At 46.8% G+C, this 576,716-nt stretch overlaps 1 protein-coding gene across 6 annotated transcripts; it reads right to left on the bottom strand.

Annotated features, from left to right (window-relative positions):
• Nucleotides 1-162,060: 162,060 nt before the first annotated feature.
• On the bottom strand, nucleotides 162,061-561,824 carry RNF111 (ring finger protein 111). Of its 6 annotated transcripts, none has more exons than XM_078685178.1 (14): nucleotides 561,615-561,824; nucleotides 519,568-520,465; nucleotides 406,356-406,482; nucleotides 323,471-323,634; nucleotides 290,164-290,352; nucleotides 281,223-281,539; nucleotides 270,945-271,200; nucleotides 245,451-245,808; nucleotides 238,859-238,984; nucleotides 211,867-211,993; nucleotides 196,209-196,301; nucleotides 184,864-184,959; nucleotides 176,477-176,607; nucleotides 162,061-163,175 (listed from the first exon to the last, which is right to left on the bottom strand). In XM_078685178.1, the coding sequence occupies exons 2-14, from the start codon at nucleotides 520,394-520,396 to the stop codon at nucleotides 163,058-163,060; spliced, it is 2,931 nt and encodes a 976-aa protein (XP_078541304.1). In that variant the 5' UTR covers nucleotides 520,397-520,465; nucleotides 561,615-561,824; the 3' UTR covers nucleotides 162,061-163,057. The 6 variants fall into 6 exon arrangements, with proteins under 6 accessions (XP_078541304.1, XP_078541306.1, XP_078541305.1 ...); XM_078685180.1 differs by having other exon boundaries at nucleotides 176,477-176,583; nucleotides 561,615-561,823; XM_078685179.1 differs by having other exon boundaries at nucleotides 270,945-271,197; nucleotides 561,615-561,823.
• Between the last annotated feature and the right edge of the window lie 14,892 nt (nucleotides 561,825-576,716).

Genomic DNA, 576,716 nt, shown 5'->3' with positions numbered 1-576,716 from the left:
TCTAACCAAGACACAGCCTTTACATTGGCTGATGTTAACATTGCCCTCGGAGCTGTAATAGGGAGTAAAGCTCCGGGTATAGATGGAATCCCGGCTGACATTTCTTGCATGATAAACCGAAATGGTGCCGGTACATAATATTACATGCAAATGCCATTGCCAAAGGAGGCCCAGTGTCTGATTCCTGGAAAGGGGCTGAGATTATCCCGGTATATAAACAAGGGGATCCACCCCACCCAGGTAATTGTAGGCACATAAGCCTCATAGATTCACTGCAAAAGGTTATGGGCCAGTTAGTGCTGAACAAGGTCCAGGACTGGATAGATGAGTATGACATTCATTCACCACTACAGGCAGGCTTTCGGACCCATATCAGTTCTATTGATCAGGTTTATCGGTTTATTTTTATATATTGGCGGACAGGGGTTTTAGGTAAGGGCTCCTTGTGTGCTGCATTTGTTGACCTTAAGTCAGCATTCAATTACTTTCCTGTAGTAAGTTATGGACAGTGCTACAGGAACTAGGGATGGCACCTGAGATGTTATCACTTATTATTCGCTTACATGAGGACAATTTTGCTCAAATACGGTGGGGGTCACAAGGTAGTGTTACTAAACCATATCCCATTGATAGAGGTTTGCGGCAAGGTTGTGTAATGGCTTCCACATTATTCCCACTCTTTATCAATGGGATCGCTAAGTTCTTGGTTAACCCCCACCGATGCTCCCGCATTAGCGGGAATTCATATCCCCATTTTAATGTTTGAGGATGATACGCTGATTATCTCAAAAACTCCCAGCAGCCTTCAGCGTGCCTTGCTGCTATTCGAGGAGTTTTGTCATCTTAGGGGCATGGAAATTAGCATAGCCAAAACAAAGTTCATGTCTTTTAATCAACACAAAACTTTTAAAGGTATTGTTTGTATGAATAACCGCCCCTTAAACAAGTAAGGGCTTTCACTTACCTGGGGGTAATCCTCCAAAAAGGCATTAAGTGGAACTGCCAACTTGACATGGCTACTTTAAAATACCTTATTTACAACAAGGGGTGGTGATGGACAGAGTCTCTGAATTAAGCAGAGTACTCTCACCCAGTCAAGAGATCAGGGCTAGATCCAACACCGTTTTTTAGCTCATTGCACCATCCCAGTTTCAGAACCTGGCTGTATGCAAATTAGTCTGTCCCTGGCCCAGTGCATCATGGGAACAGGGCAGACCAGACTACAAAAGCCAATTCTTACACTGGGAAGAAAACAAGCTTCCGGGGACCGGTTTCTGCCATTTCAGGCGTCTTCGGCCCGGCTTGCTTGAATCCTGATGGTGCAATGAGCAAGGGACTCACATCTGAGTATACCCTTCCACGCTTAGGGTGGACAAAATTATTTACAACAAGGGGTGGTGATGGACAGAGTCTCTGAATTAAGCAGAGTACTCTCACCCAGTCAAGAGATCAGGGCTAGATCCAACACCGTTTTTTAGCTCATTGCACCATCCCAGTTTCAGAACCTGGCTGTATGCAAATTAGTCTGTCCCTGGCCCAGTGCATCATGGGAACAGGGCAGACCAGACTACAAAAGCCAATTCTTACACTGGGAAGAAAACAAGCTTCCGGGGACCGGTTTCTGCCATTTCAGGCGTCTTCGGCCCGGCTTGCTTGAATCCTGATGGTGCAATGAGCAAGGGACTCACATCTGAGTATACCCTTCCACGCTTAGGGTGGACAAAATTATTTACAACAAGGGGTGGTGATGGACAGAGTCTCTGAATTAAGCAGAGTACTCTCACCCAGTCAAGAGATCAGGGCTAGATCCAACACCGTTTTTTTTTATAGCTCATTGCACCATCCCAGTTTCAGAACCTGGCTGTATGCAAATTAGTCTGTCCCTGGCCCAGTGCATCATGGGAACAGGGCAGACCAGACTACAAAAGCCAATTCTTACACTGGGAAGAAAACAAGCTTCCGGGGACCGGTTTCTGCCATTTCAGGCGTCTTCGGCCCGGCTTGCTTGAATCCTGATGGTGCAATGAGCAAGGGACTCACATCTGAGTATACCCTTCCACGCTTAGGGTGGACAAAATTATTTACAACAAGGGGTGGTGATGGACAGAGTCTCTGAATTAAGCAGAGTACTCTCACCCAGTCAAGAGATCAGGGCTAGATCCAACACCGTTTTTTAGCTCATTGCACCATCCCAGTTTCAGAACCTGGCTGTATGCAAATTAGTCTGTCCCTGGCCCAGTGCATCATGGGAACAGGGCAGACCAGACTACAAAAGCCAATTCTTACACTGGGAAGAAAACAAGCTTCCGGGGACCGGTTTCTGCCATTTCAGGCGTCTTCGGCCCGGCTTGCTTGAATCCTGATGGTGCAATGAGCAAGGGACTCACATCTGAGTATACCCTTCCACGCTTAGGGTGGACAAAATTATTTACAACAAGGGGTGGTGATGGACAGAGTCTCTGAATTAAGCAGAGTACTCTCACCCAGTCAAGAGATCAGGGCTAGATCCAACACCGTTTTTTAGCTCATTGCACCATCCCAGTTTCAGAACCTGGCTGTATGCAAATTAGTCTGTCCCTGGCCCAGTGCATCATGGGAACAGGGCAGACCAGACTACAAAAGCCAATTCTTACACTGGGAAGAAAACAAGCTTCCGGGGACCGGTTTCTGCCATTTCAGGCGTCTTCGGCCCGGCTTGCTTGAATCCTGATGGTGCAATGAGCAAGGGACTCACATCTGAGTATACCCTTCCACGCTTAGGGTGGACAAAATTATTTACAACAAGGGGTGGTGATGGACAGAGTCTCTGAATTAAGCAGAGTACTCTCACCCAGTCAAGAGATCAGGGCTAGATCCAACACCGTTTTTTAGCTCATTGCACCATCCCAGTTTCAGAACCTGGCTGTATGCAAATTAGTCTGTCCCTGGCCCAGTGCATCATGGGAACAGGGCAGACCAGACTACAAAAGCCAATTCTTACACTGGGAAGAAAACAAGCTTCCGGGGACCGGTTTCTGCCATTTCAGGCGTCTTCGGCCCGGCTTGCTTGAATCCTGATGGTGCAATGAGCAAGGGACTCACATCTGAGTATACCCTTCCACGCTTAGGGTGGACAAAATTATTTACAACAAGGGGTGGTGATGGACAGAGTCTCTGAATTAAGCAGAGTACTCTCACCCAGTCAAGAGATCAGGGCTAGATCCAACACCGTTTTTTAGCTCATTGCACCATCCCAGTTTCAGAACCTGGCTGTATGCAAATTAGTCTGTCCCTGGCCCAGTGCATCATGGGAACAGGGAAGACCAGACTACAAAAGCCAATTCTTACACTGGGAAGAAAACAAGCTTCCGGGGACCGGTTTCTGCCATTTCAGGCGTCTTCGGCCCGGCTTGCTTGAATCCTGATGGTGCAATGAGCAAGGGACTCACATCTGAGTATACCCTTCCACGCTTAGGGTGGACAAAATTATTTACAACAAGGGGTGGTGATGGACAGAGTCTCTGAATTAAGCAGAGTACTCTCACCCAGTCAAGAGATCAGGGCTAGATCCAACACCGTTTTTTAGCTCATTGCACCATCCCAGTTTCAGAACCTGGCTGTATGCAAATTAGTCTGTCCCTGGCCCAGTGCATCATGGGAACAGGGCAGACCAGACTACAAAAGCCAATTCTTACACTGGGAAGAAAACAAGCTTCCGGGGACCGGTTTCTGCCATTTCAGGCGTCTTCGGCCCGGCTTGCTTGAATCCTGATGGTGCAATGAGCAAGGGACTCACATCTGAGTATACCCTTCCACGCTTAGGGTGGACAAAATTATTTACAACAAGGGGTGGTGATGGACAGAGTCTCTGAATTAAGCAGAGTACTCTCACCCAGTCAAGAGATCAGGGCTAGATCCAACACCGTTTTTTAGCTCATTGCACCATCCCAGTTTCAGAACCTGGCTGTATGCAAATTAGTCTGTCCCTGGCCCAGTGCATCATGGGAACAGGGCAGACCAGACTACAAAAGCCAATTCTTACACTGGGAAGAAAACAAGCTTCCGGGGACCGGTTTCTGCCATTTCAGGCGTCTTCGGCCCGGCTTGCTTGAATCCTGATGGTGCAATGAGCAAGGGACTCACATCTGAGTATACCCTTCCACGCTTAGGGTGGACAAAATTATTTACAACAAGGGGTGGTGATGGACAGAGTCTCTGAATTAAGCAGAGTACTCTCACCCAGTCAAGAGATCAGGGCTAGATCCAACACCGTTTTTTAGCTCATTGCACCATCCCAGTTTCAGAACCTGGCTGTATGCAAATTAGTCTGTCCCTGGCCCAGTGCATCATGGGAACAGGGCAGACCAGACTACAAAAGCCAATTCTTACACTGGGAAGAAAACAAGCTTCCGGGGACCGGTTTCTGCCATTTCAGGCGTCTTCGGCCCGGCTTGCTTGAATCCTGATGGTGCAATGAGCAAGGGACTCACATCTGAGTATACCCTTCCACGCTTAGGGTGGACAAAATTATTTACAACAAGGGGTGGTGATGGACAGAGTCTCTGAATTAAGCAGAGTACTCTCACCCAGTCAAGAGATCAGGGCTAGATCCAACACCGTTTTTTAGCTCATTGCACCATCCCAGTTTCAGAACCTGGCTGTATGCAAATTAGTCTGTCCCTGGCCCAGTGCATCATGGGAACAGGGCAGACCAGACTACAAAAGCCAATTCTTACACTGGGAAGAAAACAAGCTTCCGGGGACCGGTTTCTGCCATTTCAGGCGTCTTCGGCCCGGCTTGCTTGAATCCTGATGGTGCAATGAGCAAGGGACTCACATCTGAGTATACCCTTCCACGCTTAGGGTGGACAAAATTATTTACAACAAGGGGTGGTGATGGACAGAGTCTCTGAATTAAGCAGAGTACTCTCACCCAGTCAAGAGATCAGGGCTAGATCCAACACCGTTTTTTAGCTCATTGCACCATCCCAGTTTCAGAACCTGGCTGTATGCAAATTAGTCTGTCCCTGGCCCAGTGCATCATGGGAACAGGGCAGACCAGACTACAAAAGCCAATTCTTACACTGGGAAGAAAACAAGCTTCCGGGGACCGGTTTCTGCCATTTCAGGCGTCTTCGGCCCGGCTTGCTTGAATCCTGATGGTGCAATGAGCAAGGGACTCACATCTGAGTATACCCTTCCACGCTTAGGGTGGACAAAATTATTTACAACAAGGGGTGGTGATGGACAGAGTCTCTGAATTAAGCAGAGTACTCTCACCCAGTCAAGAGATCAGGGCTAGATCCAACACCGTTTTTTAGCTCATTGCACCATCCCAGTTTCAGAACCTGGCTGTATGCAAATTAGTCTGTCCCTGGCCCAGTGCATCATGGGAACAGGGAAGACCAGACTACAAAAGCCAATTCTTACACTGGGAAGAAAACAAGCTTCCGGGGACCGGTTTCTGCCATTTCAGGCGTCTTCGGCCCGGCTTGCTTGAATCCTGATGGTGCAATGAGCAAGGGACTCACATCTGAGTATACCCTTCCACGCTTAGGGTGGACAAAATTATTTACAACAAGGGGTGGTGATGGACAGAGTCTCTGAATTAAGCAGAGTACTCTCACCCAGTCAAGAGATCAGGGCTAGATCCAACACCGTTTTTTAGCTCATTGCACCATCCCAGTTTCAGAACCTGGCTGTATGCAAATTAGTCTGTCCCTGGCCCAGTGCATCATGGGAACAGGGCAGACCAGACTACAAAAGCCAATTCTTACACTGGGAAGAAAACAAGCTTCCGGGGACCGGTTTCTGCCATTTCAGGCGTCTTCGGCCCGGCTTGCTTGAATCCTGATGGTGCAATGAGCAAGGGACTCACATCTGAGTATACCCTTCCACGCTTAGGGTGGACAAAATTATTTACAACAAGGGGTGGTGATGGACAGAGTCTCTGAATTAAGCAGAGTACTCTCACCCAGTCAAGAGATCAGGGCTAGATCCAACACCGTTTTTTAGCTCATTGCACCATCCCAGTTTCAGAACCTGGCTGTATGCAAATTAGTCTGTCCCTGGCCCAGTGCATCATGGGAACAGGGCAGACCAGACTACAAAAGCCAATTCTTACACTGGGAAGAAAACAAGCTTCCGGGGACCGGTTTCTGCCATTTCAGGCGTCTTCGGCCCGGCTTGCTTGAATCCTGATGGTGCAATGAGCAAGGGACTCACATCTGAGTATACCCTTCCACGCTTAGGGTGGACAAAATTATTTACAACAAGGGGTGGTGATGGACAGAGTCTCTGAATTAAGCAGAGTACTCTCACCCAGTCAAGAGATCAGGGCTAGATCCAACACCGTTTTTTAGCTCATTGCACCATCCCAGTTTCAGAACCTGGCTGTATGCAAATTAGTCTGTCCCTGGCCCAGTGCATCATGGGAACAGGGCAGACCAGACTACAAAAGCCAATTCTTACACTGGGAAGAAAACAAGCTTCCGGGGACCGGTTTCTGCCATTTCAGGCGTCTTCGGCCCGGCTTGCTTGAATCCTGATGTTGCAATGAGCAAGGGACTCACATCTGAGTATACCCTTCCACGCTTAGGGTGGACAAAATTATTTACAACAAGGGGTGGTGATGGACAGAGTCTCTGAATTAAGCAGAGTACTCTCACCCAGTCAAGAGATCAGGGCTAGATCCAACACCGTTTTTTAGCTCATTGCACCATCCCAGTTTCAGAACCTGGCTGTATGCAAATTAGTCTGTCCCTGGCCCAGTGCATCATGGGAACAGGGCAGACCAGACTACAAAAGCCAATTCTTACACTGGGAAGAAAACAAGCTTCCGGGGACCGGTTTCTGCCATTTCAGGCGTCTTCGGCCCGGCTTGCTTGAATCCTGATGGTGCAATGAGCAAGGGACTCACATCTGAGTATACCCTTCCACGCTTAGGGTGGACAAAATTATTTACAACAAGGGGTGGTGATGGACAGAGTCTCTGAATTAAGCAGAGTACTCTCACCCAGTCAAGAGATCAGGGCTAGATCCAACACCGTTTTTTAGCTCATTGCACCATCCCAGTTTCAGAACCTGGCTGTATGCAAATTAGTCTGTCCCTGGCCCAGTGCATCATGGGAACAGGGCAGACCAGACTACAAAAGCCAATTCTTACACTGGGAAGAAAACAAGCTTCCGGGGACCGGTTTCTGCCATTTCAGGCGTCTTCGGCCCGGCTTGCTTGAATCCTGATGGTGCAATGAGCAAGGGACTCACATCTGAGTATACCCTTCCACGCTTAGGGTGGACAAAATTATTTACAACAAGGGGTGGTGATGGACAGAGTCTCTGAATTAAGCAGAGTACTCTCACCCAGTCAAGAGATCAGGGCTAGATCCAACACCGTTTTTTAGCTCATTGCACCATCCCAGTTTCAGAACCTGGCTGTATGCAAATTAGTCTGTCCCTGGCCCAGTGCATCATGGGAACAGGGCAGACCAGACTACAAAAGCCAATTCTTACACTGGGAAGAAAACAAGCTTCCGGGGACCGGTTTCTGCCATTTCAGGCGTCTTCGGCCCGGCTTGCTTGAATCCTGATGGTGCAATGAGCAAGGGACTCACATCTGAGTATACCCTTCCACGCTTAGGGTGGACAAAATTATTTACAACAAGGGGTGGTGATGGACAGAGTCTCTGAATTAAGCAGAGTACTCTCACCCAGTCAAGAGATCAGGGCTAGATCCAACACCGTTTTTTAGCTCATTGCACCATCCCAGTTTCAGAACCTGGCTGTATGCAAATTAGTCTGTCCCTGGCCCAGTGCATCATGGGAACAGGGCAGACCAGACTACAAAAGCCAATTCTTACACTGGGAAGAAAACAAGCTTCACTGCACCATCAGGATTCAAGCAAGCCGGGCCGAAGAGGCTGAAATGCCAGAAACCGGTCCCCGGTAGCTTGTTTCCTTTCCAGTGTAAGAATTGGCTTTGTAGTTTGGTTTGCCCTGTTCCCATCATGCACTGGGACAGGAACAGACTAATTTGCATACAGCCAGGTTCTGAAACTGGGATGATGCAGTGAGCTAAAAAACGGTGTTGGATCTAGCCCTGATCTCTTGACTGGGTGAGAGTTTTCTGCTTAATTCAGAGACTCTGTCCATCACCACCCCTTGTTGTTAATTACTTTAAAATACCGGCAACTATCTGGGGCTCTACTTACTAAGTTCAAAACCTCACTCACAAAGCCAATTAGCTCTGTACTTCAGATTTATGGCATGAAAGTTGTGAGCTTCGATCGCAACTGAGCTCTGGGGTTCGAGAACCTATCGCAGTTAGCCATTGCAGAAAACAGGTTTTTACGTAGCATCATTGGCCTTCCGCAAAGTACCCCAGTGTGTCCTATGTTATTTGAATTACGTAGAAAATCCTTGGGTGATATTGCAAGAATACGCCCTCTACTCTATTGACAAAGGTTTTGGTGTACGCCAAAACTAGCACCGTATGCTTCTGGCCTTAATGATTTAATCCAGGCAAATTGTTATCAAAAAATCAAATGGTTATGGGAGATAAGAACCGTATTAGTTAAGCTAGGTTTGCCCATGTTGTGGGAAGACCCTGTTAATGCGTCTTTCCCTCCAAAAGAGTACCTGAAAGAAAAGTACTGGGAATTGGTTTTTACTGATACCCATCAAATAGTGCCACTTCAACGCTTACTGAAAGTTTTTGGGAAGTCAAGTTTTGGCCAAATCTAGAGCAATATTGGGATTCAATAACCAAACCATTTGACTGAAAGCTGTACTTTCAATTCAGGGTGGGCACACAGCCAATAAGATCGCTTACTGCAAAATGGGTTCCATCTGGAAATAGTAAGTGCCCCTTGTGTCTGGACCAATAGGAGACCCTGGCACACTTATTGTTTGTTTGTCCAGCGTATGTAGCCCCCGTTATGTGTGGCTTAAGCCAATTTGTAAGTCTTTGGACTTCAGAAGGTGCACTGATGCATTAAGAATTTTACATACTGAAACTTCTCTATGTATTACCATCGCAATGGCTACGTTTTTGAGTTGGTCTTGGACCATTAGATCTCGGCGAACCCTTGCAACTGAAAGTATTCACTGAAAAGAGCTATCATGGCGATTGCAGATATGTTGCTGGTTATCACTCATTCTGTATTGCATTCATGTTTGGTTGTATGGTAAAATGCAAGGTCTCAAAAAAAACTATACGTATTAGTGCCATATTTCCTCTTAGGCCCAGTATTAATATTATCAATTTTATTCTCTGATTTTTAACTCCTGAAAAGTTTAATACTTGCTATGACATTTAATGTGAATATTTAATAATGTTTTAAAAATTGTGCTTGCTTATCTATTTATTGCTTTGTGTGCCATGTAATATTTTATGTATGTGCTTTTATGACTTAACTGTCGAATAAAGCTTTTTGGAATTGGAATCGGAGAAAAAAAAGTAATTTACAAGGACATTCATAGGCATGTTTCTCAAGAAAAGTTTGCAGAAGCACGTTTCATCATTTCAGGATGTTAGCTGTTTACCACTCAAAAATACAAACTTTGGTTAGACTATGTAAAAACTCCTGCTTTATGTTTAGGAGAGATGAATAGAGTTTTTCTGAATGGTACACTGGCAGAGGTAGAAAAAGTTTGTGAAGATATTCAGTTTCGGTTGTTTAGTCCAAAAGAGGAGTCTAGGGAAAATGTAGAGTTGGTTACTGGAGGTGTATGAGAAGATAGAAATTACAACTGAAAACTTTGCTCAAGGCATTGCAAAGTGTAATACAGTTTCCTCTGAAAAATAAAACTGTGTTTGTATTTGTGATTGTGAAAAAGGCTTTATTTCGATACGTAAATATCTTAAAAGCAATACATTACAAAATGCAATTTCAAGAATTAAAAAAATGACATACAGTTATAATTTCATAAAACAGTCAGATAAAAATACAATAAATAATTAAAATAAGATTAAATTGAGATGGAAAGCCTTTTTGCTCGAATCATCCAAGCCCATTTTAGGAATTTGGAGACAGCGCAGACAATAAAAGGGGAAGTATCAGTTAATAAAATGCGGAGAGCCACCAAATGTTGTCTAGTGCCAAGGAGCCTGCATAGAGGTACCAGCCAGCGCTTCCTTGGGGCACGGTAGTCGGGACATTCAAAAAGGAAGTGTGCCACTGTCTCAACCCTTGTAAGACACACCGCACAGAAAGCTGAGGGCTGAGCCGTTGGGGATCTCCACCTAGACACCAAGTCAGCCAGAGGTAAGGTGCCCACTCTGAGTTTAAAATAGAGGGCCCTATCCAGGGGAATGGAGATTAAGTCCAGGTAGGGCTCAAGTGCTACAACGTCTTTAATTCGTAGAAATGCAGCGGTTGAATTGCAATGGCGGGGATAGCAAATGAGTTTGTTGGTTACCCAGTCCCAATATATCTTTTTCAGGGTGGCTTTTGGAGGGGCAGAGCGGGTAACCCAGCAGTCTTCCAAGCCCAACTCCACCAGGAGGCTCTTGATGTCTCTTAACCATTTTATGCGATGCCATCCTTCCATTGAAATTACTTCAGACAGGCCAGCTGCGTAGGAGGCTAGCTCCGGTACCCTCCATAAACGGGCCCACAAGAGCAGAGGCCGCAATCGCGCCTGGTCCGTGATCGATTTGCAGCCCGTGTCGAGAAGCACTGGGACAGTAGGTGTGCTTGTTGGAAGTAGCAAAAGATCTTTCAAAAATTTGTTTTCTGCTTTACCCAGTGCCTCTAAGTTTGTGGAGCCCCACAACTCCGCCCCATACAAAGCCGCTGGAACCCCTCTGGCTTTGTAAATGTCTATTGCTGGGGAGATACAATGTTTAGAGGAAGAACGATGTTCCCTGAGTATGGCACCCGCCACCCTTTTGTGGTTAAGTAACATCTTATTAATGTGTGGGGTCCAACTCATAGAGTTACTAAGGCGAATCCCCAAGTAATCAAACTCGAGGACCCTTTCCAGTGCGACAGAATTTAGAAACGGGGGTGGCCCAGGGTTTTTTGGAGGGTTCATGGATAGAAATTTAGTCTTGTCCACATTAATTATGAGGCCCCTGAGGGAGCAAAACTCCTGGAAACGAGTGAGGAGCTTTTGGAGACCCTGCGGTGTTTTGGCGATGAGCAAGGTGTCGTCGGCAAAGAGCAAGGTTGGTATCCGGGTGCCCGCCAGGGACGGGGCGTCTGCGGGTTCCTTGAGCAGATATTCAACCACACCATTCACATATAATGAGAATAGTGTGGGGGCCAGCACACAGCCCTGGCGGACACCCCTTTGCACTGGGATTCTGTTGGTTTTCTCCCCGTCCTTGCCCCACCGCACCTGTGCATAGTTATCTGAATGGAGTTTGACAAGAAGCGACAGGATATAGGCGGGTAGTCCCAGCCCCTGCAGGACCCTCCAAAGCTCCTCCCTTGGTACCAGGTCAAAGGCAGTCTTCAGGTCAATAAAGGCCAAATAAAGACTGCCCTTGCCCAGCACCACCACCTTCCAGTACAGGAGGTTCAACCTAAAAGCTTGTTCTATCGTCCCCGTACCTGTACGAAAGCCCGCCTGGAAGTCTGACAATATCTTGTGTTCCTCAGCCCATTGGAGGATCCTCCCCAGAATTGCCTTCCCTGCCACCTTTTGAGAAGAGTCGATCAGACTGATTGGCCTGTAGTTGGCGGGGCTGTCCCGACATACCTTTTTGTAAATCGGGACAACCTCCGCCCCCTTCCAGGAATCAGGTACTGATGCACCCCTCATAATTGCGTTTAGTAAAGTGGCAACCAGTTTGCCCCATACCTTGGGATTGGCACGGAGCAAATCACCGGGCATCCCATCAGGCCCCGCAGCTTTTAGTGGGACCACCGGACTTGATTACTGCTTCTACCTCCCTCTCGGTGAAGTCATCCGTATCACTGACCATTAGATCGTTCACCTGGGAAAAGGAATCGCTAAGAGCCCCTACAGGGTGGGAGTAAAGAGCCTCAAAATGAGTATACCAGAGGTGGGCGGGGATGTTGCAAGTAACAAGCGACCCATCTGGCCTATTCTTGTTCTTAATCAGACTCCAAAAGCTCCTTGCGTCCTTTCCCTTACTTGCGGTCAAAAGATCTTCCCAAAACTTTACCTCCCATTCGTTTTTAGCCGCCTTTATGGTCAGGGAATATTCTTTCCTGGCTGATCTAACAGCAATTGGGGACTTAGATTTAACTGCCTCTATCAGGGCCGTTTTCTTGTGCCTGCATTTAGTTGTATACCAGCCCTGTTTTGTCCAGGGGTCTTTCCTGTTGGACGTACTCCGGGCACCACTGGGTAAAACAAAGAGTTTGCCCAGTGCACCAATTAGGGCACAAAAGACCTGTGTGGCCTCCTTTGGTGCACTAGGCAATAGGCTCAGTTTGCTCTGAGCCTCGACCAGCAGGACCCCTATAGTAGAAAGTTTCTCATTGGACAGGGCGATCTTGGGCCATTTTAGCCGTCTCTCACAGTTAGATACCGTAAATCTCGGGGTATTAGGTGCCAGCAATGATCGTTTGGACCTATCCATATCCCTAAGCCACCCTGGGGTCAGATCGAGAGACCGAAGATTATGGTCGCTATCAATACTCTCAATAATCCTCATGTCGCGCAGGGTACTCCATAGACGTACATCGAGAAGAATATAATCTATTCTCGATGTATGATTGGGCCTATTGTATGTATGTGCGCCCTGCACATCCGATTTGGACCTCCCATTTACCGCCCTTAGGTCAAATTCCAAATTTAGGGGCCGATTAGGATGGCGGACGGACTTGCGTCCGTCCGCCATCCCAGAGGTGGAGGGACCGTCCGCATGGGCTGCGGCGGTCCCTCCGTGCAAATTAGGATGTGACCGCCACCCTGGCGGTCACATCCTGGATATTTAACATTGCGGCGGGTGCTGCTTCAAGCAGCACCCGCCGCAATGTTAAAAGTGCATGTTTTACATTTACATGCACAAAGCGGCAGGCACCGCGCGGTGCCTGCCGCTTTGTGCATGTAAATACTGGGGGGTACCATAGATACCCCCCATGTGCACCCCCCACCCGCCTACACCCTGGGGGCCCGCAACGGGCCCCCAAATTCAAAAGTACACATGCTTTTCCACGGCGGAAAAACCGCCGCGGAAAAGCATGTTTACTAAAGCATCCTAATTTGGCTGGCGGTGTCTGATAGACACTGCCAGCCAAATGAGAGCTTTTCCGCCGCGGTTGTAATCCGACCGCGGCGGAAATGCAGCGGACAGAAACCAAGACCCACCAGCCATCGTAATGCGGCGGTGGGTCTTTGGTGAGTCCGCAGAGGATTTTCCGCCTCCTCCGGGCCGGAGGTGGCTTCCGCCGGCCCGGAGGAGGCGGAAAATCCTCCATCCTAATCGGCCCCTTAGTGCGTTGATCTGTAAAGCCACTTGCGTCCATTTCTTAATGGGGGGCAGGGCCAAGGCCGGGATCCCCCTTTTCGCATCCTCCTCCTCCAAGCCCAACACATCGTCAAGACCAAGGGGCTCGAACGTACAATTAAAGTCACCCGTCACCATAGTGCTCGAGTTCCTTGGCCGTTTTCTTAACAGGTCTTCCAGGAGTGCTATGGTGGCCGATTGTACTCCCCCCCCTTCTGCCTCTGGCGTAGACGTTGTAAATGTCTAGCTGGATGCGACCCCGGGAATCCTTCAGCATGATGTTGAGTATGTCAGGGGAGTTTGTAAAATGCTCCTCCACCCTGCAGTCCAAAGAGACTGCAACCCAGATGAGGAGACCCCCTGAAGGGCGCCCCCTCCCTGCCAGGGGCTTGACCGCGGGGATAAAGTGTGATGAATAGCCTACCTTGTGACGGGGCTCCAAGGCCCATGTCTCTTGGAATATGCAGATGGAGTAACCCTCCACGAGGGCACTCCATTCTGGCAACTCCAACTTCCTATCAATACCCGCGATGTTCCAGCTGAAAATCCTAAGAACTGGATCCGTCACAGCTGGAGCAGCGCCGGGAATTGGTTCGTTCTCACCCGCCACAGGTTCCTGTATCACTAGTGGTCAAAGCACTCACTACAAAATGCAAACTCGAAATGCAGTTGTGTACTCTAAAATATAAAAAGAGAACAATGGTACATGGCAAGAATTTGGTGCATATTTTTTTGTTGAGCAAAGATTTGATTTATCCAATGAACAGATTATCTGTAGGTACTGCTATAACAATTTAGATAATAATAAAATGCCAGCTAGAGGTATACATACAAATTAGAACTGGTATCCATTCCACAAGAGCTTAAAGCATTGAATGTTTATGAATCAATTCTTGTGCAACATAGTCATCCTGTTCAAGCAATAGTTTGTATGGAGCCAAAGATAGGGACGATACCTCCAACTGAGCTTTAAAGGACTAAAAGGAAGAGTTGTGTATTTACCTTTTGATTTTAAAAAGAATATTGAAAATGTAGGAGTAGATAGAGAGAAGAACCACTTATCATTTATACTCGAAGGATTCAAGATTTTGTCAGTGCATTCCATATATATTTCATCTTCTGTTTAAGAGTGATCTGTCTGGACTTTCTTATTCTGTGAATAATATATCGAAGACAGGAGCAACTCTTTAAAATTTCGCAGCAAGGGAATTTGTTGATAAAGTTCAAGAAACAGATGAGAACCTGGAATATACCATAATGAATTTGATGGTATGCCAAAGGAGAACAAATTAGTATTAGTATCATCGTCATAGAGACCTCAAATGCGGGGCGTGGCTTACGAGCCGATGGCAACAGACACGTGAGCTTGGAGCTCCGCGCCGGCCTGCACATTTATCCGGTCCAACTGCTGTTGGCCCGATTTCAGGAGCATGCCTCTGACCCCACCATGCTTGGCCAGCGCCTGGGCCTGCTTTTGGGGAGTTCCGAGTGCCTGTGACGCTGCGGCGACCGAGAAGAGTGAGAGGTGAAGCTCCGTCACTGGATCGCCAAGATGGCGGCGCTCGCTGCCTAAGAGCTCTTGGACCAGCCGGAGGCGAAGATGGCCCACCTGCCCTGTGTGAATGGCTGTCTTGCTTTAGAGATCACATGGGGGCTCTGCTGACCTGAATTCACCTTCCGGGGGCCGCTGAGGTGAGCGCTGCCCTGCTCTCCTGACCTGGACTCGAGAGCTGCGACGGAGCCCCTGCACGCCTGATTGCGATCGCGGCGGCTGGTTTGAACCCGGATTGGGCTCTGCTGTTGCTGCAGCGCTTAGATCATGCAGTCTGACGGAGGGGGGCCCACCATTGGACACCCCGACAGTGGCTTGCTGCTGAGTGGGACAGTACTCTTGAGGTCTGTACCATTTTCTTGCTGGTGAGGCGGGTGGAGATCCCCAGTTGTGGGCCTACTGCAGGGCGGGGTGCTCTGTGTCATTGACTTCAGCACTGCTCATGGTGTTTGGGAACCGGTGCCTGGAACTTGAGTTCTCCATAGCCAATCAACGGGGGCAATATCTGGTCACCACTGCCACTTGCACCTATCTTGGCGGATAAGCTGGTGCGCACCAGTGTACATCTATACTTGGTGAGTATAGTCAATCCTGTGGGGGTATGGGAAACCCTGGGGCAAGGAACAGGGTGCTCTCCCGGGCCAGGATGAGTCGGCCTCGGAGCACAGACGACCAGATTCCCCAGAACCGCCGGCTGACAACTTAGTCCAGCAGTATCTGGCCCAGATATTGCAGTAGCGGCCACTAAAGATACTCTGCATCATGATATTGTGGCTGTGGGGCTGGGGCTCCTACAGGCAGAACATGCTAAGCTGGCTGACCGGGTGAAGCAAACAGAGGCCTCCCTGGCAGATATGACAATGGTGCAGCAGTCCCTCTCAACCCAGATGGGGGACATCTCTCACAGAGTTCAGTTGCTGGAGAAGAGGGCTGAGGATGTTGAAGGGCGTAATCGTAGAAACAACATACGAGTGCTGGGTCTACCGGAGGGAGTAGAAGGTCCTAATATGATCACTAGGGGTGGGCGGAAGTTGCGGAAGGGACTATCGCGGAGAGGAACAGAGATTGCACTAATCTCCATGCCTCTCCGCGATATTTCCGTTTCGCCCGCCCGCCGCCCGCCTCCCGCCCGCCTTGTAAATTAAATTTAAAGGCTAAATATAAGTTTAAATGAAACTTACCTTATTGCGCCCGCAATCTTCTCCTTCCCGGCTTCATCTTTGAAAACTGTGCATGTGCGGGAGCCTGCGCATGCGCAGTTTCCAAAGATGAAGCCGGGAAAATTAATTTACAAGGCGGGAGGGAGGCGGGCGGGAAGTGGGAGGCGGGCAGGCGGCCAACTTCCGTTCCGCCCGCGAATGGGCGGAAATTTGCCCCAAAAATGTCCACCCATTCCGTGGGCGGAACAGAAATGTCTGCCCTCCCCTAATGATCACCTACCTAGAGGGCTGGCTTCATGATGTCGTGGCACCTGCTGGGCTGACCCAGTTTTATACCTTAGAGAGAGCCCATCGGGTTCCTGCCCTACCTCCGGCACCGGGGAGGCCTCCCAGACCGGTGGTCGCCCGACTCCTTGACTACAAAGACAGGGATTTCCTACTGCAGAAAGCGCACTCATCAGGGCCCTATACAGTAGATATTAGCAAAGTTCCGATCTTCCGTGACTATACGTTGGAGGACCAGCCTCGCCGCACGTCCTTTTTAGCGGTCAAGAGGGCCTTGCGTGATGAAGGGCTCCAGTACTCCTTGATGTTCCGGGCTCGACTGCGGATTATCCTAGATGGCAAGACACACTTTTGCGATGATCCCATGGAGGCTTGGGACTGGATTGAATCTTACAAAACTGACCGTGGACCGACAGAGCGAAGACGCACACTTATTTATTTATTTATTTATTAATACAACTTGTAGAGCGCGTACGTTTGCCCGTAGGCGTCTTGGCGCTAAGATTACTTAGACGGGTCTCTGGGTGATAAAGCGATGAGGCAAGGGATTTCTTACTGGTTAAACAACCATGTCTTCACCAGTTTCCTAAACTGAAGCAGGGAGTGTGCCATTTGTATGGTTAACGGGAGCGAATTCCAAAGTCTAGCAGCAGATACTGTGAAACGCCTGTCTCCCCAGGTAACCGTTTTAGTGCGGGGTACTGCCAACTGTTGTAGTTGCATCGATCTCAGCTGTCTGGTCGGGCAGTAAATAGAAAGCTGCTCTTGCAGGAATCTTGGGCCAGAGTTATGAATAGCTTTAAATGTTAGACAGAGAGTTTTAAATTTAATGCGATTTTTTATTGTCAGCCAGTGGTAGCTCCTAATGATGTGGCTGACGGATTTAAATTTTGGAGTCCTAGAAAGTAATCTGGCAGCCGCATTTTGGATCATTTGAAGTTTGGAAATCACACTGGACTGTGCACTGGCAAATAAACCATTACAGTAGTCCAAGGAGGAGAGCACTAGTGTGCTAACCACTGTTTTTCCCGCACTATCAGATAAAAATGGGATTATTTTCCTGATGAGTTTTAGTTTGTGATAGGCATTGGCAGCCGTTTGGTTTGCATGTGCTGCAATGTTACGTTTCTCATCAAAAACTATGCCTAAGTTTCTGACCTTAACTGACGGTGTAGGTGGAGTTCCCAGCGAGGTAGGCCACCATTCAGGGGACCATTGTGGAGCGATCTTACCGAAGATGACCACCTCCATTTTTTAGAGTTTAGCCTCAAGCAGTTGGCCTGCATCCAGTTCTTAATGGCCAACATACCCTCTTGAAACCGAGCCGCTACCTGATCCCCATCGTTGTTGATAGCGAGCACCAGCTGGGTGTCGTCAGCATAGGAAGTAAGGCTCATGTGATAGGATTTAATCACTCTCGCCAAGTCCAACACATAGATATTAAACAGTGTTGGACTTAGCGATGAGCCCTGGGGAACACCGCATGGTAGTGCAAGCTCTGGTGACTTAAAAGGTCCCAGGGTGACTGCTTGGGTTCTGCTCGATAGGAACGATGTAATAAGTTCCTTCGCACTGGATCGGATGCCTAAATTTCTGACACGGTCGATCAATATAGAATGATCGACCGTGTCGAAAGCGGCCGATAAGTCCAGCATTATAAGGACGGCTGTCCCTCCCTGATCTCTAATTGTTCGGATATCGTCCGCAGCTTTAATGAGGGCCGTCTCGGTGCCGTGGAGTTTCCGAAACCCGAACTGCGTGTTATCTAGCAGTTTATTTTGCTCCAGATAATCAGCACTTCCCCCTGGAGGACAGCTCCTACGAAGAGCTCGCAGGACAAGACTTTGTCATGGACCTCTGCGGACACCTAGTGCCTCCCAGATGGAGAGGGAGAGGACTGCTGCGCTTCGGGCTGTATCAGAACTGTTTCAGGATCATAAGATGCCACCCGAAGCAGACACTGGATCGGACAAGGCATCTGATGGCTCGGCCTCGGAGGTGTCCCAAGATGACAGTGTTAAGTTACTGCATGTTACTCCAGGCTGCTGATAATATTATTTAACTGCTCTGCTGGCTTTACTAGATCTCCCTGGCTCTTTCTCTTACCTCTTGGCTGCTCCTTCCTCTTTTCCCGGGCTTCCCGGCGCTGACCTATCTTTTTTTGGCACTGTGGTGATGATGGGAAGGTGGGGAGGGTCACTAAGTACTCTGGTGTGTGCCCCCAGATATGGAGCAATGTGTGTTTCTAAAGGCATAAGCACTGCTTTGATTATTGCTTGCATTGCTAACCAACGTCGGCTCATAGACGCTTTTCCCTTTGCTCCTCTGTAGTTACTAGAGGATACCGAGTGTATAGTTAGTTTGGATGGGGACTAGTGTTTTTGTACCCATTCTGGGTAGGGGGAGTTGGGGGTTTCTTTTGTTTTGTAATGGGATGTTTCTAGGAACCCGGCGTGCCATTTTCAGTGGGTTTCTAGGATACTGTGTACCGCTCTCTCGTGTGTTGGTTACTTGACTTAAAATGTATATCATGGAATGTCAGGGGCATGCATACAATAGTGCGCTGTCACAAAATACATGCCTGCCTAGTACGTAGAGGGTTCAAATAGCTTTCCTTCAGGAGACGCATATTATACGCCAAGAGGGTCTCGTTCTGCAGCGTAGATGGCGGGGACAGGTTTTCTATACAACTTATTCTGCCTTTGCGCTGGAAGTTTTAATATGGGTCAGGGCAGGAGTTCCTTTCTAGTCCACACACCAACTAGCAGACCCCGAAGAGAGGTATGTAATGGTTATGGGATGACTAAATGGCAGGGATGTAGTGCTGAACAACATCGATGCCCCCAACACAGAGCAGCCGGCTTTCTTTACCCATCTGTCAGCGAAACTGGCGCAATATCTAACAGGGTCAGTGATTATGGGCGGGGACTTTAACTCAATTTCTGATGTCTCCCTGCATAAGTCTCATCCCCGCCTTCCTGATGCACCTATTCATAAGGTTTCTAAGGCTCGACGGGATTGGCAGCAGAGATGGGGGTTAGTTGATACTTAAAGGGCACACCACCCGGTAGTTCGTGATTACTCTACACAAGCTCCATATTCGTTAAGATGCGATTCTCTGTTCCCCAGATATTCACACAACAGTCAAGCATTGTGAATACCTTACCAGAACAATCTCAGATCATAAACCACTACTCCTGCTGATACATTGGGCCCGCACGCGTCCAACACTATTGGCATGGCGCTTAAATCCAGAACTATTAGAAGATCAGGCCTTTCGAGCGGTGGTGTGTACTGGCATAACTCAATATTCCCTAGAGAATAGTGGTACAGCCTCTTCATCTGCTGTAGAGTGGGATGCTTTTAAAGCTGTATTACAAGGTCACTGCATTACCAACATGATGGGGTGCGTAGGACCCTCTTACAAGAGATAGAGACAGCGAACAAGCGTCTGCGTGTAGCGGAACAGGAGAAGCCTGGGCATCCTGATAGACAACAGGATTCACTGGAGGCGAGGGAGGCGGTTGTCACACGGGTCGAGAGATTGCGCTGTTTTGATAATAAAAAATATTTAGCGCACACTCATACAGAGCGCGATAAATCGGGAGCGCTGGTGGTTTGGTTGGCCAACCCCGCTAGTCAAGGGATGGTCATATTAGAATTGCATAGCCTAACTGGGGAAATTTGCTGTACCAAGCAAGGGATTAACAATCAGTTGCTTGCTTATTAAAAGGACCTTTATCAGAGCAAGGTGCTGTTGAACGATAGGTCCTTGGATAGTTTGTATCTGCAGCTGCCCTTCCGAAGTTCGACAGGACGCAGACGGAGCTGCTGGGTCAAGATGTAACCATTGGGGAAGTTCGGGGCGCGATGAAACACATTGTGTGGAAAAAAACTCTCGGGGCAGATGGTCTGCCGATTGAATTTTATTTGACCTACATTGACCTGCTGGCTCCTAAAGTGGGGCTCCTTTTTAATGAGGTGAAGCGGGTAGGACAACTTCCTGCGAAGCAATTATTATTCCACTGCTGAAACCGGGGAAGCCGCCCTCTGATCGGACCACTTATCGTCCGCTGTCCATGTTCACCACGGACTATAAGATTTTAAGTTGAATCTTGGCAACCCGACTGCTCCCGCATATGGTCCATTTAATACATAGGGACTAAGCGGGATTTATCCCGACCAAGAACACAGCCATAAATGTGAGACGCCTGCTTCGTATATTAGAAGCTGACACTTATCCAAAGGAATCCGCCGTTGTTTTAGCGGTAGATATTGAGAAAGCTTTCGACAGTCTCGAATTACCCTATTTATTTCAAGTCATGCGCAATTTTGGCTTCGGAGATACTTTTGTAGATTGGATGGCTTTATTACACACGTACTCCACTGCTAGGGTTAAGACGGGTGGACTGATCTCGGACGCTTACGCTGTGAGCCGTGGGATGCAGCAGGGCTGCCCGCTCTCCCCTATGTTATTTGCCCAGGCCATGGAGCCACTAGCAGCCCAGGACAGGAATGAGATACACAGGGCTTTGCCTGCATGGTCAGTTCCATTACATTGCGCTTTACGCCGACGACCTACTCATGTTTTTAGCAAATACCGCTCGCGCTTTAGTTGGAGCAAAGTGTCTACTTTATGACCTTGTTGCTGTTGCTGGACTCAAAGTCAACTGGGCAAAGTCTTGCCTGCTCCCCGCTGCCCCATGGCTGCTGGCCCTTTGCATACAGAAGGAGTCCAATGGGAATACCACTGCCTGACATATCTGGGGACCCGAATCTATCATACACAGGCTGACTTGCTAGAGGGTAATGTGGGTAGGGCCATACGGGGTCTTAAAAGTAACCTTGAATTTTGGGAAACTCTGCCTCTCTCAGTGGCTGGCTGAGTGTCCCTCCTTAAGATGGTGACCCTCCCCAGGCTGCTGTACTATTTTCAAAACCTCCTAGTTTGGATACCTGCATCGATTTTTAAGCAACTTCAGTCAATGATTACAGGGTTTCTCTGGGCTGCTGGTAGACGGAGGGTGCCAATACTTTTTCATGCCCACTACTGTGAAGCGCTCTGATACCTTCGGGTCTTGTTAGCGCTATAGAAAACTTTTAAATAAAAATAATAATAAATACTGATCACCTCTTTACAACAATATTACATCACAGGGCCAACGAAATATATCAAATGTGCCTGACAAGCATATTTAAATTCTCAATTTTATTTTTGGAATTCTTTTCATTATTTTGAAAGAATGCAAAAACTTGATCTATTTCACTCAAAATTGATCATACAATACAACAATCTGTACAAATACAAATAATCATCAAAGATACACCACAGCACACTCACTTTACCACTTCATACATTCCATACACACTCATTTATAACCCATACAATACTTCAGACATACAACACATTACAACAAATTCCCCTCCCGGTTAGGCCACACTGATTTGTTTTTGAAAGGCAAAACCAGAGAAGGGGAAAGACACAAGAAGCCAAACAACAGTAGAATGGTTTGCTAGTCTTTCAAATGTACACAAAGCAATGTCAATCCTGAATTATGTTGGTTTTGGTGCACTGTAAACAGCTCTTTTTTACGTTGTTTGGCTCCTTGTGTCTTTCCCCTTCTCTGGTTTTGCCTTTCAAAAACAAATCAGTAAGCAGGAGGGAACCGAGACTTCAAGGCTGTCACACTGACCGAAGATTGTGGGCTTTTATTTAAGTATTCATGTTAATCACAGATCGTGAAGGAGCTGTGAATAACATGAATACTTAAACAAAAGCCCACAATCTGCCCCACACAGCAAAATACAACAAGTGCCTCAAGCCCCAAGCCAGCTTTACCTAAACTCCTGACTCATGCTGTCAAAACCGCAAGAAGTGCCTGTTTTTCGCGCCACTCGCTTTTTAAAGTGGCGGCGCAAACTCTCTCGCTGGATGTCCTGGTGTGTACGTGCTCCACACACGGGAATGTGCGCTCACGGGAAGAGAGGCGCACCTTATTGGCAACGGTGGTAGTAACGTGTGCAAAGGAGCCAGTAATTTGCTACCTGCTCATGCTTAGTTAGTGAAAAATGACCATTTCCCTATGGGCCACGCAACACACTCCCCTTAGTCAGATTAGTTAGCCTTATGCAAGAAACAAAAATCAGAGGTAAGCAGAGGCAAAGCGTCTTTGTCGAAGGCAAATTCTGTAATTTTGAAGCAAAAAAAAATTGTACTGCCAGGGTATAATGTTCCCAAATTTTGCCAATTGACGCTCAAAAATTGCAAATATTCAAAGTTAGTCTTCAACTTAAAAAATACTGCTGGTAAAGCGGAATGCCCTGAACTCCAGGACATTGTCCATTCCTTCCATCAAAAAAATGTATGCCATCCAGTTCAGTAGGTCGATCGAGCACACATGCTCCTCATATCGGGAAGCCGTTAGGAGCATCTCAGGGCAACCTACATTAACCTCATTGAAACTGCAGTCTATGAGGCACTGCGCAAGAGCACAGGTACTCAAGTCTGCCGTTGGTCCGAGTAGAGGATCGTACACCAAACGCATACTCCTGGTACACACCCGGTCATGGGTCCTTAATGGACCCATTAGCAGATCGTAATCCAGGGCAGCATGTGCGGTATTGGGACAAGCAGACATCCAGGGCTCATTGAAAAGGGTACCAGAGGCAGTAAAGCAGAGGTTGTACGCAGGTGAAGTAGGCATAGCAGAAGGTCAACCAGTAATCAATGCCAAAATATTCCACTGGCATAGAACCAAAGAGCTGCCACATACGATCACGGTACAGTTGCAACTGGACTGGGTTTGGCAGCTACACAGATCGAGCATGCATTGCGAAGCAATAATAGGAGAACCAGCACGCCGCAACCCAACAGGCACTAGAGGAAACCCTCCAAAGGCCCTGGAGAAAATAGAATGCGTAAAGGCCGGAATTACTCCAGAAATAGTCTGAAAGGAAGAAACAAGGCCGGATCCCACAAGTTTAAAAAAGTGAGCACGACTCTCCGTATTAGATGCATTAAATATTTGGTGTATTAATCCCCCAAAATGAAGTGGGAGATTTGTGTTTAACAGCAAGTTTATCTCACTTGCGGTTCTTGCCACCAGCAATTAGAAGGTCTCTCGAGCTGATGTGAGAGTGATTCCTTGTTGAAACAATACCCCCACTTTTATTTTTTTTGAAAATGTTTTTATTGCAGGATTCAATCATGCATATATTCAAATACAGACATTATACAAATCTTATACCAGGAGCATGCTGCCTGCATGAACACAGAATATTGCACATATAAACCATTTTTCATTTTGTATCAGTTCCCATTTAACTGTAACCCCCCTCCCACCAACGTTCTCGGCACTTTAATCTTTCAGTTAAGCACTGCACATGCCACGCGTGTTTCCGTTTACATACAGCAACTAGGTCCTAAAATACTCAATCTTGGCATTACATTCCCATTCATTGAATTACAGTATTGTATATCAGCAATACTTGGCAGTTCGTCTGCACTTTTCTGTGTGAACATCTCCGTACAGCTACCGGGGCTAGTACCGTGGGATAGGCAGGGAGGGCGGGGGGGAGAGACAGAAAAGGGGGGGGTGGGGAGCAAGAGTGGGGAAGGCAGGGCAAGTAGGCAAGGAAGGCGGTGGGGGGGTGGAGGAAGGGGAGGGAAAAGAAGTGGGGGGGAGGAAGGGGAGGAGAGAGGGGGGAAGCAGATTGGGGGAGGAACACAGCTATGTACAACAATAATCACATATATTGTTAGATCCCCAGCACATGCATACACAACTCGCAGTAACCTGGAATGTCATTCACATTATCCAACTTTCCCCCGATCACTATGTCTCCCCATCACTCCCCGCATCAGACGGAGTCATTCCGACATCATTGCCTGCTTCAAAATCCAACAACATTGCATGCCATTCCATAGAAATGGGTTTTTTTTGCAGTCCCCTACGCTCCTCACGTTGCAATTCCATGCCCTCAGCTCGTCCCCACCTTAGTACCTCGCCCCGCCAAAGGTCGGGGTCCGGTGGTCTGGCTGATTTCCATCGCATTGTTATTGTTCTCTTAGCTAGCAGTAAGGCTAGGTCAGCAAATCGGGACTCTACGCTCCTCCCCCTCTCACGTGACCAGAATCCCAATAGGCAGTACTCCATATTGGTGTAAGGCTTCGCCGGCGCAACCCTGGCTAGGTCATCATGAATTATGGTCCAGTAGTACCCCAGCTTTGGGCAGTTCCATAACATGTGTATTAGCCCTGCATCATCAGCCCCACATCTAGGGCATGTGTCCATCACTTCAGGGAACATGGCGTGAAGCCGGTGCGGTGTGAGGTATGCCCTATGAATGGTCATGAGTTGAATACATTTAAATTTGGGGTTCCTCAAAACTTTATTAGGAAATTCCAATATCTTGTCCCATTCCTTATCTCTAAACTCTCTACCCACATCCCCCTCCCATTTGGTCCTGAGGGGTAAAAGCGTGATGGCCATGCCCATTCTAATACCATGTGTTATCCATTTTGTTAAATGGCCGCCATCTCCCATCAAATACTGCATAGGTATGATTGAGTTCGCAGAAGGTTCTACTCCCAGTGGCGCCCACGTTGAGGTGACATAATGTTTGACCTTAGCATACAGGAGAAACAACTTCTCAGGGGTTCCATGCACTCTATGAAAGTCAGTGTGTGACATCATAGCGCCGTCGTGAAATAGATCACCCACCTGCCTGACGCCTGCTTCAAGCCAGCCGTTTAGTGCATGCTCTCGTCAGCGTACCCTTCGTAAGAGGAAGCCCTAATAATGGTATCGTAGGGGCATAGGAAGTCATCGCACTCGTGTATCGCACCGCCTTCTTCCAGCAGCCTATGGCTAGTCTAAGCAGGAGCAGTGCTGCACTCGGTATTTTAGTTCGCGGTAGAAATAACTTATGGATGGCACCATTTGTCCTGTCCTCATTGGTCATATTGATCTCATGGAGATTGCGACCTGCCAGCCAGTAGGCCAGCCATTGCAGCTGACAGGCGTATCCATACGCCCTCAGGTCCGGAACGTCCATTTCCCCTCTGTTGGTCGGCAGTTTCATCTTAGCTAGGCTTATACGTCTCCTGTCCGGGCCCCATACCAGTTCAGTCAGTATCGTATTTAGCGCCGCGAACATAGATGCGGGGATCATGAGCGGCAAGTTCGTAAAGGCAGGGCAAGACCACCATTTTAGAAATGGCTACTCTTCCGGCCACCGATAACAGAGTATTCCAGAACTGCACTTGTTTCTTTAGGCCGGCTATCGTTTTCCCCAAATTCCCACCCAGCAGGTCCCCTGTCTCCCTCTATACCTGTATTCCAAGGTATTTAAAGGTCGTATCTGCGATCTGTAGAGCGTACGGTGGGAACCGCAGCATTGCATCCTCACTGGCGTTACTGAAACAGAACCCATATGACTTAGCGTCATTAATCGTAAGGCCCGATAAGGCCCGGAAGTCCTCGAAGATCTCCGGTATCGGATCCAGGCTGTCTTGCATATTTCCTACATATAATATTATGTCATCGGCGTACGCCGAGACAACATGTGTCGCAGTATCCCTCCGCACTCCCCTGTGATGGGCAACCGTCCGCAGCTTATGCAACAGCGGCTCCAATGCCAATATGAACAGCAGCGGAGACAGCGGGCAACCTTGTCTAGTGCCTTTCTCTATATTTAAGGGGTCAGATACACATTTATTAGTGCGTACTCGGGCGGTCGGCCGAGTATAAAGTAGGTTTACCCATGCTAGAAACTCGGGCGGGATGCCGAATCTACTAAGTGCAGAAAACATGTAGTCCCATCTGAGGGAATCAAACGCCTGTTTCAGGTCCAAAGAGATGCAGCCCTCTACGCCAGTATTTGCTGTCTCGTGGAGCATGACCTGGCTGAGCCTCCTCAGGTTCATGGCCGTGCTACGTCCTGGCACGAAACCACATTGATCCGAGTGGATCAATCGTGGAATAAAAGAGGCCAACCTTGCCGCCAAGATCTTACTGAGGATCTTATAGTCTGTGTTTAACAGTGATAGAGGTCTGTAATTAGCTATGTGCAGCCCGTCCCTGCCCGGTTTCAAAAGAGAAACTATCAGTGCCTGCAACGACGTAGTCGGAAGCCAATGTGCGGCCAGCGATTCTACATAGAGTGTGTGCAAGTGAGGTGCTAGGATATCCACGAACGTCCCATAGAACTCTGCTGGTAGGCCGTCAGACCCAGGTGTTTTCCCCTCAGGTAGTGTCCATATTGCCTGTCTGACTTCCACCACCGTAATGGGGTGAGCTAACTCCAAGCTCTGTTCCTCTGTGAGTCTCAGCATAGTAAGGCCTGACATGAATGTCTCATAACTCTCTGCTGACATTGGCGGGTGCCGTCCGTACAGCGTCTCATAATAACACTGGAATGCAGTATTTATTTCCAGTTGTGACTGGACCGGTGTACCCTGTTGGTTATGCACCTCCAAAATGGGGGTATGTATAGGTGCGTCACGTACCAGTTTCGCTAGCAAGGGGCCTGACCTATCTGCATGTGCATGTTGTCCGCATGTATATTCCCTAAAGTCCAGTACTCTCAACTTTTCCAGTAGTTCAGCATGTCGTATGTGTGCCTCCTGTAGTTGCGTGGATTTAACATTCACACCCGCCTCTTCACACTCAAGCATCACCAGCCTCCCCTCTACTTCTCTCAGTCGCTCCATAACCATGTGTCTCATGCCTACCTTCGTACTCATTGCAACTCCCCGTATGGACACCTTAAATGCATCCCATTCAATCTGCCGAGAGCTAGCCGTGCCTGTATTAAAGGTGAAGTATTGGATAATAGCCTCAGAAAGTGCAGACCTAATATCTGGGTCCTCCAACAATTCCGGTGACAGGCGCCATGTAGGTATGGGAGTCGGGACCCTGCCCCACTGCATAGTAATTTCTACTGGGTTGTGATCTGAGAGCGTTTTACCCATATGTTCCGCAGTCACCATATCCCCCAGTAAGCGCCTGGAGCAGAATATCCTATCTATTCTGGTGTGCAGTTTATGAGGCGGGGAATAGTACGTGTACTCTCTGTGCAGTAAGTGTTTGTACCTCCATACATCAGTCAGGTCCCAACCAGTGGCCCACTGATCCAGTGCCTCCGCCTGCTTCCTACTGTCCACCACATGCAGGGGGGGTGCGACCGGTCAAGGGAGATGTCCAGTACTGCATTACAATCACCTCCTATCACCTAAGCATATTCCGACCAGTCAGACAGCACTCTACCAATCAATGCCAGGAAAGCCGCTTGATTTGTGTTAGGGGCATATATATAGCCAAAAACGACGGGTAGTCCGTCTAACGCCCCCTTCACAAACACGTACCTACCCTCCACATCTATTCGCTGTTCTACAACTTTAAATGGAACAGTGTTCCTGAGCCACACCGCAGCCCCCCTCGAGAACGCGGAATAGGTATTGGCAAACAGTTGTCCCTTCCATTTCCTATGCAGTTTCACACTTTCGGCACTAGGTGCGTCTCCTTTAGGTATGCTATGTGTACCTCCTGTGTAACTACGCCAGTATTCTATGTCTTTTATGCACGGAGCCCATACCTCGCACATTCCAGGTGCAGACTTTATACATGTTAGGAATCGCCATAAGAGTGTTCGTCTAAGTGCCCTTGAACGATTAATCCCCTTAACTTCAAGGTCCTCATTGAATCGGAACTGGGGACCAAACAACAAATAAGGTCTTGCGTGCGCATTACGGGGTGCGAACGAGTACTCGCACACACTAACAGCTGTGTACAGTTACATTAGGGTGCCCTGTGCCCATGAAGCACCCTGCCTCGACAAATCCACCCCCGCCATTACACATTATATGCATACATTGCCATCAGTTGCCTTCACCAAATACAGTCAAAGATCGTTCACCTCCTGCGCAGTAATTTTAGGAAACAACTGCGCGCTGGAGATTGAACCTGACAGTTATCTGCGGGAGTCCGACCCGCCACCCCTGTCCATTTCGCCACTCGCGTCGTGTTCCGTCAGAGCGTCCATTGTAAGTAGGGACACCATCTTACTGGAGCGTAGGCGGCCCGGTGTTCTCTGTCCTTTCGCAGCTGTCGTCTCCAGAGCGTCGTCTCGTGTGGGGGGCGGTCTTCGTCTATTGTAGGTGTCCCCTCTTTCGGATCCTCCGCCAGCGGGTCCTGCGTGTTCAGCGGCGAGAGCGTCACCTCCATCCATTCCAGCGCCTCTTCAGGAGAGTCGAAAAAATAAGGCTAGGGTCCGTGCATGATTTTTAGGCGGGCTGGGAAGAGCAGTGCATATAAAGTCCACATTTGTAAAGCGCACAATCACCCGTAAGGGTCTCTAGGCGCTGGGGGCCGTCGGGAAGATTAAGCGAGCTATTGCCCAGAGTCGCATGGTGCTGGGCTAACCTGCCGCCGGAGCCGGGGATCGAACCGTGGTCCCCAGATTCCAGCGTCAGTCGCCCTGGCCGCGGCGACTGACGCTGGAATCTGGGGACCACATTGCTCACATTGTGTTCTCTAAGCTTACGTTTCACTCCCAGGAACGATGCCCTGCTCTTCTGCCTGGGTAAAGTCCGGGTAAACAGATATCTGTGTATTTTCGAATTTCAGGGGAGCTTTCTCCCTGGCTGCCCGTAGTACCGAATCCCTGTCCTTATAATGTAGCAATCTCGCAATCAGAGGTCGTGGAGGGGCTCCCGACCGCGGTGGTCTCGCTGGGATTCTGTGCGCACGTTCCACACTGTACAAAGGAGTGAGGTCCGTGGCGCCCACCATCTTTCTTATCCAATCCTCCACAAATTGCATGGGATTTCTCCCCTCGCTGCGCTCCGGCATACCCAAAATGCGGACGTTGTTTCTTCGGGAGCATCCTTCTGCCTCATCCACTTTATCTTGTAGTGACTTTAGCTGGTGTTCCAAAGTCTCCAGTTTCGAAGAGTGCTCAGAGGATTGCGGGATTAAGTAATTTAACGCCAGTTTGTGCTCCTTCACCTTTTCCGCCAGGTTGTTGTGGTCCGCCCTCAGGAGTGACATGCCCGTCGCCATGGCGTCCATTCTGGATTCCAATGCTTCTCTTGAAGCTCGTATTTCTATCAAAATCAAGTCCAATTTGGCTTCCTGCGTGTCTTTGCTCGTTGGCGGGACAAGTTCCACATTGGACGAGGCCAGCGGGTCTTCTGAGCCAGCGGAGCGGTGGTCTGCATCCGTCGCAGGATCCTGGGATTTGGGCCTGTTCCTACCCATGTCTGCGTGTGTGGGGTGCCCCTAACTCCTCCAACCAGACTGGTGTCACAATCCCAACAGGACAGCGTCAGTGCCTCACCACATCAACCAAAGCCTGCACAGGAGGGTCAATATCTCAGGTACCGGCACCACACAGCCCAAGTGTATGTAGCCCACAGCAATATAGACCGCAGGTGGTCCCAAGGTTGGTCCCGGCACCACAGCAGCGCGTACTCTCCCACACAGGCGTCCCTCAATGTGGCCCGATTATAGTGCGTAGCAGTTCAGCATTGCGTGCTCCTTATGTGGGTATAAGAAGCAGGTCCCGATTTCTTACGGATGTACCGTGTCTCCTTCCAGCCCCTGCCAGACTGCCCCCGCAGGGCTTACTCTGCCATATATTCAGCTAGGTAGGCGGCTACGGGCGATCAATGATTCCCATTTAGGCCATCATCCAGGCCCTGGCAACACAAAATGGCGCTCACACTTGGTAACGTCGATCCCCGGAGCCGGACCCCACGGCTTCGTCCACTCTGGCCCTCTCAGGGTAGCAGGGACCCACAGCTCCTCTCCGCACCCCCTTCACAGACTCACGTCTCCGCCCCCGTTCTTCTCCTCGATCCGTGTAGTCCTCCGCCCACCGGCAGCGATCATCTCTTCCAGTGTCGTGCCCTCTAGGCCACACAGGCTCCGTCGTTCTTCATCCCGTCTCCGGGCACAGAGTGTCACCACAGGCACAGTCGCCGACACCCGGGGAGGACCGGAGGCAATCAGGCGAGAGTTGGCGCCAGCTCGAGTCAGGGCTCCCAGGATAATCAGCTCGTTTTCAAGGCATGGGACGGAGCGAGCTCAAATCGCGTCCGCCATGCTCGGCTCGTAGCCACGCCCCAAACAATACCCCCACTTAAACTCTCACTTTGACCAGCCTACTGGTGTACCTGGTTTCTCACTGTGGAGGTGCGACCAATGGCTCTGAACCAAAATGACACGACCAATCCACGCTGTTCAATTCCCCTTCCTTTCTGTGTGTTCTCACACAACTACTGGTACCTGACTTTATTCTCACTGTTCTCTTTCACTATGACTTTCTTCCCTTGTTGATCCAATTCCGGCCTTAACTCCTCCATTCCTTTTTGCTCTACCTGCACGGGTATTTGAGACCAATTCTCACTTATATATGCATACTACAAATTTTTCACTGGTTGAAATGCCAAACATGTACATGTTGTATGATATTACAGCCCAGAAGAAGCACATGTTTGGGCGAAACGCGTTGGCTGTGCTTCTATGAAAAATCCAGCATTTCTAGAAAAAAGACACACTAAGGCTGGAAACAACAAAGTGGTGTCGTTTTTTCACTAACTCACACCTGTTCATTTACTGTTTATACATGTTGCCTCTCATACCCCTTCTTTGATTGAAACAATAAGGCTTTGAGTCTGCTTTGTTTATTAAAATCTGTTTTCAAAGGCAAAATCTAAGGCCAAAGCGAACTATCTACAATCCCATGCGGGGATGGAAATAGGACATTGCTGCAACATGTAACTCTTTGAGAAACTGTTACTATATATGTGATGCCAGCTCTCATAACCACAGCAATCGTGGTTATTCAAAATAAGATAACTACTGTTAGAAAGCAAAGTTAATGCGGGAATAATGGCCGGGACAGGGGTACCTTTAAAAAAACAAGCCAGATTAGGGGCCAAAACGTTAGAGGCACCGTGACGCTTAACTTGTTTACAGACTAGGGAATGTTCTACTGTGGAAGCACAGTCATCCCCTGTAAGGAAAACTTCTTTTTACGAGCGTTGACATCTGTAAGCGAAAGGTAAAGACCACAATTTGTGAATAAAATTATTGCAGAGGGGCTCATATCTACCAATCGGGTAATGTTTCAGGCACGCTAGGAACTGAAAAAGTGAGATAGGCAGTGAAATAACTCCATGTATTAACCACACAGCTAAATCAGTCTCAGCCACCGAAAACGGTAACTGTTCTAATTGTTAAATATGTAATAATGTTATGTGACATCCTTCATGGACATTCATTTCTGTTTATCAGTCAAATTAAATGGTAAAAACAGTTCAGTAGCATTCAAATAATCCCATGGCACTTTTCCATTTTTGAGTGTTTGCAATGTCCAAGAAAACTGCATTACAGAATGTAACTGATTTTGACCATGACACAAAACAGACACTTAACGTTGTACAATATCAATGACAGATGACACAATATTATCTAAAGTATATATACGGGAAGACAGTGTATTAATGCGGTTATCTACAACTGCAAGAACTTTTTCCAAATTTGCCTGATCAATTTGACGGACGCGCACTGCAGCTTCCATCTGAGACAGTTTCCAAATTTCATAATATGCGGAATAAATAAAACGTTTAGTTCGAGGGGCATTCAGACCTAAAAGAAAATCATTTAAATCAATGTCACCTGATAAATGAGAATGGTGTTGTTTCACAGATGACAGTGTGGAATGTTCAAACCATTGCTGACATAATTTACCCCTGGAATATGAGGTCACTGTATGAAAATGTGGGAAACGTGGATCGGGTCTACTTTGTGTAAAACCCTTTGTTGAATTCAGAAAAAGTAATTGACATGCATTTAAAGTCATCTGCCACACTAACCATCCCAAGGGATCAATATTGTAAGACTTAAGTGTGCCATTTTAAAATAAGACCTCTAAGTCTTCAATTGTATTGTTGGTACGTTTTTGCTATGTATCGTATGCAGCTAACGATGGAATTTAGGGCATATTTTGATTTTTGGTCGTTGCTAAATCCAAATAAGTAGTCTGTTGTACGGTGTCATTTAAAAATAACATTTGAGACGGTATCAAACATGCATGATGCAAAGCTTCTGTGCCCTGCACTTGCCAATCTTTAGTACCTCAAATGGATTTTAAATCAATTGTGTCCTTCTAATGCTAGTAACCCTTCACAAACAACTCATTCCTGAAGGACATGGAGTAAACCAGTTTAGTTTGTGTTAACATAAATTTTGTTTGGGGCGGCATCTTCAATTTGTAAAAATAGGACTGTGGGCCAGGTAGATTGTAACTATAAAATATACTAATTTACTTTGTTGGGTCTTCAAACTTCCCTGTAATGGTGTTGGGCAATGCTCCCATTGGGTATAATTAAAAAAGGGTGTTTGTGTTTTTGTCTTGTGTAAGAAATGATGGCCATAATGTTGATAACAAAATAAATCTATGTAATTAGCCGAATTTGAATACAAATCTTCAATGTTAAATACAGTATAATATTTTAAATCAGAGAATAATGAATGAACGGCATGAACCTCCCAGTCATCAGAATGGATGTCAGGCAAAACCACATCTCCCAAGGAAACGCAGACGACGTATGGAATGTTCAAAATTTCCGTTGAGCCATGGATATCGAATGCAACTTTATCCCAGATGATGCAATCAACAGCAGGGAATGATGATATAGTAACAAAGGCTTGGTCTCTTTTCATTATGTGGGACAATGTATGAGGGGCTAGAACTCCATCAACAAAGTTCACAGCAGAGCGTTCAGGTAAATAATGGCCTTTAATGAGTAGGTAAAACACAGCCACAAATCCGATCCATATGAACAGGAATATCATCGTAAACACCATCCAAATATATGTCCAGGGTGCAACCAAGTAAGTCTTTTTGAACCTGGAGAAGAAGACACTGGTACAGGTAGGGGTCTCCTGCACAGAAGATGATGTGGAAGATGTGCCAGAGGAAAAGCTATTACGATCCATATAATAACCACTGGACCCAAGTTGAAACAACAATGGATGTGCTGCATCAGATGTTTCAGGTACGGTACTCTCAGGAATGTCAGTTATGACTTCAACTGGAGGAGAATCATACTCAATATCCGCTGCTGTAGATGTAGAAGGAAATACTTGTAATAAATCAATTGAAGTCTCCATCTCCCCTTGTAATTGTTGGGGAGTATTCGAAGAACCAGAGACCATTGGGTTCAGCGGAAGATCTCGACGTGGAATGCTTTGAGGCATACTATTCAGTATCCACCATATGGTGTAACTTGACATGTTTGATTGAAATGTAACGATTCTCCTTACGACTGTGTTAAGGATGCAGGATCACAGTGCGGTTGCTGTTCAAACCAAGGACTCTGACTGGTGCACGGTAGGATGGACCAAATTCTTTTTCGTTCTCCATCTTTTCACAGACCAGATTTCCAACTTTAGGAAGCGAGCCAGAAACAGGAATCCGCATAAATGGATCTGTTGAAGAGGGCAACTGGGCTTTTGCTTGTGTATCACAAGCTTTTTGTAGATCCTGTAACATAGCACAATGATTATCTATGTCAAATGTTGCGGCTGCAGCCACAACGTCTAGACTATCAAGGTCTGGCACAAACATTTTAATGCCAAAGAGCATTTCCTATGGGTCAGCCCACCCATAGATCTTCTAGGGAGATTATTTAGTGCACGTTGGACTCCGTACAAATGAGTTAGCCAACCCCTGCCAGTACCTAAGACTCTAGCTATCAAATATTGCCTTAAGCCACGGTTCATCTACTCCACAACTGAATTGCCCTTGGGTTAGTATGGAGAGGAATATTGCACCTGCACCCCCAGAAACTTCATCGCCTCCCGGTAAGCCTTGGAGGCAAACGCAGGACCTTGGTCGGAATGGACGGTGCCACAAGCAAATGTCCCGACAAAGACCTGCAAATCTTTAATGACAGTTCGAGCGACAGCACTACGTTGAGGCCAAAGGAATCTAGTGCATGATTCCACTGCAACTAAGATGTGTTTAAAAATAGTATCAGAAGTCAACGGACCACAGTGATCAAGATAAATATAGCCAAACGGCTGATTAGAGATGTAAAGCCGAGTATGTGGTGGGCACGCAACAGTAGAAGTCTTAATTTGTTGAAAAATATCACAAGAAAGAAGATATTTACATGCCTGTTGACATAAACCACGCCACCAAAAATGCTGCTGTAAAAGGGAAACAGTCGCATTCACACCAGCATGTGCAGAAGTCACGCCTTCATGTGCGGCAATGATCAAAGAAAGTAAGCGGTCCTCGTTGGGAATCAGCTAATTCCCAACAGACGGAATAGTTACAAATGGAAGTGGTAAGTATACATTGAAGGAAAACCTTGGGGAAACTCTGTTGCCTACTTCGTAGCAGCAATAGCTGCTAAAATATTATCATCAATTTTAGCAATGGACCTAGTGACCACTGCTACAGAACAAGTTGCAACTTCAGATTTGGCTGCCTCATCAGCCAGCGAATTACCAACAGAATGTTCTCCCACACATTGATGGCCCAAAGTATGGATATGTGTAAGTGGTAAACATTCCTTAAAAGTGGCCACACGAACCCAAATCGTTTTATGCTTAATTGCGCTACCTTTAGAATCACAGAAATAATTTTGTTTCCAAAAGAATAAGTTGTCATTGAAGGACTGTACACAGTAAAACTAATTGCACACTATAAGTGTAGGAACCGGTGGATCAGCAAATTCAAGAGCCAAAACCAAAGCACGTAGCTCCGCCAATTGAGCCATGCAGTCACCAAGGGACTATGTGTGCACCGAAGAGGATTTTAAATCCCCATCTACTATTTTTCATGCAACTATTGCGCATGCCGCCGAATAAGCGTGTTTAGAACCAACGGCTGGCTGCGCAGATCCATCAGTGTAAACAATGCATTGGTAGTGATTAAGAGGAAGTAAAGAAAGAGAAGGTGGGTGAACATGTTAATAGCGTAAAAACTCCTGTGTCTGCAAAGACGGGTCAAAGATGAAGTTGACATCAGCCGATGTCAAAGAGCTAGCCCATTGAATCCAACGTGGATGCAAGGCTTTAGAGTTCGGTACACGAGCCTTCGTAACCGCTTCTAAAGCAGGTATGAATGAGTTTACCCTGAGCCAGAGCGCATTCTTTCAGAATCGTCATCTGGACAGCTGTGAAATTTTTTTCAGTGAGAGAGAAACACATCTCGCCTCAGTGTACAAATGAGATTTATATGCAATGGAGACCGTGTCCCCCTCATTAATGTCGAGTAAGTGACACATAATGCGCCTGGTTCAATCCTTATGACCAAATTTGCAGAATTGTCACGTGTTATGAAGAAGTTATTTGCGAGCAGATCAGACTGCAGGGACCGAAGAATCGCGCTATGTTCCGGAAGCCAACAGGAAGCAGAGAAAAAGGTTGTATCATAGAGTAAAGTGGTTTGATACTCTGGGCATAATCAGGAATGAGTGTCCTCCTGAAATTCACGAAACCCAGCAAAGATTGTAACTTTTTAGTGGAAGGAGGTTGCAATTGAGCACATTTCTCCAGAAAGTGGGGGGCCAACCCCTACCTACATTGGTGAGTTTGTAACCCAGAAAAAGAACTGCTAAACATGCTATATGCGACTTGGCAAAGTTGAATATGTATCCCAAGTCAGCAAAAGACATTCTGATGTGATCCACATGTACAAGATGTGGTATCAATTCATCATCCGACAAATAGATGTGATCAACGTAAGAAAAAGCCTCAGGGTCAATGTCATGCAAAAGAGACACTATACGTGCAGCAAAAGCACCAAGACTATTCTTATACTCCAAAGCAAACGAGAATACCTTTTGTGATTGCCAAGGGCGCCGAATCTGGTCTAGTCACGGCTATCAGAAGCTACATTGTGACTGTAATATCCATTTGAGCTATCAAGAGTTGTTTAACATTTTTTACGAACAATGGTATCGACTAACACAGAGCTATGGGTGTTCTCTACCGCAAAGGTACGGACACGACTGTCCAAATGACGGTAATCCAAAGCTATACTATACGAATCATCCAGTTTCGATATCAGAAAAAGAGGATTATTCATGGATGAAAAACAGGGTTCAATTACACCCTGATATTCCAATTAGGTCAAGATTTCAGTGATGGAAGGTTTTGCTTCACGTTTAATTGGATGTTGTGGCTGGGGTTGTGGCATTGATCGCAAAGGAATCTCATGTGCTGTGGACTCCATATCCCAACCCACCTGATTACGATACACAGCTGGTACAAGTGCTAGCGCCCACTCCTCTGCATATGCTTGTTTTGCCTCCCCGAGACATAACTCGAGAAACTAGGGAGAGTAACATCTGTCCTTCTAGAAGAAGCCAGAACAAATGGGGGATGCCAATCAAACTCCGCCAACAAAATATCATAGGAAGAAGTAAGGTTGTCCCAAAACGCCTGCCTTAATTGTGCATTTTAATATCACCTTCACCTTGGAGGCCTATTTCATAAAGCTGAACAGGGGGTGCAACTTGTATGTCGGCTGTTTTTACTGTAATGAACGTATCAGTTGCTTTCACCTCCAGACACTGGCAGAGTGCCTCCCGCACTATGGTTACTTCCGCCGCGATGTCGAGGAATGTTACTGCCCATCTCCAATCAAGGAGCAGGGTTCTCATTTTTTCTTCTGAAATGAGACACCGTATTGAGGTGGTCCCTCCGGTTTGGCTTTTATGTAAATCTGGCGCTGTGGGTCACGTCTTGGTTGCGTGGACTCACCTTCTCTGTGATCCGGACATCCGCCCCTCCCAACTGTTGATCTAACAAGGATCAGGAACCTGGAACCTCTCTGTGTTTGAATTTATTTTGGGGGGAAATCTTTTTATTATGAAAACAGCTCCAAAACTGTACATATCAGTTAGCATCGGTGGTCCACTGACAAATGTAAACCAAGATTGACCATAACAACCCCTCCAATACCCAGATTGGCCTTCATACATGATCAAACCCCTGACGACACCCTCATGCAACAACTGAGGCAATGCCAATACCTCTGACTAAGAACTCCACTAGACAATCAGCCATCCCCTCCCACCCTATCCGTCCCCACCCCTTCCAAAACACACTCGTCTGCTGCAACAAAACATAAAGCTCAGCGGGGCTGTTGGACACAACCCAACCCCACCACAGCGAGCCATATAGGATGTACAGTGTCAATTAGCATATACCCCTTCAGTGCAGTGCAGACCCAGCTTGGGCATCCATCCAGTCCCCCCTATACCTCCTCCATGCCGCCCATATTTTCTCCCATTTCTTGGGGCATGCCCGACTTTGATAAATAACCTTCTCCGCCCTCTGACACCAATCTAAATCCCTCTCCCACTCTTCCACCGTTGGTAACAAATCCCTCCCCCATAACCTCGCTATATTTCTCTTTGCCACCATACTTGCCAGGGCCAGCCATGTCTTGTCCCATTTTGGCCATGTGACGTCACCCGTCACCCCAGGACGTGCCAGCGGGCCTCCAGCGGTACCTCTGCCCCCACCACCTCCTCCATTACGCCCGTCAGTCTGACCCAGTATGCCCGAATTTTGGTGCACTCCCATAAAATATGGAAGAAAGTGCCTTCCTTTCCACATCCCCATAGACAAAATCTTGAAGAGACGCATCCCATCCTATACTGCACCGTACGTGGAGTATATGACCTGTGCAGAATACGCAACTGAACCAGTCTGAATCTGGCGCGAATCGCCTCCTCTCGGGGACACTGCAGGGCTTCACCCCAATCGTCCTCTTCCAATAGCCCAATATCCGATTCCCACTTTTCCCGCAGGGGCCTCAGTGGGTCCGGGAGGTTGTTTATAAGCTTTTTATAAGTGAGTGAAATAGTTTTATCAATCATGGGGTCCAGCAGCAGCCTATCTTCAAGTGGGGCGTATTCAGGTAGTTGGTCACCCTGGCTCATGTGTGTGTATATGGCGTGCCTCAGTTATTGATAGTGTAAAAATTCCCCGTTTCCCATTTCAAAGTTCGCCTGCAGGGTCCCAAAGTCCACCATGTCTCCCCCTTCCACACATCCCCCAGCACCTCAATACCGATCAAACTCCACCGGCGCGGACCCCTCAGTTTCGCCACCCCTGGGAGGAAATTGCCAGCCCATAATGGCGTGTGCTCTGAGAGTTTTGCCTCCCAGCCCAGTAGCTTCGTCGCTCGCTTCCACACCCCCACCACCACTGCCGTTTGAGGCGGCAAGGCCCGAGTGCTCCTACCCTTAGAATAAAGAGCCGCCAAATAGTTACCATCACCGAGGACCATGCGGTCTACCCTGTATGCCGGCTCCTCCTGGGGGGCAAATACCCATCCATTGATATTGACCAGTTGCGCCGCCCAGTAGTATAGGCGGATGTCTGGGACCGCTAATCCTCCCTCATGTGGCCCCCGTTGCAGTTTCCGAAGCGCAATCCTTGGACTGCCACCACTCCACAATAAGGAGCGCTGTTCCGAATCTATCGTTCTGAAGATCTGATCTATGACGGGAAAGGGCGAGCTCTGCAAGATGTACAACAGCCGAGGGAGGGACATCATCTTAAAAAAAACAGCGCGCCCCATCAGTGAGAGTGGAAGAGTCCTCCAGTGTTCCACATCTCCGTGAAGCCGTTCCAGTTGCGCCGACACATTCAATCGAAGAAACTCCGTGGCCGATGTCGTGACCCAGATACCGGAAGACCTCTCGCCAAACTAGACCCCTGCAATCCTCAGTTAGCTGCCGCTGTGGCCCCACTATGGTATGCCCCAGAGACTTGTCCCAATTGACGCGGTATCCAGAGTACTCCCTGAACGTCCATCAGCCTCTGAATAGAGATAGCCGGCCGCTGCACATACAATAAGATATCATCGGCATAGAGTGATATCCGTTCCTCCCAACCTCCACCTAAATCAATGCCCCAGACCCCTGGGTCCGTCCGAATCCAGTGAGCCAATGTTTCCAGCGCCAAGGCGAAGAGGGTTGGAGAAAGGGGACATCCCTGCCTCATGCCCCGCCCCAGCCGGAACTCTCTTGAAAGAGCACCATTGACTCGAACCCTCGCAAGCGGGTCCGTATACAGCAACTTTACCCAGTACTGGAAACTGTCCCGAAAGCCAAGTCTTTCCAGGACCACATAGATATACTGCATTCCACACTGTCAAAAGCCATATGGGCATCAAGGGATAACAGGGCCGCCGGCACCCCAGGACGCCCGACCACCGTCTGAATAACTCCAAACAGTCGCCGTAGATTAAGCCGCGTATTTCTATGCGGCATACAGCCCGACTGATCGGGGTGAACCAGAGACTGGATAACCGCACCTAGTCTTGTGGCTAGAATCTTCCCTAGAATTTTGGTTTCGTAGTTAAGGAGGGAGATGGGCCTGTAGGAACTGCACAATTCCCGTGGTTTGCCCGCCTTATGTATGACCACAATCGTTGCCGACCGCAGATCCCTTGCCAACCGCCCCACTTGCTTTACCTCGTTAAACATGAGAAGTAGGTGAGGTGCAGTTCTACTCGAGACACATCCGAACGCCTACGCCTGGAACCCATTGGGTCCCGGTGCCTTTCCCTTCTGCAAGTCCCCCATGGCCTCCTCCACTTCCCTGATCGTAATAGCGGAGTCCAGAATGTCCCTGTCTGCTTGATCCAGCGTGGGCAATTGCAACGAGTCCAGAAAGCTACGACACTCCTGCTCACCCCCGGCCACCGGCGACCGATACACCCCCTCATAGTATAGCGCAAATTCTTCCGCTATTTCGGAGCTGGTACCGCGCACTGTCCCATCTGGTAACTCTATTCTTGGCACCCAGCTGCGATCCCTATCTCGCTTCTCCAGCCAGGCGATCATCTTGTTAGCCTTATACCCCAGATCGTACACTCGTCGCTGGGTGGCAATTGCCCGTGATCTCGCCTGTTCAGAAAGGATATTCCTCAGTTCTTTCCCCAGGAGCTGTGCCCTGTGGAGCCTATTCTGCTCCTGTTCCTGTGTCTGCCCCCTTTCCTCCTCTATGACCTGGAGTTCCAGTTCTATCTTGTCAATCTGGGCATGCTTTTCCTTGCGCCTCCGACCCACCTCCGCCTGCACAAACTCTCTGGCCACTGTCTTGTACGCCTCCCAAACTATGCCAGGGGAGCTAACCGAGCCCACATTCTCTGCAAAATACTGATCTACCCTCTCCCGGAACTTCTCCTGACACTCCTGATCTTTAAACAGGAAAGTATCCAGCCTGGGGGGCATATTCCAATCTCTCCTTGGACCCAACAACTGTACCCCCACCGGGGAGTGGTCAGAAATCACCCTGGCTTTATGATGCCCCCCCGAAAGAGGCCCATGCAGCCCGTCTGTGTAAATAAATAGTCGATCCGGGACCCCGAGCCATGGGCCGCCGAAATATGCGTGTATTGCCGAACTTGCGGGTAAGGGCCCTCCATAGATCCACCAGGCCCAGAGCTTGCACAAAATCCTGAAGGTGGCTCAGTCCCCCCCTGGCCGGTAGAGTGTGCGACCTATCCAGGTCCCTTGCCATGACATCGTTCATATAACCCCCCAAGATCAGTGTCCCCACGGGCATGTCCAAGAGTAGCTTCCCAATGTCTGGCAGAGTAGTGCTGTGTAATTTCGGGGGGATGTAAAGGGAACACAAGTTTAACCTCCTACCCTCCCACTGTACCGTCAGCGCTGCAAAGTACCCCAGGAGGTCTAACCAACATCGCCCTAGAGTTAGCGGGAAGGAGTTCCTAATGAGGATCCCCACTCCCCTGGAACCCGTGGTAAAACCAGCATGTGCGCGTAGGGTGTATCCAACCCTGTCAAGGGCCTTACAGTGGTTCCCCAACAGGTGCGTCTCCTGGAGGAGAACAATGTCTGGGGCATTCCTACGAAGGTATTGTAGCTCTGTGGTGCGCTTGATCTTGTTCTGTAGGCCATTTACATTCCAGGACACTATATTAATCTGCTTTATCCCTGGTGTCTGCTTCACGGTCATTCAACATACCAATTGCGATGGATGGCCATTGAACCCCCCGCCGCCCACCACCCGCCTACCCACCGATAGCACTAATGGAGCCAAAACTTGCCTACAGCATAGGAACAAACATGCAAAACATAAACAAGGACCCTTCCCCCCATGCCCCCATACCTTCCCCCCTCCCTGCTACCCTGCTACGCCGGCCAACATGGCCTGACATCCCTCAACAAGTAGAGCGCCTGTAGCCTTACCAACGAAAAACTAAGGGGATGAGCTCTACAACCAAATCCTCCACCCGAGGTCTCGTCCGGTCCCCCGCCAGAGTACATTAGCCACCTCCCCATAAGTTGTGACGGGGGAAACGTCCCATGTGCAGCATCTAAACTTCATGAAAGAGACCCCGGGCTCCCTCCCTCCGAAGCATTCAGACAGCAAAAGACTATATGCCTAACTTTTTGTCCTCTCACACCCTTCCCCCAGGGGCCAACCCCTAGTACCACAATTCTCCAACCCATCAATGTCTCAGTGTGTCCATACATAAAAACGCCAATGTACATTACGTGTTCCCAGCCGACGTACACTCCATCACTACAGTCTCAGTCCAGTCACCCCAGTTCTGGCGACGCCGACAGGCTCCGAGCTCTGGCACCACCCGGTGGTCGCTGATCACCCTGCCGTCGCCTATCTCGTCCAATACATCCCACCGATGAAGTCGGAGACCGGGGTGCCGTGTTCCTCCAGCTACCCTCACGCCTGGGACCTCCCGCTGCTCGCCCACGCTCTTCCAGCCATCCATGGACCTCCTCTGGCGATGTGAAGAAGAAAGATTTCCCGTTCTCCATGATCTTGAGGTGTGCTGGGAAGAACATCATGTAATTGATTCCGTGATCGCGAAGTTCCTTTTTAACTCCATCGAACGACCGACGCTCCTGTTGGACCTAGAGCGTGAAGTCAGGTAAAAGTCTAATGGTGGCGTTGTCAATACGGAGGTTGCCATGTTGACGGGCCGCCTGCAGGATGGCGTCCCTGTCTCTATAATGGAGGATCCGCGCGATGATTGTCCGTGGTGGGGCTCCGGGGCGCGGCGGCGGGACCAGCGCCCTGTGTGCCCGCTCAATAACGAAGAATTTGGACAATCGTTTTGGCTTAAGGTGGTTCAGAATGAGATCCTCCAGAAATAAGTCCACGCTCGGCCCTTCCATTTTCTCCGGCACCCCCACCACCCTTATGTTATTTCTTCGGGCCCTTCCTTCCTGATCCTCCAGCCAGGCCGCCACCAGCTTCTGTTGATGTGTGAGTCGCTGGACCTGCTGCAGTAACTGTTTAGTGGTGTTCTGGAGTTCCGTAATATCGGAGGCGTTCTGAGTGGCCATTTCCGAAGTCTTGTTTAAGTCTGCTCTCTGCAGTGTCAGTTCAATGGACATTTTATCTATCTTCGACTCCAGCGTGGTACCCAGAGTCTGGATGGCCTGCATTAAGGAGGACAATAAAGGCTCTTGAGGAACCGCTGTGTTCCTTGGATGGGCCCCCAGCCCCTCACTCGGCGTGACTGTATAGTTGTCCATAGTATTAGTCTGCGTCGTCATGGACTTCTTGGGCTTCATCGCTGGCTCAACACTGCCCACTGGATCCCAGGAAACGCCGCCCGCCGCCTGCTCCCACACCGGGGTACTCCTCCGCCACGCGGTGACCAACCGTCAGTCACTGCGATGCTCTCTCAAGAGGGTGGCCCGGCGGATCAAAGCGGGACCCCTAAATTAGCTTCCCAGTCGAACTCTGGCCTCCTCACAAGTGGAACCGCATGTACCTCACTCCCCACCGCACCATACCTTCTTGGTGCGGACTCCACAAGGGCCAGTCAGTCCTGCATGGGGATCTGACACCCTCCTACAGTTCCGGCGTATCGACGCTCTCCGACCGCCTCCTCACCATGCCTCGCCGATAGAGCCTCACACCTCCACTGTCGCTCATGTATCCATCAGCGTACTCCTCCAAGGCTCCTCAATTACAGCGGTGTCCTCAGTGACCGTATGTGTTCCTGCTTGCCCGGCGTTGTCACCCGCCTCCACTCGCTGCCCAACGTGGTCCCCCACTGGGTCCCCAACATACGGCGCTTGTCCAGCCTGCCGGGACGCAGATGGCAACCGTGCTCCGACCCGTCCACACGCCTCTTCACACCGGGTGATCTCGCCCCTGCTCCACCAGCCCAGAGCGGGCAGTCGACCTCAATGTTCTCCTTCAGAGGGGGGGAGAGAGGTATCCCACTGTACAGCCTCCAGGCACAGCCTCCTCAGTCCAATCGGGCCTCGCCGCCACTCAATTTCAGCCGTTCCCGCCCTTGGAGTTCCTCCACTGGTCCGCCGATCACGCGAGGCCGGGGCCTCAGCAGGCCCTCACGCGCAGGCCGCTGCAGCACCACTCCCGGACGTCAGAGAGGGAAGAGGGACCCACCCCTCGACTCCGGAGCTTAGCGACTGTCCGATGCTGTCACTGGGGATGGCTAATTGACCGATGATGATGATGGACGGATTTACGGGGCCTACCGAGAAACCTCACGGGAGCCGCGGCACTATGCGGCCATCTTGGTTGCTTTCCAAGCCACGCCCCTCTGTGTTTTAATTTTAGAGCTGTCACGCAAATCATAGCTACGTTCAGAAGCATCCGGTACTGGTGAACCCAAACTAGGCTTCTGCTTTTGCTGAGCTGATTTTTATTCCATGCTTTCTTAGGAAAGACTGGACAACCCTCCTTGTCCTGTGGGGGTTTCTTTTGTACCCGAGTATAAAGTCTTACTCCCAAACTACTGCGACCAAATGATGTTTATACATCCACAATAATGATCAGTAACTGCCGCTGCCCATCAATTTCCGCCACCGCCGAAAGGCATTGACGTTCTTGCAAGCTAACTGCTTCACCTTTGAGATTGGCCTAAATCATATCGGAGACAATAGGGAACATGCCCACTAATCTCATCCCCAATTCCAGGGCTGGACCAGCCCCGTGTTCATCTTGAACCTTCTTTAAAACGCTCAACACAACGCTCATGGAGGGAGTGCCAAAGCACAGCCTATACACTGCAGTAAACACACTCCCCCAGGTGGACAATCAGCTAAAGTGGGAACAGTACCACTCGGTAAACTCATTGTAAGGATTCTCAACAGGTGTAGTATAGGGAAAAACTGCTTTGAGTTGCCCAAATTTTTCTGCAAGCTAGTAAGGAAAATCCTCCCTATTCTGAGGCCATTTGCCCATCACTGAATTAATCATGATGGGACTTATAACAAGACCACCACCATGTCCCGGTGGTTGAGCAGCGGCTCCAGCCGGAGCCACTTGAATGTTACGAGACATGAACTGAATGACAGCTCTATGTATATGAATCAACGAAGTGTGTAAATGACGTAGCTCTGGAACAGGAGCATTAAGATAATTTGGATGTGGTGTAAAACCATCCATGTGGCCCCATCAACTGATAAGGGGCCTAAACAGACCACAGATACAGAGTGATGAAGGGCGCCATTAAACCATATGGTATGCTCCCAGGCTGTCAACAGACTTTCAATTAAACTGTAAGGCCGATAATTCTGTGTGACTGCGGCTGCAGTATATTCATTAAACAAATTATCATTCCGATCCACAGCTGGAAATGTAATCCAAGTATAGAAAACCTCGAAGCAATGATCTACATCCGCCTCGAAAACAAAAATAATATCAGCCTCCGCATAAGGGACTCCATGTTGAGTCAAATGGGCTGTAACTGCGGCTGCCATAATAAAAGCAGAATAACAAATTAATAGGACGGCAGCGCGAAAGCGGGTCAGTAGAGAAAGAAAAACCTTTTTAATTTCAAGCTTGAAAAACATATAAAAAAAATACAGGAGGTTAAGCCCTCACACCACGGATGTCTCTGGAAACTAGTGTGAGGGGATTGTGGACAAGCACAAGCACTACTCAGGGGTCTTGTGAATAAATACCAGACCAATCGTTGGTGGCGTCGTGTTGTAGGGATTCTGCACAAATACAGAACTATGCACAGGAAATGAGTCCTTGGTGTATAGGGACTGATACTTCCCAACACCTTAGTACCCACAAACCCAGGACTAACTAGCTATAGTGTCTCACTTGCTCTCCTACTCACTCACAGAGAAGCAAATGATTAGACACCCCAGAACACAACACTCCTAGATCTCTCAGGAATCGAGGTAACAAGACACACCCTTTAGCTCACTCTTTTGTACTCGTCCACAATAAGATCTGACAGAGACACGAAATAGTTTAAAATATGCAGTATACGTGCCACAAGAAGGGGGATAATGCATATTACAAATATTGTCAGCAAAGCAGTCAGTCAGTCCATAAATCACCGTATCTTGGAAAACAGCGACCGGGAACCTACAGGAGGAGGGATGCCACGATTTTTTTTTCAGAATAAGATTTTATTACATTTTATAAGCTGACAGAATACAGGAAATAGATCACCGCTCCCTAAGAATCAGAGAGGCAGTGTGCTCATAAAAGGATCTTGTTCAAATACATTCAGTCAACATTCGCCCCGTGTCCCACCCTCCGCTAACCCACCCGGTGCCCTCCCACTTCCCCGCACGGTGTCTACAGTGTCCATCAAGAGGAGCTTAGCAATTAGAAGAGCTGCATGTGTACCACTTCACCCAGAGTCAGGTAGGGCGTGATCTATGTCGGTGGCCCGAGGCGCCGGGGGGTCCAGCAGTAGGCCCCGGTAGTCCGCCCACTTCTTCCAGACCTTAAAATGTTTTGTAGGGCACCCCCTAGCCTCAAATATTGGGCGTTCCAATCCCATATTATAGTCCAAGCCCCATTTCCATACTTCCAGCAACGGGGCTCTAGGTGCCTTCCAGGCCCCGGCGATATCTCTTTTGGCCACGACGAGGCCCAATAGGAGCAGATGACGTTTATATACATTCCCCCCCACTTGTTCCATAACATGCAGGAGGCCCAACTTCGGTGAACGGGGAAGCTCCCAGCCCAGCACCTCCTCCAGGCAATCCCACACTCCGGTCCAGAATCTCTGCAGTCTCACACACTCCCACACTGTATGAATAAAGGAACCCGTCTCACTTCCACATCGCAGGCACTCCGGGAAGGCTATCAGCCCCGCCTTCCACAGTCGTTCCCTCGTGTAATATGCCCTATGGAGGTACTTAAATTGAATAAAGCGCAAGCGCATCGCAATCGCAGCCCCCCTGGGGGCCTCCAGGGCTTCTCTCCAGTCCTCCTCCTCCAACCTCCCTAGTTCTCCCTGTAGGAAGGTAGATCCCTGACTATGGTTACCCCCAACTTTTTGCCTGGTGTTTTGCTGGTTTTCTGACTTAGTTGACCTGGGGCCCTGCTATTCAGGCCCCCAGGCCCCCTGCTCTCTCTGTTAAAATGGATTCCATGTACCCTAGGTACATATCTGATTGGATACTGAGTCCCCTTATCAGTCCCTGTACAGTATACCTTAGGTATCCAGGGCATAAGTGTACCCAGGGCCTACCAGGGGTTGAAGCATGTATTATGCCACCCCTGGCTGGCCATCCAAAACTGACACAACTGGCTGCTTGACAGCTGGGAGCAAGGTGGTGTAATCACCCTTTGCTTTAGATATAGTATACCTATATCTAAACCTAAATGGACACACAGATCTCCTATCAGTCACTCCTATGGCAGGCCTTAACAATCCTGAAGGCAGAGTGCTTGGAATCATGTGAGATGGTGCTCTGGCATGAGCTGAGCCTGTCTGCGGCTTTCGGGATCTATCCCGTAGCCGTTTCTATGATAGCGTCAGACCATATACTCTTAAGTGCCTTATAATCCTCGCGGTTATGGTAACTTTGGTCTGACATTATCTAAACATGTTGTGTAAGGTGTCATATGCTTTGGAATACTACCCCCTCGCCAGTTCTGGCGACGGGGGTAGCATTCCACCCCTCTAGAGGGAGAAGACATGTTGGTAACCTGTAACCCCGGTTAAAGTCGAACATAGCCTCAGCTCCACAAAATGGATGCTGCCACCGAGACACAAGTCTGCCCTCCTGCTGCTGGGAGTCCTCCCAGCGCGGGAGGCAAGGACAAAGGGTTTCCTGCCAGGGGCGGTGCCAGCACCATCCCAGACAGGATTTTGTGTATCCCAGGTAGGCAGGGCTATAGAGGAAGGTGACTGCAAGTGGCACCCCGGTGCTCACTATGCATAGGCCGGTCTGAACCAGTTCCAGGGGCACACCAGCCCCTGAGCTGGGGAAAGTCCGGCAGGGGAGAGGGGTGTAACCACCCCCCTCCTAGTCCCACCCATAGGGAGGACTTAGACGCGTGCCAGCCCCCTTTTGCAGGATAAAGGTAGGAGCAGGCCCCCTTCCAAATTAGATCATCTTTGAATCCTGAAACTACTTTCCCCGAAAGGAACTCAAGACTTCTCCCTTGTGACTAAGGAGTAGTCACCCTGCAGCAGCACGCACCATCCAAGCATCGCGGTCTGCTGTAAATCTCTCCTCCAGATCAAGACTGCCCAGCTCGACGAGAACCGGCTTCCCTGGCACCTCTGACCTCTACCTACATCATCAGCCCAGCTGAGATCCGTGGGTGTGACGAGACCTCGAGGGACCGGCCATCTTCAAGACTGCACGACGCTTGCCCAGCACGACTACTGAGGGATCCTCACGTGAGTGCTTTGGGGTCCGAGAAGCCCCAACCCTGAGCAGCTCCAGCACCGAAGTCCAGCCCCCTTGCATCCACGAGATCTGCGTGGGGCCCTTCTGCTCTTTGCTGCTCACCGCGTTGTCCAGGTCACTTGCCCGTTGGCTAGCGGCCCTTCTGACGACGAACTACGACGACAACACCGCTGGTCTGGTTGCTGCAGACTGGCCCTTGCTCCCCTCCAACAGAGGAGCACCCCGGACCCTCCTGGTCCACTCCAGACGCCATTTTGAGTCCACCGCGTGGGCTTGCATTTGCCAAGAGTTGTTGCCCCAATCCTGGGCCCAGCGACGTTAACAGCAGATATCACCGTGGGACAGCTCGCACCTCCATCCTGGTCGCCGACAACGCCTCCTGGTCCGAGAGACTGCAGAGTCCAGCGTCGCCCACTCACCTGGTCGAGGTGACTTCGTCCGGTGCCATCCTGGTGCCCACCTAATCACTGGCTAGTGATTCAGAACTTGGTCCCCTCTGCTTACAGGTCTTCATCTTCATTGATCCAGGCTTGGATCACCACGAACTTCTTCACTGGTCGCCTGCCAGCAACTTCTTTCTTCAGGCTCCATAGACTGCAACGAGGATCTCCGACGTCTTTTCAGCCCTATGCAGCCGCAGCCCCTGGGCTAGGTAACCTGAGCATTTCGGTGCTCCAGCATAGTCTAACTATCTAAGTGTCAGGATCCTTTGTCGTTTCAGCTCTACTTAGTCGGGTTCGCCCGAGAACACTAACTTTGCTTTTACTAGCCTCCATAGACTTTTTCCCGCCTTACGCGTGAGAGTTCCCACTCTGCACACGACGTCCCTAGGCCTCCTGCTTCTAATCTAAGGGTTCAGCATTTTAGGCCTAGCGTTTCTAAAGTCTATGAGAGTAGTACTTACCTGCTAGTAATTTCGCATTCCACTTCTTGTGTATATGGTTTTTCGTGCCCCTCGGGCATTTGTGTAAATTGTGCGACTTTAAGTATTTTCATAAGAGTTTTGTTATGTGCTTAGCTCCCTGACTCATAAAGAGATCAGGGTAGACTTGTTATAAATAAATATCCTTTTATTTTCATAACAACTTGTGTGGTGTCCTTTCACTTGGTGTTCAAGGGGTAAATGTGATGGTAAAACAGCTGGCTTAACACGCCCTCTAGAGTTTAGCCTAAAGACTGCACGTGTCCATGCTACTAGGATAGCTGGTCTATCAGGTTGACTTACAACCAAACATCAATAAGGGTTGTTTGGACTGATACATAGTGATCACTAGAATAGTGAGCACTGCATATCAGGCCAACTTCTCACATTGGTGAGCAGCGGTTGGGATTTGAGCTACCTGTTGTTTTACCACACGTATCCTAAGAATATCATTTGAAAGATCACATAAGTACCAAGGTACATATAACTTAGCTTAGAATACTCTGAGTTCTACTGAACCAACTGTTGTAGTTCAACAGGGCTTAGCACACCCGGACTACAACTCTTAGCAAGGGATCAGTAGGCAAACAAATAGTGTAGGTAAGTGCACCACTTACACCTCACTAGAAAAGCATGTCTACCCATGGAGAGTCTTCAGAGACTCCCCTAGTGGCTAGTGACCCTCCACAGGTCATCTCAAGATATGCAGCTCTCAGTTTCCAGGAGATGAGACAAGTGTGTACCTCCAGGAAACTGAAACAGGGGTCTAACCCCACAATTCCCTTTCTGATAGGTCTTTTAGAGACATATGATGCTAGGAAAGCTTATCATACAGATAGGAATATGCCAGCCTTAGAGGGCACCCTTGGTGATCCAGACCTCCTTGACACTGACAAAGCAGTTGAGGAGGAGGAATAAGAGGAACCCTCTGGGGATGAGGCAGACAACAGGCCTGAACTAGTCAGCAGACTTACTAGGGCCAACTTAGACCTACTTAGGGAAGGATCTGGGGGACCCCCAGTACTGACCCTAATGAGGCCTAACCTTGGAGTTAGGAGAGATAGATCTCCTTCTAGGGACTCCAATAGATCTCTGCACTCTAATGCCTCCTCTCAGAGGAGAAGGATTTCTCCCCAGTGGAGATTGACTTCCCCTCAGAGAAGAGAACATGAAGCAAGGATGAAACAGGCCAATCTAAGGATTGAAAGGGAAGAACTTGCCCTGGCCAAAGAAAAGCTTGCCTTTGCTAGAGAGCAGCAGATGTGTGGGACAGTTCCCACTGGTGGCAGCAATCTCCCTAGAGATAAAGAAAGGAGTTTAGATACTAAACACCTGAGTAAGATAGTGCCCCCCTTTAAACAAGGGGATGACATCCACAAATGGATGGCTGCTTTGGAGAGGGCCTGCACTGTCCAGTGCATCCCCCAAAGTCAGTGGGCAGCTATACTGTGGCTCTCCTTTGAAGGCAAAGGTAGAGATAAGCTCCTCACTACTAGAGTTGAGGATGCTAACAATTACCAAGTCCTGAAGAATACACTGGTTGATGGGTTTGGCCTAACCACTGAACAGTACAGGTTGATGTTCAGAGACACCCAGAAAACTCAGTCTCAGGATTGGGCTGACTTCGTTGATTGTGCCACTAAGGCTTTTGAAGGCTGGCTACTGGGTAGTAAGGTTACTGATTTCAAAGGATTGTATAATCTAATTATGAGAGAGCAAGTCTTAAATAATTGTCAGAACCAGTTATTACACCAGCACCTGGTAGACTCTGATCTGACCTCTCCATAGGAATTGGGTAAGAGGGCAGACAAATGGGTCAGAACCAGGGTTAGGCCTAAGAACCAAGGTGGTGACCAAAAGAAGGAATCAACCAAGCCTCAAGAGAAGGGTGGGAATAAATCTTCAGATCAAACCACAACAGGGCCCCAAAAATCCTCTGAAGGGGGTGGGTCCCAGAATCCTTCCAATACCCAAAAGAAACCTTATTGCCAAACCTGCAAGCAGGTGGGTCATTGGAAAACTGACATCAGTTGCCCAAAGAGAACCCCAATAAGGAAAACATACCCCCAAGTAACACTTCCAAGCCACCTGTTACTACTAGTAGTAATCCCCCAAGTGGTGGGAGTGCCCCCCAGAATTTGGGTGCATTTACTTTGGGAGTTCATGGGGACTCTGGCCTAACCAGGTCCCCTGACTTATATACTCTTGTCTGCGAAAATGGCATGGGGTTTGCCAATTTCACTGCTTGTCCCAACACTTTGAGCAAGTACAGACAGGAGCCCCTCATCAATGGTATAAAAGTTGAGGCCTATAGAGATACAGGGGCTAGCATCACCATGGTGACTGAGAGCCTAGTCCCCTCAAGGCAACTTTTTCCTGGAGCCACATACCAGGTAACCAACATTGATGGAGTGCAGAGAGATCATCCCATAGCAGTGGTAAATCTCAGCTGGGGAGGTGTCACTGGCCCCAAGAGAGTGGCAGTGTCATCAAACTTGCCTGTAGATTGCCTACTGGGGAATGATTTAGAGATCTCAGCCTGGGCTGAGGTAGAGCAAGAAACCCATTTGAAAATGGTGAACCTCCATGGTAAGGTTAGTGGGGCAGTGATAGCCACAGCCCCAGTCCAAGATGTCCTCCCTGAACAGGTCAGGAGGGCTGTGCCAGTCACAGCCCAATCTCAGACAGCTTCCTTCCCAGAAAAGGTTAGCAGGGCTGTGATGGTCACAGCCCATACCCAAACTGAGTCCCCTCCTGAAAAGACTGGTGGAGTTGTGATGGCCACAGCTCAAACTCAGACAGATAATAGTGTTGTGAAGACTGAAACCATGGATCACTCCACTCAGACAGAGAGCATTGAGGAGGAAGAGAAATCTCCCTCCCACCAGACTTTAGGAAAGGGTCAGCCTCCTCAGGGAACTGATCTGACCCCTTGTGAAGAAACTGCCCCAGAGGTAGTCAGGCCCAGCCTGGCAGAGCCTCTGGTGTCAGTGGACCCTTCCAAGGTGGGACCCAGTCCGGAGCAGGTAACCTGCCCCTCTCTACCCTGCCTCAGTCAGCCCAGGGCTGTAGAGGTCAGGGAGGCCAGTGTTGGACCCCATGGGGCCCCCTGTCCAAAAGAATCTCCCAATCAGCAGATTAAGGGCACTGAAGCTAGCAGACCTAGCCAAGTGAAAATAAAACACACTCCTGAGGGATCCCCCTTAAAATTAGTTAGGGACCTCCCACAGATGGACACTGTTGGGCACAGCCAAACTTGGGACCTGAGGGCCCCAGACCTGACCTGACCCTCCAGTAAGCCAAACAGAGGGACCCAGCCTCCAGCTTTAGGTAGCCAGAGGTTGACCCTGAGAGCTCACAGCAACTCAGTCCTGGAAAGAAAGGCACACATGGTAGATGGTGATTGGAGGAAGTTGAGCCCAACATTAGTGGAGTCTCACTTCAGTACTCCATCCCAGTACCAGCCTTTTACTTTGCCAAAACACACCACAGGTAGAGATTCCCTATGGTGGAGACCCTCAGATACCCTTGGGGTGAGGGATTGCTTAGTGGACCATGAGATAAGGGGTAACCATGCCAGTGCTGGTACTTCCTTATTTGGCCACTTAGGCAATATAGGCTTACCTGTCAAGGATAGCCTTATCTCCTTTCGTTTGGGGGGGGGGGGTTATGTAGGACGGTAGATCCCTGACTATGGTTACCCCCAACTTTTTGCCTGGTGTTTTGCTGGTTTTCTGACTTAGTTGACCTGGGGCCCTGCTATTCAGGCCCCCAGGCCCCCTGCTCTCTCTGTTAAAATGGATTCCATGTACCCTAGGTACATATCTGATTGGATACCGAGTCCCCTTATCAGTCCCTGTACAGTATACCTTAGGTATCCAGGGCATAGGTGTACCCAGGGCCTACCAGGGGTTGAAGCATGTATTATGCCACCCCTGGCTGGCCATCCAAAACTGACACAACTGGCTGCTTGACAGCTGGGAGCAAGGTGGTGTAATCACCCTTTGCTTTAGATATAGTATACCTATATCTAAACCTAAATGGACACACAGATCTCCTATCAGTCACTCCTATGGCAGGCCTTAACAATCCTGAAGGCAGAGTGCTTGGAATCATGTGAGATGGTGCTCTGGCATGAGCTGAGCCTGTCTGCGGTTTTCGGGATCTATCCCTTAGCCGTTTCCATGATAGCGTCAGACCATATACTCTTAAGTGCCTTATAATCCTCGCGGTTATGGTAACTTTGGTCTGACATTATCTAAACATGTTGTGTAAGGTGTCATACGCTTTGGAATACTACCCCCTCGCCAGTTCTGGCGACGGGGGTAGCATTCCACCCCTCTAGAGGGAGAAGACATGTTGGTAACCTGTAACCCCGGTTAAAGTCGAACATAGCCTCAGCTCCACAAAATGGATGCTGCCACCGAGACACAAGTCTGCCCTCCTGCTGCTGGGAGTCCTCCCAGCACGGGAGGCAAGGACAAAGGGTTTCCTGCCAGGGGCGGTGCCAGCACCGTCCCAGACAGGATTTTGTGTATCCCAGGTAGGCAGGGCTATAGAGGAAGGGGACTGCAAGTGGCACCCCGGTGCTCACTATGCATAGGCCGGTCTGAACCAGTTCCAGGGGCACACCAGCCCCTGAGCTGGGGAAAGTCCGGCAGGGGAGAGGGGTGTAACCACCCCCCTCCTAGTCCCACCCATAGGGCAGGACTTAGACGCGTGCCAGCCCCCTTTTGCAGGATAAAGGTAGGAGCAGGCCCCCTTCCAAATTAGATCATCTTTGAATCCTGAAACTACTTTCCCCGAAAGGAACTCAAGACTCTTCTCAAGATTTCTCCCTTGTGACTAAGGAGTAGTCACCCTGCAGCAGCAGGCACCATCCAAGCATCGCGGTCTGCTGTAAGTCTCTCCTCCGGATCAAGACTGCCCAGCTCGACGAGAACTGGCTTCCCTGGCACCTCTGACCTCTACCTACATCATCAGCCCAGCTGAGATCCGTGGGTGTGATGAGACCTCGAGGGACCGGCCATCTTCAAGACTGCACGACGCTTGCCCAGCACGACTACTGAGGGATCCTCACGTGAGTGCTTTGGGGTCCGAGAAGCCCCAACCTTGAGCAGCTCCAGCACCGAAGTCCAGCCCCCTTGCATCCACGAGATCTGCGTGGGGCCCTTCTGCTCTTTGCTGCTCACCGCGTTGTCCAGGTCACTTGCCCGTTGGCTAGTGGCCCTTCTGACGACGAACTACGACGACAACACCGCTGGTCTGGTTGCTCCAGACTGGCCCTTGCTCCCCTCCAACAGAGGAGCACCCCGGACCCTCCTGGTCCACTCCAGACGCCATTTTGAGTCCACCGCGTGGGCTTGCATTTGCCAAGAGTTGTTGCCCCAATCCTGGGCCCAGTGACGTCAACAGCAGATATCACCGTGGGACAGCTCGCACCTCCATCCTGGTCGCCGACAACGCCTCCTGGTCCAAGAGACTGCAGAGTCCAGCGTCGCCCACTCACCTGGTCGAGGTGACTTCGTCCGGTGCCATCCTGGTGCCCACCTAATCACTGGCTAGTGATTCAGAACTTGGTCCCCTCTGCTTATGTAGTGTAGCTCCTATTTTCCCAATAGGCTCTGCGCATTGGAATAGTACCTACAGCAGTAAAGGCCTAGGCCAGACGTTAACTAGGTCTACTACTGTCGATACTAGACTTAATTTTTGGGTTTGCCAGCTAAGCTCAGAGTTTGCTAGAAACTTTCTCGAATGTTCAAGGAAGGATTAACTTCCCTGATTAGACAAGAAGGGATTTAGTTTCTGACAACCATAGAACATGACAACTTTGCTCTCCCCTAATCAAGAGTCAATCTCAAGAGTCGTGTGAGCACAAGGCAATTATTTTACTCAGTCAGTACGTGCATTCTTAGTCTCATCAGAATGTAGAGAAAAGGAAGAGACGGGCGTGTTCAATAAAAGATGTTATTTATTGATCAGTCTCTTTTCTCGTACAAGAGAAATGGATCGATATTATTGCGATACTTATAGTTAAGTAAAGTGCATACATTAGAAGCAATAGTATAAAATAATACTGTAAAAACATTGATATGGTTTCTGAGCCATATGATGTTTAAAATGATTAAAATATATTTACATACACATATACATTTGACTAAACGTACTCAACTGGTGTTTCTAAATACGCCTACCCCGTGTACCTGACCTAAGTCTAATACGTGGGCGGGAATAGAAAGTTACAGTTTAAGTTAAGTTTGTTTTTGCCAAGTGAATAACTAAAGAATTCTCTAGGAGGGGTTATTCAGTTCTGTACCTGGAATTTAGGATGAATGAGGAATGGTATCTCTTTCTCTGCTCTCGATATTCCAGGCTGCCTGCGAGGGCTGCCCAGAAGCGCCGGTGCTGGGTCTCTCGGCTTGAGATAGCAGCGCGTCTCTCAGCGCGTCAGGAAGGCGGGGCTGCTGCCTGCGGGGTCTGCTTCGGCTCTCTGCTTCGGCAAGTATGGCTGCTCCGTCTTGTCACCACGCGTGTGTTTTGCATAGGGCAAGGTCGGCAATATTTATACCTTAAAGGTGCCGGGATTGACGTAAGGATGGACATAGGTACGTCAATAAAGATGTCATACGACTTGCTCGTTAGCACATTCTTTACTAAAGTTCTCTGTGAAATCAAAACAATGGCCGCACGGATTATCCAGGTTGTCATAGGTTTGATTTGTTATGAGAACGTCGTATGCCTTATCAGGGGCTGGAGGAATATCGCTTGTCTAATTAGATCTCAAGCGTTATGACCTAATCAGATAACACGTTCCTGTGCCGTAGTGTGACTGCGTCAGATAACGGTATCTGCATCATGGGGGATTTCTTGCCTCATGGGCTGACTGTTAGTTAACTAGCTAGTAAGTTTAACCAGAATAGGGTCAGGAATAGGGGGATCGATTCAGAACCTATAGAAATACACGACACCCACTCCACGCTAACTATGGTCATATCTACTAATCTATGCATAGTATAACATAGTACAACATACTATAGAGTATAGTGTATACCTTACCACCCCAAAATACATAAATGCATTTTGAAATTTTCAAATATACTGAAAAATTGCAGTCATATATATTGTATGCACTTAAGCTATGAATTAAATGCAAAAGTAAACACGCATTGTTATGCATTATTGCTTGTTGGTATATGAGAAATACACATGAAATGGCTCTTAATATGGCTATACAGAAAAAAAAGTCGAAACCATTTCATCACATAAAATCTATTGTGAACATACCAGTGGGCAGCTAAAGTCTATATAAAGTCTATAAAGTATCTAAAAAAATAGAAATCTTAGTTCTCTAGGAATAGTTTCTTACTTTAAGCAGAAGATCAGTGTCCCGGGAAAAAATATATAGAAAAATATTTTAGGGGCTTGCTGAAAAAAGTTGCTGTCCGTGAACTGGATTGTAATTGTTCATGTGACTTTATTTTTAAAGTTGAAGGCCGAATTCAGGGAACGCCGTGTGCGAGTTTACTCAAAAGTCTCTATTTCTGTTCCGGAGAGAACATCATATCATTCAGGCTTTCGAAAAAACTGTCAACAGCTTCATGGGAAAGTTCCTCTAAGTCGGAAATAGGGGTAACCATGCATTCGTGCGCATGATTGTCTCCATTGACATTCTGATTTGCATTGCTGACAGAAGGTCGTACCTGTTCGATGCTGCTTTCATCTTGAACTTCACTACTCTTCAATCGCAGTGGTGAAGATTCCAGGAATGCCGTCATCAGAATTGGCAGCCTTTGAGGGCAGCACAGTGCGTGAACCTTGGTAGGAACCAACAGTGTATCTGCATCCACCGGCGCATCCGATTGTAGCGTCAGACAGGTGTCTAACACGCATTCTTCTCCGCATAGCAGACACCTTAGTACAGGTAAAACACACCTTTGCCACATTGGTCGAAATGATAGAAACCAAGTCATGTTTAGGTCTCTAAGCCGGGAGAGTCCCAGGATTTTTGATATCCGGTCCCGGTATCCAATGGCTAGGATCGTATCTTCCATTGTCGTGAGATTTTGTTCTGTGACATGGGTTGCCATAACGAAAAATAAGGACCAGGAATAGGATTCCTGCAATTAGTCCTAGGATCAGGGGAAGTCCGCCAAAAATCGAATGGACGAAATCTGGAAAAATACCCAGTATGGCTTTGAATGGTGTTAATGCCATCGAAAATACTGTCTTAAATACCTTTGAGACCCCAGTGGTATCAGAAATATTTAAGATTTCGCTCAGGATTTCCGCGAAATGTACGGGGGAATTGGTTGATAATAATGTATGTATCTCTGCAGTCGTCCTTGCGACTTGTAGATCATACGTTTCTTTAGATGACGTGAGCCTTGTAGGCGTCTGAAGAAGCACTGTTTTCATTCTGCTTAAAGTGTCTATTCGAATAGAAGTAATTTTCAGACCGGGCCATGCCCTTGCCTCCCTGTCTGGAAAGGAGCTGGGGAACAAAGAACGTCCACAGCACTTGACCTTCGCCGTCGTAGTGACGAGATAAGGAGTCCCGGGCATAAGACTACAGCATCTGCGGTCTACAATAAGAATGTAACTCCCATTATAGAGTCTTTGAAAGAATGGTTCTATTTCAGTTGCAGGTGCGCCTTGCTGGTGACATGAAAGGTTGTATGAATTCCCTTCACAGGCTCCGTGCAAACTAATACCGTTACACAGAAGCGTGCCGCTTAGTGACATAGCACAATTGTTGCCACTAAGAAACACTTTCTGTCCTTTGTTACTGACACATGCATGTGAATAGGGCAGGTTCCAAGTTGTTTTAAGGTACCCCTTTCCCAATTTCTCGTACATGCCAGCCTGTATATATTTTTGGCAGTATTGAAACCTGAAGGTTGAGATTGGAATATTTATGATTCCGTGGATTATCCATTCACTGACAGGTCGTTCTGACATTGTCATTGGTAATCTTTCTAGTTTTTCAATGCTCAAGATTGTATAATCAGCACCCTTCTGCGCCATACCGATTTGTCTATCAGTAAGGTTAAAGATTTGGAATAGTGACGTTGTGTTGATTAAACGCCAAGGCACGTAGCCTGAACGCAGATTTTGTAACGTCCAGCCAAGCTGTACAATAGAACGCAATTGTGACTGACCATGTTGTAATAACAGTAAGTCTTGCGATAATATATCGATTGCTGAAGACACAATGCTGTCCAATGAAAAAATTCTGGAGGACAGAGTCATTAACCCATTGTCCACTACAGAAAGTGATTTTTCCAAATTAATACGGTCAATTTCCCGTATTCTTTCTGCTGTCTCAATTTGAGTAACCTTCCAGGCCTCATTGTATGCTGCATATACAGAGGCTGCTATGAAACGCTTATGACGCTGTTTGCGTGGTCCCAGTATGAAATCACGCAAGTCAGCACCATCAGTAAGTAAAGTTAGGTGTTGCTTAATTTCAGGCAGTGTGGAAGTTTGTAGCCATTGAAGGCATAATTTGCCCACACTGTAGGCTGTTATTATCCCTGGGTGATGTCTTTGGGGATATCTAGAGTCTGGCCTGTTCATTTTGAAACCCTGTGTTTTATTCAGGAATCTATCTTGACAGTTATTTGTATCTGTGGGCCAGATCAACCATTGTTTCCAATCAGGATGTGTTCTGTTTTGGTTAAGTATATGGTTTATGTCTATATCAGAGTTATTGCTAAACATTGTTGGCTTTGGAATAGACAGGTTATTTAAATCTTTGATTTTTGCTAGGCCAAGACAGGTGGTTTGTTGAACGGTGTCATTTAAAAATATCATTTGTTCTGGGATCATGCAGGCTCTAAACAAAGCTTCTAAACCCTGTACTTGCCATTCTTTTGTACCCCAAACACTTTTCAAATCAACATTTTTGTCCCAATAATCAAATCCAAAAGTATTCATTTTTTCAAAGAAAGAATCTGAATATATCAATTTTGTGTTGGTTATCATGGTTTTCATCCCTGTCTTGTTTGACAATTTGTAATAAAATGTTTCAGCATTAGTTATGTTAAAACCTGAAAAATATGAATATTTGTCATAAACGGTTCTAGAGCTCCCTTTTGGAGGTGTAGCACAATGTTCCCATTGATTATAACTTAAAACATTTCTAGGTTGTGCAGATTTATGCACGAAATGGTTAACATAATGGTTATAGCAGTACATGCTGTCATAATTTGTAGAACCCTGCAAATAATCATGTTTTGTAAATTTAGCAGACATTACTAAGTCAGACATCATATTGTTAATACTTTCAAAGTCCCAATCATCAGCAAATGAGTTTGGTTTTGCAAAGTCACTCAAAGAGATCTTAATTTGGTGTGGATATTTCAGGATCTCGACCGGACCATAAATTTCATAGTCAGTGTTGTCCCAGGCTACCCCACCAGGTATTGGAATTGCTGTGAAGTTGGCTGAAGAAAGTTCTGAAGAAAGTTCTCGTTTCTCGACGTGTGAAGATGTGTGGTTTGAGGATCAAGTTGATGTTCTGACTTGCTGTGTCCATTTTAGCATATTTTCCCTCAATGAAGCGTCCCAAGGTAAATACCATGATGAGCCAAAGTATGAGGATAAATGCACCAAAACCCACCCAAAATTCAATCCATGGAGAAATCAGATATGATTCTTTTAGTTGTTTCAAAAGTTCCTTCGCTTTGTCTTTAAAGGATTTTGATGATGGCTGTGTCTTTTGTTCGCTGAAACCGTCGGAGGAATCATCGAAGTTGATGAAGTAACCGGATGCAGTTCTGTCAATTGTTCCAATTGGTTCAGGATTTTTGTTTCTTGCATTTTCACTTGGTACTTCTGTATAGATTGGTGTGTCTCTGCTAAATGTCTTTATTTGGGTTTTCAGAGGTCTTAGTTCTATTGCATTGTTGCATAGTCCTTGTTGTTCTTCTGTAGGCGTTTCGAATGTGATGAGCCTCTTTGATAGGACCTCTGTACTGGTAGCAAACCTTGGTGTTCTGCTACTTATTGGGAGTCCACTTGGCCTACCGTTGGTTATCGGCCACATGTTGTGGTTTTACCAGGTCGATGGATACAACTCGGTTCTCCTTTTTTCCAACAAGTGGCGGTAGTACAACTGATCTTGTCCCGTTGACAGACAAGACAGGAACTGCTTTTCTGTAAGAAGGCCCAAATTCCTTCTTTACCGCGATCTTCTCCCTGACTAGATCCCCGACTTTTGGAATCCAGACAGGTCTTGCTGGGACAGGTGGTGATTCTTCAGTGGTTGTTGGCTGTTCTTTCAACTGTATGTTGCTCAGGTCTTTTCTTGTTTTGTTTAAGTCCTGCAAAATAGCCAAACGGTCTTTGACATCAAAGCTTTTTTCTGTTACCACTGAAGTCTGACTATCAAGGTCAGAGATCAACATCCTAGTTCCGAATAATAATTCGTACGGACTGAATCCCTTCAGAGAATTTCTTGGCAAGTTATTTAGACTACGTTGGACACTTATTAGATGTTTGACCCACCCAGCTCCCGAACCTAATACCTTTGCCGTTATAGATTGCTTTATGTCACGGTTTTTTCTTTCAACAATTCCGTTCCCCTCAGGGTGAAATGGACAAGAGTACCGCAATTGCACGCCCATGCTGACCATGGCCTCCTTATAAGCCCTAGAGCTAAAAGCAGGACCATTGTCCGAATGCAGAATGCCAATTGCGTATGTGCCGATAAAGACCCGCAAATCTTTTATAACAGTTCTGGCGTCAGCCGTTCGCTGGGGCCACATCCATATGAATCTCGTGCATGAGTCCACTGCGACCAAGATATATTTATAGTTACCGTCCCTTTGTAAGGGACCACAGTGGTCTAGATAAACACAGGCTAATGGTTTATCCGAGATTAGAAGGGGCGTCTGTGCTGGACGTCTCACCGTTGATACTTTCATTTTTTGACATATTTCACATGCTAGAACATAGTTCCTTGTTTGTCTTCTCATTTGCGGCCACCAGTATCTCTGTTTTAATAATGATACTGTGGCTGAGACGCCAGCATGGGTAGAAGCAAGCCCTTCGTGTGCCGCTATTATTAGTCCTAATCTGTGTTCCATGTTTGGAATTGCCCTATCCCCCACTCCAGGGATTTGAGCAAAAGGAACATTGTTTTCATCTGTTATGTATGAGTACTTTAATGGAAAGCCTTTAGGGAGTGGTTCTATCGAATCCTTTTCAGAAGCGCTGACAGCTTGTAATATTTCGCTGTCTATTTTTGTTTTTGACCGGGTGATGGCAGCTACGGAAGCCGTTTGCACAGCTGCCTTCGCGGCCTCATCAGCCAATGAATTCCCTGCAACGTGAACGCCATCACGTTGATGACTCAGTGTATGTATCACGTGAGTCTTTGGTAGTTCTTTTTGTAAAAGAGCTACTTGTTCCCATAGCATTTTATGCTTGATTGTGCCTCCTTTCGCATCCTTGAAACCATTTTGAAGCCAGATCTGCAAGTATTCATTGTAAGATTGAACGCAATAATACGAATCGCACACTATGAGTGTGGGGAATTCTCGATCGGTATTTTCAAGCGCCATCTTGAATGCTAGTAATTCAGCTCGCTGAGCTGTACAATCTCCTAGAGATTGTGTTTTAGTGAGGGTTGGTTTAAATTTCCCTTCGTGCCAACGACCTTTAACAATCGCGCACGCAGCACTGTAAGCTTGTTTACCCCCTACTGCGGGTTGTGCTGATCCGTCTGTATATATTATACAGCCGTATTGGTCTAGAGGCAGAATTTCGGTTGGCAGAGGACATTCGAATTCATATTGTAGAAATTCTTGTGTTTTTAAGTAAGGATCAAATTCGTACACCACGTCTGTTGCAGCAAGAGAGTTCGCCCATTGTATCCATCTCGGATGGAGTGCTTTCGCATTTGGAATGCTTGCCTTTGTTACCGCCTCTAAGGCTGGTATTGGTGTCACGATTATTATTCGTTTACCTTGTGCCAGGGCTCGTTCTTTTGCTATAGCTGTCTGTGTTGCTGTAAGAATTTTTTCCGTTGGGCTAAATTTCATTTCAGCCTTAGTGTACAAGTGCGATTTAAATGCAATTGGTACCTTATCTCCCTCATTAGAGGTTAGGTATGTGAATCCGCATCTTCCTGGGATGACTCGGATCACAAGGTTGCGTGTATTATCACGGGTTTCTAATTTTGTTTTAATTAGCATGTCTGTTTGTAAGGATCTCAAAATTTCTGTGTGTGCTTGAGTCCAACTGGATCTTTTAAAGTCTGGTTTAATTAGATCATAAAGGGGTTTGACCCTTTCTGCGTAATTTGCAATATATGTTCTTCCGAAATTTAGGAAGCCTAGAATTGACTGTAGGTTTTTTAGTGTTTTAGGAGCTTGGATTACGGCACATTTCTCTAGGAAATTGTCTGCCAGGCTTTTGCCTTCACTTGATAACTCATATCCTAAGAATAGGACCGTCAGATGGGCAATTCTGGACTTTTTGAAGTTGAATTTGTAACCCTCTGCAGCGAAACCAAGTATTATGGTGTTCACTCTTTTCAAGTGAGTCTCCAAGTCATCATCTGTTAAGTAAATGTCATCGACATAAGATAATGCTTCATCATCATATAGTTGTAGTAATTCTGTTACTCTCGCTGAGAATACCCCCGGGCTGTTCTTGTACCCCTGGGCTAACCGACAGAATTGTTTTTGAGTGCCATTTACTGAGAATGCAGTTAAATATCTGCTCTCTGGTGCTATGTTTTGACAAAAGAATCCGTTGGAGATGTCCAAGGTTGTTTTGTATTTTTTGCGCACTATGTTATTCATTAGTGCAGCACTGTGTGAGTTTTGCACTGCAAAAGTTTTGCAACATGTGTTAAGGTGTCGGTAATCCAAAACTAGACGGTACGAATTGTCTGGTTTGGAGACCGGAAACAAAGGATTGTTCATTTGTGAGGTGCAAGTTTCAATCACCCCCTGGTATTCTAGCTGATCTAGTATTTCATTTACTTGTTTTTTAGCTTCTTGCTTAATTGGGTACTGCCTTTGTGCAGTTGGTTGTGATTTTAACTGGATTTTGTGAGGAGGAGAATCCTCATCCCATCCTACATGATTTTTATATAAAGCAGGTGCTAAGGCCACTGCCCACTTTCTAGCAAGTGTATATTTTTTATGAATCGGTATTTGATTCGAGAAGGCAGGCATAATTACTTCTTCGCCATGAGGGCACTCCCTGACAAACTCTGGTGGCCAGTCTTTTTCAGCTAGAAGGATGTCATAGCCTTTGGATAGGTTATCCCAAAATAGTCCCCTTATTTTCCTAGTCTTATCTCCCTCTATACGTAATGTTATCTCGTATATTTTGTGGGGCTTGCTAACTCTGGTATCTGCAGTTTCCACTTGAAGGTATTCATTCGTGTCCACTGTCTCCAGATGATCCATAAGGACTTTGCGAGCTATGCTCACCTCTGCTGCGCTGTCTAGCATTGTCTGAGCCCATTCTCCGTTTTTCAGTTGTGTCCTCAGTATTCTCGGCATTGTTAACTACCTTGATACTGGCTACCTTCTTTTTTGGAAATTGTGATTTCTTTTTCAGTTGAGCAGGTTCCTTGTCTTTGGACTTGGCGTGCTCTTCTGATCGTCCTCTTCTTTCCGATTTCTGCGAGGAATTCTGAAAAGATTGAGAGGGACGTGTATCAATGTCTTGATATCTATCAGGTTTTTTAATATTATCCCTATTTCTAAGGTTATATCTATTCCCAGAGGGTTCACTCTGAGGTGACCTTTGTCTCGGGTTTGGAGATTTCTCTCTTCGCCTAGGAGACCTTCCTCTGGACTGGAATTTCTTTTCTTTTGGATTAGATTGTTTGTTTCCATCCCAGTTCTTTTTTGGTGAATTATTATTATTATTAAAAAACATTTTTTCTGGACTTGTAGTCAGTTGCGGTTTTACTGGTATTCCACCTAGACTATCTCTGCCTAGTTCTTCATAGGATTTTTCTATGATTCTGGCAATTTCAGCTGGTTGGTCTGCTATATCTGTCTCTTTTAACCTCTGGCGGATCGCCACGTTTGCTGCTTCACCCTTTATGTTGGCTAGTAATATAGCCAAGACCTGCTTGAAGTCTTTTAGTAATTTCATACCAAGAGTTAAAGCAGGTTCTGGACCATATTCATCTTGAATTTGTTTTAGCACATCTGGTATTACCGAAATGGATGGAACACCGTGCGTTTTTGTGTAGATGGAAGCAAAGACTGTACCCCAAGTGTCACAGTCCTCAATGTGTGGTGCGATTCCCATTGGGAGACATATAGTCAGAATCCTGTGTTTTTCCAGCGGGGTGGTGTCAGGAAACACCGCCTCTATTTGGGTAATTTTCTGTGCCAACCAGAATGGTATCTGTTCCCGTTTAGCTGGAACTTTACCTAGGCAGGATTGGATGTTCTGTGGTGTAATTTTATTTGTGTTCCCCTGGTGAGGGGTCAGCTGTGGAAGTTTAATCGCTGGCTGAATTGTTGAAGTCCGCATTACATACTGAACTAATTGTCTGTGAATTTTTAGTAGTTGTTTTAGCTGTATTAACAGCTCTGCTGCAGGCATTCTTTCGATGTCTGGATATGGTGTGTATCCGGCTAAGACCGGCCACGTTGCTCCTGGTCTTCCTAAAGGACCGAGCCTTGTAATGTGATTATTATGTTTTAGGGCGCCATCAAATAAGAGCAAATGCTCTTGGAATTTGAGTGGTACTTCCACCTCCTCGAAAGGAGTGTACTCATTAGGAGGTTCCTCTACTTTGTAATAGTGGAAGTACTTTGTTATAGTATTAGCTGCTGGAAAATGTATCCATGTATAGTATACCTCTGTCTGCCGATATTCGTGTGCCTCGATTACGAATATGACTGTGCCACCTCTAGGTGTCAGTCCATTTTCTATAAGTTTTAAGGTTATAGATCTCCTTTTAATGACCGGAATGAGTATTATATCTGCGTCTGCTGCTTGCATGGTAGCATCAGCATCTGCTATTTCAGTAGCTAATCTAATTGCCTCTCTTTCTCCATCACTGTCTCCCATTTTACTGACAGGATGGTATTATTTTTATTTGCAGATCAGGTTTCTTTATGGAAACAGAGATTAGGTGCACAATATTTTGGAACTGTTTTATCCTTCAACGTTGACTAGACCAAGAACCATACATAGGAGTTCCCTCCTGCGAGGTTTTGGAGGATATTATAACCTTTCACCCACTCCAGACGTCTTTGGAGTATTTGGGAAAAGGGGTCTGAGTGAGAAAGCACGACTGAGTTACTCTAAATGTCTTACGTTAGTTTTATCGCCCTTTCCAAACGCGTTGGGCGCCATGTAGTGTAGCTCCTATTTTCCCAATAGGCTCTGCGCATTGGAATAGTACCTACAGCAGTAAAGGCCTAGGCCAGACGTTAACTAGGTCTACTACTGTCGATACTAGACTTAATTTTTGGGTTTGCCAGCTAAGCTCAGAGTTCGCTAGAAACTTTCTCGAATGTTCAAGGAAGGATTAACTTCCCTGATTAGACAAGAAGGGATTTAGTTTCTGACAACCATAGAACATGACAACTTTGCTCTCCCCTAATCAAGAGTCAATCTCAAGAGTCGTGTGAGCACAAGGCAATTATTTTACTCAGTCAGTACGTGCATTCTTAGTCTCATCAGAATGTAGAGAAAAGGAAGAGACGGGCGTGTTCAATAAAAGATGTTATTTATTGATCAGTCTCTTTTCTCGTACAAGAGAAATGGATCGATATTATTGCGATACTTATAGTTAAGTAAAGTGCATACATTAGAAGCAATAGTATAAAATAATACTGTAAAAACATTGATATGGTTTCTGAGCCATATGATGTTTAAAATGATTAAAATATATTTACATACACATATACATTTGACTAAACGTACTCAACTGGTGTTTCTAAATACGCCTACCCCGTGTACCTGACCTAAGTCTAATACGTGGGCGGGAATAGAAAGTTACAGTTTAAGTTAAGTTTGTTTTTGCCAAGTGAATAACTAAAGAATTCTCTAGGAGGGGTTATTCAGTTCTGTACCTGGAATTTAGGATGAATGAGGAATGGTATCTCTTTCTCTGCTCTCGATATTCCAGGCTGCCTGCGAGGGCTGCCCAGAAGCGCCGGTGCTGGGTCTCTCGGCTTGAGATAGCAGCGCGTCTCTCAGCGCGTCAGGAAGGCGGGGCTGCTGCCTGCGGGGTCTGCTTCGGCTCTCTGCTTCGGCAAGTATGGCTGCTCCGTCTTGTCACCACGCGTGTGTTTTGCATAGGGCAAGGTCGGCAATATTTATACCTTAAAGGTGCCGGGATTGACGTAAGGATGGACATAGGTACGTCAATAAAGATGTCATACGACTTGCTCGTTAGCACATTCTTTACTAAAGTTCTCTGTGAAATCAAAACAATGGCCGCACGGATTATCCAGGTTGTCATAGGTTTGATTTGTTATGAGAACGTCGTATGCCTTATCAGGGGCTGGAGGAATATCGCTTGTCTAATTAGATCTCAAGCGTTATGACCTAATCAGATAACACGTTCCTGTGCCGTAGTGTGACTGCGTCAGATAACGGTATCTGCATCATGGGGGATTTCTTGCCTCATGGGCTGACTGTTAGTTAACTAGCTAGTAAGTTTAACCAGAATAGGGTCAGGAATAGGGGGATCGATTCAGAACCTATAGAAATACACAACACTTACAGGTCTTCATCTTCATCGATCCAGGCTTGGATCACCACAAACTTCTTCACTGGTCACCTGCCAGCAACTTCTTTCTTCAGGCTCCATAGACTGCAACGAGGATCTCCGACGTCTTTTCAGCCCTATGCAGCCGCAGCCCCTGGGCTAGGTAACCTGAGCATTTCGGTGCTCCAGCATAGTCTAACTATCTAAGTGTCAGGATCCTTTGTCGTTTCAGCTCTACTTAGTCGGGTTCGCCCGAGAACACTAACTTTGCTTTTACTAGCCTCATAGACTTTTTCCCGCCTTACGCGTGAGAGTTCCCACTCTGCACACGACGTCCCTAGGCCTCCTGCTTCTAATCTAAGGGTTCAGCATTTTAGGCCTAGCGTTTCTAAAGTCTATGAGAGTAGTACTTACCTGCTAGTAATTTCGCATTCCACTTCTTGTGTATATGGTTTTTGTGCCCCTCGGGCATTTGTGTAAATTGTGCGACTTTAAGTATTTTCATAAGAGTTTTGTTATTTGCTTAGCTCCCTGACTCATAAAGAGATCAGGGTAGACTTGTTATAAATAAATATCCTTTTATTTTCATAACAACTTGTGTGGTGTCCTTTCACTTGGTGTTCAAGGGGTAAATGTGATGGTAAAACAGCTGGCTTAACACGCCCTCTAGAGTTTAGCCTAAAGACTGCACGTGTCCATGCTACTAGGATAGCTGGTCTATCAGGTTGACTTACAACCAAACATCAATAAGGGTTGTTTGGACTGATACATAGTGATCACTAGAATAGTGAGCACTGCATATCAGGCCAACTTCTCCCACTCCCTCCCACACCAGTCGCAGTTTATCAAGGGACGGGGAACAGTGGGTAACCAACGTCTGATATATGCTAGAGATTTTTTTGGTTTCCAATTACCCCATGAATGGTTTAGCTTCCAGGGGGCTGAACTCCGGTAGAGAGGTCAAGTCCGCTATAGCGGGGGTCAGGGCGTGTCGGAGCTGTAGGTATCGAAAAAATTGAGACTGAGGCATATCATATTCGTCTCGCAGAGCCTGAAAGGATTTGAGGACCGAACCCTTCATGACGTGGCCCAGCGCCGAGACGCCGATAGCGTCCCAGCCCTCAAAGCCACGCAGGGAAGCTAGAGCCGGCAATCTCCCATTGTGCCACAGCGGGGTATCCCCCGTCAGCCTGTTCCACCATCCCATGCATCTGAGCGCCTCGCGCCACACCCGAAATACCGTCTGGGTGACCGCCGGGAGTCTTCTCCGGAGGGCCGCCGAGTATAAGGCTGTATGGAGCGTGTGCGGGTCCATCAGGTATCTCTCCAGGGCATAGGTCGGGTCGCCATGATCCCCATACCACCAGTCATTGAGGACCAGCAGGTGTGACGCTTGGTAATAAGACTGGACGTCTGATGTAGCCAGCCCCCCACAATATGTCGAGAGGAAGCAGTTGCGGAGTGCCACCCTCACTGCCCCCCCTGTCCACAAGAACCGACCCAAAGCCGAGTTCACTTGTCGAAACCACTGCGGCAAAATAGGATACGGGTGGTTCTGTAGTTGGTACAGGATACGGGGCAGAGCTACTATCTTAAAGATGGCCGAGCGTCCATAGAGATTAAGGGGCATCCTGGACCATATTTGCATATCCGACCGTATTTTATCCCACACGGGGAGCACATTGCGGGTCCACGAGACTCCCGGCACATCAGTCAGAAAGACTCCGAGATATTTCAGGCCTCCCGCCGCCACCTGGAGGGCCGAAGCCCAAGGACCCAGGGCGTCTCCACCTCCCAGGACCCACAATTTCGATTTCTGCACATTGAACGTGAGACCGGACACCTCGCCGAAGATGCGCATGATCTCCAGGACTCTAGGACCAGATCTGTTCAGGTCCGTAAGAAAGAAAAGGACATCGTCCGCATAAAGCGCAATTCTGTCGGACGGGCCCCCCACCCAATCCACCACACGCAGCTGTGCATCCACTCTCACCCAAGCCGCCAGCGGCTCCATCGCTAGAGCAAACAGGTACGGTGAGAGGGGGCATCCCTGCCGGGTACCCCTGCCTATTAGAAATGAGCCGGACACCGCTCCCGCTACCCTCACCGCCGCTGTCAAATCAGTATATAGTAAATGAATGTAGGACAGGAAACGCGGGCCCAAATTGAGGCGGAGAAGGAGTGCCCGGAGATACTGCCAGCTCAGGGAGTCAAACTCCCTATCTATGTCTGCTAGTAAAAGGGCCGCTGGGATACCCGCCGCCCGCGCCGCCTCCACCACTAACTGCGCACGTCGGATGTTATGTCGTGTTGCTCTATGGGGCATAAAACCGGCCTGGTCGGGGTGGACCAAGTCCGTAATGTAGGGGAGAAGGCGTTTTGCCAAGGCCTTAGCTAAAACCTTCGCCTCAAAGTTAAGTAAGGAGATCGGACGATACGACTCAGGGCGATCCGGCGGCCTCCCCGGTTTGCAAAAGACCACCACCTCCGCGTGTCGCCAGTCTACCGGCAGACACCCACAGTCCCTGGCCGCCTCCAGAGCCTTCCTGTAGCGCATCCCCAGTTGGAGATTAAACGTTTTCATGAATTCACATGGGAAGCCGTTAGGCCCAGGGGCTTTGCCAGAGTTCAGCTCACCCAGAGCCTCCCCCAGCTCCTCAGCCGACAACGGGAGATCTAGACGGGCACGATCTTCGTCCGAGAGCACCCGGGGCAGGAGGCCCGCCAGGAATTTGTCAATCTCTTCCGCCGGGAGGGACTCCCGGGGGGCATATTGTGTCACGTAGTATTGCGCAAAGGTCTCGGCCAGGACCTCCGGGGCCATTATAGGACCACCCATTTCGTTCCGGAGCCCCGGCAGGGGTTGGGCCTGAAAGGTACCCTGGCACAGCCTGTAGAGCATCGTGCTGGATTTGTCCCCCCATTGATAAATTCTACTCTGTGTAGCTAGCCAAACTTGGCGGGCCTCATCCAATAATAATGAGGAGTATACCTGCTGATGATAGAGCAACTGCCCCACTGCATCGCCACTCCCATCCGACGTGCTTTCCGCTTCTCGGCTACGGACCTGACTTGCCGCCTCCGCGATGGCCAACCTGCGGGCCCTACGGTTCGCTGCGCACCACGCAATGTCTATGCCGCGAAGCACCGGCTTCAGGGCCTCCCACTGGGTCATGGCGTCTGTTTCCGGACCATCATTCTCAGTCCAATAATGCGCTATCGCCTCCCTCATGTGTGACTGGTAGTCATCGCGCTGCAGGTGCCACGTGGAGAGGCGCCAACGAAACGGCTGTCGCTTCGCATCCAAAAGCAGCGTCAATGAAATCGGGGAATGGTCCGACAGGCCCCTCGGAAGTATTGAGGTAGAGCCCACCCTCCCTATCCAGGGCTGGGGGACAAAGAGGTAGTCGAGGCGAGAGAAAGATTTATGGACTGCAGAGACAAACGTGTACTCACGACTACATGCATGCTGGTATCGCCAAGCATCTATCCAACCCATCCCCTGCACCATTCTGCCCAGTTTCGTGGTAGCCTCAGGCAGCAGACCCACCCCGGGCCTATAACGGTCCAACCTTCCATTCATCACATCATTCCAGTCCCCGCCCATGATCGTCAACACATGCGGGATTTCAGCCCAAACATCAAACAGTCGTTCTATCAGGGTCTCTTGCAGCGGGGGTGGAGCATAAACACTGCCGAACACCATGAGCTCATCACCCACCATTCCCTTGACCAAAGCAACCCTACCATGCGCATCCAGCCACTGTATCTCGTGTGTATATCGTACTCTACGGTGAATCAAAATCGCAACCCCTCTGAACCCCCTCGCAAACCCAGCGTGGAACACCTGGTCGAATCCATATCTACGCAGGCTAAGGGTTTTGGTGCCCATAAGGTGTGTTTCCTGAAGGAGCAAGACATCCGCCTTTTCTTTCTTCCCCATTCGTAGCACCGCACCCCTCTTAATTTTATCGAGCACCCCTCTCACATTCCAGCTCAAAATGCGTAATGAAGCTCGAGGGGGTTCCACCTCCTGACCATCAACAACCGTCAATAGGCCAGATCTTCAAACTGTCGGGCATCAGAGGCCACACACTTACACACACCATCCTCCCGACTCCCGTATACACCGTGCATAAACGAAATCTACCCACCCCCCCAACACCTCCCCCACCCCTCCACCCCAACCTTCCACCCCAACCTACCCCCCCACCAACCCCCCCCTCCACAAACTGTGCCAACAACCCCCCCTTCAGCCCCCCACCCCATACAGCGGCATTAGGCTGGGTTATACATCTCCCCCTCCCTCTTACCGCACATAAAGGAAGTCACATCGCCGTTTTGGCGAGTCCGGGTCCCGGGGGTTGCCCTGCATAGGAGCCATTTTGGTTTGGGCTCCTCACCACTTCGACGGGCGCCATCTTGGAACGCCCTCGTGATCGCGCTGGGCCTGGAGTGCCTATTTAATGTTTGCCTCTACCGCGCAGCGGGACGCGCAGGTGGGTCGCCCTCGCTTAGCCGGAGTCGTGCCAGAGTCCTGCCCGTCTGCGCCCGTCAGCGACGAGGAAGCGCGAGGCGGGGCAGGTCCTAGCCTCTGTTCAGCTGTGGACATCTCCAGTTGATGTCTGGTATGTTGTCATACTCACGGTCAGAGCTGTTGGCTATAGGACATAGAAACAGGGTTTGCCTATGCAAGCCTGTCGACCCATTAGCAGGCCCATATAGTTGTGCCTGTAAGGGTTGGTCACTCGTGAGCCCTACTAAGATCCGCTCCCTGGAAGACGCTACCCCTATTACACGCACGGTTGGCGCGTCTCGGGATCTCCGGCTCTGGTGTTTAAACGTGAGATCTCTGGTCAAACATTACCAACTCATACATGATCTGCTTGAAAAAGAAGATCCTGATCTTTTTTTATTGACTGAAACCTGGCTTCAGGACTCAGATTCGGCTATTTTAAACCTTGCCTTTCCTCAGAACTACACGGTCTTTACGTCCAACAGGACCACAAGAGGAGGCGGTATTGCCATGGCAGTTAAATCCTGCTTTCCTGCTGAATGGAAACCCGCGGGGTTGCCTGTCTGTGAAAGTGCCATCTTCAAAGTTGCTTTTAGCCATCAGTTTACGCTCAGCGGTATGCTCATCTACCGCCCACCTGGCAATGACTCTGTCTTCAAGTCCGCACTGGCCGATATGGTTAGCCCTATAGCGATGGGTTGTGCTAACTTTAACATCATAGGGGACCTAAACATCCATTTTGATAATAGGTCGTCCACAACCGTGAACACTCTGCTGGCGGATCTTGAAGCTCTTCAACTCATCCAGCTTGTCACTCTTCCTACCCACTCAGGGGGCCATATTCTGGACCCCTTCTTCTCCACGCTTGAGGGGGTGAAGATGTCAGACCCGATGCAGATGGGATGGACGGATCATTTGCTAGTGGAAGCCTTTTGTCCCATCCACGATAAGTCTTTTAAATCAGTGGACAGGCCGATCTTAAAAAGGCTTTGGCATAAGCTCAAACTTGAAGATTTTTACAGTTTACTGGAACAGAAACCTTTGAGCGCCTTTGTCAACGTGGACCAAGGTTACCAACAGTTCTGCACTTGGATCTCTGAGGCTCTTGACTCCCTTATACCTTTGAAGTGGTCGAAATGTAGGGCAAAAACAGCTAGCCCTTGGTATAATGAGTCTTTTGCCGAGCTGAAAAAATCCTGCCGGAAAACAGAGAGGGAATGGAGAAGATCTTATGATCCTACTCTGAAAATCCGGTACTTTGCGGCTCTAAAGCTCTATCACAGGGCCATCTGCAGAACACGGGCCGCATTTTACGCTCAGGAATTTGCAGCCAGCACTAATCCATCTAAACTGATCTTTAAGGTCCTGAAGGACCTTATGAAAAAAAGAGCCACCTCAGAGGTGATTTGCACAGACTCCCATTGTGAGAATCTTGCCACCTTTTTCCTGGAGAAAGTGCAAAAAATCTACCGAGGATTTGATCTATGTCAGCCGACTCTTGAGGTAATTGACCCCGATCTTTTGGGGTATGAGACCCTGGCTATAATACCAGATTTGTCTATTGAGATCTTTGACAAACTTAGCCTTAGGGTTAAATCAGGCTCTCCTCTGGACCCGCTGAAGCCGGCTCTTATTAACACGCTTTCCCCGCTGTGCCGAGCTCCCATATTGAATCTCATCAATATGTCGCTGTCTAATGGAGTGGTTCCCACCGCTTGGAAACAGGCGGTGGTTACTCCTATACTAAAAAAGGCCAACTCTGACCCGCGGCTGCCAGAAAACTACCGACCTATCTCCCTATTGCCTTGGATCTCTAAAGTAACGGAAGCCCACGTCAACTCAGTTCTGTCTGAGTATCTGGCTCGCAATCAGATACTGGATCCCAGTCAGAATGGCTTCCGGCCAGGACACAGTACCGAGACGGCGTTACTTGACATCATTGAACATCTTCGCCAGGTACTTGACTCAGGACGTACAGCAGCGCTTTTATTATTAGATCTTAGCGCTGCTTTCGATACTGTGTCCCACCATATACTGATCCAACGCCTAGAGGAAGCTGGAGTCACTGATATCGCTCTCAAGTGGTTTCGATCATTTTTGTCTGATCGAACCTTTAAAGTGGCGATACCACCAGGCCAATCTACCATTCATCCCTTGGAGCTGGGAGTCCCACAGGGCTCCTCGTTGAGCCCCACAATGTTCAACCTCTATGTGAAACCATTAGCTGCGGTCGTCAAACAGTGGGGTTTGGTGATGACCTCATATGCAGACGACACGCAGCTGGCGGTGACACTTAGTGGAGACCCTGAGGTGGAGGCCCCCAGATTCCGTGCGGGACTTGTGGCAGTAGCAAGCTGGCTTCGCACCAATTGCCTACAGTTGAATGCCACCAAAACTGAGGTGTTGGTGTTGGGGAAGCACGCTGAGCTATGGGGAAACCAGTGGTGGCCACCAGAGCTGGGCGTTACTCCGATTCCAGCGTCTGGAGTGAAAAATCTAGGCATCTGGCTGGACCCCGCGCTTACTTTTATGGACCACACCAAAAAGACGGCCGCCATGTGCTATGGTATCCTGCGGGGTATAAGGCCGGTCCTGAAGTACTTTGATCCCCCCACTAGACAGCTTGTGGTCCAGGCGTCGATTTTATCCCGACTGGACTACGGCAGTTCGCTGATGTTGGGGATGAATCAGGCGGAGGCCTCTAGGCTCCAAAGGGTACAAAATGCCGCGGCGCGAGCCATTGTGGGCCTCCCCAGACACTGCTCTGTGTCAGGTACCATCTTGGCCCTTCACTGGCTTCCGGTCAGACAGCGGATCAAGTTTAAGGCGCTGTGTCTGGCCTTTAAAATCCTGACATTTTCTTCGCCGCTGGCACTTGCCAATTTACTTACTCCCTACATCCCTCTGAGATCACTAAGATCAGAGGCTCTCCATCTGGCAGTCTGCCCCCGCTTTAAATTGAGTAGAATGGGCGGCCGCTCATTCCGGGTGCTCGCAGCAGGGCTATGGAACTCGCTCCCGGTATCCATCCGAGCCCTCAATGACCTGTTCGCCTTTAGGCAGGCGATCAAAACCTTCCTGTTTCCCGCTTCTTAATAATCTCCCCTTCTTTTAATGTGTGTTATGTTACAGTGCCTGTCAAAAGCGCCAGGACGCCCCTTTGCTGGGGCAGCTGTGCGCGATAGAAATATAAATAACATAACATAACATAACATACCTCAGCAACATTGAAGTACCTGTCGCGGCGCAGGCAATCCCGAGCCTCCAACGGGAGGCCGGAGACTCACTGCACCAATGGATCCCTCCCAACTACCCACCAAGCGTCGATCAACCCCCACCCAACGCGTGGGAACGAATTCCGGGAGAAGGCCCGCTCTCTCTCGAGCGTCTCCCAACCCACATTCCACCAACCAACAGACTATCATGTAGTAACAGTTCAAGTGGCATGTCCGTAATCAGCATCCGCCCCCCTCTCACCACCATGGAGCCTCCTCGGCCCCTCGGGCCCGTAACAGTAGCCAAGTACAATGCGGCACAGGGTCTCAAGATTTCAGGGGGGAGGAGGCTGTCGCATCTGCTTCCTCGACCGGCTCCTCCTGGGGAGGCGGGCGCTTCTGGGAACGCGACCTCCAGTTGCTCCTGCTGCGTGATCTGCGGGGCGTCTTCTTAGGTTCCGTCGTGGATGACGAGTCCGAGCCCCGTCTCGGCGGGGTATGCACCTTAACACGCACTGTTTCGTCTGTCCACTCAAATACTTCCTCCGGAGAGTAAAAAAATTGAGTGCGAGATTGAAATACCACTCTCAGCCGGGCCGGATAGAGCAGGGCATAGGGGATTTTCAATTCCCGTAGGCGTGCTTTCACTGCAGTGAAAGATTGCCGTTGCTGTTGGACCAGTCTAGTGTAGTCGGGGAAAATGAGGATTTTGTGGTTATCAAACATGAGAGGGTCCTTGGCGCGGGCCTGTCGCAATATAGTGTCCCTGTCCTGATAGTTGAGCAGTTTGGCTATCACAGCGCAGGGACGAGCCCCAGCAGGCGGCTTCGGGATTAGAGCACGATGCGCCCGCTCTATGATGATGCAGCGCGAAAGGGAGTCCGGCGGAAGCCAACCCTCCAGCCACTGAGTCAAAAACACCTCCATGTTCCCCTTCTCACAGTCCTCCGGAAAGCCTACAAAGCGCAAGTTATTTCTCCTGGCCCGTCCTTCCGCGTCCTCCACTCGCAGCGCCAGTCCCTTTTGAATCCCCTCCATGGCGGCTACCTTCTTCTTGAGGATCACCACGTCGTCTTCCACCTCTGTAATCCTGGTCTCAGTTCCTGTGATACGGGCCACCGCGTTGCGTAGATCCTGGCGAAGCAGGGTAACATCTGCTCCAACCGCCCCTATCTTAGCATCTAACATGTCCCTTGATTGCGTAATTGCCGCCATCAATGCCGCATTATCGGGTCCTGAGCCCTGGTGTCCCCCAGTGGCCCCGGCACCTCCACTCGGCCTAGCGAATTTATCCATCGGGCCCTGCTTCGAAGAGCCCCCGCTGTTGCCTCCTCTAGTCATGGCGCTCACGGGGCCCTCGACAGTCCGCCAGGGAAACCGGGGCCCAAAGGCAGCCCCAACTGTCCACGTGGAGGCCAAGGATAGGCACCCCCCAGCCAGGCCGGCGCGGTCTAAGGCACTTCAAAAATCTCACCAATGTCACTGTACTCAAAGTCCCAAGAATCAAGCCAGCGTAGCAGGGCCTCGCGTTAGAGCCAGCGTACAGAATGTGGCAATGTCCTCAGCCTCATGGACCACCAGCCGCAGCTCAGTTCGCACACCGCACCACCCCGGAGGAGAGGCCAAGGCGTTCGCTAATTATCTGTCAGACGCTCCTAAGGGCTGTCCCTCCATGCCAGTGTCTTCCACCGCGGCCCGGCACAACCGCCGAATGATGGGTCTCGCCCCTCCAGTACCGTTGCCCCAGAGAACCGGCACAGGACCACCAAGCGATGCAGAGAGGGGGGGCACGGGGGGGGGGCGGGGGAAAGCGAGGGACGGAAGGGCAGCTGCCCCCTGGTGCTCCAAGGCCCCCAAGCCCCGCGGTCCGAGTCAGCCACCGAACGGTGCCGGGATCGGCCTCCGGAGCGTCCCCTTCCCCACTAGGCCTCACACCACGCCGTCACCCCTTACTAGTTCGAGCGCCGTCCGGGCTCCGGGCGCGCCGCCTGCAGTCCGCCGGTCCCGCTGCCTCATCGGCCTCCACACTCCTCGCGAATCCAGCTGCACTCCGGTCACGGCCCTGCCGGTCTCACGATAGGGGCGGCACTCCTTGCCCCGGCCTCCCCGGCGTCGCCTCACTTCCGGGCGGGCCGCCCTCAAATCTAGGCCCTGGCTCCGGTTCTCCGCGTAGGCCTCACCGCTGCTACAGCTCCACACCGCCGAAGTAGGCAGAAGGCAGTAAGCTAGGGCGCTCTAACCGCCGTCGAGTCGTCACCTTCTGCTCCTGTGGACAGCCACACACTTTAGGGCAGAATCGGGTCGGGGGAACGCAGGATAGCTTCAAGGATGTTCAGCGGCGGGACGGAGCTCGTTCAAGCCACGTCCGCCATGCTTGCCATCTTGGCCACGCCCCCGGGATGCCACGATTTTGATACTTTACAGACTCGAGGTGCATCCACGCGAGTCTGAATCTGTTCTTGGATCCCCTCACGGTTTGGGCTTAATCCGCACACGTAATAAGCACGGCTGATACAGTACCCTGACTCCCTGTGCTGAGGATCGCTTAGGACACGTAAATAACCACTATGTGAAGATTGTAATTTTCCTTCTTCTAGTACTACTTTCATTAACGGAAGTTGCCACCACACCTGGAACCTCCTTAGAATTTCGCAGGATTACTTTGCTTTTCGCCTGTCATCAACATACATGTTCAACAGAGACAGACAGGAGTTTTAATCTCTCATGTGATCAGTTCTCAGCACTATTAGCACTCCAGACCTACACGACTGTAGGTGTTGTTGAAAGCCCTGATGAGTCGTAGTGAGTTGTTCTCACACGACGAAACACGTGTCGGCTGGTTGTGGAACTAATAAACCTATATCCATCTTCAAAGATGAAACTGCAACTGTCTTAAAAATTATCTTGATACATTGAATTTTGTTTATGTTTTAACTACCATTGATATACCTTGTTTGTTGTGTGCGAGGGCATTGCTGTATTAACATATTACAAATATTGTCAGCAAAGCAGTCAGTCAGTCCATAAATCATGAAGGGAGATGTCATCATAAAAGGACAATGGAGAAAGCGCTATAGTGACTAACCTCCCTCACCTTGCTAAGAAGAAGTATTATTATATAATAGAAGATATCTTAGCTTTGTCAGCAGACCCCATACCTTAGCCTATAGATGGTAGATTTACATCATGGGTGCTCTTCTCCCTGGAAAGGTCCCTCTCCAAGTGTGTGCTACCTATTCATGCACCCCACTTAAAACCCAAGTACGCTGTCCAAACAGCTGCATCAGTATGTTTTGTCAAGGAGATAAGGAATGGCCAGAACATAATAACAAGGGGCATTGTTTTCGAACTTGCACATAATGATCAGTCAAAATCCAAGGAACATGCAGCGTGCGAACACATCGATAAGTTCTCATGTGAAAGCAGTCTTTGAAAATACTGCAAAAAATAAAGTCATGTAGTAACGTGTGCAAAGCAGCACGCAAGCTTCAACGTGCTCATGCTAAATTAGTGAACATGACAATGTCCCTATGAGCCACGTGACAGCCTAGTACATAATCCACAATGTCTTCTTTGGGTACTTGGAGAGGCTTCTCCCAACCACCTTTTACAAGACATACAGCCTGATTCATCAACGGGCCGTTTTGCGAGCCCCTAATAGCGAATCATAGCGAATCGCTATTAAGGACTCGCAAAACGGTATTCATGTAGGAATTGCTAAATAAATAGCGATTCCTACACATTCCTTATTTGCGAGTAGCAAATTGCTAATCGCAAATAAGGAATAACTCCCCATTCATTCCTATGGGCCAAAAGGCCCATAGGAATGAATGGGGAGTATTCCTTATTTGCGATTAGCAATTTGCTACTCGCAAATAAGATAGCGATTTCAAGGGTGCCAGGGGTGTCCAAAGGACACCCTGTGGCACCCCTGCAATGCACATTTGAACAGGTGTTGCGCACACACATGTCCAAAGGACATGTGTGTGTGTAACATGCAAAAGAAAAAAATGCACTAAAGTGCTTTTTACACTATTTTCGCAATTTACCACCAAGTCAGACTTGGTGGTAAATTGCGACCAAATATTGCGATTTCGCAATTTCTAATTGGTTGATGAATTGCATTTAAGGAATCTCTATTAGAGATTCCTTAAATCCAATTCCTCGCAAATATGCGATTTCGGTAATAGAGATTTTTGCATTTGGGATGATGAATCCCAAATGCAAAAATCGCACTCGCAAAGGGCCAGATTCTCAGAATCTGGCCCTTTGCGACCGCAAATCAGCTTGATGAATCAGGCTGATAGTCTTCTAACAGGATGGCCAAACAGAAGTTCAAAGGGGGAAAACCTTACTCCCTTCTGAGATACCTCTCTGTAGGCGAAAAGGAAGCATGGGAAGACGACATCCCATCTCCTTTTGGCTTTTTCAGGGAGCCCCATAATCATGCTTTTCAATGTCTTGTTAAACCTCTCAACATGACCATTGGTTTGTGGGTGATAGGTTATAGTAAACTTCAACTGCATTCCACACTCATTCCACATGCGTTTTAGGTAAGCAGACATGAAATTTGACCTCAGTCTGAAACCACCTCCTTAGGAAACCTTACCCTGGTGAAGAAACCAATGAGGACCTTGGCTCCTGCAGGAGCTGTAGTAGTCCGAAGGGGAATTGCCTCAGCATACCTAGTGGCATGATCCACTACCACTATGACAAATTTGTTTCCTGATGCTGTGGTAGGTTCAAGTGGACCCAATATGTCCACATCTTCCCTTTCAAAGGTAACCACAACCATTGGTAGTGGGATCAAGGGGGCCTTTGGGTGTCCACCTGTTTTGCCACTGGCTTGACAGGTGACATGGGAGCTGACAAACTCCTTTATTTTCGGTGACACCTGGGACCAGTAAAAGTGGCTAACTAGCCTTTCCCAGGTTTTGGCTTGGCCCAGTTGTCCAGCTAGAGGGATATTCTGAGCTAAAGTTAGTAGGAACTCCCTGTACTTCTGAGGCACTACCACTCTCCTAGTGGCTCCATGGTTGGGGTCTCTGGCCTCAGTGTACAGTAGCCCCTCCTCACAATAGACCCTGTGGGTACCCTATTCCTGGGTAGCAGCTAGCTGCCTCAGGCTTTCAAGAGTTGGACAGTCTTGCTGTCCAAGACACACCTCTTCCCTAGAGGGTCCCCCTGGGCCTAAGAGTTCAACCTGGTAAGGGTCAAGCTCCATGGGCTCAGTTCCCTCGGGGGTGTCCAAGTCCTCTGCCTGAGGAGAGGGGTGCTGGTCCTTTTGCTGAACAGAAGCTGGTTTCACAGTCTTCTTACCTTTCCTCTTGGAAGGTTGGGCTATACTTTCAGGCTCTAACACTTCTTTTTCACCCTGCTTTCGGGTATGTGCTCTAGTCTTGACACACACAATCTTAGGGATGTCCAGCATTGCTGCATTGGTTTTTAGTTCTACTTCAGCCCATGCTGAGGTTTCCAGGTCATTACCGAGTACACATGCAGCTGGAAGCTTTGGAGAGACCACTACCTGTTTCAGGCCAGTAAGCCCTCCCCGCCCCAGTCTAATGTCACCATAGCCATTGCAGTAACACTATTAGGCATTTATCTGGGGAAACCAGTGTATGTTTCACCATAGTGACACTGGCACATGTATCCCTCAGGGCTTCTATTCTAGTCCAATTGATGTAGGGGTATTGCAAATGCTTCTTTAAGTTGGGTGGCCACACAGCTAAAGTGGCAAACTCAACTTCCCCCTCTGTGACTAGAACCGCTTCAGTGTGAACCCTGAGTTGCTTTGGGCACACTGTTGATCCCATCTGGAGACTGACTACACCATGAGTAGCAGTAGGAAGACTAGGGGGATTCTTGTTAGGACAAGTAGCATCTCCAGTTAAGTGTCCCAACTTCTTACAGTTGTTACACCAGGCCTTTAAAGGATCATAGTTCTCTCCTCTGTACCTATTATTGGACTGGGAAGAGTTTTGGGAACCCTGTGCAGGTTTATGGGGCACTTCTGAAGACTCAGGCTTTATATCTTGGGGATTCTCACCACCTTTACCCTGGGGAGGCTTTGTAACCACTTTTTTTTGGTCACCCCCAGGGGCTGTTTTTGTCATCCTTGTCTTGACCCAATGGTCTGCCTTCTTTTCAAATTCTTGGGGAGAAATTAGACCTAGGTCTTCCAAATGATGAAGTAACTTTTCATTAGTGCAATTACTTAAAATATGTTCTTTCATAAACATATTGGAAAGTCCATTGAAATCAGGCACATTATTTCCAGTTAACTAAGCATCTACTGTCTTAACTGATTAGTCAACAAAGTCGATCCAGGATTGGTTTTGGGAGTGCCCCTGAATCAAATTCTATATTCCTCGGTTGTGTGTCCAAAGCCCTCAATCATAGCGCTCTTAATGAGGTCATAAGACCCAGCATCTGCCCCTGTAAGGGTCAGGAGTCTGTCCCTGCTGTTACCAGTGAACAGTGTGACGTCTTCACTTTTCTCATTTCACAAGCCCTCTCAAAGGCTGTGAACCATTTTGTGATGATATCACCCTCTTCATATTTAGGGACAATCCCTTTAGGGATTTTAGGATCATAAGATTGTTCTTTATCCTTATTTAGTAAATTGCTGCCACCATTGATGGGCGCTAAGCCCATCTCTGCTCTCTCTTTCTCCAGAGCCAGGAGTCTGGTCTCTAGATCCACTCTTTTGGTCAACCTTGCTAAAAGGTTGTCCTCCTCATTGAGGCGGTTCTCAATGTCCTCAGTAGCACCGGACCCGCCTGTGTGGGCTCTAGGTACTGAGAGGTTTACTTTCGGAGTTAAGGGCACTTGGGCCCTTCTCTTCCTATGATGTGGGGCAGGAGGGGGGTGGTTGGTAGTAATGCTCATCCCCTCTCTCTACTTGTTCATCTGAGAGGTCTTCACCATTCTTAAAGGAATATGCTACTTACCAGTATGCATCTGTTCTTGGCATGTAGGGCTGCTGACATTCATATCTGTGCCTAGTGTTGGGTCCAGATGATTGCACATTGTTGTCCTGGAAGAGTCTTCGAAGTATCACGAGATAGGTGGCTCCTCCCCTGGACTACAGTGCGCATGGGCATCCTCTCCATCCTTAGATTGTTTTTCGCCATTGTGGCAGAGGTGGAGTGTTTACAGTAATAGATGTCCATGCAAGAAAATGAGAGTTAGAATGAATGCTACAGCTGCGACAGGCACCGGGGAGGAGGGTGGGCGATATGAATTTCAGCAGCCCTACATGCCAAGAACAGATGCATACTGGTAAGTAGCATATTCCGTTCGAGGCATGTGGGCTGCTGAATTCATATCTGTGCATAGAATGTATAGCAGTCTCTCCCCTAGCGGTGGCTACCTGTGCCAGCTGCAGCAGTCTGAAACAGAGTTTTTAGAACAGCCTGTCCTACAGCAGCTTGCTGTTTGGAATGTACATCTACACAATAGTGTTTTGTGAATGTATGTAAGGTAGACCATGTGGCTGCTTTACATATTTCCTCTAGAGGAATGTTCCCTAGGAAAGCCATGGATGCCCCCATTTTGCGTGTGGAATGCCCTCTTGGGGGAACTGTCAAAGTGCGTTTTGCCTTAAGATAACATATTTGAATGCACTTAACAATCCATCTGGCTAACCCTGATTTAGAAATGCGGTTGCCTTTGTGCTGTGGTGAGAAGGCAACAAATAACTGTTTTGTCTTCCTGAAATCTTTTGTCCTGTCTATGTAATATAGGAGAGCCCTTTTAACATCTAGTGTGTGCAGGGCCCTTTCAGGTACTGACTGTGGATTTGGGAAGAACACTGGCAGTTCTATTGTTTGATTGATATGGAAGTGAGACACCACTTTGGGCATGAATTTAGGGTTTGTCTGAAGCACGACCCTGTTTGCGTGATTTTGGAAGAATGGCTCCTGAATAGTTAGGGCTTGAAGCTCGCTAACTCTTCTAAGTGAAGTAATCGCCACGAGACATGCCACTTTCCATGTTAGAAATTGTATTTCACACGAGTGTAGAGGTTCAAAAGGTGGTCCCATTAGTCTGGTTAAAACGATGTTTAGGTTCCAGACAGCTGAAGGTGGGTGCCGTGGGGGGGTCACTCGTTTGAGTCCCTCCATGAATGCTTTAATTGCAGGCACTCTGAATAGGGAAAGGTGTTGCCTGTCTTGAAGGTAAGCTGCTATGGCAGCTAAATGTATCCTTATAGATGTATAGGCTAGATTGCAGCGGTGTAGGTGCAAAAGATAGCATATGATATTTTGAGTTGATGCGTCAAGTGGGTTTATGTCATTGTTGTTACAGTAAATGACAAAACGTTTCCACATTGCCGCATAGCATGCTCTTGTGGTAGGTCTTCTTGCCTCCTTGATAATGTTCATGCAGTCAGGAGGCAAGTTTAGGAAGCCAAACTCTATGACTTCAGGAGCCAGATTGCAAGGTCCAGTTGCTGTGGATCTGGGTGCTGAATTTCTCCATGGCTCTGCGTTAAGAGACTGGGTGTTAGCTGTAGTCTTTGATGAGGCACCACGGAAAGCTCTAGGAACGTGGTGTACCATGGTTGCCTCGCCCTTGTTCGAGCAACTAGAATTAGCATCATGGAGTGCTGGCGCAGTTTGCGTGCCACTAGCGGTATCAACGGTGCTGGTGGAAAAGCGTAGGCAAATTTGTTTGACCAGTTCATCCATATCGCATTGCCCTGAGACTGCGGGTGTGGGAACCTTGCGGCGTAGTACCGGCATTTTGCGTTTTCTTTTGTGGCGAACAGGTCTATTTCTGGTTGGCCCCACTGTTGGAAGTATGGTTGTAGCACTGAGGGATGAATCTCCCACTCGTGCATCTGTTGGCTGTTTCTGCTGAACAGATCCGCTATCTGGTTGTCCTTGCCTTGGAGGTGTTCGGCCATGAGAAAGATGTTCCTTTGAATGGCCCACTTTCACATGCTTTGAGCCAGATGTGATAGCTGTGGAGAGTGTGTTCCTCCCTGTTTCTGTATGTAGTACATCGCAGTCATGTTGTCCATCCGGATCAACACAGTCTTGTTGCCCAGATGTACTTTGAAGGCTTTCATTGCCATAAAAATTGCCATCAGCTCCAGCAGGTTGATGTGCATCTTTTTCTGCTGTGTGGTCCATAAGCCCTGTACTGTGTGGTGGAGGACATGGGCTCCCCAACCTATCAGGGACGCGTCAGTTGTCAGGACTATTTGTGGTACAGGCTCTTGGAACAGTCTTCCTTTGCAAAGGTTTTGTGGATTCCACCAATGCAGAGAGTTGTATGCACGACTGATCACCAACACTAGGTCGTTTATTTGTCCTTGAGCCTGGTTCCACTGACATGCTAGGCACTCTTGCAGCGGACGCATGTGTAGTCTTGCGTGTGGAACTATGAAAATGCATGAGGCCATCATGCCTATTAGTGGCATAAACACTCGTGCTGGGAGCGAGTGTTGGGGCGTGAATTGTTGGATTAGCGTCTGAATGCTGTTTATTCTGACAGAATTTGGCTGTGCTTTCCCTGCCAGAGTGTCTATTGTCGCACCCAGGTATTGTTGTACGTGGGCAGGCTGAAGATGGGACTTTGGGTAGTTCAGCGAGAAACCTAAACTGTGCAGGAGGTGAATGGTGTGGGACATGTGGCTGGCACATTGTTGGGCTGACTGTGCTTGTATTAGCCAGTCGTCCAAATAAGGAAAGGCACAAATATGGTGACAATCACATTGAGATGCTGCAACATGCACCTCCAGACAACAAATGGCATCAGATTTCACGCGAAACATACAGACCAGGTCAGTCTTGGAGTGGAACAGCCACAACCATATGCTGTCTTCTGAGATGTGCCGCTACTGTCGCTAGGCACTTGGTAAATACTCTCGGGGTTGTGGTCACCCCGAAAGGAAGTACTTTGAATTGATAGTGCTGATTTTGTATTGTAAACCTGAGATATTTCCTGTGTGCTGGGTGTACTGGTATATGGAAATATGCGTCCTTCAGGTCTAGTGTTGCGAGGAAGTCTCCTTGACGCAACAGTGGTAACACCTGCTGTAGAGTGAGCATATGGAAATGCTCTGATAAAATGTATTGATTTAATGGCCTGAGGTCCAAGATTGGCCTGAGAGAACCGTCCTTTTTGGGGATTAGGAAGTATAGTGAGTATACTCCTGTGCCCTGGTGTTCTAAGGGTACTGGTTCTATGACCCCCTTTTGTAGCATGCTGATGACCTCCTGCTGCAATAAGTGTAGGTGTTCTGCAGACATAGGACGGTGTTTTGGGGGTATGTTAGGAGGTGTGGAGATTAATTCTAGGCAATAGCCATGCTGGATAATTTGCCTCACCCACCTGTCTGTAGTGATGTTTTCCCAGACTTGTAGGAACTGCTGTAATCTTCCCCCGACTGGTGTTACATGGTCTGGGGTAGTGACAAGAAGTCACTGTTTGGTATTGGTAGAGGATCTGGTGGTCTTATTCCCTCGTCCTCTACCTTTGCTGTTATTGCCACAGTATCCACCTCTATTGTTTTTGTTGTAGGTGTTCTGTGTGTTCCCTTTGTTGTATGAGGTTTGCTGCGCTGAGCCTCCTCTTGCAGCTCCTCTGTTGCCGGAGCGACGAAAGGAGCCGCCTCTGTATTGTTGTGACTGCAAGGCTCCCATAAACTTGGCTGTCTCGGTATCCTTCTTCATTTTGTCTAATATTGTGTCCACATTAGGCCCAAACAAATAATCGGGGTTCACTGGCTGATTAAGTAGAGTGCTCTGAACTTCCTTTTTTAAGCCAGAGATGCGGAGCCACGTATGGCGTCTGAGCATGACACTGGTATTGATAGCCCTGGCTGCTGTGTCTGCAGCGTCTAGCGCGCATTTGATGAAGGCGTTAGATATCAGCTTTCCCTCCTGTATTAGGAATTCTGCCTGTTCTTTATAAAGGTCAGGTAGATGTTGGAGAAGGTGCTCAAGTGTGTCGTAGTGTGCCCTGTCATACCTAGCTAACAAGGCTTGAGTGTTTGAAATTCTCCATATGTTAGCTGCTTGAGCAGCTACTCTTTTGCCAGAAGCTTCCAAAATTTTAGACTCTTTGTCTGGAGGTGGTGCTTCGCCAGTGGTTTGAGAATTAGCACGTTTGCGTGCATTGGATACTACCAAGGAGTCCAAGGGCAGCTGCCCCTTAATATATGTAGGGTCCCCTGGTGCTGGCCTGTATTTCTTGTCTATCCTGGGGTTAATGACTCTAGCCCTAGTAGTTTCTTTAAATATGTCCCCAGCGTGTTTAAGCACTCCTTTCAACATTGGCAAGGTTTTGACAGATCTTTCAGAAGTGTTGAAAGTGTCAAAAAGGAAGTCTTCTTCAATGGGGTCCGCATCCATTTCCACGTGGTGGTTGTATGCCGCTCTTTCAATTAATGCATTGAAGGCTGCTGTGTCCTCTGTAGGTGAAGTTTTTACAGGGTACGCATTATTGTCAGCCGTGGGCTGAGAGTCTGCAGGATCTACAGCATCATTCCATGGTTGATTTTGGATATTTTAATTGTCCACTGGATAGTTATACAGTTCACTATCATCATATTCCACATCCTCATCTGTGTGTGAGGGTGAATATGTATAGGTTTCTTGCACCTGTGGTCTGATAAGCTCAAAGAGAGTTGGAGATGTAGAGGAGTCTCTTTTCTTTTTTAGTGGTATTTTGTAGTGTTCAAGAGAAGTGTCTGGTCTGATTTTCCTTTTTAATAGGGTAATTGTGCCAGTATCTGGGTCCACATACAGTTTGGACTGTTCTTCTGTTGAGGGCTCTTGCTCTTCATGTGCTTGAGCTCTTTTCCTTTGTATAGGCTTTTTTGTGTGTGTCGTTTCGATCTCCGTTGTTGGTTCGACCGTTCTTTTTCGCACGTGCACCGGAAGTCCGAACTTTATCGGTCCGAGGTCTTCTGTGCTTCGACAGTCGTTTTCGGCTGCATGACTTTTTTCGATGCCGTGATTGGTATCCACCCAACTGTTTTTGTTTGGTCGAGAACCCGTTTTGTGCATGGCGTGGTCCTAGGAGCTTGTTGCTTCGGAGCGATATGTTGCCTCGGCTCGATCGATCCTTTGGTCTCGACCCTTTTCTTCCGCTCAAATGTTCTTGTTTGCAACGTCTTCGGCTTGTCGACTTTTTGTTTCGGTTCGACAACCATCTTCTGCTGGAGTCCCTTGTTTGTGTTGCTTGGCGTCGGCATCGATCTTGTCGGCTCGACGGCCTTTAGTTTAGGCATGTCCCTGGGCGTACTGGCTCTCGGCTCGACAGCCCGGATATGCGACGCTTCTCTCTCTGCGGCCATTTTGTTTTTGGTCGGCGCCGATGGACTTGCGTCCTTTGGTCCGAAGAGTGGGAACCCTATTAGTTTCGGTTTCTGTTTTGCTTCAGGAGCTTTTGGTTTCGATATTACCAGGGAATGGTAATGTTGCACCGATGGCTCTTTCCTTACATTCTTAGCCGGGCAGACTTGCGGGGCTATAGAATCGATGTTTTGATCTTGGCTAAGGCCTTCCGGCGATGCCTCGACCTGAGCCGTTCGAAGCGTTTCATTATATGTACTGGGCGCCGTACTCACTGTTGGTCCCACGTCCTCACCGGAGTCGTCCTCGACGGCTCCGATACCTTGATCGTCGTCCCCTACCTCGACGATGTCGTCTTCTTCATCGATGTATTAGTTGGCGTCATGTTCCGACCCCTGCTCCGACTGCTGGTCTGAGTCCTCAGCTTCGACGACCTCTTCGTCGTCTTCAAAGATGTTCTCCGGGTCAGGCGCTGGCTTCTGCATTGTCTGCCTCGCTGCTCTTCGAATCCGAAGTGTTTTCTTTGAACGAAACTGCGCACAAGCTAAGCAGTCGGCTTCATTGTGCTCAGGTGATAAACACCTGTTACACACAGGGTGTTTATCGATGTGTGGGAATTTAGAGTTACAATTGGGGCATCTTTTGAACGGACTTCGTTCCATCAACGAAAGGCCCCTGGTGTCGAAGGAAGGCCGCGTGGCCCGATTCGACGTTGGGAGTAGAAAAGAACAGAAAGAAAGTTGTCGGCACCGATCGAATAACTATACCGACAAGCCCGAAGTCCTTTTGAACTTTTAGAAAAGTTTTTTATCGATTCCGAACTCCGAGTTGGAAATCACATCCGAACCCAATGGCGGAAAAAAACAATGTAAGGATGGAGAGGATGCCCATGCGCACTGTAGTCCAGGGGAGGAGCCACCTATCTCGTGATACTTCGAAGACTCTTCCAGGACAACCATGTGCAATCATCCGGACCCAACACTAGGCGGTGATCTATGCACAGATATGAATTCAGCAGCCCACATGCCTCGAACAGGATGGTCCTTAGCATACCCTTCCAACAGCTCCTGGAGGGATGGGACCCCACGATTATATTTTTAAGTTTGCATACAGACCTTACCCCTTATCTGCACGTAGAATTTAGGGAGTTGAGGTCGAGCGCCTCAACCTGGTTCTCTATGTCATTGTGGTTATCTTCACTAACAGCTGGGTTCTTGTTAAGAGACATTGTTAAAAAAAATCTAAACCCTCTTATCCCTAACTAAAGTGAAAATTATTTTTCTAAAATTCGAAAGGGACTTAACCATAACTTTAACAAGACTTTTAGTAATTTGGACAAATTGACAATTAAAACAAAATCTGACTTCTAAAGACAAGTTAAAAATTCAGTAATGTGATCAAGTGGAAATCAAGTTAGTCCAACAAATGTAAAGTTGTATATCCCACCACTGATCCACCAATTTAGGAAGCTGGCACTGTATATACTATACCAAATTGAGGTATAGTGTGCACAGAGTCCAGTGGAACCCCAAAGTAGATAGCACCTTACTCTCTATTTGTGGTAGTGTGGGCGAGCAGTAAGACTTTATCAGAGGGTAGTGTTAAGCATGTGTTGAACACAATCAATCAGCAAATGATGTCACCCACTCAAAGACTGAACTCAGACCAATTTGTTTGTATAAAAATATTATTATTTTATTTCGAGAACCAAGCCAAGCCTGGCACAGGTAAGTGAAATAAATGATTTGCAAAATATTATGCAGTGTTTACAAGTGATTGCAAGTTCAAATGCAGTTATTTGAAACACAGGTAAGTCAAGGTATTGAAATTACTGTACAGATTACTTTTTAAGTTACTTTTAAGATTACTTTTTAAGTTACTTTTTCTACTCAATGTGATATGCCTAAATATCAAACTGGGACATTTCCTATAGAAAGGTTAAGTAAAATCAGTTTTGCACAATTGTTATTTTTCAGGTTTCCATACAAATCAACTCCTCACATTTTTTTCATAGAAAAATAGTCAATGGATTTCTATGGAGAGAAAGGAAGTTATCACTTACCAGGTAAGTACTTATTCTTTGGGGTTGAGTGTCTGGGTTTAGAACAAGGGTTCCCCTAGGGTCAGGGATGCACTCTTGTTGCACTCTCAGCAGCACTATGGCGGCCGGGTGTAGAGTGATGAGGCCCAATGTTATCGAATGGGGATAGAGGGCCTCCGGTTGGTGCCTGCTTAGGAACAGTCCACTGGGTTGTGGAGCAAATCTCCTGGTGTTAGACTCAGGGCAAAGGGGGATCCTGTTTAGCACAAAAAGTGCACCCGCCGTGACGCAGGGACGGCTGGGTGCAGGGTGCTGGTTTGGCATCGGGTGCCCTGTTGATTTCATTGGGGATTCTCCTGTTTAACCCCTTCAGTGCTAATGACAAGGGTAACTCGTCATGGAGTTTCCATTGATTTCAATGGAAATTACATTGAGGGGCCAGAGGGGCCTTAGCAGCCAAGTGGTTAAACAAAGACTGCAGGCTCGGGGACAGAGATCTTCTGGAGCTGACCACCGGTTGGAGAGGTAAGTTGGGATGCCTGGGGATGCTGGGATGTTGGTTGGGCCACCCAAGGTGGTGGGGCTTCTGGTGCGGGGTGTCTTGAGGCATCGGGTTTCTCTTGCCAGCTCCGGTCTGGGGGAATTCTCCAGAAAGAAGCTGCAGGTTTCGCTGAGAGATCACCAGATTTTGGGTCAGAATCGCCATGAAGACCTCATTGTGGAGTTGGGCCACTCGAACTCGGGCCGTGAGCGATGTCGGCAGACTCGCGATTTGGCTGGAGCCAGAGTCTGTGGGTGAACAAATCCGGTGTTCACGGAAGACAAAGTCTTTTCTTTGGAAGGCAGGGCAGGTCCTCGGGGTTCTTGAGGTTTCTGGCTGCAGGACACACCAGAGTTTTGCTTCTGCAGGTTTGAGGTGGGGACAGGTCGGTAAGGCTGGGGCCAAGTCAGTGGGCTACCTCCTCTTCTTAGCTTCAGCACGGCTGTTCAGTTCTTCTCTTTTTCTTCTTGGTTGTTTCTTGTCTGAAGAGACAAGGTATGGGGGTGCCTCTAAATACTAGAATTAGGGGCGTTACAGGTAAGTAAAGGTTGGGACCAATGGGTCCCTTCCTTGGGGAAGGTACACCCCCTATTATGCCACCCTCCAGTGGGAGGGGGACATATGCCTCACTCTGGTTGGCTGGGTCCTCCTATCTGCAAGATGGCATGGACTGAGTTGTGCTTCACCTCGCCTCCCCCACCTGAGGGGTGGGGTTGGCTAATGTGGGCACACTTCCCTTCCTTACTTGGTTTTCCCACTGGTTTCTCCTGCCCAAAGTGGGGGGTCAAAAACGGTGGAGACCATTTCTGGAAGCAGGAAAAGGCCTGTGGAAGCTTACATAGGCAGCAAGCCTTTGAAGCTTCCCCTTCGTGGAACCTGCCCATCCTGGGGGAGGAGGCATGGCATTTTGTCCCAGCATGTGCATTGTTTCAGATCCCCGAGAGCAGCAGGCTCTCGACCCAGGAGTCCAGAAACATGTCTGGTGGTGGTAGCAGGTGGGCAGCCGCTCAGCCTGGACACTAGTGTTAGGTCATTTCTCAGGGGGCAGCTCTAGATGCCCTCTGTGTGCATTTTTTATTAAATTCCACAATGGCATCAGTGTGAGTTTAATGTGCTGAGAAGTTTGATATCAAACTTCCCAGTTTTCATTAAAGCCATTATGGTATTGTGGAGTTTGTAATGACAAACTCTAGCACCATATACTCTTAATGGCATTAATGCACTTACAATGTCTAAGAATTGGCTAAGACACCGTAGGGGTACAGGGCTCATGCACCTGTATCCTCACCACTGGTATAGTGCACCCAGCTACAGGGGGTGCTGATCTATGCCTGGGCAGTGGGTTGTAGGCATGGTGCACAGAGATATGTGCCATGTCGACTCTTCACTTTGATCTGCACCAAAACACCCAGCCTGCAAAGCCAGTGTGTGTGTAAAAATACAGGGCCTCTAAGGGTGGCACAATGAGTGCTGCAGCCCTTAGAGGCCTTCACTGGTCACAGTGCCCTGGGTACCTGTGGTACCATTTATCAGGGGCTGACCTGTGGCCAGAGAGTCCCAATTGGGTTTTGTTTTTAATGCAGTTTTAGGGAAAGAACCTAGGCCCTGGGTGCCTGTTTTGCAAGAGCCCAGGGCACACTCATTCAAAGTACATCAGCAGTTCAGCAAAAAGTTGGGGCAACCATGCAAAAAGATGGCACTTTCTTACACATGGGCATCGACTCCATTGATAGATTGTTTTCCCGCAGGCAGGTGAGAATGTAGTGTGCCAGTAAAGTGATGTCCATGCTTATGCAAAGGTAAAGGAACTGCAACGGCCACAGGTTTTCTGGGAGGAGGGTGGGAGCAGGTGAATCAAGTAAGTAAAAGAACTTGGAGAGTGTAGCAAGGAAGCAAGCAAAAATAGGGAGATACAGCATCATAACTGTGATGGGAAAAGCCAGGTCTTAAGCATCTTCCTAAACAGGGGTCTGGTAGGTTGAAACCTGATGATGCTCGACAGCAGATTCTAGAGCTTCGACGCTCGATAGGAAAGGCTTCTACCTCCCCATCTAGCTTTATATATTTTGGGGACCTGGACTAGACCTTTATTGGCAGATTTATGATTCCGCTGAGGGGCATAAGACTGAAAAAGTTTCTATAAATCAAATGACCATCCACCATACAGAGATTTATGCACCAGGCAAAGAGCCTTGAACTCAACGCGCTGCTAAACCGGTAGCCATTGAAGCTCCCTAATGCTGCTCGAGATATGGTGATATTTTGGAATATTGAGCAGCGCTCTCTCTGCTGCATTTTGCAGTGATTGAAGCTTTAGCAGTTGGCGTTTGTCTACGCCCAAGAAGAGGGCGTTACAGTAATCAATTTGAGAGAGAATTAAAGCGACTACAACCGATATTCTGAGGTCTAGTGGAAGAAAAGGCAAAATTCTAGAAGAGTTTTTAGCAGCCTCAGTTTTGCTTGTTATGTAATTCATTTTAGAGTTTATAATGGCTTCCTTTTATTTGGCTAGTGCTAGTTTGTAGGTTAGTCTACCTTGCTCGCTATAGTCTGCCGTCCATAAACGCTCTGAGTGTCTATACTTAGATTTTAGAAGTTTAAGATCTGGGTTGTACCAGGTGGCTGAGGCTTTATTTCTCTGCTGATTATTCTTTCTTTATGCCAGGGTATGAATTTGTCAGTTGGGAGGTTCTTCGACTGATACATGCTATTCTTCAAAAAGGATTGTTTGAAGAAGATGGCCATGTGGTCTGTCCAAGTTAAGGGTAGTACTTTGTCCACTATAATATTAGGATGAACGACGTGCCGCTTCGCTGATTCAAGCGTTTAAAAAACTGTCACCTGCACTTTATATTTTAAAATTGTATCGCTTAGCCAGAACGCGCGCAGCCTGATGAACGAGGTGCCGCCTTTATTGAAATAACTTTTTTTAAAACTGTCACTTGCACTTTACATTAAAAATGTTATCGTGGTGTTCAAATTGCTCACACTTCAACCCACGTACTCCTCTCTGCCCCGAGGCCCCGTTCCAGCCCGGCTTGTGCCGTTTGACTGGAGGGCTACATCGGGAGCAGACACCCCACCACTTCCGGCGGATGCCGCAAGCAGCGCTCCAGTCTCTCGACGGCCCCAGTCTACTTAGGGCGGAGTGACCGGACCAGCCCAGTGGACGCGTGCAGCCTGATGAACGAGGTGCCGCTTCGCTGATTCAAGCGTTTTAAAAACTGTGACTTGCACTTTATATTTTAAAATTGTATCGCTTAGCCAGAACGCGCGCAGCCTGATGAACGAGGTGCCGCCTTTATTGAAATAACTTTTAAAAAACTGTCACTTGCACTTTACATTAAAAATGTTATCGTGGTGTTCAAATTGCTCACACTTCAACCCACGTACTCCTCTGTGCCCCGAGGCCCCGTTCCAGCCCGGCTTGTGCCGTTTGACTGGAGGGCTACACCGGGAGCAGACACCCCCCCACTTCCGGCGGATGCCGCAAGCAGCGCTCCAGTCTCTCGACGGCCCCAGTCTACTTAGGGCAGAGAGACCGGACCAGCCCAGTGGATGCGTGCAGCCTGATGAACAAGGTGCCGCTTCGCTGATTCAAGCGTTTTAAAAACTGTCACTTGCACTTTATATTTTAAAATTGTATCGCTTAGCCAGAACGCGCGCAGACTACTTAGGGCGGAGAGCAAGCACAGCGGACGCGCGCAGCGGGCGTGCTGGCGGCGCGCCAAAGGCAAGCCCGTCTGCGCCCGTCCGCGCCTGGACTGGGCCCAGGGCCATAACTCTTAGCCCTTCAACATCAGTCTCCACCCTAGGCTACAATCGCCAAACCCTCCTCAACTTACGTCCACCGACCAATTGCCCCGACTTTGGTTTCAACCTTAAAAAACTCTCTATTACCACAACATCTGCCCAAGCTGTCATTACAAACTAAGGGCCCCACAACGAACACATGCATGCACTCCACCCTCTCCTTTAACGAACATGAAACAAATCCATGCCGCATTCATTAACGCCCGAACCTTAAGTAAACACAAAGATGAAATCGCTGAGTTCATTAGTGCTCACAAACTTGACTTACTTTTCATAACTGAAACGTGGACTAACCCCTCGTCAAAACCTGACCTCCTGATAGCCCCCCCAGAAGGCTATAACATACTCAGACAGGAGAGAAAGCTAAAAACGGATGGAGGAATTGCCATAATCAACCGAAATCTACTAAAAACTACCATTAGCCCAGTCCCACTTCCCACATGTGAAGCACTGCAATTCTCTGTCACCCTAGGTCCCTCCCAACCTTTCAAAGGTATCCTTTTATACCGACCACCAGGCAGCAAAACACAATTTCTGACCACCTTTTCGGAAATGATGGAGTCCCTTGCCACAGACAACTCCACCACCATTTTAGGTGACTTCAACTTTCCCCTAGAAAATTTTGCAAATAACGATACCAAAAACCTCATAACTGACTTAGCAATCCTAGGTCTCACGCAACTGATTACGGGTAGCACTCATGATGCAGGTCACACCCTAGATGGCCTATTAACGAATGACAAAAATATAAACATCACTAAGATCTTTCCTTTAGCGTGGACAGACCACCATGCGGTTATGTTCACGATTTTATCCGACTCTTCTCCACACTCTGGTCATAATACTCGTTCCTCACACACTTTTAGGTCATGAAAAACCTGGACTACCAGCAACTCAGAGACCTATTGCCCTCTTCAATAACTGAGCTTTCCCACAATCCTAACATAGCAGCCGGAGAGTACTCAGAATGGCTCACCACAGCCTTGAACAAATTAGTTCCCACCAAATCTACATCTAAAAATCGTAGTACACCCTCGGCACCCTGGTTTAATGAGGCCCTCAGTCAGCAGAAACAAATATGCAGGAACAAAGAAAGACACTGGAGAAAGACCTACTCCAGAGAAGAGAAGGAAATCTATAAAAAAGAGCTTACCCAATATAAATTCCTAATCCTGCAAGCAAAAAGCAACTATTACTCATCCCAAATTGAGCAAGCCAAAAACTCTAATAAACAACTTTACCAGGTTGTAACCAAACTATCCCACCTACCCCCACAATCCATTCCTAACCCATCTCAATCATTCTGCAATAACCTAGCCACATTTTTCTTCGATAAAGTAAACAACATCTACACCCAATTTTCTGACAAAACCAACAGACTCCCCTCCCACTGCAACCACCAAAAAACACCCTACTTTTTTGCAATTTGATAATGCCAATCCCACTCAGGTTGCCAAAACAATGAACGCCATCAAATCAGGGTCATCCAAGGACCCCTGACCCTCAGCTATACTCCTCCCGATTTCAGACATCAGAGCACCTCAACTCACTAACATCTTTAATGCTAAGTTTAATTCCGATATATACCCAGCAATCTGGAAAGACACCCTCCTCAAACCTCTTTTAAAAAAACCTCATCTTGATGCAGACGACTCCAACTACCGACCCATAGCCAGTCTGCCATTCCCTGCTAAAATCGTCGAAAAATTGATGAATCACCAAATCTCCCAATTTATTGAAGAGCACTCCCTCCTCGATGACACCCAGTTTGGTTTCCGGAAACACCACAGCACCGAAACCGCCCTCATCAAAGCCACAGATGAGATAAGAGCGGCCCTTGATCAAGGAGGAGCGGCGGTGCTCATCCTTCTGGACCTTACTGCGGCCTTTGACACGGTCGATCACAAAATCTTGATCGACCGTGTCAACGCCATAGGCATCCAAGCCAAAGCAAAAGATCTCCTGTCATCCTTCCTAGCTCACCGCACTCAGACGGTTCAGCTAGGAACCTTCCAATCCAAGCAAATGACGTTACCTTGTGGTGTCCCTCAAGGCTCATCCCTCAGTCCAACCCTTTTTAATATCTACGTAACAGACTTGGCTAAGGTCATTAAGGACTGTGGGATGAGCCTAACATCCTACGCAGACGACACCCAATTGGTTCTCACCATCAAAGACAATGGAGACAAAATTGCCGCCAACTTCCAACAGGGCATGCTGGCCATCAGCAACTGGATGACAATAAACTGTCTCAAACTTAACTCCAACAAAACGGAGGTCATCACATTTGGCAAGCTCGTCCCCCACCTGGCTGGATGCATGGTGGCCCACCGGCCTAGGCCCTCCTCCCCTCCCAGTCACTAAGGTGAAAAATCTGGATGTTCTCATCGACGACAAACTCACTTTCTCCTCCTCTTTCTTCAAGTTAAAAACCATAAAAAAGATTCTCCCTTTTCTTCCCCCCAACTCTGGCAAGACCCTGGTCACCGTTTTTGTAATGTCCTCCGTGGACTATTGTAATGGACTTTTGCTTAATGCCCAACTTAAAGTCATCAAAAGGCTACTGTCCATACAAAACGCTGCGGCCAGGATGCTCTCTGGCACTCCCAAGTTTCAACCCATTGCCCATATCATCAAAGACTTTCACTGGCTAGCAGTAAAGAACAGAATAAAGTTCAAAGCCCTCTGCATCGCCTTTAAAGCCGCGCAAAAACAGGGTCCGCATTTTCTTCTAAAGCCCCTTGCATTTCACGTCCCTAAACGATCACTTCGATCAATGAATGCACTCATCATGACGGTCCCTCGAACCAGAACTGTCACTTGGGGCGATCGTAGTTTCACAGTATCCACAGCTAAACTCTGGAACTCCCTTGACCCCGACATCAGATCAGCCCCCACCCTGACTATCTTTAGAAAAAAAGTGAAAACCTGGCTTTTCAACCAATAAATCTCCCCCTCTCAACTCACACCCTGCTCTGTCCACAGCGCCGAGACGCCCTCGGGCATTTGTTCGTGCTATACAAATCGCATAAATAAATACATAAATAAATAAATAGGATTGTTAGTGAAAATGCCGTCAAGAATATGGCGAGCGCATGCGTGGGCTCTGAGATTAACTGTGTCAGTTCGAAACCCTCCAGATTATCTTGTAAAGTGGAGGTGTCTGCATTCTTATCACTTTTTAGGTGAAAATTAAAATCCCCTTGTATTGTGTAGGTAGGAGAGTCCAGACTAGATTCCATGAAGGGCTGAAGACCTTGAATAAACAAGGGTTTCGGCCGTGGTGACCTATAGATAAGTAGACCGGGGAGGGACAAAATATTAGCAACTTTAATATTTAAGGTCATAACATCCGCCCCGGGCAGCTGAATGGTCTCAAAGGTTGCTCTAAACCAAGACCGGTAAATGATTGCTCTGCCGGCCCCTTTTGCCCTTTCCTATCTACCGTGGCTAATGCATAGCCTGCCGGTAGTCCGATAATCCAGTCAGGCTCAGATGTCCATTAGGAAGACCAGATCCGGGTTTGACATCTGCAGTCGGCATTTAAATTCGTACTTATGCAGTATTAGTATTAGCAGAATAGCATTTAACGAACTGCCAACAGGTTCATGCTGATTTGCTTCCCTTTGGAGGAGTAATGTGGGGGAGCCGATGAGGAGGTAACTATACTGGTGTCTGGTGAATTGTTATCCTTTTTCATCTAACTGTGGGGGAAAGTAATAGAGGGAAGGTGTGTGATCGTAAATGAGGTAGCAGGAAGCGCATTGAAATGGGTGATCATCTTTTTCCCCAGCCCACGTGGCTAAGTTACAACACTTCCCCTACTGTATGCCAGTAGGTGACCCCTAGAGTATGTATGGTGAAAAAAGGGGCAGGGTTTCTGGCTCATACCGGGCACTGACAGGCTTGCCTTTGGCATGCCTGCTCTGCACGTCTGCTCCGCGGTTGCATCAGCATGCCAGTTTTATACCCTCATGCTTAGAACAACTAGCATGCTGACCTTGCCATGGGTGGGCCCACTCTTACTTATGGGCACTGCAGGTCATGAGAGAGAAAACGCTAAGGCAGTCTGTGGGACAATGGCCCCTACGGTAATGTGCAGTGTGCAATAGGCAATTTTAAAACATTAATAATGTGTAATACATAACTTTCTACAGCACTACATGACAAGAACAGAGGCCTACAAGGTAGACAACATCTGTTGGAGGAGTGTGAGACTGTAGATACACATGCTTTGCATAGACTGTAAAGTAGCGCTGTTGGACTTGGCCCTTCTTGGCTAAAGTTCCCTAAACTTTTTGCCTTTCCCCTAGACCTTTTTTAGGTTTTGTAGACCTGCGTTGCAGTGCGAAAGCACTGCTCGCTCTGCGAGGCTTCTTGTAATCGAGACGATTTCAGAAGGGCAATTGAAGCCCCGCCCATCATTGCTATTGGCTGGTGTCATCGTTTATGCTAAACGCTGGATTCCGATTCAAAATGAGCTTCTTTGTTACCGCCCTGTCTCCTTCTCGGACGGCCCATCCGGACTGGATCTTTCACTTACGGCGTGACACTGTCTCCTTTATTAGTGGGTAAGCACTCTTTTGTGCTCATTCTGCTGTAGCAAGGCTGCTCCCGCTTCACAGGCCGCCATGTACCGTGCTATAGCACAGCACTTGTGTTTTTTTATTGTATAATGCTTCTTTTATTTAATTATTTACGGGTGCTGCGATTGTTGAAAAGTAAAGAAATAGATGTTTTTTCTATTTCTTTACTTTTGCAGCAATCGTGGCACCCGCTGTAGTGTAGTTCCGATAGTACCCTTTCATGCAGGACCTACGCTGTTTACGGATAACATATATTGTGGGCTTGGTGGCAAACTGACTCTGTACACCCCCACCAAATATGTCAGCCTATGTTTTCGCATTAGCTAGCTCAGAGTGCCACTACAATCTCCTATTATCAGAGAGATGAGTTTTTGCAACTTCAGAACATAATAACCTCAGACTCGTGGAAACAATATACTACTTTTCACCCAGTTACTCGTGCTTGCTTGTTTTGCTCTCAGAGAGATACACAGAAGAAACAGTTGCACGTGTTTACAATAAGAATTTATTGTACCGTAAGTGCGCTGCTACAACTGTAATACAGTGGCAGAGATATAGAACCAGCAGTACAGTGAATAGAAAGAAAAGGTATTGTTATACCATTTTGCAATAGTCATGAACACATACATGAATATGAAATGAATTTATAAAACAAAGTGTGTACTCCTAAGATGCCTGTCTAGATGTACCTAAGTGTACCTAGCATGTGCGTAGGTGCGAAAGAGCCTAAGTCTAAGAGCCTAAGTCTAAGAGCCTAAGTCTAAGTGGCAAGAATCCCACTAGGATTTAGTCAAACCCCCATACCTGAATAGTGAGAGTGTGGGACCTCGTCCTGTACTTGAGTTGGACAACCCGCAAGGATCATCAGCTCACTGTCAGCTGGAGCGATGAAATGTCGGAGCTGTAGCGTCTCTGGTCAGTGTGTCGGCTTTGAAGTGTCGTTTCCGTCCTGCTTACTGATAGCAAGAGGTGCTGTATTTATTCAGTCTATGTGTGTATGATCCCCCATTGTTCAGTATGAGGATGACGTTGGGGATTAAACCTTGTGTGTCGATGGGAGAGGTGAAGTGGACCTCCTGTGGAGTGTACTCAAAAATTATTCATATTTGCTAAGGATGACGTCTTAGCAATGTCGATTGGGAAAAACCCACCCTCTGCATGGAACTAGGTGAAAGGTTTAGGCCATAAAAGGCTACAGTCCTTATAAGGCGTTATGTCCGAATATATGACGTTATCCTGCAGTCATTAGGTCCGAATACCATCACTCCGCATTTTTTACAACAAGGGTGCAATTACTCCACGATACAATCTCCCCGCACAGGCCATTACAACGCAAAGGCATGCGTGGTGAAGGCATAACATTTCTAAAAGTACTTAACCTAAATATATATGTGTGTGTATATATATATATATATATATATATATATATATATATATATATATATATAAACAATGTTGCTCTCGCAGTGAAGACACCCACGTGCCGTTTCAAACTCAGCCTTTTAATGGTAAAGCAGGCAGCAGCATCAACGCTCAAGTCCTCCTCAGCATAGTCTCTGCCATAAACACCATACGCGTTTCGAGCGTGTGTGCCGCCCTTGTTCACTGGCTATGGCTTCTTGGTGGACAGACAGCTTTGCAGTCTTTTATCGCACTCGCGATGTTTCTCCTGGTAGTCCCGCCCATATTGGCGCTATGCATCATTGTTCATGTAGTCATTTATATCCATAGTGGTGCTTGCTGTCACACTCCCTCCATTATTGTAAATCCCATCGGGTTGCTGATTAGCGGCATGACCGACGTGCTGCTTCACTTGTGCCTCGCTTCACCGGCAACCGCGCTCCTTCAATGTGCTCCATTTTCGATGAGCGCAAGGACCCGCTCTGGAGCAGGGGGGTTGTCTTCGTGGCCTCGTGCCAGCCACTTAATATCTAAACAATGTTGCTCTCGCAGTGAAGACACCCACGCGCCGTTTCAAACTCAGCCTTTTAATGGTAAAGCATGCAGCAGCATCAACGCTCAAGTCCTCCTCAGCATAGTCTCTGCCATAAACACCATACGCGTTTCGAGCGTGTGTGCCGCCCTTGTTCACTGGCTATGGCTTCTTGGTGGACAGACAGCTTTGCAGTCTTTTATCGCACTTGCGATGTTTCTCCTGGTAGTCCCGCCCATATTGGCGCTATGCATCATTGTTCATGTAGTCATTTATATCCATAGTGGTGCTTGCTGTCACACTCCCTCCATTATTGTAAATCCCATTGGGTTGCTGATTAGCGGCATGACCGACGTGCTGCTTCTCTTGTGCCTCGCTTCACCGGCAACCACGCTCCTTCAATGTGCTCCATGTTCGATGAGCGCAAGGACCCGCTCTGGAGCAGGGGGGTTTTCTTCGTGGCCTCGAGCCAGCCACTTAATATCTAGACAATGTTGCTCTCGCAGTGAAGGCACCCACGCGCGTTTCAAACTCAGCCTTTTAATGGTAAAGCAGGCAGAATCTTCACGTTTTCAGGTTTCACGACGGAAGTCACGGCACCACAACAGTAAGATAATTTAATTTAGTTTATTTTAAGTACACCATGTGTAAAAAAGTGCAAAAAAGTACATATATATATATCCATGTATATTATATATGCATATTTATACATATCTTTTTTAAAATATATCAATTTATTATTTATTTTTAGAAATATACACATAGATATATATATATTTTTTAAAACCCTTTACACCCAAAAAAACTAAACCCACCCTGATCCCTTAAAATACCCCTGCACCCCAAAATCCTATCCCACCCTTACAAAAAAACTCCTCTACCCTAAAACCCCTTAAAATCCACCTGTACCCCAAAACCCAAACAAACCCTTAACCCTAAAAATACCCCTGCACCCCAAAGCTTAAACCCACCCTGACCCCTAAAAATACCTCTGCCCCCAAACCTAAACCCACCCTGACCCCTAAAAATACCCCAGCATCACAAAACCCAAACCCACCCTAAACCCTAAAAGTGCCCCTGTTCCCCAATACCTCTTTTACCCCAAAACCTTAATATCCCTAAACCCTAAAAATGCCCCTGTACCGCAAAACCGTAATACCCCTAAACCCTAAAAAATCACTCAGCACTCCAAAACCCCAAACCATCCTGAACCCTACAATTACCCCCCTGCACCCCAAAACCCAAACCCACCCTAAAAATGCCCCTGTACCCAAAAAATAAATACCCCCTAAACCCTAAAAATACTCCATTGCCCAAACCCAGCCTGAACCCTATTAAATCCCACTGTACCCCAAAATCTAAACTCACCCTGAACCCTAAAAATATATCCTGCACCCCAAAACCCAAACCCACCCTAAACCCTAAAAATGCACCTGTACCCCAAAACCTAAATACCCCCTAAACCCTAAAAACACACAGTGCACCCCAAAACCCAAACCCTCTATGGACCCTAATAAAACTCCCTGTACCTCAAAATCTATACTCACCCTGAACCCAAAAAATATCTCCTGCACCCCAAACCCACCCTAAAAATGCCCCTGTACCCCAATAACTAAATACCCCCTAAACCCTAAAAAATACCATCACCCCAAAACACAAACCCACCCTGAACCCTAATTCCCCCAGCACCCCAAAACCTCAACTCTCCCTGAACCCTAAAAATATCTCCTGCACCCCAAAACCTTAATACCCCCTTAACCCTGAAAATACCCAAGCACTCAAAAACCAACCCTATATTCTAAAAATACCCTGTGCACCCCATAACCCAAACCCATCCTTAACCCTTAAAATACCCCTGAACCCCAAAACATATACCCCTACACCCCCAAACTAAAACCATATACTTACCCTAAACTTAAATATAAAAACAATATGATTTTACCATACATGCTTTTACAACGAAATGTGTGGTAAAAGCATATAAAAGGTAATGCCATGCGTTATTAAGGTATTGCGGAGTAATGGTACTTTAGTTATGAAGGAATGCGGAGTGATGGTATGCGGGATGTCCATACAAGGCAGTCTGTCCTTATTTGGAGTTATGTCCTTAGAGGGCTCGTTAATATGAAATGACGGCGAGACGATGTAGGGAAAGTGTACGATGTTCCCTAGAACTATATCAGGGTACCGATATGAAATATAACACCCACTCCACTTTATACTTAACAATGATAATACACATTTGAGATACACATTTATAACAGTGTTATCAAGCAGTCATTTAAAATGTTTCTAAAAACATTAAAATACATTTAAAAACAGTTTAAAACGAGGAAATAAATGTTTTTTGTGAAAGTATGACATTTGTAGTAAAGTTCCACAAATCACAGATCTAAATGAGTTTGATCACACAAGTTGAACTACTGTAAGCGTACTTAGATGGCCATGCTTTGGTATATAAAGTGTCAATTTTGAAAAATGTTCTTTTGAGTAAAAGGAAGGGGAGAAAAACGTAACTCGTTCCCAGCACATGGTGAGCCAGAATTAGATTATATGTCCTGGCTGGGCGACATAACATTGTCGTTGCCTGCTGTCGTAGGGGACAAACATTGTAGAACTTCCCATAGCACCCATAGCACATCAAGTGTGCATAGATGAAACTCCTCAGTGCTGCCAACAGTTGTTGGTGAGGCAGACGGTGCTGTATTCGATACCTCGGTGCCAAGGGTGGAGCTGAAATCCAACTCGGTCAGGGGCACCTGCGGATCCTTCGAGGAATGCATGCGTTCAGATGTGAATACGCTGGGGACAGATTTGAGCATGTGACCGCAGTGGTTCCAGCCTGGAGTCTAAGTCCGCTGGCGTCTCTGTAATAGGTGTCAGACAGATGTCTAACTCGCATTCCCCTCCGTAAAACAGGCATCGGAAAACAGGTATGACGCAGTCTTCGAAGACTGGTCTGAATGACAGGAACCAAGAAGCACTTAGTTCTCGAAGGCGAGGCACACCTAGATGTTGTACCATGCGCTCACGGTAATATCTTTCCAAGAGAGCTTTTGCAATCTCACTGGCGGATGGTTCGTCCATTGCGAAGCAGGTAGACGACAATCAGGATTCCAGCAAAAGCAAGCAGGATCAGAGGTAGACCCCCGAAAATGCTTCAGATTACGGAGTGTATAAAGTTAGGAACAACTCCAAAGATGGTCTGGAAGGTGTTAAGGAATCCCAACCCTATGATTTTAAATAGGTGTACAATATCGCTTGTATCTGACATATTTACGATACGACCCACAATTTCTGCGAAATGTCAGGGGCAGTTTGTACGGATTAGCGCCTGTATCTCTGTCGAGGTCCTCGCAACTTGAAGTTCAAAGGTTTCTCATGCAGAGGTCAATGGCACAGTTTGCTGTAAAAGCATGGCTTTCATTCTGCTCAAAGCATCAAACTGTATAAAAGAAATATTCAGTGAAGGCCATACTGGCGCCTCCCTGACTGTATTTGTCGGAGGAAACAATATTTGCATACAACAAGTAACCCTGATGTTCATGGTGACCAGATAGGCAATGCCCGGGAGCATCCCAAAACAACCTTGATCGTTCAGCATCAAGTAACTCCCATTCGAAAGTAACTCGAACACTGGCTTGATCACGGCAGCTGGAGTTTCTTTCAAGTGGCAAGACAGATTCAAAACTGAACCATGCAAAACGATATCTTGGCACATGAGAGAACCGTTTAAAGCGCTCTTGCAGTTAGTCCCACTATGAAACACTTCTTGATCCCCACTCCTGAATCGAATTCTATATGGTAAATCCCAGGATTTCTTAATGTATTCTTTACTCAATTTTTCATATTTGCCTGCCTGTCTTTGTTCTAGGCAATATAGTGAAACTGAAAGGTCGTGACCAGGAGAGTGATTTGGCCGTGGATTAGCCATTCCGTGGTTGGTAACTCAGCCACTGTGAATTGAAGCCTGTCCAATTTTTCAATTTGCAGCATTGTATACTTAGCACCCCTTTGTGCCATTTCTATTGGTGCATCAGTTAGATTGTATTCTGAAAACAGAGACATACTGTTTATAAAACGCCAAGGCGCAAAGCCTGCACGCAAAGATGGTAGCATCCAGCTCAATAACATAATAGAACATAACTGTGAATGGCCGTGTTGTAATATGGCTAAATCCTCTTCCAGTATGTCTATAGCAGCAGATACAATGTTACCCAATGAATATACTCTGGAGATCAAAGTTGTTAACCCATTATCCACCCCAGCTAAAGCTTTTTCTACGTTTATACGGTCCATTTCCCGTATTCTCTCTGCAGCGTCTTGTTGGGAAATCTTCCAGATTTCATTATAGGCAGCATAAATGCCTGCATATATGAAACATTTTTGACGTTGTTTCATAGGTCCTAGTAAAAAGTCCCTACGATCCATGGCCTATGCATACTGAGTCCCTTGGTGATGTGTAGAGACCGTTAATAACATGTGTTTATGTTTAAGGGCCAAACCACCAACTCCTTCCAATTAGGGTCTGATCTATTGTACTTCAGAACGTTATCAATGGTTGCCCCTTCCTTTGAAGGCAGCTAATATTAAACCTTGCCTACGATTCATATTTGGTATTACTCCACTCCAGGAATCTGAGCATTTGGAATGTTTTGTGCATCTAACTTGTAAGTGTATTTGAGCGGAAATTGTTTTGGTACTGCTGTGCTGCCTTTGCGTGATGTGATGACAGCTACCATAAATTCTCTGTGTATTCTCATTTTTGAACGAGTCAACGCAGCTACGGAAGCCGTGTGAACAGCCCCCTTTGCGGCTTCATCAGTCAAAGAATTCCTTCAACGTGATTGCCAATCTTGATGACTCAGTGTATGGATCACGTGAGTCCTCGGTAGCTCGGATTTCAATTCCGCTACCTGTTCCCATAACATTTTGTGTTTAATTGTGCCACCTTTTGCATCTTTAAACCTGTTTTGTTCCCAACGCTGTAAGTATTCATTGTATGACTGAACACAGTAAAAAGAATCACACACGATTAGTGCGGGGAATTCTCGATCCGGATTTACAAGTGCCAGTATGTGTTTTTAACTGGGCCGTGCAGTCTCCTAGAGATTGTGTTTTTGTGCAGCTAGGATGGAACTTGCCATCACGCATGTGACCTTTAACGATAGCACACGCCGAAAAATATTGCTGCTTACTTCCTATAGCCATTTGCGCAGATCCGTCAGTATAAATAATATATTCATACTGATCTAGAGGCAAGATTTAATTTGGTAGAGGATATGCTTGTTCATATTGAACAGAATCCTTGTGTTTTTAAACTTGGATCACATCTTTATTCAACATCTGTTGCAGTAAGAGAATTAGCCCATTGTACCCATCTTGGATGTAACGCTTTAGCATTTGGGATGCTGGCCTTTGTAACAGCTTCTAAAGCTGGTACTGGAGTTACAACAATAATTCGTTTCCCCTGAGCCAGTGCTCTTTCTCTTGCTACAGGATTTTTTTTGTTGAAATGAAAAGCATTTCTGCATTTATGTACAGGTGTGATTTTTAAGCGAGTGGTACAGCTTCTCCTTCATTAAAGGGTAAATAAGTGTACCCGCATTGACCTGCAATTATTCGGATCACTATGTGGCGTACGTTTACACGTATTTGTAAGTGTTTGGAAGCGATCATGTCTTCCTGGAGTAAACGAAGAATATTAGTATGTTCTTGTGTCCAATCTCTGGCTGAAAGTCAGATTTTATTAAGTCATGGAAAGGTTTTACACTTTATGCATAATCTAAAATGTATGTCCTACCGAAATTTAGGAATCCTAGTATTGATTGTAAATTTTTTAATGATTTTGGAGGCTGGAGCAGAGGACATTTTTCTAAAAAGTTAGCTGCCAGTCTTTTGCCTCCAATTGACAGCTCATATCCCAAAAATAGGACATTGAGGCGGGCTATTTTTGATTTTTTAAAGTTGAATTTGTAGCCTTCTGCGGCAAATCCCATAATAATGGTGCTTACCCTGGTCAAGTGCCTCTCTAAGTCGTTGTCTCATCATATAAATATCATCCACATAGGACAACGCTTCTTCATCAAATTTTTTGAAGTAATTCTGTTATTCTTGCTGAAAATACACCCGGGCTGTTTTTATACCCTTGTGCTAGACGACAGAATTGTCGTTGTTACCCCAACGCACTGAACGCGGTTAGATACCTGCTTTCAGAAGCTATATTTTGGGAGAAAAATCCATTTGAGATATCAAGTGTGGTATTGTATTTTTTGTGCACAATTTTATTCATTAATGCAGCCCTATTTGCTTTCTGGACAGCAGATATCTTTGTGTATGAGTTTCAATGTCTGTAATCTAGAACTAGACAATATGTATTGTCGGGTTTATCAACAGGAAACAAAGGATTGTTCATTGGAGAGGTAAATGTTTCAATGACTCCGTGGTTCTCAAGTTGATCTAAGATCTCCATGACTTGTTTTTTACCTTTTTGCTTTATTGGATATTGCCTCTGAGCATTAGGTGAAACTTTTAACGGGATCACATGGTACGTTGAGTTCTCATCCCACCCTGGGTGATTTTTGTACAATGCCGGAGCTTGGGCTACTGCCCACTCCTGGGCATATGTATGTTTAAGGTGAACTGGAACATTGTTGGAAAATGCAGGAAAAATTCTACTTTCTTCCCTGGGGCATTCCATGACGAATGCAGGCAGCCAATCTTGTTTTGCTAACAAGATGTAATAACCAGATGATAACTTTTTACCAAAAATACCTTTTACTTTCCTGGGCTTGTTCCCCTGCAACCGGAGTGTTATTTCTCATAACTTATGTGGGACGCTCACCCAGTTGTCTGGTGTTTCCACCGTGATGTAATCATTCAACTCCGCTATCACCGGAAATTCCTTCAGGGTCAGGCGACCTATTGTTACTTCTGACGCACTGTCTAGCATCGTCAGAGCACATTCTCGGTTCAGAAGTTGTGACCTCAGAATTCTGGGCATGTCTTATTTTCAGACCAGCAACTTTCTTTTTCTTAAATTGAGGTTTTGGATTTTGCTGATCTTTTTTAGTAGTAAAGTCTGCTTTTCTCTGGACTGTGTGCGCTCCTCTCTTTTTTCTGACCGTCCTTCTCTTTCTGAGCTTTTCTTTGAACCCTGAAAGGAACAAGAGGAACGTGCATCAATATCCTTATACCTGTCAGGTTTCCTAATGTTATCCCTATTCCTAAGGTTATACATCTATTCAGAGAGTTCCTGTGGAGGGTACCTACTGTCACAACTTTCTCCCTGCATTCTCATACACACCCCCAGGGGGCTGAACTGTGGGACTCTCCAGTGTTCTAATAAGCTTCCAGACCTCTCCCTTCATGTATATACTGACTTCCAGCCAATTGGACACTATTTGGGGATTGACATCCATTCCCATCCATGCTGGTTTTGTGGAAGCCAGTCTGCTCATACTGGAAACTCCATTATCTATAATCCCCTGCTTACTGATTTGTCTCCACCCCTGCAGGCCAAGGATGGGTGGAGGAATTCAGCTCACCTGTGGCTGGCTGCTGCTAGCCTGCTCACACCTGAGGCATGTAATTACTGTGAGCTCTTTTAAGCCCCAGCTCCCTTCAGCCCATGGTTGGTCATTGTATATGTATACCGGTGAGACCGATGCTTGTTCCAGTGTTTCCTGAGCCTTTGCTATTCTTGTTTCCAGAGCTTCCTGAGATTTAGTCATTCCTTGTTCCTGCGCTCCTGCTGTTTTCCTTATTCCTGAATAAGCACTGCCTGCAGTGTTACCTTGACTTCTGAGCCTTAGCATTCCTTGTTCCTGAACTGCAGCAGTTTCCCTCCTCCTGAACTAGCACTGCCTGCAGTGCTACCTTGACTCCTGAGTAAGCATGGGCGGATTTTGCGGATCCACGATTCACGAATTTGCGGATTCACGGATCGTGGATCCGCAAAATCCACGGATTTAGCGGATCTGCGGATTTGGGGGCGGGGCTTCCTCGAGTGTGTGGGCGGGGCCAAACGGACGGGGCTTCCATGCGAGCGCACATGCCTCTTGTGTGTATAAAAGGTCAGAGATCGATCAGAGCAGCAGATTAAGAGACAGAAGCCCCCTGGTCACAGGAACAGCACGGGGGTTGCGCTCGTGAAAGTCAAAGATGCAAATGCCTCTGGCCAGCATCACAGCGGATTTTCGATGGTATATTTGTGAAGAAGGCACATCTGCCCAGCCTCCCAACGCTCACAATTTTTTTGGGGCTGATGAATGAGTCACTGCATTTGCGCTTCAACTAGTTCCAGCGACCAAGTGTGTGTTACTATGCAATCGCGCCGAAGTGCGCAGGGGTCCCTGGAGTGAAATGGCCATCATAGTGGGTAAATGGCGGGAAGACGGTGCACACCTCGAGTGTGTGGGCGGGGCCAAACGGACGGGGGCTTCCATGCGAGCGCACATGCCTCTTGTGTGTATAAAAGGTCAGAGACCAGCATCACAGCGGCTTTTCGATGGTATATTTGGGAACAAGGCACACCTGCCCAGCCTCCACAACGCTCACGATTATTTTTGGGCTGATGAATGAGTCACTGAATTTAAGCTTCAACTAGGGCACATGCGTTATTGATATCTGCAAGTGTTTCCTGTTGAGGTTTTTTTTTTGTGCCAGGACCGTCGTGCCAGAATGAACCCTGCCCTTCATATTTATTCAAGAAGAAGACACCATGTAAATAATTTACGATGGCGCCGGCAAGCTGCCAGCGCCATCCTGCAAAAGTTACTTAATTAGCTTCAACAGGAAGCTCCAACTGATAAAATAAAGCAGGCGCTCGAGCCCCTGCTTTATCTTATCTGTTAGAGCTTCCTGTCGAAGCTAATTAAGTAACCATTTGAGGATGGCGCTGGCAGCTTGCCGGCGCCATCGTAAATTATGCATTAGGCTTGAACTTTTGACCGCAAAATCCGCTCCGATCGCGGATTGCGGATTCTCGGTAAATTCGCGAGAGTTCGCGGATCGCGGATTTACCGAAAATCCGCAAAATCCGCGATCGGAGCGGATTTTGCGCTCATGCTTACTCCTGAGCCTTAGCATTCCTTTTTCCTGAAATTCAGAAGTTTCCCTTCTACTGATCTAGCACTGCCTGCAGTGCTACCTTGACACCTGAGTTTTAGTAACTTCCCTGTTCCTGAACTAGCAGTGCCTACAGTGCTACCTTTACTCCTGTAGGTTTGGTCATTCTCTGTTCCTGAACCAGCACTGCCTGCAGTGCTACCTTGACTCATGGGCTTTAGTAATTCCCTGTTCCTGAACTAGCAGTGCCTACAGTGCTACCTTTACTCCTGTAGGTTTGGTCATTCTCTGTTCCTGAACCAGCACTGCCTGCAGTGCTACCTTGACTCATGGGCTTTAGTAATTCCCTGTTCCTGAATAGCACTGCCTGCAGTGCTACTGTGACTCCTGAGCCTTAGCTCAATTCTTATTCCTTCCCCAGCACTGCCTTCTACGCTACTTTGTTTTCTTGATTCCTTAACCTGCACTATTCTAGTATACCCTTGTAGCCTCCCCTTCTGTATATCCTTTTCCAGTCCCTGCCTTTCTTCCCATTTCCTTGGTTCCAGTTCCTAGTTGGCTGTCTTTCTATTCTGCTGTCTTGCTTCTGTTGCCTTGCATGTTTGTTACCTGCTTTCTTCCAAATGTGCCCTATGATTTACTTCCTTTCCTGTTAAGCACTCCTCCTTGCTGGCTCCTTGTCTATTGTGCTTGTGTTTAGTTATCCCCCCTTGCTGTTAGTGCCTTGCGTGTGCCTGTTTGATCTCCATGATCCGTGGGCACAGCTACCTAGGTGGTGTTTCTTGTTCACTACGAGGGTATACAACCTTTACCACGCAACTTTTACCACGACCTACCTTTACCACGCAACTTTTACAACGCAGGACCCTTTACCACGCATACCATTACAACGCTGGTATTTACAACGCAGGTACTATTACAATGCATACCATTACAACGTAAGTATAGGTAAGTATATAATTTTATTTAAAATATTTTAGGTTTGGGTTTTGGGTAAATGGGTATTTTTAGGGTTCAGGGTCAGTTTTCAGTTTTTGGGTAAATGGGTATTTTTAGGGTTCAGGGTTAGTTTTCAGTTTTTGGGTAAATGGGTATTTTTAGGGTTCAGGGTCAGTTTTCAGTTTTTGGGTAAATGGGTATTTTTAGGGTTCAGGGTCAGTTTTCAGGTAAAGGGGTATTTTTAGGGTTCAGGGTCAGTTTTCAGTTTTTGGGTAAATGGGTATTTTTAGGGTTCAGGGTCAGTTTTCAGGTAAAGGGGTATTTTTAGGGTTCAGGGTCAGTTTTCAGTTTTTGGGTAAAGGGGTATTTTTAGGGTTCAGGGTCAGTTTTCAGTTTTGGGTAAAGGGGTATTTTTAGGGTTCAGGGTCAGTTTTCAGTTTTTGGGTACAGGGGTATTTTTAGGGTTCAAGGTCAGTTTTCAGTTTTTGGGGTACAGGGGTATTTTTAGGGTTCAGGGTCAGTTTTTGGGTACAGGGGTATTTTTAGGGTTCAGGGTCAGTTTTCAGTTTTTGGGGTACAGGGGTATTTTTAGGGTTCAGGGCTGGGTTTGGGTTTTGGGGTACAGGGGTATTTTTAGGTTTCAGGGTTGGGTTTGGGTTTTGGGGTACAGGGGTATTTTTAGGGTTCAGGGCTGGGTTTGGGTTTTGGGGTTCAGGGGTATTTTTAGGTTTTAGGGCTGGGTTTGGGTTTTGGGGTACAGGGGTATTTTTAACATATATATTTAAAAATTAATAAATAAATATTAATATAAATAATTAAAATATTAAATATTAAAATAATAATTTATTAATTAAAAAAATATTATTAATAATTACATTATTTTACCATATTATTTACTTACCTATACTTACGTTGTAATGGTATGCGTTGTAATAGTACCTGCGTTGTAAATACCAGCGTTGTAATGGTATGCGTGGAAAAAGGGTAATGCGTTGTAAAAAATGCGTGGTAATGGTCTGCGTGGTAAAAGAACGCGTGGTAACGTCATATATCCCACTACGAGTATTGTCTTTGAGTTACATTTATAACATCACCATAGGTATAAGCTCCACAGACCCTGCCCTTGCATGCATATACTATATGTGGGTATTTGCAGTCAGTATCTGTTGCAGCAATTGTGGGTGAGAAACTTACTGACCTTCTGTCTTACTGTTTGGAGATCATGAGTGCTTTACCCCGCACTCCCCTGTATTGTTAATGTTGTTTCACATATATGTCTTGCACATTCATCCTGGGTGTAGTTATTCTGAATGCTGAATTGCCTTGTGAGTGCCCTTCCTTTCTGAGTCTTACCCATCTTGTTCACTTGTACAGGTTTGCCTTTGGATCCCTTTTCTCCTCTGACTCCCTGTGTGATTCTGGGCAGCGCTGTACTACTCTTTCTGTGCACTGTACGTGTTCTACCCAGTTCCCAGTCCTTGCCCTGACTGTGTTCCTGACATAGTCCCGGACACTCCCTGACAGTCCCCGACACCTACCTCGGGAATGAGATCTCTTGTCTTTAGAGTTTTCTTTTTTATAATCTCCCTTCATTTTAGAAGAAGTAGGTGTCTGCTTAGAAGTGTCCTTTTCGGGACTGCCCTGTGGTTGAGGTTTTAAAGCTCTTCCCCCCAAACTATCTCTACCTAATTCTGCATACGCAGTTTCATTTATTTTGGGTAGTTCAGCCTCCTGAGTTAACAGGCCGACCTCCATTAGGCGTTGGTGGATTGCCACTGATGCTGCTTCCCCTTTAATATTAGCTAGTATTATGGCTGATACCTGGTCGTAGTTATTTAATAACTTCATCTCTAAGTTTAGGGCATGTTCTGCTCCAGTCATTTTGTTTTTTGTCTTAATACATCTGGTATTACTGCTAACAAAGGAATACCATGAGTTCTGGTATATATAGCAGCAAAGACTATATCCCAAGAATTGCAGTCCTCTAACTGTGGTGTAATCCCCATGGGCAAACAGATTGTTAACATTCTGTGTTTTTCAAATGGTGTTGTATTTGGGAATACTGCTTCTTACTGGGTAATTTTCTGAGCTAACCAGAAAGGAATTTGTTTACGTTTTTGTGAGCACTTTGGTAATGTTTGTGGAGTAATGTTAGTACTAGTGCTCTGTGTAAGAGCTGCAGTAGGTTTAATTACTGTAGGTTGGACCGATGGTGTCCTTAAGACGAAGTGTGTCATCACCTGGCATTGTGTCAATGTCTGGATGTGGTGCATAGGTCGCTAATATTGGCCATGTTGCTCCTGCTTTTCCTTAAGGACCAAGACTTGCTCTTGTTCTCATGTGGGGTAGGGTGTCATTAACCCCTTCGCTGTGGGGCTAATTCCACCGCGGTGCGGGGGTAGGAGGGCCGCACGTGGCACCGCGGTGCTTGTGACGAGCTCGGCTCGTCACGCTGCACGGTGGCGCTGTGCTCATGACGAGCTGAGCTCGTCATGACCACGCCCGTTTCCATGGAACGCTCAGCACTGCAGGGGAATTATCCCCATGTTGGCGTTACGCGGCAGTCATGACGAGCTCAGCTCGTCATGAGCACTGCGCCACTGTGCCTCATGATGAGCTGAGCTCGTCATGAGCACCCAAGGTGTTAAACCAGAAATTATGTTCCTGGAAAGTAAGCGGAATCTCAGTCTCCTCAAACGGAGTGTAAGCCGCTGGTCCTTCTTCAGGTTTGTAATAATGAAAAATATTTGTTACAGCATCTGCTTCTGGGAATATAACCCATGAGTAAAATACCTCTGTTTTGAAATATTCATGTGCCTCTATCACGAATATTACTAAACCTCCTCTGGGTGCTAACCCATGTTTGAGTAGTTTGACTGTAAGAGTTGGTCTTACTTTGGGTGCAATATGTATTGCATCTGCATCTTCCTCTTCCTCGGGAAGTGTTTGCTCTAGTGGGTTTAGTTCTCTGTTCTCGACAGACATCGTGTTTAAGACATGGAATACGGTCAAGGAAATTAAGAAAAGGTTTTATGAAAAGGTTTTATGCACAGTTTTGGGAATATTCCTTCAAGCTTGATTAACCAACAGCTAATACATAGGATATCTCGCCTACTCAGCTGTGGCGGATTTTTTTCCCACATACTCCAGACGTCTCTAGGTTTTGTGAGTAGGGTCTCTGAGAATAAACATGACTGAGCTACTCAGATTCTACTGTTGAGTAAGTGCGCCATGTTTATACCACGTTGGTTAAACCATGTATGACACGTTGGGTGCCATTAGACCACATTGGGCATCATGTAGTGTAGTTCCGATAGTACCCTTTCATGCAGGACCTATGCTGTTTGCGGATAACATATACTATGGGCTTAGGGGCAAACTGACTCTGTACACCCCCACCGAATGTCAGCCTATGTTTTCGCATTAGCTAGCTCGCAGTGCTACTAGAATCTCCTGTTATCAGAGAGATTAGTTTTTGCAACTTCAGAAGATAATAACCTCAGACTCGTGGAAACACCATACTACTTTTCACCCAGTCACTCGTGCTAGCTTGTTTTGCTCTCAGAGAGATACAAAGAAGAAACAATCAAGCGTGTTTACAATAAGAATTTATCGTACCGTAGTTCTTCTCATGTAAAATAAGTGCGCTGCTACAACTGTAATACAGTACCAGAGATATAGAACCAGCAGAAGAGTGAATAGAAGTTCTACCATTTTGCAAGTCATGAACACATACATGAATATGAAATGTATTTATAAAACAAAGTGTGTACTCCTCAGATGCCTGTCTAGATGTACCTAAGTGTACCTAGCATGTGCGTAGATGCGAAAGAGTCTAATTCCCAAGAATCCCACTAGGATCTAGTCGAACCCCCATACCTGAATATTGAGTATGTGGGACCTCGTCCTGGACTTGAGTTGGACACCCCGCAAGGGATCGTCAGACCACTGTCAGCTGGAGCGATGACATGTCAGAGCTGCTGAGTCTCTGGTCAGTGTGTCGGCATTGAAGTCTCGGTTCCCTCCTGCTTACTGATAGCAAGAGGTGCTGTATTTATACAGTCTATGTGCGTATGTTCCCCATTGTTCAGTATGAGGATGATGTTGGGGATTAAACCTTGTGCGTCGATTGGAGAGGTGAAGTGGACCTCCTGTAGAGTGTACTTTGATTGATTGATTGGGAAAACCCCACCCTCTGCATGGAAGTAGGTGAAAGGTTTAGTCCATAAAAAGGCTACAGTCCTTATAAGGCGTTACGTCCATACAAGGCAGTCTGTCCTTATTTGGAGTTATGTCCTTATAGGGCTCGTTCATATGAAATGACCGGGAGATGATGTAGGGAAAGTGTACGATGTTTCCTAGACCTATATCAGGGTACCGATATGAAATATAACATAGCGCTTTACCTTCAGCCATGTTGAGGTAAAGCGCGGGTGCTGCGATTGTTGAAAAGGGAGTCACCCTTCCTGAGCTGCCCAGTAATAAATAGCTAAGCTTTGAACTAATCATGTGTTTTTCTTATTTGTTTACTTTTGCTACAATCGCGGCACCCGTGCTTTACTTTAACATGGTTAACATGGTTAACCCCTTGAACGCGGTTGGAACTCCCCCGCGGTGTGGGCAAATTCCACGTATGCGTGGTTCAGACGGCCGGGCGCACATGCCCACCGTGATGTCGGATGGCCGGGAGCCGTCTGACGCATGGAAAGGGTTAAAGGTAAAGCGCGGGTGCCGCAATTGCTGCAAAAGTATAGAAATACAAATCTATTTCTTTTCAACAATCGCAGCACCCGCCAGTTACAGTACGAGCACGTAGCTACCTTTTAGTCCCGATAAGTGCAACTTATCGGGTGATTGACTTATGTAGGTTATCACCTTGGTTTGATGACCAGGTTAAAGTTGATGTAAAGTTTGTCATTCTCGAACTCTTTGCGTGATACACGATGCCGGACAAACCATTTACTCTGGACCAGCCCATATACCCTGCCCACTCCTCTCGGGAGCACGCAGATGCCTCGCGAGGCAGTGCACTGTTGTTGTGGGGGTGGGGAGGGGGCTCTGGCTGCACAGTGCGCCGAGGCTGGTTGTGGGATGGACTGTAGCAGGGAGCTCAGATTCAGGGCTCCAGTCCCAGGAATTTAAGCATAGCGAACCGGTAAGTTTCTTAGAAGTGGCTAAAAAACATACCGGAAACATTGTATTCCAGAGAGGCAGCATGCAGTGTTTGTCTTGTTGATGCACTGTGAAGTGTCTGCCGGTAAAAGCGCTACAAGACCAAGTTATTGGCAGGTGTGCATTATTACAAGTATAACAACAGTGTTTGCAGCATTAACCGACCTATCACAGGCTGAGCCTTCGTCGCCTCTCACGTGTTTGAGAATAAAAGTGCGATTCTCTATCTCTCCTATTCTGTTTATTTCCGGACTTTCAGCTCCCCAACTCCCGGAAAACAACAGTAGAACGGTCTACCCCGCCATAGGGCAATGCTTCTGATTATGTTATGTTTGGTTATCTCATACATTGGGTGGTATTTATGTCCCACACACGAGTAAAGCCAACTCAGAAGTAAGGAGCATACGGGCCGCTGCAGGCGCTCTGCTCGGGTGGGACCAGATTCTCGATGCCTTCGTTAGTGACAGATTAACCCTCTTCATGCAGTAGATAATTGGTCACCTTGGGTGTGATCGGCACATGAATCCTGCGCATGCCATTTGAACTTTCCTGTGGACCTCATTCGTGTCACTCACTCACTGTAACCAATTGAGTCTCATTCATACTCCTCCAATGTATATCTCACATGCAGACCGCATCCTAGTTCATCTAGCCCCAGCACGCGTGTGAACGTTATGAACAACATGGGTTCTGGGCACAGGGAAAAGGCAACAAACTGCCACATCACTCTTCTTAAACTGGGAGAGGTAGGACTAGGCATTTTGTGAGTGATATTTGATTTTGTATTGGTAAGACAGAAAAGCACACCGGCTGAGCGGAGCATGTTCTTATCTAGCACATAGACAACATTCTTGGAAAGCGGCCATTGCAGCTTGTCAGGTGTCGAGTGTGATGCCTTATCTCTGGTTTCTAGTGCAGTTAGTCCTTACTGGACAGCATCTTCGGGCAGTATTGTCCTCACCACTTGTGGCCTGAGGCTTGGGAACTATTTCAATCCAGGTTATGTTCTGTGTGCTGTAGTCAGGACTTGTACTCCAGGGATGTATAGTGTTTGGACCTCTGATATGCTGTGACAAAAAAAATTACACTTAATAGTCTCTATGTACAGCCAGGACTGTACCTTTAAACAAGCATTTGCAATGCAATAGGTCTCGCATTCAGGCGAGTTTAAGCTATTGGCATTGTAAATGACACTGCCTTTTATTTATGTTTAAAAAACCGAAACATAAATAAAATGCATTGTCGTTTACAATGCCAATAGCTCAAACTCGTGTAAATGCAAGACCTATTGCATTGCAAATGCGTGTTCTGACATGGTATTGCCAACTTAAATGCTTTGGGCATTTTGCCACTGCTGATCAGTGTCAAAGTGCTAGTGCTCCATGTGTAAAGTGTAATGGTAATTGGTTGTCCATGATTTTTGCCTTACTAGTAAAGCCACTAGTAAAGTGCATTATGTATGCCAGGGCTGGTAATGCAAATGCTATTAGTGGGCCTGCAGCACTAAAAATAAAATAAATGTAAATCCAGTACTTGTATAGCGCACAAATCACCCCAAAGGGGTCTCAAGGCGCTGGGGGCCGTTGGGAAGATTAAGCGAGCTATTGAGTTGCATCGTGCTGGGCAGACCCCTTCAGCCGGAGCAGGGGGTCGAATCGTGATCCCCAGCGTCCAGCATTAGTTGCCCTGGTGCCACCCACACCAGTGGCCTTAACCCCTCCCCTGCTGATGACGGAACCGCTCCGTCATCAGCCGCGGTGGCGCTGTGCTGATGACGGAGCGGTTCTGTCATGGCCCGCCCGACGCTCATGCGCGGCGCGAATTCCGCACCTGCGCTGAGAGTTCTATTGAGCAGGCGGGGCCATGACGGAACCGCTCCGTCATAAGCACAGCGCATCCAATGCTGGTGATGGAGCGGTTCCGTCACCAGCATGCGCCCGCCGCATTTCCGCCCCCTTAGCACTGCGGCAGAATAGCTGCCGCAGTGAAGGGGTTAAAGAGAGAACTCAGGCCTGCCACTGCAGTGCTTGTGCGTAGTTTGTTAAACTGCCATGTTGTCCTGACGAGTTCAGCCACTTGCCAGGCCTTACCCTGCCCTTTTTATGCACATCAAACACCCCTATGGTAGGTCTAAGGTACCCCCCCTGGGCAGGGTACAGTGTATGTGAAAGGCAGGACATGTACTTAGGTGTGTACCATGTCCTGACAATGAAATACTCTCCATTTCGTTTTTCACTGTTGAAAGGCCATCTTGGCCATACGACAGAATGGGGAGGCTGTGTAATATGTTTCCAGCCTATCTTCCCATAGGCTTAAGATGGAACGGTGAAGTTTAGTGTGCCTGAAACTCACAATTTAATAACACATCTTTTTGTGAAGGTGGTTTTTGCATTATGTGTTTAGGACCCACTCTTTTAGAAGTGGCTGGGTTTTAGTGTTTTAACATTTCTGTGCGTCTCTGCCTGGTTGTGGATTGACTGTCTGGATTTGAATGCGATAGGCTCTGGGGAATGTCTTGACCCAGTGGGGGAGGTGAGATAGCAACAGCCTGACCTGCATCTGGAGTGTAGGGGGAAGGAGTAGCCCCTAGAGGTGAAGAGGCCGGGGCTGCCTCCATAAAACAATGGCTCCATCTCCTGCTGAGTAAGGATCCAAATCCCCACTATTAAAGGAAGAAGGTGTCACTGGCAGGGAGACAACCAGAACTGGTTTGGACAAGGGTCAGTGCCCTCCTGAACACAACGACTTCAAAGACATTTAGGGGTATAACTATGAGAGCTGAAACCCCTAGACTTTGGAATGGAAAAACGGAGTGATCAAGTCTGTAAAGGATTGAACCTACTCCGTGGTCAAGAGGAACCTCTGCCTAGGAAGAAACAGCTGAAGAGACTGAAGGAAAGGACTGACTCTTGTTGTGTGTTCTGGGGCTGGCCTGCAGTTTGCTGCTTTAACCAAGGAGAGGCTAAAGGGACTTTGCTGTTTCTCCTTGCTTGAAAAGGCGGTGGCGGTGGCGGTGGCGGTGGTGGTGGTGGGTGTCGGAGTACATTATTCCTACATAACGAATTACCCGATTGTTGCATTACATCATTTTTGTATTACAAACTGCCTGATTGTTGCATTACGCATTGTATTATTTCTGCATAACATACTATCGGATTGTTGCATTACATACTGCCTGATTGTTGCATAACGAACTGCATTATTGATACATTACGAAGTGCCTGATTCTTGCAATACAAACTGCATAGCATTGCATTAGGACTGAATTGGATAATCTAGAATTGCTCATTAATACTTCAAGAACCAACAAGGGCTTGCTGGCCTAATAACCGGCAAGGGGAAATATTACAAATACGCATATGTTGGATTTTTTTATTGTTTGGGCTCATTGCATATCTTTTCTTTTATAAACATATAATTGTTTTTTATGAAACTCGTGTAGAGTCCATTTGTGGTGTCATCATTGCTGAGAGCGTGGTTGCAAATACTTTAAACAGTTGCCTTGGAGATTAGCCTGGTTGCTCGTGCCAAGCTACCGAGGGGGTGAGCAGGGGCTATCTGAGAAGGTGTCCTTCCTTTCCCTGACTTAGACGCCAGGGTCCCTATTTGGCCTAATGTACCTACCTCAGCCAACTAGAGACCCCTGGTTCTAACAAGAGCCCTACAAAAGTGGTGGCTAACCTGTCGGTGTTGCAGTTGTTTGAAAAACTGTACGTAGCACTGCCTGACCTACATTAGCTTGTTGGCGAGTATGAACATCCACCCAATAATGTTTAATGAAAGTGTGTAGCTGCTTTACATATATCAGCTAGTGGGATATTACCCAGGAAAGCCATGGAAGCGCCTATTGTGTGAGAAGTATGTGCTGTAGGAGATATAGGTAAAGTTGTTTTGGCTTCCACATAGCATGTCTGAATGCACTTAACTATCCACCTGAAAATGCTCGATTTGGATAGGGGCTTTCCTTTATGAAGGGGTGCAAAAAGCAAAAGAGAGCTGTTTGGTTTTGCGAAAGTCTTTAGTTCTGTCACTGTAGTACATAGGGGCTCTTTTAACATCTAAGGTATGGAGAGCCCTTTCCACAACTGAGATTGGTTGAGGAAAGAACAAAGGTAACTCAACGGATTAAGGTGGACATGAGAGATTACCTTTGGAAGGAATTTTGGATTGGTGCGAAGGACCACCCCATCTCTGTGGAGCTGGAAGAAAGTATCTTCTAAGGTTAGTGCCTGTAGCTCACCAACACGTCTGAGTGAATGGATGACAATTAAACAAGCAACCTAAGATAGAAATTGAAGGGAGCAGTTATATAGTGGTTCAAATGGTGGACTCATTTGTCTTAGCGAGAACAATGTTAAGATTCCAGGTAGATGCAGGTGAATCCTGGGTTGAATCACTCTTTTAAGAACTTCCATGAGGCTTTGCTGACTGTACCTTGAACAAAGACAGGTGTTGTTTATTTTGCAGATATGCAGCCACCGCAGCCAGATGTAACCTTATGGATGTGAATGCAAGACCAGAGAGTTGTAAATATAGACGATTACAATGTTTTGTATTGTAGCATTAAATGGATTGATACTCTTATTATGACAATAACAGGCAATTTTTTTCCATTGAGCTGCATAGTAGTACGCCTACAAGCTTCTTTGAGAATGGTAATACATTCAGGTAGGAGATTAAGATAACCAAATTCTGTGAGTCAAATTTCTAAGTTAAGTTGCTTGGATTTGAGTGCCAAATTTCTCCATGGATTTGAGTGAGAAGGTCTGGGTTTAAGGGAAGCCTCTCGTGGGGAACTACTGACTGGTTGAGCAGTGTTATGAACCTGGAATGTGGGAGCCACTAGCGTGAGGGATGTTTGCCGGAGCTTCTGAACCAGAAGGAGGATAGGAGGAAAAGTGTAGGCAGACATCTCGTACCAATTTATACATAGAGCAAGGCCCTTGGTGGGTGAGGAAACCTGATGACGAAGTCTGGGCATTTTGTGTTGTCTGAGATTGCAAACAGATCTAATTGTGGAACCCCCCCCTTGTGAAGTAAGAGAGGAGAACTTTGGGTGGAGTTCCCACTCGTGGACTTGTGGCCACATCCTGCTAAGGTCGGCAACATTGTTGTCTGTTCCTGGGGGGTGTTCCGCTAATAGATGAATGTTGTGACGAAGGGCCCAACGTTAAATGGTCTGAGATAGGCGTGATAACTGTAGAGAAAATACTGTTTATAAAACATCGTTTTTTTGCTAGCTTAATATTGTCTAGGTAACCTCGATGGGTACGTTTATACCTTTGTCCATCTTCAGTGCTTTTGGTTTTTATCCATTTGCATTCGGTTTCCAACTGGAATGTTTTTTCGTTTTTAGTAATTCGGTAAACCAGGGCGATAGCTTTGGCTTAAACTTGACCCTAGACAAAGGTGCAATGGTATTCAAGGTCAATGCGATCGCTGCCTCAAAGGTCGTAAAATGAGCCAAAAAAGAGGCAAGGGTGACTTTTGCCACGGCCTGCTTCCTCTGTGCTCACTGTTAAAATTATTTTTGATGGTTGCTATTTGTAGAGAAAATTTCAGTAAGCTGTGATCAGAGCGTAGGGATGGGGGACTCCACTTTGAAACTGGCCGTATTGGTGAAAAAATGGTCAAGGGTGTGACCTGCCAGGTCGGTAGGTCCCGTCACCATTTGAACTAGTCCCAGAGTATTCAAATTGGAGATAAATTGACTAGTATTAGTGGCTGAAGGGAGTTCTGTGCGGTAGTTAAAGTCCCCAAGGAAAAGAAAGTTATTTGCTGCTAGTACATGTGGGACAATTGTCTCGGTTAGAAGGTTTGTAAAGTTGTTTTTTGGGCCAGGAGGTCTGTACACTAATGCCCCTCTCCAAGTTCCCTTGGATTGTTTTTCAATTAAAAAATGCACAATGTACTAGTTACTTACCTTCGGTACCTATGTATCCGGTAGAGACGATTCTAGCCGCAGATTCCTTAATGTAGAATTACCCCCAGGGGGGCATGGCTTGGCTGCTGTGCGGAATGGCTGCTTAAATTCGCAGCTCCGCCGACCGAGCACAAAATCCGGCAATAATCCGTCTTTCTGACCCTGCATCTTGGCCCCGCCAAGGACTGGAGCTAAGTGTGACCCCCCCCGCTCAGGACTCCTGCTGACTTGGGGCCGCGGTGACCGTTAATGTGCAGTTGGCGCGGAGGGACAATCGGAGCCGAGATGAGGCCTGACTCCACTGGAGAGACCGGGGACTGAATTGGCGGACACCCTGAGGGCGGTGTACGAGGACGATAAGAGGTGTAACGGCGCTGGACTTAGCCGTCCTGGAACATCAGAGCGGGAACTGGAAACCGCAATACGGTCTAATTGGAGAGGTCTGTCGGGGTGGATGCGGCAGTAGCTGTTCCTCTGGTGCTGGGACCTGGAGCGCTGGGGGTCTCCTGCGGCGAGGCTGCGGGCTCAGGGAGACGCTGCGGACTTCTGACGCACGCTGCGGTCGGGCAGCGACAGGTACCCAAGGGAACTTTAATAAACAACGTAAGCCTGCAAATATATCGTATTGGTAAATGTGACACCAGCGGCGCAGGCAATTCCACTGTGCTTGATCACCGTAGCACCTAGAACGAACTGAACGCAAAAATACGGGTCGCCATTTTGAGAAGGATTGCGAGGCCAGGCGAAGCAGCGCTTTTCTATCTTGTTGCACCCTGATGTTCGGAGGACATGGAGTGACCCATACAGCCACCAGTTACTAATATATGTGAGCGCTTATGGGGCATGCTGGAGCTGATAATACGTATTGCAACCGCGGGCTATTTACAAGGACACTAGTGGAAGGGGAAATACTGCACTTAAAGTGATTGGACTATGTACATTAGACCAGAACTCCTTTTGGAAGGTAACAGATAAAGTACACATATGCAGGGTGCCGACAATACCCCCAGTGCAGACATCTATAGCTGAAGAAGAGAGTGTGTTGTACACCGCGCAACATACTGCACGTGATTGACGCCATCAAGCTTCTTGAGGGATTGTGCTGTGGCTCCTTGGACTTTGGTGGCCCCTGTGGATCTAGACCACTTATGTGTGCCTGACGACGAGATCCCTCAACGCTGTGCCCTGATACCTGCGGACGCAGTGGGGGTCTGATGTGTGACAGACTAGGTAAAAAGGCTCCTGCGAATTTTTATAGAATTCAGGGGATAGAGACAATGGAGCGCTGGCGTCACATGAATAGTGCATGGTAGTAATGTTGGGCTATACCACTACAAGATGACATTGGCAAGTTCAAAAGGAAGTGAATTGGATCGGCACTGGACTCCTTGCTATCGCATGCTGGTCTAAAATAGCTGGCTCTAGGCCGACCAATCCTGCGGAACTACTATCTCAGTTGCCAGACAGAGCGAGATATATCGCAAATTAGGCCCCGAGTAAAGCAGTTGTGAAGGTCCTGACATCGGAAAGCCAGACACACGCCAGCCCAAAATAACTTTTTATAAGACCAAACATAAGACGCCTGGCCAGGAACAAAATGATCAAGAAATGGTGGGGGAAGGCGCAGCGCAAGTACCGGCTGAAGACATTAGATCCATGTTCTAAGACTTGAAAACGAGCATGCAGGGCTTGGACAACAAAATGGACACCCTGGCCGCTCGAATGGACAGTATCACGAGACGCATGGATAAACAAGAAGGCAGGGTGAGCGTGTTGGAAACGCGAGTAACCGAAACGGAAGAGGGTCAAACGGAGCTCGACAAGAAAGTGAGAGGGATGGATAAAGTACTGGCCCTTATCCAACAAAAAAATGAGGATTTGGAAGCGAGATCGCGATGGAACAATGTACGTGTCACAGGAGTGGCAGAATCGACGGACATATCAAACATGGAGCGCTATATTGAAACGATGATGAAGGACCTGTTTGGAGATGGTTTGTCCCCGATGTTCTTGAGTGAGAGGGCGCACAGGAACACTAGGGCCCAGACCCAAACCAGGGGCACCGCCCAGGCCGATACTGGCCAGGATCCTAAATTATAGGGATCGAGACACGATACTACGCATGGCAAGGGACAAGGGCAAGATTCAATATCATGGAAATGACATTGCTATATATCCGGACTTTACTCTGCAAGTACAGGCAGCTCGCAGGGAATTTATGCCAGCGAAAAAGATTTTTCAACAAACAGGCACTAAATATGCCTTGATATACCCAGAAAATTAAGAGTGCAAGGTCCTGGCAGGCCGACCTTCTTTGTAGATGCGACGGCAGCGCTCAAATACGCCAAGCAACTGGCCAAAGATCAGAAAAAACAGGCGAATCCGGAGGAGCAGGAGACAAATGACAGGCTAAGTGCCATTGAATAATATGCATATCTTGGTAAATATTGTATCTGAAATGTTGGATTGGAGCAGGGTTGCTGTGGTGATCCCATGTACCTCAGGGTAGGATGCTTTCCTGTAAACTGGGAGGGGACTCCATTATGTAACGGGATTTGCATGCCCGGTCGGGTGGGTCCTCGGGATGCAGAGGTTGTATCAGAGCTCGGTCACCCTGTACACAGAGCAGGGAAGGATGGTGGCCAACCTGCGTACCCCCCGGGATGATTCCCATTGTTTGCAGTTTTGTTTCTTCGCTATTGGTTTTGGTTGGGGCAAGGGGATGTGAGGGGGGGGGTGGGGGGGGGGAGAGTGATTACACAACCTGATTGGGGGGTTGGTGTGGGAGGGATGGGAGGGAGTGTGAGACTGGAGTTTTGTATGAAAGAGTTGGGCTGGAGGGAAATTCGAATGCAGAAGTTAAAGCTATACGTGCATGCATTTTTTGAGTTGGAAGTACCTAACTGTGCCACTATGGAAAGAAGCTGAATCACTAAAATTTGTGATAAATGATTCGTACCCATTATGTGCTAGTTCACAATTACCACTGATCATGATGGTATGGTTGTGCGGACCATCTGGAATGAGGACCGAGATGTGCGCATGTATATGGAGCTTGTTGGACAGACTGAATGTAAAAACGATATGTTCTTTACCTAAAAAATTAAAACTAAGCATTAAGGATGATAAACAAGACACTGGGCTGCTGTGAAGACAATTACGTGTGTTTCTTGGAACATACGTGGAATGAATGACCATAGAAAGGCTAGACTGGTACATTCCTATCTGTCACGAAAGGGAGTAGATATTTGTCTGTTACAAGAAACCCATCTGGCCACAGATAAATCTCCTGTGTTCAAACATAGTAGATGGGGGGGGGGGAATAGCAGAGGCCCATACTCAAACTATGCCAGGGGGGTAGCGATATTAATCCACAAAGGTCTACAATGGCAAACTCACAAGACAATAGTTGACCCGGAAGGCAGGTTTCTGCTGCTATACGGCACGTTGTGTGGAATGCAAATTCTGCTAGTAAATGTTTATGGCCCCAATGCGGACTGTCCTAGTTTTTTCCTAAATCTATGGCATCAGATACAAAAATGTGGCTCAGTAGCTGTACTCTGGGGAGGTGACTTAAATGTTGTACTATCCACTACACTTGACAGACAGGGGGTTCCACGGGAGCATCACCCCAGAACGGCGGAGATGTTGGGGGAAATCATATCGGAAGCCAAATTGATAGACTCATGGAGGGCCTTAAATCCAAATGTTCGGGCAGGCAGTGTATAACAGCTCACAGAAATGCTTGGTCGCGACTAGACTATTGGCTACTGTCCAGGGACATTCACGCTAGGGTGATGGAGGCACAGCATTTCCCCGAGGTCGCTCTCTGATCACGCGCCTGTAAGTGTGACGATTGATACACCACAGCAGTATGTGCAACCGTTCAGCTGGCGATTCCCCTCGAGGGCATTGCTCGACCAGGTATTTCGCGAGGAGCTTCGTGGTAAGCTATCAGAATACTTTGAGCTCAACGAAGGCTCAGTAGAATCGCCGGGCACATTATGGGAGGCCTGCAAGGTGGTGACGAGAGGAAACTGTTTAGCTCTCAAGACAGGGGTGTTGAGATCTATCAGGGACACACTAGACCGCTTAGAGAGGGAGCTAGCGAGCTTAGAAACTGCACTCGCAACAATGCCATCTACTTCCACACGAGCGGAATTTAGGTCGAAACTTACTCAGTTCCAGGAGGAGACAGAGAGAGAAACAGCCTTTCTTAACAAATATACACAGGCTAGGAGGTATGGAGAAGGGGATCGTTCAGGGAAAACTCTGGCTGCCCTGCTGCGTGCCCCCAGGGGAGCAGAATACATTATGGAACTACGGGATGAGGCAGACGGTATGGCTAGAACGCCGCCAGACATTCTACATACGATGACTGAATACTACAAATCATTATACACATCTCGGGTAGTGCCGGAAGAGAGGGAGCTAATGAACAAGTTACTTACCTTCGGTAACGATATATCTGTAAGAAACAGTAGTTAGTATTAGATTCCTTACCTTAGAATATCCCCAGGCGTCAGTCTGGATCCGGAAACTTTTGCGTAGCAGTACCCCTGCGCGTCGGTAGGCGTCGTCTGCAGGCGTCCCCTGCAGCTCCGCGTCGTCGGCGTCGTGCGCCGTGATGACGTCGCTGGAGTATATAGACGCCGCCTCCGCGCACTGACGTCAGTTCTTTGCACACAGCTTTTCCGCGCCAGAACACGCAGAGCCATGTGAGAACCAACACTGGTGCCATGTGAAACTAGGGCCCTGAAAGGGATGTCCTTAACCCTAGGTATCAGTTCGCAGAACGGGGAGGATGGGTGGGGCGGTAAGGAATCTAATACTAACTACTGTTTCTTACAGATATATCGTTACCGAAGGTAAGTAACTTGTTCATCTGAAAGAAACAGGTTAGTATTAGATTCCTTACCTTAGAATAGATACCCCAGCAATACCAACCCCGGTGGTGGGTCTGCGAACCAATACAATCCTACACCAGAAAATCCTGGAGGACCGAACGGCCAAAGAAGCCGTCCCTCCGGACTTGACTGTCCAGGCAGTAATGCCTCGCAAAGGTGTGCAGCGAGGCCCACGTAGCCGCCTGGCAAATGTCCTGCAACGGGACTCCCCGGCCCAGGGCAGTAGTAGCCGCCGTGGCCCGAGTGGAATGGGCCCTCAGCCCAACAGGAGGCTCCTTCCGAGCCAAAGAGTAGCATGCTTTGATGCACAGGACGACCCACCGAGAGATGGTTCGTTTCTGTACCGCCCTTCCCTTCTTCTCACCCACGTAGCCAACAAACAGTTGGTCATCCACCCGGAACTGGCGTGTGCGATCCATATAGAATGAAAGCGCACGTTTTGGGTCCAGACGATGGAGCCGCTCCTCATCTTTTGAAGGATGCGGAGGCGGGAAGAAGGAGGGTAAGGTGATGGACTGCCCGATGTGAAAAGCAGAAACTACTTTGGGCAGGAAAGAAGGTCTAGTCCTAAGAACCACCTTGTCAGGATGAACGGACAAGAAAGGAGGTTTAACAGAAAGAGCCTGGAGCTCACTCACTCTCCTGGCAGAGGTGATGGCAACCAGGAAGGCCGTCTTTAAAGTGAGAAGACGGAGAGGACAGGAATGAAGCGGCTCAAAGGGAGCGCACATCAAGAATGTCAGAACCAGGTTCAAGTCCCACTGAGGCATCACGAACGGAACAGGTGGATACATGTGCGTGATGCCTTTCAAGAATCTCAGTACAATAGGGGACTTGAATAAAGATGGCTGATCAGGTAGCCTTAAGAAGGCGGAAAGGGCAGAAAGGTAGCCCTTGATAGTGCCCAGAGCAGAGCCCTGCTGGGCAAGAGAAAGAAGGAAGAGAAGAACCTCGGAAAGAGGGGCAGAAAGGGGATCCACAGCCTTTGCTGTGCACCATGCCACAAATCTGTTCCACCGGCAGGCGTATACCGACTTTGTGGAGGGACGCCTGGCTGCCAGAATCACATCACAGACTTCAGGAGGCAAGTCGAATGGCCTCAACTGTCGCCGCTCAATCTCCACGCATGGAGGTGGAGGCTGGACAGGTTCGGGTGGAGGACCGTCCCCTGCTGCTGCGACAGAAGGTCCTCCTGAAGGGGCAGGCGGATCGAGGGACCGACTGACATGCTGAGTAGCTCGGGATACCAGTATCTTCGAGCCCAGTCCGGAGCCACAAGGATAACTTGGGCCCGGTCGCGCCTGATCTTCTTCAGCACTCTGGGCAGAAGTGGTATAGGCGGAAAGGCGTACAACAGACCGCAACTCCACTCGCGCCGAAAGGCGTCGCCGAGCGAGTGCCGTCTTGGAAACTCCAACGCGCAGAACTGATGACATTGCGCGTTCTCTTCTGTGGCGAATAGATCGAACCAAGGCTCTCCCCATTGCAGAAAGAGGTCTCTCGCCACGTCCGAGTTCAGACGCCATTCGTGATCCACCGAGCACCGACGGCTGAGTTCGTCCGCCCTGGCGTTCAGAGAACCTGCCAGGTGTTGAACCGTCAGAGTCACGCCCTGACGTTCCAGCCATTGCCAGAGGCGCAGAGCCTCCTGGCAAAGGGTCCACGACCCCACACCGCCCTGTTTGTTGCAGTACCACATGGCGGTGGTGTTGTCCGTGAACACCTGCACTACACTCCCGTTGACAAAGGGGAGGAATGCCTTCAGTGCTAGGCGAATCGCCCGCAGCTCCAACATGTTGATATGGAGCCGGGACTCCGCCGGAGACCAGATGCCTCTGATCTCCGCCTCTCCCAAGTGGCCTCCCCAGCCCCGGAGGGACGCGTCCGTCACAACTACGTGCTCCGGTTGGGGAAGGGAGAGGGATCTGCCTCTGACCCAATCGAGGTCCGTAAGCCACCACTGCAACTGTCTCGCAGTGCCCTCCGAGATCAGGACATGGTCGGACAGGTTGCCCTGATGCTGGGCCCACTGAAACTTCAGGTCCCACTGCAGAGCCCGCATCCGCCACCTGGCGTGATGCACCAGAAGGATGCAGGAGGCCATCAGCCCCAGAAGCCGCAGCGTCAACCTGACCGAAACCCGGGACAACGGCTGAAAGATGGGAATCAGAGCCTGAATATCCCGGACCCGCCGTTCCGGAGGATAAACCCGAAACTGCGCCGAGTCGAGAACCGCTCCGATGAAAAGGAGCTTTTGAGAGGGACACAGGTGTGATTTCGGCACATTGATGGAAAACCCCAGCTCGTGCAGGAGGTCTGCCGTCATCTGAAGGTGGTGGACGACTGTTTGGGGCGAGCCCGCCTTCAACAACCAGTCGTCGAGGTAGGGGAAGACTGAAACCCCTAACCGGCGCAGATGAGCTGCGACCACCGCCATCACTTTCGTGAACACCCGTGGGGCGCTGGTAAGGCCGAATGGGAGCACGATAAACTGAAAGTGCTCGTGGCCTACCGTGAACCGCAGGTAACGCCGGTGGGCCGGCAGGACGGGGATGTGAAAATACGCATCCTGCAAGTCCAACGCTACCATCCAGTCTTGCGGGTCTAGAGCAGCCAAGACCTGAGCCAAAGTCAACATCTTGAACTTCTCCTTCCGGAGGAAGCCGTTGACGTTCCGTAGGTCCAAGATAGGACGTAGGCCCCCTTTGTCTTTCTTGGGTACCAGAAAGTAGTGGGAGTAGCAACCACACCCTACTTCTGGCCCAGGAACGCGCTCGATGGCCCCCTTGGCCAAGAGGGCCGTAACTTCCTCCTGCAGAAGTGTCAAGTGGTCCCCCGACACACGGTGGTTCTGCGGTGGCATGGCTGGAGGAGTGGTCTCGAAGGGGAGGGAGTAGCCCCTTCGGACGAGCTGCAGCACCCACCTGTCCGACGTGATCGTGCGCCAGCGGGAGTGGTGATGGCGAACCCTGCCACCCACTGGCGTCACATGGGCCCGAAAGCTCGGACTAGGAAGATTTGGAGGCTGCTGCGGGGGGAGGTGTGGACTGACCTCGCCGCTGTCCCCTACCGCCACCCCGGCGGAATCCACGGCCGCCACCACGCTGAGGAGCGTTCTGCTGTGCGTGGCTGGCAGCACGTGTGGGACCGCCCCTTCCGTGGCCACGAAAGGAGCGAAACGAACCCGTTTGCTGGCGCTGGGTCGAGAGACCCAAGGACTTGGCCGTGACCCTGGAGTCCTTGAAGCGCTCAAGTGCGTTGTCCGCTTTGTCGCCGAACAGGCGACTGCCATCGAATGGCATGTCCATGAGGGCATTCTGGACATCCGGCGAGAAGTTGGCGGATCTCGGCCAAGCATGGCGACGAATCGCCACCGTCGTGGACATTGCCCTGCCCAGCGAGTCGGTCGTGTCAAGACCACACCGTATGGAATACCTCGCCGCGTCCCGGCCTTCAACCAAGGCCTGGCTGAGCTTGTCCCGCACCTCCTGCGGGCATTGCGGCAGACACTCCGCGACCGTATCCCACAGAGAGTGGGTGTAGCGGCCTAAGAGGCATGCGGTATTGCAAGACCGCAGTCCTGCACTCAGAGACGAGAAGACCTTCTTGCCAAACTGGTCATACCGCTTAGATTCCCGATCGGGCGGGGCCGTCGGGAAAGCGGACTGGGAAGTGGAGGCCTGGATCACCAGACTCTCAGGGGAGGGATGGGTGGAGAGGAAGGCAGGGTCGTCCGAACACGGACGGTGACGCCTGGCAACATTTCGATCAACAGGTGAACCGGAAGCGGGCCTGGACCATGTGCCCAAAAGGACATCCGTCAAGGCGTCATTAAACGGCAGCAGAGGCTCCTGTGGGCATGACTGCGGTTTGAATACCTCGGTGAGGACGTTAAGCTTCACCTTAGCGACGGGGAGCTCAAGGCTCAAGGCCTTGGCAGCCCTCATCAGTACCACCGAATAGGCAGCCCCAGCCTCCGACGCCACAGTGGGAGGCGAGACAAACCCAGGGTTAGGCGATTCGTCCAGACCACTGGCATCACCTAAGTCACCTGCCCAGTCCACGTCGTACTGGCATTCTCGTGACAAAGGGTCCTCAGACCCCTCCCAACCCTCTCCATAATCGTCCTCATCGCCATAGTTCGAGTCAACGATATAGACCGGCTCCTCGGAGCCAAGGGGCCCCAACGGCGCCGGACTCGGCGTCGGACGATGCCGGTCCGACTCCGCGTCAGGAGTCAGAGAGGGAATGGGGGTGGCGCCGCGCGGTGCCGGAGCCGGAGCCCCGACGCCGGCCGGAACCGACGGCGGAGTCACGGCGCCGCGCGGAGGCGGTACCACGGGTTGCCCCGATGGAATCGGCGCCGGAGAGGCCGGTTGACCAGCCGGCGACGACCCTGAAGGGCCCAGCGGCGCCGGGGCCGGAGCCGCCGGCGGCGTCGGGGCCGGAGCACCCGGCGGCGTCGGGGCAGGTGCACCCGAACCGCTCGGGCCCCCAGACGGGACCGACGGGCCCACAGGCGCCGTAGGCCCCGCCGGAGGAGACAGCGCCCTCATGGCCATGAGGACCTCCTCAATCTCCTCGCGCGACGCGCCTTCCCCAGGGACCGACTGGTATGGGGCAGACGGCGTCGGCGACCCACGCGGGGCCGCCCGAACCCCCGGCCGCATCACGCGGGCGTCGGGGGGAGTCGGGGGTACGATGACGACGCCCCGACTTCTTGTGTCGCTTACCTGAGGAACCGGAGGAATGGTGACTACTTCCGGAGCGCTCATGGCGGCTCCGCGATCGCTCTCTCGACCGCTCCCTTGACCTCCGGCCGGACCGGGACCGCTCTCGACGCGGGGCCGACACCCGGAGCTCGAGCAGCTTGCGGGACCGCTCCCGCCTAGCCTTACTCGTCAAGGCCCGGCAGTCGACGCAGGACTCCACGTCGTGGTCCGCGCCCAGACACCGGAGGCAGAGTCGATGGTGGTCGGTGACCGACATCAGGCGGTCGCACCCGTCGCAACTTTTAAAACCGGGCATCCTACCGGCACCTGAAAGAGTTAGATGTAACAAAAACTTGGTCAAAAGACCGGAGTACTGCTCTTCGGATCTGCACTAACTGGCGCGGAAAAAAGAAGAACTGACGTCAGCGCGCGGAGGTGGCGTCTATATACTCCAGCGACGTCATCACGGCGCACGACGCCGACGACGCGGAGCCGCAGGGGACGCCTGCAGACGACGCCTACCGACGCGCAGGGGTACTGCTACGCAAAAGTTTCCGGATCCAGACTGACGCCTGGGGATATTCTAAGGTAAGGAATCTAATACTAACCTGTTTCTTTCAGATGGACAAGTTACTTACCTTCGGTAACGATATATCTGTAAGAAACAGTAGTTAGTATTAGATTCCTTACCTTAGAATATCCCCAGGCGTCAGACTGGATCCGGAAATTTTTGCGTAGCAGTACCCTTGCGAGTCGGTAGGCGTCGTCTGCGGCTCCGAGTCAGTCGTCGGCATCGTGATGACGTCGTCAGAGTACTTACTTAGACGCTGCCTCCGCGTGCTGACGTCAGTTCTTAGACACAGCTTTTCCGCGCCAGAAACTCAGAGCCATGTTAAAAACCAACACTGGTGCCATTGAAACTAGGGCCCTGAAAAAGGATGACCTTAACCCTAGATATCAGTTCGCAGAACGGGGAGGATGGGTGGGGAGGTAAGGAATCTAATACTAACTACTGTTTCTTACAGATATATCGTTACCGAAGGTAAGTAACTTGTTCATCTGAAAGAAACAGGTTAGTATTAGATTCCTTACCTTAGAATGGATACCCCAGCAATACCAACCCCGGTAGTGGGTCTGCGAACCAATAATCACACCAGAAAGTCCTGGAGGACGGAACGGCCAAAGAAGCCATCCCTCCGGACTTGGTTGTCCAGGCAGTAGTGTCTTGCAAACGTGTGCAGCGATGCCCACGTAGCTGCCTGACAGATGTCCTGTAAGGGGACTCCCCGGCCCAGGGCAGTGCTAGCCGCCGTGGCCCGAGTGGAATGGGCCCTCAGCCCAACAGGAGGTTCCTTCCTCGCCAAGGAGTAACATGCCTTGATACACAAGACGACCCACCGAGAGATGGTCCTCTTGTGCACGCCAGTCCCTTCTTAGCGCCCACGTAACCAACAAAGAGTTGGTCATCCACCCGGAACTGGCGTGTGCGATCTAATTAGAATGAAATCGCACGTTTTGGGTCCAGACGGTGGAGCAGCTCTTCCTCTTTAGAGGGATGCAGTGGCGGAAAGAAGGTGGGCAAGGTGATAGACTGCCCGATATGGAAGGCCGTGACAACCTTGGGCAGGAAAGATGGCTTAGTCAGCAACACAACCTTGTCCGGATGCACAGAAAGGAAAGGGGGTGTACATGAAAGAGCCTAGAGCTCACTCACTCTCCTGGCAGAGGTGATGGCAACCAGGAAAGCAGTCTTCAGGGTAAGAAGGCGAAGAGGACAGTTGTGAAGTGGCTCTAAGGGAGCGCACATCAGAAACGTAAGAACAAGGTTCAAGTCCCACTGAGGCATCACAAACGGAACAGGAGGGAACGTGTGTGATGCCCTTCAGAAAGCGAGTTACAATAGGGGACTTGAACAAAGAAGGTTGATCAGGCAGCCTTAGAAAGGCTGAAAGGGCAGAAAGGTAGCCCTTGATAGTGCCCAGAGCAGAGCCCTGCTGGGCAAGAGAAAGAAGGAAGAGAAGAACCTCAGAAAGAGGGGCAGAAAGAGGATCCACAGCCTTTGCTGTGCACCATGCCACACATTTGTTCCACCTGCAGGCGTTTACCAACTTTGTGGAGGGACGCCTGGCTGCCAGAATGATTTCACAGACTTCAGGAGGCAAGTCAAATGGCCTCAACTGCCGCCGCTCAATCTCCAAGCATGGAGGTGGAGACTGGACAGGTTCGGGTGGAGGACCGTCCCCTGCTGCTGCGACAGAAGGTCCTCCTGAAGAGGCAGACGAACCAGGGGATCGACTTACATACTGAGTAGCTCGGGATACCAGTACCTTCGTGCCCAGTCCGGAGCCACAAGGATGACTTGGGCCCGGTCGCGTCTGATCTTCTTCAGCACTCTGGGCAGAAGTGGTATAGGCGGAAAGGCGTACAACAGACCGCAACTCCACTCTCGACGAAAAGCGTCTAAGAGCGAGTGCCGCCTTGGAAATTCCAACGCGCTGGACTGATGACATTGCGCGTGCTCTTCGGTGGCGAGTAGATCTAACCAAGGCTCTCCCCACTGCTGAAAGAGGCCTTGCGCCACGTCCAAGTTCAAGTTCAGACGCCATTCGTGATCCATCATGCACCGACGGCTGAGTTCGTCCACCCTGGCGTTCAGAGAACCTGCCAGGTGTTGAACCACCAGGGTCACGCCCTGATGTTCCAGACACTGCCAGAGGCGCAGAGCCTCCTGGCAAAGGGTCCACGACCCCACCCCGCCCTGTTTGTTGCAGTACCAGATGGCGGTGGTGTTGTCTGTGAACACCTGCACTACACTCCCCCGGACAGAGGGGAGGAATGCCTTCAGTGCTAGACGAATCGCCCACAGCTCCAAAAGGTTGATATGGAGCCGGGACTCCGCCGGAGACCAGAGGCCTCTGATCTCCGCCTTTCCTATGTGGCCTCCCCAGCCCTGGAGGAACGCGCCCGTCACAACTACGTGCTTCGGTTGGGGAAGGGAGAGGGATCTGCCGCTGACCCAATCGCGGTCCGTGAGCCACCACTGCAGCTGTCTCGCAGTGCCCTCCGAGATCAGGACATGGTCGGAGAGGTTGCCCTGATGCTGGGCGCACTGAAACTTCAGGTCCCACTGCAGAGCCCGCATCCGCCACCGGGCGTGATGCACCAGAAGGATGCAGGAGGCCATCAGCCCCAGAAGCCGCAGCGTCAACATGACCAAGACCCGGGACAAAGGCTGAAAGAGTGGAATCAGAGCTTGAATGTCCCGAACCCGCTGTTCGGGAGGATAAACCCGAAACTGCACCAAGTCGAGAACCGCTCCGATGAAGAGGAGCTTCTGAGAGGGACACAGGTGTGACTTCGGCACATTGATAGAAAACCCCAGCTGATGCTGGAGGTCCGCCGTCGTCTGGAGGTGGCTGATGACTGTTTGGGGTGAGCCCGCCTTCAACAACCAGTCGTCGAGGTAGGGGAAGACCGAAACCCCTAACCTGCGCAGATGAGCTGCGACCACCGCCATCACCTTCGTGAACACCCGTGGGGCGCTGGTAAGGCCGAAGGGGAGCACGGTAAACTGAAAATGCTCGTGACCTACCGTGAACCGCAGGTAACGCCGGTGGGCCGGCAGGACGGGCATGTGGAAATAAGCGTCCTGCAAGTCAAACGCTATCAACCAGTCTTCTGTGCCCAGGGCAGCTAAGACCTGAGCCAGTGTCAGCATTTTGAACTTCTCCTTCCGGAGGAAGCCATTGACGTTCCGTAGGTCCAAGATAGGGCGTAGGCCCCCTTTGCCCTTCTTGGGTACCAGAAAGTAGTGGGAGTAGCAACGACACCCTACTTCTGGCCCAGGAACGAGCTCGATGGCCCCCTTGGCCAAGAGGGCCGTAACTTCCTCCTGCAGAAGTCGCAAATGATCCCCCGATACGCGGTGGTATTGCGGTGGCATGGCTGGAGGGGTCGCCTCGAAGGGGAGGGAGTAGCCCCTTCGGACGATTTGCAGCACCAACCTCTCCGATGTGACAGTGCGCCAGTGGAAGAGGTGATGGCGAACCCTGCCCTCCACTGGCGTCACATGGGCCTGAAAGCACGGACTAGGAGGGTTTTGAGGCGGATGCTGCGGGGGAAGGTGTGGACTGACCTCGCCGTAGTCCCCGACCACCTCCACGGCGGTTTCCACGGCCGCCACCGCGTTGGATGTTAGTCTGCGGTGCGTGGCTGGCGGCACGTGTGGGGGTGCCCCTTCCTTGGCTACGAAAGGAGCGAAAGGCACCCGATTGCTAGCGCGGGGCCGAGAGGCCCAAGGACCTGGCCGTAGCCCTGGAGTTCTTAAAGCGCTCAAGCGCATGGTCTGCCTTGTCGCCAAAAAGGCGACGGCCCATGAGAGTATTCTGGACATCAGCCGAGAAGTTGGCGGACCTCAACCAGGCGTGGCGACGAATCTCCACCGTCGTTGCCATCGCTCTGCCCAGTGAGTCGGTGGTATCCAGTCCACACCGGATAGAATATCGTGCTACATCCCAGCCCTCCACAAGGGCCTGGCCAAGTTTTGCCCGTACCTCCAACGGGCATTCTGGCAGCACTTCCGCGACCGTGTCCCACAGAGAGTGGGTGAAGCGGCCCAAGAGGCATGCGGTGTTGGAAGACCGCAGTCCCAGACTCAGGGAGGAGAATATCTTTTTACCATACTGCTCATACCTCTTGGATTCCCTGTCAGGTGGAGCCGACGGGAATGCGGTCTGGGAATTCGAAGCTTGTATTACCAGGCTCTCGGGTGGGGTGGGTGGACAGGAAACATGGGTCGCCCGGGGCCGGGCGGTGGCGTCTGGCCACGTTCCTATCTACAGGCGAACCTGTAGCGGGCCTGGACCAGGTGCCCAAAAGAACGTCGGTCAAGGCCTCATTAAATGGCAGCAGAGGCTCAGCTGAGCATGACTGCGGTTTAAGGACCTCCGTGAGGAGGTTAGTCCTCACAGCCGCGACGGGGAGCTCAAGGCCCAATGCCTTGGGCGCCCGCGTCAACACCACACTGTAGGTTGCCCCCTCCTCCGTAGCCACGGTAGGAGGTGAGACAAAACCAGTGTCTGGCGAGGTGTCCAGACCACTGGCATCCCCAAGTCCACCTGTCCAGTCCTCCTGGGACTGACACTCCCATGTCAGAGGGTCCTCAGACCCCTCCCAATACTCCTCATCACCCATCTCCTGATACTCAGGGTTGGTAACGGATGGGGCCGGTTCGTTGAAGTAGAACTCTCCGAACGGCGCCGAGAGCGGCGCCGGATCGAGGGAGGCATCGGGGACGGCGCCGCCCGAAGACGGCGCCGGAGGAGACACCTGTGGGACCAGCGCCGGTGAGGTTGTCAGGTGGACCAGCGCCGGTGAGGTTGTCAGGTCAACCGGCGACGACCCGGATCCAAAAGCGGATCCAGTGGGGCCCTGCGGCGCCGAGCCCAAAGGCGCAGGCAGCGGCGGGGCCGAAGCACCCGCCGGCGTCGGGGCCGAAGCCGCCGACCCGCTAGGGCCCCCAGATGGGTCCGCTTGGCCCGAAGGCGCCGCGGAGCCCGCAGGAGGAGTGAGGGACCTTATGGCCATGAGGAAGCGCTCGATCTCCCCCGGCGTCGCGTGCTGGCCAGGGACGGGAGGGTATGGGGCAGGCCGCGACTCCGACGGAGCCGCGTGGGCGGTATCACCCGAACCCCCGGCCGCGTCGTGCGAGCGCCGGGGGGAGTTGGAAGAGCGATGACGTCTCTTCGACTTCTTGTGCTTACCTGACTACTTCGAACCTGAGGAGTGATGTCGACTCCCGGAGCTGTGATGGCTCCGACCCCACGACCGGTCCCTCGACCTCCGTCCGGACCGGGACCTCTCACGGCACGGGGCCTCCTGCCGGAGTTCGAGCCGCTTGCGGGACCGGTCCTGCCTAGCTTTCGAAGTCAGGGCCCGGCAGTCGGAGCAGGTCTTATCGTCGTGATCGACGCCGAGACAGTGGAGACATCGACGGTGAGGGTCGGTGACCGACATCAGTCGGTCGCAATCCTCACAAGGCTTAAAACCTGGCATCCCTTGTCAGGTTTTAGACCGCACGCCTGCCTAAGACTACGTTTCCCAGCATCCTCTAGCACATAACTACTTTTCCCAGACTCCCCGGCGGAGTCACAGGATATCACCAGGCGGAGCCCGATGATCGGCGCTAGTGATTCCTGGTATTTCGGAGGAGTCGGCTGCTCCTCTGCGCCCTTTTGGTACCAAGCGATTTTAAGGAAATCAAGTCGGGAAGTCTAGAGCCTGTATTCGGGTAACTTAGGAACGCGCTGGCTAGCGCGTCCATTCCGCTGTTCTGTGCTGACTTGCTTTTTGCATATCAAAAACACAACGCTGTGTGCTCACCTTTTGCCTCGCGGCTGCGAGGGAGCTTCTACTTAAAAGATTGTCTGTATTCCCTGCTCACGCGCTAAGGAGACTTTCCTTGGGGTTTTTTCACCGTAGCTGGCAATTCAAGTGGCGGAGTGCAGGGGGGGATTGAGGACCTCCGCACTACCGTCACGAAAGCTTGGTCTGGGATTATCTCCATCTGGTTTTGTGGAGACTTAAACACCAAAGCGGAGTGCAGTAGTGATTGGAACTACGCTCTGCCGTGTTTGGTAATTTGTTTGTTTACTTTGGAAATAAGGAAAACATTTTGTACATTTCATTTACTTAAGGAGTGGATTCTCATTGCATTAGTTTAGCACTGGAGTGCTCATTTAAGTACCATTGCGTTTTCACAAGTTATTGGACAATACCTACAAGCTCCTTTTTTGTACTATGGGGTATGTTGATATCAACAAGGCAGGCTTTTAGCTTTTAGAGACAGAGTGCTTTGCTTTTTGGTTAATCCCTTCTTTTGTATTGTGCAGGATTGAAGGAAGACGGGAGACACAGCATTAGGGTGTTTAGTGCACAATTACTACAGGTGAATTCAGGGGTTCTTGATCTAGTGAGAATTTATGAGAGTAGGTTTAAATGTTGTATTAACCTATGTACTTTTGTTTTTCAGTTTCTTTTTCCCTGCTGCCCCTTCCTTTCTTCCCTTTGTTCTTTCTGGGTTTTTCCCCTTTTGGGGTTTTTCCCTCGCCGTATTGTCTGAACACCCTGTGTTACAATTCAGGGTGTTCGGAGGGTCCGGAGGTGGAGCATTGTTGCTGCATGCGGATCCTGCGGAGTGCCAACCTGACATCCCTACCGGCACCGTTCGGAGTCGAAGACTCGAAAAATGATCAAAAAGATCTCAAAAAGTAAAGTAAAAAAATGACTAAGGTACCACTTTTTCCGGATCTGCGCTTGCTGGCGCAGAAAAAAGAACTGACGTCAGCACGCGGAGGCGGCCTCTAAGTACTCCGACGACTTCATCACGGCGCCCACGACGCCGACGACGGACACGAAGCCGCAGACGACGCCTACCGACGCGCAAGGGTACTGCTACGCAAAAATTTCCGTATCCAGTCTGACGCCTGGGGATATTCTAAGGTAAGGAATCTAATACTAACCTGTTTCTTTTAGATGGAATATTTAGATTTGATAGCTCTGGCGTGGTTTAATGATGGGGCTTGACAGTACATGAATCTCCCGATCTCAGCTGATGATATACGGGATGTTATTGCAGGCATGCCAGCAGATAAGGCCCCAGGTCCGGATGGACTAACTGCAGCCTTTTATAAGGAGTACGTAGACATTATTGCCCCTAGATTATATAGGGTATATATGGAATCCATTGAGACAGGAATTCTGCCACCAACACTAAGGGAGGCCATGATAATAACGCTACTGAAGCCAAACAAGGACCCGACTTGCCCCGACTCATACTGCCTTTATCGTTAATTAACCTAGACGCAAAAATGTATGCTAAATTGCTAGCGGATAGATTAAAGCCTATGTTACCCCAAATTGCATTGTCTGATCAATCTGGTTTTGTACCGGGTAGGTCAACCTCTCATAATCTAAGAGTTCTGTTTGGGTTACTGCACTATTTAGATCCTAAGGTGCAGGCAGCAGCCGCCTTATTAGATGCAACTAAGGCTTTTGACTCCCTTGAGTGGAGATTCTTGTTCACCTTGTTCAAACGCATGGGGTTCAGCTCTCTATTGATCCAACAAATAGGGGTATTGTACAACGCCCCCACGGCGCGGGTGAGGGTCAATGGGCAAATCTCAGAGCCCATAAACATCACAAGGGGGACTCGGCAGGGATGCCCCTTATTGCCATTGCTGTTTGCAATTGCAACGGAGCCCCTAGCGGCACGGCTAAGACAACACCACACACACCTTAGCATTGGATTCACCTCGAGGGGCTTGCTTATATCTCTATACGCGGATGACATGACCATTTATATGATGAATCCCATCGAAAACTTTGATCCACTGATGAGAGAATTTGTGAGATATGGTGGACTCACGGGCGTTCACATCAACTGGACGAAGTCGGTGATGCTACCGCTAACTGACGAAACCAAAAAGTGCCAAACTGAGTTTCCAATAGAATGGGCGTCGGACGAGGTCAAATACCTGGGCATCAGATTCAGCCGTTCAGTACAGGAGATATGGCTGTCCAATTACGGTACGTCGATGGACTGGCTGGAAGTCAAAGTGCAACAGTGGAAAACCTTGCCGCTGTCCATAACGGGGCCTATTGTAATAACCAAAATGGTAGTGCTGCCGAAATTCCTGTATTTATTTGTTAATATTCCCCTGCCACTCACTAGTCATTTCTTTAAACGTTTGAGGCCTGCCATTTTAGAACGGATTTGGGCGGGAAGACAACCCAGGGTGTCATGGAAACTGCTCACAATTCCCTTTCATCATGGGGGACTTGCAGCCCCAGATTTTGAATTATATGCTTACAGCGCACAGGCCCAATACCTACATTACTGGCAGAACCCTATTCCGTATCAACCGCATGTGGCGATTGAGAGGGATGTTGCAGCGCCTACCCCGATTCAAGTAACTGTATATCATCCATACAGGAGATCCCCGTCAGACATCAACACGGTCGAAACAGCGAGATGGGCCTGGTTAAATATAATTAAACGTGCAGGCCTTGCGGTGCTATATCCACCGTCAATGCCACTGGGAGGGAACCCGCTACTCGGTCCATTGACGGATAGGGCAGTGACGGAAAGAGCACGAAAGTGCGGCCTAGACACCACAGGAGATTTGTACCCAGACAACACTTTTATATCTTTGCAGAAAATGTGCGAGCCGAATGACCCTACCGCCTTGGAGATGTTGCTTCACTATCAGTTGAGGGTAACATGCAAAGCCAGGTATCCGGAATTCCCCGCGGCGCCACCAATATTACCGGCGCTGGAAAATATTCTCGCCAATAGCTCACCTCGCAAATTGATAACACGTATTTATAGTATTACCCAGGACACTGCTCCTGTTCTGCAAATTTCGTCGAGGATATTGTGGGAAAGAGAAGCAAACATTAGTATAACTGAAAAGCAATGGCATTTTTGCTGCGCACAACTTGAGAACCTGTCACCTAATTATAGGTTAAGGCTCATCCATTTTAATTACCTGCATAGGACATACCGCACACCAAAACAGCTTTTTCGTATGGGACTCCAAAATGATGCAAACTGTTGGAGGTGTGGCGAGCAGGATGCAACGTTCTTCCACTTGACGTGGGAATGTACAAGCATAGGGAGTAACTGGATTGAGGTGTTACGACAAATAGGGCACATAGCGGAGTTAGATTTACAAGTAGATCCGCTTATGGTGCTTTTAGGGTTTGTTCTGGATGTCCAGTGTTCCTCCCGGAAATTGGTGGCTCTCTTGCTACTGTTGGCCAAGAGGCAAATTGCATTACACTGGAAGAGAGCAGCTCCACCGACAGTTGCAGGTTGGATCAAATCGGCTATATATTGTAAGGATCAACTGACGGCATATTGGGAACTTATGCCACAGCGCTCCAGACCTATAGATATATGGGAACCTTTGGTGGGTTGGCTGGGTCGAACAGTGGCAGACCTGTGCGACTAACTGCGGCTGAGTGTGGTGATGATGAGGTAGGAGTTCTGAAGAAAAGGCATTGACAGAAGTCTGGGCCGCATGGTCCACGTGCCACAAGATTCGAGGGCACGACTATTTAAAAGGATTTTAGGGTGCATATATTGTATTCAGTTGGTCTGGGTGATTTTCGAAATATGCTCAGAGGAGATATGGGATGGGAAGACCGCGAGACTAGGACAGTGGGTACTGTTATTATTGTGCACATTCCTTCATGGTTTTCCTTCTGCTAAGATGTTTCTCCATTACATGTATAGCTGCTCCTTTTTGATTAAATTGGTATGATTTATTATCGACTATTGATAACGTTGTAAACCTGTCTTTATCAAATGACTTTGTGACAGCATGACATCTACTAGCTGCCTGCCTCCGGGCTGTTGGCTGAAGAGAAGTGTTAAATTTGTGAAGACAATAAAGGTCTTTAAAAAAAAAAAAAATTTAGAATTACCCCCGGGTGTGAGACTGGATCCGGAAAACTCTTCTTGCCACAGCATCCCTGCGCACTGGGGGGACGGCATCACGCGACTCTGCCTAGGCGCTCTCCGCATACGTGACGTCAGCGAGGTCACATAAGTCCAGTCTTTGGAGAACTTTTCCGCGCCACAATGCGGAGCCATCAGCCAAACTGTGGGAGCATGGGAACAGTGTGCGAAAGAGCAGAAAAAGGAATGGTAGCTAACAGCAAAAGGAGCAGTGCCAACACTGCAGCACCCAAAGGCAGGGAAAGAAGAAAGAACAGGGCACAGCCCTGAGCAGCCAACCTGCCAGCATTGAGACAGTTCCCCTACCCCTCTCCCCCAGAGGCAAGGAACACATGCAAAATGTCATGAAAATATGTAGCAGGAGTATAACCCCAACCACGAACACCGAAGGGAGACCAGTTCCAAGACGAGCAGGAACGCCAAACCTCCAAGGCAACCCCAGCACAGAGTGTGACAGCCCCCAAAGGAACAAGGGCAAGGCACGGCCAGATGACCCCCAACCCAAAGGTTAGCAGAGGGGCCAGGACCCCTAGTAACAAGAGGGAGGGAAGGGAGGGACGAGAGCAAAGGCAAACCTCAACCCCGAAGCAACCAGAGCAGAGGGGCACCGGAGTACCCATAGACCCACCCTACAAAGTACCAAAGAGGAGGAACGGAAAAAAAACATGACAAATGATCCTGTCAAAAGAAAGAAAGAATGCACTCACAGAAGACCTAGCCACCAACCGGGAGGCGAGTGCAGAACCAAAGGTCCTCGCAGAACGAGGAGGAAGGGAGGGCCGTGTTGGAATCTGCGGCCAGAATAGTCTCTACCAGATACATAGTTACCGAAGGTAAGTAACTCGTACATCTGATAGAGACTACTAGCCGCAGATTCCTTAACATAGAATAGATACCCTAGCCATACCCACTGAGAAGGAGGGTCTGCGAAAGGACCCCACCAGCCTGGACCTAACAGAGGGTCCCACAGGGGACCAGTCCAACGGAGTGGGCGAGGAGCCCCGTCCCCCAGGCAAGGGGAAACCCCACAAGCCGAACACCACCCACCCCCAGAGGGGTGAGGGAAGAAGAAAGGAGAACGAGAAGGCCCGCTCACCCTCAACAGAGGAAACAAGGGCAAGGCCAGGGTATGCCGAAGCACCAGACGCCCCTTCAAGGAAACAGAACCTCCAGCCAAGGCAAGGAGAAGGAAGAAGAAAAACTTAGAGGGTCCAAGGAGACGAGGGAAAAAAAGACTAATCCACCACAGTCGGAAGTCGACAGACCAGAGAGAGCGGCGCCGGCAGCAATAAGCCACCATAAGCATGAAGAATAGCCCCGGGACCCCCGGAAGGCCGGGCAGGTTACTCTTGAAGAAGGAAAGAAAAACACAAAACCATCACAGCCTCCAGGACAGGAGCATGAAGGCGAGGGAAAACAAACAACCCTCGCAGAAGGCTTGTCAAGCAGCTCAAGAGAACAGAAGGCCTAATCTCCGGGCCAATCTGTGCAAATAACTTAGCTAAAAACACGCAGTCAACAAGGGCCGCCCAGCAGCCAACAAAGTCACAGTCTCCGCAAGGAGGACTCGAGTGGCCATAAAACACACAGAACAACAAGGGCAACTAGCCTAAAAGGAAGTCCAATAATCAGATCAACCCATCAGTCACTGAGGGGGAGAAGGAGGAGGAGGAGGAGGAGGAGGACGACGAAGCCCCGCCAAGAACCTCTGGATGGCCGAGACTGCCGGGGCATGGAATAACAGAGTTCCATCGGGGAAGAATAACCAGCCGTTCTCTAATATTTTCCGGGAACACACTGTCCCGAAGACAAGCATGGCAGCAAAGGGCAACCGAAGTGGCCATGGCACAACCCAGCACCTCCGATATGTCCACAGCGGAGCGAAGAATAAACACCGCTAGCTCCCGGCCATCCAATGCATGGTGCCGCAAGTCCACTTGATCAATCTGTTGTGAAGCAGCGGACCCCAAGGACTCAGCTGAGTCCCACAAACAAGAGGTGGCCCTAGCCAACACACACAAGGTATATGCACCTTCAATGCCACTGTGAGGGAACCCGCTACTGGGTCCATTGACGGATAGGGCAGTGACGGAAAGAGCACGAAAGTGCGGCCTAGACACCACAGGAGATTTGTACCTAGATAACACTTTTATATCTTTGCAGAAAATGTGCGAGCCGAATGACCCTACCGCCTCGGAGATGTTGCTTTACTATCAGTTGAGGGCAACATGCAAAGCCAGGTATCCGGAATTCCCCGCGGCACCACCAATATTACCGGCGCTGGAAAATATTCTCGCCAATAGCTCACCTCGCAAATTCATAACACGTATTTATAGTATTACCCAGGGCACTGCTCCTGTTCTGCAAATTTCGTCGAGGATATTGTGGGAAAGAGAAGCAAACATTAGTATAACTGAAGAGCAATGGCATTTTTGCTGCGCACAACTTGAGAACCTGTCACCTAATTATAGGTTAAGGCTCATCCATTTTAATTACCTGCATAGGACATACCGCACACCAAAACAGCTTTTTTGTATGGGACTCCAAAATGATGCAAACTGTTGGAGGTGTGGAGAGCAGGATGCAACGTTCTTCCACTTGACGTGGGAATGTACAAGCATAGGGAGTAACTGGATTGAGGTGTTACGACATATAGGGCACATAGCTGAGTTAGATTTACAAATAGATCCGCTTATGGTGCTTTTGGGGTTTGTTCTGGATGTCCAGTGTTCCTCCCGGAAATTGGTGGCTCTTTTGCTACTGTTGGCCAAGAGGCAAATTGCATTACACTGGAAGAGAGCAGCTCCACCGACAGTTGCAGGTTGGATCAAATCGGCTATATATTGTAAGGATCAACTGACGGCATATTGGGAACTTATGCCACAGCGCTCCAGACCTATAGATATATGGGAACCTTTGGTGGGTTGGCTGGGTCGAACAGGGGCAGACCTGTGCGACTAACTGCGGCTGAGTGTGGTGATGATGAGGTATGAGTTCTGAAGAAAAGGCATTGACAGAAGTCTGGGCCGCATGGTCCACGTGCCACAAGATTTGAGGGCACGACTATCTAAAAGGATTTTAGGGTGCATATATTGTATTCAGTTGGTCTGGGTGATTTTCGAAATATGCTCAGAGGAGATATGGGATGGGAAGACCGCGAGACTAGGACAGTGGGTACTGTTATTATTGTGCACATTCCTTCATGGTTTTCCTTCTGCTAAGATGTTTCTCCATTACATGTATAGCTGCTCCTTTTTGATTAAATTGGTATGATTTATTATCGACTATTGATAACGTTGACAACCTGTCTTTATCAAATGACTTTGTGACAGCATGACATCTACTAGCTGCCTGCCTCCGGGCTGTTGGCTGAAGAGAAGTGTTAAATTTGTGAAGACAATAAAGGTCTTTAAAAAAAAAAAATTGTAGAATTACCCCCGGGTGTGAGACTGGATCCGGAAAACTCTTTTTGCCACAGCATCCCTGCGCACTGGGGGGACGGCATCACGCGACTCTGCCTAGGCGCTCTCCGCATACGTGACGTCAGCGAGGTCACATAAGTCCAGTCTTTGAAGAACTTTTCCGCGCCACAATGCGGAGCCATCAGCCAAACTGTGGGAGCATGGGAACAGTGTGCGAAAGAGCAGAAAAAGGAATGGTAGCTAACAGCAAAAGGAGCAGTGCCAACACTGCAGCACCCAAAGGCAGGGAAAGAAGAAAGAACAGGGCACAGCCCTGAGCAGCCAACCTGCCAGCATTGAGACAGTTCCCCTACCCCTCTCCCCCAGAGGCAAGGAACACATGCAAAATGTCATGAAAATATGTAGCAGGAGTATAACCCCAACCACGAACACCGAAGGGAGACCAGTTCCAAGACGAGCAGGAACGCCAAACCTCCAAGGCAACCCCAGCACAGAGTGTGACAGCCCCCAAAGGAACAAGGGCAAGGCACGGCCAGATGACCCCCAACCCAAAGGTTAGCAGAGGGGCCAGGACCCCTAGTAACAAGAGGGAGGGAAGGGAGGGACGAGAGCAAAGGCAAACCTCAACCCCGAAGCAACCAGAGCAGAGGGGCACCGGAGTACCCATAGACCCACCCTACAAAGTACCAAAGAGGAGGAACGGAAAAAAAACATGACAAATGATCCTGTCAAAAGAAAGAAAGAATGCACTCACAGAAGACCTAGCCACCAACCGGGAGGCGAGTGCAGAACCAAAGGTCCTCGCAGAACGAGGAAGGGAGGGCCGTGTTGGAATCTGCGGCCAGAATAGTCTCTACCAGATACATAGTTACCGAAGGTAAGTAACTCGTACATCTGATAGAGACTACTAGCCGCAGATTCCTTAACATAGAATAGATACCCTAGCCATACCCACTGAGAAGGAGGGTCTGCGAAAGGACCCCACCAGCCTGGACCTAACAGAGGGTCCCACAGGGGACCAGTCCAACGGAGTGGGCGAGGAGCCCCGTCCCCCAGGCAAGGGGAAACCCCACAAGCCGAACACCACCCACCCCCAGAGGGGTGAGGGAAGAAGAAAGGAGAACGAGAAGGCCCGCTCCCCCTCAACAGAGGAAACAAGGGCAAGGCCAGGGTATGCCGAAGCACCAGACGCCCCTTCAAGGAAACAGAACCTCCAGCCAAGGCAAGGAGAAGGAAGAAGAAAAACTTAGAGGGTCCAAGGAGACGAGGAAAAAAAAGACTAATCCACCACAGTCGGAAGTCGACAGACCAGAGAGAGCGGCGCCGGCAGCAATAAGCCACCATAAGCATGAAGAATAGCCCCGGGACCCCCGGAAGGCCGGGCAGGTTACTCTTGAAGAAGGAAAGAAAAACACAAAACCATCACAGCCTCCAGGACAGGAGCATGAAGGCAAGGGAAAACAAACAACCCCCGCAGAAGGCTTGTCAAGCAGCTCAAGAGAACAGAAGGCCTAATCTCCGGGCCAATCTGTGCAAATAACTTAGCTAAAAACACGCAGTCAACAAGGGCCGCCCAGCAGCCAACAAAGTCACAGTCTCCGCAAGGAGGACTCGAGTGGCCATAAAACACACAGAACAACAAGGGCAACTAGCCTAAAAGGAAGTCCAATAATCAGATCAACCCATCAGTCACTGAGGGGGAGAAGGAGGAGGAGGAGGAGGAGGAGGAGGACGACGAAGCCCCGCCAAGAACCTCTGGATGGCCGAGACTGCCGGGGCATGGAATAACAGAGTTCCATCGGGGAAGAATAACCAGCCGTTCTCTAATATTTTCCGGGAACACACTGTCCCGAAGACAAGCATGGCAGCAAAGGGCAACCGAAGTGGCCATGGCACAACCCAGCACCTCCGATATGTCCACAGCGGAGCGAAGAATAAACACCGCTAGCTCCCGGCCATCCAATGCATGGTGCCGGAAGTCCACTTGATCAATCTGTTGTGAAGCAGCGGACCCCAAGGACTCAGCTGAGTCCCACAAACAAGAGGTGGCCCTAGCCAACACACACAAGGTATATGCACCTTCAATGCCACTGTGAGGGAACCCGCTACTGGGTCCATTGACGGATAGGGCAGTGATGGAAAGAGCACGAAAGTGCGGCCTAGACACCACAGGAGATTTGTACCTAGATAACACTTTTATATCTTTGCAGAAAATGTGCGAGCCGAATGACCCTACCGCCTCGGAGATGTTGCTTTACTATCCAATTCCAATTCCAAAAATTCTTTATTTCGGCCACATGGGCCATAAAAGATGCAATAAAAAACAATACATACATGTAAAACACAGTATATACAATAAAAGAGGTCCTGCTAGGCCTGCATAAGGTACACGAGCAAAGTAATATAAATCAGGGGGACATTTTCTTCCTTATTATCCATGCTGCCATTAAAAATTTTGAGACCGCAAAAACAATATGGCCCAGAGTGTTGGTCTTCATAACCCTGTAGGCCTGTGGGTACTTTCTAAAGCCCAGATTCCGGCACAAAGGTGCTATCCAGCGCCTCCTCGGGCTCCGGTAAGCATGACACCCAAACATTATGTGCAGATCATCTTCGTCGTGGGCTTTGCAGCATGGGCAGAGTTTGTCACCCCCTGCAGACCATTTGTAAGTAAAAACTTTGGTAGGGAGTGTACCAAACCTCCATTGCAGGAACAATTTCCTCGCTAAAAGAGGAAAAATAAAATCCATAAAAGGTTCAAATAGATAAGAATTTTTGGATTCTAAAAAACGTCCCGTGAGGGTGCCACTGTCATGAGCATTAACCATAGCAGCAAGATGTTTGTTCTTGTACAGCTGGGCAAGGGTTTTTCGCGAGATCCTTTGGCAGCCCTGAGCTGGATCATCCCATAGGTCTTGCAGATTCAAGCTAGTCAGTTCCGACTTGATAAGTGCCAGCCAGGGAATTTTGCTGTTGGTATTCAGCCTCATAACGTGAATGAGGTCCTGTCTGTAGTGATACAATTCCTCGGTGGTCCAGATCCAATGCCAGAACTTCACAGGCTTTGACAGGAGATCCTCGGCAATAGACGGAAGGCCCAGGTCAAGTCTTAAGGGGAGGAGTGGCGTACCTTGCGGGAGAGCAAGTAAACGCCTAAGGAAACAATTTTCTACCCCTGCCATGACCTTACCAGCCTTATGACCCCAGAGCTCACTGCCATAAGAGGCTGCCGCCTTCGCTTGGGACCTGTAAGTTTCCAGGGCCGGGCTTACAGGCTTAAAGGAGGACTTGTTGGCCACCTTCAGGAGTGCACCCGATAGCTGGGAGAGTTTAAGCCTAGACCTCGCTACCTGGGAGTCCCACAACAAGTTTTCTTGCAATGATACCCCCAGATATATAAAGGTCGAGACCCTCTCCAAAGTGGTATCCCCCAGTGTTGGGTTGGGTCTGGCTTTGGTAGGGGGGTTGAAGATCATGAACTTGGTTTTGCCAGTATTCACCTCCAACCCATGCTGGCGACAGAAAGTGCCAAAACCGTCCACAATCCTCTGGATCCCCATTGGGGATTTGGAAAGCAGGAGGGTATCGTCAGCAAACATTATTGCTGGGACCCTCCTGCCTGCCAGGAGCGGGGCGTCGTTGTCTTTAACAGCGTCAAGATGTTGAATGACGCTGTTGATGTACAGACAGAACAGGGTCGGGGCCAAGACACAACCCTGTCTGACGCCACGACGGACCGGGAATTTGCCCGAGAGCTTACCATCCCTCCCACACCTTACTTGTGCAAAGTTGTTCTCATGCAACCTGATGATGATACTAAGAAGGTGGGGGGGTACTCCTAGCTTTTCCAAAACCTCCCATAGCTTGCCTCTGGGGACGAGGTCAAAGGCTGACCTCAGGTCCACGAAGACCATGTACAAACGTCCGCCCTCTATCGTGACCGTCTTCCAATATAGGAGAAGGAGGCGAAAAATTTGGTCCATGGTCGACGTGTTCTTCCTGAAGCCAGCCTGAAGGGGGCTCATGATGTCATTGTCCTCGACCCAATCTATGAGGTGGTTTAGAATGAGGCGCGCAAATAGCTTTTGGGGGACATCAATTAGGCTTATGGGCCTATAATTAGCGGGGAGCCGGGTAGATCCCTTCTTATGGATTGGCACAATCTCTGCCCCCAGCCAAGACCCGGGGATTGGCATACCTCCTAAGATGGCATTAAAAAGAATGAGAAGGTATGGACCCCAGATGTCCGGGTGATGCCTAAAGAGATCCCCGGGTAGCCTGTCCAGGCCTGGCGCCTTCCCTAATGGTAAATGCTCCAGGGCAGATTCCACTTCCCCCAAAGATAATTCCATGCCAGAAGCCTGGGAGCCCCGAGGCACCTGGAGAGCTACATCAGGGCAAAAATCAATGTCCTGATAAAGTACCCCAAAGTAGGCCTCCCAGACTGCGGGTGCAATATTAGGTTCAGTTGCTCTAGTGAGCTCCCCAGTCCCATTATTTATAAGGGCCCAAAATTTCCTGGAATCCCTGGCTTTTAAAGCATCATAGAGATCCTGCCAGTGGATCCAGTCTCACTCGGCCCTGGCAGTCACCATCACTGATTTGTAGTGTTTCCTGAGATCACGTACCTTGGACTTGTTGGACCCCTCTTTTATTGCGGCAATAAGCTCGGATTTTGCTGCCCTGCAGGAGGAGGTATACCAGGTTGGAGCATGGGTCTTTTTCTTTCGAGTTGGCACCACCGGGTAGAAGACCTCAGCCAGATCCCTCACTAGGTCCTGATGTATATTACCCAGTTTCTCATTAAATTCTGGGATCCTTGGCTCAGCCAGAAGTACATCCACCTCCACAAACCTTGGGAGTGCCAGCTCATAGAGCTTAGCGATAGCCTCTTCCGAGCTAACCAGCTTCCCCCACTTAACCCGGCGCCTATTTGTCGAGAGGCGCAATTCCCCCAGGTCTTCCCCTTGGTCTACTGGGGATGCAACCGCCGAGGGCAGAGGGCTCTGGATGCTTAGACAAAGGGCATTATGATCACTATCTGCCCTATTTAACACCCCAAAGTCAAGTACTTTTGGCCAGAGTGTAATATCCACCATGATGTAATCTAGCCTCGACTCATGTCCCCTTCTGTTGAAGGTGCACACCGAGGGGGTATCGGAAGGAGTACGACCATTACAAGCCCTCAGTGCGCAATTCAAGGTAAGGGACATGAGTTGGAGTGCTAGAGGAGACCAGGCTTTGGGGTGGGGAGAAGACGAGGGTGGCACCCCCCAATAGTCATCCTCGGCCGTAAGGGCACCATCCAATAACCCCTCCAGAGGTTCAAAGTGGCAATTGAAGTCTCCTCCAAGCACCACCTTGAGGTCTCCCGGGAGTTGGCCCAGGAAGGAGGACAGCTCGTTTATGGTTAATGATTCATTTGACGAGGCTACTGGACGCGAGTAGACGTTAACAATGGCCCACGCTGGTTTGTCGGGCCACGTAAGCCGAACACACTGAATGTCCAGCGAAGACGTATGGAGCTGCTCCGCCTGGCACCCAGTGTGACTCGCAATCCAGATTGCCAGGCCACCCGATGGCCTCCCCCTCCCACTCCATTTGGCGGGGATTTCAAATACGTCGAACCCTCTCCGTGACTGGGTACCCCTCGCCCATGTTTCTTGGAGGAGGAGGATATCACTGCCAGCTACTAGCTGGTCCCACTCCGGTGTACCCTCCTTGTTTGCAATTCCCGCCACATTCCATGAGAGAATTCTCAACCCCCGATCCGGTGGCAGGCTACCTTGGCCTCCAGACGGTGGTTGCACGGCGGCCAAGGATAAATTAGTAGCTTGGGGGCAGTTGCAACAAACCATGCTGGCTGAGCGCTCAACCACGTCCGCCACCCCAGGTTGCAGAGTGTGGACAGGGCTGGTAATAGTGGAGGGTCCCAGTTGTCCCGAACTATCAGCCATATCAGCCATATCAGGGATTCGCTCTGTGGCGTTATCATGCCGCTTAGGGTCAGTCACAAGGATTCCACCCGAACCCACCGGGCTTTGCATCACCTCATCCATCCTCTTCCCCGGACCAGAAAAAATTTCCCTGGCTCGTGGTCAGTCAACCTGATCCAAGCAGGAAAATCTATTAGGGTGAATGAAATTTGTCTGGGCAGGTGGTAAAAAATGCCTAGGTCTGTACCGCGAGCCATCCACAGCAAAGCCTACTCTAGTCCACCCCGTCTTGCTCCCTGTCAGCGTATTGCTGTCACTAGGGTAGAAATATGAGAGGGGTACTAACTCAATGTTGGACCTGTCAGGCCTTACAAGCCAGTTGCAGATGTAGTTTGCAACATGTGGGCTTTTGAAGCTTAGGATGATACAATCCCCTAACCTATTCTTTGGGGTGGGGCCGATCCATGGAATCCTCCTTACCATCAGGACCTCGCCTTTCAGATTCGGAGGCAGCGGCCTATTAATACTAAGCCAACTGATAACCTTATTGCGTAAGGAATCTTGGGTCTCCCTTGTGCCATCGGTTAGCTCTGGAACTCCTACCATAATTGCCGTATAGGGGACCGCTTCCGGAGGCAAGTTGACCACCCTGCGCCTATCGGGCGGGGAAGCGGTACCACCAGTCGGGGCATTGATGGCACTCGCTACCCCCCCCCGGTCGCTGCGCAGGAGGGAGCTTGGATCTCCTAGGGGCCGGGACAGGAGGCCCAGACGCTAGAGGTATCAAGGGGCGCGCCTGGGAAGCAGACGCGCCGGTTGTGCTCGACGGTACTTCAATGTGGGCCTTGGGCATTTCGGGAGACTGTGATCTATTCCCATGTGGATTCCCGATAGCTGTTGGAACGTTTGTACCTGACCCAGGATTTTTCCCAGTGTGGCTAGTTCCCAGGGCTTGAAGTTTATTCTCTATAGCATCCAATCTAACTACAATGGGGGTTAGCAAGTTTTTGATGATAGCTGTGAGTGAATTAATAATTAAATCTACACTATTTGAAGTTATCCCCCCAAAAGTAAGTGGGCCCGGCGGCAAGGGTAATGACATCGGGGCTGGAGAGCCCCCGGAGTCTACCACAGACCCCGCAACAATGAGATCAGGGGAAAGCGAGATGTCTGTGGTATCTTCATAAGATGATTCAGCAATATCCACTCTTGCCCTTTTTGCCCCCTTTGCTTCCCTGGACCTTTTCCTTTTTGTAGGGTGTTCCCCCCCACTAACTGCGGGCTCTAGAGACAGTACGCCCTGACCCGCTTCAGGCGTGTCAATTCCCATATTGTCCGTGATGGGGGAATGGTCAGAAATCCCAGGTGGGCGGGGGGAATTCCTAACCCTCTGTGTTAAAGGGGTTCTTAGTTGCTGGAGGACCGACTCAATAGTCTGGTCTATACTGTCCAGTAGTGACATGTGGGTAACATCCGGGGGATTCGGTGTACTAGCCTCTGTAGAAGGGGTTTCCCCATAGTCCACGAACACACTTTCAGGGCCCATCAGGAGGGGGGGAGTCTGTAGATAGATGACAAGTACTAGTTTGAGAGCTCGCTTTTGGAAAGAATTTCTCCAGAGTACTTGAGCCTTGTTGGACAGACTTACTCCGTAAGGATCTGGACGCCATTGTAGGATAGGCTACAAGGGGACAAGAGCGGGGAGCGTTGGAGGGGTGGGCCGGTCCGGTCTCTTCCGGCCTCTAACGGCCTAAAACGGCCCGCTCTTTGCCCGGTCTTCGCCCCGGGATTCGCCCCGCGCGCGTCCCGCGGTGCGCGTGCCCAAGTGCTCCTAGGTATAGCAGGGGGGCGTGGCACTGGGAGGGGGCGCGGCGGGAAGAGGAACCAGCTGGCGGTGTTGCAAGGAGAGCTGGTCCTCGCAGTCCCGCTCGCCGCGCCTCTCACCTCCACTGCGGCCAGATGGAACTGCAAATAACCCCCAGGAGGTAGGACAGCTCCCAGCTACTCCAGTAGCGAGCTACAGCAGCCAGGGACAAGGTTCAAACAGAAATTGCCTCACGAGCGGCACCCGCGAAGCGGGGGCCGCGAGAAGTAATGAAGACTCCAGGCAAGGGGGCGTGGCACTGGGAGGGGGCGCGGCGCGGCGGGAAGAGGAACCAGCTGGCGGTGTTGCAAGGAGAGCTGGTCCTCGCAGTCCCGCTCGCCGCGCCTCTCACCTCCACTGCGGCCAGATGGAACTGCAAATAACCCCCAGGAGGTAGGACAGCTCCCAGCTACTCCAGTAGCGAGCTACAGCAGCCAGGGACAAGGTTCAAACAGAAATTGCCTCACGAGCGGCTCCCGCGAAGCGGGGGCCGCGAGAAGTAATGAAGACTCCAGGCAAGGGGGCGTGGCACTGGGAGGGGGCGCGGCGCGGCGGGAAGAGGAACCAGCTGGCGGTGTTGCAAGGAGAGCTGGTCCTCGCAGTCCCGCTCGCCGCGCCTCTCACCTCCACTGCGGCCAGATGGAACTGCAAATAACCCCCAGGAGGTAGGACAGCTCCCAGCTACTCCAGTAGCGAGCTACAGCAGCCAGGGACAAGGTTCAAACAGAAATTGCCTCACGAGCGGCTCCCGCGAAGCGGGGGCCGCGAGAAGTAATGAAGACTCCAGGCAAGGGGGCGTGGCACTGGGAGGGGGCGCGGCGCGGCGGGAAGAGGAACCAGCTGGCGGTGTTGCAAGGAGAGCTGGTCCTCGCAGTCCCGCTCGCCGCGCCTCTCACCTCCACTGCGGCCAGATGGAACTGCAAATAACCCCCAGGAGGTAGGACAGCTCCCAGCTACTCCAGTAGCGAGCTACAGCAGCCAGGGACAAGGTTCAAACAGAAATTGCCTCACGAGCGGCACCCGCGAAGCGGGGGCCGCGAGAAGTAATGAAGACTCCAGGCAAGGGGGCGTGGCACTGGGAGGGGGCGCGGCGCGGCGGGAAGAGGAACCAGCTGGCGGTGTTGCAAGGAGAGCTGGTCCTCGCAGTCCCGCTCGCCGCGCCTCTCACCTCCACTGCGGCCAGATGGAACTGCAAATAACCCCCAGGAGGTAGGACAGCTCCCAGCTACTCCAGTAGCGAGCTACAGCAGCCAGGGACAAGGTTCAAACAGAAATTGCCTCACGAGCGGCTCCCGCGAAGCGGGTGCCGCGAGAAGTAATGAAGACTCCAGGCAAGGGGGCGTGGCACTGGGAGGGGGCGCGGCGCGGCGGGAAGAGGAACCAGCTGGCGGTGTTGCAAGGAGAGCTGGTCCTCGCAGTCCCGCTCGCCGCGCCTCTCACCACCACTGCGGCCAGATGGAACTGCAAATAACCCCCAGGAGGTAGGACAGCTACCAGCTACTCCAGTAGCGAGCTACAGCAGCCAGGGACAAGGTTCAAACAGAAATTGCCTCACGAGCGGCACCCGCGAAGCGGGGGCCGCGAGAAGTAATGAAGACTCCAGGCAAGGGGGCGTGGCACTGGGAGGGGGCGCGGCGCGGCGGGAAGAGGAACCAGCTGGCGGTGTTGCAAGGAGAGCTGGTCCTCGCAGTCCCGCTCGCCACGCCTCTCACCTCCACTGCGGCCAGATGGAACTGCAAATAACCCCCAGGAGGTAGGACAGCTCCCAGCTACTCCAGTAGCGAGCTACAGCAGCCAGGGACAAGGTTCAAACAGAAATTGCCTCACGAGCGGCTCCCGCGAAGCGGGGGCCGCGAGAAGTAATGAAGACTCCAGGCAAGGGGGCGTGGCACTGGGAGGGGGCGCGGCGCGGCGGGAAGAGGAACCAGCTGGCGGTGTTGCAAGGAGAGCTGGTCCTCGCAGTCCCGCTCGCCGCGCCTCTCACCTCCACTGCAGCCAGATGGAACTGCAAACAACCCCCAGGAGGTAGGACAGCTCCCAGCTACTCCAGTAGCGAGCTACAGCAGCCAGGGACAAGGTTCAAACAGAAATTGCCTCACGAGCGGTACTATCAGTTGAGGGCAACATGCAAAGCCAGGTATCCGGAATTCCCCGCGGCACCACCAATATTACCGGCGCTGGAAAATATTCTCGCCAATAGCTCACCTCGCAAATTCATAACACGTATTTATAGTATTACCCAGGACACTGCTCCTGTTCTGCAAATTTCGTCGAGGATATTGTGGGAAAGAGAAGCAAACATTAGTATAACTGAAGAGCAATGGCATTTTTGCTGCGCACAACTTGAGAACCTGTCACCTAATTATAGGTTAAGGCTCATCCATTTTAATTACCTGCATAGGACATACCGCACACCAAAACAGCTTTTTTGTATGGGACTCCAAAATGATGCAAACTGTTGGAGGTGTGGAGAGCAGGATGCAACGTTCTTCCACTTGACGTGGGAATGTACAAGCATAGGGAGTAACTGGATTGAGGTGTTACGACATATAGGGCACATAGCTGAATTAGATTTACAAGTAGATCCGCTTATGGTGCTTTTGGGGTTTGTTCTGGATGTCCAGTGTTCCTCCCGGAAATTGGTGGCTCTTTTGCTACTGTTGGCCAAGAGGCAAATTGCATTACACTGGAAGAGAGCAGCTCCACCGACAGTTGCAGGTTGGATCAAATCGGCTATATATTGTAAGGATCAACTGACGGCATATTGGGAACTTATGCCACAGCGCTCCAGACCTATAGATATATGGGAACCTTTGGTGGGTTGGCTGGGTCGAACAGGGGCAGACCTGTGCGACTAACTGCGGCTGAGTGTGGTGATGATGAGGTATGAGTTCTGAAGAAAAGGCATTGACAGAAGTCTGGGCCGCATGGTCCACGTGCCACAAGATTCGAGGGCACGACTATCTAAAAGGATTTTAGGGTGCATATATTGTATTCAGTTGGTCTGGGTAATTTTCGAAATATGCTCAGAGGAGATATGGGATGGGAAGACCGTGAGACTAGGACAGTGGGTACTGTTATTATTGTGCACATTCCTTCATGGTTTTCCTTCAGCTAAGATGTTTCTCCATTACATGTATAGCTGCTCCTTTTTGATTAAATTGGTATGATTTTTTATCGACTATTGATAACGTTGACAACCTGTCTTTACCAAATGACTTTGTGACAGCATGACATCTACTAGCTGCCTGCCTCCGGGCTGTTGGCTGAAGAGAAGTGTTAAATTTGTGAAGACAATAAAGGTCTTTAAAAAAAAAAATGTAGAATTACCCCCCGGTGTGAGACTGGATCCGGAAAACTCTTTTTTGCCACAGCATCCCTGCGCACTGGGGGGACGGCATCACGCGACTCTGCCCAGGCGCTCTCCGCATAAGTGACGTCAGCGAGGTCACATAAGTCCAGTCTTTGGAGAACTTTTCCGCGCCACAATGCAGAGCCATCAGACAAACTGTGGGAGCATGGGAACAGTGTGCGAAAGAGCAGAAAAATGAATGGTAGCTAACACCAAAAGGAGCAGTGCCAACACTGCAGCACCCAAAGGCAGGGAAAGAAGAAAGAACAGAGCACAGCCCTGAGCAGCCAACCTGCCAGCATGGAGACAGTTCCCCTACCCCTACCCCTCTCCCCCCGAGGCAAGGAACACATGCAAAATGTCATGAAAATATGTAGCAGGAGTATAACCCCAACCACGAACACTGAAGGGAGACCAGTTCCAAGACGAGCTGGAACGCCAAACCTCCAAGGCAACCCCAGCACAGAGTGTGACAGCCCCCAAAGGAACAAGGGCAAGGCACGGCCAGATGACCCCCAACCCAAAGGTTAGCAGAGGGGCCAGGACCCCTAGTAACAAGAGGGAGGGAAGGGAGGGACGAGAGCAAAGGCAAACCTCAACCCCGAAGCAACCAGAGCAGAGGGGCACCGGAGTACCCATAGACCCACCCTACAAAGTACCAAAGAGGAGGAACGGAACAAAAACATGACAAATGATCCTGTCAAAAGAAAGAAAGAATGCACTCACAGAAGACCTAGCCACCAACCGGGAGGCAAGTGCAGAACCAAAGGTCCTCGCAGAACGAGGATGAAGGGCGGGCCGTGTTGGAATCTGCGGCTAGAATAGTCTCTACCAGATACATAGTTACCGAAGGTAAGTAACTCGTACATCTGATAGAGACTACTAGCAGCAGATTCCTTAACATAGAATAGATACCCTAGCCATACCCACTGAGAAGGAGGGTCTGCGAAAGGACCCCACCAGCCTGGACCTAACAGAGGGTCCCACAGGGGACCAGTCCAACGGAGTGGGCGAGGAGCCCGTCCCCCAGGCAAGGGGAAACCCCACAAGCCGAACACCACTCACCCCCAGAGGGGTGAGGGAAGAAGGAAGGAGAACGACAAGGCCCGCTCACCCTCAACAGAGGAAACAAGGGAAAGGCCAGGGTATGCCGAAGCACCAGACTCCCGTTCAAGGAAACAGAACCTCCAGCCAAGGCAAGGAGAAGGAAGAAGAAAAACTTAGAGGGTCCAAGGAGACGAGGGAAAAAAAGACGAATCCACCACAGTCGGAAGTCGACAGACCAGAGAGAGCGGCGCCGGCAGCAATAAGCCACCATAAGCATGAAGAATAGCCCCGGGACCCCCGGAAGGCCGGGCAGGTTACTCTTGAAGAAGGAAAGAAAAACACAAAACCATCACAGCCTCCAGGACAGGAGCATGAAGGCGAGGGAAAACAAACAACCCCCACAGAAGGCTTGTCAAGCAGCTCAAGAGAACAGAAGGCCTAATCTCCGGGCCAATCTGTGCAAATAACTTAGCCAAAAACACGCAGTCAACAAGGGCCGCCCAGCAGCCAACAAAGTCACAGTCTCCGCAAGGAGGACTCGAGTGGCCATAAAACATACAGAACAACAAGGGAAACTAGCCTAAAAGGAAGTCCAATAATCAGATCAACCCACCAGTCACTGAAGGGGAGAAGGAGGAGGAGGACGACGAAGCCCCGCCAAGAACCTCTGGATGGCCGAGACTGCCGGGGCATTGAATAACAGAGTGCCATCGGGGAAGAATAACCAGCCGTTCTCTAATATTTTCCGGGAACACACTGTCCCGAAGCCAAGCATGGCAGCAAAGGGCAACCAAAGTGGCCATGGCACGACCCAGCACCTCTGATATGTCCACAGCGGAGCGAAGAATAAACACCGCTAGCTCCCGGCCATCCAATGCATGGTGCCGCAAGTCCACTTGATCAATCTGTTGTGAAGCAGAGGACCCCAAGGACTCAGCTGAGTCCCACAAACAAGAGGTGGCCCTAGCCAACACACACAAGGTGTTAAGAGCCCGCAGAGCAGCGCTGGTCGAGGCAAACATGTTGCGTCCCCAAGAGTCCAGCCAACGGGCCTCCCGGGACGGTGGAGCCAACAGCGGCGGCAGAGAGGGAAGTCCGCAAAAGTGGATTCAAGGCAGAGGGGTGGAGAGGAAGACACGCCTGGTCACGCGGTGCTGGAAGGTGCTGGTGCAGTGGTTGGGGCGCCGGGTCCCCTGTGGCGGGACACCCCTAAGTCCCCATCTGGGAAGAAAGGAGCGAACCCTCAAAGGGAAGCAACAGTTCCCTCCCACCAGAGCCCTGGTGGAGAACCCCCAAAAGATGGTCTGCAGGGAAATGAGCAACCGGATCGCCCATGCGCAAGATACCCAAAGCCATGGACACAGCGCGAGTGAAGGCCCCACGCGCCTCCGTAGGGCCCCGCGGTGGGGAAAGCAGCTCCTCCGTGGGCGACTACTGCAAACTAGGGCGGCCGTCCAGAAGCCAAGCGGGGCGGGCAAAGGCCATACCTGAAAAGTAGGAAGAGAGACCGAGGAGTGGGGAAGCTGTCGCTCCTCTGGCGAAAACCGCGGCCTCTGGAATGGTGAGGAGCCGCCTTTTGATGACGCCAGGGGAAAAAGCCACCACGCGACAGCCCGTCTCCGGTGAGGACGTCACCAGCAGGCACCCACCCTCCGGAGAAGAGGGAGCGTCCGGAGAAGAGGGAGCGTCCGAAGAGGAGTCCGCGACTCGACGTCCATCCCGCGCTGTAGAGTCTGCAGCCTGAGGCAGGACGCCATCACCGTCTGGCTGCAAAGGAGACACCGGACAGGCCTCCCCCACTTCACACGGCGCCCGGGACCGGAGCCAAAATGGTCAAGGGATCCGACTCCGACCTCCAACGAGGCAGCCGCCTGCGTGGAGTGACGAGAAGGACCCGGGGAGTGACAAGGAGCCCTCTGCCAGCCTCAACCCATAATGGGACGTGCAGGGTCCGCCGACCCATGTGGCACCGCCAAGGTCGATTCAACCTCCGACTCGACCTCCTAAGAGGCAGCCACCTGCGCGGAGGGACGAGAGGGTCTCGGAGGGGGACAAGGGGTCCCCTTCCAGCCTCGACACATAGTGGGATGAGGGGGGTCCTGTGACCCCTGTGGCGCCGCCCGGGCCAGCAGCGCCGGCGAGGGAGCGGCGTCACCTCAGCCGTTGACAAGGCCGCCGCCTTTCCAGAGGGCCGAGAGGGGCTCGGGATGCGACCGAGGCACAGCTTCCTCCCGCGACACCACAGGGACTCCTGCAGGAGTTTGTGGCGAAGCAGAGACGCCGTGGTCCAAAGGAGGTACCCCCGAAGGGCCGCACCCCAACAGCACCGCATTCGCACACTGTTCCACACAGATAACCACAAAAGTGAAAGGGCCCAAACAGGCCAGGAGCATAGACCGGATCCACGCTGCACGCGGAAATGGAAAAAACTGATGTGGGCACGCCGGGGTGGGACTTATGTGACTTCGCTGATGTCACGTACGCAGACGACGCATAGGTGGAGTCGCGTGGTGCCGCCCCCCCTCCCCCCCTCCCCTCCTCCTACATCCCCCTTCCCCCCCCCCCCCCCGCACGCAGGGATGCTGTGGCAAAAAAGAGTTTTCCAGATCCAGTCTCACGCCTGGGGGTAATTCTACGTTAAGAAATCTGCGGCTAGTAGTCTCTATCAGATTCAGACCATTCCACTGAAGTGGTCTCCAATACAGTGATCTCCAGTCCAACCCTGGCGGCTATTGCTATACCGCCTCCTCTCCTGAAGATTTGGTCTAGTCTGGGTAGTTGGTATTTGGGAGGGGACGCGGTTGCCTCGTTAGGGAGGGCAAACTCATGGAGCCAGGTTTCAGTGATGAAACAAATATCTGGCTTTTCTATATCCAGCAGGCTCCATATTTCTAGTGCATGTTTGGGTATCGAGCAGACATTAAAGTAGAGCACTTTTAATTGTTTAAATGTCTGAACAGTATCCAGGTCTATTATGGTCTTAAGCAGGGGTTCAGGGTGGCGAACGGTTACATGTTTATTGGTTTCAGTGTCTACTTTAGGGAAGAGTGTGGGTGCAGAGGTTGCCAAGAGCCCTTCAGGTAAGATGGCTGTATGAGATTTGTTAAATGGTTTGAGCTCTTGGCTTGAATAATGTAGTGTCTTGTGCTAGAGGGAGCTAATGCTAACTAGAGAAAATGTAAAAACGGAGAGGGGTCCTGGCGGCGGGTGGCTGTCAGGTACGGATGGGCGCAGACAGGCTTGCCTTTGGCGCGCCGCTGCGCATCCGTGCCCTTACTTGCCTTAAATAGGTAGGCCGGGAGGGAAATGCGGAGGCAGCAGCAGCTGTAACGCCGACTCTCACTTCCGGTACACACACCGGAAAGACTAGGAAACTACATCCCTCTGCTCAAGCAGCACAAGACGTGGCGGAACGGGGATGTTTCAGGAGGGGAAATGGGTGTAGAAAGTTGAGTGATAGATGCCACAATGTAAAATAGTCACCAAAGACTGCTTGGGTCAAGAGCATTGAGGAAGACACTGAAATGGCTCCTGGCCAGAACATGTAGAACTGTGGTACATGGCCTTATACTCTCACGACTAGACTACTGCAACTCGCTTTACTTGGGCAGTTCTGCCTACGTTGTAAAAACCCTACAGATCATATAAAATGCTGCGGCTTGCAGTCTATTGAATATTCTTAAATCTCACTCAGCGCACACTGCACTGGTAAATCTTCACTGGCTCCCAGTTAAGAGAAGAAATGAGTTTAAGGCCCTGTGCATAGCAGAAAAGATCAAATATGCTCAGGGTCCACATATTTTAAATAAGCTAATTGTCGCACACAATAGTTCTCGAAACTTTAGGTCAAACAACTGCACCCTCCTGGCCACCCCATGAATGAGATGGGCCAGAAGTGGGGGACGGTCCTTCACCTGTTTGGTGTCCGGGGTTTGGAACTCCCTCCCCATACATATGAGAGTAAACTGGAATCTCCTGAGCTTAAGAAAGCAACTTAAGACATCTGTTCACTTAGGCACATTCCCTCGCTGTTAATATGTCTGCTTGCGCTGGGAAGCCTGTGTTTAGATAGCCACGTGCTCTATAAAACAAGTTAACATAAGTAATGTTTGGTGTTCCAGAGAGAGCCTGTGAGTGCGAGGTGGAATGCTTGGAGGTGTGATGAGCTTCAGACAATAAACATGTTAGATAATGTCCAACACCCATTGATCCAATGTTGTGGATCGCCTAGTGGGGAGAAACTGTTGAAAACCTCTCCCAACAGGTGTGGAATGATCGGGGGAAGGAGAAGGGAGTCACTGCTTTGTGGCGAGTGCAACACCGCGTGGGGAAGCACCTTTGCGTCCACCCTTTCAGTTGTTGCCCCTGTATGTCCCACTGTAGTAGCCCCGGGGAGAGAAGTTGTGATTCTGGCCTTGGTGATATGAAGGTCTATGTATGGGTACTTGCTGTGGCACCTCGGGCAGAAACAGAAAGGAACCTGTTCCAGCAGCAGGGCATTCTATGGAGAAGTCGAAGGGGCTACAATAATAGGCCCCAAAGGGCGAGGGCCAAAAGCCTGCTGTCCGAGCGACTTGATCCGACAGGCTATAATTTTCAGATTTCAAAACACAAAAGTGGGAACTTGTTTGTTAACAATACCGACGAAGGTAGGTAACAGTGAATCGCAAACCAAAAGGAGTCTGAAACTGTCTTGAACTGGAGCGCAGGGACGCATGTCCGAACCAGACAATGGAAAAAAAATAATTAACAATGGAGTGGATGACCATGTGCACTATCACCAAGAGGAAGAGTCTCTTTACCTTGTGATTTGAAAGACTTCTTTGAAGAAAAACTTGCACACATCCAGACCCGACAATAAATGGCAGGAGTATGCAAAGCATGTGTATCTACAGCCACATCTGCATTGAACATCCTGATCTTCTGTTCCGGTGACATATTTTCTTCTTCATAAATAGTAGACATAGTACAAGAAACAAGCTTTATATTCTGCCCACTTCATACATGATGGACCAACTGCAGGTCAGAGTACTTGTGGAGCCAAGAGCAAACTATTTTCTGTACATATGTTCACTGTAGTAAGTGTTCCTTCTTCATACAGAGGAACTAGTTCACTGTGAAGACTTCAGCACGGGCGTTCCATCTTCATCCATAGTGACATTAAACCAACTTGAAATGTTAAAGAAATAATTGGAAAACTATTACCTTCTACTGTACGTATTCGAGGGGTTTAATCCTTGTATCAAATCCTCAAACTCTGCCTCCTGCTGCACCGAAAGCAAAGCAGATACAGCATTCGCAAACACATCCAACGGTGATCAGTAACAATCGAATTAAAACTTTGAAATGCAAGGCTAGACAATTTCTGACAACGGCCAGTTGTATGCAGAATGCATCTGCAACAGGATATAATGAAATCTGAATTTGGTGAATGTCAGATTATAGCCCAAATAGTAAAGAAATTAGGATGTTTGTAACACAGCAAGCAACATAGAAATAAACAGGACACAAGTGGATTTTAGCTAAGTTTATTAAATTAAAAACTAATAAAAATCCCTGGGAACGAGATCCTGGGACTTTTATAAGTTCCATGAATGCATGGATACCTGCAATAAGAACTGCAATTCTAACCTGAAATCGTATATTTTCTGTTTACAATATCAGTGTAAGCAGATAGCTCATCTATTATCTGCACCCAGCCAGGTGAAATCAACAATTAGTGTTTGTTAGAGCCGTTTCACAGTAGCAAAAGTTGAATTAGATCTCAGATGTAATAAAATGATAAATACAATCTGTGAACAGCAGTCTTAATGTTGACATTCAAAATATATGTGCATTGTGCTAAAATAAACTGTAAACACCTTAGAGACATGATCTGACCAGAAAACTCAGGAGAGCAGTATGTATTCTGTTATCCAAAAACATATAGCATGTAGGTCTGTTCCCAGTATTAAAACAATGGTGTCCGATTTAAAATTGATATTTTAATTATACAGCAGCCAGTCTTTTCCTATTCAAGGAATGTCTTGATACACATTATCTTTATTTCTAGATGATCTTTATACATTAAAAACTAGAATACATGAGTGATTAAATTAAGAAATTCTTGGTTAGTAAAGGATGAAATCATATTCCCAATAAGCCTGATACTATGGAAAAAATCAATTCTACTTACTATTAGAAAAGCTAGTCTTGCCTGCAAGTTTAGGGTTCACAAAGCCCATATGTGCAAAGAAACGCATACACGGAAGCATGCCAAAACACAATTACAATAAAATGAAAAAAGAAAAACAAAATCTAAAAAAAAAAAAAAAAGGTTTATAAATACATTGAAACTTGACTGTATACAAACTGTAGGTCTATAGCATTAGTTGTACTATGCAGCAGAGCCAGCACTCATAATTCAATGCTTCCAAATCTGCGCAGGTAAGTCATGCCATCTTTGGTTGACTGCAGTACCAGGAGGAGCAGGTGGGGCATGAGGGATGTAAGAGTTCTGAAAAATTATGTCAACTTTCAGTAGGCAGTTGTGCCTCAATGTCCACTCTGCAGATTGGGCACTTCTTGTTTGTGATCAACCACTGATCGACACATACTTGGTGGAAGAGGTGCATACAAGGGAGGCGCCTGTCATTTTAAAACACACACAGAAAAAAAGAGAAGTTAGTGCTAAAATTCTCTTTACTTGGATAAAGAATATGGCTTAGAAAACAGAAATATAGAATTTAATGAATAACAAAGGGCTAAACGTTCTTGTCCTGCTCAGCTTTGTTCTTCTGTGAATGTTAATTCAGTAGCAATAAATAAGTTACTTACCTTTAGTAACGCCTTTTCAGGTAGAGACTATCCAACCACAAATTCCTCACCTTCGAATACTCCCCATACATCAGACTATAACCAGGTGATCTTGAGCAGTACCTCTGCATGCCTCTTGGTTCTGTGCTGGTGTAGTCTGTGCAGTGACATCGCAGTTTCTATATAGGTGTCACCTCAGCATGCTTACATCAGCTTTTTCCATGGCTAGTTCTGAGCTAAAAACTCGGCTCTACATAAAAACAATATTACTTTTTTTTACCAGTGTGCAGTGCCTAAAGTGATCTTTTGAGTAAAAAGCCCAGTCTGCAGAGCTGAGAGGATTGATGAGGAATTTGCAGAGTATTTGCAGAAAAAGCGCTACCGAAAGCAAGTAACTTGTTCTTCTGTTAGAGACTTCTAACAGCAGATTCCTCACCTTAGAATAGATACTCAAGCAATACAACCCTGGAGGTGGGTCTGCAAACTGGCTTGGATTAAAACATCCTGGAGAACAGTGCCCATACCAACAGATCTGATTCTCCAAGCAGTAGTGCTTCGTGAACATATGGAGGGACGTCCATGTGGCAGCTTGGCAGATGTCCCGGACAGGTACCCCACACATCAACGCACTAGTGGCGGGTTTGGCCTGATGGAGAGCCCCTATTGCAGAGGACTTCTTAATGCTGCATCCCGCTGTAAAAGAAAAAATCCTCGGGCCCCCATAAGTTTTTCACAATTATTCTGCTAATTTGGCTGCCAAGATGACATCACAAACTTGGGGAGGGAGTTTAAAAACCCTCAACTATCACTACTCAAGCTCTATACATTTAGGTGGAGCATGCACAAGTTCGGGTGCAGGACCCTGCCCTGTTGCCGCAACAGGAGATCCTCCCGCAGATTCATTCTGACCCGAGGCTCATGCTCAGGAGTTCTGGATACCATACTTTTTGTGATCAATCTGGAGTCATTAGAATGACTTGGTCCTGCTCGCTCCTGATCTTCAGAACTCTAGGCAGGAGAGGTGTGGGCGGAAAGGTGTACAGGAGTCCTGAGTTCCACTCAAGGCAAAATTGGTCTCCGAGCGACAGCGGCGTTGGAAACTCCAGCGTGCAGAAGTGATGTCATTGTGCATTCTCTGCAGTGGCGACTAGATCAAGCCATGGTTCTACCTAATCTCGGAAGAGACCTTGCACCACTTCCGGATGGCGTATTCGTGATCCGCAAATCATTGATGGCTAAGTTAGTCTACTTCCACTCGACGCAGGCCTTAGGATCGTGTTCCGACCCCAAGCCCCGAAGAGAAACTAATTGGGGATCAGACACCAACATCTGCCTGTGGCAATCCCCGCAAGGCTTTAACCCTGAAGGTTTTGCAGGGGGTATGATATACTAGCACACTGAGAAGTAAATTTACAAAATGTCAACAAAAAGTCAAAAACAGTTGTGACCAAAGGTAGCTATCCGGATATGCACAGTTGGGGCGTAACAAAAGGAATGGATGTCAGTGTGCCAAGGTGGCACCTATATAGGCACACAATGTCACTTCTGATGCAGATGACGTAAACTGGGAGCCATATGCTTCGACCTACCAGCGCACAGAGGTACTGCTCAAGATTTTCCGTATCCAGTCTGACACCTGGGGAATATTCTTAAGTGAGGAATCTGAGGTTAGAGGCCTCTATCAGAAAATGGTCATTTAGCATTGGGCATCCTTTTGATATTTTCTACTTAAGAATAATCCTTACAAGAGGATCTCAGATAGCAGGGACTATTTACAGATTGGATATTGAAAAAAAGACACCCTCTTCTAGACAAGGCAAACTTACTTATCACAGCATGCTTACCCTTCCTAGAATCACAAGCTATGAATTTAATCATCAGGAGGATCTATGACTGCAAGCATTATGTACAGTTTGTAAATCGAGGAATGAGTTCATCCAAGTATACCCTCAATTACCATTCCAGGATCTTTTACTTTAATTTAGATTTTTGAAGTATATAAATCATCTTTATTAGTTTTATTGAAGCACACCTTTGTTACCCCTTACGATATGACCTGGGGGGTCTTACCTATAGTTACCAAGGCTCAGCTAAAACTCAACAAGACCCTTGGCCCTTGATAGCAATAACAAAGAGTTCCTGGAGATTGTGAAACTAGAAAGATCCCACAAGATCAGGTGGATAAGTTCTATAAGCAATTTACTCATTGAGCTGAGTCTTGGCGCAATGACGCTCATCTAAGCCACCTCATGAGGGGTGTTCTTAAAAAAAAAAAAAAAAAAACTTTAAGGGGTCAAAATGGGAACAGGAAATAAGAAATGTTAATGACCACTCCATCTCCAATAATTGTATTGACCTAAAACCTAACATGGAATATGAACTCTTGTTTGATTATTTGATTGCCCCAGCCACCAGAAAGATATTTTTGAAGCTAAGATATGGCACTATACTTGCTTTCTTTTTTGCTGCCAAATAGAGTGCAATGCTGCTATAAGTACCATCTGTCCAGTATGCCATCAGATAGAAAAGACCTTTACATTTGATCTTCTGCCCTGGCTATGCCTGGCCTAGAGGTTGCTGAATCATTCCGATATGTTGACGGCTAGGTAGTGGACATTATCTCCAGGTGCTTAGACTTTTCTGCACGCAGACAAGGGAAGTGGTAGTCTGTGTTGTTGTCAAATACTTCCAGTGGAGTTGGGCCATATGAGCTAAGTCTACGGCCATCTCTGACATGACATCTGGAAATAGTGAGGCATAAGCTGCTTATTATGCCTTTTAGCTTTCAACAAATGTTGCACCTGACATTTTCTGGATTATCCTGATATGATTTTGCTGGATGAATCCATTGGATAAAATGTTTTCATTTGTTCTGGCGTTTCTACCACCATGCTGCATTTTATATTCGTCATTTTTACAACTTTTGATCTGGTGGATTTTACATCATATTGTATGGTTTTTATGGTTGGAAAAACCAAATGAATCTGACGACTAAACAAAATAAAGTAGTAAGCAACCAGTACAATCACCATCTTTTGCTTCCAAGAATCTCTTTCAGGCATTTCACTGATTTATAAGACATCGTTCATTAACCAGTTTGTAATACACCCACCAACGCTCCCAAACTCTACAGTGTTCATGAGGGCTGCCTCTAGCTCGGTATACAGGCTAGTCCTGCTTTCCACACTAATCCACTGTTGTCTTCCATTCTGACACTGTGGAGGGATCTGGAGATTTCTATTTGCGTGTGATATCGATTTTCACAATGATTGCTGCTATTCCTATCAAAGCTTCCTCCCCTCATTTAATTTAGCTTTTTACAGTGAATCACAGTATTCCTATAACACTATAAAAACTAGATTTTAAAAGGCATGAAAAACAGGCAGAGGAGAAGTTTGCAATATGATTCCGTGAAACTGTGAATGGAAAGCATGGTTGTCCACTTCTTGGAATAATACAATCTCAAGGTGCTAACACTGAATGACTGGAAAGCCATGCCACCTAATTCCGACATATTCCGAACATATATGGTTAGATTACTCCTTAATTTGCATTTATATACTAATAGTCTTGAAAGTACAGTGCAATTTACTTTAAGCAATTGCTACTTTCAATTCAATGTGCTACGCAAACAAATAATGGACTGAATGCTGAATAAATCATACATTCACCCACAGGCAAGAGATCTCGGTTGAATCCATCGTTCTTTTTCTCACCATGCAACCCCAGTTTGGACCCTTTTTGCTCTTTCAATTTAATAGCACAGAGGGATCTTCAGGTAGTTTACAGGAATCAGTGTGAAGTGGCTGAATTATAAATAGGCTTGCATACTGCAAGGCATTCAGCTGATAACAGCATGCTCTGCCAAGAAAAGTTTATAATTTCTTTTAACAATCAAACATTTAACAAACTGTTTTGAGAACCACAGGCTGCCTCCAGTTTTGGTCCAATCCGGAGTCTATATCACAAAGAGTGTACAGTTAGTAAAAGAGAAGTTTTGGAAATATAACACTGCACAGCTGCGGGGTAAATCAGTGATGCATTTCCAGGCCTTAACAATCTTTCCCTGCTATGTACGATACTTGGATCAGTTATTTCCAGAAATAAAAAGATCCATATATACAAGGTGTAGTTTAGGTACACTGCCGGTAAGGTTGTATATCAACAACTGATCTGATGAAACCAGAGGTGCAGAAGCCTGTAATTGTAAGCAAGGGGCGAAGAAACCATTCTACATTTCATGTTACTCTGTGTCACATTAGTGCAGGCTAGCAGCGATATCTTCGTCCTCTTTTAAAGAAGAATATTAGATACTGCACGGATTCAATGGTTTTATGCATTCATATGGAGTCAGAATCTATTTTTAATAAGGTAGGCTCATATATTTATGCTGCTTGGAATATCACCAGACCTCTTCCCTCACAATATTAAACAAACCATTCCGAACAAAATGTTACCTAGATGAGTATTACATATATAACAAGGCGGGTAAAGGTCCTGTAAGTACTGTGTTATTACTTATGGAATATGATGTAGGAAGCTGTGCCTGGAGTCAATTTAAATCCATCCTTCTTAACACCTACAGTCAAGCATTTTGAGCCTATCGACACATCAGAGTGTAGTAAGTCTTGCAGTACTGAGTAAGATTTTTTATCAGATTGACATTTTAGGAAGTTGTGGTTAAAGTGATTTGGGAAATGTTTTTAGGCGAAGACCAGTATTTTCTAGACTACATAGTCCACATCAATAGCACTTTATCAGTATATTTGCACTGCTCTGGGTAGTGAGAAGTATCTGTACGTTATTTCTAATTTGCACAATGAGAATAGTCTACTTATATTAAGGGTATATTATAGGACTTCCTTTGTAATCTTGACTCAAGATAAATGTTTGTAATATTGCACTACTACGGAAGTGTTGATGCATAAGCTTAAGGTGATTCCCTTATTTATTAATTGGTGTTGTCATGATTCTTATGTTCTGCACATGTTTTTGATCCAAATGCGCCCTTAAAGAAACTGTGTTCTGTTGTATAGCATACATTTGTAAGCTGAAACAAAGCTGATTGAAAATAAAATCATGCGTCATGAGACCAAGTACCCATGGCCTTACCTTGGTTACTTAAAGAATATGGATGGAAAAATGTTAACACTTGTGAACTGAATAAATAGCAAACGGGTGTTGAACGGGTGTCCAATTTGAGCCTCCTTACTCATTTGTATGTCCACACAGTATTGCTTTGTAAGGGTGTGTGGTGATGCCCATGTTGCTGCTGCACAAATAGTATCAATGGGTACATTGGCCATGAAAGCTACGGTTGCTCCTTTTTTCTAGTGGTGTGAGCTGTAGGCCATATAATCAGTTTTTTTTGGCATAAGCATAACATGATTGGATGGTTTACACTATCCATTGTGCAATTGTTGCCTTTGTGACTGGTGATCCTGTGTTGTGTGAGCGTATGCGACAAACAATTGTTTTGTTTTGCATATTTCATCTGTTGCTTGTAAATAGTAAAGTAACTCTCCTTACTTCTAGGGAATGGAGACTTTTTTCTGCTTTAGTTTTTGGATTTTTGAAGAAAATTGGTAGTAGAATATTAGGGTCCAAGTGATATTTTGATACTACCTATGGTATGAAGTGAGAGTTTGTTTTTAAAATCACTTTCTCCTTATGAATTTGTAGGTATGGCTCTTGTGTTGTTAGAGTTTGTAACTCACTCTCTGTAGTGAAGTAAGAAAGGCTGTTTTAAGAGTGATGTGTTTAAGACCTGCCTTGTGCATGGGTTTGAGAGGTTTTGACAGTTGGGAAAGCACTGTATTTAGATTCCATGTGGGTACAGGAGCTGACCTCGGTGGGGCAATCCTTTTTGTTCCTTCTAAGAATCTCTTTCTCCCGCCGCTACTGCACCTGTGGCCCCGCCCCCTCCACTGCCGATCCTGCCTCCCAGCTGATCGTCCCTCCCCTTCTGAATGGGGGGAGTACAAGTAAGCCCCCTGACCCTGGTCGAGGACACACACACTCTCCCCAGCAGCTCTGCGCCCATTTCTCTGCTGTCGATCCTCCTGCCGTTCTCCTGGGAGGGGTTTGAGTCCCCAGCGTGCCAGTCACCTCTGCCTGAGTGTAATTATTTTATTCATTGTGGGCTAGTCGTTATGGTTTGTGCCGATTTTATTGTGTTTTAGTCTGCTTCCCTAGTTAAGCTTGTTGGCCGATTCTCGCCGTCCCGCCGCTACTGCACCTGCGCCCTCGCCCCCTCCACTTCTAATCCCGCCTCCCAGCTGATCGTCCCCTCCCCCTCCCTAATGGCGGCCGCGCCAAAGGCGCGCCTAAGGCAAGCCCGTCCGCGGCCAGCGCCAGGTACCCTGGAACTCCAAGGCCCCACCGTTACGATTCCACCACCCTCCACACACACACAATCCCGGAAGATACACCGACTGCAAAAGATCCTCACCGACCACCACCCACGAACAGTTCCCCTGCCGAAGATCCTTCACCATTGACAAAGTCCCCACGACCGTCGAAGACCCGCCGGACGCACACACCGCTGAAACCCTGACATGCATCCTCCTCAATGTGCGATCCCTACTCCGGCACGCCGTAGACATCTGGGACTTGATCGACACCCTCTCGCCCGACACTGCCTTCTTCACTGAGACCTGGACCAACGCCACCTCCGTCCCCGACATCGCCATTGCCATCCCAGATGGCTACAAGATCCAAAGAAAGGACCGCCCTCACCGCCCAGGAGGAGGACTCGCCATCACACACAAGACCCCCTCTGACTCTCCTCCTCCAGCACGAGCGACACCCCCACTCCAACACATAACACCTCCACTTCCAGATCCAGACCAGCCCCAGGACCACGCTACGCGGCACCCTAGTCTACAGACCCCCTGGACCCCGCACTAAGTCCGCAAATACCATCGCTGAGCTCGTCGCACCCCACGCCATCACCTCCACGGACTACATTCTACTCAGGGACCTGAACTTCCACTTCACAACTGCAGCGATCCCGACTCCATCAATCTCCTTGACAACCTCGGACTGAAGCAGCTCGTCAACACGCCCACTCACAGAGCTGGACACACCCTCGACTCCATCTTCGCAGGAGGGAAAAACATACGCTTCAGCCACACCACCCAGTCCCTCTGGACAGACCACCACTGCGTTCACTTCACCTTCAACACCACCATCGCACCCGCGCCCGCCCTACGCCCGCCACAAAGGAACTGGAGCAAGGTCACAAAGGAACACCTCAACACCACCCTCCTCCAAGACACCCCAGCGCCATGATCGACACCAACTCCGCAGCCAAAGAATTTCACTGCTGAATCTTCTGCTGCGCAGACAAGCTCGCACCCCTCCAACACCCTGCCAAATGCCCTATGATGGCCGCCTGGTTCACCACAGAACTACAAGAAGCCAGGCGCTCCTGCAGACGCCTAGAGAAAACCTGGCGAAACCAGAAAACCACGGACCAACCACAGAAGCACCCTGAAGAAATACCACCAGCGCATAAGACAACAAACGGACCTTCATCACCCACAAAGCTATTTATGGAAAGGCTCCTAAATACATTAAAGATCGACTGGTAAAGTACACCCCAGGCAGAGCCTTGCGCTCCTCCAAGGCCTGTAAGCTTGCCCCATCGAGATTTAAACTCAAATCCAAGGGTGGTAGAGCTCTGTCGGTCCTCCTTCCTCAAATCTGGAACGAGCTACCAGAAATCTTACAAGGGGAATCGGTGCTATTATCCTTCAGGAAGTCTCTGAAGACCCACTTGTTTAAAAAGACAACAGCCTCAATTTAAACTGCCAGCTTGGTTGCTGGCGGATCACCAGTGGCTATCCGTTTTGTTCCCTTCTTTAAAAGCGCTTAGAGACCAGTGGTGATTTGCACTATACAAAAATAAAGTAACATAACAACACCAACAAGACCAACGCCAAAGAACTGTTCAGCGTCATACAGCATTTCCCCAAACCCCCCCAGCGGAGCCATGGACGTCACACCTTCCCAGGAACTCTGCAAAAAGCTCAGCTCCTACTTCCATCTGAAGACCAAGGTCCTCTACGACAACTTCAGCGAACAGACACCGGACACCACCCCCCACCCCACTGCCGCTGATCAACCAACCATCATGACCTGGAATCCGTCAAACACATCACAGCGACCATAAAGAAAACCCACTCAGGAGCCCCGACGGACCCCTTCCCCCCGCACATATTCCACAGGGCCGCCGTCATCTCACCCGAACTAGGACGGACCATCAATGCCTCAGTCAGATTCGGCATCTTTCTAGATGTCTGGAAGTGGGCGGAGGTTAAACACCTCCTCAAGAAACCCACTGCCGACCCAACAGACCTGAAAAACTATGGCCCATCACTCTACTCCCCTTGGCGGCCAAGGTCACCGAGATACTCGTAAACGCTCAGCTGACTGCCTTCATTAAAGAGAGCTCCATCCTAGACGCCTACCAGTCTGGATTCCGCTGAAACCACAGCACAGAGAGTGCCCTCCTCGCCGCCACTGATGACATCCGCATGCTACTCGACCAGGGACACACTGTGGCCCTCATCCTTCTAGACCTCTCCACAGCCTTCGACACCATCTCACATCGCATGCTCGCAGCCAGACTTCACGACGCGGGATACAAGTAGACACCCTCGACTGGATCCAATCCTTTGTCTCCGGCAGAACCCAGAGGATCAGACACCCTCCCGTCCTTTCCGAACCCACCGATATCGACTGCGGATTACCTCAAGGATCATCGCTCAGCCCCCCGCTCTTCAACATCTACATTGCGCCCCCCCCTCGCCGCCATCGTCAGACAGCATGGGATTAGCAAAGTATCCTACGCTGACGACACCCAGCTCTTCCTCTCACTCATGAAGAATCCCGAAGACATCAGACTCTACTTCCAGGAATTAATGAAGGACGTCGCAGACTGGATGAAAGACAGCTGCTTGAAGCTCAACTCAGAGAAAACCGAGGTCCTCATCCTCAGACCCCGCCCCTCTGCCTGAGACAACACCTACTGGCCCTTCGCGAGTCCATCCACCCCTACAGACCACGCATGAAACCTCGACTCATCCCTCTGGCTCTTTGACTGATCCGGAGCTGCTCCGCCTCCCCCACCCCGAGAGCCTTGAGACCCTCACGGGTGAGTCGTGAGCTTTATAAACTCATGATTGATTGATTGAACAGGTATTGAACTGCTGTCTGTTTCAACTCCCATTTGTGAGAGCAGCTGTTCTGTCTGCTCAGCTGATCCATGGTAATGTAGTCTACTCCTGGCAAATGCACCGTTTGTAGGTTGCTGTTTTGAGTTAGTGCCCACTGCTGGATATCCTGTGCTAGTTTGCTTAGTGGAAAAGAATTCGTACCTCCTTGTTTGTTGAGGTACCACACTGTGTCTGCATCAGTACAGTTTTCCCCCCAAATGTGTTTCTGGAATGCCTTCAGCACCATAAAAACAGTTTTCATTTCCAGATAGTTGATGTGTTTTATGGTATCCTGTTGGGTCCATTGACCATGTACTTTGAGTTGGTTGAAGTGTGTTCCCCAACCGTTGTGTCCGTGGTTATTGTCACAGATGGAGCTGGGTCCTTGAAAGGTCTTTCCTGTGCTATGTTTTTGGATGCCCACCATTGTATCTGTGCCTGCACCCTTTATGTAACAACCACTAGACCTTCACAACTTCCTGTGGCATGAGACCAGCTGTTGGTGAGCCATTCCTGGAATGGGCGCATGTGTAGGCGAGCGTGAGGGATCAACGGGATGCAAGATGCCATCTTGCCCATCAGTTTCATGACTTATCTCACCGTCAGAGAGTGTCCCTTCTGGTAAAGGATAGCCTCGTGGTGAACAACTTGTATTCTCTTTTGTGTTGGATACGCCTTCGCAGTTATTGTGTTTAATCTTGCTCCTAAGAAAGTTTTTTCCCTTTCTGGATTTGTAGAAGATTTCTTGTGGTTTATCGAGAACCCCAGTTTTTGAAGCGTTTGTACAGTGGTTTGAACAGGATTGTGGCATGTCTGTTTTGAGTGTGCCCTTATGAGACAGTCGTCTAGATAGGGATAGACATGGATTCCTTTTCTTCTTAGATGTGCTGCCACTGCAGCCAGACACTTTGTGGTGCCGATTTTATTCCTAAAGGAAGAACCTTGAATTGATAATGAGTTCTGTTGTGTAGGAATCGCAGGTATTGTTTTTTTTGTTTATAGGGATATGCAAGTATGCGTCCTTGAGGTCTATGGTTGTCATGTAATCACCCTTTTGTATTTGTTGAATCATTTCTTGTAGGGTAAAATTTAAGTGTTGTGTTAATATGAACTAGATTATGAACCTTAGGTCCAGGAGTGGTCTTGGAGACAGATCTTGTTAAGATAATTGAGTGTTTTTGCGATAGTCCTTTGATCTCTGAATTTTGCTAGATTTGTTCTGATTATTGGAATAATCTTGCTTGTGGCGGATTTGCTGGTGGTGTTTTTGTCCACACTATGCAATATCTGTATTTTACTAATTGTAGTATCCAATTGTCCGTTCTGATGTTTTGCCATTCTTTGAGGTAAAAAGATATTCGAACCGTTTTGTGTTGGTCTCTTTTCGCCAATGAATCCGTTTGAACAGCTTCCTCTTGAGGCTTGGCCTCTGATTCGTGCTCGAAAGGGCTGCTTTTGCTGTTGCTGCACCCTTGGTAGCTTGATAGTTGCCCTGTTTGTTGTGTTGAACCTTGACTGTGACTGTTGAGCATTTGTTGGCCCTGGCCAAAAGCCCCTCTCCCTGTGGTTTTCCTGTTATTGAAACCCCCTCTTTTAAATGAAACTCTCTGCCCTTGCGGTTTCATTATCTTTTTTGATCTGTTGCAGAGACTCATCGACCTCCAGTGCATCTCAATTGAATGGCCTGTTGATGAAAGTTTGAACTTCCTGTTTGAAACCGGATATCCCGAGCCAAGCATGTCTTCTCAGGATGGTACCTGTGCACATTTGCTTGCTAGCCGTGTCTGCTGTGTCGAGAGCTGATTTTAGGCAAGTATTCGCTACGTTTTTGCCTTCCTGGATGATGGATTTTGCTCTCCTTTTGTCTTCTTCTGGGAGCTTGTTAAGAAGCTCTTCTATGTCTTCCTATTGTTGTTGGTCATATCTATTCAGGAAGGCGTTAGAATTAGCAATACGCCATTGCGTAGCTGCTTCTTTTTCCATTTTTAGCCCCACCATATCCTTTCTTTTACTCTCCTTTTCTGGTGGAGGCCAGGTATTTGAGACAGCATTGGGTCTCCTTCTGGCTGTGGTCACAATAATGGAGTCTTGCACCATGTTCCCCTGGATGTACTTAGGGTCCTTTAAGGATGCTTTGTATTTTTTCTCCACTCTGGGTGTTATTCCCTTGCTTGATGCTGGTTCCTTAAAGGATTCCTTGCCATGATCCAGGATACTGGGACGCATAGGTAGATACTGAACTCCCTTAGTAGCAGGGGCCAGAGTTTCTAATAGGAAACCTGTGTCTCCTTTCTCCTCCTTGAGGGTGACTCCAAACCGGTCTGCTGCCGTTTTGATTATGCCATTATAAAAGGCTATGTCGCCTGGAGGTGAAGCCCTCGAAGGATAACTGCATATCTCTTCTTCTGGGCTTTCGGTGTCAAGTTCGTTCCATGTGTCCTTGACGTTGTCGGAGATTTCATCCTCGTTAGGAAGGTCTTCGTATTCCTCTGGCTCTTCGCCTCGAGGCTCTGGTGTGAGAGGTGATTCGAAGGTATCGTCTTCTCCTCCTTCGGCATTCTCCGCCACTTCCGCATTGATGTTCTCAGGTTTGACGACCAGAGCGTTCTTTTGTTCGAGGACTGTTGTATTGGGGATTTGAATTCCCTCCTCGAGTCTCTTTCTCTTCCTTTCAACCTCGAGGGGCTTCTCAACATCAGAGGCTTTGGATTTTCTCTTTTTGCTTGCGCCTGCATCCGACTTAGATGGGGTGGCGCTCTTCTTTGTGGGTTCGCTTCGACCCTCTGTTTCGGAGTGTTGTGCGATCCTCCCTCTTTGGTAATCTTTGGATGGGTTCCGTGTGTCTCTTTCAATTGCGGCTCACAGTCGATCGCCTTTTTGCTCGACGTCGGGCTGCCTTGGGTGGGCCTTATGTTCGTGGACCTTCGGTTCTGACGGATGTGTGTGGGCCTTTTTGGATTCCACTTCTTGAATTTCGACGTCCGACCCCTCGTGTCAATTCTGCTGGTACTCCGTGTTCATCCTCATCGCTGGAGAAAGCCAGATCTTTAAGGGACGTCTTCTTGCTTGTCTATGACACTATGGCGTAGTGAGCCTCTCTCTGCTTACAGCGAGTTCTTAGAGTTTTCGTCAGATACTCCGCGCAGGCTTCGCAGTCCTTGTCCTGGTGGTCTTCTGGTAAGCAGAGGTTACAGACGTGCAAATTTGTGGTGGCATTTGGGCCAAAATTGAAAAGGGGTGTTTTCCATGTCCGAAACCTCGCCATTTGTGGACCGGTGAGGTCCTCTGTGGTATCTTCCCCTGAGCTTCGACGGAACTGTGATATTCTCTCCGGTTACGTCGATGAGAGATGAGCTTTGCGGTCAACTTTTTCTCGATTTTCTTGATGTTGTGGGAAAGTTCGGAAAAAATTCTTCCGAGCTTCCCGACTTGCTTCCAGACCCAATAGCGGAAAAAAGAATCTGAAGATGGCTACCACGCACGTCGACCTCCAGGATTCTGTCTGACGTCACATAGGGGACGTACCTGACACCAAATGGTGGCAGACAGCGACCCCAAAAAATAAAAAACAAGAAAACAAAGACATTTCAGACCCAACCACTAGATGGCGGGATAATGCATGTGAATACAGAAAAGGATTCACGCTGCAAAACAATGCATTTTTATTAAATAAATGGCCTTAAATAGTGAGCAAATAAACCTCAATAATGTTCTATATATAGATGACTACTGCAGAGATATTTAAGCCTGGTAGGATCTGTAACATTTTGAGAATATTAACCTTACCTGGTTTTCCAAGCTATAAATTAAAAAAAACGCGAAGTTACACACTGGTTATTGGTTTGTATATATGTTATACCAGCAATATTCATATTTTATTTTTGTAAATCTCATGCTCTAAACTCAATTTACCTGACATCTTCACCTTCCTCTAATATAGAGAGGCAAATAGTACATTTTTCCTCGGTGTCCTCCTCTATTGGTTCTTCCTCTTCCTCTTGTTTGCAGTGCAATTTCCTCTGTGAGAACCAATCAGTTGATACCTTATTAGTAGAGATGACATTGACAAACTTGGTGAAAAGTGGGTTCATGCAAAAGAATAAATATAACATTTCTTAACATTACTTTATTAGCAAAAACACCACATCTTTCCCCCTTTCTCTCACCACCCCAAAACAACTTTGCTCCTTCTCCGTGTACAGACGGCACAACACACTTTGCCCTTTTTACCTCTACATGAAGCTTCCACTGAGACCTGTCAAAGACAAGGAACCTCACTGGTCTAACTAAAAGGAACGATGATGCCAATGTTTAAATAGTTACTGCTCACCCAGAAGTTCTACTTCATGAAACCTCAATTGATTCACTTTACCTCATCCCGAAAACATTGATACAATTGAATAAATGTAAGATTGCAGCGCTTTTGCAAACTTTACATCAAGTAGCCGGAAAAATAAGGTATTTACCTGTAATAATATAGTGAAGAAATGTGATAAATAGGAAAAGGCACCACCACACTCAATCTATTGCCCATTCTTATCAAATTTGTCAAACTTCCAAGGTTGGAACCTAATGATACCGTGATGGGATCTGCTGAGCCCCTACTGCCCAAGGCCTCCGGAATCAGTGTTTTAACTTGCTACAACCACCAGATAAGCTAACTCAGGGAGGAAAAGTACCAGAGTGGAGGGGTACGGTGATAACCTACATACCCAACAGAGCGAAAGGATGTAATTTTTATCCCCTTCACTCTTTAGCTCATGTAAGTTCGCACCATCTTGAATGTATGCCAAATCAGTATCCCAGAAATACAAAATGCAATAATCAGGCTCCTTTCACTGAAACTAAGATTCAGAGGGACTCCAACCACGAAACAACATGCATGAATACGAAAAAACATATGAAATGATCATACCCTCATAATTGACAAAGAGTACAGTTTGTGATCTAAAATGAAATAATGCACAAAAGGGATTTCATTGGCCATTGATTTATTAGGCTGCGGCTTAACACCAGTAGTGCATGCTTTGGGTCATATTACTCTCTTTTTACTAACTTACTCTGGCTTTGAGAGGTTGTATTTCCGTCTTAACTGTTCTTTCTTTCGTACCATCATTGTGCAACACAGATAACAGATGTTTACTTTATCCAAAGGTATACATAAGTCCCTGAAAGCATCTCTTGCTTGAAACTGTCTGTGGCACTGTAGGACCTGGGTCTGTGAATGAGCTGGCAGTGCAATACATTTTCTTGGCATCTATTCTTGGCAGTTGTGTACTCTTTGGGCTAAAACTACTAGGTCTTTTCAGTGCCCTGTATGTTGACCATAACACTTGAGGAGCCATTATTTAAAAAGTCCCAGTTGTAACCTCGCAAGTAGTACTGAGTGAATAAAGCATGCTGTCATGCTCAACAGTTCTGTCATTGTTCTCCCTATCAGACTGGTATGTTTAGTGGGAATGCTCTTTTGTAAAGCCACATTAATCTTCTCAGTCAATACACATAATGATTGTAAGGCCCAACAGGAAGGAGTAGTTTCTTACCTGTAACTCCAGTTCTGTAGTAGGAGTATCTCTGTTATAGTCATAATCTAGTGAATAGTCCCGCCCATGTGCGTGGACCCCGGAGCAATCAAAAATAATCTCTTAAACTGTCTTCTTTGCAGTCCTGCATAGACACTTAAGAGAAAATCAAGACAAATAATGCAGCCTAACACTTCCAAGGCTACAAAAGCCACCACTTCATCTAAACAGTGAAAAGAATAGCCAACAATGTCAGATTTTACACATTTTTACCAAGTTTCCCTCATAGAGAAAACTCCCCTTCACCAAAATCCTTGAAATGATAGAGAGGAAGGGTTGGACAGACAAGCCCCCATAGGCTGCCATTATGTGTCTGGAAAAGGGTTACCGTGCCTTTAAGGAACTCTCCAGAGACCCTCGGTATCCCAGGATGCACAGCCAAAGTCCTTTTACTTTCAGTTCTTTTTGAAGGTGTATAAAGCAAGGCCTGTAGCATACATTACAGTACCATTTTCTCCACCGGGGAGGAGGGCGGGCGCTTATGACTATAACAGAGATACCCCTACTACAGAACTGGAGTTATAGGTAAGAAACTACTCCTTCTGTAGTAGGGTATCTCTGTGTATAGTCATGATCTAGTGATTAGAATGGCAAGCCCATCCCAAACAACCAACCCGGCGGTGGAGAAAAACAGACAACACCTCTATTGTGCAAACAGATTTCTCAATGAAGCCTGCCCAACCTGAGCATCTGCTCTGGCATCAGAGTCCAGACAGTAATGCTTAGCAAAGGTATGGACCAACTTCCAAGTGGCAGCCCTGCTGATCTCTGCAATGGGAACATAACGAATCAAAGCTGTTGTAGCTGCTTTGCCTCTGGTAGAATGAGCCTTAGGCTTATCCCCTAAGGTCTTGTTAGCCTTTTGATAACAAAACTGGATACAGGACACAATCCATCTAGAAATGGACTGTTTCGAGGTGGCAAGACCAGTCCTGACCGACCCATAATTGACAAACAATTGGTCTTATCCAAGTAGAATTTCAACACCCTTCTGACATCCAGGGAATGAAGACACCTTTCCGCTGGAGTGGAAGGATTTTGGAAAAACATAGGTAAAAAAATAGTCTGATTGACATGGAAATCAGAAATCACCTTTGGAAGAAATTTAGGGCGAGTACGCAAAACAACCTTAGCAGCATGAAATACAGTATAGGGTTCTTGGCAACACAATGCCTGAATTTCACTCACCCTGCGGGCCGATGTGATGGCTACAAGGAAGGCCGCCTTCCATGACAAGTGCTGCAGAGAAGCCTTATGGATAGGTTCAAAAGGCTCCTTCATCAACCCGGACAGCACCACGTTCAGCTCCCATGATGGCGAAGGACGCCGAACAGGAGGAAACACTGTCTTCAATTCTTCCCAAAAAATTTTAATCACAGGGATCTGGAAGAAGGATGTCTGTGAAGGGCATTTCCAATACGCAGTTAATGCTGCGAGGTGAACCTTAATAGAATGAAAATTAAGGCCAGACTGAACGAAATGCAAAAGGTACGGAAGAATGACATCTTCCTTGCAGGTTGTCGGATCATAGTTCTTGGAAGTGCACCAGATGCAGAACCTCTTCCACTTGCAGGCATAGGAAGTCCTAGTTGAAGGTCTCTTAGCCTCCTTAAGTATAGTCATGCAATCGTCAGGAAAATTCAGGTGTCCATATTGCACTATCTCAGGAGCAATGCCGCCAAACTCAACGATGAGAGGTTGGGGTGCACCATGTGCACCCCGAACTTCGTGAGAAGGTCCGGCCGACACGGCAGCCGCATGTGGGGTAGGAGAGACCGGTGAAGCAGGTCCGCGAACCACCACTTTCGGGGCCACTCCGGAGCAATGAGGATCATCCGTGCTCTGGACTGAGACAGCATGATGAGTACCGCCGGAATCAGGGGAATGGGTAGAAAAGCGTACAGAAAGCTGTTCGACCAGCTGATCCATAGCGCGTTCCCCAGAGTCCCCGGTTGGTAATACCTGGAGGCGAAGTCTCGGCATTTTCTGTTTTCGGCGGTGGCGAACAGATCTACGTCCGGAGTGCCCCATCTGTCGAAGATGTTTCCTAGCACTTCGTCGTTTAGAACCCACTCGTGGTTTTCTTGCACCAGCCGGCTGAGTGCGTCCGCCTGAGCATTCTGCCTGTCTATAGAACAAATGTTGTACTGTCCTGCTAATGCTTTTTGTGAGGGAAAGCATATCCTACTCAAAGCTTTGCCTTCTTGTAAGTCATGGCCCCCTCTCTCCACAACACCAATATTACACTCTGTGAATCTGCATGTATACGATCTAATGTAAAGACTCTTTCCACTGTTGGTGCCATATGGACCCAGATGAGTCAGTGGACTGCAAAGCAGAGCTCAGTGGCTGCACCAAACTCCACTTTCACTTACCACTCCATCTTTTAACTGTACGATTGTCGAATTGTTAAGATGCGTTTGACCAACTTTTCCAAGCCAGTATTAATGATTACAGAGTCTGGTTAAGGAGGAACAAGGTTTGCAGGTTTAAATTTGCATTTAATAATTCATGATGTGACTAACTATGGCTGGTGAGGCAGTTTTGCCACACACACTTTCAATACATTGAGCTACTCTGGGGACATTGGGTCTCTCCTGTTCAGAGCGAATAGCGCCTAATAAGGAAGAATCCTTTTACACGTCTTCTGCCTATCTTACATACAAAGTGGTAGCGTTTTGTATCAGATTATTGCAATTTGTCAGCACTAACATCCATTGGCAATAAGAAAAAGGCCATACCAGTTTGTAACCTTCCTCTGCATCCAGCACATCTTGCTGTGCACATTTATGTTGTTCTCCTGATTGTGTATGAGAAACACCACTTGCACTGAGTATCAACAGCCTCCTTTGGTAGCAATGGTATGCCCGATGTGGAGAGGAGACCGAATTGAATAATCATTATAACCTTTTTGGTGAATGATGAGCTAAGAACATGATTTGACACCAAAAAAGAAATTAACTCTTCTAATGACACACAGTGCAGGGTGTCATACAATCTCTCTGTGTTTTGAAGTTATTCAGTATAAAACACACACAAGCAGGACCATCAATAGTCATCGTTTTGGAAATATCAGGCAATAGGCAATGCTCTTTCTAATGCTATTCACTCCTCCAAATCAGATGGCAGATAACAACAATAGTAAATATGTGTATCATTATGGATTTTGAGTTGAATTAGGTAATTTCCATGTGATTAAGGAGGGCTTGGACAAACCACATTTACCAATAGCTCGTCCCACAGGGGTGCATATTCTCAACACACTTAATCATGCCTGTATTACTCTGCTAATAAACAAAAATGTCTTCATACCCTAGTGAGTTGAAGATTTTTCTGGCGATTTCCAATTTTACCACATTACTGAAGACCTTGGAATGGATGGCAAAGATACTTTTACTAAGTATATATACAAGGTGTGGTTTGTCTTTAGAGGTATGAGTGGTAGTCAAGGTCAACAGTGGTTTGATACTGATATGTGGGTGATTTAAAGGGAACCTAAAACTGTCAGCACGCATGTGAAATGTGGTAACACATTTCTAGTGAACATTATATTTCTTTGTCAGCTCTCCTGGAAAAAGGCAAAATTTACATAAAAGCCGAGCCAGAAAATCGTGTCAAGGAAACGCAGCCTAAAAAACTGCCACAAAAATGAATGAGTGAAATTACTGTTTACAGCCTTGCGACCTGGGTATTTGTCGTGTTTGCTGTTTCTTGTCAACTGAATAATGTTGATGGGCTTTTGAACTGGTCATGTCCTCTCTCATCTACAAAGAGTTAAACATCTGATGGCGATTCCAACTAGTTTAATCAATAATGAGACAGTGTGGGGGGGGCGGGAAAAAGGAGGAAGGATAAAGTATTACGGAAAGATTATGCAGTTGTAAAGATTTTGAAAAAGAAAACAAGCTTAATATGAAGAGCTTCCTGGCACTGCATTGGTATTAGTTTACTGATGTAGTAATTATGCTGGTATGAATTTAATGAACTTGTGATGACAAAAGTTACATAAAAGTGCCACCATGGTATTCCAGATGACATTTGAATGCCAGGCAAAACATGAAGTACTGAGGTTCTGGAAATATTGAGTACACCCTTGTTTAACTCACTCATATTTTTTTCTATGTTCAATTTAATTGATGAGGCACACCATTATATTTGCAGTAATAACTTTTAAGACAGTTACATTTACGGCTTATGTCATAGCAAAGCAGGGTATTTGGCAGTGGCACGATGCAACAGGTCAGGGATACCTGTATTACTGTAAGAGGAGATTTCAGATCCTTAAAGCAACCATGTTTCCGATGTTGGGTTGCTGGCAATGAAAATGCATTTAGTAGAATGTTGCATGGACTGGCTACTGGTGCAAGGTAAAAGCTGCTGGCTGATTAGGTTCTGTTCTCAATGAGAACCAGGACCAAAGAGTCGCATGGACACAAAAGGCTGTAGAAAGATTTGTGTCGTACGAAACAGCTCCATGAATGCGATACGGTTGGGGGTGTTTTAACTACAAAAAGTGTTCCACAGAATTAAGTGACGGCACTTAGCATAATTGCCCAACTCACAACCTCTTAGTTTCAATGGTCCACTGGCTGCTTTCATTATAAAATGTATATATTTAGCAGAATGTTTACTTAGATGAGACATCAGACTTCTCTGTAGGCAAATAGTGGTGGATGCTCAAAAACAGAAACGAGATTAGGTCAGTGGACACTAATGGCAGAGTTCTGAATGTAGTGCTATCACTTCATTTGAAAAGCGGTTAAGCTCATGCATCCACTATTTGTAAACAAGACGGACAACTAAGGTAGCGAGTGTTTCAATTTATATGCGTCCTGTCCTAATAAGTCTTACAATGAGAGAGAATATATACTGAAACCTTCTGAGGTGTGCTCAACGTTTGTGATAATGCAACTTGTTGTAAATTTTATCTCTTTAACACCTTGCCTGCGGCAGGAATTCCAGTCCGGTGCTGGACATTCCAATCGCGGGCAGGGTCGTGACGGAACCCAGCCGTCATGCGCACAGGCCACCCGTGGCTCATGGTGGCTGGGTTCCGTCACGAGCATCAAAGGGGTTAAGGTGCAGCAGATTGGTACAATTCTGAAGCTGAGCCTGACTGCCATGCATGAATGCATCATCCAAAGCTTGCAATTACAGTCAGGCGCCCGAAGGTCTTCCTTCAATACCCACTGTTCCTCACAAAATAGATGTGTTCATATGTATGCTATGAGATTATGGTGCACTTAGATATTCACATAATAAAGTATGTTATACTAATTACAATTGGATTGTTGGGTTTTCTGTTGGTATCCCAACTGTAGACTTCTTTCTGCTGCCCAGTTATTCAGCCTTTTACAGTTGCTAACTAACAGCACAGCGGAGGCATGGGGGTAATGGTTCTAGAAATCTGATGTTGTTATATTCCATATAGGTGCCCCAATATAGGCTCAGGTAACATCGTAACCTTTCACCTATAGTCTCCCCTACATTACACACAACGGTTCTTGGGGACTAACCTTTTTCCTGGACACGACAGCACCCAGAACGCTGGATTTTCCCTGGTGAAAGACTCATACAGTATGCATGAGGATTCTTGGAAACTCAGCAGGACTACCATCTCCTGTATAACATATAAAGTTCATTCCCAAAGTCATCCTAAATCCGACAATTGGCACAACAAGGTAGAACTCCCGGGGAAACCTGCGGGTATATAAACATTACATCTTGCTGAGACAGACAAAGGAGATCAGGATTTCCCTGCAAAACACACTGACGCGAGATGCTGTGGTTCCTACATGCAGATACTCCATCTCGCAGTGGTCTAACATCCCTTGCAGGGTGTCCAACTGGAGACCCAGGCGGGTCCCACAGTCTCTCACTTCAGGTAATGAGGTTGACTTTATCCTAGAGGGACTCTTGGCTTTTCACCTACATACATGCTAGGTACACTTAGGTACATTTAGTTAGGGTAGCATCGTAGGAATACACATTTTATTGTCATGCATTTTATAAAATTGCCTGTATTCATGGTTATAGCAAAATGGAAGAAACCTACCATCCTTTTGCTTTCTTAGTGCTTCTAATCATGTATATCTGTTGCTGTCTAATGGTTGTTTCAGCGCACCTATTTTACACTAGAATAACAATTGTTCAATAAATACTTATTGAAAAACGTCCATGCCGTTTATTCTGTGTATCTCTCTGAGACTAAGTGAGCACGAGTGACTGAGCGAAAAGTAGTACAGTTTCCACGGTCCTGAGGGATCAGGGTCATCATGTTCGATAGTTGCCAAGAACTATTCTCTCCCTGGTAGGAGGAGTTTCTAGTGGGACTGTGAGCTAGCTGGTACAGAGGCCAGCATACACGGTGTGGGTGTCTAGTATCAGTCAGACACCAGTCTCAGTGTATGTTGCCTAAATGCGCCAGTCCTATACAGGTTTTATAGGAACTACACAACAATGTCAGCAAAATGAATACCACATAGGGGGAGCTTCAAAAAAGTCAAATGAAAATAGGCAGCCATAAGTTATTGTACATCATCACTTTTCGGTCCAGTATACCTTTCGCCCTTAATGAAAGGGGCAGCATTTCCTGTTTGAGTATCTTCATACTTCTGCTCATAAAGTAGCCTACTTAAATGTACCTATTGACTTAAATATTTAAATTCTTCACAATTTACTTTGCATATAAAACATTAATGTATTAGCAACACACACCTTTTTATATTTATGTGGGTATGTACACCTTTCAATAGTGCCCTGGGAGGCACCACGATTCACGTTTCCTAATCGCTCTTCCAAGTGAATAAGCTCCTGTAAGGAAGGGACAAGAAGTATCCATGTCATATTAATGTGAAAAGCAAATCACACACTGTAAACACTGCATGCTAAATAAAGCAAAGAGACATATCCATACTAGGTGGCAATGTTACCAAACCAACAGCTGAATAAGTAAGGTGGAAATAAATGCAAGCATGTTGCGACATAGGGCCATATTACAACTAAAAATGTTCATACATCCAATTAGACTGTTTGAAATATCGGATAATGGATCACCTTATGTGTGGCTGGGAAAGTGCATGAAATGTTACAAAGAATTTTGTTTTATTCTATTTTTTCAAAGTAAATGCAGAATACCTATAATCCATTAGTAGTGTGCTGTAGTATTTAATTAGAAAACAAATTAGATGGCTGAATGTTTTTTTAACATTATGGCTGAAAATTTTTTTACACACACCTTACCTCCGTAGGTTCAAAGCACCAGTAGTTGAATTTATCACAGGTCTAACCGTTTGTATTGAGAAAAAAGTCATATGCTGATATGAGCATGCACTTTGTTTTAAAATCAAGTAATTCTCAATAGAAGACTAGTTTTGCTAATGAGATACACTGTGCTTTACATCTATCTCCACATGTACAAGAAAGCTCATGGATAAACAAGCTCACTCCAATAATGAGGACATTTTTTCTTCAAATCTACTCCTTTGGCAAATTGGGAGGAAATTTCAAATGCGCTATTTTCTTCAGAATAGTAAACTGTAAGACTTGAATTATCTACAACCCCTTTTGTCATACAGAATATTAATTAAGTAGGTAAATCTGTCCCAACAGAGAACACGTACCATCGGTAATTCTCTTACTGGAAAATTCTCAAATCACACATTCCCCACACCGTGAACCTCCCAAGGCATCAGATTGGATCTGGGAATCTTCTCTGCAATTGCTCTTGTACAACAATAGGTGCCAAACCCAAGCCGCATACAGGTGCCATCCATGCATGCTAACATCAGTTTAATTATGTGTGCCCTCACATTCAAAGAACCAACATCAGATTGGCAAAATGACAGTGCACGAAATGTAAACTGGAATCATATTTAGCCCTAAAAGACAACTCCAGAGAACCAAGCAGCTGTGGTGGGGGGCAGATTTGGGGGCGGGCAAGGTGAGGAATCAGCAGTTAGCTAGAGTTTCCTTCCACCAGTAAGAGCATTACCGAAGGCAAGTAACTTATTCTGATTGATACGTTTACATACAGCTCCCTACCTTGTGGATAGATACCAAAACAATATCCCCTCCAGGTGGGTTTTAGGAGTGGACTTTACATCGGGAATTCCTGTAGAATCAAAATGGCTTTTTCTGCATACTTGAGAATTGATATAGTAGCGCCTGCTTAAAGTGTGGACAGATGCCCACATGGCTGACTGGCAGCTGTCCAAAGCCAGGACATGCACAGCTAAAGCAGTAGTAGCCCCAGCCTTCATTCTGGTGGAATGAGCCCAAAGGCCTTTAAGAAGATCCTTTTCAGCCAAAAAATAACACATTTTGTTGCAGATCAGCAATACAACAGGATAAGATTTACTTCTGGAACACTTTTCCCTTCTTCACATAGGGAAACCCAACAAAGATGATCATACATATAGTACTCACTACTTCTATAAATACTAAACTTAAGAGCATGCTGAGCACCAGTGAAGCCACTCTTTCTCATTCGATGGGTGCAGAAGAGAAAATAAAATGCTGGGTGGACCGTGATGAACTGCCCACGTGAAACAGTGACTTCCCTTTTGGAAGAAAAGAAGCACCGACCCCAAGTACCAATTTAGCAGGGAAAAATGTGTATACAGAGGCTGTAGTAGTTACAGAGTCTGCACCTCACTGATACGACATGCTGTAGTAGTTGTGATAAAAAATACTCTCAAGAGCTTCTGAGTACAGCTGCGAAGATGCTCAAATGGAGCCCACATCAAGAAAGTCAAGACCAAGTCAACGTGTCACTAAGGCATAATAGAGCAGTAGGAGGAAATATCAGCACAAGTCCCTTTAAGAAATACATCTCAAGGGGCGTTCTAAATAAACGAGGGCTAATTCAATAAACGAGGCCAGATCCAGAGAGCAAACAAATAACTGTTAACTAGACTGAGAGCAAAGCTTTGTAGGTGGAAAGACAATACAAACGCCACCAAATCAGCTTCACCAGTATTATTATTATTATTAGGTTTTTGTAAAGCGCGTAGTAACCCGTAAGTATCCCAGCGCTGAGATCAGGACAGTCCATAGGTTAACATAAGGGGGAGAGGGGGAGAAAAGGAGATCAGGGAAACAGATGAGTTTTCAGCAGTTTCCTGAATCGGAGATAGTCTGATTCCATCCTTAGATTACGGGGGAGGGAATTCCACAGACGGGCTACGTTGACAGAGAAACGCTGCCCTCCAGTGCGTGCCCTCTTCACTCTGGGGATAGTGATAAGATGTTCATGGTCAGAGCGAAGGGATCTTGCGGCTTTGTAGGGCCTAATGAATTTGTTTAGGATATGGGGGCCTTTATCCTGTAGGAGTTTGTGTGACAAACAGAGGGCTTTGAACTTGACTCGTTCTCTCACTGGGAGCCAGTGGAGCTGCTTCAAGGCTGGTTTGGCCGAGGCTCTGGCCGGGGTGTTGGTAAGAATCCGGGCCGCGGCGTTCTGGATCCTTTGCAGTTTGTTGAGGGTTGCTTCGGGGGCGCCCAGATAGATGGTATTGCTGTAATCCAGCCTAGACAGGATGAGGCCTTGGATAAGCAATTTCTGGGAGACCGGAGGGAGGAGGGGCAGAATTTTTCTGATAGATTTCAGGAGCCCGAAGGAAGTCCCAGCGATTTTTTTTAGAGGGGAAAGATTATGTTACTTACCCTGTAACATTTGTTCTTGGCATGTAATGCTGTAGATTCACATGCTGTGCATACGTCCACCATCTAGTGTTGGGCTCGGATGATTACGAGTTGTTTTTCTTCAAAGAAGTTCTTCGAGTCACGAAGTTGTATAACTCCTCCTGTTGGTGATACTGCATATGAGCATACACTCCATTGTTAGATTGTTTTGCCGCAGATGGGTGAGAATAGAGTTGTAGCAAGTATTAGTAATGTGTTGTCCATGCAAGTGAGGTGAATTAATGGAAATATACTGTGACCTACACAGACTTTCGGGGAGGAGAGAGGGCGCATATGAATCTACAGGCACTACTTGCCAAGAACAGATGCTTACAGGGTAAGTAACATAATACGTTAGAGGCATGTGTGGTGTAGATACGCATGCTGTGCATTGACTGTAAAGCAGCCCCTCTACTTAAGTGGTGGCTAGCCTGTGGGGGTTGCAGTTGTTTGAGCCCGTAGTACTGCCTGGCTAATATTGGCTTGTAAACGTGCTAGTACATCAAAACAATGTTTTGTGAAGGTGTGTGGTGTGGACAATGTTGCTGATTTGCAAATGCCAGCAAGGGGAATATTGAAAAAAATGCCATAAAAGCGCCTATTTTACGAGTTGAGTGCGCTTTAAGGGAGACCGTTTTCGGTCACAATGTGTAACACTTTGGAGCCGAAGAATATTTTCGTGCCGATGTGGTTGGAGCCGAAGCACTGTGACTTTGGTGTCTCGGAACCGGACTTTTAGGAAGTGGAGGACCCTACTGTAGGTCAAGATTTCGGTGCCAAGGGCAGAGCTTCCGAATCTGTATGTTGGTTCGCAGCATGGCTTTTATGCAAACTGTGAGCATTTATTTTGGATGGAACCAATTATTTTGACTTTGGATCATGGACAGTTGTATTCACGGTCCTTTGTTTCTGAGCGGACTCGAGACTGGCAGAATCTTGTTTCATGTCTGAACTGGAGTCGGAATCAAGGATGAACAAGGATTCCTCTTGGCCTGCCAATGCCTCTTTCTCCTCTTCTCAACCGAAGATGTCCGGAGAGTCATCTGCTAGAATGCAAAGCATTTCTTTGCGATAGGCACGTCGATCTCACCGTGTCATTTGTGGGGTAAAAGCTCAGCAGGCCTCACAGGTATCCTCTCGATGATCGGGTGAGAGGCATAGATCTCAAACTGAATGTTGGTCGGTGTGAGGGTATTTGAAGTGGAACTTCGGACAGAATAACTACGCGATCGAAACCACACAGTTGATTTGAATGAGCCACTCGCGAACCGAAGCGGGCCAGAAAGGATCTCCAACCGGAGCGCGAGGGATTGCATCTGAACCCGCCGGCCCAAAAAAAAATAATCAGAAAATGGAATTGATGCCCATGCACATTATCATCAACAGGAGGAGTCACACAAACTCGGGGCTCGACAAACTTCTTCGAAGAAAAACAAATTGTAATCATCCAAGCCCAACACTAGATGCCGGCGTATACACAGCATGTGTATCTACAGCACACATGTCTTGAACATTTACTTTTCCTCACACCAGATGACGAACGTCAGACAATAACCGGAGCACACAGACTTGGCCGAAGGACGGCAAGTAGTCGGAACAACTACCATCACATCTAGTGGAACAGTAAACCCTCTCAGGTGGTTCTGCTCAATCGCCATGCATGGAGGTGTAGTCTGGAGGTTTGGGTGAAATATCCTGCCCTGTTGTTGCGACAGCAGATCATGCCTAAGAGGCAGTCAAAATGAAGGGCAAATGCTCAGATCTAGAAGCTAAAACTATCACACCCTCCAAACCCATGGTGGGGAAATTAGATTGAGTAGTGCTTAGTTACATCTGCCCCCCTCCCAGACCCAAAGGATTAATGGCAAAGGAGGGAGATGTCATACAGTAGGTAAGAACTCCAATGAAAAAGAAATGTGACTCCCAGGGAATCTCAAAGAGGAAACTCCTGGGTGCCGAAGGCCAAACAGTGGACATTTTCAGAGGTAGCAAACAGATCTATAAAGGGTATGCCCCAAAGGGCAAACAAATCCTGAACCACCTCCTCGTGTTGACACCAATCGCGGTCAGCAAAATGATACCTGATGAGTTCCGCTACACTGCTGTTGATGGACCCCCCCCATGTTACTGATAGTCAGGGAAATCCTTTGAAGAGCTATAAAAGGTCTCAAAGCCCCTAGACAAAGAACACAATACCCTAACAACACCTGGATTTTTGCACTACCATGTGGCAAGTTGTGTTGTCCTCAGCATCTAGACACCTTGTACGTAACTGAAAACCGAAAGAACTTCAGAGCCGAATGAATGGTCCACAGGTCCAGGAAATTGATATGAAGGAGCTGCTCCACTGGGGACTGGAATGCCTCTAATATCTACTAACAAGGTGATCTCCCTAGCCTATACATAATGTATCCACTACTGAGCATTCAGGATCTGGTAAGCAAGGAATGCCACAAGTTAGGTTAGCACCAACGTCCACTAATGGAGGACCTGAACTGCGTCCCCTGAAATGTGGCTATTGTCTGAAAGGTAGGGTCATGGGTGGGCCCAAAAATTTGCAAAGGTTACAGTCGAAGGTCTTCATAATACACCAGGTGTGCGCACCCGGAGCCTCAGAACCACCAAGGCTAGATAAGATGCTGTCACACGAAACATTGGGATCACAGGCTAAATGCTCTGGATTTGTTGCAAGAGCAGAAAAGCCTTCGATATTAATGTCCAGACTGGTCGTTATAAAGGTAATCCTCTGCACATGGGAAGATGAAAATTTGGCTCTTGACTGAAAATTTCAGGAAGGACAAAATTATCAACGAATGACAGTGGTCTGAGTAACTGCAGTGTCCTCTTCAGCAGCTTTCATTGAGAAAAACAAATTCATAAATCCCAAAAGTGCAAAGATGGACCCCAACAACAGACATGAACTTTGTGAACAACTAATAATATAATAATCCACATTTGTAAAGCGCACAATCACCCGTTAGGGTCTCTAGGCGCTGGGGGCCGTCGGGAAGATTAAGCAAGCTATTGCCCAGAGTCACATGGTGCTGGGCTAATCTGCCGCCGGTTCCAGGGATCGAACCGTGATCCCCAGCTTCCGGAGTCAGTCGCCCTGGCCGCGGCGCCACACCTCTTCCTAAGGGGACATCAGATGGGGAGGGAATACTAAATCATGCTCCAATGGCCTAATTGGAGGGGAAACTAAAGCAGTTTGGTTGCGGAACCAGGTGAAGGGGGTTACGAAATTTGCGTCTTCCACAGTCCCTGCCCTTGGAGCCATGAAAAGGCTATATGGACATGTGTAACAGCCCATGAGACAAATTGCATTCAGTGAGTAGGCAGCAGGGATGGCTAAAGAAAAAATCCTCTTGCCCACAGCATTTATCGTTTTCACTCCTAGCTTAGCAGTGAACTGGGAAAGCATTTAGATCAGGGGTCTCCAATGAGTAGCTCAGGAACTAATGGTAGCTCAACAGTACCTTAAAAGTAGCTCTCAGAGGTGAAGCCAAGCCCAGTATCAAATTCGGAGAGTAGGCGCCTATTACAAAAGGCAGCACTGCTGATCTCAAGATCTTAAGAGTGACAGCCAGCCAAACCTATGGCAGTAACTTTTACTAAACACTCAAACCCACAAAGTATCGGCCTATAGGGCCTGCCACTTGACTGTCTGTATCTAATTTCAATATAACTAAGCCACAAGGCGATTGACCATCTTGTATCCCTGCTTTATCAGTCACAACATGTGTGTGACCAGTGGACCATAAAAGAAGTACTACAGTAGTAGCCTGAGGAGTAATGAGTGCTGAACCACCAAAGTGTGGGACTGCAGGAGTCAGAGTTGAAATGTGCCAGTCGAGTCTATAACCTGGCGTAATAATGGTCATGACTGATATATGGTCTCTGCCTTAAACCTTATGGTTTCAAGCCTTGGCCCAACTGTGGCCCTAGTGGGCACTATTGGCATAATACAGACACCCGTGTTTCTAGTCCAGAGAGGACCTGGCTTGGCAGTTCGGTTTGGACTGTTCCCATGAGGCACAAGGTCAAGACTGATTTGCATATGGCTGGGTCTAAACTGGGGTGGCATGGTGAGCAAAAGAACGATGGATTTAACCCAGATCTCTTGACTGGGGGGTGAATGTAGGATTCATTCAGCATTCCGTCCATCATTAGTTTGCGTAGCACTTTTCACCCTAAGTGGGATGGGTATGCCCAGACGTGGGTCCCTTGCTCACTGTGCCACTGGATTCAAGCTAGCCTGACTGATGAAGGGGGACATCTCCTGAAACCGGTCCCAGGATGCTTGTTTCTGGTCCAGGGAGGACCTGGCTAGGCCGTTCGGTCTGGACTGTTCCCATGAGGGACAGGGTCAAGACTGATTTGCATATGGCTGGGTCCAAACTGGGCTGGCATGGTGAGCAAAAGAACGATTGATTTGACCGAGATCTCTTGACTGGGGGGTGAATGTATGACTCATTCAGCATTCCGTCCATCATTTGTTGGCGTAGCACTTTTCACCCAAAGTGGGATGGGTATGCCCAGACGTGGGTCCCTTGCTCACTGTGCCACTGGATTCAACCTAGCCTGGCTGAAGAAGGGTGACATACCCTGAAACCAGTCCCAGGATGCTTGTTTCTGGTCCAGGGAGGACCTGGCTTGGCAGTTCGGTCTGGACTGTTACCATGAGGCACAGGGTCAAAATTGATTTGCATTGGGATGGGATGGTGAGCAAAAGAACAATGGATTTAACCCAGATCTCTTGACTGGGGGTGAATGTATGATTCATTCAGCATTCCGTCCATCATTTGTTTGTGTGAGCATCTGTGGCACAAGACTGTAATACCTGGGTATTCAAAGTAGTTTGCATTTAAAAAGTCGACACATTGTGCATTTTTAAGAAGATGTCGGGTTATCCTTTGGGAGGAAAAACAAGTACCACATTCAGGTACAACAGAGTGACTTATGAGACCAATCAACGGGACTTCAGGTGAGTGGAGGGCAAGGTCCAAGCATACATCATCTAGACCACACCAGCGGCACCAGGGCGGCTAGGTGCAGGGGTGCAAAACAGTGTTGGGTGCCCAATGGAAGTCAATGGGGATCGGACTTTGAAAAAAGAGGCTGCAGGCTTTGACTGGGAGGCCAGTCAGGATGAACCAACAGTTGCCCAGGCCTCACGATACTCAGGGACGTTGAGACACCTTTGGTATGCTCCTCCACGGGCGACGGATGCAGGCGTTTCCTTAGGTGAGGTGTTTTCCTTACAAGGAGCAGTCGCAGTAGAGGGGGCCTGCAAACAGAGGCTGCAAGCATCTTAGAGGAATCCACAGTGGAGAAAACCAAGGTGGCCTTAGAGTCTAGAGGGTCTAGGTACCACGTTAGCACCATTGGCCCACTTCAGCTTGAGCTAGGAGGCGAGGTGCAGATGTGTTTTCCGGCTTTGGGTTTCTGCTGTCTTGGAGCCTCACAGCTCAGTCGCTACTGCCTGTAGGAAACAGGGGACAGCTACGCTGTCGTATGGGAGTTCTTGGTTCCTGAGGGAAGTACAAGTGGGTCTCCCAGGCTTTGGAGACAAAGCAACTGCAGGACAAGACGGATTCTGGTGCAATTGTCGAAATCAGCAAGCTGGCTGGCAGGGTTGGCGCCAAGTAGGTTCCTGGATCTTCTGTTCTTGCTCTTTGCGTCAGTCTTCTTTCAGGATGGTAGGATCTTTTTCTCTGGTGCCAGGGGCTCCCCATAATAATGAATTTAGGTGAGTGTTGTGTAGTAGCCAATGGTCTTCCTACCCTTGGGGTCACTACGCCCCCTATATTCCTGTGGGAAGTGGGCATAACCCTGTACCAGAATTCCCAAGATTACCATCTTCAAGGTGACTAACTCTGAAAAGTCATGTCCACTTCAGGGAGCCCACCTTAGAGGGTGGTACTAGCCTGAGAGAGGGCAAGCCTCCCTTACTGTCCAAGTGACAAAGGGCTCAGGACAAAGGGGGGTCAGCTTTGTCTCCTATGAGGGGAGTTAGATTCGCATTGCAAAGGCGATGGTTTCTTTGAAGCTCTCCTGCCTTGGAATGCTAATCAGCCGGTCATCCTATGGAAGGGGGTATAAACATCCTCTTCCCGAGCAGGATTTATTTCTGACCGCCTGAGAGCAAATGCCCTCACCGTTGGGGGTCAGAAACTCATTTCTGGTGGCAGACTGGAAAGAACCAGTCAACACACCAATGGCTGGAGGTTTTCAGGGGAGCACCTTTAAGGTGCCCTCTGTGTGCATGTATTATTAAATACAACATTGGAATCAGTGTGGATTCATTAATATGAGATGTTTGATACCAAACATCCCTATTTTCAGTGAAGTCATCATGTAGCTGGGGAACTCATTTTCACCTGTGTGCAGCTCATGTACTCAATATGACTGCCCTGTTCACTTGTACTGGCAGCAATAGGGCTGACCAGCACAGAGGCATATCTGCTAATGACGGTATGCCCTTGCATATAGTATAGTACACCCTGCCTTAGGGCTGACTTACCTATATATTCTCCATGCAGTGCCTGAGGGCCTGGCACACAGGGCTCTGTGCCATGTTGTGTTTTTACTTTTGTCTGCACCAAGACACTCAGCCTGCAGTGGCAGTTTGTAGGTGTTTGGTGAGAGGTCCTTTAGGGTGGCCCAAGTAGTACTGCAGCCCTTAAGGACCCTCGTTGGCCTCTTTGCCCTAGGTACCAGGGGTACCACTTACTAGGGACTTACAGGGAGTGCTAAAGGTATTGACAACTGGGGTACAATTGCACTGTTTTGGGGGAAAGAGATCTGGCACTGGGGACCTGGTTAGCAGGGTCACAGTGCACTTCCAGTCGAAATCACATCACACACCAGGCAAAAAGTGGGGGTGACCATGTCTTAAAGAGGCACTTCCCTACACTAGATATATATATATCAGCATCCGTTTTTTGAGGAAGAAGTGAATGGTCCGTCTCCATGTGATTTTCATTGTGGGGACATTACCATACTCCTGTAACAATGTTGCTGAGGCAAGGGAAGAGTCATTCTCACTTGGGGTTGCATCTTGGTTATGGTCTAGTGAGTGATACTGCAAGTCCTGGCTGAAGTGGTTGCACTGTCAAAGGACCATTGGGCAGGGTACCGGGGTCACTCAGCACCAGGGAAGGATGCAGAAATTCTAGTCTATCTGGAGACCCGACAGCAAAGTAGGTTTAGAACCTGCGGTCTTAGGCAGAGTCATCCGGCACACTATTAGAATTTTGCAGAAATAATTGTCAAAAAATGGCAAAAACCGTAAGCTAAATTTCTCATCTATGTTATAGGGTAGAGAAACGGAGGAATTGATGTTAGGATGAATATATGTAGCTCCTGACTCCCATCGGAGGTGGAAGGAGGCATATGACGCCATCTACTAGCACGCAGGCGCTATTGCAGAGAAGTTTGTTTTCAAGCTCCCACCTGGTGAGACTCACACAGTGGGGAATCTGGAGTTAGAACAATCAATTACTAATAATGTATACATTTACTCTAAATATTACTAAATAGCACTATATTACCAGATCCCGTTGCCATTAACTGAAATGTGACTGCTAACTGGAAGAAATTAAAGTTTCCTACTTGAGTTAGAATCTTTGCTGAGGTGTTTGTAAAAATACATAAAGTGTAGACTAGGTAATTAGTGATCTACCTCCTAACACGCTTGCCTCAAAAGCATGAATCAAGCCTATATTTAATGCAGAACATGCGTATCGGTCATTAAACACAATCTTATTAATAGACCACAAGATGGCACACAACTGCTAGTTACCAGGTCACATGCCTTTCAGCCAAATACATGGAACATGATGAAATGGTGAACTACGACTCGTCTGATTTTAGAGAAGAGGTAGAATATTTTCATGTGCATTTGATGAAACTAAAAGACGACTTGCCTTGTGTCCTAAAAAATGTAACGCTCCCAAGCCAAGTCTAGATCTACTGATGGAAGGATTTCGGGAATAGCAAAGGATGATATGTTCAAGAAAATGCAATTTCAAGCAAAAGATAAATTAAATGAGAAGTAGTCTCCATAACTATTTAAACTGGTTATTCCAGAAAGACCAAACATCAGCATAACCACTGATATAATACAATTTTACTCAGACAAAAATGGTATTTAAGTGTAAAGTTTAAAAAAGTGTGATAATTTCCAAGAATATTTAATTATAGCATTACAAAAGGCACATCGTTACATAATTCACAGAAGTGAAGCATTTCTATTTACAGCCAAATCCTCTGCATCATGCTCCCCCCTTTAGTAAAAGAACAAGGAATTTCATAGGGGCAATTGCACAAGCATATTTTCCACCACCCACCGAAAACACTCCAATTCTATTACAAACCTCAAAATTTCCCCTGAAAGGGCCTCTGAATGACCTTCCATCCAATCCAGATGAAATGTAACGGATGTGTGGGTAGCCCGCCATATCTGGAACCTATTCAAATAGCAGACGCAAATTAAACCTGTTCAGAACTTGCATGTCAAAGTTTATTTAATAAGACAACAGAATTAGAAAATGGGGCGCACAAATGAAACATCTGTCCTGAATGTAAGAAATGCTTATATTGTGGCACTCTAACATACAAATATATGGACTGAAATACCCTACTCTCCTTTTCTTCTAAGCTTGACTCTTTTCAGCAGTTTCTTTAATTTCTTGAGTCTAAACTTTAAATGTTTGCACCTTTTAAACGATCCTCACATATTTTGATTTCTAAAAATAAACGTAGACTCAAGGCACCCCAAGAAGTATGCGGGTAGCTGGCTGGAGATCAATGGTACAGAGTGGGCTCTCTGGTTGGAACTGTATGGTGAAAATGCTACTAATGCCCTTGAGAACAATGCTCATCAATTTTAATTTTATATTGACTTCAGCAAGGAGCCAAGAAATGGTGTCTAACAATGTTTTCACTAATAACAGGTGAGACATAGCTAATGGTTTGATGTTGAAACAACAGGAAAAAGGAAAACTCCCAATCTTAACAAATCTTGATGCTGATTCCCACATCTCAAATTCTTGGTCAAACAACTAAATATACTAGGAAAATCTAAAAATAATAAAAATAAAGTCTCCCAGTGTTGAGATAGCACGAATGTGACCTTTCCTTACCCATAAGAAAGTCTGGAAACATGTAGGCAGCCATGAAAATACAGGCGGCTTAAATACAGAAGAAGTTCACGCAAACCAACCAAGTTTAGTATCATAGCTACATAGAGCTTAATTATTATGAAACCTTTAGCTGCTAAGAAAAGGGAGACAGGGTTCTACTAATTTATTTAGCTGTCTCTGTTCACCGTACATTTTTTGTACAGATAAAAACATACAGATGAATGTTGTCCTAAGCGAAGACCCAGAAAACATTCAAGACAAAGAAGCTAGATTAGTAATCGTTTCATTGTGAATTCATTTCCTAACCTCTTCTTATTGTTAAAATATTTCACATACTTGTTTATAGCTTGCATAATTGCTTTTCTCCCATTGCCTTTGAATATGTGATTTACTCAAAAGTAAACAAAACTAACAGCCACTTTAGTCAGAGAAATGTTGACTCTAAACTAAGGACAAAGGTTTTGATTTGGAAAGCATGACATTGGTGAAGGACTTCTGCTGCTCTATTGGTGAATTAAAAACCACATTCTACTACACGAGAAGAAAAATAGATTACACAGAAGTATGTGTTTTAAGAACCCATGGAGAAATACATATTTTTACAGGGCATTTCACTTTTAGTTTCTGCACAATTAAAGTCTTCCACCTTGTCTTAGGGATAACTCCGAGGTCTGCGGTAGGGTATTGGAATACAAAGATTGGAAACATTTGGTGTCAGGGTCCATCGCCAATCCATAGTCAACAGTAATAATACATACATAAGGCATCTGTAAGAGTGAGTCAAAAATACTTACCGAGTGAAATGGCAAGGTTCAGTCAAAAAATTAAACAAAGGCAAAATGTATGCTTCAAAGGCAGTCAGGTTCAAGGTGGAGGCCGCGGAGACATTTTGCTGACTGATGCAAATTTGAGGAGTGAAGGGAGTACACCGCCCCAACAAACACTCTAGTCTTTAGGTCAAAGAAGCGAGGGCCAAGTATGTAACTTACAACAGACAGGCCTCTTCATCAACACACAACACACACACACCAACACCACTATAATCCTGGAGAGAGAGACTAGTTAACTAAAAGGTACCATAAACTTTTGAGGAGCCCAACAAGGCTGGTGGGTTGGCAAAAAGGTTGACCCCCCACCCATTAGATTGCTTCTGAATTTGCGTCATTATTTGTGAAAAAAATGCCCCTTTTTGTCATGGTCACCCCCACCTTTTGCCACTGGTACTGATGTTTTTCAACTAATATGTACTGAGTCCCTGCTAACCAGGGCCAGTTCTATTTCACTAAAGACAAGGTAAAATGGTCTAATTGTAACACAACTGGAACGCATTTTAGCACCCCTGTAAGTCACTAGTAAGTGGTACCCCTGGTACCTAGGGGTCTGGGTATAAAAGAGGGTCCCTCAGGGCTGCAGAATTTATTAAGCCACACCAAGGGACACCCCTACAAATTGCATGCAGGTTGCCATTACAGACTGCGCGTCATGGTGCAAACCATGAGTGAAAACATGACATGGCACACTGTGTGTGATATGCCAAAGTCACATCATGGAATAAATGTAAATCCCTAAGGCAGAGTGCACTATATTACATGTGAGGGCATATCTGCATGAGCAGCTATATCCCTGTCCTGTGTAATTCAATTACTAGATGGTACTAGTGGATAGGAAAGCCATCTTATATATATGTGCTGGTCATTTCTAGTTACCCAGCTACATGATGGCTTTACTGAAACCCATGGAATTTGGTATCAAACACCTTGTTTGAACAAATCTGACCTATTGCAAGTACAGGATTTATTATGACATGCACCCAAAGGGCACCTTAGAGGTGCCCCCTGAAAAGCCTACCAATATCTAGTGTGCTGGCTGACTGGTATTGGGGAGCCTGCCACCACCGACAAGTTTCTGAACCCCTGCAGGTGACAGCCTGAGCTCTTTGAGGCCAGGAACAATGCCTGCTCGGAAGAAGGTGGTCACACCTCCAGCAAGGAGGGGGGGAGGAGGTTAGGTATTTAGCATATCAAGGCCAGGGGCTTCAAAGCCCCTGCTGCCTTTAATATGCAACCTCAACTTCCCCCGGACCTCAGAGATGCAACCCCCTGCCCTGAGGCCCATTTGGCACCACCACAGCCAGGAAATTAGCTATGCAAGTAGACGTGTTGCACCACCAAGCTATTCACACCCCTAAGGAGGGCTACCTGATGTGCTCCATTACAGAAGGATTCCACCATCTGATTTTTGGTGGAATTAGGAACGCTGGGACAGTGTTATGCCCACTGCCCACAGGAAGTGGTCAAATAGGGTGTGTAGTGACCCCAGGGGTAAACAGCCCATTGGCTAGTACCCTTCACTCCCCTAAATATAGTATTTAGGTGGCCCCCTTACACCAGGAACTCTGATATACCGGACTAAAGAAGGACTTAAAAAGAGCTGACTTCGCGCCACACCCTGCCTGCAAGCTCCTGTCCCGAAAATGGCAAAGACCCGGCAACTTTGCAATTCTCCAAAAGCCTTGGAGGGCTGCCAGCACTTCGCCAACCAGCCAGCATCTCTCTTGAAAAGGAAGAGCCACTTCCCTGCAGCCAACGACTATAGACCCGGTACACCATTTTTCTGCCCCCTGGGTCCACTAAGACCGCAGCATCCTAGGAGAAGGTCTCCGTATTCCAGAAGGTTAGATCTGTTTCCCTAGCAAGTTTGGAGATGCTTGGGCCCCTAGGAGCCGCCCTGCACTAATACCCAGGGTACCAGAGCCCTGGCAGCAGCCAAGGCTTGATTAGTATCCTGCCCGGGCTCCAATACTGCTAAGACCGAACAACCGACAAGGGACATCAGCACCAGAGAGGCCTTCTTTGATAGTGGCCCTACTGTCCTGTTTGGTCTTCATCTCCAGGCCGACCTACAAAGTGAGAGCCTCCAACGCAAGCGACCCGCCAGACAAAACACCTCTGTACCTGAGCCCTCCCAGCCCAAGTCTGAACCTATTGATGGTGCACCCTTGCTCCAGAGACCTCAAAAACAGAGCCCTCCTTTGGGTGCTACCGGACTGGTCCCAGAGGCTAACCTTGAGACCAGCACCTATGCACCCGGACACACCATGGCAGGTAAACCGAAACTGCTGGTGGTTCAAAGGACCATGGACCCTACTTACCTTAAGTCCAGAAGAGCAACCCTGTGACTCAATTGCAAGTACCTCTATGCAGTGTATGAGTCTCTCAAACAATAACATTACCAAGTTCAAAGCATCAAATCTGACAACTGAATTTTATGTGTTTCTGAAAATTGCAAACTCGAAAAGTACGTACCTAATCTCGTAGATCTTGGTATCTAAATTAATATAAAAATCTATGTTATTTTTCTAGGTTGGTGTCAGATTTCCTCATTTAGGGACTGTATGTGCAAAAGATGCCTAACACTGCCCTCTGATAAGCCTACGGCTGCTCGACCACACTACCTCAAATTGAGCACTTTGGGATTATTAAAGCAAGCCCATGTACGCTAATAAGCGATACCTGGAATCTCTACCCAGTGCATCTCACTATGGTACACAATATAGAGAGCAGGCTTCCTAAAATTTGATTAGCTGGTTTATGTTCTCTTTACGGCTAAATACACATGGACACATTAAACTATAATACGCTAGGAAAACTAAGGATGAGGAACATGAGCTAACAGAACCTTAGCAAATATTTGTATTCACAAAATAAGAGGTCAAATGTATGGGTAGGTAGATGTTGGTCCCGTTGTTGCATACAGATCGCAGCAGAAACACAGTTAATTGATGTTTAATTGATTTATTGATCATTCAAGATGTGGCTCAAGGACACCAGCCTCAAATGTATCATATGACGACAATACACAAATCTATGATAAAATGTCCTCCGATATAAGCACTCAGTGCATCAAGCATTGCCTGCAGCTCATCCAGGGTTGAAGTTCTCAAACCTACCTGATACTAAACACCACGGCGTAGACAGCATTTCGACCTAGAAGTTCTGGTCTTCCTGCACGGTATGTGGATCAACCTTGTGAAAGCTACCAGTCCTATGTATCATTTCATAGTAAGAAATGGTGTAGTCCGGTGGGGAAGGTTTCACTGGATATAGATCCAGATCTGTATTCCCAAGGGAAACATTGTCGTCGTCCCACGGGTCTAGGCTTTGGGTCAAAAGGGGCCTCATAGGGGTGGAGGTTGGTGGTACTGAAGGTGGAGGAGGAAGCGGAGGGGGCGGTGTAGGAGGATAAGATATCCATGGGCTTGTGCCTCTCTCCAGATGTTAGTTATGCTTAGAAGAGGTATATGCTCCAGCTGCTCCTCAAAAGTCAGTTAAGTAGTCACACCCTACTGTGCTGTAATTCTGATATAATTTGCTTGCTGTAATAAGCCTCTAGTGTTGTACTGATAGGATGATTTATTTTCTTGTTTTTCTCCCCCTCTTATGTTATTTCATCGCTTGCTCGATTTCAATTGTACTTGTACCGCGAATTTTATCTGCTCTTGTATGTACTGTTCATATCATGCCAATCTCTCTCAATAAAAAACCTTTGTGAAATTAAAAAAAAAAAGTCAGTTTCTTGTGCCTTGGAAGAGTGTCCTGTGCCTTAAGTGGTAACTTGGTTGAAATCTTTCCAGTTTGAGGGTGAACTAAGAGTTTTTCTTGACATGCATTGAACTCTTTTTGGAGATAATGAAGTATCAGCTGTGCTGAATCATTGAAGCCCGCTGTCGACCGTGGTTTTGGCACTGAATAACTAGACGCTAAAGGGCTCCTCAGGCTTTTCAGTGTGGGGTTGTGGTACAGATCCAGTTGCTCTTTCGGAGACAAAGATGGGTTAAGTGCCTTTTGTCACCGGAGTCGGTGGAGCCGTCTGCAGTGAGGACAGTATGTGTTTGTAAAGTATTTTCGGCAGGTCGAGGTAGTTGTATCGGGGGCCTTCTGTTACTTCCGACCATGGCCCGCAGGCACTGATGGACCAAAAACCTATTGGGGGCTTGTGGGCTCGGCACTCGATTCCTACTGGAGAGGTGCTCGGTAGGTCTTGGTTTGCACTGTGAGATTGGAAGGCTGTACTCATGCTTGGAGTCTTCTATACGTGCTGCTCCTCCTGACGTGTCTGTTCCTTGGTCTTCGACTCAGACTGGGATATGGGTTGAGGGCTAAACTACAAAGGGTTGGCTGCGAATGGATCAACCTCTGATTGGTCCTCAACCTCCCAGCCCTCAAGATATCTGGAATATCAACTTCTTGGCACTGCATTTTCAGTTATGCAAGTCTCTGATCACAATACCGGAGTGTCTTCGAACGGAAGGCAAGGCAGACTGGACAGGAGTCCTTATCGTGTCCAGGAGATGGACAAGGGTTGCAAACCTAGTGTTGGTCGATCCATGGAGTGACACTGAGGGCAGTATTGAAAGGGAGTGCTTTCTATCAATGTCTGGTCATCGTTGACATAAAAAAAATCAAAGACTAGGCAGAAGGCCACACGAGCGGCAGGGCCCTGAGTAAGGGATCAAAAGAAACCCTTCTGTTGAAGCTCGACAAGCGGTAAGACCAATAGAAACCCAAACAAAGACAGTCTTTTCACACCAATGGGAGAGGATATACCAAACAAGTCAGATGACACACAACAAGAGCTTACTCTGTAAGACATCAGAACCTGATGGCGGAAAGAAAATCTAACCATGGAGCAGATATCCATCCGCAATACCAGTATTGAGAGGAGTCACTGTACCTCGTGACTTTGAACACTGCTTCGAAGAAAAACAAGTTGCACATGTCCTAGGCAACACTAGATGGCAGGAGCATAGAGAACATGTGCATCAATTACTAAACATGTCTCAAACATATTATTCTGATTTTTTTTGCTATTATAAGAATTGTTTGCAGTGGCTGTGCTAGGGCAACTTAGATTGTGCACCATTTAGCAAGATGGTGAGCTGCATGTCAGTTTAAGATGCTTAGAGGTTAGTCATGAGTAAGTTAAATAATCCATGATTTATAACTTTTTTTAAGAATGACTTTAGTAACTTCCTAGAGGATATTTGTAGGTTGCCACTGTAGCTATCAAACTTAATCTTAATTAACTCAATTTCAGAAAGTACAAACTAAAAAGTCACTTATCTGAACCAGGGGTCCAATGCAGGTTTTCATATTATTACTAATACGACAAAAATACTGGCAAGAGCTGTCCGATGTAAGAATAAACGTTGGTGGTAATTCTATTTGAGATCCCAGCTCCTGGACATTAACAGCTGCCATACATAGAACAGAAATTAGGGTATTTGCCTTCCGTTAGTAACTGAAAGTTCTCTATATTGCTGATCAATTTCTGCTAATTTACTGCGTTGAACCGGTTTATGAACGAACTAGGAAAGAACATGGCAGACGATGCGACAGCCTTGTGAACAGTTTTGATAGACTAAATTCTGTTTTAAATCTAAGGCTATAGTAAATAGAATCCACATAATGTACTTTTAAAATCTGAATGGCCCTTCTCAATTTATGTTAAAGAAGAGTTACTGAGAAACATCAGATTCCCTGAGAATGGGCACTTTACTTATGGAGGTGAAATCCATGTGATGAGGGAATTGTAGCTCTCACTAGACTAGACTCTGCGCACACACACCAATTATTACAAATAAAATGTAAAGGATTAGTATTCGCTTAGCACAAACTTAGATAGGGAGCAACTGAGCACTGAATGTTGTGTGTTCCTCGCATGGCCCATTGTCGTTTTCCCTAGTTTAGCCTAATCATGCACGTTGTAGGCTGCTTTTGTTTTCCACACCATATTAAATATTATACTTGCCTTTGTGCCACGTTATATTTTCATACAGAACTAGCTTGTCGTTGCATTTTATTCTTTTTTCCTGGGATTTGGTCTGAACAGCCTAAGCAAGGTCAGACAATATTGCCCCTTGTTATTTTTCTTTAGTGGCACACTAGCACCTAGACATAATATGAGAATGCAGTTGCTGTTCTGAATGCACATATCTGGGCATATAACTAGGGACAGGGTTCTGGAAAACAACAGACACAGAGCGAAGGTCCTGAGACGCGAGTACTGCTTCAGTTGATAAGTAGAACATCCACCTATGTATGCTAAGGTATGGGGTCTGCCACTAAACCCAGCGATCTATATTTTATAACCATTTAGCTTCAGTATTACGAGAGGGCTTATGCAGATCTGTCAGACAGCTCTTTACTGTATATGGTTTATTAAGCATGCTGATGACACTAACATGTATTTGTTTACTAATTGTGATGCAATTATTGCATCTTAGAGCACAATAGTTTAAGTAAATATTATAAACACCTTTGTGTCTCTTTTATATCTTCTTGTGGACAAGTAAGAGTGAGAGAGCGAAAGGGTTTGTGCTGTTACCGTGATCCCTGAGAGTCACAAGTGTTATGTTCTGGGGTGCCAAATCACTTGTCTCTCTGGAAAGGTTAGGAGGGCAAGCGAGGCACTATGGCTAGTCGGACTCTTGTTCATAAATGCTGATGTGGTAAGCAGGTGACTCTGTGCACTACACACGGATGTTCTATGGTCCCAAGCACCGATTGTTCCTCGGCAGAATCCTTGTAACATTAACAGAGGGCTAGAGTCTTACTATATAAATCTGCATCCTTTACAGAAGGGAGGTTAAGCAGACTCTATGAGGTAAGCAGTTAAGGTTTATAATAGGAGATGGTTTTTAATAGGAGTGTCTCAGTCCCCAGTTTTAATTTTAGTGGGGGTGTTAATATAAGTGTTAATGGAAAAGTCCTGCATTGAGGGATTTTCTTTCTAACAATTTCTTGAGTTTTTGTCAGACTGTCTTGGCTTCTGGGGCTGTAGGTGATGCAGCTGTTCCTAAAGGTCATGAAGGTATAAAGGAGGAGCCAATGTAGTTCATTCAAAGACTGTGGTTATGTGGTCCAGCTTTTTCAGGTTCTTCATGGGACGTGCTGCTTCTTGCAGGATGCCCTTCAGAGGTGCCAGGGTGGCACTGAGGAGGCTGCGGGGTACAGTGTTTTCTCCATCTAGTTAGGAGAGGACCAGGGTTTGTCCGAAGTAAGATCCAATGAGTAAAGGTCAGGAACAAGAGCTGGCACCATGCTGTTTTAGTTTATTTGAAGATGTGTTCTGGAAGTGGAGACCTGAATAGAAGACTAATACAAGTGATTTAGAAGTCCAGTTCATGGTCAAGTAGCCAGGTTTTAATCCGAGAAGGATTAGTGTTTTTAGAGAACAAGGAAGAGTTATGTCTTTATCTTGTGTCGTTTTAGATTTTTGCCTCAAATCTAGCTCTGGATTTTCTGGAGGTATGTTCTGTAGTAGCTGAATATTTTGGGCTGAGAAGATTTTGTGGAGTTACGCATAAGCAGTTCCAATTAGAGGTTGAAGATGGAGGAAAGGATGGATCCAAGTGGCAACTCTGCAGCACTGTGTCACAGGTTGCAGAGAGGTCAACAGGGACTAAAACAGGGATCGTTGCTTGTTGTTGCTGAGAAGTGTGAATGCCTACTACTTGAAGAGTGGTCTTCTCTTTGCTGTAGTATGGTTTTACCTTTATGAAAGTTTTTCTAATTCCTGCGATAGTGTAGGCAGACTTTTCAGGGATCATTTCAATGAAGGATACATTAGTGTTGGGGCAATAGTTAGCAAGATCATCCAGAGCCAGTGTTTTTTTGCAGTAGGGAGATTATCAGTCCTGTTTTGAGGTCATCGAAGAAGATTCCTTGGCTGAAGAAAGCATTGACGATGCAGGGTGTGTGTGTGTGTGGGGGGGGGGGGGATGGAGCGTGGGGTTGTTTACATTACACTTATGAAATGTCACTATGTATAATGTCCCATGTCCATCCTGGCAAGCAGGGGGTCCCCCAGGGTTCTGCCTTAAGTCCCTGCTTGTTCAACCTCTACGTCCAGCCTTTGGCAAGAGTAGCGCATGACCACGGCGTGACCCTAGTTTCCTATGCCGATGACACGCAACTGGTGGTGGCCCTCTCGGACGGCTGTGATTTGGGCCCTTTGCGGTTTCGAACCGGGCTTGAGGCGATTGCACATTGGATGACCGCCAATTGCCTCCAACTTAATGCTAGCAAATCAGAGGTGCTGCTGGTGGGAAAAAACAAAGAGCTCTGGAGCACTCAGTGGTGGCCTACGTCCATTGGCAGTGCCCCAACCCCGAAGTCAGTGGTAAAAAATCTAGGGATCTGGCTCGACTCTACACTTGGGTTCCAGGAGCACACAAAAAAGGTGGCTGGCACCTGTTTCGGACTCTTACGCGGTCTAAGGCCCATTTTGGGATTCTTCGATCCAGCCACACGCCAGCTGATCATTCAGGCTACTATTCTGTCACGAATAGACTACGCCAACTCATTGATGTTAGGCGCTAATAAGGCGGAGTTGAACCGCTTGCGAGTCCAAAACGCTGCAGCTCGTGTCTTGCTCAGGCTCCCTAGATCTTGCCCCACGTCAGGCGCTGTTTGGTGACTCCACTGGCTACCCGTGCCTAAAAGGATTGAATTCAAAGTGCTCTGCCTTGCCTTTAAAATCCTTAAATTATCGTCCCCAGAGATTCTATCTAACCTGCTGATTCCATATGTCCCCAACCGCCTGTTACGTTCTGCGGAGCAGCTGTTGGCTGTGGTCCGCCGGGTGAAACGTACAAGAGCCGGGGGCAGGTCCTTTTGCTATCTGGCCGCCAAGTTGTGGAATTCTCTTCCCGCTCAGACCAGTCATCTGGATGGCCTACTTCCCTTTCGCAAGGCCATTAAAACTCTTTTGTTCCTTGCGACTAGTCCTGCTGCCTTCTGATTCCGCTTTCAGCGCCGGGACGCCCCTTTGCTGTGCGCTCTACAAAATTACCCAACATAACATAGCATATAATGCCCACTTCATAGGTGGTGCATTCAGCATGTGGTTGGAGGCTGCAAGCTGTCTACTTGATGGGGACTGGAACCAGGCTGGATTGCAGTTCCAAACTGTCAATGTTGGATCTGATCATGCTTGTCTTGTGACTGAAGGAGAGATACGAGAAACTGGCAGTGGGTTGGTACAGTGCTTGACAGCCCTGAATAGTACTTTGGTTCCATTAGCTGTTTAATTGACAGAAACCTTGTGGAATGAAGATCTGCTGGTGGTGATGTAGGTGGCGTGTGTGGAGGGAAGTGATTTCAGTTGAGTGAGGTCATCGTAGGCATTTTTCTCTTGTCTGCATTTGGTGCACTTATCAGAGGGTTGTTGAGAGAAGGACGTTGTGAAGATTGTACATAGGCGTATGCGGTGTGTCTCAGATGTTTAGACACATGTTGTACACATCAAATAATGTAGATATCAGGATGTGGGCAGGAGGAAGACTGACAAGTTTTCCTTGGAGAACATCCATAAGAAGGTCTTGGAAAGGGCAGATTCTCAGTTTTTCTCTTATTCAGTTGCCCACTGAGTGCCAGTGTGGAGTACAGGATGGAGAATGAGTGGTTTGTCCAGTCTAGCTGAATAATACTCTTGCACTGAATTGAAGGAGGCACTGTCAGATTGAGTCAACGCGGTCAGCTTTGTAACAAGTAGTGATGGGGATAAGCTGCTTGATGTCTAGACTGCTGAGTAGCGTGTGAGGAAACTACTTCATTGCCTTAATGTCTTAATCAGGGAAGCTGGAGTCTAAAAGTAATGTGGGGTGACTGTATTGACTGTATTTCAGCTAACTAAAGAAAGATTGACGAGAGCTGTAGTTTCCTCTGTAAAGGTTTTGCTGGGTTCAGGAAGTATTGTACTGCATCGAAGAATTGATGAGGTCCGATTTCCCTTTTAAATGTCATGCTGGTTTCTGGGAGTCTGAAGAACAGGTAAACTAAGATTGTCTAAGGATGTGAACCAATGGCAGGTAGGGAGCTCAAATGATGCAGGCATTTGAGAAGACTGAAGAGGTTATATGTCCTGCTAGGAGGCAGGAAACTCAAGCAGCATCAGGAGTTGTCTGGTGCTCTACTGCCCTGTATGGGGTCTGCCGGGCAGCTCTCAACAACCAGGCTAATATTAAAGTTGTCTAGGTCTTTCATTCACTATACTTTGCTTCTTAATTGAGGAGTCCAGCACCCTTTCACTAAATAACTGCCGATAATAATGTTAATGATTAGTGCTAAATTACTAGCTACTATACAACAGTTTAACAGTAAATTGGCAGTGCTAGTATGAGTTCGTCTAGAAGAGAAGTATACAAACGTAATTTAAATCATTAATTTCAATTAAATATTCGCTGTTTTCTGCAAAAAAATCTAGTAAAATCAAAAGGGCTCTCCTTGACTGCACAACCATCATCAAAGCAAATAGGCAGGGCCTTTTCGGGCTACTGGATTTGGCAATGCCTTTTGCAATGCCTTTTGCAGATACTGTGCATACTGCATCATGCATGCATGAGTTATGCACCATGACGCTGCGGTGACCCAGGGTTATGAAGTATGACTATCACCAGGCATGCGCATGCATAAAGCATGATGAGGACATTAATCTTGGAGCAGTAAATTAAAAATAAAATTAAAAATTAAATGGACTCAAAAGTGCATTTTAAAAGCGGGGTTCCCCCAAAGCAAATAGCCTCTGTCAGGCCATCCCCCAAAATTTTAAACACATGTTTTTTTCATTAATAAACTAATGATGGGCGGGGGAGCAATGGAGAAACAGTTGGAGGGTAAATGCCAATGGGCAGGGCAAGTAGGTGGAAGAGCCGGAGAAGGAGAGAGGGGGAAAAACTACATTAAAACAAAAATAGTCAGTGGAGGTTGAGAGAAGCAACTGATGAACTGCAAAGGTAGGAGGGAGATACACTGACCATGTGGTGGAGGTGAGTAGCTGTGGGACAAGGAGCACACAAGGATGAGCACAAGAAAACACATGAACTTTAATGTAGTGCTGAAAGAAAAAGAGAAAAGTAGTTCCCTGAACGCAAGTAGTGTAAGGATACAAGGAGTGTAAGGATACAAGGCATCTAATTACAAGAATGATCTAGAAGCTATGCTCAACCGGAGGCACAAACACATTAAGAGGAAAACGCCATCAAATAAAAAGCAAAAAAATGAGATTAACAATAAAAGAAAATAATGGTAAGCAATGGGCTGGCTTGAAGCCAATCGTAACTTTTGGTATTGTCCATAATCATTTTTTTTTTTAATGAGGCTAGACCTATTAAGTATTTAAAAAAAGCAAAAGAAACACCTCGTACAATATTTGAAAATAAAAAAGCCAGCTTGCTCCACCCAAAAATAGCAGAATTATTTTAGACCTTAAATGTGTATTGAACACCACAAACTAAGTTCTGGCAAAATCATCCGACTATGATGAATAATATGAATGCAAAAGAACTGATATTTAACAGGCTGTTGGGTTATCCCATGGCAAATATATATTATCAGAATGTCTAGAATTCCAGCAAATTAGTAGCCAGCCGATACTTACCAGAATACATCAAAGCCTTGAAATTGCCCAAGTTATTACAACAAAAATCAAACCCACAAGATCCACTGTTGGACACATGTTAAACAAGTACCCATTAACTACAGACACAAATGACTTGTACTAATTTTTTGCAACGCTGCAACTACCCCGGAGCTGAAAAAATTATACAGGGGTTCTGCCCAAGTAACCCTCCACAGCCTGAGCTGGGTACATCAAGAAGATGGCAACTACCCTGGAGGGCATGGTCACATTTACCTCACATGCACACGTTGCTGGGAGAAAATAAATGCGGTCAGATGAACGTCTACTTCATGAATATGGAATGGTTCCTGAGCTAATCGCTTATTGGGATCAAATTGTTACAATGTTACAAGCCATGGTCAACACTTCTCTTCACTGGATCCTTAACTGTCAATACTGGGAGCCATACCAAGATCCCTGACGAATTAAGGCAATTTACCAGCATGCCCTTACTACTTGCCAAGAAGTGGGTGCCAATGTTCTGGATGAGTGGTTCTGTCTCAAAAACCAGAAACTAGATTCAGGAACAGGTTTACTGCAAAACTCAAGCAGACATTTATGTAGAGGGACTTCATCCCAAATCGATACTGATAGACTTTTGAGGGCCACTTCAATCTTACATATTGACATAAGAATCAACAACCCACCTGGTGAAGTCTACATCGCACATCACTGTTCTAATGGCAATGTTTCTATCTATGCACTTATAAAACTGTACTGTTGATATTGTGCTGTTCATATTTTGCTGCCTGAACCGTCAATTTCCTTTAACCCCTTCACTGCGGCGGCTATAACGCTAAGCGCAGGCGCGGAATTCGCGCCGCGCATGAGCGGCGAGCGGGCCATGATGGAACCGCTCCGTCATCAGCACAGCGCACCCGCAGCTGATGACGGAGCGGTTCCGTCATCAGCGTGCAAGGGGTTAATGTCACTATTTGCCACTAATTTTACATTGCCAATTGTTGTCATGAATTATACTGTACCTCTGTAATCATCAAAAAATGTTTTTAATTAAAATCCTAACTTTTGCCTGTCATTACATCTTTTTTCCTGTTCTTTTGAGATTGTTTCAAGCGGTTTCTAAAGTTCCAATTGCTATGACTTTCGCATCAACTCCAAGTAGTGATCATTCCTGGATACTGGAAGCATGTGAACTGATCACTTCAAGCCAGTTTGAACAAGTACCTGGCTGTGATGGGGAGTCATTTTAAGATTATGTTGATTGGCGTGATAGAATCTGGGCTTCTGCTGCCACAAACAAGTGTGGTATGGGCAGTTTTTAAAAGAACCAACTGGATTCTGGGAATGCTGGTCAGCAGAGTGCTGCTATAATCCATTGACAAAAAGGCATAGTGATTGGTCTGAAGTCATCCGTTGGTACAAGTGCCTTGATTCTCTATGGTAGCCAATGTGGTAATCGGCTTATTTTCCTAGTAATCTGAATCAAGATGGTATGTACATTTTCAAGATGGAATTTGGTGACAGTCTTTTTCCACCCCTGATGATAGGAATGGCAGTGGAGGTGTTTTATGATACAATGGTTAGGTCGAATTTTAGGATAACATTAGTTCTTTGATATCTCCTTGGGATAACAACTATATTGTTCTTTTTTTTTGGGTCTCGGGTCTTTATTATTTCGAGGGATAGGCCCTGGTTGGTGCATAGACTGGTAAGAGGACGTGCACCAGTGAAGTTGAGATTTGATATTATTTTCAAGGGAATACAATGTGTTCCTCAATGTCTAAGAGTGGTAAGAACAGTGTTTGTTTCTAGGAAAAGGGTTTCTCAACTAGAGAAAACATGTTGTAGTCAATGTGTGGGAGCTTTGAAAGAAACCTGAAGGTCAGAGTAATTTGGCCTGCATTTCGGAAGTCCAAATAATATGCATTAGTATGTTTAAAGTAACATATGCATTATGACATGCTCAAAAATAACAAAATAAATAATGCAGCAGTGCTATCAAAACCATTTTTTATTATGACTCTTATGACATGGAAAAAATATGTTCCAGAAAGCATGCCTTATTTATCCACTTGCATCACTACAGTTAAAAACACTGTGCAATACCCTTCTGGCATCTCCGATTTGAAATCTTTATACGAGTTACTTCATTAAAATCAATCCCACTAGCAAATTATTTTATGGTCAGTTTTGCGAAGTCAAACCTGGGCAGCAGTAAATTAGTATATAGCCTAAAGTTGGGAGGTAGTGTGGGGGTAAATAAACACATTTTGTTCCACTCACAAATGCTAGCAGCAAATAGCTGTACGTATTGCCAGCCACGTTAGTGGCTACTCTTCAATTTATTAGGTTTCCTTTACATTTAAATATCTACTGCAATGTATGACAACAATTATCTTTTTGATTAGTAAATAATAATGAAATACTAACTACTGTTGTCTAAGACTTTTGTAAATAATCCTCTTACCATTAAAGGAAGTGCTCCTATTTGCAGATGGTGAAGTCGAGGTGCCGGGTGGTGGTAGTGGGCCAAGTGAGGATGCAATGGTGGAGGATAAGAAGCTGTGGTCACACCGGTTTCAAGTCCCATTTCCCTATAAAAAAGAAAATGTAAAATGTGGACCCAGTGCAAGACAAAATAGCTGAATGTGAAAATATACACAGCAATGCTGCTCACTATGTGTATCAAGAATTACAATAGTGATCAAGCCAACTGCTGTACCTGTCGCGAAGATTAACACATCTTTTTGTTCAGGACTTATCCTCATGTCATAAAAGAATTTGCTTGTGCGCAAAGCTCTAAAGGAAAAAAATGTCCCACACCTCCTGGCAAGAAAAGGGTAACTAACACTAAACTTTATTTAACAAGTGTTCATTTACAAATACGTTTGGCACTGTGTGGTGATTCTGCACACATTTTGGCAGAGGCTTGAAAGGATTCATTTTCAATTGGGATGTCAAGTTTTGTGTCAGTTAATTGGTGGGGAAAACATTAAATGGGAAAGGAGGGAAGGTGGGGAGGAGTTATATTTTCAATTCCTGATAACACGGACAGGCATTTAACAAGTTATGCTTGGTGCAGCTATTTTGGGTTTTCCGAAGATCCAATCAGGATGGATAGTTTGGTGGAGACAAGGGGAACGAGGGCGTCAAAAACATTTCTGATTTACAAATAACTTTGGCACTGCTTAATGGACCTACACAAAGACTTAGCCTTCTCTTGATATTTTTAAGTTTGTGGGCGAAGTCGAGGGTGCGCTTGGCACTTATGAAAGGGGCGAAATCAAAAAAGTGTTACTAGCTATTAACATTGCTACTGTGACAAATGTGCATTCAATTTGGCAGGTACTTGGAAGGATTGTTTTTCTCTCTGGTATGTTAACTTTTGTGCCAATCCATCAAGATGGGTGGGCGGGGATTCCAAATTAAAGGGGAGGGGCTTTACAATTATAATTTGCTTAAAGCGTCAAGCACTCGACATGCGATCCTGCAGCCGCTGCTTTTTCTCGCATAATTAGGGATTTGCAGCATTTGCCACGTAATCCATCAACTGCTGCATAATTTGCGGACTTTAGCAGATAGCAAAGCACACCCAGTTCAGGATCACAGATCCAACTGAAGGTGTTGGGGGGCTGTGGGGGGTGGAAGGAATTGGCTAGAGAAAAGGGGCAGTTAAAATATTTTTCATTTATCACTTTGGAAACTTTCCACCGACCTTGGTACTTTGCATGTTTAGCTTACTCTTAGTTTTCTCAATTTCAAGCACGGTTTATTGAATCTGAATGAAAATGTGTAGTTAGTAAATTAAACCCAAGGCTAGGCAGGTCTTGCGAACAACCTGCGCTGCGCACACCCAAAGCAGACAAAAAACTCATGAAGTTCATTGAAAGAATAAAACAAATCAAATTAAAAGTAGGTTTAATTCAGTGAACATAAAACTAAAATCCCTGAAATTTTCCAGCTATGGTGTATGTTGTGCTTTATATTATCTCCTTGCTTCCTGCTCAGCCAGTATGTATGTGATGTCTGTATGGAATGTTGAATGATGGATGACAGAGTGAATAGAATGTTAGTGTGCCTGGTGTAGATGTGGAATGACAGTTGATGAGAGAGGGCTGAGCAGTGACCATCCTGTTCCTGGTGGGGTTTTCCTCCTGTACATCTTACTTGAAATAAAGAGCTTCAAGAATCTACCGACCATTCATCATTTCATTCACTACATTTTGGCGACGTTTGGAGAACTCACAGCGTGCTACATCCTATTTACAAGGTACCTTCAAGCAGTACTACCCTAAAGAGAAGAATTCAATTAAGATAAAGGACTTTTATATTACTAAAGTTTTTTCGAGTGGTTTCTGTTGGAAAACGGGTTATTTCCTTTAAAATTCAATCGTGTGAGAGTCTGATCTTCTGAACTTATTTCAGTAACAAATAATGTGGCATCTTACGTTATTCCAACTGCCAACTGCCTTTCACACGGAGAGCTCCTTCCACGGTGAAACCATCCTACTTATGATGACGTTTGAGAATCTATGCAAGAGTGCGTGCCACGTCATGACGATCTTTCCCAGCCATCAACATATTCGTTTCCGTGGTAACCGGAAACAATGCTACGCCATCCATCTTGCGAAGCGCATACCTCTGACACTCTGCCCGCGCTGGTATTTCATAAGTCACAGCGCCTTTCTCCTTGTGCATATCAACTCGTCTTCACACACGAGGTCAAGTTTTACAATTACAATTTTGCTGACACAGGGAGAGGCAAGTGGAGAGAACAAACGCTGACGCCGTATTTAATTTCCCAGTTCAACTAATACTTTGCAGTGACAGAGCGAAGTAAATGAGGAAGAACAAATACATTTGAGACTTAGTGAAAGAAGTGCTATCGGAAGTCTTCAAAAATTGTCATTCTGTCCTTTTCTTTTTACGCGGACCAGTCAAGCCTTGAAGTGTCGCAGCAGATGAAAAACTGACAGAGTAATATTCAATCTTCATTCTTTCTACTTAGTTTTCAGTTACTTTAGTCATCATCTTACTACCATCTGCTGGATAAAATCGGTACTCTACTTGTCGTTGCTTAATAGAACTCTAAGTTATACATGAGGACTCAATTGCTTACTACTTAAAAGTTATGTTATAAGTAGTTCAGCATATTTCAGCAATTTACAAAACACTATAAGACTTTAGTAACTGATACAGTTATATCACTAAGACTGCAATGTTTATGATTCATATACCAATTCTTAGTGAACTACATGTATGTTAATAGGGTTGCAGTGATGTTTAAATAATTTATACAGCTACGTTTAAATAATTTATACTACTAATAACGTTGGTATTTTATTTAAAGTAATTCTTCCAGCCATCTATCATTATATGCTTTATACAGTGCTTCAAACCGGTTTTACTTTCAATGCTTGGTACAGCAATTCGAATGAATCTGTATTACTTACAATGCTGGATACAGCAGTTAGTCTGTATTGCTTTTATGATTTAATTGAATATTGTTATTTACATATTACGAATTTAGTACTACAAATTTTAGCTTCATGTTTGATACTTAATAATTTTGCTGATACTTTAAGTTTAGAGGTTAATTTCTTCATAGGGTTGTTCAGAGCTGGTCTCTTTACTTATTCAGTGTGGGGTGTGCGCGCGCCCTTCCTAATGTATTTACCCTAAGTAATCTTTTTACTTAACTTCAGCTGTGCCTTATTAGCAGTAGTTATTCTATACATACATTAGTATTGTTGCATTTTACAATTATACTGTTCCCAAGGGAAGGGGATGTGTTTAGCTATATTTGCTTAGGATATAATTAGCTATATTTGCTTAAATTGCTATATTTGCTTAAATTACTATATTTGCTTAAATTGCGTTTAGCTATATTTACTTTGGTTCTGATTACATATATTTTAGCTATATTTGCTTAAATTGCTATATTTGCTTAAATTGTGTTTAGCTATATTTACTTTGGTTCTGATTACATATATTTGCTTAGTCTAATTTATTCTGGTCTTATTTGTAAATACATATGTATTGCTAGTTCTATTTATGGTCTTATTTGTATATACATATGTAATACTAGTTATATCTATTGTTTCCTCACATATTACTATGTATATATTATTGTGTTTAATTTTGTTGAAGAAAAGGAGATATGTTGTGCTTTATATTATCTCCTTGCTTCCTGCTCAGCCAGTATGTATGTGATGTCTGTATGGAATGTTGAATGATGGATGACAGAGTGAATAGAATGTTAGTGTGCCTGGTGTAGATGTGGAATGACAGTTGATGAGAGAGGGCTGAGCAGTGACCATCCTGTTCCTGGTGGGGTTTTCCTCCTGTACATCTTACTTGAAATAAAGAGCTTCAAGAATCTACCGACCATTCATCATTTCATTCACTACATTTTACAAAGCATACTCAAAGTTTTGCCCCTCCGAGGACGTCGAGTCCTGGTAGGTTTGCTGGTCCTCCTGCCTTCACCCTCGTAGTAATACAGGGTCTATTCCTCCTGTTCCTCGGCCGGTACAGGTATTTTCGGTGGCTCAGGATCTTCGTCACCCCCTTCGACCTCGGCAGGATGGTGTACTGGCTTATCCTTTCGTCGAAGTCCTTTTTTCATTGCAGGATGCTTGCCTTTTCGGCCTCGAGCCTCCTTTTCTTCCTCTCCAGCTCGGCAGCTTGTTCGGCGTAGAGAGTTTGAGCGCTTTGCTTCGAGGTCGTCAAAGTCGTTGTTGACCCTTCTTTTCTTGGCTTCAAGGTGTACTTTTCGAGGGCAGCCTTCGACAACCTTGATTTTTCCTGAGTTTTCACCGTCTGGGAGTCCTTTTTGAAGGATCTGCTGGGCGGCTTGTCCTTGGGTGCTGTTGCTTTCGGCGAGTGTTTCGACGGCAATGCTCCCTTCGAGGACTTTGCTTCACTCTTACGAGTGGCAGTCGAGTGTCTGGGGGTTGACGACTCTTACTTCCTTCAACGTTTTCTTGTGGACTTCGACGACTGTGCAGTCTTCCAGTCCTTTGGCAATGTTGTCCTCTTCCTCACTGGAGAGGCCCAAGTCTCGGAGCGATGGAGGTGGCCTCTGCCCTTGCATGGTGTAGGTCACCCTTCTCTGCCTCTCTCTTACTCGGAGGGTATTGGGTGTGAACACTGAGCAAGCGTTGCAGTCCCCATGTTGTGGTCGACCGGCAGGCAGAGGTTGCAGACTGGTTGCTGGCCCGTCTGGGTGTATTTTTGGTGGCAGTTGTCGCAAAACTTGAAAGGTGTTTTGTCCATCCCCGTGCTCAGGGAGCCCCATGTGTGCACATTTTCCATTGAATGTCGAGATCTCCGGTGAAAACCACCTCCTTCGTCGTCCTGGTTACCCGACCTGTAGTCGGGCGAGTTGAAGCTGTGATTTTTGTCGATTTTCTGCTATTTTCGTCGATTCTCTCTCCAAATCTCTGGAACTCTTCTGTAACGATCCAGACCCAACGGCGGAAAAAAGAATCTGAAGATGGCGCCCAAAGGTGGGAGCTTCCGGAGGAAGCATGTCAACGTCACAAAGGACACCAAATGGTGGTATGTCGACGCCCACCGGGCCCTGAAGAAAAAAAAAAAAAAGAGAATATAGACAACAATTCTGGACCAAAACTCTAGATGGCGGAATAATGCACAGCAAAGTGAATCCAGAAAGATTCACGCTACAAAAAGATCATCCACATTCGAGGGGCTGTAGAGATGCTTGCCAGACATTGCTGGTGAATGTGGACTGTCACTGATTTTCCGAGTACCCCACGTGCTCAGATCCAGTCGCATACAGTTTACTACTTTTAATACTAGGCCATAGGCTGGTGTCCGATTGGCTGAAGTTTAAGTCGGACCCAGACTGAAGATTCTAGTTTCAAGTGGAAACTTGTGGCATTAATGAAATATGGGCCTCAGAAGCTAGATGCTTATGAGTGGCACTAGATTCACTTCAGCACCATACAAGACATTTAAATACCTGGTATAGAGACGTTGAAGGATTAACTATCCTTCTATTCACACTACCACATGTCCAGCAATACTGTGAACTGCACCTCAAGACTTTTGTGAAATAACTTTTGCAGGTCTGCACATCAAAATGTGGTTGGAACTCATGTTGCAGTCTGTGCAGAGGGCTGGTTTAGACCTACCAGACTTTTCAATGGACATACAACTGCTGTGTTATCAATCAAATTAGCTCCCTAGACAAGCCCTTGGAGCCACAAATAAACTAATGTATAGGGCCAGAATTATGGCAGTAGTTACGTTCTAGTGTGGGGTCCTCTCTCAGTCCCACACTTTTCAAGGTTTATGTCAGCGCTTTGGCTCCCAGTCATAAGGGCATTTGGATTTGGCCTCACCTCCTATGCGGATGATACTCAAATCGTGGTATCTCTGACACCTGGAAAAGAGGCAGGTATTGAAGGACGGTTCCAAGACTGTATGCTAAGAGTGGGCAGTTGGATGGCAGAGAATTGCCTCAAGCTTAACTCTGGTAAACCCGAGGTTATATTGTTCGGCAATAACGCCAATATTTGGACACTCAATTGGTGGCTGGACACACTGGGCACTCTTCCTGTCCCCACCAAAAAGGTTAAAAACCTGGGCGTAATTCTGGACGAAAGACTTACCTTCGAGCACAAGTAAATGCGGTGGCATCAAAAACTATGTTTGTTATTAGAATGCTTAGGCAAATATTGCCATTTTTGCCCCTGGAAAGTGGGCAAACGGTGGTCACGGCTCTTGTAATGGCAAGACTGGACTACTGCAATGGGCTCTATTTAAACGTTCAGCAAAGATCCCTGCATAAACTGCAGACGTTGCAGAATGCAGCAGCCAGACTGCTCACAGGAACATCGAGGTTTTCTTCAGTATCTAAAGACATTAAGAAACTGCATTGGCTCCCAGTTAAGAATCGAGTACGTTTCAAGGCTTTATGCCTGGTTTTTAAAGCTCTCCAAGGCACAGGACCGGATTATCTAAAAGGCAGACTCCATGGTTGTTAAAAATAGCAATGTGTATGTACATAAGCGGCGTTCATTTATGTTCACAGTACCCCTTGGTGTAAACAGAATGGATATCGTTAAAACTCTGACTGTGTTGTCCCACTAGCATAGACCCATGCACACACGTACACGACAGCCACTTTAGGCACCATGGTCTCTCAGTTTGCGGTCGATCGCCAGCGCCCCTTCCCTGACCCTGCAAGCTTCCCCCATGCACCCTGGCTGCCCCTCTCCCACATGCGCGAGTCATGAGCCCACCCCTCCCGCATGACTCTGTCCCTAAGAATCGCACCCCGCGCCTGACCAACACCTCCTGTCCCTCCATGAATACCCCTCCTTTGATGACCTCTTCCTCTGAGCCTGAATGTTTGCACGGACCACTGGTCATCCCTTAGCCTGAGGATACAGTTTATTGCCCACTACTTTATGCACTCGTCTCTCTTGGAAGAAGCTACTATTGATCATGGCCACCCCACCCCCTGAGACTCGATCTGGCACACACATTCCAATGGAATCAGCAGAACACTCAGCAGCGTGACAGCCCCTCCTATTGCATGGAGGATAAGGGCCCTACTGTAGCCACGTGTTGAAATACCTTCATACTATACAAAGCGTTGATTGTAATAAAGGATGCCTGTGTGCCACAAACCTGTGTATAAAAGACGAAGCCTCAGAGAAACTTGTTAGAGCACCTCCCGAAGACACTATGCGAGTGTCCCAAATGACAGGCTCTCCTCATGAGTAATAAACCTTTTTCCTTGTCTTCCTACTTCCAGTGCCCGTCTCTTTATTTGGTAACTTCTCAAGAAGGAAACAAAGAGTCGCCCTGCACCAGCAGCCTGGGCATCGGGTGCGATCGGGGCTGACCCTTTTTACAATTGGCGTCCCAACGCGGGGTCCATCAGCGACATAGGGTCCGGTGAAGAGAGGTCCAGACGATGGGGTGAACATCTAAATGATTGGAGTATACCTGCCTTGAGAGGGCCCTCGTCCGGCTGCCGATTGAATGAGCTTCACCGATTCCGAACGGACCTCTCTCAAGTGACCGATTGTCCTGACTGGAATCCCACAGGAATGCTGCGGTAAAAACATGGAGAAAGAGAACGATCGGGCGCTGGAAAAAGGAAGGCGAAGAACTGTCCACATGGTCCGGTCAAGGTCGTGACACACGACAAATTGCGAAATTGATTGATTGATTGATTGTTTGAAAATACTAGTATTACCTATTGATTGCTTCTGGGAGATTCTCTATTTGCAAACAAACACAGAATCGCCATACTCTGTTTAGTCTTTGCAGATAGTGAAGGGTAGGCAACGCAAAACTTTAACACGTCGTGCCTATTTTTCTCCCCATTGATTGATTGATTGAATCGAGCATTGAATTGTTCGAAGTTGGTTCTCTTAGGAATCTTCTCAGCCTGCAAACGGGGAAGAATAGGAATATTCTCTCTCCCTTTGCAGAGAGTGAAGGGTAGGTAACGCAAACCTTTAACACGTCGTACCTATTTCTTTCCTCATTGATTGATTGTTTGCCCGAACATTGACTGTTTGGGAATTGGTTCTTTTTGGAGGTATTCCCTGTTTGCAAAGAAACGTAGGAAAAACTTTGCAAGTAGTGAAGGGTAGGTAATGCGGACCTTTTGTCCCCCGTTGTAATCTGCCATACCTATCTACTCCCCACTGATTGATACGCCAGTTTCACCCGGACCATTTACTAGAGGAAGATCATCTGACCCGACCAGAGAGCACCCCTAGTGAAAAGGACATATGAGATAATAAAGTGATCACTGTATCCTGTTAACAGAAACTTTAGCATGAAACGACCTGGAAAGAGAGGAATAGGAAAACGAAATCAGTAGGCCACTGATGAACTTTTTATTAAATAACGAACAAAGAAACGATAACAATACGTAATGATAAAACCTATTAATGCCCTAGAAACAAGAAACGTTAGAAATAAGAACGGTAAACTGGGGAAAATGCAAGTCAGCAGAACATCCGCCCCCACTCTGGAAACTTCCAAAATGGAGCAGGGTTGCGTCTACGCCCAGCCGGAAGCAACCCATATAAGGCGGGTCCTGCTGCCAACAGTCGGCCAGGAGATCATCACGTAGGGTGTAGCCGGAGGAGAGGCCGAGGCCAGCGGGACCCGGCCAGGGGATTGCCTTGACAACGCTGGAGAGTTGCAGGGGGGGGAATGTCTATGTCCTCGACCCTCCCCTCTCTCTCCCAGTCCGGCCGCGGTGGCACTTGAGAGTTGCAGGTAGTCCCCCCACTCTCTCTCCCGGTCCGGCCACCAACGGCCAGGGGCTGAGGCCGACGGGATCCGGCTGCAGCCGATGAGCCAAGGAACCCGTTTATGGGGCCAGAGCAAGGGGCGTCCGGCCGACATCCACCGGAAGCCCGGCCCAAAGACGGACGGGACATTTTTTCTTTTCTCCTTCGTAATGGCAGCGACAACACGCCAGACACCACTTCTTTCCTCTATAATTGCTGCGACAACTCTGGGGGGGATGTCTTGCACATGCCTCCGACCCCCCCCCCCCGTCCTCATCGCCTGGTCCGGCCATAACAAATGTCAAGCGAGACGCCGTGGGGTGCACTGGGAGGGAGAGACGGTGCGAACAGGCCTCTCCCGCCTCCCCAGGTGGAGGCTTCCCAACTGCACCCTCAGCGCTCCAGGCGCCTGGAAAAGGGTTCTTCCACTGTGGCGATGCTGCAACGCCTCGCCCGGCAGGTGGGAGCCCGTCCGCTCATTTGACCCCGCGATCGCCGGTAGCTGCCCAACTCTCAAAATGGCGATCGACCTGGCAAGAGCGGGCCCAGCATGAAGGAATGGCCCGGTCACTTGCTGACTCCACCGTCATAGTTCTCCACAACCTTGAAGATTCTAGAGGAGCCGCGGGAGTCCCCGACTCCCGCAAATACCCCCGATGGGGAGTGACTGCCATGATTGCCCACGGAACGATGGAAATGTAGCCGCAGGACGTCGGCGCTCCCATGCTGGCGCCAGCCTCAGTTTGAATGACTAGAGTCCTATAGACCACAGTTCGGATCAGTTCCGGTGAAAGCACAGTATGACCCGGTAGGAACATTGTTGCCTCCCTCCCCCCATTTTTTTGACTGATGGTTCAAACCACCGATCCTTTCTTTTGCCCTTTAACGGAACTTTGGGACTGCCAAAGGAAGCTCTGGGTCAACCACGAGTTAGTAGAGATTTAGACTATGCCTGGTTCTGCCTAACTGCACCCAAAATGGCGCAGATGCAAATGAAACCCTCAACTCTATTGTACCCCGATTGCTCAGCCTTGGTGTCATAGGATATGTATGAAGTTTTTAAACATTTAGATTGATATAGGATGTGTACTGATTGTGAGTTCGAACAATGGATTGATATAGGATGCATACTGTCAGCTCGAACAATGAATTGATATGAGATGGGTACTGATTAGGTGTTCGGGCAATGAAGGACAATGAATTGGCATAAGATGGGCACCGATTGAACATTCGGACAATGAATTGTTGTTTAAATTTTGCACATCATGATTATTGAAAGTTGGAAGCCCAACACTTATGACACTCGCTCACACTGAAGTCTCGACATGATTTTATTGCGCTTTTTCGCACTTTATTTATGAAATAAACGACCACCGACTCCATCAAGCTTTCACTAATAAAAATATCCCCACATCTACCGCTCCAGCCTGCTCCGTGGCCGGTCCACGGGGTTGTAGGCCAGTATTTATGCACCGACATTCTTATTAAAGATTTTTTGAGAAAGCAACTATAGTTGTCCGTGTAAATTGATAAAGTCTTGAATGAATAATCCCTATTTTTCGATATAACTGAAATGTAGGTGGAATGACTAAGCTTGATTAGATAAAGGGTTGAAAAGGTATAGCACGTAGAAATATTGCAAATATGAAGGGTCGAATTTTAGTTGTGTATTTTTCCTTTTTATACAGCCAAAAGCAACCGCTGAAGATCCAGGTATTTAGCCCATATTTTATATGCTACCTGTATAAGAAAAATCACACTAACGGTCCACCTGGGCTTAAACGCCCCAGTTGGCAGTGACTGCATCCTTTGGAAATAGGCCGAGTACGCAGTAAGTAAAAACCTTTCTGGGTTTATGCGCGCGAGTGCGTATCAATGTAGCCTGCTCTCCCTTCCCTCCTTTTCCCTCTCTCTGCAGGTCACCTCGGAATGCCGACGAAAATGGTGATCCAACAGACGAAGAGACGGGAAAAGGGGTCTGATTATAGTACCTAACCGCGACAAACCCCGAATAAAGCAAAAAAAGAATAATGTAAACACATGATTAAGCATTCTTACGTTTAACTAAGTAGGGAAAAGTTTAGGGTATTTCGAGGTAGGGGTTACACAAGTATCCTCCGCCGAGAGGACTAGGGATATTGCCAATATTTGAAAACCTACTACCTCCTTTTCCGCATCCTCATAGGCATATAACTAAAAGCTGCCCCATTGCTCTCCAATTGACACCAACTGTTGTATCAGCCTGGAAACGCACTTGCTAAAAATGACTCGAATAAACCTCCGTGAGCATTAGCCCGACCAGGTTAGTTCATGACCAGTTGCCAAAGGCGTAAGTGTGTACAATCAAAGCCACCAGTAAGAGGCAGCCAACGAATAAAAGATAAGAAAAAGGTAAAAAGAGCTTAGGATGATAAAGATGCTCAGCACACAGAAAAGGATAATTGTGGCCAATAACTGTTTTATGTTTTGTCTTGGATCTTTTTATGTAATACCTGTACTGTCTCCCCCGTCTGAGTTTGTGTGTACGTGATGTATGGATCTACGTCGTCCCTCCGCTTGTGTTTACGCATTACTTAACCCCTGCCGTTCTAGGTTGTGTGCGCACTGAATGGACCATTATTGTACACATCTCTCTCTCTCCCCACGGCATACGTGTACCGAATGGTTCATAGTCAGTCAGTCAGTCAGTCAGTCAGTCAGTCAGTCAGTCAGTCAGTCAGTCAGTCAGTGTCTCTCTCTCTCTCTCTCTCTCTCTCTCTCTCTCTCTCTCTCGATCTCTCTCTCTCTCGATCTCTCTCTCTCTCGATCTCTCTCTCTCTCTCGATCTCTCTCTCTCTCGATCTCTCTCTCTCTCGATCTCTCTCTCTCTCGATCTCTCTCTCTCTCTCTCTCTCTCTCTCTCTCGATCTCTCTCTCTCTCTCTCTCTCTCTCTCTCTCTCGAAGCCCCCCCGTTTCCTCTTTTTCTTGTATGGTGGCGTTGTGTCCCTCCGACACAAACATAATTGGGTTTCCTCGAACGCAAAGGTGTTCAGCAAAATTGACCAAAACGATTGAGACTTGCCATATTACTACCTCTCCCTTCTGCAAACAATAGAACCCGAGTTGGTAATGAAGGAAAGGACGGGTAAGACGACGGATGTCCCCTAATCTGGCCTTTTATAAGGGAACTATAACGTCAATGGTCTTCTGTTTCTCAGTTCGTTAGAAAATGCGATCCCCAATGCCCCGATTGCCCCACCCCCTTGCACCTAAGTGCGAATGTCCAGAGTACCCCACTTCCCCCGATCGACCCCAGCTCCCTGTCCAAAAGCACCCACGCGCCCCCGATCAACCCTATGATAACGCCCCTGCTTGCAAGAATTAGCCGACCCCGAAGGGAGATGTGATATTGTCGATACTTGGGTTAAAGGGAAGAACGAGTCTCTCCATAAGGACTCGATTTTTTGTAACGTAATACATTGTGTACAAAAGTTCAATTTCTCTTATCATATGTCGCGAATGAACGCCAAACAAGTCTATGAATTCAATATGCAATGCCCTTCTACAGACTCCATAAATAACGACCTCTGACTGTGACCGATGAACCTATCCCCCACCTACTCAGGAATAGGGAAGGAATTGAGATGTATATCTGTTCTCCCGACCAGTTTTTCTAAAAACTTGTTTTTCACCCATTCAAAGATACAATCACCAAAGGAGAGGAGCTGGACGTGACGCACAGCCTGGCCACAGATCATGGAGCACGTGTGACGACCAAAGGTGGAGCCGCAGAGCAACGAGACGCGGGACGAGGCACAACTTTCAAGTTCAGCTGATGAAGAAAATAAGGGGCTGCCTTGAAGCCCTCGACTTGCTGACCCACTCGTGCCTGAAGTCCCCGTCCCTTTTTGAGTCCGACTGATGGGCCTGCCTGCTCATTGTCCTTTGCTCCCTTGGTCCCTTGGTGTGTTCGAAGATCTGGCCCCACTCCGCCCTCTCCTCCCTCGATTATTCAACAAACTCTTTCATATAAAATTTGACTATGGACTGGGATTTTGTCACGGAAAAAGAAAGACACGCAGGTGCCCAGCATAAGGCACCCCTAAGAAAATGAGTTAGGAAACAGGACTGTGATCTAACAGCAGAGGACTGATCGCACCCTGCAACGTGTAAGGACGAATCCGAGCTGGACCTATAGCTCCACCGCCGGTGCTCAGCAGCGCCAACTAAAGAAGACGGACTCTGTTAAAAGACATTGCGACAAAGACCCTTCCCCTTTCCAGAACTTTCTATTCACCCCTTGACTAAATTACTTGTATCGAATTGAATACCTCCCTCAACCATTTTGTATTGCCTTTTAAGAAATGTTTCATCGGTCACTCATGTGGTTAGTTTTCCAAAAATCCCCTATAGTACTGACAAGCCGGAAGGTATCAGAGCGTTCTTTCTGTATATGATGTCACTAGAGAGAAAATGTGAACTTGATTTTTATGTGTCGGAACATTTTTCTTGATTCTACACCGACTAAATATTATGCCGATTTCTAGGCTTGTATAAAGAGCCCAACAGATGTGAATTAACATGTATTGTATTCTGCCTATCACATCGACTGTGTAGAAATTGAACGTGCTTATGTAAAAAGCGGCGACTGTTAAAAATAGCAATGTGTATGTACATAAGCGGCGTTCATTTATGTTCACAGTACCCCTTGGTGTAAACAGAATGGATATCGTTAAAACTCTGACTGTGTTGTCCCACTAGCATAGACCCATGCACACACGTACACGACAGCCACTTTAGGGACCATGGTCTCTCAGTTTGCGGTCGATCGCCAGCGCCCCTTCCCTGACCCTGCAAGCTTCCCCCATGCACCCTGGCTGCCCCTCTCCCACATGCGCGAGTCAAGAGCCCACCCCTCCTGCATGACTCTGTCCCTAAGAATCGCACCCCGCGCCTGACCAACACCTCCTGTCCCTCCATGAATACCCCTCCTTTGATGACCTCTTCCTCTGAGCCTGAATGTTTGTACGGACCACTGGTCATCCCTTAGCCTGAGGATACAGTTTATTGCCCACTACTTTATGCACTCGTCTCTCTTGGAAGAAGCTACTATTGATCATGGCCACCCCACCCCCTGAGACTCGATCTGGCACACACATTCCAATGGAATCAGCAGAACACTCAGCTGCGTGACAGCCCCTCCTATTGCATGGAGGATAAGGGCCCTACTGTAGCCACGTGTTGAAATACCTTCATACTATACAAAGCGTTGATTGTAATAAAGGATGCCTGTGTGCCACAAACCTGTGTATAAAAGACGAAGCCTCAGAGAAACTTGTTAGAGCACCTCCCGAAGACACTATGCGAGTGTCCCAAATGACAGGCTCTCCTCATGAGTAATAAACCTTTTTCCTTGTCTTCCTACTTCCAGTGCCCGTCTCTTTATTTGGTAACTTCTCAAGAAGGAAACAAAGAGTCGCCCTGCACCAGCAGCCTGGGCATCGGGTGCGATCGGGGCTGACCCTTTTTACATGGTATACTCCTGAAAGAACATTGCTGTCAAAAGGAGTCAAGCTGGTCCTAGTGCCGCGTATAAAAAAAGCCCGATGGGGGGGAAAAGTTTTGTTCACTGTGCAGAAAAAGCCTGGAAGGATGTGCCATTTAATTTAAGAAACACTATGGATCTTCTGTCCTTTCGAAAAGGGCTAAAAACGTGGCTCTTTTCACAATGAGCTGGTTCTTGTAGTTTTGTTGTTTCTGCCAGCAGTTCCAGAGGATCTAGTTAGCGCCAGGACACCTCCGGGTAAATGATGTGCATCCTAAATATCATTATCATATTAATTTGAGTAACACCTCTGCTTCATTGTACACTGACTACCAGATGTAAGTATATGTAAATAAGTTTTAGTAAGACCTGTGAACCCCTAAAGATTTAGAGGGCAAACAACATGACCAGCCTCCATAGAATAATATTTTCCAAAGTACATGATGTTAAACTTAGTGCCTGATGATTTAATTCTATATACAATTACGAGATTGAAATTAGGTTATAGATTGGAATTCAGTTTAAATAATCAATACTTTGCAAGGGTCATTTTATCAAAACCTGGAATTGGATAAAAAATGACCATGATAATCAGATATCACAGTTATTATGGCAAGAAATAAATAATAATGTGAAGTCACCTGCATGGAATTATCTTAAGGAAGCGATAGAAGAGTTTGTGGTTATGCCAATCTGGAATAACACGATAAGTAAGGCATCTTTAAAAAAATAGTCAATCGAACAACAAACCAACTATCGCTTGTAAATGATAAAGATAGGCTGGCAAAAAGAAAACATGCATGGTCAATAATAAACGGATATACAAAAAAGAAGGTACAAGAATATTTGGAAAAACCCTGGTCGGAAAAAAATAAACAAGTTTTTCTTAAAGCGAGATTTGGAATACTCCCGTGTCTTAGTCATGTCCCCCCGTGGAAAAAAATGGAGAGTTGCACACTATGCAGACTCTGTAATAACTGAGAGGAGAATATTGTCCACCTCCTATGTATTTGTCCTGGACTTCATAATGAAAGAAGAACTTTACTTAAATTACCTTTTAATATACGAGAAATAAGGACATGTTAGCATGCACTGAAAATGTGTCTCCACTTTAATTATATAAGTATGAACGCTGCTTTTGTAAGGTTTTTATTGATAGCTAAAACAAAATTGGGAGATTAAGTTATAAAATTATGTTTAATGAATTGTAATGAATGTTATGGTCCAATTGCTTTTTAATGGTTTTATTTATTATAGTATATGTTTTGTATTGGCAATATTGTAAGATTTTAAATAATCAAACAATAAAGAATTACTCTTTATACAATTACGAGCCGATCTACAGAGACAAAGGATGCTCTTGTGAACACTAGAAGATATGGCGGGCTTGGTGGGAGCATTCCAGTCTACTGGATTCACAGGGAAACCTCTGATGGTGGCAGAAAGATTGACAATGGGGGAAGAGGAATAAAGAAAAAAACGATAAAAATATTTGAGACATCTTGCTAGCCCCCAGAATATGATAGCACCATCACGTTCTTGTAAGCATCTAAGTTATATTAAATTCTGTTCTCAATACAACTTATGTCACTGACTGTATATTCAGTTAGATCAAGTTACGTATTGAATACTTCAGTATCTAAGTTTAAAACCCTTATCAATACACATCACAGACTAAGCCTTCACCTCTCAACATCACTACTCCTGAAGAACCTAGACTCCAAATCCAGTAACTTAGATTACCGATCAGCTGTGCTGGAGCAACAGTGGCACTGTGCTACTGGTGATTTTCATAGCAGCCACTGGCAGCCCTGGAACCCAAGAAAAAGATACAGGATGGGTACTGTTGTTTACCAATGACGAAGCACTGTGCACTCTAACTGGATTATTCACCTTGGACACACGACTTTCCACAAATAGCAAAGTGGAGGCTTACTCGAGATATTGGTAGTGGGCGATATTTCCAGATTCAGTATGAAACAATAAATACCACAAACTCAATGTCCAGTAAAATAGGGTAATTTCAATTAGGATACACACAACAATAAAGTTGAAGTTACCATATCATTTTACAACCCTTCTGAGTGAACAGTTTATTATACTACTTTAGGAATTTTTTATATTACTTGAACCAGTTACCAGGAGTGGTGAAATATTTTACAAACAACATTTACCCTGGGTAGCAAGCACGTATCAAACATGAGATGCTACACAGAACAATAATTGTTTGGGGTTTCGATTAAAAACAGATTACAGAACCTCTGTACCCGAACATTACTAGATAGCACGCTATGCACTTTTTAGCATGCAAATTTGTATGGAATAGGGCATATTAATTATCAAACAAGTTTTGGTCAATTGTGTCAGCCAGTTCTAGAAATTACAAGTATAACAAGTAAGTGGGAAAACTAAGGACCTAAAGCACAAGTTACATACCTTCGGTAACGATATATCTGTAAGAAACAGTAGATGGTGTTAGATTCCTTACCTTGGAATATCCCCAGGCGTCAGACTGGATCCGGAAAGTTTTGCGTAGCAGTGCCCTTGCGCGTCGGTAGGCGTCGTCCGCGGCTTGGCGTCCGTCGTCGGAGTCCTTGGCGCCGGGATGACGGAGTACTTAGACGCCGCCCTCGCGCGCTGACGTCAGTTCTTATACACAGCTTTTTCGTGCCAGAAACGCAGAGCCATGATAAAAACCGACACTGGTGCCATGAAACTAGGGCCCTCAAAGGGAAGAACCTTAACCCTAGATATCGGTTCGCAGAACGGGGAGGATGGGTGGGGCGGTAAGGAATCTAACACTAACTACTGTTTCTTACAGATATATCGTTACCGAAGATAAGTAACTTGTGCATCTGAAAGAAACAGGTTAGTGTTAGATTCCTTACCTTAGAATAGATACCCCAGCAATACCAACCCCAGTGGCGGGTCTGTGAACCAATGATCACACCACAAAGTCCTAGAGAACAGTACGTCCGAAAAAGCCATCTCTCCGGACTTGGCTGTCCAGGCAGTAGTGTCTAGCGAACGTGTGCAGCGAGGCCCACGTTGCTGCCTGACAGATGTCCTGCAAAGGGACTCCCCAACCCAGGGCAGTAGTAGCCACCGTGGCCCGAGTGGAATGGGCACACAGCCCCACTGGAGGCTCCTTCTTAGCCAGTGAATAACAAGCCTTTATGCACAAAACGACCCATCGAGAAATGGTTTGTTTGTACACCGCCAGTCACTTCTTAGCGCCCACGTAACCAACAAAGAGCTAGTCGTCCACCCGGAACTGGCGTGTGCGGTCCAGATAGAATGAGAGCGCACGTTTTGGGTCCAGGCGGTGGAGCCTCTGTTCCTCTTTCGAGGAATGCGGAAAGAAGGTGGGCAAGGTGATGGACTGCCCGATGTGAAAGGCTGTAACCAACTTGGGCAGGAAAGAAGGACGCGTTCTTAAAACAACTTTGTCCGGATGGACAGAAAGGAAAGGAGGCTTAGAAGATAGAGCCTGGAGCTCACTCACTCTCCTGGCAGAGGTGATGGCAACTAGGAATGCAGTCTTAAGAGTTAGAAGACGAAGAGGGCAATTGTGAAGTGGCTCGAAGGGAGCACACATCAAGTAAGTCAGAACAAGGTGCAAGTCCCACTGAGGCATCACGAAAGGAACAGGAGAAAACATGTGAGTGATGCCTTTCAAGAATCTATTTAGAACAGGGGACTTGAAAAGAGAGGGCTGATCAGGAAGCCTTATGAAATGGCAGAGAGGTAGCCTTTGATAGTGCCCAGAGCAGAGCCCTGCTGGGCAAGAGAAAGAATAAAGAGGCATATACCGATTTTGTGGAGGGACGCCTGGCTGCCAGAATGACATCACAGACTTCAGGAGGCAAGTCAAATGGCCTCAACTGTCGCCGCTTAATCTCCACGCATGGGGGTGGAGACTGGACAGGTTCGGGTGGAGGACCGTCCTCTGCTGCTGCGACAGAAGGCCCTCCTGAAGAGGCAGACGAATCGGGGGATCGACTGACATGCTGAGTAGCTCGGGATACCAGTATCTTCGTGCCCAGTCCGGAGCCACAAGGATAACGTGGGCCCGATCGCGCCTGATCTTCTTCAGCACTCTGGGCAGAAGTGGTATAGGCGGAAAGGCGTACAACAGACCGCAGCTTCACTCGCGACGAAAAGCGTCTCCGAGCGAGTGCCACCTTTGAAATTCAATCGCGCAGAACTGAAGACATTGCGCGTTGTCGTCTGTGGTAAATAGATCTAACCAAGGCTCTCCCCACTGCTGAAAGAGACCTTGCACCACGTTCGAGTTCAGACGCCATTCGTGATCCATCATGCACCGACGGCTGAGTTTGTCCGCCATGGCATTCAGGGAACCTGCCAGGTGTTGAACCACCAGGGACACGCCTTGGTGTTCCAGCCATTGCAGGGGTGCAGAGCCTCCTGACAAAGGGTCCACGACCCCACCCCGCCCTGTTTGTTGCAGTATCACATGGCGGTGGTGTTGTGTAGTGCAGGTGTTCATAGACATCCCCGGACAGAGGGAAGGAAGGCTTTCAGTGCAAGCCAGATCGCCTGCAGCTCCAGAAGGTTGATATGGAGCTGAGACTCCGCCGGAGACCAGAGGCCTCTGATCTCCCTCTCTCCCATGTGCCCCCCATCCCAGGAGGGACACGTCCGTCACCACTACGTGCTCCGGTTGGGGTAGGGAGAAAGATCTGCCACTGACCCCGTCGCAGTCCGTGAGCCACCACTGCAACTGTCTCGCAGTGCCCACCGAGATCAGGACGTGGTCGGACAGGTTGCCCTGATGCTGGGCCCACTGAAACTTCAGGTCCCACTGCAGAGCCCGCATCCGCCACCTGGCGTGATGCACCAGAAGGATGCAGGAGTCCATCAGCCCTAGAAGCCGCAGCGTCAACCTGACCGAGACTTGGGATAAAGGCTGAAAGATCGGATTCAGAGGCTGAATATCCCGAACCCGCTGTTCGGGAGGATAAACCCGAAACTGCGCCGAATCCAGAACCGCTCCGATGAAGAGGAGCTTCTGAGAGGGACACAGGTGTGACTTCGGCACATTGATGGAGAACCCCAGCAGGTGCAGGAGGTCGGCCGTAGTCTGGAGGTGGCTGACGACTGTCTGGGGCGAGCACGCCTTCAACAACCAGTCTTCGAGATAGGGGAAGATTGACACCCCTAATTTGCGCAGATGAGCTGCGACCACCGCCATCACTTTCGTGAACACCTGAGGGGCGCTGGTAAGGCCAAAGGGGAGCACGGTAAACTGAAAATGCTCGTGACCTACCGTGAACCGCAGGTAACGCCGGTGGGCCGGCAGGACGGGTACATGGAAATATGCGTCCTGCAAGTCCAATGCTACCATCCAGTCTCCGGGGTCTAGGGCAGCTCAGACCTGAGCCAAAGTCAGCATCTTGAACTTCTCCTTCCAGAGGAAGCCGTTCCGCAGGTCCAAGATAGAGCGTAGGCCCCCTTTGCCCTTCTTGGGAACCAGAAAGTAGTGGGAGTAACAACCACACCCTACTTCAGGCCCAGGAACACGCTCGATGGCCCCCTTGGCCAAGAGGGCCGTAACTTCCTCGTGCATAAGTTGCAAGTGATCCCCGACACGTGGTGGTACTGCGGTGGCATGGCTGGAGGGGTCGCCTCGAAGGGGCGGGAGTAGCCCCTTCGGACGATTTTCAGCACCCGCCTGTCCGATGTGATGGTGCGCCAGTGGAGAAGGTGATGGCGAACCCTGCCCTCCACTGGCGTCAAATGGGTCTGAAAGCGCAGGAGCGGTGAAGAGGGCAGGAGCAGTGAAGAGGGCAGGGGCAGTGAAGAGGGCAGGGGCAGTGAAGAGGGCAGGGGCAGTGAAGAGGGCAGGAGAAGTGACGGGCCAGGAGAAGTGAACGGGGCAGCAGCAGTGAATGGGGCAGAAGTGACGGTGCAGGAAAAGTGGCAGGACAGGAGAAGTGACGAGACAGGAAAGTGACGGGACTGGAGGCGTGATGGGGCAGGAGAGGCACCAGGGAAGGAGAGGCGACAGGGCAGGAGAGGTGACAGGGCAGGAGAGGTGACAGGGCAGGAGAGGTGACAGGGCAGGAGAGGTGACGGGGCAGGAGAGGTGAAGAGGTGACGGGGCAGGAGAAGTGACTGGGCAGGAGAGGTGAAGGGGAAGAAGCAGTGATTAGGCATGAGCAGGATCAATGACCGGACAGGAGCGGGGAACGGACAGGAGCGGTGAACAGGGCAGGAGCGGTGAACAGGGCAGGAGCGGTGAACAGGGCAGGAGCGGTGAAGAGGGCAGGAGCGGTGAAGAGGGCAGGAGCGGTGAAGAGGGCAGGAGCGGTGAAGAGGGCAGGAGCGGTGAAGAGGGCAGGAGCGGTGAAGAGGGCAGGAGCGGTGAAGAGGGCAGGAGCGGTAAAGAGGGCAGGAGCGGTAAAGAGGGCAGGAGCGGTGAAGAGGGCAGGAGCGGTGAAGAGGGCAGGAGCGGTGAAGAGGGCAGGAGCGGTGAAGAGGGCAGGAGCGGTGAAGAGGGCAGAAGCAGTGAAGAGGGCAGAAGCAGTGAAGAGGGCAGGAGCAGTGAAGAGTGCAGGAGCAGTGAAGAGGGCAGGAGCAGTGAAGAGGGCAGGAGCAGTGAAGAGGGCAGGAGCAGTGAAGAGGGCAGGAGCAGTGAAGAGGGCAGGAGCAGTGAAGAGGGCAGGAGCAGTGAAGAGGGCAGGAGCAGTGAAGAGGGCAGGAGCAGTGAAGAGGGCAGGAGAAGTGACGAGCCAGGAGAAGGCAGGGGAATTGATGAAGCAGGAGTGTTGATCGAGCATGAGCAGGAGTACTGACTGGACAGGAGCAGGCGTTTCCCAGGGCGACTAGAAGGGTAGGGGGCCAGTTTAGTTTGGGGGGGACCGGTATTGTACAAGTGCAGGAGTTTTAAAAACACTGCAAAGTTCTTTGTATATTCAGCAGGTTTCGGTCAACAATACAAGTGCCAAAATAACTTTGGTGATCAAGGTACCTGCTGGAGAGAGATGGGAGCATGTTTTGTCTAGTGGCTGTTTTACTCATCTAAGGTAGTGCAGAGGGGTAATATGCCTGCTGCAAAGAACATGTACCATGCATATCAAAGAGCAATATGTTATGTGCATAGTTCAGTGGGTACTGCTTAGTGTTCACTTCCCCAATGAAAGGACACTTGAATACATAAAGCCTGGCAGTTCGGGCTGAACTGTTCACATTGGGCGCAGGATCAAGACTGACTTACATATGGCCGGGTCCAAACTGGAATGGCATGTTGAGCCAAAAACGATGGATTTAAGCCCAGATCTCTGAACTGGGGTGAATGTATGACATTGTTCTGCATTCTGTCCATCAATTGTTCTTTTTGCATTTATCAAACGAGTGGGACAGGTATGCTCAGACATGAGTCCCGTACTCTCCATGCCACTAGAATCAAGCTATCCTGGCTGATGAGGGCTGAAAGCCCGAAACCGGTCCTAGGATGCTTGTTTCCAGTCCAGGGAGGAACTGGCCAGGCAGTTCGGGCTGGACTGTTCCCATTGGGTGCAGGATCAAGACTGATTAGAATATGGCTGGGTCCAAACTGGTATGGCATGTCGAGCAAAGAAACAATGGATTTAGGCCCAGATCTCTGTACTGGGGTGAATGTATGATATTGTTCTGCATTCTGTCCACCAGTTGTTCTTTTTGCTATATTATGAATGAGCAGCTAGCTGGCTGACATGAATATGAAGGAGCCTTTGTGGGTTTCCGTGAGTATAGATTCTCCTGAAGAGTCCCTTTCTCTTCTGAGCCCTGCTTAACACATATGTACAGGAGGAGCCCTGTATTCATGATCTCAATGTTTGAGACAAAAAATAATCATGGATTTCTGAACAATGAGAGTAAAAGCAGAGGCTGGGGGTTGGTTATTTTGGTGGACAAATCCGGTGTCCATGGGAGACAGGAGTCTTTGTTGAAGACCGCACAGGTCCTCCGAGGTACTTGAGGTTGCAGGCCACGCCGGTTTCTGGAAGCAGGGTCGCTCGAGGAGGAGCCAGGTCTTAGGGCTGGAGACAAATCAGCTGTCGTCATTGTCTCCACGGCTCTTCTTCTTGGGTCGTCGTATCTGAAGAGGCAGGTTTCAGGGATGTCCCCAAAATACTAGATTTAGGGGCGTTACAAGGGTGTGCAGGTCGGGACCAATGGGCCCCTTCCCAGGGGTGTCATACCTCCCTCCTTCCCCCCAATATGCCACCCCTCAGTGGCAGGGGGGCATATGCCTTTCCCTGATTGGATGAGTACCCTCATCTTCAAGATCGAAGGGACCAAGATGCGGGCTTCACTTTGCCTCCCCCACTTGAGGGGGTGGGGTTGGCAATAGAGGGCACACTTCCCTTCCTGGCTAGGTATTCCCACAGATTTCTCCTGCCCAAAGTGGAGGTCACAACCGGTGGAGGCCAGTTGCTGATAGCAGCAAAAGGCTTGGGGGAAGCCAAAAAAAGGCCTTAGAAGCTTCCACTTCGTGTACCCTGCCCATCCTGGAGGTGTGACACTTCTGCCCAGGATGGGCTTTGTTTCAGTGGGCCAGAAACCTCTCTGGTGGTGGCAGATGGTTGGCAGCCAGTCAGGAACCACACCAGGGCTGGTCGGTTTTCAGGGGGCATCTATAAGGATGTCCTTCGAGTGCATTATATGTTAAATCCCACACTTGCATCAGTGTGGGTTTAATGTGCTGAGAGATTTGGTACCAAACTTCCCAGATTTCAGTGGAGCCATTCTGGGGCTGTGGAGTTAGCAATGCCAAACTCCCAACCCCTTTACTCAAAATAGCTTCACTGCACTTACAATGTCTTTGAATGGCGCAAACACTTTAGGGGCATATTGCTCATGCAGCTATGCCCTCACCGATGGTGTGGTGCACCCTGCCTTTAGGGTTGTAAGGCCTGCTAGAGAGGCGACTTACCCATGCCACAGGCAGTGTTGGTTGGCATGGCACCCAGGAATGGGAGCCATGTCGACTCTTCAGTTTAGTCTGCACCAAAACACGCAGCTTGCAATTGCAGTGTGTGGGTGACATAATACATGCTGCTGCCCTCAGATGCCCTCTCTGGTCACAAGGTCCTTCGTACCAAGGGTACCTCTTACAAGGGACTTACAGGTGGCCTAGAGGTGTGCCAATTGTGGGAACAAAGGTACAGTTTTGGGAAAGAACACAGGCCCTGAGAACCTGATTGGCAGGGAGCTAGGTCCCACTCAGTCAAGTTAGCATCAGGCATCTGGAAAAAGTTAGGGGTTAACCATGCAGAAGGGGGCACTTTCCTACACTCGCTTTTTGGGAACTTGCAATACAACTAGTCCACAGAATTTTCATTGTAGACCTTAAGTTAGTCTTATATTAGAAGATGGTAGTTGCACTGATCTCAGAAAAACATTTATCTTCGTAGCTTTACAGTTCCAGAAATATGGTTTAACCTCATGCGCGCGGCGGTTTTCCCCCCTGCGCGCTGAAGTTTTAAAAACCCCGCGGTTCATGACGAGCTCAGCTCGTCATGAGCGCACGGCATGTAAAACTCATGACGAGCTGAGCTCGTCATCAGCCTCGAAGGGGTTAAATGCACCACTGGAGCTTGCCTTAAATCTCAATTGCTAATAAGAGCCACAATTAGACACCTATGGACTTGCTGGTACCCCTAGGTTACACAGAATATTTCAATTGTGCGCCACCTTTCACAAGATATGGTTCCATAAATTAGGGATATTATTCAAAAGGTTGACAAGGATGTTCCTCAGGAGTGGACGGAAAAAGTGATGCACTGGTCAAGGGAAAAAGTGGTGGTTAAACGGTGATAGCCTCCCACTGGGTATCCATTGTGTTGGATATGTTTGCCTCACACACCCTTGCAGGTGTCATGCTTCAGCATAGGCGTTGCTCCTCGTCAGGTAGGCGGTGCAATTCCCAACGGGCTCACCTCAAAGAGGGGCTCTTTAGCGGAGATCTTTTGAATCCAACTGCCTATGGGTGAAGTGTGGGTATGGGGCCTTAAGGTTTGCAGACATGAGTGTGAGTTAAAATGTAGCGCAGGGTACCTGAGACTACTTTATTCGGGTGGTCCCTCGTTACAATTAAAAGGGTGAGGCTAGACTCGACTTGGCTGGAAATTAATGTTTCCTTATTCTAGACTAGATTTAGAAGGTATAAAAATGGTCGACATGTTTCTCGCTGTGTAACAATGACTGCGATTCATCAGGACCTATGTGGTAAAGTCTACAAAGGAAAGGTATTTATGTCAGAAAGTGTATCTTTTAAACAGTAATTGGGAGGATTTTACCTCAATTATGCTGTTCCTTGCCTAAAGGTCAGTAATGATTTTCCCCATCAATACTCGGCGGGTGGTACATCAAAAGAGGTGCCTCTGGTTAGTAGGCTACTTCTCTCTGTGTAAAGGGCCTTTTGCCTACCACTCAATCCGCCGAGCACGGGCTTGATGGGGAAAATCATTACTGACCTTTAGGCAAGGAACAGCATAATTGAGGTAAAATCCTCCCAATTACTGTTTAAAAGATACACTTTCTGACATAAATATCTTTCCTTTGTAGACTTTACCACATAGGTCAGGATGAATCGCAGTCATTGTTACACAGCGAGAAACATGTCGACCATTTTTATAACTTCTAAATCTAGTCTAGAATAAGGAAACATTAATTTCCAGCCAAGTCTAGTCTAGCCTCACCCTTTTAATTGTAACGAGGGACCACCCGAATAAAGTAGTCTCAGGTACCCTGCGCTACATTTTAACTCACACTCATGTCTGCAAACCTTAAGGCCCCATACCCACACTTCACCCATAGGCAGTTGGATTCAAAAGATCTCCGCTAAAGAGCCCCTCTTTGAGGTGAGCCCGTTGGGAATTGCACCGCCTACCTGACGAGGAGCAACGCCTATGATGAAGCATGACACCTGCAAGGGTGTGTGAGGCAAACATATCCAACACAATGGATACCCAGTGGGAGGCTATCACCGTTTAACCACCACTTTTTCCCTTGACCAGTGCATCACTTTTCCCGTCCACTCCTGAGGAACAGCCTTGTCAACCTTTTGATTAATATACTTATTGTGGGCACGGACTGAGGCTGGACCTTCCGCTCTCCCTAGAGTGGTAATCACGCCCCCATTGATCCCTTTGGATCAATTACTCCCTCCTTTTTGTACACATCCATAAATTAGGGAATCATGGGGGACCTACTCTGGGTGCTAGCCAAAGTCCAGATTCTTTAAGCCTCTTGTTTCCGTTACTGGTGACCAACTGAAGAAATAACTGGTTTGTTGTTGAACTGAACCCATTGCTAACAAGTGAATCTCGTAACTGAACACTGCATCTTTGGGCCCTTATTCTATATTTTTCTGTGGTTGGGTAGCCCATTTAACATTTTTTTTTTTTGCTTGACGGCGTGATAAAATATTATTGTGCCAATGAATATTCTATAGATATGTGCAGCAGCCCGGAGCCAAAGCCGTTGACTTATTCCCTGTTTAACCCAGGGCCACTAAACATGAAACGTGACAGAATACTTGATAAACTGTGAAATGATGTTAAGCATCCTCAGGTCCATTAACAGGATGTAAACGAAACTGTACTAAAAGACTGATATCTCTGAATGTAAATACAAAAAAGACGACTTCACTCTACTGCACACGGAGTATAGCAGACTGTGTTTTATTATGATGTTATATAGACCTAGCTTCACTTGGGGTAAACCGTTGAAAGGGCGTGAATTAAATATACAACTGAATGCAACTGCAGCCGAGGACGCAGGAAAAATTGTTAAATAATAGAGATCACCATGAAAACAGTCCAGGTCCATCAGATATGAGCTCACACTACCTGAATTTTCGTTAAAATAGACTTTAAGTCCCTCAAGTTGTAATTGTGAAGTAAGCCTTTCTAACTTAAAGAAAACATTCTCTCACACGCATACTTTGTGCTTTTTGTTTTAGGTGGAAACGTTTGTGGTGCGTGAGAAGTAGGGAGAGAACGAACTCAGCCCAGCAGAGGTCAAAGGTTTCATTCATCTAGGAAGCCATAAAGGTTAGGGAACATTCCAATACTCAGGGAAGATTTTGTTCAGTGGCAGGTCTAGTCCTATGATGCAATTTGACGTATTTTGGGGAGTAAGTACAAATCAAAAGGCCTTTAAAAAAGCATTTAAAAGTAGAGAAACCATGAAAAACACGTTTAAATGGATGTAAAGTGCAGTGCTGTTTTATGTTCCTGTCCTTGCTGCTTTTTTATTCTGCTCCAAATTCATGGACGCCATTCAAAAAGTTCCTAAGATGACCACCTCCATCTTTTATTATGCTTTTTTTCCCTAGTAAATACGAACTAATAGATTTTTGATTTCAAGAAAAACACCTCCATAAAAACAGAAAATTAATAGGGCATTGCATTAAACGAAGTGTGGAATCCTGGGTACACTCCGCCCCGTAAAAGTGCTTACTACTTACCCGTCTACCGTTTTCAGTAATGTACACATGCTGCTGTAAATCATGAACTTTCTTTGTAACGCTGAGTGATAGACTTCACGTGTGTGAATAGCAGTCCACACATTAAGTCGCCACACAACTGAACAACGAAATAAATACGTAGACTGATATGTCATTACGTACCAGGCAGCTCTCTCTGCAGCTTGTCGAGCGTGCGATGACATGGTCTGAGGCACCTGAATGTGGTGACCATGTCCGTAGTTGGGGTGCATTCGATGAGGATGCGGGGGTGGGCGTTCATGAGCACGTCTGGAAAGAACGCATTATTAGTGTCCAATCAGAGAAGAGGAAGCATACATCCATACCGAAAGAACAATGTAAACTGAGGAAAAGAACAATTTATTCGATAACAGTTTGGGGGGAGTGAAAAGCCGTGTAGTGTGGCGGCGGCAAACACCGTTCCCTTACTGATACACTTGGGTAACTTACGCCATCCTGCGCTTCCGACTCTAGCAGCCATTTTCCCTGATCACTAACTATTTCACCTCTACTGACAGTGTGGAACAGGGCACATCCTCCATTTCACTCTAACACATTTATGCACCTTTCCTCAGTTCGGAATGCATTCAGTCCATAAGAAACACCACAACTGCTCTCACAACTGCTAGCCACAGACGAGGACTCTAGAGACTAACAGATTGTGAGCACCCGTACATTACTCACAGCTAAACCCTTTCTGTTCAGACCTACTCTTGGGAGATAGATAACAATAATTCCCATGGCATGGAGGTAAATTGGTCCACTCGCCCTTTTCATATAGTAGAAAAGGAGGGCATGCTGGTGTAAGCCTAGAGTCCTGCATCTCTGTAGATCATAATGGTGGAAATGCTATACGCCATAGCACACAACCCTAAACAGGAATGCTACATAATACTTGATGTTATTCTCAGTTATTTGCTGTGGCCCACAACTAACTCCAAGGAGCTGTAGAGAAGTTTACAAACACTCTGGTATTGGGTTTAGTTGCCTGAGAATTATCTCAAACATGGGGTGCTGGTCACTGACAAGGTGGTATACATGGTGCAGCTGAGATCAGAATATCAGAACTAGAACACTGGACAAGTGTGCGAGGAGGAGGATGGAAGCAATTGACTGGAACAGCACACTGCACAGCTGAAAATCACACATCAGAATCAACAACCTGACACATTCAAGAGAAAACACTTTACATGGTGTAAAGGTGGGGGAGACCCCCACCTTTAAAACAGTTGGAGTAATGTCATTCCCTCGCTGAATTAAATTCGCCTATTTATGAAGTTACATTGATTATTGATTATAGATAGTTCCACTCCATTTGCATGAAATATGATTTTTTCGATAACCAAAAATTCATATACATTAAAACAACAACAGAAATACTGAAAACCCCCCAACCAATGTGAGCAAACTGAAAATAAGCACATTTTTAAATTGACAAAGTAACATATTACACATAACTATTAAACATATTTGGACATATCATTGTGCATAGAAAGATATGAAATATTTAAATTATTAGCAAACAGGCCACATCCATGCATGCATTCATTCATTCATTCATTGGTCATTAATTGTATGCATTTTCATAAACCTGATATATATATTGGGTCTGTAGGGGAAGGCCTGTATTTCCTTTAATGCGTTGTGTGAGTATCCTGAATTTTACTGGGTCTTTAAATGTGTCCTTTGAGACATGCGAGACAGATCAAATCATTGGATGGCATTGCACTGTGGTTCAGTGGGCAACAGTGTTTCTATTAAGTAGTCAGTTAATTCCTCTGTTGTGTGCATAGGAAGTTAGCGGTACTCTGCAGCCCTTTGGATGATACCATAACGTGCCATCTGGTGGTGATGCTTTTGCTGGGATTGGTGCTTCAATATCATTACCAGGCAGTACCATGTCAATTATGCCATGGGTCTGGGCTATGGTGGGTATCCCCATGTTTAAATTTAAATGTGGGTCATCTGTGTCACAATCTTGTTGAGGTGCATCCCCTCCACCTTTTTCTATGTTGAGGAGTGTGATCTTGTTTCTGGGGATCCTGGCTGACTGAATGTCAGGATGCTTTTGGCATTATGTTCAGTTGCTACTCGCGTTGGTGGAGGCTATGGAACTTCAATGTCTTGCACTTGCCGTTTTGAAGAGTCTCAATGCTTCTTTTGCGCATATATGGGCAGTTCTTGAACACATTTCCCTCTTCTTCAATTGGTACTTGTGTTTTGCTCTCCCCAGCACTGGTAGTAAGGCCATGGAGTCTTTATTTTGAGCGGAACAGAAACATGTTTTTTCTTCGGTATGAAGTCTTACCATGATCCTTCTCTTTTCTCGGTGCCAATGCTTTTTTGTAGTCTGAGTGGCTCGAGGCCAGAGTGCTCTTTCAGATTCAATAGCTTGTCTGATGTCAAAGTCAGTTTGATTTTCTTCGGTGATGAAGCATCAGTCAATTCCAATTTGTGCTTCGGTGCCTGTGTTGTGTCGTGCCATTCCTATTTCTATATTTCGGCCTTGTCGCCCGATCAGGATCAAGAACGTTCTTGTGCTATCGCGGCTCTGAAGTATGTTTGACATCCGAGAGCACTAGGGCCCTCATCCCATGAGGTCAGAAGCCATTTACGTGGTGGCTGGCAGGGACCAGTAAGCCAAAACACTAGAAGCTGGTCGTTTTTCAGGGGGCATTTCTCTAAGATGCCCTCGGAGTGTATTTTATGATAAATCCAACACTGGCATCAGTGTGGAATTATTATGCTGAGAAGTTTGATACCAAACCTTTCAGTCTTCAGTAAAGCCGTCATGGAGCTGTGGAGTTTGTGTTGACATCCTCCCAGCCCACGTACTCAAAATGACTTCACTGTACTTACAGTGTCCAAGAATGGACTCAGACACTGCAGGAGTATACTGCTCATGCAGCTATGCCCTCACCTGTGGAATAGTGCCCCCTGTCTTAGGGCTGTAAGGCCTGCAGAGGGGCGAGCTACCTATGCCAAAGGCAGTGGTGTGTAGGCATGGCACCCAGGAAAGTATGCCATATCGACTCTCTTAGTTTAGTTATACCACAACACATAGCCTGAAATGGCAGTGTGTATGTGTTAGGTGTGGGGTCGCTTAGGGTGGCACAATATATGCTGCAGCACTGATTCACTCTCCCGATGCCCCCACTCAGTGCTATCTCTATACTAAAACATTGGTATAAGCCTTCCACACACCCAAGGTGTACCTGAACACCGCTGTAGTGGGATCAATGACTTGTGCCGTCTTATATTACTGGTTTACCTGATTGTATATTGATATGTTTTATGTATGTTATTATTATCCTATCATGTTAGTGACTACTACACTGCTCCCATTATCTCTGTTCATTCCTACTGCCCCTACCCTGTCTTTGTGAAGCGCTCTGATATCTGTAAGGATCTTGTTCGCGCTATATAAAACTTTGAATAAATAAATAAATAAATAAGGGACAGTCTCTTGTCACAAAGCCCTTGGTACCACTGGTACCTTTTGCAAAGGACTTATATGTGGGCTGGAGGATGGGCAATTGTGGAAGCATTGGTACAGTTTTGGAAAAGAACACAGGTCCTGAGAACCTGATTAGTAGGGACCCAGTGCACACTCAAAGTGCATCAGAAATTTGGCAAAGAGGGTGTGTTTGGAGGGGGCGTTACTGCAACAGAAACCCACTTTCCGACACCGTCCACAAAACTTCCTCGAAAAAAACAACTTGCAAAGTCCTGGCCCGACACTAGATGGCAGGAGTGTACATAGCATATATATCTGCAGGCAACAAATGCTACTAATATGTTTTCTTGCTCAATGAATAATGTCTCGATTCTGTGCCCTTTGGAAGTCATAGTATTACTTTCCGGATACTGGGCTCTTCCTTGTTGTTCGAGCAGCTTCTGATGCTGAAAGATTCAGCAAGAATTCCCAGCTCCATCGTCTGACACTTAAGTCGTTCTCTAGCACTGCCTGGGTCACTCCGAAAGGGCAGACCCAATCCTGCAGCTCTGGTGACTCCAGCAGCTTCAACACCGACACTGCCATTCCTATGTTTCAGCCTTGCCGCCCGATCAGGATCAAGAACGTTCTTGTGCTATCGCGGCTCTGAAGTATGTTTGACATCCGAGAGCACTAGGGCCCTCACCCCATGAGATCAGAAGCCATTTGAGTGGTGGCCGGCAGGGCCCAGTAAGCCAAAACACTAGAAGCCTACTCCATGTTGCCCCATTTGTGTCGAGGTATTCCTTAGCAAGATCTATGGAAAAGTTCTATTTATCTGTAGGTTCATATGGATTAGGGAGAGGTGTGGCGCCGCGGCCAGGGCGACTGACGCTGGAATCTGGGGACCACGGTTCGATCCCCGGCTCCGGCGGCAGGTTAGCCCAGCACCATGTGACTCTGGGCAATAGCTCGCTTAATCTTCCCGACGGCCCCCAGCGCCTAGAGACCCTTACGGGTGATTGTGCGCTTAAAAATGTGGACTTTATGGATTTCGGTATGGCCCTCCCCCAAATGAGGTACTTCTGAATGCTGTAACCAAACTCAAGCTAGACAATGAAATCCATCATCAGGCTAATAGTGATACCAAGTCCTACTTCTTTTGTTAGATTAACCCAAAAAAACAATGGCATACACATCAGACTTTGTGCCCAGGATAACTGGCAGAAACATCACATCTTCAATCAGTGAGCCGACAGGTGCGTGCCTGAAAACTACAATATTGTTATATATGCTGCCTCAAGAGCACAAAAACATTGTGGGAGGCCGTACATTTGGCTACAAAATCTTTCTGGACCACAAAATGAAAGTGCTTCTACATTTTGTAAAGAAGTTTGACCAGACGTGTCGGCAAGAGACCGTACTAGCATACTTTCATTTTCCAAAATCTACTTTGTAATGTTCACACAAATATTAATCTAGCAGTCATTGCATCTTACACCACATGCCCCCATCAGACAAAAATACTTTAACACCATTGCAGTTCAAGGAACTTTTAAATTGTGTAATAAAAAAAACCTGCTACCCATCTGTACCCCTGAAACTGAATGTAATCTTTTCCAAAGAGATGGTGCCTGCATTTGAAACTGTGTACAAATCCAATCTTCGATACCTGTCTCAGAAGTCAGCAGCCTGGATTTCTATCCAGAAATGAGAGGAAAATACAGACCCTTTGTTACCAAGAGCCCAACATTGTATTCCATATTGGAATGCTGAAATGTTGTTCACTGAAAGCAATGGAGTGCCAGAGGGTCAATAAAAAAGCCTTCTGCTCCATTATTTGTATTATTATTTTCCTCCGTTTATTTTACAACGTTTTACTATCTTCGTGGTTAATGTTCAAATTGCTTCACAGGCCCTCTGCCTGGGCTGTTCTGGCTGTTAAATGACCTCTTCCTCTCTAAAATCCTTGCTTACAGCTCAAGCCAATAGCTAAAATAGTGGGTTTTTAATAGCCAATGTAGCCCTTAACAATGGCTATAATAAGATGTTCATTAAAAAGGACCCTTTATTACGGACTAAATTTCAGACTTCCACATAAATGATTTCCCTTCCATTTTTTCCTTAATGTTGCCTAACTAGCAGAGAGAAATGTTAAGAGCTCTGATGGGTAAAAAGCCCTTGGGTGTAATCTTGACTAAACCAAAAACTATTTAGTTGGTTCATGTTCACAGTAGGGCTACTGGCACTGGATTAGCAACCTCTTAGAATTCCATAGCCAGATGGATAGTGTTATGCATTACTACACACTACCAGAAGGCCTACAAATCCATTCCACGTAAGCCTGGAGTCAAAGCCATAAGAGATATTCTGTCATGACAAAGATTAACTTACAGACCAGCACACCCCTATACCAGGAGCGACGGTCTAGATGCTAACTGTAGATAAGACATGCAAGCAGCAGGTCAAGCTCCTGCACCAAATTCGTCCAGCTGATCATCTGCCATTTTTTTGGTTGCATGCTTTTAATACAACATCTTTTTTTAAAGGCAGGAGCAGTACAGATGGCAGTGCTTTCACACAAATGAAAATAGGCCAAAGCTTCTAGTGTGTGGCCAACAGAACAACACTGAGAAACTTAAAATAATCCAATGCACAGACTAGCCAACCTTCACTACAAGTAGCACAATGCCAGCCTTATTTAGGCATTAGACAACAACTAAATATAACATGGAAGTTCTTCCTCTTAGAAAGGAGTTCATACACCCTTGCCATAGAATGTGTCCAACTTGCAAAATAGTGAACTAATGATTAATGAATAATACATTAACTGGTATTTAAATTAAATACATTTTAAGAGTCTTCCCAAATGCTGAATAACTTTCAAACCAAAGTTAATTTCCCAGAAAAATAAGCATTCACCACGTATAAACAAAAATAGCCATCAAAAACAATTTCCTTCTGTGCCACCAACGGAAATGAAAGATTAATTAATAGGACCTCAGTAGACTCTTTTCGAAGAAATTAGAGGACAAAGAATAAACTGAAGGATAAAGGCCTTCTCTCAAAAAACACATATTAAAAAGCATAGCATAAATGTAATCATTCATTAATTTCAAGACATTCTGGAAACTAATGTAAAAACAAAATGGCCATTGACCACAAAATGCCACAATGTGTTCAGATCTTGGGGACGTCATGGCACCATGCATGCCTCACATACATGTTGGACCTAGACAATGTTACGAAATGGCTACTTTCCTGACACGTTTCGGGCATAAAAGATTTACTAGAACATACGTCGGATGCTGAAGTAGCCGCCTTCTCTGAACCTCCATCCTCTGGATCACTTCATGTGGGTGCAGTCTCTGTGCTGTAGGTGCTGCTGTGGGGATGTGGTGGGAAATTGACTGGTGGGATGCGGAAAGGTGCTGAGGAATAGGAGCTGCTGTGTTAGCTAAATTATGGGCCTGTGGAGGTGGTGGAGGTTGTACAGTGTGTGTGGAGGCATGGGTGGAGATTGAGGGGAGAAAGGTGTGTACGGGGTGAGCAATCACATAATCCACTTGTGGCTGAGGCTGTGACTGGGGTGGTGGGTTTCCATGAGAGTGAGGGCATGCAGAGGTTTGATGGTGCAGTGGTCTTGTCAAAGAAGCATCTGAAAGTTAAAAAGAAACGAGTTAGCAAGTGTAGTGAGAGAATTAGGAACTAAACAAGAATACACCAAGTACTTTCCTAGACTGGTCTGCTAATTCACCTGTGGGTTCTCAAAAACTGTAATTGAAAGATATTTCAAAATACAAAATTAAAGAAACATACATAAAATCAATAAAATTTTAAATAACACAAAAGGTTCCTTGAGCCGAGTGCCTTTGGGTGTTACATGTATGTTTACCAATGGCAGATACATTAAAAAGCAACTAAAAACATGAGAACTAACGCAATTTACTGAGAAGTTGATCTAGGGGATCGATGCTGCAATTTGAAAAGGATACCTGAAAATTAATGGGATTCCATAAACTCCTGCATCTAATGCAAGGTCAATCAACTGGCTTGCACAGCTCTGGGTGACTATTTTCAGAAATACCTATCAAGGCAATCATGTCATACAGCCCTCAGAAACCGTGCCGTTAGCTCTGAAACCTTTGTCACGCCAGACAGGGAAACGATTCTTTTGAAATGTAGTTCATGTAATTTTCAACTCCTCAACGTTCCCATTTAAAACTCCTTCATGTTCACTATTTTTACAATTGATATAGGGCTCGCCTATATCCTATTCAAAATACAACATACAAGGTCTTTTAGCAAATGCCCACAATACATTGGTCTGTTTAATAGTTTTCCACATTTTGCTTCAGCACACCACAGCATACTCAAACAAGCATTGGCATAGCCAATAGGTCTCGCTTTTGGGACCTTATAAGTGTTATAAATGTTACTTGTTGTATTACAGATCTGGGTGCAATGGCAGAAGCAGCAAAATAGTAGTCCAGTGGCTCACTATGCTAAGCACAGATTTGTAGCGTAGGTGTTTTATGCCACGGCCTAATTATATCGGCCACTTCCCTTTGAGAGACCCCTCCCCCCAGTTTTTCAACCCACTTAAAGCACTTGTTATACTAGTATTGGTAAAAGGCAGGAGACTAGCTTCTAACTCAGTGGGAGTGATGTCATAGGAAGTCCGCCATTTTCACAGCCTGTGCCCCAGCCCTCCACGAACCTCCTCACCCTCAGCCCACCTCGCTGTGATGATGCCGGGCAATGTGTGGGCTTTAAGGGCATCGCTGGAGGTGGGAGGGTGGTGACAGGGATCTGCGGGCGTCAGGAGTACCAAAGGGAGTGAGGTGGGAGGGCACTGTGGTCATCACTGGTGCGGAGAGTGAGTTGGCAGGGGGATGCGGGCGCCAGGAGTGCCAAAGGGTCTTTGCATGCGGGAGGGAGGTGGGAGGGCAATGGGGTCATCACTGGAGGTGGGAGGGAGGTGACACGGAGCTGCGGGTGTCAGGAGTGCCAAATGGCCCATGAGGGAGTGAGGTGGGAGGGCACTGCAGTCATCGCGGGGAGAGGGAGGTGGCAGGGCGATGCGGGCGTCAGGAGTGCCAAAGGCCCATTAGGGTGCGGGAGGTAGGTGGGAGTTTGGGCATCGCTGCGGTGTGAGGTTCGGGCTTCTATCAGCCGCACGGGGCAGAGACTGCCTCAACTTGCGCCACCTGTCAGGGGGAGCGCTACAAAGAGACCGGAAGGTAACACAAGTGTAATTAGGTAACATAAATGAAGAACATTAGAGGTTCTCCACGTACAGCTAAAGTTGTCAAAGTCTAACATGAGTAAAGACAAACAAGTAGCAGCGTTTGCTCTCATGGTCGAGCCGCGTAAACTTTAGGGGTGATTTGGTGGAGTGCGTGGGTTGATTTTAATTCATCTGCTGTGGAGACGTTTGTGTTCCATTTTTCTAGCGTGATGGGAGCTTTCCTTCAAGCCAGTTTGAATTGTGCAAGTTGCATCTTGCGTAGATGCGCTCTGTGGTGAGGGAGGAGCGTTGAAGCAAGGTAAAGGCACTCGGAGCAGCCATAAAGTGCGTGCAAAGTAAACCAAGACTCGTGGACGCGAGAGCAGTCTTCACTTTTTCAAGCACTGCACTGTTGCTTGTGGCTCGCCGCTGCGCGCTCCTGCAAGGTGGATGCCGCTACAAGCATGAGTGCAGTGCTTGAAAAAGTGAAGAGCGACGGCTAAAGGCCCTCCTGTGCAGCACATGCGTGCTGCGTAGACGAGACCTAAAACAGGGGCAATCCAGTAACCCTGGGACCAGGTAAAAACAATTAATAATGAAACAAAAGGTCCCTATGGGGGAAGGCAAGCCTCAACTTCAGTGGCAATAAGTAAACAAGCATTAGAAATGCACTAGGTCTCGCATTTGATTGTGTTACAGCTGTTGGCGCTGTAAATTACAAGTTCTTTTACTCATGAGTTATGGAGTATATGTATGTGGTGTGTAGGGGAATTATATTGGTTGGATTAGAATTGTTAGATGTTGAATTGTGTGGTATGCAGTGGATTTGTGTATTGGAATTATGTGGCATGGTGTGCCTGTGGAATTATGTGAATAGTAATTATGTGGTATTGAGTGCGCTGGAATTATGTGTAGTGGGATTTGGGTTATGGAGTGTAATAATGTGGAATGGTATTTGGTGTTGTGGAGTGGCATGTAGTGGAGTTTAATTATGTGGTGTGCTGTGAATTTTGGGATATGATGTGGAATTCTGTGGTGTGGATTGGATGTATGTCGAGTGTTGTGTAATGGTGTTGTTGAGTAGAATTATGTGGTCTCATGTCGAATTATGTGGTGTGGCTTGGAAATGTGTGAAACTAATAAATGGAAAGCAATGAGCGGGCTCCAAACCCCTCGAACACAAGATCTCTTGTGTGCTGTTTCAGGCGAGACCTAACAAAGTAGATCAATTAAATGGACAAGAACTTACAATAAACTCATAGGATGAAACCAGGTGCTGAACAGCACAAATCAGCATGCAGTAAATTAGTTTACTACCCTGACCAAATACTTAATGGTTAAACTACAAACAAATGAAGAGATAAAACGCAATCACGTAACTCATGAGGAGCGAGCAAATTTCTTTTACAAATACATAACTGGGAGTAACCTACATGTAGTTTAAAATACAATAACGTGATCAATATATCAACCAAGATTTATGTGTTTTAGGTACATCACAAGTACATGTAGTGGACGAAGTTGCAGCGCACTACAGAGAGAAGGTAAAGTGGAGCATCTTATACTGTATTCTCTCAAACACAAGGCATTGCATCATAACTGGATTCCTTAAGAATCAGACCATGACCGTAAATCATAGTGATTATTTTCAGAAACCTTGGCATAGTGCACACTTTAATGACCCCTGTCAACGACTTCAATGCATTTCGGACCAAAAAGGTCCTTTGTCATAACTTATGAAAATGCACATCAACAACAAAACTACAAACAAGATTTTTGATCATGAAAGACTTGGCCAAGAAAAACGGTCTTAAAAAAACCCTGTATGCATGTACAAGTCATAAGCAGATTACAAACCCTTTGCCACTACAAGAGAAAATCATAAGCCTAAAACCACTAGTAAATAACAGTATAATGAGTCTTGTATGATGCCCAATTGTAGTTTTTGGGCCATCTCATTGAAAACCATGCTTACAGACTACATGTATAAAGCCACAGAGTTCCTTAAATTGCCCGAATTTGTGTTTCAAAACAAGCAGCAAACTGAAAGTGCTGTAATTCCAAGACGCAAACTCAAGAAGTAGAAACCAATGTGATTCTTACCCAAGTCAAGATAGCAAATAGGACTGCATGGAGACTCAAGGGAACTGCAACTTCAAACGTGCATCTCATTGGAGTAGCGGCAAGATAAAACAACGAGGGAGCACAGAAGTGGATGCCTGCTTTGGCAGAGGGAAGACTACGGAGTGCGCGAGGATCGGGAGCACTCAAGTCAGTCCCTGCTTGTGCCCCGGACAGACTGCTGAGGGTGCACTTGATCGTAGCGTATGAATACTTTTTGAAGCACCAAAAATATTTCAACACAAACTCAAAAGAAAGACAGATGAAACGTGATCGGGAGTGAACGTATAAATCCCTTTTCGAAGCAAAAATTATTTAAACGCCACCTTAAAAGAAACCCAAACACTGATAAGAATGCCTTTTCAAGCCCCCAAAAAATTAACAACACAAACGCAAGCCAATTCCAAGAAGTCCCCCAAAAAAACACAAACAAAATAAACAAGAATCACATGAAGCCCGGCATCCACGAACGGTGTGACAAATGCAGAATGCCTGCAAACAAACTCCTGTCGGGTGAATGCGTAGAGGAAGTAAAGCTTCATTTTAGAAAACAGGGGCAGAAACACATCAGAGCACAAGCAGAGGCAGGAAACAATTCAAAACACAAACAACGAAACAATGGAAGCGTAAGGGGACTGTATTTCGTCGCTGCTCCTCAGCTAAAAACGGAAATGACGCATTAGCTGTGCAAACAAGTTAGGAGGAAGCAAAGAAGAGAGACACTGAAGTGAACCTACGGTAGGCAGAAGGATTCACTGAGGCAGGATCACAGTCATTTTACTGACTACAGCCGGACTTGCAGGAAGCGCGTGCGCGCTGCCTAGGCTCGACCTAAAAACCATCAGTGGATTGGTTTATTCTTGGATAGAAACCGAATGGATTCAATACATTAAAAAAATATATATCATTTAAAGAATGTCTTATATTCAGTTTGACAGACCACGTTACAGCGCACACGTTTACAATGCATACCATTACAACACAAGTAATTACAACGACTTGCTCTGGGGGGCGCTAGAGTTTGGAATAGTATAAGTTACTATTCCAACTCCAGTCTGTGCAACAGTAGGGAAAGTGTTGGATTTAAAATCCAACATCTTTGGCTGCCTAGAGCAATCGGTGTAACGACTTGTGTTGTAATGGAATGTGATGCAACAACGCTGTAGTTGCAATGACCACGTTGTAATGGCATGCATTGTATCGACTTTGTTGTAACCGATGTTTACCGTTGCGGCACAGTGCAAGTGAAAGGGTGTCCATAAAGTGCATAAGTGCTATACAAAAAGCTAATTTATACAAATGACTGATGAGGATAAATGGATGTTTTAAAGCACTCAGGGTAGAAGTTATCCTAAATCAATAATAAAAAAAAAAGTCAACAAAAATAGTTGTTGACGTTTCGACCCCTCAAAAGGATTATTTAAACAAGGGTCATCAGCACGACTGAAGAAAATGATTGAACCACTTGGAAGAATCAAGTTTAAATAATGTGTGTGAATTCTTTGGGAGCTAAAACATAACTCTGCATGTATAGTTTTATTATAACATACCAAAGAATTGTGACAGTAATAACACAAATTAATTGTGTGGTGCAATGGGGAGTCACTTGGAACGATCATTGTAGGCGTGTGGCTCTTGGTCAGTAGCCTGTTTATTGAGAAAACAATTCATTAAATATTCAATAGGATAATGCAGGATTTTATGTTTTGACAAATATAGATAGGACTTGAAAGGTTTTTTATAGTGCTGGCTAGACCAGAGGGTAGCAGAGCGCTTTACATGAGCAGAAACAGTTTAAGATAAAAACAGTTGTTCAATAACATAAAACTAAGACAGGCAAAACTAAAACATATCAATTCATAAATGGGCAAAAAGCTATTTACATGAGTAAAGGCAGTAAAAAAACTTTTACACGGTAACAAGAACAACTCAATATTGAAGCGGGTAAAGAAACCGTCAAAGGATCAGTACGACTATTTAGGCCATCTCTATAACAGGTAACTTGTGTGGCAAATGGAGAACGTCACACCCCGCACTATGGGCAGGGAATTCCTTTGGTGTTTGCATCTGAGGAATTACCTTCTCTGGAAGAATTTCTCTACCAGCCTTAATGTGACCAGTGTAAGGATACAAGTTAGCCAATCAAAAGGACGGCAAAAAGATTATGCTCTAGCGGAGAAGCAAACACAAAAAGAGGAAGGTAAGCAATAGAAAAGGATCAAGAAAACGACTAACAAATAAATCAACCAACAAACAGCAATGGGCGGGCTAAATTTCACTGTATGTTTTTGATACGGGTGGTGTGGCTTAACTCAAGAGACAGCTAAAAGGTGTCTGGTAGGCGAAGCTTAAAATGGGCTTTGCACTTAATGGGTTAAAATTTCAATGGTCAAAATTAATAAATACTTGCGAAGACTAGACCAATTTGATTTACCAATGCTAGTTTTAAGGGTGCAAGTCAAGATTCTTTCACTTGGACTCCAGGTTACTGTCACCGTTTAAGAACTGTGGCTGTCTGTCATATCATGAGACTCCAAGCAAGGAATATTTAATAGACTATCTCTGGTTACAACTTCTGTCCCACAGCCCACATGCCTCGAACCATAAAGTTACTTTTAGTCATAGTTCTTAACCAATAATATTCCCTCTGAATAAAAGGTAGAATATATCTCAGTGCTTGAGCTAGATTTCTGAAAACAAATGTAAAGACCATTTCCCATGTCTCCCGCCATATTCATAAAAGGAAGCATGCTTAAACAGCAGCATTTACTGTTTTTCGTTTCTTTTTTAAACCTATTAGTGAAAAAACGAATTTAGTAGAAAAGCATCACTCAAAATAGTTTAAGTAAGGTACACTACAAAGAGGAAATGGCATCCAATGTACACCCTGCACAAACACAACTCTTATTAAGAACCTAAGAAGCCTGCATTAGCCCATCGCGTCCAGCAGGGTGTCAGGCAGTTTGGTTTTTAGAACATAAGTATGTTTAAATTGAGTTACAAGTTCAAGATCTGTGGGCAAGGTTTTATGACTTCAAAAGGAATACCCATGTTGAACTAGAATTACAAGTAATATTTCATTCACCATGGGATTCCCCATCTGATATTCAAGAAAAGGTATATTTGAGTATTAAGCTAATTCACCATTAAAAGTATGATCAGGGTCACAGATTCGAACCTTTACCATATCTATTCACTCCAACCAAAAAATGCTTAGTGAATGGACCAATCTACAAATGGTCACTTTCCTAGGTAAAAACCTGGTGCAGTGCTCATCATGGTTGCAGTACTGTCATTTCCCCTGCTGGAATAAGCCCTGGGCTAACCAGATAACTAGAAGAAGTAATAATACTGGAAATTATCCTTAGGTGAAGGGTATTTAAAAGCTGCCAACCAGATCTGGCACCATGATTAACAAAGAGTTGCTTGATGTTGTGGAACTCTTCAGTCCTATCTAAATAATATTTTAATGTCCTCTTAAAATTGAGAGTATGCACAAATCTCTCTGCCCGGTATGTAGGGTTCAGGAAAAAGTTAAGCAATGAAACTATCTGGTATAAAAGGAAGTCCTAAACAACTTTGAGTAGAAATAAAGGATGAGTTTTTAGAGACAATTTCGTATGATGGAAACCCCTTTACTGCTCAGCCATGCTAAGTACTTAAAGCTTGCTCACCCTTCTAGATGAATTAACTATCACTAGGAAGTCATCTTTCACAAAAGGCGATTTAATTCCGTTTTGTTCAGCAGCTCAGATTGAGGCATGACCAGTTTGGGGAGGACCGTGTTCAATTCCCCAAATGGAGGAGGTCTTCCAATTGGAGGAAAATATTAAGACCCTCCATAAAATCCTAAATCACCGGAACAGTGAAGAAGGATGCCTGAGACTTATGATAAGCTGCGATGTCAGTGAATGCCAGTCTTCTGTACTGTTTCATTGCAATAACAGAACAAAGACAGAAAAAAGAAGAAATAGAGCTACATGTATGACAACATAAACTTTACAACATGCATGTAGTTACAATAGGGAATACACCTAATGAGTAACAGATTCAGCCAGACACCCAGGATCAAGCATTGACGTGCCCAGCTGAGGAGTATTACTTAGTTGGCAGAAATAGGTGATACCAAAGGTGGGCTTGTGATATCAGTAGCCAATTGCACTCCAATAGAAGGATATTGTAAACTAGACTTTGCCAGGTTAGGAAGATTAGTCAATACAATCTCTTCCTGGCATGTTCTTAGATCCACTAGCTGTTGATGCACAATTTGTAGAACCTCTCCCACTTGAATGTAAGTGAAGGCATGGTAGAAGGATGCTCCGTCTCCCTCAGACCAGCCATGCAGTCTTGAAGCAACTTCAAGCTTCCATATTGCAGGACTACAAAAGACAGGAAGTAATTATTGAGTAATCTCAGATTGGGATGAAAATTCCTGCCCGATATCCTGGACAGAAGATGCAATCTCATCTTGAGACTCTAGTTAGGCAGAATGGACCATCTGAAAGTCTCGGTCCAATCACGATTATCCCCAGTTTGGTACCATGAGAGATTCGGGCCAGAGCAGGGGGGTAGGCCATTAAAATCTTCTGAGGATACAGGGAGAAAATTCTGGACATTGTGCCCCAATGATAGTTTATGTAATACATGTTCGAAATGTTCCATCTGAAGAAAAGGAGGACCGGATTTGATAGTTTGTTACCTAAGACTGAGATGTGAGCAAAGGACTATTCCTGCTGCTTCTTCTTGAAACACCACTTTTGGAAATGCTACAAATGCTGACTTTAGTCCAAATGAAAAACTTTGAATATATAGTGATTTTGCTGATTTTTTATTTCATGAGAAATATGAGGCTTGCAGAAATGGGTACATGGAAATAAACATCCTGCAAATCTATGAGCATATTCAATCAACCGACTAAAGAGGAGAAAAATGTAATGGAGAACCAATATCATGAAGCTTTGCTTTTCGCCCATTTTTGCTTTTTCCCCAAAATATAAACTGGGTTGATAGTCTTATTTGGGACCTTTCTACTTGATAAGGAAGTAACAGAAGTAAACTCTTAATTCGACTGATATTTATACACTGACTCCATTGCTCGTTTCTCCATGAGCATCGAAGTTGCAGGTCTGGCCCTGCAGCATAGCAGGATTCTGTACCCATTCTGCACAATATCTAGCACCTAGAGGAGAGGAGTTGGCCAAATGGCTAGGGCGGTCGCCCTGGAATCTGGGGAACTGGGATAGAGTCTCGGCAATGACGATGAATATCCTGTTATGCTGGGCAAATCACTTAATCTCTCCGTGCCAACAAAACAAAAAAAACAATGTGTCCTCATGTAACGCAACTGGTGCTACGTAAAGCGCTCCGATATCCGATTCGGGTCAAGTTTGTGCTATATAAAATTCCGGATAATTATTATTATTTTTTTTAAATAGCATCCATTTGTTTTTCATAGTTTGCTGCCATGCGGGGAGATCGTTGAGACATTCCCACCCACAGGGGTGGCTTTGTTTGGGGCTTACCTGAAGCAGCAAAGGGCGGATGATGAGTACTACTTCATCAATAAGATACTTGTTTTCAGAATTGCTGTTGTTGCTGCTGTTTTTTGCTCTTCCACAAAATAATATAGGAGCGTTGCTGTGCTTTTCAAAGGAGTGAAACTGGATTTATGGATATTCCTTCCACCTCTATAAACCCAAAGACTACAAAGACTGAGCCTCAGACTTAATTTCCTGGCTTTCTTCATCACCTTGACAGCTGAAAAGATCAGAGCCATTTAACAGCAATTCCAACATCTTTTGATGTGCCTGAAAGCATAATGATGTCAGTCTAAGCCATGAAGATCACCTTACACAAACTCCATGGCAAAGTTTGCAAGAGCTGCAGTGTCCCATGATACTCCACTGATGCTGTAGGATGTCAACATTCCTTCCTTGAAAAACTCCATTAGTTCTTCACTTTCCTCTCATGAGAGCTATTCCATAAATTAACTCATAGAATTCCCTAACATAGCAGTTATATAGGCTTAACAAGGCATAGGAACTAGCAGCTTCAACAATGCTTTTTGAAGTCTGATAACCCTTCAATCCGAAATCATTTCATCTGCTGTTCTCCTTCTCAGAAGGATTTAGAGATGTCGAGCACACCTTTTTTTGCTCCACACACTACTAAGGAATCGGCTGGTACCAAATTCTTTAGAAACCTGGGGTGCATGTCCACAATTTAGGTTTCCTTTTCCAGCTGCCTCTTCACTGCCCAAACTGAAAATGAGATTGTCAAAGTCTCCATTGTGAGAATCAATAATACAGGAACAACTGCACAAGACTGCAGCTTAGTGTAGATTGCCTGAAAATTAATTGAAATATTGACTTCTGGAGTGGAGGTCTGAAGATTAATCTTCTTCGCAACCAGACCTATGAGGCCCATGTATTGTGAAACCTATTCTGGACCCTCTTCTCTGCATTGTTTAGAAGACTGCAGAGATGGAGATCTTTCTCTGGATTTTCAATGATTCATCACTCTAGGCCTGACATCCTCTTGACAAGGTGGAGGAACGAGCTCTAGAGTCTCAAAAAAGGCTGTTGAGTAGATGAAACTCTGCAGTGAGGTTGGCACTGAGCAGGAGGTGCATGATAATCGTCCTCAGCTAAAACTGCGACCCCCACATCAGATGGCTCCAACAAAGAATGCGAGAAAAGGACAAATATCTTTATGGACAGATAACACCATCATTACAGCTGAGAAAGGAAAGATTCTTAGCTTAGAGACTGGAACACCTCAAATGCGGCAATATCCCTAGACATCAAGAGGTCCCTCGACATTGACACAGAAATCTCTTAACATATGTGTGTCTTAACATCTAACTTTCACTCGTTGATGTTGACCTCCTCAAAGGTGTTTGGGAGTGCATTCAGAAGTGGCAGAAGCATCCGCTTGGGAAGCAGAAAGGGTAGGATGATGAGCGCTGCCCCCGAAGTAGATGCAGGTGATGAGATTGTGCATATCATGTGCGCTTTCTTACTCTTGAGGCGAACGCCATTCCTGTTTCTCAGCCTTAAACATGAGATTTTGTTTACAAATCCTGTAGTCCTTTATATATTGAAAGACACAAACAGACAGACACCGTGCTTGACAATCCTCAACAACTTCCCTCCAAAGGCTAGGTATTTATCAAAAAGCAGCAACATACTTGTTTAAAAAAAAAAAAAAGAAAAAGCCCAGGGAGGTGAAAACCCCACAAAAACTGTCATGAAAACGCGATTTCCTCAGGAAAAGATGTTTAACTACAGAGAATTTCTAAGATGTTGTATCATGGCACAATTGGGAACTCAATCAAACCCAAGTGGTATACTTCTTTCATAATTGGAGCCGGCCAACTAATTACTTACCTGTTTGCCACACTGGTACACAAAATGCTATTATCACATCAGCAGGTTCAGGAAACCAAGCTCTGAGGGTGGTGCCTTTTTGATGACATGGTCGAACGTCTTCACTCAAGCTTTACCAATATTTCCCCTCATTCCCCAGCATGCTTAGGAAGGGAAAGGATGATCACTTTACTCCAGATCCTAATTGCTCTGGCATGACCACATCAGTGTTGGTACAATGACATGAGGCTGTACATATACCGAGAAATCCTCCGCTTAGACCTTAAGTCACTGCGCCCAATGGTAAAGTTCCTGACCACCTAGAATACAGTCATCTTGATATTACTTCAGATTGCAGGAATAGTTTCCAGCAAGCAGGTGATCAGTCAACAACTAAACCCTACAACCCTAAATGAAGACGATTCAGCACATGGTGCAAAGTTAAGGGCGCGTTAACCTCATCTGCATGTAGGTTCATCAGGTGCTACCATAAGTGCCAGAGCTGTACAAGATCGTGTTCAAGTATTCAGAGGTCAGAACTCGTTTGGCTGCAATCTCCAGACTTTGGAGGACAGAAGACTCATCCTCATCTTTGTTTTCATAGAGGATCATAAAACATTCTCTCTTTAGGGACATTCTTCAGGTGAAGCACTCCTCAATTTCATACTGTATTGAGCCAACTCATGCTACTTCTTTTTGAACCCAATCATAGCACAGACCTGAAATTCAAATCTGTGGAAGTTTGCACTTCTGCTCGCTCTCACCTCTACAATGGCTGTCACAGAATTAAGGCATTCACCACAAGGAAACTTACCACAGACAAAGGGTTTAGAATACAATCCAAAATACAAGCCAACATACCCAACAAACTTTCACCTGAGTAAACTTGTGATCCTGGGCCAGAGACGCGACTGAGCACCAGAGGCGGACGCCGCAGACTGTCGCGGGCCGGCGGCCATCTGCTGAGGTGAGCTGCGTGACCGGACCGCCTGGAGGGGCGACCCTATTGTGCTGCCAGACGACCGGAGCTCCGCGGATGGACAACAAGTAAGGAGAGGGGTGGCCGGGGATTCCCCCCCCCCTTCCCCCCCCCCCCCCCGATGACATGCGGCTTTGGTAATGGATGGAGGGTCCAGCCGCCATTTTGTCGTACTGTGTGTGTGTCCAGTGGCACGGGACTTGAGAAGATCGGCTGGAAACTGCCGTGGGCAGTGTTGCACTGAAAACGTGGCGGGTGGCCCCAGGATGTAAGGCGACATTGAAGGCGGCCCAAGCTAGGGGATTTCTGGCGACTCGGCAGGGGCATTAATCACTGCCGTTTGGCGTGGCGCACAGCACCAGGGATGCGCAGAAGTCGCTGATCTTGGAGAATACATGTAGGAGGTGTCCCACATTGCCCCGCTGCGCTGAGGCCTGCGCTGCGGCCGGACCCCCGCGATCTGGTCTGCCCCAAATAAAGCCTGATTATATGGGATGTGCGAGAGGTCGACTGACGCACACGCAAACAGCTGCATATATTGCGTGACCTGGCCAGCGATTGGACTTATCTAGCTGAGCAGGCTGTTGTGACGCACCGAAATATTAGGGGGCTAGACGCAAAACAGAACTGCAGGAAACATATGGCTGGCACAGTTCCCTGGTAGGGGCCCGTCTCTACTACTACATTGTTATAACTCTGGTTGCACGAACTGATGGGCGGCACCCCCGGAAGCACTGGCGCAAAAGTGTAGATAGCCCCACGCACATCCAGTTGGAGAGCTGGTGGCGAAACGCAGGCCACAGTCAATAGGCGCCACCCCCGGAAAGACGGCCTGGTTGTGCTTGGAGAACAAGTTACTTACCTTCGGTAACGATATATCTGTAAGAAACAGTAGTTAGTATTAGATTCCTTACCTTAGAATATCCCCAGGCGTCAGTCTGGATCCGGAAACTTTTGCGTAGCAGTACCCCTGCGCGTCGGTAGGCGTCGTCTGCAGGCGTCCCCTGCGGCTCCGCGTCGTCGGCGTCGTGCGCCGTGATGACGTCGCTGGAGTATATAGACGCCGCCTCCGCGCGCTGACGTCAGTTCTTTGCACACAGCTTTTCCGCGCCAGAACACGCAGAGCCATGTGAGAACCAACACTGGTGCCATTTGAAACTAGGGCCCTGAAAGGGATGTCCCTAACCCTAGGTATCAGTTCGCAGAACGGGGAGGATGGGCGGGGCGGTAAGGAATCTAATACTAACTACTGTTTCTTACAGATATATCGTTACCGAAGGTAAGTAACTTGTTCATCTGAAAGAAACAGGTTAGTATTAGATTCCTTACCTTAGAATAGATACCCCAGCAATACCAACCCCGGTGGTGGGTCTGCGAACCAATACAACCTACACCAGAAAGTCCTGGAGGACCGAACGGCCAAAGAAGCCATCCCTCCGGACTTGACCGTCCAGGCAGTAGTGCCTCGCAAAGGTGTGCAGCGAGGCCCACGTGGCCGCCTGGCAAATGTCCTGCAAAGGGACTCCCCGGCCCAGGGCAGTAGTAGCCGCCGTGGCCCGAGTGGAATGGGCCCTCAGCCCAACAGGAGGCTCCTTCCGAGCCAAAGAGTAGCATGCTTTGATGCACAGGACGACCCACCGAGAGATGGTCCGTTTCTGTACCGCCCTTCCCTTCTTCTCACCCACGTAGCCAACAAACAGTTGGTCATCCACCCGGAACTGGCGTGTGCGATCCATATAGAATGAAAGCGCACGTTTTGGGTCCAGACGATGGAGCCGCTCTTCATCCTTTGAAGGATGCGGAGGCGGGAAGAAGGAGGGCAAGGTGACGGACTGCCCAATGTGAAAAGCAGAGACCACCTTGGGCAGGAAAGAAGGTCTGGTCCGAAGAACCACCTTATCAGGATGAACAGACAAGAAAGGAGGTTGAACAGAAAGAGCCTGGAGCTCACTCACTCTCCTGGCAGAGGTGATGGCTACCAGGAAGGCCGTCTTTAAGGTGAGAAGACGGAGAGGACAGGAATGAAGGGGCTCAAAGGGAGCGCACATCAGGAAAGTCAAAACCAGGTTCAAGTCCCACTGAGGCATCACGAACGGAGCTGGAGGATACATGTGCGTGATGCCCTTTAAGAATCTTAACACAATAGGGGACTTGAACAAAGATGGCTGATCAGGTAGCCTCAAGAAGGCGGAAAGGGCAGAAAGATAGCCCTTGATAGTGCCCAGGGCAGAGCCCTGCTGGGCAAGGGAAAGGAGGAAGAGGAGAACCTCAGATAGAGGGGCAGAAAGGGGATCCACAGCCTTTGCTGTGCACCATGCCACAAATCTGTTCCACCGGCAGGCGTATACCGACTTTGTGGAGGGACGCCTGGCTGCCAGAATGACATCACAGACTTCAGGAGGCAAGTCAAATGGCCTCAACTGTCGCCGCTCAATCTCCACGCATGGAGGTGGAGACTGGACAGGTTCGGGTGGAGGACCGTCCCCTGCTGCTGCGACAGAAGGTCCTCCTGAAGGGGCAGGCGGATCGAGGGACCGACCGTCATGCTGAGTAGCTCGGGATACCAGTACCTTCGAGCCCAGTCCGGAGCCACAAGGATAACTTGGGCCCGGTCGCGCCTGATCTTCTTCAGCACTCTGGGCAGAAGTGGTATAGGCGGAAAGGCGTACAACAGACCGCAACTCCACTCGCGCCGAAAGGCGTCGCCGAGCGAGTGCCGTCTTGGAAACTCCAACGCGCAGAACTGATGACATTGCGCGTTCTCTTCTGTGGCGAATAGATCTAACCAAGGCTCTCCCCATTGCTGAAAGAGGCCTCTCGCCACATCCGAGTTCAGACGCCATTCGTGATCCACCGAGCACCGACGGCTGAGTTCGTCCGCCCTGGCGTTCAGAGAACCTGCCAGGTGTTGAACCGTCAGAGTCACGCCCTGACGTTCCAGCCATTGCCAGAGGCGCAGAGCCTCTTGGCAAAGGGTCCACGACCCCACACCGCCCTGTTTGTTGCAGTACCACATGGCGGTGGTGTTGTCCGTGAACACCTGCACTACACTCCCGTTGACAAAGGGGAGGAATGCCTTCAGTGCCAGGCGAATCGCCCGCAGCTCCAACATGTTGATATGGAGCCGGGACTCCGCCGGAGACCAGAGGCCTCTGATCTCCGCCTCTCCCAAGTGGCCACCCCAGCCTTGGAGGGACGCGTCCGTCACAACCACGTGCTCCGGCTGGGGAAGGGAGAGGGATCTGCCCCTGACCCAATCGCGGTCTGTAAGCCACCACTGCAACTGTCTCGCAGTGCCCTCCGAGATCAGGACATGGTCGGATAGGTTGCCCTGATGCTGGGCCCACTGAAACTTCAGGTCCCACTGCAGAGCCCGCATCCGCCATCTGGCGTGATGCACCAGAAGGATGCAGGAGGCCATCAGCCCCAGAAGCCGCAGCGTCAACCTGACCGAAACCCGGGATAACGGCTGAAAGATGGGAATCAGAGCCTGAATATCCCGGACCCGCCGTTCCGGGGGATAAACCCGAAACTGCGCCGAGTCGAGAACCGCTCCGATGAAAAGGAGCTTTTGAGAGGGACACAGGTGTGATTTCGGCACATTGATGGAAAACCCCAACTCGTGCAGGAGGTCTGCCGTCATCTGAAGGTGGTGGACGACTGTCTGGGGCGAGCCCGCCTTCAACAGCCAGTCGTCGAGGTAGGGGAAGACTGAAACCCCTAACCGGCGCAGATGAGCTGCGACCACCGCCATCACTTTCGTGAACACCCGTGGGGCGCTGGTAAGGCCGAATGGGAGCACGATAAACTGAAAATGCTCGTGGCCTACCGTGAACCGCAGGTAACGCCGGTGGGCCGGCAGGACGGGGATGTGAAAGTACGCATCCTGCAAGTCCAACGCTACCATCCAGTCTTGTGGGTCTAGAGCAGCCAAGACCTGAGCCAAAGTCAACATCTTGAACTTCTCCTTCCGGAGGAAGCCGTTGACGTTCCGTAGATCCAAGATAGGACGCAGGCCTCCCTTGTCCTTCTTGGGTACCAGAAAGTAGTGGGAGTAGCAACCACACCCTACTTCTGGCCCAGGAACGCGCTCGATGGCCCCCTTGGCCAAGAGGGCCGTAACTTCCTCCTGCAGAAGTGTCAAGTGGTCTCCCGACACACGGTGGTTCTGCGGTGGCATGGCTGGAGGAGTGGACTCGAAGGGGAGGGCATAGCCCCTTCGGACAAGCTGCAGCACCCACCTGTCCGATGTTATCGCGCGCCAGCGGGAGTGGTGATGGCGAACCCTGCCACCCACTGGCGTCACGTGAGCCCGAAAGCTCGGACTAGGAAGGCTTGGATGCCGCAGCGGAGGGAGGCGTGGACTGACCACGACGCTGGCCTCTACCGCCACCACGGCGGAAACCACGGGCGCCACCGCGCTGGGGAGCGCTCTGCGCCGCGTGGCTGGCAGCACGTGTGGGACCTCCTCTCCCTTGGCCACGAAAGGGCCGAAACGAACCCGTCTGCTGGCGCTGGGTCTGGGTCGAGAGACCCAAGGACTTGGCCGTGACCCTGGAGTCCTTGAAGCGCTCCAGCGCGTGGTCCGCTTTGTCACCAAATAGGCGACTGCCATCAAATGGCATGTCCATAAGCGTATTTTGGACGTCTGGTGAGAAGTTGGCAGATCTCAGCCAGGCATGGCGACGAATCGCCACCGTAGTGGACATGGCCCGTCCCAGTGAGTCCGTGGTGTCCAGACCACAACGGATCGAGTACCGCGCCGCATCCCGGCCTTCAACAAAGGCCCGGGTGAGCTTGTCCCGCACTTCCTGGGGGCATTGCGGCAAACACTCCTCGACCGTATCCCACAGGGAGTGGGTGTAGCGGCCCAAGAGGCACGCGGTGTTACAAGACCGCAGCCCAGCACTCAAAGAGGAAAACACTTTCTTTCCGAATTGGTCGTACCTCTTTGATTCCCGGTCGGGCGGAGCCGACGGAAATGCGGACTGCGAAGTGGAGGCCTGGATCACCAGACTCTCCGGGGAGGGATGGGTGGACAGGAAGGCAGGGTCGTCCGCGCAGGGACGGTGACGCCTGGCAACGTTCCGGTCAACCGGCGCACCAGAGGCGGGCCTGGACCAGGTGCCCAGAAGGACATCCGTCAGGGCCTCATTAAACGGCAGCAGAGGCTCCTGGGGGCATGACTGCGGTTTAAAAACTTCCGTCAGGATATTCGGTTTGACCTTCGCGACGGGGAGCTCAAGGTGTAAGGCCTTGGCAGCCCTCATCAGGACCACCGAATAGGCAGCACCCGCCTCGGACGCCACAGGGGACGGAGAGACAAACCCAGGGTTGGGCGACTCGTCCAGGCCACTGGCATCACCCAGATCACCTACCCAGTCCACATCGTACTGGCAGGCACGGGATAGAGGGTCCTCAGACCCCTCCCAACCCTCTCCATACTCCTCCTCGTCATACCCATATTCTGGGTCGACGATATAGACATCGGGGTCAACGGGCCCCATCGGCGTCGGGTCCGGCGTCGGCCGACGCCGGTCCGGCTCCGAGTCCGGAGTCGGGGAGGAAAGGGGGGTGGCGCCGCGCGGCGTCGGTGCCGGGGACCCGACGCCGGCCGGAGCCGACGGCGGAGTCGCTGCACCACGCGGGGGCGGTACCATGGGCTGGCCCACAGGAACCGACGCCGGAGAGGCCGGGAGACCAGCCGGCGACGAACCAGAGGGAACCAGCGGCGCCGGGGCCGGAGCCACCGGCGGCGCCGGGGCAGGAGCACCCGAACCGCTCGGGCCCCCAGACGGGACCGACGGGCCCGCAGGCGCCGAAGGCCCCGCCGGAGAAGACCTCGCCCTCATAGCAATGAGGAAGGCCTCGATCTCCTCACGCGACGCGCCTTCCCCAGGGACCGACAGGTGTGGGGTAGACGGCGTCGGCGACCCATGCGGGACCGCGGGGGTGGGGTCACCCGAGCCCCCGGCCGCAGCACGCGGGCGTCGGGGGGAGTCGGGGGTGCGATGGCGACGCCCCGACTTCTTGTGCTTACCTGACGAGCCGGAGGAATGGTGGCGACTCCCGGAGCGCCCATGGCGGCTCCGCGACCGCTCCCTCGACCTCCGACCGGACCGGGACCGCTCTCGACGCGGGGCCGACAACCGGAGCTCGAGAAGCTTGCGGGACCGCTCCCGCCTAGCTTTTCCAGTCAAGGCCCGACAGTCGACGCAGGACTCCACGTCGTGGTCCGCGCCCAGACACCGGAGGCAGAGTCGATGGTGGTCGGTGACCGACATCATGCGGTCGCACTCGTCACAACTCTTGAAACCGGGCATCCTACCGGCACCGTAAAGATCAATCAGTTAACAAAAAACTTGGTCAAAAGACCGGAGTACTGCTCTTCGGATCTGCGCTAACTGGCGCGGAAAAAAGAAGAACTGACGTCAGCGCGCGGAGGCGGCGTCTATATACTCCAGCGACGTCATCACGGCGCACGACGCCGACGACGCGGAGCCGCAGGGGACGCCTGCAGACGACGCCTACCGACGCGCAGGGGTACTGCTACGCAAAAGTTTCCGGATCCAGACTGACGCCTGGGGATATTCTAAGGTAAGGAATCTAATACTAACCTGTTTCTTTCAGATGGGGTGTGTCGCTGCGCACCTCTGGACAGGTGCTCTGTGCCCTGGAGACTGGGTGCCTGGCGTGAAGATGGGTAAGCCTGAAACGCGGCAACCGAAGATAACCTTCGAAAGGAAAACGAACAAGACTGGAGAAACTGATGGTGGCCCACAGGACCAAGCCAGGGGACTCGCGGTATCAACATCACCTGAAGATGATATCCGCTCCATGTTCAAGGAATTGAAGACCAGCCTGCAAGGTCTCGACACCAAAATGGATTCTCTGGCTGAACGAATGGATCGCATCACTCAGCGAATGGACAAACAGGAGGGCCGGGTCAGTGTGCTTGAGACGAGAGTCACTGAAACGGAAGAAAGTCAGACAGTATTGGACAAAAAATTACGTGGCATGGACGGTGTACTCCAACTAATCAAACAAAAGAACGAAGATTTAGAAGCGAGATCGCGCAGGAACAACGTACGCATTACAGGAATTGCGGAGTCCACAGACATACAGAACATGAAAAAATACATAGAGGAGATGATGAAAGAACTCTTTGGACCGGAACTGTCGACGATGTTCCTCAGAGCGCGCGCACAGGTCCCTTGGTCCGTGGCCGAAGCCGGGGGCTCCGGCGCGATCAAAACTGGCGAGAGTGCTCAACTACAGGGATCGAGACACAATCTTAAAGCTCGCCAGGGAAAAGGGCGATATACAATATAAAGGCAACAACATCGCCCTTTATCCAGATTTCACAATGCAAGTCCAAAACGCACGCAGGGAATTTATCCCTGCTAAGAAAATTTTCCAACAGATTGGCACCCGCTACGCGTTAATATACCCTGCAAAACTCAGAATACAGGGCCACGGTAAACCCATGTTCTTCACGGACGCAAAAGGCTGCTCTTGCATAAGCAAAACAAATGGCCAAAGAGCATAAACAGCATGAGGCGGGGCCGGACTCTCAGCAGGACAGACCCCTTAGTGACATTGAATGAACTCGAGAAGCACGACGCATTGCAGGATAAGATAAGTGACTACTATTGATGCCTGATGTGTGTGTGGGTGGGTGGAGGAGGAGTGGGACGGTGCCCCGCCCCCCGTGGTTCATGACCCAGTCGCTTCTAAGTATTTCAATGTACCATTGGTTGGGTGCGCGATTGCCCAGCACACTAAACTTCATATGTGGGCCGAGTGCAGGTAATGGTCTGCATGCCTCATATTCGGCCACTCTGCCATGAGTGCAGGGGAGTATAGCTGACCGACTCATGTACCCCTCAGGGAAGACTCCAGAGTGTTCACAACCCTGGTTAAAAAGTTACTGGGGGGGTGGGATGGGGAGGGTATGGCCACAACCTGATTGGGGGGTTGGTGTGGGAGGGGGAGGAAATTGGTTCAGTTTTCCAAGTTAGAATTGACACACATTGCACTGCCACGTATGCATCCAGAGACACAGTGGACTGGGCCGAAAACGCACATACATTATCATGCGAGTGCTGTAGATGCCGGATTCTAATGTTATGTCTGACAACGCTGTACGAATGGCATCACTTAAATGTTTAACCTGGAATTTGAGAGGTCTAAATGATCGGCGGAAGGTGAGGTTGATACAATCGTACCTGTCAAGAAAAGAGATAGACATCTGCTTGTTGCAAGAAACCCATTTGCGCGAGGGCGTGGCAGATACCCTAAGGAATGCACAGTGGGGTGTGATTGTTGCGACAGGCTACTCGTCCTACTCTAGAGGGGTTGCTGTACTCATCCGTAAAGGGATCCCATGGAAAACATATACAACCGTAATTGACAAGCAGGGCAGGTTTATCCTAATACACGGTACGCTCCATGGCACCCCTACGGTGATTGTAAATGTATATGGCCCTAACTCCGATAGTCCTGAATTCTTCTATGATGTCTGTCAGAAGATACAGTCGTTTATGCCGGTGACACTTCTTTGGGGCAGGGACTTCAATGTGGTGCTATCATCGTTGCTTGACAGGGAGGGTGCCACTCGTGAACATCATCCTAGAGCTGCTCAGGTGTTAAGGGATATTATGCAAGATCTACTTTTGGTGGACACATGGAGGGAGATGCATCCCAAGGACAGGACAGGCACATGCATCACACACCACAGGCAATCGTGGTCACGGCTGGATTACTGGCTCATGTCAAAGTACATCCACGCCCACGAGGCTAGCGTAGAACATCTCCCGCGCACATTCTCTGATCATGCTCCTATGGTGGCAAGCATACGCATCCCGGCTCAATACCTGCAGCCGTTCACATGGAGATTCCCATCGGGTGCATTACTTGATCAGGTCTTCCGAGAGGGCCTTAGAGAAAAGATGGAGGATTATTTCACACTAAATGAGGGCACGGTAGACTCCCCTGGCACACTTTGGGAGGCATTTAAGGTGGTTATAAGAGGCGACTGCATAGCCTTAAAGACAGGAGTGCTGAGAGACATACGTGCCACGCTGGGTAGACTAGAGACTGAAATAGGCTCCTTAGAAAGAGACTTTCAGATTCGTACCTCTGCGGCCACAGCAGCATCGATCAGAACCAAATTGACAGAATTTCAAGAGAAAGCAGAGAGGGAAACGGCTTATTTACATAAATACGTCCAGGCTAGGCGGTATGGGGAGGGAGACAGGGCAGAGAAGACACTGGCAGGGCTGCTGCGGGCGCCGAAAGGCACTGACTTTATCACGGAATTGCAAATCGGGGATGGGGACACAGCTCGCACACCTCAACATATACTGTCAACAATGGCTGGCTATTATGAAACATTATACTCTACATCTGTGAACCCATCGGAAGATGACATAGTGAGGTACCTAGACACACTTGCGCTGGCATGGTTCAACGATGGAGCGCGTGAGTATATGAATCTGCCGATAACAGTGGAAGATGTACGACAAGTAATCAGCAGTATGCCGACAGGCAAGGCCCCAGGGGCCTGAGGCTGCTTTTTATAAAGAATATGCTGACCTCCTAGCTCCGCGTTTATGGCAGGTATACATGCAAGCCATAGAGACGGGTGCATTACCCCCTACTCTGAAAGAAGCTATAATTGTTGAGTTACTGAAACCAGACAAAGATCAGACATCCCCAGACTCATATAGGCCACTATCGCTTATAAATCTAGACGCAAAAATATATGCCAAGCTGTTGGCAAACAGACTACAACCCATGCTTCCAAAAATAGCGCTTCCGGACCAGTCCGGTTTCATACCTGGCAGGGCTACATCGCATAACCTGCGGACCCTATTCGGAGTTTTACATTACCTAGCACCACAGGTGCAGGCAGTGGTGGCCCTCCAGGACGCCACCAAGGAAATATTTGTTTATTTTATTGTCCCGTATGGGCCTGAGACTCCCTTTTATACAACAAATTCAGGTTCTATACCATGAGCCACGAGCTAGGGTTCGGATAAATGGGCAGATATCAGACTCTTTCTCCATAACACGCGGAACGAGGCAAGGATGCCCGCTATCGCCTCTACTATTTGCCATTGCCACAGAGCCTTTAGCGGCAAGATTGCGGCAACACCATACACACAGAAGTATTGGCTTCACTTCCAGGGGCCTTTGTACGCGGATGACATGTCCATCTACATGGTGGATCCTGCGGACAATTTCAACCCACTTATGCGTGGAATTATCAGATATGGGGGACTCACAGGCATACAAATAAACTGGGCAAAGTCCACCATACTTGCACTGACGGATAAGACGTCACGTTGTGAAACAGACTTTCCGATACGGTGGGTGGAGTCCGGCACTAGATATCTCGGCATCATTGTAAGTAGATCCATGCATGAACTGTGGCTCGATAATTATGGCAGGGTGATGGACTGGATGGAATCCAAGGTGCAGAGCTGGAGATGCCTCCCACTGTTACTGTTAGGGCGCATAGCGCTTACAAAAATGGTCATTCTCCCCAAACCATTATACCTCTTTGTAAACATACCGATGCCACTCACGGTGCCCTTCTTCAGACGTTTGCGAACAGCGGTGCTGGAGTTGGTGTGGGCAGGGCGGCAACCTCGGGTGTCCTGGAACTTATTGACACTCCCCTTCGACCAGGGCGGACTGGGGGCCCCAGATTTCGAATTATATGCTTACAGTGCTCAGGCGCAGTTCCTTCACTTCTGGCATCACCCAACGCCGTTCCAGCCGCATGTTGCAATTGAGATTGATAGGTCTGCACCGACCCCCTTGCACGCGGCGGTGTACCAGAGGTATAAACGTCCGCAGGGTGAAATAGACACAGTGGCGGCGACCAGATGGGCCTGGAAAGGTATAGCTAAGAGAGCGGGAGTAACTGAATTGTACGCCCCGTCTATGCCCCTGGAAGGAAATCCGCTGCTTAACCCCATGACGGACAGAGCTACCGCTATTCGAGCTAAGATACATGGACTGGAGAAGGGAAGGGACATTTCTGACACTACAGCATATGTGCCATGATGAGACTCCCTCCGTGTCGGACACATTGCTCTACTACCAGATTAGATCGGCGTGCAAAGCCCGATACATAGAGTACCCCAGAGAGCCACACTCCCTCCCTGCTTTAGAGAAGGTCTTGGCTAACTCTTCCTCTAAAAAGCTAATAACGCGCACATATAGTATCACTCAAAAAACTTCTCCTGTAGCGACCTATACGTCCAAAGATAGTTGGGAAGCGGACATGGGAACAACGATCACAGACCAACAATGGTCTTCCTGCTGTGTGCAGCTAGAACGCCTATCACCGAATTACAGACTCCGATTGATTCATTTTAACTACCTGCACAGGGTGTATCGTACACCAACGCAACTAAACCGAATGAACCTCAGGACAGACTCCAATTGCTGGCGCTGCAGATGCGCAGATGCAACATTCCTCCACTTGGCATGGTCCTGTAGGGAGAACGCTAACTTCTGGAAGGACGTATTCAGACACATAGGAGATATTGTGCACATTTTGATCCAGCCTACCCCACTGATGGCGCTTCTGGGTTATGTTCAAGAGATACCCGTTGGCTCTCGCAAGGATGTCGGCCTAATAGCTGTGTATCGCAATATCAGATCCGAGCCTCAACGCTGCCGGCCCCCTGGTTGTAGGCATATCGCAGCTGTGTAACCTGTGCAAACAAGTAATAAACATTGTTTAAAAACAAAAAAAATACATGAATGATGGAAACCACAGCTGTACTGTATGCTGGAGTGTCTTTAGAGGACATTTACCATGCAGCCACATGGAAAAGCATGCATACCTTCACCTAGCATTAGCATTACTGCCAGCATGTGAATGTAGCAGCTGCCTCTGCAGTGAGACAGTTTTACACAACCTGTTTAAAGAAGGTGAGCCCGCTTCTTGCTTTAATCAAATATTATATACTGCTTGCTACTCAGATTCAAAAAGAGATTAGTTACTCAACTGAAATTCCAGGTCTCCAGCATGGTATTTTACATACATTCACATACAATCCTACCTCCTCTCCTGCCAGAGACTAACTTCGATCATACATTCTCTATACACTTGTGCTATGAAATCCTTGCAATGGTAGCATGTAGTGGGGGAAGAGAAATCAGCACTTCCACCTCACAGGCTGAAGATCTGGTTGGTTAAAATGAGGTGCATGAGCAACTAAAACTTAGTTCTTGAACTCTACAGCCATTTAACCCTGGTTACCGTTATTTCCAGCTACCAGGGATTTTGATGACAGGCAATCATTTAAACATGTGAATTTATGAAAGCTCTAATGCTGGAGAATTGCATGGTCACATTAAAAGGTACTTGCAGCATATGCAGGATGGCAAGTAATCCAAAGAAGCTAGTCAGATGAATATCGTAATAGTTAAGAGCAATCTTAAATCTTGAAGACCATCTTAAGAGCCACCAAATATCAAGTTTTGATGTTGAGAATATGAAGTACGTATTTCAGCGTGTTGCAATTAGTGAAAATGTGGTAAGCAGCAGTCATTGAAATCTAATGTCTGCAAATACAAGCAAAAACGTTTTGTTCTGGCAACATTTAAAGTTGTCAAGCACACCCACATGAAGTGGTATCGTTACCTATCCTAGAACTTTTTTGGGGATGAATCAAAAATATACCAAAAATGTTTAAGATCATTCTAATGGGTAAAATAAAGTTCACTTTAAGTCAGTAAAAAAAGAAATAACCAAACATTCACACAACCATAGCAAGGGAAAAAAATACACAGGTGGCGAGAGGGAAGATATCAGTACTAGAATTTTTTTTAAATTAAGCAAAACCAATAACAAACAGCCAATTTCCCTACTTTGAGAGCAGCGAAATAAAAATAAGGAAGTGGTTGCAGGTTAACAATAGAGGGAGAAACGTGTAACGTCAGCACATTCAGGATAATTCACGATTGTAAATAGCCGGCAGACAACTGAATGAAAAAGAGTTGAATGAAATAAGAATACATAGTAGGTTTGTTTTCTGTTACCCAATATTCAAATGATAAATAATTATACTTACAGGGGGAGTGCATATAGTGTCGGCATGATGAAAGTGCAGCTTGAGGAGGAGGCTGAGGCTGTGGTTGGGCAACCAAACTAGATCCATATCCATCTATTGCTATTTGCTGAGTAGGAAGCACACTACCCTGATGCCCGTAGACTGCAGATCTGGAGGTAGAACTAGGACAGCAAGGATCGAATGCAGATGCTCCATGAAAACCACCACTTCCATGGCTTCTGATACCATTACTACTTAAATCAACTGGCAATGCCTGCTGCGAGGAAGAAAATGAAAACCTTTAGAGGACTGGAAATTTCATAAGCAAAATAGCACTGAATATAAGTGAGACAAGTGAAATGTTAGAATTATTTAGCTATAATTCAATGAATCAAGCATTTATTAAGCGCGACTACTCACCCGTAAGGGTCTCAAGGCGCTGGGGGTGGGGGTGTGCAGAATCCAGTCCATCAAGAAGGGGGTCCGCCGAAGAGCCAGGTCTTGAGGTCTCTTACGAAGATGGGGAGCAATGTTGTCTGTCTGATGTGGAGCGGAAGGGTGCTCCAGGCCTTGGCCGCTAGGAAGGAGAAGGAGCATCCTCTCGACATAGGAGAGCTGGGCTGATCGCAGGGTCGTTTGGGGTGCGTGGAATTTGAGTCAGCTGTTCATGTATGCTGGTCCGGTGTCGTGGAGGGCCTTGTGTGCGTGGGTAGCATCTTGAAGGTGACTCTTGCCTCGATGGGGAGCCAGTGGAGTGTGCGCAGATGCTAGGAGATGTGGCAGTGTTTTGGCAGGCTGAAGACCAGTCTTGCGGCGGCCTTCTGCATGTTCTGTAGCTTGCGGTGAGGTTTTTGTTTATTCCGGCGTAGAGTACATTGCCGTAGTCGATTCTGCTAGTGATCAGGGCGTGAGTGATGGTCTTTCTGTGTTCAAGGGGAATTCAAGGACCTAATTCAAATATATCTGTACATTTCCTCAGTACTGGACACCTAATTGAGATTTACACAAACGTCTGCATACCTCTAAAATAAAAATAAAGAACATCTCTTTACATGGTTCTAGTACAGATCAATAGTTAATAACTACATTGGCTGAACAACTAGAGCAGAAAGAAAAGATTAGTACCTTATTGTAATAACAGCATTGCTGCTTAAAGCCATTCTAGACTCGCATGATGCGTGTTATCCCACTATCTAGTGACTGGGTACGAAATAGCCCATGTTTGCTGGATATTAAAAGGTCGAGATGTCATCTGCTGTCTAGAGCAGAATGACCAATGAAGATGTTAGCATAGAAATCGCAACGCCCCCCAGAAACCATTGTGTCTGATGAAATCTTTTGCTACTCTTGCAGATGTTCCACTGCCACAGTGGCTGATGGAGTAGAGGAATGAGGGAGTCACTGCTTTCCTGAGTGAGGTTTCCCTGCAATCGCAGAGGTTTGTTGATCTACTAATCCCTCTTGACTACACTGTTACCTCTGCTGGTGGTGTAACTGACAACACTGAGGGGCTGACCACTCTCCTGAGTAAATCGAAGGTCTTATGGTATAACAGTGTTGCCTCAGAAAGAAGGGCTGTGAATGTATTGTTGTGTTTCAGTTTTCAGACCAGGCAAATAAGAGACAGAAGGTACACTATGATGATAAACTATGGCAAGAACTGTGTGTTCCCAAGTGGGGTGAGTCTGCAGCTGCACTGATTATTTGGTTTGATATAATTATTTCCTCAGCAATGGTTTCATTAAATTCCCCACTCGTTAAGAGAACCTCAATAAGAAGTGCCAAAGAGATTATTCATATTGCCCTAGTACAGCAGTCACACGTGTGCCTTCATTAAGGAAGCTGATGTGCCACATATTATGCGGCCCACAAACTTGGTCTTTACTTTCTTTGTCTGGAGATACCACTGACAAAGAACCAGAGGCATGAATTTTCCTTGCTGATGTAACAATGACTGAATTAGGGGGAGAAATAACTTTGAGAAATAGAAGGCCTTGTCCAAGTGGCCTGTATTTCTTCATGAGAAGTGCTGGGGCAGTCTCTGTTGTTGCTGGAGCGAGGAAGAAGTCCAGGACAGGTTCCAGAAAGCCTGGAACTAAGGGACACATGGGACAAATGCAGACTTCAAATGAAGTGGTTTTAAACTTACAGAAGTCTTCACCAGTGCTGTAGGCATGGGTTGTAGATTGTTTAGCTACACCTCTGATTAAGATTTTATTTAAGGTTTTAATTTCCTCTATTAGAAATAGTCTGGCTGGAGAACAGTCCGACAGCATAGGCAAACATCCACAAACTGAGGATGGTGAAGTGGATGAAGTCCTAGGAGTCCAGGAGACAGAGTGAGATCTTCATCTATTGGCAAAGCAGTGCCACCTAGGTGTATATGATTGCTTGTGGGAACATTTCAGAAGGTGATCTATGGTGTCTGTGACTAGAGAACAAGCACTTCTTGGAGAGGAGCTAGAGTAATTATCAGGAGTCTCAGAAGTCGAGCTGCTGTATGAACAGGACTTTGAAAGGGAGGAGGAACCACACCCATTTCAAAGACACAATACCACTCAGCAGACTAGGGAGGGAGTATCCTGTGGAGGTATACTTTGCTGGGTGGTAGTGTGGCCCTCTTTCAGGCGTTTCAGAGTGCCCCGAAGGGAAGTGTCTTTGCTAATGATTTAATGGTCTGAGATCGAGAATGGGCTTCAGGGATCCATCTTTATTGGGTATAAGGAAGCATAGTGAATATAATCCTATCCCCTGAAATTGTTGTTGAACTGGTTCTTCTTCTCCCTTTTGTAACAGAGCGGTTATCTCTTGTTGCAGGACGATTTGATTTTGTGTGGATAGTTGGGTTTGTGAGGTGGAATATTTGGAGGAGTTGTTATGAGCGCCAGACAATAACCATGTTGGATAATGTCCAAGACCCATTGGTCTGTTGTGATTGATTTACAATTGCTGAGAAAATGTTGAAGACGGCCCAAGACAGGTGTTAAGTGGTCTCGGAGAATGGTAAGGCAGTCATTGCTTGTTATTGGCATTTGAGGAACGGGTATGGTGACCTCTGCCTCTTCCTTTAAAACTATTTTCTCTATAAGAACCCCAGTAGAATGTTTTAGACATAGAGGTTTGTCCCTGATTTTTGTATGGTGATCCTGAGGTGTCTGTAGTAGCAGATTTTGCACCTTGTTTGTAATTGGGCCTACGAAAAGAAGCACAGCACGTGTTCGTTTGTAGAGCTCCCATTGATTTTGCTACCTCAGTGTCAGTCTTCATCTTTTCAAGGGCTGTGTCCACCTGAGGGCCGAAAAGATGCAATTTATCAAAAGGGACATTTAACATGGCTTGCTGTACTTAGGGCTTAAATCCTGACAACCTTACCCATGCATGCTGGTGTTTATACCCCTTTGCATCGGTGTCTTCTGCACCTAGTGCACATTTAATATAATTGTTGGTAATAAGTTTACCTTCATTTACTATTTCTTGATCCCTTTTTCGATGCTCTCCTAGGAGATGTTGGAGGAGACCCTGAATTACACTGCAGTAGGCTCTGTCATACTTTGCAATTAGAACCTGGCTGTTGGCTATACGCTAATGATTAGATGCTTGCGTAGCAACTCATTTACCAGAGCCATTAATTAACTTGGCTCTTTCTCTGGAAGTGGTGCATCTCCAGTTGTTTGTGGGTTAGCCCTTTTTCTTGCATTTTACACTACTAGAGTGTCCAGGGTTAGTTGAACTCTAATAAAAATGGGGTCTGATGGTGCTGCTTTGTACTTTTTGTCAGTGTGTGGTGTAATTATGCTCTCTTTGACAAGGTCTTTAAAAATAACATCTGAAAGACGTGCCATACCCTTAAGTAATGTTAAATATTGTGCCCCTCGCTGTGCATTAAACAAAGTCTCAAACAGAAAATACTCCTCTATTGAATCTTTATAAAGAGGAACCTGATGGAACGTGGCTACACGTGCTAGAAGGTCTTGATAAGCTGAGCCATTAACAGGTGGTGATGGGAGAGTGGGATATAAGTCAGGGGCAGTGCCGCCTTGAGGCTCAATATCATTATCATTCTAGGCCTCTCCTGGTTGTATATCATTTGGGATATCCCGATCTTATCTAACTATTGATTGAAGGGATATGTTACCTGCTTCAGACAAATGTGGTGAGTGAGGTCGTGGAGGTGGTGTTTGTAGTATAGGTAAAGTTGGAAAGGGAATGTACAATGGACTAGTTTCTTTCTTTTCCGGTTGAACAGGAATGTCCAAAGCTTCCTCAAAACTCAACTGCTTAGAGATGTTGTTTTGATGGTTGCATCATTATTTTCTTAGTTCCACAGTGAAGTTGCAGTCTTTTTTATTTTGGATCGAGCTTTTGATGAAATTGCTTGAAGATTGGCTGTTGGAGGAGATTTCGGACAGAAAACAAAGCATTTCGGTGGTGGAAGCCTTGGTTTCGATAGAGGAAGGTTTGGTTCCAAAAAAGTAAATCTATGTTTCGGTGCAGAGACCAAAGACCGAGATGTTGTAGCTTCTGATGTAAAGGAGGTGGGGGCTGAACTTTCGGAGCCGGGCAGCAGGGTAAGGCTTTAGAGTCATATTTTCGGTGCGTGCCATGTCTTGTCTGCAGTGGCGGCCCGTGAGCAGTTTTTTGGTAAAAGCCAATGGCTTGGCATCCGGGGTAGAAGTACTCGCTATCCGTTGCTTCTGTGCTAGCTGAGAATGTTTAAGTCATCTTCGGATTGAAACTAGGACTCATGGAGGGAAAGGGATTCCTCCTGTTCTGCAGAAGCTTCTTTCTCCTCCTCTTGTAGACCAAAGAGGTCTGGGACATCGTCCGCTTGCATGCAATGCATTTCCTGTAGTCTAGCACGTTGGTCCAGAGGAGTCTTTTTGGACCGAAAGGACTTGCAGGCCTCATAGCTGTCTTCTCGATGCTCGGGCGAGAGGCATTAGTTGCAAACGGGATGTTGGTCGGTGTGAGGGTATTTGGAGTGACACTTCTGACAGACAGGGAATGGAGTGTATTCCATCAGCACGTCATTCTCCGACAACGTTAGAAATGGAGAAGTATTTTGCTTAGCCAGGCGCGGAACATGGGCAGAGGAAATGAGTCGAAGACCTGCTACGAAGAGGGTGTATGAGGCGCCACGGTAGACCGATCGAGACAATACAGTCGAAAGATATAAACAGACCAAAGGTAGCTCAAAGGAGCCTCAAACCGGAGCACGAGCTACTACATCTGAACCAGTGGGCGGAAAAAAATTATCCGACGATGGCGTCGATGACCATGTGAAGTATTACCAAAAGGAGGAGTCCTAGTCTTGTGACTCCAAGAAAAGTTCTTGGAACAAAAACAACTTGTAATCATCAGAGCCCAATACTAGATGGTGGACTTATGCAAAGCATGTGTATCTACAGCACACATGCCTTGAACACACTTATGTTTTTAACCTTCTCTTAAATTCTAACTTTCTCTCTACGCCACAAGGTCAGGATACGCTGCTTTTGAGTAAGAGAACGTTTTCGAAACTCCCAAATCAGTAAAAAAAAAAAAAGGATATCTTGAAGCTGTGAGTTACATTGGATCTATCAAGATCATGGATTACTGCAGCCCAGCTAGCCAGCACCAGCACACACTGCAGATATGCTTTCCAGTAAAACACATTGAGGAGGCTGCAGAGTCCCATACCTCTGCGATACACCATCAAACTCATGATGTCAGAGTTTTTCCTCTTCACCGTAACTCAAGGGGTGGTATTGTGTGGTAGTGACCATAATTCTGGAACTGTCTCAATACTGTGTGAATTAACAGTTGAACCCAGACTCTAAATTGCAGTTCCTAGTCAGGAGAAGCAGAAAGGTGCTCTTGGTCTGCCTGTTTTCCCAAAACTCATGACAGGGGTTGGTGCATTTTGAGGGCTGTGCCTTTCTAATAGGGTGATTCTTTGTGAATGATATTTGCACAACTCTATTCCCCTTGAAGAACAGAGTTTAGTTTTCAAAAGGGCAAAAGATGGTTTTATCCTGCAACTGTGTTCCTTAGTCCCACTACACAGACTATAATACTTGAACCTGCCCTTCGCATGCTAAACTAAAATGCTACCTCTTTTAGGGGGTGGAGGTTCAATGGTGAGAGCGTGCAGAAGGCAGCTTCATCCAAGGCATGCTCCAAACAGTCCATGATACTTAGACCCACGAGGGAAAGAAGGTTGCGCGGTTAGCGGTTGGAAGTGGTAATAGGAGAATCGGGAGAGGGTTGTTAAATCAGAGTAACAGCTGTAAAGTCAGGAGCTCCTACTCTAAAAAAAAAAAATACAGGCATTTGCATAAGAAAAATCTATATGCCAAGTATATAAAGCAAGGCGCTGGCTATATTTGTTTAACAGAAGGGCTTGGAAGTCTTGTTTCTTTCAACTCCTGCACTCTATAACTGCAAGTTCCTGTAACACATTACTGCTTTATGGCTGTGACACAATATACCAAAATGTTAAAAAATAAACAAAAAAAGACAAATAATGGGAGTGTAAAGCCACATTACAGTTTCTTTCAGTTAGATATGGTGCCACATTACAGTTTCTTTCAGTTAGTTATGGTAAATATTTTCTCTCTACAAAAATAGTTCTGGCATTCGAATTGTAGCCCATGCTACTCAAGTGTTCTTGAAAAATACGAATATTAGTCGCAATTTTAGGATGAGTGCCACCACATTCTAGCAGAAAAATAAAGACAACTGCAAGTAATTGTAGATTTTGGGTTAAGTCAAATGAAATTATAGAATACAGAAACACCTCATTACAATACTTATTTGCCAACTAATGAGGAGCATGATATAAAATAACATGGATAACATAGTGTACAAAAACTCGACTTGGTCTCCAGACATATTCAGAATGGAGAATGACCATCCAGAGATCTTGCCAAGTATGAATCAATGGTAGCATGGACACTTCAAACAAATTCCTCAAAGACAGGAATCGTTTAAATGACAGGGCTTTCAGAAACACTTACAGGTTATTAAGTGCAAAGAGATAAGGTGATATCAAAAAAGGTACTATTCAGGCAGAATTCAAAATGCTAAATGTGCAAATAAAGAATTCTATCAAATTCTCACTGAATTTCATAAACCAAAATGCCTAGAAGGAGCTCATCCCGTTACTCAAGATTTCACAGACAAACTGGCAAATCATTACACGGCCAAAGCAGACACATTGGGCTCATATTTAAAAAAAAGAAAAATCACAAGCACCAGCCCTTTTTCAAAGCAACAATCCAAGAATATTCTAACCCAGCCTCTCCATTCCTTCCAACAAATTTCGCACAATATATTAAGGGATCTAGTCACAGCAAGAAAGCCTGCCAGCAGCCCTACTGACCCATGTTCACAACAAATCTTCAAGACAACCTCTGCTCCCACACCAGTAAAAAGAATAGTGAAGAAAACAAACCTGGACCCGCTGAACCACAACAATTACAGATCAATTACAAATGGACCTTTCCTGGGCAAACTGATGGAACTGATAGAATGAGCAGCATTCGGCCAGATGTCACAATTCATTGAAGATAATGCCATAATTTCAGACTTCCAACAAGGATTCTATCCAGGAAGAAGCATAGAATCTGCCATCATTGCCATCTGGGATGATCTTAGGAACAGAGTTGACGGAACGGGGTTGCCTCACTACTTCTCTTGGACACCTCAGGTGCCTTTGACAAAGTTGACCATGACACTCTGGTACAAAGACTCTACGAAGCTGGCAAAAAGAGGACTGCTCCAGATTGGATCACATCCTACCTTCACAACAGAACTAATGTAATCCATACCCACCCTTTCTCGTCCAAACCGTACTTCACAAAAGCAGGGATCCCTCAAGGCTCTATCATCTCACCCATGATTTTCAAAACCCACATGAAGTAATTACTGCCACTGATCAAATCAATTTCACCTCACATGCTATAACTATGCAGATGACAACTCCTTCAACTGAATTGCCCCAAAGTCTTTGGAAACTCACCAATTTTCAGTTGTCTCAGAGCCGTAGATCAATGGATGACATGGAGCCATCTCAAACAATGTTTCCAAAACGGAAATTCTCACGTGTGGCAATTGGAAAAATTAGGACCCACTAGCCGCCTGGCCTGATGATCTGGGAAAACCGCCTAAACTAAAGCATCAAAGTAAGTGAGAAACCTCAAAATGATCATGGACTCTAAGCTATCAATGAATGCCCAAGTGGACAAACTAGCAAGATCAAGCTTTGTTACTATAAAAACTCTGAGACGCATCTTTCTCCATCTGGGATTTCCACACAAGGCCCAGGCTACCCTCTCTCTTGTACTGTCCAAATTCAATTATGCCAATATCCTTTACTACGGATCACCTTTAACAATTATGAAAATACTAAAACAGATTCAGAACTACTCTTACATATAAAGCCACAAGCCCACTTCTCCACTGCCTTGAAAGCCCTACATTGGTTACCGGTTTCCAGAAGATCCACATTCAAGCTGCTTTGTATCACCCATAAAGGTTACATGGATGGCTCTTCATCAGGAAGAAAATCACCAAATACATTCAACAAAGGAGCCTCTGCTCGAGTGGCACCTCGCTGCAAAATCCCACCATGCAAGAAAAAAAACATGGGTGGCACCTCCTTCTCTGTTCAAGCAGCCAAACTATGGAACTCTTTACCCTCAAACATAAGATCTACGGATAACCACCTTAGCTTCAGGAGACTACTCGAAAGTTGACTCTTCCCCACATAACCACCATACTCAAACATAAATATACAGCATATCCCTCTGTATTTAAGCATTTATTTGAACTATAGAGATTTAACTGCATATGTGTATTGCTTTCTATAAACGTGTATAATAATTGTTTTAAAAATATAGATATTCCTTCGTTCTACTTAAAAAACGTACAGATTACTTAGTTACATTATTCTATGTTTTAACATATATATGAGTGACTGCATAAAGAAGTAAATCTTATCATAACGATCTACAATTGCTTCACTATTAAATTACAAAACAAACAAATTCATTTAAAGTACAACACTTGAAAGACGGAGTTTTATTAAATGCAACTTTAATCTAGATATATTACCTTACTTACGCTTATTATACCTTCCATGTACTTATGTATCTATATATTTATTACTTTGCTTCTAATTCAGCATATCCAATGCACTTCCGTATATCTCACCCAATATCTCTCGCAATATATCCTCTACCTTAACTCTGACTCATCTCAAACCTCATTCTACTAGTCTCTCCAATGCACTACCCTTTTTTTCTCACCCTATACATTTATCAATACATCATCTACCTCCACTGTCTCATTCATCCCAAAGCCCATACAACTACTATGACCCCCAAAATAACCCTTTCTAGACTCTTCCCTCCTCTACCCCTCCTTGCATCATCTCATACCTCTTTTAATATTCAGATCTCCCAAACAAGCCTTTCGAAACCCTTTCCTCTGACTCTTCCCACTCCACCTCCCTTTACTCATCCCAAACGTCGTCCTACTGCTATGAGCTCCAAAAAAGAAGAAAATCAACAAATATTCTAGACCCCTCCCTCATCTATCCCTCCACTATTCCTTTTCAGTCCAAAAAACAGACTAACATGTCCACCACTCAAATCATTTCATATTTCCCTACATCAATTCCTTCTAATTATGTTTGGGTTCCAGAGTAGCGGGCTACTCACCGAAAATCGCTTCAACACCTCATCAGGGATTAGCAAGCACAATAAAAATCCAAACCTTTTCTTCTTCTATCCCTCCACTATATTTCTCAATCAAAATAACAGACTAACATATCCATTGCTCAAATTATTTCCATATTTCACTATACTAATTCACCACTAATCCTTTATGGGTTCCAGAGTAGCTCGCTGCGCTGATGCCTCGTCAGGGGTAGTAAGCGCTATATAAATGCAAATACCATAAAGCAAGCCAGTCCTGTTGTTTCACAAATACCATTTATAACAATGTTTCAACACTTTCCTATCTGAATTTATACTTCTAAACGGTTTAAGAACTCCGTTTTAATGGTAACAATTAATAAGCATTACATGGCATTTCAGTTAGCACTGGTAATGGTAAGCATTGGAATGATTTGTAAAGAGGCCTTCCCATTATATATGTGGCTGGTACTATTGGCTACAGACAGAACCAGAAGCATTCTACTTTAATAAGACATTACTCTTGCAAACAAACAAATTCATCCACTTCAACAATATACAATTGTACAGTCAGGCATTGCTACAAATTCTTTGAAGTGATTACACTACTTCTACTCACCTGATCAAGATATCCAGTACTAGTAGTGCTGCTGGCTCCACATGGTGCCGATGCTGGGGGAGGTCGTTCTACAGGGCAATTTGAGTCACTGAACTGAGGGGACAGAGGGACTGTAGGGTGGGATGTGTGGTGATGGTGGTGAAGGTGTTGATGCTGAAAATGGTGCTGGAAACAGCTGGCGTGAGGATGCCCCAGCACATGGTGATTCTGTGATGAACTCCCACAAGGAGAATGCTGTGGACAGCAAGATGGTAGCCTCGGCATTGCTGGTGGACCATTTTCCAGTGTAGTAGTAGAGCCAATTCTGTGAATGTCATCTTTAAAAAGGAATTGTAAATGTATTAATTGTAGCAGTGAAGTTCAATGTGCCAAAAATACAAACGTTTGTCAATGTTAATGACAGAAGGAAAAAAAAGTTACTTGCCTGTAATTGGTCTTTAATAAATTCACATGCTCGAATTATTCCAAGTTGTCAGGCTGGTAGCCTTTGGTAATCAATGTTGACACAGGAAAGTAGACAATCCATAAGACTGAAAATGGCTAGACTGTATACACCAGTCAGCCTGGTTATTTGATCCAAACACCAGCAATGAAGTGATAGAACCTAGAGCTCTACTCTCTTCCAGAGGCTTCAAACTGCCAGACTTTCAAGCCCGTAGCAGTGCGCATGAATATGTTCTGAAGCATCATAACAGAGATCTTTCACAGATTTGCATGCTTGAATTGAGATTAACCAAGCAGTATTATTAAACAGTGGTAGGATTGAATGAGTTTCAGCTTTAGCTAAAATGTTTCAGGGCAATGGCTACCACACTGCTGCCTCTTTTTTGGTCTCAATATAAATGCAATAATGCTTCCTGAAGACGTGTATCCTTCTCTATTTGTTGGTTCACAAATTTATTTCAGAGACACTGCAGCAAAGAGCAGCTGCGACAGTCATACTTCTCGTAGAATGACTTCTAATAGCACCTGAAAGCTGTCTGTTCATCATAGTGAGTTGCTATGAAGCATGGTACAATTTGAAAGTCTAAAGTCTACTTAATTACCAGTTTTGCTTTGTTTGAATGACCACAAGATACAAACAGGTTTGAATGGCAAAGTCCTTGGTTTGTTACAAACAGAACTTTAGAGACTTTTTAAGGTCTAAAGAGTACTCTTTCGACTACAGTGAGATGGTGCGTAAAGAAGGCGGATTAGAATGTAGGACTCCTGGATAGAGACACATTGTCCTAAAAAAAATTGTAAGTGAAAAGAAAAAAATACTAATCTCCAAAAAGAATCTTTCTGGTGACAACTCTACTTGCAGGTTCCTCTCCTTTTAAAATAGCTCCAGATATCAGATTGGATCTGAAAACAGGTGGTGCGGACTCCATCTCAGCACCGCATAGAGCACAGGTGTAACATCCGTAGAGGTTTAGGAGCAGATCTTGCCCCTCCGGCTGAAAGAGAAGGTCCACGCTGAGAGGCAGCCGGAGCAGAGAAAAGGGGAGAGTTACAAAAGATCTGCATATCACACCCTCTTTGACCAATCCGGGGCAATAAGAATGACTTGGATCCAGTCTTGATACAATTCTTTCAATTCCCGCGGCATTAAGAGTAAATTGAGGAACGCACAGTGAAGAGGAAAATGTAAAGATAACTGAAAGGCAACCCACAGAAACCCCTGCAAAACAAACTGTTCCTGTTGGAGCAGAGTCAAGACTAATTTGCATATGGCTGAGTCCCAACTGAGGTGGTATAATATGCACAGTAACAATGGAGTGAGATGAGGCCTGAGTAATTACTAGTGGCTGAGATTAATTCAAACATTCCATCCAGCCCTTTTTGTATTCTTCAGAGCTATGTGGGACAGGTATGCCCAGACATGGGTCCTTTGCACACTGTGCCTTTGGAACCAAGAAATACCCAACTATTGAGACCAAATATGGGTGAAACTGGACATGGACTGTGTGTGTTCTGGTTCAGGGAGGGTCTGGCAGTTTGGGCTGGACTGTTACTACCGGGGCAGGATGAGGACTGATTTGCATATGGATGGGTCCAAAGTGAGGTGGCATGGTGTGCAAAATAACGATGGAATGGGATGCGACCTGAGTAATTACCAATGGGTGAAATTAATTCAAGCATTCCATTCATCATTTTTTTCCATACTACAGAAACTGGAAGTCAAAGAACAGCGCATTCTCACCAGGCAAAAAAGTCACCCGAGGAGTGCCCCACAGGACGAAGATGTTTTAGACCACCTCCTCTTCAAAACACCACTTGTGGTTGGTAAGATAAAGCCGACGTAAGATGTTGGCTCTGGTGATAAGAGAATCTGCCAGATCATTAGCATCCAGCCAGACCCCATGAGCTCATGTCGACATTGAGACCCCATGTCTACCTCCTTGTTTACATACCACATTGCTGTTACGTTGTCTGTGAAGATCAGCCAGATTGACCATAAAAGGAGCGCAGGAAAGATTTCAAGGCAAAGTTAATTGCCTGCAGCTCCAGCAAGCTGATGTGCTGAATCTGCCCTTCTGGAGACCTGCTTTTCACCATTTGATCCAGATGCACACCCAACCCTAAGCTGGAAGCACCTGTCACTATTGAGCTGCGGATGGTGAGCATAAGTGCTTCACAATTTTGGGAGGAATTCTGACAACATCCAACAGAATACCCACACGTTCGAATCACGGACTACAGAGGCACTTCTGGAGAGTCCTCACGTACCCGCAGGCATGTGTGACTAGGAGAACATAGGAAGATAGCAGGCGAAGGAGTGTTAGGACTTGAGCTCCCCTCCTTAAACATCAGAATCATTTCTCACAAGTCATAGATCTTACAGAGAGAATAGAAAGCCTGTAAAGATGTGTCCAGTACTGCCCCTATATTCAGGAGGCGGTGAGAGGGCTCTAGGCACTACTTGAGCTGGTTGATAGAAAAGTCCAAGTCGAAAAGCAGGGTTGCTGTGGCCTTCTGGTGGTCTACGGTGCGCCCAGCTTGAACAATCAATCACTTTGGTGCTGAAACACTAAAAACCCTGATCTTTGCAGATGAGATTCATCCACTGCCATCACCAGGATGAAGACTTTGGGTGGCCGATGTCTCTCCAAACAGGAACCTGTCATTAACCAAAGATCCCACGTATGCAACTGCATGATCACATAAGCCAGGGTCCGCATCTTGAACTTTCCCTGGTAAACGTAAAAACTCAAACTGAGGTCTAGTATCGGATGCAGACCACTATCTTTCTGGGAACCAGGAAGTACCAGGAGTAGCACCTCTGCCCATTTCCTGCTATAAGACGAACTCCACTGCTCCTTTTTGCAATAGGGCAGCACCCTCCAATTGCAGAATCCAGAGGTGAGCTCCCGACTAAAGTGACCGACGGGGAGTGGTCGCTTGGAAGGGAAGGACATACCCCAATTTGATAATCTCAAGGAGTCGCTGGCTCTGGACTTTTGTAAAGGACTCCTCTTAAGGAGCAACTTAATTGCCACAGGAGATAATGGTGATGAGGAGGAGGGCTCCTGGGTCGGCCTTTTGTTTTGCCCTCATCCTGTCCTCCATGAGCAACTGGATTAGCTTTGTTACCAAACAGACAAGAGACTTTTGACAGGGTCACCCCCACTTTTTGTATGGTATTTGATGCAATTTTAACAGAAAGTGCACAGGGTTCATGCTATCTAGGGCCCCAGTGCCAGATCTCTTTCCCTAAAACAGTACAATTGTTCTCCCAACTGGCAATACTTTTGGCACCCTTGTAAGTCCCTTGTAATTGGTACCCCAGGTACCTAGGATAGGGGTACTGAAGAGGGTCCCCAAGGGCTGCAGAATGCACTGTGCCACCCTAAGGGACCCTTCAATTAACTCATGCAGACTGCTACTGCAAGCTGTATGCCTTGGTGTTGATAAAAGTGAAAACACAACATGGCACTCATCCCTGTGTGGCATGCCTGCAGACATTGCACATAGTATGGGTAAGTTGCCCCTACAGAAGGCCTGACAGCTCTAAGGCAGAGTGCATTATACCACATGTGTGGGCATACCTGAACAAGCAGATATGCCCCTGTGCTGACCAGTCCAATTACTGCCAGTGCAAGACATTTTAAATACATGTTTTGGACGCGGTGACAAACGGGTTCACCAGCTACATGACTGCTTCACTGAAATCAAAGATGTTTGGTATCAAACATCGCATATTAATAAACCCATACTGATTCCAGTGAAGGGAAGCATCAGAGCTGAAGACACCAAGATGCTGGAAGTAGGGGTGATTGAGCCTTCTGAAAGTCCCTGGGCCAGGTTAATGGTCTTAGTCCCCAAACCTCATTCCAAGAGTGGTAAACCAGAGCTGGGCTGTGTGGACTATAGAGGTCTCAATGCGGTCACTAAGACAGATGAAAACCCTTTTCAATATCAGGGTACTGGCAGATTGGTCTGACCCCTGGAGCAAACATAAAATGTGCATTCTCAACCCCAGTTGGACAATACCAATTTAAAATGATACCATTTGGTCTAAAGAATGCCCCTTCCAAAGGTTGGTGAATAAAATCCTTGCTGAGCTAGAGTCTTTTAAAGCAGCATATCTAGATGATATGGCTGTCTATAGCTCCACTTTGCAGAATCACCTAATCCACCCTGGAAAGGTTCTTGAGGCTCTGCAGAGTTCAGGCCACACTATCAAGGTAAGCAATTGCCAGATAGGGCAGGGCCCCATTGTATACTTGGGCCAACTTGTAGGTGGAGGCCAAGTGCAACCCTTACAACCCAAAATCCAGACAATTGTGGTCTGAACTGCTCCAACCACCCAGACTCAAGTCTTGGCATTCCTTGGCTTGACGGGGTACTACAGGAGGTTTGTGAAGGGGTATGGAATCATTCGGACACCCCTCACAGAATTGAACACCAAGAAAATGCCAAAGAAGGTAAAATGGACAGTAAGCTGAGAAAAAGGTTTTTGTCACACTGAAGGAAGCACTCATTCTAAAAGCTCCAGATTATTCTACACAGTTCATAGTGCAGACAGATGTCTCTGAGCATGGGATAGGAGAGGTCCTATCCCAAACCAATGATGATGGCCATGACCAGCCTGTTGCTTTCATTTGCACTCCCCAGACAGCAGCATTGGAGTGCCATTGGGAGGGAAGCCTTTGCAGTGATTTGGTCCCAGAAGAAGTTGAGACCATACTTGTTTGATTCTCACTTACTCACTTAAACATACTGACAACAGGTCTCTGAGATGGCTGATGCAAATGCAAGGTGAGAACCCCAAACTGTTGTGGTGGTCCATGTCCCCATAGGGTATGGACTTTACAGGGGAACACAGACCTGGGCCTGATCATGTCAATGCAGATGGCCTTTACAGGTTTTTACACTTAAATATTGAAGACTCTCTTGAAAAAAGTTAGTCTCATTCTCTTTTGTTTGAGGGGGCGGTTGTGTAGGAAAGTACACCTTTTTGACTTGGTGCCCTCACTTTTTGCCTGGTATTCGATACAATTTTGACAGAGAGTGCACTGGGTTCCTGCTATACAGGTTTCCAGTTCCAGGTCGCTTTACCTAATCGGTACAATTGTTCCCCCAATTGGCAATCCCTTTGGCACTACTGTAAGTCCCTATTTAATGGTACCCCAGATACATAGGGAAGGGGTACTGAAGAGGGTCTCAAGGGCTGCAGCATGTATTGTGCCACCCGAAGGGACCCTCACCTGACTCATTCAGACTGCCATTGCAGACTGCCTGTCTTGGTGCAGAAAAAAATTAAGACCTGAAATAGCACACATCGCTGTGTGCTATGCCTGCACACTGCACATAGTATAGGTAAGTAACCCCTACAGCAGGCCTTACAGCTCAGTGTGCACATGCAGATATGCCCCTGTGCTGGCCGGTCCAATTACTGCCAGTATAAGTGACCATGGAAGTCAATTTTAATAGATGTGCTGGACACTGGCGAAAAATGAGTTCCCCAGCAGTAGGTAGCTGGCTCTTTATATACTATACCAAAGTAAGGTTTTATGTGCATATGGTCCAGTGGCTTTACATAGGCTGAAGTAGATAATATCAGGCAAGAAATTACTACAAACACACACAAGGACTAAATTCAAGACCAATTGTTTTGTATAACAATATTACTTTATTACTTTTATTTTAGAACCAAGAGAAACTCAGTTGCAGGTAAGTATCAGTTCAAAACAGCAATACTTTTCAGGTGCTGTAGGTATGTGTTTACAAAGGAAATAAGAATACTTTACAGTGATAAGGAAAATACTTTGCAGTGTCAGTCAACAGTGCAAAAAGAACAAGTGATGGACAGAAAGCAGAACAATTTATATATTCACCCCAGTGGTGGCATGGTGAGCAAAAGAACGATGGATTTAACCCAGATCTGTTGACTGGGGGTGAATGTTTTGATTTGTTCTGCATTCAGTCCATCATTTGTGTGTCTTTTACATTCTTTCTCAAAGTGCGCCGGTTATGCCCAGACGGTGGTTCCGGGCTCACTGTGCCACTGGTTTCAAGCAAGCCTGGCTGATGAGGAGTGAAATCCTGAAACCGGTCCTAGGATGCTTGTTTCTGTCCAGGGAGGACCTGGCTTGGCAGTTCGGACTGGACTGTTCCCATGAGGCAGAAGTTCAAGACTGATTTGCATATGGCTGGGTCTAAACTGGGGTGGCATGGTGAGCAAAAGAACAATGGCTTAAGCCCAGATCTGTTGACTGGGGGTGAATGTTTTGATTTGTTCAGCATTCGGTCCATCATTTGAGTGTATTTTGGTGTCAGTCAACAGTAGCAGTAACTTAGCAATGTAAAAGATAGACACTTTGTGCAACATCAAGAAATGTAATAAAATCATATGAGAGAAAACAGTTATGCACATTTCCAGGTAAGTACTCAACCTACACATCCAGTCTTCGGGGTTCTAGACCAACACTGGGCAAGGGTCGGATCAAGGTAGGTACTGAAAAGCCAGCGGCACCGGGGCGGGTGGGTGAAAAGGTCACTGAACCCAATGTTAGTCAATGGAGACTGGGGACATGTAGATACCTACGGGTTCAGGGCACAGGCCCGGTTGTTTAGGCAAGCACCTAGGGGCCAAAGACAGCACAAACCATACATCACCAGCGGCACTGGGGCGGCCGGGTGCAAATCAGTGTCGGGCACCCAATGCTATTGAATGGGAAATCCCAGTCGCACAAAGAGGCTGCAGGAGACTGGACGAAGGTGAGCGACATCTGAGCAGGTTGGCTGGGATGTCGGTGGACACCTGGGCACCGTCGGCTGGGCGCCCCAAAATTCAGGGGGGCTGAGGATGCAGGGGTGACTTTGGATGTCGGAAGTTCTTTACCAGAGCCAGTTGTGGTCAGGGGAACCCTCAGAGATGAGGCGGCCGGCGTCTTCATAGAGTCCAGCAGAGGTCAGCCACCGATGGTTTCAAGGCCAGGATCGCTGGGGAGACTTCACTGGACAGGTGGGCCACTCAGACTCGGGCCATGGACATCAGGAGCAGAGTCAGCAGGCGTCGCAGTTCCAGCTGGATCAGGAGTCCTTGGAGTGGGTTCTGGTCTTTGTTGAAGTGCAGGCAGTCTTCCTCTGGTTTCTGAAAGTCACTGTCTGCCGGACAGGCGTTGTCTTCTTTGCAGAGTCTCTAAGTGAGAGACAGGACGATAGGGCTGGGGCCAAATCAGTAGTTGTCTTTGGGCTTGGCAGCACAGCGTCTTGTTCTTGGGTCACAGGACTCGGAAGCTCAAGGTTCAGGGGTGCCCCTAAATACTCAACATAGGTACAGTTTTGGGAAAGAACATAGGCACTCGCAATCTGATTGGCAGGGACCCAGTTCATATTCAGTCAAAGTGCATCTGAAATCAGGGGAAAAGTGGGGGGTAACAATGCAAAAGTGGGAACTTTCCTTCAACAGCTACATGATGGCTTCACTGTTTGGTATCAAACATCTCCTATGAATAAACCCACACTAATTCCAGTGATGGATTTATTAATACATGGACCAGCCGAGGACCTTAGAGGTGTCCCCTGAAAACCTACCAAATACTAGTGTGCTGGCTGACTGGTCTTGACCTGGCTGCTACCACAGATGAGTTTGACCCCAAGGGTAAAAGCCCACGCTCTCAGGATGTCAGGAACAAAGCCTTCTCTGGCAGAGGGTGTTTTACACCCCCTACAGCAGGATAACCTCTAAATTAGCATTCCAAGGCAAGAAGCTTCACAGAGCCCGCCACTATTAATATGCGAATGTGGCTTCCCTCAGAGGTGATGCCGCCCCCCCAGGCCAGGGTACATCTGGCACCTGGCCAAGAGGGAAAATTAGTAGTCAGAGAGGCATGTTCACCCTCAAGTGGTGATTGGCTACTACCCTATACTCCCCCAACACCCCTAAATCTACTGATTAGGGGAACCCCTGGCACCTGAAAATCAGATCCTGCTGACCTGAAAGAAGACAGACACTGAAGAGTCACAAAAGCAAGGACAGAAGACAAGCAACTGATATTTATGTAAAAGTATGTCGTGCATTTTTTAAGAACTACTAATGTATATCTATCTCGGCTTTAATATTTATTTAATTTCTCATATTTTGGAAATCTACCCTCTATACATTTACTGGCTGTTGAGAATATATTGGTTTACTTCTGATCCACAGTTACTCATTATTTCCCTTACATAAGAGTAGGGAGACGCAATACTTTTGATGTATGATGGTTTGCTTGAGGATTACTAAAGGTTTACCTGTAATCTACAAATAGAAGACTGATCGGGAACTCCAAGGAGCCAAAATAGATTGATAGGGCTTTATAAAATTAGGAATTTAGTCCAAACCCATTTACGATGATAGAACATGTCGACTGAAAAGCCCCTTCACATAGTCAGATATATGACAAGCTTTTCTAAAAGATCACACACTATATGTTAAAAAAATAGAATGCTTATTTCACAACAAACGTACCTACTGCTGAAGGGCCAGCATTGTTGAAATTAAGAGGAGCGGCAGAAGGTTCTGGCATGGTGGAGAGCTGAGAATTGGAAGGACCCGAAGCAGCATCAGAGGCCTGCTCTGAGGTGGAAGCATGAGTGGAAGTAGAAGTTACAGACTGGAACTCCACTCGAGATGTTGTCGTCTGCACCACTGTGGGATCTGGGGAAATAAGCAATCTAATCAATTTTCAAAGAAAATTCATACATTTTGTCCTCTGACTAAATATCAAGCAATAGCAACTGTAATGGAACTGTACAGACAAAATAGGCTAATAAGGATATTGATTTTTAGTAGACCAAACAAAAAATGGCAAACTGCAAACGCACTGATTGTTTTCTTAGAAGTAGCTCTGGTATTCTTATTCCACATAGCATAAAATAAAACACTCAGAGTGGGGCTTAACACGTGTTTCAGGAATGTTAATAATGTAAGTACAAGTGTCAGAACATGTACTTCTTGTGTTACATAAACTTGACCATTTGCACTTGCAATCATCGGTGAACCAGGAATTGGAGTGCACTTGCAGTAATGAAGAGTCTTTGAAATGGGAGGAGTTAAAGTTAACAAATCGTTTTTAGAGCTTAGTTTGGCTCTGCCTATTCCACTACTAATAATAGTAAACAGGCAGGAAAAACTATGGATGGTGCCTTGGAGCAAGCATGTTATGAAGCTCACTGAAACACTAATCGAGACACTATCACATTGTAGCTTGTATTTCGAGTGCTCAGTTGTTTCCACAATGTCACTATGTTCCCAATCCTTTATGTTACATACTAATGTGAATGGGATCATAAGTGAAACTTTGCTACAACTCTCAAAATGCACTAATTTGCCAGATAAATGACAATGTACAAACAGGTCTAGGCAGTTATGACTAAGGAGCACTACTCTAATACAGCTATACACTCCATTCTAACAGCAAAATCAATGACAAGGACTACTCCAACAAGGCTTCTCTGTTGCAATGTGTACACGCAAGCAGCGGAATGGAACAGATAAGCAAATAGACAAGCGCTCTCTCACTCGTTTGAATCAACAAGAGGCCAGTGCACTCATAAGCATCCTTATGTCCAAAAAGGTAATGGGCACACTAAATTATCTGCATAACACAAAGGCCACTCACCTGCCTGGTCTACCTGACGAGCTACGTAAAGCATGATACACATATTGACTACTATGCCGCTTGACACAATAAAAACATTTGTTTTACGTTGTTATATTCCCCCACCTCCTTATCGTCATACAGCCTGAATCTTTCCTTAAAAAAATATATATGGAGGCGTGTCTAAGATGGCGCCCGTGTAGAAGCAACCTTGCGAAGCTCTGTAGCACCCACTCAATAACTGGCGGACCCGGAGAACCTGGCCACCCGAACATTGGCGGCACCACGTAGAGGTGACCTTGGGAGGGAGTTCAGCGGCTGGCCACTCCTTTCCGCTGTGGGGAGGCGGAGAAGCGGGTCTCCACGGTATGGTGCTGAGCGGCGCATCTGGAGCCATGATGGCAGTCGCGTCTGGTGGATCCGGCTCTGGGAACCCCCCATGCAGAGTAGCTACCTGTTGATCCCCTACCACCTCATATCCTACTCGGAGGTGGCGGCACTATGGAAGTAGAGAAAGCTTGAACAGCTTGTCAAGAAGGTGGCAGTGGGAAGCGTCCCGGACACTGGCCGAGGAGCTGGCTGTCAGCTAGCGGAACACAAGAGGAGGTGGTGATGTGGTGCGGCACTCTCTGGGACACACCGGGAGTGAATGGCCGACGAAGGCGGAGTGACCCGGCGGTGGAGAAATGCCTTACAGAAGGGTCAACCAGGCCTGGGCTCGGAGGTAGCTGGGCCCGCTGTGGTGGAGCTCGAGGCCTGCTCTGCTGGTGGAGCTCGAGAGGAGGTGGTGGAGTAGTGCAGCACAGCTGGAGGTGCGAGCGGCGAGGAGGTGAAGGGCCCAGAGAGGACGGAGAGCCCCAGCAGTGAGTGACCGTATCTACAGGGAGCCCGACCTGGCCTGCACCAGGGCTCAGAAGAGGCCAGGCCTGCTGTGGGGGAAAGTAAGGCTTGCCGGGGAGAACAAGGGGGTAGGGAGAGAGGGAGGGAGAGAGGGAGAGGGAGAGAGGGAGAGGGAGAGAGGGAGAGAGGGAGAGAGGGAGAGAGGGAGAGAGGGAGAGAGGGAGAGAGGGAGAGAGGGAGAGAGGGAGAGAGGGAGAGAGGGAGAGAGGGAGAGAGGGAGAGAGGGAGAGAGGGAGAGAGGGAGAGAGGGAGAGGGAGAGGGAGAGGGAGAGGGAGAGGGAGAGGGAGAGAGAGAGAGAGAGAGAGAGAGGGGGATAGAGGGGGATAGAGGAGGAGAGAGGAGGAGAGAGGGTGAGAACGAAAGAGAGGGCCCTGGCCCACCTCTAACTGCAGAGGCCCCAGGAGGAAAGGTGCTGTTCTGAGGATGGGCCTTTACTGACCGGCCTTAGCGATAGTTACTTGAGCCTCCCATTGTTGATTGGGATCTGTGGGGCCCTCGGCAGCGACAAGGACCGGGGCCTTCATGGTGTATCCTGCAGCTGGGACCCAGGGCGCAGGTTTCTGAAACGGGCTATTGCTGGCCCTCTTTCTCTGGTGACTTTGGGCCCTGGGTGGAGTGCCTCGCTGGGCCTGGTCCCATAAATTGTGCAGAGTAACCACAACTGCCTGTTTGCAGAGCCGGCACAGGGCACACTCCTTCGGACACATCTGTCAGTACCATCAGGCGAGGGCAGTATGACGCCCACCAGGACGAAGAAAGATCCCACCATAAAAGACTTGTTGACCAAAAATTCCCTCAAGCGGACAGAGTCAGCAAGGGACCCAGACTCGCCTTCTCGCTCCCCACCCGGGCCAATCAAGGGACAGGAAGCGGGCGAGGAGGCTCCGGTCACACGCAGTTTATTGAAATCTCTTTTCAGTACCCTGAGAGAGGACATAGCAACACTCAAGATGGAGATATCAAAGGAGATCAAGGATCTACAGCGTGAGGTGGGCGATCCAGGGCAGCACATAGACACGGTGGAGAGCGGCAGCAATGCCAGAGAAGAAGAGCTAGACGCCTGCTGCTATGAGATCCTCAAACTTAGAGACCGCAATGTAGACCTCAATTATTATTTGGAAGACTTAGTGAACAGGTCCCACAGATCTAATGTTAGAATTAAGGGTGTTCTGTTGCAGGCAGATGCTGGCCGACTGGAGGATTACATGCTTCGATTGTTCTATAGTTCGAGGAGAAAGAACTCACACTCGACCACATGCATAGAGCGGGGCGCCCCTCTGGAATGCACGGAACCCCGAAAGACATCCTCACATGTTATCACCAGAAAGAACTTATCATGAATGTGGTGCGAGACCAGCCTCATGTCACCTTTGAAGGGATAAAAGTGCGCCTCTATCAGGACCTCTCCATCACATTGCAACAACGCCGAACTATGAAGCCAGTGACAGAGTTCTTGAGATACAAAGGAATTCGTAACTGGTGGGACCATCCCTTCTGCCTCATCTTTGTCTGGGAGGGAGAAACTCACATGGTCCGCACACTCCTGGAGGCAGCTGTGGTTTTTGGATTGGATCTGGAGTGGAATGACCCCACGCAATCTCAGGGTTCTTCATCGCCCTCTCGACAGCTTGATCCCCGAGATGGTACAAGACCTGGACCTGCAATAAACTGAGCAGGAAGACCACAACAGAGAGCCTTCGGGAGAGATCAGCCATCCAATTTATTTATTTTTGGAATTTTTATAGCGCAGCTGATACCTTGCAGGCTTCCTGGCGCTGGAGAATACTTCAACTGAAGATAAACGATAGCGGGTAACAGGCGGGAGGAAACTTAAGGGAATAACCCGGTCTTGATCCGTTTCCGAAAGGGGAGAAGTTGAGAGATTTGGCGTATATCGATAGGCAGACTGTTCCATAATTTGGCCGCTGCGACCCTAAACGATCTGCCCCCCGTTCTCACTTTGTTGTATCTGGGCACTTTTATCAGATAGGCTGAAGATGATCGCAGGGGTCTGATGGGAGTGTACCACGAGAACAGATCTTGCAGAGGTCTGGGTCCCAGTCCATGCAGCGCCTTGAAAACAATGCAGAGGGACTTGAACGCCACCCGCTGCTTCAAAGGTAGCCAGTGTAGCTCGGCTAGGGCCGCCGAGGATCTCCTCGTCCAGCCGAGAGCCAGCTTAGCAGCGGCTGACTGAATTCTTTGAAGCCGGTCTAACAGCGTAATTGGAGACTCAAGTAGCAGAGCGTTACAATAGTCGAGGCGACTAAGTATAGTGCACCTGACTATCAACGCACGGGCTTGTGGAGGGAGGAGTGGCATAATTTTACGCAGAGAGCGCAAAAGAGCTGAGCACGTCCCCACTGTTTTGGCGACCTGGGTTTCCATATTCAGTTTGTTATTGAGCATGGCTCCCAGGTTGCGGACCGAGGTTACTGGCTGTGGTTTGTCCCTAGATTCTGGAGGCCAGAAATCGCTCGGGAACTGACGAGAAATATAATTTCCCGCACAGAACAGAACCTCTGTTTTGGAGGAGTTGAATTGTAAGGAGTTCCTGTGCAACCACCCAGCCGTCTCTCTTAGACAATCATGGAAGGAGGTGAAGGGGATGGAGCCTTCTCCCTCCCAGGAGAGAATGAGCTGGGTGTCGTCAGCATAGTTGATCGTTGTTATCCTGAATGACTTAATTAACGTGATCAAAGGTTTAAGATACACGTTAAAAAGAATGGGGCTGATGGAGGAGCCCTGAGGAACTCCCTGGGGTACTGGTGCAAATGCGGATTGGAATGGGGGAAGGGAGACAGCCTGTCTTCTGTCCTGCAAATAAGAATGAAACCACAGCAGGGCCGTGCCTTCCACACCTGCCTCGCTGAGTCTGTCCAACAGCGTCCCGTGGTTGACCGTATCGAATGCGGCAGACAAGTCCAGCAGTATCAGATCTACTGGCTGGCCCCTGTCTGCACGCATGCGAAGATCCTCCATGGCTGTCAAGACTGCTGTTTCGGTGCCGTGAGCGGGACGGAAACCGAATTGGAGTTCATCCAAGAGGTTGTTCTGTTCTAGGTGCATGGAGAGACAAGAGCTTACCCATCGTTCGACCACTTTTGCAGGGAATGGCAGGAGGGAGATGGCTCGATAGTTTAATAGACAATCAGGGCTCAAGGAGGGCTTTTTCAGGAGCGGGGTAACGAGCGCTTGTTTCCAGGGGGTTGGTACATATCCGCAGTGAAGAGAATAATTGCATATTCGTCGCAAAGTGCCGAAGAGTTCTGATCCGAAGATTTTCCAAATTTTTGGAGGAAGGGGGTCGAGAGGAGATCCCGAGGTAATTCCGAGCGCCAGTCTTTCAAACTCGGATTCAGGAATAGGGGGGAATTCCCGTAACCTAGCCGTAGGGATGGGGCCTGAGGAAGTCAAGTCCTGGAAGCTGGTGATGGCTCCCAGACTGTTGGAGCATCCCAGCGCAGGGGGGGCCTTTAAGTTGTGGATAATGGTGTTAATTTTATCAGTGAAAAAAGCAGCAAGACCGTCACAAAGTGCTTGAGTGGGAGGCTGAGTCATTGTGGCACATTCTGGGTGGGTTAAGTTTTTGAGAATCTGAAAGATACTTTTCGAGCTCTTGGGGGCGTTGGCAATGGTGGAGCAAAAGTAGTTTGCCTTGCTTTGCACTATGGCAGTTTTATAAGCCCGAAGGTTATCTTTCCAGATAGATTTATTGGTATCAGTGTAGCCTTGCCTCCATTTTCTCTCAGATTGTCTGCAAGCTAATTTGAGGGCTCTTAGTGAGTCATCAAACCAGGGGGCTGGTACTCTTCTCTTGGGTTTACTCTTTTTCTGGGGGACAAGAGAATCCGAGGTGTTGGAGATCAGTGTGCAGAGGGCCGTGTAGTTGTCCTCCACCGACTGCAAGGTGGAAAAACTGTTCTCCACATTGAATACGGGGCCAGCCAATCTTAGTTTATCCAAAGCTTTCCAATCTCTATACAGTGAATCGGGAGATGAGCTAAGTGGCGACCTGTTGGCTCTGCTGCCAGCTATGTGGAATTTAATAAGTGCATGGTCGGTCCAGCACATGGGCAATATATCACTCAGGAATACTAGCTGGGGCGAAGAGAAAATCAGGTCAAGCTGGTGGCCAGCAGTGTGTGTGGGCTTATTGACAAGTTGGGAGAGTCCCATACCTTCACAAGAAAGTAGAATATTATTTAGGGCAGAGTCCAGGCTGCCGTTTGGCCAGGATTAAAGTCGCCCAGAATAATCAGCTTGTTGTGAGTGGTAGCCATATTGGTGATTGTGGTAAGAAGCGACTTTTGCTGCATGGAGTTGAAAGCTCCCGGGGGGCGGTAGCATATCATGGCCGTGAAGGTGATTCCAGAGTGACAGTTGATGGAGAGGCCGAGTATTTCCGTACCTGCAACTGGGTCCATGTCGAGGATTTTTATGGACCAGGAAGCTCTGTAGATGATACCGACTCCCCCACCTCGACCCTTGGGTCTGGGAAGATGCAGTATTTTAAAATCTTGTGGACAGGCCCAGTCCAAATCAATATTACAGTCGGAGTGGGTCCATGTCTCGGTAAGAAATAGTGCATCGAGGTGATGGTTATCAATGAGCTGGGAGATTTCATTAACGTGTTTAGGCAATGACCTAACGTTCAGCAGGCCGCCCAGCAACAAGCCTTTACTAGCGAAGTCATGCAGAGGTAGGCAGTGTCTGAAAAGGACAGATGGCCTTCGTGAGCAAAGTCTCTGAGTCTGAGTAAGGACTCCCGAGTTAGTGGCGGATGGGGGGGGTGGATTGGGGGGCCAGAACTTCGTAATCTGCTCCAGTCGCTGCCGAGGCGCGGACGAGCTCAGACGAGCTTGCCTTATGCGCGCCTTTGGCGCGCATTCGTCGCGCCCGCTGCGCTCGTCCGCTGCGCTTCCTGTTGGAACTCATGTTATATAGTAGAGGTCGTGCGTAGGAGGGGGGGGCGTGGCCAGCCGCGCTGGGCGTGTCTGGCGGGTCCCTCGGCCAGGAAATGGCGGCAAGACGCGATCCCCGAGCGAAGCAACAAGCAATCTGCTGCTAAGCTCGAGTCAGGAGATGCAAAGCGTTTTTAAAGTGCACAGAGTTAAAATCACAAAAATACACAATAAAATTTTAGTCAACATCTCACTCGGCAAGAACAATCCCTGGAATAAACAGATATCTCAAGTCAGAGATGGGAGTCATTGCGGCCACTTTCCTAACCCAATGACAATAAACTTTCGGATCTCACCCATGCAAGTTTTGTGAATGTTCTTGTTGACACCTGGGACAGGTGTATGGACCCTGGGACTGCCCAATCCATAGCAAACTTTAGATGAGGTGCAGCGGAGGGCTTCCAAAACCTTCTGCTGTGTGAGACGGGTGGCAGATAACATGGACCCGTACTCTTGATCCACTGTTTTGCATCAGTTGGTGCTTTTGTTATATATGTTCTGATTTGTTTTTTCTCACGGGTATCCCCATGCTTCGTCGCTATCCAGCACTATCCTGCACCACCACTCCTTGCGGCAGCGCAAGTGTGCCCTTCCCTTAGTACTCATGGCTGGCCCTCTCCCGTTCTGCTTATGGTGTAGATACTTAGCCTTAATGTGAGAGGCCTCAATGCCCCTGCAAAGAGAGTGGTATTGTTGAACTGAAAGCTGCTCACTGCGACATATGTATTTTACAAGAGACACATTTACTTAGAAAAGACTGGGGTCGTATTAGGTCGAAATGGTTTGACTGCCAAATATGGTCCTCGGGACTCGAAAAGAAAGCTGGGGTAGCGATTCTTGTTTCCACACAGTTCCAGGAGCAGGTCCTACAGGTACATTCTGGAATCACAGGCCGTATGCTATCGGTGCAGATTACCCTCCATCAACACACCTTCACAATTGTATGCCTCCAACGACCACCAGGAGCCCTATATTCGCCAAGCAATTGGGGCTGCACTTAACTAGCCTGATGTCAAAGTTCTGATAGGCGGCGATTTTAACTTAGTGCCCAACGCTCCCTTAGATTGGTCTCTTCAAAGAGCGTGACGGGCAGGGTTATTCTCCCCGCAGTCTTTAACGGTTCTCAGATGCCGGGTCGGTTGATGTACGGAGGTCATCAAGCCCTGCCACGAGGAGCTATTCCTTCTTTTTGGCGGTGCACCAGTCATAAGCCAGAATTTATTACTTCCTGGTTTCCATCCCCTTCCTGACCGTGGTGACACAGGCGGATATCGAAGTGGCTTCCATATCGGACCACTCTCCTATATCAGTTACACTGCATCGATCTAATATCTGTGCAAGATCTAAGATGTGGTGCCTCAACCCTAAATTACTATCCTATGAACCTTCGCCTAAACAAGTGGAGCGGTGATTGTAGAGTATTTGGAAATCAATGATAAACCCCATACTCCTGTAGCGACCATCTGAGATACTCTCAAAGCGGTGGTGAGGCTGTCATATATAGCGGTAGGGGCACGTCTTACTAGGGAGAGGAAGACCAAACGCTTAGAGCTGGAGACCCGGGTATGGCAGTTGGAGAAGTTGGACAGGCAGGTGGGGACCCATAGGGTGTGATGCCAACTCACCATAGCCAGAAAACAACACAAGGCCCTAGATAAGGACGCAGCGGAGTATGCCCTGCTCAGCACGAAAGAGAAATATTCATGCGGGAGCAAAAAAGCTGGGGAGACTTTTGGCCCACAGGCTGCGCACACAGATTCATGCTCATCGAATCCCTGCTATAGTCGACCAGGCCCAACAATCCCGGAGGCACGACACAAGCATTATGGCAGAATGTGATCAGTTCTATGCCACACTGTATGGCGCGGAGACATTATTCCCTGAAGATTGTTCTGCATATTTGGAACAGGCTCCCTTAACGCAGTCGCCAGAAACCACAGCAGCGCTCCTAGAAAAAGACATCACAATGAAAAAGGTACTCGAGGTGATTGGGAGGCTCAAGCTAGATAAGGCTCCTGGCGAGGACGGGTTCACAGATGCATTCTACAAATCTTTTGCTGGGTGGCTGTTCCCAATGCTGGCTCGGCTATACAATTACTTTAGATCCTGGGGTGCTCTCTTGGACACTATGAGGTCGGCTATTCTAACGGTCCTGCTCAAACCAGGGAAGGACCCCCAGCATTGCCCCTCCGTTTGCCCCATATCTATCCTGAAAGTAGATGTGAAGATATTCACTAAGATCCTAGCCATTAGATTGGGGCAGTACATGCCTGGGTTAATAGACCCTGATCAATCAAGTTTTATCCCCGGGGACACCTGCAGAGATAATTCTAAGTGCTTATTATACCTACTCAACAAGACCACATGCACTCAAACCCCCACACTGTTTTTGTCGATCGATCGATGCCGAAATAGCATTCGATTGGGTGCACTGGCCCTTTCTGCAACTGGTTTTAAAGGCTGTGAGCTTGGGTCCCTGCTTCCGTCAATTGATCTGGGCTAGCTACTCTGATCCGGTGGCAGTTGTCCACGCAAATGGCTTGCTATACCACCCCTTTCCTATTCCTAGGTGAACGTGCCAGAGGTGCCTTCTCTTTCCGCTCCTGTTCGCCCTATGTATGGAGCCGCTGGCCAGAGAAACTGGAGCTCTTTGGGAGGGCATCAGGCTTTAAGGTGAATTCCACCAAATCCCAGGCCCTTAATCTTACCATTCCTCGAGACGAACAGGCCTATCTAAACGCGACCTTTGTGTTTTCATGGGCGACGCATGGCATTCCTTACTTAGGAATTCAGTTATTCTCGACCAGAAAGAAATTGATGAGACACAACTATACATCCCTGCTGGATGCTGCGCGATCCCGGATTCAATCCTGTAATGGGGCACCCTAACTTGGTTGGGGCGTATAGTCGCAATAAAAATGTCCCTGCTCCTTAAGAACTTATACCTTATGCAGGCGCTGCCGCTTCAACCACCTCCTTCTGCGATGAAGAAACTACAACACTCCATAGAGACCTTTATATGGAGGGGAAAGTGCACTAGAATGGCTAGGGAGCTTGCATGTCTCCCGATGGCCATGGGCGAACAAGGCATAACCCATCTATTGTGTCTTTTTTAGATCAGGCAGTAGCAGGTATCCATATATGTAAGATCCTGTGGCTCTCGCGAAAAAAATCGCCAGCCAGGAGTGCATATAAGGATAAGTTACTTACCTGTAATCCTAGTTCTCTTCCAGGGGTATCCTCATCAAAGTCATAAGCACTGAATATTACCGCCCATGTGCGGGACCCCGGAAACAATATAAAAATATATATGTAAAAAACACATATATCTCGCTCCACATATATGTATGTACATATATCATTTTTCTCACACCAATGCAGCTCCACAACTGAGGCTAAAACAATGTAAACACATATACATGCACTGCAATTAGTAAGGAAAGAAAAAACACATTAGGTCAAATAACCCTTGAACTTTGTGTTTTAATGAGTAAAACCACTCTTAATCCTGAAAATTGCTCGTAAATAGACATTGTTAGCCCTCAGGCTGCATTGCAAAACAATAGCATAGAAAATGAAACCATTTTCCACAAAAAACGGGCACCGTGCCTTTAAGGCAGCCATGACCCCAGGCTTCCCATCATGCCTCAGGGGTGACAGTTAGGTCAGTTGTTCTTTGCATAACCCTGAAGACAGTGCTCAACCACAAGATCGTAATAGTACCGAATCTCATTTACCTGGGGAGGAGGGTGGGTTGCTTATGACTTTGATGAGGATACCCCTGGAAGAGAACTAGGATTACAAGTAAGTAACTTATCCTTCTCTTCCAGGGGATCCTCATCAATAGTCATAAGCACTGAATAGAATAGCAAGCCCATCAACCCCCTGCAGGTAAATGAGAAGTACATGACCCAACCAAGCCATAACAGCCAATAACTCAGCTGTTAAACAGATTCCTCAGGGAGGCCTGGCCCAACTGGGTATCTGCTCTCGTGTCCGAATCTAGACAGTAATGTCTGGTAAATGTATGGACAGACCTCCAGGTCGCCGCTTTACAAATCTCAGACATGGGCACATTATGCAGGTAAGCTGCCATGGCAGCTCTACCTCTAGTGGAATGCGCTTTAGAGGTAAACCCCAGAGGTTTCTGCGCCAATTGGTAAGCAAGTTTAATACACGAAACAATCCACCTGGAGATGGAACGTTTCGATGCTGCATGACCAGTTCTGATCGATCCGTAGTTAATAAATAATTGATCAGAAAGTCTAACAGACTTGGACCTGTCCAGATAGAACTTTAAAACCCTTTTCAGGTCCAAAGAGTGTAAAGCCCTCTCAGCTGGAGTAGAGGGATTAGGAAAGAAAGTGGGCAGAGAGATCGACTGATTAACATGAAAATCTGACTCCACTTTCGGCAGAAAAGAGGGGTGCGTCCTATGCACCACTCTATTCAAATGAAACACTGTATAAGGCTCTTTGGTACAGAGGGCCTGAATCTCGCTGACCCTACGGGCTGACGTAATCGCTACCAAAAAAGCCGCTTTCCAGGAAATATGCTGTAAAGTAGCTTTATGAATGGGCGCAAAAGGAGAGCCCATCAACTTTGATAGTACTAGGTTCAGCTCCCAGGGAGGAGAAGGAGGCCGTACAGGAGGATACACCTTTTTCAGACCTTGCAGGAAATCTTTTACTGCTGGCAACTGGAAAAAAGAGGTTTGTGAAGGTGATCGCCGATAAGCAGTTATAGCAGCTAAATGCACCTTAATGGAATTAAACTTCAAACCTGCCTTAGCCAGGTACAACAAGTATGGAAGAACTGCTTCTTCCTGACTCTTCACCGGATTGTGACCATTCTGCATGCACCACATATAGACCCTCTTCCACTTGCATGCGTAAGAATGTCTTGTGGAAGGACGCCGTGCTACTCTCAGAATGGACATGCAGTCTTGTGGCAGTCCTAAATGGCCGTACTGAATGACCTCAGGAGCCATGCTGCCAAGTTCAGTGACGGAAGGTTGGGATGGTGAATCCTCCCGCTCATCTTCGACAACAGGTCCGGCCTGCATGGGAGCCTCTTGTGAGGAGACACTGACAGGTGAAGTAGGTCCGTGTACCACCATTGCCTCGGCCAGTCGTGGGCAATCAGGATCATTGTTGTGCACGAGTGGGTCAGCTTGCTCACCACCTTCGGGATCAGAGGAAGGGGTGGAAAGGCGTACACAAATTCCCCTGACCAATCGATCAAAAGAGCATTCCCCCTCGTTCCTGGTCGATAGAACCTTGAGGCGAAGCTTGGGCATTTGCTGTTTATGTCGTCCGCGAAGAGATCTATGGAAGGACGACCCCAAGACTGGAAAATGCCTTCTAGCACTTCGTCGTTGAGAACCCAGTCTTCTCTGTCTTCGAAGTGCCGACTTAATGCGTCCGCCCTCACGTTCTGCTCTCCTTGGAGGTGGACGGCTTGAACAGACAACTTGCGAGCCAGAAGCCAATGCCAGATGCACTGAGCTTCTAGTGACAGAGTCCTTGAGCGGGTTCCTCCCTGCTTGTTTAAATAGTACATAGTGGTGGTGTTGTCCGTTTGTACTAGAACCACCTCTTTCTGAAGCGAGGGAAGGAACGCTTTGAGAGCCAGGTGGACTGCTCTCAACTCCAGCAAGTTGATGTGGTAGGTGCTTTCTTTGGACGACCACAGACCCTGCACCTGAAGAGGACCCATGTGCGCCCCCCAGCCTTGCAATGACGCGTCTGTGATAATCGTTTGTGTAGGAGGAGGTCGATGGAAGAGAACTCCCACTTGCATGTTCTGCTTCTTTGTCCACCACGGGATGGAAGATCGCGCTACCTCCGACAAAGTGATCTGATCGTCCCAGCGATCTGATTGCTGGTCCCATTTGTCCTCCAGATCCTGCTGAAGAGGACGCATCCGAAGTCTGGCGTTCGGTAGCAAGAATATGCAGGAAGCCATCGATCCTAAGAGGGAGGCTATCTTTCGCACTTTCTGAGTCCTGTTGCGAAGAACTTGCTGGCACTTGAGCGCTATTGAAAACTGTCTCTCCTCCGAAGGAAAACTTTTCCTACCTCGGAGTCTAGCAGAGCTCCTAGGAAGTGAATCTTCTGAGTGGGTTGGGAGACCGACTTCTTGTAGTTGACATGCAGGCCTAGACGTTGACAAAGTTCTATGCATGTCTGGAATTGATTCCTTACATTGTCTGGAGTTGGACCTTTCAACAGCTAAGTATGGGTATACGAAGACTCCCCTGCGGCGTAGAGCTGCCGCCACCACTGCGACACATTTCGTGAACACCCTGGGGGCCGACTTCAAACCAAACGGAAGGACTTTGAACTGGTAGCGAGAGGTCCTCACCCGAAATCGAAGGAATCTTCTGTGATCGGGCCGTATCGGGACATGAAAATATGCGTCTTGAAGGTCCACCTAACACATCCAATCCCCCTTCCTGAGGTGTGGATAGATTTGGTGAAGCGCCAACATGCGAAATTTTTCTTTTCGTACATGTAGATTGAGTGTTCTCAAGTCCAGAATAGGCCTGTATCCCGCCTTCTGGCCCTTTTTTCTGACCAGAAAATACCTCCTTTCCCCCTTTGAGCCACCGGCACCCTCTCGATGGCTGATTTCTCGAGGAGTGTCGCTACTTCTTTCTTTAACATTTGTAGCTGGTGGCTTGACGTTGACATCGGAGGAACGGGTGGAGGTAGAGGATGGAAACAAAGACAGTACCCATTCTGCAGCGTAGACAACACCCATTGATCTTTTGTAATGGCCTGCCACTCTGTCCTGTGATGTGCAATGCTTCCCCCCACTGGAGTGGACAACGGCGCTGGGGGAAGTGAAGACTCATTGCTTCTGCTGAGGCTTATTGAAGTTGTTGCCTTGGCGCTGATTTCCATTTCCTTTGGAATTGCGCTTGCCTTTATATTGCGATTTTTGTTGGCCTTGCTGGTTCTGGCCCTTCTGCCAGTGAGGGGTTTGAACCCTCTGCTTCGAAGAGCCCTTGTTGTCAGAACGGAACTTCTTCCGGAATTCCTTTTTCTTTTCAAGTCCAACAGCTTTGAGGGTGTCTAACTCTGTTTTCATCCGCTGCATCTCCTCATCAGCACTCGCCCCAAAGAGAGATGCTCCTGAAAAAGGAAGATTTAGTATTCTGGATTGAGCCTCGGGTTTCAATGCTGTAAGGCGCAACCATGAGTATCTCCTCGCTGTGATTCCATGCGCATTACCATGCGCAGCCAGCGTTGCTCCATCTGCCGCCGCTCCTATAATCTGATTGGAGACTTGACCGCCCTCCAACAGAATCTCCTCAAAGTCCTTTCTATCTTCCTGAGGAAGTTTATCAGAAAATCTCTGAAGCGAGTCCCACAGAGATCTGTCATATCTGCCCAGAAGAGCTTCCGCATTGGAGACCTTGAGGAAAGAAGCTGAGGTGTTACAAACTCTTCTCCCCCATGAGTCTTGTACTTTGCTGTCCTTATCCGGCAGTACCGTGGATGAGGAAGCCACCGCATTGGATTTCCTAGCCGCCGCAATGATTACTGAATCTGGCGGGGGATCGGACTTGAGGAACAGAGGATCCTCTTCAGGAGGACGATATTTCTTGAGAATCCTCGCTGGGACTGACTTCACCGTCGCCCGAGTCAGGAAGACCTCATTTACTGTATCCATTATGCCCGGGACCATCGGCAATAAGGGTTTGGGTGCCGTTCTGTGCTGCAAGGTTTCGAAGATGACCGTCGTCTTGATCTGCGGAGCTGACATAGGCACTCCTAACTTCAGGGCTCCCCTGCCCAAAATGTCTTGGAACGAGAAAATATCCTCTGTTGGAGATATTCTCGAGCGTGGACTGTTAGTTAGAGTCGGAGAGTAATTCCTGTGAGATCGGGTCCTTGATGAACTTGAAGAGCTATGAGTTCGCCTGGACCTAGATCTTCTAGTTGAGCGCGTTCTAGAACGAGATCGTCCTCTGTGACTAGATCTTGCTTTACTTGAATGTCCTCTAGAACGAGAGCGTTCTTTGCGGTGGGAGGCTTGATCTCGATACGCCTTCAACCGATCTGCCGCCTCCTTGTCCTTGGCCCAGTGGTGAAGAGGTCTATACCACCTTGGGGAAAGACGGACAGTAGGAGACTTTTGGGTGCGACCTCTCTCTGGCGAACGTGCTCGTGGAGGAGGTTGATCCGCCTGATCCTGCTGCAACCTTGAAGGGGACTTTGACCTCTCCCTATTCGAATCGTTGTCTCCCCCATCCGAGGATCTGCCACTTCGAGATGCCGAGGAGGATGAGGATAGGCTAACTAGAGACCGTCTAGAGGAAGACCTCGACCGACCTCTCTCTTCTGAGACCCTCTTTCTCTTGGCAGGAGGATCCTGTAATGGAGATTGTTCCACCTCCGCAGCCGATGCTGATCCTGGGGAACCCATTTGAGACCTTAGGATTTGAGACTGGTCCAATGGCTCGCTCTCCATCTCCAGCACCACCTGCCCCAAAGGCGACCTCTCCTGCGATCTTGAAGGAGAGATGTTCACTGGCTGCGAATCGCCCCGCTCCTTGGATCTCCGCTGATCCGTCGACGGTGGCTGTTTCGACGTCGAGAGACTGTCCTTCGCAATAGAGCGTCTCGCGCCGTTGAAGGATGCCTGCTCGACGGCGACGGAGGCTGCTTCGACGCCGATCGCCGGTGCTTTGTCGGCGACGAAAGGTGCCTCGACATCGAATGCCGCTTGTCTGAATGTGACGGAGGCTGCATCGACGTCGAACGCCGTTGACCGGGCGTCGACGTGGGCTGCTTCGACGTCGATCGACGATGTGTAGGCATAGGTTCCCTCGAAGCCGAACGACCACGACTAGTCGTCGACGGAGGTTGTCTCAACGCCGAACGCCGATGGCCAGGCGTCGACGGAGAATGCCTCGATGTCACAGCATGACGATGCTGCTTCGACGTCAGTTGGCTCGCCGTCGAGCTCTTATGCTTCGACGGTGACCTATCCCTCGACGCTGTCTGTAGCGGAGGTACCTTGGATGTAGACGCTGAAGACATCTTCTTCGTCGCGTCGACTGCTTCTTCGACGCCGATCCCGACGCCGAAGGTGAACAAGTCGGGGCTTCTTTCGACGTCGACCGCGCCTTCCGACTTTTCTGCTTCTTGGGTGATCTTCCTCTCTCAGAAAGTCCATAAATTCTCTCTCGTTCTTTGAGAGTCCTGGATGATAAAACCTGGCAGTGTTCACAGGTTTTTGAAGAATGAGAAGTTGGCAAGCACAGGATACACACTGAATGAGTGTCAGTCTTTGCCATCTTCCTTCCACATGAAGGACATTTGTCAAAAAGGGAAGGCATTTTGACAGAAAAAACACCTTTTTTAAGCCTAAAAAAGGTAGAAGTAGCACCCTAGGTCTAAAAGACGTCGAGTGAAAGCAGAAATTGTAGATTAACAAAATTATTTTTTGACAGAAAGTCAAAAAGAAAGGGAGCTGTTTCACCAGGGTCCTGACTGAAGGAGCCGGAAAGAACAAGTGACCTAACTGTCACCCCTGAGGCATGATGGGAAGCCTGGGGTCATGGCTGCCTTAAAGGCACGGTGCCAGTTTTTTGTTGAAAATGGTTTCATTTTCTATGCTATTGTTTTGCAATGCAGCCTGAGGGCTAACAATGTCTATTTACGAGCAATTTTCAGGATTTATGAGTGGTTTTACTCATTAAAACACAAAGTTCAAGGGTTATTTGACCTAATGTGTTTTTTCTTTCCTTACTAATTGAAGTGCATGTATATGTGTTTACATTGTTTTAGCCTCAGTTGTGGAGCTGCATTGGTGTGAGAAAAATGATATATGTACATACATATATGTGGAGCGAGATATATGTGTTTTTTACATGTATATTTTTATATTGTTTCCGGGGTCCCGCACATGGGCGGGAATATTCAGTGCTTATGACTATTGATGAGGATCCCCTGGAAGAGAACCCCAGTGGTTAGAGCAACGGTTGGGGCATGGGATAAACTCTATATTCTTAAAATTGTCCCACTCACCCCACTTCTAGGTAATACTGCGGGCACAGCATATTCCCAGTGGCAGGAGGCAAATTGCAAACGCATAGAGATCTATTCAACGTACAGAGCCTGCTGGGAATTTTGCGCTGTGGGATACTGAGCGCTGGCACCATGTTGCTATCTGTCACTGGGTGACTCATCTATCGATAAGCCCGCATGCAAGTAGGCCACTTACCTTATTTGAACGATGGTTTTTGTCAAGGCTGGACGACAGACGCTTGCTGTCGGACATCTATGCCTTTTTTAACACTTTCGCTGAACCCCTGGTCTTACCGGCCAGAAGGCGATGGGGGCTGGAGTGGGAGTGCCAATTCTCAGGTAAAGAATGGGCTGATATTCAATGGCGCACGAGCACCTCGGTATGTAGTGCTTCTGGGAGGAAAACTCTCCTTAAGGTGGTTCACTATTGGTATTATAAACCTTCCTGTTTAGCTAAGAGGGAGAGTGATGACAAATGTTGGCGCCACTGCAATTACTCATAGCAAACACAAGATAATGGACGGAGTGCTGAAACTTTTCAACCACTTACCCCGAGTAAAGAGATCGGGGTTTAATCCATTGCTCTTTTGCTCACTTTGCCACCCCAGTTTGAACACAGCCATATGCAAATTAGTCTTTACCCTATTCCTCATGGAAACAGTCCAGCCCGAACTGCCAAGCCAGGTCTTCCCTGAACCGGAAATAAGCATCCTGGGACCGGTTTCTGGGTAACACCCTTCATCAGCCAGGCTAGCTTGAATCCAGTGGCAAAGTGAACAAGGAACCCACTTCTTGGCATACCCTTGGCCACTTAGGGAGAACATGGCAACCAAAAGATGAAGTACGGAGGGCTGAAACTTTTCAACGACTCACCCCCAGTCAAGAGATCCGGGTTTAATTCATCTTTCTTTTGCTCACTCTGGCACACTATCCCACTTACTGTGGCACTGTGTGCCGTAAAACAGGTTTTGCTGCCAAAATGGGGGACGGACATCATACCCACACATACAGACTGGATACACAAGCTCTGGGACCTTCTCAGTATGGGGTAATTGACTGCAATTGTGGACCATACTCATGGACCGAGGTTTGAGAAAACATGGGGCCCTTGTTTGAAATAACTGGTTAGCACATTTCGAGAGCTCTCTTGTCCAATATATTTGCGGGTCCTTCGCCTAACGGCAGGAATCACCAACTGCTACTTAATACTTTTGCATGGGGAAATGGGGACAGAGGACATTTTGTTGTGTGTATCATAAGCGAACATGGAATGCTGTTTATTTTCTACTGACTATGTTGCAGTTGGACTTTGGTTTCTTTTTTTTCTATCTTCTCTCTTACCTTTTCTTTTCGCCGGTCGGTGAATGTAGGCGAAACTACGCTGTATTTCGATTCTAAAAATAAAAATGTATACCAGCCTAAAAAAAATATATATATATATAAGATTGTCTGTTGCCACCATCTCTCTGATCTAAATATTTGCTCATATTTTATATGACTACATTTGCATGATTACTAGAAACCAGATTTACAGTGGTTTAGAACTGCTGGCTTTTCCATATCACACAGGAATCTTTTGAAAATGCATTAGTTAGATAAATATAAACTCAGGAGTGGAAGCAAGGTGTACCCATGGCCGAGCAATATTGTCTTCATAACATGACTAGGCCCGCGTGAAAGTTAAATTACGTTGCATAATTACCGTAGGTTTGGGAATTTAAACTTATACTTATAGAACATGCCGATAGTATGCCATGCCGCAGCAAACTTTTAGCGCAGGAAAACCAAGACAGAACGCAAGTGGCTGTTGTAAAGGCAATTGTGGTTTTTGCACTATTGTAATGCGTTCTCATGTCACAGAAATGACATGAGGAAACATTTTGCATCCAAGAACAAGTTACTTACCTTCGTTAATGCTCTTTTTGGTGGATACTCCAACTTCAGATTTCACATCTTATGAGTATCGCCAGGTGCCAGACTGGATCCAGGAAAATACATAACAGTGCTCCTGCGTGCCAGCAGGTGGTGCTGTGCGAATCAACATCAAAGCCGTTCCACTCCAGAAGTGATTAAAAGAGCCGCATATAAGTGCCACCCATGATTGCTGACATCAGTTTCATTCAGGAACACTTCAGTTCCCGCAGACGAGGAGTGCGATCGGCTAATTGTATAAATCAGTATGCAGATTTAGACTGGGGTCTTTTTAGGTGGATGAGACTATACAACAAAAGTTGAGAAAAAATACCAAATCAGTACCTCCTACAGTGGTCGGTCAGTGGAATAGCTCGGACTTAGAGATCCTGCAGGACCAAGCAGGCAAAATGCCTATCTCCACAAAGCCGACTTCGAGGAAGTAATGCTCTATGAACATGTGCACGGACGCAAACACAGCTGCCTGACAGATATCCAGGACAGGCACTCCGTGTACCAACACAACAAAAGCAGCTTGGCTCTGGTGGAGTGAGCCCATAGGCCTTCTGAAACCTGCTTCTTAACCAATGTATAGCCCATCTTAATGCAGTAGACTATCCACTCAGAGATGGTCTGTTTCTGCACCTCTTGCCTTTCTTTACCCTGGAGAACCCAACAAAGAGCTGATCATCTACTCGATGTTCTTTGGTGCACTCGATGTTAAAGCGGAGTGCTCTCTTGGGGGCCAAATGATTGAGTCTTTCTTCCTCTTTCAAGGGATGAGGCAAAGCAAAGATGTCGGAAGAGTGATGGCTTGTCCAGCGTGAAAAGGAATCACCACCTTCAGCAGAAATGCCACTTGAATCCTGAGAAGTAGGTTTTCTGGGGGAAAAGTGGCATAATGAGGCTAGATCGAGCGAGCCTGAAGTTTGCTGATCGGGCGTGTGGAAGTTATCACCACTAGGAACACCATTTTTAAGTTGAGTTGATGCAACGAAAACTGTGCATTGGTTCGAAAGGGTAATGCATCAAGAAAGATTAGGACTAAATTAAACTCCCACTGTGGCATTAAAAAGGGTGTTGGTTGAACGCATGCTAATTCCAGGGTTGGAATAGCCTTCTGAGTCTGTGCACACCTACAAACTTGAATGCGTAATGGTTTTACCAGTTCTTATCTACTTTCTTCCAAAACTGGCACACGCTGGAAACGTATTCCTGACAAGGGCAGTAGTAAAACTTTTTCCAATCTGGGGGGAAAAGGGTTGTAGGGAAAGTGAACTTGCAAACGCTCAACAGATTCTAACATGAGCAAATGTAGCATGCATATTTGCTCATGTACAAAAGCAGCTCACTTGCTCATGTACAAAAGCAGCTCAAAAAGGCATGTGATTTTCAGGCCTACTGCTAAAATATTTGTGAATTCATGAAAGTCGTAAATCTGCACTAATGCAACAACATACACCATGGGTGTTATTTTGTGACTATCTTTAATAATTGTGTCTTTAATAACGCTATGCATAAGACAAAATGTACGAGTTACTTACCTTCGGTAACAATGTATCTGGTAGTGACGGTTCTAGCCGCAGATTTCTTGGATATATATATATGAATCTAAATGTATCTGGTAGTGACGATTCTAGCCGCAGATTTCTTGGATATATATATAAGAATCCAAATGTATCTGGTAGTGACGATTCTAGCCACAGATTTCTTGGATATATATATAGATATATATATATATATATATCTATATATATATATATATCCAAACTTGTCTTCAATGTGCCTGACAGCACCGACAGGTACGCAAACTTCCCAAAAATATCGCCCTCAGACGCGTTTCAGACGTAAAGTCCTTGCTCACTGATGGAGAGTGGAAGGGCTACCACTGTGATATAGGGCAACCACACACAAAAGCGCGCCAATTCCTGGTCATTGGTAAACATCGCCAAAGGACTGTGCTGGAACAGGGAATTCTGACGGGAATACAAATAAGGGCGCCATTTTGAGACATGCAATGATCGTATAAAAACATTTCATTATATCGAGCGCACAATCCTATGAATTTTAAATAATCAAGAAATTTCACACATTCTGTAAAATGCAAAATACATTTAGAAATATTTAGAAACGATTCATTATACAATAATCGCCTTCACCTTCACGTGCAAGTATGATATTACGGAGTTTATTCTCTACATTGCATTAGTGTGACAAAGAGGCCGCATTATATTTAATCAAGGGGTTTTCTCTAGGATAGTTGGACTCGAGCAAAATTAAAGTGCATAGTGCATAAACAATTAGATGTACAAACACCATCATGTGCAAAACTTATACATGCACATGTATAATATAACTTATTAAACCAGTAACGTTAAAATTGCCTGATACAAATCCCCAGTCCAAATCTATTTCCCCTGGATGTCAGCATCCACTCTGTCTATTTCAGCAACGATAGTTGTTTTTTGGTAAATTTTGTCACTCTTAGGTTCATTTAAATGTGTGCAAACCTTATAAATACATTCATTCAACAATAGTCTATTTGCACTCAGACAACTGTCCGACGGAACGAAATGCAGTCATAAGCCCAGATGCTCACAAGAATATATTAAAAGCCCGTTACCAGATCGTCCTTGCTTTATGGCTAATGCAGAGTGTGTGTATTGCAGTGCTCCTAACGTGGTGCTCTAAAGTGACTAATGCTTAGGCAGGATGAACTGGAAGTCTATGTAGATCCGGAGAGTGTGCGAGTGTATGTGATTTTACCGAAGTAAAAAAGTGAAATTAAAATCAATTCTCAAAGGATTCTCATCATCACCTGCCGAGAATGAAGCACAGGTGCATAGATGCATGCTTAAGTATAGCTTTTGACTCTTGGATACGGATTTCCTAGCCTGCCTCATTAATTATGGGGAAAAAAGACCCTCTGTCATCATGGATAAAAACCTTGACTAATGTGCTTAGAGTTACCTAAGATTACAAAAAATTGTGAAGGTCCTGTCCCATATTCAGCCCCCGGGGTTTTGCTATTGAGAAGCACTATATATTTGGATTCGAGCTGTCTAAGCTGTTTTTCATTATCTCCCCCTTTTTTACTGGGTATGACCGCATCGATCACAAAGTACTTGAGGTGATTTAAGTTCTTCTCATGGTTGTTTAGGAAGTGCCGCACTACTGGGTAGCTTTGATCGGCATTCACTATCGCCCTCAAGTGCTGCAATATGCGCTGGTGAACTGGTAACTTAGTGCTGCCCACATAAATAAGCCTGCAGCTGCATTTCAATACGTAAACCGCTAGTTCAGTGCGGCACGTATAGTGTGCTCTTAATGTGATGGGCATGATATTGAAGGGGGTTACATATGTGGTCGTGTTTACCCCAAACTTGCGCGCCCTGCACGAGCTGCAGCGAAAAAAAAACATGCGGGGGGGGACAGTCAGTTGTCCTCTTTGGGTATTTCTGGGCTGCTGGACACCAGATCGTTGCGCATTGCATAAGCGCGTCTATACGTAACGGTGGGGACTTTGGGCATTATCTCTTTCAGCACATGGTCAGTAAGGATGATGGGCCACTGCTGTTTAACCAACTTGGTAATTTGGAGAGCTTGGCCACTATAACCCGTGATAAGGCGTATAGTATCTTTACCTTGTTGTTCTCTAAAGATTGCTGTATTGGTTCTGCTCGAATCTAACAGGTCTTGGCGATTTAAGCGATTGGCCTTTGCCATACTCGCATCCAATTTGTTAGAATTATAACCCCTGGCAATGAGTCTCATTTTGGATTCTTGTTGGTGTTCATCTCTGAGCTCAGGGGTACTGCAGGACTTGTGGATCCTTAGGAACTCCCCATTGGGGATTGCAGTAATCGTGTGTCGCGAGTGAAAGCTTTTAGCGTGCAGAATAGTGTTGCCTGCGGTGTTCTTTCTAAACAGGCTAGTGGTTATTCTATTCTCCACTATATTGATCTGCACATCAAGAAAGCTTGCTTCCTGGGCACTAATGCTGGCTGTGAATTTTAAATTTAGTTAATTGTCATTGATGTCATTGACAAAATCGTTTGCCTGTTGCATAGTGCCTCGCCAAATAATAAAAACATCATCGATGTATCGCCAATACTTCATTATATTACTATCCCAGCTGATTGCATGTTGCACCTTGAGGACATGTTCCTCCCACCAGCCTACGTGGAGCCCCGCGTAGCTTGGGGAAAAACATGCCCCCATGGCAACCCCCCTCAACTGTTTGTAGACAGTGTTATTGAATAAAAAAACATTGTTATTCAAACATTTATCAATCATCGCAACAAGCATTTTGTTGTGTTGGTAAAGTTCAATGGGGCGTTGTCCCAAATAATGCTTAATTGCTCTAATGCAATCAACATGGGAAATGCTGGTATACAGCGTAGCTATGTCCATTGTCATAAGCAATAGGTCATCTGACCAGGTGCATTCATTGAGCAGGTATAGGAATTCCGTCGTGTCCTTAATATAGGCTGGTAGAGAGACAACGAATTCTTGCAGATAAAAGTCAATATATTTCGATGTATTTTCGAAAGTGCTGTTGATTGCCGACACAATGGGCCGGCCCGGCACCGGTGTCTGTTGCTTATGCACCTTTGGAATAAAATATATGTTGGGTGATGTAGATTCTCCAAGTTTGTGATGAGAGAATCTGGATTTCATTAAAGACTCGGAGGCTAGCATTATGCATAACCTTTTATTCCACCACTCCTTGCAGCACTTAGAAGTATTACATCATCAAAAACAAACTTCTAGAACATAGAATGTTCAAACACAATATAACTCAGAATACAGCAGCCATCTTCCTCTTTTACGCTGCTCCTGAAGAAAACCAAACCAACTCCAACTTCACGCCGAACTTCTCCAAAAAATTCCTTTACTTCTCATCTGAAAAACAACATAAAAAAATATATATATTCTTTCTTATTTTTTTTTTTTTTTTACACAACTAATAACAAAACTAAAACTTTAAACCCCGACCAAACCTCACCCCTAAAAGGGAGGGTGGGAGGGATAATGCTAGCCTCCGAGTCTTTAATGAAATCCAGATTCTCTCATCACAAACTTGGAGAATCTACATTTCATGGCAAGACCGGAGGCTAGCATTATGCATGTTCAAAGCTGTGATAAAACCACAGATGACACATGCCCCAAAGGTTTTAAATAAAACTTTGCAAAAACATCCACTCTTGACCAATCAGCTGCACGCAAGATCTCTTCTAAACGACCTCCAGACAAAAAAGATTTACTTGCCATAGCACCTCTCACCGAATGAGCACCAAACTCATCCAAAATCACACCCGCTTCAAACATACAAAATCTCACCCATCTAGCAATAGTAGCTGAAGAAACTGGCCTGAAAGGCTTAACAAAAGAAATCAACAACTGCTCATCTCCATCCCTCCTAAACTCACTCATCCTCGCCTCATATTCTTTTAAACACAAGGCCACACACAACTTTGGATGATCCAAAAATCTAGGATAAAAAATAGCACTTGACATGCATTTTGTCCTTTTAGTAACACTAAAAAGAACCCCATCAAGAGTAAAACATTTGCTACGAATATCCAATGCCTTCACATCTGAAACTCTCCTGAAAGAAATTAGACACAAAAGACTCGCTAATTTCCCCGACAACTGCGTAAGACTTAAATACCTATTAGCTGGCCAATTCTCAAATAAACTTAAAATCTTATTAACATCCCACGTACCATTATACCTAGGCTTAGGCGGCCTTCTCAACTTAATACCTTTCAAAACTCTACAAACCAAAGGTTCCCTTCCAATCGAACAACCTCCAACTAAACTATGACCAGCAGCAATAGCAGACCTAGAACAATTAATTGTCCTATAACTCAAACCTTTACCAAACAAAACAGACAAGAAATTAGCCAACTCTATGGCAGATGCCTCCACGGGATCCAAACCCCTTTCCAAGCACCAACATGGCCACTTCTTCCATGCTCCCAAATATCTTTTCCTGGTACCTGGAGCCCATGACTCATTGAGCAAATCCTGAGCCTGCTCCGAAAGCTCTCCGAACTGCTCTGCTCTCCTGATATCCTCCAAACAAGAAGGCTCAACGCACCTTCCATAACCAAAGGATGAAACATTCCTCCTTCTCCTATTAACACATCCTCCGAATCTGGAATTAACATTGGCTCCTCTACCGCCAATTCCAAAAGACCTGGAAACCAAACCTGACCAGCCCAGAACGGCGTCACCAACACCAACTCGCATACCTGTTTCCTCACCGTTAACAACACCCTCTGAATCATTGCAAAAGGAGGAAAAGCGTAACACAGATTCTTCTTCCAATTCTGCTGAAATGCATCCACTTCCTCCGCCAAAGGATCCGGCCTCAGACCAAAAGGGGGAGACGAAAACTGGTACAACCAACCCAACCACCTGAACTGTAGAAACCTGCGACTCTCCTCCGCAATCGGAATCATGAAATATGCATCCTTCAGATCCAACTTCACTAACCAATCCTTCTCCTGTAAAATATCTCTTAACAGATGGATTCCTTCCATCTTGAAATGCCTGTAAACCACAAATTGATTTAAATTCCTTAAATTTATTACTGGCCTCCATCCTTTTCCTTTTTTTTTTTCTCCACTAAAAATATTGTACTTACAAAACCCTTGAACTCCTCCGAGACTTCCTCGATTGCTCCTTTCTTTAACATTTCCAAAACCTCCATCTTCACAATCTCTATTAGTTCTCCATTGAACACCAGTTGATTCGGTTCTTTTAATTGAACTGGAAAATCCACCAGTTCCACAACATATCCTCTCACAGCTCCTAAAACCCAACGGTCTCTTGTAATCTTTTTCCAATTTTTCTCGAAAAATTTCAACCTTCCCCCTACCTTGTCTGGGAAAGAACCAAAATTTATCTTCATACTTACTGAAGGAACTTTGAGTAAATTGTGCTCTTCCTCTTGGCTGCCGCCCTCTTCCAAATCCTCTTCCTCTTTGCGGGAAAAATCCTGTCGCAGACTGGAAGCCTCTGAACGCAGCTCTACCACCAGACTGATATTGGGCCCTCGAGAAACCTCGGCCAGGGAAACGGCCCCTTCCCCCAGCCCTGTCAAAAACACCTCTGTTAAAGACTCTTTTAAGACTGGTTTGAGCCTTATCCAAACTTGTAAATGTGGCAACATATTTGCCAACTCCTTTAACCAACCCTTCTCCAAACAAAAATCCTTTTGGGTCATCCGTTGGTTCTTTCTTTGAAAAATCAGCCAACTTTGGACTAATCCTCATAAGAACTCCTTTTCTTCTTTCAGAAATCAATGCCGCGTTTGCATTTCCCAATAAGCAAACCGCCCTTTGAGACCATCCTCTCAAAAGATCCAAATCTACCGCAACCTTCTTCCTCTTCGCCTCCTCTGCCATATCTAGAATTCTAGCTAATGGTCCTAGGATGTCCAACAACCTGTCCTCACACTGTTTCAGAGCTCTCTCAATTCCTTTCCTTGGATCCCGACCCATCTAAAATAAAAAACGTATAAGATCAGGATCCTAATCAGGAGTTAAACAAGCCCTACCATCTAACACTGGCCTAGAACACTCAGCCCTCATGACTGCCCTTGCCTCTTTCTCCAAAGGCCTGCGAATCCATAATTTTATGAATTCTGCAACATGTGGCAGAGGCCACCAATCACCACTTCTGGGATGTCTTATCAAATCCGGACTAAACATCTCCTCACCCTGAGGATCTTTCACTAAGCCCTTTTCTTTTCTTTCTTTTTCATTCTTATCACTGTCCATGTCCCATCCATCGTCATCATAATTTTCCAGAATGAACTCATCCTCATCACTCTCTTCATCAACTGAAATCTCCTCCGAAGATTCCTCATTTTCTTTTGTGCCGCAAGGGACACCCTCTTTTGTGCCGCTCTGGACACCTCCATCTCTTGTGGCGTTAGAACCACCAGTTCCTTTTAAAAACCTTACACCAACATCAATATTCTTAAGCTTCTTAGCTCTTTTTCCTTTTTTCACAACCTCACTACACTCATCTTCATTAACTGACCAGAATTCCTCCTCCTCATCATTGTTCAATCTTCTTTTTCTTTTTAAAACACTTTTTAAAACATCCTTCATAGAATTCTTAATCTCCTCCTGAACCATCTTTCTCAAATCAGGCTCCCCTGACCCTTCATCTTGTGTCTCCATATTTACTTCCATTTCTTTACTCAAAAGCAACAAAACAAGTCAATTTCCCAATTAACTCCTTTCCGCGATCCCAAATATCCCCTCAAACGACAGTTCCAACCGCCGATCGGATCGCGTCACAAAAAGCGCACTAACGCACTCTAGTCCTCATTCAAGATGGCCGCCAAAAACGTCATCACGCACGCATGCGCGATGACGCGAACACCAACTTCAACGAGAAAGATATTCGCCGATCGCAGCGTCTCCCCCGCCTCGCGGACTCTGCAAACCTCGAGCCAGCGCGAGTCAAGTAAGTAGCCTCGCGACCCCGTTTTTAAAAAAAATAACGATATACAACTTACTTCAACAAAATCAAATACCATTCGATTTAGAATCTAAAACAAAAAATTAACAAATAAATTCTGCTCATATCAAACACACCAAACCAGAAAATTGGGTTATCTCAAAACATACATACTCAAAACATCAATTATACATAAAACACCTCATATTTAAACCTTAATCAAATAAAAAACTTGTTCTCCTTATTATAACAAAACAACTAAACATTCAACTTAGTCACTGAATCATACTTAAAATATATCTTTCAGAGTAAAACACTAGAGTACTTATCTGCAAGGAGCAGCAAAATAAAAGAGGAAGATGGCTGCTGTATTCTGAGTTATATTGTGTTTGAACATTCTATGTTCTAGAAGTTTGTTTTTGATGATGTAATACTTCTAAGTGCTGCAAGGACTGGTGGAATAAAAGGTTATGCATAATGCTAGCCTCCGGTCTTGCCATGAAATACTGGATGATCTTTGTGCAGAAATTTCAGTTCATCTTTAGAAATCAATCTGTCACGTTTCCACTGATAAAGATCTTTTTGGTATGACTGCTGTATTTGTTTAGCGGTTTTCATGTCAATTTTGGCATAACAGTGGTCATCATTAAGATGGCGATTTGCCTCTTCGATGTAATCATTTTTTCCACATAGCACTATATTACCACCCTTATCAGATTGGTTGATGACGATAGTGTGGTCATTCTTTAATTTGCGCATTAGGTTGTTATATAGCCTCATTTTTGCGTTGGGTGGTTTGTGCTGTTTCATAGTTCTTATTTGGAGTTTTTTCAGTTCATCAGTTAGCCTGTCGGCATAAATATCTCTGGCGTCCCATGGCATACTGGGATTAAATGTAGACCGAGATTTAAAAGGACTATTGCATGTGCGGTCAAGGTCAATTCCTTCTGTGTCAGCAATAGTCTGTGTGTTTATGGGGTGGTCATCATCCGTATGTAACTGGTGCATCCTCCGTATGTAACTGGTGCATTCTAAGCGCTGCGAGGCCTCCGGGTAGTTACGCGCTATATAAGTGCAATTTTTCATTTCATTTCCTTTCATCGTACGCATCAATCCCACATCTTTTGCTTGTAATCCGCTCTTCTTAGAGTGTTGGTTAGCTTCAGTGTCTTTTTTGGCAGCTAAACTCGATTTAATTGCGTAGTATTTTTTCAGTTTTATTTTGCGGATAAACTTGAAGATGTCGATCCTGGTGTTACAATAATTAAAATTACTTTCTGGACAGTATGACAGTCCCAGCGAGAGTAACTGTTTCTCTGCTTGATCCAGTTGGATATTAGTCAAATTAATGATGGTATTTTCATTCATTGATTCTTGTTCTGCCAGAACCTCTTTTTCTGTTGTCTGCCTTTTGGCTTGGGTGCACTTGCGGCGTTGTCGTCGTCTTGCGTTCCTCCTCTGTTTTTTGCAGAGTTTTGATTCCGTGAACGCAGTGTCTGTTTTCTCTGCGTCCGGACATACTCTATTTCTTCCGCCAAAGTTAATTGGCCTAAAATCCCCGCTTTTTGAACCTGGGGTACTGTCATCAGATTCTTCCTCGCTGGGGACCAGACTGGCGTCAGATCCTGATGGATTCGAGTTACTCATTACAGCCTACACTGTGAGTATGTGTATATATATATATATATATATATATACTGAACAAACGCCTGCAAATATAGATGATTGCAAAATGCTTACCTAACCTCCAAATATATAAAGAAGGTAATATATATTGTGTGCTGCTGCTTCTATATTGTGTAAATCGCGTGTCGTCACAGTAATAGTAAGGTTTATTGCGTTCCTACAAGTATATACCAAATGTTATTTGACATCATATGGGATACAACGTGTCTTGAAATGTTGAAGACTTACTGCTCTGTTTAAATCTAGCTCAAGTATTTAAAACAAACAAAAAAAAATGTTTAATCGCTATTAATGTCGAACCTTGGGGAAAGCCAAAGGTGAGAGGGTGCATCTCAAAAACAATGGACCCAATTTTACATGGTAAGTATGGAGTTACGTCTGCAGTTGGAAAAATTATCAGGGTTTGAAGAATTTAGGATAGGAGTGATTATGGCATACTTGAGAGGGTGAGAAACTAATCCACTAGCAATGGAGGCACTGATTAGCTTGTTGAGGAATGGCCGCAGTAATGAGAGGCCCAGATTGACGATTTTAGAATTACATGGGGGACGTGGGGATTTCTCGAAAGACGTCAAGATTTTCTCTACTAGATCCTGTGTGTTAGTATGAACACAGAAGTGCTGGTGGGAGGGTGACCTCCATCTGTGGTATGGCGCTGAGCTTGAACTTTGTTGATGAAAAAGACAGTAATGGGTCATGCAGAACACTAGAATGTACCAAAGGTTTGACATTTGGTTAGGGGCCACTATCTCCCTCTAGATGCTTAACAGTGGGCGTATTAACAAACTCTGTGATGTACTTTAGATAGAGTCTGATTAGATGGTAATTATTCTTTTTGTTCCAGCATCTTTTCTGTGCTCTTTGTTGAGGTTTCAAAAGACGGCAGTTGTCATTAAACTAAATATTTCATCACTTTCTTCTTAAGACCGAGGAGGTCCTAGTTGACTTTAATGAGAGAAGTCATCACTTATTCGTGTTCCTATAGAGATTCTCTGTTCTGACAGTGGAGCCATTTGCATTATTACAGAACTTGTTCTCTAAAATGATAGTAAGCTGTGATCAGACAAGGATAGCGGAAGGGCAACTTACATGTAGAGATGGTTAGCTGAAAGGCACCATACATGTGGACATTGGGGATTGTGGAGGAACATAAGTCAAAGCAATGACTTAATGCATGTGTTGGAGCACGGATCAGTTGAGAGATGCAGTGTGTCCATGTCATCAATAATGTTTAGACAACAAATGTTAAAACACTTTTTTTAAATGTAATCTTGTAACGTGTGGTAGGATCCAGTTCCTGAAGGACACAGTTGGTGTTCAGGAATATCAATGAATGTGCCATAATAAAGAAACATTATGGCACTGGTGAAACACAACGGACTATAGAGCTACTTGCAAACCTCTTAGAAGTACTGAATAATAAAGTTCCATATAAAGTAGGTAATAATTTATCATTATAAATTAAATAATTGTAGCTCCTGGATTTCTTTTGTATTTTAGCTGGAACACCGGATCCAATGGACATATATTAATTTTTCTGGCCCAAGTTTATGCCCTGTGCCAATGTGTCATCAATGCCCCAACACCCTGACATCAGTGTGTGGGTACAACATACTGTGAGTGACAAATGCAGACAACGATTTTATATATATATATATATATATATATATATATATATATATATATATATATATATATATATATATATATATATATATATATATATATATATAATCTAAGGAGAGAGCTGATACAGTGTAAGGGGAAAGCAAGTACCCTCTTGTGCAGCCCTCATTGTCAAGACGTTTACATCATCAAAAACTTTATTGTACTTCATATGCAGGGTTTAACTGCTGAGTATACCTCATCATGTTACTGTTATGCAGTTTTTTCAAATGTCTCACTCCCTGACCCCTTCCAGCGTACTGGGACAGTAATTTGTGGTTTGTGGAGTGCACAACATACATGAATGCATGTATACAAAAAGTGCAACTTCACTGTTAACGCCATTTTGTCCCAGCTTTACCAACATAGCCAACACAACTCGCCATTCTGTGAAATTCAGTTTACATTTCCCCATTATAAATTTAAACCAACAACTCATAGCTTGCACGGTGCTTTTGGCTTAGTCATGAATGCCTGATGGTACCACGTGTGACATATGATCCCTGGCAGTTAGGATTAGAATACTTAAAAGGTAAAAGGTAGAAGTAGTCTCTCTCAATTAGGCCCTTTCACCCCAATTATCAACAATAGCAAATAACATTCTTGCAAATTTGGCATGGGCTCTTTAACCCCTTGACTGCGGCGCAAATTCCGCCGCAGTGCGGGAGAAATAATGAGTGGGCGGGGTTCAGACAGGCCCTGGCCTTCCTCCGCACACGCCCACTGTGACGTCGGACAGCCGGGCTGTCCGACGCATGCAAGGGGTTAAAGTCTGAATGGTTTATTCATGTTGAAGGCCGCAGTGATTACAAAGAATTAAGAGGGCGAACAGTGCTTAGCAGCAGACTTTAGAAATGTGTACCAAACATACAATAATTAAGGATCTGCTGAGTTTCACAGGAACCCTAACAAAAACAAGAACCCTTTAAGAAACTAACAGTGTGAGAACATAAAAAGGAAGCAATACTCAGAGCTACTTAAAAATATATATTTCCTTTAGGGGGACAAAACAACTGCAACTTGAAATAATATCTATATGTACAACAAACCTGTATATAGGCTTTTCTACACAGACTACGGAAAAGCAAGCTGCTACTGGCTAATCATTCTCCCAACAAGATCAGAATATAGAGCAGAAATTAACTCAATCAAGAAAGGATAACTATTTCACGACTAGAAGTGCTCCATCCAAGATGGAAATAATCTTCAGGACTAGCATGTGGGAATTTCATTGTGCTATATGGGAATAACGTTTATGAGCTTAAACAAATATATTAAGAGTTATTTGACAAGCATGAGTTTGCTAGTTTACACCAGCAGTCACCCATCATAAAGCCCATACGTAAGGCAGAGATGAATCCTTGACCCTTCATCCTTTTTCATCAATTTCACCCTGAAAACACTATGTTATCCTTAATCGGGTGAAACATCTGAAAGTTCTGTGAGATTTTAATTATCAGTCATTCACTAAAGATCCACCTTAAAGAGATTTAAAGATGGATGTCTCCAAGGTCACCGATGCATTATAAGCATCAAATGACAGGTCCTTCTCCTCGATTTAATACATTACACCCACCAGCACTGCCTGTCATTTATATTTTACTATAGAAACTCAGCAATAAACCATGTTTCATTAACAAGTGGTGTCATTTTCCCCATGTCATAAAATGGGCCTATAAATGTCATATGTCACAATTAATTTAGCACACAAGTTACGTTGGTGCTAATGCAGAAAATAAACTTAAAATAAGGAAACACCCCAACAATGTAAAATATTAAACTAAAGCAGAAATACCTTTGTTGTAAATAAATACATAAATATCTATCTTAAAAATAGCTCGAGCTCAATCCATTTGAAAATTATTTTGCAGCAAAATTAACGATACAAGGGTATGTATGCCCAGGACTTCTCCCAACATTCTTTACATTCTACTTTTTGCTTCAGTCAATCTATTTTTATAATTAACAAATAAATCCCTTGCTGTGACAAATATACTGGTTTCCAATCACGAAAATGTTTGATAACCAGGAAGCATCATTGCATCACTGTCTCACTTTTAGCAGCATTGAAACCAATTAGGCTTATAAACAAAATAAGCTACAAACGTATCTTTTATAGCTCCGTTTTCCTTACGTGTAGCTTCATGTTCATTTCATTTGCTGGTGAAATGTAGAAGATTTAAGTTTCCCAAGAACGAGCCTTGCAAACAGTGAGAAGGACAAACTTTCGGGATTCATAAGCACAAACGATGCTTAACCCATTTGGGATCCTTTACGTTTGGTTTAAAGCATATTACAGAGGCCCCCCACACTGGACCTTCAGGAGACTTTCCTGAGCTTTGCGTGTGAGAGATAGGAGTTATATAGTCGCTGTGCCTTTAAGTCAACGTTTGCTTGCATAAAACAAAATAACAAAATGTACGACAAGAAGCAGAAATGTGAAATCTGAATGAACTTAAGACGTTAAAAATTCAACTTTTTACAGACTTATTTCACACAAATTAATCCAGAGTTAGGGTACCATCTTCATCCACAGTAAGGTCTACGACTTCCGCTGCATTCTGCCTCAGTGGCTGGATGACCGTCGAAATTCTACTCCGACTTCGCTGCTCCTGAGGCCGGGCAGACTGAGAATTTGAACTATGTCCCCAATGAGATCTTGAGTGCCCAAGAGTGTTACGAGACCTGGTAAAACAGTAAATATAACAAATAGATGACCAAAAAGCATTTCCGTAACAGTTTTCTATTTAACATGGAGTTTAACTAGCATTTTGTAATACAAAGGATCGATGCACAATGAGACTAAAATTGTTATATTTGACTTTATCATCACTTTATACAAATGAAAAGAAAACATACTAATCTGCTAACGTATGGTCTGGACGCACCTAGAAACAAACTCAATAAATGAAAGAAGAATGCAATCATTCAATGCCTTGCACTCAATTCTTTAGACAGAAAAACATTCCTGTTGAAAGCATAGGACCAGCACTGCAATGCAATAGGTCTCACATTTGCTAGAGTTTAGGCTACTGGCATTCTCATTGACCATGCCAAACCAAAGGGGATGATGGACGGAGTGTTGAACATTGCAAGCACTCACCCCCAGTCAATTGACCTGGGTTTAATCCATAATCATTCTTTAGCTCACTCCGCCACCCCAGGTCAGTCTGACCCTGTGCCTCATGGGAACAGTGCAGCCCGAGCTGCCAAGCAATGTCTTCCCTGGACCGGAAACAAGCATCCTGGGACCGGTTTCTGGCTAATCAGCCGTCATCAGCCAGGCTAGCTTGAATCCAGTAGCAAAGTGAGCAAGAGACCCACGTCTGGGAATACCCTGCCAACTTAGGGCGAACAAAGCAAAACCAAAGGGGATGATGGACTCACTGGGGGGGTGAGTGTCTGAAAAGTTTCAGCGCTCCGTCCATCTTCTCCTTGCGTTTGCTTTGTTTGCCCTAAGTTGGCAGAGTATGCCCAGACGTGGGTCCCTTGTTCACTTTGCCACTGGATTCAAGCTAGCCTGGATGATGAAAGGTGTTACCCAGAAACTGGTCCCAGGATGCTTGTTTCCGGATGCGGAGCTGCCCTCATGACGAGCTCAGCTCATCACGGCCTTTGGAACGTTCGCACGTGGGGCTAATTTCCCCGCTGTGCTGAACATTCTAAAAACGGGTGTGGCCATGACGAACTGAGCTCGTCACCAGCACGGTGACGCTGCACGCGCCCCTCCCCCCCGCACAGCAGGGGGAAAACACCCCGCAGCGAAGGGGTTAAAGATGTGCCAAGCATCTAACAAGCAGTTTTTCTTTGTTTTTCTAAAATACTGTGTCTTGAAATGTAGGTACATGGATTTGTTTTGATACATTTAAGTAAGCTTCTCAAACCCGGTCTCATGTTTCATGTATCAGGTGAGTGTCTGCTTAGCTCAAAGTTTACAATTGTAAATACAAATCTTTGGCACTTTCAGAATTTGAAATTTGGGGCATACGCTTACTGTTTATTCTACATACCCTTGTCACTAAGGTCGAGTTACCGGATTTATTTTTTCTTGATTAAAGGGAGCCTGGCCCGATTTATGCCCTCTAATAAATCTAACTATTCAAGTCGTTTAGTTACTGCTAACTTTAGGAAGTTATGTCAAAACGTGCACTTCTGGATCACGTTGCTCCCATTGCCACTGTTAGCCCATACATTACACTGTCCAGAAGCATCAAATCCAGCGACAATACTTGTGGCCATCCCTGTGCAGTGGCAGAGGCTCTATTATAATGCTATCGCTCCCCGTCCTCCAGCCCGCTGCCTTGCGGAATCATGCTGCCATGATCACATTTTTTAAATGGGAAGAATACCCGTCTGAAAGATGGAGGGACATACATTTGACTATGAACCTATCCTGTAGCCTTGGTGTCCACTTGCATTACAGTGTGGTGTCATGCTGCTGTCACCTAGACGGCTTCTTCCAGCTTGGGGGATACGTAGAGAGCACTAGGGCCCATCTGTCATAGGCTTCACCTAATGAGGCCATACTACTATGAACAGGGTTGCCCTTGCAGTATTGATTTAGCCTCTCAGGGAAAATGTTCTTCTACTGCAAGAACCAGGTAGTCCGAGGCATAGTCGGGGGTCATCTCCTTTTAAACCGAGATCTATTTATGGTAGGACCATAACTCTTAACTTCGTCCCCAACATTCGGTTGATTTACAAGAGAGGTTACCACTTACGCTTTCAGAAGTGTTCTATAGCATGGAAGTAGCAATTAAACAGGGCAAAAAACTCTCACGCTGATAAGGTTTCACATGCAAGATGTCAAGCATTTTACTTTACATAAAGCTATGTATCAAAACGTATATGGCACTTTAAAATAAACAGTTAGTCAAACTCCGCCAAAGTTGATTTTTAACCCTACTTTTGCCACCCATTACTGATAAATTACAGATAAAAGCAACTGATAAAATCTCTTAAGTCAGCATAGTCATGGCAATTCGTCTTGAAAGCTCATCACAAAGTACATAAAAACAGTGCTATCTACATAATCAAAGCTAAATGAGCCCTTAGTATGCAGAATCATCAATTACTGTGCATGCAAATAAAACTCAACATCTTGGCACAAAAGAGAACAGGCTAGAAATAGAATGGATTGTTCCCTGAAAAGATTTTTTGCGAAGGATGCCTGGTAGTTGTAAATAAGTGTATATTATTATGTAGCAAGTAGAGTTGGTCAATAGGAAAAAAGACACAAATAACAGACAGTGGAAATGTAACAAATGGCAAGAGAAGAGGAACTTGAACCAATAACTCTCACGTCCTCATCAGTGAGTTTCACTTAGACAGGCTATATAATATCATAAGCCATGCCCATGCTTAACTAGGACTATTTGTTTTTTAGAGTCCTGGCTGTCTTTCTCCCACTTCTCTCAGACTACTCCTGCCAAATCTTAAAAATAACACATATCGGCATCATGCACTACTGACCTCACAAAGGACAGCTCAAATTCCACTGATTAAGTCAAACATGATATCCCCAGAGACATGTTCAATGGCATTCCTAGCGTGCTGATTTCGCCATACATTGTTGTTTTCTAACAAATGTTTTGCATTGGATGTGTATGGCGTCTGGATGTACGATGGAGGCTGTGGAACTGTATGATTGGATGTCTGGTCCTTTGGTGAGGAGTGTGTGTGGTTATCTGATATTGGGTGTGTGGGCATATGTTGCTTGGGTGAACCTCGTATTGTAGTGGGAGTGCAATGATTGCACTGTGGTCATACAATGGTGCATGATTCTGTTGGCATATGGCAGTCGGTGTGCGAGAGAGTGATGATGGTTGTGTGGGTGATTAGGGGTTTTTGGAAGGGGTAGGTGTCTTGGTGCTTAACGACAAACAAGTGGAGATTTTTATTTTTTTACTGAGGCTGTGTGGATGTATGATAGCAAGCAAGTGGTAATTTGATGTTATACGTGGCAATCTGAAGGTCGGTGCGTAGGCCCAGGTTACTGGTTGTGAGGCGGTATTTAGCACAGGGAAATGGGGGCTGTTTAGTCTTACAGTGGTCAGTGATGGCCTTATGATGGCGGGTGTGTGGCCTATTGATGGCTGGTGTACAGGAGAATGTTGTTGCTTGTGTGGTGGTAGTGAATAAAGGATAGGAGGCTGTATGAAGGTGCATTTGCTTGCATATGATTAACCGCTTCCATGCGTCTGACGGCCCCCGGCCATCTGACGTCGCGGTGGGCTAGTGTGGGGGCCGCACCAACACCGCACGCGTGGAATTCTCCAGCACCGGAGGGTAATTCCGGCTGCATCGAAGCGGTTAGGATGTCCTGTTTTCATAGTCTATTTTTTGTGGGTTTCTGTGTTTTCCAAACCTTTTCAAATCTGTGGTCATCAGTGTTTATTTAGCTGTTCTTACCCATAAAATAGACAATAACTGTGCTTTTACGGTGTTTACAACACATGTTAGTTTTTCGGTTGGAATTTGGGCTGACGTGCCAAACACTTGCTCGAAGAGGCTCATACATCAAGTGCTGGCACAAATTAAAGAATTCTCCAGAAAACACCTTGAACCGACAGCGCTGGCAAGACATGATCACCTCATCGCGGATGCCTGCGAAAAAATACCTAGAGGAGTCCCTGTCCATTACAGGATTGAAAGACCTATGGGAGACTCCTCTATCACATGTGCAATTCAAGCGCATAGTTAACAAGAGTTTAAAGAGACACTCGCATGTGGAGGACAAAGCTTTGCTCTCCCATAGGCGCCATGCCTGGATGACCTTGTGCACATACAAAACACCGGGGCTCCAAGCATATTTTGGTCTGGGGTATGGCTGGAAAACAAAAGAGGCCTTTTTCAAACACAGGCTAGGGATTCTACCCGCCATTCCTTTCCTACCACCATGGTTGAGGCAGAACTACGGGACCGAATGCCGGCTCTGCGGAACAGGAATCGAAGACTTGGAACATTTACTGTGCACTTGCCCGAGGCTGAACGATGAAAGAGTATCTCTGTTGAAAACAGCTTTCAACGAACTAGGAGTCCGCTCACGCAGACAAGCTGTCCTCGCCTGTTTTCCCCCACTAAACGGGAAGCTAGTTAAATTTCTGAAACTAGCAGAACTGAAACAAATAACCCAGGCACTTGGCTAAGTGGAAACCCGGGACAGGACCAAGTGCCTCGAACAATTTTCCCCGCGGGGTTTTACTGTTTTTTATCTTTACTATTCGATCAATTACGAATTTCTGTTTTTAAGGCTTTTTAAATTTCTTATGAGATTGTTTTTAATGCATTTTTTGTAACGGTTTTTATTAACCAAACAATAAAGAATTACTACATGTTAGTTTTTGCAGTTTTTTCAAAGCAAATATTTAATTTAAAGAAGTAGTAATGAATGGTGTGAAGCGTATTCTTGTTAGCATAGTGTCCAATTAACTTATGCTATACTGTTTTAAGCAGACAAACTCTGTGTATTGCACTCTCACTCACACCTCATTACCTCTCACACTCACTCTGTCAGATCGGCCTGGTTTACAAGACCATTAATAGATTAAAAAATTAAAATAAGAGTGCTATGTTCCAATGTTTTCATAAACAAATTCCTGGACACAGATGTGGGTCATTCACCTCAAGAGCGGCCGATACTGATGGGCGAGAGGGGCACTGCCCTACCAGTCTAGGGGGGGGGGAGAAGGAACAGATCCAGTAGCAGCTAGACAAAGCGATGAGTGCTTGTGTGATCTGGGTTTTGACTTATGCGTTTTTTTTTAAGGTCTCACCTAGCGTTGCAGTGCACATGCGCTGCTTGCTTTGCGAGGCATGCAGTATACACTACAATGTAGAAGCTCCGCCCATCTTTTTGATTGGCTTGTGTGTTAAATGCTGCCTTACAATTGGTTGTAGGCTTTTTAGTCCCTCCTCCTGACGACCATATCGTCATTTGTGTACTTTCATGGCTATTGCCCCATCACTGCAGGACTACTTTCTTCTGCCCCCTGTCCCCCGCACTCCGATGCCTTCTTGCCCGTCCCTCCATTCCCCCTCCCGCAGTCATGACTAAACGGCAGCCCCTTTTTCTGCCTACCTTAGAATGAATGGACACAGACTTAGGAAAAAAAAGGCGGTTTAAGTTAATTTCGGTGACCACTAATGCGCATTTAAGAGCCAATTGATTACAAAAATGTATGTAGTGAGCAGCTGAAAAACAATCCTTCAGTGAGCTCGTTCGTGGTTTATATCAGTAACAGTGAGCCTGCGCCCACAGAATGTGATGCTTCATGAAGAGCTGTGCACCATGTGTGATCTTGGGACGATACTCATCAGCCTTTGCATCTGCATCAATGACTGGAATTTCTTTGAACATGTTCCTTCAGTGGCAGTGTCTTGTATGCCAGTACCCTGACGTCCACCTTTTCTCATTGTCTTGATGCAGAGGCGCCTGTACATTGTAAACTAAACCAAAGATACGCGTAGATTAAACTCTGAAGAGTGGACCCTTCCCAGCTCAATGACTCGAAATAATAGCAGTTTTTCACGTCCTCCTGCGCATCTCCACAATCCTACTGTAGCGCCCTGACGCCCCACGCGATACTGTTCCTGCATTGCTCCCTGTGCTCGGTTGTGGGTGATCGGGAAGACGCATTGCGTCTGGTCCTGCCCAGGTGAGACTGCAGCTGCGTCACATAACGAGTCCAGGAGCTGTATTCCTTGTGAAAGTTGGAAACTCGGCTAATAATGCTGAAGACAATTTCCAGCAGAGCTTAGTCAAGAAACATCATCATTTAAGTGTCACGCCCAGCCACAGGGCTGGAAGAGGAATCATCGCTCGAGAACGGGTGTTGGGTCGTATGTTGGCTTCAAGCGAAAAGCATCTTCCTCAAAATGTAGCTCGGAAAAATCTATAGTTCGTGAAATCAGCCACTGGTGTGTATGGAGGGAACCTCTCCGAGCTCAATAGAGTTCACGTTCGCATCTTACTGTGTTACTATGATAACCAACGTGCTGTTGTGAACAACACACTTAAAACAGAAATCTATCTGTGTATCTTTGCCGTCAGTTTATCTGTGTCCCATATCATGATATTATCCAAGCAGATGTGAGACAAAGCCAACCCAGTGTCCATTTTGTGGTTTAAGACGCTGAAACTCTATTGGAGAATTTTCATAAACGTGGTCTCGGTACTATGATTAGGCCTAACGTGCTTTTTCCCCCCTAAGTCCGTGAGTTAGTTAACTTGCATCTTATATAATATTTCCTAAAAGGTCACATGTGCCAATGAAAGTCAATGGGACAAAATATATTTTTGGGTCTAGCTACACAGTGCCCCAAGTGCATCTGATTGCTTAGGCACTTCCAGGCAAACCCCGCGCAGGCAGGCACAATGTCCACATGCTCTGCTTTACTCATGTACCTGGGCAGCATCGGTTGGTTTTATTCTTTTCGAGAGGCCTATCATGATATTATCCAAGCAGATGTGAGACAACGCCAACCCAGTGTCCATTTAATGGTTTAAGACGCTGAAACTCTATTGGAGAATTTTCATAAACGTGGTCTCGGTACTATGATTAACCCTAACCTGTTTTTTTCCGCTAAGTCCGTGAGTTAGTAAACTTGCATCTTATATAATATTTCCTAAAAGGTCACATGTGCCAATGAAAGCCAATGTGACAACATTTATTTTTGGGTCTAGCTACACCATGCCTCAAGTGCATCCGATTGCTTAGGCACTTCCAGGCACACCCCGCGCAGGCAGGGAAAATGTCCACGTGCTCTGCTTTACTCATGTACCTGGGAAGCATCGGTTGGTTTTATTCTTTTCGAGAGGCCTTGGGTATGTGCCATCAACATTCTCCGTTTAACATTGAATCATCCGGACACTCTGAGATTGGATTGGTCATTTAGAAGCCAGCCTACTTAGGAAGGGTTCAAAATAACCTCTTCCATTGCTCGCGAGCCTGTGTTTACAAACCAGAGGGGACGGCCTGTGACACATGAGTCAGGAAGGAAATGTTTAGGCCACGCATTAAGTGGGACAGGAGTGCACGGCGGCCCATGAGGGAAGACAGGCACTCCAAAAATATTATGATATAGCGGGTGAGGGGCATCCGCCTGGGCAGTCATTGGACCAGTCAAGCCCAGCATTTTGCTTACAAATGGGTGTAATTTATGATATTCATATATTTCCCTTGTCTTCGTTGCTTGATTCAGCTCGCGGAAAAGTGTCACTCAGTCATGAAAATGGAACTCATTATTACTCTAAAATTATGAAAAAGTCCCACATAGCAATCTGAAACCTTGGCAGCTATGGGTGTTGCCGTGGGCATCTCCTACGTGAGCGTCTACGACAGCCAAGGTAAGAGACCGTAGCCTAGCCGTGAGACTCCACGCTATTAATGGAGTGCAATTTTGTGAGGAATTTTAATTGGGCCATCATTTAAATGATCAAATTGACAGTTGGCATATCAATGACTGCCCGCAGGGGTCCCCTTCTTAAACCACCCTTTACGTCATCACATTACGTCTGAACCATAGTCGTGTTGTCCTCCCAAGTGTACTAGTCTTTTGTGTTTATGTATAAACCTTGTTCTGACCCTGGTCTAGTTTTATTTCATAGCATGTGGGGAGCTGTAGCCTTTGGCAACGCCTGTATCGCACTACAACGCACGTATGTGTGTATGGCAGGGTTGTTCGCTTTGAGCCGATCTGGGAAGTGTTCCCCTGCAATGTATGTGATGGATGATCCAGTGTGAAAGACGCACATGCCTAAATTGTTAGCATTACAGCTATGAATAGCTCTGGTGAACTCTTTATTGTGTTGGGAGTTTACTCAGCCTGTCAAGTCCGATAGGGGGTTGTGGTTGGAGTCTTGTGTCCTGTAGCTAACTTGTCTTCAGTTGCAGAGTGGCTGAGGTGACTTTGTTTTGACGAGACATGTAGTTATCATATGCCAACCGGATTTCAGGTCATTGTAAGGTCATGCTGGTTATAGCTCCCCAGTTTGGACTGAATGGAATACTAGTGTCTGTCCTCTTGGTAAGGGTGGTGGTCTGTACTATCCCACAGCTCTCAACCGTGCTTACATTGGTAGGTTAATCATTGAGTTCTGTCCCAGAATCATACTGAGTCTGCGCTTGATTTAATTTGCTTGGCAGTTTGGGCTGGACAGTTCTTAGTGGTCCTGGCATGGGTTTAATAATTTAAAGAGGGGGAAAAACTTTCTTAGGAGTGATGAGAACAATCCGTCTGTAATGGTGTTAGCCTGGAATGATGGTAATGGCGAGTGTTAAAATTGCAGTAATGTGCGATAATGTGCTGCATCAGTAAATACTTATAAGGTCCTAAAGGCGCGACAGATTGCATTGCAAATGCTTGTTTTAAGTAGTAGGGTTCAAGTGTGCATGTGCTGGGCAAGCTCTTGCTCACCCTCAAGGCAAAAGCTAGCGATATGCCGTAAAGGTTAGTGGGCAATGCTTCGTCTAGTATCGAAGGAAAGGTTTGACTTGGGGCATTTAATATGAAGGCCGAGAGCTGAAGGGGTCATGTGTCCCAGTTTGGCTTAGTAGGACCCACTGCCATTTTTAAATGTACAAGTTTTTTCCCTAAAGTTGCCTTCACGTTGCCACATCGCCTTTTGACACTTTTGCATTCGTGACACTTGGGTTATTTTCTTGGAAACACCGACCTTGCTAACATGTATAAACTTTGAAAGAACACTATCACATTGCCTTGGCATTGTTTACAAGGCCCTTACATGTGTTGTGCAAATGTGTTTGGTATTTACGTCCATTTGGCGACACCGATATCTGTGGAATACAAACAAGGGCAGCCTGATCACAATCTCAGCCTAGTGCAAGGATGCAGTTTTCTATTTATTATCTTTTGTTTCCCAGTATAACCAGAGTAGACACTTCAGCTGACTTGGAGGAGTCCCTTCATATTGAAGCTTTTGCCCAGCAGCTGACTGATATCTCCGTGAGAGGTGTCCAATTCGTGACCAAGATGAGCTCCTACATTCTCAATGACCAGATATGGGTGTTGGATCATCCAGTAGAGGGTTTCTTGGCAGAACATACATTTACACAAGAACGTGGGTGAGGATTTGCATAGTAAGAGAACGCTGGATTGTTATACTGTTACATATGCTGGCATATATACATGGTCTCAGCAAGACGGTGGGACTCTTCATCCTGTTCACTGTCCTGACACTTATTATAAAGGTCTGTTTTGGTTTATTGATCATTGCAGCACATATTTTCTATACAACAATCACTTCAGTTCAATAAACATTGAAAACATCCCATTGTGTATTCTTTATATATTCCTCTGAGCTAAGGAGAGCACAAGTGTCTGAGCAAAAGGTTCTAGGTCAATCACCACAGTTCTCGAGGGTTCAGGGTTGCAATGTTCAGTGGTTGCCAGAACTATTCGCTTCCTGTCTAGGTTGGGGGGGCTTATGGTGGCACCGTAAGCTAGTTGGTCTAAGTGACAGCATATCCTGCAGGGGTACATGGAATCAGTCTGGCACCATCCTGAATTTAAGTCATTCACAAACGTGTAATCCTACTGATTAGTGGAAACTACACGACAAAGGTGATATGCCTTAAAGCCCAGTAACACTCTAAGCAGCTGCTCAAGATATGGAAAGTTGCTGCACATCACTAAAGAGGGAAACTAAGGCAGCTCCTTACTGTCACTGAAGGCGCGACTACTTAGTCTTTGACCCTTGCACCACACCATGCTAGAAATGGAAGACTGACCAGTGGGCTCTGAGGTAAAGTCCCCCTAGGTCAATTGAGGATAGCAGGGTGTACTGGGACCTTAACCGGACATATACCAGGCACCCCTAATAGAACTCCTAATGCCACCAAAGCAGTGTCATCTCCAAGGAATTGGGGGCAGGGGCACCACTTCAGTTACTTCTGGTGGTGGGGCAGTGGGCAGACCAACAATATTTGACTTCATATTAAGTGCTGAAGCCAGATCACCTTATTACAAGTATGTGCACTGATGATTTAGCTTTGCAGGGTAACCCTGTGCAACAGAGTCTGTATATTTGAATGTTAACTCTTTTGTATAGTGCTTACGGTCTAGTGCGTTGATAGTGTTTGGAGTCAGAACTTTGGCCATAGGGTCAAAAAGACTTTTATTTTTCCTTGTTATGTATAGCATATCTTTCTTGTGTGCACTTATGTACTTTTCTTTTTAAAACTAAAGCAGTGACTGGTCATTGATTACATTGTAAACTGTATTTTGAGCATCCAGTGCACCTCACCTCCTTCAATAAGCCTTGGACTGCTCTGTCGCTTTACCCTGAGAGTTAAAAATTGGAGAGGAATAAATGGATATCCAGTTCGAGGTCCAACAGTGCTGTGGCCCTTGGTCACCGGTGGTGAACGACTGTAATAAATCTAACACACTCTAGTAACATACACTGCCCTGGTGCCATAGGAAACCAGTCATAACAGCAAATACGTTTCATGCCAGTTCGTCAACAGTACTAAAGTTAAAAGCAAATCAGAAAAGAAAACCTTCAACTTTCACAATATGCCTGAATTTTATCCCTTCATACCACGTTCACAATTTTTTCCACACACAAATATCACAAGAATTTCTAAAGAGGATTCTTTTTAAAACTCAACCCACTATTTTTGGCATGCAAAAGAAGCCAAATTTGCTTGATGGCAAACCAAAACATGGCTTTTCAATGAAAAGTGCACTTGAACCATATCATAACTATAGAGTCACAATCTGTGACTGTGACGTCTACTACAATATTTAATCAAAAAATGTTGTTCTTATTATACACCTAATGTAGTCTTTACAAAGAATGCTGCTTTCGGTCCTATTTTACTAGTATAGAGGGATAGTATTCTCGTTACAGGCAAAACTGACTAAATACATTAGAGCACAATGCAATACAACAGAAAAAACAGGGTTTATTTTGGTGTTAAGAGGAAACTTAAACAACATGAGCTCTCTCAAGGGCTTCCCACAGTACAATTGCTCTTGTCTTTTACCGGGTTTTTGGTTCAAGAAGAAAGCATCTGGATGTGTAGATCACATTCTGGACATTTGGCAAGTAACCATTCGTAAACGTGTGAAATGAAGCACTGCAATGCTTAAATAAATAGAATGTATCCCTAAAAAGCAGCACTGATATGAAAAAGTCTGAATTGATGGAGAACTGTAACAGGATTCTATCAATGAAGTAAAGCGTCTCAAAAACAGAGCACCACATTTACCATCGATATTTCAGGCCTTAACAAAGACTAGAGTGGAAGAGGTGTGGCGCCGCGGCCAGGGCGACTGACGCTGGAATCTGGGGACCACGGTTCGATCCCCGGCTCCGACGGCAGGTTAGCCCAGCACCATGTGACTCTGGGCAATAGCTCGCTTAATCTTCCCGACGGCCCCCAGCGCCTAGAGACCCTTACGGGTGATTGTGCGCTTTACAAATGTGGACTTTACTTTAGAGGACCGATGCACAACATTTTGCGCACCTATATTCTACTTAGCTGCAAAAAAAAAAAAAAAAAGTTATAGGTGTCCGCAAACGTCAGATCTATATTTCTAGAAACACAAACTACAGGCATGTAACTCAGCAAATTAAACTTACAGGCACTAAAAATTTACAGGAAGGGACAATTTTTCACAAGAGTAAATGTAGGGTTAGGAACATGGGTGTTCCAAGGTAAGGTAAGTGGAGAAGTGTGGCTCACTGGTGTGGAGAAGTGTGGCTCACTGGTTAGAGGAGGCAGACCTGGAAGCAGAGGTCAGCCCGGGACCAGGGTTCAATTCCCAGCTCAGCGGGGTCTTGAGTCCTAAAATGTCCATGGACTCGACAATTCTCGCTCCGGTGCCTACTCAATTCACGGGTTCACACTCTGCGACTCTGGGCAATAGCTGGCTTAATCTCCACAACGGCCCCTCGCGGCGGGATGCCTGGCTTTCACCTTGCGGATACCCTGCTGGGGTTATCTCACAGGGGAATACCAGGATGGGTTCCCTAAGCAAGCGCTTAGAAACCGCTCGGTGATTTGCGCTATATAAATTCCTGTACATTTACAGAGATGCAGTAGTAAAAATTAAAGTTTACGCTCACAAATTGTAACACTTTGGGTATTCATATACCTTCCAATCTTTTCCCAGAAAGTTAAAACGAGTGTTTAAAAAGTGTTCCAAAATTCTTACAATTTCAAGGGTGAGTACCGGAAAGGATTTCTCAACCAATAAAAGTATTCGCCTGCAGGAAAAAAATAAAAATATTTCACTGTGCTACTGTAAGGCAAAAGAAATATACATAGGAAACTACGACTTGAGGAGATTTCCAGTCCTACTCCAGAAGACATTTGTGAATGCCATAAATTAAGTAATGTTATAGTAAGTAAACTGGCTAATTACTTACCTAGAAGATATTACTGCCATCAATTGCACATTGAAGTTAATAGGCAGTAAGAAAGGTGTGGAAGGAGACAAGGATGATACTGGTGATATACAAAGAAAGGGGGACTGACTGCGAGTAGGCTCTGGCGGATAGAGAGAGGCAGAAGATCATGAAAGCTTCCAATAATGTGAGGTTCAAACCGACAGTTCATCCTCCTAAATCACACTTGTATTACTAAACATACGATAAACCTAGAAAACTTAGGCAAGTGCCCCATCCGTCATTTTAGCGCAGGCGCATACCACTTGGTAAGGAATGGTCCCAAAATTACATGCATTCTGAGATCAGACCATTAACTAAATGAAAAACTACAGCATGTTTCCCTTGATGCTTTACAGGTTTGCATATTGGGTGCAACCTAGACACTCAAAGTAAAATGAGTATGTCTGGACAATTTTACAACTCACACTGGCGAAGCTAAATATAGATATAAAATGTTATTATTATTATTAAATTACACTTGTATAGCGCTCTCTACCCGGAGGCCTCGTAGCGCTTATGACTGAAACTTTATTAGCGCGGGCTCAGGGCAGATCAGCATGACTTCCCATACAAGTGTGTTTTCAGGGCTCTCCTGAAGGAGAGATGATTAGCAGTGTCCCGGAGGGGTAAAGGAAGGGTGTTCCAGAACTTGGCCGCAGTGTATGAAAAAGAGCGGCCGCCCCAGCGGGTTTTCCTAACTCTGATGGAGGTGGCCAACTGGAGGGAACCAGAGCGGAGGGAGCGCGAGGGGACATAGGGAGTGACCAAGGTCTGTAGGATTGCGGGGCCAGTGTGATGAAAGGCCTTGTGTAGGATACACATCGCCTTGAACTGTACTCTCGCTGCAATAGGGAGCCAGTGGAGTTCTCTTAAGGCATTCCTAGCTGACTGCCAGCGAGGAAGATTGTAAAGTAGACGGGCCGCACTGTTTTGGGTGACTTGGAGCTTTTGGATGACAAAGGCGGGGGCTCCCATAAAAAGAGCGTTGCCATAGTCCAGGCGCGATAGTATAAGGGCATGGACCAGGATCCTCCTAGCCTGGAATGGAAGCAGGGGGAGCACCTTCCGCAGCATCCTCATCAACCCGAAACAGGTGGCTGCAATCTTGGTGGCTTGTACCGAAAAGTTCAAGGCTGAGTCGAACCAAATCCCCAAACTTTTTATCTGGGGCTTAGGAGTGGGGGCGCACCCAGACATGGTGGCCAGATGGATGCAAAAGCGAGGGGGGAGGAGTTACCCAGCAGGATGACATCCGTCTTCTCCCCATTAAGTTTTAAACAGGAAGATTGCATCCATCTGGCGACCGCCTCCAGACAGGGGCCTAAGGTGTGGGACGATCCCTCCGCGTGGTCTAAGGAGACCACCAGTTGGGTATCGTCCGCGTAGGTGACAATACGCACACCGAAGGGTTGGACTATCCTGTCTAGAGGCTTCATGTAGGCATTAAACAGGGTGGGGCTCAGGGAGGAGCCCTGAGGAACCCCACACCTGAGTGGATGTTTAAGGGATACTGCATCACCCTCAAAAACCTGGAAGAACCGGTCGGCCAGGAAAGACGTCAGCCATTCCAGGGCCGCGCCCGACACGCCCATGTCCGTCAGTCGTTGCCACAACGTGACATGGTTGACCGTGTCGAACGCGGCGCTCAGGTCCAACAGGATAATGGCGACTCTCCCACCCTGGTCCAACAATGCTCGTGCTTCTTCCGTGACCGCTAGAAGAGCAGTTTCTGTCCCATGTGACGGACGAAACCCTGTCTGAGAAGCACGCAGGAGATTATTTGACTCCAGGTAGTTCGTCAAGGTGTTATTTACGTGCCTCTCAAGCAGTTTGCTCATCCAGGGAAGCAAGGAAATAGGACGATAATTCGCGAGGTTGTTTTGATCTAGATTGGGCTTTTTCAGCAACGCCCTCACCATCGCGCACTTCCATGACGGGGGGACAGAATTAGAGGAGATGGAAGTGTTAAGAACGTCCAATATGATAGGGCGGATCAGGTCCATAGCCAGTTTGAGGGTTTGTGGGGGTACTGGGTCGTTGGGGGATCCAGAGGTGACTTTAGCAGTCAGTTTATCTAGTGCTGGGACATCCAAGAGTGGAATAGTGTCTTGCCTACAGGAATCCAAGATGTCAGGAGTTGGGGAGGTACAGGGTTCCAAATCATTACTGGTATCCCTAAATGAAGAGTAAATGGTTAGAATTTTTTGGGAGAAAAAATTGGCCAGGTCGTCACAGCGGTTTTGAGCACCCTCAATGTTGGGGCGTTCGGTAGGAGGGGAAATAAGGGATTTCACAATCTTAAAAATTTCCCTGGGAGCGTTGGCGGCTGCATGAATTTTACTACCATAGAAGGAGGTTTGTGCTGCCTTTAACTCTTGTTTGTAGAGCCTGATATTGGCTCTATATTCATTCTTCCTAGTTTGGGAGTAGTCCTGTCTCCATGCTCTCTCATATTTACGGCATGCTACTTTCATAGTCTTGAGTGCGGGTGTGTACCATGGGGCAGCTTTTGGTTTTTTTGTAAAATTATTGTTTTGAACAGGAAGGACCTCGTCAAGTGAAGAGGTGATCCAGCCATCAAAATTGTTGGCTGCTGTGTTGGCATGCAGCACCTTTCTAGGGGGGTCTCTAGCCAAGGCAGCTTCCCATGCAGGAAGGGAAAGAGAGGACCATTTCCTGGCTTGGTGTTTGGCAAAGCAATGGGTGGAGGGAAGTGTATTTGTACGCCAAATAAAAGGTATCACAAAATGATCCGTCCAAGGTAAAGGGATGGAGGGCTCCACTGTGATGTCGTTGATATTGCTAAAAACATGGTCGAGAAGATGACCTCTGTTGTGTGTTGCATAAAAGCCCTTTTGATAGAGGTCCAGCGCTTGAAGGTTAGCACGAAGAGAGTTAGCTGCAGTGTTGAGAGGATCATCAAGGTGCAAGTTGAGATCCCCCAACAGAGTAAAATTAGGTGAAGATTAAACGATACTTTCAGCAAGCTCAGTAATTTTAGTAATAAAATTGTTAAGAGCGCCGGGAGGGCGATAGATAAGAATGCCGGAAAAGGTGGTGGTGGGGGAGAGTTCTAGGGAAAATTGGAAACTTTCACAGGACGGAGATGTGGTGGGAGTGATTCGGCACTTATAACTGTCCCGATAAACAATAGCCAGACCCCCACCTCTCCCAAAATGTATGACCCTTGATGCTCCTGAGATTAAGCACTTTGTTAAACACGTGGAAGAACGAGATAGACCTATGTGACTGGAGAATGTTCTTGAAGGGATTACTGTTTACACAAGAAACACAACCACCTCAACACAAAAAAATTGATGAAAAAAAACCAAAAGCACCATATTATCATAATAATCGTACAGGAGGAAAAGTACTAAGGGTTCATGGAGGTGAAATGCAGACACCAACTGGAGATGAATGTGAAGGTCAGTAGCTATTACGCACAATTTTCGCTACTGTAAAATTGAAGCAGACATAAGAGCCACGTCACACTGTCCATGGGAAATTTAAATATTACTGCCAATATATATTTCTAATAGAACTGTTATATATGTTTTCTTCTCTGCTTTTCTCTGGGAAATCAACAAACATTTCTTTTTAAAAAAGGGTAGAAAACAGCATACCACATGATCGTTTCCAGAATTGTATTGATGATGTAAGAAATGTATATATAAGTAGTTGCCGCACTACACTATGGGTTGTTCTCCCAAACGGACCACAAATGCAGATTATCAAAGTTAAGTCGGTAGTGTAGGTGCACAGAAAATGTACACCACCACCTACTGAAGATGTGCAATGGCATATTAAGCAAGATGTTTCAGCAAGGCTACTCTATCGAGCAGCTCTAAAACAGCAACTGGGTCAGTCTTACAGAATGTTACCAATACATTCCAAGGAGAACAAGAGACACTACATGACATTTCATACATAGCAATCATTAACAGAATAACACAAATCGCTTACTGAAAATGAGATGCAGTATTTGGACAAATATAAAATGAATTACATTTCAGTTTTACAAGACTCAAGTGCACAATACAAAGATAATCAAGTACAAGACTACATGACAAATATCCAGGAGCTATCATAATGTGGTAGTGTATGATTGCCATTACTTTTAGTTTTAAGTCAATCATGGTTCACAAATGAATACCTTAAACATCAAAATAACATGTACTATGACAACAGTTATCAAAGCTGTCCTAGAGAGAATGAATTCAAAGAAAGCAAAAGTTAAAATTATGAATGTACTACAGCCTTCAATTGACACAACCAGGTGTTCCTACCGAGTAATTCATAAACATTCTCTAAATTAAATAATTTGAATTATTGTAAATAAGATACCAGAAAACTCCAGGGGGGAAACGATCTGGAAGAAGTGCAACCTCTCAGCTACATTTAGAAGTGGGGAAGACTAACAATTAGTATTTCTACCAGAGCTAAAGGTCAATCTGACCACATGTTTTACACTGATTGACAGTTTCAGAATCTCTGGTTTTTTCAGGTGTTACTATAGTCTTTAGCTAAACCCTGATGTTATACTCCTAATTTCAGTGTCACTTTATGCCACCCTAAATTAACTTCAAAGAAAAGTGACCTGAGGAGAAACAGTAGATATGGAAAATGAACATGGAGTGGAAAAGAGCAGACAAGAGAAAAGGACGATTATGAAGCTTTGGAAAGAGATCCTTCACAAAATGTCATTGTCTTACTGGATTGATAGAGCACTGAGGGAAGAAGCATATGGTCAACTAGTAAAAAAGAGAGGGACAAGAAGAAGAAAGGAGGAGGAACCAGAGAGGGGGGACATAAAAGGACAGGGGGAGAGGGTGTCTACTAAGGTGGCTTTCTGAGGAAACTGGCATTTGAAAACTATCAAAATATCAGCAAGCAAAATCCCTGGTGCTCAACTTAAATGAAGGTTTGTAACAAGAACACGAAAAAAGAACCATGTCAAAGCATGTACTTTCAAAAACCTTGAGCATTTTGAAAAAAGTTCCAGCTATTTTCATGTTTCTCCTGCATGCTTAGGGAGGCTTGCCGTTCCCACATTTTTTAAATGTTTCATGTTTGAGTCAGAATTAGAAGTCAGCACTAGCCAAAGCGACAGAGAATGCTTTTTAACTCTTTCCTAAACACGGTTTTAAAAGCAGTGCCGAATTTGTTTACTGAAAATGTCTAGTGAGACACAAATATAGTAACAGGGACATGCTTTTAAGAACACTGCTTTATTATCTGATCCGCATCAAGAGTGCCTCATTAGGTATTCGTCAATAATGCTGCGTAATAAGAAAGGAACAATTTAATTACTTCTTTAATAGAAAAAGCAGATTATTTTTACAGTCAGAAATGGGGCACAAAGAAACATCAACTAAATGTTTAAAGCTATATTTCATATAACTTCTACATGCTATACAGCTTGCTATTTTTGGAACTCGATTTTAAGTCAAGACTACTATGCCAAAAAAATATATCCGGAATTAAAAACGAATATTTTGGTCCACTGGACAAACGTAGCTATGCTAACAGTTTACGATGCAGGTCACCCATTGCCTACAACATGGAATATTTATTTCTAAACCCGTTCTCAATCTTCCTCAGGGTTACAGATAAAAGAACTCTGCATATCAACCATGAAACGGATACTCAAAACTATCACAATACAGCATGCCACATATCTTTGCGGCAGAGGTGAGGAGGTGAACTTAAAAAAAAACTCTGATAGATGTTGTAAATAACTTCGACGACAATCATTTTAAAATTTACCAGAAATTAATGATTTTAAATTTAATCCAAAACAGTAACAAATAGAGGCTGGAAAATAACCTCATACACTTGGTTGAGATAACTATAGACATCCCATGTCCTCATCTACTGGGTCCAGAATATGAACTGTATACACTGCCGTGTATCCCGGTTCAGACATCTCCACCAGATTATCTGGTTTGCAAATGAATGTGTTGGGGAAATGCATAATAACTTTCGGTTTAGTTTTCTCTAAATATTGATTTATTTATTTATTTATTTTGAAAGTTTTATATAGCGCGAACAAGATCTTTGCAGATATCAGAGCGCTTTACAAGGGCATGGGGATAAAAAAATACAATGTAATAAAGCGTATATACAGAGTAATATATGAGGTAGTTAGGTACAAGGTGCTAGTTACATAGGTGGGACAAAGGACATGAGGTAGGTCACAGGTGAGGGAGTGTCGGTACACAGTGTATAGACAGACAATTGCGTCAATGGTATAAAGTGCAATAATAAGGAGCATATACTTGCTTAAGCGTGTTTAGAATATTTAGAGTTTAAAGGTGGGTACAGTTGAGGTAGGTGTGAGCAGGGTGTATAGTCCCCCAGGTGCGAGAGTATTAGGGGAGTAAGGAACGTTGAGATGGAGAGGGTAAAGTGTGCAAAGTCAACCAGGTGCGTCAATAATATAACAATATACATAATCAACCAGGTGCATCAAACATTATAACAAAATACAAAGAGTGAGCGTATACAGTTAAGTAATTCGATAACACGGGTGGCACAGTAGACCAGGGTCGGGAAGGACTTACAAGGCAGATTCATGAGTGATACGGAGCAATAGATCATGTGTATTTTGCCATGAGGATCGCTTTAACTTCCCTCTTAAAGATTGTTTCGGAGGAGATGAGCCTTGTTTCCGGAGGGAGTGAGTTCCAGATCCTGGGTGCCATTCCTGAAAAGGAGCGTTTATAAGTTTTTTCCTTCCGAAATCTTCGAGGTTTCAGCAAAAGATTGTTTGTGCCTCTAGTAGTTCGGGAGCCACCCGAGATTGTCAGCTTTTGAGTGAGATAGGCGGGTGAATTCCGGTGCACAGCCTTGTGTGTCATGCAAGCGATTTTCAGTTGTATTCTGGCTTCAAAAGGTAGCCATTTCAGTGATTTAAAGTCCGGGGAGATATGCAAGTGTTTTTTTGAGCCAGTGACGAGTCTCGCTGCGGCGTTAAGGGACGCTCTTAGGGGTGCCGTTGTAGTTAGGGGGAGCCCGCAGAGGGCGGTGCTACCGTAATCTATGTGCGGGATGACTATAGCTTGTACTGCAGTTTGGAAGTCTTTGGCAGGAAGGAAGGGTTTAAGTTTTCTCAGGGTATTGATTTGAAAGTTCGCTCCTTTGGTTGCCTTGCTGATGTGCTGCTGCATGTTGAGATTGGTGTCCAGTGTTATGCCTAAAGATTTTGCTGAGTCAACTACGATGGGCTGTACATTTAGAGCCGTTAATTGCTTAAGCCATGTTTGGGCCGTGGATATTTTAGCGGGAGGTGAGATCAGGAGGAACTCGGTCTTCAGAGCATTGAGTTTGAGGTGATTCTCAGCAAGCCAGGATTGGGTGTTTCTGATCGTGGTGTTCAGAAGCATGATGTCCTTGGGAGATTGTATTTTGAGATAAAGTTGGGTGTCGTCGGCATACATGTGAAAGTGCACATTAGATGCCTGTAGCAGCGTAGTGAGAGGTTCCATAACTAGGTTGAACAGTGTTGGGGAGAGGGAGGATCCTTGAGGGACGCCTAGCGATACAGGTACCGAAGAGGACAGCAGGTTGTTGCTTTTGAATCTTTGTGTCCGGTTGTGTAGAAATGAGGTGAACCACTTTAGAACAGTCCCAGATATGCCCATTCTTGTGTTTAACAGTTCGAGTAAGTTCTCATGTTTAACTGTATCGAATGCTGAGGAGAGATCCAGAAGGATGAGGAGGCAGGTATCGTTTTGGTCTAGGATTTGGAGGGCATCGTCCACTATGTGAGTCATGGCAGTTTCGGTACTGTGCCCTGCTCGGAAGCCTGACTGATGAGCGTTTAGGAGATCAAACTTATCTATGTGTTTAGTCAGTTATTGTTGTACACATTTTTCCAACAGTTTAGCGAGAGTGGGAATGTTTGTAATAGGGCGGTAATTGTTTAGATCAGTGGGGTCTGCTGTTGGTTTTTTCAGTAGCGGAGTGACTTGCCCTACTTTGAGGGAGTTGGGGATGGATCCTTGTTGAAGAGAGCTATTGATAATCTTTGACCAGAGTGGGAGAAGCCAAGGGGAAAAGTCTTTTACAGCGTTAGCAGGAAGGGGGTCAGAGAGGTGATTGGAAGGTTTCAAGGTGTTGAGCAGTCTGCCAATTTCTTCTTCGGAGTAGGTGTCAAAGGCTGACCAAGTAGCATTGTTCTTTGGTTGAGGCACTGCTGTGTGTCGGGGGTTGGAGTACAGGATAGCGTCATTGAGGAGATCGCTTCTTATTCTCTCAGTTTTTTGGATAAAGAAGGCAGAGAAGTCTTCGCAGGAAGGAGTATCGCCCATGGAGCTGGGTGTCTGGGGTTGCTCTTTGAATTGTGTTCTGACTAACTCAAACAGTTTTTTTGGACGGTTTTTAGCTTGGGCGAGTTGGAGGCTGAAGAAGTTTCTTTTTGAGCGTTTTATTTTCCTGAAGTAGGCGTTTCTCTGTATCTTTAGACTTTTTAGGTGCACTGCAGAAGGGGCTGATCTCCAGGTGCGCTCTGCCATTCGCATGGCCCGTCTATCCTCATTGAGGCTACCGTCATACCATGGGTTGGAAGTCTTCTTGGACGAGACTCTTTTCAGTTGCATGGGCGCCGCCTCATTGATTATTGTGGACATAGTATTGAGATAGTAGTCAGTCAGAAGTTGAACGTCTGAAACGCCGGGAGGGGGAAGTAGGCGATTGCAGCTGTTAGGCGGTAGGGAGTTTGGATTGAGTTTCTTCAAGTCTCTTTTCCACACTTTGTGCTTAGGGGGTTGAACTGAATTAAGTCTGATTTTTTCCTTGATGAGGAAGGAGACAATGTAGTGATCTGACCAGTCACAAGGTTGGATTGATTCCAGTTGAATAGCGCCCTCTTTGGAGATGATAAGGTCAAGGGTTGAACCTCTCTTATGGGTCGGGTTATTGCATATTTGGTTGAGATCAAGTGCGTTGAGAAAGCTTTTGAGGCTGTTTACCACTGCGTCACTGCTGTCATTCCAGTGGAGATTGTAGTCGCCAAGGAAAATTTGGGTGTGCTGCCGTCCTGAGTTGGCTGATATTGTATCCATGAGTTGTTGGACGAAGGAGAGATTGTCCCCAGGTGGGTGGTATATAATGTGGAGTGAGCATACCAGTTTGCTTTCGCTGATGATATCGAGGCAGAGGTATTCACAGGAAGTAAGAGAGGGGACGGCCACTTTGGAGACTGAGAGGTTGCTTCTGTAGATGCAGGCAATTCCGCCGCCTGTCTTTATGGCCCTGTCAAGTCTAATGATACAGTAGTTGAGAGGGACTAGGATATCCAGTATAGGTGTAGAGGAATCAGACAGCCACGTTTCAGTCAGAATGGCTAGGTCCAGTTCCCGGGACGTGATGAGGTCGGCGACCTCCGTGGAATGTCTTTGGGCCGATCTGCAGTTGAGAAGTATGCATTTAAGGCTAGGGGTGCATAGGGTGGAGGACGATTCCGTAATGAGGGGTACATTAGTGAGGTTGTTGGGGACAGCGCCTCTGTTGTTATCCTTTTGTTGCCTAAGGGGGTTAGATATAATCGTTGGGATGGACATGTTGTTGGTAGCTAGTGGCTTTTGGGGAGCCGGGTCGTAAGAGTGGAGAAGGGTGTGTACGTCATGGTCAGAGATCGAGTTGGAGGTGCGTCTGGGGCGATTGGTGGTATTGCAAGAGGGGGTAGAAGTCCAATGTGGGGGAAGATGTGTGTTAAGGCGAGTAGGAGGAGAGGAGGAAGTGTTGTTAGGAGTAGAAGGGGGAGTATTGCGCTTGGTAGTGATGAGATTGCAATTGTTATTGCGATTGTTGGTATTGCGAGGGGGGATAGAGGTCCGGTGTGTGGAGTGTTGTGTGGTAGGGCGGGTAGGAGGTGAGGGGGAAGTGGTGTTAGGTGTGGTAGGGGTGTTGATGGGGGGGTGTCTGGGGTGTGTGAAGAGCAACTCTTTAATGGAGTGTATTTCTTCTTTCAATTGGAGGAGGGTAGACATAATAGTGTCCAAGGTGATGATGGGCGCGGTGTCGGGGGGGGGGGGGTACTGGCGCTGAACCGGCGCATACGTTGACCGGGGGCAGTCCGGGTGGAGAGTCGGAACTGATGAGGGTGTTGGGGGCGTTAGCGAGAGAGTAGGTGTTGGGAAGCGCATCCGTGCTAGGGGGGGAGCGGAAAAAGGGGGTGATGTGAAGGCTGGCTGTTGTGGGGGAGGATGTGGGGTAATGAGGAGTGAGCGAGGGGGGTGGGAGGTTGATGGAGGGGTGCAGGCTAGGTGTGGTGGGAGTGCTAAGTGTGGGGAGGGCAGACGTCGGAGAGAGAGTCATGTTGTGTGTGGTGCCATTGGGGGAGATGGGGTGCTCCGAGAAAAAATGTGCGGGGGAAGGTACGGGAGTGCACAGTGTGGAGGGGGAGACAGGAGGATGAGCGGAGGTACGAAGGTTAGTAGGAAAGCTGGGAAAGCGAGTGGTGTGTGTAAGGACCAGGTCTATGTCTGTGAATGAGGGGCGGGGAGGGGTAGCTGCGAGGGGCAGGTGATTGACTGTGGAGCAGGGTGTGAAGGTGAGGTGTGTGTCTTCTTGCTGCTGAACTGTGTTAGGAGAGTTAAGGGTGGGGGCTGTGACGTTAGGGGAGGTAGGACAGGGGGTGATATGCGTGTAAGTCCGAGTGTTGGAAAGGTGCTCTTTGAGAGAGGGGAACATGTTGTCCAGTAGTTCCAGGTTCCTGTCTATCGCTTGAATTAAAACAATCCCGTTGTTGTAAATGGTGATGGTGGTTCTGCCTGGGAGGAGTTGGGACGATGTGATGGAGAGTGTTAGGCCATGTGCGGATTTCCTGGTGGTGGAGACGGTGAATAGGGAGAGGAACACTTTTTTCCATTGCGCTCTGCGTGTGGTGTGGAAAATGATGTCGGTGTTCAAGGGTCCATTGACCGATGAGAAGTAGGTGTCGGCAAAGGGTGTTTCTGGGTGGGACCTAAGGAAGTCGTGTTTAAAGCGTTTAGTAGATTTTTTGGTGAGAGAGGAAGTGTAGTTTATTTTATATGTGTGTTTGCCAATGAGCTCCATGTTGGTATGGTAGCAGTGTAGCGCGGGGGTGGGTGAGCAGTAGTGATATGCCGGAGCAAGGTGCACATGCAAGCCCAACAGGTTATCTGGGTCAGAAATCAGAACATTAGTGATCTTGGAGAGCAATCAAAATATATGAGGTAGCAATCGGTGCGACCCAGGAGAAAGCGAAACTGGGTGCAGGTTACAAAAGTGAGCAAGATACAGGTAAAAATATAATATTGATATAGGAGGTAGCATTGACATTAGTGAGCGATCAAAGTATCTGAGGTAGCAATCGAAGTATATGAGGTAGTATATGAGGTAGCAGTCGGTGCGTCCCAAAAAAAGGTGAACTGGGTACAGGTTGCAAGGTGTACAAGATATAGATACAAATATAATATAGCAAAAACATAGACTATCTCTATCACAGGTAGTAGTGGAGACATGTGGGTATGACCCCGAATATAGGAGGTAGCAGTCTCTGTGTTACATGGGAAGTGAACAGAGTGCCGGTTAAAAAAAAGGTATAATCCTGCAGAAATGTTTATCATACAGCTAGAGGTATAATCCTGCATAAGAGACCGACATTCTGTCAAAAATGAACAGCATACAAGTAAAAATACAGTCTTGCCACAAAAAAGGTAGACTAAGTGGTAGCCGGTGTTGAGTTCTTAGTGTAAGTTCAGATAGTGTGACTGAATGGATGAGTGGCCGCCCCATATGGGAGAAAGAGACAGTAGTCCTCTTTTTATTATTGTTGCTTTGTGAGCAGGGAGGGCAGTTTCGCTTTCAGCTAGCCCAGTTTCTAAGTTGCTGCGAGGGAGTCTTATCTTGCAGGAGCCTCGTGGGCATCTGAGGCACAGGTGATTTATTGCCTTAGTTTCTGGACCCCGCCATTTTGAACAAAGGGTTTTAATATCATAAAAGCGAATTCAAGAAAATACCTTTTTTTGACACAGACCCTGTGAAGTGGCTCTCGCGGGTCCTCTGCAGGAAAGTTGAAAGTAGAGACACTCTTGTTTCAGCAATTATAGGAGGGAGGGAGGGAGGGAGGACATCCACCGCCGCCCGTGGTCTGCTGGTCTCCTGGTCTCCCCCTGCCCTGATTAAAGTTGATTCATATTTAAGGGTCCTTAGGAAAACCCTGGACGTTCTGCCACAACAGGCTAGACAGACCTTGATCCATGCGCTAGTTACATCCAGACTAGATTATGGAAATGTTTTGTATTTAGGAGCCAATGCTAAATGCATACAGAGGCTGCAACGCATACAAAATACAGCAGCCCGCTTAATTCTGATGCTCCCTAGGAGGAAGTCAGCTAAGAAAGCACTCAAAACTCTGCATTGGCTGCCAGTCTGAGATCGTGTGGTCTTCAAAGCACTCTGTATAGGCCACCGGATCCTTCAGAAGAAGGGCCCCACGTACTTGCATAATCTACTGGACTCCTACCATCCTACTAGATCTCTGAGATCAAGTGGAACCGGGCTAGTCCAGGTACCAAGATTCCACAGAGCTAGAATGGGAGGGCGATCTTTCAGAGTGTTGACCTCTACCCACTGGAACAGACTACCTCAGTGGCTTCGACTCGAACCATCGGAAGCGGTTTTCCACAAAAAGCTAAAAACTATCCTGTTTCCTAGAGACTAACGAAGGTAGTATGGCCTGCCCAGCACTCTTGCTTTTAGACCGGTCAGTCAGCAATTTTCAGCGAGGGGGCACACTAGCTAGTGTAACCAGGCGCTTTACAAACTATATAAATAAATGAACAACAAACGTATTTTCACTATACCAAATTTATTACTTCCGCATTACAAGAATATAAAGAGAAAGTCTCCGCTTCCTGGATAAAAACAAAGGAATTTCTCGTTTTAAGTGGGAGCTTGACATCACTTTAGAATGCATGTCTGAATTTGAGCACAAGGTTAACTTGGTGGATAACTGTCAGTGTGGCGGAGGGGTTCGATTTCTATCAAAAGGAGGTTGGATTCCACTTTCATCATGCTGGAAGTGACATTATAGGAAAGAAATGAACCTATAGAACATTCTACATAAATGAACCAGATTAAGGATCAAAGCAAGTGCCTTTGCTGCGCACACATAAAAAAAAACAAAGGAGTGTACCATGATACTGAAATTGGGCAATGCACTCTTTTTTTTTTTTTAAAGTCAAATAGTAGGCAAGGCTGAGGCGCCAGCTGATAGCTTGTTACATATAAATAGGGTACAAATGTAGCTCACATAGTAATAAACTTGATTATGCAAAGGGATAATAGAAGAGTATGCAACACGAATGTGAATTAAAATAATACTGCAATTTACTTCTGCCCATTGTCCAGGTGGAACTTTTTTTGTCTGCCAATGAATGCCATGACCACAGGAGAAAAAATTGGGTTAAATTTGATTACAGAGAAGAACATGAAAAAAAAAACATTTCATATCTGTAATTCTCTGGAGATTGCAGTATTGTAGATTTTATGCTAAGCATGTGCATGCAACTTGTTTTTCATCGAAGTTTTTATTTCAGTAACAAGCATACGCAAGATGACTCAAAGTCCCTGAAATCCAGAATCCATCCGGAGACAGACTTCATTTGTAGTTATAAGTTTAATTCTCAACTCCATCAAAATATAGGAATCAGTGTAGTACATCATAAAAGTAGTCAAAAGTATATTTAGAAAGAGACAGAGAAATGTCCCAGTCAAAGAAGGGTACAAGGACCAGGAGCCTGTGAATCTCCCAGCAGCAAGTCAAGCAAACAGGTAACTAACTTTGTAGTCAACACGTGTTTTCAACAGCATTCTGTTGCTCTGTCTGCGGAGCAATAACCTCCACCTGTTATGCCAGGGTTGACCAAAAGATCCATGGGAAGTAGTAAATTATATTTGTAACCCAATTTGACCATCTTGCATTTGTCTCGGTGCATGAATTGTAACACAACTGTGTCAAGTGAATTTGTTGACTGATGTTAATTTTGCAGTCAATTGTGGCTCATTTTTTGCATAGTGTGAGCACGATGATGTACACCTATAACAGTGTTTATACCTTCCAGAACGAATCTATTTTATAATCCCTCTATTTGACTTTGAGATTGGTTTGCCTCAACTTGGCCGAGTGAAAACTCCCACCAACTGTTGTGCCACCCTAATACTTTCTCTTTAGTCCATGTAGTTTAACATATACCCACTTAAGATCAAGAGAATACAAAAGTTCCCTGTGCTCTTAAGAACTTGGGAAGAAGGTCAATAGGTCAATCATTTGTTTTGTTTGTCTACAGGAAAATGTGATAAAGCTTAGGGGTGGACATAAGGATGGATTTTTTTAATTTATTTATTTAAAAAGTGTTCTATAGCGCGAACATGACCCAAGAGGGTATCGAAGCGCTTTACAAAGACTCATGAACACATGAGGAGACAAGTGAGGCTAAACAACAAAACGGTCGTAACAGATACAGGAAGTCACCTCCGAATTAATGGAGGAGGACCCGTATAAGGTAAACATACAATAGAATAAGTAAGCAAAAGAACATGGATGTCTAATACAGCAAAATCTTATGGAACGCAACAGGATGTAGCAATGCCAAATTGGGCGAGGAGGCCCATACAGTCAGGCTGACAAGCAAATAGACAATGGCTAATTTTTAGTTCATTAAAGTATTCATCAGTAAAGCTTTCACTTACTTTTTGAAGGATTCAATCTGGTTTCCGAAGGTAGGGAGTTCCAGATTCTTGGGGCAATACAAAAGAAGGCTCAATTATACGTTTTCATTCTATGAATGTGTTTGGGTTTCAGAAGCAGGGTGCTGGAGCTCCTACAGGATTGGCAATCACCAGAAAACCGAGTTTTTGAGCAAGGTACAGAGGGGGGTTGAAATGAAGGGCTTTATGGGTCATGAAGGCAATTTTTAGTTGTACCCTGGTCTCATATTGGAGTCAATTTAGGGATTTCAGATCCGGAGCGATGTGGTTGCTTTTTTTTTTTAGCCTGTGAGGATCCAATTTTTAGCTAGGTAGACCGCAAAGGGTCACACTGCCATACTTTAACCTTAAGATGACTACGGCTTGAACAGCGGACTTGAAGTCTCCCGAAAATTTAGAAATGTGGTGATAATTCCAACACACATTGGGGTTTCAATTCCTGCGACGCGCCAACACGGGACCCGGCACTTGAGAGTTGGAAACCGAACACGGTGACTACGAGGGAGTGGCACGCTGTTCTGCAATTACACTAATGAAAGATACCTGTACTAAGGATTATAAAGGAGATATTAAATCTGACTGAACCGTGTTGGCGTGTCGCAGGAATTGGAAACCCAATGTGGGTTGGAATTATCACCACATTTAAAAAATTTCGGGAGACTTCAAGTCCAAGAACAAGAACGAGGAAATAAAACAACGAATAACCAGATGGAATTGTTGAAAACTCACTTGTTTGACTATGATTATTTGAACTTTTCTCAACCATAATAGGGAAACCTTTATGTAAACTCCTCCTGAAGCAGTCTGGTCAGACATCTTGGTGCAACAGGATGAACATATTCATTCTATGTTACTTGACTTTCATAATTTTGAGTTTTCCTAACTTGTGAAATAATGAAGGAAATTGACTTACAATTTCATGATGGGCGATCATATTGTAGTTCACGGATATGAGTCCCATTTCAGCGGAAGTTAAAACTCAGCAAACAAGCACTGAGGCTGTTCCCTGAAGTACATGAATAGGTGCTTGTACAACAGTTTTCTTATGTTTCATCATACCTAAAAACGAAACTAGACATTTTAAGGGTTTTGTGGGAGCCCATGTATATTTTTTAGTCTTTGACTTTGTAAGTTAAGGTAATGGAGATAACTCCTGATACTTCTTCTTAGACATGATATTTATCGACGCACCGCTGTCAATTATAAATGGTATCGAACGGGGGCGGAGCTTGCCAGCGTTGATGGCGGACGCCTAAGCGAGGAGCTCTGCACCATTGCCCACAACGATCCTGAAAACTATCCTTGCTCCGCAGAGTCAGACGGTGACGGACGGAGGCATCGTCCCCCTAATGACCAGCGGCGGACTTTGCGGCGTGTCCCGGTAGCCAACGCCCACCGGAAACAAAGATTAGAGCCGGCGCTGCATAGCGGCGGACTGGGCCGCAATCCCCGGTCTCGCTTTGGGAGTTGCCCGGTTTGCGTAGCTGTGCGTGCGGCCGGCGGTCCGGGACAGGCCCCGGCCCTACCGGAACACCATCCCCGGGGAGAGCCTGCAGACTGGAGTGGACGTCGGAGGCCTTAAGGGGGGAGACCTGCTACAGTACGGGGCGAGACTGGAGGCATACACGCCGGTGCAACTCGGCACCTAAGGAGACCAGGTGAGGGCCTAGCATCGACGGCAAACAGAGCTGGGACCACGAGGCTTGCCCTGCCTGGTGGCCTACACCTACACACTCTGACCACGATCTTCATTCTGCAGCATGACTGTGTGCACTGGTTGGCTACCGACACAGAAGGAGTCCCCTACAGCACATGTCCTAGCGTCCCTTCCTCTCGAATAAGGCTGGGGTTCGACTGAGCCCAGGCACAGAAGGACTGGCGAGGGTACAGGCTACCAGGTGGATCAGGGCCAGGGCCTTGGGACTGCGAAAAGGAAGCGTTCACTGTCGCTTATTGAGGCCCTGCCCTACCCCCCTTCAGCGCCATTTTTCGATGTGGTGACGGGCCCTCTGCCTACACGCTGACTCAACTGCCTCGGTGGAGTACAAGGAACCACCGAGCCCTTCGGTCACTGGCGGCTACCTGATAGGACTGTACTTGAACCTTCAGTCCAATTGCTTCGGCGAGTGTTGCCACACCAGGCGAGGGGGCTCGGAGAAAAACTGTGTTCACGGCTGCAGAGGGTGAGGCCCCTCGAACACGCGATAACTATTGAGACTACCCATTGAACGGTGTGATTGGGTTGTAGAAGGTGGAATAATTCGAGACTCCTAACCCTAAGGTCCATCAATATACTGGACATCGAGCTGTGGGGAACCGGAGAGTGGAGCGCGCGTTATTCTGCGCAAGTGGCCTGACGCGAGATAGCTGGCAGTAGTGCCCTCTTCGAATACGCCCATAAACCGGCGCGGTGAGTCAGTGGTGGTTGCTTAATCTAGACAGTCTGTTTCTTCAGCATGGGCAAAGGCGACAAGACCCAGACTAAACTTGCCTTCGACCAACGGCGGGCGAAGGGGCCGGAGGCCCAGCCCCCTGACTCATCACCACGGGGTAATGCCCCTGAGACCTCACTGTGTGCGGATATTAGAGAAATGCTGGTGTCCATGGAGAAGGGCCTACAGGATAGCATGGCCTCAATAGGCTCCAAAATAGACGCCCTCACGTACCGCATGGACCGTATGTCCGAACGGGTGGACAAACACGCGGAGCGCCTCGACATGTCGGAGAGGCGCCTCACGGAAGTGGAGGAAGCTCAAACGGAATGGGACAAAGACCGCAAACAGTTTGGTAGACTGCTACAGGTCATCCAGGACAAGTCCGAGGACTTGGAAGCCCGCTCGAGATGCTCGAACATCCGTATCACGGGAGTTTCTGAGACGACGCAAACTGGACAAATTGAGCTTTTTGTGGAGAAACTCCTCATCCCTCTTTTGGGAGACGGCGTCTTTTCGCCGATGTTCATTGTGGAAAGAGTTCACCGCACGCTGGGATCCCGGCCACGACCGGGAGCACCACCGCGACCTACAATAGCTAAACTATTGAACTATAGGGACAGAGACACAGCGTTGCGAGTGGCCAGGGACAAGGGGAAACTGCAGTTCGAAGGTATGAACATCTCCCTATACCCTGACTTTACTGCAAAAGTCCAGGAGGAAAGACGACACTTTGCCCCATACAAGAAGCAACTCCGTGAACTAGGACTGGACTATGCGATGATGTACCCGGCAAAGCTGCGGATTAACAGACAAGGTCACTCACATTATTTCACGGACCCCAGGGAACTCCAGAAATCCTTGAAGGAATGGTCTAAAGAACGGAGGAAAGGTCCAAAGGGCCGCGAGGATGATCAAGAAGAGGCCTCCCACATGGACGAACAGGATGAATGATGCTGCGTCTGCTCAAGCTCCATCACTACCTGTCAACTGGGGTTAAGTATTGGGTAGATGCTAGGTCCTCGATTACAATGAATCTTGAGAGCTATTCAACACCTATTACGGACTTCTAGGGTGCCAGCGCGGAGACTCTGCTGCCGGGACTGGGTGAGATCATTTCATTTTATTTCTGTTCCCCCACAGGCATGCTACGTTGATCTTTCGTGTGTGAACTTAGCTGCAGAGTGTACCCTATTACGAGTGTTTGGTGAACATTAAACATACTGCATTGGGGGTAGGGATAAGGGGAAGACACCGGCTGAAGCCTCCTGGAGTAAAGATGTTGTCACATGCTGATGGACACTAGATGGGTAATGGTGCAGGGGCGGATTTGTGAAGTACAATGCTGAAATATGGCTCTTTGTTGTTTCTGGTAACCTCTGCCCTTGTGCTGTTAGCTCACGTTGCCCCTAGAGGGGCTGTTTTGGGGACTATTGGAAGGGAACTGCGGGGGGGGGGGATGATGGGGGGAGTGGAAAGGGACTGTCTGGCCAGGTTGGGGGTGGTCAGCTGTGGGAGGGGGGTGCGGGTTCAGGGGAGAGTTCTGGTTTCGGGGAGGGGGAGCTGAAAGTAACGCCAAGCAATGTGTTGCCCGATTTTGACTATTGTATACATGATGACAGTTATGGCTTTGCAGCGGATGGTGCGCAGAGCCGGGAGAACCCCGTTTGAGTACTATTACACATCACTGCCGAGATGACTGATACAAGCGTAATGACCACAGTAGGTGCCTCTGAGTGGCTGAGAGCATTGACGTGGAATGTGAGAGGGCGTAATGATTATCGTAAGCTTAGAAAGGTTTTAAACTATCTATACAGGCATCACATCGACCTCGCCCTTCTTCAAGAATCCCATCTCCCACTCAATAGTAAGATGTTATCAGCTAAGGGGCTTGGGGGTAATAGTGTGGCGGCAGGATTCACTACACACTCCAGAGGGGTAGTCACCTGGGTCAATCCTAGATCTACATTGAAATTAGCCTTGCATGAAGCTGATCCGGAAGGCCGCTACCTAATAGCCAGGTGTATTGGCAATGGACACGACCTCATAGTGGTAAACGTCTATGGGCCCAACTATGACAACCCTAAGTTTTACATTGCTTTGGCAGCGCATTGCAGAACCCATGTTTGCTCAAGAATGCTTTAATTTTGTGTTTGATCCGGACCTAGATAGATCGACAGGGCCGGCCCGACGACCGGCCGCCGCGGCACTACCCATGCAAGCGGAACTGATTAAACTAAATCTTGTTGACATCTGGAGATGCAAACACCCCACACAGGGCGGTTATACACACTACTCAGCCTTCCACGACGTCCACACTAGAATAGACTACTGGCTGGCGTCTCAGGTACTGCTGAACTGTATTAAGGAGTGCGCCATATTGCCGCGTACACTTTCTGACCACTCCCCTTTGCTTCTAGTACTTGTGGTACCGGTGAAGAGAGTGCCCCCCTTCATATGGCGGTTTCCCCCTTATTCCCTATTGGACGACGTATTCAGGGGAGAATTGGCAGAAGACATAGATGGCTTCTTTGAAACAAATTTGGGGTCTGTTGATAGCTTTCAGACAGTATGGGACACTTTCAAGGTGTATATCAGAGGGGTGGCAATGGCCAAACACTCAAGTGTACTTAAATCTATAAGGCAAAGACTGAAACACCTTGAGACACAACTGTCGTCTCTTGAAGGGCATCAGCGGAGTGACCCCGATGCCGATACGGCAGCGCAAATTCAAACACTGCTTGCTGACTATAATGAGGAAGCAGATAGGGAAGTGCAGCACATGGGCAAGTACGCCACGGCGCGAACATACGGGGAGGGGGAGAGACCTAGTTCACTGTTGGCACGACTGATGCGAAACGACAGACGTCCATTGGTGGTGGACGAACTGATCACGGCCACAGGGGAGGTAATCACAGACGAGTCGGAGATTCTCAGGGAATTTACGGACTATTATACAGAGCTCTACAAGTCCAGGTCCTCTCAAGTGGAGGAGGAAATAGATGATTACCTTAGCTATATTAAAATGCCATTTTTATCCAAGTACCAACGGGAATTTTTGATGACGCCCATACAAAAGGAAGAGATTTTGGAGGCGCTGGAGGGGATGAGGTCTGGCAGTGCCCCAGGGGCAGATGGGCTGACAGTGGGCTTTTATAAGGCTTTTAAAGACAAACTGGTCCCTCGCCTGATGACTCTTTTCGATGACATATGTGAGGAGGGCAGCATGCCTGTCTCGAAGAGGGAGGCCCTGCTTGTTACTATTTTAAAACCTGGGAAACCTCCTAATACCTGTAGTTCTTATAGGCCGCTCTCCCTAATAAATGTGGACGCCAAGTTGTACGCTAAGGTACTAGCAACTCGACTAGCGCTGCTTGTGCCGGAACTGGTGGCACCAGAGCAGGCTGGATTCATTCCTGACAGGAACCTCACGTATAATATTCGCACGGTGCTTGGAGCTATGCAACATGTACGTCAAGAAAACAAAGCGTTGGCGATTTTCCTTGACATGGAGAAGGCCTTCGACTCTGTGGAGTGGCCGTTTCTGATAAGAGTCTTACGTAAGTTTGGACTGGCGGAACCCTTTCTGCAAATGCTGGGAGCATTGTATTACAAGCCGACAGCGCGGCTGAGGATAGGAGACAGAGTAACGGATGCCTTCGAAATAAGCAGAGGAACTAGGCAGGGCTGTCCCCTCTCACCCCTCCTATACGCGCTGGTCGTGGAACCACTAGCATGTGCGATCAGGGAATATCATAGCGTGAGGGGTGTCAGCTTTCCAACATACAAAATTGGTATCTCTACGTATGCTGACGACACACTCCTATATGTTCGCGACCCGGAAGTGAACCTCTCGCCGGTGCTAAGAGAAGTGGTAAGGTTCGGAGCTCTTTCTGGACTGAAAGTAAATTGGAACAAATCAGTTGCGTTCCCATTGACTCCAGTAACCCAACCGTTTGATATGGAATATCCATTGCAGTGGACTACGGACTCGATTAGATACTTAGGGGTAAGACTCCACACGGATCCAGACTTTCTTGTGAGGGAGAATTACGGGGTTGCGTACACAAAACTAGTGGAAGATGTGGAAACATGGTGTAAGCTCCCATTGTCCTTAATGGGAAAAATAGCCATCATGAAGATAGTGATCTTACCAAGATTTCTGTTCCTGTTCAATAACATCCCCGTGGTTCTACCCAAGGCCTTTTTCAAACAATTGACCCAGGTCCTCAGCTTGGGGGGGTAAACAACCCAGAGTCCAATGGAAGGTACTGATGCTTCGTTATGAAATGGGGGGTTTGGGTGCCCCGGACATGGAGAGATACTACAGGGTGGCACAGGCAGCCCATCTGCATACATGGAGACCCAGATATCCCTCATGTTATACTGGAACGGCTGTTTGCTGACCCTGCCCCATTACCGGCCACTGTCTGTTACCCGGTTGACCGGGGCGTTGGCAAACTGGACTCGATCAAGACTACGAATCACGCCTGGCATGCGTTGGTGCGGGCACGGAATTGTGACCTGCTGTATTCCCCACTAATGCGGATAGAATGGGCAGTGTGGCTAGCCCCACTAAAAGAGAAGGGAGTCACGAAAGCATTGCATGAACTGGCAATTACAAAGATGGAAGATATATTCATCGATGGGACAGTAAAAACTTGGGAGCAGGTTCTCCCCTCGCAGACAGAGGTCTCCCTTTTACTACGCTTTCAGTTCCACAGGGTCCGAAGTGCGTTGTTGGACCTCTTGGGTACGGACTTGGCAGAACCGCCTGAAGTCCCGGAGCTCACTTATGTGATCAAAGCGGTGCCGTCCCGCAAACTAGTGACTAACCTCACTAAACTAGCAGTTCAACTTAAGCAGTTCCAACCCTCCAAGGCTAGGACAGAATGGCAGCGCGATTTGCAAATGCAAATAGATGACGAGATGTGGAGGTATTGTTGTTCCAGCACTAGGAATCTGTCACTAAATGGAAGGCACAGATTGGTTCATTTCAAATACATACAACGCGTTTACTATACCCCAGAGAGACTCCATAGATATGGACTTAGGCAGTCAGAGGAGTGCGAACGTTGTCATGTACAAGTTGCAGATTTTATGCATATGGCATGGAACTGTCCAGGTATCGCTAAATTCTGGTTAGAGGTGTTCTCGTAACTGAGTCGGATACTAGACACAGAGATCCCGGTGAGCCCGGCACTGGCGCTTCTGGGATATTCCAGGTCACTCCCGGTGGCACTGCGACGCTTGGCTGATATGGCTTTGTTAATTGCCAGGCGGGTTGTTGCTGTTTGCTGGATGAGGGGACCGTTACCTACAAAGAAGAGATGGACCAGGGACATGTTATACTGCTGTACTCAATCAGAAATATATAGCGAATTACTTCCACCCAAGAGCCGACCCCAGAATTTCTGGGGTCTATATCAGACATATCTAAGTGCAGGGGAGGGAGAGGAGACAGAACAGGGTGAGGTAATTGATATGCTTGACGCACTTGAGGGATACGCTGAGCCTGAACAACTGGGGCCCCCGCTGTAGAGGGGGAGGGTATTGAGTAAAGTGGAATCAGGAGGGAAACAATATGAACCTAAGGGGGGAGTGGGGGTGGAGTGCGCTGCACAGCCTAGCAATACTGTCAGGAGAGTCGAACAGAGAGTGGTTCTTCGCGACGCTGTACTAAAGATGCCGATGACCAGACTTCGGAAGTGGTGCAAGCTTTTCTGTAGTGGGCAGTGGAGGGGGTTGTTTGATAGACTACTTCCAGGTGTTCAATCGGGGGGCAACAGCTGGCGAGTTGAGATTGGGGGGTTGTTGGGGTAGGATTTAAGGATTAGGATATTGTTAGGAGCCTACACTTGGTTTACAGCTCACTGGGCTTGGCGTGTTAATGACCCAACCATAGGTGAAAGCATTGGTGCAGGGTGCTTTAGACAAGCAGAACGCATTGATACAGTTGATATGTGTGAAGATTCTGGCATTACCTCCCCAATGAGTGCCGCCGGGCCCCCGGGATGCCGGCTGTAAGGCTCAATCAATCAATCATAGGCATTTATACCGCGCACTACTCACCCGGAGGGTCTCAAGGCGCTAGGGGCGGGGGGTCGGCTACTGCTCGAACAGCCAGGTCTTGAGCTTCTTCCTGAAGGAGAGGTGGTCTTGGGTCAAGCGTAGGTCGGTCGGGAGGGAGTTCCAGGTCTTGGCGGCCAGGTGGGAGAAGGACCTTCCTCCTGTTGTCGCTCTTCGGATGCAGGGGACGGCGGCGAGGGCGTGACTGGTCGAGCGGAGATGGCGTTTGGGAGTGTAGAAGTTGAGGCGGCTGTTGAGGTAAGTCGGGCCTTGGTTGTGTAGGGCTTTGTGTGCGTGGGTGAGGAGCCGGAAGGTGATTCTTTTGTTGATCGGGAGCCAGTGCAGGTCTCTCAGGTGTCTGGAGATGTGGCTTCGTCTGGGGACGTCGAGGATGAGTCTCGCCGAGGCGTTCTGGATACGCTGGAGTCTCTTCTGGAGCTTGGCGGTGGTTCCGGCGTAGTGGGCGTTGCCGTAGTCCAGACGGCTGGTGACGAGGGCCTGGGTGACCGTCTTCCTGGTCTCGGTGGGGATCCACCGGAAGATCTTACGTAGCATGCGCAGGATGTTGAAACAGGACGAGGAGACGGCGTTGACTTGTCTGGTCACGGAGAGGGAGGAGTCCAGGATGAAGCCCAGGTTGCGTGCGTGGTCTGTCGGTTTGGGTGCGTTGCCCAGGGCGGGGGGCCACCAGGAGTCGTCCCAGGCGGAGGGTGAGGAGCCCAGGATGAGGACTTCCGTCTTGTCTGTGTTCAGTTTCAGGCGGCTGGTCGTCATCCACTCGGCCACGTCTTTCATCCCTTCGTGTAGGTTGGCTCTGGCAGTGGCGGGGTCGTTGGTCAGGGAGAGGATCAGCTGGGTGTCATCGGCGTAGGAGATGATGTTCAGGTTGTGTTGGCGTGCATTGAAGAGGGTGGGGCTGAGCGAGGAGCCCTGAGGGACGCCGCAGATGACTTCCGTGGCTTCTGATCTGAACGGGGGAGGCGGACTCTCTGTGTCCTTCCGGCGAGGAAGGAGATGATCCATTCCAGTGCCTTCTCCTTGATTCCGACGTTGCTGAGGCGCTGCACAAGGGTGCGGTGGCAGACAGTGTCGAATGCCGCGGAGAGGTCCAGGAGGATGAGGGCCGCTGTTTCTCCGTTGTCCAGCAGGGTTCGGATGTCGTCAGTGGCAGCGATGAGGGCGGTCTTGGTGCTGTGGTTGGCCCGGAAGCCTGACTGAGATGGGTCGAGGGATCCAGTCGTCTCGAGGAAGGCTGCCAGTTGCTTGTTGACGGTCTTCTCGATGACTTTGGCTGGAAACGGGAGGAGCGAGATGGGGCGGTAGTTCTTGAGTTCGGTGGGGTCCGCCGTTGGTTTCTTTAGTAGAGCGCTGAGTTCGGCGTGCTTCCAGCTCTCAGGGAAGGTGGCGGTGTCGAAGGAGGTGTTGATGATGTCCCGCAGGTGGGGTGCGATGACAGCGTCGGCCTTGTTGAAGACGTGGTGAGGGCAGGGGTCGGTTGGAGATCCGGAGTGGATGGAGTTCATCGTGCTGATGGTGTCTTCGAGGTTGATCGGTGTCCAGGCGTTGAGGGTGGTGGTGGGGGGCGTTGGTGTGGTCGTGGGGAGCGTTGTTTCTGTGCTGAAGCTGTTGTGTATGTCAGCGATCTTGTTGTGGAAGTAGGAGGCGAGGGAGTTGCAGAGGTCTTGCGATGGGGTGATGTCGTTGGTTCCGGCGTTGGGGTTGGAGAGCTCTCTCACGATGTTGAAGAGTTCCTTGCTGTTGTGTGCGTTGTTGTCCAGCCGGTCCTTGAATGCTGTTTTCTTGGTGGCGTGGATCAGTTGGTGGTGCTTTCGGGTGGCGAGCTTGAGGGTAGTCATGTTGTCCGGTGTAGGGTCTTTTCTCCAGGCTTTCTCGAGGGCACGGCAGTTCTTCTTGGAGCTTTTGAGTTCGTCGGTGAACCACGGGGCCTTCTTGCTTCCGGGTCTGCTGGGCGGGGTCCTCAGAGAGGCTGTGTTAGATGTGACTACCTATGCGATTGACCAGCTTATAATTTGCTGCCGGCCCCAGGGTTGTAGGCTGCACGCTGTGTTGAGTGTTATGTGAGGGAATAAAGGTTTAAAAAAAAAAAAAATGAATGGTATCGAACATCCATGATTTTCGGACAATGTTTGAATATTTGTGGTGCCTTTTTGTGTCGATTTTTTTTTACTTTGAATTTTTCTCACTTCCAACTAGTCCCACATGTGAATGCCTTTCAGAAGTAAACAGCGACATTGCACAATTGTCATTGTCACTTCCACTAGAAACTGATACTGAGGCACTCTTTGTCAGGGATTTAGACAATGATAGACTTCGTTTGGTATCAGTTTGCCTCAGTTTGTGTGACTGCTTGGATTTATGGGAGCGCGTGGAACGTCGCTGAGGCAACATTTGGTCGGCCATTCTGGCTTCACAACGAGGCGCACTTACATTTCTGTTTGCCTTGCAAGTAGTCACAAAATGGTTTGCTTTACCACTGCCAATGCATATTTCTCCAACTGCAGGACATTTGCCTTTGTGTGGAAATGACAGTCCACATCTGTAACACAATTTCTTCTTTTGTGGAGATATCACCTTGTGTCCCTCGGCCTTATACTTTGGCTTACTCGTCATGCTCATTACTGACACACTTTGGGCGTCACCGGCCTCCATGTCAGTTATTTGACGATTAGCATGCTCTTTAGCACGAGCAGACTCGAGGACTTGTTCTAAGCTCAGAGTTTCTTTCAACATTCATCTAAAGGAATCTGACACACATTCATTGATTACTCGGAGGCGGTTAGCTTCCTCATCGTTAAACTCATTGAATCTACAGTGCTTCACTAGAGCATCCAGTCTCTCAACAAACTCATCGATAGTGATAAATGCCAGTCAGAATCCACCGTTTCAAATGGGATGAGTATGTTACACTTGTCCGATAACCTGTGCTCACCCTCAGGTAGCTTGGCACCAAGCAGTCAGGCTTATCCTCAGGGCTAGAGCGCAAAGTATTGCCACAACATCCCCCCATGCAACACACTGCGTTCACCACAGAAAGACTCCACACCATATATGGCATATTGCCATTAAGAATTGGAAAGTATACAAGAATTTGATCTGATTTGTATGATAATTGTGTCTTTTATGGATTTAATATCTGAATAAACATTATTTTGAATTGAATTGACTCCACGCCATATGTATAAAAACACTTTTGTCTTTGTATCTCACACACACACACTGTAATCAAAACAAGATACACGTTGTATATACACTCTATAGTTATACACAATTCTCAAACTTCTCTACTGAAATCAAAACAAAAACACACATTATATACAATTGTCGGACTTTCCCAATGCATAAAGGTCAAAGTCACCAGTCTCCGTCTATGCCTCGTGACCAAGCCCCTCAGTCCTTTAACTCCTTCAGCCATTGATACACGTTGCCCTGGCTGGCGCCCTCTTGTCGGGACCACCTAACATGGAAAGAAACAGTTACTTTGTTTCGTTCATCCGGATTAGACCTCTAAGCACTAGACGGCATCTGCACCAGTGCTGGATCACGATCGCCATTGTAGACAAAAGGCTGTAACCCAGGAAGCTGGCTCGCTTCCATATCTGGAGAAATGTTTTCCCACCCAAGCAGAGGTGTGACTTGCCGTAGACCCCCAACAGTCTGCTGTAGATGCCAACAAGGCACACAAAACCCTTCCGGTCTTGTCACAGTGTTTTCCACAACAAAGCACCCTGTGGCGTGGGTCCGGGGAGAGGGAGCCAATGACCTCGGACAAAGGCTGTGATGTCAGGCACTGTTGTCGTTCGGGAGGCTGAGTCTCAGCTCCCGGCTCAGTTACCCCAATTCCCCTCGGACACCACACGCTCAGAAGCGCAATCGAGCGCAGGTGCCCTGGTTGCTAGCCCAGGTCCCTCAAACTCTGGAAGCTTTCCTCGCACTCCTTATGTCTTTGCACCTCAGATGGTTGCTGATCTTTGCGCAGACATTCCTCTTGCACAGCGAGTTGATAGTTTATGTCAGGATGGTCCTTGTCCCAACCATGATCACTTCCACCTGTCTCCTCCGCACGCAGTGCCAACCCAACCAACTTGTGGAGACAGTGACCCCCTTCGAGTCCCTGAGATCTCTTGGACAGGGGCCAGCTCACCGGCCCTTGGAGAGTACTGCGAGACCAAGGCCTTGATAGTTGGCACTTAGCTGCAGGTCAGTAACGTCCGGGGAAAATACAGCAAGTGATAGTCCCCTTCCTGGAGGATGACAAGCTTCAAGATATCACGAGTCTGCAGATAGTCCAGTTGCAGTCCTGCCCTAATAATTCCTCATGTCAATGTCCCAGTATCAAACTAGCGCAGTATGATTTCAAATCCAAAAGAGCTACTTTCGGAGGCTGAATCCCCATAGCCTTTGAAGATCAGATCAGTTCAAAAGGTCATCTTTGAAATGCGCAGGCCCTTTCTAAATGTTGTCCTGTCGGACATCCTTTTCCTGGAGGTTTGATTACAATCTTTAGTGGGGCCAAGACCCTGCCCCTTGGAATGCAGATGCCAATTCCACCCCCACGTAGCCATCTCAAAATGGCCCGTCAGAGGTCCGCAGTTTCCCATGAGCCCCTAGTTTATGGCCCTTTATCAGGAATGCACAGATGTGGTTGTGAATTAGCAGACGAGCTGCCAGGCACACAGAGCCACGAGTATCAAAATGCCTACTTTCCCAAAGTGACATTGCCATCACCGTAATGTCGAACCCCCTCCCACTACTGGAGAGGATTCACCAATACAAACTCATTGATACCAAACACTATATAGTGCTATTATGCTCGTAGGAAATCATGCTTGACAACCTTTCCCTACATCCCATCATGTGGGCATACTAAAAAAATTGCGGCCACTTGTTTTGGCATCCTGCGTGGCATAAAACCAATTTTAAAGTTCTTTGACTCATCCACTAGGCAGCTGATAATTCAATCCACCATTCTCTCTCGTCTGGATTACGCCAGCTCCCTATTCTTGGGGGATAATCAAGCCGAAATCATCCGAATGCAGCGCATTCAGAACACAGCTGCCAGGTCCCTAGTCGGCCTTCCAAGGTTCTGCTCTGCCACCGATACCATCCGGAAGCTTCACTGGCTCCCAGTGGCACAAAGGATTAAATTTAAGACTTTGTGTTTGTCCTTTAAAATCCTGAAGCTGGCCACTCCTAAAATCCTCGACAACCTGCTGACTCCATACGTCCAGTCTCGCTCTTTGCGCTCCATGGGGCAGCACCTGGTCATGGTGCCTCGTTTTAGGCGCTGTAGAGCGGGAGGTCGTTCCTTCTGCTATTTGGCAGCAAAACTGTGGAATACGCTTCCAATTCACATCCGAGCACTGAAGGACCTACTGTCCTTCAGGAAGGCAGTTAAAACGTATCTCTTTCCTCTCAAAAAATAATCAATCTCCTGGTATTTGTCTTACTGAACCTTTCCTCTTTGCTGCTGTAAAGCGCCGGGACGCCCCTTTGCTGGGGCAACTGAGCGCTATATAAGTAGTTATAACATAACATAACATGTTAATTCAATGTAAGAATCAGGCCCCATCGTCTCAAACACATCATCCAGTGTCACTCGAGACTCTTGCAGGTAACGCATACACACACCAACCCAACCTCTTGCCAACACCTCATCTTGCCCCCAGGGAGAACTCAGATATAGCAGAATATAAGCAGATCCATGGCACATAGATTTTAAAATGCCACAATTCGTAAGAGTAATCCTTGCACACAGGCCCCACCAGAGTAAATATGTGGCACAATCAATGAGCTACCTCCGTGGTTAGCCCTACCATTGCGGCAGACCCACGAGGTGCATTCGAGATAGATGCCCCTGGTATAGGTCTTACCCTATGACAAGGGACTTGCAGCTAACTCGAATCAGCCAGTCATATGTATATCGATCCACAGTATGTATATGATGAGCTAAGTGCATGGACACTGCACAACGGTGCCAAACGTGCTCAAGTCCTAAGGCTAGCATCCAGATCAGCAGAAAACTGGGACGGAGAAAGCAAAAAGTCGAGGGAAAGCACCCTAGAAAGGGCAATTTCACCTGGTATCTGGCATTCTTGACTGAACATGTATCTTTCATAAACCATGTGAGAAAGTGCCATCTTTCTTGCATTGGTATGCCCCCACTTTTTTCTGAACTGCTGATGTACTTTGACTGAGTGTGCCCTGGGTCCTTGCCAATCATGTACCCAGGCCTGTGTTCCTTCCCTACAAAGAAAAGCTATGCTGAAACAAAATACCCAATTGGCATCTCTGGCCCCCTGTCAGCCCCTAGTAAATGGTACCCTAGGTACCCAGGGCATGGTGACCAGAGAAGACCCCTGAGGGCTGCAGCACTTATTGTGCCACCCTCAGGGGCCCTGTGCCCTGGCACCCACACACTGCCTTTGCAGGCTGAGTGCCTAAGTGCAGAACTAAAGCAAGAGGCGACATGGCACACATCCCTGTGTGCCATGCACACAGAACCCACTGCCCTGGCATACTTTAGTCACCCCTCTAGCTGGGTGCCCTATGCCAGAGGTGAGGGCCCAGGTGCATGAGCCCTGGACCCCTACAGTACCCAGGACCATTCCTGGGCACTGTAAGTGCAGTGTTGCCATTTAAGAGTATATGGTGCTGGGAGGTTGTCATTCACGAACTTCACAGCACCATAATGGCTTCACTGAAGACTGACAAGTTTGGTACCAAACTTCTCAGCACATTAAACCCGCACTGATGTCAGTGTGGGATTTAATGTAAAATGCACAAGAGGGCATCTTAGAGACGCCCTCCAAAAACCCGAACCTACGATCCACGTCTGGGCTGAGTGGCTGCAGAGGCTGCCACACAGCAGACATGCAGCTGGACCCCTGGGTGGAGAGACCCCCGCTCTCCTGGGTCTGCTACAAAGCACATCCTGGGCGAGGTGCTATGTCTCCTCCCCCAGGATGGACAGGGCGAAGCTTCAAAGGCATACCACCTCTGAGAGCTTCTCCAGACCATTTGCTGTACCCAGCAACCAGCCCCCCGCCAGCCCTACCCCCACTCTGGCGGGAAAAACGACGTCAAGAAGGGGGGGCTGCCAACTCCACCCCTCAGGTGGAGGAGGCGAGGTGAAGCACGACCCCGGGCTCCGGCCATCTTGTAGATGGGGAGTCCTGCCCAATCCCAGCTAGGCTCCTGCCCCCTCCCACAGGAGAGGAGCAGGCTAGGGGGTGTACTCACCCCAGGACAGGGACCCATTGGTCCCTGTCCTTGCCCTACCTGCAACGCCCCTAAATTTAGTATTTAGGGGCTCCCTGAAGCTTCCTTCCTTAGATCCCGATACCACAAGAAGAAAGAAGATCAAGGAGCAGAAGACCCGCCGCGCAGCTGCTAACAACAGGACAACAACAAATGACTTGGTCCCAGCCCTACCGGCCTGTTGATCCTGGAACCTGCTCCTGCCTAAACCCGGCGACCTCCGCGGACCGCAACCTTGGGACACCCAGAGGACCTGCCTGCCTTGACCCTCTCGAAGATTGGGACTCCCATCAGAAGAGGCTCTGCTGCAACAACCCACCTGGTGCCCACCAGGAAGCTCCGGACCAGCCCACTCTGCACCAGTCAACCCGAACCAAGACCACGAGGACGTCCCCCCGGCGACTGGGACCCAAAGTCCAGTGCCAAAAGACCCTCCTCGACGAACCAGACGACGCCTGCAGACTCAGAACCACGGGCCACCCCAACCGTGACCAGCCGAGCGTAAGCTTTTCCGACGCCCAAAGACACCCCTGCACCCGGCGCCCCGCGGACCCCTGTGCCTCTCTTTGGGGTACCTACCTGTGCTCCAAGATCCCAACTTACCTCTCGAAGCGCTGCTCGCCCCTGGAGAGTCACTGTCCCCGAGCCTGCAGCCTTTGTTCCTTTGTCAAGATCCTCATTGGATAACATTGAGTGCCCGACGGCTCAAAAGCACCCTGCACCCTGCCGTCCGAGTACCGCTGGCTGTGACCCCTCCGTCCCAACTTACTTCCCCCCTTGCCCAGAGCAAGTGACCAGGAGCCCAGCTCCCAGAGCCGCGTGGCCTGCTAGCCAGCCGCCACCAACGAAGGCCCTCTTTCCCTCATTGGATAACATTGGGCCTACCTACCTCTGCACCCGGCCGCCCCGGCGCAGTTGGGACTGAACTAACTGTACTCACCTGACCCTGGGGGACCCTGGAGTCTACACCCAGAACCCTAACTGCACCAACCGAGGACTCACCAGGAAACCGGTAATTCACTTACCTGCCATTGGATAACATTGACCCATTTTGATTCGAAAATTTTCTGTGTGGATTTTTGAAAACTGAAAATATTCCTATAAAATCAGCCAAAGTCCGAATCCGAAAATACTCACCTGTGATCAGGAGAGAAGCCAGTACTGTACCCTTCAGCCCAGTACTGAACCGCAAAAGTAATCCCTAGCGGGGTTACTAGTAACCTGTATTTTTCCCCATGGGAACCCATTGTCTGCTTTTCTATGAAATTTCTTCTAAGTGTCTACTTTTGAAAACTGCAAATATTCTTTAAAAATTGTATGAAATACTGAAACGCAATTACCTACCTGTTTTGAGTTAAGTCCCCAGTGCTGGCCCTAGGAGACTAGTGCTGGGTTACAAAAGTAACGCGATCGTACTTTTACCTGCAACCTGAATTTCCTCCCATTGAATAACATTGTCAGATTTACCTTGAAAAGTTTTGAAGTGTGAACCTTTAACACAGCTTTATATTCCTAAAAATTCTGCACAGTAACTTACTCGTTTTTGCTAATCTGGTTTCAGCTTAGACCCCAGTACTGAATCTTAGATCTAGTCCTGAGACTACCAAAGTAATCCGTAAAGTAATCAACTGTCCTTCTCTATGAAAACCCATTGAGTTCAATGCTAGAGTGTGGTTCAGAACTGTGTCGTTTACTGCTTATACTGTAACTATTGTGTGCACAACCTTTTTGCTTCCTGGCCAAGTAATTACATGCGAATACTCACCTCGAGAAAAGTATATTTTTATAACTGTTGGTTCTAAACATAAAACAACTATATCTGGATATATAAATAATTGGCCTGGAGTTCAGTCCTTGAGTGTGTGAAACCTTTTGCTGACTGAGTGTTACATCAAATGCTTTACACTGTCCTCTGGTACTGCCTTACTGCTCGACCAAGCTACCACTTTGGAGAGTAAGGTCAGTTCTGACTGTAACCTCTGTTATACCTCTGGTGTTGGTGGACTCTATACACACTGTACTTCCTTCTAGTCCAGTATAAATAGAGCCACTTTCTCACAATCCACATTTAGCACTGGATTAAATTTGAAATTAAAGGCCGTTTCAATTTGATCACACGTCACTTCACCTTCTTGTGGTTTCATTTTCGTGGCTTCTTTCACTCGTTTGCCATCCATGTTTTTTAGATACTTTACGATCTTTTTCATCTACTGCATGTAGGAAATCTTTAAATGTCGCTATCCATGCAGTCCATCTATTGCCAATATTGTGTTTCTTTGCAGTATCAAACGGAAATAGATGTTTTAAGAATGCAGCAGCGGTTTACACACTGATCGACAGTAGTGGTCTCATGCTCTTCTTGTGGAACTCGATCAGGCAGAGCTTCTCTAGCGCCTTTTGAAGCGCCAGCTTTTGGATCAGCTGTAATGACTTTTGGTTCAGAAAAGGGGGTGGTGATGAACAGAGTGCCTGAATTAAGCAGACCACTCTTACCCAGTCCAAAGATCAGGGCTTGATCCATCACCGTTATTTAGCTCACTGCCCCATCCCAGCTCAAAACCTGGCTATATGCAAATTAGTCTGTCCCTGGCCCAGTGCATCATGGGAACAGGGCAGACCAAACTACCAAGCCAATTCTTCACCAGAAAGGAGACAAGCTAACGGGGACCGGTTTCTGGCATTTCAGCCTCATCGGCCCGGCTTGCTTGAATCCTGATGGAGCAGTGAGCAAGGGACTCATGTCTGAGTATACCCTGCCACAGCTATAGTGGCCAAAAAAGATTCAGAAAAGGGGGTGGTGATGAACAGAGTGTCTGAATTAAGCAGACCACTCTTACCCAGTCCAAAGATCAGGGCTTGATCCATCACCGTTATTTAGCTCACTGCCCCATCCCAGCTCAGAACCTGGCTATATGCAAATTAGTCTGTCCCTTGAATGAAGATGGCTGATCAGGTAGCCTTAAGAAGGCAGAAAGGGCAGAAAGGTAGCCCTTGATAGTGCCCAGAGCAGAGCCCTGCTGGGCAAGAGAAAGAAGGAAGAGGAGAACCTCAGAAAGGGGAGCAGAGAGAGGGTCCACAGCCTTTGCTGTGCACCATGCCACAAATCTGTTCCACCGGCAGGCGTATACCGACTTTGTGGAGGGACGCCTGGCTGCCAGAATCACATCACAGACTTCAGGAGGCAAGTCGAATGGCCTCAACTGTCACCGCTCAATCTCCACGCATGGAGGTGGAGGCTGGACAGGTTCGGGTGGAGGACCGTCCCTTGCTGCTGCGACAGAAGGTCCTCCTGAAGGGGCAGGCGGATCGAGGGACCGACTGACATGCTGAGTAGCTCGGGATACCAGTACCTTCGAGCCCAGTCCGGAGCCACAAGGATAACTTGGGCCCGGTCGCGCCTGATCTTCTTCAGCACTCTGGGCAGAAGTGGTATAGGCGGAAAGGCGTACAACAGACCGCAACTCCACTCGCGCCGAAAGGCGTCGCCGAGCGAGTGCCGTCTTGGAAACTCCAACGCGCAGAACTGATGACATTGCGCGTTCTCTTCTGTGGCGAATAGATCTAACCAAGGCTCTCCCCATTGCAGAAAGAGGCTTTTCGCCACGTCCGAGTTCAGACGCCATTCGTGATCCACCGAGCACCGACGGCTGAGTTCGTCCGCCCTGGTGTTCAGAGAACCTGCCAGGTGTTGAACCGTCAGAGTCACGCCCTGACGTTCCAGCCATTGCCAGAGACGCAGGGCCTCCTGGCAAAGGGTCCACGACCCCACACCGCCCTGTTTGTTGCAGTACCACATGGCGGTGGTGTTGTCCGTGAACACCTGCACTACACTCCCGTTGACAAAGGGGAGGAATGCCTTCAGTGCTAGGCGAATCGCCCGCAGCTCCAACATGTTGATATGGAGCCGGGACTCCGCCGGAGACCAGATGCCTCTGATCTCCGCCTCTCCCAAGTGGCCACCCCAGCACTGGAGGGACGCGTCCGTCACAACCACGTGCTCCGGTTGGGGAAGGGAGAGGGATCTGCCTCTGACCCAATCGCGGTCCTGGAGCCACCACTGCAACTGTCTCGCAGTGCCCTCCGAGATCAGGACATGGTCGGAAAGGTTGCCCTGATGCTGGGCCCACTGAAACTTCAGGTCCCACTGCAGAGCCCGCATCCGCCACCTGGCGTGATGCACCAGAAGGATGCAGGAGGCCATCAGCCCCAGAAGCCGCAGCGTCAACCTGACCGAAACCCGGGATAACGGCTGAAAGATGGGAATCAAGGCCTGAATATCCCGGACCAGCCGTTCCGGAGGATAAACCCGAAACTGCGCCGAGTCGAGAACCGCTCCGATGAAAAGGAGCTTTTGAGAGGGACACAGGTGTGATTTCGGCACATTGATGGAAAACCCCAGCTCGTGCAGGAGGTCTGCCGTCACCTGAAGGTGGTGGACGACTGTTTGGGGCGAGCCCGCCTTCAACAACCAGTCGTCGAGGTAGGGGAAGACTGAAACCCCTAACCGGCGCAGATGAGCTGCGACCACCGCCATCACTTTCGTGAACACCCGTGGGGCGCTGGTAAGGCCGAATGGGAGCACGATAAACTGAAAGTGCTCGTGGCCTACCGTGAACCGCAGGTAACGCCGATGGGCCGGCAGGACGGGGATGTGAAAATACGCATCCTGCAAGTCCAACGCTACCATCCAGTCTTGTGGGTCTAGAGCAGCCAAGACCTGAGCCAAAGTCAACATCTTGAACTTCTCCTTCCGGAGGAAGCCGTTGACGTTCCGTAGGTCCAAGATAGGACGTAGGCCCCCTTTGTCCTTCTTGGGTACCAGAAAGTAGTGGGAGTAGCAACCACACCCTACTTCTGGCCCAGGAACGCGCTCGATGGCCCCCTTGGCCAAGAGGGCCGTAACTTCCTCCTGCAGAAGTGTCAAGTGGTCCCCCGACACACGGTGGTTCTGCGGTGGCATGGCTGGAGGAGTGGTCTCGAAGGGGAGGGAGTAGCCCCTTCGAACGAGCTGCAGCACCCACCTGTCCGACGTGATAGTGCGCCAGCGGGAGTGGTGATGTTGAACCCTGCCACCCACTGGCGTCACATGGGCCCGAAAGCTCGGACTAGGAGGATTTGGAGGCTGCTGCGGGGGGAGGTGTGGACTGACCTCGCCGCTGTCCCCGACCGCCACCACGGTGGAATCCACGGCCGCCACCGCGTTGAGGAGCGTTCTGCGGTGCGTGGCTGGCAGCACGTGTGGGACCGCCCCTTCCGTGGCCACGAAAGGAGCGAAACGAACCCGTTTGCTGGCGCTGGGTTGAGAGACCCAAGGACTTGGCCGTGACCCTGGAGTCCTTGAAGCGCTCAAGCGCGTTGTCCGCTTTGTCGCCGAACAGGCGACTGCCATCGAATGGCATGTCCATCAAGGCATTCTGGACATCCGGCGAGAAGTTGGCGGATCTCAGCCAAGCATGGCGACGAATCGCCACCGTCGTGGACATCGCTCTGCCCAGCGAGTCGGTCGTGTCAAGACCACACCGTATGGAATACCTCGCCGCGTCTCGGCCTTCAACCAAAGCCTGGCAGAGTTTGTCCCGTACCTCCTGCGGGCATTGTGGCAGGCACTCTGCGACCGTATCCCACAGAGAGTGGGTGTAGCGGCCCAAGAGGCAAGCGGTGTTGCAAGACCGCAGCCCCAGACTCAGAGACGAGAAGACCTTCTTGCCATACTGGTCGTACCGCTTAGATTCCCGATCGGGCGGGGCCGACGGGAATGCGGACTGGGAAGTGGAGGCCTGGATCCCCAGACTCTCAGGGGAGGGATGGGTGAACAGGAAGGCAGGGTCGTCCGCACACGGACGGTGGCGCCTAGCAACGTTCCGATCAACAGGTGAACCGGAAGCGGGCCTGGACCACGTGCCCAAAAGGACATCCGTCAAGGCGTCATTAAACGGCAGCAGAGGCTCCTGTGGGCATGACTGCGGTTTGAATACCTCGGTGAGGATGTTAGGCTTCACCTTAGCGACGGGGAGCTCAAGGCTCAAGGCCTTGGCAGCCCTCATCAGAACCACCGAATAGGCAGCCCCAGCCTCCGACGCCACAGTGGGAGGCGAGACAAACCCAGGGTTAGGCGATTCGTCCAGACCACTGGCATCACCCAAGTCACCTGCCCAGTCCACGTCGTACTGGCATTCTCGTGACAGAGGGTCCTCAGACCCCTCCCAACCCTCTCCATAATCGTCCTCATCGCCATAGTTTGAGTCAACGATATAGACCGGCTCCTCGGAGCCAATGGGCCCCAACGGCGCCGGACTCGGCGTCGGACGATGCCGGTCCGACTCCGCGTCCGGATTCGGAGAGGGAATGGGGGTGGCGCCGCGCGGCGCCGGAGCCCCGACGCCGGCCGGAACCGACGTCGGAGTCACGGCGCCGCGCGGAGGCGGCACCACGGGGTGCCCCGATGGAATCGGCGCCGGAGAGGCCGGTTGACCAGCCGGCGACGACCCTGAAGGGCCCAGCGGCGCCGGTGCCGGAACCGCCGGCGGCGTCGGGGCAGGTGCACCCGAACCGCTCGGGCCCCCAGACGGGACCGACGGGCCCGCAGGCGCCGTAGGCCCCGCCGGAGGAGACAGCGCCCTCATGGCCATGAGGACCTCCTCAATCTCCTCGCGCGACGCGCCTTCCCCAGGGACCGACGGGTATGGGGCAGACGGCGTCGGCGACCCACGCGGGGGTGGGGCCACCCGAACCCCCGGCCGCATCACGCTGGCGTCGGGGGTACGATGACGACGCCCCGACTTCTTGTGCGCAGGACTCCACGTCGTGGTCCGCGCCCAGACACCGGAGGCAGAGTCGATGGTGGTCGGTGACCGACATCAGGCGGTCGCACCCGTCACAACTTTTAAAACCGGGCATCCTACCGGCACCTGAAAGAGTTAGAGTTATCAAAAACTTAGGTCAAAAGACCAGAGTACTGCTCTTCGGATCTGCGCTAACTGGCGCGGAAAAAAGAACTGACGTCAGCGCGCGGAGGCGGCGTCTATATACTCCAGCGACGTCATCACGGCGCACGACGCCGACGACGCGGAGCCGCAGGGGACGCCTGCAGACGACGCCTACCGACGCGCAGGGGTACTGCTACGCAAAAGTTTCCGGATCCAGACTGACGCCTGGGGATATTCTAAGGTAAGGAATCTAATACTAACCTGTTTCTTTCAGATATAGTTATGATTTATATGCCTATATAAGGGCAAGGTGATTTGTACCTATATAAGGGCATGAATTGGGAAAATTACACTAGGGTCCTAAAATGCTATACAACACCCACTCCACTTTATTATGTTCGACATTACTACATTCTAAGCATTCTAAAGCATGTGTTTAGAATCCCTCCCAAAATACATAAAATGTATCCTAAAAATGGTTGTACACGAAAATGAGTATTTGTGCTGTACGCATTTGTAAAGAAAATAGTTTCATTCAAAGCATATAGTATGTTATTGGAAATGCTATCCGAAAGAATTACAAAATTATATTGATGAATGGCTCTTAAACACAGAAGGAAAGGTCAAGACCATCCCATAGCAAAATATATAAACTGTTTGGTTTGTGGACAAGTTCCATATTGTTTCTAGGAAGTATTAAAATATTTTTTGTTCTCTAAGAATAGTTCTACTTTAAGCAGATTACTCTATGCCCAAAAAAAAAGTTCAATTTTGGAAAAAAGTCAAATTAAATCGTAGAAATATAGAGTTCCAAGTTAAAAGCGTTGTTTTGAAAATCAAAGGTCGAATTAAGAGTTCATAGAACGCTGTGTGTGCTAATATCAAAAGTTATTCTCATTGTCAGGAGAAAACATTAAATCTTCTAAGCTGGCAAAGAAATCGTCTACCACAGTAGGTGAAAGTTGGACTACTTCATTAAGTAGACCAATTATACATAGATGAGAAAAATCACCGTCAGCCGCATTAGCAATGTTCGCAGTAGATGGTACCTGTGTGTCTGTTGGTCCACGTATCTCACCGTCAGCTGGATGTGCTGGTGAGACCTCAATGAATGCCGTAGCCGCTGGGGACAACACAATGCAGGAGCCGTTATTGAACCAAGCAAAGCGTCAACATCCATTGGCAGTGCTGATGGGAGTGTTAGACAGATATCAAACACGCATTCCTCTCCACAAAGCAGGCATCGTAGAACAGGTAACATGCAATCTTGCCAGACTGGTCTGAATGATAGGAACAACGTGGTATTCAGATCTCTCAACGAGCAAAGCCAAGAATCTGTATCATGCGCTCACGACACTGCATTGCCAGAAGAGTGTTCTCCATGGTAATCTGCGTGTCGCTGGTGACCGGACTTGCCATATCGGAGCAGAAGGAACAAGAACAGTATTCCTGCTATGAGTCCCAAATCCAGAGGCAGGCCGCCGAACACAGAGTGTACGAAGTTTGGAAACATGCCTAGGACTGCTTCAAAGGGTGCTAACAGTCCCGAAAAAATCGTCCTAAATACATGTACAATACCACTGGTATCAGACATGTTTAAGATACGACCTAACATTTCTGTGAAATGTATGGGACAGTTCGTTAATAATAGGGCATGTATCTCTGCAGAGGACCTTGCAACTTGCAGATCATACGTCTCTTTGGACGATGTCAGTGGCACAGTTTTTTGTAAAAGAATGGCTTTCATTCTGCTTAAAGTATCAATTCGTATAGAAGAGATGTTTATCGAAGGCCATAGCGGCCACTCACGCCGGTCTTATTTTTAGGAAACAATACTTGCATAAAACAAGTGACCCTGGCTGACACACTAAAGAGATAGGCTATTCCTGGCATCATTCCACAACAGCTGTGATCATTCAACATTATGTAGCTCCCATTGGAAAGCTGCCCAAAAATTGGATCTATCACGGCTGCCGGAGAACCTTGCAGGTGGCAGGATAAGTTGGTCGAAGAACCATCACAGGCTCCGTGTAAATTAATACCCTGACATAAAAGTGTACCGCTTACTGCGCTTTTGCAATTTTTACCACTAAGAAATACCTTCTTTCCACCACTGCAACATTTGTGTGCGTATGGTAAATCCCAGGTCGACTATGTATTTTTTACCCAACCTTTCATACAGGCCTGTTGGTATGTGTTTCAAGCAATACTGAAACTGGAAAATCGTCACTGGCAACCTAATGGTGCCATGTATTATCCATTCTACGGCTGGTTTCTCAGAAACGGTTAATGGTAATCTTTCCAGTTTTTCTATGCTCAGCACCATATAGTCTGCTCTCCTCTATGCCAAAGAGATTTGTTTATCTGTAAGGTTAAATCCAGTAAACAATGACGTGGTGTTGATTAGACGTCAAGGCACATAGCCTGAATGAAGATTTTGTAACGTCCAGCCTAGCAGCATTATAGAACGTAATTGAGACTGTCCATGTTGTAACATGAGCAAGTCCTGTTCCATTATGTCTATGGCAGAGGATACAATACTGTCCAAAGAATAAATTCTGGACGACAGAGTCGTTAACCCATTGTCAACTACAGAGAGAGTTTTCTCTAAATGAATACGATCAATTTCTCGTATTCGTTCTGCAGTTTCCATTTGTGTGATTTTCCATGCTTCATTATAAGCAGCATAAATACCGGCATATATGAAACGTTTATGACGTGGTTTACAAGGTCCTTGTAAGAAGTCTCTTAAATCAACGCCATCTTTAAGTAAAGTTAAGTGTTGTTTTATATCTGGAAGTGCAGATTTTTGTAGCCACTCAAGGCACAGTTTTCCTACACTGTATGTTATCTCTGGATGTTGTCTCTGGACATATCTTGGATCTGGCCTCGTTACTGTAAACCCTTGTGTCTTGTTCAGGAATCTATCTTGACAGTCATTCGTGTCTGTGGGCCAGATTAACCATTTTTTCCAATCAGGATTAGTTCTGTTCTGTTGTAAAATATATTTTACGTCTATCTCCTCATCTGTAGTTCCATTACCATGGATTTAGGTATGGACGGTTTGTTTAAATCTTATCTTAGCCAGGCCAAGACAAGATGTCTGTTGAACAGTGCCATTTAAAAACATTATTTGTTCAGGGATAATGCAGTCTCTGAATAAAGCTTCTAATCCATGCACCTGCCAGTCTTTTGTGCCCGAGACAGTTTTTGTCTCAATGTTGTCCTTCCAAAAGTCGAAACCTAATGTGGACAATCAAGAATAAAAGGCCGCAGAATAAATTTGCTTAGTATTAGTCAACATATGTAGGAAGGTAGATCCCTGACTATGGTTGCCCCCAACTTTTTGCCTGGTGTTTTGCTGGTTTTCTGACTTAGTTGACCTGGGACCCTGCTATTCAGGGCCCCAGGCCTACTGCTCTCTCTGTAAAATGGATTCCATGTACCTTAGGTACATATCTAAATTGGATACTGAGTCACCTTATCAGTCCCTGTACAGTGTACCTTAGGTACCCAGGGCATAGGTGTACCCAGGGCCTACCAGGGGCTGCAGCATGTATTATGCCACCCCTGGCTGGCCATCCAAATCTGACACAACTGGCTGCTTGACAGCTGGGGCAAGGTGGTGTAATCACCCTTTGCTTTAGATATAGTATACCTATATCTAACCCTAAAAATGGACACACAGATCTCCTATCAGTCACTCCTATGGCAGGCCTTAACAATCCTGAAGGCAGAGTGCTTGGAATCGTGTGAGATGGTGCTCTGGCATGAGCTGAGCCTGTCTGCGGCTTTCGGGATCTATCCCTTAGCCGTTTCCATGATATCGCATACCATATACTCTTAAGTGCATTATAATCCTCGCGGTTATATGCCAACTCTGGTATCGCTTTATCAAAACATGTCGAGTAAGGTGTCATACGACTTGGAATACTAACCCCTCGCCAATTCTGGCGACGGGGTTAGCATCCCACCCTTCTAGAGGGACACGACATGCATGTAGCCTGTAACCCCGGTTAAAGTCGAACAGAGCCTCAGCTCCACAAAATGGATGCTGCCACCGAGACACAAGTCTGCCCTCCTGCTGCTGGGAGTCCTCCCAGAGCAGGAGATAAGGACAAAGGGTTTCCTGCCAGGGGCGGTGCCAGCACCGTCCCAGACAGGGTTTTGTGTATTGTAGGTAGGCAGGGCTACAGAGGAAGGTGACTGCACGTGGCACCCCGGTGCTCACTGTGCATAGGCTGGCTTGAACCAGTTCCAGGGACACTCCAGACCCTGTGCTGGGGAAAAGCCCGCCAAGGAAGTGGGTGTAACCACCCCCCTCCTGGTCCCACCCCTAGGGCAGGACTTAGTCGCGTGCCAGCCCCCTTTTCCAAGATAAAGGTAGAGACTGGCCCCCTTCCAAATCGGATCATCTTTGAATCCTGAAACTACTTTCCACGAAAGGAACTCAAGACTTCTTCCTAAGATTTCTCCCTTGTGACTAAGGAGTAGTCACCCTGCATCCGCAGGCACCATCTTAACAACACTGCGGTCTGCTGCAAGTCTCTCCTCCGGATCAAGACTGCCCAGCTCGACGAGAACCGGCTTCCCTGGCACCTCTGACCTCTACCTACATCATCAGTCACGCTGAGATTCGTGGGTGTGACGAGACCTCGAGGGACCGGCCATCTTCCAGACTGCACGACTTCTGCACAGCAAGCCCACCGAGTAATTTCCTGGTGAGTGCTTTGGGGTCCGAGAAGCCCCCACCCTGAGCAGCTCCAGCACCGAAGAGCAGCCCCCCAGCATCTCCACGATCGGCGTGGGGCCCTTCTGCTTTCAGCTGCTCACCGCGTTGTTTGGCTACTAGCCCGCTGGCTTGTGGCCTTCCGAACGACGCCCGACGACAACACTGCTGCTGGTCTGGTTGCTCCAGACTGGCCCTTGCTTCCCTCCATCGGAGAAGTACCCTGGACCCTCCTGGTCCGGCTGAGACGCCATTTTAGGTCCACCGCGTGGGCCTTGCATTTGCCAAGACTTGTTGCCCAATCCTGGGTCCAGCGACGTCGCCAGCAAGAACCTTCGTGGGACAGCTCGCACCTCCATCCTGGTCGCCGACAACGCCTCCTGGTCCGAGAGACTGCAGAGCCCAGCAGCGCCCACTCACCTGACTGCGGTGACTTCGCCCGGTGCCATCCTGGTGCCCACTTAATCACTGGCTAGTGATTCAAGAACTTGGTCCCCTCTGCTTTCAGGTTTCCTTCTTCCTTGATCCAGGCTTGGATCCATCGAACTTTCCTTCACTGGTCGCCTGCCAGCAACTTCCTTCTTCCAGGCTCCTGGTCCGGCAACGAGATCCCCGACGTCTTTTCAGACCTATGCAGCTGCAGCCCCTGGGCTAGGTAACTTCGGCACTTCGGTGTCCCAGCATAGCCTCACTATCTAAGGGTCAGGATCCACTGTCGTTTTCTCCCTACCAGGTCGGGTTCGCCCGTGAACACTAACTTTGCCTTTACTAGCTTCCATAGACTTTGTCCCGCATCCCGCGTGAGAGTGCACACTCTGCACCCGAGTCCCCTGGGCCTCCTAGTAGTAATCTAACGATTCCCTAGTCAAGTCCTAGCGATTCCAAAGCCTATTAGTACTGTTACTTACCTGCTAGTAATTCGCATTCCACTTTTAGAATATATGGTTTTTCGTGCCCCTCGGGCATTTGTGTATAACGTGCTAACTTAAGTATTTTCATAAGAGTTTTGTTGTGTGCTTAGCACCCTGTCCTCATAAAGAGTACAGGGTTGTTGTGATTCTAATAAATACATTGTTTATTTTCATAACACTTGTGTGGTGTCCTTTCACTGGGTGTTCAAGGGGTAATGTGATGGTAAAACAGCTGGCTTAACACGCCCTCTAGAGTCTTAGCCTTAGACTGCTCGTATCCATGCTACTAGGATAGCTGGTCTATAAGGTTGACTTACAACCAATCATCAATAAGGGTTGTTTGGACTGATATATAGTGATCACTAGAATAGTGAGCACTGCATATCAGGCCAACTTCTCACAACATACTTTTTTATTCCTGTCTTATTAACATTCTTAGAGTAAAATGTTTCTGGATTCGAGACATTGAAACCTGAGAAGTATGTACATTTTTCATAGAATATTTTTGAGCTACCCTTCGGTGGCGTTGGACAATGTTCCCATTGATTATAAGTAAAAACATTCCTTGGGGGTTGCAGATTTGTGCAAATAATGAGGACCATAATGATTAAAACAATACATTTGTTCATAATCTGATAAACCTTCCACGTATTCATGTTTTGTAAATTTTGCTGACATTTCTAAATCTGCGCACATATTATTAACAGTCTCAAAGTCCCAATCATCAGAAAATGTGCTGGGTGAAACAAAGTCACTCAAGGAAACCTTAAATTGATGTGGAATCTTCAACAGCTCCACAGGACCATAAATGTCATAATCAGTTCTGTCCCATGCTATACCACCAGGTATATGAACGGCTGTGATGTTTACTGATGACAAGTCTCTTTGTTCACAATGAGATGATTTGTGTGGCTTCAGCTGTAAGTTGATGTTCTTACTTGCTGTGTCCATTTTACTATATTTCCCATCTATCAGCGGCCCCAAACTTAATACAAGGATTAGCCAAAGTAGGATAAAAAGTACACCTAACACAATCCAAAATTCAACCCATGGTGATAGCATATATGTATTTTCAAGCTGGTGAAAAACGTCCGTTACTTGTTCCTTGAAAGTTTTATTAGCTGGCGATGTTTCGGGCACACTGGGATCCTCAGAAAACGTAGCAAAGTTGATGAAATAGCCAGAGCCAGTTCTGTCAATTGTTGGAATTGCTTCCGGATTACTTGAAATCGCTGGACCTGCTTGGTCCTTTGTCGTATTAGTATAGTCAGAGGCTATATCATTGTAGACAGGAGTGTCTTGACGAACGGTTATCTGGGTCTCAAGTGGCACAAGTTCCATGGCTTTATTACATAGTCCTTGTCGCACTGTAGATTCTTCAAAGGTGATGAGTCTCTCAGTTTGAATCTCTTTGATCGTAGCTAGATTTGGTCTACTGCTACATCTTTGGAGTCCACTGGGCCTACTACTTATTATCGGCCACATGATGTGGTTTTACCAGGTCAATGGACACAAACCGGTTCTCCTTTCTTCCAGCAAGGGGCGGCAGTAACACTGTACTTGATCCGTGGATTGCTAAGACAGGTACTTGTTTTCTGTAAGAAGGCCCAAATTCCTTCTTATCCGCGATCTTTTCTCTGACTAGATCCCCAATCTTTGAAATCCAGACAGGTCTTGCTGGGACAGGTGGTTTTTCTTCAGTGATCGTTGGCTTCTGTTTTGTGTTGCTTAGACTTCTTCTTGTTTCATTTAAGTCCTGTAAAACAGCCAAACGGTATTTGACATCAAAGGGTTTTTGTTCTACCACTGAAGTATGACGATCGAGGTCTTCAACAATTATTCTAGTACCAAAAAGCATTTCATATGGAGTGATTCCACCCCGAGAATTTCTTGGCAGATTGTTACGACTACGTTGGACACTTATTAGATGTTTGACCCACCCGTCACCCGAGCCTAATACCCTAGCTGTTATAGGTTGCTTTATGTCTCGGTTTTTTCTTTCCACTACAGAATTTCCCTCAGGATGGAATGGACTTGAGTATCGCAATGCAACACCCAGACTGGACCCTGGTCAGAATTTAGCGGGCCTATTGCGTATGTGCCGATAAAGACTTGCATATCTTTATAACCGTTCGGGCGTCAGCCGAGTGCTGAGGCCACATCCAAATGAATTTTGCCTAGTAGTTTAGTAATTAATACCCTGACATAAAAGTGTCCATGGACACAATGGACCGCATTCGTCCATGGCGACGTCTGCGTGTGGACAGTCTAATGCTGACTAACAATGGTGTGTGTACTGGGCTGGCTACACTGTAGTCCGGTATCTGGCGGCTTTCTCTGCTGCGATCTCTGTTGCAGTCAGGGCATTTAATAGCAAATTCGTGAATGTGGACATTCATTCCTGGCCATCAGTACATCTCTTTTAATTTATGTATGGATTTAGAGATCCCTTGATGTATCAGGCCCTCTCTTATATGTGCTTCTTGAATCAAAGCACCTCTCCGCCTCCTGTTTGGAATCACTCTATCCCCCACTCCAGGGATTCGAGCAAAAGAAACGGAGTTTGCATCAATTATGTATGAATATTCGAGTGGGTATTTTAGAGGTAATGCTGCACCGCTGCCTTTGCTTGTGGCATTGACAGCTAGCATAGTTTCGCCGTCTATTTTCGTTTTTGAATGAGTGATTGCTGCTACGGAAGCCGTTTGCACAGCTGCCTTTGCAGCTTCATCAGCAAATTAATTCCCTTCAGCGTGAACGCCATAACACGGATGACTCAGTGTATGGATCACGTGAGTCTTTTGTAGTTCTTTCTTCATTCGAACTACTTGTTCCCAAAGCAACTTATGCTTAATTGTGCCACCTTTTGCATCTTTGCAACCGTTTTGAACCCAATCCTGCAAGTATTCTTTGTAAGATTGCACGCAGTAAGACGAATCGCACAATAGGAGTGTGGGGAATTCGCAATCAGTATTTTCAAGCGCCATCTTGAAAGCCTGTAGTTCAGCTCGCTGAGTTGTACAGTCTCCGAGAGATTGTGTTTTTTTGTGACCATAGGTCAGAATTAACCATCGCGCCAGCGACCTTTAACAACTGCGCACGCAGCACTACAAGCTTGTTTACCCCCAATTGCAGGCTGTGCTGATCTGTAAGTATAAATTATACAATCTTACTGTTCTAGAGGCAGAATCTCAGTGGGCAGAGGACATTCTTGTTCGTATTGTAAAAATTCTTGAGTTTTCAAGTAGGGGTCAAAAACGTATTTAACGTCTGTTGCAGCAAGAGAATTAACCCATTGTATCCATCTCGGATGTAAAGCCTTTGCATTTGGAATGCTTGCTTTTGTCACTGCCTCTAAGGCAGGTACAGGCGTAACGACCATTATGCGTTTTCCCTGTGCGAGGGCTCTCTCTCTTGCTACTGCAGTCTGAATCGCTGTCAGAAATTTTTCTGTTGAAGTGAATTTAATTCCCGCTTGTGTGTACAAGTGTGATGTGTAAGCAATTGGTACTTTTTCACCTTCATTAAAGGCTAAGTACGTGAATCCGCATCTTCCTGGGATGATTCGGATTGCAAGGTTGCGTACGTTTACGCGTGTCTGCAAATGTGTTGTTGCTAACATGTCTGTTTGCACTGAACGCAAAATTTGTGTGTTTTGTTGAGACCAATTAGTTGTTTTGAAATCAGGTTTGATTAATTCGTAGAGATGTTTAACCCTTTCTGTGTAATTTAGAATGCAAGTTCTTCCGAAATTCAGGAAACCTAGAATTGACTGAGTTTTTCAGCGTTTTTGGAGGAGGTTGGAGCAGCGCACACTTTTCTAAAAAGTTGGCTGCCAGGCTTTTGCCTTCACTTGAAAGTTCGTATCCTAAGAATATGACGTTGAGGTGGGCAATTCTTGATTTTTTAAAGTTGAATTTGTACCCTTCAGATGCGAAACCAAGTATTATGGTGTTCACTCTGTTCAAGTGCCTATCCAATTCATCGTCTGTAAGATAGATGTCATCGACATAAGATAATGCCTCATCATACGTTTGTAGTAACTCTGTTACTCTGGCTGAAAATAACCCTGGACTATTCTTGAACCCCTGGGGGAGACGACAGAAGTGACGCTGTGTCCCCATAATTGAGAAAGCGGTCAAGTACCTGCTTTCAGATGCAATGTTTTGACAGAAGAAACCGTTAGAAATATTTAATGTGGTTTTATATTTTTTGCGCACAATGTTATTCAACAGTGCTGCACTGTGTGCATTTTGTACTGCAAAGGTTTTGCAACAAGAGTTTAAATGTATGTAGTCCTAAACGAGACGATATGTATTGTCTGGTTTGGAGACAGGAAACAAAGGATTGTTCATTGACGAGGTGCGTGTTTCAATCTCACCTTGGTATTCAAGTTGATCTAAGATCTCCCTGAACTGTTTTTAGCTTCTTGCTTAACTGGATACTGCCTTTGAGCAGTTGGTTGATTTTTTAACTGGATTTTATGATGATGAGAATCCTCAGCCCATCCCACATGATTCTTATATAATGCTGGAGCCTGGGCTACAGCCCATTTTCTGGCATAGTTGAATAGGAATATGATTTGAGAAGGCTGGCATAATGATGTCTTCGCCATGTGGGCACTCCCTAACAAATTTTGGTTGCCAGTCTTTTTCAGCCTGAAGAATGTCATAACCCTTAGAGAGCTTCTCCCAAAAGAGTGCTCTTATTTTCCTAGTTATGTCCCCCTCCATCCGGAGTGCTATTTCGTATAACTTATGGGGTACACTAACCCTGGTATCGGCAGTTTCAACTTGAATGTACTCATTCAAGTCCACTGTCTCCAGATGATCCTTCAGGATCTTGCGAGCTATGGTAACTTCTGCTGCGCTGTCCAGCATTGTCTGAGCCCACTACCCGTTCTTGAGTTGTGTCCTCAAGATCCTCGGCATGTCTGATTTTTAGACCTGCTTCCTTCGTTTTGGTGAATTGAGCTTTCTTATTTTTCTGAACATGTTGATCGTCTTTGGACTTCACGCGTTCTTCCTTGTGTTCTGATCGTCCTCTTCTTTCCAATTTCTGTGAGGATGTCTGAAAGGTACGTGAGGAATGTGTATCAGTATCTTGATATCTATCAGGTTTTCGCAAATTATCCCTGTTTCTGAGGTTATACCTCTTTTCAGAGGGCTCCTTTTGAGGAGACCTACCTCTGGATTGAGAACGCTTCTCTTTAGGAAGTGTCTGTTTAGTGTTTTCCTACTTTTTAGGAGAAGTGAGACTGTTTTTAATAAAAACCTTTTAAGGATTTTCAGTTAGTTTGGGTTTACTGGTTTCCCACCCAAACTATCTCTACCTAGTTCTTCATAGGATTTTTCTATTATTCTGGCCAGTTCATACGGTTGCTCAGTTATATCAAGTTCTTTTAGTTTTTGGCAGATCGCCACAAATGCTGCTTCACCTTTAATATTAGCTAATATTATAGCTGAGACCTGTTGAAATCATTCAGTAGTTTCATACCAATATTTAAAGCAGGCTCTGCCCGTATTTATTTTGAATCTGTTTCAAGACGTCTGGTATTACCGCCATAGACGGAACACTGCGTGTTTTTGTGTATATTACAGCAAAGACTGTACCCTAAGTGTTGCAGTCCTCTAAGTGTGGTGCGATCCCCATCGGTAAACAGATTGTTAGAATTCTGTGTTTCTCATGAGGTGTACCATCAGGAAATACTGCCTCTATTTGAGTAATCTTTTGCGCTAACCAGAATGGAATTTGTTCCCTTTTTGCGGGTAATTTACCAATGACAGATTGTATAGTCTGTGGTGTAACTTTGTTTTTGTTCCCCTGATGAGGGGTGTGCTGTGGAATCCTTATAGCACGTTGGACTGTTAAGAGCCCGCATGACATATTGAACCAATTGTCTATGTATTTTAATGAATTGTTTTAGTTGAGCTAACAGTTCTACATCTGTCATTCTTTCAATGTCAGGATGTGGTGTATAGCTGGCTAGTACCGGCCATGTTGCTCCTGGTCTACCAAGTGGACTGAGCCTGGTAATGTGATTTTGATGTTGTAGGGCGCCTTTAAACCAGAGCGCAAGCTCTTGGTATGTTAATGGAATTTCAATGTCCTCGAAAGGAGTGTATTCCGCTGGAGGTTCCTCTATCTTGTAGAAGTGGAACACGTGTTGTTGGATTTGCTTCTGGGAAGATAATCCATGAATAGAATACCTCTGTCTGCCGATATAAATGTGCCTCTATGAAAAATATCACCCTACCACCTCTCGATGATAGGCCATTTGTTATAAGCTTTATAGTGATTGTTTTCCTTAGATTTTCCGGGATGATTATAGCATCCGCGTCGTCTTCATTAAAACCTGTAACGTCAAAACCTGGTCACGCTGCTGCTGCAGCTCCACCATTTGTGGTGTTGTCGCCGTTAACCGTCATTTTTTAATGAAAATTGCAGAGCAAATTTCAAGGTAACAAAGATAAGGTGCACAATATTTTGGAACACTGTATCCTTCAACATTGAACAAAACCAAAAACTAATACATATGATTTTTAGTCCTACTCAGTTGTGGCGGATTTTATCCTTTTACCCACTCCAGACATCTATTGGAGTATTTTACGGCAAAAAGGGGTCTCTGTGAAAAGCACAACTGAGTTACCCTAGGATCTAGCGTTAAATTAGTGCCTTACCAAACGTTGGACGCCATGTAGTGTAGTTCCTATATTCCCAATAGGCTCTGCGCATTGGAATAACATATCCTATAGATGTGATGTAGAACTTAGGTCGACTAGGTCTCTGTCGAATATATTAGACTTAATTGTGAGTGGTAGCTAGCTCAGAGGTCACTAGAAACTTTCTCGAATAAACAAGAAGGGATTAGTTTCTGACAACCGCATAAACATGACAACCTTATTTCCCCAAGATAAAACGTATCTTCAGAGTCGTGGAAACAATTGATAGATATTTTACTCAGTCAATCGTGCATGTGTCGTTTCATCAGAGGCGCAGAGAAATAGAGAGACGGGCGCTTTCAATAAAAAGTATTTACTGAACAGTCTTCTTTCTCATGCAGAAGAAATGAACTGAAGAGTATTATAAAATAATACTGTAAAAGCATGGTATGGTTTCTAAGCCATAAAATACATACATAAATAACAATGACTAAAAGTACTCAACTGGTGCTTCTAAAATACACCTAACCCAATGTACCTAACCTTAGTCGAGTCCGAGGGAAGAAGTAAGTGAGGTGTAGCATAGGTTTTAGTATTCTTTGCCAAGAATCTATCCAAGATTTCTCTTAGTGTCTAATCAGCTCCGTACCTTGGTTTTAGAATGAAGGAGGTATGGTATCTCTCTGTATCGGGACTCGATTTCCCAACACCCCGCAAGGGGAGATTGGAAACACTGGAGCTGGATTTCTCGGCAAGAAAAAAGACAGCTTCTCTCTCAGTGCGTCAGCTGGAGGGTCGGCTTCCTTCGGCACTTGCTGTAGCGAGCTGCGTCGAGCAAGTAGATAGTCGAACTGCTCCAATCCACAATGTATTTGCTAGGTCAAATGTGGACATATTTATACCTTGAAGGTGCAGAGTATGACGTAAAGTTGGACATAACATCATCAAAGAATCGCAGTTCTTTGAACACTCCATGAGACAAATCAATATTCAAGCAAGGGGAAGTCCCTCACCGCTGAAGCAGAGTTTTCCAAGAAATCGTTGTGGCTTTTCGGAACTAGTAGAAGTGTTCATGTCTTTATTTCGACTGCATGGGCTATGTCCTAAATATGGTTATGATTTATATGGCTATATAATGGCAAGGTGATTTGTACCTATATAAGGGCATGAATTGGGAAAATGACACTAGGGTCCTAAAATGCTATACAACAGCAGGTGGGTCTGCATCATAGGTGTCCCACGGGTCATCTTGTGGTGGAACGGATATTTGATATTTTGATATTTGTGTGTATTTATAGAGCGCAGACATTCGCTCCGACAGGAGCATCTTGGCGCTAGGAAAGCGTGCTACGAGTACATAAAAGTGAAAAAGGATGAAGGAAAAGTGAAGAAGCTGAAACTAGATGGCTGCCAATACTGCGGTGTCTGATTGTTGGTACACCCATGTCTTTAGAAGTTTTCTAAAGATGCTCTCCTTGTCCGTCAATCTAAGATTGACCGGTAGAGTGTTCCATGCCCTGGCTGCCAGGACAGTAAAGGTCTTCCCACCCCTGGTCTTGTACTTAAATCTTGGATTGGTGACAAGATTTTTGCCAGAGGATCTCAGACAACGCGAGGGGTGGTAGCGTATAAAACGCTTTGCAAGATAAAGGGGCCCTGAGTTTTTCATAACTCTGAAGACGGTAAGAAGAAGTTTAAAGAAGATCCTTTTGTGTAAAGGTAACCAGTGGAGGGTGTTTAGCGCCATTGAAGCTGATGACCTTCTAGGAAGTCCCAACACTAATCGAGCAGCTGCGTGTTGTATGCTCTGCAGCTTTTTGAGGGTGGACTTTTTCACTCCCGCCATTAAACCATTACAGTAATCAAGTCTGGAGAGTATCAAAGCTACCGCGACTGATTTTCGGGCTGCAATGGGGAGGAGGTCAAAGAATTTCTTTAGGGACTTAATAAGTCCAAAACAGCGTCCAGCCGTGATCCTGACGTGTTCGTCAAAAGAGAGGGATGAGTCGAATTGCACGCCCAGGTTCCGTGCTGAAGATACGGCGCTGGGAGGGGCCTCAGATCCTATGGGCCACCAGTCCTTCGGGCAGAAGGATAGATCTTTACTCAGCGGTATAATTTCAGTTTTGGCGCTATTACATTTTAAATGATTTTTATTTAGCCACTGGAAAACATCAGAAAGACAATTTTGAAAACGCAACTCTGCGTTCGTACCCTTTTTGTCAATCGTGACGACAAGTTGTGTGTCGTCAGCGTATGACGTGACAAGGATCCCATGAGATTCTATCACAGCGAGGAGGGGTGCCATATAGATGTTGAAGAAGAGAGGACTTAATATGGACCCCTGAGGGACTCCTGGTGTTATGGGTTTCTCGCTGGATAGATAGGGGCCAAGGGACACAGTTTGGGACCTGTTAGATAGGAAAGATGTAACCCAAGCCAAAACTGTGTCTGTCACGCCAATCTCTCGCAGTCTGTTGATAAGAATGACGTGCGAGATGGTGTCGAATGCTGCTGGAACGGAGAATTGGCATCTGTCATCCTTGTGTGCCCCAAAACAGTAAATGGACCTTGTGGCGAATTTCGTGGTTCTGCAGGAAGTAAAGGCAGTGGAGAGTGTGCGAGTGGTGCAACAGGTAGTGGTGGGCTGAAGGGCAATGGGCTTGTAGCCCTATCGATCTTTTTCCTGTGCTTTGGTGGGGTTGGTATCTCCAAAGCCTTTTCAAATGTAAATTGCCTTTTGCCTGGATGTGCTGTGGTATAAGGAGGTCTAGGCTACTGGGTGAACGGCCAGGTGTTTTGTCTAGAGTCTATCTATTTTAGTCTATTTATTATTTTTAGAATAGTCAAATCTGTCACGTCCTTGGACGCTGTGTCCTTGGTCAGAGCTCCTACTGCTAGGAGCTGCAATCAGATTGCTTGTTTCTTCTCTGATAAAATATCGTCTCTCTATGCCTAGTTCCCGGAAAGTGCTAGGACTTGTGGACATTCTCCGTAAAAAAGTAATTCCTTCTCCTTGATCAGTAAGTTCTTTTACTTTAGAGCAGCGTTTTCCAAACTGTGGTCCGCGGACCCCCAGGGGTCCATGAGACATTCCCAGGGGGTCCGCAGGACTCGAGTGCCTGTCGCCATAGTGAAAAATGAAAGTGGCTGGAGAAACGAATGGAACAGAAGGCAAAAGGGGCACAAAAACAAGGACCAAACGAGTGGAACAGAGGGCAGAAGGACACAAAAAACGAGGGAAAAACGAGTGGAAAAGAGGGCAGAAAGGCACAACAAGCATTTGCAATGCAATAGGTCTCGCATTATGAAAGTTTGAGCTATTGGTCTTGTAAATGACAATTTTTTTATTTATGTGTTGGTTTTGAAAACAGCTAAATTAATAGCTTTGTCATTTACAATGCCAATAGTTATAACTTTCGCAAATGTGACACCTATAGCATTTGTAATGCAACATGTTTTGTATTTACGTGACTTAGATGTATTGATATTACAAATAACAATGGCTTTTAATTTTTTTAAATAATTAATACTTAAATAAAAGTGATTTTAATTTATAATGGCAATAGCTTAAACTTTTGTAAATAACTTTTGTGAAGATTATGTTCAGTGTATTTTATTGTGATGAAAATCCAAGAACAGAAGTGAAATAACATCTTTTTGTGACATTTGTAATAAAGCTTGAAACATTGAGAGAACATATTTGAACCAGTTGTTGTTCAATGGTTGCACAGATTGATGCTGTGATGGCGCGGAGTAATGCTGTGGTGGTGCTGAGTGATGCTGGGGTTGCGCTGAGTGATGCTGGAGTTGCGCTGAGTGATGCTGTGGTGGTGCTGAGTGGTGCTGAGTGGTGCTGTGGTGGTGCTGTGGTGGTGCTGTGGTGGTGCTGTGGTGGTGCTGTGGTGGTGCTGTGGTGGTGCTGTGGTGGTGCTGTGGTGGTGCTGAGTGATGCTGTGGTGGTGCTGAGTGGTGCTGTGGTGGTGCGGAGTGGTGCTGTGGTGGTGCTGAGTGGTGCTGTGGTGGTGCGGAGTGGTGCTGTGGTGGTGCGGAGTGGTGCTGTGGTGGTGATGAGTGGTGCTGTGGTGGTGATGAGTGGTGGTGATGAGTGGTGCTGTGGTGGTGATGAGTGGTGCTGTGGTGGTGATGAGTGGTGCTGTGGTGGTGATGAGTGGTGCTGTGGAGGGGCTGAGTGATGCTGTGGTGGTGCTGTGGTGGTGCTGAGTGATGCTGTGGTGGTGCTAAGTGATGCTGTGGTGGTGCTGTGGTAGTGCTGAGTGATGCTGTGGTGGTGATGAGTGGTGCTGTGGTGGTGATGAGTGGTGCTGTGGTGGTGATGAGTGGTGCTGTGGTGGTGATGAGTGGTGCTGTGGAGGGGCTGAGTGATGCTGTGGTGGTGCTGTGGTAGTGCTGAGTGATGCTGTGGTGGTGCTAAGTGATGCTGTGGTGGTGCTAAGTGATGCTGTGGTGGTGCTGTGGTAGTGCTGAGTGATGCTGTGGTGGTGCTGAGTGATGCTGTGGTGGTGCTGAGTGGTGCTGCAGTGGTAGTGAATGCAGACGCACTGATCTCACTTTGGGAAAATCAATGCTTAACAAAATATGAAAATCTTTCCTCTGCCATCCATGCAGTCTGAATATTCTTTACGGAGAAGGGCCAACTGTGTATGCCGATCGGTAGCCAGAAGAAGCTAGCGCTTTGAAGCCTGCAGAGAGGAACATATCACATGTTTCAGTAGTGCGTTAAACAGATGTGCCAGCATGAAAGAAAGGGGGGGGGGGAGTAAGAGTGGGAGAGAAGAGAAGCTGCACAATTACTGACTCCGCTCTATAGTGCCACCGTTGTTGTGCACGGTGCCTTAGTGCACAATGGTGAATGCAGGCGCACTAATCTCCCTTTGGGACAATCAATGCTTAACAAAAGAGGAAAATCTTTCCTCTGCCATCCATGCAGTCTGAATATTCTTTATGGAGAAGGGCCAACAGCGTATATCAACCTGTTGGGGGCACGGCTGAGCACCTGCTCTATGAGTCCACAAGAAGCTTGCAGTCCCTGGTATGTATTGCACGGCCCCGTACCATGCACTCCCTCTTAAACGTCTCCTAGCTGTGCATGCACACACACACACACACACACACACACACACACATATCACCCAATCAATGCTCTGATCCATCCGTGAGTCCCAATCGCTTTGCCTTTTTTGGGTGCAAATGTTTTCGACAAGCTAATCAGCTGGTTTCATAAAACTACCACGCTGCACCGGTGAAGCATGTGCATCAGCGGGGTACGGTTTTGCGCGTGGGGGAAGGATTATGCATCTGCTACTACGGAACTTATGTTACCTGCTATGCTTTTACATTGCTCAAGCTTCAGGACATATTTTAAATATATAAAGTGATATAGATCAGTGTGTTATGCACTTGTTGCCGACAGCTTGTGACGTCAGCAAGTTACATGTCTGAAACCCTGTGCAGCCACCAGATGTTTAAAAAGGAGATTGATAAATGAGTGATCAAATTGGGTGGGAATACCGCCGTGTATTAACCAGAAAGAGGCCATTAAACGCGGCAATGATGAACGGAACTGGAGTCCATACGAACGGAGCCTGTAATCAACATGACCAGAAAAATGCAGCCTGGAAAGACCGCGGGGTTCACAGGGTCGCAGAAGAGGGGGGAGCAAACGGTAATGGATTTGAAGCAGGGTAAACAGTGAAGGTGTCCCAGGCGCCTCAATGACGGCGGTAGCAAGGCCTGGTGTGACAGATGAGATCGCCAGGGGCTGAGAACACACAGAGGGAGAGAGGGAAGGATGGTGGTGGAGTATCAGAATGAAAAAGGCGAGGGGAAATGAGGGCGGCACAGCGGGAGATGAGCTGAGGAGAAGCAGAGCGCGGCTTGGACAGTGAGAGGCAGGCAGCGTAGAGGTGAGGCGAGGTTGGGAGGAAAGGCAGGCTCGAAGAGGCGCGGGCAGGGAGACAGTGAGATGAATCAAGAAGCAGACGGAATGAAAGAGCAAACAAGTTGAGCCCTTAAAATATTTGGTTCACAGGGTCGCAGAAGAGGGGGGAACAAACGGTAATGGATTCGAAGCAGGGTAAACAGTGAAGGTGTCCAAGGCGCCTCAATGACGGCGGTAGCAAGGCCTGATGTGACAGATGAGAGCGCCAGGGGCTGAGAACTGCCTAAGATTCCGCTCATTAACAAAAACCCAGCGGGAGGGATGGGTGTGTGGGCTTGGACAGTGAGAGGCAGGCAGCGTAGAGGTGAGGCGAGGTTGGGAGGAAAGGCAGGCTCGAAGAGGCGCGGGCAGGGAGACAGTGAGATGAAACAAGAAGCAGACGGAATGAAAGAGCAAACAAGTTGAGCCCTTACAATATTTGATATGTAAATATAAAACAACAAGTATTGGCGCCGCGCGGCATTAAAAAAAAAAGCACTGAAACTCAATACAAACAAGCTGTATTTTCTGTTTTCAGGACTGGCTCATCTTATTGGATTGCCGATGCTCAACAAAAGTAGAACGAATTCATAACCACGTTGAATAACTAAAAGAAAGGGAAGGGGGAGGAGAAACGAGAGACACGTCCTGGCGGCCGTGAAAGTGAAAGTACGGCCAGTCGGCCGTGAATAATTAGGGGAGGAGAAATGCATTGCTGTAGGGAGTAGGGAAGGGGGGAGGAGAAACGAGAGACACGGCCTGGCGGCCGTGAAAGTGAAAGTACGGCCGGCTGGCCATGAATAATTAGGGGAGGAGAGGAGAAATGCCTGAGGCAGAGCGCACGCTGGGGGATGCCTGTGGGAGGGAGGCAGATGGCTTTAATGTGCACGCGCTTTGCGGTCAATGCGCTTGCGAATTGAGCTTGCTTTTCATGGGCACAGCATGAAATCGCCCGAATGGTTAAGCTCTCGTTAAGCCCCTATATTCTCGCAAGCGCATTGACAGGCGAGACCTAAAAACGAGTGGAACAGAGGGCAGAAGGGCACAAAAAAACAACTGGAACAGAGGGCAGAAGGGCACATAAAACGAGGGAAAAATGAGTGGAACAGAGGGCAGAAAGGCACAAAAAATGAGGGAAAAACGAGTGAAACAGAGGGCAGAAAGGCACAAAAAACGAGGGGAAAACTAGTGGAACAGAGGGCAGAAAGGCACAAAAAACGAGGCGAACAGAGGGCAGAAGGGCACAAAAAACGAGTGGCACAGAGGCAGAATACAGAAATATAGGGGCAGCTAAGAACAGAAGGCAGAACGGGCAGAGAGGCACAGGGGCAGCGAGGGGAAAAGAAGGGAAAACCGGGCAGAGACACGGGGCAGCGAGGGGTACAGAAGGAAAGACCGGGCAGAGAGAGCACGGGGACAGCGATGGGAACAGAGGGAAGAAAAAGGGGCACGGACCACGTACAGGCAGCGGGGGAAGACAGACAACAGCAGTCACAGACACAACAATGAAAATACAGGCAATACAATAAAAGCAATAAAGCGTTGAAAGGCACATGTGTATAGGTTACCGTTACTTGGCAGGCAGGTAAAAATAGATGCAGCCAGGATCAGCAGTAGGATTTTCGTGCTGCTGTCTGATTGCTCACTTTCCACAAGCCCTTGGGTGAATTGTATGTGCTCTCAAGCTTTCATATTCAGACATATCAAGCTCTAATTCTGTGTAGCCTTTGCAGTTTGTTGTTGGCAAGGGACGGAGCAGTGGGCATCCTAACAGGAGAGGGTTGTCAGGTGCCACGCGAGGCCTCTCTGAAATATGCCTTAACTGCACTGCTCACCCCTTGGTGGTAAAATGTTGTTCTGCTGTGTGTGACTAAAGATTATGTCTAACAGGGGTGTATGGTAATTGGCATAGCATTGTTTCATGATCTCACTGAAACAATATGCCTCCTATGCAGATAACTTCCTGCCATCTATTGCACTTCCATGATGAACTCCGAATATAGACCTTGAATTTGCTCTGTACACTGGACTCATCGCTTTGTGCACTATCTTGTTAGCATTTTCACAATATTCGTTGCTCCTTGGGGAATGTCTTTATTATAAAATGCTTCATAATTGTATAATATTTTAGACCTTCTTAAACTGTGAATAGGTAAAAATGCTAATAATTCACAAGCATTCAACCTGTTGCTGTAAGGAAGGGAAAGCCACTCCAAGGCTCTGAAATGAGAATGTAGAGGTGCTGCTATGGCTGAGAGCAGGAGACGTGTACCACTAAATAATACACTGCAGTTTGCATACATGTCCATGCCAATTTACCCAATTCAGGCTATCTCCCTCTTGAAATTGCCACTGCTTCAAAAAGGCGTTTTAAAAAAAAGAATTTAATTGTAAAAAATTCCTTGGGGGTCCCCGGCTTCGAGTAGTGATTTAGTGGGGGTCCTCAGGAGTCAAAAGTTTGGGAACCACTGCTTTAGAGAACATCTCATTTGTCAAAATTAGCCTCTAGCTGCCAAAATCAAATCTGGCTCTCCTCTTGACCTTGCACCACCGGCTATTCTTGTCCGGGGGCTTACTCCCCTTGCTCCTACAATGTGCACTCTGCTCAATTAATCTTTTGCAGCAGGTCATCTTCCTGCAGAATGGAAGCATGCCATGGTTGTTCCTCTTCTGAAGAAGCCGTCTTTGGACTACTCAAAATCTGAGAGCTTTCGGCCTATTTCTTTGCTTCCATTTCTTGGGGAAATTGTAGTAAAGCATGTAAATTCTCAACTTTTGAAGTTCATTGATGAGACTAGCCTTCTCCGTGAGACACAATCTGGCTTCAGGCAACAATACAGCACGGAATCAGTACTCCTTGCTTCTGGGTCGCTACGAAGAGCGGCTGATGAAGGGAAAAGAGCTGCACTTGTCGTGCTAGACATAAATGCAGCATTTGCCATGGTATTGCATGGTTAGTTGCTAGAACGGCTGTGGTCACTGGACTTAAGAGGAAGAGCTTATAAATGTCTTAATGATTTTTTACTTAGGCGCTCTTTTCAGGTGTTTCAGAAAACCTTCACCGCTGAGAATATCCCCCTCCAGCAAGGAGTACCTCAGAGATCTGCTTTGAGCACTACCTTGTTTTACATGTATCTTCATCCTCTGGCAGACATAATCGAAAAATATGGGGTGAGGATCGTGTTGTATGCTGATGACACTCAGTTGAGCATCACCCTGGCAAAAGATGATGGCAAGGCCGCAGCGAACTTCAAATCTTGCTTGGTAGATCTTGCAGTTTGGATGGATACTAGTTGTATGAAGTTGAATGCAGACAAGACAGAGGTTCTGGTAGTTGGGAAACGGCCTTCAATAATGGGCCCCATTCCAAATCCTAAACTAAAAGTAAAAAATCTGGGTATCCTTTTTGATGTGCAGCTAGCTTTTGAGAGCCAGATCAAGGCCACGACTCGCACATGTTTTGGAGTCTTAATGTTGCTAAGTAAGATCCTAGAGCTCCTGCCGGACTCTGCAAGAAAGACGGTAATTCAAATGCTATTGGTGTCCAGGCTTGACGACTGTAATGTGTATCTGGGAGTCTCTAAGGGCAGGCTGGGCATGCTCCAGAGTTCAGAATGCAGCTACCCAGATGCTGTGAAAAAGGCCAAAATGGATTACCATTACCTGGAGGCTTGCAAAACTCCACTGGCTACCCGTTAAGCAAAGAGTCTCTATTAAGGCACTAGGTTTACTCATTGGATAATGAATCAGAGGGGTCCAAGCTATTTGTTTCCTCTGAGTCAAGCCTATATCACCTCTAGACAAGTTCGTCCTGGTGAAGCGGTCCTGACTGTAATCCCTAGAGTGAGCAGAATGCACCAGGGGGACTGTTCCATTAGATTTCTGGCAGGCAAACTCTGGAACTCAATGCCATTGGTTCGAAAACTCGATGATGGCTGTTTAGGCAAAGGAAGTAAAGCCTCTGGCTCTTTGCAATTTCCGACTCTATTGGACTGTGGGCTGGTGCTTCCTCAACTGCGGGAACACTCCTTGGAGTAACCAGGCGCTCTACAAATCCTTTAACATAACATATTCCTGCAACCATATGGAGCGTGTATTCCAAAGATTCGGATCCAAGTGTGTGTTTGGATAAGGAATAGGATTTCGTTTCAGATGTCTGCTTTGATGCTGATGATTTCTATGCCGAAGGTCTTGGATCAGAAGAGGACGTTTTTGGTGCTGAGGTGGAGTGGTGTTTCGGCACCGAAGCTCGCAACCCTGAGTCGCGGTTCGGGTCTTTCGCTGTTATTTCGGCGCCGAGCCGGGGCTGGGGATATCCAATGTCGCTGTTCAGTAGTGATCATGGTCAGAGGGCAGTGGGGGCCTGGGTGAAAACTTTGGTTGTTCTGAACTGGATGGGTGGCCCTTTGGGATGGATTGCAGAGGCTGTGGCTGGGGCGGAGGAGACAGTACTCCCAGGGTTAGATGGTGGGAGGTCCTGCATCTCCAACTCGGATCATGAGCTGTCTTCATGCAAAAAGGTACCCTCATCTGCTGCCAGCATCTGGGCAAGAGCCCTTTTTTGGGTTTCTTTGAGCTGAAGAGGTCTGGCATGTCTTCGGCGCTGCAGTGGGACAAGCAGCGTTATTTTATACTGAGAGGACTTGCAAGCCTCGCAAGTAGCTTCCTGATTTTCTGGGGAGAGGCACAAGCTACCCACCGAATGTTGCTTAGTGCATGGAAACTTGGCGTGGCAGTGAGGGCAGACACAGAAGGGCGGCTGTTTCATCACCAGATGGAACACGGTGCGGACGAGACGTCAAAAATTGAGAACTGTCCTGAAGGGCGACGGCCCCAGGGACTGTGATCAACTGGAGTTGCTCCGATGAGATTGATGCCAACGAATGCCTGATGGGAATCTAGAAATAACCGCAATCATAAATAATACTGACGTTAAGGCCTAAATACTAGGAAACGACAATGTCGAGACGGAGCAGGGAAGCACAAGTCCAAACCCGACAGCGGTAGAAGAGAATCTAACAATGGAACGGACGACCACGCGCATTACCAGTAAGAGGAGTCATCATCATACCTCGTGACTCGAAAGACTTTCTTCGAAGGAAATAACTTGCACACATCCGTGTCTAATACTAGATGGCAGGATTATGCTAAGGATGTTCTACAGCCACACATGCCTCTAACAGTTATGTTTCGATGTGTACCTAGAGTTCTCAACACTTGTAGATTACTACAGAGTTGCAATAGTAATACAAAAGGTGAGGACCTAATCACAGTTTGTGTGTTGGTGTTTGTTCAATGTGCGCTGACTTTGCAAGTTAAATTAAATTAACTTTTCATATATTCAAACATAAAATCGCACATCTATTTGTGAAGTCACTGTACTAAACGTAAGTCTGTTTTCTCACCTTGCATAATATTTTGGTAAACTTTGCCAGAACCTAAAAACATTACTTGCAATAATTACTACCAATATTCTTTATCCAGGATAAGAATGATGATTAACAGAGTAGCCCAAGGCCTAGTGATGACTATCAGATGTCAATGCGTGAATAATGCAACAGAAGGGCATTTAATGGTGAATGTAAACCAGTAAAGTAAGACTGCGAGTCATTTGCCCAACATTTAGAGGGCTTGGAGACGTTGGCATCAACTGCTCGTTTCTACATTGCCCTACTTAATGAGCAAAGTCTAATTTCATGGCTACACATTAGAGTAAAACCACCTTCAAATTTAAACACCTTTACAAAGCACTGACTTAATTTCGAGAAATACGACTTTGCAGAAGAAACTCCATCTCCAATGTTAGGCTATGAAAACTACTTTGGTGTGGTGAAACTTTTTTTAATGAAATCCAAAAAAGACACAGGTCCTGCTCTTTGGGAATGATTCAACAATTTAGTCTCTATTATGGAGGCCTGCAGAGCTGGGTGCTCTATTTGTATTAGTGAAACAGGTGCAGAACTTAGAAGTTGTTTTTGACAACTCTTTATCCTTTACTACTCATATTAACCAGTTAAAGCCACCTGCTTTGACATTTTACACATTTTGATGAAGATCTTTCCTTTTATTCTGGTTTTCTCACACAATATAGTCACCCAAGCTTTAATTACCTCTCATCTTCACTATAGTAACACCCTTTACTTCGGTATAAACCAGGCATTATAATCGAGATTGCAGGTGGCACAGGCACACGCTTGCCTATTTAACGTGGTATGAGTAGGACCAAGTGTTTGCAGCATCTATGACCACATAACTGAATCCCACTGAGCTGGTTCATATACAAACACATTAGAATAGATGACACTTTACATAAACAAAGCAAAAAAAACCAAATCGGTATAAACTAAAACTTTTTCTAACAACGCTAAATAAGTCTTTAGCGGTCTAAAAGTTGGCAAACAAAACTGACTTCTTACACTGGGGACATACAGAGAAAGTAGTGCGATAAAACGAGAGGAATATCGGCGACTGCGCAGGAGAACCACCTCACTCAAATGGGATGCTCTCCTAGAAAGGTTTAGATTACAAGATGTCTCTGAAGAGGAAAAATATGCCGATTGCTTAGCCCCCACATACAACAGCTATCTTATTTATAAGGTTGCACCCCCTGCGCTCTCTGTTACTACGGGACTAGGTGTGCACTGCACCATAATTATCGTCCAGTGCTGGTGGGGGACCACTTGTAATTCACTACTTTTTCACACCACTGCAGACGACAGGCCACAAACCACAGTCTCCACACTTGGCTGTGGATTCATAATCTACTATGCAGAGAGTCACAGATAGGTGACATTGATTAGTTGTTTGGAAGAGTGAGGCCCATCTGTGGATATTGTAACTCCCAACTTAACCTCTGCCTCCATTACCCCAACCATAGTTATAGTGAAAAATCAGTTCCTCTCTTGATGTGTTTAGGATAAAAATCAAATGGAAAATTAAATTGTAGTGTAAATCTTTGGGTATGATGAGCAAAAGCTTCAATGTTGACTTTACACATTTCATTGTCACTTTACATAATTTTTCTTTGGGTGGAACTGCTGTTCCACTTTTGAGAAATTAAGTTTTTGGTGTTTAAACATCTGCTTCTTTACGTAATTATCAGCTACAATCTAGTCAACTGTTCCTTATTCCCCCAGGGCCTGTGACACAAAGGACAAATGTATCATAAAATATCGACACTGTAATATTCTACCTGGCATTTTTGTTCTATTGCTGATTAATGTAATCATGGCTTTTAAAAAAGCAAAAAAGCATAAGTAATAGAACTCTCAATGGTTTCAGAAGACATAGGATAACTCATGAACCTCAAATCATGGTTTGGTCTATTGTTAATTTTAAAGGCCCTACATTCCCTATAGGTAAAATAAAGACAGGCACAAGATGAAGGTTTGACTGGTTTTAGTTGATTGCTTGTATTTACTAAGGCACACTGTATTCAAGTTGCAAGCCTACTGCCACCCCTTTTGGGGTAATCCTACACTGTTCTAACAGCCAGTGGCGAGACAAGTGTGAAAAGGGAGTAACATGGGTATCGAAATGGTTGCAACTGTACCACAGACCATGAGACACCGGTGGTAAACTAAAGTATCCACTGCAAAAGCCAGAGAATAGGGAACATCTAGGAGCCAAAGAAAATGCCTCATACCAGTTGTTCAAATATTGGTAGACCTAAACGTCTATGTGACCAAACTTGAGAGGCAACAATAGATAGCACCATGTGGAAACTCTGACATTTACTAACATCTTGTCAAAAAGGATGGTAGAAATGGAAGAAAGTCGACCGCATGACCTTCTTTGATATAATTCAGCACCCAGTGAACCTAGTTTCTCAGAGGCCACTTTTTTTTGGAAGGAAGTCCACTTACCACTGGGAACACGTTTCTTGATGGAAATAGGATAGTAATACATCCCCCGGATGGGAGCCTGTCTCACATTAAAGTGAGGACTTAAACGAAGCAGCACTTGCCTCATTAGGTTTGGAACACAAAAAATGCTTTACCAAAATGGTAGATGGTGAAAAACGTTTTTTACCATTGGCAGGCAAGTCCATCAACCCGACATGTATATCTGAACAAAGAGAAGAGTCACTAAGCATTTCTATACATACAGACAGGGTCACACGTTGCCCTAGCATCTGTATATATCAATGCTTTCTCATTAGCAACTGATAAAGTGCTGACATTGTCTTCTTTCAGAACGCCAATACAGACGTTCTTTGATGACTTTTAAAAAAAGAAACTTCAAAATATCTGGAGGCAGTCCCAATTTTACAGACAATTTCACAATGGTATTAGCGCTGCATTCTTTTTTCCTAATGAAAAGAGGAGGAAAGCATATTGGTATGAATTTTTCCTTTCATGTTCCCATGCATTAGCTTTTTTTACAACTACAGAAAGACAAAGAGGTGGCCATTCATTCATTACCTGAGACACAAAAACAGCTGACTGGGCAGTGGGACTGCAATCAGAAGAAAGTTCTCCATCTTGGGTATTTGGTGTCCAAGGAATTAAATGCTTAAGTTCCAAAGGAGGCCTACTGCAGGTTAAAAAGGACTGCTCCATGACTGAAGAAGCAATTTGTAACAGAGTAGAGGGGATCAAAATATGTACCTTCAACGCTTTTGACAGAGGCGCAGCGTCTGGATGACTTTGGTGGAGAAGCATGGCTCAGTGGTTAGAGGCGGCAGACCCGGATGCTGAGATCGGCCGTGGACCAGGGTTCGATTCCCCGCCTCGGCGGGTCTTGGGCTCAAAAATTCCACGGACTCGATAATTCTCGCTCCGGTGCCTACTCGACTCACGGGGTCACACTCTGCGACTCTGGGCAATAGCTTGCTTAATCTCCACTACGGCCCCTCGCGGCGGGATGCCTGGCTTTCACCTTGTGGATACCCTGCCGGGGTATCTCACAGGGGAATACCAGGACGGGTTCCCTAAGCAAGCGCCTTGATACCTTCGGGTGATACGTGCGCTATATAAGTCGCAATACAATACTTTCTGACATACTGGTAAATGGTACATCAAGGGTAAGTGTAGATCTGCACAAGTCCGTGTTACATCACAAATACACATACAAGTGCGCACACATTTTGAAGAGAATATATAATAACTGATTGCATAAGCAGAGAGATGTTCAACACAATGCAACACTTTCAAAGGCTCTGCATATTTTTGAAATATACAATCAAGAAGCACTTTTAGAGCTGGCCGATTTCCGGAGTTTGGTGCTGCACTGTGAAGATTTCATTGGGGGTACTAAACCACCTGAAATTTTCCTTAGACTCTAGATACGGGAGAAATTTCGCAAACATGGATATATCTACCCTGATGAAGTCCTATTGGACGAAACGCTCTGGAAGGGCGGATTGACTTTTTGATAAAGAAATCAATAAAATTTGGTCTGAACATAAATACACGACTCCTGATGGACAGAATTCGATTGAATGGATGTTATTTGCGATTTTTGGAAGACAACATATCATACTTTTATCTTTTATTGCTCAAATTGAGAGATACTAATTGGAATTATTTGCGCTCCTATTTCAGTTGTTGTATAAGCACACTAGTTTAACCCTTCACGCTGGATTTCAATGTACCTTTCTCTTATTTTCTTCCCCATGCTGTGTAATCAGTTCTTTATTTTGGGCTACTGCAAGTGGCAAAGAAGACCTTTCCATCACCTCTACAAGCTACAAATAAAGGAACTTCCTCGTAAAGAAAAACCATTTACAATAGTCATTCCCTTTTAAAAATCGTTCTGACCTGGATATTTATTTCAATACATGGCGATAAAGATTTTTTAGAGGATTTCTTTAAAACGTATTTTTATCAAAATACTGCACAGACATCACATTACATGTTAACCCTTCAGTTCACAGTGCATCAGAGATGGTTCGGAAAAAGATAGGTATCAGTAGACTGTGTCACAGCGGTATGCATGGATGCCCATATGCTCAGCTCAGTAGCTTAATAGCTGGACGAGTGTTAACTATGCGGCATACAGAGCAGTTCCCATAAAGGAGAAATATGTGCATTATTAGCTAATATAACTTGCAATACAAGAATATTGCTTGATGGTCTCAGTTTGACCATGAACATAATGCAAGCCTCTGTCTTAGGCTGCAGCAGTGACTCCTGGGCAAACCATTTGTACATATAGGAGTAGATTCATAACTCAAAGAACACGTGCAAGTGTATTGAGCTCACTGGGCTAGGTGACTGGGTGTGTAGCAGTGCACATTATTCTGAGATCTATAGGGGAGGATGCGTGTTCGCAAATTTACAGTGGTGCAAAGTACTCTGAAGTCCGGCGCGAAGGGTGTGTGCACACACTACAGTACTGCAGCGTACAGTGTGGCCTGGAGTGGATGCGATATGAGAATACATGTGCAGGAGTGCAGAATACACAGACCAGGACTGGCTGATATATGTGCATACATGTGCAGTGGTGGAGAGTGCAAAGGACTAGAGTGGATGATGTATGTGCATACATATGCAGCACTACAGAGTACACTGATGCCTGTAGTGGCTGGTACATGTGCATAACTGCACTCTTTTAGAGTAGCCGTGCGCTATATAAACGCATTTTAACATAACATTTAACATACTGCAGAGTACACAGAGGCCTGGAGTGGATGGTATATGTGCATACATTTGCAGTACTGCAGATTATACTGAGGCTAGAAGTGAGAGATATATCTGCATAAATGTTCAGTACTGTAGAGTACCTTGAGGCGTGGAGTGGGCGGTATAAGTCCATATATGTGCAGAAGTGCAGAGTACACTAGGCCTGGAGTAGAGGGTGTATACGTACATGTGTAGTAGTGAAATATACACTAAGGTGTGTATGGCTGGTGTATGCATAACTACCTTTTCTATGTCTTTAAAACTTAAATAAAAGGCAGTAATTTACAATGCCAATGTTTTAAACTCGTAAATGCGAGACCTGCATTCTCTGAAAATAAATTCGGCAAAAAAAACACCATGACTCCAGACAAACCGGCCCCCGAAACCTTGATGGGTGCTGAGACATACATGGCTACAGGACGAAGCAAACAGTCAAAGTGCCCTTCTCAATAGATGGCAAAATAACTTAGGAACACCAAACTAGACCAGAGAGTGCGGGAGCTTTGCCAAAGTAATCAGATGGAAACCAAGAAACACAAGTGTTAAGGCTGCCATGGAAGGAAGCTTTGGTATGTAAATACAATAGTCTTGTCTTTGGACAGACGTTGTTGGCTAGAAAAGACGAATGAAACTCCAACCACAAACCTTTTCGACCCACAGGAGGCCTTCCTTAGACCGAATGAAGCCATAATGCCTTCCCACTAGAATAACAAGGAAGCAGCTGGAAGGAAAGCAAGCAGCTGCAAGGAAAGCAAGCAGCTGCAAGGAAAGCAAGCAGGGATGGAGAAGTGTCGGAAAAGCAAGCAGAGACAGAACAAGGAATCTGGGGCAGGGCAGGATATTAGAGGCACGCAGGCAGCAACAGGGCAGACTGGCAGGGGTGTTCAGGGAAAGAAATCATGGGCAGAGGAGGCCAGGAGAAAGCAAGAAGGGACAGGCCAAGCAAAGAGGGGGCATGAAAGCATGGCTAGGATGGACTGACAGAAAGAACGCAGGGGCAGGACAAGAAATCTGTAGCAGCGCAAGCATGCAGGGAAAGAAAGCAGACGGGAGAAGCACGCAAGAACAGAGGACGCTCAGAGAAATCAGGTAGAGACAGGGCAAGGATTGTGGGCAGGGGGAGAAAACAGGGGCAGGGCAAAGAATCTGAAAAAGCGCATGCATGCAGGGAAAACAAGCAGCGACTGGAGAAGCAAGCAGGGACAGAGGGTCACAGAAAGAAAGTAGGGCATGGAATATGGGACAGGGTATTCCAGCAGGGAAAGCAAGCAGGAGTGAGAAAGCTGGAACAGGCAAAGTAAGCAGCGACAGGGCAAACAAGTTGGGACAAAACAAGCTAGCTGGGATACGGATCATAAGATTAAAAACTAGCACCTGCACTCGCTCACTTTTTAGCTATCTAAAATTGGCCAATGGTGCTGCCGGGCCCCAGGGATGTCGGTAAAAAGCTGTGTATGGTCTACATATGTGAGATGTACCCAAGCTGCCGGCCTCAGGGTTGTAGGCAACAAAAAGCTGTGTGATAAGTGTACTCTACAATAAAATATGTTAAAAAAAAAAATGTAAAAAAATTGGCCCTCGGTGGTACCCACTCTCTCCAGCTCGGCCACATCAGGTTACTCATCGGGCCGGCCACCTGTGTCTACGCATGGCTATCTAAGCTTCCAGTCCGCTGTCAGCTTGTACCATGTGCTCAGACACTGGCGGTACCTGTAAGAAGCACTAGTGTGCCAGATGGCCACTGTGCTGTTTACTACATATGCTCACGGCAAAAGAGTCTAAGCACTACGCATGCACACAGACACTACGCATGTACATGGAGACCTATTAGTGCACCTGCGCACATAAAAAAATAACAGATGTATGCGCATTTGTAATAGATGGAATGTGATGTGTACATTTTGCCTAAGGGGTATGGAGTGTATAGTATATAGCTTGGTAGTGGAGCCTGTACACTAGCTACTCCAGGTCAGAATTGTCCCTGGGTCAGGGGCAGTCACAGGAAAAAAGACGTGTAGAAGTAACATCCGTGTCAAGCTTGCATTCCTGCTGCAGAACCGATGTAAGGCACACTCTGCCTAACCGAGGCCCAAACACCCAACTCCTGGACATATCAAAAACGACCAGCTGCCGAAACAACATACGTTGAAATGAGAAAATAGTACAAAATATAGTGTCAAGAAATACAGTTGTTATGGGGTAATTGACCAGGCAACGAGTGGGGAGAGCTCCTGTATACATGTTTGTAAATACCTAAATGCATTCCTCTTTTATTCCATTTTAGGAGTGAGAATACAAACAAATGAGCATTAAACGTGCAGTAAACAGAAGGATAAAGTGAAAGCGATGAGGAGGAGGGCAGCTTAGAGGAGACAGGCAGTGGGTCAGAATAGAAGGGCAGATATGAGGACTGGCAAAAGGATAGAAGGAGTGGGGAAAGGACAGGCGGGAGGAGGAAGGAAAGAGGCAGACAGGAGGACATAGTAAAGGGAGGAGACAGTAGGCAAATGGCCAGACAAGAAGATAAGAGAAAATGGCTAGACATCCGGACAAAGGCAAAGGGACTGAAAGAGGAGAGAAAAGAAGACAAACAGAAGATGAGAAACGTTGAAAAATAGAAAGAGACAGAAAGTACAGTACAGAGGGGGCAGGTACAGTTTTCTCTTTGTGCAGGGTGGGTGTGGTGTATGGAAGAGGTGTAAAAAAGCTCTTTGCAGGAGCAGCTGAAGGGCACTGAAAGCTCCTCAGTGTGAGTTGCAGATGCTGATGTCAGATTAGCCGCCAAGGTAGCGCCGATGCTATCTGCAGCCTTAGCCAGCCACATTCAATGCCTTTAATTAACAAAAACAAGCGATGCGCGCTCTGTGCTGGGGAGGGGGAGGGCCGTTAGCCTGTAAGAACTCGCAGCGAACATCAAAGGAAGCGTGGGAGGAACACTGGCGAGCAAAGGGTGAGGGGGTGTGCAGCCTGGTGAGCTGAAGTGGCAGCAGAGGTGGAGTACGCACATGAAGTGTCTGGTAGCAAATGGCAGCTGTTCACAATGAGCGTGGTTGTGCTCACATGCACTGTATCCGATACGCAGTTTGGGTACACTTTTGAAAGCCTTACTATAATCTCGCCAGCATCCCTAACGGGATTGCTTAGGCGAGACCTAAAAAAGAAGAAGAGGAGAACATTGGCAGAAACTGGTGGCGGGAGCCCACCCCATAAAGAAAACAAGGAGGATTATCGAGCGGAAGGCAGAATGTACAGGGGCAAGCCTCTCAGCTCTCCGGGGTGGGTCACTGCAGTATGTTGAAGCAGGAGTTTTAACAGGGACTACCAGAGCAGCAGACCAAGACAGTGCAGTCTGCAGGGATAATGATACATGTCGGCAGCTATGTCAGGACCCCAATAGTAGCATATTTGGGAAACCGGCCCAACAGCTGTTTGCCAGGCCTATAGCCGAGGTTTGTTCTAAAAAAAGATTATTTTTAGATTTTGTTCAATTGGAGGTTAAAGCACAATCCAGATTTCCCATGCAGGATTTTGTACACATATCAAAAGGAATTAGATCTAACCCAAATCAACAGACAGATTCAATGAAAAAGTCCATATAAGTGCAGGATAACACGAAGAACCAACTTACAATTGGAAATACAATTCATTCATCAAAACTAAACACAACACTAACCTGAAGGTATCCCCAACTGTAACAATCTCCACTTCGCTATCTGTCGAGGTAACATTTATTTCTTCATTGGCAGTGACCTGAGGAGTGGAGGAGGCTTCAATCACCACAACATCTTCATCAATACTTCCTGCAGGCAAGAAGGGAAAATTTAACTTTGATAAAGTCTGCGAGCAATTAATGTAGGTTTGTCTCGGCATCAGTAAAACAGTTTGTTTAAAAGTTTAATCAAAGATATGACAACATACTGCAAAGTCACATCTTTCAGGCTTCAGTTTTACAATGATCGCAATAATATATGTAAAGACGACAACTGTTAAATAAAAACATCAATTAAAAATATCTCCTATGCATGAGGTAGCTTACTGCTGCAAGCTATTGCTCCAATCTAAGGTGCACTGAATGTATCGTATAACCACAGAGTTGAGGTTTTACATATAAAGAAATTCCATTAATTGGGGTGAGTGACTGACTACTCACCTCAAATAATAATCACAACCACTGTCAGGGTGAACCCTCAAAGTCACCAAATTAACCTGAGATCAGATCAACCCGCTGGTTCTCTTGACTGGGGTAAATGTATGATTTATTCAGCATTCCGTCCATCATTTGTTTGCGTAGCACTTTTCACAAGTTTAGGTTTGAACTGAGGCGGCGAAGTGAGCTAAAGAATGATGATGGATTCAACCCAGTTCCGTGACTGGGGGGCGGGGGGGGGGGGTTTGTGTCAAATGTTTCAGCGCTCCGTCCATAATCTCCTTGTGTTTGCTTTGTTCGCCCCAAGTTGGCAGGGTATGCCCAGACGTGGGTCCATTGCTCACTATGCCACTGGATTCAAGCTAGCCTGGCTGATGAAGCGTAATTCCTAGAAACCGATCCCAGGATGCTGGTTTCCGGTTCAGGACTGTTCCCATGAGGCACAGGGTCAAGACTGATTTGAATATGGCGTGGCCAACAGCATGGCCGTGTAAGACGCGCTTTCGCCGAGCTCCGGCAGAGAGCACCATCCGCCGTTAATTCCGGCAGTCCCAAGGCTCGGAGACCACTTCTTTTGAAACCTTAGGTGTTGCTGGCACCCTACCTGAACTCTAGGAGGTCTATAGAGCGGTTTCTTGCCCTGGAGCTGCCGATCTGGGTCCAAGAGAGACGCTGTGCCGGCGCTGCCAAAAAGGCGCCGGCGCGGCCCTGAGTTTTTGTGGACCTTCTCCACTGCACTACGGAGCCCTGGGGACCCTCTCGGGAGGATTATCGGCCTCCATGTCCCCCCCGCCTATAGCCCGGACTGGGAAGTACAGCGGGGGCTCTTATCCTGATGCCTACTGTGCACAGCTGGACTGAGTCGAACCCGTGGTTGCGGCCTCCTGCTGTCCGGCTCCACGGGTGAGGTGTGTCCTATTGCTAGGGGCCTGCAGCCTGGAGCGGAGATCGAAGAGCTCCACACCGCGCAACAACCCCAGGTAAGCTGGGCGACCGCGGGACTCTCCGCCACCTGGTAGCGAGGCCTGGGGGCTGGAACTCTGGCAGAGAGGGCGGGAAGGAGTGGAGCGGTGGTCGGAGGAGGACCCATGCGTTATTGGGGCCAGTGGGGATGAGCCTTCCTGCCCCCTGAGACTGTGCCTTCGTCTCCCCCCCCATCCTCCCCTTCTTTTGTGAACCGGGCCGGGACTGAGCCGGACTGAGAGCAGACCGAATAGGCAGGAGGGCGCCACCCACCTGTACGCTGTGAGAGCCTGCTGTGACCGGGGCCCCCAGCGATCCAGGGTGAACAGTGACACCCATCCTCCACCCTGCTGTGCCGGCGTGAAGTTCGGAGGCGCTGGAGAGGAGACTATCCTTCTTCAACTGCCCTGCTGCTGGGGAGGTAGGGAGGGGGTGGTGGGGGAGGGGGGCAGTGCCCTTGCTGGACCTGGGCGGCCCTGATCGACCTGGACCAGAGTGCATGCAGGGGCAGCCCTGTGGAGCGCCTCTGTTCTCCGATATCGGCTGGAGGGCTCTGAACCTGGAAGATGTGGCGAAGGAGCGAAAATACACGTACAGCCCTCGGCTGCGTCAGCATGGGGCTCTGAGGCCTGGGGTTGCCTTGAAGGCCCGTCTCGCAGAGAGGTGGTGGAGAACTGGCTCCCCCCCTTCTCCACGGTCACAGTGCTGCACCCCAGCATAGACGTCCTGCATCGAGAGTCCCACTCCTGGGAGCTACGAACATGGGCAAGGGCAAAGACAAAGATAAAGACCCAAAGCCGCCGCGACAAGGGGAAAAGGCCCGCTATACTCAGCTAATCATCCCACCCCCCCACCCCCAGAGGAACGGACGGCTGCCCGCACAGACACTCTCCTCCAGGCGATCCAATCTTCTAGGATAGGAGAGGAGAGGTGGGCACAGAGGTGACGCTCTTGAGGCAAGACCTACGAAATTTGGCGGCCAGGGTCACAGGATCGGAGACCAGGTTGGACGATGCTCAAGATGCCCTTAAGGACTTCCGCAAGGGCATGGCAGATCTCAAGTCCTCGACCAAAGATCTTCAGTTGTGTGTCGACGATGCGGAAAACAGGCAAGACGTAACAACCTCCGCTTTGTAGGCTTTAGAGAAGGCATAAAATGGACAAATGTGATGGTATTCCTCCACTCCTGGCTCCACCGCACATTCCCGACAGATTTGTTCTCCGCTTGTTTCATCATAGAAACGGCACAAAGGGCTCTGATGGTGCGCCCCCCCCCCCCAGGGGGCTCAGCCGCATCCAGTTATAGCGCGTTTCCTGAACTTATTAGACAGAGACGTGTTCCTTCGAGAAGCTAGGGAAATTGGAGAAATCAAACTCGAGAACACATGTATAATGATTTTTCCGGACTATAGCAGGGAGGTTCAGAAGCAAAGAGGGACCTTTCATTAGTTGAAGGCAAAGCTTTGAGCGTGCAAAATTCAATATATGCTCCTGTTCCCCACAAAACTGAAAGGGTTATTCCTGGGGAAGACCCACTTTTTCCAAACACCGGTGGAAGCCTGGCAATGGATTGAGGAAAGGCCTGTCTTGAAGCATCCGGAGATCCCACCACGCCGTAGCCAACCATTGACAGGGAACACCCCGCGACTCTCGGACAGTCAAGGAACACAACCACGTCCCCGGGGCAACCGGAGGAGCAGTCTGCCGGAGGCGACGCCTTATGCATCGAGGGGTAGCGGCAGGATCCGGCTGCATAGTGACGGCTCACTGGAATCTCACTTGTCGGCGGGCTCACACACTCTTCGCCTCCCCGACCACCCTGGACTAGACACAGAGACGGACACTAGTGGCAGTACGTCCGGAGATGAAGGAGAAGACAACCCCTCTTTGCATCCCTTGGCCGCTGCAATAGTGGCAATGGAGAAAGATGCGGGGACAGGAACTTTGGTATCGCAGGGGGATCCCCCTGTCTCACACTCTTGAATATTGAGCCTGTGGGACTGGCCGAGGCATCAGAATAGCACGACATAGCTTGATGATTGGACACTCCCCCCTGAGATATATCGACATCGAGCCCTGCTGAGGTCTTGAATTGCTCTCTTCCATCGCAGGCGAGCAGACGGGACTGGCCATAGACTTGGGCTTTGAAAAGCCCTTTCTTTTACTTTTTCTTCTTACGGCTTTTCTTTTCCTCACTCGACTCTTCCCACCCATTTCCTGCACTTCCAGTCCTTGGCTCCTGTCTGTCTTTTGTCTTCTCAGGACTGTTCTTGGTTTCTTTGGGGGTCTCTACAGGAGTTTGAACTTGTAGCCTAAGTTGGGTTCAGGTGGGCGACAGGCCTCTACCGCCCTTAGACACTACCTCGAGCGCCTGGCAAGGGGTGTGACACTGGGGAGGAGTGTGGTAGGATGGGGGGGTTGGGAGCAGGGGGTTTAATTCAATTTCTTTGTTTTTATGGCTTATAATTTTTTTTGCTGAGGTAGTCACATGGATTGGAGAATGTGCAAAATCCCCACATTTCCTGGATTGGGTATTATTCCTAATCACCCACATACATGTGGCCCGCCAATACACAATAATTGAATGTGATGGGTGGCGGGTAGCCCCTTTGCAGTGCTTACCTGGAATGTTAAAGGCTTAGGCGACAAAATTAAAAGAGGACTGGTTACGGCATATATAAAACGCTCTCATCCGATGTGGTGTTTTTGTAGGATACTCGTCTAAAGGGCACAAAGTGTGGGTTCCTTGCACGGGGGCCTATATGGTCCTGGGCCGTGCGGGGTACACCTCAGGTTCTAGAGGAGTTGCCATCCCGATTAAAAAGTCACCGCCTTTCCGGATCAAACTGACATGGATAGATCCCCAGGGAACTTATGTGGGAGTGACAGGGACATGGGGAAGAAGGAATGTCAATATCCTCTCAGTCTATGCCCTGCCGAAGCTGCAGACCAGGAACCTACACGGTGTAACACACATACTGCTGGAGACACCGGGATCAACGCCCAACATTGTGGGTGACTTTAATTAAGTGATGCATGTCCCTCTGGACCGCTCGTGCACTCAAGCCCACTCTCCACCGGTTACACTATTAGCCCACCTGGACAACACTCTGGGTCTGGTGGATGTCTGGAGACATTTGCACCCAGGGGATTGACAGTACTCTTATTACTCAGAGTCGCACGGAGTCGATTCGCGATTGGATTATGTGTTGCTCCCCCAGGAAGCCATCCAGGACATTTATGAGGCGGAATACATGGCCAGGGGTTTGTCTGACCACTGGCCCCTATACGTTCGAGTGGGGGAGAGGGCCCGCACTAGTCAGGGGGGCTGGAGATTAGTGGCCTGGGACTTACAGAATAAAGAGGTGCACCAGGGTCTTCATACGGACACTAAGGTTTTCTTTGCCGAAAACGTGGGCTGGGTGCAGTCAGGGGTCACGATATGGGAAGCCCATAAAACTGTGCAGCGGGACAGGGCCCAGAACCGGATAGCCTGGGAAAAGAGGAAGGCTCAGGAAGAACTCGCCACAATGGAAGCCCAAATTCTTACCCTAGAACAGCGGCACCTCACACATAGGTACCAGCAGGTGTTGTGGCAGTTAACCGACGCACAACACCAATATAGGGCTTTTCCCACGCAAGAGGCCAAGGCACAGGCCCAAGCAACCTTGCATAGGCTGTACGATGTGGGCAACAAATCGGGAAAGCTCCTGGCATGGCTTAGCCGTAAAGAGATGGAAGCTCGTTGGGTGGAGAGCCTGGTAGACTCCCAAAGAATTACACAGACACAAGATACACAGATAGTACAGACATTTGCGTCCTACTATCTGCGCTTCTACGAAGCCCGTGACTTGAGGGCGCTGGCAGTCATAACCGACTATCTGATAGGCATTCAAACCCCGTCATTGGACGAAGCTGACAGGGAGCACCTAGACTCAGATATAACCGTAGATGAAATCAAAATGGCTATAACTAGGCTACGTCCTGGGAAGACCCTGGGCCCAAACTGCTTCCCTGCCGAATTCTAAAAGAAAAGCGTAGATATCATAGGTACACACCTCCTGCAGCTTTTCCAGGATGCCTCTCAAGAGGGAATCCTACCCCTGGATCTGAGAATGGCCACGATAATACCTATCCACAAGCAGGGGAAGCCTCCCCACGGACTGTGTATTCTATCGCCCCATCTCCCTCCTTAATATGGAGGTGAAAATCTTAGCGACTATCCTGATCCCGTGACTTCGTCAGGTCATCACTGACCTAGTACATTAAGACCAAATGGGCTTCCTGCTCTGTCGGGCGACCCGGCTGAACCCACGAAAGACCCACAACTGGCTCATGGCGGTTCAGAACCGGGACGACCTGCAGTTACTGTCCCTCGACGCGGAAAAGGCGTTTGACGTGGTACACTGGCCCTTCCTCGTGGACAGCCTGGTCAAATTTGGTACATACCCTAAATTCCGGCAATGGATAGGACTTTAATACAGGGATCCAGGGGCAAGGGTAAAGGTAAATGGCCAGACCTCCGGTGATTTCCCCATCAGAGGGGGCACCCAACAGGATGTCCACTCTCCCCACTACTTTTAGCTCTTTCGATAGAGATTGTGGCCTGTGTGGTTAGGCAGATCTCGGAGATTTGAGGTTTGCGCATCACTCCACGGATGCTGCGGAAGAAAAGATTTTGCTTTATGCAGATAACATCCTGCTTTATATCACTCACCCGACTATCACAACCCCCGCTCTGTTTGAAGTCATGGATTTCTATGGGGTATGCTCCGGGTACGCCATAAACTGGCACAAATCGTTCATCTACAGCTCAAGAGCTGTGGCCGCCTGGCCTGCTCTCCCTGGGACCTTGCAGGTAGCCCATACTGGGTTTACCTATCTAGGGATTTACCTTAACACAGACAGGAGACTTTCATACCAGAAAAATATCCAGCGGGTCATAACCAATTTCGCATCAGATGCAAAGAGATGGAAATCGCTCCTCCTCACAATCCTAGGGCTGGAGGCTATGTTTAAAATGATTACCCTGCCCAGTTTTCTTTATGCCCTCCAGAACGAGTACTTCTCCCTCACCCGGCAGACCTTTCGGGCGATAGATGCTGAGCTACGCTCACTTCTATGGCTCGGAAAGCAGCCGAGGATTGCATTGTCCACGCTATGCGCCAACTGGTACAATGGGGTGATTTCACTGGCCGATATAGAGGCCTACTACTGGGAGAAACATCCAACTTCGGTGGACAACTAGCTCCGCGCCTCGGCAGATCACCCCACCTACAGGCTAGAAAGAGACACTATGGTAAACTGCACATACATGTATTTTCTCTACGGGGGAAGGGGCAGGGGAAGAGTTCTCCCAGCCACACAAGTTACGCAAGAGGTCTGGGACAGGGCATCAAAAGGATTGGGGTGGGATCGCAAACCTACAAAGCAAACTACCCTGTGGCATTGTCCCTGGTTAAAAGAAATACACAAACTGAGAGGTTTCAAGGGATGGGATGATGTTGGCATTTCTACCATAGGTGACGTTCTAGCCAAGGGTAAACTAAAAAGTTTCCGTGCATTGCAGATGGTCTTCGGGTTGCACGCCTTCCAATTTCTCAAATATGCACAACTCCGACATGCCTGGCAGGTGGAGGGTTCCTTATCCTCCTCGCTACCGGAGTATGCACCATTGTGGGGCCGCTTACTACAAGAGCACGTACATAGTAAAGCAGTCTTGCTAACATAACGGACCGTGAATAATAATGCACCAGACAGGTTGTGGAGACTGAGGGAGTCCTGGGGACTTAACCTGGGTACATTTGAAAACATAGACTAGGAGACAGCTTTGATGCACCACCGCGAGGTGGCCATCAAATCCCGTCTCCGCCTCATTCAATACTAGGTCCTACACAGGGTTCACTACGATAGGGCCTGGCTCCACAGCATGGGCCGCGCCAGTGACCCGAGCTGCCTGCGATGAGGACAAACACAGGGAGACTTTTACCATACCATTTGGGCCTGCCCCGTCATACAGATCTACTGGGAAACTGTTTTGGGGGAGTTAAGCAAGGTTGCAGGCGTGACACTACCATTGGACCCTAAATTCACACTGCTGGGCATTCCCGGAGATGTAGACTTAGGCCGCCAGCAGCTCATTTTCACCAGGTTAGCTCTGGTGGTAGCAAAACGGACGCAGCCCGAACATAGAGAGCGCCAGCCCCACCTCAGCTCAGAGAATGGAAGATGGGAATGGATATGTACATGGCGACAGAGAGGTCACATATAAGGCATAGGGTATGGGGGAAATGGAGGGCGTACTATGGGCTGGATGGAGGACTGGGTGATGATTAGCGGGGCTTCCAGGGGTCCTTACATTCTCTCTAGAGGTGGGCGTAGACTCGCTTGTCCCCAAACATTCCAGACGGGGAAGAATCATGGCGCGATGCAGGGGGGTGGGGGGGGAGTTATTCAAGCTCCAGATACCTTAAGGGATGATGATGTGGGATTAGTTGTGATGAAAACTGTATATGTATGCCTTTGCGTGACTGTAACCGAAAGAACTCCGCTTTCTTTTGTTTTGTGCAAAATGCTAATAAAAACATTTTCTTTTAAAAAAAATACTGATTTCCATATGGCTGGGTCTAAACTGGGGTGGCATGGTGAGCAAAAGAACAATGGATTTAACCCAGATCTCTTGACTGGGGGTGAATGTATGATTTATTCAGCATTCCGTCCATCGTTTGTTAGCGTGGTAGTTATGGCACAGAGCAGACAGGCTTAACTTAGGGCAATGTGGGCGGTACTAATTCAGAATCAAAACGGTCAAGAAGTTGAAATGCAGCCTAATAAAACCCTCACACAGATTTAGAAAATAAATTAGACTAAAATGTAATAAACAAAATGGCACTAAAATTACAAATCTCCAACGGGAAGATTAATAGCTGAACGTGACGTCCTGAGGCGGAAGCCGGGACTTATTTGTGAGCATAATGCTTGTATTGTATTGCAGATATTTCTTCTTTGTATTTTTAACCTACTTGCACTAGCGATTTCACTCCGCACCACTAGCTGATTTAAAAAAAACTTGGGGCTATTGAGGCTATCGCGCTCTCTGCGCCAACTTACCCGCGAAAATAAGTAGTTGCTGACCCCCATCGCAGCCGATTAGGTGCTGCTCAGGGTATATTCACTCAGGCGCCATCTTAGGTGAGGCGAGGAGCAGGCGAGCGGTCTAGTGCTCGGCCCCTCCCGCACTCACAGCCATAAAAACTCGACAGTGGCAGCGTTCACTGATTAATAGCTGAACGCTAAGTCCTGAGGCGGAAGCCGGGACTTATTTGTGAGCGTATACTTGTATTGTATTGCAGATATTTCTTCTTTGTATTTTTAACCTACTTGCACTAGCGATTTCACTCAGCACCAATAGCTGATTTAAAAAAAACTTGGGGCTATTGAGGCTATTGCGCTCTCTGCGCCAACTTACCCTCGAAAATAAGTAGTTGCTGACCCCCATCGCAGCCGATTAGGTGCTGCTCGGGGTGTATTCACTCAGGCGCCATCTTAGGTGAGGCGAGGAGCAGGCGAGCGGTCTAGTGCTCGGCCCCTCCCGCCCTCACAGCCATAAAATGGTACCCTTACCTAGGAAGCGCAGCGGACGTGCGCAGTGGGCGCGCCGGCGGCTCGCCAAAGGCGAGCCCGTCTGCGCCCAACCGGGTCTCGGGGCGAGGCATGCTGCCCGGCTGTGCCCCTATTCTCGCTCTGACCTTCTATCCTATAACAATGGTTATGGTTACATATCAAGAGATACCCATAACAGAGCTAAGAACTTAGGGGTCTTGGCGGGCTGCTCATGTCTTGGAGAAATGCCTTTTACACCTTGCTCTGACCACTCCAGTCGAGCGAAGCCCATTCACCATCCTCGCTCCTTGACCCTCTTCTACTTAAATACCCGCTCTCTTGTTAAACACCAGCAGGACATTTTTCTATTCATGACTACGGAGCACCCTGATGTGCTACTACTAACGGAGACCTGGCTGACTCCAGACTCTGCGCCCGATATAATAGCTGCTCTTCCCCCCAAATTACTACATCATCCACGCAGACCGTGCCGCTGGCAGGTCTGGTGGGGGGGTGGCAGCAATAATCCACTCCTCCTTAAAAGCAACGACTCTTACCTGATTGAAATTGCCAGACACTGATAACCTAGTCCTAAAGTTTGAAACCCATAACACTACCATGTTGTGTGTTCTCCTGTATAGGCCTCCTCACTCTATGCCGTCCTTCCCCCTTTATGCTCAGTGAGCACATCGCCAACCTAGCCATGGAACATTGCAAGATCCTCTTGGCAGGTGATTTTAATTACTAGTTCAAAGACCCTGCGGAAGGCCCCCAATCTTGCGAGCTCACTGAGCTCCTTACAAACTTGAATCTTTCCCAACAAGTTCTCTTGCCTACCCACTGTAAAGGTCATATCTTGGACCATATTTGGTCCAACTTTCCGTTAACCTCAACCCAGTCACTATTCCTTGCCTTTGGTCAGACCATTTTCTCCTTAAATTTAAACTTACCTGGGCTACTGCGAAGTCACCTATTGCTCTGACTTGCTGCAGAGCAAGGAAATGGAAAACACTTGATAAACCAGAATTTATAAAAACCCTTAACAACACGGTCCCATTCCCCCACTCTGATATTAATGCTGCCGAATCCAACCTGGCCGGCTGGCTTCAAAACGCAAGTGATATCCACGCACCCTATAAAGATATTAAACTGGCCCAGCGAGCTGACGCTCAACGTTGGTTGTCCCAAGATTTAAAAGCTAAGAAACTATCCCTGCGCCAAATGGAGCGAAAGTGGCGCCTTTGCTACTCCCCCGACTTAAAATCTGAGTATACCAAGGATAGGAAGGTGTACATGAAGGCCATTCTTGCCACTAAATCTACTTATTTTTCTTCGCGTATTCTTAACTCAGCAGACAGACCCAAGGAGATTTTCTCAATTTTAAATGAGCTGACTGACCTAGACAGCGTCCGCCCTAGGGTGATTCCAAACCAGACCCTTTGTGATGCCCTCGACACTTACTTTATTGATAAAATCGTGGACATCAAGTTGAGCATTCCCAGTTCCCCTGGCGATGTCCCCTCTGCTTCCTATACCACCACCAAGGTCACATTAAACAGCTTCCCTACTATGACCTCAGAGCAATTCTTAGAGCTGCTAGCAAGAGTCAAGTCAGGGGCACCCTCCGACAAATGCCCACCTTACATCCTCAAAGAGTGCCTGTCTTCCGTCCCGACCCCGGCCTATACTCTGTTGAATGACTCTTTAACAACTGGTCTAGTACCGCTTGCCTTTAAGGAAGCAACAGTCATCCCACTCTTGAAGAAACCTGGGGCAGATCTCTCCTGCATGGCTAACTATCGGCCAATTTCTATGCTCCCTTTTTTGGCAAAAGTCCTGGAAGCCCATGTTGCAAAACACCTGTTCAACTTCTTGGAGGGCTCAAATGGCCTGGATTCCCACCAGGCAGGTTTCCGCCCCGCCCATTCAACTGAGGCAGTGGTAGTTGCGGTTCTAGACTCTCTCCGTGACTGCGCTGACAGACATTCTCCTCAGGCCCTGGTGCTTCTGGACTTGTTGGCCGCTTTTGACACGGTCGACCATGATATTTTGATCGACCGTGTCAATCAGGTTGGCATCCGGGACCTAGCTGCTGGCTGGCTGAGGTCCTTTTTGGAGAATCGTTCCCAGTCGGTCCACCTTGGCACCCTGGTCGCCCCCAAACGGCCCATCACCTGTGGAGTCCCTCAAGGCTCATCATTGTCACCCCACCTGTTCAACATATACATTCTTCCTTTAATCAAGGCCTTAAGAGAAATGCAGGTGTCAGTGTTTAACTACGCTGACGACCTGCAATTGCTCTTTACTGTTGACAATTCTACCCTCTCCATCTCTCATTTCCAGAATACCATGAGGTTCATCCAAACTTGGATGAACCAAAATCACCTAAAATGAAATCCTGGAAAAACCGAGTTGTTGTTGACAGGTGACAGTGCGAAATACTGGGGCACCCACTACTGGCCGTCAGACATGGGCCAAGCCCCTACTCGTACTTCCCCTGCAAAGACACTTGGACTTACCCTGAACAGTGACCTCTCTTTAAAAACACAAGTGGGTCAAGTGGTTTCCAAGTGTTTTTTCCAGCTGAGAAAAATTCGAAAGGTGCGACGCTTCTTCACTCCAGAGGCCATTATCTAGGTGGTGATTACTACGGTACTGTCCCACCTGGATTATGGAAACTCTATATATCTAGTCCTACCCTTATATCTACTGAAGCGCCTCCAAATGGTCCAAAACTACGCGGCCAGACTTATTACTGCTCAACCCAGATGGCACTCTGCATCTCCTTTGCTTAGGGACCTGCACTGGCTCCCTATGGCCCAACGCTGCTCCTTTAAAACTGGTTGCATGATTTTTAAATCTCTCCACTGCAAAAGCCCCGGATTCATTGACAATCTCATCATCAGGCACACTCCCTCCCGTAATCTGCGCTCTGCCCATCAAGCTCTCCTTCAGACACCCGCCTTTAAACGTAAACGTTCCGGTGGCTGTAGATTTGCTGTTCTTGCATCTCGTCTATGGAACACCTTCCCCCTGGAGATCAGGTCCTGCTCAGACCTCATGTCATTCAGCAAAGCTTTAAAAACATGGCTCTTTAGACAAGCATTTCACTAAATCCCCATCTATTTACATCCCCAGGTGTCGCTCTCTGTTTATCTTAGCGCCAGGAAACCAATCGGTGGCAGTGCGCTCAATAAATATTTTTTAACATGACATAACATAACAGAACCGGAGATATGAATTTTCAAGTTTTAAATATGAATAGCACCAAGAAGCACAGTGTGATTGATGGTCAATGGTTGTTGTAGTAAAGGACCTGACGGCGATGGAGTGTGGGTCAGATAAACCAACCAGGTTCGTACTGGTCAGAGATTTTAACTTCTGACTTTAGTCCTTAAAGTCCCAAACTTTGCCAGGAGTACACATCTAAAGCCGCCAGGTGCTACGGGGAGACACTTAGAGACTCACAAAGTGTCAGGCAAAGGCCAAATAGCAGGGTCCAGTCCAAGTCCAATTGCCACTGGTCAGTTACAGGTAAAGGCCTTTTGTAGCTTGTTGTGTTCTTATAGCTTTAGCAAGAGTGACCCTAATGACCCTTGTAGTCCACTTCCTTCTTTTGGGTACAAGTGGGAGAACATGCCTAGTCTTCTAGGCCAGTGGTTCTTAACCGTTTGACTTTTGTGGACCCCCACATAATCATTACTAGAAACTGGGGACCCTGGCTTAAGAATTTTTGCCGATTTGAACTGCAAAACAATATACACAATATACAGAAATGAGCATTCATCTAATAAAAACAAATAATGCAATATTTAATAAATTCATAAACAAATATGAAAAGAGTTATAATATGCATTTTAATAGGAAGGTTGAAGCTTTTCTAAATTCAATTGACGCCACTCATCGTCTATGCTATATTCAGTTTGTTTCCTGGGAGCAGTGCAAGTGCCTCAATCAGAGGATAACAACAATTTTTAGCCTCAAATTTTCGATTCCTTCAAATTTACATAATATTTTAACATTTTCAATTGTACAGTTTGTATCTTAATTTATATAGACTTTATTAATTTGTTAATACTATTTAAATTTGTAAGCAGTCACAACGCCCTGAGTAGACTCTGCAGAACCTCAGGGGTTCTCAAATCAAAGTTTAAGGACCTGTGTTTTAGGTTCTTTTCAGGTCTCAGACAGCAGGTTCAGTCCTCTCCTTATCTGCTAGGTCCAGGAGGTGCCTCGTTTAAGAATGGCACAAGCTAGTGATTTGAATGGCTCCTGGACAGGCTGTAACCAATGGGGTAAATGTAACCTGGACAAATGCTACAGTTTTTAGGCATTTTCAAGATAGCATAAGGGTTCAGCTTAAGATCCGAAAGGGGAGTGGGGGGGTACTATGGCAATCTTAGTGTCCACCCACATCTAACACTAAAATCCAGTTTGGGGCAGTCACTGTAACCTCAATAAACCGAGACAGAATTCTGGTAGAACAAAGCGGGGTTTCCTGCAAATAGACAATGGACACACACTTGGTTTTTTTTGTACCTTGTTTTTGTATCTTGTTTTCTTGCCTCTCAAGTGTATCCTGAGGTTATATATGAACCTGAGCAAACCAGTCAAGCAGAATTTGACACTCCTGCAGGATATTTCGCTGTAATGTCCAAAAACAGGTCCACTGCTGGAGCCTGCCCAGCTAAGGGGAAAAAGGAAGGGCACTGCCCACGAGTCAGCTAACATTTGCCTGTGACAGTGGAGGCCTCTTTGAAGTTAATCAAGTTCCTGGGCAGAAGAGCCCACTGGCCACCCTGTCAAGGAAACCCCACTACCTTCTGTCTGGCTCTGAAGGAAGTTGCATCACCTCACCTCACTTTGATCACTGCCAGGTGACAAAGCACATGTTAATGGGCCTCGATAAAGACTTTTGACAGGGAAAAGATATCTTTCTGAAAGTACCTTTTCCGTGATAGTTATTAAAAGGTTTATTCTACAATTAAATTGGATTTTGAATAACTATTAACAAGAGTCTTTGAATTAGATTTCTATCTGTTTCTTAACTACAATTAGTATTATTCAATGCAATAATGCAACCCAGAGTTTTCCTATGGAACTGCCAGCCTTTCAACAGTGAAAATAGCTTGTGAGGAGGCTTTCACTGACATGTTTAACATTAAACCTTTGCATGTCCTACTTTTAAAAATCATGCACCATGCCTTAAAAAGGCAATAGGCCTATTTAAGGGTGACATATATATTTAAAAGGAAGGTTTTGACCTATAAAAAGGGTTTATTTTGATCAGTCAAAATGCATTTATTTACACAGCTGCAGTCAGGCTTATGTTGCAATGTCACTGTAGTAGGCACAACAGGTGCTGCAGTCCACTATTGACATTACACTTACAGGCCCTGGATACCCTTTGTACCATATACTGGGGACTTACAAGTAGGATTTATTTGCTAATCAGTGGTATGTCAATTTTGCTAAGTTAAAAAGCACTTACTCCTTGGTTAGCAGGGATGAAGTCCACAGAGGAGACTTCTAAGGTCAGCAAAAATATAGGGTCCAGCAAAAGGCGAAAAGTCTAAGGTGACACTGCAGAAAGGGCACATTTCCAATAGATATTGCATTGAATCGACTACTTGGGGGAAACCTAGAAGAAGCAGCAAAACACTCAAGAGTGTTAAAAGCAATGGAATGATTACTTACAACTAACTTTTTATTACAAATCCCCACTGGCTTGTACAAAACCATTTATAATCACTATGTCCATATGAGATAAGATCCGTATGACTATAACCATATTTTTAACTGGGCCCATTAAGAGTGTTGTACACAATCAGCACCACTACACGACTCTAACAGTGATACCAAAAACGAAATCATCAGAGAGTGAGGTAAAGGGGTACGAGTGGAAGACAATTATGCAATGTACTGCATATTAATGGCAGCCCACCTGTGTATTACCTTATACTGTGCTCCTCTTTACAACAATTGGGAAAACATTCCCAAAGCAATGCTTAGGGTACAACTGAAAGGTCTAGAATCCGAATGGCTGGGCCCAATATACCACAGTAGGTGCGATTTTATTAAAAGGAACAGGCAGGAAAGCACTTCAACTAGAACCTCAATATGTTTAATTAAGAGACATAAATGGCAGCCTGCCAGGAAGTAGGCTGCAACAAATAAATTATTCGATCCACCTTTTCAAAAGAGTTGTAATTGGGGGCGTGGCTTAGCGGGCGATCATGGCGGACGTGGCTTGCTAGAGCTCCCGCCGGCCCGATACTTATCCTGCGATTTCTCCTGGCCCCCGGACCCGAATTGTGCACCACGTCTGGGGCTACAGCGGCGGACGGCGCAGGGAGTCATCCGGTGCTGCCAGGGACGCGCTGTGACCTCTCTCGGCGGTAGGGCAGCCTGGAGTAGCGGGCGGCCTAGTGCCGGTTGAGCAAGCCGGGGCCTCAATTTTGGCGCATCTGGACTGGAGGTCTCGATCCGGGGCCTGCGGCGCTCTCCTTTGGCCACGACCCCGGGCTGTTGGTTGCCGGCGACCTGCTGTGGGACCCCCCCTGCCTCTTCTCGCCACATCAGCGGTGGGGGCTGGTGCTTGGGGGGGCCTGGGACGACCTGCGGCCTGCCTGGCCTTGGTGGAGCCGGGACCTCGAGTTTGGTGGTCCCCGCCTGGAGTCGCCGGCCCGGATCCTTCGGCCGAGTAGGAGTCCCCGGGGACTGGGGTGTCAGTCGGGCGCCTGGCCCGGATACTTGCCCTTCCCCGCCCCTGTGGTCGCCGGGGCGGCGGCCGGACGACTCGTGGACTGGGCTAGAGTGGCCCATATTTGCGCCGTGCCAGTGGGCGCGGGGACGACCTACTACGCCCTGGTGAGACGGCGTTTTTCCTGGGGGCCTGCCCGTTCTGTGGACCAGTGGCGTGAGGATCCCGTGTGGCCTGGTGTGCCCTAGACGCCCCGGCCGAGGCCTGGTTGGTGGACTATCGTGCGGTGCGGCCTCGCTACAGGTGTGTGATACTGGTCTGCCTTCTCTGTGGCAGCCATGACTCGGGGCTCGGCCGCCACTAAGACTGGACCCATTGATAAGTTCACCGGCCCTGGTGGAGGCCCTGGTGCGGCTGGCGGGGGCCAAAATGCTGGACCAGACAACGCGGCGTTGCTGACCGCCATTACACAGTCCCGCGACATGCTGGATGCGAAGATTGGCGCGGTGGGGGCTGACGTGATGCTGCTGCGGCAAGATCTTCGTAATGCGGTCGCCCGCATTACTGAAACCGAGACCAGGGTCACAGCAGTGGAGGGAGATGTTGGGGCCCTTCAGAAGAAGATTGCCGACATGGAACAGACTCAGCGGGGCCTGGCGCTCCGTGTGGAAGATGCCGAAGGGCGGGCGAGGCAGAACAATCTGCGCTTTGTTGGCTTTCCGGAGGACTGCGAGAATGGGCCCATGGACGTTTTTCTGTCCCGGTGGCTGGAGAGCTGGCTGCCCCCGGACTCCCTGTCGCGATGCTTCGTGGTGGAGCGTGCTCACCGCGCCCTGACTCAGAAGCCGCCGGTCGGGGAGCGGCCTCGCCCGATCATCGCCAGGCTCCTCAACTTCCACGACAGGGACGTCATCCTCCGGGAGGCTCGGCTTAAGGACACCCTGCTCTATGATAATCATAAAATTATGATATTACCGGACTATACCAAACTGGTCCACCGGCAGAGACACTCCTTCCTGGAAGCCAAGGCCAAGCTGCGTGGCTTGAAAATCCAATACTCACTGCTCTACCCGGCCCGCCTCCGTGTGATCTTCAACTCCAAGACCCTCTTCTTCGATACACCGGAGGCCGTCTTCAACTGGACCGATGAGACGGTCAGAGTTCGACCTCATGTCCAACCAGGGCTCCACTCCGGGTCGTCGCGTGCCTCGTCTCAGGACCGGGGCACCACGTCAGGCAGAGGGAAACGTCACCGCAAGTCTCGCTCCCGGCGGAGGTCCCTGTCCCAGGACCCTCTTTTGGGGGACACACAGCCCGATACGGATCACTCTGAACACGGCTCTTGATCACCGTTCACAGGAACTATCTGCTGGATGCCTTTCATATGTCAATCTGTGTGCTGCGGATGCTGAGCTGTGGTTGGTGGGACAGACATTGGCCGGTGCAGTATTGACTTCCTTTTTGGTGCATACCAGGGCCATCCTGGTCTGGTACTTTTCTGTGGTGCTTTGTTTATGACTCGACTGTATATGTTTTTTTGGGGTTCGGGGCATGTAGTATGGGCTGCCTCCTCCTGTTGGGATTGGGGGGTAGTTCAGGGAGTGTGTCTGGTTAGTTTGGGGGGGAACTAGTTGGGATCCCTTGGTATGGCTGGCTTTGGGCGCTATGTTTTGGGCCTGAAGTACCGTTTACCGCGACAGATACTTCATTGTTTATTGAGGTATGGGGGTGGGGGTGGGGGGTTTTGGGGTGTTTGGTTGCTTGTGGGTTGGGCTGGGGTTGGTGGGGTAGTGGGGCTTAGGGCAGTGTTCTGGGGGGTGCACGTGTTTCTTATGATGTTGGCAAACAGGGTGTCGTGGGCCGGGGTCGGGTACTGGGGTGGATGGGTACTGGCTCATCGTGACAATGGCTGAAGCTCCACGGCTTGTATCTCCTGGCACTTCCATGCGTGTACTGAGCTGGAACGTCCGGGGGCTCCTAGACAAGATCAAGCGGGGGGCCGTGCTTCGCTGGGCGAAAAGGGATTTGGCAGATGTGCTCTTTCTTCAGGAAACACACATGATGGGTACCAGGGCACTGAGTCTGCAGAGGTTTGGCTTCCACCAGGTGTTTCATGCTGGCTTCACTCGGGGATCGAGGGGCGTGGCCATTCTAGTTCACAGACGGCTGGCTTACACTCATGAGCGTCAATGGCTCGATCCTCAGGGCCGGTTTGTGTTTGTGCAGGGTAGGGTTGGTGTGGAGCCTGTGGTGTTCGGCTGTGTGTATGCCCCTCCCCCGTTGCAGTGGGCCCTTGCGGAGCGACTGTTTGCCTTATGGGCCGAGCTTCCCCGTTCCCTGGCTGTTATTGGAGGCGATTGGAATGATGTGGTGGACATGACCTTAGACAGACAGAGGGGACGAGGGGCCGAGGTTGTAGCCTCCCCTACTCGGCTGAGTGCCATGATTGATGGTCTTGGATGGGTGGATGTGTGGAGACATTTGCATGCCGGGAGGCGGGAATACACGTATGTCTCTGCTGTGCATGGCTCTCTTTCGCGCCTCGATTGTGTGTTTGTACCGGGGGCCTTCCTTGACAGGGTGCAGGGGGCGGCGATCCGGCCTCGCGGGCTCTCGGACCACTCCCCTGTGGCGGTGCAAATAGATCTCTGTAAGGCGCGCCAGCCGTTTCGGTGGCGGATGTCTACGTGGCACCTGCAGCGACCGGATTACTCCCAGCATCTGCGCGGTGCGATCGCCCACTACTGGCAGGATAATCTTACGGTAGGGATGGATGCCATCACAGTGTGGGAGGCCATGAAGCCCGCCTTGAGGGGGGTGGATATAGCCTGGTGCGCGACGGCTCGTCGGACTAGCCAACACAGTATTACTGCGGCCGCGGTGCGGGTGGAGGCGCTGGAGGTGCGGCACAGGACGGCGGCAGACGATGTGACACTGCGGCTGCTTTTACAGGCGCAACAGTCTTACTCCTCGGTCTTATTAGATGAGGCACGCCAGGCGTGGCTGGCTACGCGTAGTAGGGTGTACCAGTGGGGCGACAAGTCTTGCACAATGCTCCATAGGCTTTGTCAGCAGACTCTGCAGCCGATCACCTTGCCGGGGCTTGTTGACGATACTGGAGTGGCGATTACAGACCCTGTGATCCTTGCGGCGAGCTTTGCGCGCCATTATGAACGTCAGTATGCCCCTCGGGAGAGCCTTTCCTCCGATGGCATTGAGGAATACCTCACAGCGGTCCATCCGCGGGCGGTCTCCGATGATGTTCGTGACGCTCTGGAGATCCCCCTGACGGCGGAGGAATTAGGCGACGCACTGGGTCAATTAAACGCGGGTAAGGCGCCGGGGCCGAGCGGGTTCCCCAGCGAATTCTATCGGACATTCCACCTCCAGCTTGGGCCACATTACAGGCGGGCGTTGGAACTGGCGCGGGAGCGTGGCACCCTCCCCCCAGACTGGCGGCATGCCGAGATTGTGGTCTTTCAAAAGCCGGGCAGGCCCCCCGAGCGCCATGAGTCGTACCGTCCCATCTCCCTTATTAATTTTGAAGCCAAGCTCCTGGCCAAGGCGCTTGCGAATCGCCTCCTCCCGCACATCTCAACCCTTGTCCACCCGGATCAGGCGGGCTTTATGCCACGCCGGGCGACGCGGCACAACATTCGGCGGGCCCAGGCCGCGCTGGACGCGATCGGGACCACCGGGGAACAAGCGGCGCTGTTGTTGGCGGACATTGATAGCGCCTTTGACTCGGTCAGCTGGACCTATCTCTTTACTCTCCTACCACTACTGAACTTGGGACCGGTTTTTATTTCCTATGTGAAGCTGCTCTATACAGATGTCACCGCTTCGGTACGTGTCTCTGGGGCGGTCTCTGCGCGGTTCCGTGTGGCCAGGGGCACCCGACAGGGATGTCCCCTCTCCCCGTACCTATTCGCGCTGGCTATGGAACCTATGGCCGCCCGGGTGCGCCAGGACGCGCTTTATCGGGGCTTTGTATGGGGGGCGGATCACACGGACCGCGTTGCCTTATATGCAGACGATGTGCTCTTCTTTATGACTGACTTGTATCGTACGGGCCCTCGCGTTCTTGAGATCATGCATGAGTTTGGTCTGGCGTCGGGGCTTTTTCTTAACCCACATAAGTCGACCTTGTGGGTGCTGGGGAGTGACTCGGTACACTGCCCATGGGCTGCGTCCCTCCGGGTGGTGGTCGAGGGCATGAAGTACCTGGGCGTCTTCCTCTCGGCCTCGGCCGCGGTGGCATGGGATCGGAACGTTCGGCCGGTGTGGGATAGGGTCCAGATGGACGTTAAGGCCTGGACCCGTATGCCCCTTAACATCTATGGGCGGTCGGCGATTTTTAAGATGGTTGCCCTGCCTCGGCTCCTCTACCAACTGCAGAATCATCCCTATAGAATCGACCCACAATGGTTCCGGAGTGTCAACTCGGTGTTGGGTAGGTTCTTGTGGGCCGGGGGCGCCTCTCGGGTGGCGCTACGTACCTGCTTTCTCTCTACATACAGTGGCGGCTTGGCGTCCACGGACCTCCTGTCTTATTACCAAGCCTCCCACCTCCTCGTGCTCAATGAGTGGTGGTATGGGGACCGTAGTGATCCGGCTTATGCTCTAGAGCACTCGTTGATGGGCGGAGCCACGCTCCACACATTGCTGTACTCGGCCAGGCGGAGGAGGATATTGCCGAGGGTCACTCAGGTGGTCTTCGCGGTCTGGCGGCAAGCTTTGCATCGTATGGGGTGGTGGGGCAGACTGACGGCCGAGACGCCGTTGTGGCATAATGGCCTGCTCCCGGCGCTGGCTTCCCTTTCCGGGTTTGGCGGCTGGGACGCGATCGGGATCTCGTCCCTTGGTCACGTTCTCTCCGGTACTACGCTTAAGTCCTTTCAGGACCTTAGCTCTGAATTCAATATGCCTAAGTCCCAATTCTTCCGGTACCTCCAGTTCCGTCATGCCCTTGGCCCGAGTCTGGTGGGCTTGGAGCAACTCCCTGATTTCAGTCCCATCGAGGCTAAGCTATTTATGGGTGACCTAGGCGACAAAAAGGTTTCTCAGATATATCGCTCCTTGGTTACACACTGTTCCCCTTCCCTCTCGTCGTTGAAGGCCTCCTGGGAGATTGATATTGGTCCCTTGGATGATGATGACTGGCGCGAGGCGCTTGAATCCCCCCGGGGAGCTGCTATAGCTGTCCGTCTCAGATTTATTCAGTTTAAGTACCTTCACAGGGCCTACTATACTAGAGAACGGCTGTGGCGGGCGGGCCTTATAGCCGCCCCGGAGTGTCTGAGGTGTGGTGCTGAGAGGGGGACGCTTCTCCATACTGTGTGGTCCTGCGGGAGGCTGACCAGATTCTGGGCGGGAGTTTGGGACTGTCTTTCGGAGGTGCTGGGGTGGGACCTGCCCCGTACCCCTAGGCTGGGTCTCCTTCATATCCTGGAAAATGTTGGGGGCAATGTTTACAAACGCCACCTGCTGCTTTTGGGACTAGTGGTGGCCAAGCGAGATCTGGCCCAAGCCTGGAAAAGTGTTCGTGCCCCCCCGCTGGGTGCATGGAAAGCGGGACTGGACTTCCTTATGGGCCTGGAATTGCCTGTCTTTGAGGCCAGAGGGTGTCCCCGGAAGCACTACAAAATTTGGAAGAGATGGGCGGAATACAGGGGTCTGCACCTCGACCCCCCCGCGGATCTTGATGATGTGTTGGCTCTGAATGTGGACCCCGTACCTTAGACTGTTGGCTGACTCCACCTTTGTTTTGCATCTTATGTTGCTACGCTGTGAACACGTGCACTGGGTTCGGGAGGGATAAGGGGTGGGTAGTAGGGGGGGGTGTAGTAGGGCGGTTGGGGTTGGGTGGTCTGGGAGGGGACTGGGGTATGTTTTTTATAACTCTGGGTTCACTGCTATGCCTTTTTCAATGTCTGTCGTTGACAGTCTCCTCCTGACTGTGGAGGGCTGTATCGATTTATGCATGAACTCTTAATAAATACGGTTGTGAAAAAAAAAGAGTTGTAATTGGCATATGCCCCAAAAGGCAAGTCAAAATGGAGTCAACCTCTAAAACAGGCAGACTGGATGCAGGGCAACCTTACTTAATTATTGAAAATTTTGGTGGCTTTCGACACAGTCAACCAACTACTATTAAGTCGCCTAATGACCTGTGGGGTCACACGTCAGGCATGGAACCTACTAAAATCCTATCTAGCAGATCGGAAGCAAGTAGTGAACTTAAAGAATTTATCACTTACTGGTTCTCCCTGCCTTGTGGACTCCCACAAGGATCTTCACTGAGTCCTACTCTTTTTAACATTTATGTTTCCCTATTAGCAGACCTGTTAAGAAATTTCTGATTTTCACTCACATCCTATGCTGACAACACTCAAATTGTGGTCTCCACACGGAAAAATGATAGCAGCACTGGAAACAGATTTCAGAACTGCATGACAGAGGTCCTACTGTTTGGACCTGAATCACATTTTTCGGGCCCTGTAGTCTGGCCAACTGTTATGGGTCCAACTCCCCTTTCTAGTGGAAATGGCACGAAATCTAGGGGTGATTATTGATACCAACTTTACCTTACAGATCATGTAAATTAACTCACTTATTCCACATTTAACACCCTCAGAATAATTTAAAAAGCCCTGCATTTCATACCAGCCAACTTACAAAAAAAATGAGTTACATCGTTAATCCGGTCTAAAATAGATTTCTGTAACAGTTTGCTTCTTACCAGCCCTAAATATAATTTAAACAAACTCCAGGTTCTACAAAACACTGCGGTTAGGCTCCTACTGAAAATCCCCAAATTTTGTACAGTGGCTCAAAATTTAAAAGATCTGCACTGCCTTCCGGTTAAGCAAAGAATAACCTTTAAGGAACTTTGCTTAACCTATTAGGTAATCCATAAGTTTGGCCCTGACTTCCTGAACCACAGTTTCAAAAAGTATGTTACAGTTAGGACCCTTTAAGGTGCTTTGCTTAACCTAGAAGGCAATCCATAATCGTGGCCCTGACTTCCTGAACCACCGTTTCAAACAGTATGTTTCAGTTAGGACCCTTTAAGGTGCTTTGCTTAACCTAGAAGGCAATCCATAATCGTGGCCCTGACTTCCTGAACCACAGTTTCAAACAGTATGTTTCAGTTAGGAAACTTTGTTCAGCCACTGCCAACCTATTGGTACAGCCTAGATTTCAAAAAGCACGATGGGGTGGAAAGAGCACTGTTGTGGAAGCATTCAAAATATGGAACACAGTTCCTCTGGGCATAAAAAATGAATCCAGTCTCTCTTTCAGGAAGGCTGTAAAGACCTGGTTATTCAAATCTTGGTAACTCTTCCGGCAGTCTTGGTTCACACTCGCAGCTGAAACAAAACAGCGCTTAGACGCATCAGGGCAAGAATGCGCTATACAAATGAAATTAACTTAATTTAAAAAAAAGCACAGAAACAGTGACGCCAAGGAGTATCCCAACAGTAAGCAGAGACAAACTTGCAAGGGAGTGGAATCCACAAATCACAAAAGTGAAGGTCAAAGAACACAAACAGAGAGATAAAGATGTACACTCTATTCAGAAAATTCACTGTGCTAGAAAAATGTGATTCAGGAACGATCACACAATATAACAAAGGAATGTAGAGTAAAGATTAATGGTGGCTGCATAATATTGGAGCTCCTGAGTGGTGGAAAAAGACTCTGCCAGACTGTTCTCCTACGAGGTGCACACTAAACAGGCAGAGATCAAATTGAGAATGTAGACGCGCCCTCCCTCAGTCCCGGAAGGTGGTTAAATTCTGAGGTGGGTTCCAGTGGGGAATGGTCTCTCCCATCACCACTGCTGTACCACGACTGAGGTCATGTGTTCACAGGATCACAGGGGTGGCAGCAGCTTCTGTGATAAAAGTCTGGAGCGGTCAGGGTGGAGACAATGTGTTGGAAAGTGCCATGGCAGCAAAAAAGTTTTCTAGTTCCCACACTGCAGCATAATTGGAGACACCAATTGACAACCTGGTACACATAAGTGTGTGGATGTTGTGCAGCATGGCTGAAAATCTACAAAAAAGCACCAAAAAAGCACTATGAAACTGCTAGCATTTACTGCATCATATCGTTTTCAGGTCGAGCCTCGAGCAGCGCATGCGCTGCTTGCTCGACTTTAGTAAGTGGGTTTTCAAAGTGATACCCACAGGCTTTTGCTGGCCTAATGCTAGCGTTCATGCGAGCGTGAACGTGCACAGCTGCCAGCTTTCTGCGTCCAAGGCGCCATCTGGAGTGTGATTGCTTTCACTTTTGGCGCTGCTGCTTGAGCACCACTTACGTGTTTGCATTTTTTCTAGCTTCTGCGAACTGTAAGCATATGACCCCCTTCGCCAATAATCGTCGTCCCATTTATGTTGTTTTAATATATGCGTTTCTATTTGGCTTAGAAGAGGTCGGACCTCTTCTCATAGCCATAAAAGAGCTACAAAGTTTTAATTCTGCTTGTGTGTATGTAACGTTCCTACTCTTTCAGGGTCGTCTTGTGCGCGTTTCCAAATCCTGCCTCCGACTCTTTTACACTGTATTGAGAGCAGAGCGCAACACACATTGTTGTGAATGAAAAAACGGGTTATGGTATGAAAAATGCATGTCAACGTCTTCCCTCGAAAATGCAGGCGACGTCAGTCATTTAAGAGGGTAAGGTCCATGATGGATAACTAACACATTTTTGGAAGGTGAAATAGGTTTCAAAAGCGGTAGAGGCCTTTTGTTTGACCGTTAGGTGAATACAAGTAAAAACTTGGTAACAGTAAAACACCCACCAAATGCCGGGGATAGGCACGGTATAATTAATTAAAACCTTAATTAAAACCATTACAGAAAAGAGTAAAACATGCAAATATAAAACGTTTTGAAAAGAGTCACATAAGACGCTACGTCACTTTAAGATGCAGAGAATTAATATCAAATAGAGAAAACTAATTGCAATCCTGATTCACATACCATGCACCTGTAATAGTAGATGATTTACTAAAAATCCAAATATAACAATCGAAATAAAGGAAATCTTTTTAAAATCCATCATGGATACAGACTATTTTAAACAGCACTCAACAGTTTCTCAGCAGCTTCTTTAAATCTAACAAATTTCATAGCTAGTTGTTGATCTTCACTTCTGAGACAAGCAATTGAGCACAATAGGTATTTCCTTAACTTCAGCTTATATCATACTGAACAAGCATTGGCATAGCTAATAGGTCTTGAGACCTTATAAGTGTTTAGCCATGCAACAGTTGATGTTGTTGCACCAAGGATATTGTGCTGCATAACTAAATACTTATAAGGTCCCAAAAACGAGACCTTTTGGCTATGCCAATGCTTGTTGTTAATTGTTTTTTATCTTTCAGCCAGGCTGCACAGCAGCGGTGCTGCTGTAAAACATGCCTAAGGAAACATTGAAAACGAAGCAGGTCTTACATAGGCGAGACCTATTGGTTTCAACAATGCTTAAATTTTCTGGCATGAGAGCACAGAACAAGCTACATATGCGGGAGTGGAGCAGAGCCAGCAAGAACGCACAATGACATTAGAGATGGGTGGTGCAAGCAAGAATGTGGGGTTCAGTGCCAGCAACGCGGGAGGAAGGAGCATGTCGAGTTGCAAGTAACCATGCCTGAGGAGGGTGGATGGGGCAAAAACTGGGACAGTTAATGATGAGGCAAGCAACGACAATGCTACAATGATGGGGCAAACAACCACAACGGAGAAACAATGGAGAAATAACGGGGAAAGAAGCAACGAGCCATCAACAAAAACGGAGCAACAACAATGCAAAGGGGGGGGGGAGGGTGCATATACATACACTTTTATGGAATGCTACAGCGAAAATAAAAGAAAATAACTCCAAAAACATGCAAGTAGTGCACTGGGCGCCAAAAGATAACAGTACTTGAGCCATGAGCCAGAGGAGGGACAGACACACTAAGAGGAACTGTACGCTGACCAAAGAGAAGTAAGGAAATTAAATTGACGATGAAGCCAACCAAAGGTAAGCAAAGGGTGTCTTTTAATCGCTCAGTAAGCTGACAATATGTCTTGCAAGAGACAGCGCAAGTATGGTCTCAAGCTTGAGACCTAAAAATGGTGAAAAAGAGGCTTCTGAGGTCACAAAGCTGAGAGGCTCTCACTGCATTTGGGGATGTCTGAGACTGTAAGCAAATCAAAAGCAGCAGTGAAGATTATGGAGGAAAAAAGTAAGAGTTAGGATACATGGAGTGCAACATGAACGGCAAAAGGCTGGGCAGAGAATTCATATAATGGAAAGATTAACCACGGAGACTGGAGACTCTGCAAAAGTAGGTCTCATTTAAAACTAGCTCAACCTCAGTCAAACACTGATACTGTACACTGATACTGTAAATAATTAACAGAGACACACATCAGGATGTTTGGGGTCCTGTCACGTTTCCCAGTCAAAACATTCATGAAAATTACTGGTGCTTGATGATTTGCTAGGAGGATAGGCTGAAGACAAGCAACCACATTTAAAATTACACCTCAAGTCTATCCACATTTTGGTAGAAAATTCTGGATTCCCTTATGATCGTTGAGTGGAGGGATAAAGTGCTGAAGGCAGACATAATCAGAAAAGAAACGTAGTGAAGCCTATTTTGTTCCCAATTTCAACCCCATTACTCTGCCCCAGGGAGGAGGATCTGGCAATCGAGAAAAATAAGATAGCTAAGGTGTTCCTGGAATTGATGGTGTTCACAATGAAGCTCAAGACGGAATTAAGAGCCAAACAATAATATTTTTTGCATACCAAGTCTCCAAGTCTCCAAATGTCTGCCTATAAATCCTGTATGCTGATGTGCTTTAAATGAAACTGATCATCAATTTGGAATCTGCTGGGGACACCTTCAGTTAAGTTGAAGTCAGGAAATGTGTTCAAGATGGCTGGAAGGAAGGTGGACTGTAGAGGTTAGGGATAGTTTTATATCAGTGTGGTTGATTGGTTAATTTTTCAAGTTTGTTCTCCGATTCTCCTTTTTAGGTCAAGTCTACTAGACAGTGCATGCCTTGTCTGTTGCATATTGTGGCTTACCATAAACATACAGGTGCTTGGAGCACGTCAGTCACTTACTAGTGGTTGGCTTTCTTTGTCAAGTCTCATTTGCCTGCGTCTTCATTGTGCCCAAACTTTTCAATCATGTGTTCGTCCTTGCCATAGAGCATTGCCTCTTTACCATCACTCTGATTGGCTTGCATCGCTGCTTTCATTGATTGTTTTTTCAAAGCACTACTTCTTTTGTGTGGAGTACTCCATTAGAGTGCATGTTTGAGCAGTGTTCCTCAGGTACTTCTCTCCCTGTTTTGCGCTCACACGTGTGCTTCTTCCTATTGCCTCCCCCGGTTATATTCTTGAGTTAGGCTCATGTAGCAAAGCAGCTTATTTCTTACATTGTCCTATTTTTCAGCAGTAACCCTTTGCAAATATTTGCGTGTGCGACATTGTTTTATTAGTTTCCCCGAAACTAAACTTGCGTACACATCTAGCTTTGCACAACATTATCACAATGTCCTGAACACCATGTACAAGGTCTCATTTCGCACTACGAACAAAAGTCATCTCTATCTTCATCCACGGGGCGACTGGGCTATCTACATAATCCATGACATCTCTAATCTATACGAAAATCGCAAGGCTGCTTTCTATTATAAAAGATGAGCATCCCGATAGAGTAGCAAAGGAGGCACTCCAGCTGACACCAGAGGTCCATGCATGTTGAGAATTCACAACACAGAGGTCTGACATCTCGAGAGGGGTGTCAAATTTGTGACCAAGACGGGGTCTCTCATTCTATCTCACCAGGTAATGGGGTTGGATCGTCCCTTGGGAGGATTCTCGGCTCTAGACCTACATACACTCTAGGTACACAGAGTAGGTTTCGCATAGTAGGAGTACGCTTGATTACTGCCTTGTTCTATATGTCTGCATATACACATTGTTTTAGCACTGTGGTAGATGTATATCTACTATTCACGCTTTTGGTGCTTGAATCACTTTTATCTGCTTCTGTCTATTAATCATTGCAGCACATGTATTCTATACGAGAAGAACGTTGGTTCAATAAATATATTGAAAACTTCCCACTGTGTATTCTCTTTATACTTCTCTGAGAATAAGTGAGCACGAGTGACTGAGCGAAAGGTTCTGTACGGTTTCATGATCCCTGAGTGGACATGGTTGTCATGCTCAGTGTTTGCCAAGAACCATTAGTTCCCTGATAAGTTATGGGGGCTAACAGTGGTACTGTTAACTAGCTGGTCTATAAGCAAACATATCCTGAGGGATATCTGGAATGATTCTTGACACCAAGCCCTAGTTTATGCTGTCCAAACAATGTGCAAATCACACGGATTAGTTGAAACTACAGAACATGTCCACCTTAGATTGCTGTGATGCATCCCTGTCCCCCTATCCCTGTGTTGCTTTCACGTCTGTTCCTCCACCATCCCCTGTGTTGCTTTTGCATCAGATTCCCCATCCCTTCTTGTTTCTGCATTCCCCCCATGTTGCTTTGCCCACCCACCGGTAACTTCAGTTCTCCCCTCCTCATCCTATTTTTTTTTTTTAACATATACCGCTTTATCGCTTATTTGTTTTTAGTTATTGATTCTATTTGGATTGGTAACTAAAAAGAGACCTTTTGGCTTTGCCAATTGTTGTTTTTTAAACCTCTTAAGTGCGGTCTTCGGCAGGGCTACCTGCTCAGTGAGTCTGTCAACACTGACCAACATTGGAGAGGTGTAGAAAGCCCCTCTGACGCTCTGGTCCAGAGGGATTATTTTATGTTATGTTTACCTTGAGCTGCTAGGAAAGAGCTTTCCAAGCAGCCTAAGACTTATTTTTTTTTTGTTAACGGCGGGGAGGAGGATGTTGGAAAGCCCACTAATAAGCAGAGATGTTGCATTTAGAGCAAAAGGAAGAAGAGAGGGCAATGCACTTTGGCATTGGCCATACCCCTCATTGCACTACCTCAAAAGGGACAAACAAGCATTTCTGCCCATCCCCCCTCTTACAGGGGGGCCCACTAGACACCAATGGTTTCAAAATGGCACCAAAACGACTTTGGCATCGAGCCATAACCCCTGCCCCAGTACGTTATGTGGATCTGTATAGCAGTCTAATCACCCGGGAGGGTATCCAGTTGTTTGAGCAGGTGGGCAGACATGAGGCCTCACAGTGTTAGTCAAAGAGCCACATCTTCAGCTCCAGAAGCGAGGAGGCTCTGATGTGTTGTGAGAGGTTGTTCCAGGTTTTGGGTGCGATGCAAGAAAATTAGCAACCTCCAGGTCTTAATTTGTGAATGCGGAGGGTGTGAGTGAGGGAGAGTTATTCAGAATGTATGTGCCTGGCAGGCTGCTGAAAGTGTACTTAGCTGTTCAGGTATGCTGGTCCAATGTTATGACTTCTTTGTATGTGTGTGTGAGAAGATTGAATTGGCTTTGTTTGTGAATGAGGAGCCAGTGGAGCTCTCGAAGGTGTGGTGAGATGTGGGAGGTTGAGCAGGAGTCTTGCAGCAGCGCTCTGGATTATCTGGAGTCTGTGTAAGAGCTGTTTGGAAATCCCAACAGTGTAATGTGCCATAGTCCAGTCTGCTTGTGATGAGTCCTTGCGTGACAGTACATCTGTTGTTCTGGGGCAGCCATCTGAAGATCTTTTGTAACATACGCAACATGTGGAAGCAGGAGTAACTCACTGCCTTGAATTGAGCAGTCATGTGGAGTTTGTCTTCCAGGATGAATCCCTGGTTTCTGGCATGGTCAGTAGTCCTAGCTCTGCCAGCCACCCCTGGAATCCCATGGAGAGTTCTTGTTTCACAAGAGCAGCTCTTCCATCTTATCGGAGTTGAGCTTTAAATGCAAAAAGAACAACTGCAAAAATAAGATGAGATTCAAGCAGAATGATCTCCTCTATTCTGTTACCATGATCATGCAGCTAGTGACATTAGTTCTGGTGGTGATTGTCTTGTCCGTTAGGGATAGGATGAGTTTGGTGTCGTCGGTGTAGGATTTGCTGGTGATGCCTTGGGATCGGATAATATTAGCGATTTAAGCCACGTAGATGTTGAACAGGGTAGGGCTGAGACATTAACCTTGGGAGGACCCACATATCGGATTGTAGTATAGTTCCTATATTCCCAATAGGCTCTGCGCATTGGAATAATATATCCTATAGATTTGACGTAGGACTTATGTTGACTAGGTCTCTATCGAATATATTAGACAATTGTGAATACCAGCTAGCTCAGAGGTCACTAGAAATTTTTCGAATACACAAGAAGGGATTAGTTTCTGACAATCGCATAAACATGACAACTTTGTTTCCCCAAGATAAAACGTATCTTCAGAGTCGTGGAAACAATAGATAGATATTTTACTCAGTCATTCGTGCATGCTTCGTTTCATCGGAGGTGTAGAGAAAAAGAGACGGGCGTTTTCAATAAAAGGATTTATTGAACAGTCTTCTATCTCATGCAAAAGAAATGAACTGCTACAATCGTAATACTGGCTGTAAAGTATAATGCGTACACCGAGAACAGCATTATAAAATAATAATGTAAAAGCATGGTATGGTTTCTAAGCAATAAAATACATACATAAATAACAAAGGTAAAAGTACTCAACTGGTGCTTCTAAAATACGCCTACCCCAATGCACCTAACCTAGGTCTAGTACGAGGGAAGAAGTATGGTGTAGCATAGGTTTAGTTTATTTGCCAAGAATCTATCCAAGATTCCTCTTAGGGTCTAATCAGCTCCGTACCTTGGTTTTAGAATGAAGGAGGTCTGGTATCTCGGTCTCGGACTTAATTTCCCAACACCCGGTGAGGGGAGATTGGAAACACTGGACCTGGATTCTCATCGAGAGAAAGGACAGCTTCTCGGTCAGTGCGTCAGCTGGAGGGTCGGCTTCCTTCGGCACTTGCTGTAACGAGCTGCGTCTGGCAAGTAGATAGTCGAGCTGCTCCGAACCACCCTGTGTTTGCTAGGGCAAGTGTAGGCATATTTATACCTTGAAGGTGCCTGGTTTGACGTAAAGTCAGACATAACATCACAAAGAACCCCAAGGGAATGGTAGTTCTTTGAAAACTCCATGATTTCTAGGACAAATCAATATTCAAGAAAGGGGATGTTCATGACTGCTGAAGCAGAGTTTTCCAAGAAATCCTTGTGGCTTTTTGGAACTACTGGAAGTAGCCATGCCTGTATTTGGACTGGATGGGTTATGTCTAAATATGGTTATGATTTCTATGCCTATATAAGGGCAAGGTGAATTATTCCTATATAAGGACATGAAACAGCGCCAGCAGCTGCTTTCTAGCATGGCATTTCACATCATTTAAGCCAAGACTTGCCGTTTTGAAAATAGAGGGGAGAATTTCTAGCAGAGGAAAGACCCTGTGACAAGTGTGCCAGCTTTGCGCAATCTGAGATGTAGACCACCTAACAGCAAATGCAAGGTATGGGGCCCGGCTCTAAACTCAGAGATTAGTGATATATGACTGTGCTCACGTAGCGAGGTTAGACTTAGGCAAATAGATCATACACCATGATAGAGTTTTTCATTGTGTACTCCTTATTGATAATGCGAATTACTCTGCTCAGTTGCATAGGTTTCCTAATTGCCACACAGTTGCAACATGTTAGCGCACAATACTTTCAATAATTATAGTTAACTTTCCTTGTGTCTTTCATTTTTTATAATACACATGCATGAGTGAGAGAACGAAAGGATGACCTGTACCGCGGTTCCCCTGGGGAACTAGAGTGTTCTGTCCTGGGGCGCCAACTTACCTGTTACTCTGGGAAGGTTAGAAGGTTAGATGGGCAGGTAAGGCACTATGAGCAAGTCAGGATTCAAGCCCATAGGTACTGATGTAATATGGTGACTTAGTCCTTACATACTGACGTTCTGTGATCCCAGACATAGTTCTGTTTCTAAACAGAATCCCTGAAACAAGTACCACTGTGGCGCACAGGCTCAACTTTGAAACTTTCCATTATGACTCTTAATTGTTTTACAAAGCCACACAGTGGTTTCAGGCCTGGTATTGGTGCATCATATTTAATTTTTTTGGAGCTTTTACTTGTAGTTTAATTATTATTATTTATTACAACACCACGTCCCTGAAATTTTTTTCTATCACATCAAATTTAACTTCAGTGTAGGTGTCTTAACCAACCGTAAGTGTATGCTTATAAAAAACATAATGGAGATCTCCCACTTTCGCATTTTTATCCCACATATAGGCATCATGCTAGATATATTGGGCTTGCCCTAAGGTGTGTTTTACAACTTTAAACTCTCATATGTTATCGGTTCATGCGTTTCTTTTTACAAGCATATGACAAAACTAGGTTACTTCACACACTACCTACAGTTCATGGCAGTGTGTCTCTAAGATCGTGTCCAGTAGTTCCCATGGTCTGCTTTCCGTTTGGGGAGGTGTTCGGAGAAGTGCGTGCATTTGCTAAATGGGGCAACCCTTGAGACAGTTTTTACAGATATTCCCTCCTCGCACTATGCACGGCAGCAGATTAAAAACTGTCCTGCATGCCTGTGACCCATCTTGATTAATCAGATGATTTTTAGATTATATCTCTCTTTCATATTTCTTTTTCTTATTTCTTTCCCCCATTCCTCTTCCTCAACTGTTTTCCTTCTGATCTCCTCTTACTATTCTTGTTTCAACAGGAGTGTTTTCCTTATCCATTTATTTTTTCATATTTGTCTACTTATACTATATCATGGTAGACAAACTGTGTCTTTTTGTCTTGTTTATGGATCTTGCAGCCCATTGTGCCTGTTCAAGTATGCTTTCCCTCACCCCACACCATGTTTAATGTTGTCTCGTGGAATATCCGTGGTCTGGGTCATCCCATCAAATGGTACTTTCTCATCTATCAAAACTTAATACATATGTTGCTTTTTTACAGGAAACACACTGTAATGATGTTGAATCACTTAAACGTAAGCGTCAATGGGTTAGTCAAGTTATTTTTTCTCCTGCTAGTAATCATACAGGTGGTGTAGCCATTCTATTTCACAAGTAACTGAATATTCAGATTTTATCAACTGAATGTGATACGAATGGGCGATAGATGGCTTTTGGTTGACGCTATTATATTTCAAAAGCAAGCTACTTTCTTTAATATTTATGGCCCTGTTAAATCTGACCCTGAATTTTAGCAAAATGTTAAATTGAAACTTTCTTCTATTTCTAATCCTAATGTCATTGTTGCTGGTGATTTTAATGACTGGTTAGACCCGTTCACCGATTAAAGTCCAATTGTAAATTTAAACCCGATAAGTCTCACAAGGCTTTTCAATCCACCATTTCCTCGCGTCCATTCTTTGATGTATGGAAAACGTTTAATCCTGATATATGTATGAATTCACATTTTCTTCTAATGTACAACACACTAGGTCTCGTATTGATTATATTTTGTTTTACAAATCATTACTTCCCTCTATTCATTCCCTCTATTCAATCATCATAAATTGGTTCTATTTTTATTTCTGATCATGCTCCTGTTTTGTCTTCTTTTGATATGTTCCTCAACACCTCTAAACAAGGCTTTTTAATCATCCTTTACTATCAGACCATATTTTTATTTTGGAAGCAACCTCTTAGTAATTATTTTTTTCAATTCAATCAATCCAAAGATAGCTCTGTTCATGTTAAGGCGTCCTTCAGGGCCTTCAATATTGCCTACTCAGCCAGAAAGAAGAGTATTGGGTGCGAAGTACCTCTCAGCTCTCCAACATAAAAAAATTCTTGATCATACCTACTTCACCTCCAAATCCTCCTCGAGCTTACAAGAACGGATTAAAGCAAAGTCTGCCCTGAATACGATTACTACGGTCAACGCATGTAATGTCCTTCTTAAAATTAAGTCCAAATACCACCGAGGCCAGAATAAGGTTGGTAAAATGTTGTCCAATATTTAAAAATCAAAACGGAACGGAAAACTAGTGGTTCTATTCGTAGTGCACATAATAACAATATAATGTCCTCGGATTCTGACATTAGAAATACCTAACAATCCCATTATGAGGTATTGTATACAGAAGATCTAACTCCTTCTGAAAGTGATATCAAATTTTTTTTCAGGTAATCCCTAACCCTCCTTCCATTCCTGATACTCTCTTACCACTTGAGGAAATTATTGATGCTCTTAAGTCTTAGAAACAAGCATTGAAAATGCAATAGGTCTCACCTTTGATTAAGTTAAAGCCATTTGCTCTGCTGATGGTATTGTATAGCAAAGCAAATGGCTTTAACTTAATGAAAGGCGAGACCTATTACATTTTCAATGTTTGTTTTAAACCTACTACCTTAATCCCCTCCAAACCCAACCAGCTACTAAATCTAAAAAATGAATAATTAAAACATATTTCATTAAAAAAAATCACAAACTATATTAAAACAAATATAAACACATATCATTATTACAATTGCAACATTGTCACACTGCTACTACTGCCAAGTGTGGGTAAAATACCCAATGCTACAACAAGGGGCTATGAGTAGTATACCCTGTGCTGCTGCTGCAAGCTGTAAATAGCATACCCAGTACTACTGCTGCCGGCTGTGTGTAGTGTGCCCAGTGCTACAGCTGCCGGCTGTGAGTAGTATACCCAGTTCTACCACTGCCGGCTCTGAGAAGTATACACAGTGCTACCACTGCCTGCTCTGAGAAGTATACGCAGTGCTACTGCTGCCGGCTGTGAGTAGTATACCCAGTTCTACCACTGCCGGCTGAGAGTAGGAAAAACAGTGCAACCGCTTTTGGCTGTCTTCTATCTTGGGTCATACTGAACAGTATAATCCCGCCAAGTCACACTGTTTTCTGTCCTCTTATGCCACACTATGCACACAAGGCGATGGGGTGTTGTGTTATAATGTGGGCTGAGTAGACTACAGAATTCAAGAGGGCGCTGCACATGCTCATTATATCCTGCAAATAAAGGCAGGGCCGCTGGAATTGTGCGATTCTGCCACCTTGGAGTTTTCCACATAATTGAGGATTTGCCACATTTTTCAATAAATTGCAGACTTTAACAAAAAAATATTTATAGTTAAGATGTATCAAAGTTAATAACACGCTACTTCAGAGGGTACGGATTCCGTGGAGAAGCGTGGCTCAGTGGTTAGAGGCGGCAGACCCGGAAGCTGAGATCGACCGTGGACCAGGGTTCGATTCCCCGCCTCGGCGGGTCTTGGGTTCAAAAATTCCACGACTCGACAATTCTCGCTCTGGTGCCTACTCAACTCATGGGGTCACACTCTGCGACTCTGGGCAATAGCTTGCTTAATCTCCACTACGGCCCCTCGCGGCGGGATGCCTGGCTTTCACCTTGTGGACACCCTGCCGGGGTTTCTCACAGGGGAATACCAGGACGGGTTCCCTAAGCAAGCGCCGGGACGCTCACGGGCAGCTGTGCGCTCTACAAATCCAGCACATTTACATTTACATTTACATTTACATTCCTGCATTTAGGGGTTACACTGATATTAATAAAGTGAAACCAGCCCATATGGTGTTAACAAGGGTAACAGAAATGGCAAATTAGTGAAGAATACTGCCTCAAAATGTATGTACTGCAGTACACCACATAATTAGTCTTTTCTTGGCGTATAATTTAGTCAACTCTGCCTATATTCTGGTCCTCCCCTGCCGCATAATCCGATAGGCCCTGAATACAAGTAATTCAGGCTGGCTCCATGCTGTGCCATGCTGCGTTGTCTCGTGCTGGTAGTGTTACACTATGGCGGGTTCCAAGGAAGTTTGTACACTCATGCTTCACTGGTGCACAGGTCTCTCTGGAAGGGAACTCTCTAATCCCGGACTGCAGCCATGTCCCACTGCAAAGGAACCAGTCACACGAGTAGCGCAAGTCTCTCTGGACCTGTGGGAGTCTCCAGACTGTTTGCCAATCACCCGGCTCCTCAGAGTGAGTTAATGGATGAACGATTGAATAAATGAAGTGCCTTGAATATTTACACTGACCCTCAAAGTGTAAAGTGCCAATGCTGCAAATCTGAGGAGGTTGCCCGAGTGGCCAGAGCTGCAGAACTTGAAACCTCGTAGTCTAGGCTCGAATCCTAGCCGCGCTCCTGGATTAACACAGTGTGATTCTCGGCAAATTACTTAATCTCCTTGTGCCTAACAATGAGAAACATTTTTGTGTAGTCCTCCCTTGATGTACACGAGCGTGTACTTTGTCTTCTCCTACCTACGCTACATAATAATTAGTAATAAAAGTGAACATTCGGTCAGGTTCGGGGGTTCGTGCTTCGAAGTGGATTCTCCTGTAAAGGTGCACACTTTCAAATTGTGCTTAATACATGCGCAAACACATCCCAGCACATGGGAGATGACAAGAATTGTCCAAGATCATAGAACACAGTTAAGAGGCAAAGCCCTGATTATAGAAGAGATCTTCACCCACCACAAGCGCCTATTTAGTAATCACAGGTGCTCTGCTTGGGTGACTCCAATATGGACAAAAGCGGACGCTGAGATCAAAGTTATCTCCTAGTTTACAGTGTGTAAGTGAGCATTTATAGATAAAGTATTTACACCCAGGGGTCAGGCAGTGTGGCAGTTGAGGGAGCCCGGATTTTAAAGAATGGTTTCTGATCTTCGCAGCTGGTAATTAGGCTCACAATAGCCAATGCCTCGTTTAGTGACCGTGGCATGAATTTCCCAAAGCTAGTCTGGCTGTAAAATTCACCTAGCCACTCTCTTGCTAGTCGCTACTACCAGTGTTTCCGCAGGAGCTCAGAGTGTGCGAGTCCCTGTCTAACTACACCACTCCGCACCTTCCTGGAATGTTTTTACAAGAAGTCTCAGGCAATACCTGACAGAGCGGCATAGATGAGGCAGTTTCTCAGCACTTAGAGCCTGGCTCAGCCCGCCGGCTTGTGTGCACTCTCTTCCCTTTCAACACGCATCTCTCCTTTCTTTTATTTTTATGTTCACCCAAAGGGCACATTTTTTCTTCTCTTTACCAGCAACACAGAAGTAAACATCAGAGGTGTGCACGACATATGAGACCTGCAGGACGGGGGCTGGAGAAGGGCGTGGTTAGTGCTGAGGTGGCGGGGCTACTTGCCCAGATGCGTGTTCAGTGCTTGGGAGGCGGGGCAGGTCGGGAGGGAGAGCTGTTCCTAAGAGTGCATGATTCCGAAGCTAACCACTGTATGTACCCAGACGACATATCAGACGGTCCAACAACATGTATTAAGGACCGCAGCACTGTGAGTTCTGCAGGCCGTTACCTGTGTCTGATGTACAGAAGTGCGGGCCTCACCTCGCCTCAAAGGAGTAAACGTAACCGTTTCTTCACGTTCTCGCAGCCTGAAGGACTTTATAAGTCTAGGACAATGCACTTGACAAGTGGGAGGCCGGATAGGAAATTACGAATAGTTTTCTTACCTGTCGGTGTAGTTTTGCAGCTTGAAGATCTTTCTGGATTTACTATGCTGTGCATTATTCCGCGGTCTAGTGGTTGGGTCCGGATTTGTAATCTTTTCTTTTTTTTTTTTTTTTTTCGTAGCCCAGGTGGGCGTCGGCGTCACACCTCCTGGGTGTATTTCCGGTGACGTCGGCATGCTTCCTGCGGAAGCTCCCACTCTTGGGCGCAATCTTCGGGGTCTTTTTTTCCGTGTTTCTTTCGTTTCCGAAGTAATGGCAATGTCCTATTTAGGTGATATTTTACCGCTTTGTACTTTCAAGTCCTTTCACCTTTTCTTTTTTTTTTTTTTTTATATATCCACCTCTTCTCTCTCCAGCCTCATCTTTCTGGCGGAGGTGGGTGGGTTCGCTAGTGAATCCAGAAAGATCTTCAAGCTGCAAAACTACACCGACAGGTAAGAAAACTATTTGTTTTGCAGCGTGAATCTTTCTGGATTCACTATGCTGTGGATAGATTTTGTAGCGGTTTCTCCTCTCTGTGGCGGCTGGGTGGAAGATGAGCGTTGCTTATTGAATATGTGCTGGAGCACCTTTTGTCCGACTTGTGCTTCCTTGTTCATCTGTATATCCACACAGTAGTGCTTCGTGAACGTGTGCACCGAAGCCCATGTTGCCGCCAGGCATATGTCCTGTATGGGTGTGTTAGCTAGGAAAGCTATTGTAGCATCCTTTTTCATAGTGGAGTGGGCACGTGTCCCCTCTGCTAGCTCTTGTCCTGCACGTTTGTGGCAGAGTTGAATTGTCTGTGCGATCCATCGTGCAATAGTCTTTTTGGTTACTGCCTTTCCCATGAAACTGTTTGCGAATGACACAAAGAACTGTTTTGTCTTCCTGTGTCCCTTCGTCCTCTCAATGTAGTGCATGACTGCCCTTCTGGCGTCCAGGGTGTGCAGGGCTCGCTCTGCGCTAGTTGTTGGTTTTTGGAAAAAAATCGGTATCTGTATAGACTGGTTCATGTGGAATTTGGATACCACCTTCGGCATGAAGTGTGGGTCAGTCCTCATAACAACCCTATCATTGTGTATTTGTATGTAGGGTTCTTGTAGCGTCAGCGCCTGAAGCTCGCTTACTCTTCGTAAGGACGTTATTGCAACCAGGAAAGCTGTTTTCATAGTTAGCATCTTTAGGGAGGCCTTGTGAAGTGGTTCAAAGGGTTCCTTCATGAGTTCCGTTAGGACTATGTTCAAGTTCCATGCCGGTGGCGGCACCCGCTTGGGTGGTGCGATCCTTTTCGCTCCTTCTAGGGATCTCTTCACCACCTGTGATGTGAAGAAACTCCTGCACGTTTCTCACCTTGTGTAGGCGACTATCGCTGCCAAGTGAACTCTTAACGAGGATGAGCTAAGGTTCTTCTCCAGCAAGTGTGTCAGGTACTTTAGCACTGTGGAGTCCTTCTTCATTTTATTGTGAAGTCTTTCTTTCCTGCACCACATTGTGAATCTTTTCCACTTCGCAACGTAGCACTTCGGAGTGCTGGGCCTCCGTGCCTCACGAAGGACCCTCAGGGTGCTTTCTGGCAATTTCAAATGTGCAAACTCTATGTCCTCAGGAGCCACGCTACCAGGCTCAGGCTCTCTGGCTCTGGGTGTAGCACCTCTCCGTTCTGCATGGAGAGTAGGTCTTTCCTCTTGCCGAATCTTGTGGGGTGCACACTGCGTCATCTCCATGATCTGCGAGTACCATGTCTGTCTGGCCCACTGTGGCGCGACCAGTATCAGGGTCATGTTGCTCGCTCTGCACTTGCTCAGCACTCTGTGCATCAGTGGTATCGGGGGAAAGGCGTAAGCAAATGTCCCGGATCAATCTATCCATAGGGCATTCCCCAGTGACCTCTCCTCGGGCTGTCTGGATGCGAAGTTTTGGCATTTTGCATTCCGGCGTGTGGCAAACAGGTCCACTGATGGTGTTCCCCATCTGTCGAACAGCCGCCTTGTCTCCTGAGCATTGAGCTCCCCCTCGTGGGATGCCGATGTCTGTCTGCTGAGCCAATCAGCTTGTATGTTGTCCTTCCCTGGTAGGTGTATGGATAGCAGGTCTATTTTGAGAGGGATGGCCCATCTCCATATCTCCTGCGCCAGCGATGAAAGCGGGGCTGACTGTGTGCCCCCCTGCTTGTTGATGTAGAACATCGCAGTGGTGTTGTCTGTCTGTAGCAGCACCTTGTGTTTGTACAGTCTTGTTTGGAAAGCTTTCAGTGCAAGGAAGATTGTCTTCAATTCTAGGTAATTGATGTGCTTTGTCGCATCTGCTGGCGTCCACAGTCCCCTCACCTTGAGCTCCTCCATGTGAGCGCCCCATCCTTTCAGGGATGCGTCTGTGGTGATGGTCACTGTTGGCGTTGGGGGCGTTAGAGGCTTTCCCCTTGTTATGTTTTCCATGGTCCACCATGTCATCTCCTTCTGCACTGCGTGCGTTACAACCACTAGATCCTCCCAACTGCCTGTAGCTTGGGACCATTACTCCTGTAGCCATTCTTGAATGGGTCTCATGTGGAGACGTACATTCGGTACCAGGTGGATGCATGATGCCATCATCCCCATGATCTTGCTCGCAGTCCTCACTGTCCGAGCTTGTCCCTTCCGGTAGAGGCGAGTTTCCTTCACCAGCGCCCTCGCCCTCTTCTCGCTGGGGAACATCTTGCCCTGTAAGGTGTTGATCTGTGCTCCCAGGAAGATCTTCACTTGTTCCGGCTCCATTGATGACTTCTTCCAATGGATGGAGAACCCCAGGCTTATGTGCGTATGTGCGTGCTGCCTTGCATTTCTGGTATGAGTTTGCTTTCACCAGCCAGTCGTCCCGGTAAGGGTATACGTGTATCCTCTGCCTTCGTAGGTGCGCTGCGACTGCTGCGAGGCACTTTGTGAAGACCCTTGGTGCTGATTTTAGCCCGAAGGCTAGTGTCGTGAACTGGTAGTGGCTTTCTCCGATGGTGAACCTGAGCATATGCTTGTGCCTTCTGTTCATTGGGATGTGCAGGTAGGCGTCTTTGAGGTCTATTGTGACCATGAAGTCCCCGATCTGTAATTGCCGGAGCACCTCTTGCAGGGAGGTCATTTTGAATTTTTGCGTTCTTATGAATTTGTTCAGGAACCTTAGGTCCAGAATGGGCCTCATTGTCTCGTCTACTTTTGGCACCAGGAAGTACGTTGAGTATATTCCTGTGTTTCTTTCCTTGAAGGGTACCCGTTCTATGGCCTGCTTCCGCAGGAATTCCCTTGCCTCTTCCTGAAGGCACTCTAGCTGCTTGCTTGCTAGTTGTTTTCTTTTTGGTTTTCTGCTTGTTGGCCTCCCCTCCAACTCTATGCAGTATCCGAATTGGATGATGTTGAGGATCCATTTGTCTGATGTGATTTCTCTCCATTCCTGGAGGTAAAATCTTAATCTTCCTCCCACTGGTGTTATGTGGTCGTAGATGTCTAGCTTGTCTTGATCCCTCTGTACGTGCTGCCCCCTGGGATCTTTTCTGTGGGTGGGCGCACGGAGCTTTTTGAAGTCACTTAGAAGCGGGCTGCTGTCCCCCTCTTCTATTCTGGCCACGTCCATTTCCTCTCCCTCGAAAGGACTGGCCTCTTTGTTGGTATTGCCAGGACTGCTTCTGCTGACCCTGCTGGGCCTGCGAGTCTGCCTGGTGCATTTGTTGGAAAGCCTGGTGTGATGTACCTGGCTGGTTTACACCTCTCCCGCCAGGCCTCCGTGACGGTGTGCCCCTTCTGCTGCCTCTGAACTGCAATGCTCCCATGGACCTTGCTGTTTCGTTATCTTTCTTCAGTTGGCTGAGCTTCTCATCAACTGTTGTTCCGAAAAGCGTGTCTCCGTTGAACGGTGTGTTCAGAATGCTGTGTTGCACCTCTGGTTTGAAACCTGAAATCCTTAGCCAGGCGTGTCTTCTTTCAGTGACACCCATCATCATGAGCCTGCTGGAGGGGTCTGCTCCATCCAGGGCCGTCTTGAGGCAAGAATTTGCCGCGTTCTTCCCTTCTTCAACCAGTTTTTCGGCCTTCTGCCTGGCATCCTGGGGCAGGTCCTTCACCAACTGCCCCAGCTCCTCCATGATCTGGTACATGTGCCTGTTTATCAGGGCGTTCAAGTTAGCCATGCGCCATTGGGTCGCGGCATTCCGTTCGATCCTTTTGCCCACTAGATCCATCCTTTTGCTCTCTTTATCCGGTGGTGGTCCAGAGGTAATGGGTACGTTAGCCCTCTTCCTTGCGGTCGCCGTGATAATGGAGTCTGCGGAGACCGTCCCCTGAATGTAGGGTGGGTCTTTTGAGGAATGTTTGTATTTTTTCTCTGTTCTGCGAGTTACTGCCTTGCATGTTGCGGGCTCCCTGAATGCTTCCTTCCCCTGGGCCAAGACGCTGTCGAGCATTGGCAGGTACTGGCTCCTTGTTTGTGTGGGGAGCAATGTCTCTAGAAGGAAGTTTGCTTTCTGCTTCTCTTCGTCGAGCTTGAGCTTGAATGCCGCTGCTGCAGACCTTATCACCGAGTTGTAGGCCCCGATGTCGTCTGGCGGCGAGGGCCTCGAGGGATACGTGTCGACCGCCTCCTCCGGGCTGTCGGTCTTGACATCCAGGTAATCCACCTCCTGTAAGTCAGAGGGGGCCGACTCTGCGTCCGTCCTGCTGTCCTCTTCCTCCCCATAGTTGTAACTATCGTAGGGATTCTCGTACTCTTCCTGGTCGTCGACCACCTCGACGTCCGGGTCTTGTTCTTCGGCGACCTCGTCTTCCTCCTCGACCACCTCCACCACCGGTGGCTTGGTCTTGTGAGGGATCGTGAAGGCTTTCATCTTTGCGTCAAATTCCTTCTTCCGCTGCACGATGTTTTCCATTTCGGCCTCGAGGCGCCTTCTCTTTTTCTCCATCTCGGCCGCGTGTTCCGCGTCGGATGGTTCGGCCGCTCTTTTCGGCGGTTGGCTCGGCGCCGTGCCGAAGTGTTCGACGTCGACCCGGATTTTGGGTCTCTGGTCGGCGTCGGTAGTTTAGGGTTCTTGTCCCTCGGCGTCAATCGGTCCTTTTCAGGGACGATTTTCAAAGACTTCTGCTGTTCAACGGCTCTCGGCACCGGGGACTCCTTCTCAGAGGATCCGCTGGGCCTGTGAGTACTCGCGGACGCCTGGTGTTTCGGCATCGGCGGCTTCGGGGCCTTGCCCTCGTTTTTTCAGACTCAGAGTCTCTCGGGTTCTTGGGGGCCGGAGAGTCTCCTACCTTATCAGAAGTCTTCGTGTAATCTGTCTCTACGACCGTGTAGCTGTCGTCTTCGGCGGCAGCGTTGTCCTCTTCCTCGGAAGACATCCCCAGATCGTAGAGGGACGGAGTCGGGGCCTTCCCCTGCAGGGTGGCGTGCGCTACCCTCTGTCTCTCTCTCACACGAAGGGTCTTCGGGGCAAAGGCAGAGCAGGCGTTGCAGTCCTCGCTTTCGTGATTCACCGGTAGACAAAGGTTGCATACCGGGTGCTGGTCCTTCTGCGCGTACTTGTGGTGGCAGTTACGGCAGAACTTGAACAGCGTGTTGTCCATCATCGAGCGCTCAGGGCCTCCCTGGTCGCGTGTTCGTCGACGGTCGTCGAGGTTCTCGATGAATTCGCCTTTTCCTTTGCAGACTCCTCGTCGATGAAGTCCCCTGGAGTCTTCAGAAGTCTTTCCTTCGTGATTTCTGTATTTTCCTTTCTCCTTTCTCCAAAAATGTCTGGAGCCCAAACGGGAACGATCCAGACCCGACCGCGGAAAAAAAGAATCTGAAGATGGCGCCCAAGAGTGGGAGCTTCCGCAGGAAGCATGCCGACGTCACCGGAAATACACCCAGGAGGTGTGACGCCGACGCCCACCTGGGCTATGAAAAAAAAAAAAAAAAAACAAAGAAAAGACTACAAATCCGGACCCAACCACAAGACCGCGGAATAATGCACAGCATAGTGAATCCAGAAAGATTCACACTGCAAAACGCATGTTTTGGCACACTTGTCTTTTAGTGGGCGCAGTACTGGGGATCAGACAGCGGGGGTGTTTATTGGCAGTGATATGGGGGCTCGCTGGGCTGTTCGGCCTGGTCCTGTAAGTGGAATGCCCTGTTAGTAGAAATGATCGAATAGGCCATTTTGTTTAGTGTGATTCTATTTAACAGAGATTTGCAGAACGCTGTGTTAAGTGCTTTATAGCGCATCACTCGCCAGTAGAGGCTCTTGGCGCAAACATTTTTTTGTTGAAATTTTAAAATGAAGGAGAAAATGGTAAACTGTGCCATAATTCCAGTGGACACGGTGTTTATTAGTACAAAAAAATGGTAGCTCCTTGAAAATGGCTGGTGGAGATTTTTTTCTGAACCCATCAGTAAAGTTTTTTTTCTGTTTGGAGCCCAAAAGGTGCAAACTCCAACTCTACGACCCTCGGCCTTTGGCTCGGGCGCACAAAACTCCTGCCGTACTCGGCCCCTACAGGGCAGGTGGAGAAGCGTTTTGGTGACTGAGCGCGGACAGCAGCTGCGTTGCTGTGTAGTGTGTGTGTGTGTGTGTGGCCTGCGGCTGCAGAGTGCACTTCCCATAAAAGGAACACCCTTCAGCGAAGTTGACTGACTCCACCACACCAACCACTCTCTTTATACGCACTTCTGGTCCAGTCTACCAATGCTCCTTTTTTAAACCTGTCAGGCCAGTATTTGTATAAATATAGGTTCACCTGTGCCTTTCATTGTCCAGCATTGGTTCCCCTTTCACTCTGACTATGTCCTCATCACACTATCCAGGCGACACTTGCTACCATGGGCAACGGAGATGTAAAAATGTTGCGTGGCGGCCCTTGTTTTGGTAACAAGTGATTAACAGTTTTTGTGACATGTGCCTATAGTACAATACTGGGCTTCTAACGTCCCCAGCAGACACCCCGGAGATAAGAGTGGCGTCCTGACGCCCCGCTGTAATGCGAGCGCCTTTATCAGCATGGACGCCTGTCGTGGCGCTGGAGTGAAGGCTTCTGATAAAGGGTCTGTGGTAGTGGGTTTGTATCTTTCCATCTATTTTGTGTTCACTTTATTTTTAACAGCTGAAAGCAAATCAATAGTCAAATTTCACAAGCTTCCTGTAACTGGGAACGTTTAAAAAACAAGCGCTTGCCAGGCAGCCACCGTTTATTTTTGCATTGCGCTTTCACTTCAAAGTGGAAGCGAGATCCAAAAATAAACATGCGGCACCATGTCTCCTTTTTTGTCCGGCCCATCGGACTGGATCACACGGCTTGGTTACATAACAAGCCTCCTTGCGATAAGAAATCGCTTCAAGACAGCCGTGAAGCAGGCGAAAGTCCATGGGTCGCACACTACTCCACCCACCAGCGGGTATACCCCAGGAGCATCACGGTAAATGCAGTTCTTCAAAGCGAGTGCGCTTGTCATAGAATTCGAAGTGTATAAGCAAAGTTACAGCACCAACTCTGGACATCGGTGTTTCAGGATTATTTTCCTTCATCAGCAGTGAAGCAGGCGATCCAGTCGGGATGGGCCAGGCAAAAAAGCCAAAAGGAGGCACCCCATAAAGCTTATTTCCAATGGCAGGCCACCATTTAGCATAACCGGTGATGCCAGCCGATGGAAATAAGGGGCGGGGCTTCAAACTCCTCCTTAGCAATCAATCTCGCTGAGCGACCTACGCATGTGCGCAGCAATGCTAGGCGAGACCTAAAAAGGTAAAGCACCTGCTCCTGATGGTTTTTCCGTCAAACTTTTCTTTATTTTCCTCTATTTTTGATACTGAATTACTAGAAATGTTTTATTCTTTTTTTGTCTAACTCTAAAGCCAGAGGTTCTTTTTTGGAAGCCCTTATTGTCATTATCCCCAAACCAGATAAGGATCCTACCCTCTGTAAAAGCTATCGCCACATTTCGTATATCAATTACGGGTGTAAAAAGTTTGCTAATATGTTGGCATCTCATTTGGAGGATATTATTCCCTTCTCATTAAACCTGACCAGGTTGCATCTGATAATGCTAGAATGTTTTCCAACATTCTTGCACTTGAGATTAAAAATAACTCTCCCTTTGCAGCCGTCACTTGATGATGAAAAAGCATTTGATCACATATTTGGCAATTTATGCTATCTACTCATGATTGGTTTTCGACAAAAATGTTTTCATTTTATAAAAACTACTATATGTTGAACCACGTGATAGTGTATTTGTCAATGGTCATTTCTCTCCCTATTTTAAGTTGCATAGAGGCACTAGCCAAGGTTTCCCTCTCTCACCGTCACTTTTTCTTCTTTGTTTAGAACCTTTTCTTAAACATATCAAATGTAATCCCTGTATGTTAGACCTGGCACCATTGGCGTGGGTCTCCCTTTCATTTTTTTCTGTTGCCTCATGTGTTTTTGCTAGTATTAGATGCCTTGGTCACTGTGCCACTACTGTCCAGTGCCACAGTGTGAGTGCTCCCTACTGTAAATTAATGTACAGATTAGTGGTTCCATGATTGGATGTTTGGGTTACTTATCAGACCCTAGTACAGTGCACTGAGTGTGCCCAGGGCGTGTAAATCCGTATGCTGCTAGTGGCCTTGCCGCCCTGGTTGTGCCACCCCCAGAAGCGGCCTTGTAAAATGTGTCTAAGGTCTGCCATTGCAGAGCTTGCATGCAGCTGGTACTGCCATGCTGACTGGGCAAGTGCACCCACTTGCCAGTCCCTAAACCTTTCCTTTTCTTCATATTAGTCACCGCTATGGTAGGCCCATGGTCAGGGTGCATTGTAAGAATAAGGTAGGACAAGCCCGGATGTGTGTGGCATGTCCTAATAGTGAATTACAGCCATTTTTGTTTTTCACTATTGCAAGGTTACCTGTTCTCCATAGGCCAGAATGGGCTGTTAGAATTGTTACACTTTATAATCCTAACAGGCTCAGAGAACATGGTAGAACTTAGAGTTTAGTATGCCTGGACTCAGAATAATAAAATACATCTTTTAGTGAAGTTTATTTTAATATTCTGTGTTTGCAAATACCACTTTTAGAAAGTAGGTATTTGCTTGCCTAACCATTTGAGCCTGCCTCTGCGAGGTTGTGTATTCCTTGTCTGTGTTTGTATGTGACAGGGCTGGGGAATTCCAGGAGACAGGCTGGGGCAGCCCGGTGGTGAATAGGGAGATCTGCATCTAGATGGGAGGGAGGAGTTGCACCTGGGACCTGAATAGGGCTGGGCCTTCCCTCTACAATGCTGGCTCTGATATCTCTGCCCTGCACACTGAAAGAAGAGAAGGAAGACTGTCAACAAAGTGCTCCAGGACTGTACTTGCCTTCCACAATGCTGGCTCCACCTCCTGTGGGGCGTCTGATGTGCCTGCCCTGCGCTGTGAAAGGAAAGGAGAAGTCTAGTAAACAGAGTGCTTCAAAACTGGCTTGAACTGGGCACAGGCCCCTCTCCCCTCAGAGAACAAAGGATTTTGGAGTATAAGTATTGGGACCCTGATCCCAAGAAATTAGATCACTTCTGGACTTACAAGACAAAACCTCTGCTGAGGAGAAGGAACCTGAAGAAACTGAGGAGAGACTATTCCCAAGCTGAAGTGCTGCTTGGGGGATTGGTCTGCAGTGGTTTCATGACTGCCAAAGAGAGGAGAAAGAACTTTGGACTTTTCTTTCAACTTGTGCAAAGATCTCCAAGGGCTTGGAAGAGAGCTTGCCCCCTGATCGAAGTCCCAGGACCAGTGGACTTCATCAGCCTTTGTGAATTGCTGCTGGAAACAAGTGGCTACAGAAGCAGGGAGCTGTGAACGACTCTCACGACTGGCCCGGTGTCCTGTAGGCACCTCACCAAGCAACGTCCGCCTCAAACAACGCAAGCTCTGCGCTCACGACTCAGTCAACGAGCTTTAGCCTGCACCGCGACTGGAAGGACACTGCGACGTGCAATGCCTCGCTACACCGAATCGAAATGGTCTGACCGACGCGGTCACTGCTGCTGATTCGGAGTCCTGTGACCGCACCAGAGTTGGGCACGGCCTTGCACGCTTTGCGACGCACCGCCCGACTCGCACCGCTGTCGGGACGGATCGACGCCAGTTCCCGAACTTCAGCTCCGTCGTGGAACCCTAAAGCTGGAAGCACTGCAACGAGCAACGTCCGCCTCGAACAACGCAAGCTCTGAGCTCACCGACTCAGTCTCAACGCTATCAACGAGCCGTAGCCTGCACCGCGACTGGAAGGACACCGTGACCTGCAGCGCTTTTCTTTTTCTACACCGCGGAACCGGCTTGCACATCCGTGCCGGCCGACTCAAGGAAAAGGTACTGTGACTGAGTCGGTCGACATTTGAGTGGGCCCGGACCGCCACAGTCCGCTGGATTTGTTAGACTCTGTGTTCTTTTCAGCAACGCTGTAGCCGGCCAAGGCTACCGACTCGCACAGAACCTTGAATTAAGCCTTTTTAACCTGAACTCTTGAAACTTAATGGTACTGTGGATTCTTTTTGTCGTTTATTGGTGTTGTGATAACTCTTTATAAAGCATACTTATTTTTGGATATAAAACCTGAATGGTGTCCATTTGTAGTGTTGTCACTGGGTTACTGTATGTGGTCACAACTGCTTAACTTACATCACCTCTGATATAAGCCTTGACTGCTCACGCCACGCCGCCTAGAGGGTGAGCAGGGGTTATTTTGAGAGAGTTATTCCCTAGCCCCGACTAGAGGAGAGGGTCCCTGCTTGTCACAAGTACCTACCTGTGCCAACCAGAGACCCCCAATTCTAACACTGTATAACTGGTTTAAAATTCAAATCCCAAGAAATCAAACTCCTTGTCTATGCAGAGGATATTGTTGTTTTATTCGAGTATTTCTGGTTGCAAACTAAATTGTTCAAAAACTGAGATTTTACCACTAAACTCCTCCTGTTATCGCTATATGTTAGACAATACTAATTTTACCTGGTGTCCCTATAAGATTAAATACCTGCGGTCTGGTTTTCCTCCCACTATACCCATTACATTACCTCATAATTTGATTGCTTTAAAACTTAGTTCCACAACATCAGCAATAACGGAATTAGAAACCTAACCATGTGGAGTGGGACAAATAGGTTTAAAATACCTAGCTAGTGAGCTAATATTTTATTCCTGCTCCTAGTCAGTATGTTTTAAAATCAGGGGTTAATACTACGGAAAGACCTTACTTTAATGAGTATGATGTCCCTAGACATCAACAGCATAGATGTTAAAGTCCAGAAATACCAGTTGGGATCTACTCAGGGTATGACTTCCCCTAACACAACGTGAGGTTTAGTCATTTCATGATGTACGTACAAGCTATTCGGAAAGGACCACAGTCAAGTTGTTATGTCTAAGGGTCTTGGCATCAATCAGATGTACCGTTGCAATTACAACATCGTACTTCAGTGTCTAAGTTTATCCCCCTTGGAAATGTATCCCTCTTGTTAGTTTTATTTTATTTTTAGCTTTTTGTCCACAATAACCAACAATTTGGTCATTCGTCTAAAATGGCACCCGCTCCATTGCCAGTCAGAGTGGCTATTTTGTGAGAGTCTACTTTTTGAAGTAAGCATAACTAAGCTGATCCAGGTCTATTTAATGGCCACCGGGAGACAGACGCTGTAAGATGCGGTCTCCAGGGGTGCCATCAGGTCATTTTGCGAGAGGAGCGCTTTGACGAATTAAGTCCAGCCAGACCCGTTTTGACCTTATTACTTATTTTAAATAATAAGGTTTCTATTTTCCTTCAATGATAAGCCACGGCACGGGGAATTCTATCTCCGGTTCCGATCTCATTTACCTTTAGGAAACTCGAATGACTATCTCTATGTCCTAATTAACGTTTTAGGGTGCGACTAGAAGCCCCTTTACCCCTGCAGATCATGAGGCATATTTCTGCCGAAACCTAAGTATGTGTCTTTGATATGCAATACTATTTTCTTTTATATGTTGTATGTCACGTGGTGTCTTTTTCACGAGTGCTTTTAAACTACAATTTGTACATAACCACTTTTCTTCACAAAGACATTGTGTATGATTAATTTCTTCCACCACAGATGATCGCACAAAATAGTTGCTAAGTACACCCACTATAGAGGAGTACATTGATCGAGATAAAACGCCGCATATATAAAGGGCATGCCAGCTTAGCTGGTAGGCAGGTTTTTTGAATTTTCCTTTTGCTTTATTTCCTACAGATACAGTGTCTCAGTGTACAACCGTATGTATTAAGTATCAGGTGAACACACATTAGGTGTGCACCCCATTGTTTCCTATTCACAGGATTCTTTAGGAGTGGTATGCATGGGACTGGACCTCGTGTGGTCCTGAAGAAGCGCTAAAGGGGGAAAGCTCAAAACATGTTGACCCAGTACTAGGTACACCATACTCATTACAGTTAGGTCTTTCCTTAGTATTAAACCCTCATTTTAAAACATACAGACTAGGAGCAGGAATAAAATATTAGCTCACTAGCTAGGTATTTCTAACCTATTTTTCCCACTCCACATCACTGCTAAAACTAAATGCTCTTACGTAGTTCGCAAATCGCAGCACGCGTCAATCCGCAGCAGATTGAGAGGACCCCAATGATTAAGCATGACATCTAGGGGTAACCCTGGTGAGTGAGGGGACTCTAGAAAATATTTTTTTCTTTCTGGAAAGAGTGTTTTTCACAATTGTTCAGTGGAATCCTTGTTCTTCCTATGGTTAGATTTCTAATTCCGGTATTCCAGATGTTGTGGAACTGCATTCAGTAAGGAGGGTGAACCTAACCTTAAGCTCTACCGCCCCCCCTTTATTTTTTATTGCTCCTCTATCTTTATCCTGGTGGGGTAGTTTGGACACCATTAAAATGATGATGTTCATTTTATGCTCTCTATGTAACCCTATAAAATTCCTAATTATTATTTTTCCCGAATATATTCTATCTGTACTAAATGCCTTTGGAACAACAAACGTGTCTGTATTGCTTTATCTAAGCTAATTCGACCAAAGACTGAAGGTGGTGTACATTTTCCTGATTTTAAGTTATATCATACTGCCTTTTTAATTCAACTATTTTATGCTTTATCTATGGAATACCATGATTCTCCTATACCAACATGGATTGTTTTTGAACGCTCTTTATTACATGAATTTTCTATCTGTGATGTTTTCATGTCTAATTGTACATTCATATCTAAAAACCAAATTTTAAAATACTCCCAACATCTATTACATACAATATTTACCCACGGATCAGATTTTTGTCTATTGGTACAATAAATCTATCAAATTCCGTCATAAATGATTTTATTTCAAACATTGGAGGGAAAAGGGTATTTTTAATGTGTATCATTTGGTCTCTCAAAACTACATTTTATCCTTTCCACAGTTGCAGGAGAAATGTGGCCTCCAGGATTCTGGTCTACAACAATATAACCAACTATTTCCTGTGCTTCAATCCTTACAACAACTTTACAACTGACGTGTACCCCATGACACAGTTACACAATATCACTAATGATTTCTTCCCCAGAGCTTCCTTCATATATAAATCTCTGTCTTCCCCAATCCCCAAGAGGAATAAATCCTCTATCGAACCTTTATGGTAGAAAGATCTATCTCAATCACGATCTGTCCACCAATAGGACCAATTGTGGCATAAAATTGTAAGTACCTCCAAAGCTGCCAATATTACTCAATCTTTATTTTTGTATACAAAGGGGAAGTTATTACTCCCTCCTTCCTTTATATAATTGACCCCTCTGTCTCTCCCTTATCCTGGTCATGTCTTTCCTCTGACGGTACTTTGACATATCTACTTTATTATTGTCCTAAACTGAATGAATTTTGGAAAGCCATATGGTCAAAATGTTTATTAATTTCTTCATGTAATATTCCATTCTGTATTCAAAATAATTTGGGGGGTACTTTATCTGCTGATTTTAATCATCCTTCTTCAAAGCCTATTTTATTTGACTTTTTTATTGCTCTTGCTTTTAACCCCTTCAGTGCCAAAGACGGCCCCTGGCCGTCCTACGTCACAGTGGGCGTGTGCGGAGGACGGCCGGGGGCCGTTCAAACCCTGCCCGATCATTACTTCTCCCACACAGCGAGAGAATTATCGCAGCACGCAAGGGGTTAAATTGATACTAACATGTTGGAAAAGTACCTCTAACTTATGTACTTTACTTTGGTGTAATCTTATTTGTGATGAACATAGAATATATCTACTGTCTCATCTTCTTCGTTATCTCAAAAAATTAAATCTGATTTACTTCTGTTACCTTTGACTACTTGCTTATCTTCACACTCATCACCTTCCTAAAACTCATGGTATTCTTCCTATTTCCTACCATTCTCTCCCTTTCTTGTCTTTCCTCTTTCTAGTCTTTCCTTTTTGTAAAAAAGAAAAAATAACTCATGAAACATTAGTAATTTTTACTGGTTCATTTTGTATTTCTCGTTACTAAATTTGTATACGATATCTCTATGTTTTTAAGGGATTCTTCATCCAAATGAGTTTATTAACTCTGGTTAACTTGCTATATTTTGCTTAACTATTGTAATGTTTACTATCTTTACTTTTCACAAAAAAGTATTCAACAAAAATAAAAAGTACCAAGAGCAAGGGGCTGGGTGAATGAAGATATCCAGGACTGAGTGAATGAAGCAAGGGCAGGCTGCTCTCACTCACTGCCTTTGGGCTAATTATCCTGCTGTACTTCAGCTGCCACATATACCAATGTCAGGAAAGTTTAAGAGAAATGAAAAGTAAAGTGTAAGAAATTGGAATATTCGTTGAAGAGGGCGAGAAACATCTTCAAATAATAATCACTCCTTCTCAAGGTGAACCACTAAAGTTGGTAGCTTGGCACAAAGCAGTAAGACTTTACTCAGAGGCAATGTGTAAGGTATTTATGCATAACTCAAACAGAAATAAAATGAAAAAACAAAGCACAACAAAAATTAAAATAGAGAATCATTTAATAAATGAGACCAAAACGAAAAAATCTAACAAGTAGAATTGGAGATATGAATTTTAAAAGTTTGAATTCAATCAATCAATATGTTTATTTCAGGAACAAGCCCATAAAACAGGTTATTTATAAAAGAAGAAATTAATCTCATAAAAATTAATAGCACCTAAAATAGCAGTGGCAGAGGCGGAGGAGCATTGCCCCACTGCCTAAAAGCAAAATAAAATAATAACTATAGTTATTATCATTTTATTTTCCCTATTGCAGTCGGGGGCAGGGCGGGGCTGGCCAGAGGAGTGGTGTGCACTCCCTAAGTGCCCATGAACTGTTTGGCCGGCCCTCTTTGGCTGACCAAACGGTTTCTGCGCACTTTACATGTTCCTACCAGGCTGGTGAGGACCATGCACAGGCTTCCTGTTCCAGTATGACCGCCGACCCACAGCGCTCTGACCAATCACAACGCTGCATTGCGATTGGCTCAGGGGAGCCTGTGCCCGGGAGCTTCCTGCTGGTGGCCACGACAGGAAGATGAAGAGGACGGAGGACAGGCAGCAGCCGGCCATTAAAGGGAAGCCCTTTTTTTTTTAATTAGCTTCCTTCCGCCACCCACCACCGCCACCAACCTCTCCACCCACCATCCCAGGCCGATAGCAGCCGCTACTGTAAAATAGTTCTTGTAAACCTGACAATAGAAATACCTTCAATAGACAATACATACTGAGGTAAAAAATAGTTTTAACAGGACATCCAAAATCGCTGCGTGGGCCAAGAAATCCTTAAAACTATTGACTGAACAAAATGCATTATAAATTCATCCTGCATATTGGGTGAGGTCATGCCAACATAAAAGTATTTTAAAACAACACTTAAAAATCCAGGCATTTAGATGAAAACAATCAGTTCAACAATCATAACAGGATGCCCGACTTCTTCCTTAGTAGCCAGACCGTATATGGATATCGACTGAGTCCACAGACTTTAAAGGGTATAATATCTCACTGAAAGATCTGGTATGACACTTTAAAATGTCTCACACCTACAGCAATGCAACCTGTCTTGATACAAATCCGCTTGGGCGTTACATACGAGGGACAATAAAATAACATGTTCAAAGTCCTCAATCGCGCTGTTACAAAGTGCACATAGTGAAGGTTTGGTTCAGTTGAATTTCCAGTTACAATGGAACTTGCTAACCAACAACGTAACCAACCTGAATTTTATGAACAATGTGCGGGCCTGAGGCGGTTGGATTGCATTCATATATAGTTCCATTGCAGGAGGCAGTTTGATAATTAAAAAATCTCCCACCTAACCCCCTGTTTTGGCTTTACAATGATAGGCATTGACATTACGGTTCCAAAACACTGCTTTTACTACAGTCTCTGCACTCCCGTTAATAAATAAGTTACTGTAGTATGTGATAACCTAAATCCAAAAAAAAAAAAAAAGATTTAAAGTAGGAAATCCACAGAATTAGGTGTGCTTGGCCCGAATTCAAAACCTCTTACGCAGCAAGCCTATATTGGTGTAGCTCATGAGTTGAAAACAACCTTACCCATAAAAACATGAGGGGTTTTAAGGACGCTAGTTCCACAACACTTTTGAGACCAGCATCAAAGAATAATGAGATTGCGAGGGTGATCTGGGGCAAACTAAATAAGGCTCTTTAAGAACTATTTTCTTTTAGAATAAAGCCAGTGGTGTTTCCAATCACTCAAATTTCAAACCCATTCAATCTCTATGCCTTAGCCCTACGTACCTTAATGGCTGGATAAACGGATTTGGGGTTGGTTACTCTGTATCTTTTAATTAATGCTGATGCGCTGTGAAGCAATGACAATTCAAATTTTTGCAATGTGGGATTTTCAATTAACAGATTTGTCAATACGAACTATTAGATAGTCAAATTTGTCAACTATTTTCAATATCGACCCCTTCATTCAAAACCCTCCTCTACTTGATCTACAAGGTTTAAACAATAAGATCTTGGATTTTTAGGGGTTCACTTCAAGGCCAAGATGGTCACAAAAGTCAACAAAATTGTTGAGCACGTTTTGAAGCACAGATGAAGTGCGGGATAATAGAAGGGTATTATCTGCAAATAGCAGAGGCGGTACAGGCAGCCAGCCAGTCTAGGAGAATCATGATAGAAAGCACTTAGATAATTGACTACAATGTTCATATGAAGTGAAAACAACATTGGTTTAACCCCTTCGGCGCTCATGACGAGCTCAGCTCATCATGAGCGTAACCTGCGCTACGCTGATGACGAGCTGAGCTCGTCATGTAACGCGGGTTTTTGCGAATCGCAGCGCGCAGCGGGAAAACCGCTAGCGCGCATGCGCTTAAGGACACCTCCCTGGCGCACTCCACGCTCAACTGGTATGGGATTAGACAACTCACCACTCATCCCAGACCTCACTTGTGTGAAGTTGTTCTCTTGTAATCTAATAAGAGCACCTAACAGTGCAGGTTTGATTCCCATTGTTGCAAGAGTAGACCACAGTTTCTGTCTTCGGAATAAGTTAAAGGCCGCCTTTAGGTCTACGAAGGCCATGTACAAATTATCATTGGCGAGGCTGAAGCATTTCAAAGCGATGAGGTGGAGCCAAAAATATGATAGAGCGTACTCACCCTGTTACGAAAGCCTGCCTGATCAGGGGATACAATACTGGCTTCATCGATCTAATCCAACAATTTTCCGAGGATTTGGAAGCAGAACACCTGTAAATTGTCAATTAGACTAATGGGCCGATAGCTGCTAGGGAGAGTTTTATTAAGTTTGTTGAACAATGGAATTACCTCGACACCACACTCCAAGTCAGGAATTTTTCCTCCAGCCATAATCCTATTTGTCAATGCTTTTATATAAGGACCCCATATACAAGCTCAGAGCAAAAGAAGTCACATGGAGCTTTATCTGGACCCGGAGCCTTCCCTGTTTGCAGAGACTGAGTGGCCCTACAAGTATCATTTGATGGAAGTTGAATGGAAACATTCTCTTTATCACTTCCCAAGCCCAGTACATCTAATGTTGTTTCAACTGCCCCATAGCTGATTCTTGCATAGATGCCTGAGAAGTGCTCCACCAACTGTTAAGGTTGCACGGAGAGTACTAAAGGACTGTGGATTTTAGGACTACCATGAGCAAGGGTATGCCAAAAGGTCTTGAAGTCTTTTCAATGCCTCTACCAGGGCTAACCAATTTGTGTCAATCCGATTCCGTTTAGAGGAGGATGTAATCTGTTCATATTTTTCACGAGCTACATTGATTGCATCGCGGGCCATTGTTTTACGGCCTTAATTAGTGATGTTCTGTCGTTGTAACACTCTTGAGTACCACGCAAATGGCTGGTGAACTTGCTCTTTCTTATGTTGGAATATGTGGTAAATGATTCTATGATGTCACAGATATCATAGTACAGTCTATCCAGAGAAGAACAGTGGAGAGGACATTTACTACAAAATAAATTTTTCCATTGATGATACAATGCCTTGAAGAGGTACTCATGGAGGTCAAGTAAAGGAAACATTTCAGATAGGTGCTTTGTGGAGGGATCTGAAACAATACTGAATTGGTTATAAATTTGGAATAATGTATCGGTTTTAAAGTGTAATTTTGTCAGTTTACGGTATTTCTGTTGTTCCCTAAAGTTAAGGCCTTCTCTAATTGAGCACCCAAATTGGTGGTATCTCCTAACAAATTTTGATATCTGGAGCTACATGCCAAAGATCGATGTCTAGGATAATGTAGTCTTTATACACCATATCCCCATGCAAACGTGAAGGCACAGTGTCTATCTGACATTAATCTCCTGTTACAGGCTTGCAAGCCGCGGGTCAGTGACTGCCATAGCAAAATAGTGGAGGCTGCCCATTATTTTAGGGGTCCACTCTAGTATCTGTATCCCCCTGGCTTCATCTTCCATTTCAATAGCCAATGCAAAGCCATCCAATGGCTCGAATGTTGAGTTAAAAACTCCGGTAATTATAAGAGGTACGTAGTACATTCTATAGGAATGATGATGGGCGATCAATTTTAGGAGGGGGGATTCTTTATTTCTCAGCACTGTGCGATTGTACACATTATATAGATCCATCCAGGAACCATTGCTTCCACTTACAGTCAGACCTAGAACATCTACTATCAATCTCCAGTTTTTAACATCAAAAAACATTTGGCATATTCTTATTTCAAGTCTGTTTTATTTTCAGGCAATAGCACAAACCATAGGTCCATTTAAACACAGCGTTAAGCCTACAACCCTAAGCAGGGCCGGCCGCGAAGGAATATAACATTGGCGCCTTGGGGCTCGCAAAGGAAGGCAGAGTGATACACAGCGTTTTGCCTACAACCCCGTTGGGGCCGGCCGCGTTCCGTGTTTTGGTTGTACTGTCGTTCGAACATTTAAAAAGCCAGGACCCCTAAGAACAATTTCAAGGAACAACTGGGCGACTAGCCTCGTACCAAAAGTCAGCCCAACAGGACCCAACAATTATAAGAACGAGAAAGAGATGAAAGAGAAAAAGGGGGAGGGAAAAGGAAAGTGAAGGGAGAAGAGAGAAAAGAGCACAGCAAGAGGGAAAGCAGGGTGCGATGGGAGGGGGGCCGATGGAAGAGGGTCTGAGGCAGCTACCACAACTCAGGGGATCTACCGTAGCAGTCTACCGGGATCAGAAGGGACAATGGCATCCTCAAAGAGATGCAGCGTTCTAAGCTGTAGCACGCATGTTCTACAGTGCAGAGATATCGGACTAAGGGATGCCAAACTGCCGTGAAACGTGTATCGCGAGCCTGCAAGCGCGCTGTAAAAAGCTCCATCGTGATGACATGCCAGAGCCGTACAAACCAAGCTGCTATTGGAGGGGCTTCATTCCTCTTCCAAAATAGGGCTATAAGCTGCTTAGCCGCTTCCAGCATCTGGGGCGTTAAGATCCAATCGCTTCGGGTGAGCGCCTTCAGGCTGGCAGGTTTGATGCCCAATAGGATTGTGCTCATGGCTTCAGGCAGTGGAAATCCTAATGCCCTTTCGATATGGCTAAGCAACTCCTTCCAAAAAATGGTCAACATTGGGCACGCCCACCAGATATGGATAAAATCCCAAAATGCAGACTGACACCTCCAGCACAGGGGGGAAGATGTGGGGAACATCCTTTGAAGACGCTGAGTTGTATGATACCAATGAGTCAAGAGTTTATAGGCATTCTCCCTCTGTGGGATGCTCCGGTACACCTTGGGAATGTCCCGCCAAAGTCTATCCCACTGCGAAGGTTCAATGTCTGTGCTGGACACCAGCTGCCATTGTTGCTGGTACAGGTGGGAGGGCGCAGTCGGCAGGTGCTGCAGAATCTGAGGTATCAGCCCTTTTGATCCCCCGAGAGAGCGTGCCAACCTCTCAAAGGGAGTAAAGTTGCGGGTGGTCGCCTGGTACATTCCCCCCGCAGACACCCAATGCCGCAGCTGAGCGTGCTGCATTCTCGCTTCCGGTGGCACGTGAAACTCCTCCCTACATTGGTCAAAGGTCTTAAACGCGCCCCCCTCATACAAGTCGCAGATTACCCTGCAATCCCCTTGCGTCCATTCGTCAAAGTCGCGGGTTCGGTGGGCCGGCGGGAAGAGCGGATTCAACGCTATCGGGGTATGCGTGGAGGGAAATGTGGTAAGGCCTCCAGAGACAGCTATGGTGTCCTTTTATCCCTTGGACGGTTCTCGTAGGTACAGCTATGTATGCGCTCTTAGATCGTGCCTCCCGGTGCAGCCATGCAAGATCCCAGATGTTTCGCCCAGTCACCACTCGGTACATATGCAGCCATCCCTTCTTGCTCTCCCGCACCCCCCGTTCCACCACAAAGCGGAGGTGCGAGGTCCAGTAATAGTCCACTAGATTAGGGCAGGCCAGTCCACCCCTATCCCGCTGTGTCATGAGGAGCTTCTGGGAGAACCGAGGCCGCTTCCCGCCCAAGATAAAGGAGGTGAGCTCACGCTGCAGGCCTCGTATACAGCAGAGCGGGATAGGAGTGGGGAGACATTGGAACAGATATAGAATTTTAGGGAGGATCGACATCTTGATGGCATAGAGCCTACCCAGCCATTACATCATCAGAGGTCTCCACCTCCGCAGGTCTTCAAGAACCGCACTCCGACATTCTCGCCAGTTCACCGATGTCCACGTGTCCAAAGATGGGGTCAGCAGGCGGCCTAAATAGCGAATGTGCTGACCGGTCCACTGATAGGGTACCAGGTCTTTCTGAGGAGTCTGCTCCTCTTGCGGAATAGTGAGATTAAGGGCCCAAGACTTATCGTGGTTGATCTGGAGTCCAGAGGCCCTCTCAAAGAGGCATAGAACCGCGTGCAGCACCAGGAGGGACTCCCGAGGACGCGTAAGAGTGACGATAAAATCGTCTGCAAGGAGCGCCACCTTGTTTTCCATGGATATCGGGTGCCCGACGAATCATCTCTGCAAGGGGTTCCACTACAAGGGCAAACAGCAAGGAAGATAAAGGGCACCCCTGCCTCGTACCCCTATGAAAAGAGAATGGTGCCGTGAGCTGACCATTGACCCAAATCCTGGCTTGCGTCCCTATATATGGGGCCATGACCCTCGTGATCATCTTTGGGCCCATCCCAAACTTCTGTAGGACCGCCCGAAGGAAGGTCCAATCCACCCAGACGAACGCCTTCTCCGCGTCTAGTGAGAGAAGGCAGGCCAGGATCTTCCAATGATGCGCTTTCCCCACAAGATGCGCAAGCTTGCACACATTGTCCGCTCCCTGCCGATTGTGGATGAAGCCGACCTGATCCGGGTCCACGAGCACCATCATATAGGGATCTAGGCATTTTGTAAGAAGTTTAGTATAAATTTTGCGATTGGTGTATAATAGAGCTATGGGACGGTAGGATGCACAGAGGGTGGGGTCCTTCCCAGGCTTGGGTATCAGCGCTATCTCTGCCATACCCATGTCAGAAGATGGCCCCTCTGTATCAGTAAAAGAATTAAGCAACTTCAGAAGATAGGGGCGAAGCTGTGATTGGAACATGCGATAAAAGGACATGGGTAGGCAATCCGGCCCGGTCTTTTCCCCAAAGGAAGATCCCTCACGGCTGCCGTTATCTCCTCCTCGAGGATAGGCCCCTCCAGATCCTTCGCACAGAGTGGATGCAGAGGCGTCCTGTCGTAACCCTGCAGGACTGCCTCCACCACATCTGGGGATGGAATCGCCCCTCGATACAGGGTGGCATAGTAATCCCGAAATGCCTCGCATTTATCTCTCCCTGAGGTAATCCTGGTTCCGTCCAGCAATTAGCTATTGGCTATGTGGGCTCTAGCCGCACGCTCTCTCAGTCTCCCCGCTAGCAACCGGCCCACCTTGTCCCCCCCCTTCAAAATATCGCTGCTTTAACACCAGCAAAGAGTGCTCTGCCTTGTTAGTACGCAAAAGCCTGAGTTGTCCTCTCAGGTTGGCGAGCCGCCATCTGGACTCCAAAGAAGAGTACTCCCGGTCTTTTAGCTCAGCTCGCTTCCCCCCTCTTACCATGGACGGGTTTGACAAACTTGCGTTGCAAATCAAATCTGGATCTCCTTCTGATCCAGTAAGGCCTGCTCTCTTTCGAGATCAGGCTTTTATGGGACGCTCAGCTGTGCGTTCCCTTGTCAACCTTTCCTTGGAATCGGGAGTAGTTCCAGCTAGGTGGAAGCAAGCTGTGGTGTCCCCAATTATCAAAAAGCCCTCACTGGACCCGTCTAAGCCTGAAAGTTACCGTCCCATCTCGTTGCTACCCTGGCCGGCAAAGATCACAGAGGCCCATGTCAACTTGGCCCTGTCTGAACATCTTGTCCGGACCAATGCCCTCGACCCCACACAAAACGGCTTCCGTGCTGGTCACAGCACGGAGACCGCGTTACTTGTGATGGTGGAACATCTCCGTGCAAGGCTGGACGCTGGTCAAACGGCGGTGCTTATACTGTTAGACCTTAGCGCCGCCTTTGACACGGTATCTCACAGCATCCTCCTGCATCGGCTTGAGGAGTATGGTATTGGCGGCCAGGCGTTGCAATGGTTCCGCTCCTTTCTCGATGACCGCTCCTTCTGTGTTGCCATCCCTCCCTTCAAGTCCAAAATCCAACCGCTGGCCATGGGGGTTCCGCAGGGGTCCGCAGGGGTCCTCGCTGAGTCCCACGTTGTTCAATCTTTACGTGAGACCGCTGGCTGATGTCGCTAGGCAGTGGGGCCTAACCTTGGTCTCATATGCCGACGACACACAGCTGGCGGTTACTCTCAGCGGGGACGCGGAGACTGAGGCCCCTAGGTTTCAGTCTGGACTGAAGGCGGTGGCTAGCTGGTTGACAGGTAACTGTCTCCAGCTAAATGCCACTAAAACAGAGGTGATGGTTGTCGGTAAGGGAGTGGAGCTGTGGGGTGACCAATGGTGGCCTTCAGAGCTGGGACCCACTCCGACACCGGTGTCGGAGGTGAAAAATCTGGGGGTCTGGCTGGATGCGGGCCTCACCTTTGTAGGGCACACCAAAAAAACTGCTGCCTGCTGCTTTGGTCTGTTAAGAGGCTTGAGACCCGTTCTCAAGTTCTTCGATGCCCCGACCAGGCAGCTGATGATCCAGGCAACTATCATCTCTCGCCTGGATTATGCTAGCTCTCTTCTGGCCGGGGCCAACCAGGCCGAGCTAACTCGCCTGCAGCTGGTTCAGAATGCTGCGGCTAGGGCGATTGTCGGCCTGCCCAGATTCTGTTCGGTGACAAATGTTCTGCGCTCCCTACATTGGCTTCCTGTAAGGAAGCGCATCCTCTTTAAGGTTCTGTGCTTTTAAGATCTTGAGAGGTATAGGCCCGGAAATTTTATCCAGCTGTCTTTCCTTTTATGTTCCCACCCGTACCCTCCGTTCCCAGGGTTTGGCCCTTGCTGTGGTCCCCAGATTCAGACTTAGTCGTATGGGTGGCCGCTCGTTTAGTGTAAAAGCTGCATCAGCTTGGAACTCCCTCCCTGTGGAAATTCGCTTGTTGGAGGACCTTTTGACCTTCCGGAGGGCTATAAAAACATTCCTGTTTTAAGCTGCTTCTTCCGTATTTTCATTTTCTTGTTGTGTTATGTTCTACCTTGTCTCTGCGCCGGGACGCTCCTTTGCTGGAGTATCTGCGCGCATAATAAATTAATATAACATAACATAACATAACATGTCCCTCGCCAGGCTATCTTCCAACTTGCAGGCCTCTCACCTCCGTGTAATCCAGAGAGAGGTGATGTGACCTCGAATCGTGGCCTTAAAGGCGTCCCACACCACGGGAAAGGGCGTCTCCGGGAGGTCGTTACTAGCAAAGTAAGAGTCAATGGCGGCCCGGATGCTCTCAACATCAGCCGCATCCCGGAGAATATTCGGCAGCAAGCGCCAACGCGCCTCCCGGACAATCGGCCGGGTCCCGCAGGAGCGGCTCGACGTGGGCATGATCAGACAGCGAGATATCCGATATGGAGACTCCAAGTGCATCTCGCACCAGGGCGTGTGAGTAAAATAAGTAATCTATGCGAGAGTACGAGCGGTGTGCATGGGAATAAAACGAGTAGTCCTTCAACCCCGGGGAGTGGTATTGCCATGCATCTATCAACCCCAATTCCGTTATCTGCTTGCGCAGCGCAGAGGACATGGCCACGGTGCCGCTGAACGAAGTGTCGCTACGATCCATCTCTGGGTCCCAAACTAAGTTGAAATCCCCTTCAAGCATCAGAAAGGTGTCGCCATATGGAATATGTTGCCGCAAGAGTGCCTGGAGGTATCTATCCTGATGCTGGTTGGGCACATAGACATTACATAGAGTAAGCCGACGCCTCCCGACCTCCACTGCAACTTTAAGAAAACGCCCATCCCCACTCCTAAAAGGTTTAGTGTCCCCCCCACCTGAAGCCAGACATGCACAGTATCGCCACACCCGCCGTTTTAGTGTCAGCCACAGCCCAAAATTGGAGAGGATATTTAGGGTGCGCCATGCACTTCACATCCGCCTGCAGCAGGTGAGTTTCCTGCAGGAATATGATGTCGGGATTCTGTTGGAGGAGGTAGCGCCACTTTTGTCTCTGCATATTGGGGGAGTTCAGATCCTTGACATTGAGCATCAAGATCTTTTAGGGGTTAGGCAGGATCGCAGTCATGTTAAGTGCCAAGCGGGCTCCACCCACGCCCCCCAATTCCGCCACTGCAGGGACAAACACATGAAGGGGCCTGTCCACCCTCACCCACTCAGGCGGCCGCAGCTGCCCTAACCCCCACCCATCGCACACAGATAGAAAAAGAGAGGGGAGGAGAGAGATCAGTAAAGAGTTTGAAGAGGTAGAAGAGGTCAAGAATCTCAAAAGCGGCCAACCGGGCCACACAGCAATAGGTATCAACAAAGGCCACCAGGGCCGCACTGTACTGTCCCAGTCACAGGGCATCCTGCACCCGAGGGTTTAGATGCGCTCAGGGATGTCAACTCCCTTAGGAACATCTTAGGGGGGGGAGTCCCTTAGTGGTCTCCAGGGCCAACACCGGTAGGACCTGATGACCCAGCCACGCTGACCGGGAGCTGGGGTGCATGCGCAGGATCCCCTACCTAGAGCATATCCGGGTTGGGGAGGGGAGAACAGCATCAGCTGTTTGGAGGTGCAGACCTCCAAACATTATAAATCACTGAACAAGCGATCATGGCGTTGAAGGGCGTGAGGGTGGCCCCTCTTGGTCATCCTCAAGGGAGTGAATGTGCGCTATGATGTCCTGCTTGGCCTGCGAGGCAGATCGCTCATCAAGAGGTGGGGAACGGCGATGACGCTGTACTGTGGTCCAGGAGGGCTTGGCCGGGACCCACTGCCGTTGTCGAGAAGGGCTGGTTGAGGGTGACTCTGGCAGCCGAAGCAGCTGCGCCGCCTCCCGGTAGGACCTGATTACTCGTCGCTTGTTTTCCCACTGGAATATGAGGGCAAAGGGATGGCCCCATTGGGATAAGAGATCTAGGGCCCGCAGCTTCTCCATCACTGGCTTAAAGGCTCGGCGTCTGCGCAGAGTGTTAGGTGCCAAATCTTGAAATATCTGTATCCTGTGCCCTTCGTACTTGAGGTCTGGTTTGTCTATTGCCGCTTTTAGAATAGCCTCCTTCTCAGTGAAAAAGTGCACCCGTGTCAAGATGCCTGGGGGAAAACCCGGTCTCCCCGCGGGCCCGAAAACCCGGTGGGCCAGGTCCAAAGCCGGCGGGGAAGCGTCCTCATCCCCCCAAACCTCATGGAGTAGTTGTGCCATGTAGGTCATGTCGTTGTTCCCCTCCGCCCCGATAGGGACTCCCCGGATACGGAGGTTGTTCCGGCGACTCCGGTTCTCCAAGTCCTGTTTGACTTGTAACGCTATGTTTTGTTCTGCCAACGCTGCCAGGCGCTGCCACAGTTGCTCCTGGTCTTCTGTACATGCGTCCACCGTTTTCTCTAGTCCATCCACTTGATCTCCCAGCTCAGTGACTTCCTTCCGAAGTTCCTGCACGCAAGAGTGCACCTCAGATCGTAGGGAACCAATCTCCATTTTGAGTTCGGACATGAAGGAGGTCATAAATGCCTGGGTCACTGGCAACGAGTCCCCAGTGGCCTCCGGTGGCCCCTCAACGGGCACCGATGCTCCTGCTTTGCCCCACATTGCCACAACCGCATTTGGCATATTCTTGACCCATATTAAGAGGCCACTTTAGATGGTACTGCTTCTATGCTGCAATTGAAGTAACCCAGACTAAAGGATTTTTCCAATTCCCATGTCTCCTGGAGAAGGACTATATCGTATTGACGGATGAAGGGTCCCCACTCTGAGTCTATAATTTTTTTCCGTGCAGACCTGCTATATTCCAGGATAATAGCAATAGAGAGGGTATGCTCCTGTTCTCATTGCTGTATGAACCTTGAAAGGAAATACATGGAATAAACTGACCGGGTTCGCTCTGTCCGAACATATTTACATTTACAGATGATAGGTGAATAGTGTTGCCATGTGAAGTGAAAAACTGAAGGAAAATTATTGTGGTTAAGGTGAGTAGGAGCTACACGATCAATTGCAGGGACTAGCGTCCAGGTGAGGGAAAGAGCAGTTCCCCCACAGTTAACTGAGGCATAAAATCAGTCCATCAACCTCTTTAAGAGGTTGATCCATGAGTTAGTAAAGGCTAGTAATGGTGGGGGTATAACACCAAAGGAGGCCAATGCAGGCACTGGTTCTCCCGTTCAATCTAATAGTACCAACCACCCCCCTGTATCCACTTTGGTCTCATGGAATGTGGCAGGGCTGAGAAGTAAAGTAACATCCCTGGATTGGTTAGCCTTTCTAGATTCCAGGGATATAATTCTTCTCCAGGAAACATGGCAGGTAACCCCGGAATTTAAGCAAGGATCCCTAAACTTTTATATTCCAGCTAACCCCAGTCTGCGGGGGAGACCCAAGGGAGGCTTACTCACGTGGGTAAAGCAGGATAATAGGTTCTCCACTTCTCAGGTGGCTACCAACAGCCCAGATATTTTGCTGATTAAACTCAAATGTCCAGATCATAAGGATTTATTTATTTTTAACATTTACTCTAGGGGGCTCCCAGGTGGTAAATCTAGTGAAGTAGTTGATCAATTAGACGCTCTTTTGGAGCACTACTGCACAAACGGTAATAATATTGTAGCAGGAGATTTTAATTGTTGCTTTGAGCCTCTAGACAACCATGACATAGATCTGACAGTGGAAGAGGATTGCACCTGGAACATCCCGCAGTTGATAATACCACCCATTAAAAGATGGACAGAGGCCGCGCTGCAACTCAAGGTCCTATGTGTAGAGCATGGTTTACGTGCCACAAATGGAAGAACGGGTTCCGATAAACAGGGCGCCTCTACCTTTAGCAACGGTGTATCCCATACCCGTATAGATTATATCCTCACTAACAAAGAGAATTGGGCTAGTATTGAGGATATGCGGATAGTGGTACGGGTAGAGAGCGATCATGACCCATTAATCCTATCGTTTAGGCTATTTGAGTTATTTAAAAGCGAGGGCCAACATGATTGTGTAGAAATAGCCCTGTCAAATGACTATAGACGAGTAAGATGGGCTAACTGTGCAATGAACTAAGAAAGTATTGCTGCAATGAGGGATTTGCCTGTCCAGGCCATTGTAGAACTACAGAATAATTCCACTGAGGAGGAAGTCATATCAAAGGTTGGCCTGATTCGTGATACATTTTTTAATCAATTAAGATGTTTTTTTGTTAAAAAGGTGACTAAAAAACAGAGTAGGCCTGTGAGGAAGGAAGACCAATGGTTTGGGAAGTCTTGTAGGATAGCGTATAAGGCCCTATCAGATGCATTAAAAACCAAAGATATAGCTAGGATTAAGATTGCCCGAGTCATGTATAAAAAAAAAAAATACAAGGCAAAACGCGATTGGGATGAAGAATACTGGAGGGAGTTGCTGAGCGCAAGCAGAGAAAGATCAATGTGCTCCTTTTGGGATATGGTCAAATGGGGAAGGGGGGTTATAAGGGGCGAACCTACCAACTATGTTACGCCTGATGCATGGGTTTCTCACTATGCATCCCAGTTTGCGCTCACCGACCAAGATGGTGACAAGTGTGAGGCTTTTTCTAATCTAACCCAGGGCACAAAGCACCTTTCCTTCACCAGAACAGATGTCATTAAGACTTTGAATAATATCCCAAAAGCTAGAGCTCCAGGCCTAGACTCAGTTCCAGCAGATTTGTTTATGCATGACAAGGAACTTTGGGCTTCCTATATCCACTTGCTAGCCAACGGCATTGCTATGGGCTCACCTATACCGGAGTCCTGGAAGGGTGCTGAGATCATTCCAATTTTTAAGAAGAGGGAGTGCTCGGACCAAGGAAATTACAGGCCAATAAGCCTCATAGCATGCATACAAAAGGTAGTGGCGAGGCTCTTACTGCAGCGTATCCAGGGTTGGATAGAGGACAATTATGTCTTATTGCCTCTCCAGGCTGGGTTTCGCAGCCATACCAGTACGGTTGACCAAGTTTTTAGATTTGTTTTAATATATTGGCGTGTAGTCTTATTGGGGGGTGGGGGTATGCTCTTTGCAGCCTTTGTTGATCTTAAATCAGCATTTGACTTGGTGCCACGTGCAAGATTGTGGGCAGCCTTAAAAGATCAGGGCATCCCTTTAGATATCCTGTCCCTCTTAATCAGACTACACGATGACAATTTTGCCCGAGTGCGCTAGAACCAGCAGGGGAGTGTAACCGATAAATTTCCTATCGCTAGGGGAGTCCGCGAAGGGTGCTTACTAGCCCCTACACTTTTCTCTCTCTACATCAACAGGGTGATCAGCTACTATGAACAGCAACCAACTGATGCCCCGAAGCTGGATGGTAAGCTGATCCCCCTGTTGATGTTTGCAGATGACACGCTATTAATCTCAAAAACACAGGAGGGCCTCCAGAAGGCCATTGATGTTTTTGAAGTATTCTGCATCGACCATGGACTTGTTATTAATACAACGAAGACTAAGTTCATGGTCTTACACAAAAACAAACATGTAAGAGGGAAGGTGGTTATGGATGGGGTTCAACTGGAACAGACCCAAGTGTTCACCTATCTAGGCATTACCCTATCATCTAAACTAGATTGGAGACACCACACTAACCAGCTGGTTACGAAGCATGCACAACTGACGGGAGCACTTACAAAGGAATTTTACTTGTCACACACTAGGCCAATTACTCCGGCTCTAAAGATTTACGATGCCAAAGTTGGAGCGGCAGTCCTCTATGGGGCGGAATTGTGGGGAACTAGTAATCTAAAGAAACTGACGGGTGCGCAAAGTAAATTCTTGTGCAACATCACCGGCCTTCCGGTTTCTACCCCACTGATTCCCCTACGTTACGATCTGGGATCTCACTGCCTCGAAGATATGGCCAGATATAGATTAGCTGCCTATTGGAGGAGATTATGGGTTACACCAAACTCTCCCAGTACGCCCGGGCCTTTCTCGAGGTTAGAGATGCCGATAGGGGTAACAAAATACCATGGTTGAGAGAGGTAAAAGCAATATACATGACCATGTGTCTATCCCCATTGTGGGACGACCCATTAGGGAATTCCTTTCCACCAAGAAAAACATTTAGAGACCTGTAATGGAACATACTTGAGGTAAAGGGATTTGGCCGTTGTATCGAACCATCACTCACGGCCGAATTCCTAGGACATACCTACCCTCGAGGGTTACTGGGACTGGATTACTATTCCAGGGGACAGGAAGAAATTCCATCAGTTCAGGGTGGGGACACTACCACTCAATGCCTTTACCGCGAGGTGGCGCGAGGGACAAGGCTCAAACTGCCCCTTTTGTCCCACCCAGCGGGAAGGTATTGGGCATATACTATTCACCTGCCCTGAATATAAGGTTCCTAAGGTATCTTGGTTAAAACCCATTTGTGTTCAGTTAAGTCTCAAAACAGGTTCTGAGGCCGTTAGGGTCCTCCGAACTGATAATTCCCAGACCGTGGTTATAGCGGTGGCTATGTTCCTCCACTGGATGTGGATCATTCGGGCTCATAAAATGAGATTTTAGTGGCTTTCTCAATGCTTTCCTATGGGCTAATGTCACCTGAAATTATAGAATGTGTTTAATGATGAATTTATAGCTTAAAATGTTATAGTAATAGAAATGGTTTTTAAAAAAAACCAATATCTGTATAATGAAATGAACTGTATATTTACGTTTTTTAACTTGACTTAATTAACATTTGTTTATATGTATGCAATTTATTTGGCCAATCTTTCATGAATTGCCAGCAACTGACGCGGCGTATGGTGGTCACTACTAGCTGCTAATCGAGGGTACCTTTCTCTTTCAAATTAAAATTTTTTGCTGTAAATATCTTTTATGATTCAAATATCGAAATAAAGACTTATGAAATGAGGGTGGTACAGAACTGGCAACCTCAGGAGGGAAAGGATGAGCTGCAGCATTGACTCCAACCGAATCATTATGGAAATTATAGTAGAATTTGTCAAGAACAATTTGATTAATCCTGGACCCCTGGGGGTGTTTTTCAAAATTCAACGAAAAGACATTAAAAAATAAATAAATAAATGTTATGGTGTCCCGGTCATCACCAAGAATTTATGATGTCCGAGTGTATTAAAGAAATGCACTGCCGCTGGAAGCAAATTCAATGTGTCTCTTTATTAACTAAATACTCTTTTTTTGCCCCTTTGACCCCACCTTTAGTTTGGAGACATTGGTTATTTAGATTGAGGATTCGAATCTCAAATAAAGCAAGAAAACAGCTTTACTATCAAGCATCAGGTCTGTATTAACCTGTATTTATGATCTGAATCTACCTACAATCTATCTAGATGCTGTGTGTGTCTGGCACGGTTTGTTGTGACGCAGGGCTAGGGTGTGTGTTCCGATAACAGTGTGAGTCACTGGCTATATGGTGAAGATACTCTCCTCAACTGTATACCTATAGAAAACTGTGTTGGTATACGGACCTATCAGCAGTGTGTTGGAGTAAGCGCTGCTAACATGCAGTGGCTTTATAAAACACCCTCTGCCAGGTGTACCCATCTTTGCTGACAGACGGATAGTTTTACGTGGTGCCTAGGCTTGGGTTCTGCAAGTCTTAGGGATAGGCCTTCATTTGCTTTTGAAAGCTCCAATACTCTATTGCTCAATGACTGGACTGTAGTTTTCATAGCGTCAAGTTTGTTCCTCAGGCTGTTGATCAATAGTACAGTATCCTCTGAACTCTTAGTATCAGGTTCTGTAACAGTTTGGAGTGGCTGAAGCATCTTGCAAATAGGAATAGCCAAGGGTGAATCAGTGAGAGCATATTAAACTAGGTATGGTGTTAGTTGGGCAGGGTGGCTGTGTGCAAGAGATGGTTCATTACGGGGGGAATTTGTAGGACAATGAGTCTTTTTACTGGCTATATCTGTATGACCAAGGGATGCAACAGATTGGGAAATTTTCATGATGGAGCTATCCTTATGTGCCTTCCCTTTAAAAACAAATTCGGCAATTTTTGCTTTAGAACCTAGTGGCACAGACAGTTTTATCCCTTTGTGTATTATAACTTCTATATTATATCTCCATGACCAGGCAAGTCAACAACGTCTCCTCGGCGTGCTTCAACATCCTACGCATGCTACGGAAGATCTTCTGGTGGATCCCCACCGAGACCAGGAAGACCGTCACCCAGGCCCTCGTCACTAGCCGACTGGACTACGGCAACGCCCTCTACGCCGGTACCACCGCCAAGCTCCAGAAGAGACTCCAGCGGATCCAGAACGCCTCAGCCAGACTCATCCTCGACATCCCACGACACAGCCACATCTCCGGACATCTGAGAGACCTTCACTGGCTCCCCGTCAACAAAAGAATCACCTTCCGCCTCCTCACCCACGCACACAAAGCCCTACACGACCAAGGCCCGAGCTACCTCAACAGCCGGATCAACTTCTACGCTCCCAAACGCCACCTCCGTTCAGCCAACCACGCCCTCGTCGCCGTCCCCCGCATCCGAAGAGCAACTACAGGAGGAAGGTCCTTCTCCTACCTGGCCGCCAAGACCTGGAACTCCCTCCCGACCGACCGGCGCCTGACCCAAGACCACCTCTCCTTCAGGAAGAAGCTGAAGACCTGGCTGTTCGAGCAGTAACGGCACCCCCCCCCCTCCCCTAAGCGCCTTGAGACCCTACGGGTATGTAGCGCGCTCTATAAGTGTCTTTGATTGATTGATACCTTTTCAATAAAATTGTCAATGTTCTCTCGGGTGCAGTTTTCTGCAGCTGGTCTCTTTGCCAGCTTAGGCCTCTTTCCAGCACCCCAGTACAGGATACGCTGCCTCCCTTTAGCCCCCAGTTTTGCATGACCAAAGGGGTACTCACTAACTCACTATGTTAAAACAAAAATGCCTCAGCTGGAGGTAGGACCAAGGAGGTAGCCTGCCTCTTGCTATCCTGGCTCCTACTCCTCTGCGTGGGTCTCGATATAGCAAGTATCATGGGGCCTGAAATCCCTGTGCTCCCGAATAAGGTCTGTGAATTAAAAACAGCTCCAAAAAGCACAAAGGGCCAACTGTGTGTATCTGGTTGCACTAGACTTGGCCAACATCAAAAGCTGAGGCTTACTGCGATAGTTAGTCCATTGGGTAAAAGGACTAGGTTCTTCCCTGTGGAAAGTTTATCTACTGATTTAGAAACTTTTATGGAGAAAAAGTAGTGCGCGACAATCATCAGCATGGCAAGCTGGATTTTAAGTGGGGTTTGATGACTGTAGGCTTCTGAGGAGTGGAAACCCAGTGCAGTCGTCAAAGAAGGCTGAAAAGATCTGAACGGGTAAAGTCAGTGTACATGAAGGCCTCAGTGTCAATCAGATGCCACAGTAAAGCCCTCAACTTTCAGATTTAAAAACATTTCTAGAAGTCTGATCTTCACCGGGGCAAAGTTGATCCAGCTTAGCAATTCAAAGTCGAGGGCTGCAGCGTCCAAACCGTAAGTTGGCAACATGTTTCTAAGTCCCACTTGTTGCATGTTGGGAACAGGAGAAATACACTTTTTAACGTTTGTAAAGAAAGGGGTACCCCTGATGGTAGTTCCTAAATCAGGGTATATTAATTACTTGATATCAAGAACAATTTAGGAACATGAAAATTAACTTAGCGGACCTGAAGGACGGACACTCCAACCGATGGCGTCCAGCTGGTGAGACACCCGCATTTCGGAACCTTATCTAACGGCAGATCAAACTCATCGGATGGTATCAGTTCGGACATTAGAGACTCGTAAACAGAACATAGATCTCTTCATTAAATGGCGACCGGCACCCGGTAACCACATTTCGGGACAGTGGCAATTCCTTTAACACATACAGCGTCGCTGCGAAAAGTGCTACAACAGCGCATGTTACAGACAAGACCCGTTTACATGCTTTTTGTCCAGTGAGGCTCCTATTCTTAATATTCAGATACAGATTGAGGTTGCCGATAAAACAAATAGACGGCTCTGAATATTTCAAAAGTGATCTATATACACACTAACGTCTGATCTATCACGGCCCGTTTTGAGTCCACAGAATTTCCCCTAGGAATGACATAACTGTTTCCTGTAGAAATAATCAAGAAGCCTAATAATCCATCATGAGACATCAAGGTTTCAAATCATATATGTACATGGCATCCTGATGAAGGCTCCAGCCGAAACGCGCGTAGGACTTATTGTATAGAAAAGCCATGCTTCAAATCATGTTCTCATTTCTAGTAGCATTTTTAACTTTGTATATGATTCAGTGAATGTTTAATGAACTTTAGAATAGAAAACAAATTATTGTGTCCTCTGTAGCAAAACAATTGAAACAACTATTCTTGCAAATAATTTTGCAATATCCGATACTGAGGTTACTGTTATTTTGTATGTATTTCAAAAGGGGAGGGGGAGCCCACTTCCCCTTTTTTTCTAAAATATCCTAAATAAAAAATATATCTTTTTGGAATAAATGGTACATGTATGTCACTTTGTGTATTCTCTTAAGGTCTGCTAAGATAATTTTTATGTTCCTAAATTGTTCTTGATCTCAAGAAATACACTCTTTAAACCAGCCAGCCAGAGGTCCAGGACTTGGCGGCACCACTTGGGGATTAGGAATCACTCCAGTAGAGGCCAGCAGAAGGGTCCAGGACAGGTTCAGCTGGATCTAGTCAGCTGGGCAACTGCAGGGAAAAAGGCCACTGGAAGCTTGCTGTGTCCCTATATCTCAAACAGGAGGTCAGTCAACTGTCTTTGAGTGCCTTGGAGTCACTTCTGGGGTGCTGGGTTCAACATAAGAAGGTCCAGTTTTCCTTCAGGTTGTTCAGACAGCAGCTTCATGAACCTTAGGTTCCAGTAATTAGTGAACTCCGACAGACCCGCAATAATTTCACTCATGGAGGGGTTTACTGTGGACTACAAAGAGAATATGACACCAAGGAATTTGGACTCATGGCTGAGCTGTTTAACTTTCATACAGGAGACCTGGGTTGTGATTCTTCGGCAGCAGAAATTAAAATGTCCCTGCGCTTCAACTGTAAATATGTAACAGTCATATGCTTAATGTGAAATTAAATTAGCTGCATATCATTGTCCCACGGACAGATTTCCACTTTCATTCCCATCACATCCTGGCTTCCTTGGTCTAGCAACTAAATCTCAAGCACTAATTGAGTTTAAGATGCTCATACTATTCTCCTTGGTTAGAAAAGAGGATTAGAATGGCAGCTCATTTATTGTTTAAGGGCATCTATTCTAATTTAAAGACTTGCTAAGTAAATTTGGCCTGGAAGTGGGTAAATACTGGCAGTTTGAACAACTGATGCACTAAATTTTACCCACCTTTGGTCCGCTACTGACTGAGGAGCTAACATCCTCCATTTATGACTACATTACCCAATGGGGTCCTTATAAATAAAGATATGGTGTCAGGGGTATACAATATAGTGAGGATACGATCTTCGTTCTGTAATCCCAGACTTCAAGAGTAATGAGAGAGATGAAAAAAGATCTCTCAATAGATTATTCAACAGACTACTATAATGGAGTACTATGACAGAAGGGCATGAGTCTCGGCTTAAACTTTACTCTTTCAAAATTCTACATAAATCGGTACTGTCCCCCCCTTCAAAACTGGTTAAATGTGGCACTGCACATAGCCATAGAGGTTGGAGTTGCTGACAGGAAGAGGGGAATATATGCCATATACTATGAGACTGCCCACTTTTCACTGACTATTGGACGGACGTTCGCAACACACTGATAACTAATAGCCATATACACTTCCAACCATTCCAAAAACTAATTCTAATGCGCACCCTCTCAGGCAAACTGGAGAATCGCTCCTCGTGCTGGATATCGGTGACTACTTTGTTGCCAGTGGCAAAGATCTGCATACTGCACATTTAACATCTAGTACTTCGCCCACTCGTACAGAATAGCTAATGGAACATCGGGCTGGCCTCTTGCAAGAGTCTTATCTTCAGAATGCATGACAGTAGGGAGATCTTTTTGAGGTGTGAGCAACATCTCAGTGTAGTAGGTAGAAAGTTTAGATGGAATGATATAAAAACCATTTCTTGAAGGTACATTCTTTCCATTTTGATGTGTCTAGACTTAAAAGCCACTAATAGTTTGCGAGGGTATGCAGAAATCCTCATTAGAGAGGAAGAAAAATAAGTCTTACAGGTTTCCATAGCATCATCAATCAGTGGAGAAAACAGATTTACAATCAAATGACATAAATATCACCTTGTCTAAGATAGTGTTGTCGAAGAACAGAGGGCACAAGAAAGCATGCCTAGACTTACAGAGTCAGCCATTGGTGTCCATGTCAGTAATTATGTTGAGCTGTAATTGCTGAAGAGTAGCTTCTCTACCTTTCAAAAGGGCAAAATGTGCTGACAATCAGAGAAATAAATAAAATCCATAATTTGGGAGCTGATCTGTGCTGCACCAAGAATGTTTCTCACGGATGGGTGCACTTTTGGGCTAATTTATTTCCCTGATTTTCACAATCTTTGGGTTCCCAGAGAAGGAGACGGGAAAGCTAAGTAGCAGGGTCTTTGCATTTGCCTAATCCATCCATGAACAACTTTAATGAGGGATATCTTATTAGTGTTTTCCTTTGAGTATTTTGTATTTCTTCCCTGGAACCTCAGAAAGGGAAGTCTCCGAGTGTGCTTTGTTCATTGCCAATAAGAATTGCTCCATAATGGAATACTCCATGGCCAAGAATGGGGGTGACACGAACAATCTAAAGGACAGTGCATCAGAAGGTGGCTTCAATTGAAGTACTAAATCCAAGAATAGCATTACCTTCGACAGTCTATAAACGACGTTTGGGTTATGCACAAAGGCTGAGATTCCCATGTGAAAAAATAACATATACAAAACAAATATATGTCGTCATAGAAGATCGTTTTTAGAAAACCTGGTTTTTATGTATTAATGAAATAAAAGAAATAAGTAGAACTATCATGAGACAATAACAATAACTTGAAATAAAAGAAGGATGATAAAGAAATATAACATGTCTTATAATATATTTTTCTAATAGCCAAATTGGAGCAGATATTGCCCTTGTATAAAGCAATAGATGTCAAGTGGGAGGTTTTTCTACGTGTTCAGTCATTGTGTTTTTTCCACTTTTCTCCCAGACCAAACTATATTTCAGAGGGGGTTCCCTCTCTCAGCAGTCTCCCTAGAGTGGTGCTTTTCTTATTCACGGTCTGCTCCCTGGTGCTTCCCCTTCCCACCCTCCTGAGCCCTGTTGCTGCCCCTGCCACCATCCTGCTTCCCAATGATGGCGCTCTCCAAACCATGCGACCTCTTTTGAATTTTTATTTTTTGAGGAGGACCGAGCAGCGCCTGCTTCTCTGCCCCATCTACCTTAAAAACACTTTTGCGCAATTTCCTAGTTTTTTATTTTTTTATTTACCAATCTATCCCAGGTCAGTAAATTAAAAGTAATGGCGCCTGCATCATTTTGAAGGTGAGAACTATTAGCTTTCCCAGTGCTTTTTTTTTATTGCCTGCATGTTATGCAACTAAAATAAAAAAGGGGGAAGAAACCCTGCTGTTTTTAAGCTTACAATAAAAACATTTAAATTAAAAAAAAATCCTCTAATGTAAATTTAACAGAACACCACGTTGGCTTCTTAACATTCGGTTTTACTTGCAACAGTTTGAAAAATAGCTATTAGTTTTAATACACAGAGGAAATTAGGACTCCTATTTCCTCAAAGAAAATGAAGAATTAGCCTCGAGTTATTATAACCCAAATACATAATTTAAACACACATGGATGACCGAAGAAAAAAGGGATGAAGAAGGGAAATTTAAAAAAGCACTGGATGCTGAAGTGTACTTCTCTATAGGCAGATTGGTATGTGTGATCTGACAAAAAACACCCCTTAGAGTGCCAGAGCACCAATGACTGGACTGGGTGACCCATGCTGCTGTGCATGAAACAAAATGTGAAGGACAGATTAACAGAAAAATAGAAGAGGACCCAGATAAAGCCCTTCTTTATAGATGTATGTATGTATTTATGAGTACATTAGGAAGCATTATACTCGATGTTTCGAGCCATACCCAAAAATGTTTGGGCGTTCAAAGAAAAGTAGCTTAAGTATTTAGGTATCCACTATAATCTGGATCTAGAAGACATGAAGCAAACATTGCATTACAAGCTTTCAAAGAATTTTTGATGACAGCGAATCTACAGTGTTTAAAAGAGAAAAAAGAACTACCTTCTATTCAAACAAACACCTGCGTGCTGACATGTATGCATACATACGACGAAAGTGAAGCGAGAGGCTGACTGAAAATTACAGAGTGAATTAATCCAGAAATCTGCTCTTTCGAGATAAAATAGCAAACACCTGGTAAATTAATGAGATATTGTAGGTCTTGTTACATAAAGGGATGTTTCGGCAATGGTGTTGACAGGTAAGAAATGGGGTAGTATACTCGTTATGAGGATTTTCCTGAATGTTCTATTGAAATTAATTCAATTTAATGTATATATGCATACTCTGTATGTGTTACACAAGAAGAAGCTGCCAAACCCTAAGAATGCATATGGGGCACACAGTCATGAAGAACGTTCTTACACAAATTCTGGGGAAATGTGTCATTCTACATGCATAGTTCGCGAGGGAAGGTGATGTTAATGGCATAAAAAAGCACTAATACAATAACTGTGCAGCAAAGATATGTCTATTAGAGTTAATTTGAGGGAATGTAGGAAACTGAGATATGCACGATGACTCCATGGAATAAACAGACGGTCATGAAGAAGGTTATGTTAGCAGTACAGAATGAACACATTTCATTTATAGGCTGAAACTGAAAGAGCGACCCATTAAAATTGCACGGCACTGGGGAAAGAAAGCTAATGTACTGTAATTGTGTGATTAATACTAGCGGATCTATGCAGACTAGGTCTAGCTTTTGGGACCTTATGTGTTTATCCTGAAGTTTTGGCTTTCTTGTAGAGTATTGTGGCAGATGTGCATTATGTTGGAAAGTTATAATGAAAAGTGTTATATATATATATATATATATATCTCTGATAATATATATAACTGACTTGTAAGGAACCTGCAGAATGCTGCCTGGCCGCTCCATGCATTTCTCACACTTGTGTACATGTGCAGGGCTGCCCTAAACATTAAATTGCCGATAGCCCGTTGGTGTGAGAACTCAAATGATGTTAATGGGATAAAAATGCAAAAAGAATATTTAAATTGTAAAGGAACAGCACATTTCTTCAATTAATTGATAATCAAAAAAGCTATTCAGAAAAGGGGGTGGTGATGAACAGAGTGTCTGAATTAAGCAGACCACTCTTACCCATTCCAAAGATCAGGGCTTGATCCATCACCGTTATTTAGCTCACTGCCCCATCCCAGCTCAGAACCTGGCTATATGCAAATTAGTCTGTCCCTGGCCCAGTGCATCATGGGAACAGGGCAGACCAAACTACCAAACTACCAAGCCAATTCTTCACCAGAAAGGATACAAGCTACCGGGGACCGGTTTCTGGCATTTCAGCCTCATCGGCCCGGCTTGCTTGAATCCTGATGGAGCAGTGAGCAAGGGACTCATGTCTGAGTATACCCTGCCACACCTATAGTGGCCAAAAACGATTCAGAAAAGCTTAATTCAGACACTCTGTTCATCACCACCCCCTTTTCTGAATCATTTTGTCCACCATAAGCGTGGAAGGGTATACTCAGATGTGAGTCCCTTGCTCATTGCACCATCAGGATTCAAGCAAGCCGGGCCGACGACGGCTGAAATGCCAGAAACCGGTCCCCGGAAGCTTGTTTCCTTCCCAGTATAAGAATTGGCTTGGTAGTTTGGTTTGCCCTGTTCCCATCATGCACTGGGACAGGAACAGACTGTTAGAACCGGGAGTCTCTGGTTGGCAAAGGTAAGTACCTTGGCCCAAGTAGGGACCCCTAGCTCCGGTCAGGGCGACGGAATAACCCTCTGAGATAACCCCTGCTCACCCTCTAGGTAGCATGGCGCGAGCAGTCTAGGCTAAACTCCGAGACAATGTGGATAACATTTGCACTTAACACAACAGCAATTCCCAATCCACCACAAACTGAGACCACACAGGTAAGTATATATAAAATATAACTTTATCTAGTTTCAGCATGTAAATGAAGCAGTTGCATGATAATCACTTCTTTAGAACACATAGCATTTCTAGCTTAAAGGTTGCACGTAATTCTCTAGGATGGTACTTGTAAATAGGCAGTTCTGGTCATTCAAAACAATAGTCTCAGGTTCCAAATCATAAAATAGTCTCTAGTCCCTTAAATCAGCACTTAAGAAAATATGGCCACTGATTTATACTGTGATGCTCTCAACATGAGCAAAGAAAACAAGGCCCACGTGTACTTATATCTGTGAGCTTCATGCGCTGTTTAAACTCCCTTGCGAGGCCCAGGGACTCTTTCTCGTCCCCGGGGCAGCCTCGCGTCTTCCTGGGACTCAGGCGCACCACTGCGCACCAGCCGTGCAGACTGCACGCGTCCCCGCCCCGGCCGGTCCCCTTTCTTCTCCCGCCCACTCTCGACAATCCAACGAGCGGCGGGGGAGGCGGTGAAGCTCACCTGATGGAGGGACGGCTGGCCAGGGGTGCGGGACGCTTCCAGGTCCCTCGGCGGGGTCAGAGCTCTTCCCCGGTCCCGGCGGTGATTTTGGGCAATTCTTCGGCACCTCCCGCAGCTTCAGCGGAGGCAGCCAATCCGGTCGCGGCCCTCAGTCGAGCCCCTCTGAGCGCGAGGCCGCCAACCAATGGCAGCGCGGCCTCGCCGATGACGCTCCGCAAGCTCGGCCAATCACGGCACAAGGGCGCTGATGATGCTACGCCGCACGGGCCAATCCCGTCGCGGCGTTGGTGAGGGGGCTCGGCTCCTTCGACCAATGGGAGCGCGGCGGCTTCGATCTTCGGCCCCGCAGCTCCTGGTCACGAACAGCAACTTCCAGGGGTGATCCTGGCCCCGGGCTGCGACGGTGATTTGGCGGCAAAGGGTTTTAAAGGGCGCTGGTCAGAACTAGACCGCCCTCTCGACCTTGCCACCACCTGGGAGCAGATTTCACGAGGGGAGGCTCCACAAGCCTCCAACCCTCACGATTAATGTGCCGATGAGCACACCGATCTCCTCCTCACGCTCCGCAGTCCAGCACCACGCGTCTCGGGTCCCAACAGCACGATTTTTGCAGCTGTATCCTGGGATAGCTTTAGGAACCTTTAGCCCTGGGTTCCAAGCAGGAGGCCAGCTCTTCTCAGGCCCTTGGAGATTCAGTTGCAGACACAGCACACAGCAGAGTCTTGGCAGTTTCAAGTAGGCAGGGTCACAGCACACAGCAAAGCCCCTTTTCTTCTCCTCAGCTTCCAGGTAGACAGTAGAACAGGTCAGCCCTTAGAGCACACAGCAAGGCAGTCTTCCTTTAGTTCCCTAGCTGTCCTCCTTCCAGCAGAGGTTCCTTCTTGGTTGCAGAATTTCAGAATCTAACTCTCTGCAGACAGGGGTCCTTTCCTTATACCCCTCAATGTCTTTGAAGTTCTTGGTGCATGGAGGCCCTGGGTCCAGTCTAAACCAGTTCTGGGGGTTGCGGAGCACTGAGGTGTCTCTGGTTTTCTTCTTCCGGTCAGCTTCAGGGCCAGTGGTGTCAGTTGACCACCAGGAGAGAGCTAATGTGGGGGGAGGTAGGCAGGCACAGCCCAGCACTTATCTGGCATTCCTTCCTCCCTCCTCCCAGGCAGGCAGAAGTGCCCTTTCATCCCCGGGATGGCTCCGACCCTCTCCTCTGGGGCTCTGCAGCCCCTCCCTGTCACATCCAGACCAGGCAGACATTCCACAAACCCAGGCACACAGAAAGGTTTAGAAAAGAGAACAGCCACTTTCTAAAAGTGCTATTCTCCAACACAGGATTTAAAAACACCCTTCACTAAAAGATGGGTCATTAAATTCTGAGTCCAGGGATATCTTTCACTTATGTCCCATCTTGTTCCCAGGGGAAGCTAGGCTGGTATCACATGGGCCCAGCCCCCCTCCATGTTACTCTATGGAGCAAGATAGCCTTACAGCAGTGAGCACACAAAATGACTGCAGCCCACTACCAGAGCATATTACCTGCACTAGCACATGCTCTACCTTATCCATACACTGCACCCTGCCCAGGGGGGTACCTTGAGCCTTCCATAGGGGTGACTGATGTGCACAGACAGGGAAGGGTTAGGCCTAGCCAGTGGGGACACTGGCCAGGCTGACATGGCAGTCACTGACTGCACACAGGCTCTGCGCTGGCAGGCCTGAGTCACCATTTTAAAGCTACTCATGTGGGTGGCGCAATCTGCGCTGCAGGCCCACTAGTAGCATTTGTCATCACCAGCCCTGGCACACACAGTGCCCTCTACTAGGGACTTCGTGGTGATACAAATATGCCAATTAGGTATACTCAATCAATATCACAATTTACAGAAGGAGCACTTACACTCTGACACTGATCAGCAGTGGCAGAGTGTCCAAAGCATCTAAATCAGCAAAAACGAAATCCAGCACAGCATCAACACACATGAGTCAGAGGCAAAATATGGGGGAAGAATCACGCCAAAAGGTGTCAGGTCTAACACAGACTAATTTCCATGTAGCCAGGTTCTGAGCTGGGATGGTGCAGTGAGCTAAAAAACGGTGATGGATCAAGCCCTGATCTTTGGACTGGGTAAGAGTGGTCTGCTTAATTCAGGCACTCTGTTCATCACCACCCCCTTTTCTGAATCATTTTGTCCACCATAAGCGTGGAAGGGTATACTCAGATGTGAGTCCCTTGCTCATTGCACCATCAGGATTCAAGCAAGCCGGGCCGACGACGGCTGAAATGCCAGAAACCGGTCCCCGGAAGCTGGTTTCCTTCCCAGTATAAGAATTGGCTTGGTAGTTTGGTTTGCCCTGTTCCCATCATGCACTGGGACAGGAACAGACTAATTTGCATGTAGCCGGGTTCTGAGCTGGGATGGTGCAGTGAGCTAAAAAACGGTGATGGATCAAGCCCTGATCTTTGGACTGGGTAAGAGTGGTCTGCTTAATTCAGACACTCTGTTTATCACCACCCCCTTTTCTGAATCATTTTGTCCACCATAAGCGTGGAAGGGTATACTCAGATGTGAGTCCCTTGCTCATTGCACCATCAGGATTCAAGCAAGCCGGGCCGACGACGGCTGAAATGCCAGAAACCGGTCCCCGGAAGCTTGTTTCCTTCCCAGTATAAGAATTGGCTTGGTAGTTTGGTTTGCCCTGTTCCCATCATGCACTGGGACAGGAACAGACTCATTTGCATGTAGCCAGGTTCTGAGCTGGGATGGTGCAGTGAGCTAAAAAACGGTGATGGATCAAGCCCTGATCTTTGGACTGGGTAAGAGTGGTCTGCTTAATTCAGACACTCTGTTCATCACCACCCCCTTTTCTGAATCATTTTGTCCACCATAAGCGTGGAAGGGTATACTCAGATGTGAGTCCCTTGCTCATTGCACCATCAGGATTCAAGCAAGCCGGGCCGACGACGGCTGAAATGCCAGAAACCGGTCCCCGGAAGCTTGTTTCCTTCCCAGTATAAGAATTGGCTTGGTAGTTTGGTTTGCCCTGTTCCCATCATGCACTGGGACAGGAACAGACTCATTTGCATGTAGCCAGGTTCTGAGCTGGGATGGTGCAGTGAGCTAAAAAACGGTGATGGATCAAGGCCTGATCTTTGGACTGGGTAAGAGTGGTCTGCTTAATTCAGACACTCTGTTCATCACCACCCCCTTTTCTGAATCATTTTGTCCACCATAAGCGTGGAAGGGTATACTCAGATGTGAGTCCCTTGCTCATTGCACCATCAGGATTCAAGCAAGCCGGGCCGACGACGGCTGAAATGCCAGAAACCGGTCCCCAGAAGCTTGTTTCCTTCCCAGTATAAGAATTGGCTTGGTAGTTTGGTTTGCCCTGTTCCCATCATGCACTGGGACAGGAACAGACTAATTTGCATGTAGCCAGGTTCTGAGCTGGGATGGTGCAGTGAGCTAAAAAACGGTGATGGATCAAGCCCTGATCTTTGGACTGGGTAAGAGTGGTCTGCTTAATTCAGACACTCTGTTCATCACCACCCCCTTTTCTGAATCATTTTGTCCCCCATAAGCGTGGAAGGGTATACTCAGATGTGAGTCCCTTGCTCATTGCACCATCAGGATTCAAGCAAGCCGGGCCGACGACGGCTGAAATGCCAGAAACCGGTCCCCGGAAGCTTGTTTCCTTCCCAGTATAAGAATTGGCTTGGTAGTTTGGTTTGCCCTGTTCCCATCATGCACTGGGACAGGAACAGACTAATTTGCATGTAGCCAGGTTCTGAGCTGGGATGGTGCAGTGAGCTAAAAAACGGTGATGGATCAAGGCCTGATCTTTGGACTGGGTAAGAGTGGTCTGCTTAATTCAGACACTCTGTTCATCACCACCCCCTTTTCTGAATCATTTTGTCCACCATAAGCGTGGAAGGGTATACTCAGATGTGAGTCCCTTGCTCATTGCACCATCAGGATTCAAGCAAGCCGGGCCGACGACGGCTGAAATGCCAGAAACCGGTCCCCAGAAGCTTGTTTCCTTCCCAGTATAAGAATTGGCTTGGTAGTTTGGTTTGCCCTGTTCCCATCATGCACTGGGACAGGAACAGACTAATTTGCATGTAGCCAGGTTCTGAGCTGGGATGGTGCAGTGAGCTAAAAAACGGTGATGGATCAAGCCCTGATCTTTGGACTGGGTAAGAGTGGTCTGCTTAATTCAGACACTCTGTTCATCACCACCCCCTTTTCTGAATCATTTTGTCCACCATAAGCGTGGAAGGGTATACTCAGATGTGAGTCCCTTGCTCATTGCACCATCAGGATTCAAGCAAGCCGGGCAGACGACGGCTGAAATGCCAGAAACCGGTCCCCGGAAGCTTGTTTCCTTCCCAGTATAAGAATTGGCTTGGTAGTTTGGTTTGCCCTGTTCCCATCATGCACTGGGACAGGAACAGACTAATTTGCATGTAGCCAGGTTCTGAGCTGGGATGGTGCAGTGAGCTAAAAAACGGTGATGGATCAAGCCCTGATCTTTGGACTGGGTAAGAGTGGTCTGCTTAATTCAGACACTCTGTTCATCACCACCCCCTTTTCTGAATCATTTTGTCCACCATAAGCGTGGAAGGGTATACTCAGATGTGAGTCCCTTGCTCATTGCACCATCAGGATTCAAGCAAGCCGGGCCGACGACGGCTGAAATGCCAGAAACCGGTCCCCGGAAGCTTGTTTCCTTCCCAGTATAAGAATTGGCTTGGTAGTTTGGTTTGCCCTGTTCCCATCATGCACTGGGACAGGAACAGACTAATTTGCATGTAGCCAGGTTCTGAGCTGGGATGGTGCAGTGAGCTAAAAAACGGTGATGGATCAAGCCCTGATCTTTGGACTGGGTAAGAGTGGTCTGCTTAATTCAGACACTCTGTTCATCACCACCCCCTTTTCTGAATCATTTTGTCCACCATAAGCGTGGAAGGGTATACTCAGATGTGAGTCCCTTGCTCATTGCACCATCAGGATTCAAGCAAGCCGGGCCGACGACGGCTGAAATGCCAGAAACCGGTCCCCAGAAGCTTGTTTCCTTCCCAGTATAAGAATTGGCTTGGTAGTTTGGTTTGCCCTGTTCCCATCATGCACTGAGACAGGAACAGACTAATTTGCATGTAGCCAGGTTCTGAGCTGGGATGGTGCAGTGAGCTAAAAAACGGTGATGGATCAAGCCCTGATCTTTGGACTGGGTAAGAGTGGTCTGCTTAATTCAGACACTCTGTTCATCACCACCCCCTTTTCTGAATCAATCAAAAAAGCTAAACCTGAAAAAAGAAACCGTTTTCAGGTGGGTTACACACACAAGTTTGCTTGGCTGAAATTAAGTTTTGGTCCATAAGCAGGACCAGGTCGTTGTCTGTGCTGAGAGGTGGCGGTGATTTGCTATATCTGTGCTATCGTTTTTAGTGTTTATTAGTCGTAGCATACCTATGTATGAAAGGGTACCTGCCATAGTTGCCAAGGGGCACACCCCTATCAGACAGTGTCACTTACGGGCCCTTAAGACATGTTTTGGGGGCTTATCTGATATGGCTCTGAGAGGACCCACCTAGTTCTTCCCAAGCCACGCATTGCGTCCGAAGACACTACAATCCACCCTAAAAGCTCACAGTTCTGCAAACACAGTTAGTAAAATCTTGCAGCCTGTGGCCCCTCCTGGCTCTACAGAGCCAGAGGTGTGGGATATAGAGCGGATTCCAGGATATATTCGATCCGCCGTAGCATGTAAGCTAAGTATGGGCGGAAAATTTGTTCCGCTGGCGGAATTTGCGGATTTTCTGCAATTTTGAGATCCGCAAATCTCGCTAAATTGCAGAAAACTCCGCAAAATCGCCAGCAGAACAGATTTTGCAAAACTGAAGTACATGAAGCACTTACAGGGTTACAGCAGGTGCCCAAGTTGAAGCGAATTTCTTTGTAACCATCAACAAAATGGTTACAAAGAAATTAACTTCAACTTGGGCACCTGCTGTAACCCTGTAAGTGCTTCCTGAGCGGCGCCTCCAGAGTTCGTTGCCTACTTGTAACTATTCTCTGACCCTGCTCTGACCCTCGAAGCAGGGTCAGAGAATAGTTACAAGTATGGCACAATGCTCGTGTCACAAAAATTAAACCACAACAGAAAGCACTTACAGATAAGGAAGCAGGTGCTGGACTTAAAGCTCAAATTCAGTAACACATTAACCAGCCCCAAATTAATTTGTCTCGGTTGAGGCTGGGCAGGTGTGCTTTCTCCCCATAATCTACAGTGGTGAACCAGAGGGTGACAGTGGTGAACCAGAGGGTGACAGTGGTGAACCAGAGGGTGACAGTGGTGAACCAGAGGGTGACAGTGGTGAATCAGAGGGTGACAGTGGTGAACCAGAGAGTGGTGAACCAGTGGGTGGCAGTGGTGAACCAGAGGGTGGCAGTGGTGAACCAGAGGGTGGTGCTGCTAAACTGCCCGCGAGTCCTGTGGGTGTGAGCCCCCGCGCTACTGAACTGCCCGGGGCCCAGTGGGTGTGAGCCCCGCGCTGCTGAACTGCCCCGGAGCCCTCTCAGTGTGAAAATCATTCGTGCTCAATTGCCTGGGAGCCCTCTGGGTGTGAGCACACATTGTGCTAAGTGCCCCCTGCCCCCAGTACATATATACCCGTACCGCAGAGCACCATTACGCTCTTGCACCATGAAGTCTGGTGCCTGGATGCTCCTGATCCGTGTAGGTGGTACAACCGTCTGGTGCAGTCAAAATGTAAAGTCATAACTTGCTACACAGCACCAATAAACACGTGTCCCCCCTGGCACCGGTATGCGCATATACCAGGCGTGCAGCACCCGCATGCCACTGCATCCTACTGCCCAGCGCCAGCATATTCCTGTACGGGGCAGTTTAGTATGAGATGGGACATTGTCCAGCAGCAGCAGCTGCATTCGCCTGAACCCACTGAGCAGGATCAGAATGGCTTTGTACCAAAATGCGCAGCAGAGCTATCTTGGACATCTGAAGGATTCTGGGGTCCTATGCCAAACGTATTTTTGCATCCATGAGTTTCCCAAGCGCCATCCCCGTGTCCTGCGACCAGGAGGCTGCCTTCTCCTCATCTGCTGCTCTGCTCGGTCTCTGACCCTTTATAAACAAGATGCATGTGAACTCGCATAGAAGACCCGCCCGTTTGGCCCCGTCCACCACACACTAGCAGTATGAAACGTCTTCCCGCCCGTCCCCACTATAATGACCAGCTCACTCAAGGGACCTCAGCACCTTTTGGCGCGCTGGCAAAGTTACAGGCACACGTGGTCACATATTTGTGCAAATGGCAAAAAAATCCGCGAGTTCACAGGAAAATTCGCTATGGTAATTATTCTGCAATTGGCTTTGTTCGCACCTTCCCAACGAATCAAAGGAAAGGCGTTCTTCCAAATACACACATTTACCGACCCTCAACCCCAAACTTACGCTGCACTTTATGGCCCATAGCCGAATTGTTTACTTTCCGCCAATCTATGTTGTGGCGTCTGTGAACCGAATGGCAGGTTGGTTTCAGAATTGGGGGTTACTTGAGGGGTTTGGGGAGTGGTAGACAGTCTAATGCTGCATTCTGTTATTCTTCTAACATTTTACCCCCATTAGCCTATCAATCTAGCCTTGAAAAAAAAAAACTCTCTCCAAATCACTCCACCTTTTCATTAAAAATCCTATTTCCTGTGCACTCACTAATCAATGCAAATTTTCCCTGCGACTGATTGCATCGGGGCCGCTCTGACGCTGGGATGTTCCTCGCATTACTGCTCTTACACCGACATTTCCCTGGAACCAACCAAAAAAAACACATAAAATTATTTAAAAAATAACCATTCACCTAGCCACTAGGGAGCGTGAAAAAAGAAAATGAAGGGTAGGGCTATAACAAAACAAAGCATTGATTTCTAAAGTCATTTCATTCTTGCTGAGAAAAAAAAAGTATTACTGCTTCCAGGGAGCGTGTGGTGTGGCATCAAATTACAAGGCAATAGGCACGGCCTGCCAGACACACACAGCGTTTACCTTGCGGGAGCGAGCAGGGGCACCATCTGTTTGCAAGATAATTACAAACAGATGTCGCCAAAGCTCGCTGCCGCAAGGGAAACACCAAATGTGCACGCTTTGCAATAGAAAGCAATGAAAAACGTGCCCGTTTTTGGCCCAAAAAGTTGTTCAATTCCAAGAGGTCCCCTTCTATGCAGCGCCTGCGCGCTACGTAGGCGAGACCTAAAAACTGTTAATGCGTGCAAATTCTTTAACATTCTACATTTTATTGCTTGACTGATTTTAAACAATCTTTAACAGTTGTTTGGGGTGGAAAGTCCCTGGTGTAGTATCAATGTGCAGTTCTGGTCCTCATAGCACCAGTCAGACAGACCCTTGCTGTATTCCTACATAGGGGATCAGTGTTCCGAGTCAACATGCAGGCGCTCTCCGTGCTTTTGGTGCTCCCCAGCAGGGTTTCAGGCAGTTAGGGACAGAAGAGGAAGAGCTTAACAAAAGCATGCAGCTACAATGACAAGGCACAGCAAAAAGCCATCAGTTAAGAGATAGGCGTCCTACCCATTCCCCACATCTCCTGGACAGTTTGTGATAGCTGCAATCACCAAGGGAATCAGAGTGACTGCACACGGGAAACGGGTTTCTGTCGAGCTGAACCACACCTAAAGCAATATCATACTCTACTAATTTATGTGATTGTGTTTTTTTCTCTAGGTGAAGATTTTAAACTTTCTTACACAATGCACACATATGCTATATGGGAAGTAATAAATAAAATGGGTCAAAAATCGAACACTGTGTTAAACACCAAGATTAATGGTAAGGATATCAAAATACCAGGTGTGACATTAAGGGTGTGCATATTGTCGCTTAGATTATTGTAATCTCAATATACCGCACAAAATTTGGAATTCACTGGTGCATAGATGTCAACATTCTCAGTTATTCCTTACTATCGAGGCTTTTATTTAGGAATTTAACGAAAAAACACCAATGTTACCAATAAGTTGAGCTTTTAGTGAATGTTACAATAAAGAAGTTAGACCTTAAGCATAAACGTTACAGTGCACATACAAAAACAATTTTAAAAAATAACGGGAAAAGAGCTACGTAATGTAATGAAGGACTCTCAAATCTTTCGATATGTGAGGACACAACAAAAAAAAATCATAGAGGAAAAAATAATCCTGAATGGAAGGAAACGTCTACTTAAACACAAATGCATTGAAATAAAATACATTGCTTTGCACTTTAATGTTATTGTTACCTTTTTATTATATATGTACATTTAGTATCTGTATTATGGTTGCTATTTCGTGCATGGAACAAAAGAAATGTATACATGTGCAGTGCACATCCAATCGAAAAACAAATAAAGCAACAAAGTTGACAACATTTTTTGGCAAAGGGAAGGCAAATTAGGCAGAAAGGTAATATGCAATTAAGCAGCATATGCATATGGGGTGAGTGAGATATATATCTACCTATTGAAGCATTTATCACCCGTTATTACTAAAAAGACACTAAAGGACACCACAGGTAATAATGATAAATGGTGTCAAATGCAGGGGACAGGTCAAGAAATCACAAAAAGAAAGTTTTGCTCTCGGACAGATATCATACAAATCCTAAAGTAACTAGCCCATTAATCATTGATCTGCATCATTATGCATGAGGAAAGCTTAGTACCCTTTTTCTCCAAAGTTTTAACGATAGAGAAAATTTGGAAAATGGGCAAATATTTTTCAAATTATCTGGGTCCAGCAATGACTTTTTCAAATGGGTAGTAGCTAGAAGTGGTGAGAAAGCGGGAATGAAAGGTTGTCAAAGGATTGGGATGACTAAAGGAGGGTTAAGTGTGCTGTTCAGGTGAAAGTCCTGTGCACTGCTTGGCAAAGCTAAGGTGTACTGCCTTTGTTTTTGTTCTGAATAACCACATGTTTCTTGTTATAGAGAAACCAGAAAGCATACACAATTGGATACACTTAGCTTTTCACTCTTTCATGAGAGGAACCCCAAAAGTACAGACCCTTTTTCAATGAGGGTGGCACCAGACAAATTCTCCCCATTGTGTAGTGACTAGAGCTTAATACAACTTTGCCAAAGGAATCAAGCTATGCTTCACGGATGAGGCCTAAATAGACCAAACCCAAACTGGAGTTGCTTGTATTACCATCTTGAGGGAACCTGATCTAGAAGTTTGGGCATGACGGCTCCTACTGGAGCAATATCTTTGCAGATTTTTATATGGCTGGTCTGTCTAGAGTGGCATAGTGGGCAACGACATGGACTTAAATGTGGCCAGAGTAAAGGCAAGTGGCTGAGATAAATTTAATGATTCGACCCACCATTTATTGGTTTCATCAACCATTGAGGTTGGTGGCAGTCATTTGACACTTAATGTACACAAGTTTGTGTACCCGTAACCTGTTATGAGACAACAAATAGCATATCCAGCAAAATATCTTTCCAGTTTCCTTAACTGGGTCGGATCCCTTACTTTTAGCATATGTAAAGTCCATTTGGGCTGGGTGTATGTTGCATACAATCGTGGCTTCCTTAGAAGGCTTTCAATGTCCTTGTTAGACAATCCACACTGCACCTACTCCTCTCCAGGTCCCATCATTTGAACCTTTTGTAAATCTTTGTGGGGAAGGGATGGGATGTTGTCTATAGCTCACTTACGTACTTGTTTAGAGTAGGTGTATCCTGACAGTGCAACCTGACTATCTCCTATTCGCTGTGCTGTTGATGGTTCCCCCAGACAACGGCCATGGATACAATGCGGTCTGAACACAATATACAAAATCTTGGACCAGTCCAAACTAGCTTAAAAGTCCACAAAACAAATGGCAGCAACTAGAAAATGTGCTTCTCCAAGACAGGAGATAAATAAGCCTAGCCCTCTGGTTAGCTTTAGCTAAATTTCCTGCCAAATCTGCAAAATGGGTGAAGGTACTGGTCCCATGTACTCCCTCAGCCACTATAAGGCTGTTTGAACACCAGTGTAGAAAGAAGACCTCTGACCAGGATGGGAACATCTGCAAAGTTGATGCTCTCTCTCCTGCCTAGCGCAAAGCTATGGAACACAGAATGAAGTCTGTACTGCTTTAACCAATGGAGAGAAGAAAGGATACCTCCAAGAGGAGCTAGACTCAATCTGTCAGAAGAAGACTTTGCCCCTGGAAGACCAGATGATGGCCCAGATAACCAGATGATCTGCATAGAGGACGTCTCAATGGACTGAGGTCACACAGGAGTCTTGAGATCTATGTAGTACCGCTGCTCAGAAGAAGCAAGAGCATCATCTGAGCTGTAGAGCAGCATTTTGACAGTCATCACGAGACTTAGTGAACCTGCGAAGTCCCCAATCAATCACTGTCCTATATTCTCTTCTTGAGCTCCAATGGGGACCATGAGGCATCAAGCCTTCACATCTCAAGTGTGGGGTCCTACTTTGCTGCTTAGTGGTAGTGCCTGTATTTCCAAAACTGTTTCAACCATCTTTCTAGCTCCTACTCTAGCACAGAGAAAACAACTTTTACATTTCTATTACGACCAAACTCTAAAGTCCAGTTTCCAGTAGGAATTAGTGAAGCTAGTGACTGAAGTAAGTGACTGTTACACCCAAAGTAACATGCACAGAAGCTTATAGGTCACCTATGGACTTGTTGATTTGTACGGATCCACCATTACAGATGTCCAATTTAGGAATATAACAACCAGTTGGGTCCAGGGTGGGACTGCCTCCTATGGGCCGGTATACCTAACTAGATTTTATGGAATACTACATACTTTGAATGGAGTCCTTGTTCGAGAGGTATTTTTCTGCACACAGGTAATTTTTACGAGGCAGCCCTTGTTTACTATAGCACAAGTCCAACCATCACAAAACACACTAAGTAATGCCCTTGAACATTAACAAGTTACAAGCCATGTAGTATATGGTCAGAACTACAGAGTACAATGTTAGAAAACTGCAAAGGAAGACTGCACAAAAACTAGAGTACAGATAGCCAGGGTGCATGAATTAGCGAGCCATTGCTTAGTCTTGGTTTGTAGCTCTGTCAGGCTAGGAAAGGTTATTAAGAAACATATGACAGACAGCATTATAAGATTTCAGTAAGTTCCACTTAACACATGGATGACTGCTTGCATGATAAACTAAAGGAGTGTGGAGGCATAGGATTCAAGAGAGATTTTCCAAGTCTAGACAGCAGTGTGATAGGTTGTCACATGTACTACTGCTAACCTGATATTCATGTCCACTCTCTGGCTTATATTAAGATGCAAAGCATTTGGAAGTGCAACAATCAGCATTGTGTCTGTTGGCATTACAGGACTGATGGAACAGTAGGATTGAAAAGGGTAGAGGTTAAACTTGGAAAGGACAGTTTTTTATTCGGATTGTTTTTATTAAAATACGGGTTAGTATCCTAAAATATAAGCAAGTAACCTAAGAATAAATGTAGACATTCAAGTTCTATCAGTTAAATAATACGAAAAAAATATTACAATTCTCTTATTAATGAGTACATCAAACGTGGCATTATCCCACTTCCACAATACCAGGCTTTAACAGGAGATGTGCGAGAGGTAGTAAGAGCTGCAGCCAAAAACCGTTCCTCAACTACTTAATGTCTTACTGTAACTTAACTAAAATTCAATGCAGGAAGGTGTCTCTGGTAATACCTACTTCCCTCTCTTTGCACAAACGCAAAATATTGCAGACCAGAGAAAAGGGAAATAACAAGCATTAGGCAACATGTGCACAGAAATCAGGTTCGAAGTCTAGGCTGCAATGTTTCTTCCTTTTTTCTTTTTAAATTGCCCCCAAATATTCTGTGCCACCTCGAGTTGTGTGAAAACTATTGAACCCCATTGTTCGAGTCTCGGTAACGACGCCAAACCCTCCTGTGATTCTGGGCAAATCACTTAATCTCCCCGTGCCTAAAATGAAAGTGTGTCCTCATGTAATGTAACTGGAAAAATATGTAAAGCGCTCTGATACCTGATTCGGTTCGGGTCTAGTTTGTGCTATATAAAACTCTGCAAAAAAAAAAACACTCTTAGGTTTATATGGTTCTAGATCTAAGTCTCCATCCCTGCAGCTAAGCCCTCCTTCCATTCTGCTTTCAGAACTTGGAGGCACGACACAGTGCTACGGTTCGCATTCTATTCGCAGCTATTCTCAAGCGGTCCTTCCTGCGTCTCGTGGACCTAGAATCAACTACTTTACCCATGCCATTCCCCTTGGTTTCTCTGGATGTACTGAGAATTCTGAAAGCACTGTGTATTTCCAGTGTGATGGGAGGAGCTGCCCTAAAAAACCTCTAAATTAGACAATAAATTCAAAATAACCCAGATGTCCTCTGGGAAGACAGAAAAACCAAACATCTTTACTTTGGAGGGTCTGGCAGCATCTCAGGGCTCTCCAACTGTACTCTCAATGACAATCATGGACTTACGACAACCACTGAAGTCCCTATACTGCTATAAATCAACCCAAGTATTTTGTGTCAGGGTGTTCATGGAACTTACATTACTAATCAAATGTTAAACTTCCTGCACATAATGATCTTCCCTGAAGTGAACTGGTACCAACGATGCCTTCAGTTGATCATAAATAAAATCGTGCATGCTTCATCTTCTCCAACAGTGCTGTCAAGCTCCTTAGGGGAGGGCAAACAGTTAGGAATCCTATGTATGGTCTCCCTTAGTGCCTGGTTCGGCTGAAGAGGTGAGTCCAGGCCTAAAAATACTCATTCTTGTCTCTGACAATGTTGTTCCCATTTTCTTTGAGTAGCATATAAAACCACAATTGTGTTGTTTTCTATGGGCAGCATTGTAGGCCACGATGGAAAGGTCTCCCTCGCCGTTGACTACCTTATGTGAAAAACTCTCTGAACCACAAGTTTCCAATGTCTCATCTCTCATTAGCGCTGAAGTCTCACCAAAAATTCATCCCTTCCTCCTAGCCTTGCATTTACTGTACGAGAACCACACCTCTCCCTATCTGCTGCCACACTGCATCCAGTTCCCATCCACCATTGAGCTCTAGGAGTTCTGTGGTACTTCCAGGTGACTGCAATACCCAATTTGTTTACACAATTCAGTAGAAGCGGCGAGACCCACTAAGCACTACACTCACAACCTCTGGGTCCAGCTCTAGTGCAGTTGCAGTCTTGACAGTGACATTTTGAAGAATGTGACTGACGTGCTTGCAGGCGAAAGTATGACTTAGCCTGTTCTCAGTCCACTAGAGCTACCAAAATCATGAACCTCTGGTTCAATTGGGGTGTTTCTACTTGATTCTCTAAAGCCGCTTTCTGAGCAGCCCAGGTATCAAGCTAAGTTGCTGAGCACAGTCTGTGAGGGAACTGTGCAGTGGCACTTTAAGAAAGTGGCCATCATGGAGCTATGCAAGTCACACCCCCTTCCAAGTAGCTAGGATTTGCAACAATAGTCTACAGAATAGATGGCATTAAGTCATTTCTAGGTCTCAGATGGAAGCATTTTCAAGGAACAGATACTTGCGAAGGTCTGAATAAACGCTGTCGGAACAGTTCATATTCAGGGAAGGCACTGAACTGTGCAGAAGCAATAGTGTAAACCTTTTTAAGTGCTCGTGAAAAGCGGTCTATTAAACATGTGGAACTTGGGGAATCACAATCAGAAGTTTCAGTGTTAGATCAGTTTAGTAATAGAAACTTATGGTCCACCAAGCTGTATGCAGCTAGAAAGTAATCCACGCTATCCAATTTCCCTCTTCCAAGATGGAATAAAGCTAAATAGGAATCAAGTACCATGTAACTAACGAGCAAAGTTGATAAAGAGCGAGTGAATAGGCTTCAACTGCAGCACCAAATACATGGGATGGGACATTGTCCAGCAGCAGCAGCTGCCTTCGCCTGAACCCACTGAGCAGGATCAGAATGGCTTTGTACCAAAATGCGCAGCAGAGCTATCTTGGACATCTGAAGGATTCTGGGGTCCTATGCCAAACGTATTTTTGCATCCATGAGTTTCCCAAGCGCCATCCCCGTGTCCTGCGACCAGGAGGCTGCCTTCTCCTCATCTGCTGCTCTGCTCGGTCTCTGACCCTTTATAAACAAGATGCATGTGAACTCGCATAGAAGACCCGCCCGTTTGGCCCCGTCCACCACACACTAGCAGTATGAAACGTCTTCCCGCCCGTCCCCACTATAATGACCAGCTCACTCAAGGGACCTCAGCACCTTTTGGCGCGCTGGCAAAGTTACAGGCACACGTGGTCACATATTTGTGCAAATGGCAAAAAAATCCGCGAGTTCACAGGAAAATTCGCTATGGTAATTATTCTGCAATTGGCTTTGTTCGCACCTTCCCAACGAATCAAAGGAAAGGCGTTCTTCCAAATACACACATTTACCGACCCTCAACCCCAAACTTACGCTGCACTTTATGGCCCATAGCCGAATTGTTTACTTTCCGCCAATCTATGTTGTGGCGTCTGTGAACCGAATGGCAGGTTGGTTTCAGAATTGGGGGTTACTTGAGGGGTTTGGGGAGTGGTAGACAGTCTAATGCTGCATTCTGTTATTCTTCTAACATTTTACCCCCATTAGCCTATCAATCTAGCCTTGAAAAAAAAAAAGTCTCTCCAAATCACTCCACCTTTTCATTAAAAATCCTATTTCCTGTGCACTCACTAATCAATGCAAATTTTCCCTGCGACTGATTGCATCGGGGCCGCTCTGACGCTGGGATGTTCCTCGCATTACTGCTCTTACACCGACATTTCCCTGGAACCAACCAAAAAAAACACATAAAATTATTTTAAAAATAACCATTCACCTAGCCACTAGGGAGCGTGAAAAAAGAAAATGAAGGGTAGGGCTATAACAAAACAAAGCATTGATTTCTAAAGTCATTTCATTCTTGCTGAGAAAAAAAAAGTATTACTGCTTCCAGGGAGCGTGTGGTGTGGCATCAAATTACAAGGCAATAGGCACGGCCTGCCAGACACACACAGCGTTTACCTTGCGGGAGCGAGCAGGGGCACCATCTGTTTGCAAGATAATTACAAACAGATGTCGCCAAAGCTCGCTGCCGCAAGGGAAACACCAAATGTGCACGCTTTGCAATAGAAAGCAATGAAAAACGTGCCCGTTTTTGGCCCAAAAAGTTGTTCAATTCCAAGAGGTCCCCTTCTATGCAGCGCCTGCGCGCTACGTAGGCGAGACCTAAAAACTGTTAATGCGTGCCAATTCTTTAACATTCTACATTTCATTGCTTGACTGATTTTAAACAATCTTTAACAGTTGTTTGGGGTGGAAAGTCCCTGGTGTAGTATCAATGTGCAGTTCTGGTCCTCATAGCACCAGTCAGACAGACCCTTGCTGTATTCCTACATAGGGGATCAGTGTTCCGAGTCAACATGCAGGCGCTCTCCGTGCTTTTGGTGCTCCCCAGCAGGGTTTCAGGCAGTTAGGGACAGAAGAGGAAGAGCTTAACAAAAGCATGCAGCTACAATGACAAGGCACAGCAAAAAGCCATCAGTTAAGAGATAGGCGTCCTACCCATTCCCCACATCTCCTGGACAGTTTGTGATAGCTGCAATCACCAAGGGAATCAGAGTGACTGCACACGGGAAACGGGTTTCTGTCGAGCTGAACCACACCTAAAGCAATATCATACTCTACTAATTTATGTGATTGTGTTTTTTTCTCTAGGTGAAGATTTTAAACTTTCTTACACAATGCACACATATGCTATATGGGAAGTAATAAATAAAATGGGTCAAAAATCGAACACTGTGTTAAACACCAAGATTAATGGTAAGGATATCAAAATACCAGGTGTGACATTAAGGGTGTGCATATTGTCGCTTAGATTATTGTAATCTCAATATACCGCACAAAATTTGGAATTCACTGGTGCATAGATGTCAACATTCTCAGTTATTCCTTACTATCGAGGCTTTTATTTAGGAATTTAACGAAAAAACACCAATGTTACCAATAAGTTGAGCTTTTAGTGAATGTTACAATAAAGAAGTTAGACCTTTGTTGTATAGCTCCTATATATCCTTATATCGTGTTAAGTTAGCATAGGTACGTTTGAGATTTAAACGCCATTTTTCCTTTCTTGCAACTTCTGCACACGACCCTTATTTGTTGACTTAGCTTTCAACCTAGTAGTTTGCCGTGGTGAATGTGAGAATAATATGTTATTGCTCTCATATCTGCTTTGTTTAATAAAACATGTCTGCACGGAGAGTGCTGAAGTTTCAGGAGCAACACGATATGGAATTGTTATGAGGTCTGATCTCCACGCCTTCATAGTCATAACACAAGTGCAGCCTTTGCCAACTTGGGCTTGAGGCGGGATTGATATTGCTTTGCACGAGAATTGTTAACACACTTGATGCGGTGCACATGCAGAGAGAGCTGGTGTATGCTGATGTGATTCCTTCATGCTAGGACACTAAGGTATGGGCCCGCCCTAAAACAACCCAAAGAGACCTTCTTAGCTAATAATATAATATATGTGTTAGGGAGGGTGAGAGATAAGTGTTGTTAACTCTTATTCATTACAGCATGTTAACATGCTGTCACCATTCGCTTTTTATGTCTTAGTAACTATGCTGATAATTTTGATACTGATAATAAGTATACTTGTATTATCTAAGATACTGCGCCTGAGAAGACGGCATTAGTAAATAAACATTTCAAATGCACATGTGTCTTCTTTACTCCATGTTCTGGTTTGTAATGATAATATAACAAAAGAGTGTTCATGAGTCCCACGTACCCTGAGGTACTGTAAGTTCATGTTCTGGTTTGTCTAAACATTGGGAGTTTGATATGTCCAATGAGACACTGTAGCTAGCTCGGTAAGGGGTGAGTTGGTTGCTAAGGTAAGTTTTGGGACATCCTAATTTGCCGAGGTTCCACTCCTCTGTGCACAGTTCTGTGTGAGTACAGAAACCCTGCAACATGGCGCCCAACGGTTTCGGTGGTCTTATATCATGACACTCGAGTAGTTTATCGTTCATGCCTTAACCCCTTCACGTCCGTTTCCGGAAAACGGGGTGTTGGTGAAACCTACCTATTTTTTCAAATAGGTCTTTATTCAAGCTTGATTCTTACTTAAACGGTTTCTTTGAATTACTACCCAGTTGTGCTACAAAGTATTCTTTGTGTTTTCTTGTTTCCAATTCTGTAATGGCAGCAGCGGTGGCTATTGCGCAGCATAGTCGCGTAGCGGTACGCAACCATCTTCAGGCGTACCAGGTCCCAGTAGATGGGATGGCTGTGATTTTCGTGGTAAGTGCAGATCCGGCGTTTCCTTACGAGTTGTTTTACTCTTGGGTTACGTTTCCGGCTGTGGACGCTAATTCTGGTTTGTTCCACTCCTACACCGCCTCGGATGTCCCGGCTGAATATACGCCATACAGGGCATTGGAAATACCTATAGATCATTGGCAGCATCGAGTTTGGTTTGATGGCGCCCTCCCCCACTCTTTGTCCCGTGCGAGGTTAGGTCCACTCTCAATTCCAGGTACTAATTGGCCTGCGTTGGGTGGCTTTACCCCGCACCCGAATCACGGGGCTTGTACCCTGGTAGAAATTCGCAGGCTACATGTAGTCTCCATTTCCGTGATTCGTGCTTTAGTGCAATACATCGGTCGACATCTTCCTGGTGGTCCCCAGGGGGGTGCGGCCGCTCCCATGGAACGAGGCGGAATGCGTCTCAATCCAGTGATGGTAAATTCGGTTTTTGGTGCGCGTCCTGTTGACAACGATGACTTCCCATTCTGGCTAGCAGAGAAGTTTGATCAACTGGAGGCGGTTTTTCCGAATTCTACTCCTGCTGATAAACATAGAATGTTAACGATTACTCTACCGAAGGATATTACTCCTGAACTTGCTGACTGTGACAGCTGGGGAAAAACATTTGCGGCAGTTTATACAAGGTGCTTCGGCACCCCGTCTATGACTGCCCTGCCTGAAATCGTTAGACGTGTTCAGAATGATCACGGTCCAGAGGCAGCGGTTGAATTGGGTATGCGCCTGTGTGGTTCTTTTGAGATTGTAAGTGATCTCATTCTCTCCAATGTTAAAGGAGATGCAGTTAACTTTCAGGTGTCGAATGCTTTGGCTGCTCTGCCCGATGCCGACAAACCCCGCCAGTTAGCAAAGATTGTGGTGGCCGCTTATAAAACGATTGGCCGCACAAGTAGAGGTCTGAAATATTTTCCAGTGAAGGAGAAAAAACAACCACAGGGACAATCTGCAGTGACAGATGCCCAGCCCAAGTCCAAGAAACAAAATTGGCCTAAAAAACAGACACAGGGGAAGCAGACAACGCAGACTCAGGGGACTTTTCCTGCAATACAAGCTCCTGCGCCACCCGAAAAAGTTTATGATTTGCGCGACCGCGCGATGATTAAATCGCCTGATCGTTTTGAGGGTTCTGATCAACGCTCTCCTCGTTCCTTTCAGGACACATCGGCCCAGAAGACCGGTGGAGGAGGAGGGGGTGGACGTGGACGTGGTGGCCAACAAGGACGTGGCCAGTCCCGCCAGACGGACGGCGCAGTGAAGCAGGAGGATTCTACGCCTAGGCGTCCGCAGTTTGCGAAAAAGAAAGTCGCAGCCTTAACAGCGCATCGATATGCCACAGATAGTGAGAACGCGGCTTCGGAATCTGACGTGGGCTCTGACCTTGCTGGACAGCGCGGCGGAGATAACCATAGTCAGAGAGGCGCTGCGTCCACTACTGAGGGTGACAGCGACTGATGTCTACGTTGTGATAGAAACAGCGGATACGAGACTTGCTCCCCCTGAAAGACTATATGAAATTGTCCTGTTAATTGAAGGTGACATACAGCGTACCGTTAAAGGTGTATTTTGGGAGAATCTGTCTTCTACATATGATATTTTACTTTCGGAGGCTGACTGGCCCCCACCTTTTGTGCTCGCGGCGCCGCGAGGGGAGGAGGTGATCCTTCCCAGTTTCGCGAACACTGTCTCGAAAGAGCATGCGCAGCATTTTGCAGAAGAGTGGGCTCGGGCTCTCGCGCCGGCTCTGTACCGTAACCAATGTGGTTGGGATAGATTGTCGCCTTGCCACGAAATTCCGTTGCGGTCTCAGCCGCAGCCTCAACCGCAATATCCCATTCGGCGTGAAGCAAAATCTTCCGTCGCGGAAATCCTTGAACAATTGGAATATCAGGGAGTTATTGAAACGTGTGTGTCACCGATGAATAATCCCCTTTTTACTGTGAACAAACCTGACGGATCATATCGTTTGGTTTTGGATTACCGGCATTTAAACTCGCATTGCCGTAACTGTGCTGTACAGAATACCCACGGCTCTGCCCTAGTGGATAGTCTCGTGCGTAAGCGTTTCAAGACAACGCTTGACATATCCAATGGTTTTTATGCCCACCGTTTGGACAGCTTTAGCTCCCAATGGACCAGTTTTACGAGCGCTGGAGTCCAAAAGCAATTCCGGCGTCTTCCAATGGGCTACAAGAATAGTCCTGGTATATTTACCGCTCGCATTGTCTCTATTCTGGAGGCACTCGACCCTGATGCTTTTTCGTATGTGGATGACATATATCTCACAGACGATGATATTTGGGAGCATCTGTGTCGTGTAAATTCTGTTGTTTGCAACTTCGCAGACATGGGTTACAAATTTAACTTTGCAAAATCGCACATTGCTGAACACACAGTGTTGTTTTTGGGCTATGAGCTCAACAATGAAGGTAGAGGTTTGGCTCCTCACTTCTTAGAGAAGTGCGCACAATTACGCGCTCCAACAACACTGAAAAAATTACAGTCTTTACTGGGCTTTTTGAATTTCGGCAGAACTTACATTCCGGAAAATGCCCAGCGTATCAAGCCTTTGTATGCTTTGATACAACCAACTTTCTCAAAATCATGCTGGCTGCCTGAGCATTCAGCCATTTTGCAATCCTTACAGGCTGATCTGCTCGCTTCTAAATATTTACTGACTCGTGATAACCACACCAACCTGGTAATAAGAATAATTCCTGGGACGGTGGGTTTCACATACCTCACTTTTAATGAAGGTGACACAGTACCTATCGCTTACAAGTCTCACTTGTACACTTCGGCTGAGATGCGGTTTCCCACAGTGGAAAAAGTTTTAACTGCTGTACAGATGGCAATTCTGAAAGAACGTGCTCTGTCACAGGGGAAACGCATGCTAGTGGTAACACCCTGTCCTCATTTGGAGGCAGTCACGAAAGCGAGTGTACCAAATTCAAAAGCTTTGCATCCTCGGTGGATTCAGTGGGCTGCGTCATTGTCATCCTCGGATGTCATGTTTATTTTTGACGCTTCCTTACGGTCGCAGGAGTACTTGCAGTATGAATTCGTTCATCCTGCTCCTCTGGCGATGCGACCTTTGGAGGACTTCCATTGCATCATTTACACTGATGGGTCGGCGCAGGTTGCGCATGGCTCTAAACATGCCTACGTTTCCGCATGCGCCATTGTGGTCGGTGCTATGTTGAATGATGAGTTCATTTCCAGGGAGGTACACACGTTGCCCCTGGGCGATTGCACCGCTCAATTGGCTGAGCTTCGTGCTCTATTACTAGCTTTGGAGTACGCAGATCCAAGTGTTACTACTCTAATTGTAAGTGATTCTTACTACTGTGTCCAGTCTTACAATGAAAACTTGTTCTTTTGGATTCAAAATGACTTTCATGATTCCAAGGGTAGCACAATAAAACATAAAATGATCTGGGTTCGAGTGGCAGAGCTTAAGGCTCTGTTGCCACTCGTTTATGTGATTCATACTCTCGGTCATCAGCGCGTAGGAGTTCACGCTGTTGGCAACTCGCTTGCTGATGAAGCAGCGAAATCAGCAGTATCTACATACTTAGTTGCAGCAGTTACTAGGTCTAAAACCAAGATTGATAGCGACATCTTGGCAGCGATTGCTGCCTCTGAGAAGGGAAGTAAACATCCTGCGGGATTCCCTTCGAAGTATAAATACCACTTAAGTCCCGAAAAGGTTCCTTTTGTGACAATTCCTGATGTTGGGGAACGGCTGATTCCCAACTCGGATCGCAGAGCAGACTTGATTACAGCGGCTCATGAAGGTGTGGCGTCTGCGCATGCGGGCGTCTCAGCCACTGTAACGCAACTACAACAACGTTTCTGGTGGCGGGGACTGTACAAACAGACGCGTGATTATGTCCTTCTTTGTGACATATGCCAGCAGATTAAACCTTCAACTGCTACGCGTCCGCCACAGACTCAGTTGTACATTTCTAATAAACCACTAGGCTGTGTTTATTTAGATCACTGCGGTCCTTTTTCATCTGATACTGCGTATAAGTACATCTTAGTAGCAGTTGACTCATGCACACGCTTTGTGTGGGTATGGCCACATCGCAGCGCTGATTCACGGACTGTCATTAGAGATTTGCGTATCTTTATAGGGATTTTTGCCTGTGGTACCTTCCATTCGGATCAGGGTCCGGCTTTCGCCTCTAAGGCGTATAAGGATGCCATGATTTCGATGGGGGTCCAAGTCAAGTTTTCGTCACCCTACAGACCTGAGGGTAATAGTGTAGTTGAACGAATGAACCGTGATTTAAAGCAATCTTTGACAGCCCGAGTTATAGGCACTGGCAGAAACTGGCTGGCTCACCTCTATGGCGTGCAGCGTGCTCTTAATAATCTCCCTAGAAGGTCTCTGGGTGGGCGGACCCCATACGAAATGCTCTTTGGCATCAAGATGTACGTCCCTGACCTTGACGGTCTAGACTCAGTGGTTCGCGCCACTTCCTTTGACGCAGATGAACATTGCAATGTTTTACAGAATCTACAATAGACCAGAGACACTCTTGCAAAGGAACATTTGCCCTCCACATCGGATGATGCGTTGCAGATCCCGGTAGTTGGCTGGCTACCCCAAGTTGGAGAGCTGGTTCGGGAGAAGATCGACAACAAGAAAGAGTTTGGTCCCTCCTATCGAGCTCCGGTCCCAGTCCTTGGAGTGAAGGGCACAAGAACAGTCATTTTACCACCACTTCCAGGTCGTAAGGAAAACAGGTTTATTTCTATTGACAATGTCAAGATACACAGAGTGGCCGATTCTTCTTAGCATGACACCAGCTGTTTCCTGTCCTTCCATTGTGAGAAATTCAATTCTGCCCACTGCTTCTAATAATGAACCTGAGGTGGCCATCGAATTACCTGCTGTTTCCAGTCCATTATTAAATAATTTGCCCGGAACTGATATGGATGAGACAGACTATACATACCCCACTGATTTGTCCATGCCTGACCTGCAAACTCGTTTAGCCACGGAATCCAGATTTTCATTTGACTCTGCTTCCCTTGCCTCGAAAAAACCCTCTAAAATTGCAGTATATGCTAGCCTGTTTAAAAAACATTTTTTGATACCTCCTTGGATATACATTTGGCTGGTCCTTTTTTCGGTTTACCTTTTTATGTCAATTGGTTTTGTGTTTTATTTTTTTCGGATTATGAATGGACACTATGTCGAGGAGAGAACTTGCATTACTCATTTAAACGGAACATTGGCCCCACTTTCCTCTTCACATTCTACACACAGATTAAAAAGAGACTTGACTTTGGTTAACATCACAGCCTGGCCTGTTCTGGATGGAATCGCGTGGGATGCAGTTCGGTTTCAAATTCATGGCCCAACGGAAGTCGTTAATGTTCCTAATGTACTTAGAGTGAATATGGGGGATGTGGTGAAACAAAACATTCGTTCTGATGATTGGGATGTTAATGCTGTGGAAAGTTTGTTTTCTGATTTGAAATACTATGCTGCTTTTGATGCTGAGGATTTATATTTAGAATCTGCTAATTATGGTGAATTGTTCTGTTACCAACATTATGGCAATCACTTCTTACACAAAACATCTTCCCGAAGGGATGCTGTTAATTTTACTCAGTGGGAACATTGCCCGGCACCTACACAAGGGAGTTCAGAAACGTTTCTTAAAAAGTATACTTATTTCACTGACTTTAATCAGTCCAATCCCGAGTCCTTTTATTTTAGGTTTCAAAGACAGCCACTGTCCAAGGTTAGACTTACCGATACCAAATTGTTGTATTCGAAGGCCTTCCTAAATCAATTAGTTACTGGGGGCTATGAGTTATGGAAGGAAACCATAGACCTTAAATCGGTTTGGGGTTCAAGGGCCTGGCAGGTACGAGGCACTGAGGCTTTGCACCGTGCATGTCTCATCCCGAATCATATGTTGTTTTTAAATGAAACCATTTCCCAGACCACATGCTTTGGATTGGCTACATCTAAAAGGTTGAACACCCCGTCTTTCCCGGAGTTGGAGGAATATGAGGATTGGAGTAATTTTACTCAATTGTCCATTAAAGATATACAGGCTCTGCTTCTTAATTCCTCCTTTAACATTTCCAGTATGAATCCTAAGGGTTGGCTGCTTTGGCACCGTAGTGCTGATTCTTGCCAAAAAAGATTTTTGAATATAACTGACGGTTTTAAGACTGTTAGATCTGATCCCCGGTTTGATTTGAGTCATACTGTCACCTCTTACTCTGTGGGCAAGTTGTGTCAAGCTTGGCTGAAACATTCAACTTTACCTGCGGTTAAGTATCACCTTTCCAAACTGAATGCAGATGTGGATTTAAATGATTTCATTAAAGGCCCAGCTAGTGGCAGGTCGAAAAGGTGGTTATATGGGGTTTACAATGAAATTTGGAAACTGTCACAGATTGAAGCTGCTTCACGCCTTAGGGCTATTGATCAGGCGAATCTTGAGAAAGTGCTTGCAGTTGTTGACAATAGCATTAACGTGCTTTCCTCTAGAATTTACACATTAGATAATATTGTGTCGTCTGTTGTTGATATTGTGCATGATGAAGTGTCTGTATTATACCATGGTCAAAATCAATTACGGTCAATCATGCAGTTTGCATGGACACTTCAGACTCTGAAAATGGGTAAAGTTCCCTGGGGATACATGAACGTTTCCTCTTTGTTTGCACCGTTTAATTTGACAGACAAACAACGCTTGCTTTCAATGCGTGATGCTTCCTTTTCTATGCTACATATTGAAAGGTTGGAATCTTTGCCTTTTTCTGTGGCAGAGGCCACTGCTGCTACGTGGCTTATCCACGGTTTAATAACACTGCCTTTTGCTTTATATAAGTTTTCAAATTGTATGAAATATGTGCCAATAGGTCGTTTTGAACCCTTAGGTAGCGGTTTTCTTCATGAGGTCTGGTCACTCCCATACACATACAGATGTTTCAAGGATGAACAAGAAGTTTATCTAACAGGGGATGAGTGTACTGAGACGCCAGATCATTCTTTAATGTGCAGACACATACAGTTACACGGTTCATGTAACAAGGACCGACCCAATATGGCTTGCGTTTTACAGGGCACGCCAGTTCCTGCTATCATCCCAACGTTTAAATTGTTAGAGAATGGTAGTTATTTAATGCTCAATAATGAAAACTGTTGTGGTTTAATTAAAGGTATAGCTTTCATAGTAACAGTTAGTGAGCGAGTTATTTGCTGCAGAAATGTTCTTTATCCTCCCACACGTGAACATAGGGAGTCTTCCATTTGGCCACAGATACCGACCTTGGGAGCAGAATTCAGCGGCATGGCTAGAATAAGAGCTCTATTGTCCCAGAAAGAGGTGGCCTTGAGCTCGGCCCGTGAAACTTTCGTGCTTCACATTGCTAACACCCGTACGGAGGTTCAGGCTCTTTTAAACACTGATTTGCCTTTGCATTTCGGAGCCATGGTCCGTTCTATCTTTAACGCATCCTCCACAACGGGCCTAGCACATTTTTTTAAAGTTGTTAGCGGTGGTCTCGTGACTTCCTTTGAGAAGATTTTTGGAGTTATCCCTGCCTTCTTCCATTCTATTTTTTCATCCTTATTTGGAGGGTTCCCGTTTTTACTTGCATTAGCGGCTGGCGCATTGGTGGTTTTCTGCCTTTTTAAATATGGATGCCCTTCCTGTGCAAGACCACGCTCAGCTGCTACTGACGCGGTTTCGCAACCGCATGCTTGATTATTATGGCACACTGCCGTAGGCGACTCTAAGCACGGCTTTTGGATTATCTTTTCGGTTCTCCTATTTCACCTGTGTCCAGCCTGTATTTCGCTGCCTGACCTGTGATTTCCTTTGGGCCATTGATTTGTGTCTCTGCGGACCAATATCTGCTGACGTCGATTTTGATCAACTGATGAGTCCTATCATTGCTCACGAGTTGGTTTGTTCTGACGAAAGGATTATGGCCTTGGCGGTGGCACATGGACTAATGGGTCCCTGGGATGTGTTGTCGGCAGCGCAAAGTTTCTTGGAACGAAGTTTTCTTGAAAACCCACCGAGCTGTCCTCTGATGGTTATAGAGGATCCGGTGCTGGAAGATCACGTATGTTCCTTTCATCTTTTAAATTGGATGGCTGAACTGTTTTCGGATGAGGACAGTGACTTCCTCCTGGAGGCTGTTGCAGCTTACTTTTCATATACAGTCTTATCATAGACACTGCCTCAAATTAACATGCTGATTGATAGCATTTCCTTGATTTTATTGACTTTTGGTCAAGACATTTTATTTTTGCTTGCCTATTGGCTTGAGCCACATTATACTTGTGGGCTATTTTTTAGCATTAGTTTTTATAATTGAATTTTTATTCATGCTCGTTTATAATTGGATTCTGCTCTCATGTGATGGCACTTCTGTTATCTTATTTAGTCCGTTCTCGGATCATGGGGGGGTGTTGTATAGCTCCTATATATCCTTATATCGTGTTAAGTTAGCATAGGTACGTTTGAGATTTAAACGCCATTTTTCCTTTCTTGCAACTTCTGCACACGACCCTTATTTGTTGACTTAGCTTTCAACCTAGTAGTTTGCCGTGGTGAATGTGAGAATAATATGTTATTGCTCTGATATCTGCTTTGTTTAATAAAACATGTCTGCACGGAGAGTGCTGAAGTTTCAGGAGCAACACGATATGGAATTGTTATGAGGTCTGATCTCCACGCCTTCATAGTCATAACACAAGTGCAGCCTTTGCCAACTTGGGCTTGAGGCGGGATTGATATTGCTTTGCACGAGAATTGTTAACACACTTGATGCGGTGCACATGCAGAGAGAGCTGGTGTATGCTGATGTGATTCCTTCATGCTAGGACACTAAGGTATGGGCCCGCCCTAAAACAACCCAAAGAGACCTTCTTAGCTAATAATATAATATATGTGTTAGGGAGGGTGAGAGATAAGTGTTGTTAACTCTTATTCATTACAGCATGTTAACATGCTGTCACCATTCGCTTTTTATGTCTTAGTAACTATGCTGATAATTTTGATACTGATAATAAGTATACTTGTATTATCTAAGATACTGCGCCTGAGAAGACGGCATTAGTAAATAAACATTTCAAATGCACATGTGTCTTCTTTACTCCATGTTCTGGTTTGTAATGATAATATAACAAAAGAGTGTTCATGAGTCCCACGTACCCTGAGGTACTGTAAGTTCATGTTCTGGTTTGTCTAAACATTGGGAGTTTGATATGTCCAATGAGACACTGTAGCTAGCTCGGTAAGGGGTGAGTTGGTTGCTAAGGTAAGTTTTGGGACATCCTAATTTGCCGAGGTTCCACTCCTCTGTGCACAGTTCTGTGTGAGTACAGAAACCCTGCAACACCTTAAGCATAAACGTTACAGTGCACATACAAAAACAATTTTAAAAAATAACGGGAAAAGAGCTACGTAATGTAATGAAGGACTCTCAAATCTTTCGATATGTGAGGACACAACAAAAAAAAATCATAGAGGAAAAAATAATCCTGAATGGAAGGAAACGTCTACTTAAACACAAATGCATTGAAATAAAATACATTGCTTTGCACTTTAATGTTATTGTTACCTTTTTATTATATATGTACATTTAGTATCTGTATTATGGTTGCTATTTCGTGCATGGAACAAAAGAAATGTATACATGTGCAGTGCACATCCAATCGAAAAACAAATAAAGCAACAAAGTTGACAACATTTTTTGGCAAAGGGAAGGCAAATTAGGCAGAAAGGTAATATGCAATTAAGCAGCATATGCATATGGGGTGAGTGAGATATATATCTACCTATTGAAGCATTTATCACCCGTTATTACTAAAAAGACACTAAAGGACACCACAGGTAATAATGATAAATGGTGTCAAATGCAGGGGACAGGTCAAGAAATCACAAAAAGAAAGTTTTGCTCTCGGACAGATATCATACAAATCCTAAAGTAACTAGCCCATTAATCATTGATCTGCATCATTATGCATGAGGAAAGCTTAGTACCCTTTTTCTCCAAAGTTTTAACGATAGAGAAAATTTGGAAAATGGGCAAATATTTTTCAAATTATCTGGGTCCAGCAATGACTTTTTCAAATGGGTAGTAGCTAGAAGTGGTGAGAAAGCGGGAATGAAAGGTTGTCAAAGGATTGGGATGACTAAAGGAGGGGTAAGTGTGCTGTTCAGGTGAAAGTCCTGTGCACTGCTTGGCAAAGCTAAGGTGTACTGCCTTTGTTTTTGTTCTGAATAACCACATGTTTCTTGTTATAGAGAAACCAGAAAGCATACACAATTGGATACACTTAGCTTTTCACTCTTTCATGAGAGGAACCCCAAAAGTACAGACCCTTTTTCAATGAGGGTGGCACCAGACAAATTCTCCCCATTGTGTAGTGACTAGAGCTTAATACAACTTTGCCAAAGGAATCAAGCTATGCTTCACGGATGAGGCCTAAATAGACCAAACCCAAACTGGAGTTGCTTGTATTACCATCTTGAGGGAACCTGATCTAGAAGTTTGGGCATGACGGCTCCTACTGGAGCAATATCTTTGCAGATTTTTATATGGCTGGTCTGTCTAGAGTGGCATAGTGGGCAACGACATGGACTTAAATGTGGCCAGAGTAAAGGCAAGTGGCTGAGATAAATTTAATGATTCGACCCACCATTTATTGGTTTCATCAACCATTGAGGTTGGTGGCAGTCATTTGACACTTAATGTACACAAGTTTGTGTACCCGTAACCTGTTATGAGACAACAAATAGCATATCCAGCAAAATATCTTTCCAGTTTCCTTAACTGGGTCGGATCCCTTACTTTTAGCATATGTAAAGTCCATTTGGGCTGGGTGTATGTTGCATACAATCGTGGCTTCCTTAGAAGGCTTTCAATGTCCTTGTTAGACAATCCACACTGCACCTACTCCTCTCCAGGTCCCATCATTTGAACCTTTTGTAAATCTTTGTGGGGAAGGGATGGGATGTTGTCTATAGCTCACTTACGTACTTGTTTAGAGTAGGTGTATCCTGACAGTGCAACCTGACTATCTCCTATTCGCTGTGCTGTTGATGGTTCCCCCAGACAACGGCCATGGATACAATGCGGTCTGAACACAATATACAAAATCTTGGACCAGTCCAAACTAGCTTAAAAGTCCACAAAACAAATGGCAGCAACTAGAAAATGTGCTTCTCCAAGACAGGAGATAAATAAGCCTAGCCCTCTGGTTAGCTTTAGCTAAATTTCCTGCCAAATCTGCAAAATGGGTGAAGGTACTGGTCCCATGTACTCCCTCAGCCACTATAAGGCTGTTTGAACACCAGTGTAGAAAGAAGACCTCTGACCAGGATGGGAACATCTGCAAAGTTGATGCTCTCTCTCCTGCCTAGCGCAAAGCTATGGAACACAGAATGAAGTCTGTACTGCTTTAACCAATGGAGAGAAGAAAGGATACCTCCAAGAGGAGCTAGACTCAATCTGTCAGAAGAAGACTTTGCCCCTGGAAGACCAGATGATGGCCCAGATAACCAGATGATCTGCATAGAGGACGTCTCAATGGACTGAGGTCACACAGGAGTCTTGAGATCTATGTAGTACCGCTGCTCAGAAGAAGCAAGAGCATCATCTGAGCTGTAGAGCAGCATTTTGACAGTCATCACGAGACTTAGTGAACCTGCGAAGTCCCCAATCAATCACTGTCCTATATTCTCTTCTTGAGCTCCAATGGGGACCATGAGGCATCAAGCCTTCACATCTCAAGTGTGGGGTCCTACTTTGCTGCTTAGTGGTAGTGCCTGTATTTCCAAAACTGTTTCAACCATCTTTCTAGCTCCTACTCTAGCACAGAGAAAACAACTTTTACATTTCTATTACGACCAAACTCTAAAGTCCAGTTTCCAGTAGGAATTAGTGAAGCTAGTGACTGAAGTAAGTGACTGTTACACCCAAAGTAACATGCACAGAAGCTTATAGGTCACCTATGGACTTGTTGATTTGTACGGATCCACCATTACAGATGTCCAATTTAGGAATATAACAACCAGTTGGGTCCAGGGTGGGACTGCCTCCTATGGGCCGGTATACCTAACTAGATTTTATGGAATACTACATACTTTGAATGGAGTCCTTGTTCGAGAGGTATTTTTCTGCACACAGGTAATTTTTACGAGGCAGCCCTTGTTTACTATAGCACAAGTCCAACCATCACAAAACACACTAAGTAATGCCCTTGAACATTAACAAGTTACAAGCCATGTAGTATATGGTCAGAACTACAGAGTACAATGTTAGAAAACTGCAAAGGAAGACTGCACAAAAACTAGAGTACAGATAGCCAGGGTGCATGAATTAGCGAGCCATTGCTTAGTCTTGGTTTGTAGCTCTGTCAGGCTAGGAAAGGTTATTAAGAAACATATGACAGACAGCATTATAAGATTTCAGTAAGTTCCACTTAACACATGGATGACTGCTTGCATGATAAACTAAAGGAGTGTGGAGGCATAGGATTCAAGAGAGATTTTCCAAGTCTAGACAGCAGTGTGATAGGTTGTCACATGTACTACTGCTAACCTGATATTCATGTCCACTCTCTGGCTTATATTAAGATGCAAAGCATTTGGAAGTGCAACAATCAGCATTGTGTCTGTTGGCATTACAGGACTGATGGAACAGTAGGATTGAAAAGGGTAGAGGTTAAACTTGGAAAGGACAGTTTTTTATTCGGATTGTTTTTATTAAAATACGGGTTAGTATCCTAAAATATAAGCAAGTAACCTAAGAATAAATGTAGACATTCAAGTTCTATCAGTTAAATAATACGAAAAAAATATTACAATTCTCTTATTAATGAGTACATCAAACGTGGCATTATCCCACTTCCACAATACCAGGCTTTAACAGGAGATGTGCGAGAGGTAGTAAGAGCTGCAGCCAAAAACCGTTCCTCAACTACTTAATGTCTTACTGTAACTTAACTAAAATTCAATGCAGGAAGGTGTCTCTGGTAATACCTACTTCCCTCTCTTTGCACAAACGCAAAATATTGCAGACCAGAGAAAAGGGAAATAACAAGCATTAGGCAACATGTGCACAGAAATCAGGTTCGAAGTCTAGGCTGCAATGTTTCTTCCTTTTTTCTTTTTAAATTGCCCCCAAATATTCTGTGCCACCTCGAGTTGTGTGAAAACTATTGAACCCCATTGTTCGAGTCTCGGTAACGACGCCAAACCCTCCTGTGATTCTGGGCAAATCACTTAATCTCCCCGAGCCTAAAATGAAAGTGTGTCCTCATGTAATGTAACTGGAAAAATATGTAAAGCGCTCTGATACCTGATTCGGTTCGGGTCTAGTTTGCGCTATATAAAACTCTGCAAAAAAAAAACACTCTTAGGTTTATATGGTTCTAGATCTAAGTCTCCATCCCTGCAGCTAAGCCCTCCTTCCATTCTGCTTTCAGAACTTGGAGGCACGACACAGTGCTACGGTTCGCATTCTATTCGCAGCTATTCTCAAGAGGTCCTTCCTGCGTCTCGTGGACCTAGAATCAACTACTTTACCCATGCCATTCCCCTTGGTTTCTCTGGATGTACTGAGAATTCTGAAAGCACTGTGTATTTCCAGTGTGATGGGAGGAGCTGCCCTAAAAAACCTCTAAATTAGACAAATTCAAAATAACCCAGATGTCCTCTGGGAAGACAGAAAAACCAAACATCTTTACTTTGGAGGGTCTGGCAGCATCTCAGGGCTCTCCAACTGTACTCTCAATGACAATCATGGACTTACGACAACCACTGAAGTCCCTATACTGCTATAAATCAACCCAAGTATTTTGTGTCAGGGTGTTCATGGAACTTACATTACTAATCAAATGTTAAACTTCCTGCACATAATGATCTTCCCTGAAGTGAACTGGTACCAACGATGCCTTCAGTTGATCATAAATAAAATCGTGCATGCTTCATCTTCTCCAACAGTGCTGTCAAGCTCCTTAGGGGAGGGCAAACAGTTAGGAATCCTATGCATGGTCTCCCTTAGTGCCTGGTTCGGCTGAAGAGGTGAGTCCAGGCCTAAAAATACTCATTCTTGTCTCTGACAATGTTGTTCCCATTTTCTTTGAGTAGCATATAAAACCACAATTGTGTTGTTTTCTATGGGCAGCATTGTAGGCCACGATGGAAAGGTCTCCCTCGCCGTTGACTACCTTATGTGAAAAACTCTCTGAACCACAAGTTTCCAATGTCTCATCTCTCATTAGCGCTGAAGTCTCACCAAAAATTCATCCCTTCCTCCTAGCCTTGCATTTACTGTACGAGAAACACACCTCTCCCTATCTGCTGCCACACTGCATCCAGTTCCCATCCACCATTGAGCTCTAGGAGTTCTGTGGTACTTCCAGGTGACTGCAATACCCAATTTGTTTACACAATTCAGTAGAAGCGGCGAGACCCACTAAGCACTACACTCACAACCTCTGGGTCCAGCTCTAGTGCAGTTGCAGTCTTGACAGTGACATTTTGAAGAATGTGACTGACGTGCTTGCAGGCGAAAGTATGACTTAGCCTGTTCTCAGTCCACTAGAGCTACCAAAATCATGAACCTCTGGTTCAATTGGGGTGTTTCTACTTGATTCTCTAAAGCCGCTTTCTGAGCAGCCCAGGTATCAAGCTAAGTTGCTGAGCACAGTCTGTGAGGGAACTGTGCAGTGGCACTTTAAGAAAGTGGCCATCATGGAGCTATGCAAGTCACACCCCCTTCCAAGTAGCTAGGATTTGCAACAATAGTCTACAGAATAGATGGCATTAAGTCATTTCTAGGTCTCAGATGGAAGCATTTTCAAGGAACAGATACTTGCGAAGGTCTGAATAAACGCTGTCGGAACAGTTCATATTCAGGGAAGGCACTGAACTGTGCAGAAGCAATAGTGTAAACCTTTTTAAGTGCTCGTGAAAAGCGGTCTATTAAACATGTGGAACTTGGGGAATCACAATCAGAAGTTTCAGTGTTAGATCAGTTTAGTAATAGAAACTTATGGTCCACCAAGCTGTATGCAGCTAGAAAGTAATCCACGCTATCCAATTTCCCTCTTCCAAGATGGAATAAAGCTAAATAGGAATCAAGTACCATGTAACTAACGAGCAAAGTTGATAAAGAGCGAGTGAATAGGCTTCAACTGCAGCACCAAATACAGATTGAAAAAATGGGGTTTGCAACGTACCTTGTGAGATGCCACATGTAATGTATTGGAAAAACTCCTTGAACAAAGGTATGGCAAGGGTCTGGGTGCTAAGTGAAAAGGTATTTGCTCAAATCCAGTAATAGTTCTCCATATTTCCTGCCTGGTCGAGATTAGAGGGGAGGATCCTATGGTCAACAGTATCAAAGAGGCTGGCTAGGCAAGTAAAATCATAGGTTCCGACATAAATGCCATACAAATACATAAAAGGCCATTAGAAAAATGGGTAATCTAGGGAACATCTGGAATCTTACCTAAAGATTGAAACTACGATTACATGCTACCTAAATCGATCAAAAGTCTATAGAGCAAGAAGACACAGATTACTTACAAGACTCTCTCAGATCAGCCAAAAGTAGGATCGGGGAAAATCATTTGCTGCCACTTACCCAGATGGGTCATACTGAACGACTAGAACAGGAATCCCTGGAAACATCACGTCATGGGTATTCAGAGCCAACCATTGAATGATTGGTGTTTAGGCTAAACTTTACACTAAAAGGCACTGTTTCTTCAAGGTAAGACTGGAGGTGCAAAGTAGGAAGGGGCAAGGGTGTATGTTAACAAGTGAAAAGCTATCTGGTGGGAATTATACATGTTGTGTAAGAGGTTTATAAGCATTGTGAATAAACTACAGTTAAATTAGCAATCTGGCATAAAAAATGGCAATCTGACACTGGAAATAATTACAACAAAAAAGCAATTATTTAACAAGGTCCTAAAATGTGTCGACAACCTTGCAGAACTACAAAACATTTCCGTATTAATAAAAACTCAAACTACATAACTTCCAAAGACTGTTTTCATAAATCACTTCATATTTGGCAAAACAGGAAGGTTCAAATAGAAAATGTTATTATCTGCTTAAAGCTTAGGCACAAAGGGTAAAAAAACCAAATAATAGCACTACCCATAAATTTCAGCGTTCTAGAATGAAATCTCTTTAACGATCATTATTGTAGCTAGTTCAACAACCAAAGATAATTTCCATCTCAGAGCAGGCTTACTAAGATTGTATATTTCTGCACACATATCTATCAATTTGAGTAGGTGTCCTCTTGTTTTAAGACCTTGTCATTGATGTGTTGTATCACGAAATAAATGCTATTTAAAACCAAATATGCTCTCAGTCTTCAATCAAACTCCCTTGTTTCACTTGCAAGCTTGTCTTCTCCTTTGTTACATTAGATTGATCATTCTCACATCCATAGTCCATTTTTTATAATCGATTTACATAATAATTTCAATCATTTTGCATTACTTTAAATGTTCAGGTCAAGAGACAGCTTAAAGAAGAATACGATGGTACTATAGGTAAGGTTTGTTTTTTATTACTAAACAGAAAGCACAATACTTACAGAGCACAAGACCAATATGGCCTCAGTTGTATGTTAAACATACAGACTCAGATTGTTTTTAGACTCTAGCTTCGCTTCTTTTATGGAAACGCCTTATAGTTAAAAAAACGTCTGTGACCGGTGCACCATATACCTTTACAAACTCAAAGGTCAAAAAGCGATCTTGATAAAGGCCTGTTATTCCAAAAGAACAATTAACTTTTCTTTTGATGCTTCAAAATATGAAAGTTATAAACAGGCGCACTTTGTGTCAATACATGCATGGACGGATACCTTTCAAGTAGCATGAACACATAGAAAGTTAAATAATTTGATAGGTAGCTTTACCTGAGGGAACAGTCACAGCAGGAGGGAGATTTTCACTTGGAGAGACAAACAAATCTTCCTCTCCCTCTGTTGACGAGCTGGAGGATGAGTCACTACTGAGGTCGTTGTCACTGGAGCTACTGGAGCTGGGAAGCAATGCATACTTGCGGCGAGCTAACACCTCCCGCTTTTTCCTCTGCAGCAATATCCTATCTTTTTGCTTTTGTGTCCGCTGAGAGGAACTGTTTTTCACAAATCGCTTCCTATGTGAAGGTTTCCTGAGAGCGTTGCTTTGAAAGCAGGCCCTCTTCATCAACAATCCAGGGACAGGCTCTGCCTCTGTTCGAGGCCATTTTTGTGATCTTGCACTATTTGTTCTAGTAGTACTACTCAATACTGCCTGTGGGTGCCTCACAGCCTCCTTGTCCTCCTCAGACGTTACAGTGTCAGAGTCCCCAAAGTGCAAGCTCGACGATGGCGAAGACACACAGTCACTGAATGAAGAGTCGTTGTCTTCGTCACTTTGTGTCTGAAGGTGTTGCCTGAGCTCTAAAATTCCCTGGTTGTCTTTGACAGCACAATTTTGGGCATAGGAAGGGCCAGCCTGCTGGCTCTTGCGTTTCTTCCTCATCACGAGGTTTTTTTCTTTCTCTTCTCGACTGCCATTTGTGTCTTTCTGTTGCTTTTGAGAGTCACTGCACAGATGAGCAAACTCATTCACCCCTTTGCTTGCAATCATTTGCACTTCTTCGGGGAAGCTTTTGACCGCCCCAATAGGTTCAGGGTTCAAGAGGGCACCCTTCAGGCTCTCCTGTCTCTCTGATGCATCCGAAGGAACTTCACTCTTCATATCCGCTTCCTGGGTATAAAAATACGATGTTCAGGAGTTTAAAGACACGTGGAAAAGCTCCAGCATGGCCTAAAACGATAAAAACAAATACGCTGCTCACATGATGGAAATTTGAAAACATCGGAACTACAAAGGACATTTATTCATCACACAGACAACGACACACTTGCTATATATATATATATATATATATATATATATATATATATATATATATATATATATATATATATATATATGTGCTATGCCACTAAAACTGACGTGTCAGGTAGAATGTCTACCAGCCAAAATTAATTTAAAATACATGTTACACAAAAGATTACGGTCAAAGCTACAGCTGAAAAGTTCTATCAATGTGCATATGCAGAAAGGTATTAAATGTGCTCTAGTCAAATACATTTTCACTTCTACTATACAACTTGAAGGTACTGGCTGGGAGGCAAGATAAAGCCTCTCCAATTCTGGTGAAGCAGGTCAGTTCCCAACGACATGATCAGATTTACAAAAGCATTGATAAAATAACTGTTCTTTGACATCATAGGATTCTTTCAAAAGCGGACATCCGGCCTTTAGAAAGATCCTAGTTCTGCGCGATCAGACAAGTCAGGAGCCACGAGTTCCCTGGGTTCCATATCCTAGGTCTTCTCTCAGGGATGTTAATAGCAAACAAAGTATGTGGGTTGTGCTGGGAATTAGTAGCGGATTCTGCTTACTATTTAATTGTATTTCACCTCTTTACATTCTACTTTCTGCCAGTTGGTGCTGCGATGGCAAGCTGGCAGGTATGCTGTTACTTACTTGAATACATTTTCTGTCTCAACAAGCCCTGGTCTGTTTAGCATGACAGACTGTAGCTAATAGAGCTTCAAAATAAACAAAAAAACTGGATAAAGCTCGCAGCGAGACCAGCAAATTATATAAAGATACAAATCTAACCAAAACAGCATCAGCAAAACCAACAGATGTGGCATTAGCCAGCCTCCTCTTGGGTTGTGACCTTTTTGATATGTGTAGAATTTCTATCTTCAAATTTGGATATTTCCCTTTGGCTCAATTTTCGATGTCAACAATAATATCACAAGTAGTATTTACCCGCGTGGTCAATAAACCACCGTCAAAGCTGTCGTCTCGGATCACCGGCGTCAATCGCAATCCAACTAAGGATCCTTAGTTGGATTGCGATTGACGCCGGTGATCCGAGACGACAGCTTTGACGGTGGTTTATTGACCACGCGGGTAAATACTACTTGTGATATTATTGTTGACATCGAAAATTGAGCCAAAGGGAAATATCCAAATTTGAAGATAGAAATTCTACACATATCAAAAAGGTCAATACCTGCCATGGTATGAGATATACATGTTCTCCTAATGGATATTGATATGCAAATGGATTAAAAATAGCCAGGAAATCATAACTCAGGAGGATTTCGGATTAGTATCACCTAGCGTCTGGGAAATAATTTAGCCCTGAAGAAGTTCCGGTTACGGAACGAAACGCGTTGGCTGGTGTTTGTATGGACTAATAAAGGAACATTGAATTCCACATATCTATCCAACAGCATTTATGATTCAGCGTCTGTATGAATGTGGCCTAACGAGTTAATACTCTCCAACGAATCATTGGACATTTAATTTCATAGCGGTGCTTTTTCATTTATAAAAAATATAGACTATTTCCAACTCTTTTGGATATGCCCTTGGGGACAGGGGGCATTTGAAAACTGCACGCCAGTACTTTTGTATGTATATTATATTGGAGATATTGGGGTTGGTGCTTGGAACCAGAGTGGTCCACTGTCTGCGGTTTTGCCTATCAAGTCCTCTTGGGTTGTGTCGATGCGTGTTTTATTTTGCTAAAACTTTTATAAAATGTTATTCCTGGGGAAGATGCCGGGGGCCTCATCGATCAAAATAAAAAATTTGCTAAAAGCAAAAACATTTTTGGTCTCAAAAGGCCCACATTGCCTTAGTCCCAGATACTTTTAGGAAACTACTTTGTGTTTCGATGTACTCCTTGTCAAGTGCCATCACTCTCAGTGAAGTTAATCAACGGCTGAAGTGAGCTGAACTACTGCCCCACACACTTAATGCAGTAGAGGGTGGAAGAAAAATCTGGATGACAAAACAATAAGTCAATCAATGAATGAGTGAATATTATTATAGAGTGCACGGCACGGCTTCGCCGGAGGCCAATGGATGAAGGGATCTGGTTCAAAGCACCTACAAGTACTATACATTAATTTTAGTAAACACAGACAGTCTCTGATAAAGCCACACAGAAAAATAAAGTATAGCAGATATTATCATGCTGATCTATTTGAAAATTATAACAATACCCAACTGGTATAAATTAGCCATTTAACATAGAATCCGCCCACAAACATTGCCCATATTGACTGCAAGAGTCTAGTATTTTAGTTCTCCCTGTCATTCCATCAAATCCTTCAGTCTAAAACTCAAGTCAATTTTAATTATTGCCCTGTATATATAAAAAATATATATATATTTTTAAACTGTCTCCCCATGCTGTAGAATTCGTCCCACTGGGGTTCTAGTAATGATCCCTCACATTTTTAGGTCTCGGGCTGATCCAGCGCATGCGCTGACCTGGCCGAGACATTTAGTAGGGCTTTTAAAAGTGCTACTTTCCCGGTGACCAGCTTACTATCACGCGCACAAGAGCACGCGCGCATGCGCGTAATAGCAAGCTGGTGGCTGGCAAGGTAGCACTTTCGGTGACGCGCGTGCACACCACTCGCATCACAACTCGCGTTTTTTTATTTAATTTTTCTGCCGCACGGCTTTACTTTTATGGCCGCACAGCCAATGCTTGTTTAAATAAATGACTCGGGAGTCTTTTATGCCCTCCACGCCAATGTGCACAAGTTCATTCTAATAACATTAATGAACATTCAGTAGGCATTATTTACCGGTTATGCGCCCTCACATCTGAAAGTAGCCCCTGACCTGTGAGCGATTCTGATAAGGACCCCTGGTCCTAGATCGTTCATTAACATTAACAGCTGTTCTGTTGTAAAACATTTTTAAAGCTTCTAGACGCGCTACCAAGAGTATTTGTATTCCACAATTCAGTAATCATTGTTTATTTTCCAAGCAAGCTCTAATATTCGCCCAGCAGGAACATGGCCTTCCCCTTAGACATCTGCGGCACGCAGATTCTTGACAGAACTTGTTTTTTGGGGATCCCCTGCCGAGCAGCCGGCGCTCACCTGCCCTTAGTGATGGTGCGCGCCTTAGAAAAGCGCGTTTGCCAGAGGCGCGTGACACGCCCACGCTGTCCTTGTTAAGATATGTTCTGTTGCACTTTTTAACGCGTGGACTTGTCCCAGGAGCCCTCAAAGTTGAAGGCAGCTGTGACGGGCTACGACGCCGCTCGCGATCCAGAGGATACCGCCCAAGTGTCAAGGACTGATCCAAATCAAAAGGTGGATGGGAAAGGCGGGGTTACATCACCGAGATATTGTTTAAACTTATGCTTGGGGAGGGGAGGCAGTTCAATTGTGTCAGCTTGGTGTTTAGGTTCACTTTTTGGAGGGGGAAACCGAGCAGTAAAGCATGGGCTTGTATTTCTGGTCCAGGAAAGACATGGCTTGGCAGTTCGGGCTGGACTGTTCCCATGAGGCACAGGGTCAAGGCTGGTTTGCATATGGCCATGTCTGAACTGGGGTGGTGTGGAGTGCAAAAAAACGATGGATTTAGGCCCAGATCTCTGTACTGGGGTGAATGTATGACATTGTTCTGCATTCTGTCCATCAACTGTTATTTTTGTATTTTGAGGATAGCTGCTTGTTGAAAATAACAGCTCCCTCCCCACTCGGGTCATCCATTGTCCTGTCTCATACATTTCTGGCATTCCCGGGTTGTGGAGAGCCGCAACAAGAACCGAAGAGAATGGCTTTTTGTGACAGGACTCCCTTTCCTTCTGTTTTTTAGTGGTGCTACAGCCCCATAGTGGGCTGGGCCTGGAGCTTTACCAGCTGTTACCTCTCCGGATAGACGCCCTATCCCCTCTGTCCATCCCCTTGCCCGGGTGCGCGTTCATGCTGTATCAGAGGTCACCCCCTCTGATACCATACAGACGTCAGCCAACCGTAACCCTCTCTCTTCCCTGCACAAACTGGCCTATTATGCCCCTACATCCCTGTTAGATTTGGGGGACTCTAGTTGCCATAGGTAGGCACTTGTGAAAAATAGGGATCCTCGCCTCTAGTCAGGATAAGGGGATTACACTCCTAAAATAACCCCTGCTCACCCCCTTGTTAGCTTGGCACGAGCAGACAGGCTTATCTCAGAGGAAGTGTGTTAAGCATTTGTGACCACATACAGTAACCAATCGACAACACTACAAATGGACACCACACAGGTTTTATATAAAAAATAAGTATGCTTTATATAGAGTTACCACAAGAACATAAACGACAAAAATACACAATACTGTTACTTTAAGATGGTAAATTAAGATTAGTTCAGTTCAGATTTTAGATGCTCCACTTTGCGTCAATGTATCGTAGGTTGCGGTGCGCTTCCACGACAAGCAATGTCGCAGCGAGGGAAATGCGGCAAAGTTCAGGTGCAAAGAAATAAAGACGTGAAGATCTTCCAGATGCGGCACGCTTCTCTGAGGATGCAAGAAGTTCTCAGTTCGATGAGTGGACCGCAGCGGCGACACCCTTGCAATGCGACAGCAAAAGCTCCAGGGGCGACACTCTTCTTCCACGATGCATGAAGCTTCCGCACTATGCGACAACTACAGCGGCGACATCAAAGATGAGACGGCAGCAGGTCCAATGGCGGCGCGCATCTCGGGGATGCGAGGTGCTCTTCTTCGATGCGGTGCTGTGCGACAGTTCCAGCGGAGACACCCTCCTTCGGAGTTGTGACGGAAGGCACAGCGGCGGCGACACGCTCTGACCTCGTTGCGAGATTTTTCTCCTTATGCGGTGCAGTGCGACAGCTCCAGCGGAGACACCCTCCTTCGGAGTTGCAACGGCAGCAGCAGCGACGACGGCACGCTTCTCTCCAATGCAGTGGAGTGTGACAGTTCCAGCGGCGACACCCTCCTTTGGAGTTGCGACAGCAGGCCCAGCGACGGTGACACGCTTCTTCTCGTTGACTGGCGCTTCCAGCTCCTTGCGACACGCAGTTCCTCAGAAGGCCCAAAACAGCAGCAGACCCATCAAAATGAACTCTGGGGCGCTGGGGGTTGAAGTCTGTTGTCCCTGAGACTTCAGCAAGAGGCTAGCTATTTTCCAAGCCCTTGGAGATCCTTCACAAGTTGAAAGCAAAGTACACAAAGTTCCTTTCTCCTTCCTTTGGCAGTAAGGCAACCACTGCAGGCCTTTTCCCCAAGCAGCACTTCAGCTTGGGAATAGTCTCTCCTCCGTTTCTTCAGGTTCCTCTCCTCAGTAAAGGTTTCTTCTTGTAGTCCAAAAGTGATCTAATTTCATGGGATCAGGGTCCCAATATTTATACCCCAAAATCTTTGTTCTCTGAGGGGAGAGGGGCCTTTGCCCAGTTCAAACCAGTTCTGAAGCACTCCGTTTACCAGACTTCTACTTTCCTTTCACAGTGCAGGGCAGGCACATCAGACGCCCCATAGAAGGTGGAACCAGCATTGTGGAAGGCAAGTATAATCCTGGAGCACTTTGTGTGCAGGGCAGAGACATCAACCGCTCCGCAGGGGGTGGAACCAGCATTGTGGAAGGCAGGCACAGCCCTATTCAAGGTCCAGGTGCAACTCCTCCCTCCCATCTAGATGCAGACCTCTATTCACCACTGGGTGACTCAGCCGGTCTATTGGAATCCCCCAGCCCTGTCACTCAGAAAACCAGACAAAGGAATACACAACCTAGAGGCAGGCTTTGGATAGTTAGAGAAGCAAATACCTGCTTTCTAGAAGTGGTATTAGCAAACACAGAATATTAAAATAAACTTCACTAAAAATGTATTTTATTATTCTGAGTTCAGGCATACTAAACTCTAATTTCTACCATGTTCTCTGAGAAAGTTAGGATTATAAACATGTAATAATCTGACAGCCCATTCTGGCCTATGGAGAAAAGTAGCCTTGCAATAGTGAAAAACGAAAATGGCTGTAATTCATTATAAGGACATGCCACACACATCAGGGCTTGTCCTACCTTATACTTACAATGCACCCTGCCCATGGGCCTACCATAGGGGTGACTGATATGAAGAAAAGGGAAGGTTTAGGGACTGGCAAGTGGGTGCACTTGACCAATCAGCATGACAGTACCAGACAGCACGCAGGCTCTGCAATGGCAGACCTTAGACACATTTTACAAGGCTGCTTCTGTGGGTGGCACAACCAGTGCTGCAGGCCCACCAGCAGCATTTGGCTTTACACGTCCTGGGCATACTCAGTGCACTGTACTAGGGTCTGACAAGTAAACCAAATAGCCAAACATGGAACCACTGATTAATCTATCAATTTACAATAGGGACCACACACACCCCACCCTGTCCCATGTGTCTTTTTTTCATACACATTCCACCCACCCTTCCGCTGCATACTACGCGCCCTCCTTTTACAGTTCTCCACCTCAGTCTTCATACACTGTAAACCAGAGCTTTAAGTGGCTTTAAGTGGAAAACACTTCCACTTATAGCCCTGGTGACACCCCGGCAATGTTGCTGCTCCTGAGTTCCGAAAAAAGAGAAATCCAGAGAGAAAATGGAGCTCTTTAAAGGATTTCCCTTCCCCTATAACGCTCAAAACAAAATTGACCACCGGTGCCAGGGCACAAACCAGAGCTCGATAGAGACACGTTTCGAGGCCTCCTTAAAAAAAACTGCTGGTGCTCAGACCCAGCCCACTTAAAGCCCTGCTGTAAACTCTGCATGCCTTTTAAAATATATCATACGTTTCTCTACATGCTGCACCCCAGCATTTCCTTGATCCTTCACTGCACCCGTAACCTACTCTCCCCCCTGCATTTTCGAACCATATTTCCTCGTTATCCACTACACCCAGTTGTTTCCTTTCTCGGTACACTGCTTCCAACTTTCTCCCTGTCCTCGACCACCCCACCCCTCTACAAATAGCTGCGCAGTGCTCTTGTCCTGCCCCCTGTGCCACTGCCATCCCCTCCCTAAGCCCCTCTATCCAAATTTCACCCAATCATTTCCTTCACACTGCTTGTTCCCATGCCCCATAGTCGGCTTGTCCTCCTCGCGCACTGTTCCCCTCCCTTTTATTTTACGTCTATGCGTCTAGTTCTATATTTTCTTACTTTCCTCCCTGCGCTTCAAATTGTTTTCTCGCACTGTCTGATTTCATCCATATATTTTCGTATTCTATCCTTTCCCTTTCAATCATCTATTTGTCTTGTTTGCATTCGTTCTCCTACACTCTCCCATACATACCCTTTTATTACCTCATCTCTCCACCCCTTTCTGCATTCTAAATCCTCACCCCTTTCCCCACAACCGTTCTTAAGTTCACACCTTTTCTTATTTCTATCCATATCAACCCGAAGCGCCCTCTCCCCTCCCCCACCACCTAAGCTCGTCTCTTCCATCCTACACATTTGGCAAATACAAAAAGCTCAGTGGGTTAATGTCTTCCCCTGCAGAAACTTTTGGATAGCATGCCAGCCACAGGTTCACTTTTTAGGAAGGCCACTTTGCCTCCAATCCTTTTGAGAACGGCAAACCGAGCCCCGTGACATGGGGTGATAATAACCCACGCTACTGACAGTGCACACCATATATCATTGGGCAAATAGTCAGCCCACTTCAGCCACTGGCTCTGTTCACTATAAGTGATGGCATTTTGCTTATCCATATGCGCACATCCACTTAAAATGTAGTGCACTTCACTATCAGCATCTGTACACTTATCTCTGCCTTGGTTTAATCTCATTTCATAATTGTTACATTTATTTTTGTAAAAGGTCATTTTTACATATTGTTTTATTTCAAACAAGGTAAAAAACATTTTACATGGCACAATTTGGACTTTTACATTTAACGTTGTAATGCCTAATGCTTTGACAAAAAATCTCACTAACCTATTGCCCATGCTAATACTTGTTTTTAAATTAAGGTGACCTGTACTAATCAAAAGAAGCATGTGTACTGGGATACCCTCAGGTTGTTCTGGAGCAAGCTATAGTCATTGAACTTGTCACAAGCATATTGCAAAACAAGCATTGGCATAGCCAATAGGTCTCGCTTTTGGGACCTTAGAAGTATTTAGTAATGCAGCACAGTATCCTTGGTGCAATAACATCAACTGTTGCATGGATAAAAACTTAACCCCTTCGACGCTCATGACGAGCTGGGCTCGTCATGCAGTAGCCTCCCAGCACGCTCATGACGAGCCCAGCTCGTCATGAATAATGGGTTTTTGTAAATCCCAGCGCAGCAGCAGAATATGATGAGCTTCCAAGTGGTTAAAAGGTCCCAAAGGCAAGACCTATTGGCTATGCCAGTGCTTGTTAAGTTCTAGAGTCCATCATTGATGTGTTTCAGTGATGTTTCAAGAAGTCCATATCAAAGCCCTGTATACTCTAGTTGCTGCGCTCCTGCAAAAACAAGCCTTCTATTTCTGTGAAAAAACAGGCCTTCTATTTCTGTGATGTAGTCTGGCCATGCTGGTTTGCCTAATGTAAATGGAAGCATGTTGGCTAAGAGGCACTTGGCCGAGCTCACAGGAGCCGTACATCGGTTGAACTGCCCCAGAGAACCCACCTCTAAACACCCTGCTCTTATCACTTCCGTGCGTTCCCGAAAGAATGCTCCACAACTCTTCAAGCTGCTTATATCCCTACTACCTCATCTCCCCCCCGCCCAGAATGATGCTCAACTATTTAATGTTTTAATATTTGTATTTATTAATTTAAGGTCAAAGTGAGTCATACATAAGCTTATTGCAGTACATACATTGTGTATATAGATGAGGAACAAGGAAGGGAAAAAAAGAACCAAAAAGAAAAAAAGAGGTACAGAAGTAGAGGCAGAAAAGAAACCATACATACAACAAATACTTTGAGCAATCTTCCCATATCAAAAATCACATACATCTTATGTAATCGACGTTAACACTGGAGGAATCCCAGCAGAGATTATTCCAAGTCCTTTCAAACTTTTTCAGAGAGGGGGTACCTCTGACTTTAGCCAGAGCTTGCTCTGCCTCATAGATCTGATGGATACGAACCATCCATTCTGCAGCCTTGGGAGCATTTGCAGAAATCCATGCCCTTGTGATAGAGATCACGATTGTTATCAGGCATTAAGTGCCTCCCTCGTAGTCCTATTTAACCCCAATCATTTTTTCTTTAGTGGAAATTACGACCCAGTGACCCAAGCTGGATGGCAAACTCGCTCACCCCTGTCCAGAACTTTTGTAGAGCGGGACAGAGCACGTACATATGTACTATGTCAGCAGCCAGGAGCTTATACTTAGGACATTTAATCTCAACAGTGGTAGTTCCCCATTTAAATATTTTATCTGGAGTATAATACAGCAGGCATATAGTGCGCAGCTCTTGCAGCTTCAGGCTAACAAGAGTATACAGAGTAATCTAGTATCTCTAAAGCCAGCTGAATCTCTGAGGCTGAGATCTCCAATGAGAGCAATCGGCTCTACTTAGCTGCCATTATCAATATATCATCTGTGTTAACCCTGGTAGTTCATGTCAATGGAGAGTTTTATGTCTGGTCTATAGTAGTACGAGAGTTCTGAGCCTTCGATATCGAGTGTATATTGACATCCTGACTGGATATAGTCCCTCACTTCTAAGTATTTAAAGAGATGTTGCAGGAGACCATAAGAATCTTGTAGTGAGAACGATCTAAAACCATTCAGGTTGTACAGCTGACCCACAGTTACAACACCGTAAACTACAAATTGGGTCCTGAGAAGCCAAGAAGATGGAGGACTCATCTAATGCAGAATGGCTCCGTAATGACATTCCCTCTATATACACTAACCGGGGCATGACGATGATGATTTTACGGTTTGGTTTTTTAGTTTATTGTAGATTTATAAAAATAAATTGTATCTGATTTTGCCACAAACTGACACTAAACTGTATAGTCAGGTACAGACATGGATGTGTAAAGCAGAGATAGGATGAACTATTTTCTTAGATTTGCATGAATATTTAAAAGTGGTCATTTGGATTGTTGGTATATTAAACAGGCCATTTATGGTCCGTCACAGCCACATGGAGTTAAGATATGTCAGTCTGCGATTTAAGTTTGGAGATGACAGCAGAGGTTCATAATTCAATTTAATGATATTAAAAACTTTCAGACACAGCCTAATACCCAGACAGACTGCCGCTGTGGTTCACCTAGAGTAGGGGATTCTGACTTAAAATTCAGGAGAGCCAGGGTTTAAGATATTTTAAGCTTGCATCCAGATACCTTGCTAAACCATGCTGCCTCATTGACGACCTGTTCGATTGCTATCGTCGGCGTATGCAGTCAGTTTCAGTTGTTGCCCTCTGACAATCAAAGGTTGCATATCTGCATTCCCAAAGAGTGACTGTAAAAAGAGCTCCATGTACAGAGCGAACAAAAGGGGTGAGAGTGGGCACCCCTGTTGAGTGCACCTTCTTTTCTGAAATTGATTGAGCAGTTCCTGCGAGGACTGCCCTCATCCTAGGTGTCTAATATAAAGCTTGGGTCAAATTAATAAATCTTTTGCTTGTTCCAAAAGTGTGCAGTGTAGTCCACATACAGTCCCATGCAACACCGTTGAAGGCTTTTTCTGCTTCTAAATGGATCATACCCATATTGAAGTTAAGCCTACACGCAACATCAAAAGCTGCAATTGCTGTGTTGGTATGACTAGTAGTATCTCTTCCGGGAACAAATCCATGTTCTTGTGAAGAGACTAGGGACGAGATTAAGGGGGCCAGATGCATGGTCAAGACTGTAGCAAACCATTTTGCATCTGTGTTAATCAGAAAGATGGGACAATATGATCCCCATTTCCTCCAATGGCTTATCTTTTTTAGGTCTCGCCTAGGCATCGAGCATGTGCTGCCCTAGGAGGGCCTTTAGCCATCGATCTGCTCCTTTTCAAGCACACTTGTGCTTGTGGTGGCATCCACCTTGTGGGAGCAAGCAGCGGCGCGTGCGAATTGGAAACGTGGCTTTCGCGCAGCCGCTGCTTGCTCCTGCAAGGCGGAGGCCAGCACAAGCAAGAGCGTGCTTGAAAACAGCAGCTCGCGGTTGCGTTAATTGTGAACAGATGGGCTTTACTCCCTCATGATCCTCCCTCGTCATGGCTCATTAAAAACAACGGTGTGCAGGGCTCCTTGTGTGTCAGGTTACACACAAGGCGCTGCACTTTCGTTTTTGCTTCTCCTCATTCTGTTTCCTGCTCTTTGTCCCTACGGCTTGTACATTCGCTCTGCTCTGTCTCCAGTTGTACTGCTTTTGTTCTCTTCTCTCTCCGCTCTCCTTAGTCCTGCAATCTGTTGGTTCTTTATCCATGCGTTATGTGCTCGTTCTGGGTGCTCTAGCAGCACATTCTCCTTCCTCTCCTCATTTTCAAATACCCTGTTCATTCAGTTTGTGTGTTCGTTTGCTTTCTCCATCCTGTCTTTAAACTCATCTCCTTTACGTTGCATGCTTCGCTATTTGTCTGTTTTCTTTTTCACCATCAACCCTCATTGGCTCGTTCCATTTTTTCCAGATTAACTATTTAATGCACCAATATACAGGATTTCAGCGCAGTTTAAGGCCCTGGCTTTAAGGCAGACGCTGATTTAATTGTTGGACACAGTGGTGCAGTGCCCCCATCACCCTCTCCACCCCATTTCTCTTTCTGTAATTGGTCTGTGCGCCCCTATCGCCAGGAAATGGGTGTCGGAAATTGTATGCATTCAATATTAAAATGTAAATGATATATTTGCAAAAGCATCCTTGCCATCTTCTGAGCCCGCAAGCCACACCTCCGCACGGGCGTTTCAAAGCCCGGGCAGAGGATGGCTTATTATCAGCCAAAATTTAGCTTATTTCTACCCTGGCAGTGTTTTGCCAGTTCCCTTTGGAATACGCTTTAACATCTAACTTGCTTTCTCAGAAATACAGGAGCCCGTGAATGAAAGATCAAGTCACTGACAGTGAATGAGAGGTGAGCAATAGGCAGCTGCTTGTCAAGGGAAAGAAGCTTTTCTTATTCTCCCAAAAAGTAGCAGGACTGACCATGCTGCCCTGCGGGTCTCTGTTTTCCTAACGCTTGCTCACAGTGTGTCCAAACACTCGCTTGTATATCCATCTCACTAGTCTAGTTATGCACTTGCTCAACCCCCGCACTTCAGTCAACCCACACATGGCACAATCTATTTGGAGGTGTACGTGCAGGGCTCCTTGTGTGTCAAGTTACACACAAGGTGCCGCGACCTGCCACAGCACCGTCAGCCCGGTTTGTGTGTGCCTGTCTAGGTACAGCCAAGGCATGACTCCTGTGAGTGACTTAACTATTCAGTACAGTACGCTGTTCTACCACATACTTTAAAAACATTGCCAAAGCCAATAGCGCTGGCTAAGCTCTTATAAGGTCCCAAAGGCGAGACCTATTGGCTATGCCAATACTTGTTTAGGAATGCAATAATGTTGGTGGAATTCCATGTAACCAGAACAGTCCCTACTAAATAAATGTGTTGAGCCACATTAAGGAATTGCACAGCTATTATATCATCAAATACCTTGTAGAACTCCAAGGATATGGCATCCTCACATGCCTCCTTACCGGTTGGCAAAGCCATTAATGCAGCATCAATCTCAGTCATAGAAAACTCAGCCTGCATGTTGCCTGCCTGATCTTCCCCCAGGTGGGGTCGACAACACTGCTGGATATAATCTGAGCAGTCAGCCTGATCTAACCTGTGGCTGACTGTACAGCTCCTTATAGAACCAGATAAATTGTTCCAGAATGGACATAGAAGTAGTGTGCACCTTGCCATCATTACCGTTAATCGCCTGTATTGCACACTGAGCGTCGGTCTGATATCTGGTGTGCTAGAACCCAGCCCACCCTTTCCCTGTATTCATATTGTAGCTTTCTATGTTTAGCATATCTGGCGGCTACCTGATCTTTCAGCCTATGTCCTAGGAGTGACCTTTTTCCCACTAGTTGGAGAAAAAAAAACACCTGTTCATCTGCCAGTCCTTGGGAAATTTTAGAAGCATGCAATATTTTAAGTTGTATAATAACTTAACAGAGAGAGTGAGCTTCCTCCGAGACATTTCTGTTTTGCTTGACCACATACTGCAGGGTAATGGTCCGGACGCATGCTTTCATTGTGTCCCAGATTTAGGGTGAAGCGGTTTCCTTATTGACCTGAAGGAATTCCCGAGTAGCCCTGACAGAGAAGTTATATAGCAGTCATTAACCAGCAAATGCAGAGGAAATGAGAACTTGGCATTGCTGGGCCCATCTCCAGTTGGGTCAAATGAAAACAGAACCAGGCTATGATCCTAACGTACCTGCGGCACACCTTCATTTCCATGCTATCCAAAATGAATAAAGGGTGCGCCACGAGTCACACAGCCCATGCAACTGAATCAAGTCCTTAAATGGTGCCCTGGTTCTAGACTTATGCGGGTGGCAGTACATTTAGTGGTAGCTACACAGTTATCAAGTATGCCATTATAATCTGCCAAATCCAATAGTGCCAATTACTACATATCTAATACTACTGGGTCGTCAACGTTAGGACCATAGACCACGCACAGAACAAATGTTAATGAATTTACCAGGAACTGTGCGAGGACCCATCTTCCCTTAGAGTCAGTAGCCGTTCTTAGGATTTGGTCACAAAAATCCTTAGTAGAGTACACTGTAACCCTGCATATCGAAGCTAATTGTGACATACAAATAACTATATAATATCCCTACTGTTTAATTAGGAACTGATCCTTGTATGCTAGGTGGGTCTCAGACAAAGCTACCAGTTGGGGTTTGTATTGACCAGGGATATTCAAAGTACGGCCTGGGGGCTACATGCAGCCCTACTGACCTTTAATTGCGGCCCCCTGGTGAACAGCAGCACTAGGCTGTTGTTCACTTGACAGAGCAGGAACATTTAGCAAGCTGTAAAAAGGGCATATTTTATTTGCAGGTTAACTAAACTAAAGGTAAAGAAGCAATAATGTTTTCTAGACAATTTAACTTTATCATGCATCTGCTTTGCGTCCCCCTACACCCACCTTTCAACACCCAGACCCTCCCCTGCTGGCATCGGTGCGCCCTTGGGAAACCACAGACAGTACGCATGTTAATTCCAGATATATTCCAGCATATACATTTAATCTGAGCAATGGGAGCTAGAACATTTTACACCTCTTACGTACCCTTCTGTGATTCTAGATTATTATTTTTCCATCTTAAGATGGACAAAAAGTAAGCCCTGAATATGTTGACCATACTTTGAACATATTTTGACCAGTTCCCCCCAAACCCCTGTTGCAGAGGAAAGGTCACCTACAGGAGACCAATTGTTGTGATTCTCCCACCCCCCACCCCTCAAATCCCCCTCCACCCAACCTCTTCCCATACTCTTGAGAAGCAATCATCACTCCCCACCCACTGGCTGTCAGCTGGAGACAGTCCTATATAGCATTGACTTCCCACACCCCAAGCCCCGGACAACCACCCATCAAAATACAGAAAATAGTAAGAAAAGATATTGCTTCCTAATGGAATATCTATTCAGCTATGCAATATTGGCATCCCATATCATAAACCCATCTTAGAGGGAATGGACAGCACCAGAACACAGAGGGAAGAGATGAGAGAATATCAGGGTGTAACACTGGAAAAAGGTTGCCATGTTTTCAAATTAAAGTCCAAATCAAAAACAATGTTATTGCCCCCCACACCTCCCACCCTCGGATCCCAGATGGACCTGGGCCTGCTTAGTGTCCTCCATGGAATAGCACCTCTGTCCATTTTTTATGATTTTGATACAAGCTGGTTCCTGCAGGAAGCCTTGGGCCACTGCAGCCTTTAGAGGATCTATAAGTTGACGCATCTTCCATCTTCGGTTCATTATGGATCTACAGAGATCAGATCGAGTCACAATTGACCGAACCGATCAATCCGAACCGGGGGTGCGGGCAGTGCCGTGAGAGAGTTTGCCTGCCTCCGGTGGAAAATCCTGACAAATATTAAAATTGAGCAGGCTGTGCGGTAATAGGATTGGAAGACTATGGGCACGCTGGATTTGAGAGACCCAGTAAAAAAAAGTCTGGAAAAGCCCTCTTAAAGAGCTGTACCATATATTGCAATGGGTCAGAACCTTCCTTCCCTTCCGGGATTCCAAATATCCCTAAGTTATTTCTCCTTTGGCGGTTTCCCATGTCTTCGACTTTAGTTTAGAACGGTTCCAACTGAGCATCATGGCTCCCGATTGCCTTGACTGTTGTGGTCGCAGCTTCCTCAGTACGAGCAACTCTCTCCTGAAGCTCCGTAAGTTCAGATGTAAGAGTAGTAGTCTGTCCAAAGACCTCGTCCAGAGACTGTTGCATTCTCGCATTGTCTGCTCTAGCAGAAGCATAGTGTAACTGAGAATCTGAGCGCTGGGTCTGGACGGCTTGCATGATTACTTTTAGCGAGTTATCCTGTAGATTGTCCTTTAAGCACCACTTTTTGGTGTTAGATGGAAAAGGTGATCTGGAGTGGCATCTGAAAATACATCGGAAGTATGACCCGGTCCGGGGTAGAGCCATCTCCGGGTGAGTTATATAGTAAGCTGCTGTGGAAAAGTCACGGTCCCTACCTCAGCGGGGAAGCATCCTCGCGCGGGATCCTGCGGGTCTAACCCCCGATTGCACCTTGTTCCAGCTCCCCAGGATTTCTCCCCTCTCTCTTCCCCTGCAGGTACGACAGGAACCGGTCACAACACCTAAGACACCGGAAGCAGTTCACCCTGACCCCGGAAGTTCCAGCCCCCACTTCGACCCGGAAGATAGAAAAGCCGACGGTCCACAAGGGAGGAGGTTCCAACCAGCGGACTCGTGGCAGGAGGCAGCAAGGGAGGAACCGGAGCGGCGTACGAGCGGAGCAGAGTCGGAGAGTCGAGGAAGAGGAGGACGACAACGACGACGTTTGGTCTGAAGACTGGTGGAGTCCTCAGGAGGTGGCTGGAGAGCGGCTGCGACTCGCTGGAGAGTTGCGGCGGGCCACGTGAGTAACCATCATCAGTCTCCGTGTGTCCCTTGTAAATATAGTTGTTAATAGTGTATAGAACAGCACACCCATAAGCACTGTAACTCTGTATATAGATATAAAGGTCACCCCCCTCCCTCACCTAGAACACCCTAATCTTCCCTGTCCCCCCTATCGTCTGTCTCTTCCACCCACCCTTCCGCCCCTTCCTCACTTTCACATTTCCGTATCCTCACCTCCCAGTGTCGGTGGTAGTACACGGTAGTCCGTGAGCGTCAAGGACTAACGGCCCTGTACTTTCTCTCTTCCATATACCTCCGAGGCCCATCGGTGCATCATACGGGACCAGACGACCTCAGCCCAGCAGAGGGAATAGACCCACAGTACCCTTCTGTCTGACGTGCTACAAATTCCGGACACCCTCGAGGAGAAAGTTTCCCCTAACCCAGAGACTGCATATCATCTGTTGTACTTGGAGAAAATAAAACCAGCTAGCCATAGCTCACTATATCTGGCCTCCCCGCTTGTTATTCCGGTCCGCTGAAGCCCACGACCCACAGGTGGTGTCAGAAGTGGGATCTCCCGGAGGCATGGAGGCCGCTGTCAAGAAGCTGGCGGAATGCCAAGAACAACTAGGACAAATGATGGAGCGGTTCATGAAAACCGCTGAGGATGATCGAGGACAACTACACGACGTACTGAAGGGACAAGGCACAGCTCAAGACCAGGCACTCGGAAAACTCACGGAGGCAATGGGACAACAGAGACCCATGGCTCCCCTACCGTCGGTAGTCCTACAGAATTACGTGACGGGCGAGGATCCCGACTTCTTTTTTATGAACTTCGAACGTCTGGCACAGGCAGCGAATTGGCCAGCTGACCGCTGGGGACACTACTTGGGACCCCTGCTGACCGGAGAATTACAGGCAGCCTATCAACAGGCCAACATACAAGGGCAAACCCCGTACAGTGACATTAAGGCCTGCATCCTAGAACGCTTAGGGATAGAGGAGGACTCCTACAGGGTACGCCTACGACAAGTCCGTGAGGGACCGCAAGAAACCCCGAGGGCGCTGTCCTACCGTATTCAGGACTTAACAACCCGTTGGTTGAAACCCGCCACGTCCACCAAGGAGGACATAATTGCTAAAATCAATCTCGAACAATTCCTCGCCTCGCTCCATCCGGCCACCCAAAAGTGGGTGCGGCAACATGCCCGCCTAAACCTGGACCGTGCTGTAGAAATAGCCAGCGCATACAGTAAAGCACAGGAAGTACAGAAAGTAAAGGACGAACAACTTCCTCGGGGGCCACATGGTAGCCACCACCGGCCCCAAAGAACCCCAGTCGCCAGAAAACCAGATCAAGTCCCCTTTGTACCATATCCCGTAATGCCTAGACCAAACCCATCCGGACCTCAATGTTTCCACTGTAAAGGTTTTGGTCATATCGCCCGTCATTGTCCACAAAAGGAGGAACCCATGGAAGTGTCTGTATCCCGGAATTATGTATGTCTCACGTCAGAAGCAACTCCGCCACCGTTTCGATGTCCGGTAAAGATTAACGACCATCCACTGATGGCCCTAGCTGACACCGGATGTAGACACAGCGTCTTACGTCCCCAGGATATGCCGAACTCTGTTGGCCCCATCACGGGGACCGTGGCCATCAAATGTGTGCATGGAGACACCAAAAGCTACCCCACCGCCCGAGTGAGAGTACAGAATACTACCGACCAAGGAAGTCTGCTAAATGTGGGGCTGATACCAAACCTGCCAGAGCAAGCAATACTGGGTAGCGACTATAGTGGTCTCCCCCTCCTTCTGCACGAAACTACGTGTTCCCTGGAAAAATGGTGGAAGGAAGCGCCGTTTGCACAAAACCAACCCTCAAGAGCCTCCTCGCCTAAGCCCTTCAAATCCAAAAACCAAAAGAAAAAGGAGAGAAGAGGTCATGTTGAAGCATACCCCGTACAAGAGGTACAACATCCCTGGGAAACCGATTGCGAATTTCGCGCAGCACAGCAGGAAGATCCCGTACTGCAGGACGCCTGGGAACGGGCCCTAGACAACGAGGACCCGATACATGTAGGTCCTTACTTCTTTCGTTCTAAAGGACTATTATACCGGAAGGCCGGGCCTCAACAAAGCCCACAACTAATCATCCCTGGCCCGTTTCGGGACAAAGTGTTGTTTTTGGCCCATAGCCATCTCCTGGGTGGACATTTCGGGGAAGAAAAGACAGGACAGGCAATCCTTGAGAAATTCTACTGGCCTGGAGTATATAGCCAAATCAAACGGTACTGTAAATAATGCTCCGTCTGCCAAAAGAACAGCCGTTACCGACCGCCTAAGGTACCCCTCCATCCTCTTCCCCTTATCGACGTCCCCTTTGGTCGAGTAGGGATGGACCTTATAGGTCCGATGTTGCCTTCTAGGAGCGGCTGTAGATACGTTTTAGTCTTGGTCGATTATGCTACACGCTTCCCGGAGGCTGTCGCCCTAAAACAACCAACCACCCAAAACATAGCGAAAGCACTGGTGTCTATCTTTGCTCGTGTTGGGTTTCCCCGGGAGATCTTAACGGATCAAGGGACCCCTTTCGTGTCCTCCCTGATGCGCCAGGTATGCTCTCAGTTGGGCATTAAACAAATAAGAACCTCAGCGTACCACCCACAGACCGATGGGTTGGTGGAACGCTACAACGCCACGTTGAAAGCCACCCTCAAAAAACTGTTAGGTTTGGAAAGCAGGAGGTGGGAAGAGATGTTGCCTCTTGCTCTATTCACCATCCGGTGTAAAACCCAAAGCAGCACCGGTTACTCACCATACGAGTTGCTGTATGGGAGACCTCCACGAACATTGTTGGATATGGCTCGCGAAGCCTGGGAAGCAGAACCCGATCGAACCAGACCCTTACCCGAGTATGTCAACAATCTGAAAACCCACCTAGCCCAAGTCAGAGACATTGTGCGGCAGAACCTGGAAAACGCCCAAAACACACAGAAACAACAGTATGACAAAGGAGCCAAAAACCGCTCCTTTGTGGCAGGAGATTTGGTTCTGTTGCTCCTGCCGTCCTCTGATCACAAACTCTTAGGTCAGTGGCAGGGCCCATTCTCCGTCATCCGACAAGTGACTCCTGTTACCTATGAAATAGAGACAGACACTGCTCGAGGGGTCCGCCAGATATACCACATTAACCTCCTAAAGAAATGGGAGGGTCCCCAACCCGTCCTGTCGGGTAACCAAGTCCTTACAAACCTACCCTTTGAGGGATGCCTAGACCCGGACCTGCCTATCGTGTTAAAACAGGATCTGAGACGAGTGTTGTCCCCTGTACAGGATGTCTTCTCCTCCCTTCCCGGACACACCAACATAGTGGAACACGCTATTCAGACTGATCCCGGAGTAACAGTAAGACAATGGCCCTATCGTGTCCCGGAGGCCCGCCGAGCCATCATAAAAAAAGAGACAGAACAAATGCTGCAAATGGGCATAATCGAGCCGTCGGTCAGTAGTTGGAACTCGCCGATAGTCCTGGTCCTCGGTTCGTTTCTGTATAGATTTTTGCGAGGTAAACAAGGTTTCCAGATTTGATGCCTATCCCCTCCCGCGGGTGGATGAGATGGTGGAACGAATAGGCCCAGCGAAGTACATAAGCACTCTTGATTTATGTAAGGGGTACTGGCAGATACCCCTTAGAGAGGATGATAAAAGAAAAAACGCTTTCTCTACACCTGATGGCTTGTTTCAGTTCCGTGTGATGCCTTTTGGGCTCCACGGAGCACCAGCAACTTTTCAGAGGGCCATGAATCAGGTCCTACAGCCCCATTCCCGATATGCGGGGGCATATTTGGACGACATAGTAATTCATAGTGACACCTGGGAACAACATTTGTGCCATCTCCATGCAGTTGTGTCTTCTCTAGGAAACAACGGCTTCACCATTAATCCAGCCAAAACTACCCTAGACGCCCAAAGCGTTAAATATTTGGGTTATCTCTTAGGCGAAGGCCTCATCCGTCCACAAGACAACAAAATAAAGGCCATTCAGTCTATCCCTTTTCCGCAAACCAAGAAAGAACTCAAGGCCTTTCTCGGACTTTTGGGCTACTACTGACGGTTCATACCTAACTTTTCTCAAACTGCTGTTCCCTTGACTGATCTACTGAAGAAGACAACCAAAACTGAGGAGGAACTACACCATCCCTCTCTTCTGTTGTTGCGAGCGTTTGAGCAACTGAAACAGGCCCTATTGTCCAGTCCCGTCCTTATTAGTCCAGACTATACCCAACCTTTCATTTTACAAACCGATGCATCCGACCAAGGGTTGGGGGCTGTCTTGTCTCAGAAAGACCCACAAGGGAACGAACGACCTATATTGTACCTAAGCCGTAAACTCTACCCTAGGGAAATTAACTATGCCTGTGTCGAGAAAGAGGCTCTGGCAATAAAATGGGCAGTGGAAATTCTCCGCTATTACCTCGAGGGACGTGAATTTGTGTTATACACGGACCATGCCCCCCTGGAATAGATGGCCCGCAACCGGGGCCACAATGATCGCGTCCTCAGGTGGTTCCTTTCCCTACAACCCTATCGGTTCAAAACCGAACATAGGAAAGGTGCAGAACAGGGGAATGCCGATTACCTCTCCCGATTCCCTAACTCTACTACCCCTACAAGAAAGACAGCTAGGGAAAGGGGATGTGGAAAAGTCACGGTCCCTACCTCAGCGGGGGAAGCATCCTCGCGCGGGTTCCTGCGGGTCTAACCCCGATTGCACCTTGTTCCAGCTCCCCAGGATTTCTCCCCTCTCTCTTCCCCTGCAGGTACGACAGGAACCGGTCACAACACCTAAGACACCAGAAGCAGTTCACCCTGACCCCGGAAGTTCCAGCCCCCACTTCGACCCGGAAGATAGAAAAGCCGACGGTCCACAAGGGAGGAGGTTCCAACCAGCGGACTCGTGGCAGGAGGCAGCAAGGGAGGAACCGGAGCGGCATACGAGCGGAGCAGAGTCGGAGAGTCGAGTCGAGGAAGACGTTTGGTCTGAAGACTGGTGGAGTCCTCAGGAGGTGGCTGGAGAGCGGCCGCGACTCGCTGGAGAGTTGCGGCGGGCCACGTGAGTAACCATCATCAGTCTCCGTGTGTCCCTTGTAAATATAGTTGTTAATAGTGTATAGAACAGCACACCCATAAGCACTGTCTCTCTGTATATAAATATAAAGGTCACCCCCCTCCCTCACCTAGAACACCCTAATCTTCCCCGTCCCCCCTATCGTCTGTCTCTTCCACCCACCCTTCCGCCCCTTCCTCACTTTCGCATTTCCGTATCCTCACCTCCCGGTGTCAGTGGTAGTACACGGTAGTCCGTGAGCGTCAAGGACTAACGGCCCTGTACTTTCTCTCTTCCATATACCTCCGAGGCCCATCGGTGCATCACACGGGACCAGACGACCCAGCCCAGCAGAGAGAGAGAGAGCACCGCCCTGACGACCTCAGCCCAGCAGAGGGAATAGACCCACAGTACCCTTGTGTCTGACGTGCTACACATTCCGGACACCCTCGAGGAGAAAGTTTCCCCTAACCCAGAGACTGCATATCATCTCTTGTACTTGGAGAAAATAAAACCAGCTAGCCAAAGCTCACTATATCTGGCCTCCCCGCTTGTTATTCCGGTACGCTGAAGCCCACGACCCACAGCTGCTTATCGGCCACTGGCCCTGGATGTGATACAGATAGACAGGATATATGTGCTTTAACCTCCCCTTTGATGTAACCCACTGCCCTAAGTGGGATGCTCATAGCTCCTGGTCTGACACCGCCTTGGCGGTTTGAGTAATTGGTGCAGCTGAGCCCGGTCTGTGCATTTCTTCTTCTTTTTGGAGATATCCTGTCCCTGCTGAACAGAATGCCGTTCATCCTCCTGAGAAGATGTAGGAGCTATCAGTTAACCACTATGTGCATGGACGACTGAGACATCAGTTGAAACAGTGGTGGATATATATTAATTTCTGCCGATTGCCTTTAGAGGGATAGTGACATTGTTGAAGCACTGAGCGACTGCCCTTTCATCAAATTGAATTTCATGGTCTTCCTCACAGCCTGCACCCTCTAGAGCCTCTATGTCAGCAATGGCTCCCCCACCCTGGGCCCCTCGGGTATTCGAAATAGTACTCACATTTTGCATCTCGAGTAATCCAGTTTGAGGGGGCCAGAAGGTGGGTCATACGGGCTACTAATTGAGTTGAACCTACATTGTTGTATGGTGTGGATGTCTCCTGTGTTCCCAAAAGACTTGTCTTCGGCTCCGCCTTTCATTTGGCCATCGGCACAGGGGTAGCCGCGGCTCCTGCTGTACAACTGCTCCCATTATTGTATCCCCCTGTTATGACCCTTCACCGGACGTTACGGGTTCTATAAACCGCTGTTTGCATGAGTTCCCTCATCATGCTTGACTAAAGTAGTTTCAAGATAGGTGTCCAACTTGCTTAGTTTACAACTCTAGTGCTGTAGTTGCAGTGATCAACCCCCCTCACCTGTATCTGCACTTCCTGCGCTTCATTGGCTCCATTAGCACATCTCTTGCCCCTCCACCCCCTCGGGCTCCACAGCCTTCAGGAGAAGCATCCCCCTTCTGCGAGGCCAGTGGTGCTCCAGGCTGGTATCCTTGATATTGCAATATTAAGATTACTACCAGCAGCGGATAATCGACGAGTCTGATGCGGCTGTAAATCCACCAGCCACACAACTGCAGCATTCGAGCTGGAGGAGATGGTTGTCTGCGGGTAGCCGAACAATCCGATCACAACACTACAGAGGAATCCTGTGCTCTGAGCTTGTGCATTGCAGCACAAAGGATGGCGGCAGCGGTCGTGGAGCTAGACGGTGGAGCGGTACTCCGTAGCGGGTTCAACGCGCCATCTTCCTTCCCTCCACGAGATGCTCAACAATTTTAAAAGGGTAACCAACAACCAGTTGGTATACATAAGCCAAGTGGTAGCTGCCGGACTAGGAACTAACAGGCCTTGGCAGCGGTAAACTCAACATAAAGTTATTTTGATGTTCGGGTGAAAACAGTAGCTGCCTTAAACTTGCTGGAGGTCAGGACTACGCTTCCCAAAATGCACTGAACCATTTACTTTTGGGCCCTCGGAGGACCGATGGCCAGCGATTCTTTGGTTCCAATACGTTGTTTACCTATGGTGTGCAAGGAACTAGTGCCACAAGTTCTGGGGAGGCTGAAGTTGCCTTTGGCTCTCAAAGGGGTCCCTCTGTCTGTGGAACAGAGCTTTGGCCCAGGATGTGTCGCAGTTCCAGGAAAGTTGCCACAAGTGCAGAGTATCACACCTATGCTTTGTGCGGATCCTGTTGTTACAGACACAGGTCTCTTCTTTATCCATTTATTAATGTCAGATCAGTACTGAGGTTCTGGAATTAGGAGTAGCTCTTAAACACTAGATTAAGGGGCCTCAGGGATGCGGGTGCAAGTTGCCCATGGCCTACTAGCTCCCTAATCCGCCCCTGAGGTGATCACATTCGGAGGGAGGGTGTCACCTTTTCTACAAAGAACCCTCAATTCTGCCACTTTTTAAAATGGCAGAAACGTTCCTTAGCTGTACAGGCAAGGTATCTCACCCTAGAGGTGTGGCTAGTCTTCTGGAGGTGTACACCCCATGAATACCTAATTTTACAGCCTGCCCAGGTGCAAATGTACCTGGGATAGGTGTAAGGCTATTTCCTGTTTTGGGTGGAAGCCTGGTTGCACATCACAGGCGCTGAAGACTTTGAAGCTCACCACCTTGATGTGGTACTTCGCTAGCCATCCTGTCAAGGAGGGAGGTGAGGCCTTCCTGTCCCGGTCATTGTTTCGGATACCAGGGAGCGTTCACATATACTGGCAGGGGGTCAGATTTTTGTCTTGGCTGCAGCACCTGCGAGCTGGCAGGCAGAGCACAGGAAAGGCTGGGGCAACCACTAACGAGGCCATTGAGAGTATGGCACATATTTCATCAGTATCATAATGGCGCAGCCAACCTCGGATTTGTCTGGGTGACAGCCCATGTTATCCTATCGACCGCTTATCACTTATAGCAGCCTTTAACCACTTCGACGCTAATGACAAAGCCAGCTCGTCATGGGCGTTACCTGCCCTGCGCTCATGACGAGCTGGCTTTGTCACAAACAAGCCATTTACTCCTTTCTCAGCGCAGGGCAGGTAAACGCGGTAGCGCTGAAGGTGTTAATAGAAAAGGCCACTAAAGGGATATATAAGCTTGCACTTATATGTCCTCTCCTTTAATATAATGCACCCTGCCTCCTGACCTCAGAAGGCCTTCTTTAGGGGTGACTGGCATATATTAAAAATAGTGCATTGACTTTGCCATACATGGTGAGGGCAAAGTTGAGTTTGAGCCGTTTGCACTGCTCCTGCAGTCTGCACTGGCAGGCCTGCTGCCATCAGTTTACTTGGGTCACTCAGGGTGGCACAAACAGTGCTACAGGCCCTGGTGACCCCTTTAACACCCATGCCATGTGTACCACTGGTACCATATACTAGGGACGTATAAGGGGGTTAAAATCCTTGCCAATTGGGGTTGCCAATTCAAATATATCAGTTTTAGGGAGAGAGCACTAGCACTTGGGCGTGGTTAGTAGGCTTCAGTGCACGGTCAATCGAAAACCAGCATCTACTAGTCCAAATGGGGGAAAGAGTGAGGGGACACATGCAAAAAGGCCAGTTTTCTTACAACACCATAAACACAAACGTAGTCCATGTTAACTGTATGAGCCCTGTACATTTCTCCATCAAATCAGGAAAATAAAAACACAAAAAAATAAAAATTAAATAAAAGGACGGAATGCCAGAATTAATCTCAGTCACAGGTATTTACTCGAACTGCAAACCAGTCCAACATTTCCAGGTCTCAATTGCGAAAGTGCATACGCTCTCACTTGCTAGAGATATTGCATATATTAAGGGGCTTGCAGCTTGCCCATTCCTTAACAATCGTTGGCTTCATTGTCAGTCTCATTTGCTGCCTTTTAATTGGCACATGCTGGCTTTACTTCCTCTACATTCGACTGGAGCATGAACCAAGTACTTATTGCTTTTTCTTGATTGCGGTCTTTTTGCTGTTAACATTGTGATTAAGGAACTTCTGTTTTTTCTTCTTCCCCATCGCCCTTGTTGAACTTTTTGCCATTTGTAGCTGTGTTTTACTATGCCATGCACATTTCAAAGAAGCTCTTTTCTCCTTGAAATGGATGCTTATTGTAAGAACAGCTGCTACCTACTTTTAGTGTGACAACAGATGTTATCTACTATCAAATGTATTTTCAATAAGGCCTGGGGGCATTCGCTTTCTTTTTTTGACAAGTGTCATTTTTCCCCTTCTTTTTGATGCATGCGGAGGTTAATTAATTTGATCAGTATCCAAGGGGGTGACCTGACAAGACCTAACAAGCATTGGCAAATCCAATAGGTCTCGCCTTTGATACTATTGACTCTGTCATTGTCTTATATTCATGCTGTACAGCATGGACATTGCAGACTTTGGCAGTGATTTGTGGCAGTGCTGCTGCAGTGCAGTATGGTTAAAAATAATACTAATAATAAATAAATATTAAAAAGACAATGATTCATCCAGCGCTAATGCACGTTTTTAAAAATAAAAAGAGTAAAGCACATTAGCCGGGGCTGCATCACAGAACTTTCATAAATTCGTTTTAGCCACACTGTAAAGCATTGCTACTCACAAACTTTCTCTCGGGGGCCAAATTTACAGTGTGGTTTGTGTCCGAGGGTCACACCGGTGGGGGCGGGGTCAGTGGGGAAGTTGGTGCGGCTAGAGCAACAAAAGAAATTGTGACAATGAGGTTGAACAGAGGTCCCTGCAGCGGACACCTTCGTCCACTGAGCCACCAGACCCGGCATACACACATCTCTCTCTCTCTCTCTCCCTCCATCTTAACCTCTCTCTCCCTCCATCTCTCTCTCACCCTCCCTCCCTCCCTATTGTTCCCTCTGTCACACTCACTGTCTCACTCACTCTCTCTCTCCCTGACTCCCTCTGTCTCACTCATTCTGCCTGTCGCCCTCCCTCCCTCCCTCCCTCTCCGTCGCCCTCCCTCCCTCTCCGTCGCCCTCCCTCCCCCTCCGTCGCCCGCCCGCCCTCTCCGTCGCCCGCCCCACTCCGTCGCCCTCCCCACTCCGTCGCCCTCCCCACTCTGTCTGTCTGTCTGTCTGTCTCCCTCTGTCTGTCTGCCTCCCTCTGTCTGTCTGTCTGCCTCCCTCTGTCTGTCTGTCTGCCTCCCTCTGTCTGTCTGTCTGCCTCCCTCTGTCTGTCTGTCTGCCTCCCTCTGTCTGTCTGTCTGCCTCCCTCTGTCTGTCTGTCTGTCTCCCTCCCTCCGTCTGTCTCCCTCCCTCCGTCTGTCTCCCTCCCTCCGTCTGTCTCCCTCCCTCCGTCTGTCTCCCTCCCTCCGTCTGTCTCCCTCCCTCCGTCTGTCTCCCTCCCTCCGTCTGTCTCCCTCCCTCCGTCTGTCTGTCTCCCTCCCTCCGTCTGTCTGTCTCCCTCCCTCTGTCTGTCTGTCTCCCTCCCTCTGTCTGTCTCTCTCCCTCCCTCTGTCTGTCTCCCTCCCTCCCTCTGTCTGTCTGTCTGTCTCCCTCCCTCTGTCTGTCTGTCTGTCTCCCTCCCTCTGTCTGTCTGTCTGTCTCCCTCCCTCTGTCTGTCTGTCTCCCTCCCTCTGTCTGTCTGTCTCCCTCCCTCTGTCTGTCTGTCTCCCTCCCTCTGTCTGTCTGTCTCCCTCCCTCTGTCTGTCTCCCTCCCTCTGTCTGTCTCCCTCCCTCTGTCTGTCTCCCTCCCTCTGTCTGTCTCCCTCCCTCTGTCTGTCTCCCTCCCTCTGTCTGTCTCCCTCCCTCTGTCTGTCTCCCTCCCTCTGTCTGTCTGTCTCCCTCCCTCTGTCTGTCTCCCTCCCTCTGTCTGTCTCCCTCCCTCTGTCTGTCTCCCTCCCTCTGTCTGTCTCCCTCCCTCTGTCTGTCTCCCTCCCTCTGTCTGCCTCCCTCCCTCTGTCTGCCTCCCTCCCTCTGTCTGTCTCCCTCCCTCCGTCTGTCTGTCTCCCTCCCTCCGTCTGTCTGTCTGTCTGTCTCCCTCCCTCCGTCTGTCTGTCTGTCTGTCTCCCTCCCTCCCTCCGTCTGTCTGTCTGTCTGTCTCCCTCCCTCCCTCCGTCTGTCTGTCTGTCTCCCTCCCTCCCTCCCTCCGTCTGTCTCCCTCCCTCCGTCTGTCTCCCTCCCTCCGTCTGTCTCCCTCCCTCCGTCTGTCTCCCTCCCTCCGTCTGTCTCCCTCCCTCCGTCTGTCTCCCTCCCTCCGTCTGTCTCCCTCCCTCCGTCTGTCTCCCTCCCTCCGTCTGTCTCCCTCCCTCCGTCTGTCTCCCTCCCTCCGTCTGTCTCCCTCCCTCCGTCTGTCTCCCTCCCTCCGTCTGTCTCCCTCCCTCCGTCTGTCTCCCTCCCTCCGTCTGTCTCCCTCCCTCCGTCTGTCTCCCTCCCTCCGTCTGTCTCCCTCCCTCCGTCTGTCTCCCTCCCTCTGTCTGTCTGTCTCCCTCCCTCTGTCTGTCTGTCTCCCTCCCTCTGTCTGTCTGTCTCCCTCCCTCTGTCTGTCTGTCTCCCTCCCTCTGTCTGTCTGTCTCCCTCCCTCTGTCTGTCTGTCTCCCTCCCTCTGTCTGTCTGTCTCCCTCCCTCTGTCTGTCTCCCTCCCTCCGTCTGTCTGTCTCCCTCCCTCTGTCTGTCTGTCTCCCTCCCTCTGTCTGTCTGTCTCCCTCCCTCTGTCTGTCTGTCTCCCTCCCTCTGTCTGTCTCCCTCCCTCTGTCTGTCTCCCTCCCTCTGTCTGTCTGTCTCCCTCCCTCTGTCTGTCTCCCTCCCTCTGTCTGTCTCCCTCCCTCTGTCTGTCTCCCTCCCTCTGTCTGTCTCCCTCCCTCTGTCTGTCTCCCTCCCTCTGTCTGTCTCCCTCCCTCTGTCTGTCTCCCTCCCTCTGTCTGTCTCCCTCCCTCTGTCTGTCTCCCTCTGTCTGTCTCCCTCCCTCTGTCTGTCTCCCTCCCTCTGTCTGTCTCCCTCTGTCTGTCTGTCTGTCTCCCTCCCTCTGTCTGTCTGTCTCCCTCCCTCTGTCTGTCTGTCTCCCTCCCTCTGTCTGTCTGTCTCCCTCCGTCTGTCTGTCTGTCTCCCTCCCTCTGTCTGTCTGTCTCCCTCCCTCTGTCTGTCTGTCTCCCTCCCTCTGTCTGTCTCCCTCCCTCTGTCTGTCTGTCTCCCTCCCTCTGTCTGTCTGTCTCCCTCCCTCTGTCTGTCTGTCTCCCTCCCTCTGTCTGTCTGTCTCCCTCCCTCTGTCTGTCTGTCTCCCTCCCTCTGTCTGTCTCCCTCCCTCTGTCTGTCTCCCTCCCTCTGTCTGTCTCCCTCCCTCTGTCTGTCTCCCTCCCTCTGTCTGTCTCCCTCCCTCCCTCCCTCTGTCTGTCTGTCTGTCTTTCTCCCTCCCTCCCTCCGTCCGTCTCCCTCCCTCCCTCCGTCTCCCTCCCTCCCTCCGCCTCCCTCCCTCCCTCCGTCTCCCTCCGTCCCTCCCCCTCCCTCCCCCTCCCTCCCCCCTCTCTGTCTCCCTCCCTTCCTCCCACTCTCTCTGTCTCCCCCTCTCTGTCTCCCCCTCTCTGTCTCCCCCTCTCTGTCTCCCCCTCTCTGTCTCCCCCTCTCTGTCTCCCCCTCTCTGTCTCCCCCTTTTCCTCCCTCGCTCTACCTCTGTCTGCCTCCCTTTCCCTCCCTCCCTCGCTCTCCCTCTGTCCGCCTCCCTATCCCTCCCTACTTTCCTTCCCTCCCTCTCCCTCCCTCTGTCTGCCTCCATCGCTCTCCCTTTCCCTCCCTCTCCCTCCTTCCCTTTCCCTCCCTTTCCCTACCTCCCTCACTCTCCCTCCCTCTCTCTCTTTCCCTCTGTCTCTGTGTCTCTCTCCCTCTCTCTCTCCCCCTCTCTCCCTCTCTCTCTCCCTCTCTCCCTCTCTCTCCCCTTCTCTCTCTCTCTCTCTCTCTCTCTCTCTCTCTCTCTCTCTCCCCCTCTCTCACTGGCTGCCTCCCTTTCCCTCCCTCTCCCTCCCTCTCCCTCCCTTTCCCTCCCTCCCTTTCACTCCATCTCTCCCTCTCCCTTTCACTCCCTACTTCCCTCTCCCTGCCTTTCCCTGCCTTTCCCTCCCTCCCTCCGTGTCCCTCCCTTCACCTCCCTCTGTCACCCTCTTCATCTCACCCTGCCTGTGTGTGCCCCGGCTGAGACAGCTTCAGGGCACACACACACACACACACAGCCGCACCAGAGCACTTCAAAGGTCTTTAAAAGACCATTTGTATGTTAATGAGGCTTTGTAGTTCATCTTAGCGCCCCTGCAGCTCCACTCTGACTATCATTGGAATGCCGGCAGTGTTTGCAGACACTCTAATTTTTTTATTTTTTTTAAACACGGGTAAATTTTCTGGCCTGGCTGTTTGGGCTGGACTATTCCTATTGGAACAGGTACAAGCGATCTGCAGATGACTGGTCGATTAGAGTGGCACAGTGGGCAAAAAAGACTGGAATTAATACAGAGCAGGAGGCCAGTACTTACCATCCAAAGAATCCTGCTAGAATAAAAGGTTATGAGACGGGACCATGATTAGAGGAATGCTTCTTAGTCAGAAAGCATAGTGAATGTACCGAACTACCTTTCGGAGAGATGGAGTCGTCAAAATCAGTAAAGGCACACTAAACAGCTGCGGAAATAGTGCAACGTCTGGAAATCTATGCGCGATCAGACAAGATGATGGAAAGGGAAAGAGGGCGGCACACTACCAGTCTTTGACTTCCTTATATGCATCTTCAGAGGTTTCCTAAAAACCTTCCTCCTCGTACACCGCTGTAATAACATCTAACAAAGTCTGGTTACTACAAAACTGAAGCATTTCATAGTTAGCCTTTGGGAAAAAAAAGAGCAATACATATGTATGTGTGCAAGCTGCAGGCAACGGCGCTTTTCAGTGCATACATCAAAACAACCGTCTGTCCATTTTAGGCCTTTCCAGCAGCCATAAGCAAACAGTCCTTTCTGGAAGGGTAGAAAGTTAACAAAGAAGTGCCAGCAGCCTAGAGTTGTCCAGATGAGTAAAAGAAGCAACCCTAGTTCTTTTGTAGACTATATCGCACAGTAAAATGCAATAGGACACAGGCGCCTGATGATGCGATCAAGGAAACAAAAAAGGACATATGCAATGTTGCCACTATCGACATGCACGGTAGTGCTATATGTACTTTAAGTACGCTAATGTGTTGCTAACATCTTCAAATGGGGTTTAGTAGAACATGGAAAGCCTAGGACTATAAGTCCTTCCTACACGGGCAGAGGCAACAAATCAAAAGCTTGGAGAACTCCTCAGAAAAACAGCAAATGTAGGGTCAACACTATATCCCTACTCTTCAGCATTTGCGTGGTGTCATTAGTCCATCTGTTAAAAAAAAACAGAAGGGATTTCACTGCCAAAAGTATGCAGATGACTCCCAATTGATCTAAGTAATAACATCAACAAAACAACACTTCTGGACTGTAAACTGGCGTTCAAATAATAGATGAACATCGGAGGCCTTCGGCTAACAAGCAATAACAGTCCTTTACCCGTCTACTGACCTGCTGAATTAAAAACCACCGGCTCATACACAAGAGGTTCAAAATCTAGGAGTACTCAGATGCACAAAACTCCAATCTCCGTCTGTGAGGTTTTCCTTTTTGGATCGTAGTCTCAATCGATCTACAATTCAGGTCGCGCAGCGCATCGTTGACATATAAGCTACCTCATAGGCTGGTATGAGCGAGAATAGCCATATGAGGTCTATTTTGAGGAGGATGTGTCCAACTTGAGGTGCTGTGACAATCGGCCTAGCCCTGAAAAATTTGCTGCAAAATTACAGGCATTTAAACATGTTGGCATGTGACCTGGGTGTGCATAAATAGCTACCTACACACATTTTTTATTTGACAGTTCACCCCTGCTAAATAATAAAGTATTGACTGAAAGGTGTGCCTGTCAATTTTAACTTTATTTGTTTCACTATCAGAGAGCGTACTTCGCCATCACTCTCTGGGCACCTACACCATTTAGGTTTGTTTGTTTTGTTGGACACTCTTTTCTGTTACAGATAAAGTGATTACCAATGATGAGAACAGTGGGTTGACCTGGTGAGTACCTTTGTTTGTTTTGTTGGACACTCTTTTCTGTTACAGACAAAGTGATTACCAATGAGAACAGTGGGTTGACCTGGTGAGTACCTGCCAGCTCTCCCATGGGTGGTTCGTCCGTGAGGGGTCACTTTGCCTTCTTCACATTTTTTTACGTTTACACTAAATTTGTGGTGTTAATCGTCTACTTTAGACGTATTTCTGCTTGATTGTGATTAATTGGTTATCAAGCGTTGTCCCCTTTCGAGAGACTGTCAGTGGAAAGGAAGCAATTTTTTTACAAATTTCTTAAGGCAATTGATGTATAGCAATTAACCACGAGCAAAAAACAGGTTATTTTTGCTAAAACATTTAACATTTTTGTGATATATACACCCCGTGTGGCAACGATTAGTGTTCTACACACGGTATACATATACTTTTTGCCTTGTGGGCGGGATTGTTGATTTATGTGATTTATTGAGTGGAGGGCTACCCGTTTCCTACATTAATCCCCTCTGGGCTCCTTATTGATAGATATAGATTAGAAGCTTTACATTAAATAAACAGGGTCTAATATTTATGGCACGCTGGATGGCACAAGCTATGCTGTGCAATGCATCTATCATATAACCCAATTAACAACTTGTCTCACAACAAAAGAGTAGTAGGTGGAAAAAGAATATCCACACTATATAAGTGGATATACGGTCCCACTCACCTTTCAGCTCCCCGGGTTATTTAGAGTCAGGGGACTGAATGCTTGAGACCCCAGCCATTCTGCCATACAAACCCCTTAGCTGGTGGCCTATCCGTCAGAGCCCTAGTGGCGAGTCAGAATCAGATAGGCCCGCCATTGATAGGATGCCGAAGTTTCCTGTTCACAAGAAAACTTAATGGGCATCAGGGGCATTTGCTTTTACGGAACAAACTCCACTTGTGAAGTCTGTTTCTGAAAAACCAAAACAAAGTTTCACCAGATTGTCAAGACACGACAACCCTCCTGTCTTGACACTTCGGCTGAAAGACTTTAAGCTGCAATTCCCTGCAGTGCAGTGGGGAACTTTAAGCTTGGACGGCTGCCAAAAGTCCATTTAGCTGGAAAAATGATTCTCCTTTTCACTTACCATGTGCAGAATGAAACAGAAGTACTGATAATAACCAAAAGGTGCAAAAATGATATATTTGATGTACTCAGTTTTCTGCCTTCTTCTCCAGGAAATGTATTGCTGTGCCTGGCGTTTACCCAAGAAGAGACTAAACATTTGACAAGAAGTTACGGTCAGTCCTTAGTCAAGAGATCTATAGAATCTTCAAAGGTAATTTTGTAAGTGAACACACAGAGGCTTAGACTGGAAAGCGAGAGAGAGTGAGAGAGATTGAGGCCCACTTGAAGAAGCAGCTTGGATGGATGCGATGGTGTACTCAAAAGAGGCGTTGATATAGACAGAGTAAGATATGCGTTATTAAAAATCCTCAATAGAGTGAAACTTGCAACAATAAAATTATATAAAAACCCATGGGTGTCCAATGTGTAAGAAACAGTAGAGGAATCGCACACATCCATTTCTGAGGTGAGAAGGTTCTTGGACATGGTTGCGTTGGGCATTTCAAGAAAATGGGACTAGACTGGATCTGGATTTAGTTATATTGAGGGTGACTAGCAACCTTACGTCAGATAAAAAGCTTAAAACATCAATTGGAAAATAAATCAAATTTACTATGGTCGAATTTCAAGCATTATGTTGCAATTTATAAACAACTATAAACTAATCTAAAACATTTTTACACCTCGCAGCTTTGTTTGAAATGCCTCTGTAAACAGGATGTCTCCTCACACCCGGCTATCACCAAAAGTCATCAGCAGACACTTTTTGCTTAGATCGAACAGTTCTGGACATATAATAACTATATGTGCCAATGTTTATTTAGCCTCAGAACAAAGGCAACAACCTCTTTGTTTTTAATCGAACTTAAACGAAGCAATTTGAAATGTAGTAATGAAATGTATAAAAAACGTATGCGTAGAAAATCTGTTTTGGTCCCGGCATTCAAATGTGATTCTTGATAAGGCTGTAAATTATAGCTGAACCTACATCAAGCTACTATAAGCCGAATGCTTTTACATTATTTTGTGTCACAAATTTTTTAAGATCTGCAGTAAAGCTAAGAAATACGAGGGGAACATAAACGGAGGAGCCCTTCAAGCATCTGGTGCATTACAGGGGATAGTGCGTGGTACACCTTTTAACGTTTTTTAATGTTTTTATGATGTCTTAAGATGTTTTTGAGTATTGCTTCTTATGCTGATGCAGTGCCCTGGCAGCCCATGATAATTATTGTACTGTATTGCTGTGCTGATAGATGTGTATCTTTTATGGTCATATTTTTTATATATGCGGAATAAAGATCATTATTATTACTATAATCTAGTGATATTTCCAAATCCTTATGAAATGATTAATTTGTATTTTGCACAGGAAGCCTTGGCCCTTCATAAGCTTTCCTTCCGACAAATCATTATGATCAAGACAGGCCAGAGTATTGACCCCTAACTACTGTAGGAAACGTCTTCAAATCATAGGAGGCTTCAGGTATAACAAGATTTATCAGCTTCTGTTACCTAGAGGGGCTTGTACAGTATCGGATCTCTCTCCTTGCTCTTGCGATCAAGTGTCCCTCCCTGATACTTTAGATATTGTTAAAGGTCCTAGATTTAATCGGTTGCGCCATAATTTAGTCTGGCCTCTTCTATTGGATCAAGAATTATATTCAAGTGCGGCCAGCTTTTTACTTTTCCAGATGTTAAAAACATCCACTATTTGTTATTATTATCCCGTTTTTTTTTTTATCAGGGGTTGTTAATGGCGGCTGAAAATGAATTATAGACTGGTTTTAATAGAACGGTTGTTTTTTTAACGGATGAGATGAGCCTATTTTTATTGTATGCGTTTTTATCTTCAGTGTATTTTATGTATATATTGTGTTCAATGTTGGGGGACTTAGGATACTGATTTTATACATTGCATAATGTTTTTTCTATGTACATTTACGATTTGAAAAAAAATTGAATAAAGTTATAATTAGCTTACTAACAAAATATCAAGAGAAGTTAGGGACACAAGCCCAAATTGCAGATTAATCATATAATTAGGAAGTGTAAGTCTAAGGTTAAAGAGACAATGTAATCAACATACACAAATGCTGTCTAAATGCCCAATCATTTTGTGGGATTTAATAAACAACCTATTATCAATATGGGAACAGGTTTAGCTGCAGCCACTGTTAAAGTAGGCCCTACTGCCTACCCAATACTTGTTTAAAAATACTTATGACCAATGCCAGCTCCCAGACATCTAGTTTTTAAAGTTGTAACATGAATGTTCCAATTCAATTAGTTGTCAAATAAAACTTCTAGATGGGGGATAAATCACCCACCCATTTAAATACTGGATCATGACACATAAGGGACACAATTCAGTTTTTGCTAAAAAGTCAGCTGAAGACCATTTGAAGCATTATATTCTTGTAATCTGTTTAGTTGCCCGAGAAGGATTGTTTGGGTTACAGAATAATAAAGTCATTGGCATGAAAGATGAGTGACGGACTCCACCAAGCTTAAGAGCAAGATCATCATTATGATCTACAATGTTTGACAAAAGTAAAGTGAAAACAACAAAAGTGCTAAGACACATCTCAGCTTTAAGACATTAGCTCTTTTAATTGCATAGGTAAGACAATAGTTAGAATGTAGTTCAATCAAAAAACGAAGTAAAACCTGATCAATCTCCCAAGCAAACAATTTTGCCCAAAGACTGTTTCTACCAACTTTTTTGATTGTTGATAAATTAATAAAATGTACAAAAAGTGAGTACCTTTTACTATCCAATGCTTTTGTTACTAGCATTACTTAGACTTTTTATTGAGTCTATAGTTGAGCAGGTAAGGATAAAACCAGTTTGGACAAACTTTAACAATTTCCTATTTAATGCTCATGTCAGACGTTTTAGGAGCAATATTTGAGCAAATAGTTTCATATTAGAATCCAAAAAGAGTAAGCGATTGCATCTGGTATTAGTTTTAGGCCCTCTAATAAGTAGGCTGCGACAGAGCCTTTCTAAGATGGTGAAATAGCCCTAAAACTAAAAATCGAATAGTTAGTATTAAGCTCCATTTATTGGGGTTGGCTTTTATTACTGCAACAGGTATACCATTAGGACTTGGAGTACAGCAAGCACTAGTACTACTAATTAATGTTTTTACCTTAATTTAATAGATTGTAGTAACAGTAAATTTCAGTTTTAAATCGTCAAAAACAGGACTTTGCCCAGTGACATAAAGTTTCAGAATGAACAAATTCCAAGCTTGATTAGGAATATTGTAGTCTTATAACTAATCCTTATTCCAGTGCTGACTGTTAAGATTTTTAGCCTGCCATGTGGAACCAGAGCGGGGTGAATTATGTAATTTCTTGATTTTATCAGAATAGGTGTTGTGTATTTTGCTCTCACTACCTCTGACCGCTGCCTCAATCTTATGATTTGGCGGGACAAGCATCCACTAAATAAACTTCTGCATGGAGCTGATATGCAGAGGCCTAGGTCACTAACCTTTACAGATACACACAGGACAGATACAAACCCAGACTAGCACTTGAGAACCATCACTTTGTGATGAAAGTACAACTGCTGCTGCCTCACAGTTCCTAGTTATGACACTAACTTGTTTCCAAAATAAAGAGTAACAAAACTTGATGATGCACCAAATCTATTTCACAACCTGTGCAGTTGCCAAAACTCTGCATTATAGATAAGATAGTTTTCACATAAAATGCTAAGACATGCCCGAGTATGTCTTGTTTTAAGCAATAGCGACAATAGGGTAAACTGTTTAGGAAACAGGCTGTTCCACTGAAGACTTAGACGAGGAAACATTTGTATTATGTAGAAATGAATGAATGATAGTGCAATTATATGGTTTTCTACAGAAATATGGTGTTATATGACAGCAAAAGAGCCTCAAGTGCAAGCTAAAGCATCATCTATCCCCAGAAAAAAAGCACACTTATTTAAAGGAATACTCACTACTTGTGCTAGTAAACACATCAAATACTGCAAGGTGGGTTCATCTTGAGTTCTTTGGGGGGATGCAATTTTTTGCATCCAAGGAGGGTTTCTTGTAACCATTAACACTGTATTAGGGCAGACCTATTTTAATTATTTTATTTAAACTTCAGGTCATCAGGATGGTGGAGAAGGCAGCCTAGAGGATAAAGTAAGTCACCAAGTGTGAAAGAGGTGAACCTTTATTTTTTTTAAATACCCCCTATACATCAGGTAAACATAATTGTAGTAGAAAAGGAAACAAGTAAGAAAAGTGGTATTTTTCACAAAGCTCCATAGCTGTTTTGTTAGGTATGTAAACGGAACAGGAAGTCGTACTAGGATGTTACTCTCTTTCCTCCAAACCAATTTTTACTCTTTGAAATCTACTCATCATTGTGCTGGAAGGATTTGGAAACTATATTAAAGTTGGTGAGGCTCAAAATGGGCAAGACAATGATGAGGGTGATTTCGTTGTGAATCTACAATAGAGAAAAGGATACGACAAACGAAAAAGACTGTATGTGGAGATGTAGGTATATTATTATTTGCAAGGGTAAATTTGCAAATATATCCCGAGGATAAAAATCAGGAAACAATCAACTTTATTTAACCCCTTGGGTGCGGCCACGATTCTGCGCCTGTGCGCGATTCTGCACCTGTGTGGCTGTTTTTAAGAGTGGGCGGGATCATGACGGCCCCCAGCCGTCATCAGCACACGCCCACCATGATGCATGACGGACGGGGGCCGTCATCAGCATAGAAGGGGTTAAACCAGAATTTAGCATAAACAAATGCTCATAAGATGTCAGACGTGTGTTAAAGTAGAATATGATTAACTGATCAAGCTCTAGTTGAGGTAACTGTAGATTTGCGTAAAAGCTGATGAGACTATGATCTGGTGTGTTGATCCTAGTACATGGATTACTCGAAAGAAAAAAATTATAAGATTTACACCTAACTTATTTTGGACTTCAATTATTTTTTTATAAGATTTTGAAGATTATTATAAGTTACATTTCTAGATATAAACCAAGAAATACTTTTTTTATCTTTCAAAATATAAAACTTTATTTTGACGAGTACGGTCACCGAAAAAACACAATTTTAAAAACTTAAATACGTCCTGTTTTCAGGTTCTTCAGTACAGTGCCAATGTAGAAGAAAATATGCTAACTGAATGATGCACTCCTTTAAAACAAACATGTCAAAATGTAGAAGAAATTTAGCCTGTAAACCACTACTGCTAAATCCTGTGTTAAATCCATGGGGTACCTGACATATCAGCAACAAATACTACATTCCTTCAAGTAGACCTCTTCCACAAAATGATGCAATACTTTCCAAAGTCGCATATGCTGTTCTCATTTAAATCACCACTGTTGTCTAGAAACACAAATCTTCAGGGTTCTTCCCAGAACCCGATTCCCGTCTCACATCTATCTCATTACGATTCTACTCTCCTCATACTATGATGATCGAACAAACCACCTTCAACTCATATACCCTCCTCACATAATTGGTCTTGGAAACAAAGTGAGACAATCCATTAACCTACCAATATCATCTTTTGTTTATTTAATGCCTGTTCAGACACAGCAGCTGCTGCCCAAACAGAATTTTCCAAACTCTCTCACCACCCAACACCTGCAGAGTTTGGGTTTAGAAGATCTCCTAAGCAAGTCTTTCATGACCAACCCTACCCTAAACCTAATCCTTCACCATCTACTCTAGTAGACTCAATCACTACCACCTGTAATGCCCACATGGTGCTCATGTACAGCTCTCTGGGGGGGGGGGGGGGGGGGGCTTATTTATTCAATGCCATCTTAGACTTATGTTATAGGTCACTTTCAGAGCGCACGTTCGAAGTAAGGTCTCTTGGTGCTGATAACAGAGGGAAGCATCGGTCACCAGTTTAGGCATAGGACTGTATCACCCAAAACTCAGCCCCCTTCACTATAGGTGAATTTAACCTTGATCGCAACAAACTAACGCTCACTCACTTGTTAATACTAACTACGTCCCCACATCACAACTGGGGAGAGGATGAAACTCATGTAACCACACTAGTGGGGGGGTGAGAAGAGTGTGGGAAGGTATTTCACGTGAACCCACCTGTAGAGGGGCAGCCCCGCGAACACACCCATGGGGCAGGGGGAGGGGGCATCCCTCATAAAAATGTGGGTGGGGGATCTCAGATGATCGCATCCCTGTGATATATCAGGCAGTCATACCCCTGGGTAAAGGAGGCATCTCAGGTGATCACACCCTGGGCAGAGGGTTCCCAGACGATCGAACGCCAGGGTAAAGGGATCTCAGGCAATAACACGCCGGGACAAACGGAGAGATTTCATGTGATCTCATCCTGGGACAGTGACAGAGATTTGATGCAATTGCATCCAGAGAAAGGGGAAGATAGATCTTACACAATAATACTACAGAAGGGGACGAGAGATCTCACACAATCACAGCTCTAGGGGAAGGGATCACGTCCAATAACACCCCGAGAGAAAGGGATCTCACACTATCATACGCTTGGGGGAAGAGAGATCAGTTATCACAGCTCGGGAAAGGGAGTTCAATGATCATACCCGCTGGGAGAATCTCAGCGATCCCATCCCGGGTGGGGCAGGGATCTCAGCAATCACACCCCTGGAGGAGAGGATCTCAGCAATCACACCCCTGGTGGGGAGGGGAAGATCTCAGCAATCGCACCCCTGGCGGGGAGGGGAAGATCTCAGCAATCACACCCCTGGCGGGGAGGATCTCAGCGATCACACGCCTGGAAGGCAGGATCTGAGCGATCACACGCCCGGAGGGCAGGATCTGAGCGATCACACGCCCGGAGGGCAGGATCTGAGCGATCACACGCCCGGAGGGCAGGATCTGAGCGATCACACGCCCGGAGGGCAGGATCTGAGCGATCACACGCCCGGAGGGGAGGATCTCAGCATTCACACGCCCGGAGGGGAGGATCTCAGCATTCACACACCTAAGGGGAGAATCTCAGCATTCACACGCCTAAGGGGAGAATCTCAACATTCACATGCCTAAGGGGAGAATCTCAACATTCAAACGCCTAAGGGGAGAATCTCAGCATTCACACCCCTGGAGGGGAGAATCTCAGCATTCACACCCCTGGAGGGGAGAATCTCAGCATTCACACCCCTGGAGGGGAGAATCTCAGCATTCACACCCCTGGAGGGGAGAATCTCAGCATTCACACCCCTAGCAATGAGGGGAGGATCTCAGCATTCACACCCCTAGCAATGAGGGGAGGATCTCAGCATTCACCCCCCTAGCAATGAGGGGAGGATCTCAGCATTCACACCCCTAGCAATGAGGGGAAGATCTCAGCATTCACACCCCTAGCAATGAGGGGAGGATCTCTGCGATCACACCCCTGGCAATGAGGGGTGGATCTCTGCGATCACACCCCTGGCAGGGAGGGTGGATCTCTGCGATCACACCCCTGGCAGGGAGGGGAGGATCTCTGCGATCACACCCCTGGCAGGGAGGGGAGGATCTCTGCGATCACACCCCTGGCAGGGAGGGGAGGATCTCTGCGATCACACCCCTGGCAGGGAGGGGAGGATCTCTGCGATCACACCCCTGGCAGGGAGGGGAGGATCTATGCGATCACACCCCTGGCAGGGAGGGGAGGATCTATGCGATCACACCCCTGGCAGGGAGGGGAGGATCTATGCGATCACACCCCTGGCAGGGAGGAGAGGATCTACGCGATCACACCACTGCCGGAGCAGGAAAGATCTCAGAGATCACACCTCTGAAGGATCAGGAAGGATCTCAGATCACACCCCTAACGGAGCAGGAAGGATCTCAGAGATCACACCCCTAACGGAGCAGGAAGGATCTCAGATCACACCCCTGGTTTGGAGGATCTTAGCAATCACATCCCTGGCAGGGCAGGAAGGATCTCAGACGAACTATCAAAACTGGGGATGGGATCACACACGAGGAGACTTCACACAATCACATTTAGGTGAGAAGAGGTCTCATAAAATCGATCACACTCAAGAGATGAAGGAATCTCACAGTCACACCTGGGAGTGGAGGAATCAAACGATTATATCTGGGATCACACCTTGTAAGAAGTGTGATCACAACCAGATGGTAAGAGGGATCTCACTAGATCACAACCCAGGGAGATCTCAAGAGATCACGTCTGGGAGGAGGACTCTCACGTCTTCACAGCCAGGGGGTGGAGGGACTCCACACATTCAGAACGAAGGGGGGGGGGGCAAGCATACACAACAATAACGATAGCTGCATAGAAAGCCACCACAGAAACATAACATGGGCGATGTCATGAGGCTTTAAGGGAAGATCTCATGGAATCTCAAAAGGGGAGCCCCAGCAGGTCCATAATGTGATCTTAACGTTTTCAGAAAGGAGGAGACGAAGTTGTCCCTCGAAGAAGGGGGCACGCAGTACATGAGAGGGGTTATGGGGTACAGGAAGCAGCTGTCACCGCTGAGCTGGAGCCGCAGCTAAAGAACAAAATGACACAAAAGCAACGACAGGAAACCAATGCGGCCACCCCCACAACAGGCAGAACGCGGGCCAGGGACTCCTAGATTCAGGAGTCTCGTAACGGCCGCCTCCCCTGACACTACGGCTTACGCCCCCTCTACTCCTCCTCCCCCCTCCTTTGACCCCCCTCAGCCCGCTCCCCTAGCACAACAATGGCAGCGGCCCGACCTCACCTGTAGAAGACTTCGCCTGCTAAGTCTACTGTACGACCCACGACTGTCTGTTGGCCTTCGGCCGCTCAGTTCAGCACCGTCAATCCGCGCCACCCCCAGGTCTCTGCCCACTGCCCAGACTCCGGGCGCTGCCTTCTTTAGGAAGGCCCAGGCTCAGGCAGCTTCTGCGCAGTGAGGCTAAGGTCTACAATCCAAAACAAGACCAACCCCCCTTGAAAGCAAGCACAATTCCTACTAGAGAAGCCCAAAACAAGCCGAGCCTCCAATGTCTAAAAACGCCTTAAACATTATCTGTTTACGAACTTTTATTCGAAAAAAACTATACATTCGCATAATATATAAGACTTTAAAAAAAAATCTGTCATGAAATGTTTACAATTCACAACACTATTCTTTGCAGATAGACATTTACGGAGTGAACACAATCTGTTTTAGAGACCCAGATACAGCACACACAGGGCGTACAGCATAAACGCAAGAAACGTCTAATGATGGGACGACGCTCCTAAAACTATTCTGTATACCGCAACCACTTTCTACATTTCCTTTTTTACATACAATGTTAACTCCAATTATGTTAATTTAATTTAAAATGAATTCTTTTTTTACACCTGTTTCTGAAAACAGATATTCAAAGCAATAAACATAACAGTTTACGCCAGCTCCTGTACTGACCCTTTTTAGTGAAAGAGAAAATCCCTTTTCAAAGATGGCGACCACTTTAAGCGAGCCTGCCGCTTTACTTGCATTGTTTTGATTACGTTATTGTCCCGGAAGAGCCACATGACCCCTCTACTCGTATAGACTGCTCGCATTTTAACCCGAGGACAGAACAAATGAGAGGCAGCAATGGGCGCCATGGTGGTGGAATAGAAACATGGGAATTTACTGGTTTTTCTAAGGATCTATTGCTACACCACGGTTTAGTCTAGTGGTCTGTCAGGAATTGCGTTATCTTACTTCAAATGTGGCATGTGAGATACCATGACAGGACTAGAGAATGATTATGCTACACTTTCTTTAGTTTATTAACCTCAGCAGTTCATAACTATCAATCAGTTGATTTGTAGAGCACTAGTTGCCAGGGAATACAGGTTTTATTTTATTTATTTTTTATTTATTTAATGCATTTTTATAAAGCGCGGACTTTACCCGAAGGTGTCAGAGCACTGTACAATAGAACCAGTTACGTTACATGAGAGAACTGTTGCAGGAATAGAACAAACAAAAATAGCATAAACAGAGTGTACAAGCAAAAGTAAGAATAAATATGACAAATTTTACAATGACTAAAGAACTTCCTGGCGAACAATAGCAGGCCATAGAATCAAAACAACGCAGGCAAAAGGAAAATAATTTCAAACACAGCAAGCACAGGATGTACAGCAAAAATATAAACATATGACAAATTTACAAAGACTAAAGAACTTCCTGGCAGGGTCTGAGAAGGAGGGAATTAGTTCTGAAAGTGTCTTTGGAATAAAAGAGATTTGAGGTCCGCTTTGAAGATCTGGATGGAGGTGATGGCATGGAGCGAAGGAGGAAGCGAGTTCTAGGTTCTCACCGAATTACCTGAGAACGATTGTGCCAACAGTTTTTCTCTTTTGAAGGAAGGGGGTTCAAGAAGGAACTTTTCCGCATTCCGAGAAGGTCTTGAGCCTCCAGACAGTTTGAGTTTATTCGCCAGATAGCGAGGGGAAGAAGAGTGCAAAGCTTTGTGGGTGATGCACGCTGTTTTGTAGATAGCTCTAGCCTCAATGGGAACTCATCGGAGAGAAGACAGGATAGGAATGATGTGGTCACTTCGTTTGGACCCTGAAATGAAGCGAGCTGCTGAATGGAGGACGGATTTGAGGGGGGAGAGGGGAGATTTGGGAAGGCCAGTCAGAAGAGAATTACAATAGTCAAGTCTACAGAGAACTAGCGATTGGACCAAGGTTTTTAGGTCATTCTCTGGGAAGAACTGACCAATCCCCCATAAGAGTCACAGTTGATAACGTGCGCTCTTGGCCATGGAGATGATGTGTGAGATTAGGTTGAGTCTTTTGTCAAGTATGACACCTAAGGATTTAGCGCAGTCCACAATGATGGGTTTACTGTTGAGTAGATTTGATTAATCCATCCAGGCTTGAACAGGAGGCAGAGAGAGAGAGCTAGATATGAGGAGGAATTCCGTTTTGGAGGGATTGAGAATGAGTTAGTGAACTAGCATCCAGTTGTGAATAGTGTTGAGAGTAGAACTGAGTAGTGAGAGATCATGAGGGGAAGATACCTTGAGGTAGATTTGGGTGTCATCCGCGTAGAGATGGTAGAGGATTCCATATTTGCTTAGAAGGTTCCCTAATGGTTCCAGATAGAGATTGAACAGAGTGGGAGCAAGGATAGAACCTTGAGGGATGCCTTGACCAACCACCAGTGGAGAGGAGAGACTATTTGCAATCTTGATCATTTGGGATCTGTCTGTGAGGAAAGAGGCAAACCATTTGAGTACTGTGCCTTCCACGCCCATTCTCTGTTGAAGAATGTTAAGGAGGGTGGTGTGATTAACAGTGTCAAAAGCTGCAGAGAGGTCAAGAAGAATCAGAATGCACGATTCCCCTGAATCGAGAATATGCAGCGCATCATCGATCACTTGCAGTAGGGTTGTTTCAGTGATGCAGTTTTGAATAAAGCCCGACTGGAACATGTCGAGGAGAATATTGTCCATAATGTGTTGGGACAGTTGTTTTGCAACACATTTTTCTGTGATCTTTGAAAGAAAAGGGAGATTGGTGATGGGGCGGAAGTTATTGAGGTCATTTGCATCTGCAGAGGTTTTTTTTAGAAGGGGGGTAACCTGTCCTGTTTTGAGGACACTTGGGAGGGATCCTTGACTGAGGAAGAGATTGACTAGCCTGGTCCAGTAGGAGAGAGTGTTAGTATAGAAATCAATGGCGATGCCGCTGGGAATGGGGTCAGAGGAATGGTTGGAGGGTTTGGTTTCGCGCATGCATTTGAGGAGATCAACCTCTGAGATGGCGGCAAAGTTCTGCCACGTGACTAAGGATTTTCGCTCCTCGGGTGGGGGTGGGGTGGGTGACCTGTTTCACCAGAGATTTTACCTTTTGGTCGAAGAATATAGCAAACTCAGTTGCTTTCTTTGATGCATCCTCAGGCTTGATGGTTTGGGGAGAACAATTTGGGTTTTTGATGAGGTTGAAAAGTTTTTTGAGTCTGTTTTTAGCTGAATCGAGGAGGGATCTGAAGTGTGATGTTTTTTCCTAGAAGATGTGTTTGTAGTATATGGATCTTGCTGAACGTAAAAGAGAGATGTTGGGGGTGGATGGAGAATGTCTCCAGTGCTTCTCTAAGATTCTGAGGTTTTTCCTTTCACCATAGAGAGCTTTGTTGAACCTAGGAGCTGATGGGGTGGGTCTTTTCCTTTTGCTTTGGAGTGGAGCAACCTTGTCGATTTCGACTGCAAGGATTGAGAGGCAAAGGGGAGTGAGATCGTTGACATCCGTATTGGGGTCTAGACTAGGAAGAGACTGCATAGCAGAATCACATAGAGTCTCAAGATCAATGTTTTTTGTGTTGCAGAACCACGTAGAGGCTCTTTTGGGTTGGCTGAGAGTTAAAATGTGAGAGAGGTGAAAACAGAAAGGAATGAGGAAATGGTCAGACCAGTCCACAAGGATGGGTGAAGCAGTGGTAATATGGTCTGATTTGGAAATCACAAGGTCCAGAATTCAGCCCTTGGCATGTGTAATTTCCGAGCAGTGTTGTGCAAGATCGTTAGCGGAAAGAAAGGTTGCAAGCTTGTTGGCAGCTGAGTCTTCCAAAGAGCCCCAGTGGCTATTGAAATCACCTAGGAAGATCTGCTTGTCGCTCTGTGAATATTGGTCACTAATGAAGTCAATGAATTCCTCCATGAAGGAAGAGCAATTTCCAGGCGGGTGGTAGATAGTATGGAACCTGAAGGGTGTGCCATGATGAACTTGGAATTCTAGGGAGAGGCATTCAAAGGTGCGAAAGAGGGTAGTGGGAGAGGCTTTGATTTGGAGGGTTTTTCTGAAGATAATCGCAACACCTCCCCCGATCTTGCCTGGTCTGTCGTTTCTGAGAATAGAGTAGTCAGTAGGTAACAAAAGATCAAATGAAGTGTGATAGGAGTCATTAAACCAGGTCTCAGTGAGAAAGAGCATGTCGAGGTTGTGGTGAGTGATGGTGTCGGAGATTTCAAGTTTGTGTTTGGTTGCAGATCTGCAGTTATGGAGCATACAGTGTAGCTCTGACGCTACTGTTTTGGTGATGTGAGTGTCTGGACTGATGAGGGGGATAGGGATTAGATTCTTGAATGAGGGTGCCCCTTGAGGGGGAGGCTGGTAAGTTCTGACGGAAGAGATGGTCTGAATGGCAAATTGAGTAGAGTTGTTAGGAGAGGCGAGTGTAGGAGAAATGACATGGATGGTTTTGTAGGTAGCCAATAGGTTGGTAATGTCTGTGGAGGATAGATTGTGGTTGGCTCTATTGGGGCGCGGGAGCAAGGAACTCCTCGGGAGGTTGTTCGGGGATGGGGATATCTTAGCACATAGGAGTGAAATGGATGCTTCAAGCAGGGAAATGGACGCGATGAGGGAATCAAGTTTAGTTTCCAGAGAGAGGTGTGCTGAGCATGGAGTGAAGGGTGGCTCAGTGGTTACGGGAGAGAGTGGACTAGGCGAAGGAGGACAGGAGGAAGTGGGGGACCGGGGAGAGTGTTGGGGTGTGGGGGTCGAAGGTGGGGGAGGAAGTGAAGTATGCAAAGAAGGGCAGTGGGTTTTGGGGGGCTGGGGGGAGATATGTGATGAAAGGGTCTGAGGGGGGAAAGAAGGTGGTAGAAAGGACTGAATGGAGTTACTGAGATATTTTTACTGGTGTTGAGCAGAGGTGAAGAATAGAGATCATACCTAGGAGGAGAAAGTTGAGAAGTAGAAATGGATGGCTGGAGGAGGAGGGAGTGGGGTAATGGGAAGGCCATGCATACGGTGAGGTGAGAGGAGAAGGGGTTGAGCAGGGAGAGGAGGGAGGGATGTCAAAGGGAGGCCACACGAGTGGGGAGAAGAGAGAGGGTGCAGGCCAGGTACAAAGGGTAATGAAAGGTGAATGTAGGGGTAAAGGCACCAGGCAGAGTTTGGGAAGTGTAGTGTTGTGGGGAGTCGCACGCATATCCCGCACCCTGGACATGTTGTTGTGGCCTAGAAATAACTTAGACCACACAGCGGTACAGTTGCTCACTCTTTCTCAGGGGTCCCCCTCTTCAAGACCACACCCTGAGTACAGACCTTTATTTTATTACCCACGTGACTAAGGGCGTAACTACCTCGTCCCGCAGAGCGTGGGTATACAAAAACCCACACACACCCTGCAAGGCAACATACAGTAATGCGGCCGGCACATCAGTTATGTCAGTGGTGTAACATTACATTCCTACCTTATTTTGAAATGACCATAAAACATAACATCTGCACATCAATGAAACATTCCAATCACAACTTCTTACTGTCACAAGTGATAGAAACCAGCCTACAGGGACTCCTGTCCCACAAGGATCCACTGAGAAAGGTTTCCTTGACTCAGGGTCTTCTCAGTAGAGCAAGATTCTAATCCCCATCATACTGAGTGGGTTCCTAGTCGGGTAGGCAATCAATATGTCCTGGCCAAACTTCAAAGTGTCAATGCTCGAGCCAGTCGACATCGCCGAGTCAAACAGTCTCTCACTCAAGTGGGCGATCTGGTCTTAGTGAAGGATCCACCCCATGCACTTGTTCTGATCATCCCCTGGTGACCAACCTGAGCGAGTTGCACTACTTGATCAGTGAGGGAAGCGGGTATAATGCTGTGCCCTCACAGGAGACATCCGTCGGGGTAGCAACAAGCTGTGACGAACATTGTAGAGACTCTCCAGTATGCGTTGTGCATCAGGTGTTTGCTGGGCCCACCTTTCTTTGAAGTGATTCCACTGAACATCTTCAACCTCTGCTAGGGTATGCTGGAAGTGGTCATCATGGTGGGCGGCTTTTCGAATCTGTTCAGTTGAGATTGGTACGGGCTGAGACCGGTCAGGCATAAATCGCACATATTCCTCAGTTTCAGTAACTTCTTCTTCTTCTTCTGAGGTGGCAGCTCAGGATAACAAGAAAGACACTCCCTCACGACCTATAAATACTTTATATCACAGGGAATACCTCTAATCACAAAGGCATACACAAAACATATCTTCACCTTTTTTTTTTTATTCATTTATTTTATATTCAAAATCTTTTTTTCATTTCTTTATATCATTTCTCTTAGTACAAAAATTCATTGGAAATGTATTGTACAAAAACTCATTGACGATATTTATCATCGAATTCAGATGATCAGTGTATATCCGGTACATAAATCCCACAAATTCATAAAAAACAGAAACAATTCTACTAAACCAGGTAAAGAGCCACAACACACATACTCACACATACATTCTAACCATACAACACATCAAAACCGGACACTAAATCATCCTGTCGCATTGTATCTGTTGTCCAATATGTGACCGTAGTCATTTGATCTAAATATGAAGAGAATGGCCAACGCGTTTCGGTGGAAGGACAGCAATGGAGACCACCTTCATCAGGACCCGCCAGAAACAATTCAACATTGGAACTCTAGACCTGGATTTTGAATCTTTTTTTATATACAAGCTATATCTGTCACAACGTCGTGACTATTTCACTCTTCGTAGGAACACAGAGAAACTCCTTGTCATACTGGATAGACCTTATCGCGTCATCTGATTAGACAGTGTCACCTAAGTATACTTGATAGTGAGGGGAACTTGATTCATACTCTTCTTGTCAGTGGTCGGAGGAATATATTACTGCTTGTATTGCACAAAAGTCAAAGGGACCCGGCTTGTTATATTCTTCATATGAGAGAGGCCCACTCTTCCAGCACACTATGGAGAAAGCGCCACACTTCCTACTTAATTGTATTTAGCGATCCATTTCGTATGTTCTAGGCGCCACCAAATTCCTTTATACATTAATATGAAAGATGCTTTACAAGACTTATTCCATTCCCAGTCAATAGACGCCTCCGCCTCCGTCCGCAGTTCTCCTCACACTGTACTGTGAGGAGAACTGCGGACGGAAGCGGAGGCGTCTATTGACTGGGAATGGAATAAGTCTTGTAAAGCATCTTTCATATTAATGTATAAAGGAATTTGGTGGCGCCTAACTCCGTCCGCAGTTCTCCTCACACTGTACTGTGAGGAGAACTGCGGACGGAGGCGGAGGCATCTATTGACTGGGAATGGAATAAGTCTTGTAAAGCATCTTTCATATTAATGTATAAAGGAATTTGGTGGCGCCTAGAACATACGAAATGGATCGCTAAATACAGCTAAGTAGGAAGTGTGGCGCTTTCTCCATAGTGTGCTGGAAGAGTGGGCCTCCCTCATATGAAGAATATAACAAGCCGGGTCCCTTTGACTTTGGTGTAATACAAGCAGTAATATATTCCTCCGACCACTGACAAGAAGAGTATGAATCAAGTTCCCCTCACAATCAAGTATACTTAGGTGACAGTGTCTAATCAGATGACGCGATAAGGTCTATCCAGTATGACAAGGAGTTTCTCTGTGTTCCTACGAAGAGTGAGATAGTCACGACATTGTGACAGATATAGCTTGTATATAAAAAAAGATTCAAAATCCAGGTCTAGAGTTCCAATGTTGAATTGTTTCTGGCGGGTCCTGAGGAAGGTGGTCTCCATTGCTGTCCTTCCACCGAAATGCGTTGGCCATTCTCTTCATATTTAGATCAAATGACTACGGTCACATATTGGACAACAGATACAATGCGACAGGATGATTTAGTGTCCGGTTTTGATGTGTTGTATGGTTAGAATGTATGTGTGAGTATGTGTGTTGTGGCTCTTTACCTGGTTTAGTAGAATTGTTTTTATTTTATGAATTTGTGGGATTTATGTACCGGATATACACTGATGATCTGAATTCGATGATAAATATCGTCAATGAGTTTTTGTACAATACATATCCAATGAATTTTTGTACTAAGAGAAATGATATAAAGAAATGAAAAAAGATTTTGAATATAAAATTGTGACGGGCGCAGGAGAAATAGGTAACCAGCGGGTCTTTGTTAAAGTACGTTTTATTGTACTATAAAGGAAGTCAGTACACGTTTTTCTCATAGGTACTGTCCTGCGTGGTGAACAACTCCTTTCGGACCTCTGAGTACGGGGCTTTAGGTGTTCAGCTCGGCAATGTCTTTCTGGGCTCCGTCGGGGAAGTACCTCGTCCGGTTCCGTCTTGGCTCTTGGAGCAAGCAAAACAAAACAGCGTTTTGTGAGTGGAGTGTTCTAGAATATATACAGGTGTCGGGAAAAAGGAGTGAGGAGCAACAACCCGTGCAACACGTCTATGTACAGTGACAATGTGAGGGGCAGTGCTCGGGATAAGGGTAAACTGGGACAGGGGAATACCAAGTTTATGCAGTGGAACCGCCCTTACGCCCGACCCAACCCCTGATCTTGTTTCGTACCTGGGTGAGCCACACACCTCCCCCGGGTGTGTGGCAGGGTGACTCGTGAAGACGTTGGCCTCCTGGCTTCTCCTCCATCGCACGCGCCTCTCCTTCTCCAGTCTCAGCTTCCTCGCACTCTGTCAGGTCTTCCTCCGTTCCGCTACGCTCCACTCGCCAACTCTCCCCCTCCACGATTCCTCCTCTCTCCGGGTAAACAAGCACACGTCCGATTGGCGTTTTTCCGTGTAAGACGTCTCCACGTCCTGGGATAGCCCCGCCCACTCCTCTGCCGTGTCAAAGTTAAAGGGCCAGTTTACCATATCATCCTCCTGAGCTCGCAAGTCACTATCGATGGGCTGTGGAAGGGAGGAAGGAGGTGAGAGCTGGTGAATTGTCCCATGGTCATTAACAGGAGTATACGGCGGGCCCATGCCGCTACACACCTCCCCCTCAGGACACTCACGATCGGGGAGTGGGTGACGGGATAAGAAATCAGCCCCAACATTCTCCGTACCCGTACGATGATGTATTGTAAATGCATAAGGCTGTAGTGACAAGAACCATCGCAAAACCCTGGCATTGTTCGATTTATTGCGTGCCATCCAGAGGAGGGGAGCATGGTCTGTGTACAGGTCAAAGTGGTGTCCTTCTAAATAGTAGGCTAGTTTTTCGACTGCCCATTTTATGGCAAGGCATTCCTTTTCGATCGTTGCATATTTAAGTTCTCGAGGAAACAATTTGCGATTGATATATAGAATCAGATGCTCATGGCCATCGGATGCCACCTGTGAGAGTACAGCACCAATACCATAGTCCGAAGCATCAGTGCGCAGAGAAAAAGGTTGTGAGAAATCGGGTGATGAGAGGACTGGGGTATACGTGATGATTGATTTCAAGTGGTGGAGTTCAGTGAGCATTGTTTCCGTGGGCTGATTAGGAGTGGTGGACTTCCCTATGTGTCTCAGGGAGTCCGTAAGAGGGGCAGCCAAGTCTGCGAACTGAGGGATAAATCGGCGATAATATCCGACCAGACCCAGAAATGACCTCATTTCTCTCCGATATGTGGGAAAACTGGTGTCTGCAATGGCACGAATCTTCTCAATCTGGGGCTCGATAAGTCTGTGTCCCAGTATGTATCCCAAATATTTCATCTTCTGGAAAGCCACCTTGGACTTCTTCGCGTTTATCGTCAGACCAGCGTTTGCAAGAACATCAAATACGGTGCTCAAGTGATAGAGATGGGTGGGCCAATCTGGGCTATAGACGACTATGTCGTCAAGGTAGGCGGACGTGAATTCCGATAAGCCCTTCAAGACTGTGTTCATCAGGCGCTGGAATGTGGCGGGGGCCCCGTGCAGCCCGAAGGGGAGTACCGTGAATTCAAAATGTCCCTCCTCTGTGGAAAAAGCAGTCTTTTTCTGATCTTCCTGTCTGAGGGGGACCTGCCAATATCCCTTCGTTAGGTCTAGAGTTGTGATATATTTCGAATCTCCCAATTTATCGATAAGCTCATCCACTCTTGGTATAGGACATGCATCAAAGAGCGAGATTTCATTCAGTGCTCTAAAGTCCATACAGAATTGCCGGCTCCCGTCAGGTTTAGGAACCATAACAATGGGGCTAGACCAGTCACTTTTTGAAGGTTGTATCACTCCCAGGTTGAGCATTTCGCTAACTTATTTCCTGATAGCCGCTGTTCTAGCTTCTGGGACCCTATATGGGCGTATCCTAACTTTTTTGCCGGGGGGGGGGGTTCTATACAATGCTCGGCGAAGGGTGGTTCTCCCCGGTATACTAGTATCATGTTTCCCCAACACCTCCTGAAGTTCACTTTGTTGTTGTGAACTCAATTCATCGTTTGGTATGAGTTGGTCTCGTGTGGAAGTGGCTGTGTGAGAAGCCGTCACAAGAGGTACTCCGGATGGGGGGGGACCCAACCATTTTTTCAGGAGATTAATATGATAGGATTGCTGTTTGTGCGAGGTTATCTGTAGTTTATAGCTAGTCCTACCTATCGTCCCGATCACTTTATAGGGACCTACCCATTCTGCTCGTAATTTCTGGGTGGAGGATGGCAGAAGGACCAAGGCCCAGTCATTTACCTGTAGTTGCCTCCATTTCTTTCCTCTATCATATGCCACTTTTTGGCGATTTTGGCTCGCTTCTAGGTGGGTATATGCCAGGTCTCTTAACTTGCCGATTTTGGCTCTGAGACTCCTAGCGTAGTCGAGAGTAGCAGCGGTTTCTTCTGGGGTTTCGTTTTCCCAGGCGTCTTTAGTCATTTCCAGGAGGGAGCGTGGTTGCCATCCATATAACAATTCAAAATATAGTGCTAGGGGTAACATTTGATCCCAGTCAGCTCCACTGACTTCCATCATTTTTCTGAGAGTCGTCTTCAGGGTGCGATTATAACGCTCCACCAGACCGTCCGTCTGAGGATGGTACACAGAGGTACGGATCTGGTGGATGTTTAGGGTGTGACATATGTCTTTCATGAGTTGGGCAATTCATTCATCAACCTTTATATTTCCGATCGTATATGAGTTAAGTAATTTAATTTATCTCGTTTACATGCTCTCGATAATCGCACATATCTCATGGTCGTGCGTATTATTTAAGAATATTAGACCACTTTTCAGTCCAAAAATTGTCCATATCTTAACATTATATATACTGTTGATTAGTCGATAGGCACTCTATAGTCACTTAGCACTTCATAATTGTACATGCATAAGAAATATGCGGCCTACTATTTTCTTATTGCCAATTATCATTATCAAAGGTTGATAATGATTGCCCAACTTAAAATGGCGGAACTATAGTCCGGCGAATGATATACAGTTCTTGCCTACTATGTAGTTGCCTCTAACATTAAACTTAGAATTATGTACATTTAATGATTATCGATGACATGGAAAATGAGATATGTCTAACTAAAATTTTACAATGATCAGAAACATAAAGGTAGAAAGACGAAATCGCCCAAATGATATATAGGTTTGTTTACTATGGATTTGTTCTTATTATTGTACTTTGTAACTAATCAACTAATTGTGAGGTAATATGTAAACATGAACTGTTTACAACTATCGTAAGTAACTAATAAATTACAGTACTAGGCAAAGATGGCGCCTAGAACTCAAGACTATAAAAAGCCACTACAAGATGGCGCCAACGTAGCACGCCAGATACCTTTCGAGGCGGATACTAGATACGTGGTGAGTGAGATCCAAGATGGAAATAATCTTAACTTAAATATAACAACACTAGGACCTCTAAGATTACGAAATACTAAATCTGGTAATAATTACTTTACAGAATCACGGACCAAGACAGATAATTTCGGCATACTTTACGCTATCAACTAAACACAGGTAACCGATGTGACCAACAGCATATAGGATGTTAACTAGTATAGCAGTGTAATATTAGTAATACTAAGTATGCTTAACGCATTTCGTCATTTTAGAATAACGAAAGAAGGGAATGGAAATCTAACCAACAAGATTACAAAAAGAGATTGTGCTACGAGATTATACTTTAAGAATACAAGTTGAGCTAAATGAGATACCTTGCAACAAGTGCAATATCTGATAGTGAAAGGATGTAATAAATTATAGCGCATAAATGGGGTTTGTTGTTTGTTGATTACAGCGAGACGCTGAATTGGTACATAGTGAATAGGACCTATCGTATATGAACCCAACTGAATGGATGAATGAAAGTGTGTCTTATATCGCGCTAACTTAGCCCAATGGGCGTCAAGGCGCCTAAAATAAAGGAACAATCCAGGCCAGACAGCAATATCTCATTGGTAGGCTCTGATGAAGTACCAAGTTTTAAGGGCCTTTTTAAACAGGTCAATGGAGGGAAGGGTTTTGATCTCCACCGGAAGGGAGTTCCAAAGCTGAGGAGCGGCAACAGAAAAAGCTCTCGTTCCCCATCTGGTCAGCCTAGCGTGGGGCACTACCAATTGGTGTAGCCCGGCCGATCGTAGGCATCTCGTGGGTACATAGCGGGTAAGCAGGGTACCAAGTGCGTCCGCAGGGCCAGCCGCAAGTGCTCTATATGTGAGACATAGGAGCTTAAAGGAGATTCTAAACTGGACGGGGAGCCAGTGAAGATCTCTCCTAGCAGTGGTGGCAGATGATGCTATGGGAAGGGCCAGGACGAAGCGCGCTGCGGCGTTCTGTACAGTTTGCAGTCGATGGATAAGGCCCTTGTTGGACTCCACATAGAGAGAGTTACAATAATCAAGCCTGGAGCCAAGAAGAGCAATCGCAATCTGTTTGCGCGCCTGGAAGGAGAGATAGTGGAGAATTCTTTTTAAGATCTTGATAACACCCCAGCAAGTGGCCACTGTCCTATTCACTTGGAGCGTCATGGAGAGTGAAGTGTCAAAGATGACGCCGAGATTTCTGGCCGATTGGGAGGGAGTGGGGCAGGTGCCAAGAGATGAAGGCCACCACTCGCTCGACCACACGCCATTCAGCTTTAGGGAGTTAAGGATCATCCACTCCGCCACACGCTGCATGCATGACCTAAAGCTGAATGCGGATGTACTGACAGAGTGGGCCAGCGACACCATGATCTGGGTGTCATCGGCGTAAGACACCACCTCCATCCCCTGAGATCTTACTAGTCTAGCAAGGGGGGCCACGTAGATGTTAAATAGGGTCGGGCTAAGGGCCGACCCCTGTGGCACCCCACATTGCAATGACTTGGCAGGGGAGAGGAAATCTCCAAGCATGACTCTCTGTTCTCTGTCATGGAGAAAGGAGTTAAGAAGACTCAGGGCCGGTCCAGTAACCCCTGCCTCCCTGAGCCGAGATGTTAAAATGGCGGGAGACAGGGTATCGAATGCAGCCGTGAGGTCTAATAGGACCAGCACTGTGGTTTGGCCAAGGTCAACTTTGCGGCGAATATTATCCACCACAACAGTGAGAGCGGATTCGGTGCTGTGATGTTTTCTGAATCCGTGCTGAGAGCTAGCAAGATATACACTAGGCTCCAAGAAAGGTGGAAAGATGTGTATTAAGGTGCGCTTCTAACATCTTTGCCGGGGCAGGGAGTAAGGAGATCGGCCTAAAATTTTTAAGGAGGCCCGGGTCCAGGGACGGTTTTTTAAGGAGAGGCTTCACTATAGCCTTCTTCCACACCGGCGGAAATACACCCTGGACAATAGCCCCGTTCATGATTTCCAGCAGAGGCAGAAGGATGCTGTTTCTGCACTCCTTTAACTTTTTTAGCGGTACAGGATCCATTGGGGAAGAGGATTTAGTCCTGTCTAGCAGGAGATTAAGTCCTTCCAGTGAGAGTGCTGGAAATTGGGTGAAGGATTCGGAGGGGCCTTCAACCAAAGTATCAAGGTTGGCTATAGTGAGAGGAACATTATCGTCCAGGGAGTGGCGTTGAGCTTCTAAAGAAGTATGGATATCTGCGATTTTACTATAAAAGAAATCCGAGATGTTATTGCAAAGATCTTGTGAGCTCACCACTGGATCTGGAAGTTGGAGAGAGCACAGCGAATCAGCAATTTTTAAGAGTTCTCTAGATGAGGTTAGAGAACTTGTAAGATTGGAGAAATACTCCTGCTTTTCCATGATCACTCTCTGTTTGTATTCCCGCAAAGCGGACTTGTGTTCCTCCCGATCCTTCATATTCCAAGATTTCCTCCAGCTTCTCTCCTTACTCCTACAGCTCTGCCTCAGAAGTCTCAGATGTTCAGAGAACCAGGGAGCAGTGGGCTTCTGTCTCGCCACATAGCGGAGAGAGGCGGGGGCAAGCTTCTCAACTGCAGTAATGATGGAGTCCGCGAGTTCTTGAGCTGCCTCACCAGCCTCTCTTGAGGTGGAGGGCTCTATGGCCCGAACGTAAGGGGCAAGAGCTTCGTCAGTGATGTTTCTATAATTTCTGAACTGAACATGAAACTGAACCATACAAGGGTATGTCTAACTAGCTAAGACATGCTGGCTATCACTATAACTTTGGAATCTATAACTGGGTCTTGCCTACTGGGCAACTCTTTTTTCTTTTCACTTTGGTGACTTTAGTTTCATGCTTGGCTTAGGGTCTACATATGATGCCTTTACTATAAACCACAGTAATCTGGTGGCCCTCTTTAAAAATAATTGCTGAACATAATATTATTTTAATATTAAAGTTACAATTATGAATATTATAATTATTTACAGCCCTGAAGAAGTCTGTATGTCATAGACTGGCTAAGACGAAACACGTGTTGGCTGTTTCGAATATTTACGTTGGAAGAAGAAAAGTTAAAGAATAAAAAGAAAAGGAAACTTCAAGAAAAAGAAAATACAGTTGTGGACTTTATTTAATTTTGAGTGCTTGGTGGATCAATTGTCTATTTGGTCGAACCACCTTGGTGGTTCTATTGGAGTCGTGTCAACGGACCCGTATCTACTTTGAGAACCAACTACACCTTGTTATTACTTTTTCCTAAATTTGCTGAGCGCTCCTTGAATCTGTTGCCATTGTTGTATGCATCTAACCTATCTAGTTCTTCTAGAGGAGGGTAAGATATGCGTTCACA

The sequence above is a fragment of the Lissotriton helveticus genome, chromosome 3_2 (genome assembly GCF_964261635.1).
Source record: "Lissotriton helveticus chromosome 3_2, aLisHel1.1, whole genome shotgun sequence".
Lineage (NCBI taxonomy): Eukaryota > Metazoa > Chordata > Amphibia > Caudata > Salamandridae > Lissotriton > Lissotriton helveticus.
The sequence above is the reverse complement of the archived record's forward strand: the minus strand, read 5'-3'. Positions and strand labels throughout refer to the sequence as shown.

Coding starts and splice junctions, on each gene's coding strand:
- RNF111 (XM_078685178.1), bottom strand. CDS start 520,396: ATGAAGAGTGAAGTTCCTTCGGATGCATCAGAGAGACAGGAGAGCCTG. Junction 211,994..238,858: donor GCTGCAGAGAGAGCTGCCTG/GTACGTAATGAC, acceptor TCTTTTTTATAG/GGAAATGGGACTTGAAACCG. Junction 163,176..176,476: donor GAGGAAGGTGAAGATGTCAG/GTAAATTGAGTT, acceptor TTAAAATGACAG/GCGCCTCCCTTGTATGCACC.